The sequence below is a fragment of the Homo sapiens genome, chromosome 1 (genome assembly GCF_000001405.40).
Source record: "Homo sapiens chromosome 1, GRCh38.p14 Primary Assembly".
Lineage (NCBI taxonomy): Eukaryota > Metazoa > Chordata > Mammalia > Primates > Hominidae > Homo > Homo sapiens.
In genome coordinates, this window is record NC_000001.11 from 176,358,365 (window position 1) to 176,845,951 (window position 487,587).

At 39.4% G+C, this 487,587-nt stretch overlaps 1 protein-coding gene and 2 pseudogenes across 7 annotated transcripts, besides 6 other annotated features; 1 reads left to right on the plus strand and 2 right to left on the minus strand.

Moving 5' to 3' along the window:
- Positions 9,342-10,271, minus strand: MORF4L1P7 (mortality factor 4 like 1 pseudogene 7; annotated as a pseudogene).
- Positions 16,733-16,832: a silencer, noted in NCBI's record as "silent region_1571". NCBI's record gives its function as "represses an Ori minimal core promoter by ATAC-STARR-seq in GM12878 lymphoblastoid cells {active_cell/tissue: GM12878}" and the evidence as "EXISTENCE:reporter gene assay evidence [ECO:0000049][PMID:35858748]".
- Positions 104,811-487,237, plus strand: PAPPA2 (pappalysin 2). Of its 7 annotated transcripts, XM_047427180.1 has the most exons (25): positions 104,811-105,054; positions 157,933-158,065; positions 178,900-178,985; positions 197,043-198,877; positions 236,160-237,231; positions 312,606-312,751; positions 331,773-332,066; positions 333,762-333,954; positions 337,374-337,495; positions 340,736-341,225; positions 344,243-344,371; positions 347,995-348,086; positions 351,619-351,812; positions 353,471-353,617; positions 381,262-381,397; positions 381,616-381,832; positions 407,302-407,473; positions 411,243-411,420; positions 412,603-412,816; positions 431,445-431,613; positions 432,983-433,118; positions 435,196-435,305; positions 441,697-441,768; positions 481,809-481,907; positions 484,016-487,237. In XM_047427180.1, the coding sequence occupies exons 4-25, from the start codon at positions 197,959-197,961 to the stop codon at positions 484,088-484,090; spliced, it is 5,376 nt and encodes a 1,791-aa protein (XP_047283136.1). In that variant the 5' UTR covers positions 104,811-105,054; positions 157,933-158,065; positions 178,900-178,985; positions 197,043-197,958; the 3' UTR covers positions 484,091-487,237. The 7 variants fall into 7 exon arrangements, with proteins under 7 accessions (XP_047283136.1, XP_016857513.1, XP_016857512.1 ...); XM_017002024.2 differs by lacking the exon at positions 178,900-178,985; XM_017002023.2 differs by lacking the exon at positions 157,933-158,065.
- Positions 198,484-199,683: an enhancer, noted in NCBI's record as "MED14-independent group 3 enhancer chr1:176525984-176527183 (GRCh37/hg19 assembly coordinates)". NCBI's record gives its function as "activates an origin of replication core promoter dependent on BRD2, BRD4, P300/CBP and CDK7 cofactors, and independent of MED14, by STARR-seq in HCT116 cells {active_cell/tissue: HCT116}" and the evidence as "EXISTENCE:reporter gene assay evidence [ECO:0000049][PMID:35650434]".
- Positions 201,686-201,735: a silencer, noted in NCBI's record as "silent region_1572". NCBI's record gives its function as "represses an Ori minimal core promoter by ATAC-STARR-seq in GM12878 lymphoblastoid cells {active_cell/tissue: GM12878}" and the evidence as "EXISTENCE:reporter gene assay evidence [ECO:0000049][PMID:35858748]".
- On the minus strand, positions 257,710-258,619 carry PTP4A1P7 (PTP4A1 pseudogene 7; annotated as a pseudogene).
- Positions 367,398-367,618: a silencer, noted in NCBI's record as "fragment chr1:176694898-176695118 (GRCh37/hg19 assembly coordinates)". NCBI's record gives its function as "represses an EF-1alpha promoter that drives an FKBP-Casp9 reporter gene in an ReSE screen in K562 erythroleukemia cells {active_cell/tissue: K562}" and the evidence as "EXISTENCE:reporter gene assay evidence [ECO:0000049][PMID:32094911]".
- Positions 375,198-375,699: an enhancer, noted in NCBI's record as "NANOG hESC enhancer chr1:176702698-176703199 (GRCh37/hg19 assembly coordinates)". NCBI's record gives its function as "activates a minimal SCP1, AML or CMV promoter by ChIP-STARR-seq in naive H9 embryonic stem cells {active_cell/tissue: H9 hESC(naive)}" and the evidence as "EXISTENCE:reporter gene assay evidence [ECO:0000049][PMID:30033119]".
- Positions 389,315-389,515: a silencer, noted in NCBI's record as "peak474 fragment used in MPRA reporter construct". NCBI's record gives its function as "represses an SCP1 promoter by STARR-seq MPRAs in K562 erythroleukemia cells {active_cell/tissue: K562}" and the evidence as "EXISTENCE:reporter gene assay evidence [ECO:0000049][PMID:32103011]".

Sequence of the window (487,587 nt, forward strand, 5' to 3'; positions counted from 1 at the left end):
GCAAGTTCTTAGAGACCTACAAAGACACTTAAGCTCCCACACAATAATAATGGGAGACTTTAACACCCCATTGTCAATATTAGACAGATCAATGAGACAGAAGGTTAACAAGGATATCCAGGATTTGAACTCAGCTCTGCACTAAGTGGACCTAATAGACATCTACAGAACTCTCCACCCCAAATCAACAAAATATACATTCTTCTCAGCACCATATCTCACTTATTCTAAAATGGACCACATAATTGGAAGTAAAACACACCTCAGCAAATGTAAAAGAACAGAAATCACAACAAACTCTGTCTCAGACCACAGTGCAATCAAATTAGAACTCAGGATTAAGAAACTCACTCAAAACTGCACAACTACATGGAAACTGAACAACCTGCTCCTGAATGACTACTGGGTAAATAACAAAATGAAGGCAGAAATAAAGATGTTCTTTGAAACCAATGAGAACAAAGACACAATGTACTAGAATCTCTGGTACACACTTAAGGCAGTGTGTAGAGGGAAATTTATAGCACCAAATGTCCACAAGAGAAAGCAAGAAAAATCTAAAATCAACACCCTAACATCAAAATTAAAAGAACTAGAGAAGCAAGAGCAAACAAATGCAAAAGCGAGCAGATGACAAGAAATAACTAAGATCAGAGCAGAAATGAAGGAGATAGAGACACAACCCTTCAAAAAATCAATGAATCCAGGAGCTGGTTTTTTGAAAAGATCAAATAAATAGACCACTAGCAAGACTAATAAAGAAGAAAAGAGAGAAGACTCAAATAGATGCAATAAAAAAATGATAAAGGGTTGTCACCACCAATCCCACAGAAATACAAACTACCATCAGAGAATACTATAAACACCTCTATGCAAATAAACTAGAAAATCTAGAAGTCATGGATAAATTCCTGGACACATACACCCTCCCAAGACTAAACCAGGAAGAAACTGAATCTCTGAATAGACCAATAACAGGCTCTGAAATGGAGGCAATAATTAATAGGCTACCAACCAAAAAAAGTCCAGGACCGGATTGACAGCCAAATTATATCAGAGGTACAAAGAGGAGCTGGTATCATTCCTTCTGAAACTATTTCCAATCAACAGAAAAAGAGGGAATCCTCCCTAACTCATTTTATGAGGCCAGCATCATCCTGCTACCAAAGCCTGGCAGAGACACAACAAAAAAGAGAAATTTAGACCAATATCTCTGATGAATATCGATGCAAAAATCCTCAATAAAATACTGGCAAACCAAATCCAGCAGCAAATCAAAAAGCTTATCCACCACGATCAAACTGGCTTCATCCCTGGGATGCAAGGCTTGTTCAACATACGCAAATCAATAAAAGCAATCCATCACATAAACAGAACCAATGACAAAAACCACATGATTCTCTCAATAGATGCAGAAAAGGCCTTTGACAAAATTCAACAGTCCTTCATGCTGAAAACTCTCAATAAGCTAGGTATTAATGGAATATATCTCAAAATAATAAGAGCTATTTATGACAAACCCACAGCCAATATCATACTGAATGGGCAAAAACTGGAAGCATTCACTGTGAAAACCAGCACAAGACAAGGATGCCCTCTCTCACCACTCCTATTCAACATAGTGTTGGAAGTTCTGGCCAGGGCAATCAGGCAAGAGAAAGAAATAAAGGATATTCAAATAGGAAAAGAGGAAGTCAAATTGTCCCTGTTTACAGAGGACATATATTTAGAAAACCCCATCGTCTGAGCCCCAAATCTCCTTAAGCTGATAAGCAGCTTCAGCAAAATCTCAGGATACAAAATCAATGTGCAATCATCACAATCATTCATATACACCAATAACAGGCAGAGAGCCAAATTATGAGTGAACTCCTATTCACAATTGCTACAAAGAGAACAAAATACCTAGGAATCAAACTTACAAGGGATGTGAAGGACCTCTTCAAGGAGATCTACAAACCACTGCTCAATGAAACAAAAGAGGACACAAACAAATGGAAGAATATTCCATGCTCATGGATAGGAAGAATCAATATTGTGAAAATGGCCATACTGCACAAGGTAATTTACAGATTCAATGCCATCCCCTCAAGCTACCAATAACTTTTTTCACAGAATTGGAAAAAACTACTCTAAAGTTCATATGGAATCAAAAAAGAGACTGCATAGCCAAGACAATCCTAAGCCAAAAGAACAAAGCTGGAGGCATCACGCTACCTGACTTCAAACTCTACTACAAGGCTACAGTAACCAAAACAGCATGGTACTGGTACCAAAACAGAGAGACAGACCAATGGAACAGAACAGAGGTCTCAGAAATAACACCACACATCTACAACCATCTGATCTTTGACAAATCTGACAAAAACAAGAAATGGGGAAAGAATTCCCTGTTTAATAAATGGTGCTGGAAAACTGGCTAGCCATATGTAGAAAGCTGAAACTGGATCCCTTCCTTATACCTTATACAAAAATTAATTCAAGATGGATTGAAGACTTAAATGTAAGACCTAAAACTGTAAAAACCCTAGAAGAAAACCTAGGCAATACCGTTCAGGACATAGTGATGGGGAAAGACTTCATGACTAAAACACCAAAAGCAATGGCAACAAAAGCCAAAATTGACAAATGGGATCTAATTAAACTAAAGAGCTTCTGTACAGCAGAAGAAACTACCATCAGAGTGAACAGGCAACCTACAGAATGGGAGAAAATTTTTGCAATCTACCCATCTGACAAAGGGCTAATATCCAGAATCTACAAAGAACTTAAACAAATTTACAAGAAAAAAACAAACAACCCCATCAACAAGTGGGTGAAGGATATGAACAGACACTTCTCAAAAGAAGACATTTATGCAGCCAACAGACATATGAAAAAGTGCTAATCATCACTGGTCATCAGAGAAATGCAAATGAGATAACATCTCACACCAGTTAGAATGGTGATCATTAAAAAGTCAGGAAACAACAGATGCTGGAGAGGATGTGGAGAAATAGGAACACTTTTACACTGTTGGTGGGAGTGTAAATTAGTTCTACCATTGCGGAAGACAGTGTGGCGATTACTCAAGGATCTAGAATTAGAAATACCATTTGACCCAGCGATCCCATTACTGGATATATACCCAAAGGATTATAAATCATTCTACTATAAAGACACATGCACATGTATGTTTATTGCAGCACTATTCACAATAGCAAAGACTTGGAACCAACCCAAATGTCTATCAATGGTAGACTGGATTAAGAAAATATGGCACATATACACCATGGAATACTATACAGCCATAAAAAAGGATGAATTCATGTCCTTTGCAGGGACATGGATGAAGCTGGAAACCGTCATTCTCAGCAAGCTATCACATGGACAGAAAGCCAAAAACTTCATGTTCTCACTCATAGGTGGGAATTGAACAATGAGAACACATGTACACATGGTGGGGAACATCACACACTGGGGCAGGTTGGGGGGTGGGGAGAGGGGGGAGGGATAGCATTAGGAGAAATACCTAATGTAAATGATGGGTGTAGCAAGCCAACATGGCACATGTATACCTATGTAACAAACCTACACGTTGTGCACATGTACCCTGGAACTTAAAGCATAATAAAAAAAAAAAGAAAGAAAATGTAAAATAGAAAACATCAAGCGACATTGAAGGTATAAGAAAATAAAACATATCTACTAGGAGTTTTAGTAAGAAAGAATAAAGAGAATGGAGGAGGGGTAATATTCAAAGATAGAGCAGCTAATAATTTTTTCAGCATTGATTAAAAAAACAAAAACAAAAACATAAGTCCTAATATTTAAGAAGCACAACCAGGTTCCTGGCAGAATAAATAAGATAAATCCACACATAGAGAGAGCTTAGTGAAACTACAGAACATCAAAGACAGAAAGAATATAGATAATATATTAAATATATTAGATAAGACTAAAAAGAAAGTTAATGTACTAGAAGACAGTGGAATAATATCATCAAAGTGCTAAGAGAAAACAAAATTAACTTAAATTCTATAACCAGCTAAACTCTTTTACTAACAAATTCCCTTGCAAAAACAAAAACACATTTTCAGACAAAATAAAAGTAAAAGAACTTAGCATCAAAAAACCTAACTAAAGGAACTACTGAAGGATATAATTCAGGAAAAGAAAATTGAACTAACAAGGAAGGCGTATGAAGGAATAGTGAGCAAATGAACTGCTGTGTTCCCCCTTACTGCTGCTGGGTGTCCAGGGCCTTCCAGAGTAGGGACTGACTGTGGAGACCAGGTAGGGAGACATATTCCTATTGCTTCACATTTATTTCTGTGCATTCATAACACATTTCTCCATAGGAGTGGTGTTGCAAGTAGCGATTGAGTTCCCACTCTGGCCTTTCAAAGCCTATTGAACTCAAATGTTATCAACTCATAAAACTATCTGGTGAAAGAAATACTTGAGCTCAGAAAGAATTAAGCAAAGATACCAAGAGATTCCTAAATTCGCAAGTCAAAGTCTGGAGTGGTGGCAGTGGAAGTCATGGGAATGAGGACAATGAGTACACGAGCATTGGCTTTCTAAAAGAAATTCTAGATTCTTGCTCTGAAGAAACATGCAGGCTTCTCCTGGATTCCAATTAAGCTTTCCTTTTTTTCTTCACTAGTTACTGATGATAAAAATGGAAGAATAAGAACCTTGGAAAAAATATGATCAAAAGGGGATGTGACTGCCAACCAGCTTTTAGATTTCACAAAAAGGGCCCTTTTAGGCAAATACTTCTTTACCATAAGGGTCCAACTGAATTGCTTAAAGCACATTTAAGTGACGAATCCTTTTTCTGGAAATAAACTCACTGGCAGACTGAAGATCAGATGATTCTGCAGGCAATGCATAACATAGAAACCCTCTGGACAGAAGAAATGCCTGAGTCCAGCAGGAAGTGGGCACAGAAGGTCAGGAGAAGGGAGAGGATAAAATAGATGTTCTTGTTTGGCACCAATGATCTGCTGCAGGCAGTCCCATAAACATTCATAAGCTTGTCCCACAGTAGGGTAGAGTGCAGAGTTAGGACAGGTGGAGTGTAAAGGGAAATCCCAGGGTGGCTGGAAATGGAGAGTTTCTAGGAAAGAGGACAAGTCAAGTAGGAAAAATTAAAGTTACCCTGTACCCATCTTCACACTCAAATAGAGATGAAGTATATGGAGTACTACAGGGGAAAATGGAAGTCTGAGAGCACAAAATTATTTTGTAGGACAGAAGAGAAATTTCTGCTCATAGAACCAGTAGATATTATGTTAGTATACTTCTAGTTATGTTAGTATACTTCTAACAGAAGGTTTTTAAGCCTAAGCACAGTTGCTTGACTGTAGTAAAGTCCATCTTAAACTTTTGATCAGACTAAAGGTAATGTCTAGTATGATATAGTCAAATGAATGAGAAAGCAATAAGTCATTAAAATTACTGCTTTTCTATGAAGGATTTCCATTTAATAAAGCCTCGCTTTTTAAAAAATAAAATGGTTAATATTCTAGAAAGGTGCTGACAACCTTAATTAGCCTTTAATTGGGGAACAGGGATGTCATAATTAAGCAATCTGACAGAATGAGAGCTGAGGCACTGGCTTGAAGGGTTATGTTAATTTGAAAAGTAATTTATGCTACATGATAATCTTACCTCCTGAGCTCCTCTTTTTTTTTTCTATTTTTTTAACTCAGAAAATATGGACAGTGAATTACTATCACTTCTCGTTTTTGCTTTTTTATCCTGTCATTATCACCATACTACATCATCAAGATAGTTTTATTGCTTTCCCCTATGAATTATTTATTATAGCAGGAGTCTTTGTACAAAATTCCAAGGAGATACATCAATTCTGTTTAACAAATATTTGTTGAATGTCTGCTATGTCAAGTGATGTACCAGGGCCTGCAGCTGTAAAGATGGGATAATATAAAAATGAGTGAGGGAGGCAGGCAGGTAAAGCGGTCAGCTCAACATTATGAGCTGGGTGATAAAGGTGACTAAGGAGAACACTTTGTGCAGCCTGGGCTTTATTATTAACAGGGGCCTAGTGCTTAGGACACTAAGCTTCTTATCTTAACAGCCAGTGACTTAGCAACGGGCTGTCTTATTCCAAAGCCTGCTTTTAAACCCAACCACCCTATGCCTTAATTTTCTCATTGCTAAATACGAAAAATATTAGTGTTTCCCTGTAGTGGACATTTGCCTGGCAGCTTTCTTTCCACTGGGAACTCGTATGGCACCTGTTGGTCTGCCAATCCCACTATCTGATGATCTCTGGTGCAAAGGGATGATCACACGACTCAAGCCTGGCCCTTAGAGTGCCTGGTCTGAGTGTTGCGCATATGACTTAGCAGAGGCATTCACAGCCCTCCCGCTAAAGCAAGAGGGAGGGCATGAGCAAGAGAGAGACTCTTTCCCTTTGACCTCTCAGCATGGGCATGTAAGCTTGGAGTTTCAAGCAGCAATTTCCCTAGCTAGGTATGTCAAGAGTGACTCTGAATGCAGCCCACACTCACAGCAAAATAGAGCTGAGAGATGAAAACAGTGACAAATCCTGATAGCATTGTTTAATCTCATGGATTCAGCCTTTCTGAAGCCAGGAATATCTACCCCTGGATGTTCTGGTTCTGCAAGACAACAAATTTCCTTTGTTGCTAGGCTATTTTGAGTCAGTTTTATATTATTACCAAAATTCCTGTTTAATAGTAAATAGCATGAGGTTTCTGTGAGAATAACATGAAATAGTATAGATACAGCATGATTCCTGGAATATTATAGACTCTAAATTCTGAGTGTCATTGTTATCATCATCATCATTATCATTATTAGCACAAGATGGTCTTCTTTCTCCTCTTAGGGCTCTTTCTTCTTAAGTGGTCTATAGAATGGAATGCGGTTTACAATATTTTCTCCCTTCTGTAATGCTTATTAGAAAGAACTCAGAAATTCTTGACATTTTCTATAGTTGGTTTATATTTTGCTAGTCACTCTTCACAGTGCTATTAAGGAACTAGAATGCTTCAAGGCTGCGGGCCTTTGTGTACAGCCAGTCTTCAGATTTTCATGCTTCAGTGGGCAGAGGAAGAGACTTTGCTTAAAAAACATCTGTCCTATGGATTTTCACCATTGGTTGTAAAAGAAGCCTCAGCATCTCTGCTGCAGTTTGCTTAACGTTCCCCATGACCCTGCTGCTTGGTTCCATCTCTACATGCTTGCTCCAGTTTGCCTCAAAATCATTCCTAGCTTTTCTTTGTCCATCTGAGCCCAGCTTCCCTTCAAGATCCAGATCAACTTCCGTGTTCTTCCTGGAGCTTTTCTTGGACATTCTCTCTGAACTGACTCTCCTTACCTGAAACTTGTAATATCCTTCTGTGAGTAGTTACTTTTAAATGGGTGATTGCTTTAGCTCCTCAATAAGACCTTGTTGTCATTGAAAGGAAGGGGTATTTCGGAATTTCTCTGAACCTTGCACATGCTAGATTCTCTATAAATATTGGTTCAAAACGAACCATTCACATTAGGCAATATTCTCAGCGGCAGATGAAGACTTGCCACTGGTTGGTTGTAATGCCACACAGTGAACCTAGCTCCAAAATCCCAGCAGCTGTCTTTACAAGCCACAGCTCCACGACAGAGATTCTAGGTGCCAGTTTTCACTGCCTTTGCAGTTTGAGGTCAAGTCACATAAATTCCTTCTTTCCATTATTTCATGTTTCACCTTGTACTGTGCCTCAGCGTTGTCTAGGAGATTGGTATGGATGCTTAAGGTTTAATGAGTTAAACGTGAAATCTCATTATTTATACCATAATCCTGTCATATTCTAAGGGTCTACAGCAACTTCCAAAAATTGATTTCTCTTGGCCTTTCTCTGTTTGCTATGTAGATCAACTACATGCACCATACAGTGAGGTTGCTATTTTTGTGTGTGATGAGACAATGATTTATGCTGTTTTAGACAAATTGCAATGATAGTTATTTGTGAGATTTTCTCTCCTAATATTATATATCCACTTCATTAAAGCCAAGATTGAAGTGCACAGCTAACTGCTTCATTCTCTGCTTCAATCTTAAACACTTAGCATGTGTTTTAGTGTTCTTTTGGAAGCTTTTCGACCAAGACTTTGGATGATGCAAATAGAGAATTTTCCACCTTAGATTCGAGGCATACTTTGGCAAAAGAAGACATAATGCATTTATAAGTTCTTTGAAAACTATATATCATTGTAAAAATGAGGGCTATTATAATTAGAAGACTCATGATTCTGGCAGCTAAGAGATTGCTTTATATTAGTTCAGAAGCTTATTTTCTTTAGGATTTTGGTAACAGCATTCTCACACGTTAATATGAAAATGGTGTTATTGTATATTCAGGTCTGGCTCTTTTGACTGACCCCCATAGAGGAAGCAAGAGGAAATTGAACACACATACACCCACACCTAACCACACACAGCACCCCCCCACCCTGTATGTATAATTTAATGAAAAATATTCAATATCAGAGCAATTGCTAAAAAGGAAATTTTCCAGAAAACTGTAACTATGTATTAACACATTATACCTAAAAGCATAACGCATATTATTATTTTTCAGTAATCTTAGCAAAGATAAAGTGTATAAGAAACAAAATAAATGACTTACAAAGGAAGGGCCTTTACTTTAAGGACCTTTAAAAACGAGCACAAAAGGATTAATTTTCAATTACATATATTGAATTGAATCTTAGACACTAGAAATGAGAGCATTTTTCACATAGTGTTAACACATACTATAAAATACATGTTGTAAAAGGGGTCAGACCACCAACATTACAAAAGCAGCTTTGACAGCTATATAATAAAACTCTTAGTTCATCATTTTATACATAGATAGCAAGTATGAGATGAGAAAAGGAACTGCATCCTTTTTTATGTGATGGCTTGTCTTTCAGATACCATTTCAGTTAGTAATTATTGGTATTTACTTTCTGTTTAAAAGCAAATAGAAAGCAGGCTTAAACATCACTCCTACTATACACAAGCAATTTTGAAGTACATCATTTGTAAAAAAGAAGGATCAAGAATAAAAATATATTTATAGGCAATGGTGGGCTGGAGATGAGTGGAGTTAACCCACAAGAAGTGATTGTGTGTATCTCCTCCCAACTCCCTGTTCAGTGACATCATGACTATATCTTGAAATTCATCATGGTAGGAGTATTTCACCTCAGATATTGGCAAATGTTGCAAATCAGCTCTCCTTCCCTATCCACAATGAAGAGCTGGTTGTTAAACATTTTTCAGGCCATTACTGAGGTGCACACATAAGTGAGTGTCAGTAGATCATACCTTAATGATGATACTCAGGAGGAACCACACTCATAATTGTTGGCACTATATGAAGTTGAAAAAAAAATCTCTGTCAGATACTTTGAAAATAATGCAGATAGTTTAATATTAAAGCAATGGTCTTCTTATCCAGAGGCGCATTGGCTAATATTGCTTGGATTCATATAAATTGCCTCATTAGATGTGGTGTTCCATCAATCTAGGGCAAGGGTACATCAGGGAGATCTGTAAGGTTTTTGGAATACTGTGGTCTCAAAATTGTAGAGTGGCTGAGTGCTCAACATTATATTGAGTATACTTTATATATGTCATAATTTTACTAACAATATACTCCTTACTGTCTGTATTTCCTTGAGATTTCTTCTAATTTGCATAATCCTCATGAATGACTCTACATTCTTCTCTTGGAAGGAAGATAAAGGAAACCATGTCTGTAACTAAGTTCCTATCATCAATAGGTCATAGTTTTGGTTATTCAGGAACTTTTAACTTCACCTCTGTTCATAAATGATTTTTTGTTTTCAACTGTGGGGTCCATTTGGGCTCTGGTCTTCCGAGGTGGCTAAGAGGTCTCACTAGCTTGGCTGGCAGGTCCATTTTCAGGAGCTTTCTGTTTGTTCTTTTTCATTTGTACTCTCACTTTTGTTTTTCTTTTCTCTAACTTTTTGGAGATCATCTATCCTGGGGAAGCCCTTCTTGTCATTCATTGTGCATATTGTTCTTGTTTGGCTTTGGAAGTTCTCTCTCTTTCTACAGACTGCTGTCCGTGTTTTTGGGAGCCATGCTTTCTGGAACACATTCATCCTTTTTATTTTAACTACTCAAATATATGAAGATTTTTACTTGTTTTTCTCCATGGTGATCTTCCTATGAAGAAAGGCCCATGAAAAAACATTGTTTGCTCACTTTCCTGGAATTTAGACTTCAGGACCTGCTTCAGTGTTATTATCACCGATGTGCCACTTCTTCCTTCGCCTTCCACCCATGATTCCCCAGCTAATATTTACTTCAGGATCCTGCAGGTGCAGCATGCATGCATGAGTTCATTCACACATTCAACAAATATTTAATGGGGACATACCATGCACCAAATATTGTATTTGGTGCTGGAGATACTCTTACATTCTAGAAAGGGTAGACTGAAAATAAGTACTTTTCAGATAATTAAAATATAGTGATGTGTGTGAGGATAGCAAAAAACAGGGCTGGTAGGCAGGCACAAGTAGTGGCCAGAGTCCTGGCCAGAAGAGGCAGCACCTGGCAGGGTCAGGAGATTAGCATAAAAATGGAAGTTTGAAAACATTTTTTTTTTCGCCATCAGAAAAGGAAGAAAAAATATGGAAAGGGGCAAAACTAGAATGCAATGGACCATGTGGTGTTGGGTTGGAGTATTGACAAGAAATTATGAATATATACATAAAATAAGTGTGAGTGTGTGTGTCTGTGTATGTGCACATGCATATATATTCATGTATATACATACATATAAAGGTATATATATGCATATGAATATATATGTATGTTTACATGTGCATGTATTTTCTATTTATGCCCACTGGAAGGAACTGGGAACAGCAATACCCTAATATGATAAAGCTCATATTTTGGTTTCCAAAAACCACTCTCCACTTGAAGAAATGGTGGATTCCAGCAGTGGGGCAGGGAAAGTAGAAGATGTACCTAGACTAGTTCGTTGTGTTAGAAAGAAGAAAATGCTAAAAGAAGATGGACAGTTGGAAAGGACACAGAAAAGAGGCACCTATGGACCAAATCTAGGACAATAGTGCATCAAAATAAATCTTGATAATTACAGATTATAACCTACTGAATAGAACGGGAAGTGATGACTCCACATTGATATACATGAATAAATAAATGGGGAGCAGAGAAAGCTCTTCCTTATGGTAGAAAGATAACTAATAAATGTAGGAGGGATAATGGTATTAGACAATTACCAATGGCAGCCATCAGAGGGATAATTAATTTAGACAAGAGACATCAAGGAATACTAAAACTAGTGGGTAAAAATGGGGTCAGAAATGGGATTTTACATAGTATCAAATTATTCTCCCACAGACTATTTATTAATTTCAAAGATAAATAGTAATTTTACTATAGAGAAATCTGGAAGACACTGTTTTACTCAAATGGTCAAAATTCACACCAACATCTCTTTTGTAGCCTTCCAACATGCCTTTTTCAGTTCACTCTGGCTGGAATGTGAAAAGTTGATGGGAGAGAACAAATGGACTCAAGGAGGCTGGTTAGAAGGCACTAACAGAGATGGTGGTGGCTTAGAAGAAGGCCATATCAGTGGGGTAGAGAGGAGTGATAGGATTGGAAAATTTTGAAGGTGGAATTTAATAGAGTTTGGTGATGGATTGAGAGGTAGGGAAATGACAGAGGATTAAGGATAATTTGTTGAGTTTTGACTTGAGCATCAGGGTGGATTCTGGGTTCATTTACTGAAATGGAAAAGCTCAAGACAAGGGTAAATTTAGAATGGGGGATTGAAATTAGAGTTCTGTTTTGACAATGTTTAATTTAAGATCCATGTGTGTCAGCCCATTTGGGCTGCTATAACAAAATACCTTAGACTGGGTAATTTATAAACAGTATAAATGTATTGATCATAGTTCTGGAGGTTGGAAAGTCCAAGATCAAAGCACCAGCATCTTCAGAGTCTGGTAAGGGCTTGCTCTCTGCTTCAAAAATGGAGCCTTTTTGCTACATCCTCATATGGTAGAAGAGGGCAAGGCAGCTCTCTTCAATCTCTTTTATTTTGCTTTTATTAATACTTTTAATTAACACATAATAATTGTTCATATTTATGGGCTATAGTAGGATACTTTGATACATATATACAGTGCATAAGCTATAATAGTCAAATCAGGGTAATTAGCATATAAATAACCTCTAACATTTATTATTTCTTTGTGTTGGTAACATTCAAAATTTGCATTTCTAGCTATTTAAAAATATACATTAAGTCAGGTGTGGTGTCTCATACCTGTAATCTCAGCACTTTGGGAGGCCGAGGTGAGAGAATCACTTGAGGCCAGGAGTTCAAGACCAGCCTGAGAAAGATAGCCAGACCCCTACCTCTACAGGTGCATGCCTGTAGTTCTGGCTACACAGGAGGTTGAGGCAGGAAGATTGCTTGCCCCCAGGAGTTTGAGGCTGCAGTGAGCTCTGGTTGTACCACTGCACTCCAGCTTGGGCCACAGAGTAAAACCCTGTCACACACACACACACACACACACACACACACACACACACACGGAAAAGAAAAGAAAAAGTAAACAAGAAAATGTATTATAAGTTGTTGTTAATTATAGTCACCCTACAGTGCTATAGAATATGAGCACTTATTTCTCCTATCTAGCTATAATTTTTTATTCATTAACCAACCTCTCACTGTCCCCCATCGGCCTCTCATAACTGCTATTTCACTCTCTGCTTCTATGAGTGAGAACATGTGGTACTTATCTTTCTGTGTCTGGCTTATGTTACTTAACAAAATGTCCTCCAAGCTCATCCATGTTGCTGCAAGGACAGGGTTTCCTTCTTTTTTATGCCTGAATAGTATTACATTGTGTATATATACCACATTTTTCTTACCCATTCCTCCACTGATGGACACTTAGATTGTTTCTATATCTTGGATATTGTGAATAGTGCTGCAATAGCTGGGGCTGCAGATATCTCTTCAACATACTGATTACCTTTTCTTTGGATATACATCCAGTGAGGGGTTATTGGATGATATGGTAGTGCTATTTTTAGTTTTTTGAGGAATCTCCATGCTGTTTTTCATAATGACTGTGCTAATCTACATTCTCACCAATAATGTATCAGAGCTCTCCTTTCTCTGTATCTTTGTCAGCATTTGTTATTTTTTGTTTCTTTGGATAATACCCATTTTATCTGGGGTGAGACTATATCTCACTATGGTTTTGATTTTCACTTTCCTGATGATTAGGGGTGTTAAGCAATTTTTTTCATATACCTGTGGGCCATTCATATGTCTTCTTTTAAGAAATGTCTATTCAGATCCTTTGCTCACTTTTCAGTCAGATTATTGTGTGTGTGTGTGTGTGTGTGTGTGTGTGTCTGTCTGTGTGTTTTGATGTTGAGTTTTTTTAATTCCTTGTATTCCATATATTAGTCCCTTGTTGGATGAATAGTTTGCAAGTATTTTCTTCCCATTCTGCATGTTGTTTCTTCAGTGTGTTGTTTCCTTTGCTGTGTAGCAGTTTTTTAGTTTGATGTAATCCCATTTGGCTATTTTTGCTTTTGTTGCTTATGCTATTGTGGTTTTGTTGATAGAATCTTGTCCAGACCCATGTCCTGATGTGTTTTCCCTATGTTTCCTTCCAGTAGTTTCATAGTTTGGGTCTTTAATTTATTTTGAGTTGATGTTTTGTAGATGATGAGAGATAGGAGTTTAATTTTATTCTTCTACATATGGATATTCAGTTTTCCCAGCACTATTAATTAAAGAGACGGTCCTTTCCTGAGCAAATGTTCTTGGAGCCTTTGCCAAAAATCAGATGGCTATAAATATGCTGATTCATTTCTGAGTTCTATATTCTGTTCTATTGGTCTGTGTATCTGTTTTTATGCCGGTATCATGCTTTTAGTATATTTTCAAGTCAGGTAATGTGATGTGATGTAATGTAATGTGATGTCTCCAGCATTGTTCTTTTTGCTCAGAATTGTGTTAGCTATCTGGAGTCTTTTGTGGTTCCGTATGAATTTTAGAATTGTTCTTTTTCTATTTCTGTGAAGAGTATCATCGGTATTTTGATGGAGTTCATTGAATCTGTAGATTGCTTTTGGTAATATGGTCATTTTTACAATATTAATTCTTCCAATCCATGAACACTGATGTTTTATAGTTTTTCTTGTAGATATCTTTCATCTCGTTGGTTAAATTTATTTGTAGGTATTTTGTTACTTTTTGTAGCTATTGCAAATGGGATTGCTTTAATTTTTTTTTATTTTTATTTTTTAAGATGGAGTCTTACACTGTTGCCCAGGCTGCAGTGCAATGGCACAGCTCACTGCAACTTCTGTCTCCAGGGTTCAAGTGATTCTTCCACCTCAGCCTCCCAAGTAGCTGGGATTACAGGCACCCACCACCACACCTGGCTAATTTTTGTATTTTCAGTAGAGATACAGTTTTGCCATGTTGGTCACATTGGTCTCGAACTCCTGACCTCAAATGACCCACTTGCCTCAGCCTCCCAAAGTGCTGGTATTATAGGCATAAGCCACCCTGCCCAGCCATAAATGAGATTGCTTTTAAATTTCTTTTACAGCTAGTTTATCCTTGGTGTATAGAAATGCTACTGATTTTTATGTGTTGATTTTGTATCTTACAACTTTATTGAATTCATTTATCAATTCTAAGAGTTTTTTTGGTGACATATTTAAGGTTTTCTGTATGTAAGATCATGTCATCTCCAAACAAGGACAATTTGACTTTCTCCTTTCCAATTTGGATGCCCTTTATTTTTTTTTTCCTGCCTAATTCCTTTGGCTAAAACTCAGCCTCTTTAATAAGGACACCAATACCATTCATGAGGACAGAGCTCCCTGATTTAATCATGTCTTAAAATGCTCTATCTCTTAATACTATCACATTGGGTATTCAATTCCAACATATGAATTTTAGGGAGACACCAACATTTAGACCACAGCTATATGTAATAAGAATCTATCAAAGCTATCTAATATATGAATCTAGGGTTTTTGAGAAAAGTATGACACAAAAGTTAGTGGTCATCAACATATATTTGTGGCATTTAAATCTATGATATCAAAAAAAAAAGTCACCTAGGGAGAACACGAACCCAGAGGAAAATGCAGGCTCAAGCCAGAGCCCTGGACACTCCAACATGTAGAATTCCAGCAGAGGAGACAGAGCTGGGAGAAAAGCAAGAGGATATGGTGTCATAAACGCTAAAGACACAAAGTGGAGTACTTAACCAGTGCTGTTGAGACATCAAGTAAGAGCAGAACAAAAAGGTGGCCTTTAAGTTTGATAACATAGAAGTCATTATTTATTCATCAAATTATCTTGAGTGTCTATTTATTGAATGCCAAGTATTATGCTAGGCGATCGGGGAAGAGAGACAAGTAAAAGACAATTAGAATAGAAAATGTGATAAGTGCTATGATAGGGTTCTATGATAAGTGATATGATAGGTTAGGGAAGATATGCCCAACCTAAACTTGGAGGTGGGAAAGAGGGAATGGAGGCCTCCAGGAGATGTTCAAGCTGGTGTTGAGTGTTTAAGAGTGAGTAAGGATTAAACAGAGTGTGGTAAATTTGCTTTAGGCAAAGGAAACTCATGTACAAAGACATGTAGGCATGATAAACAGAAGTATTAGGAGATTGGTTTGGGTGGAATGTAGTGTCTATATAAAACAGCAGAGCAGGATGAGGTAGGAGAGGTACGTAGGGGCCAGATAATAAAAGCCCTGTATCCCTTATCAGGGATTACCTGATAATCGGCAGAAAAGAAGGAAAAGGCACAAAATCAATCACCTTAAGGATCCCAGGATGGAAGATGTGGAGGACTGCCAGGTGGACTCTGGCTATGCTGTTGAAGGTCTGCTTGTTCAGGCTATCTTTTGTTCTTTTAAATTCCTTCTCCAGGTCATGCGAAGTTGTCATTAGGTCCAAAGCTGGGGAGTGGCTTGGTGAACACAGACATGAAGGTTAATAGAGCAGTTGGCAAGGCAGTTTGGAGGAGAAACTGGAGGCAGAAACATCAGGCTGCAGCAGTGACATGGACATAGAATGACAAGGAACTAGGTGAAGGTCAAAGGCAGGCATCCAGAAGAAAACTATCATTATAAAATATTTGTATAGCCAGATGTGGTGATACGTGCCCGTGGTCCCAGCTCCTCGGGAGGCTGAGGAAGAAGGACTGCTTGACCTCAGAAAGTTGAGGCTGCAGTGAGCCATGTTTATGCTGTTGCACTCCAGCCTGGGAGACAGAGTGAGACCTGGTCTCAAACAAAACAAAGCAAAACAGGATTTGTAAGGGTAACATGACAAGGCTAGCAGGATAAGAATATAGTATTAAGAACTTTGTATTTGAATCTGAGATCTGTATCTATTTGATAATCCATAATAGTATGTCTTGTTTTAACGTATATAGTACTTTACTGAATAGTAGGTATTTTCATTTGATCCTAATGTTGGCATTGTATTCCTAAATTTAATAGAAGTGAGGCTAAGAGAGGTGATTAGGCAAACATCACACACTAGTAATAGTGCAAGATTGTAAACCCAAATGTTATAATTTTGAGTTCAGTAGATCATTTTGCTACCTAGAGAAATCCTGGAATAGTTTCTATCTGGAAGGATTACAGTTGGCTCACGTTTGGCTCACTTAAGGAACTGCGTATCTCAGAGATGGTGCTGTTAGGCCACATACAGACACTCACCGCCAGAGGGTGCCCTTACCCCAAGAGAAAGTTGGCAGTTCTTCCTACAGTTGAAGGATTCTGCTAGCTTTTCTTTTTTCAGGTTGTTTCTTTAGAAGTTGCAGAATGGAGAACTGAATTGTAGTAGCCCAAACGCTGCAAATCTCGGAGCAATGACCTGGAGCCTCCCACAGCTTGTGTCAGAGAGGCAAGATTTGTTAGGGAGATGCTTAATTCTCTCTGAAATAATCCCAGATTATGCCTGGTGGAGGAAGAAAAGAGGAACAGTTCAGAAATTAGATAATTCTGGAGATGTTTGGAGATAAAAGGAGTAATTCTTGTGATTCTAACGCAGGAGTGTAGGGTTCTCTCCAGGGATGATTCTTAGTTGATTTGTAGGTACTCTTCGGTAGATATTCTCAAAGGGTCATATTTTAAAATTTTGATTTTGCCTTAATAGGACAAATACTTTTTGCAACGTTATGAAGGCAATAATCTCAGCCTTTATTCTTATTTTTGTGCACAGGTTCATTTCCTATTGCTCTCTTTCTCCTTTCCCTTCTTTTCCCCTTTCTTTTCTTCCCTTTTCTCTTTCCTTCTTGGCTTCCCTCACTCATCAAAGTTATGTTAGCAACGGATAGAAATTAATTTACCTTGTGGTTGAAGTAGCTGATACTGGCTTAAATGTTAAGCCTAGGAGTATATGCATAGTTATAACAGAAATTAAGGTTCTTAAACCATGAAGTTAGAGCTTAACAGTGGATAGAATGGCATCTAGTGTGCTTGGGTGGTGGAGTTTTTTGAGGGGGACCGGTAGTTTCTCCCCGGAGTTTTAATATATTATTTTCTCATGAGCAGTCCTGTATATGACATGTACTTTATGACTATCCCTCGGACTCTCCTGGTCATGTCATTTGTTGTCTGTTCATAGGGAAAGTGTGAAAAGTGCATAATAATCAGGTTTGGAAAATTTGAAAAGAATCTCCCTTGCTCCCTATGCCCTCCTCTCCTCTTCAATAGCCACCCTTTCAGGAGCCCTAGGAGGATGGCAGGAGCAATCCAGGGCCTGAACAATTGAGATGATTCTCTTGGCCTCCACTTACTTTTCCTCCTCTAGGCATGACCTCTGGGTTTGGTTGGAACAAAAGCAGACTCCAAACATCACTTTCTTGGTGCAGGACTCAGTTTGGAAGGTAAGTCTGGACTCAGTCTGGAAGGTGGAGCCGAGGACACCAGATTTATTACACTCATCATTTTCAATGGTTCCTCTCTTGAAATTCTTCCATAGTGTTATGCTTGAGGAGAATTTGGACTAAAATAATGACACTTAAGTTTATACCCTGAGGAAAAAAAGAAGTAAGTAATAAGAGGCTGGAGGCCCAAGGCAATCTCCCAAGTGGACAGTATGTCTAGGTCTTATTCCTGTTTGTTAAGAGTTGAGAGACATAGTTTATCCTGCTTCCTTCATTGGGTCTTACCATCTTTTTCTTGTGACAGATGCTTTCCTTTGTGGCTTGGGACCACAGTGTCAATGTCATGGAATCAACTATTTATCCAATCGGTGGATTTGGGGCAAGTTCTGATTTATGGTTTCATACTGACAATTTGAAATGGAGTGGGTGTAAGTGCACATGCTGAATAGACTTGATATCAGGTTTCATCTTTTGCAGTTAGTCCTGGCCTATATCTCTCCAGTGGTGGTTTCAATAGTGAATCCCAAGGATTATGTGAAGTGTGGGGCCACTGAGTTTGGCACACCTCTCAAATATGTATCTCTAGAATGAGAGGTGGAGTCTGTCATTCCACCTTTGTAGCTTCACCTCTTTAATCCTTTAAGGTTTCTCAGTCTTCATTTATTAAAATGCAGGAATTCCAGTGAAACTCAAAGCTCAGTCCTTAATAGTTAATGCTTTAGTTTTTTTTTTTTTTTTTTGAGATGGAGTTTCACTCTTGTTGCCCAGGCTGGAGTACAAAGGTGCGATCTCAGCTCACCACAACCTCCGCCTCCCGGGTTCAAGCATTTCTCCTGCCTCAGTCTCCCAAGTAGCTGGGATTACAGGCATGCACCACCACGCCCGGCTAATTTTGTGGTTTTAGCAGAGATGGGGTTTCTCCATGTTGGTCAGGCTGGTCTCTAACTACCGAACTCAGGTGATCCACCCACCTCAGCCTCCCAAAGTGCTGGGATTATGTGTGAGCCACCACGCCCGGCCAATGCTTTAGTTTTTAATTAAAGACTTAGCAGGTATTAGAGTCAAGAAAGGTTTTCCCTTATGGGATCTTCAGATATTGTTCACTTTACAGATGAATAAACTGAGGCCAAAGAGAGATAAGAGAATCATCCAAGGTTACACATCTAAAAAAGCGAACCAGGGCTGCAATTCAATTCTTTCAACTTCTACACTTTCCCTTTTTCCCTCTGTTACCCTGTGAATGAGGCTAGGCTAGGGGTGAAGGTGAGAGGGAGAAAAGGATGCCTGAAGGGCAGAAATGAGCATGTGTAACAGAGGTGTTTAGTTCCCCAACATTTATTCAAAAACATTCACAGGACACTACTATTCTAGGCTCTGAGTTGGGCATTGTGGCATTAAAGATAAAAGTATGACTTAGTTGCTATTCTCTCTAGCTCTCCGGTCTAGAGCTGCGCAGGTAAACAAATCAGCAGTTATATTGAGTGTGATGGTAGAAATGAGTGCCATGGGTGTGCATTGGAAGATGGTCTATTGTCAGGATCCTTTTCATTTCAAGTGACAGAACTCTTAGCTTAAACCAATTTGAAGAAAAGAGATAATTTACTGATTCACATAATTAGAAGGTCCAGAAGGTATTTTTGGTTTCAAACACAGATATATTCAGGATCTCAAATACTCCGGACAGTGTCTCTAGGCTCTTTCTTCTTTTGCATTGACATCATTTTCAGACAGTCCCTGAGTGGTGCCAAGGATGGATCAGACATTTGTAGTCTCACTTCTTCTAAGCTTAGCACCCCTAATGGAAAGAGGATTTTTTCTGTCAAGTTACTCTCACTGTACTAACTTGAATCCCATGCCTATCCTAAAGCAACAAGGGGAATTGGAATACTCTCATTGGCCAGTCTGGGTCTGAGTCAAATACTTACCCTGGTGCTGAAAGAATGGGATTAGCCTCACTCAAACAACATGGGTTGATTATGGAGGAGGATGCCTTGTGGTCATGCAAAACCGGCGCACACTGTATCACTAACTGGAGGAGAGGTGGAGAGAAGAAATAGAGGGTTGTTCTGTTTCAAAACCCAACTGGGTGCAGTATGGTTCTACTGATTGTATCATTCTGATGATGATAATATCATTCTGATACTAACCATCTGAAGTTAGTATCAGACTCCCCAAGTTAAAGCATGTTTTCTACAATACTCCCCTTCAGGGTCCTGCTGTACTTTGGGAGGTCTCCAGATAACCTGTGCTTCTGACTGATATAAATTTGGTGGTTTCCATCACTCCCGCTGATTTGATAATTTGCTAGAATAACTTGCAGAATTTTTTAAAGTGTTATGATTACAGTTTTATTATATAGGGCATACATAGTGTGAGGTCTGGGAGGGACTGAAGAGCTTCTACATTCTGTCCTGGTAGAGTCAGGGTCCATTACATTCTTGGCATAACAATTTGTTCAACAACCAAGAAGTTCTGTAAGCCTCCATATCTAGAGTTTTTGTTGGATTTCGTTACATAGATATTATTGATTAAGTCATTGCCCATGTGACTGAGCTAAATCTCCAGTCCTGCTCTCCTCTCTGGAGGTCCAGTGGCTGAAAGTGCCAACCTTCTTCTGGTGATGAGTCCCCATCCTGAAGCTATTTATGGGCCCACCATGAGTTACATCATTAGCATAACAAAGACACTCCTAACAATTAGAAAATCCCAAGAGTTTTTAATAAAAGTTATTTATTTATTTTTAAATTGGAAAATAATAATCGTACATATTCATGGGGTACCTAGTGATGTTTTGATATATATCATGTATAGTGATCAGATTAGGGTGATTAGCATCTCCATCACCTCAAACATTGATCATTTCTTTGTGCTGGGAACATTCAGAGATCAAAGATCAGACAAGCTCTTTATACCACAGGGTTCAAGGAAAGCTTCCTAGGAAAGTTACACTTGAGTTGGGTCTTTACACTTCATATTGGCAAAGACCACATCTGTGTGAAATCACTAATGTGTGAAAAAGAAGGGTAGATTCAAAGGACTACAAGTATAGTGAATAAGGCAAGAGAGTGGGCTATAGAGATGGGACGATGTCCACATCTGTCAGCGCTTTGTAGGTCTGATTTTATCTTGTGCAAGCTGTGAGGAGCCAGTGAAGGATTCAAATTTGAGTCACTAGCATAAATATGGAGGGTGGTGGGAAGTGGAGCAAGATGAAATTATATGACTATAATTAATCAGGTAAGAATTCCAGTTTCCAGAGGCACCTTTTCACTACTTTACCAAGGAGAGACCCTTGCTGCCTATATTAGTGTCCTAGGGTGCTATAACAAATCATCACAAACTAGGTGGCTTAAAACAACAGAAATTTATTCTTTCATAGTTTTGGATGCCAAGAGTCCAACATGAAGTTGCTGTTCAGTTGGGTTCCTTTGGAGGGACGGACAGTGTGTTCCTTGCCTCTCTCCCAGCTTCTGGTGATTGCCAGCAATTCTTGGCATTCCTTCGGTTTCGGAGGCATTGGCCTAATCTCTGTGTTTGTCCTCACATGGTGTTCTTCTGTATCTCTGTGTCCAAATTTTCTCTTCTGATCAGGACAACAGTTATTAGGTTACAACCTACCCTAATTCAGAATGACTTCGTCTTCATTTGATTACAACTTCAGGGACACTATTTTCAAATCAGGTTATATTCACAGGTATTGGAAGTTAGGATTTTAACATATCTATTAGGGGGACACAATTTAGCCTATATCATGTCCCAAGCCTACCAGAACACAGAAAACAAACTGATGAGTCATCTGTGGCTTTGTGGTTAACAGCTATCCCTTTGGCCTCATTCACTTGAAGCCCATAAACTCTGATAGCCCTTCGTGTAAAGTGTCTTTTTCTTTATTGGCTGAGCTGGTAGGGTGAAAAGTATTGTCCTTGCTAATATCTTGGAGGAGAAGAATCTGCTTCTTTATTTTCCCTCCAAAACTATGTTTTAAATTGGCAGGTGGTGGGGGAGGTACTTTGAGTGAGTACATCCCTTCCCTCCAGCAGTCTATAATTCTCATTCTCATAGCAGTCCCATTTCTCTAGAGAAAATAGGTAATGCCTGACCCTAAGCCCAAGGACTGCTCATATCTTTCAGAAAGAGGGATGGTGGTATGAAACAACCATAGAATGACCATACTGACTGTTCCCTTACCTTCTCTCACTTCCTTCTCAACCAACACATGAAATGGTACACTTCAATCTGGTGTCTTCTTTGCTGTGTTTAGGTTGTAGTCCCTTGTAATCAAAATGTTTTACTGATCATGTCTCATTCATTCTAAACATGCAGCTGTGTGTTGGCAGTTCTAAGACTGGTTTCTACACTTTTGATTGAACCAGATACTTCCAGCATGTAAGGTACATCCTGGGAATCACATAGGTACATTTAGGGAGTCAATTTGTTTAATGATTCTCTAATTTCCTCAAAGAGACAAGGTGTACCTAGAAAGAAGTTAAGTTTTTGAGGTCATGGACATTCAGGTGTTTTACTAAGGAGGCCCAATTTCCTGTCTCTCTGGTGCCAATGTTATAAGATCAAGGATGGCTGGCCTTTCTGTACTTCTTTTTAAAGATTTTATGCATTTTTCTTCTTCTATCTACTATGGATTACTGCAAATTAAGGCAAAGGAGTTAATTTTTTAAATTTATTTTTAGAGTTGGAAGTAATGAGGTCTAGGTAGGTGCAGTGAATTTCCCAGATTCACTTCATGGAGTGACTCACTCATCCTGGTTTGTCCCAGACTTTTCTGGATTTCAAACCAAAAGTCCCAGATCTTGAGAACTTCCTCAGTCAGCCTTAAAAAGACCACAAATTCCTCAATGTCAGAGATTGTTTTGCATGGCTTCCATATTCACTATCTTACTCCTTCTTTCCCTCATCACGATATTTAGTGTAAATTTCAGCATGTATCTGCTGTCTAAGAGAATGTTCACCTAAGAAGCCAGAGCTAAAAGCAGCAAAGAAAAATCACGCAATTTCCAGTATTTGACTTTGTCCCATTAGTGTTCCGAATACAGAAAAGACTGAGAAGGTTAGGAGGGAGAAAGTGATGGAAATGGAGGATGCAAACTCAGAATGCTGTTTTTAGTCTAGGAGGAGTCTTCAGTTGAGTTACTGGCTTTTCTCCAAGGGTTAAACAGCTCTGAAGTTCCAGAGGAAGGCCCTGGAAATGTCCCCTTTTTCAGGAGACATCATTATGTAAATTTCTCCCATGAGATCAAAGCAAGTGTCCATCCGGTGATGTCCTGTTCCATCTCCCTTCACCCCTGGTGATCATCCCTCTGATGCAATTTATGGACTGTGATCAACAAAATACTTGTAATAATTTCATAGTTAGAATATATTCACATGCTTGTTGTTATGGCAACCATCAATAATATTAATAAAACCCTGTCTGGTTGAAGCAGATGAATGGGACATGTAAACACAGACAAGAATAGCCATATCAGACATCAACATGGATCAACACAAGCACAACAGTCTGTATGCTGATTTTCGCCTTCCACTGTATTCCCAGCAGTCTCATCTGTTTTACTTATGCCTGAGCCCCCCATTGGCTTCAGTGTAAGGGCTATGTAAGTGGGTACACATCAGGAAGGGGCCCACTTTGACCTCCAAAATGAGAAAAAGAGAAAGAGCTTACCATGAGTCTAGTATTCCATGAAACTAGGGGTACCCTGTATGGGTATTTGTACACTGTTCATCAATTATGGTAATCATAAAACATATTGTCTAAAAAGCTTGCTCTTATTAAGCATTCACTTTGCACATGTTGGTGACAAATAGTGATTTTAGCTGGAGGATCACTGGATACAACAGCCTGGTGATGACTGCATTCACTCAGATTCTTCTTTTACAAAATGGAATAATCAAACCTACCTTATAGGCTGTTGCGATATTCTAATGAGATAATGTAAACAAAGCTCTTAGCAGAGTGATAGCAAATGAGTGCTCAGCAAATGAAATCTCCTGGGAGGCTATCTAGCACAATGTTCATGGACTTTGAAGTTAGTTCAAATTCCAAGTTACTCATTTTACAGCTGTGCATCCTTGGGCAAGTTTTTAAAATCTCTCTCAGCATGAGATGAACTTCCACATCTACTGAATGAAAAGATTAATAGTACCCACAGTATGGGATTGCTGTGAGAATTAAATGACATTATGTACCAAAGATGCTTACTTCAGTGCTTAAGACTTGGCCAGGGCTCAATAAGCAGTAGCAATTGCTGATATTACTGGTAATTACTAGTACTGTTATCACTGTGAGCTGCCCAGGATATGACAGATAAGAGTTTCAGCGAAAACTTTAAGGGAACATTTTTTTTGGTGAGGTGGTGAGGGGATAGAGTGGGGTTATGCAGATAATGATTATAATTTTTCTCTGTTCACCTTTGGTAAGTACAGGTGCCACAAAGCCAAGGAAACTTCAATAGACTCCTAGTTTACTTCAGTGACAGCCTGGAAGCATTACTTTTTGTACATCTGTCTCCAATTTCTAAGTTTCACGTTCAAAACCATCGGTAGTACTGTAACTCATCAGATTATATTGTCTATTTCTTCTAGACTTAAAGCACATCTTATCTACTTCTAGTCTTCTTTTCCTCTCATCTCTTTGTACTGTCAGTGCTCACCTTTGCTATTTCCTTTCTTATCTTTTCACTCACTGAGCCAGCATTCTGGTAATATATACTATCTAGAAGTCAGAAAACTTGACTGCCATGGAGCGGAATGAGAAACTTTTTTTTACCTGAAACCAGCAAGCCACAGTGTCCCTGATACCAGAAAGATCTTTAGTCCTTAATAACCCTTCTTCTTCTAACAACTTTCCTTTGCTCAATCATAAAAAAACTGTTGTTAAGAAGATTGATTGTTCCTAACTTCTTGCTTTGAGCCCTCACCAGCAGGTCCCCAAAGTCGAGATTTCTACTAAAAATATATTCAAGACAATTTAGGCTTTCTTTAAACATGCTCCTCAAAACTCATTTGACCTATATCCACTGCCCAGTTCCAAAGCTGCTCCCGTATTTCTAAGTATTTGTTATGGTACCAAAATCTGTATTAGTTAGATACCTTAAAAAATTACCTTCAAACTTAGAACCTTTTAACAACAAACATTTATCATCTCAAATTTTGTGGGCCAGAAAACTGGGTGTAAGTTATCTAGATGCTTCCACCTCAAGGTCTCTTGCAAGCCTGTCATCAAATTTCTGGCTGTGACTGCAATCTCATCAAAATGCCCAACTGAGGTAAGTTCCATTTCCAAGCTCATTGTCACTCAAATGGTTGTAACAGGATTCAGTTCCTCATGGGCTGTTTGACAGAGAGTCTTGGTTCTTCACTGGCTGTTGTTTGGAGGCTGTTGTTTGATTGTGGGTCTTTTCATAGGCTAGTTCATGAAAAAGCAGCTGCCTTCAATCAGAATGAACCAAAGAGTGCAAGTGTTTGGGATGGAAGCCACATCCTCTTTAACATAATCTCGGAAGTGACATACCATTGTTTTTGCTGTATTCTAGATTAGAAGTGAGTTACAAGGTCCATCTCATACCCAATTCACCAAGGATAGGGGATTACTAGGATGTGGGGATCACTGGGGGTCATTTTGGAGGCTGCCTACTACAGGCAACTGTCTTATGCTATGAGCAGGCAGGGAGAAGAAACAAGATGTACACAGAAAAGCAGAGATAAGGACCAGAATCTGCCTTGGCTCCTGTCACCTTTCAAGTTCATAATTACAGCCCTCAGGAGAACCAACTGCACTGTTTGCTGTAGGCTTCCATGTTATGTTCCTGTAATCTATGCAATAAATTCTCATTTTATCTTCCTTAAGAGAGCTTAAGAGATTTATTTTACATGCCACGAGATGGCCTTGACTGAGACGGGATTGCACTTTGTTAGCACAGGTCTAGGCTCATATTTGATGCTGCAATCTTACTTGCTGAATAAATTATTGATTTTTTCTTTCTTTTGAAACAGGGTCTTGCTTTGTCATCCAGGCTGGAGTGCAGTGGCATGATCTCAGCTCACTGCTGCTGAGTTGTTAAGGCACCCTGGGCCCAAGTGATCCTTTCACCTCATCCCCACAGGTAGCTGGGACTACAGGCATGTGCCACCATGCCTGGCTAATTTTTGTATTTTTTGTAGAAATGGGATTTTGCATGTTGACCAGGCTAGTCTCAGACTCCTGAGTTCAAGCAATCCTCCTGCTTTGTCCTCCCAAAGTGCTGGGATTATGGGCATTAGCCCCCATGCCTAGATAAATTATTGATTTTTTTTCTACCATGTTCCCTGTGGGACTATGGTGTCATCTTAAACATAAACAAACACCAGCAAGAATACCTCCTATTTCAGTATTTGGCATTAACCCTAATTTCCAAGGGAGAGGATTTCTCACAGGCTGAGGGGTTAGGCCAGGGCCTGGTGGTGTGAGTTGTTTATTGTATTTGGTTTTATTCACTTTTACAATATTTGTGTGAGGAGTAGACTCACTACCATAGGCCCTCACATTCCATGGGAGATGCTGACTCAATAACTGGGGAAGGTAATTGGAAGTTGCCCACAATGCATTCCTTGCTCCAAATAGTCTGAGGCAGGGACCTTTATCATTAGTCTCAGCTTGGTCCAGTGTGTTTTGGAGTTTTATTTCTTTAGTTTTTCACCACTGTCCCAATGCAAACTGCCTAGCTCTGTGGTAATGTGGACTAACTGTGCAGTATTCAAAATTCCATGTTTTGGCAAAATGTGGAAATTCCTTTGAGGACAACTGTGGCTCATTGTCAGAGATAATCCTTTCAGGAATTCCATGTCTGGCAAATGTGGCCTTCAATTTGTGGACTCTTGTGGTAAATTGGTATTGTTCAGGCTTTCCAATCCTGAGATTTTTATTGTAGTTATCCTCTCTAATGATATAGTTTCTGTTACTTTTTCTTCCAGATAAACATATTGGTGCCAATGTCTGCTGTGGTCTGGTTGTGGAGGCTTGGGATATCATTGTTTTAAAAAATATATATATTATACACCTTTCAAATGAGATTGAGCATTCACTGATGAGTAAGCCTATTTACTAATGAAACTACTGAACTCAAAGAGTAGGCTGTGGTTGGCATTTTTTATGCTTACTGGGACCACGACAGAGTTTGAACACTGCAAGAGACGGTGGAGATTATCCAGTTCACAACCCTCGGCTCAAAGTCAGCCTTAACTGATCCAGGGCTTGAACACAGGGTTTGTGATTTCTTTCTCTACCACACTATTTTTAACTTGAGGTAGTCTCTTGTTGTCAAATATGCTTTATATAGCCAAGAGAAATGGAACTTAACTTCAACTAACATTTCAAGTGATTATCTCTTATTTCTATTAGTATTCTACTTCCTCAAAACTCCTAAAGATAGTAAACTCACATTTACCTAGAAGTCAGATGTAACTTAATGTTTTCAGGTTTTTCAGACTGGCCAGTCTTTACATTTCTGTAACAATTAAATGACAATAATTAGATCTTCCAAGTTTTGTGACTGTAGGAAGTCCAGTTCTCTAAGTATCACTGAGCATGCTTAGTTTGCAACAGGAATGATAGAATATCACATGCTACTTATTTGCTATATGCCACAATACACACACAACAGTATCAGAATAATAACACCAGCCCTTCTACAAACACTATAATTTGGATACTATTTTTGAAGTTCCTTTGATCTTCCTCTCTGTGTGGTTACATGACTAGGTGGATACACATGTAGCTTTTTAAATTTTATTTTAAGTTTTTTGAAGATGATTTCTTAAATTTAATTTTTTACAACCATGTATGTGGTTCTAAAGTTAAATCTATATAAAGACCTGTTCAGAGAAATACTGAATATCCTAGTCTCCTCCACAATATTCTTTACCTACAGGTAATTAATTTTTAATATTATGATTTATTCTTCCATTTTCTGTTTGTTACATAAATAGTCTTTTACCATGTAGTATTTAAACAAATCTCTTTTTATAGTGTATATAAACTTGGTATTTAGAAAAATTCACATTTCATTATAATTGTCTGTGAATACATGCATTTTAATTTTTCCTCTTAAATTTGAATATGTTTTATTTCTTTATCTTGTCTAATTGTAGTGGCCAGCACTTCCAGTACAGTGTTAAATAGAAGTGGCGAGAATGGAGGCGGGAGCGCAGTGGCTCACAATGGTAACCCTAGCACTTTAGGAGAGTGAAGCAGGTGGGTGGATTGCTTGAGCTCAAGAGTTTGAGACCAGCCTGGGCAACACTGCAAAAATCAATATCTCTATTAAAAAAATAAAAATTAGTGAGGCATGGTGGTGCATGCCTGTAGTCTCAGCTACTGGAGGCTGGGGTTGAGGTGGGGGTAGGGGGTGCTGAGAAGGCAGGAAAATCACTTGAGCCCAGGAGGCTGAGGGTGCAGACCTTGCCAGAACTTCCAATACTATGTTGAATAGGAGTGGTGAGAGAGGCCATCCTTGTCTTGTGCAGGTTTTCAAAGGGAATGCTTCCAGCTTTGCCCATTCAATATAATATTGGCTGTGGGTTTGTCATAAATAGCTCTTATTATTTTGAGATATGTTCCATCAATACCTAGTTTATTGAGAGTTTTTAACACGAAGGGATGTTGAATTTTATCAAAGGCCTTTTCTACATCTATTGAGATAATCATGTGACTTTTGTCTTTGGTTCTGTTTATGTGATGGATTACATTTATTGATTTGCATATGTTGAACCAGCCTTGCATCTCAGGGATGATGCCAACTTGATCATGGTGGATAAGCTTTTTGATGTGCTGCTGGATTCGGTTTGCCAATATTTTATTGAGGATGTTCACATCAATGTTCTTCAGGGATATTGGCCTGAAAGTTTCTTTTTTGTTGTTGTGCCTCTGCCAGCTTTTGGTATCAAGATGATGCTGGCTTCATAAAATGAGTTAGGGAGGAGCCCCTCCTTTTCAATTGTTTAGAATAGATTCAGAAGGAATGGTACCAGCTCCTCTTTGTACCTCTGGCTGTGAATCCGTCTGGTCCTCGCCTTTTCTTGGTTGGTAGGCTATTAATTACTGCCTCAATTTCAGAATTCGTTATTGGTCTATTCAGGGACTCAACTTCCTGGTTTAGTCTTGGGAGAGTGTATGCGTCCTGGAATTTATCCATTTCTTCTAGATTTTCTAGTTTATTTGTGTAGGGGTGTTTATAGTATTCTGTGATGTAGTTTGTATTTCTGCAGTGTCAGTGGTGAGATCTCCTTTATCATTTTTTATTGTGTCTATTTGATTCTTTTTTTTAATTTCTTTTTTTTAACTTGTATTTTAAGTTCAGGGGTACAAGTGCAGGTTTGTTCCATAGGTAAACTTGTGTCATGGGGGTTGTTATATTTCTTAATCTGGGTACTGAATACACAGGTTTGAAAATTAGTAGATGCTATCCATTTAGGTATTGCAGACTCTTCTGAATAAATACTACATTGTAAACAATATCTTCTTTTTTTTGAGTTCATCATTTAAAATTTTTTTTTTAAATTTTATTATTATTATACTTTAAGTTTTAGGGTACATGTGCACAACGTGCGGGTTTGTTACATATGTATACATGTGCCATGTTGGTGTGCTGCACCCATTAACTCGTCATTTAGCATTAGGTATATCTCCTAATGCTACCCCTTCCCCCTCCCCTACCCCACAACAGTCCCCAGTGTGTGATGTTCCCCTTCCTGTGTCCATGTGTTCTCATTGTTCAATTCCCACCTATGAGTGAGAACATGCGGTGTTTGGTTTTTTGTCCTTGCGTTAGTTTGCTGAGAATGATGGTTTCCAGTTTCATCCATGTCCCTACAAAGGACATGAACTCATCATTTTTTATGGCTGCATAGTATTCCATGGTGTATATGTGCCACATTTTCTTAATCCAGTCTATCGTTGTTGGACATTTAGGTTGGTTCCAAGTCTTTGCTACTTGAATAGTGCCACTATAAACATACGTGTGCATGTGTCTTTATAGCAGCATGATTTATAATCCTTTGGGTATATACCCAGTAATGGGATGGCTGGGTCAAATGGTATTTCTAGTTCTAGATCCCTGAGGAATCACCACACTGACTTCCACAATGGTTGAACTAGTTTACAGTCCCAACAACAGTGTAAAAGTGTTCCAATTTCTCCACATCCTCTCCAGCACCTGTTGTTTCCTGACTTTTTAATGATCGCCATTCTAACTGGTGTGTATTTGATTCTTCTTTCTTTTCTTCCTTATTAGTCTAACTAGCAGTATATCTATTTTGTTAATTTTTTCAAAACACCAGCTCCTGGATTCATTGATTTTTTTTTTTGGAGGGCTTTTTTTGTATGTGTGTTCCCATCTCCTTCAATTCTGCTCTGATCTTAGTTATTTCTTGTCTTCTGCTAGCTTTTGTGCTAGTTTGCTCTTGCCTCTTTAGGTCATTTAATTGTGATGTTGGCGTCTTGATTTGAGATCTTTCTAGCTTTCTGATGTGGACATTTAGTGCTATAAATTTCCTTCTTAACACCGCTTTAGCTGTGTCCCAGAGCTTCTGGTACGTTGTCTCTTTGTTCTCATTGGTTTCAAAGAACGTCTTGATTTCTGCTCTAATTTCATTGTTTACCCAGGGGTCATTCAGGAGTAGGTTGTTCAATTTCCATGGAATTGTGTGGTCTTGAGTGAGTTTCTTAATCCTGAGTTCTAATTTGATTGCACCATGATCTGAGAAACTGTTTGTTGTGATTTCATTTCTTTTGCATTTTCTGAGAAGTGTTTTAGTTCCATTTATGTGGTTGATTTTAGAATAAGTGCCATGTGGCACAGAGAAGAGTGTATATTCTGTTGATTTGGGGTGGAGAGTTCTGTAGATGTCTATTAGGTCTGCTTGGTGCAGAGCAGAGTTCAAGTCCTAAATATCCTCATTAATTGTCTGTCTCATTGATCTGTCTAATATTGACATCAGGGTGTTAAAGTCTCCAACTATTATTGTCTGGGAGTCTAAGTCTCTTTGTAGGTATCTAATAGCTTGTTTTATGAATTTGAGTGCTCCTGTATTGGGTGCATATATATTTATGATAGCTCTTCTTGTTGAATTGTTCCCTTTACCATTATATAACAACCTTGTTTGTCTTTTTTGATCTTTGTTGGTTTAAAGTCTGTTTTATCACAGACTAGGATTGAAACCCCTGCTTCTTTTTGCTTTCCATTGCTTGGTAAATTTTCCTCCATCCCTTTATTTTGAGCCTATGTGTGTCTTTGCACATGAGATGGGTCTCCTGAATACAGCACACCAATGGGTCTTGACTCTTTATCCAGTTTGCCAGTCTGTGTCTTTTAATTGGGGCACTTAGCCCATTTACATTTAAGGTTAATATTATTATGTGCGAATTTGATCCTGTCCTCATGATGATATCTGGTTATTTTGCACACTAGTTGGTGCAGTTTCTTCATAGTGTCATTGGTCTTTGCATTTTGATGTGTTTTTGCAGTGGCTGGTACCAACTTTTCCTTTCCATATTTAGTGCTTCCATCAAGAGCTCTTGCAAGGCAGGGCTGGTGGTGATGAAATCATCTGCTTGTCTGTAAAGGATTTTATTTCTCCTTTGCTTATGAGGCTGAGTTTGGCTGGATTTGAAATTCTGGGTTTAACATTCTTTTCTTTAAGAATGTTGAATATTGGCCCCCAATCTCATCTGGCTTGTAGGGTTTCTGTTGAGAGGTCCACTTTTAGTCTTATGGGCTTCCCTTTGTAGGTGACCTGGCCTTTCTCTCTGGCTGCCCTTAACATTTTTCCTTTATTTAGACTTTGGAGGATCTGATAATTACGTGTCTTGGGGTTGGTCTTTCTCATGTAGTATCTTAATGATGTTCTCTGTATTTACCAAATTTACATGTTGGCCTGTCTTGCTAGGTTGGGGAAGTGCACCTGGATAATATCCTGAAGTGTGTTTTCCAGCTTGTTTCCATTCTCCCCTTCTCCTTCAGGTACTCCAGTCAATCGTAGGTTTGCTACTTTTACATAGTCCCATATGGAGCCTTAGTTCATTTATTCATTCCTTTTCATTCTTTTTTCTCTAATCTTGTCTGCATGCCTTATTTCAGCAAGGTGGTCTTCAAGCTCTGATTTTTTTTTTTTTTTTTTTTTTTTTTTTTTTTTTTTTTTTTTTGAGACGGAGTCTCGCTCTGTTGGCTAGGCTGGAGCACAGTGGCATGATCTTGACTCACTGCAACCTTTGCCTCTTGGGTGCAAGTGACTCTACTGCCTCAGCCTCCCAAGTACCTGGCAGTACAGGCATGTGCCACCATGCCCAGCTAATTTTTGTATTTGTAGTAGAGACAGGGTTTTGCCATGTTGCCCAGGTTGGTCTCAAACTCCTGAGCTCAGGCAATCCACCTGCCTCAACCTCCCAAAATGCTAGGATTACAGGTGTGAGCCACTGCACCCAGCCCAAACACTGATATCTTTTCTACCACTTGGTCAATTCAGCTTTTGATATTTATGTATGCCTCACAAAGTTCTTGTGTTGTGTTTTTCAGCTCCATCAGGTCATTTATGTTTCTCTCTACACTGGTTATTCTAGTTAGCAGCTCCTCTAACCTTTTACAAAGGTTCTTAGCTTCTTTGCATTGGATTAGAACATGCTCCTTTAGCTCAGTGGAGTTTCTTATTACCTATCTTCTGAAGCCTACTTCTGTCAGTTCTTCCATCTTATCCTCCGTCCATCAGCACCCTTGCTGGAGAGGCATTGCAATCATTGGAGGAAAAGAGGCACTCTGGCTTTTTGGGTTTTCAGCATTTTTTCATTTGATTCATTCTCATATTCATGAGTTTGTCTAGTTTCAATCTTTGAGGCTGCTGACCCCTGGATGGGGTTTTCATGGGGACTTTTTTGTTTTTGTTGATGTTGTTGTTGTTGCTTTCTGTTTGTTTGTTTTTCTTTCAATGGTCAGGTCCCTCTTCTGTAGGGCTGCTGCAGTTTGCTGGGGGTTCACTTCAGGCCCTATTCATTTGGTTCACTCCCACACTTGGGGATGTCACTCAAAGAGCCTGGAGAACAGCAAAAATGGGTGCCTGCTCTTTCTTCTGGGATCTCTGACTTTGAGGGGCAGTAGGGTTGCTGACACCAGTAATTTCTGACCAGGACTGCTGAGACCAACCTGACACCAGTAGGATTGCTCCTGTATAGGGTGTCTGACAACCTATATAGGGGACAGGATCTGTTTAACAAAGCACTTTGACTGTCCTTAGTGGAGGGGGTGGGCTTCACTGGAGGGAAACCCACTCATCTAGGCTGCCTGGATTTCTTAGAACTGCTAGGAGGAAAAGGCTAAGCTTGCTGGTCTGAAGAGAATGCAGCCACCCCTCCCGCTAAGGGCTCAGGCCCAGGGAGGTCAGGGTTTTGTCCTTGAGCCTCTGGCTGGAGTTTTTGCAGTTCCCGCAGGGAGGCCCCACCCAGTGAGGAAGGATGGGTCAGGGTCAGGCCTGAAAAGGTGCTCTGGCCACAGTCTGCCACAGCTGGTATGTTGGGCTGTGGGGAACACCTCTTTGGACTAAGCCATACAGCCTCCCTGGCTCCAGCAGGGGAAAAGCACAGCTTGGAGCTACAGAGATAGCTGCCACCTTTCCCCCACTCACAGAACTTATCATGTTAGGCAGTTATGAGTCCCAGTGCTGGATGCAGCCCCTTTTCCAAGGAGTTCAAATGGCTTAGACAGCAGGCAGCCACAGCTGTGGTGCTGGTCACCCCTCCCCTTGGGAACTTGGCAGTCTAAAGCAGATTCTAGTTGAGAGGCTGTTGAGAATGTTTGAGGCTCTGGGGTTCGGACCTTAGGCCCTGGTGGTGTGGGTTCACAAGTGGGATCTTCCATACCACACTGCCCTTCCTTCCTCTCTGTGGATCATGCCAGCCACCTAGTCAATTCTGATGAGAGAACCTGGATAGCTTGGTTGCCAGTGCAGAATTCACTCGCTAATTATGATTCTTTTCAATAGGAGCCTCTGATCACTGCTACTTCTGGTAGGCCATCTTGGCCCCACCCCCCTTATTACCTTAAAGGTTTTAAAGTATGGATTCAATTAAAAAAAAGTTGTGTGTCTTTATAATAATGTATTTTTTCTTGAGTGAGTTTGAATTTGTGTCTTTCAAGAAGTTAATTTCATTTAATATTTCAAATTTATTGGTGTATAGTTGCTCATAATTTTTATCTTTTTAATTTCTATAGATTCTGTAGTGATATCACCTCTCATATCTCTGATATTAACAATTTTTCCTTCCTTTTTTTTCTTGTGAGTCTGGCTAGGAGTTACCAATTTTATTTTTTTTTCTGTCTTTTATATATATATATATATATTTTATTATACTTTAAGTTCTAGGGTACATGTGCACAACGTGCAGGTTTGTTACATATGTATACATGTGCCATGTTGGTGTGCTACACCCATTAACTTGTCATTTACATTAGGTATATCTCCTATTGCTATCCCTCCCCCCTCCCCCCACCCCACAACAGGCCCCTAAGAAACTACTTTCCATTTAATTTATTTTCTCCATTGCCTTTCTCCTATATATGTCATTGGTTTTCATTCTAATCTTTATTATTCATTTTCTTTTGCATATGATGTCTTTAGTTTGCTCTCCTTCTTTCAGTTTGACAAATTAAGGTGGAAACTGAGGTCATTTATTTGAAATGTTTATTTTCTAACAAGATCATTTATTATTACATATTTTCCTCTAACCTCCACTTAGCTGCATCTCACAAATTTTGAGATTTTTTTTTTTTATTGTCATGTAGTTTAAAATACTTTCTCTAGCTTCCCTTTTGATTTCTTCTTTGGCACAGTTTCTTTAGAGCAGAAATCCCCAACCTTTTTGATACCAAGGACTGGTTTCATGGAAGACAATTTTTCATGAACTGGGGAATGGTAAGTTTTAGGATGATTCAAGCACATTTACTGTGCACTTTATTTATATTATTATTACATTGTAATATGTAATGAAATAATTATGTAACTCACCATAATGTAGAATCAGTGGGAGCCCTGACCTTGTTTTCCTGCAACTAGACAATCCCATCTGGGGGTAATGAGAGACAGCAATAGATCGTTAGGAATTAGATTCTTGTAAGGTGTGTGCAACTAAGATCCTTCATATTGCACAGTTCACAATAGGGTTCGTGCTCTTATGATAATCTAATGCCACCACAGATCTGACAGGAGGTAGAACTCAGGTGGTAATGCTAGCAATGGGGAGCTGCTGTAAATACAGATGAAGCTTTTCTTGCTTACCTGCTGTTCAACTCTTGCTGTGTGTCCTGGTTCCTAACAGGCCGTGGTACCAGGTTGGGAACTCCTGCTTTAGAGAGGTTTTCTTACATAGTTTATGTGTTTTATTTTTAATTTGGTTCCATTGTGGCTTGAGAACATGCTTTGTATGATTTAAATCCTTTAAAATTTATTGAGCCTACTCTAATAGCTCATAATATGATTTCTATAAATACATGTTCATGTAAACAACAGAATGTATATCTTATTGTTGACTAGACATTCTAAATGTCAATTAGGTCATCTTGGTTTAAATGCAATTTAAGTGTCCTATATACTTTATTGTTTTCCTGTGATATCAACTATTAGGAGGTGGTGTTGAAATCTTCAGCTGTAATTACGGATTTGACTCTTTTTTTCTTGCAGTTCTATTGGTTTCACTACATTAATTTTGAAGTGCTGTTATTAGGCATATAATCTTTTAGTATTGTTTTCTCCCCTGATGAATTGATCTCTTTATCATTATGAAATGAAATACTTCATCCCTGGTAATATTCTTTGCTCTGAAATCAACTTTGTCTGATATTGATGTAATTATCCCAGCTTACTTTTGATTAATATTAGCACATTATGTTCTTTTTTTCTCTCAGCCTTTAACTTTTAACCTATTGGTGTCTTTATATGTGAAATGAATTTCTCATAGGTAGCAAATATTTGGGTTATGTTTTTAAAATCCATTTTGATAATATTTCTCTTTACATTGGGATATTTATACAATTTACAATTATTGTGATAATTGAGGTGGTTGGGTTTAAACTACTATCTTGCTATGTATTTTCTATTTGTCTAATCTGGTTTTTATTCACTTTTCACTATCATTTTTTAGGTTCATTATAATGACATAGTTATTTTTTTATTTTATGGATAAAAACCAACAAAGGTCCATAAAATAAAACAATGACTATGTTTAACAATTGGCTTTCTTTTCCTTTCTTTCCTTTTCCTTCTTTTCTTCTTCCTTCTTTATTTGAGATTGATTTAGTTTATAGTACATATCTTTAAATTGTAATTGTTATTTTCAAGTGATTGTATACCACATTATATAAGAACCTTACAACGGTATATTTCCATTTCTCTCTTCCTAAGTATTTTGCTATTGTTTTCACATATTTTATTTCTACATATGTTATAAACCCCATGATGCATTGCTATTTATTTTTTATTTAAATATTCAGTGATTTTTAAGGAAATTTAAGCAAGGAGAATGGTAGCCTTTTATATTTACCTGCATAGTTACCATATTTACCATAGTGCTCTTAATTCTTTTATGGATCTACATTTCCATTTGATACAATTTCCGTTATACCTGAAGGACCACTTTCGTTAACATTTCTTGAAGTGTGCTCTGCTGGTGATGAGTTTTTTCAACATATTTATTTATTTATTTATTTATTATTATTAAAAAAAAATAAGTCCAATGTTTAGATTTAAGGGGTATTTGTGTAGGTTTGTTTCATGGGTATATTGTATGATGCTGATGTTTGGGGTATGATTGATCCCATCATCTAGGTAGTGAGTATAGTACTTAATAATTAGGTTTTCAACCCTTGCCTCCTTCCCTTCCTCACCTCTCTAGTAATCCTTAGTGTCTATTGTTGCCATCTTTATGTCCATGTATACCCAATGTTTAGCTCCCACTTATAAGTGAAAAATGTGGTATTTCATTTTCTGTTCCTGCATTAATTCACTTAGGATGATGTGACCTGCAACTGCATCCATGTTGCTGCAAACAACATTATTTCCTTTTTTATGACAGTGTAGTATTCCATTGTGTATAGGTACCAAATTTTCTTTTTTTTTTTTTTTTTGCCTTCAAGCATCTGTTTAACAAAGCACATCTTGCACCGCCCTTAATCCATTCAACCCTGAGTGGATACAGCACATGTTTCAGATAGCACAGGGTTGGGGGTAAGGTCACAGATCAACAGGATCCCAAGGCAGAAGAATTTTTCTTAGTACAGAACAAAATGAAAAGTCTCCCACGTCTACCTCTTTCTGCACAGACACGGCAACCATCCGATTTCTCAATCTTTTCCCCACCCTTCCCCGCTTTCTATTCCACAAAACCGCCATTGTCATCATGGCCCGTTCTCAATGAGCTGTTGGGTACACCTCCCAGACGGGGTGGTGGCCGGGCAGAGGGGCTCCTCACTTCCCAGTAGGGGCGGCCGGGCAGAGGCGCCCCTCACCTCCCGGACGGGGCGGCTGGCCGGGCAGGGGGCTGACCCCCCCACCTCCCTCCCGGACGGGGCGGCTGGCCGGGCGGGGGGCTGACCCCCCACCTCCCTCCCGGACGGGGCAGCTGGCCGGGCAGAGGGGCTCCTCACTTCCCAGTAGGGGCGGCCGGGCAGAGGCGCTCCTCACCTCCCAGATGGGGCAGCTAGCCGGGCGGGGGGCTTACCCCCCCACCTCCCTCCCAGACGGGGCAGCTGGCCGGGCAGAGGGGCTCCTCACTTCCCAGTAGGGGCGGCTGGGCAGAGGCGCCCCTCACCTCCCGGACGGGGCGGCTAGCCGGGCGGGGCGCTTACCCCCCCACCTCCCTCCCGGATGGGGCGGCTGGCCGGGCGGGGGGCTGACACCCCCACCTCCCTCCCGGACGGGGCGGCTGGCCGGGCAGAGGGGCTCCTCACTTCCCAGTAGGGGCGGCCGGGCAGAGGCGCCCCTCACCTCCCGGATGGGGCGGCTGGCCGGGTGGGGGGCTGACCCCCCCACCTCCCTCCCGAACGGGGTGGCTGGCTGGGCGGGGGCTGACCCCCCCACCTCCCTCCTGGACGGAGCGGCTGGCCGGGCAGAGGGGCTCCTCACTTCCCAGTAGGGGCGGCTGGGCAGAGGCGCCCCTCACCTCCCGGACGGGGTGGCTGGCCAGGTGGGGGGCTGACCCCCCCCCACCTCCCTCCCGGACGGGGCGGCTGGCTGGGCGGGGGCTGACCCCCCCACCTCCCTCCTGGACGGAGCGGCTGGCCGGGCAGAGGGGCTCCTCACTTCCCAGTAGGGGCGGCCTGTCAGAGGCACCCCTCACCTCCCGGACGGGGCGGCTGGCCGGGCGGGGGGCTGACCCCCCCACCTCCCTCCCAGACGGGGCGGCTGGCCGGGCGAGGGGCTGACCCCCGAACCTCCCTGCCGGACAAGGTGGCTGCCGGGCAGAGACGCTCCTCACTTCCCAGACGGGGTGGCTGCCGGGCGGAGGGGCTCCTCACTTCTCAGACGGGGCGGCTGCCGGGCGGAGGGGCTCCTCACTTCTCAGACAGGACGGCCGGGCAGAGACGCTCCTCACATCCTGGACGGGGCGGCAGGGCAGAGGTGCTCCCCACATCTCAGACGATGGGCGGCCAGGCAGAGACGCTCCTCACTTCCCAGATGGGATGGCGGCCGGGAAGAGGCGCTCCTCACTTCCTAGATGGGATGGCGGCCGGGCAGAGACGCTCCTCACTTTCCAGACTGGGCAGCCAGGCAGAGGGGCTCCTCACATCCCAGATGATGGGCGGCCAGGCGGAGACGGTCCTCACTTCCCAGACGGGGTGGCGGCCGGGCAGAGGCTGCAATCTCGGCACTTTGGGAGGCCAAGGCAGGCTGCTGGGAGGTGGAGGTTGTAGCCAGCTGAGATCACGCCACTGCACTCCAGCCAGGGCACCATTGAGCACGGAGTGAACGAGACTCTGTCTGCAATCCCGGCATCTCAGGATGCCGAGGCTGGCGGATCACTCGCGGTTAGGAGCTGGAGACCAGCCCGGCCAACACAGCGAAACCCCGTCTCCACCAAAAAAATACGAAAACCAGTCAGGCATGGTGGCGCGCGCCTGCAATCGCAGGCAGTCGGCAGGCTGAGACAGGAGAATCAGGCAGCAGTACCGTCCAGCTTCAGCTCGGCATCAGAGGGAGACCGTGGAGAGAGGGAGAGGGAGACCGTGGGGAGAGGGAGAGGGAGAGGGAGAGCCCAAATTTTCTTTATCCAATCCAACAATGTTAGAAAATGTAAGTATCTTATCTTTTCTTTTGAAAAATACTTTAAATATTTGAAAACATTAGAAGTTTTTTGTCAGTTTTTTTTCTAATTTTTGATTTTTAAAATTGTTTTAGGTACGTAGTATGTGTGTATATTTATGGGGTACATGAGGTGTTTTGATATAGGCATGCAATGTTAAATAAGTGCATAATGGGGAATGGGGTAAACATCTCCTCAAGCATTTATCTTTTAAGTTGCAAACTATCCAATTATACTCTTTAAGTTATTGTAAACTGTATAATTTAATTATTGACTATAGTCACCTTATTGTGGTGTGAAACAGTAGGTCTTTTTCATTCTATTTTTTTGTACCCATTAACCATCCCAACCTCCCCACCTCCAACACCCAACAACCTTTCCCAGCCTCTGGTAATCATTCTACTCTCTATGTCATTAATTCAATTGTTTTGCGTTTTAGATCCAGCAAATAAGTGAGAACATGCGATGTTTGTCTTGCGGTGTCTGGCTTATTTCACTTAACATAATGATCTCCAGTTCCATCCATGTTGTTGCAAATGACTGGATCTCATTCTTTTTTATGGCCGAATAGTACTTCATTGTGTATATGTACCATATTTTTTTTTTATCCATTCATCTGTTGATGGACACTTAGGTTGCATCCAAATCTTAACTATTGTAAACAGTGCTGTAACAAATATAGGAGTGCAGATATCTCTTCAGTATACTAATTTTCTTTCTTTTGGGTATATACCCAGCAGTGGGATTGCTGATCATATAGTAGCTCAATTTTTAGTTTTTTGAGGAACATCCAAACTGTCCTCCATAGTGGTTGTACTAATTTACATTCCCACCAACAGTGTACAAGTGTTCCTTTTTCACCACGTAATTATCAGCATTTGTTATTCCCTGTCTTTTGGATAAAAGACTTTTAACTGGATGAGATGATATCTCATTGTAGTTTTGATTTGCATTTCTCTGATGACCAGTGATGTTGAAGACCTTTTCGTATGCCTGTTTGCCATTTGTATGTCATCTTTTGAGAAATGTCTATTCAAATCTTTTGCCCATTTTTTGATCAGATTATTAGACTTTTTCCTATAGAGTTGTTTGAGCTCCTTTTATAGTTGAGTGATTTATCCCTTTTCAGATGGGTAGTTTTAAATATTTTATCCCATTTTGTGGGTTGTTTCTTTACTTTGTTAATTGTATGCTTTACTACACAAAGGCTTTTAAATTTGATGTGATCCCATTTGTCCATTTTTTGCTTTGGTTGCCTGTGCTTAAGGGGTATTGCTCAATAAATCTTTGCCCAAATCAATGTCTTGGAGATTTTCCTCAATTTTTTTTGTAGCAGTTTCATAGTTTGAGGTCTTAGATTTAAGTTTTTAATTCATTTTGATTTTATTTTTGTATGTGGTGATAAATAGGCATCTAGTTTTATTCTTCTGCGTCTGAATGTCTGGTTTTCTCAGCACCACTTATTGAAGAGGCTGTCTTTTCCCCAGTGTATGTACTTGGCAACTTTGTCAAAAATGAGTTCACTGTAGGTGTGTGGATTTGTTTCTAGGTTCTGTGTTCTGATCCATTGGTCTATATGTCTGTTTTTATGCCAGTACCATGCTGTTTTGGTTACTATAGCTCTGTAGTACAATGTGAAGTTAGGTAATGTGATTCCTCCCGTTTTATTCTTTTTTGGTTAGAATAGCTTTGGCTATTCTGGGTCTTTTTTAGTTCCATATAAATTTTAGGATTTTTTTTCTATTTCTGTGAAGAATGTCATTAGTATTTTGATAGAGATTACATTGAATCAATAGATTGCTTTGGGTAGTATAGGCGTTTTAATATTGGTTATTCCAATCCATGTACATGAAATGTTTCCATTTTTTGGTGTCCTCTTCAATTTCTTTCATCAGTGTTTTATAGTTTTCATTATAGAGATCTTTCACTTCTTTGGTTAAGTTAATTTCTAGGTGTTTAATTTTATATGTGGTTATTGTAAATGGGATTACTTTTTATTATTTTTTTCACATTGTTCACTGTTGGGATATAGAAATGGTACTGAATTTTGAATTTTGATTTTGTATCCCGCAACTTTACTGAATCTGTTTATCAGCTCGTTCTAATAGTTTTTTGGTGGAATCTTCAGGTTTTTTCAAATATAAGATTATATCATCTGAAAACAATTTGACATCTTTCTTTCCAACTTGGATGACCTTTATATCTTTCTCTTGTCTGCTCTAGGTAAGACTTCCAGTACTGTGTAGAATAAAAGTGGTGACAGTGGGCATCCTTGCTGTGTTTCAGGTCTTAGAGGAAAGGCTTTCAGTTTTTCCCCATTCAGTATGACACAAGCTGTAAGTCTGTTGTATATGGCTTTTATTATGTTGAGGTATGTTCCTTTTATCTTCAGTTTTTTAGGGTTTTTTAAATCATGAAAAGATATTGAATTTTATCAAATGCTTTTTGAGCATCAATTGAAATATCATATAGTTTCTATCTTTTTTTTTTGATATGATATATCACATTGATTTGAATATGTTGAACCATCCTTGCATCCCAGGGATAAATCCCGCTGGGTCATGATGAATGATCTTCCTAATGTATTGCTGAATTTGGTTTGTTAGTATTTTGTTGAGGATTTTTGCATCAATATTTATCAGAGATATTGGGCTGTAGTTTTCTTTTTGATTTGTCCTGGTTTTGGTATCAGGGTAATCCTGGCCTTGTAGAATGAGTTTGGAAGTATTCCTTCCTCCTTTATTTTTTGGAATAGTTTGAGTAATAATGGTATTAATTATTTAAATGTTTGGTAGAAGTCAGCAATGAAGCTATCAGGTTCTGGGCTTTTCTTTAATGGGTGACTTTTTATTATGGCTTCGATCTTGTTACTTGTTACTGGTCTGTTCAGGTTTTGGATTTTGTCCTGGTTCAATCTTGGTAGGTAGTATATATCTAGGAGTTCATCCATTTCTTCTAGATTTTCCAATTTATTGACATATATTAATATTTGCTTATAGTAGCCACTAATGATTCTTTGAATTTCTGCAGAATCAGTTGTAATGTCCCCCTTTTCATTGCTGATTTTATTTAGTTGGATCTTCTCTCTTTTTTTCTTAGTCTGGCTAAAGGTTTGTCAATTTTAACTTAAAATTTTTTTTTTGTTTCATTGATGTTTTGTATTTTTTTCATTTCAATTTCATGTATTTCTGCTCTGATCTTTATTATTTCTTTTCTTGTACTAATTTTGGGTTTGTTTTGCTCTTGCTTTTCTAGTTCTTTTAGATGCATCATTAAATTGTTCCTTTGAAGTTTTTTTTCTCTTTTTTGATATAGGCACTTATAGCTATAAACTTCCCTCTTAGTACTGCTTTTGCTTTTGGTAAGGTAATTCAGAGGCATGTTTCACAGTTTCCCAGAAATTCCTCAGGTTTTGATATGTTATGTTTCAATTATCATTTGTTTCAAGAACTTTTTCAATTTCTTTCTCAATTTCTTCATTGACCAATTCGTCATTCAGGATCATATTGTTTAATTTCCATGTATTTGTATAGTTATCAAAATTCCTCCTTATTAATTTCTAGTTTTATTCCATTGTAGTCAGAGAGAATGCTTGACATCATTTTAACTTTTTTTGAATGTTTTTAGACGTGTTTTGTGATCTAATATATGGTCTGTCCTTGAGAATGATCCATGTGCTGAGGAAAAGAATGTGTATTCTGCAGTTCTTGGATGAAACAGCCTGTAAATATCTCTTAAGTCCTTTTAGTCTATAGTGCAGATTAAGTCTAATGTCTCTGTTAAATTTTGGTCTGTAAGTTTTGTCCAATGCTGAAAGTGGGGTGTTGAAATCTCCAGCTATTATTGTATTGGGCCTATCTCACTCTTTAGCTCTAACAATATTTCCTTTATATGTCTGAGTGCTCCAGTGTGAGGTGCATATACATTTAAAATTGTTATATCCTCTTGCTGAATTGACCCCTTTTATCATTATATAGTGACCTTCTTTGTCTCTTCTTACGGTTTTTTTCTTGACATCTATTTTGTCTGATACAAGTATAGTGACTCCTACATTTTTGGTTTCCATTGGCATAAAATATCTCTTTCCATGCCTTTTTATTCAGTCTCTGTGTGTCTTTATACATGAAGTGTGTGTCTTGTAGGCAACAGATCAATTGGTCTTGTCTTTTCATCCATTTAGCCAGTCTCTGTCTTTTAATTGGATAGTTTAGCTCACTTACATTCAATGTTATTATTGATGAGTAAGGACTCACTTCTGCTATTTGGCTGTTTTCTGCTCTTCTCTTCCTCATTCTTTCTTTTCTGTCTTTCTCTAGTGAAGTTTTCTCTGGTGATGTAATTTAGCTTTCTGCTTTTTATATTTTGTGTATCCATTATATGTTTTCTGGTTTGAGGTTACCATAAGGTTTGCAAATACTATCTTATAACCCATTATTTTAGCCTGATAACACCTTAATGCTATTTGCATAAACAAACAAACAAGCCAAAAGAAAACTAATAAAAACTCTGTCTTATCTTTGTCTGTTTTTCAACTTTTTATTGTTTCTATTGATATCTTGTTATATCGAGTATGTTTTGAAAAGTTGTGTTACTTATTATTTTTGATTGGTTCATCATCTAGTCTTTCTACTTAGGATAAGAGTAGTTTACACACTACAGTTACAATGTTATAATATTCAGTGTTTTTCTGTGTATTTACTATTATTGCTGAGTTTTGTACCTTCAGGTGATTATTTATTGTACATTAATGTTCTTTTCTTTCCGATGGAAGTACCCCCATTAGCATTTATTGTAGAATAAACCTGGGATAAAATCCTTCAGCTTTTGTTTGTCTGGGAAAGTGACCTTTCAGACAGATAATTAAAAATAGCTGTGTTATCAAAAAGTTTATCCACCACGATCAAGTTGGCTTCATTCCTGAGATGCAAGGTTGGTTCAACAACATGCAAATCAATAAATGTAATTCATCACATAAACAGAATTAAAGAAAAAAATCCACATGATTATCTCAATAGATGCAGAAAAGGCCTTTGATAAAATTCAATATTGCTTCATGTTTAAAACTCTCAATAAACTAGGTATTGAAGGGACATACTTCAAAATAATAAGAGCCATATACAACAAACCCACAGCCAATATCATAGTGAATGGGCAAGAGCTGGAAGCATACTCATTTTTCTTCCTCAAGAAATACTGTGGCCACACAGTATTCCATGGTTTATATGTACCACATTTTTCTTATCCAGTCTATCATTGATGGGCATTTAGGTTCATTCCATGACTTTGCTATTGTAAATAGGGCAACAATAAACATATGCATGCTTGCATCTTTATAATAGAATTATTTATATTTCTTTGGGTATATACCCAGTAATGGGATTACTGGGTCAAATGGCAGTTCTTTTTTAGCTCTTTGAGAAATCTCCACACTGCTTTCCACAGTGATTGAACTAATTGACACTCCCACCAACAGTGTAAAAATGTTCCTTTTTCCCCACATCTGTTGTTTTTTGACTTTTTAGTAATAGCCATTCTGATTGTTGTGAGATGGTATCTCATGTGGTTTTGATTTGCATTTCTCTGGTAACTAGTGATGTTGAGATTTTTTTCATAAGTTTGTTGGCTGCAATGTATGTCTTCTTTTGAGAAGTGTCTGTTTATGTCCTTTGCCCACTTTTTAGTGGGGTTTTTTTTTTTTTCTTGTACATTTGTTCAAGTTCCTTATAGATTCTGGATACTGGTCCTTTGTCAGATGGATAGATGCAAAAATTTTCCCTCATTCTGTAGGTTGTCTCTTTATTTCTTTTGCTGTGCTGATGCTCTTTAGTTTAATTAGATCTCATTTGTCAATTTTGCTTTTGTTGTAATTGCTTTTGGTATCTTTGTCATGAAACCTTTGCCCATGCCTATATCCTGAATTATATTGCCTAGATTTTCTTTTAGGGTTTTTATAGTTTTGAGTTTTACATTTAAGTCTTTAATCCATCTTGAGTTAATTTTTATATATATTGTAAGGAAGGGTTCCAGTTTCGATTTTCTGCATATGGCTAACCAATTTTCCCAGCACCATTTATTAAATAGGGAATCCTTTCCCCATTGCTTGTTTTTGTCAGGTTTGTTGATGATCAGATGGCTATTGGTGTACAGTCTTATTTCTGAGTTCTCTATTCTGTTCCATTGGTCTATGTGTCTGTTCTTGTACCAGTACCATGCTGTTTTTGTTTACAGTAGCCTTGTAGGATAGTTTGAAGTTGGGTAGTGTGATGCCTTCAGCTTTGTTCTTTTGCTTAGGATTGACTTGGCTCTTCGGGCTCTTTTTTGGTTCCCTATGAATTTTAAAATAGTTATTAAAATATTCTGTGAAGGATGTCAATGGTAGTTAAATGGGAATAGCATTGAATATATAAACTGCTTTGGGCATTATGGCCATTTTCATGATATTGATTCTTCCTATCCATGAGTATGGAATGTTTCTCTGTATCCTCTCTGGTTTCTCTGAGCAGCGGTTTGTAGTTCTCCTTGAAGATGTCCTTTACTTCCTTTGTTAGCTATATTCCTAGGTATTTTATTCTTTTTGTAGGAATTGTGAATGGGAGTTCATTCATGATTTTGCTCTCTCCTTGCCTGTTTTTGGTGTATAGGAATGCTAGCGATATTTGCACATTGATTTTATATCCTGAGACTTGGCTGAAGTTGCTTATCAGCTTAAGGTGCTTTTGGGCTGAGACAGTGGGGTTTTCTAGATATAGGATTATGTCATCCTAATAACATAATTTGACTTCCTCTCTTCCTATTTGAATACCTTTTATTTCTTTCTCTTGCCTTATTGCCCTGGCCAGAACTTACAATACTATGTTGAATAGGAGTGGTGAGAGAGGGCATTCTTGTCTTGTGCCAATTTTCAAGGGGAAGGCTTTCAGCTTTTGCCTATTCAGTATGATATTTGCTATGGGCTTGTTGTATGTGGCTGTTATTATTTTGAATTATGTCCCCTCAATACCTAGTTTACTGAGCATTTTAAACATGAAGAGATGTTGAATTTTATTGAAGGCCTTTTCTGCATCTATTGAGATAATCATGTGGTTTTTGTTTTTCTGTTTATGTGTTGTTTTGTCTTTCTGTTTATGTGTTTATGTTATGTTTTGTCTTTCATTTATTGATTTGCATATGTTGAACCAACCTTGCCTCTCAGGAATGAAGCCAACCGGATCATAGTGGATAAGTTTTTTGATAACACAGTTATTTTGAATTCTCTGTCTGAAAGGTCAATATCTCTGTTTCTCCTTGATTGATCCCTGGTGCCTTAGTTCTTCTGGTGAGGTCATGTTTTCCTGGATGGTGTTGATGCCAGTAGACATTCTTCAGTGTCTTGACATTGAAGAATTAGGTATTATTGTAGTTTTCACTGTCTGGGCTTATTTGTAGCCACCCTTCTTGGGAAGGCTTTCCAGATATTTGAAAGGACCGGGGTGTTGTGATCTAAGCCACGTCTGCCTTAGGGGGCACCCCAAGCCCAGTAACACTGTGGTTCTCACAGACTTGTAGAGGCACTTTGATGGTCTTGGACAAAATCCTGGAGAATTCCCTGAATTACCAGGCAGACTCTAGTTCTCTTCCCTTACTTTCTTTTAAACCTACAGAATCTCTCTCTCTCTCTCTCTCTCTCTCTCTCTCTCTCTCTGTTTTGTGCCATCTAAAGTTGGGGATGAAATGACATAAGCACCCTGTGGATACCATTACTATGACTGTGCTAGATCAGACATGAAGCTAGCACAGCACTGGGTCTTGCCCAAGGCCTGCTGTAACCACTCCTTGGCTACTGCCTGTGTTCACTCAAGGCTCTTGGGCTCTACAATCTTCAGGTGGCAAAGCCAGACAGGCCTGTGCTCTTCCTTTCAGGGGGCTGAGGTCCTAGAGGCCCCAGATAGGTCCAGAAATGCCTTCCAGGACTCAGGGACTACAGTCAAAAACCTTAGAAGTCACCCTGCTGTTCTATTGTACTGCAGCTGAGCTGGCACTCAAACAACAAGACACAGTCCTTCCCACCCTTTCCTGCCTCTTCCAAAGGCAGAAGAGCCTCACCCCATAGTCATTACCACCCCAGGCCATGAGGAGTATGTCAGACTACCACCAATGTTCCCTTAAGGCCCAAGGTCTCTTAAGGCAGCTTCTCATGAATGCTGTCTGGACCAAGACTCAACCTTTAAGGCAGTGGACTCTGTCTGGTCTGAGGCAAGTCCAGAAATGCCATTTAAGAGTCAAATTCTTGAACTGGGGACTCCAACAGCCCACTTGGTGCAGCAGGTTCTTTCTGGACCAGGATGTGTTTAGAAATGTCACCTGGGAGCTAGGTGCTGGAACAAGGACCTCTCAACTCTGACCAGTGTTCTCTCGTGCTGTGGCTGAGCTGGTATCCTAGATGCAAGACAAAGTCTTCCCTACTCTTTCTTCATCTCTTCTGAAGTGGAAGGAAGGGGTCTCTTTTGGAGCCTTGAGCTGTGCAGCCTGGGGTGAGGGGAGGGATGATACCAGTACTCCTTTGGCTGCCTCAGCTGATGTCTCAGTATGTTGTATGCACCTTCAGTCCACTGTTTCTGGGCCTAGTTCAGCACTAGGACTCACCTAAGAGTTGCAGTCATTATGGCCTAGAATGCCTTTCAAGTTTACTTGGAGACACAGAGTGCTTGTAGCCCTTGGTGGCAAAGTTTGCAGGCTCTCAATTTGGACCTCTCGGATCGGTGATTCCCCTCCGGCTAGGGTTGATTTAAATGCTCTCTCCACGGGCCGGCATCAGCTGAGTTTGGTCTGGTTTTCCTTTCTGCTTTAACAGAATAGCACTATATTCAATGCCTCATAATTGCTGTGCTCTACCTTCCTTGACACTCAGAAATGCTCCCTGTGCCACGCCACCACTGCTGGGGTGGAGGGTGGGGATGCGGGGTGGTGGGGAGAGTTGGGGGTGGTGATGGGAGGGGTAGACTTGGTGATTCAGGACTGTTTTTCCTGTCTCTTCAGTGCCTTTTTCAGTGATATGAAGTTAAAACCAGGTACTGTGAGTGCTCACATAATTTTTGGTTCTTATGAAGGTGTTTTTTCTTCTATGTAGATAGTTGTTAACTTGGTGTCCTTACTGCAGCCTGATTAGTGAAGCCTTCTGTTCCACCATCTTGCTCTACTCAGTGTTTGAAAGACATTGCTCTGCTATCTTCTGGCTTGCTTTATTTCTGATGGCATTCAGCTCTTTTGTACATAATGTGCTGCCATTTTCCTTGGCTGCTTTTAATATTTTATCTTTATCACTGAATTTAAGCAATTTGATCACTATGTACCTTGGTGTAGTTTTATCAATGTTTCATGTACGTGGGATTCACTGAGGTTCTCTGACCTGTGAGTTTCAGTTTTTATCAAATTTGGACAATTTTTTGGTCACTACTTTTCCAAAACCTTTTTGTTTCTTCTCTGTATGTCATATGTATGTCTAATTACACATGTATTAGATCACTTGAAGTTGGTCTGAAGCTCACAGATATTGTAGTTTTTAATTTTTAAAATATATTTTTCTCTATGTGCTTTATTTTGGATAGTTTCTATTGTTTTCCATTTCACTAATATTTTCTTCTTCAAAGTCTAATCTGCTTTTATATCTATTCAGTTTATAGTGTAATCTTCTTTATCTCACATATTTTGTCTCTCAAAGTTACATTTGGGTGTTTTTAAAATATCTTTCATGTCTCTACTGAATGTGTTCTATGTTTCCTTTAGCTCCTTGAACATAGCAATACAATTATAATTTATGATGTGCTGGAAAATATTTGAAAACTAGCTCTGGGAAAACAAAATAATACAGCTCTTATGTGTTGCATTTGCCAGTTTCTGTGCTTTAAGTAATCTCACAATAGCTGAATTCAAGAAACCAACATGTAATCACTGAATGTACATTTGGGAGAAAATGCATGGTAGTATCACACTATTACATAGTATCTTCACCCTAGAGTACCATAACCTTGAGTAACCACAGAAGCATAAATTATACTAAAATGTAGTAAAACAGTTGGCAAGTTATGAGTTTTAGTATTTATTAGCTTTGTTTTAATATAAATTATTTCACTATACATTTATATAATTTAATTAAAAATAACGACTATGTTTAGCAACTGGCTTGCAAATTTCCCAACAATTGGGAATGATTGAATAATTAGCTCTCATGGACCAGTGTGCTATGACTCCAGCACAGCACTGGATAGTAATTTTTAATGTCTTTGTCTATTAATTCTATCTGTAGTCATTTATGGATCAGTTTTGTTTGATTTTTTTCCTCCATATTGTGGGTCATACTTTCCTCTATCTTCTGATGTCTGGTGGTTGGATGATTGAATGGCAGACATTGTACATTTTACTTTTTTTGTGCTGGGTATTTTTGTACTATTATATTATTGACTATTATTTTATTATATTGATATTACAATATTGCTTGTAATATTATATTATTGACTCTTGCTTCATAACATGATTTAATTTTTTAGAATGTTGAATCCTTTCTGGTCCTAAATTTAAGTGTTTTTGTTTGTTTGTGAGACCAGAACAGCATTTTGTATAGGGTTAGTTTTTGCCAGTACTGTGGCAAAACTCTTTTGAGTACTCTACTAAATGCCCTGTGGATTGTTAAATTCCCTACTGGTGGAAATAGAAACTATTCCCCAAGAGTTTTCTGGTCATTTTAGGTGGCTCTTTTCCTGGTTTGGGTAGTTTTTTTCACATGCATGGGTTGATCAGTATGCAGATGAAGACTCAATGGGACTCTCTGCAAATCTCTTCATCTTTTCCACCCTCTTTCTTCTCTCCTGTCTAATACTCTGTCCTGCAAACTATAGCTGCCTTGACCTTTCTAGATTTTCAGCTCTGTTCAACTCCAGAAGAACCATATGCTCTTCCTGAATTCTCCCAACCTGCACTATGGCCTGGAAACTGTCTTTGGCAGATCACTGGTGCAATTGTAGAGCATCCTGTTTGTTTCCCATTTTTCAGGGATGACTGTCTTTCATTGCCTGATATCTAGTGTCTTGCTAAGCAATGTTTCATATATTTTTTCCTTTGTTTATCAATACTTGTGCATATGTGATAGTAAAACTGGTCTCTGTCATTCCATTTAGACTGACATTGAAGTTTCTAAGCTTTTTATTTTTTAGTTAAAAATTTTTGTTTTGTTCACCTTCTATTTATATGAACACATCCTGTATCTTTTTTATCCATTATTTTGTTCTGGTTTAGTCTTAATTACTGAAATTATATTTTATTTCACATCTAATTCTTTTCTGAGTTCTATGTCATATTTGCTTAGGTATCTGATGATCCCATATGTTGTTCTTTCAATGCTTCCATTTCTTAATATATTTCTAGCACATTTTGAAATGTTAGTTTGCAGTTTTCATCTGTTTTGTAGACATGACTCTTAGGAGCGCTTTTGTTGTCTGACAGGATGTTATTCTCCTCTTTATTCCCTTTAAAAAATTATAACTTTTGATGAGATTGGACCACAATTATTGTTTATGACTCATCTTAAGTGAAATGAGTTTCTCTGTATTTTCAGGATGATGGAATTGGCCAAGATAGCTTTTCAAACATCATGACTCAAAAGCTTCCTTTCCTGTTGTTTGCACAAAGTAATTAATACACAGTTTTCTACTTTCTGAGGTCTTCTTCCCCTATACCACTACCTCTTTTTTTTCCTCCTGTTTCTTTGTTCTGTTGTATTTGAATAGACTCTTAAGGGTTTCTCTTAGCTGCTGGGCTTTATCTTGAATGGATACTTTAGTTTGTTAGTTTTAAGAGCTTATACAGTCTGAACTGATTCAGCTTCTTCATACTTTACTGTGTACTCCTTGCCCTTCCTCTGCAACTGGAAACTCTCTCAGGTCAGCTTCTGTTCTCAAATTAGTCCATAGCCCTTTCTAGTGAGTAAGTATTGGGGATTTTGGAGATCTCATGTGCTCATGTCCATCAGACATCTTATTTTCCTTTCAGACATCCTATTTTGCCTTCTCTTTTTAGATGCTGATGGCATACAGGCTTCATAGTTATCGATTTTACCTCTCTCTCTATCGCTTTTATTTTGTATTTTCTGGTTTCTGTCAATTCTTGTCATTTGGTTTTGTGGTAGGTTCATCCATGGGCACTTGTTTAGCTATGTGTGGTAGGCAGAATAATGAACATCCTCACCAAAGATATCCCCATTCTAATCCCCACAGCCTGTGAATATGTTACATAAGGGGCTTTGCAGACATAATTAAGGTAAGGGTCTCGAATAGGGAGATTATACTGGATTATCTGGGTGGGCTGATTGTAATTGCAAGGATACTTATAAGTGAAAAACGAAGGCAGAAGAGCCAGAGAAGGAAATGTGATGGTGGAGGCAGAGTCGGAGTGATGCATTGTGAAGAAGACTTGCCTAGGCATGGCTGGCTGTGGAGATGGTGCAAGGGGATTTACTGAGTGCAAAGTGAAGAGAGGCTTGAGTCTTTGAAATTTGCTTAATCTACATTATTCTACTACACTGGTATATAAGCTTCCTGTGGCTGCTGCTGCTTCAGCAAAAAATCACAAACTTGTTGGTTTAAAATAACAAATTTATTTTCTCACAGTTCTGGAGGCGGTAAGTCGAAATCCAGATGTTGGCAGGACGATGTTCCTTCCAAAGACTTTGGGAGAAAATCCTTCCATGTCTTTTCCAATTTCTGATGGCTCCAGTTGTTCTTTAACTTGTGGTTGCAAAACTTCAGTTTCTACCATGATATTTATGTTACCTTCTTCTCTCTGTCTGTGTTTTCTTCTCTTCTGTTTCTTATAAGGACACTTTGTCATTGGATTTAGGGCCTACCTGGATAATCTAAAATGATCTCATCTTAAAACCCTTATTTAAGTATATCTGAAAAAATCATTTTTCCCCAAATAAACTTACATTCACAGATTAGATAGGTTAGAATATGGACATAGCCCTTATATCTTCTTTTTATTATTATACTTTAAGTTCTGGGGTACATGTGCAGAATGTGCAGTTTTGTTACATAGGCATACACGTGTCATGATGGTTTGCTGCACCCATCAACCCGTCACCTACATTAGCTATTTCTTCTAATGCTATCACTCCGCTAGCCCCCAATCCAACAGGCCCCAGTGTGTGATGTTCCCCTCCCTGTGTCTATGTGTTCTAATTGTTCAATTCCCACTTATGAATGAGAATTTGTGGTGTTTGGTTTTCTGTTCTTGTGTTAGTTTGCTGAGAATGATGGTTTCCAGCTTCATTCGTGTCCCTGCAAAGGACGTGAACTCATCCTTTTTTATGGCTGCATGGTATTCCATGGTGTATATATGCCACATTTTCTTTATCCAGTCTATCACTGATGGATGTTTGGGTTGGTTCCAAGTCTTTGCTATTATCAATAGTGCCTCAATAAACATATGTGTGCATATGTCTTTATAGGAGAATGATTTATAATCCTTTGGGTATATACCCAGTATTGGGATTGCTGGGTCAAATGGTATTTCTAGTTCTAGATCCTCGAGGAATCACCACACTGTCTTCCACAATGGTTGAACTATTTTACACTCCCACCAACAGTGTAAAAGCATTCCTATTTCTCCATGTCCTTTCCAGCATCTGTTGTTTCCTGACTTTTTAATGATTGCCATTCTAACTGACATGAGATGGTATCTCATTGTGGTTTTGATTTGCCTTTCTCTAATGACCAGGGATGATGAGCTTTTTTTCATATATTTGTTGGCTGCCTAAGTGTCTTCTTTGAGAAGTGTTTGTTCATATCCTTCACTCACTTTTTGATGGGGTTGTTTGTTTTTTCCTTGTAAGTTGTTTAAGTTTTTGGAGAATCTGGATATTAGCCCTTTGTCAGATAGATAGATGGCAAAATTTTTCTCCCATTCTCTAGGTTGCCTGTTCACTCTGATGATAGTTTCTTTTGCTGTGCAGAAACTGTCTAGTTTGGTTAGATCTCATTTGTCAATTTTGGCTTTTGTTGCCATTGTTTTTGGTGTTTTAGACATGAAGTCTTTGCCCATGACTATGTCCTGAATGGTATTGCCTAGGTTTTCTTCTAGGATTTTTATGGTTATAGGTCTTACATTTAAGTCTTTAATCCATCTTGAGTTAGTTTTTGTATAAGGTGAAAGGAAGGGGCCCAGTTTCAGTTTTCTGCATATGGCTAGCCAGTTTTCCCAACACCATTTATTAAATAGGGAACCCTCTCCCCATTGCTTGTTTTTGTCAGGTTTGTCAAAGATCAGATGGTTGTAGATGTGTGGTGTTATTTCTGAGGCCTCTGTTCTGTTCCACTGGTCTATATCTCTGTTTTGGTACCAGTACCATCCTGTTTTGGTACCAGTACCATCCTGTTTTGGTACCAGTACCATCCTGTTTTGGTTACTGTAGCCTTGTAGTATAGTTTGAAGTCAGGTAGTGTGATGCCTCCAGCTTTGTTCTTTTTGCTTAGGCTTGTCTTTGCTATGTGGGTTCTTTTTTGGTTCCATATGAAGTTTAAAGTAGATTTTTCCAATTCTATGAAGAAAGTCAATGGTAGCTTGATGGGGATAGCATTGAATCTATAAATTACTTTGGGCAGTATGGCCATTTTCATGATATTGATTCTTCCTATCCATTAGCATGGAATGTTTTTCCATTTATTTGTGTCCTCTCTTATTTCCTTGAGCGGTGGTTTGTAGTTCTCCTTGAAGAGGTCTTTCACATCCCTTGTAAGTTGAATTCCTAGGTATTTTATTCTCTTTGTAGCAATTGTGAATAGGAATTCACTCATGATTTGACTCTCTGTTTGTCTGTTATTGGTGTATAGGAATGTTTGTGATTTTTGCACATTGACTTTGTATCCTGAGACTTTGCTGAAATTGCTTATCAGCTTAAGGAGATTTTGGGCTGAGATGATGGGGTTTTCTAAATATACACTCATGTCATCTGCAAACAGAGACAATTTGACTTCCTCTTTTCCTATTTGAATACCCTTTATTTCTTTCTCTTGCCTGATTGCCCTGGCCAGAACTTCCAATACTATGTTGAATAGGAGTGGTGAGAGAGGGCATCCTTGTCTTGTGCTGGTTTTCAAAGGGAATGCTTCCAGTTTTTGCCCATTTAGTATGATATTGGCTGTGGGTTTGTCATAAATATCTCTTATTATTTTGAGATACATTCCATTAATACCTAGTTTATTGAGAGTTTTTAGCATGAAAGGCTGTTGAATTTTGTGGAAGGCCTTTTCTGCATCTATTGAGATAATCATGTGGTTTTTTTCATTGGTTGTGTTTATCTGATGGAATTCGTTTATTGATTTGCATATGTCAAACACCAGCCTTGCATCCCAGGTATGAAGCCAAATTGATCGTGGTGGATAAGGTTTTTTTTTTTTTTTTTTTTTTCCGGAGTGCCTCTGTCATGCAGGCTGGAGTGCAATGGTGCGATCTCAGCTCACCGTAACCTCTGCCTCCTGGGTTCAACTAATTCTCCTGCCTCAGCCTCCCTAGTAGCTGGGACTACAGGCAGGTGCCACCACGTCCGGCTAATGTTTTGTATTTTTATTAGAGGCTGGATTTCATCGTGTTAGCTAGCTTTTTAACATGCTGCTGGATTTGGTTTGCCGGTATTTTATTGAGGATTTTCACATCGATGTTCATCAGGGATATTGGCCTGAAATTTTCTTTTTTGTTGTGTCTCTGCCAGGTTTTGGTATCAGGATGATGCTGGCCTCATAAAATGAGTTAGGGGGGAATTCCTTTTTTTTCTATTGTTAGGAGTAGTTTCAGAAGAAATGGTACTAGCTCCTCTTTGTACCTCTGGTAGAATTCAGCTGTGAATCCGTCTGGTCCTGGACATTTTTTGGTTGGTTGGCTATTAATTACTGCCTCAATTTCAGAACTTGTTATTGGTCTATTCAGGGATTCGACTTCTTCCTGGTTTAGACTTAGGAGGGTATATGTGTCCAGGAATTTATCCATTTCTTCTAGATTTTCTAGTTTATTTGTGTAGAGGTGTTTATATATTTTCTGATGGTAGTTTGTATTTCTGTGGGATCAGTAGTGATATCCACTTTATCATTTTTTATTGCATCTATTTGATTCTTCTCTCTTTTATTCTGGCTAGCCGTCTATTTTGTTGATCTTTAAAAAAAAACTAGCTCCTGGATTCATTGATTTTTTAAACGGTTTTTTGTGTCTCTGTCTCCTTTAGTTCTGCTCTAATCTTTGTTATTTCTTGCCTTCTGCTAGCTTTTGAATTTGTTTGCTTTTGTTTCTCTAGTTCTTTTTTGATGTTAGGGTGTCAATTTTAGATGTTTTCTGCTTTCTTTTGTGGGCATTTAGTGCTATAAATTTCCCTCTACATGGTGCTTTAAATGTGTCACAGAGATTCTGGTATGTTGTGTCTTTGTTCTCATTGGTTTCAAAGAACATCTTTATTTCTGCCTTCTTGTTATTTACCCAGTAGTCACTCAGGAGCAGGTTGTTCAGTTTCCATGTAGTTGTGTGGTTTTGAGTGTGTTTCTTTTTTCTTTCTTTCTTTCTTTCTTTTTTTTTTTTTGACGGAGTCTCCCTCTGTCTCCCAGGCTGGAGTTCAGAGGCGCGATCTTGGCTCACTGCAAGCTCCAAGCTGCGCCTCCCGGGTTCACGCTATTCTCCTGCCTCGGCCTCCCGAGTAGCTGGGACTACAGGTGCCCTCCACCATGCCTGGCTAATTTCTTGTATTTTTAGCAGAGATGGGGTTTCACCGTGTTTGCCAGGAGGGTCTGGATCTCCTGACCTCATGATCCATCCGCCTCAGCCTCCCAAAGTGCGAGTGTGTTTCTTAATCCTGAGTTCTAATTTGATTGCACTGTGGTCTGAGAGACTGTTACGATTTTCGTTCTTTTGCATTTGCTGAGGAGTGTTTTACTTCCAGTTATGTGGTCAATTTTAGAATAAGTGTGATGAGTTGCTGAGAATAATGTATATTCTTTTGATTTGGGGTGGAGAGTTCTGTAGATATCCCTTAGGTCCACTTGGTCCAGAGCTGAGTTCAAGTTCTGAATATTCTTGTTAATTTTCTGTCTTGTTGATCTGTCTACTATTGACAGTGGGTTGCTAAAGTGTCCCACTATTGTTGTGTGGGAGTATAAGTCTCTTTGTAGGTCTCTAAGAACTTGCTTTATGAATCTGGGTGCTCCTGTATTGGATGCATATGTATTTAGGATAGTTAGCTCTTCTTGTTGCATTGATCCCTTTACTATTATGTAATGCCCTTTTTTGTCTCTTTTGATCTTTGTTGGTTTAAAGTCTGTTTTATCAGAGACTAGGATTGCAACCCCTGCTTTTTTTTTTGTTTTCCATTTGCTTGGTAACTATTTCTCCATTCCTTTATTTCGAGCCTATGTGTGTCTTTGCACATGAGATGGGTCTCCTGAATATAGCACACCGATGGGGCTTGACTCTATTCCAGTTTTCCAGTCTGTGTCTTTTAATTGGGGCATTTAGCCCATTTACATTTAAGGTTAATATTGTTATGTGTGAATTTAATCCTGCCATTATGATGCTAGCTGGTTATTTTGCCCGTTAGTTGATGTAGTTTCTTCATAGTGTCAATGGTCTTTACAATTTGGTATATTTTTGCAGTGGCTGGTACTGGTTGTTCCTTTCCATGTTTAGTGCTTCCTTCAGGAGCTCTTGTAAGGCAGGCCTGGTGGTGACAAAATCTCTCAGCATTTGCTTGTCTGTAAAAGATTTTATTTCTCCTTCACTTATGAAACTTAGTTTGACTGGATATGAAAATCTGGGTTGAAAATTCTTTCTTTCAGAATGTTGAATATTGGCCCCCACTCTCTTCTGGCTTGTAGGGTTTCTGCAGAGAGATCTGCTGTTAGTCTGATGGGCTTCCCTTTGTGGGTAATCTGGCATTTCTCTCTGGCTGCCCTTAACATTTTTTCCTTCATTTCAATCTTGGTGAATCTGACGATTGTATGTCTTGGGGTTGCTCTTCTCAAGGAGTATCTTTGTGGTGTTCTCTGTATTTCCTGAATTTGAATGTTGGCCTGTCTCCCTAGGTCGGGGAAGTTCTCCTGGATAATATACTCGAATGTTTTCCAACTTGGTTCCATTCTCCCTGTCACTTTCAGGTACAACAATCAAATGTAGATGTGGTCTTTTCATATAGTCCCATATTTATTGGAAGCTTTGTTTGTTTCCTTTCATTCTTTTTTCTCTAATCTGGTCTTCTTGCTCTATTTCATTAAGTTTATCTTCAATCTCTGATACCCTTTCTTCTGCTTGATCGATTTGGCTATTGATACTTGTGTATGCTTCATAAAGTTTTCATGCTGTGTTTTTCAGCTACATCAGGTCATTTATGTTCTTCTCTAAACTGGTTATTCTAGTTAGCAATTTGTCTAACCTTTTTTCAAAGTTCTTAGCTTCCTTGCATTGCTTTAGAATGTGCTCCTTTAGCTCGGAGAAGTTTGTTATTACCCACCTTCTGAAGCCTACTTCTGTCAACTTGTCAAACTCATTCTCTGTCCAGTTTTGTTCCCTTGCTGGCGAAGAGTTGTGATCCTTTGGAGGAGAAGAGGTGTTCTGGTTTTTTGAATTTTCAGCCTTTTTCTGCTGGTTTCTCCCCATCTTCATGGATTTATCTACCTTGGTCTTTGACGTTGGTGACTTTTGGATGGGGTCTCTGAGTGGACATGCTATTCCTTTCTGCTTGTTAGTTTTCCTTCTAACAGTCAGGCTCTTCTGCTGCAGGTCTGCTGGAGTTTGCTGGAGGTCCACTCCAGATCCTGTTTGCCTGGGTATCACCAATGGAGGCTGCAGATTACTGCCTGATCTTTCCTCTGGAAGTTTCTTCCCAGAGGGGCACCTGCCAGGTGCCAGCCAGAGCTTTCCTGTATGAGGTGTCTGTCAACCCCTACTGGGAGGTGTCTCTCAGTCAGGATACACAGGGGTCAGGGTCAGGGACCCACTTGAGGAGGCAGTCTGACCCTTAGCAGAGCTTGAACACTGCTGGAGATCCACTGCTCTCTTCGGAGACATCAGGCAGGGATGTTTAAGTCTGCTGAAGCTGCACCCACAGCTACTTCTTCCCCCAGGTGCTCTGTCCCAGGGAGATGTGGGTTTTATCTATAAGCCCCTAAATGGGGCTGCTGCCTTTTTTTCAGAAATTCCCTACCCAGAAAGGAGGAAACTAGAGAGGGAGTCTGGCCACAGCGGCGTTGGTGAGCTGCAGTGGGCTGCGCCCAGTTCGAACTTCCTGGCAGCCTTGTTTACACTTTGAGGGTAAAACTGCCTACTCAAGCCTCAGCAATGGCAGACACCCCTCCCCCAACCAAGCTTAAGCCTCCTAGGACGACCTCAGACTGCTGTGCTGGCAGCAAGAATTTCAAGCCAGTGGATCTGAGCTTGCTGGGCTTTCTGGTGGTGGGACCCACCGAGTCAGACCACTTGGCTCCCTGGCTTCAGCTCTCTTTCCAGGGGAGTGAACTGTTCTGTCTCGCTGGCGTTCCAGGCACCACTGGGGTATGGAAAAAAACTCCTGAAGCCACCCAGTTTTGTGCTTGAAACCCCGGGCCCTGGTAGCATAGGCACCAGAGGGAATCTCCTGGTCTGTGGGTTGCAAAAACCATGGAAAAAGTGCAGTATCTTGGCTGGAGTGCACTGTTCCTCAGGCACAGTCCCTCACGACTTCCCTTGGGTAGGGGAGATAATTCTCTGACCCCTTGTGCTTCCCGGGTGAGGAGACACCCCACCCTGCTTTGGCTCACCCTCCATGGGCTGCACCCACTGTCCAACCATTCCCAATGAGAAGAAACATGTACCTGAATTGGAAATGCAGAAATCACCCACCTTCTGTGTCGATCTCACTGGAAGCTGCAGACTGGAGCTGTTCCTATTTGGCCATCTTGCCCTTATATATTTTTTAAAGTTATTTATTTATTTGCATTCGTTTTTCAGAGAAGTTTTAAATTCACCGCAAAATTGAGTAGAAGATACAGAGATTTCATATTTCTTCCCTGCTCCTACATATACACAGCCTCCTTCATTGTCTCAGTCTGTTTTGTGCTGCTATGTAAGAATACCATAATATAAGAATACCATATACCACACCATATATAAGAATACCATAGGCAGAGTAATTTATAATGATTTATAATGAGCAGAAATTTATTTTTCACAGGTCTGCAGGCTCAGAAGTCCAAGATCAAGGAGCTGGCATTGGATGAGGGACTTCTTGCTGCATCATCCCATGACAGAAGGACAAAGAAAGGGAGGGAGAGAGACAAAGAGAGAGTGAGAAAGAGAAAGAGGGGGGAAAATTCTCTCTGTCTACCTTTTATAATGAACCTACTCTCGTGATAACTGACCCACTCCTGTGATTGATAATGGCATTAATTCATTCACTTGGCCCTCATGTCCTAATGACCGTTCATTAGGCCCCATCTCCCAACACTGTTGCATTGGGATCAAGTTTTCAACACATAGAATTTGGGAGACACATTCAAACCATAGCACGCATTATTAACAGCCTCCATTAGAGTGGTACATTTGTTACAAATGATGAAACTACATTGACACCTCATTATAACCCAATATTCATAGTTTATACTATGTTCACTCTTGCTATATTTCATGGGATTTGACAAATGTATAATGACATATATCCACCATTAGGTATCAAACATAATATTTTCAGTGCCCTAAAAATCCTGTGTTTTGCCCAGTTATCCCTCTCATTCCCCTGACTCCTGGCAACCACTGACCTTTTACGCCTCTATGGTTTTGCCTTTGCCAGAATTTTACATGGCTGAAAATATATAGTAAGTAGCCTTTTCACAATGGCTTCTTTCACTTAGTAATATGCATTTAACTTTTCTCCATGTCTCTTCATGGTTTGATAGCTTCCATCTTTTTACTGCTAAATAATATTTTCTGCTGAATATGCCACAGTTAATTTATGCACCTAGTGAAGAACATCTTGGTTGTTTCCAAGTTTTGGCAATTATGAATGAAGCTGACATAAACATCTATGTGCAGGTTCTTATGAGGATATATTTTCAACTTTTTTGGGTATATGTCAAGGAGAGTGATTGCTGGATTATATAGGAAGAATATGTTACTTTTGTAAGAAACTCACAAACTGTTTTCCAAAGTGGCTGTACCATTTTGCATTTCCACTAGCAGTAAATGAGAGTTCCTGTTGCTCTATGTCCTCATCAGCATTTTGAGTTATCAGTGTTCTGAATTTTGGTCATTCTAATAGGTGTGTAGTGGTATTAAGTTACATTTCTCTGATAACATATAATGTGGAGCATCTTTTCATATATTTAATTTTCATTTCTATATCTTCTTTGGTGAGGTATTTGTTAATATCTTTGTCCCATTTTAAAATTGTTTGTTGTGGTTGTTTGTTTTCTTATTGTTTAGTTTTTTTTTTAACTTTTATTTTAGGTTGGGGGTGTGTGTGTAGGTTTGTTATATAGGTAAACTCGTGTCACAGGGTTTTGTTGCATAGACTATTTCATCACCCAGATACTAAGCCTAGTGCCCAATAGTTATTGTTTCTGCTTCTCTCCCTCCTCCCACCCTCTACCCTCAAGTAGGCCCCCGTGTCTGTTGTTCCTTTCTTTGTGTTCATGCGTTCTCATCATTTAGCTTCCACTTCTAAGTGAGAACATGTGGTATTTGGTTTTCTGTTGTGTGTTATTTTGCAAAGGATAATAGCCTCCAGCTCCATTTATGTTCCTGAAAAAGATGTGATCTCACTCTCTTTTATGGCTGCATAATAATCCATGGTGTATATGTGCCACATTTTCTTTATTCAGTCTGTCATTGATGGGCATTTAGGTTGATTCCAGGTCTTTGCTACTGTGAATAGAGCTGCAATAAAGATTCCTGTGCATGCATCTTTATGGTAGAATGATTTATATTCTTCTGGGTATATACCCAGTGATGGGATTGCTGGGTTGAATGGTAGTTCTGTTGTTAGCTTTTTGAGGAATCACCATACTGCTTTCCACATGGTTGAAATAGTTTACACTCTCACCAACTGTGTATAGGTGTGATCTTTTGTCAGCAACCTTGGCAGCATCTGTTATTGTTTTGACTTTTTAGTAATAGCCATTCTGACTGTTGTGAGATGGTATCTCATTGTGGTTTTGACTTTTAGTAATAGCCATTCTGACTGTTGTGAGATGGTATCTCATTGTGGTTTTGATTTGCATTTCTCTAATGATCAGTGATGTTGAGTTTTTTTAAATATACTTCTTGGCTACACGTATGTCTTTTTTTGAAAATTGTCTGTTATGTTCTTTGCCCACTTTTTAATGGGGTTGTTTTTCTCTGGTAAATTTGCTTAAGTTCCTTAGAGATGCTGGATATTAGACTTTTTTCAGATGCATGGTTTGCAAAAGTTTTCTCCTATTCTGTAAGTTGTCTGTTTACTCTGTTGACAGTTTCTTTTACTGTGCAGAAGCTCTTTAGTTAATTAGTTTCCATTTGTCAATTTTTACTTTTGTTGCCATTGCTTTTGGTGTCTTTGTCATGAAATCTTTGCCTATTCTTATGTCCAGGATTCCTATTGCCTAAGTGGTCTTCCAGGGTTTTTATAGTTTTTGGTTTTACATTTAAGCCTTTAATCCATATTGAGTTAATTTTTGTATATGGTGTAAAAAAGTATTCCAGTTTCAATCTTCTGCATATGGCTAGCCAGTTATTTCAGCACCATTTATTGAATAGGGAGTCTTTTCTACATTGCTTGTTCTTGTCAGCTTTGTCAAAGATCATATGGTCATAGGTGTGCATCCTTATTTCTGGACTCTCTATTCTGTTCCATTGGTCTATGTGTCTGTTTCTGTACTAGTACCATGTTGTTTTGGTCACTGTAGTGTTATGGTATGGTTTGAAATTGGGTAATGTGATACCTCCAGCTTTGTTCTTTTTGCTTAGGATTGCCTTGGCTATTTGGGTTCTTTTTTGGCTCTCTATGGATTTTAAAATAGTTTTTTTTTTCTAGTTCTGTGAAGAATGTCATTGGTAGTTTAACAGGATTATCGTTGAATCTGTAAATTACTTTAGGCAGTATAGCCATTTTAATGATATTGATTCTTCTTTTCCATGAGCCTGAGATGTTTTTCCAGTTGTTTGTGTCTTCTCTGATTTCTTTGAACAGGGTTTTGTAGTTTTCATTGTAGAGATCTTTCACTTCCCTGGTTAGCTGTATTCCTAGGTATTTTATTCTTTTTGTGGCAGTTGTGAATGGGATTACCTTCCTAATTTGGCTCTGAATGTGGGTGTTGTTGGTGTATATAAATGCTAGTGGGCTTTATACATTGATTTTGTATCCTGAAACTTTGCTAAAGTTGTTTATCAGCTGAAAGAACTTTTGGGCCAAGACTATGAAGTTTTCTAGATTTACAGTCATGTCATCTGCAAACAGGGATAGTTTGACTTCCTCTCTTTCTATTTGAATACCTTTATTTCTTTCCCTTGGCTGATTGCTCTGTTCAGGACTTCTAATGGTATGTTGAATAGGAGTGGTGAGAAAGAGCATCCTTATCTTGTGCTGGTTTACAAGGGGGAATGCTTCCAGTTTTACCTATGCAGTATGATGTTGGCTATGGGTTTGCATAGATGACTCTTATTATTTTTACATATGGCCCACTCGACACCTAGTTTATTGAATTTTTAACATGAAGGAGTGTTGAATTTTTTCAAAAGCCTTTTATGCATCTATTGAGGTAGTTATGTGGGTTTTTGTCTTTAGTTCTGTTTATGTGATGAATCACATTTATTAATTTTGTATGTCAAACCAATCTTGTATCCCAGGGATGAAGTCTACTTGATTCGTGGTGGATTAGCTTTTGATATGCTGATGGATTTGGTTTGCAAGTATTTTATTTTTGAGAATTTAAAAATTTATGTTCATCAGGGATATTGGCTTGAAGTTAACTTTTTTGTTGTGTCTCTGCCAGTTTTTGGTATGAGAATGATGCTGGCCTCGTAGAATGAGTTAAGGAGGAGTCTCTCCTCCTCAATTTTTTGAAATAGTGTCTGCAGGAATGGTACCAGCTCATCATATATCTGGTAGTTTTTGTCTATGAATCTGTCTGGTCCTGGGCTTTTTTTTTTTTTTTTTTTTTTTGCTTGATAGGGTATTTATTACTGATTCAATTTAGGAGCTTGTTATTGGCCTGTTCAGGGAATCAATTTCTTCCTGATTCAGTCTTAGAAGAGTTTATGTGTCTAGGAATTTATCCTTTTTTTTTAGGTTTTCTAGTTTGTGTGCATAGACATACTCATAATATTCTCTGATGGATATTTGTATTTCTATGAGGTCAATGATAACTCCCCTTTGTCATTTCTAATGTGTTTATTTGGATCTTCTCTCTTTACTTCTTTATTAGTCTAGCTAGCAGCCTATTTTATTAATTTTTTTTTCAAAAAACCAACTCCTGGATTTGTTGTTCTTTTGAATGTTTCTTTGTGTCTCAGTCTCCTTCATTTCAGCTCTGATTTTGGTTATGATTTGTTTTCTGCTAGATATGGGGTTGATTTGTTCTTGGTTCTCTAATTCTTTCAGTTGTGCTGTTAAATTAATTTGAGATCTTTCTAACTTTTTGATGTGGGCATTTAATTCTATCATCTTAACACTGCCTTAGCTCTGTCCCAAAGATTCTGGTATATTCTATCTGTGTTCTCATTAGTTTCAAAGAACTTTTGATTTCTGACTTAATTCAATTATTTATCCAAAAGTCATTCAGGGACATGTTGTTTAATTTCTATGTAATTGCATGGTTTTGATAAATTTTCTTAGTCTTCTATTTTTATTGGGCTGTGGTCTGAGAGTGTGTTTGATATGATTTCAGTTCTTTTGCCTTTGCTGAGGATGGTTTTATGTTCAATTACGTGGTGGATTTTAGAGTATGTGCCTTGTGGTGATGAGAAGAATGTATAGACAGTTTTTTTGGGGGGATGGAGAGTTTTGTAGAGGTCTATCAGATCCATTTGGTACAATGCTGAGTTCAGACCTCAATATCTTTGTTAATTTTCTTCCTCAAGGATCTGTCTAATATTGTCAGTGGAGTGTTGAAGTCTCCCACTATTATTGTGTGGGAATCTACATCTCTTTGTAGGTCTCTAAGAACTTGCTTTATAAATCTTGTTGCTCCTGTATTGGGTGCATATATATTTAGAACAGTTAGGTCTTCTTGTTGAATTGAACCCTTTATCATTATGTAATGCCCCGTTTGTCTTTTTTGATCATGGTTGGTTTAAATTCTGTTTTGTTTGAAATTAGGATTGCAACCCCTGTTTTTTTCTGATTTCCATTTCCTTGGTTGATTTTTCTCCATCCCTTTATTTTGAGCCTATGGTTGTCATTATGTTTGAAATGGGTCACCTGAAGACAGCATACCATTGGGTCTTGCTTTTTTTATTTTTTTTTTCCTCCAGCTTGCCACTCTGTGCCTTTTAAGTGTGGCATTTAGCCCATTTACATTCAAGGTTAGTATTGATATATATGAATTTGATCATGTTATTGTGCTGTTAGCTTGTTATTATGCTGGCTTGTTTGTGTGATTGCTTTATAGTGTCACTGGTCTGTGTATTTAAGTGTTTTTTTTCTGTTTTTGTATTAGCTTGTAGTTATCTTTCCCTTCTATATTTAGCACTCCTTTCAAGATCTCCTGTAAGGCAGGTTCGGTGGTAACCAACTCCAACAATATTTGCTTATCTGAAAATGATCTTTTTTCTCTTTCACTTAGAAAGCTTAGTTTTGCTGGATATAAAATTCTTGTTTGAAGATTATTTTTCTGTAAGAATGTTGAATATAGGCCCCCAGTCTCTTCTGGTTTGTAGCGTTTCAGCTGAGAGGTCCACTGTTGTGAGCTTGATGGGGTTCCCTTTGTGGGTGACCTGCCCTTTCTCTTTAGCTGCCTTTAACATTCTTTCTTTCATGTTGACCTTGGAAAGTCTGATGTGTCTCGGGGATAATCTTCTTGTATAGAATCTTGCAGGGGTTCTTTGTATTTCCTGAATTTGACTGTTGGCCTCTCTAACAAGGTTGGGGAAGTTTTCATGAATGATATCCTGAAATGTTTTCCAAGCTACTTTCTCCCCTCCTTTTTAGGGATGCCAGTGATTTGTAGATTTGGCCTTTTTACATGATCCCATATTTTTAGAAGGTTTTGTTCATTTATTTTCATTCTTTTTTCTTTATTTTTATCTGACTATCTTATTTCAGAGAGCTAGTCTTCAGGTTCTGAGATTCTTCCCTTGGCCTGGTCTATTCAGCTGTTAATACTTGTGAATGCATTGTGATATTCTTGTATTGTGTTTTTTAGCTCTGTCAGATCCATTAGGTTCTTTCAAATACGAGCTATTTTGTCCTTCAGCTCCTGTATAGTTTTATTGTGATTCTTAGTTTCCTTGGATTGGGTTTTGCCATTCTCTTGAATCTTGATGATACTCATTTCTATCCATTTCTGAATTCTATTTCTATTATTCCAGCCTGTTCAGCCTGGTTAAGAACTCCTGTTGGAGTACTGGTCCAGTCATTTGGAAGACATATGACGCCCTGGTCATTTGAGTTGCTTGAGTTCTTGCATTGGTTCTTTCTCCTTTCTGCATGTGGCTGTTTCTTTCACTGCAGAGTAGATTAAGTATAACCAATAGAGTTTTTTTTTTTTTTTCTGGATGTTTTCACTGCACCATGGCTTTGTGCAGTGTAGCTGACTTCTTGTCCTTGGTTTCATGGGGGTATGTTAGTGAGGTAGTTTTGGTGTTGAAGCTTTGGGATGTAAGCCAGTAGGTGGTGCTTAGGTGTAGTGGTCAGTCGGTAGGGCTCTTCCTTAATCATGGTTCTTCTATATTTCTTCCAAGTTGCAACCGTGCTCCCTCTCAATGCTGCAAAAGTGTGAGTTCTTCTTCCACTTGAATACTGGATGTAGATTATGGCTTGGCACTCTTGGGTTGCCCAGTGCAGCTCTGGGGCGATCTCAGGGTTTATGTTCCTTCCCCAGGTCGGAGGCAGCAGTGGAAGGGACCTTAGCGGTGGTTGTGGCCAAGGGTCTTTTGCTTGTCTCCTGGGGGTTTCACTCCAGAGAGATGCAGGTCAGCAATTGCTCAGTGTAATCAGCCAAGTATGAAGGGTCTGTGCTATGGGCCCAAGCCAGGAGGTTCCCTGTCTGGTTACAAATAGAGGTTAGGTGGGACCCACGGGAGATGGACTGGACTCCTCTCCTTCAGTCAGCTGAAGCTTATTGATGTGTGGATAAGACACTTAGGGTCTTTGATCCTTTGTTAGTCCAAGTGTAGCAAAAGCAGTTTTATTGTCGAGGCAGTGGCAGGGAGGCTTTCAGTTGCACCTGGGGGTTCCACCTCCAAAACATACAGAGACACTGGTACTGGGAGGGTTCAGCAAGTGGGGTGGGGCAGCTATACTGCTGGCATGAGCTTGGGGTTCCACTTGTTAGGTAGCACGGGGTCAAAGGCTCACAGGGAGGAGAGTTTGGGCTCCTCTTCGTATAGTGACTATAGTGTGCTGTAAGCTTGGGGGTAGGCTTCAGGCTCTTTGTTTCTTCCCCAGACGAAGAGCAGCAGGGCTAGAACTGCTACTGTAGCAGTGGCAGAGGGGCTGTCATCTGCCTTTGGATTCTTCTCTCTGGGGAAACTCTGGGCCACTATCAGTGGGTATTCTCAGTTGTGGGTGGGGTGACTGTTCTGCATTCATGAACCAGGGCCTTGCCTGGTGAAGGGCAAGGGTGGGGGCTCCCTTGCCTGGTGAAGAGCAAGGGAAAAGGGGCTGAACTCCTCTCCATATGGTGGCTGCAGTGTGTTAGAGTGCCAGTGTAATGACTAGGCCCTTTGTTCCTTCCCACTCTGAGGGCTGTTAGGGCTATACCACTGCAACTGTAATGGCAGAGGGTTTGTGGGTTGACTCTGAAATTTCCTCCTCAGAGAAATGCTGGGCTGCCTCTGATTGCAGTGATGAGGTGGGGGCAGGGTGGTTGTGCTGGAGTTCCAGGTTGGGTGGCCCTGCCAATGAGGAGAAATGAGGACTGAGATCTATGTTGAGAACAGTCTGGTCATTTTTCTGAGAGGCGGCTGCTCTGTGCTGGGGGTCTGGACCAACCTCTGGTCCCTGCAGACTCTCTTGAGCTTGGAGACAGGAAGGGCAAGGGCTGCAAGACAGAGAAGATAGCAACCTGCCCCTCCCACTGGGAGCTGTGTCCAGGCAGTTGCAGAACTTCTACTGGCTCCATAGCCCTGCCTGGGAGTGGCTGGAGGCCTAGCTCTGGAGAACCTGCCTGGTGAGGAGATATGGCATTGGGCACTCACATCACAGTCTGACCACTTTTCTTCAGGGCTGCTGTGGTATGCTAGGTGTCCACTCCAGTCCCTGGTCACCTTGGATTTTCCAGTACCTGAGGGTATTAATAGCCCCTCTGTCACTGCCATAACAGTGAAGACTGCAAAACAGCAAAGATTGTGGCCTGCCCTTCCCTCTGGGAGTTCCATCCCAGGGAGGTATGGACCTGTTGCAAGCTGGAAACACCTGTAGGAGGTGGCTGGACACCCCTGTTGGGAAGTCCCACCAAGTGAAGAGGAATGGGATTGGGGACCCACTTAAAAAAGCAGCCTGACCATGTTTTCATACAGCAGCTATGCTGTGCTGGAGGTCCACTCTCAAAAGCCTGAAAGCCAAAATGGGAGCTCTGTTCCAGAGGAAGAAGAGGACTGCCATCTTTGCTATTTGGGATCTCTGGGAGCTCTCCCCCAGGAATTTTTGAAACCTCTGTTAGCCAGAAAATACCAGTGGAGGTAACTGGGGATCCTGGTTGGGAGATTCTGCCCAGTGAAGAGAAACGGGATTTGCCATCCATGTAAATAAGCATTCTGACCACTTCTCATAGTGCTGCTGGGCTGTGCTGGGGGACCACTCCAGTCCTTTGTTGCCACGGACTCCTTAGAGACCTAAGGCAACAGTGGCTGAGGCTGTGAAATAGCAAAGGTGGTGGCCTACCCCTCCCACTGGGGGCTCCTTCACGGGGAGATGTAACACTGTTACTGGGGCTGACTGTAGTTCCAAGTCAGTGGGTCTTATCCTGTGAGGTGCTATGGAAGCAGGGCCTGCAAACAATCACTGCTCAGCCCCTGGATTCAGCCCTTTTCCTAAGGGTATGTACGGGGGCTAATTGGCCCCCCACCTTGCCCCTTGCTTTGCTGGAGTTTCACCTGCTTTTGCTGAGAAGCCTGGGTATACCCAGGAAAGCTTGGGTATTTAAGGCCCCTAGGTGTCTGCGTGTGCCTGAGCAGCTGCTCTGCTGAGACTCCAAGTAGCTCTGTGTCAGACTGAATGGCCTGGTGGAGTGTGTTCACAAGAAGATCTCCTGACCCAAGAATTGCAAAGATCTGGGGTATCTAGCTTCATCTTTTTGCATGTGGAGGTCCAGTTGTTCCAACACTATTTGTTGTAAAGACTGTCTTTTCTCCATTGTATTGCCTTTGCTTCTTTATCAAAGATCAGTCTACTATACTTATATGGGTCTATTTCTAGGTCCTCTATTCTGTTTCATTAGTGTATTTATTCCTTTACCAATGCCACACCATCTTGATGATGGTAGTTTTATAGTATGTCTTGAAGTTGGGTATGTCAGTCATCCAGCTTTGTTCTTTTCCCTCAATGTTGTTTTGGCTATTTTTAGTGTTTTGCCTCTCCATATAAAATTTCGAACAAGAGTTTTGCTATCAGCAAAATAACTGGAATTTTTATTCGAATTGCATTTAATCTACAAATCAAGCTTGGAAAAACTGACATCTTGACAATATTGTCTTTCTATCCATGAACATGAAATATCTCTGCAGTTATTTAATTCTTTGAGTTCTTAATCTGTTTTGTTGCTTTCTTCATACATATCTTAACATATTTAGTTAGATTTATATGTACATATTTATTTTTAAGGTGCCAATATGAACAACATAGTGTTTAAAACGTCAAATTACATTTTGTTGCTGTTATATAGGAAAAGTGATTGATTTTTATATACTAACCTTGTATCCTATAACCTTACTATAATTCCTTATAAGTTCCAGGATTTTTTTTGTTGATTCTTTTAGATTTTCTACATAGATAATTATGTCATCTGCAAGCAGTAACAGTTTTAATTTTTCATCCTCAATCAGTATACCTATTATTTTCTTTTTGTTTCTTATTGCATGACTAGGACTTCCAGTATGATGTTGAAAAGCTGTGGTGAGAAGAGACATTCTTGCTTTGTTCTTGATTTTCATAGGAAAGCTTTGAGTTTCTCACTACTAACTATGGTGTTAACTGTAGGTTTTAGTTTTTGTAGATATTCTTTATCAAGTTGAGAAAGTTTCCCTCTATTCTTAGTTTGCTAACGTATTTTTTTCACTCTTTGAAAAAGACAACTACTTAGGCAATTGTAATAGATTGTATGGTGGCATCTAAAGTAGTTGTCTGGAAGAAGGTAATCCCTTCTGCTGGTCAGTGATGCTTCTACTCTGTAAGGAGGTCAATATTTTGAAGTCCAGTTTCTTCTGGAAATTTCTAAATACACTTTATGAATATTGCTAAAGATAATGAAGTAGGACCGTTATTTGTATAATTTATTTTATGGGTTACTTTCATAATATGTTTTTTGATTAATTACCAAATGTATCACATTTAGAATCAGTGTAAGAAAAATCAGTATGAAATACCTTCTCTTTAAGGCATTTCTCAAGCTAAGCTGTCCTTCATATTGTTCCTTTTGGGTTGGGGGAAAAAAGATCTGAAATCTGGAGGTTTTAGAATAAGCTTTTATAGGCTTCCACTTTCTGTATATCTGGGTACTCAAGAAAAGTAATTTGTGGTCACTTTAAAAGTTTCAAAATGTGGTTTAATACTGAAAGTCTCTAATTTCTGGCATCTGAGATCAGAATAGGAAAATATAACACCTAGAATTTTCCTTAGATGATTGCAATCATGGTGCTTCAGGAGGAAGAAGAAAGTAAAAAAGAAAACAAACAAAATCTTTCCAAGTTTGGTGTCTTTTTTTTTTAAAGTTTCATTACTATCTAATCTTTTGCCATTTTATAGTCTAGCCCAAGATATAAGTTGGAATCCTATATTATCTACTCAACTTTTTTTTTTTTTTTGGTGACAGTTTTATTACTAAAATAACTTGAATGGGGCTGGGTTAACTTTATATAAACTTTATTTCTCCTAGAAACTATGCTTTTATTTTAAAGCACAGTTATAATAGATCATTAATGGAGCTTATGGAAAGTAGAGTAGACTCAGTGTATATACCCTCTTTAGACATGAATGGTAGAGAATTTGGATTGTACCTTCCTGTGTTTTTTATTTTATATTAAGATATCTTTATTGGAAAACAACACATAATTTGATGAACTACTTTCTTGTCCTCATAAATTAAAAAAAATCTCAGAGCAAAGATGAAATGAAACATTGGTTGTTTTCAGAAGAAAGGCCTTAATTGCTTTTTAAATGCCTATTATTCTGTGATCATTAAATTAAATTTCTGGTAGCCACAATTTTTTTTTATTAGTCTGCCTTCTGAACCTCAGAGCCTTTACAGTGTTTAATCTCATGGGTACGTCTACAAGGAGTTGGAAATGACCTCCTTAAACAGCTGCTTGATCTTGTTGTTCTGTTTTGTTTTTTTCTAAATGACTCCTCTGTTTTTCACCCTGGCTTCTACAAAAGTCCAGTCTTTTTTTTTTTAATGTACATTTTAAAGTCACCAAAGGATCTTATATCACAAAGAATTAAAATAAGGATAAAGTGAGATTGAAATAAAACTGAATTTGAAAACAAGAAAAATATTAAAATGTTCCATTATTTAAAGATAGATGAAGCAATATTAACAGTTGAAGATAATCAGACCTACCTAGCTCTTATTTATTTTATTCTTTATTACAGAAAAGGGTATTAAAAGACTGAAAGGTATTAATAAAATAAAGAATTAAAGAGTGAGATAAATGAATGAAAGCAAGAGGGCATCCAACTGCTTTAAATATATTCAAATCTTCAAATCAAGAGGAAGTAAAACATGGGTACTGATAGAATTTGGAAATGTTTGTATATAACTGCTACTAATCATCTTCAAAAAAAATGGCAAAGCAGAGTGTCTTAGTTTGTTCTGTGCTGCTATAACACAATACCTGAGACTGAGTAATTTATAATGAACAGAAATTTATCGGCTTATGGTTCTGGAGGTTAGAAAGTTCAAGATCAAGGTACTGGCATCTGGTGAGGGCCTTTTTGCTGTGTCATAACATGGCAAAACATAGTAGAAGGGGAAGAGAGAGAGAAAAAGGGGAATGAACAACCCTTTTAGTAACAAACCCACTTCTACAATAATAGCACTAATTCATTCAGTCTGCCCTCATGACCTAATCACCTCTAATTAGGCCCCACTTCCCAATACTGTTGCATTGGGGATCAAATTTCCAAAACATGAACTTTGAGCACACATTCAAACCATAGCACAGAGCACTGTCAAAAACTTGAGGAAGGGAAACATCTCAACTTTTATGATAAAAAATATAAATTTCAAAAATTACAGATGAGAGGCTTTGATTTTTTTTCATACAAATGTCCAGGCTGGGTCTAACCATTCCCATGTTAAAGGCATGGTGGGTAAGTGGTGCCCTAACCCCATTACAGCTTCCAGAATTTTGCACCTCAGACCATGATTAGAACCTCTTGATTTCCATTTGCCTATGAGGGGAGATAGAACTACAACATTTTAGAATGAATTATTTTTTAACGAAAGCTTTGGGAATTTAGAAAAGCATGTCATTTTTATTGGTAGTCAGAGGTTCACTAGTAACAAGTCATATCAAACCAACTTTCTTTCTGAGTTTACTAGAGTTAGAAATATTGTATTTCAAATCTGGGCAATGTAGGGAGACCTAGTCCCTACAAAAAACCAAACAAACAAAAAAGCTAGGAGTGGCACACACCTGTGGTCTCAGCTACTTGAGGGGCTGAAGCAAGAGGACTGCTTGAGCCCAGCAGGTAGAGGCTACAGTGAGCCATAATTGAGCCACTGCACTCCAGCCTGGGTGGCAAAATGTATTAGTCCATTCTCATGCTGCTAATAAAGACACACCTGAGACTGGCTAATTTATAAAAGAAAGAGATTTAATTGACTCACAGTTCAGCATGGCCGGGAGGCCTCAGGAAACTTACAATCATGGCAGAAGGGAAGCAAACATGTCCCTCTTCAGAGGGTGGCAGGAAGGAGATGTGCAAAGCAAAAGAGGGAAAAGACCCTTAGAAAACAAAGAGATCTCATGGGAACTCACTATCATGAGAACAGCATGGAGGTAACTGCCCCCATGATTAAATTATCCCCCCCACCCCCCAACTGGGTCCCTCCTGTGACACATAGAGATTATAGTAACTACAGTTCAAGGTGAGATTTGGAAGAGGAAACAGCCAAACCATATCACAGAGCAAGGCCCTGTGTCAAAAATTAAAAAAAAAAGAAAAAAAAGTAACATATTTCACCAACATAACAGAATTGTAGAGCTGGTAGCGATCTTAAAGTTATTTCAAATTCCTCATTTCTCATTTTTAAGTGAAAAAACAAGACCAGAGAGATTAATTACATTGCCTAATATGACAGCAAGTTTGTGGCAGGTAGAGTTGGAATAAAGAGATCTCCTAGTCTGAGATTTTTTTCTAGCTCATCAAGTTTTTCTCATGATGTCTTTGTTGACAAGAGGAAGTATGGGCTGAATGAAGCACAGTTAGGTAGGTTTATAGTTGATGCAACAGCCACACTCCAAAAAATGTTTAAGATGTTTGTGTCAATTTAAAAAGAGATCTACAAAGGTGTACTTCAGTTTTCTGCCCCTGGCTCTGTCACTGTCATGTTTAATATGTTAATTATTGAATTGGAAAGAGGACACAAAATCTCTTACTAAATTTTCAGATAATACAAAGCTGGGAAGAATAGCGAACACATTGGAAGATAGAATGAATGTTCAAAAGGCTTTGGACTGACTGGAATAATGAGCTGAAACTAAGCTGAAATTTAATAGGGGGAGGATAAAAGTACTACAATTAAGTAAAGAAAAATCGACTGCCTTAATTCAAGATGGGGGGTAGTTTGTAGAAGTTTTAGTTGAATGCAAGTGTGATGCACGCCAGCAGGCCAGCAGTGTCATTTGGATGCCGAAAGGAATTGTTGCAATTTCAACCTATCTTAGAGGCATGACTGAGCCCTGATAAAGGGTAGTAATGGTCCCTTGGACAGACGTCTACAAGTGGAGCATGAGCTGGCCTCTAGACACCACATTTTCACAGGGATATTGACAATTACAGTTCTTTAGAGGAGAGTGATGGGATCATGAATGGTCTGTTGTGAAGAAAACCAGAAACAATTATCCTGAAAAGGAAGTGATTTATGGATGATTTGCTAATAATACCTGTCTTTAAAACCATTTTTTTCTTTGTTCAGTTTTTTAATTCATTCAATAAAGTTTTGTTCAGAACTTCCTAGTAAGTGCTAAGAATACAAGGGTAAGTAGGATAAGATATCTGCTCTTAAGAACCTCATAGTCTGATACTGTGTTTCCAAAAGCAGGATCTCTGGGCACCCTGGGTGCCCGCTAAACAGTGTAGAGTCCTAGACTCACCTAAGACCTATAGAATCAGCCCATGAGTGAAGCTTAGGCTATTGCATTTTTAGGAGCACACATATTAGCAGTAAAATTTGGTAGGTGTTGTGGTAGAAGTTTGTCTGATGTGCTTAGGCAGCATATGGGAAGGAGTAGCTAAATCTGTTTGATAGAGTCTGCCATGTATTAAAGGGAACAGAGATACTCCTGGATGTCCTAGAGGGAAGAATTATAGCAGTGAGTGAAAATTAGAGGGGCCAGTTTTCAGCACAGAATAATGAAGATTTTTTTTTTTAATAAAGAGGGGTTTCAAAGGTGGAACAGCCTTCCTAGTGAACAATGTACCTCCTCTTCCTGGAGATGATCAAGAAGGGGCCCAACAAACAAGTATACAGTGGTTTGGGGAAGAATGCTCCTGTCCCTCATCCTATGACCCACCTCCCCATAAAGGGGGTGCTTCTGCCAACACTCCCTTCCCCTTTCTCTTGACTTCTCACTTTCTCCTCCTTATGGGAGAGACTAGTCTGATTTCTTAGAGTCTGGGGCATTTTTGAGGCAATGTTTTCCTAGGGGAAGTTGGTCATATAAAGCACTTCCTTTATCAGGCTGGTGATTCCTGTGTTAGACATGCAGGCTTTTCATCTGGATAGTGTGGGTCTCAGAGACTGCTCTGCAGGAGCCCCTGGCATATCTGAGTGTGTAGGTTTCAAGGTGTATACAGAAGGTGGAAAGTAAGGACCTCAGTTTGCCTCAGGCTGTATTCTGCACTTTAGTTACCAGGACTTCTGCTTTAAGAAACACTGAAAGATTTCCAGTACATTAAGAAGCAGATATTTGAATCTCCATTTGGTTTGAAGTTCCATTATTGGATAGAGTTCTGAGGTAGGGGACAGGTGAGTTACACACCCACAAATCCAAAACATTTTTGTTTTATTTATTTTTTTTCATTTAGTGATGTCAGGAAACTAGCAGTTGGGCTTTCTCAGCACTCAGATGTCTTGTAGGCGGAAGGTTGAACCATTAGCCCTTCAGAGTTTTACTGTTGCCTGGATGCTCTAAGACCCTATTTGTTTATAGATTCTGGCTGATATTACTTGAACAATTGGTCCTTAAGTCTGCTGATCAATAATACCCATCTGTCAAATGGTTAGACCTTAACCTTACTTTCTCTTTTATGGCTTTAGGAATCCTCAAAAAGGTAGATATATCTCACATATAATTCAGGTTGTTGCCTTTATTTATTTAACAAATTGTGGTATATGCTGTGTGGTATGCTGTCCAGATCCTCCCTTGAGGACTGAAACACTCATTGACCCAGTTTTAGAGAGTTGGACAGTGTTGATTTCTAGTGGAGTCTCTCACCAGGAATTATCCTTTGCTGAATGTCACCTCATCCAAGGTGACACTTCCTTCTTGGAGGTAGCCCATGTGGTTAATAGAGGGGCATCCTTTTACCCAACTTGGGACAACTCTGTAGGGGCATCGCAGCTCTAGAGCTCCCCATGGAATGGCTGAGGATTTTGATGTGACTTATCACAGACCAGTTTCTCTCTCTGCTCAATGTTGCTTCCATCTGTTCCCATAGGGATGATCCCAAGAGCCCCTGCCCACAGTAAACTTCCTGGGTAGAAATTGTTGTTTTAGAAGTCTTATTCCTCCTAGGGAACCCAATCTGCAACACAAATGTTTGAATTTTAAAACTTAAAGAAAATCAAGCAAAAGTGCTTAGTGTATGGAATATAGCAGTGTGAAAAGAGCCTACTGTTCTGTAGTCTGTCTGTTTCAGCTACTGTCTTTCCCTGTTCTATGTTACGACTTGGTTAGACTTCACAGAACTGCCTTTCTGCTGATATTCACAGGGTGCTGCTGCACTCCTCTTAACCCCTATATTGTTGGGCATGTCTCCTTATTGCCTGTGGCTATGCTGCTGGTCACCTTGATGTTAGTGGCCTACTTTGCCATGTTGGCTATGTTAGACTCTGGATACCTTGGCAGAGTTGATGACCTATTCTTGGCCCCTATTCCTTTGATGTGACTGTTCTTTCTGCTGCCGTTTGATTGAAGCCTGTCTCCGTGTCTGCCTATCTTTGTTCTCTGAGTTGTTTGCTAGTGAGGGAACCTGTTCCCTTTCTTGTGCCAAGCACCATTAGATGTAGCTGTGTCCCTTGACACAGCTCTTTGGCTCCCTAGTGTAAAGTCTTTTATTTTCATTGTCCAGCCCTCTTTAGAGGTCACTTTCTCATGGAAATGCAGGTGCCTTTGAGTGATTCATTTCTTTCATATATTTGTTTTCATGCAGCTCTTTTCTTGCCTTGGATATGTAGTCATCCCTGGGGCCTGGTTGGGGTAGATGGAGAGTGTTTTAAAGATAGCCTCATATTATACCCAGAATAACTTCTCCCTTTCCTATAATCAGGTCCTGATACTAAGTTTATCCCTTCCAAGACTCCTATCCACTTATGGCAACTTTTTCTTTGGTGGCCTGGTTGTCACTCCTTGGAACATGGCTTCCCTTGAGATCTCCCCAATCTATCAGAAATGTCTGTATTTGTCTAGACGTTAATTATGGACACAACCCAAGTCATTCCCTGGGGGTCTTGGGCCCCATACCAGTAAAGGGATGCAGCTAGATTCTTATCTAAGTGTTCACAAACATTCCACTACAGTTGCCCTTAATAGCCTTGTGCACACAAATGACCTCTGGACAGGAGGGCGCCTAATTCCGCAGGCTAGCATATCTGAATCTCAGCCAGAATGCACTAATATGTATGACTTTGGAACTGTATGAAGTGATAATGTGTAATAAGAAGAAAAGTGAATCTGGAGTCAGATCTGGAGTCAGTCCTGTTAATGTCGCAAATCTATTGGTTTAGATTTTAGGACCTCAGTTTCCTCAACTGTAAATGAGGAAGTTAGAGTAGATTATCTCTAATAGCTCTTTCAGTTCTAACACTTTATGATTCTTTCCAGCCACTTGTGTCATCTTTCCACACTCTTTATTACCATGACTTTAATTGGGTCTGGCATGAACTCCTCTGAGGGACGACATTTCCAAAACAGTTTGCTGCTGGAATGCAGATGATACTTTTCCAGGGTTGAGACATATGCATTTCTTTGTGTGACCTCTGGATCCCAGCACAGAATTTTCCATCCTAGCCTTCCTGGGATTAATCAGATGCTTTAGGAGAGGCTCATCCAGGATTGCGCCTTTGAAACAGATTCTTGGGTAGAAATCAACAGGCTCACCTTTGTGCCTGGATAATATTGAACGCTGGAAAGAAGAAAGTTGGTCTAAGATATTCTTTAATAGATTTACTGCCTAATACTAAGTCCTTGAATTCTGCATGTAACAAAAAACAAAGAGTAATCAGTAGATTGTACACCCACATAACAAGACATTCAGTGGTTAGAATTCCCATAGACTGGTTCTAAGGGATCAACTGGTGTCATCACATACATGAATGTTTTTATACAGGATGTAAAGCCTAAAGACACAATCGTAAGGCTGGAAAAAATTGTGTGAAGACATGTTTTATTTTCTAAGAGTAAGGTAAATGAAATTTAAGCCATCTCAGATAGAAGATGACCAATGTTACCTATTGAAAATCAATAGAGAATTTATAATCCTCAGGAGGAAGCCTTTTCTCTTCTTGTTTATAATAATTCACTGTCTATGAAGCCTTCCTGTTACCACTATCTCTGAGGGGAGGTATTAGACAGAGAACTGGTACGGAGTCCCCTGAAAAGTCAGCCTTCTTCTTCAGTCTCCATCATCCATGTATCTGACAAGTTTCTTTAAAATGCCACTCCAGTCAGTTCCCTGTCTTCCTCACACCTCTTATGCCTTGGTTTAGGCCCTTATCATTTCTAATCTGGATTATTGTGATTGTATCTTAATTTAATAAACTCCAGTTCAACAGTGCAAGTAGAAAAATGAGTCCAATTTAAGATCTGATATTCCCAAATCCTCCCAACACATTACAAAAATTCTTATTCTTTTGCAAGCACAGGAGATAAGACTGACTAGTAATTGCCTAGCAGCCATAGTAGGGGAGTTAGAGAGGGAGAGAACTGGTTGTGGTGGCTCATGCCTTTGTAATGCCAAAACTTTGGGATACTGAAGCAGGAGGATTGCTTGAGGTCAGGAATTTGAGACTAGCCTGGGCAACATAGCAAGACACTGTTTCTAAATCATAGTTTAAAAACTTAACTGGGCATGATGTTGCACACCTGCTGTCCTATCTACTCAGGAGGCTGAGGTGGGATGATTGCTTGAGCCTAAGAATTTGAGACTCTAGTGACCTATGATCATGCCACAGCACCCAAAAAGAGAGAGAGAAAACTCATACAATGTTAGGCCCTGACAGTGCCAAGACTTGAAGAAAGATACCTTGGTACTATTCATCAAGCATAGTATTTCTTCATGAATAGTATACTGTCTATATTCCTGGGAAGTTCTACAGACTTGAAAGGAAGGTGTGAGGTTAACTGGGGTCTGATATGAGACTATGATTATCCTGCTTGCTTCTGTACTAGCCAGGTGCTGCTGCTGCTTTTTCTTATTTCTCAGCATTTTGCCTTGGCCTTGGGGATTGAGCTCAAGTAGTCCTGCCATATCCCTCTACACTAGATGCATCAACTTAGTTTTTCTACTCCTTAGTCTCATACTCCTTTAGCCTATCCTTCACATTGCTGCTGAAGTGATTTTTTCTAAAGTGCAAATCTTATACATTCTTTCACTCAGCGTTCCACGACAGCTCCCCACTGTCCTCAGGGTGCAATCCAACCTTCTCGTTGGAATAGACAAAGCCTTGTGACCCAGCTCTTGCTTGTCTCTTCTGCTTTTTCTTAGTTATATCGTCTTGTCTTTGTCTGTGCTGTCATCTTGGCTTTGTCTACTTATACACCTCATGTGGCTTGGCTCATTCCAGCTTATCCCAAGAGTCCCTTCCTCTGGAAAGCTGTTTCTAGTCTCCTTTCCCTCTCCCAATTATCCTGATATTCATGGGGTTTCATTCCCTTCTCCTGTGAGTTCTCATAGAATCCTAAACTTGTTTTTGTCACAGAATTCATCACACTGTATTATTTGCTTCAGGTCTGTCCCTCCCACCTGGCTGGAATCTTCTCGAGGCCTAGATCTCTGTTTCCTTTTTATATCTCTTGCTCTAGCACTAAAACCGGCCCATAGTATATGATTAATATGTGTGGGGTGGATACATGGCATGGAAGGACTCCCTAACAAGGGTGATCTAAAAATGATTTTTTACTGAGTACAAAGCCTAACTGCTAATGTCCCTCCTGCCCCAGTTTGTAGATATATGAGTTATGATATATTGAGACCTTGAAAGAAAAAATTCTCAGAAAGTGGCTATTTCTACATAACAACACGTTGTTATTGTTTGGGTGTTAAATTTGGTGATTTTGTTCTTTTTCATGTTTCACTGTAGAGTATGAATCCTATTTTTAGGTGGTTCTTCTAATTCAGTCATTTCACTGACAGAGATAATCTAGTTCCATTATCTCTGTTAAAACAACTGGATCACATTTATTACTCCAGTGAGTTCCCATAGAATTCTGAACTTATTTCTGTCACAGCATTCATCACACTGTATTGCAATTATTTGTTTCAAGCCTGTCCTTCCCACTGGGGATTAGGTGTGGATTGAAAAAATTTAGGCAGAGCTAGTCCCAAGAGGAAACCAGATCTAAGGTCCAATGTCAAAACAGGGTCAGGCATCAGAAGCCCATTGAGTAGTCTAACAATGTAATGTACATGCATGTCATATGTCAGAGCAAAGCAGTGGGCTAAACCCGGGAAAGTGGTCAGAAATCAAGAGAGCAGATCCCACAGGTTAGGTGAGGCAAGACTGATGGCCTAAGGACTTGGCAGGCAAAGAGAGAGAAGCAGCTAGGAAGGGGTCAGGCAAGGGAAGACAGGCCACAGCAGAATGGAGGACACATTCATGGAACCTCTTCCATTGGAACCTTGATCCTGAGGCAGAGCCTGGCCCATCAGAAGGTTCCTGATGTCCTTTGTAATAGCACATATTATTGTCACCACTAATTCTGTCTAGACCTACAGCATGGTATTTGTAGTTGGCTAGAGTCAATCTGAAGGTAGAAAATAACAACAAATATTAGCTGTTAGAGTGCTTTGATGTATCTTGTGGTACTTTTACTTGTTGTATAGCCTCTTATAAACCTATATAATATCTCCTATTAAATAATAAATTCCTTGAGAGCAAATACCATGATTTTCTATCTTTAGACTTCCTATTACACTTAATGTAGTGCTTTGGATATATCACATATTCAGTAGTATATAATGAATATGTTAGTTAGTTCTCATGCTGCTAATAAAGACATACTTGAGACTGGGTAATTTATAAAGAAAAAGAGGTTTAATAGACTCACAGCTCCACATAGCTGGGGAGGCCTCACTATCATGGCAGGAGGTGAAAGAGGACCAAAGGCACGTCTTACACGGTGGCAGGCAAGAGAGTGTGCAAGGGAACTGCCCTTTATAAAACCATCAGATCTTGTGAGACTTATTCACTATGATGAGAACAGCATGAAAAAAACCCACCTCCATGATTCAGTTACCTCCCCCTGGGTCCCTCCCACAATATGTGGGGATTATGGGGGCTACAATTCAAGATGAGATTTGGGTGGACACAGCCAAACCATATAAATAAATTAGATTAAAAGTTAGAGGTTATGTTATTAAAGTTTCTTGGAGATAACTGAGTGGCTTTAGTGAGTCCCCAAAAGTCCACTTAAGCCACGTGTGGGCTCAGTCATTGTTAATGCCAATCACAGTTTTTTGTTCTGGATAATTAAATGTTTGAGGTCTGAGTGACACTGGAAAATAATTTATGCTCTGAGGAGATGCATTGGGATCATTGGTGAATCAAAGAAAAAGTAAGTTTTCTTGGGACAAGATCCCTGTTAGAATGTCTTGGGACAAGATCCCTGTTAGAATCCCTGTTAGAATGAGAATATCAGATTGTGTGTTCATTAATTAACCAACAACTGACATTAGTGGAATAAGCTTAAATATGATTCAATGTATCATAACTAAAGAAGAATCAAGTATTGAAAGCCCTGTAAAAATTTAGGAACTCCATGTCATATTGGTTACTGCTTTCTTGATGAAGTATTCCTCTGCCTTCAGAGCTATACATCTGTGCAGCAGGAAGATATTCTAGGGCTAGATAGGATGGCCCACACTTGTAATCCCAGCACTTTGGGAGACTGAGGTGGGAGGATTGCTTAAGCCCAGGAGTTTAAGACCAGCTTTGGCAACATAGTAAGACCCTTGTCTCTAAAAAATATATAAATAAATAAATTAGCTGAACATGATGGTGTGTGCCTATAGTCCCAGCTACTTGAGAGGCTGAGGGAGGAGGATTGCTGGAGCTCAGGAGTTCAAGGCTGTAATGAGCTATGATCATACCACTGTACTCCAGCCTGGGTGACCGAGTGAGATCTTGTCTCTTAAAAAAAAAAAGATAATCAGAAGTGACAAGTTTTTGGAATCTTTGGTAATATGCACTTGTAATCCAATATCAAATTTAATTATGACAAATGAATACTAGAGCCTCACAAAGGATGGCTCATATTTTCTATTTTGTTTTTGTTGTTGTTTTTTTTCTAAACCTGTTTCCACATTAACTGGGGTCAAAATAACTTTCTACTTGCTTGGCCCTCTTAATTGCTTTTAGTTATTTTTTCTCCCTGCTATGCCATGAGAATGACCAAGATCCACAGTTTTCTAGGGTCAATATGGTGGCCTCATATAGAGAGTGAATCTGAGGTTAAGAATTTCACTTTTAAGTCTGGGAACTTGACACAAAAATAGCTTAATTTAATCTATTTGATTCTAGTTATTCAGTTTACTCATAAGAAAATATAATTTTCCCTTGCTGGATTTTGCTGATTACCCTTTGTCCTGACTTGTCTTAGGCAAAATTCCAAGTGGATTTGAAGTCCAAAGTCTTGAGTTGGAGACTCAGCCTCACCATTCATTAGCTACGTTAATGTGGGCAACTGCCAGAGGCTTTATTTTCTTATTTGTAGAATAAGAATAAGAATTTCTATTCTTGGTGGGTTAGATAAAGGACTGCATGCCAAGATGTTTTGAAAGCACCATTATCATACCTACCGTCTTGCTTTGTTTCTTTACAAAACTCTTTGAAGCTTTGTGCCCCTGCTGTCTTAACTTTTTACATGCAATTCGTAATGTAAAATGCAATCAACTATAATCAAAGATAAATAGAAAATAAAAATCATCACCACCATCACCACCATCAACATTCTAGTACAAGGTATACAAAAATAAAAACAATGTCAGCCCAAGAAGAAGACCCTCTGCTGCTCAAAATAGCAAGTAAGCTAGTGGAGCTTATGGTCATGCACAGGGTCAATGTTGCTCATTGATTTGGTGGAGAGCTACCTGCTTTGGTAGAATGTGGGGCATAGTGAAAAGCATTTGTGTCCTAAAGTAGAAATCCACTGATGACCTACAGTAGAAAGTGGATAAAACCATGGGAACTGGTTTTATCCACTTCCCATGGATCAGTTTCACGTTCTCTGTGGGATATCTAACTGTCTCAAGAATCTATGGGATTTGGGGACAATGTCAGAGGTGAGACTTAGTGTTTCAATGACTAGCAAGATTTTTTAAAAATGAGGCTCCAAATTTCTGACCTCTGTTCTTTTTGCACCTTTTGTGTAAGAGGTGAAGGTACATGGGGAAAAGCTGCGGGAAGATATATGATGGACAATGACCTGGCCTGGGGTCAAGAGACCTGAGTTCTAGCTCTGTTTTTGCCACTAACAAATTTGTTTTTTTCTTTTGGTTTTCCATGACTCTGGGGCTCAGTTTGTTTATCTTTAAAATAAAGGGTTTAAGTAAATAGTCACTTAATATCTTTTTCTAGAAAACATTATTGAGCTCTTGCTTCTTGCTTGGCACTGTACCAAGGTCTAATTGTACAAAATAAATAATACTTAGGCCCCATCCTCAAATCGTTTATAGACTAATAGGGCAGATGAGTAGACAGATATATGTAATAAAGGAATGCTAGTGTTAAGCTAGATGTCTGCCTAGGTCTCTTCTAATTTGAATATTGTATTTTACATGTCTCTTTAAAAATATTACACACTCCCTGGAAGGGTTGAATTATTAGCAAGACACATTTGGCTTCCTTCAATTTTGTCAGGGGTCCTGTTGTACAATGACCTTCCTGTTAACCAATGCGAACCATTTTCCCTAATTCTTCACGACCAGTTTTAGGTGTTTCACATAATGTGAGGAACTTTCTAACCTAAAAAGTGATGTTTTAATGTACTTGATCTATATTATTCAAACCACTGTGTGTCACTTCACAGTAAACAAGGTTTGACAATAAAAAGAACAATAACGATTATTGCAAATGCCATTACTAATTATTCATGTTAGTGCCATCCACTGGAGTCATTTTAGAATTCCCCAGGTAGATATAGGCAGTTTCTCTTCTGTAGTATCTCATTTTCTTTCACTTCCATCTTCTTCCTCCCTCCCTCCCTTTCTTCCTTCCTTACAATGTTATTACAAGTTTTTGTTTTCTTGTCTCCTCCACTAGAATATGAGCTCCTCCAGGGCCCAGACCTCTTTCCTGTGTAAGTATCCTGACACTAAGTGCAGTCTCTGGGTACAGAATAGATATTCAGTACTTGTTGGTTGAATGAAATAATGCATTTGATTATCTTAACTATAGCCATTTAGACAATAGGATTTTTTTCAATCATAGTTTCTCAATGATATCCAGCCACATTCTGCCTTTAGCGACTTAGGCTTTATTCTACTGGAGGGCTGGTGGACATTATACATCTGTTTATGTTTAAAGGAAGGAACCCCAGTTGAATGTCATTGTACAGACTCTCAGATCTGGCTTTTTTTTTTTTTTTTAAAGAAGAATGTCTTTTTCTTTTTGGAAAAAACTTATTGTCTATGACTCCAGGATATTATAAAAAAGAAAAAACACCTTCTTGTCTCCAAGACCTGAACCATTCACCCTCAATCTCACCTCCGCCTCCACCTACGTCTCCTTTTGCTTGCATATGTGTGATGCGGCACCATTTTGAGGCAGAATTTTATAAAGAGTTTAGACACTGGATCCCCTCAGATGGCAGAGAGGTGGAGGAAGAACTCACATGTCCCTTTGTTTTCTGTGTTCTTTTCTCATTAAGGCCTGCAAAGAAAGCCTATGTGAAAGAATCCAGAGGCTGAATTTGACACCGTGAGATACTCAAGTGGCAGTGGATGGGGGGAGTGGTTGCATGTGAAAAGTTGAGGAAATAATTTGGATCCAGAACCAGCTCTAGCTCAGCTGCCAACTGATCAAATGTCCCTTTGGTTCCCTAAATTTATCCATGAAATTTGTATCTTGGAAAAATTGCATTTTGTGTTGGCAGGACACAAGTTTTATGTTTATCAGAGTTGAGTTTTTAGTGCTTTTATTCTCTTTCTCCAAGGGCCCCAGGTGTTCTGAATAATCCTACCTTTTCCCCATTCCACAGTAATGAAGAAATGTTGCTTGAGGTATGGAAAGATCAAAAGACATTAGTTTCAGAACTTGTCTATTTTTGTTCCACATCATCCAGGGACAACGCCAGATTCCTCATCCATTTGAGACACAGTAAGCCAGTCCCATCCACATTAATCTAGATTATGTTGACTTCACCCATTTCTGACAACATGTAATACTCTGTGTCTTGTTTAATCACACAGTAGAGAGACAATTCTCCCTGTCATTTACTCACAATATTCCAACTGCAGAAAATGTGATTATGCTTTTAATATTCATATGGTGCTACAGATGTACATGGCAGAGAAATCACACTAGGAGGGAAAAAAGGTTATGCTCTCAGGTGGCTATACGCTGAAGGGATGAACTCTCAAAGGAAGGAGAAAAGTTTGAGGTCAACTCAGAGAAGTAAGCAGGCATGTTTAAAATTCACCTTAGTGTAGGAGGTAGTAGAGATTCATTTAATCATGCAAAAAATATTTGTTAAGTGTCTTGTGCAGGCAATGTTCTAGGTACTGGGGGATAAACTCTATGCCTTAATAAAATTTACAGAAAAATATTGAAGAAGGAACTATGAGTGTGAAGAAGATCGTGAAAAGGGAGACAGAGGGAGCACATGGGGGATAATCAACTACAGAACAGGAAAAGCCAACATCAATTCAGGGGTCAGGATGGCCTCCTTCTAGAAGCAATAGTTAAACTGAGGCCTGAAGTGGGAGGAGGACTTGGTCAAGGTTTGAGGGAAGTAAGTGTGTGTGTGTGTGTGTGTGTGTGTGTGTGTGTGTGTATACATACATGTGTGTGTTGATAGAGAGAAGGGTTCGTTCCTGGGGAGGACTTTTTAGGTAGCAAGTTTAGAGGGTGCAGATGACTTAAGGCAAGAATAAGAATGGTGTGTCTGAGGAAATACAAAGTCTAATGTAGCTAGAGCCCAGGGAGTGAGAACAGCTATAATAGTTAGAATGATGAGCAGTATTCCTTTGAAGATGGAAAGGGATTTCTCACTGACTAGGAAATTGTTCCCAGCTGTAGAAGTGGCAGGAAAGGAATCTTATACCTGAGAGCAAGGTCAAAGGAGTGATGAATAGGGTGGGCAAGACAAGGGAAGTTGATGGAAAGGAAACGGATTCAGATGATTGGAGGATTCCAATGAGTGTTTTTGGTGTTTTAAGGTATCAGGACTGGGTGTGAGATGCCTTGAAGAAGTACTCTTGGAACTATGTGATTGGGGTGGGTAGTTCCTTTATTTATGAAAACTAGACCGTAAGCTTACTAAGGGAAGAACCAGGTCTTTTTGTCCACTAACAACACCCCTAAGCTTAATGAGTACTTGGCCAAAAGTTGGCTTTCAATAAATATTTGTTAAATGTGTAAATTAATAAAAAAGACAAATAAAGCATGAGTTATTATCTCGACAATCATCTTGGTTGTACCTTTGGTCAGGTTAGCTTTTCCCTTCTCCTAGGGTTGCTTAGGGACCCTTGGAGGCACTGTAAGTATCCCTGTGCTGCCCAGCTTGATTCCAGAGCTGATCTCATGGGGGCAGGCTTGGACTTCCCAGGTCTGTTTCCATCCTGACCTGAGTCCTTGGAACACACTCTGAGTGCAGAAGTCCAATCATGGAATAATAAAAAGCTTTGTGGTTTAGGGATTTGGCGAGATAGCGAGAAGGTGGTTTGTCACCATGATCCCTTGTAACCTCTCTTATTTCCAGGGCAACCTTGTAGACCCCGTGAATCATATTAGATTATAAAGATGATCAGTTTTTTGAGGAAACCAGTGGCAGGAACTAACATTTTTTGTAGTAATTGACAGTTTCCAGAGTGTACCCTGCTGACAGTTTCTCTGCTTCATTTCACTTTGGTACTATTACCATCTCTCCTGTACTGACAGGAAACTATTGTTTAAAGGTAATTTGCCCAAGGTCACAAAATAGCAAGTCATGAAGACAGGACACATACCCCGTTCTTCAGGAATTTTTTCACTGGTGTTTCAACAAACATCGCGTTTGGAACTTCAGGCAATTTATTTCTGAATTGCTATTTTCCTTGTTTCCTGCTACCAAAGGTGACAGTGAGCTATCCTAGAACAAATGTTCAAAATTATGGCTTTATATTTTACATATGGGAACATAATATTTAAATTTGAAGGATTGAGTTTATAATGCATAATATTTAGCTGTTACAGGAGGTTTATTAAAGAAGTGTACATGCGTAGGAAGGCCTTTTCATGCTTCTCAAGTTTTCTAAGAAAGTATAATATAGTGGAAAAAACACCAACTAGGAGGCAGAAGTCAAGCACAATCCACTTAACATTGTCTCATCTCCTCCTCCACAAAATAGACCTACCATTGTTGCCCCACCTCCTCCAGGGGTTGTTGTGAGGATCAATAGCTAACGTTTTTTTCTGGAAGTTTTTGTAAATTGCATATTACAATGTCTGATACCATGCCTTATGGCTATCCAAGTGTAAAAAAAATGCATAAAAATCTCAACCTGCCTTAAAGAATATTTGTTGAAAATAAAGAGTTTAATTCAGAAGTATCAATATCATGAGCTCTAATTTTCCCATTGGCTAGCTGACCAGGTTACTTAACTTGTTTGTCTTTTTGGTCGCATACATGAGTAATAATAAATGACCTCCCATACCTTTCAGTCATGATGTGTTGACAAATGAGGAAACAAGTTAGAAAAAGCTTTGAGGAAGATTGTGTTGTAGAATTATGACTAGTCTTTCCAGATTCTTCCTGGTGTGCACAGCATATGTTTCTGCAACATCAAAGTTTTGAGGAGAATTCCCCACCCTCTTTCCATGATGACAGGCAATAAGTGGTCCTTTTTCACCTGGGGATCAGGAGAGTAATTCGAATAGATATTCTGAAAGGTCATAGTCATGAGGAGGGATGGGAATTATGTGGGGACAGGCAGGTGACATTTAAGGAATGGACAATTTGTTCTCCCAACAAACAAGGATGGTAGAATAAAATGCATGAGGTAGAGGAGGCAGAATGAAAATATACTTAATTCAGGTATAAGAATTACATAGGAGAGGAGTTAGGACAAGAGAGGGAATTTAGCCAGGACCTGTGTGGTGAAGGGCCTTGACAGGGATAGTAAGTAGTTTAAATTGGTTTTGGAAGGCATGAGGAGCCAAGGAAGGGGCTGATTCCACTAGTGTAATATAATAATAGTATGATAAGCACAGCAGAATGTCACCATGGTGAAATGGGAGAAGAAACAAATGTTAAATGCAGTATATTCTTATAAAGCTTCAATTTGTTGTCATTGCTTTATAAAGAACTTAGTATTTCTCTTCTTTTCCTTCTCTTTGAATAAACTTCCTTTCAGAACAAGGCTCAGAAGTACACTATTGTGATGAAACTTAGTAAAACTGCCTACATGGAATTACACTGGAAGCCCTGTAGTAAGTGGACTATGACCAACCAAAGCTGGAATGGAGATGTTTGAGAGGGACTCACTTCCTGCGTCATCAAACCCCATGGGCTGAGGAACTTTTGTCTAGGCTGCCACAGAAGCCTTCCCTGTTATGTCCTGTGTGTGACTGCTTGTTCCCATCTTCAGTGCCCTCCCTCTCCTCTTCAGGAAGAAGTTCCAGGCAGGCGGTACCTCACTGAGGCCGTGCATGAAGCCTTGACACCCCTCCCTCCCTTGGTCTTGAGCCTGTTAGAAGAATGCTGAGGTTTTGGGCCTCCACCCGGAGGTACCCAGCAGTAACTTCAAGGAGCTAATGAGTAAAGCACAGTAATGAGAATAAATCCCAATGAGCTTATTAAAATAACTGAACCACAACTTTGGCAAGGGCAGGAACCATTGTCTGGAACTTGTTTGTCCATTTGCAGAGTATTGTAGCATGCCTTTGTATATCCCCTCACCCTTTCAGAACAGAGAGATTAGCAACAAAAGACAGATTTTTCAAAGCTACACACAGCCGTGATTTATATCCCGCTCTAGAGACTGTTGGGATGGCTTCTTTGGATTGAAAAGGGTACCAGCCGATCTCTGTTTTAATGGGCCACCTGGGACTTTAGCTGTAGTGTGTGTGTAAAGCAGAAGAACTCTGATCCAACCTCCATCTTTTTTGGAAAGGCTTCTTTGTAATTGCTTTGGACTTTGTGAAATTCTTCTCTCAACAAAAGTAAAAAATGGTTTCAAGTGCTATAACCATTTTATCCTGGGAGTATGTATAACCAACAACATGAAATCCCCAGGTTGCCTTTTTTCATTGCTGGGGTAAAGATAATGTTTGCAGAGCATCTCCCAGGGTTAAGGTACTTTTGGGAACTTTAGATAATTAATATTCTTGGAGGACTTGCATCCTTAGGAGAAGGGGGCTGCAGTTGCGTAGTCTCTAACTGGTTAGTTCCATACAAGTTCCATGTTAATTACACCAAGGTTAGAGGGTGAAAAATCACAGACAAAAATTACAAGTGAAAATACCACCTTGCAGAAGTGTTTGGTGTTATCTACTGTGGTTGAATACATGCTCATACTATGACCCAACATTCGTACTTCTGAGTGTGTACCCAACAGAATTGCACCAAAAGATGTGTACAAGAATGTTCACAGCAGCATTATTCATAATAGCCAAATCCCAGAAACTACACAAATGACCATTGATAGTAGAAACAATAAACAAATTATGGCATTTTTACACAATGGAATAATATAGAGCAGTTAGAATAAAGGATCTGCAGCTAAATACAATGGCATGGATAAATCTCAACAAATATTGTTGAGCAAAAGAAGCCAAGCACAAAAAATTTCACACTGTAGGATCCCATTTATATAAAGTCCAAAAACAGGCTAAACTAGTCTATGGTGTTAGAAGTCAGGAGAGTTTTTACTCTTGGGAGAGGTGCAGTTCCTAGAAAAGAGCACAAGGGAGGCTCCTGGGGTAGTGATTAGAGAGGTTCAGTTTGTGTGTTCAACTTGTGAAAATTCACTGAGCTGTGCACTTATGTGCACTTTTTGCATATATATTATAATATGATTAAAAGGTAAACAAAATTACAGACTGGTTAGTTTCATTCTGTTATCTGATTACTTGAACTACAACCTTAAAGAGTCACCTAGGGCTGGGTATGGTGGCTCACGCCTGTAATCCCAGTACTTTGGGAGGCTGAAGTAGGAGGATCGCTTGAGCACAGGAGTTTGAGACCAGCCTGAGCAACATAGTGAGAACTTGTCTCTACTAAAAATAAAAAAAGAAAACATCATCCAGGAGTGGTGGTGTGTGCCTGTAATCCCAGCTACTTAAGAGGCTGAGGTGGGAGAGTCCCTTGAGCCCCAGAGATCTAGGCTGCAGTGAGCCATCATGGCATCACTGCACTCCAATCTAGGCAACAGAGCAAGACCCTGTCTCAAAAAAAAAAAAAAATAGTCACTTAGGAAAGGTATCGCTATTAGTTGCTAGAAATAATAAAGTTGGGTGGCTAGCTTACTGCAAACGTATCAGCATCATCCAAAACAAGCAAACAAAAAAGCTAGAACTTAAGATTTTAAAATCCCTATTGATTGGTATCACCACCTCACCCCATCCACCTGGTCTCTACATTTTTTGCCTGTGTGTAATCTGAGGACTCCAGGTGTGCCCCAGTGACTCAACAAGAAGCAACATGTATGACAGGCAAGTGTCTGCTCAATACAGCATCACAGTTGTATTAATGAGATCAGATGAGGGCATCTGTGCCTGTAGCAGGAGGCTTTTCAGCTGAATTTGGTGATCCCCGAAAACAGTCATGGCTTGCTTAACTATAGAAATATATTCTGAGAAACGTGCTGTTAGAGATGTTGTTGTATAAACATCATAGAGTGAATGTACACAAACCTGGATGGTATAGCCTACTACACACTAAGCGATACAGTATAGCCTATTGTTCCTACACTACAAACTTGTACAGCATGTTACTGTGCTGAATACTATAGGCAATTGTAACACAATGGTATTTGTGCATCTAAGCATCTCTAAATGTAGAAAAAGTACAGTAAAAATACAATATAAAAGATAAAAAAAGGTACACCTGTATAGGATACTTACCATGAATGGAGCTTGTAGGACTGGAAGCTGCTCTGGATGAGTCTGTGAGTGATGGGTGAATGTGAAGGCATAGAACATTACTACTGTACGTTACTGTAGACTTTATCAATGCTGTACACTTATGCTACACTAAGTTTATTAACAATATTTTTTCTTTCTTCAATAGTAAATTCACCTTAGCTTAGTGTAACTTTTTTGCTTTATAAACTTTTACATTTCTTTTAACTTTTTAATTCTTTTGTAAAAGCACTTATCTTAAAACATAAACACATTGTAGAGCTGTACAAGAATATTTTCTTTCTATCCTTATTCCATAAGCTTTTTTCTATTTAAACATTTTTTTACATTTTAAACTTTTTGTTAAAAACATAGACTGAAACACACACATTAGCCTAGGCCTGCACAGGGTCAGGATCATCAATATCACTGTCTTCCACCTCCACATCTTGTTCTTACTGGAAGGTCTTCAGGGGCAATAACACACATGGAGCTGTCATCTCCTATGATGACAGTGGCTTCTTCTTTCTCCTGAAAGACCTGTCTGAGCCTTCTTTTTTGCGATTAGAAGGAATACATTCTAAAATAACAATAAAAACTATAGTATAGTAAATACATAAACCAGTAACCTAGCCCTTTATTATCAATATCAGATATTATGTACTGTACATAATGGCATGTGTTATACTTTTATATGACTGGCAGCACAGTAAGTTTGTTTACACCAGCATTGCCACAAACTTGAGGGTAATGTGTTCCAGCTACAAAATCACTAGATTGTAGGGGTTTTTCAGCTCCATTTTAATCTTACGGGGCTGCTGTGCTTTCTGCAGTCCATAGTTGACCAAAGCATCATTATGAGGCATATGACTATATCTTCTCTGCCATCATGCCTGGAGAAAACAGATTTTCATCATCTCTCAAACCCTAAACACTTCCCTGGAATTATTACTCTGCAAATTCATTTGAATTCACCTGAAAGGAGAAATAAGACTAAAAGCTTTTAGAGTTGGGTTTATACACACCTATACTGAGCATAAGCTCTTTCCATATGGCAAACATCTTATTGAACGCTCTAGAGTAGAATAAAGTCTATATCATGCCTACCATTCAGCATCTTGGGATGGAAATTAGATTTGTGTGTACCCAACCTATAAATATTCAAGGCCTGCTGTATCAATCAAGCCCCTGTATTACAATTACTTTTCCATGTAATAAATTGATATTTACTGAGTATCTACAGTGCTAGAGGCACTAAGGAGGTCAGAACACTTGGGCAACCTTTTTCCCTTTCTATCAGTAGATACCTATTTAGCCTTGTATCTTCTTCATCATGTTAGTGAAATTAGAAAAATAAACATATTTTAAATCACAAAATAATAATGAAAGCATGGATACTGAGGCATAAACCAGAGTTTGAATCCTGGCTCAAACACTTAAATGTACATAATCTTGGTCAAGTCCCTTACTTGATTTGGTTAAGATAGGAATATTAGTTGTAACTATCGCATAGGTTTTAAAATTTTTTTATAAGTACTAAATGTAATTAGATGGCAATTCCATCTTGTTCTAAATTGGACTCATAGCTGGATTTAAGGAAGCCAGAGGCCTGTTTCTTACAGTCTTTTTAATGGGCCAGCAATACTCTTCTCAGATCTCAGATTCCTCCTACCAGTTCTTTGTGGCCTGTGTGCTTCTAGTGACTCAGACCCATACCTCCTCCAGGGGATGACCTTTGGCTTACTAGAGCTGCTTAGCTTATATTCCTCTTAGTCAACAGGCGACTTCATGGGACTTGAAAGCCCAGATTCCTAGTCTTGAGGAGGAACAAACTTTGAGGTTGTAACTTATGGTCCTGAGCTCCCTACAGGATTAAGTCAAGGCTGGGACTTTTCCTGATCTTGCTGTTGCCTGACAACTACTGATTCCCTGTCTTGCTTACCTCATTTCCTTACCAATTTCTCTTGGGAGCACTTTCTTAATAAATTACTTGCATATGAACCTTCATTTCAGGGTCTGTTTCAGAGGAGCCTAAGACAATCCTTATTGCCACGTATAAACTAAAATAAAAATTTTCCTTGGAAGTAGTTGTACTCGGGATGAGAACAAATACAGCTGTCAGATGGAGGGGTATATATAGTTGGGAGTGGCTGCTTGTTTTTCTATAAAGCAATTTTCAAATGAGCTCAAGGTTTTACAAGAAAATATTCTGATAGTGCCACAAATTGTTTCATTCAACAGACTATTATTGAGCACCTATCATGGGTCAGACACTATACAAACTAAGCAGTGTCTGGATACGTCACCTACAGAAAGTGGGAAATAATTTTTTTGTTTGTTTTAAGACATTAAGTTTGAGGATTGTTGCGAGATATCAGGGACCCCGAACAGAGGGACTGGCTGGAGCCATGGCAGAGGAACATAAATTGTGAAGATTTCATGGACATTTATCACTTCCCAAATAATACTCTTATAATTTCTTATGCCTGTCTTATTTTAATCTCTTAATCCTGTTATCTTTGTAAGCTGAGGATGTATGTCACCTCAGGACCACTGTGATAATTGTATCTAACCATACAAATTGATTGTAAAACGTGTGTTTGAACAATATGAAATCAGTGCACCTTGAAAAAGAACAGAATAACAGTGATTTTAGGGAACAAGGGAAGACAGCCATAAGGTCTGACTGCCTGTGGGGTCGGGCAGAATACAGCCATATTTTTCTTCTAGCAGAGAGCCTATAAATGGATGTGCAAGTAGGAGAGATGTTGCTAAATTCTTCTCCTAGCAAGGAATATAATATTAAGACCCTAGGAAAAGAATTACATTCCTTGGGGAGGTATATAAATGGCTGCTCTGGGAGTGTCTGTCCTATGCAGTTGAGATAAGGACTGAAATACGCCCTGGTCTCCTGCAGTACCCTCAGGCTTACTAGGGTGGGGAAAAATCCTGCCCTGGTAAATCTGAGGTCAGACCAGTTCCCTACTCTCAAACCCTGTTTTCTGTTGTTTAAGATGTTTATCAAGACAATACGTGCACAGCTGCACATAGACCCTCATCAGTAATTCTAATTTTGCCCTTTGCCTTGTGATCTTTGCTTTTGTCCTTGCCCTGTTTCCTCAGAAGCATGTGATCTTTGTTCTTCTTTTTGCCTGTTGAAGCATGTGATCTTTGTGACCTAATCCCTGTTCATACACTCCCTCCCCTTTTGAAATCCTTAATAAAAACTTGCTGGTTTTGTGGCTCAGGTGGGCATCACAGACCTACTGATATGTGATGTCATCCCCGGTGGCCCAGCTGTAAAATTCCTCTCTTTGTACTCTTTCTTTTTATTTCTCAGACCAGCAGACGCTTAGGGAAAATAGAACCTACACTGAAATATTGGGGGTGGGTTCCCCCAATAGGGGATAATTTGTTACACAGCAATAGATAATTAATGTAAAGAACAAAGAGGCCCACTTGGGTGGAGTGAAGTGACCCAGGGGAAGTGTAGCAGGAGAGGCAGAGAGGGAACAGTGTTGGGGGATCCAGATTTCACCCATAAGGATGCTGATTCAGTAGGTCTGACTCAGTGGAGTTGGGGTCTGGGCATCTATATGCCTTTAAAAACTCTGTAGATAGTACTTCCATGCAATCATGGCTGCATACTGCTGAGAAGAAGAATTCACTCAGGTTGTGGTGGCAACACCAGGGATAAGGTTCACTATGTCACACCCCAGGTGCCTATCTCTAAGGTGAAGAGTGTTGGTGACTAGGGTCCATTCATATCACATTTTACAGAAACAAGTACTCAAAGCTTAATTAATTTTCAATGATGAATTTGTGATAACCTCATTGAATATGAAGAGCCCATGGATTTAATTTTTTATGCTTCAACCACTCCTCCCAGGTGAATAAACAAAGCAAAACCAGGAGAGCTACTCCTTGTATTTCTATTTCTTTCTCCATTCCTGCTGCCATGTTCTTCATAGGAATGTCTACTTTTGATTGAAAGCTCCCGTGAAGTTGACCGTATCAATTTCCTCACCACAGGGCAAGATCATACCTTATTCTTCAATCTCTTCAATATTTTTCCAACTTCTTTTAATCAGAATATATAGTTAACATCACTTATTTCTTCCAAATGCTTCCCAGATCTAGAGTGCATATCCTTCAACTCTATGGCCCAGGGTCTTTGATAAATCCCTTAAAATTAAATAAAACATACTCTGCCGTTTGAAAATCAAGGAATAAATGTTTGTGTGACTATCAATAAAGATTTTTTTAAAAGAGAAGAAAGGGTCATTCTATAGGGTATCATAAGAGTTAACAGATATTAATAATGATGTAATTATAGTAGTAACAGTTATACTAATATTAAATGACATGTATTGAGAACCAATGAGAATTTCTTTTCTTTATAAATTTGACAAGATCTTGCTCAAATATGACACATCCGCAACCCCATCCCTTGCCTGGAATTGTCTCCTTTTTAAACATTCTCACCCTTACATTTGCTAATTCTTATTCATCTTTGCAGTTTCATCAAAAGAATCAACTTCTGGGAAGCCTTCCCTAATTATTATAGACTAGATTAAGTGGTCCACTTTGTGTCTACTAGCACCCTGTACTTCCCTAATACTATGCTTACCACATTTTAGTGTTACTGCTTTTTCAAATTCTCTCTCTTTCCTGCAAGACTATGGGCAACTTGAGAGAAGAGATCATGTCTAATTTACCTAGTTTGGTTCTTCAGAGCCATGCACCTCACCTGACACATAGTAGGTGATTGAAAAATATCTGTTGCAGCAGTGACTTTCTTATAGCCCAGTACCAATGCAGACATTGGACTGTGATCTTTATGTACTTACCTTTCAAAATATAACAACTCTAGAAAGTACGTATTAGTCCCCATTGAGCAAAGAAAGTGTGGCTCTAGATGGTTAAATGGGCCAAGTTCTTATAGCTAATAGGTGGTGGAGTGAGGATGCGAAACAGGTCTGTCAGATCCTAAAACTCTTAACCACTAAACTTCCCTTTATAGAAGGCGTCAGGACATTGGGAAGGGTGGTGGAATTAAGTTTTAGGTTTTACATCCATGTGACAGAGGAATGTTGACTCCATTTCTGAGGTTGATGTCTTACCTGTTAAAATCCCAGTTTAATAGGTTTGATGCATTGGCTGCTGCTTCCTATTCTTTTCACATAGCCCTAACAGCTACTTCTGGCATTCTTTTATTCATTCACTTAATCACATGTAATAGATATCTTTTTTTATGTTTACCGGTTTATTATAAAGGATATCACAAAGGATACAGATGAAGACATGTAATAGATTATCTGTTGAGTGCCCACTATGTAATAACACTTGACTAGGAACTGGGGCCTCAGAGGTAGATAGCCACATAGCCTGCCCTCAATGAACTTATATTCTGGTAGGAGGCATCGTAAATAAATAAGTGTGAGGGATTGCCACAGTTGGAGAGTTAATCTCTGAAGCTTTTTCTTGTTCTACATCTGTTCTCTTTTCTGGTGATAGCATTTTCTCTGTGGAACTACTCCTTCACTATTAGTCTATGTGTGTCAGATGGGGCTGATCCAGGGGTGGGCAGACAAATAACACAGGCCAGGCCATGCTGAGCCTTCCATACTCTGGTCACATCAGTTGTTTCAGGATGCACATGTTTCAGGACAGGGAGGGATGGGGCATGAGAACGCCTCCTGGAGCCCTGTTGAAGCTTTTATGGAAGAAACAGCTTCTTTTTGCTTGGTTGCTAGGAAAGTTAGATGTATCTGGGGACTGACTCCTGGAGAAATTTTGTGTGAGATGGAAGCCAACCCAGAGGAAAGCAGAATCAAGATGTGGAGGAAAAGACAAAGTCCCAATGATGCTGTTTGAGTACTTGCTGCATTATTATTATTATTTACTTAAGTTGCTTTGAGTTGGGTTTCTATTAATTGCACTATAAGGTGAAATGACATAAAGGCTAGGATAAAGACATAGCCCCTGATGAGGAAGGGGAATAAAAGATCATGTGGTCTTTCAGGATCACAAAACTGAAGAAATGACCTAGAGCTTAATCTACAATTTATATGGATTAACAACTGCCCATAAACCACTAAGTCAAATTTGAAAAGAGGAGCAAACAGGGAGAGTCACTCTGACAGATATAGAACCATACTATAAACATACATGCAATAAACACTGTGTAATATATGTAAAAGAATAGGGAAATAAATCCATGTCACCGAAGAAAGAGTTAAAGGCAGACCCGTGTTTATTTGGAAACCTGGCATATAATAGGTGTGGCATCACAAATATATATGTCAATAGATTATTTAATGTCTGGTATTAGGGAAATCAGGCCACTATCTGGATAAAAAACTGTCATATTCTTATAAGACATTAAAAATTAATCTTTCAGAAGGATTAAATGTGAATGGAACTATAAAGCTAATGGGAAATAATATCTTTGTGAGTTTGGAGTGAGGAAGGTCTTCTTAAATAAGAAAACCAAACCACAATTCAAGAGGAAAACAGGGTGATGTATTTGACTACAATCAAATTAGATTATTTCTTTTCAATAAAAGTATGATAGATCAAATTCATTAGACTGATGACAGACTGGGAAAAGATATTTTGCATGAACCATAACAAAAATAAGGAACTGATATCTAGATTAGAAAAAGAATTGTTAAAATTCAACAACACAGTTTGACAAACTCCATAGAAATGGTTGAAGAATAGGAATAGACAATTCAGAGAAGAGAGATCTGAAAGGTTAACGAGTATATGAAAATTTACTCAAACTCATAAATAAGACATAGGCAAATTAAAATAAATATAAAATAATATTTTATATCTACCAGAATGGAAAAATTTAGAAATATTCCTGAGGACCTGGGGATGCTAGAACTCTTAAACACTGCTGGTGAAGTATGCATTAGTGCAACCATTCTGGAGAATAACCTGGCAATATTTAGCAAAAGTGATGTTTATGGGTATACCTTGTGATCCAGGAACTCCAGGCCTGAGTACATACCCAGAGTAATTCACACAGAGAAGGGGGCATATGCAGGGATCTTCACTGTAGCATTGTGGAGGGAGAGAGATGGAGGCATGGAAGCATGGAATGAAAGATAGTAAGAAACAATGAAATCATGAAATCTCTAGCATATCATGTAAGTAAACTCAAAACACAAAATATACCATACTACTATTTATTTTTCAAAAATAAACTGCCCCCTATATATACCTATTATATTTTGATATCAGACACCCATTAATGGGGGTGTCTTTAGGGTTGGGGGGCATAAAGAGAGAGTGAGGGAAATGGACATGGGATCAAGCAAAAAAAGAGAATAATAAGTAAAATAAAGACTGCAGGGACTGATAATGACAGTGTGCTGTGAACTGAAAAGTATAATCAACTCGACTCTGAGTACTTCAGGTTAAATATCAAATTATAATTGAGACTAAAATTTAAAATTATAATATAATTACAATTGAGACTAAAATGCCTTAGGTGAGTAGAGGGTCGGGAATATTTTACATGAGCTGTGGTCTCATCCTACCTGGAAGTGGTACTTAACCCAAACCATCCTTAACCTGGCAGGAAGATATTCTATTCTTCCACCTACTTGTTTGTTGAAATAAGGGAGAAATTAGATCCCACGTATAAATACTTTTCCATGTTTTAAAAAGTAAAGTAACTTAAAATGGATATTTTTACTACTAAAATTAGGAAGCAATTTCTATTTTCTTTTAAATGAACAACTTGTTGGAAATTAGTATGCTTATTGTCTAAAATCTTTGGCCTAGAATCAGTGCTTCTGTTTTTGTGGTAACCCTTAGTTTGGAATTGCCTAAAATATTCAGTGGTATGCAAGTTTTGGCTGTCCTCATTAGTATATGTAAATTGTACTCTGTTTCCTCCAGATTTAAGATAAAAAAGTCACATGTCAGGAAGGAAACTATTGGGTTCTAAACGATATTGAAATGGGAGCGTTCCCTGACTCCCGTCACAGGACGTGCAACAGGGGTGTGGCTTGTTTGTTCGGCTGCTGCCACTGCTCATACCCCGTACGGGATGGGGAGCACGCAGACAAGCAGGTGCAAGAGCCTGCAAGCACTTTTGGGCTCCAGAACCAGGGTGGCATCTAGGGGTGTGTGCCTGTGACTCTCAAAGCCCAGTGGATGTGCTACAGTGCTCTTTTAGCTCTGCTGTTTGCAGACAGCTTAAGTGTCAACCAGCTCAGCACTTTCTTGGTACCAGGGTTCTTGTCTGGCATCCAGAAAAAATCAGGTCATGCGCAGAGTTGAAGGATGGTGATTGCGGGGGGGATTTTACTGGGTGATAGAGGTGGCTCTCAGCAGGATGGATAGGGAGCTGGAAAGGGGATGGAGTGGGAAGATGATCTTCCCCTGGAGTTTGGCCATCCAGTGGCCAATCTCCTCTCTGAGTGTCCCTAGCTGAACTCTTCTCGATGTTCAAACACTCCTTATCTTCTCTCCTTCTCTGCAGCGTCATTCTGCCACTCTTCTGCTCTTCTTTTTGTCTGCTCTTGGAGCCCAGGGTTTGGGGTTTGTATGGATACGGGATAGGGGGGTGTGGTGGGCCAAAAGGTAACATTTGGGTGTGAAAACAGAGATTCCTGTTTCCATTTAGGACCACGGGTTTCCAGACTTGAGGGTGGGCCTTTTGCCAGGGAAGCACCTTCTTCTACCCAATATTTCCCTGTCTCCTGTTCATATCAGTATCTTATACTCTTTTCTATTTTTTTGTACTCTGAACCCAAACCAAGGATATTTTTAGAGGACACATGTGTTTTTTCTTTATATGACACATATCCAAACACACTGTCCCTTTTCAGCCATGGTATAAACCCTACAAACACACAAATAACATGACACTCAAGGATCTGGCAAATTGTATTGAAAGAAGATCCTAAGGAGGTTTTCAGGGAGGAAAGGGCTTTATTTTTCTTGTTCTGTTCTGTATCCCCATGCCTAGTACCTGGAGCATAGTAGGTGCTCAATACGTATTTATGGAATGAGTGAATATACAGATGAACATGTACACACATATCTGTAAGCACACACCTATTTGTCTTTGGTCTGCAATCCATTGTCACAATTCACTTTTTCTTTTTTTTCTCCCTTTTAAGAATTAGTCAGTCAACATACTCTTCACTAATATCTCATGATGTACAGACATCAATATATGATCTATGCGAGTTGACGGAGAGAATGACATGGAATTATAAAACAGTTCTCATGGCTGAGAAGCTTGTGATCTAATAGGGCAAACACATATAAGAATAAAAACCAGGAAACATTTTAGCACTAATAATACTGTTTGGAAACTTATGAGAAAAAGGGAGTGAGTGCGTTGGCAGGAGGTGGGGGAGCTACCCCCCATGTACCATCCCATGGCAGCTAGCCTACACAAAGCCATGGACAAGTCACTGGTGGAGGCCTCACTATTCTGACCAGCTGCTAGTGAGAAATGGGCTCTTCCCAGCCAGAAGAGGCTGTCAGAAAGGCACAGGCACTTAACAGGTTTCAACTGAGCTTCCACAGACACATCCTCTAAGGAGTAGAAAACTCCATTCCAGACCCAAGGAGGCCAAAAGGGTTCCCGTATACATGAACAGGAATACTGTGGCAAAAAAACCAATAATACAATGACGGAAATCCTTAGCTTTGTGTCCAGGGAAAGCTTGGTTTAGCTGTGAGTGAGTGAAACCAGCTCAATAAACGTCAGCAATTTGAAGACATCTGGTCTTTATTTTTGGACTTTGGTACACTGAAGAGGATTATGGTTATACGATGTAGAGGCCATTTAGTTTTGTCAATCTACAGGATTTCTTATAATATGAATCCCTCACACTTAGAATAGAACCTTGCTCTCCAAAGTTGCCTGGAAATTTTTAAATATTAACTCTTCATCTCCCAGAGTGATTTTCTGAAGGAAGTTTTATCCTCAAAGGAAGGAAAGAGATTGTTTTAATAGACAAATTGAGTTATGGAGTAGATATTTATTTTACCCTGGTTGGTGGAACCTCCAAGAACTTCAATATTCTGTGACAGCCAAAAGGAATTCTTCTGTTCTTCTTGCTAAACTCTGATGTTATTTTTTTTCTCTCTCTCTTTTGTCTTCTCTTTTGGCTTCTGTTTGTCTTTAGCCATCCCCTACCTATGCTTAAAAATTATTAATCTGATAGTTATTGGTGATCTGATATTTACTTTCCATCCACCACCCTTTGTATTGAGATGGGAAAGTTCCCTTGACCCCCTTGTGGGACTTGTGACAAAGGTGGCTCATTTACTCAGCCATCAAGCTCAAACCCCTTGCAGGAGGGGGAGCACACAGGTGAGTGAGTTCAGGAGCAAGGGCTAGTGCCAACAGGAATGAACCCTGTACCATCCCATGGCAGCATCTAGGGGTTGTCTGTGACCTCTGGAGCCCCAAAGGGGCATGTGTTATAATCAGTGATCTTTTAGCTTTTGCTGTCCATGGATGGCTAAGTGTTAAACAGCTCAGTGGAGAGTCAGTGTGACAGCCTCTTGCACCTGCATCCAGATCCTTGTCTGGTGCCCAAGAGCAATGAGATCACACAGACTTGAAGGATGGTGAATGCAGAGATTTTATTGCATGGTAGAAGTGGCTCTCAGCAGGATGGGGAGCTGGAAAGGGGATGGAATGGGAAGATAATTTTCCCCTGGAATTCAGCTGTCGCCAGCCAAACTCCTCTCTGATCATCCCCGCCCAAATTCCTCTCCAATGTTCAGCTGCCTCTTTTCCTCTTGATGTTCAGACACCGTTTCTCTTCTCTCCTCTGCCACACTGCTCTGCTCCTCTGCCAGTGGAGCTTGGGGTTTTTATGGGTAGAGGATGGGGGGGGGTGTGGCAGGTTAGGGTGTTTTGGAAAAAGCAACATTTGGGAGGGAAAATAGGAATGCATGTTCTCATTTAGGGCTGTGGGTCCAGGCTTGAGGGTGGAGCCCTCACCAAGAATCCTACCCTTTTCTACCCCGTGTTTCCCTGCCTCCTGTCCATATCAATATCCACTGGCTAATGACCTGGTGCCTCCCCCAACCCTCTTTATGTCTCCCATGTTCCCCCACTTTTTTTTTGTTTGTTTTACCTTTCTAGCCCATCATTTCTGACATTCTCTACTTCCCCTGTTAATACCTGTGTTGAGTTCCATTGCCCAGGGCTCTGCCAGGTGATTGACTGTATTAGACAATTTGTAGCAAACCTGTTGATAGCCTACAAGTGGCTCAGGGGCTTCCCCCTGTCTGATAACATTTGCATTTTCATTGGGGATTTCAATGTCAAAAAGGTCAGTTGGGGATTCCTACACCTTGGCAGGCTTTACTCTTGATTTTTCTCCCCATCTGGCTGCCCATTGAGCCATGTTTAGAGCGGCATCTGCTCTCAGGTCATGGCTGCTGCAAGCTGGTTGGACTTATCGCTGTCTTATTCCAGTGCTTTTTCAGTTAACATGGTGTTTTTCAATCTATTCTAAAAGCAAAGGGCACAGGAAAAGACAGTAGGCAGAGGCAAGGAAACATTGCAAATTGGATAAAGAGCCAGGCCACTGGGCTGAGGTATTCTGTCTGTGGAAAGGCCCATTGGGTACCAATGGTATTGCTGTCCATTAAAGAAAATCCATAGGCTTTTTAAAAATGCATTTTCACCTTAATATAGCAGGAACAGCCACTCTGCCATGCAATTCCTGAGGATTTATGGCTGGCTGGGGTTAATGGTTTGAGGTGTTATTCTTTTCTGTGCCTCATTAATCCCCAGGAAGTGCCTGTGCTGAGATGGTTATTCAGCTCAGTTGGGCTCCAGAGGCACCAGTGTTCCCCACTCCACCTCCAAAGTGGCTGCAGGGGCCAGGCCACAGGAGCTCTCAGCTCTGACACAGGCTCTGTCTGGACCACCGTGTCCCTCAGAGCCTGGGTTAGTGACTCCACAAATGGCATTATGAATCCTAGGTGAGTCCTAGGTAAGTTTTGGCAGCCATTTTTCTTGGTTACTGGCATTGTTGATATGACTCTATGGCTTCCCCCTTTATCCTTTACCACAGAAAATTTGAAAAAGACACAGTTGGCCTCGTCTGAGAAGGAGAAGTGTGAGTGCAATGCTCCTTATCCACAGATGACAGAAGGGACTGATCCACTGATGGGGCAGAACTGATAACAGGACAGAGTCTTTAAGCAGCACAAGGTGCTTTCTGATGATCACAATGTATTGCATTTTGGTTGGGGGAATTCTAACTTTTTGGAGACATTAGTGTTTATAAAATATTCTCCTATACCTTTCTGTCCCACCTTCCTCCCTTCTACAAATATTAATTGAGCACTTACTAAGGTACCAGTATAGATATTGAGGACACAACCATGAACAAGAGGAACAAGGCTCCTGTCTTCAGGTTTTTGACATTTAAGTTTGCTTGAGGTCTGTGTGTGTGAAGGCCAGAAAATAAACATATAAACATTTAATCTTTTAACAAACCCATGGCTCAGGCAGAATAGGTGTACCCATATCTATTTCATAAATAAGAGACCTGAAACTTTGGAGAGGTCAATGATCTTTTCAGGTTAGCCAGTTTGTGCATTCATTAGCTTATCTATCAGACAGATTTACCAACACCAGTCATCTCTCAGCTCATCTCCTAGACTTTTGAGTTATAAAGATGACTAGGGTATGGGTCCTGCCTTCCAAGGCTCACAATACAGTGGTAAAGCAGCCACACAGACAAAAATATTCTAATCTGATAACTGCTATAATGGGACCTTTGCTTGCAAAATAGGGGCTTGAAAGAAGCATCTGCCTGAGGGAGACAATCAAGGTCAGCCACAAGTCTAAGGCTGGGAGAACGTGCTCAATAACACTTGTTGGATTGAATTGAGTCAGCTATTCAAGGCTGGCTTCACTATCTGGTTTAAAAAGTGTCCCCAGGACATCAGAATCATATATTCAAATAAAGCAAAAATAATCTCATTCCAAACCAAAATAGAAATTGTTTGTTCCACTTTTGGTCAGGCTTCCTGCTTTTATGTGATTAATTAAAAACAGGGTAGCCACTAAGCTGCAATATAAATGACAAATTATTTATGTCTTATTTATTAATGTAAAAATGCCCAGAAATTCCTCCTAGAGTCTGTTTCATCCACCCTCATCCTTCCTGTATACCTCCCTACCTCCATTAGTCTGGCTGTAATTGAGAAATACTTACACCTAGCCTCAACCATAGCAATGTAGAAAGAGCCATTAAACTAAACTCAGGAAACCTGGGTTTTTGTCCCGGGCCTGTGATTAGCTAAAATTCTGACCATGGGTAAGTAACTTCAGCTTTTTTTCCCCCTTTATTTTCCTTTCCTTTCCTTTCATTTCCTTTCCCTTCCTTTCCTTTCCTTTCTCTATCTCCCTCTATTTCTTTCTTTCTTTTTTTTTTTGATACAGGGTTTTGCTCTGTCTTCCAGGCTGGAGTGCAGTGGTATGATCAAATCTCTGCAGGCTTGATCTCTGAGGCTCAAGCAATCTTCCCACTTCAGCCCTTCTTAGTAGTTGGGACCACAAGCATGCACCACTACACCTGGTTAATTTTTAAATTTTTTGTAGAGATGGGCCCTCCTTATGTGGCCCAGGTTGGTCTTGAACTCAAGTGATTCTCCTGTCTCAACCTTCCAAAGTGCTGGAATTATAGGCATGAGCCACTGTGCCTGGCCTCACTTAACCTCTTGATGTTTCAGTTTCCTAAATTATAAACTGAGATTGAATACTTGTCCTATCTTACATCACATGTTCTTGTAAGGACCAAGTGGTAATACTGGGTGGTAGCTGGAGAATGGAGCAGTTAGCAGTTTCACATGACTAGCAAAAGGAAATTGTTGAAATAGCTGCATAAACTAGGGGCTGATAAGATCCTGAAAACCAGATGTAGGCTAAGCTGGCTAAGACCAACTGGACCCAAAATGGTGCTGGATTTGACATGGGTTTCACCTATAACCTCATTATATGTTCATTAACTTACTAAATCACACACCCACCAGTGCCGTGATAGTCCGGGAACACCCAAATTGGTGTAAAAATGGGTGGTACCACAGTTCCAGGAAATGTTCACCTTTTCCCAGGAATCTTCATGAATATTCCACCTCTTAGTTAAAGAAACTCATAAAGATGGAAACCCTGAACCCCACTGGGCATGACTCTCTCTCTTGAGTAGGCACACACTCCCTTTTCTCGGGTGTGTACTTTTTGCTTTGTGATACATCTCTGCACTTTCAGTATTTTCCAACTCATCCTTAAATTCCTTCTCACAACAGTGTCAAGAGCCTGGACGCCAGCCAGGATTGAGGTCCTACGGGTGTTTGGGGACCTCCCCAAGCCCACGAGTATCAATGGCAGTATCAATTGTCTGTGACAGTGATTAAGGAGCAAAACACTTGGTATGTATTGGGGGTGTCACTACTATTACCATAGCATGTCTGCTGACTGAACAAGATGCTGGACGTTTGCTAACTTGGCTTGTGCAGGGGGGTGTTAGACTTCTTGTATTCTTTTGGCATCAGAGGGCTGGGACGCAGCCCTGTAAGCGGGGATGAGCATCTCCCTTTAGCATCATTGTTCCCATCCAAGGGTCAGGCTCCCACTTAATGGCTCAGTTTCTCCAGTCTAATAACTTGTAACAAATTGTCTCATTTTTCTTTGATAAGTGACAACCTTTGGCTGCCTGGTCTTCTTTTAGGCTGCAACTGCTTCTGTGAGCTGGCAACTCCAGTTCTCCTGGGCCTCATCCAGGCCTGTGCAGGGAGACCATGGAGGGGATTAGGATGAGGGTTATTCACATCCTCTGCAGACACCTTCTCATGTTCAGTGTCTGCTTGGCTGGCATTAAAGGCAGAGGGAGTGCTGAGGATGAGTGTGTGTGGGGTGCAGGAAGGAAAGGATGGGTAAGGAGAGTTCTATTGCTAAGCTTAGGGTTATGAGAGGAAAAGTAGGTTGAGGCAAAAGCAGTGAGGGAGGATATAATTGAGCCAAATATCTTATTGGAACAGACAGAAGTGATAATATTTATTTCTTCTATAGATGCACTGATCATGTTGTCCAGATCAAAAATAGAAACTGTGGACTATGATCTAACAGATACATTTTTGAGGACAACAGGACAGTGTAGTTTGAATATAAACTCTCTGGGAAAATTCTGGAACAGTGATTTCTTATGCCTATGACCTCATACTCTCCCATAATTTCTTCTTCTTCTTTTAAAAATTTAACCTCTAGGAGTACAGAACACTCCCATAATTTCAAATCTTGCTGAGTCTAGTTTTGCCATTGGGCACAGTTGAGAAGTCTGTTTGTATTTATTCTATCTACTCATTCTTTCTTTCCTTTCAACAAGTATTTATTGAGCACCTACAATGTATGGCCCACTTCATGGGTGTGGGATCTCTGTAGTCACACAGGGCCCTACACTTAGGAGGGCCCTGTGCTTGGTTCAATGCACTGTTAACATCTTGAAATTTGTAATATTTCTCAAACAAGAAGTTCTGAATTTTTATTTTGCACCAGGCCTTGTAAATTATGTTTCTGGTCCAGATGAGGTACGATATTGGGTGTTGAGGATACAAAGATGAAAAGATATAGCTTTTTCCCAAACTCTCTCTAGCTGCCACCAGCTCTTTGCTTAGGAAATACCCCAGGTGCTGGACATGGCTCTCCGCATAGTTATCTGCTAAACACTGCCTTAGCTACCTGGGAGTTTGAAGAGTTTCTTCTTAACTAGTTCACTGTAAAGCATTCCAAATCATATAAATAGTTTTTTAATTATAAAAATAATAGAAGTTACTGTAGAAAGTTAGAACTATGCAGAAAAATTTGAAGAAGAAACTATAAAACAATCCATAATCCCAATATCCATATGCAGTGGTTATCACCGGATAGGTGGCTGGATAGTGGTTATTGCTGGATAGGTGTTTTCACTTTGAATTATTCATATTTATATTTTTAAATAAAAGTAGGATTCTAATACACGTATAATTTTATAATCTTGCATTTTCACTTAAAATTGCATATTTGCTATTTCCCAAGACATAAAATAATTTCCAAAACATGGTGTTCTGTGTTTGTTGCATTCTGACATGTGGATGTGCCATGATATATTTTCTTCCTTCCCATTTTTTGGGGTACATCTAAGTTGTTTTCAACTTTTTGCTGTGGTAAATGCTACTTGGATGAGCATCCCTATATATAAATCTTTGTCTGCTTCTTTGGTTATTTTCTTAGGATACACTTCAAAAAGCAAGATGACTAGTTAAAAGTGTATGGAGAGGCATGACACACATGCAAATCATTTCCAGAAGACTGCAACAACTTATACTCTCACCAGTAGTGAATGGGAGACCCTATTTCACAGGTCTCCCTATACTGGCTATTTTTTATTTTTCAAAGTGGTTGTCCAAGTTGACAGGTGACAACGTTTATTTGATTACTTGTTAGATTAGACGCATTTTTTCCTATATTTATTGGGCACATATATCACCTGTTTTTTCTTCAAAGGCTGCAAAAACTCTGAAATTTAATTCATACTTCAATATTTAATACAAAGTTACCTTTTTTATTGTTTCTTTTCTACTGTAACCTCATGCCTATCCTGACCCAGGCCATTCTTTTTTTTTTTTTTTAACTTTTAAGTTCAGGAGTACATGTGCAGGTTTGTTATATAGGTAAACTTGTGTCATGGGTTTTTTTTTGCATAGGTTATTTCATCACACAGGTATTAAGCCTAGTACCCATTAGTTATTTTTCCTGATCCTCTCCCTCCTGCCACTCTCCACCTTCCGGTAGGCCCCAGTGTGTGTTGTTCCCCTCTATGTGTCATGTGTTCTCATCATTTAGCTTCCTTTTGCGAGAACATGTGGTATCTGGTTTTCTGTTCCTGTATATCATTTTTTTTATAAGTTGTCTTATCAGACTTTTTGTTCATTCTCCTATCAGAGTGCTCCACTTTTTCTTAGTTATCTATAAATTAGTTATCTATTAAATGTCTTAGGTTTTAAAAAATGTATTAGGCAACATGCAGAATTAGGTCTAAGTGACAGATAATACATGCGTGTTTAACATGTTATCTCTGCTGAAGGGTATTACCTTTAATAATTCTTCAAACTTGAAGAATTATTTTCTATATAAAAACTTCATATAGAAGCTTAATGAGGTCCTATATGGGAATGAATTATTGCAAAGAAAATGAAATTCCTGTAATTGGAAAAATTGCTGCAAAGGCCAAATGAACATCGGCCAAGCTACTGTGGAAGGATTCTTGTGCTAGGCAAGAGGTTGGACTGAGTGAGTAATGTCCAATCATTTTTGATTCTCTTTCTATAATTCTAATGATAAAATTTCAAGCACCATCATCTGATTGGCTAGGGTCCTTCCAATTCTAATTTATGAGTAGTTACCTCCAGGTACATTCAGGCCTCCCTGGGTCAAGTAAGTTATCATATTAAATATTAATATTAGTATATTATGTGAGATGAAAAGAGATTAAGTTTCAAATGGTATGATAAAGAGGAACCATACTTACATATTACAGGGAGTCAGAAAAGAAGGAATCTGATGAGTGCTTTAGAAATCAGGGAAGGTCTCATGGAGAGAGTGAGCCTTGAATGAATCAGAGTCTGTGCAGCAGAGAGAGGTATGAAGGCTTTCTAGGTGCAGAGAACAACAATGTGGTTTGCCATGGGCTATGAACCCCACCTAGGGGTGGCCCTGTGTATCTGTCGCAGCACAGACCGAAGGCCAAATCAGTGCAAAAGGGGATTTGTCATCTTGGAAAGCCAAAAATTCCCTGCAACGTGGAGGGAGAAAAAGAGTTTCCAGAGCCAAGGGCAACTTCCCTCTGGACTCCACAGTGAAATTCTGGTGTTAGGCTCACCTGTTTTGCATAGAAATCCTAAATTGTATTTTGTAGCTCTGAGACCATATGGGAGGTCCAACCCTTCTGCGAAACAGTCATGTATCGCTTAATGATGGAAATATGTTCTGAGAAATGCATCGTTAGGTGATTTCATGGTCATGTGAACATCACAGGGTGCAGTTACACAAACCTACACTGTATAGTCTACTATATACCTAGGCTTTATGGCATAGCCTACCGAGCCTACAAACCTGTATAACATGTTACTGTACTGAATACTGTGGCAGTTGCAACACAATGACATTTGTGTATCTAAACACCTCCAAACATAGAAAAAGAATAGTAAAAATATAATATTATAATCTTATGGGACCACTGTTGTTTATGCAGTCCGTTGTTGACAGAAACGTTATGTGGCACATGATTGTAAGTTCAAGCAAGCTGAGGAGCTTTTCTCCTCCTTTTCTTTTCAGTTGTTTTTCTCTGAGTTTTTATTCTCATTGTTAGAAGTGTTGGCATGTTGCATTTGTTGGAAACAGAGAATAGCACTTGCCTTGTGGGAGGTCAGCTTCAGCTTCCCCATCTGAACTTTGAGAAGCTGCTTTCACATTAGGAAGACTCTATGTAACAAGGATGGGTTCTGGGGCAAGGAAGAGAGTCTTGTCACCTCAGCTGTTTGTTGAATCAGGGGCAGTGGATGCCTCATTTATTCAGTTGACAGCGCCAGGTGCTAGTGACTATAAGGTGATGGGTTCAATTCACAGTGGAGCCAGCTAACTTCACTCTGTTTCACAAATGGTCCCAAGTTATGCTTCCTATCTGTCAGTTTATAAGGTCACTAATTTGGGGAGCTAGGTTTGGCACTTCAGTACAAACCACTTTCTCAATTGGGTCTCATAACTGAGATGCTAGACACATAATTGGTACTTCACGAATCCATTTGATGAGTATTTGTGGAGCCACTACAATGTACCAGGAACTGTGTTAGGTGCTGAAAATGCAGATTAAATCAAGACACTCTCTGTACAGTGGATTTGATAAATAGATGAAGAATAGCATTTGTGTGCAGAAACCTAAGAGGGGCTGGCTGGGGAGAGTAAGAGGCAGTAAAGGGTGTGAGATCAAGGGTGACCATTATAAAGTGGACAAAATGCAATAGACAGGGACCATCCAAAAAGGAGCACTATTTCAAAACTCCATTTATCTCAAGGTTTGTGGATTCAAGTAGCTTAGTTTTGCTGAATTCACATTTGGACTATGTGAGTAAGCACCAGAGAGGAAGGTGATGTTTAACACGGGCCTCTGAGATTCTTCCATCCTGGATGTCTCTGGGCTCTGACATTCCTCCCTCAAAATCCTTTTCATGGGAGAGCTTCAGACTGAGTTTTTCCTTTGTACTCAGTTAAGGGCTTTGTTGATGTGGGAAGAGCATTTGGGTGTTTAACCAGCACCAGGAAAAGCAAATCTGCTTATTAGGTCCACCCAAAACTAGGGAGGGGGTATCAGTTTGGAAGGCAGCCACATCAATCAACTGAGCAAATTCACATTGCCAACTCTTTATGGATACCTTTCCAGGTATATGGTCCCATCTCTTCTCTATTCCTCCTAGCTAAGTGCTGGCAAAGTGGTCAGGGAGGTTCACTCACCTAGATCAGCTCTAGCCCTCCTGCATGTGAGGTGGGCATGGAAAGAATCAGGGGGTTCAGAGGCAGGTGTGAGTGCAGCATCTTCTGCACAGGGCCCTCTCTGTGTACCCTCATGCCCCCTCATCTTTCATGTGAAGGCACACATTGATTTTAAAAGCTGCTAGTCATTGGTCACAGGGGTTGACTTGGCCACTTAGGTACCTATCTCCTTTCCCCCTCTTGCTTCCTGGTGTGCCCTTTCTCAAGAAGAGTTTCCCTGACAGAGGAATGTTGATCCATGCTAAGATTTCTCTTTGTTCTTTGGGACATATATCCTTTAAAAAGTTTTGTCTCAATAAATAAGAATACTATGTTTATGGAGCATATACTACCTGTCTGGTACTGTTTTTGGCAATTCAAATGCATCATTTCATTAAACACTCACCAGATGTTAGTAACTTGTAAGAGCTGGTAGGTGGAAGAATCAGGATTCAAGCCTGGAATTTCCAACTTCAAGCTCTGTTGCTAACTGCCATCCTATCCTGCCTCCAAATATTTGCAATGCTTTCATACACTCAGTCGCTTGCATGGTGGCAGCCAACGTGAAAGGAAGAGCATTGGTCTCAATAACTAACATTTTTTGCTGCTTCAATTTCCTTGATAAGCCCAAGTCTTTTGTGTAAGAAAATACTTTTCCTTCTTCAGGTCTTTGTGGCTTTCTCTTAAGCCTAATTGTTGGAAAAATACTTTTCTGCCAGAAAAAACAGTTTCTGATCACTCTGTGGTACCTATTAAATGCACTAGTCCCTTCTTCTCTCCCTCACCTTGCTTTCTCTTCTGTTTCTGGGAGAGGGAGTGGGTGGGGTGCCACTGAACATGAAATCCAGGCACACGCTATAACACACACACCCCTCTAGTACCCCACCAACATGCCTGTGAGTGGAACATGGAAAACGGCCCAGGATTAACAGCACCATGGGAAGAAATGGGGACCGCAGCTTGGGTGATGCCTTGGGAAGTGCTTGTCGTCCTTCAGAATTAAGTGAGCAGTTGCATACTTTTCATCCAGCTGGGGAGAACAGCTCCCACTAGAAAAGGCAAAGCAACCTGACTGTGGTATTTACTGGCAACTGGCCTCAGTGACTGCTTTTGATAACATCCACTGGGCCAAAGTTCTGGATTGTTTTATAGCAAGACTCTGCTCTCACCTCCCAGACACAGGAAGGTCTGAGACATTTCACACCCCTGCTCCCTCCTTAGGGGTCCACAGCAGTTGTCATCTGGGATGCGTCAGACACTTCACCACAGCCCACAGTACACATTCCAGGGCCACAAGCACGTGGTTCCCTGAGCTCTTTGCTCACTCTAACGTGTGAAATGTGTATTGTGGGCTGAAATGTGTACTGCTGGCCATTGGTTCCCATTCCATGTTGATACTCCTTACATGCCTCTGCAGAGGAAGCTGCCAACAACTTGGTAGGGATTTTTATGGGGTCGAGGAAGGGACTTTGCCTTCCAAAATACTGTCCAGAAAACATGATGGAATTTCTGTAACAGGAAACAAAATGTTCAGTTAAGTCTCCAAATGCAAATAATAACAGAAATTCACACTAATATGTCAATAAAAATCACCTGCCTCCATCTCCAAGCAAGAAGGTTCACAGTGGTGAAGGTCCAGGGTTTACTGGTGGGGCTCACTCACACAATCACAGAATTAAGCCAAGAACTCTGGACATTGAGAATAAGCAACTTGGGCTAACTCTCTTTTTCCCCTGGTGGGCATCTATTTTCAGCTATTTCTCTGCTTTTCAGAGGCCACATTGACAAAAAGGTAAGAATTCTCACCTCTGTCTTCACCTCAATGGACAGTTGTGTAAAACAGTCTCCTTCCCTTAGTTCCTGGTGAAGATGACTCCACATCCATCCACATTTTTCACCTAGCCTTTCTAGACCTAAAAGCTGGAAAGGCAGATCAGAAGGACATGTTCTCAATCCAGGGGAGAGGAATGATCAGGCCAGTAGACACCAGCCAGAAATTAGGCTGACTCTAGGCTGCATGGAACACTCCTAGAGAAGGAAAATAGAACTAATTGGAGGAAAGAATGCTTTCCTGAAGAAAGGCCCCATCTCCCTGAGGGCAACAAAAAAGAAAATTCAGAGAAATACTCAACTCCCAGTGAAAACGGACAAGAAGCAACAAAAATGTGAAATAAAAACACTATCATTTTAAAAACAACACAACAATTCCAAGAATACTTTGTGCTTATCAGCTTTGTCCCAGCCTTTTCCAAGTGGCGTCTCTTCTAATCGTGGCTGGGGCTGATTTCTAATCTGGGGACCACTGCTTTGGGTCAGTGGATTTTTTTTTTTAAAGTTTTAGGTTGAAAGAGAGCAAAAGCTGGCCCCATGCTTTAGTTCCAAGTCCCCAGTGGCTTCTCGGGTCAAATAGCACATCCTCAGAATGTGAAGGAGCCATTGATTCTGGGACCCAGGGTTTGTCTTCTCTAGCTTTTACAGATAGTAGGTGATAGCCTGTGATATGCCTCTTTGAGTGGGATTCATGCCTTAAATCAAGAAGAACACAGGAAGGGAAGTGTTTGTTACTTGGTACAACAAGAACCCATATGGGAGAAGTGAAAAAATAGCAAAGCTCTGTGGAGGAAAATTACGGTGGATTCTGAGCTTGACTGTCTTGGGCCTGAGGGATTTGAGGTGCTGCCACCGGAAGGATGAGTAGCTCATGCAGGGTTCAGAGGGACTCCTTTCCCTCTAAGTCAATTAAATTTTCATTCCCAACTCTCATTTGCTTTGCCATTTAAGACTGAATTCAGGTTATACTACCTCTGTGAAGCTTATCCAGAAACCCCAACACACTGTGTGTGTCTGTGTGTTTTTAAAGTTTAAAGCCTTTTTAAAAAAATTATAAAATAAAACACAAATATAGAAAACCAAACAAAACAAGTGTAGAGCTTAATGGATTGTTATAAGGCAAGCACTCGGTTAACCATCAACCAGATAAACAAACAGAACTTGGTCAGCAGAATCAGAAGCCCTCCATGTATTTTGTCCCAGTTGCAATTTCTGCCTCCCTCCCCATGAAAGTAATATACTGACTTCCACAAAAATCACTTTTCTTTCACCACAACTTTAGTTGTGGTTTTACCACCCAAATGACATCCTTAAACACTATAGTTTAGTTTTATCTATTTAAAAATCTTGTGATATATCCTTTCAATCTCTTTAAACCTACAGTTTTCCTTCCAAACTTCTCTTTTCTGTACAATGTATTTGTTACTCGGGGCATTTGACCTGTAGAGTTTCTTGTAGGCCGGATGTTGCTGATTGGACACTCCTGATGAGATTCAGCATTTACTCCAGCCTCTGTATTTCCTGCGAACTGGCAGCTGGATTTGGAGGCTTGGTGAAACTCAGAGTCTATCTCTTTGGCAAGGATATGGGTGGCACATTAGAAAGTATGTAACGTCTGGTTGTCTCTCTTTGTGACTTGGCAGATATTGATTGCTCAATGCCTAGATCCATTAATTTATTGTGGGCTGCAGAATATTATTGCATATTATTTCTTTTCTACTTATTTGTTGGAATATTTTTGTAAAAAGACTCATCTCTTCATCTATTATTTGATTTATCAGTGTTAACAATTCATATAGGAAAGGCCAATAAATGCTTGATTCTTTTATTCAATTGTTTTCAAGGTATTGAATGTTTCCTGTTACCCTCCAAAGATTAATTTTTATCTAATTATTATGAACTCGTGTATCCATGTGTTCCTATATGTATTCAACATATTTGGTGGGTTTCAAGCCATTGTAATCATTATCTTTATATAGCTCAATTTGTCCCATCTTTGGCCAATGAGAGCTTCTTTCATTGACATTTGAATCCTTTTCACATGATCCTAGTAGTCTTTAATAGCTTCTTTGCTATCTCATATGACAAGTCAGTCTAGGCTCATCTTACATATTTTCTGCCCCAAACATGGAATCTGCCATTTCTTCAAGAATCCCTGGTTTCTTTTAATGGGAAATGGTACTTACAAACCGTAATCTAGGCACAAAGTATGTTTATCCCGATTGTGTTGATCATTGTTTCCAGGTCTTTTCAGTGGGCAGAGCTACAAAATATATATTTTTAGATAAAAAATAAATAACCTTATGAGCTCATTTTGAAACTTCCAGTACAACTTTTGTGTGATAGGTTTTTACAAGCATAACAGTTTCAGAACATTAATATTAGTAGTACTACCACCAATATGATTACTAAGGGTTACATTTTTAAATTTTCTGTCTGCATTTGTCTCTACTTTTTGTGATTTTTGTTTCAAAAATTTCAAATAAACTTTATTTTCTAGAGGTATTTTACATTAATAGCAAAATTGAGCACAAGGCACAGAGATTTCCTGTATACTCCCTTTCCCCACTTATGTGCCAATTCTCTTACTGTCAGCATTTCACCCCAGAGCAAAACATTTGTTACAATTGATGAGCCTACAATGACACATCATTATCACCCAAAGTCCATAGTTTATATTAAGGTTCACTTTTGGTGCTTACATTCTATAGATTTTGAAATTCATAATGATATGTATCCACAATTATAATATCCTACAGAATAATTTCACTGCCTTAAAAATTCTCTATGCTCCACCTATTCATCCTTCCCTCCTTCTAACCCCTGTCCTAACCCCTGACAACCACTTATCTTTTTACTGTATAGTTTTGCCTTTTCTAGAATGTCATATAATTGGGATCATACAATATACAGCCTTTTCGGATTGGCTTCTTTCACTTAGTAACAGGCATTTAAGTTTCTTTCATGTCTTTTATGGCTTGGTATCTCATTTCTTTTTTTAGTACTGAATAATATCCTCTTGTCTGGATTTATCATAGTTTATTTCACTTACTGAGAGATATCTTGGTTGCTGCAAAATTTTGGCAATTGTGAATAAAGCTGCTATAAGCATCTGTGTGCCCATTTTTGTGTAGATGTAAGTTTTACAGTCACTTGGGTAAATACCAAAAAAATGTAATTGCTGGATTGTATGGTAAGGGTATGTTTAGTTTTGTTAGAAACTTCCAAAATGTTTTCCAAAGTGGCTGTATCATCTTGTATTCCTACCATCAGTGAGTGAGTGCCTCTATTGCTCCTCATCCTCACCAGCATTTGGCATTATCAGTGTTTTGGATTTTAGTCATTTGAATAGGTATGTAGTGGTATCTCATTGCTGTTTTAATTTGTAATTCCTGAATGATATATGATGTTGAACGTCTTTTCGTATGCTTATTTACCATCTCCTCTATCTTCTTTGGTGAGGTTTCTGTTCCAGTCTTTTGCCCATTTTCTAATCTCATTGTGTTTTACCTACTTCTGAATATGTGTCATACTTAGGATCAGAGTGGTAAGTAAGTGAAACATCCAGTGAGCCTAAGCTGTATCAACCATAGACTTCTGATATTTGATGGAATTTTTGGAACAGGTGGCTAGAATTCTGAAAACAGTAAAGTATGTATTACTTCTGTTTACCTCATATTTGATTTCAATAGAGGGCATTGGCTATAGATAAAAATGTTTTAGTTCATTCTTTTAAATGATTCCCCTAAAAGCTGTGTCTAGTAGTAAGAATAGGTCATGTTATGATGCAGTAACAAGTGTCAATTCCCAGTGACTTATTTTTTACTTACTTTACATGTCCAAGGTAAGTTGGTGTGGGCTTTATTACCTCAGTCACTGGGCTCCTAGGTTGATGAAGGCTGTATTATTTTTTGATTATTACTATCTGGAACACATAGTCTTCTTGATCAGAGAGACACCTCAAGAGTTCCACATTGACCTGGCCTGGAAGTGACACACATCCTTCCCGTCCATAGCTCATTGACCAGCGCTGGTCATATGGCTGCCTAACGGCAAGAGGGCAGGGAAATGTAGGAAATGAGCTGGATGTTTTGGTGATTCCGTGGTCTCTGCCATACTCTATCAGATATTTTGGGCACAATGGTGGTGATGGCAGTGCCCACTTGGAGACTACAGAGTCCAGCAGGAAACGGTGGTATCCAGATAAATTTAAAAGGATGCCCAGCAGGAGACTTCAGGGATTAGAGGGAAATGAGGACATTTAGTTCCTATCCAAGACTCACACACTTACTACAAGTTCCATAATTATTACATAGCTTCATATAAAAGCTAAAATTGTCAACTCTTTAAATTTGTATAGTATAAAAATGTGAGCAAGAGGCTACCAGAAAATATGATTGTTTTCAAACCTGAATTGTGAATGAAGAAGCCATAGGAACTATTTGGTGACTTGTCATGGCTCTAGAAATACCTGTGTCTTCAAGTCCCAGAAATTATTACTGGGAAAAGTCATATGTTGTGTTGATAAGTAGGAAAAACAAGCAACATATAAAATTGTATGTACAGTGTGAATACATCTTTATAAAGCAACTAAAATTAAAACTAAATACAAAAATAGAATAAAATACAATCAAATATAAGTGGTGGTCATTGTTGGTTGGTGGTATTAAGAGAAATTTTGTTTTTTGTGTGTGTGTTTTTTATATTTTTTATATTGATAATCAACAGAGAATGAATTTACACAGCAAGCACAGTACACAAATGCTATGCTGTAAAACTGTTCCTGGGGTACGTGGCTCATCTAAAACAAGTGCAATAGGTTTCCCATGGTGAGAAAGCCACACTGTCATTTGCTCCTGGCTGGCACAGAGTAGGTGGTCAATAAATATTTGTGAAATGAATGGATGATTACATATGTGTGTGTATGAGTATGACTTGGCTTACAAATAAACAAAAGCCTAGCATAGGTGAGGAGTTTTTAATGGAGTGTTACTGAAAAGAAAAAGCCCAGATTCTCTGCTCTTGGCCCAACATAAGTTGTTACTGGCCTCAGTGCATCCTTACAGGAGGAAGGTCTACACTGGGGAGAGAGGGCTACCTCCTTTAGTAAGCACTGAGAACCATATGTGCTTTCACTTTGTCCTCCTGATACCTGGGAATAACTCTGGCTACAGATGTTTTTGTCCTTATGGAGTCCTCCAGGATGGGAACTGGAAAAAAAATGCCAGACATATTTACTTTCTAAAAATCCCACCAGACAGGTTAAATAATTGAAAAATGTCATCCAGTAATATCTTGACTGGGCCAAGAAAATAACCCAACATTTTATATTCCTTTAAATAGAGATTAGCAATTTTAGGGTGTTCTTTTGCTTTGTTTTTTGGAGGATGGGAGAGGGAAGTGGTTTAGGGAGGAGGGAAAGAGCCATGGCCATTGGTCCACTTAATTTAGAAAGTCTGAAAAATTGGAGTGGTGAAATGTTAGAGGGAAGAAGCTGAATTATCTCCATTGAGACACCTAACTAATACCTATGATGAAAATGAGAAACAGAAACCAATAATAATTACTGGGCTTGCAGGCAGTGTGCAATTTTTCAATATTAGTAGGGCACTGACTTTTCTGAGTTACTGTAGTTATTTGGTGCTGTGACTTTAAAAGGTTTTTGTAAATTTTGGAGCAAAGACTATTTTATAAAGCTGGATCATTTTCCATGCCCCTGATATCTTTTCTGGTTACCACACAGCATCCTTTTACAAGAGTTAGAAGAGGGAAAATATTGAAAATCCAGTCTCAAGAAAGCCCCTGTCTCTCTCCTTCCAATACTCCAATGTCTGAGTCCTTAGTGATGTAAAATGTGGTTCAAAAAAATATCAGCAAGCGTCTGGGTTTCTTGTCTGGAATGCGTGTTCCAGGAGAACAGAGACCTTGCATCTAGAGTAATGTCTGGCACACAGAGGAATCCCAGTGTTTATGGTTCACTAAATATACTTTGTTCTCTGCCATACCTGTGGTCCTGAATCCAAAAGCTGAAGCTCATGTCCCCACCATGATAAGGAAAACAGATGGTTACTGATATTTTCAGTCCTATTTCTGTGCAACTTGTTTTATTGTAATGGGACAGTGTCAGGGATGGAGTCTGAGTGGGCCAGGTCAGTAGCAGGAGAGTATAAAGAATCTGTCTGGCACGCCTGCCTAGACTCAAGAACTCTGGCCCACTAATACAATTGCTCTAGATTGCCAAAATGCAAAGCTAGCACTTTGGACCTTCACTTCAAGAAGCCTTTTCATTTCAATTGATCTCTTGGCTCAACTGCCAGTTTTGGAACCATGACTAGGATGATTTTATCAGCATCATTTACAAAGATTTAAACAATGACAGATTCCTGGGTTCTTCTTTAGAGGTTATGATTCTGTATGTATAGGGAGGATGCCCTGAAATTTGTATTTTTAGAAAAGATTCTAATGTGAAATCAGTTTGAAATCAATAGTCTATGTCCTTCTGTTTGCACTTGGATATTTGCCTGGGGAAAGATGGAGTCACGTGCTCTTGGACCTGATGCCATGTTGGTGAGACACCGGGACCTCGAAAATCCTCTAAATGGTTTTACAGGAACTTTTACATGAGCCACGGTCATCCTTAAGCAATCTCTATGTTTCCTGGGCACTTTTCTCATCCCATTTAGCTTTTCAAGGGAAGCCTTTCAATCTCATCTAACTGCTCTCAGGAAGAGAAATCAGTTCTGCATGAAAAAGACAGTTTTTTATTCCTTTATTTCTACCATTAAAATCTACCACCCCACTTCCTCTCAGGATCATAGTCTCATTGCATATCCTTTCTTGTGACCTTGCTGCATGCTCATACTTTCCTTTGAAGGCTCAAGAATTGGGGGATATGAGGCTTAAATTGTAAAACCAGGACTTTCAAACAGTTACTCATGATCAACAATAAAACATGCATTTTTTATTGTGATCCATTATTACACACATGCACACCTAAAATAAGTTTCATGCAACACTACTTACTCTAAATACATGTGATATACTCCGTTCTCTAAACTATACTATTTAGTTTAATTAAAAGTTATGGTTGGGTGCAGTGGCTCACGCCTGTAATCCCAGCACTTTGGGAGGCCGAGGTGGGCAGATCATGAGGTCAGGAGATCGAGATCATCCTGGCCAACATGGTGAAACTCCATCTCTACTAAAAATACAAAAATTAGCTGGGAGTGGTGGTGTGTGCCTGTAGTCCCAGCTACTCAGGAGGCTGAGGCAGGAGAATCACTTGAACCTGGGAGGTGGAAGTTGCAGTGAGCCGAGATTGCGCCACTGCACTCCAGCCTGGGTGACAGAGTGAGACTCCATCTCAAAAAATAAATAAATAAAAAACATTAAAAAATAAATAAAATAAAATAAAATAAAATATGCTGGCCTAGACATACAAAATTACTTTTATGACCCACTAAAGGGGCTCAACCCATTATTTGAAAAACATTGCTATAAGGATCCCAGACTCACCTCTGTCTCAAGTATGGGTGAGGAGAGGATGAACACCAGAGAAGTTAAACTATTTCCAAGTTAACAGCTGGGTTATCTGTTCTTAAAGCCATGGGACAATTATGGAGGTTCAATAAGTAGCTGTTAGACCATCTAGGCAATACCTAATGTAACAGGTCTGGAAACTGCTGGCCTGATCACCTTGCGTAGGAACTATAGCTGAATATTTTGAGTAGCTTCTGCTATTAAAAAGACTGCAGAATAAGAAGCTTGTGCCAGACTATGGGTCAGGAGCCATCAAAGGTGCTTTATTTTCAATAAGAAGACATTGAGGAATCTTTGTTAAGAATCCAGATTGATCTCACAAAACCATTCCAATGGAATATATTCTGATATAAAAAATTCCTTTTAAAAATTACTTGAATGTAATTTGGAGTAAAGGGTAATGGCTAAGATCATAGACTCAGAAGGAGTTGGATAAACCTCAATTTGGTTCCTGGCTCTGCTACTTGTTAGTTGTGTGCCCCTGGGCAAGTTACTTAACCTCTCCTTGTTTCAGTTGCCTCATCAGTTAAATGGGGAGAAAAATAGAATCTACCTACTGATGTCATGAGGACTGAATGAAAGAACATGAAGTATTTGGCAGGGTGCATTGCAGAATAACAATCACAGCCTCATGATAGTTACTGGCATCACATCAGATCCCAGATGTATGTTCAAACAGTGGACTCATTTTTATCTCAGTTGGGTTTGAGAATGTGTCTTAACCATGAGTATTGTGCCACAATGTTCTTGAGACATTGATTAGGCAAAACAGAGAATGGCCAGGGAGACTGGCCAGTCCTCTCCTTTGAACCCAGTTCATTGCTCTTGAGTTCAAAGATAAGGAGTAATCTCGCTCAACCATTGTTGAAGTCTCTCCTGCTGGTCTTGGATGAGGACCAAGTCCTCATTTATATTCATGTATGCAGACCACATTATAAGTACACATATTTATATCACAGTCACCTATTTATGTCACGGGAGTTAAACTTTGATGACCCTTTGGTGGGGCTGGATCAAGTTGGATGGAGATAAGATCTAAGTTATACAGGGCCTTGAGGGCAGACTGGCTCTTTTAGTATCTTTACATTAATCCATCGATGAGGATATTTTCTCCACAAGGACTTGACAAGGATTTTTTCACTCAAAAAACATTTTAGACCCACCAATAATAATAAGTTAACTCATTTAATGATCACAGCAACCTGTCAGGTAGATACTATTATCCCCATTTTGAAGATGAGGAAACTAAGGCACTGAGAGGTGAAATAATTTTCCCAAGGCCACACAACTAGTAAACGAATTAAAGCACGGGGCCAGATTCTGAGAGAGTGTAAGGCAGCAGCGTTAGAACCATCTCTTTTGGATCTAACTGGTTTTTGGCTTGTTGTTCTTCTTGTGGAGGTTTTGGTGGATGGAAGGTGGGAGAAGCATCTCTTAAGGACTCACCAGATCATTAAAAAAAGGCAGTGGTGATTCTTCTTTGGCCTTCACAGCATCACAGCAGTGAAGAAAATTGTATAGCAGACTCTCTGCTCACCAGGCTAGCAGGCAAGCATCCCTAGGAAATTGCACCCCCTGACTTAGAGGACTGCCTTGGGAAGGGAGAGGTTTAGGGAGGAGACAGTGTGATTCCAGGGCAAGAGGCTATGTGTACCCTTGGGCATTCTTGTAGGTATTTGCTGGGTAATTTTAAGGGGACTGGCTTAGAGAAATGTAATGAATAAAGGAGGGTCCTCTCATGGTCTGTTAATTCCTTGCACTTTTCTTCTTGTCAGTCATCTACAATATTCAGTACTTAACAAGTTTGAAGCTTCTATAGAAAAAGTTTGAATACCTTGCTTTCTGCATGGAATTTAGGAAATTCCCTTCTCCAAGCACTGCAGTCAGGAAGCCTCAGCATGCAAGGTAAAATACACTAACTTGATTTGTAACATTGACTGTCCTTGTTGTATTCCCCACATTTATAGCACATCAATCTGAAAGCATAGAAAGTTAGAAAAGAATTATATTCACAAGCTTGGATTTGAAGTTTTAGCCTGTAGAAGAGAAATACACAGGGAAGTGTCCGAGGATAAGAGCCCCTTTCCCCCTCCCTCTGGCCACAGAGTGGCATTTCCAGCTGCCTGACAACCTCTGTAGCCTAGTGTTGAACACTGGTGCTCACCAGCTGCTGCTGGAGAGAAGCCGGCTGGTGGGGGAGGGGTCTGTGTGGAGAGCAGCCTCCTCCCCATGTCCTGCAGTCCACACCTACCTCTCTCGACCTGTAACTGGGCCTCCTCCGTGCCCAGCTTGGCTTGGCAGTATTGCTCTGTGCAACAGTCTCCAAGAAGTCTCTATGCCTCCCCAGCTCCTGGGGCACCCGAAAGGGCAGCGCTGGATAAGTCTCAGTAACACAGAGCAGTCCTGGGGAGAGGGCCGCTCCATGGCTTTTGGGCAGGCTGACCTGGAATGAGCTGGCAGGCCTGATTCCAGTCCTGAGGGACAGGTACCCACATCAGGAAACCACCATCCTAACTGGCCCCATTTTTGGCAGTCCGAACTGAGAGGCTAAGCAGGGAAAGGAGAATGTAGAATTCCACCCCACCTTAAGGGAAGGCAAGTAGGTGGTGGGGCATGGAGGCGGGAAGGCTGGAAGGGCCAGGTGGGGAAGGGGATAGGCAGGGGACATCATGAGCACCGGGAGCTGTCTGCTGGGCAAGGTCTGCCCTTACAGATGCTCATCCTGTACCTCTTTCTACACTCTTGAGGGGCATACACATTTCACAGAGAATGGATGAAGGAAAATATTTTCTTTCTCCAGCAGTAATTTCCTTCCATGACACTAGTTAGGACCACCCCTTCTCCCTCTCCCCACCCCTCCCTCAGGCTCTTGCCATCTTGCCAGCAAGGAAAATCCTACGTTCATACCTGGAATCATAGACCAGACCAGACGAAAACACTAAAGCCAGTCACCCGACTGTGCACATATTCTCCACCTTCCCACAGCAGCCACCTTCAACGCCTCTCCTGGGCGTACCTGTGACTGCATCTGGGAGTACTCCTCTCTCCTAGGCCTGCACCTCCACCCCACAGCGCTTTCCTCTTGTCACCTCGTTCTGCCCTTGGCCTACCTGCACCACCCACTCTATTAATGGAGCAGGATTGTGAAAGAGGGGAGGGTTTCTGAAAATAAGTTTGAACGTAAAGTGACGAAGAGGGAAGAGAAGCTTTCTGAATATTGGATTAAGACTGGCTCCAAGAATATTGATATTCCCATAAGGAAGCCGTTAGTTTGCCCACTACTTTAGATTCCATGAATATTTCATTGGTTGATTTAAGCGCTGAGATTTTAAAGCACACACACACACACACACACACACACACACACACACACACACACACAGACAAAGCACCTTTTTGGCAACAGGGCCATCGTGCTGTCCTCCTATGCCGGGGCCTTCGACATGGCTCTGGAGTGATGCCGTGTGGCAGCTTTGAGACGGAATAGTCTGTCTACCTCACAAAGATCTAAATTTATATCCAACCAGGGACATCTAGTGTGGCCAGGGCAAGGTTTCCAGGAGAAAAACAGTGGTTTAACATGCACTTGTGACTGACTCAGGAAGTAGATTTCCTCAGCTACCCATTGCTGAGGTGACCAGTTGTCAAATTAGCTTATTCTCTGCTGCAGACTTCATCAAAGGGGCAAATCAGTTTTAATCCTAGCATTTGGGGCTAAGATAAAAATCAAGGCTATGACTTATACTCCTCTGATCTTGGACAAGAATAGATGCTTTTATTGTTTTGTTTTCTTTGTTTGTTTTTGAGATAGAGTCTCACCCTGTCACCTAGGCTGGAGTGCAGTGCCGCGATCTCGGCTCACTGCACTCTCCACCTCCCAGGTTTAAGCAATTCTCCTGCCTCAGCCTCCTGAGTAGCTGGGACTACAGGTGTGCACCACTATGCCTGGCTAAACTTTGTATTTTTTTTTTTTAGTAGAGATCTGGTTTCACCATGTTGGCCAGGCTGGTCTCCAACTCCTGACCTCAAGTGATCCACCTGCCTCAGCCTCTCAAAGTGCTGGGATTATAGGTGTGAACCACCACAGCCGGACAAGAATAGATGCATTTAAAAGGTTCTATCTGTACACATTTCCTAATTAATACCAAAACAAAGAGTTTTTCTAATTCCTTTGATCACAATGCCACACCACTCTGAAATTCTCTTTTCTTCACTGTGAAAAAATCTCACTGCATAGAGGTAAAAGAGGACAGCCATTCAACGCAATTCAGAAAAGTCTCCCAATCATACTGAAATCTATTAGTCCAAATCCTTTTCTTCCCTAAGCCGAATAATGGCAGTCTTTAGGTGTTCTGTGTAAATGTCAGTCATAATGAATGCAGCTGCTTTTATTAGAGGAGAGTTTGATATAGTGGCAAGTACTGTTTATTTAGAGTTAGGAGACCTGTCTTATAGATTCAACTTCATCATGGATACTTTGGGCGAGTCACTAAACTCATCAATTGTTTTTACTTCTATAGTCGCTAATTGAACATTGTTACTATTTTGCTCTTAACTTTTTGGTTGTAAGTGAAGATCATTAAATTCCAACGGGCATGAACAGGAAAAATGAGGTTTTTAATGTAACCAAAAAGCCCAGGGACAGCTTCAGGCTCAGCTAAATACAAGGATCACTGAAATACCATAAGAATTTGTTATTTTTTTCCTGGCTCTGTTTTCTCTGTGTTGGCTTTATTTTCAGGCAGACTCTACCTTTTTGGTGGCAAGATGACTGCTAGTATCTCTGGGCTTATAGCCTATCTTCTCAGCTTGATGTTCAGTAGGGAAATAATTCCTCTTTCCCAGATGCTCCAGTAAAAGTCTTTGGTTTGAATCTTATTGGACCAACTTGGGTTATGTGCTCATCATCCCTGAACTGATCACAGTAACCAAGAAGTGTGGCACTCTGACCAGGCTTAGGTCACATGCCCTGCTCTGGGTTCAAACCTACCCAACTACATGTAATGAGGGAGGAGGATGGGGGCATCCTAAGGAAAATCAGAGCTCTAGTACCATGAATTGAGGGCAAGATGCTGCATGGTAAAGGTGACGGATGCCCTTTTCAAGGTTACCAAATGTCCTCCATGTGGCTGAAGAGCATGGTGAATTCTCATTCCTCCTCGTACATGATCATCAGTGCCATTGGACATACTGGATCACTTCTCTAGTCTTGCCATGTTTTCTATACTTGGGATTCCAGGTCCCCTACCTGTCTTTGTCCTTTGCTGACTGCTCCTTTGCTGGTTCTTTTTCCCTCTCTGTGACTGTATCAGTCAGCGCCCAATCAGAAGCGACACTAGTGATCTGAACAGAAACAAATACAATACAAAGAATTGTTTTATGCTAGCCTATTGTTTTGCTAATGTATTGGTTAAGAGAAGAGGTAAAAAAGGACTTTGAGGGATATAGAAGTACTAAATGCAAAAAGCAGCTACTACTAGGGCCTAGGGAAACTGAAAAAAGGAAGGAGCCCTTCTCCTCCCTTAGGTGAAACTCAGACATCTTTTTTTTTTTTTTTTTTTTTTTTTTTTGAGATGAAGTCTGGCTCTGTCTCCCAGGCTGGAGTGCAGTGGTGTGATTTTGGCTCACTGCAATCTCCGCTTCCCGGGTTCAAGCGATTCTCCTGTCTCAGCCTCCTGAGTAGCTGGGAACACATGTGCCTGCCACCACGCCCAGCTAATTTTTGTATTTTTAGTAGAGATGGGGTTTCACTATATTGGCCAGGCTGGTCTCAAACTCCTGACCTTGTGATCCACCCACCTAGGCCTCCCAAAGTGCTGGGATTACAGGCATGAGCCACCACACCCAGCCTCAGACATCTTTTAATGGGGCGTGGTTGCCTCAAGAAAGGGAAGATTGCCAGTGGTGAAGAGATGTCATAGAGGGAATGGGGAGAAGCTGCAACTCGTCCACAATGGCTCCTGAGGGGAGGGCTTTCCACCCTGTGAACCTAGTCTTCAGTAAATAGCAACTCTACCTTTGCAGTTGCTCAGGCCAAAACAGTGAAGTAAACCTTTCTTTAATATTTCATATTTAACCTGAAAGCAAATTGTATTGGTTCTACATACAGAATATACCCAGAATTGGACCACATCCACTACTACCTCCCTGGTCCAACCCATCTTTATCTCTCACCTAGACACTGGCATTGTCTCCTGACTAGATTTCCTGCTTTGGCACTTTTGTCTCAACACTTTAATTTCAATCCGTTCTCCTCCTATGTGCATAGTTTCTGAGGACATGTCAGATGCAGTTTCTATCTTTGCTCTTTTGTAGGTAACATGTTTTTCCCCCTCTGGATTCTTTCAGGACTTTTCTTTGCCTTTGATATTCTGCAGTTTGAAAATAATATATATGTGTATGTGTAGTTTTTTTCTGGCATTTGTCCTTCTTACTATTCTCTGAGCTTCCTGGATCTGTCGTTTAATGTGTGACACTAATTTTGGGGAAATTACCAGTCAGTCTTTCAAATATGTTTTCTGCTCCTTTCTCTTTCACTTCTCTGGATATTTTCATTATGCATATGTTACACTTTTTGTAGTTGTCCTACAGTTCTTTGATAGTCTGTTCAGGTTTTATTTTCAGCCATTTTTCGGTTTGCTTTGCAGTTCAGAAATTTCTATTGATATTTCATCAAGCTCGGGGATTCTTTCCTCAGCCATGTCTAGTCTACTGTTAAGCCCTTCAAAGGCATTCTTCATTTCCCTTAGTGTTTTTGATTTCTAGCATTTCTTCTTGGTCGTTTCTTAAAACTTTCATCTCTCTACATCTCTACATTACCTGTCTGTTCTTGCATGTCATCTGTTTTATCCATTAGAACCTTTAGCTTATTAATCATAATTGTATTAAATTCCCAGTCTGGTAATTCCAACTCTGCCATATCTGAGTGTGGTTTTTATTCCTGATCTGTCTCTTTAGACTGTGCTTTTTGAGTTTTCACTTCTTTCCTGCCCCAGCACCAGTTTCTATGGCGGTTTCTGCTCTGGCAAGTTATGAGTCTCTATATTCACCTATCAGTCTCTCCAATTTAAGGGGCAATGGTTTGCTCTGTGGCTCCACTTCTCTTAGAAGTAAAAAGAGTTGTTGATTTTTCAAGTTGTTCCACTTTTTACTTGTTAGTACAGAGTGACAACTTCCAAGCTTCCCACATGCTGGACTGGGAAACAGAAATCTTCTGGCCTTTTTATTACCACAATCTCAGCATCAGCAAGGCAGCTAAAGTGTCCTTGTAAAAATATAAGATAGATTACATCAGTCTTCTGCTTAAAGCCCTCCAGTGATTTCCATCTCACTCAGAGTAAAAGTCCTTATTAATAATGGCTTTCAAGTCCCTAATGATGTGTCTCCCCATTACGTCTCTGATCTCATCTTTTTTCTTCTGTGTCACTCCATTCTAGCCATGCTGGACTTCTTGCTATTTCTCAAATGCTCCAGCCATATAACTTTTCAGATCTTTGCACCTATGCTTCCCTGTGCCTAGAAGCCACATGATTCACTCTCCCACTCTTTCAATTATTTGCTTGTATATCACCTACTCAGGGAAGCATTTTCTTATAACCATATTTGGACATATATATTTTTAAAGAATTGTTCACCGACTTTATTTTCTTCATAGCACTTACCACTCCTGGCATTATATATATATAGTTTATTATCTATTTCCTACCACCCTACTGAAATACATAGATATAAGCTGCAAGAGAGCAGGATTTTTGTTTATTTTGCCACTGATGCATTCTTAATGCCTGTCATATAGTAGGCGGGGGGAGGAAAAATTTATCCTCTATCTTCTTAAATTCAGTGATTGGGAATTTGAAAATTAAACTGACAAAAGACAGATTAACAAGAGGAAAGGCATACAGCTTTCATTGATGTTAATCTTTTTATATACATGAAATTTCACAGAAAAGAAGTGAAAACTCAAAGAAGCATTTAGACTTGGAGGCTTATGTACAAAGGGCAATAAATTGTGGAGGAGTGACTACACAAAGGAAAGGGGATTTGGGCTTCTAGGGGTGATAAATTGTGGGAAAATGACTAGGAAATATATGGAAGAAACTAATGGAAGTTAAGGGTTATTTTAGTAAGGTTTGTTTATATAAATTCATCTTGGTGTGACTCCCTGTCTCCAGTGATGAATCAGTCTCTTCTTCCTTGTACCGTGAGGTACCCTCCTCAAAGGGAAATTTATGCCCTGCTTTTAGGCAGATAAAGGAAAGATAGAGAACTTTTCTTGCATCTCTTGTTTATCAATTGCCTTTAGTTCAAAATAATCCTTATGCCAAAGTAGCATGTTTTGGAGTGGCATATCTCGATCTCCTTCATGGGTGCTCAAAAATACTTTTAAAAAATCAAAGAATTAATGTCTTCTTTACTAATATGTGTGAGAATCTGTGCCAGAGCCTGGGATATTTTAGAGATGGTATAACACATAGCCCTTGACCTCAAGGAGTATACAATCTAGTAAGGATGCTTAGACAGGTACAGACATCTCTACAGTGCACTGTAGAATATGTACAACAAGAGAAGTTCTTGGCATCAAGTGTTACTGAGATTTGGAAGTTAGAGAAATTGTATCAACTTTATGAAATTAAGAAAGACTTCACAAAGAAAGTGGCATTTGAGTGAAATCTTAATTCTCTAGGTGGGGAGCAAACTGAGGGCTTTCAAATGGAGGAAAATCACAAGCACAGGCCTAGATGCAGGAAAGCTCAGGTACTTTTTGAAACCAGGTGAGCAGTCCACTGTGGGGTATGCCTATAGGCATGGATCCAGCAAAGGACGATGAGAGGGAGAGGCACAATGGGACTAGATTGTGGTTGGTCTTAAATGCGAGCATGAAAAAAAGCACACTTGAAGTTCAGGAGGTCTTGGAGAGCCCGTGAGGACTTCTGAAGAAGGAGGCTTTGTAATTAGATAGCTCGATAGTGTTTACAGGTGTAGGGAAAGGAGCTAATGTGAGAGGGGGAAGTGGGTGGATTTAAAAAAAAAAAGGAAACAATTGAAGTGAAACCAAATCTGGAAAAACTGTGAAGTATGAGATTAAGAACCAGGAAAACATGGCCAAAAGGGCCTCCACAGATCCTCAAAAAAGGAGAGAGCTGAAAAGTCCTCTTCTCTCCCTCAGTCCAGCACCCTCAGATAATTTGACATCAACTATTTAAAAACGTATCTTATAAAATATGGATAAATGTAATTATTAAGAATCAGCAAAATAAGCAATTCTAAAAAGGTGGCCCTCTGTGTCAATAGTGGCTGGGTTGCTGGTCAAGGCCATCTTGACCAAAGTCTACCCTAGAGACATCATTCCATGTGCACTCCTCTGAAACAGGCTCTACCTCCAGCAACATTCAGAAAGCCTGCAGCTTCCAAATCTCCACATCTTCCCCAGAGCCTACCTTCTCACTGTGGAAAACTGACTCCTGGAAGACCTGATGACCTTGCTACTGTTCTTTGCTAGAGTTGGTTTGATTTTGGCAACCTTGGCCAGGTACTCAGAATCCAACTGGGAAGTGAGTTGTTGAATTTCCAAAGTAAAAGTCCTAAAGCATGATTAGAAATCAGAAATAGCCAAGTGGGTGGCCAGGGCTGGGGTCAGTATTGATGGAATAAACATGGCCTGTTCTGCAACAGCTAGACCTGGTGAGATAATTAGGCTGGATTGGTTCACCAAGAATTCATTGTCTTGACTCTAATAAGCATTTATTGAGTGTGACTATTACAAGGGCCTGGTCTAGGACCTTGTAGGGGTAGAGGTTGAGGCCAAAGACAAATAAAATGTGATTCCTGTTCCCCAAAAGGGTTTAGAGTCAAGTAGGGGTCAGATATGTGTAAATAACACAAGAGAAGCAATAAAAGGGACAGGGAAGAAGTGAAAAATAAGATAATTGGGCCAAGGGCTGATAGTATCCAGTCTCTCAATTTTAAACTGAAATACTGAGTTAAGAGGACACTTCTAATTTCAACAGAAACAACGAGGTTGATGTGGAAATCCTACCTGGGATTTTAGGCAGGTAAGTAGAAAAAATGGAATGGGCTGTTTTTAAATTCTGTTTTAAGGGTAAGCAGCCAAATTATCTATGGAGATATTAAACCTTCATGTTATTATTCTATTTTATCTGCATGATATTGTTGTTTCTCTAGCTGTTCTGCGTGGATAGAAAATAGGCCCAGGTAATCCTCAATTCCCAGTGTAGTTAAACTTTTGTAGGCATCTTCCCTTGTTTTTATTTTTTATTTTTTTTAAATAAGAGAATTGTAGAGCTGGTTGGGTCATAAGTCATTACTCTTATGGATGTTATAGCTTTATCCAATAATATATGAATTGAATTGTGGAAAATAATGAGGATTTGAGATTTTACATCTATCTATCATCTATCTATCCCCATATATATTGGTTTATATAACATATAAAATTAACTTAGAAGTATGTATAGATAAAAAATGGTTATAGTATGGGAGCCTCTGGAAGCAGAGTGATGGTGGAGAGGGTGTACAAGAGTGTCTTCGAAATTAGATTTGAGTACAATCTTGGCTTAGTCACTCAGCAGCTGTATGACTTAATACCAGCCCCTAACTCTCTTAGGTTCCACTTCTTCACCCTAATAATTGGGATGATAAGATTATCTACTTTATATAGGGTTCAGATGCGAAACATCCAGCACAATGGAAGGCCCATAGCAAACAGCGAGCACTTTGTAAATACTATCATTTGTTCTACTCCTTTGTGAATGAAACATGGTTGTTCATGGGCTTGAGAGAAGTTCAGTATGGTTAGTGTATATTGGTGAAAGAAGACGCAAAGGTTTGGTTCCTCTCTCCCCCACTTCCTCCTTGTTCTCTTTTTGCCTTCTGCCATCACCTGCCCTCTCCATCAGAATCTTGGGTGCATTGTGTTAGGGTTGGGGAGGCACTGAAGTGGGAGTCTGGTTCTAGATTTAGGTAGAACACTGGTTCTAGTTTTAACTCTGCCACTAATGAACTGTAAAACTCTGGGCAAGTATTTTAACTTCTCTGGATCTGCGTACTCTCATCTGTATAATAAGGTTGGGGTACATGCTGTCTAATGCAGTGATTTTCAAACTGTGGATCACCACCCATACTTTACATAGTGACCAAGTGTGTATGCATGTGATGTGTGCCCATACGCAAACACGAGCTGTCACATTCATGAATGTAACAAAAAGATAAGTTTTATGACACAATAGTTAACACTACTATATATGCTATATCCTGATATTTTCTATCATGCCCTGTTCTGTTCTCTAATACATAATTTAAAAATTGCATGTTGTGGCCTGGTTAATTGATTTCAAGACCAGCCATGAGTTGGAATTGAAGTTCAAACAACTGGTCTTAGCACCTCCCCACTCTAATGTATGGGATTTTAATGCATAGAGGAGCTTCCCAAGGGCTGCAGTCTCCAAGGCCTTGAGTCAAATACCCTTTATGAATACTTTATAGAAAGTAGATTTCACTCAGAAGTAACATGCTTTGGAGATATTACCATATTGATCCTCTTAGTTCTCCAGAGAGGCTGGTGACACGTTATAATTGGTAGGTAAATGCCTGAAATCTGCAGCAGCTGTCCATATGTTGGAGTCCTATGGCAGCTACTGCAGATTTGGGGCAAGCTTTCTGACTATATAATCCTCTGTGTCTGCTCTCCCTGTAGAAGATCAGAATCATGTTAGGATTATTAGCTTTGTAGTCTAGGTATGTGGGTCTCCTTTTAGTGATTTATTTTTAGTGCCAAGAAATAAAAGTTGTGAAAAATTGGACAAGCTCAGGTCCATTGCTGCCTTCTCTGTAATTTGAGCTTTATATTGACCATAGCATCTATGGCACTAAATGAGACTTATTCGTTTATATATTTGTCTGCCCATCATTAATTCCTTAAAAGCAAGGACTGATGCTCATTCAGCTATTTATCTCTGCATCTTATCAAAGGACCTAGCATGTGGTATATATTCAATAAATATTTGTCAGATTGGTTTAGGTGAATTTGTGAAACGACTTCAGACAGGAGCTCCTTCTGGATCTTGTTCTATGCCAGCTAGACCAGACTCCAGGAAAACAAGGCTGTCATTATTAGAACAGATTAGAACAGGTGCTACTTGGGCCATGTTACTTTTAGAGTAAGTCCTTTGGGAGTTTTGGAAAGAAGCAAAGTTTCTTTTAAGTGTCTTTTTTTTTTTTTGCTTTGGTTCTCTTTTTCCATTAATGATAAGCCTTTCTTCCACTGAGGTCCCAGGACCCCTCTGCTCTATCTTCTACCTTTCAAAGGATTTGATAAACTAGTTTATCCTATGATGAATGCATTATCCCTTCCAGGGGAATTTAATAAAAACAAGAAGTGTCAATTCAAATGAGTGATAGACCTTTAGTGTTGGATCTTCAGTTTGCAGGCAGCCTGATAATAGAGGTATTTTGGGGATAGGGCTGGGAGAACAGGAAAGGTATTTCCATTTTGCTGAAGCTCCACAACAAAAACAATTGTCCTCTCTGCTTGCCTGTAAAACTGTCCCAGCTTATATTTGTGATACAAATGTAGAATCATAAAAGCAGGAAACCTATGTCTGTTTGGCATACTTTGGTCCTAGGTTATATGTTGCCGTGCATTTTCTTCCAAATATTTCATGTGTGTTCATCTTCTCCCTTCAGGGATGCAGACTCCATTAGTTGATGCGGATTGCTCAGGGAGCATGTTTGTCTGAAATGACCAGAGTTCAAAGAAGCCAGTGCAGGAATCAGCTGGCTCCCTTATGGCTCAGTTCTCCCTAGTGTGGACTTGCACTGTCATGAGAAAAGTTCAAAGGACCCAGGCCACTTGACTGTTTCTCCTAAGGTCACACCATATCTGTGGTAGGAGCCCACAGTCTAGCTCGATCTCAGGTTCCCAACGCCCCAAATAAGGCTTTGTTTTGGTTTTTGTTACCATGCATCCCAGTCTGAAATATGGACTAACTTACCTACCACAAGATGTCTGGTGACTATGTGGTGATTTTCTTAGCCTGAAACCTGATTTACACATGATCACATGCTGGCTCTGCCTGTAACCTCACCAAGGGCTGGTTCTCTAACTGGCTTTGCTGCCCAAAGGAGAAAGAATGAATCTCTATTTCATAACCTTGTTGAAGACTGTAGCTCTTGAGAAGTCGAGATAACTTTGTTCTTTGATCAGACATTTACTACATGCTGGCTAAGTGCCAGGCACTATGGAAAGGCTGGAGATTCAAATATACATGGGTCAGTCTCTGTCTTCAAGAAGCTAACAGTCTGGTGAGGAAGAACATAGAGCTGTGATATATTCTGATGTATGTCATGCACTATCTGTGTGGATTAGATGCTATAGGAGTCTTGAAGTGGGAAAAATTAGTTTCATTTGGAGAGGAGTTGGGAGCTGTCTTCATAGATGAGGTGTGACATCTAGGCTGGGCTTGAACATAAGCATGGAGTTAGAGGAGGGAGGAAGATATTTGCATGAGAAAAAACACAGAGTTACGAACATGTCCGACATGTCTGGAAAATGTAGAGGCTGAGTGTGGCCACAGCATTGAATGAGCAGATTGGGGGAAAGATAAAAAATTCAGTAAAAAATTGTAGGTAGAACCAGATTGTGAAAGGTGATCATTGTCAAAGGAAGTTATTTGAATTGATAAGATGTATACATGAGAAAAATAAACATTGTTGCTATTTTATATGTATGGTAAAGGTAGACATCAAAAGAGAACAGTATTTATTATTACTATTAGTTCCTTAAAAGCATTAGTAGTTATTTGTTTTGCTCCTATTAGCATCATTCTGTTTTGGGAAATGCAAGTATTTCTAATTTTTACTCAGGGCACTTTAATCCTGGAGTTTCTGTTTGGTTTCATCTGGTATTATTGAAGGAGGAAAATGTGATACAGACATGAAATGATTTAGCAAAGGTCACATGAGGAAGTGGCAGAAATGAAATATGAGCCGAGGACTTCCAATTCTATGCCCTGCACTTGTCAAACACAGCAGAACCCAGGCTCTTTAATTCTGGGAAAGCTTGTGGTTTTATGTCCACAGGATGCTCCTGAACATCAAGCATGGAATCCTGTGTCAAAATGCCAATGGGTCAAATGAATGAGATTGGAAACAGCAAGATGTGAGGATTTGCCAATGACAAACATCCCTACAACTAGAGGGCAGACTCAATGGTGCTCACAGAGCATGGGTGCAGAGAGCCCAGTGCTGTATGTCTCCCTTGCACAGCCATGCACAGATGGCTGAAGAGTTGGCTTAGACACGGTCGTTCTCCTTCTTTTCTCTGCTATGCTGCCTCTTAGCTTAGGCAGGATTTCTGTCTCCTCAGTGGCCTTTAGTTTCTCCACTAAGAGTGAGAAAAATATTTTCTTGGTATTTTCAGAATATATAACAATAGTTGTTTTGATGTTGATGATATTCTGAGACTCCTAGAAATTAAATAATTTGCCTCAAGTCATATAGTTAGTCAGTGGAAGAGCTAAATTTGGATCCCAGTCTGTGTAACATCAAGGTTTGTCAAAACTATTATCCTTTTCTGCAACATAAAGGTGCTTCCAGGTCAGAATTTCCTTTGTTTCTAAGCCCAACTTATCTGGGGCTCTGCCTACACACTACATAGCATCAGTAGCTCCTTGGAGGAGTGTGAGTGTGGTGGGGGTAGTGGTGGGACTGTGGCTACTCTTTCACGTTGGAGAGATGTTCAGATTTGAAAGTAAGCTAGCTCAGATGTTTCTCAATTATAATAATCATAAAGTAATCATAAAGTAATTATAATAATACCTTACATATGGTTTGAGCTTAATGGTTTCCAAAGCATTTTATTTGCATAATCTAATTTATCACTCCTTGGCTTGGTGGATAGAGTGAGTATTATCCTTAAGAGAACTGAAGAACAGGTTGAAGGTTGAATAGAAATTTAGAAGAACTGAATAGATTTGAAATATTTTTAATTACAATCCACAATAGAAAATATATTTTCTGTTGTGATTCAGGATAATACCCTCTAGTGTGATCTATTTTATCCTATTCTATTTATTTCAGTAAAGAATGTTGGTCACAATCCAATAAATTGATTATATAATATGCTAACCAATTATGACTTTCAGTTTGAAAAACACTGGATAAGAAAACCTATTAAAGTTTCTCCTACTGCAATGTGATTATGATTCCATGATATGGTGGAGTGTGGAATCATGAATTGTTCATGCCATATCAAAACAAGTTTGAACTTTGAAGTAGAGTGAGGGCAGTGATCTCTTGCTCTTTCCTACTCTGCACCCCTGAATCTGATTTTCAAGGGCAATCACTTTCAACCCCTGATATTTGCCTCCCTCTTTCTAAGTAATGCTCTTAGACTGTTAGTTTTTAATATGTCAGTTTCAAACATTAGCGAATGAGTTTTTGTACAGCAACCTCCACTCATTAAAGTATTGAATTGACAGATGTCAAGATGGCAGCTCTATTGCTCCTGAAGCTATTGAGGAACATGGCTTATGTGTGCTGGATTTATGAATACCAATCTCCTGAACAAAACAGACCTCACCCCCAGTCACAGGCAATGCTGCTTCCCTTCTCAGGAGCAAAACCAATAGCATGAGAGCAGAGAAGAATACATATTCTTTGCAGGCAGGAAGATACCACAAAGAGAGTGAGAGGAGGAAAGGGCTGGATTGGATGTGTTCTATTCTCCCAAATTTACCATCCACAAAACCCAGTCTTCTTCTGGAGAGAAGAAAGTGAGAAGTGACAAGTGGCTCAGAAGGCTCTGCTAGGTTATGTCATCCACAAGGAAACTCACAGAATGGGAGACACACTTGGGCATGCATCCATCTAAGTTCTAAATAAACAGTTCAGGAGAAAATCCTACTTCTCTGGACTCAAAGCAGGAAATATGACTTTGAATAGCTGGTTAAAGGAAGCAGAAACATCTTAGTTAGAGAATTTTTTTGGATTATTGGCCTGGCTCAATATTGCTGTTTAATTGTGTTTTACCATTCAAAACCTTATTACCAGATGCTCAGGTCTGGGAAACCCAATTGTTAACATCATTGCACAAAATTAAATTAAATTTCCAAAGCCACATAAATATTAAGACAAAGCTATGGGTATGTCTGAACATAAATTAGACTGAAACTTAGACTGAATACTCTAAGAATGCTAGGCTTCTAAATGTCATTACTTAATTCACCGATCATCTAAGGTGGGGAGTGGAGTCTGTTCAGCACCACCAGCTGATTTTGGCATTGTTGTTAAGACCCAGACTAGAAATCAAATCTACAGCAGACAATGAATTAGGGCTATGTGTTAGGCTTTTATCTGAAGCCACAGACCAAATCTTGGAATCATTCTTAAAGGTCTGACTGCAATGGGAGGCCACACACAACACATAGGCACAATAGCATTAGGGCCTTCCAAGTTAAGCATGAGAAATTTAGTCATTTAATTATATGGCCTGTGCAAAAGATGAGATTGCCAACAGAACAGTATTCTGTTGCATTTTCCTGACCCTTGGGGATTACATTTGCAACTTGCACCAGCAAAACTTTTGGCATTTAATTCTATTAAAATCAAAGAGCCAAATTTCTGCCTCCTGTTACATGAGCACAGTTCTTACTGACGTCAATGCAAGCTGTGCATGCATAACTGAGGGCAGATTTTGGCCTGGGCTATAGACATGTGAGAGCTGGCACACCATACTCACATCAGAACTCTGTCCCACCCGGCCTTCTGATAACACGGCCTCCTCATTCGTCACTCTCTCTGCACACACTGGGAGCTGGGCCTTAACCCAAAACACAAATTAGAAGCATCATCTAATACAGAAATCTAAGCCGGATGCAAATTTAATGTAGATGTGGCACAAGCAACCTGAGTGGGGAACCATCTAACTGTAAATTTCAGCAACAGATTATGGGTCAGCTCCCCTTGAAGCAAACTCAGTGTCATTTCTGATTTATGCATTTAATTAGGTAGGTGAAGGAGGCTTGCACCCACTTCCATCTTACTCTTTGATTTTTACACTTGAGAATGCACTGCCTACACTAAAGTCAGGCCCCAAAATGCTAAAAATATTACTGTGCCTGGTACAGGGCCTGGGTCAGAAGATACAGCCTGGTGAATACTTATTGGATGAATGGATTTTTGTAAGGCAAGAGATGATGATAATAATAGTTCACAGTACACATTGCTAACTATATGTCAGGTGCTGCCTCATATATATTACTTAATCCTTATCACACCCTATCAGGTAGGTTTACTCTTTTATAAATCAGGAAACTATAAAGAAGTTAAGAAACTTAACAGCTGCCTGTAACCCCAGCACTTTGGGAGGCCGAGGCAGGCGAATCACCTAAGGTCAGGAGTTCGAGACTAGACTGACCGACACTGAGAAACCCCATCTCTGATAAAAATACAAAATTAGCCGGACATGGTGGCGCATGCCTCTAATCCCAGCTACTCGGGAGGCTGAGGCAGCAGAATCGCTTGAACCCGGGAGGTGGAGGTTGCAGTGAGCGAAGATCATGCCACTGCACTCCAGCCTGGCAACAAGTGAAACTCTGTTTCAAAAAAAAAAAAAAAGAAAAGAAAAAAAGAAAAGAAACTTAACAGCTAGAGGATGGTGACTAGGATGTGCATCCAGGCAGTCTTACTCCAGAGGTCAGGCTATTATTCACTCTGCTGAAGTGCCTCTCAGTTAAAATATAGGTATTGTTTATTACCAATTAGTTATTAGTCAAATAATATTTATTGACAGCTGGGCAATCCCACTGAGAAAGACAGAAATATCTTACCAGTTAGAAAAAAATAAATAAATTTTGGTGTGAATTTTTTTTTTTTTCATTAGAGATGGGTGGTGCGATCATAGCTCACTGCAGCCTCAAACTCCTGGGCTCTAGCGATCCTCCCGCTCCATCTTCCTGAGTAGATGGAAGTATAGGCATGAGCTATTATGCCTGGCTCTGCAGTGAATTTGTAGGACAAATTTTACATGTATCACATTTAAACAAATTTTAAGGTTACACTGACTATTCAACTAATGTTTCTGTAGTCACTGTTTTATTTATAAATTAAATATATTCAGGCTATGACAATGTTAGGAGGATTATTACAACTTTTTTAAATTTTATTATTATTATACTTTAAGTTTTAAGGTACATGTGCACAACGTGCAGGTTTGTTACATATGTATACATGTGCCATGTTGGTGTGCTGCACCCATTAACTCATTATTTAGCATTAGGTATATCTCCAATGCTATACAACTGTTTTTAATATGGGTAGTAGCCATTTTTTTCTTTATGGGAGCATGTCAGAAGCTATAGTTGAGTTTAATAAATATATATGATTTGATATATAAATATTCACTTTTACATAGAGGTTTGAGGGGCACACCTACAACCAGAAGATGAAACCTTTGTCCTTGCCCAAAATTCTACAGGCAAAAATGGGAAGAGAATGGTCCTGGTCTCAGAAGTTACCTGGTCTGTGTGGAGGAGTTTTTGAGCTTTGGTTTGGTTTTTGTATTGCCGAGTGTTCCTTTACGAGGCCTGTGGCTCAGCAACAGGCCTGTTTCTCATTCTGGGCACCTCGTTGTCTTTGGTGTCAGTTGGAAGTTCCTTACTTTGTCCTCCTACACTATGAACCCAGATTTCCTCTTTAGCTTATTGCTCATGAAGTCATCTCAGAGATGTCCCTTGTTGTGGTGGACAAATGATGAGCCACGGGAATCTAGGAAGAGGTCGAATTTGACTGCTTCACATGAAATGGGGAAGTCGAGAAAGGGAGCCTAAGAAGAAAGGAAAGTAGGGAATACTATTTTAGCAATATTGAATTTGAGATGATGGTAACTCATTCAAGTTGTTTGGAGAGTGAGGCATGGGACTTGTCCACGGTCACATTACTCAAGAGTAACATGAGTGAGGACATGAATCCAGGACACTTAACCATCAAAACCTTTATACTAAACATCCCAAAGCATGGCATAGGGCCAGAAACATTCCCTCAACCTTTTTTTTTTAACTAGACAGAAAGAGATTTGGACTTACATCTATTACAATCCTATCCCATTGCCAGGACCTGTGACACATATATGTTCCATGTGGTCTTGCCTGTACTTAGAAATATTGTGTTGCTTTGGCTTTCATTATTACCTCTTTCACCAATGTGTCTAAGTCCCAGTTAGATTATATAAAGTCTTCACGTGTTATCTTCTACTTCTTTAGAATCTCTCACAGAGAACATTTTCTGTTCTCATTTAAAAAATTTCAGAGGCAATCTGTAGACCTTCATTTTGGGCTTCTACGACCACCTAATGCAGAATTTATCTTCACAGTGTTCCTTAGTGATGGTCAGCAGCTTCTCTGTACATGTTTCTGGGGACAGCATATTTACTACCTCACAAGGCATCTACTACATCATTACCAAAGACTTCTAATTATTAAAATATAAATAAATTATAAAGATGAAAAACTCGACTCTTAAGAACTTTGAGTCACTAGCTCTACATTTTGGAGCAGGGATTTCAATCTGGAGCCCCAAGGGGGATCTTTTTCAAAACTGTATTTTGCTTGACCCACAAGGTGTTTTTAAAAATAATGAGCCAACATTGAAGAAATTGAGAGTTTTCACACAAAAAAAAGGTTTTTGTGGCTCTTTTTGGAAAAGTATGGTCTTGAAATACTGCACCCACATTTCCACAGGGCAACAATTAACTGGACCTTAGTGGGGGTTGCCTCCTTGAGATGAAGAACAAGTTCTCCAGGTCTCAACAGTCCTCCACTGCCTAGAGATTTGCATATCCTAGGGCTAATACTTGCCGTTCATTATCATGCATGTACTATCATTTTTTCAACATCTGGTTAGCTCCCTTATGTTACCTTTCTGAATCCTATAGGCAATTATTTACATTTCTGAGCCCTAGAATTGGGCAGCACAGACTAAATATGCATCTTTCCCTACAGAAAAGACTGTTCAAATAATTGAAGTCCACTGTGTCTTTGGTCCTCTTTTTGTAAGGTAATAAGTTTCAGTTCCTTCTAGTGCCATCACTGCTCTGCACATCCCTTTAATTGTCTAGGCCTCTTTTAAAACATAGTACTCAGAATTGAACACAGTGGTGGAGAGTTGGAATCACAGACTCCCATTATTCTTTTCAACTCTAAAGTTACCGTTTTTTCTTTTTTTTCTTTTTCTTTTCAGAGTCCGATAAACCTTAAATGTTGAGTAGATCGGGTGGATATTTTCTGTTTTGTCTGCACAGTGTCCTTTTCCTCGGGGCATAGCACTCTCCTCTTCTCTGGGACCTGCTCCTCTCCAGGTCCCACTCTGGGAATTGCTAACTGCTTGTTAGCAATTCTCTCTCCTTAGCCACAGAGATTCATCCCAGCATAGACACCTATCACAAACCTAAACAATCAGATTTTCTTTTCTGTGATTTTTCTAACCAGAGCTTATAATTTTGGTTTCTAAGATGGTGAGGATAGAAATCTGAAGCTGGCCGGGCACGGTGGCTCACATCTGTAATCCCAGCGCTTTGGGTGGCCAAGGTGGGTGGATTGCTTGAGGTCAGGCATTCAAGACAAGCCTGACCAACATGATGAAACCCAGTCTCTCCTAAAAATACAAAAATTAGCCAGGTGTGGTGGCGGGCGCCTGTAGTCCCAGCTACTCCAGAGGCTGAGGCAGGAGAATCACCTGAACCCAGGATTTGGAAGTTGCAGTGAGCCGAGATCGCACCATTGCACTCCAGCCTGGGCGACAGAGCGAGACTCTTACCTCCAAAAAAAAAAAAAAAGAAGAAGAAATCTGAAGCTACAGGTGGCTGGCTTCCATGCTTTCTGGAAATGCTGGTCAGAAGTGGCACAAGGAAAAATACCAGGTAGCATCGTTGAAACCTCTGGAGCCACTCACACCTAAGGCTGTCCTTTCCACATTTTGGTTATTTCAGCCAGTGTATTACTATTACTTTCCCTTGTTTTTCTCCCTCCTTCTTTTTTCTCTCCCTTCATTCTTATTTCTTTTTACTTTTTTTCTAATATTAATTTACCTTGCTTTTCTCTAACTGGCAACTAAGTGAGAAAATCCTACCTAGCATATTGGGTGACGCAGAGGTGCTATGACTGCAGGAAAAGAACAAATAGTTACCTGGCTGAATGAGAAACTCTTCCCCTAATAGAGTTGATCATGAATTTTCTATGATTTCTAGTCTATTCCAATTAGTTCAGGAACATGTATTTTGGGAAACAATTATTTAATAATGTGACTTCAACTATGTCTTCTTAAATTCTTGTATCCAAAGACTAGTAAATTAACCATAAGTAATGGTTCAATTAAACTGACTAGAATTTTGGGCTATGTGGCAAGTCATGCCATAGTCTCATTGTAGATAATAATTGCCTTAATCTTTGCATATTCAGAATTCTGCCTCAAACTTATTCCAAAGATCTATAAAACTCTGCCAGGTGGTTTATCACACACATTTTGGGCAAGTGGTTTTTAGCTTATCTTTGGGCCTGGAGACATATATTTAAATGATCTTAGTGAAGAAAAGGGCAGGACTGTTTTGTGTGCTCTGATCTCTACTTCTGTGGAGTGTATTTATGATCTCCTGAGTTTGACTTCTAGCCCAGATCTGGCTTCCAGCTGGGGAGGGGAGACCATGGTGAACAGCTCGATCTACCAGCTCTCCTTCATAATGCTTCCCTCTCCTATACACAGAAAAGGATTCTGAGGCCAGAAAAAAACCATTGCAAGGAGAATTTGCCTAAGGGTTGGTCTTAATCACAGTCTATCATACTTTCTGGACAAGTTGGCTAACCCATGGTTTAATTTACTGGGTGGATAACAACCTTTTGGGGTTGTGAGTAGCTTACTGTCCCTCTCTTAGCTTGTGGTAACTGAACAAAGGCTTGCAACATTTTCCTGGGTCTGAGTCGTGATGTGTCCCTCTGTGTGTATGTATGTATTAGGAGGTCATCATGTTCTTTCAATAATAAATGAGAACAGCCTGCTCTTGGTTTGGAATGTTTACACCCTTTTGCAATTTAATTAGAAATAAGGATTTTAAGATAAATGAGTGTGTGGGTTTACATGGATAATTGTACTCAAATCAAAGGAGAGGTGACATTTGTGAAAATTTTCACATTTAGAAATATGTAAGTACATAAAAAGTTGTGAGGTTTTGTTTACCCTGTAAAAATAAGATACCTTTCTAGATATTTTCTTCCTTTTCCCACATCTCTGAAATTGGAACATTTTCCTATTTACTTTTACAGTTCCATGTATTTTATTTCAAAAATAAGAAAAACAATAAGTTTATAGGTCAAACTAAATTAAACACAGTATATTATTTTGTTCCTAAGCAAAAGGAAAAAGTGACTTTAGATATGGAAAGGCACCAGAAGAAAAAACATTTCAATTTCCTAATATATGCTATTTCTAAAAGCTTTTTTCACTGTAATTGAATTTTAAAAGAAAAGTTAAACCTCTAAATATGTGTACATATTTATATATATACATTTATATATAATTTATTTATACATTTATATATAATTTATTTATATATATTTGTATACATATAAAACTAGTTAACTTAGTTCACATCCTATTTATGAACTCTTTACTGTTTGCAATAACACTTGTAATTTAGGCCTATTTATTTCAAATCTTTTTGAACAGTAACATGAATTCAGAAAATTTCTAGCTAAGATTAGAGGTACATTCTGCAGTCGTGCAATAAGTCAAATACAACCAGTTCCTACTGGCATTAACTTTTGATAATGATTCAATACCAATTTCCCCTAACCTATGTATGTGATAACATAAATCTAAACCATGGTTACTGTTGACGTCATGGCTGACATGTCATTGAGAAGTCATCCGGAGGCAGCTTATTTAAAATATTGACTAATATGTGCTTTACTTTGCTAATAGCCTTAGCAAATTGGTTTTCCTTTACAGTATATTAGTACCCAGAAGGTTGCTAGGTTAGCATTAACTGCGTACTGTCAACCTTACTAGTTTCCAAATGTTAACCATAAAATATGTTTTATTTTATAACATATATAGGCATATACAATATATTAATAAGTATATATAATAGAATATATTAATATTTATAATAGAATAATATGATATATATTATACAATTATATGAAAGAAATAGAAAACCACTGGTAAGACTGACTCCAGAAGTTAAAAGCACAGAAGTAGCAGCATGAAAGCAAATTCCCAGACTTAATGGAAAAGCTTTTTCTAACAGCTTTGTTATCTCTTAAAAGTTAGTGGCTTCTGATAAATATCTCCCTATTTTTTAGTTATCACGTTTAACAATTAGTCTCTATTATTTTGAATGGTAATTACAAAGAAACAAGAAATGACAGGTCTTTGCTATAAAATCTGTTATTACTACAAAATTGATCTAGGTGAAGTTGTCCTGTCCCTCTTTGTCCCCATTTCCGTCCCTCAGGCCACTTTTTTGCAAACCCCAAATTTACATCCTCACTTCTGTCCAAACTGATGAAACATTTAAAAAATCTACAGAAACTTAAAATGGGAGCAAACAAGCTAGTAATGTACTACTGCCCCCTTGGCACTTGTAAGACCTTTTCTCTCTTGCTAAAGTAATTTTCCAGTAAGAAATGGGGAAGCCTTTCTCAAGGTTATGTCAGTGCAAATGGTTGTAGAAGAGCCCAGAGACTCCATTTTATTCTTTGTAATAGTCAGAGAAGAGTGATTGCTTCCTTGACTTTGTGGCCTTGACCATTCCTTAAGTGGCTGAGTAAAAAACAACAACATGTCTCAGAGGAGAGCTTTCTAATGGTTTTCCTGTGGTCCATTGCCCCTGGGGTGCTTCCATCACAGCGAGTCACCGTGGTGATGCCACAGTTTGAGCCTTCCTCTGAACCTTTTGCAATAGTGACACTGATATCATTTATAAAATTAATGCACCCTGGTTCAGTGGCATAGTTGCTAAGAAAAGACAATCTCTTATGGAATACATGAGTGAAAAAACAATGAACATAGACTAACACAAAGAATAACTTCTGATGTAAGTTTTTTATTAAGCCTGGAATAGCTCTTAAGAAATAAGCAGGATTGACACTTCTCATTTAATGTAGGAATGACCTACTAAGCAATGAACAAATCTTGCAAGTTTTGTCATTTACTATCCTCCAGACATCTGATTCAAGACTTGATAGCTGTCTGCACCACCCTTTCAGAATCTAACAAACAATTTGTTTGAAAGCATTGGAATGAGGTGGTGATGCCCCAAACAAGGTTTTTGCCCATATATCTTTAAACTTAAATGATATTAGTGAAGTCTATGTTTGTCATTTGGTGTAGTACAAGTAGCTATAACATAGCTGTGAAGATAGGGATTGAGTTACTTGTATTCTCAGCATTTCTGATGTACTTATTCTATCTAAAACTTTCTTCATTGGGAATGGCTAATGCAATTGATATGATCAATTTTTAATCAGCTTTTCTTAGAAAAAGATTTATTTTGTTGGGTTATACCAAATAAGCTTGTATGTATTATTCTTAATAGTATCCTTACCTGTGTCTTGCTCCACCCTTGAACAACTAGATACTGCATCTGGTCAAACTTTCAAGTAAACAACAATCACTAGGTATGTTTCAGATGGTGGGGCAAGATATTAGGACAACAGTGCAATCTCTCCATATGAAAGGCAAGTAAGTGCTATGGAAGGTGTGCATGGCAAGACTAAGTTGTTTTTCTTTCAAACAACTTACTTCACATCTAATTGAAACATGACCTATTATTGGATCTTCCAAGTTACTTGTGTGTCTTGATTATCAAGAGGACTTCCAACATTTAATTTGTGTGAAGAAAAGGGGTACAACATGATTAGGTGCCTGTAGAGTCCATGTCGTAGGTTTTTCTTCCAGTTAATAAAACCGGTTCATGTCCTGAGTATGATGCACCCAGTAATCTGTATAGTTAAACACTGGGGAATAAACATTGTATTACTTGACTATTGCTGCTGAAATAAATTGCTGCAAATTTCGTGGTTTAAAATGACACAAATATATTACCTTGTAATTCTGCAGGTTAGAAGTTTGGGGTAGGTCTCACTTTTACACTGGGTCAAAATAAAGGTGTCAGAGGGCTATGTTCCTTCTGGAGACTCTAGGAGAGAATCAATTTTTTGCCTACTCCACCATCCAGACACTGTTGACATCCCTTGGCTTGTGAACCTCATCCATCATCAAAGCCCATGGTGACTGGCTGAATCTTTCTTATATTTCATCACTCTGACAGTGATGAAGATGAGGCATCTTCTGCCACTCACTTCCACTTTAGAGAACCCTTTGATTACAGTGAACTCACCTGGATAATACAGGATAGCTTCCCTATTTTAAGATCAGCTGATCAGTAATCTTAATCCCATTTACAATCTTAATTCTCATGTAACATAATTTCTTTCCATAATTTGCCATGTAACACAACATATTTACAGATTCCAGTGATTAGGAAGTAGACATCTTTGGGTGGCCATTCTTCTTTCTCCCACATTAACACAGAAAAATTTTAAGAGATGGTTAATTAGAATCATAAAAAAATTTAAAACATAGCCATAGAGGTAGGTGTGAAATTTCCTGATTCTCACTATAAAACTCAGAACTTCTTAGTTAATATGTTCATTATTCCAGTGTGACATTGACCTTGTTCTTGTGCCATAGCTCCAATATTGTGAAGTGAATTCTGGAGAAAGCAGTGTCTGTTCTTTGTAAGGATTAGGCAGAGGATTGGCTCTTGCCATTCTGGAAAGTCAAGTTCCATGCTCAGAAGGCAGATGTTGCAGAATGCCTCCTCAGATTAGGAATAGTTCATCAGTGGCAATTTTTGTGGGAGAAGAACATAGCAGGAAACAAGTAGTACAAATAAGCATTAAGCTCTGTTTTATTTCTTCTACAAGTGTATCATGAAATAAACATCTCTACAGAAGTGGGATGAAAAAACTCAGCATCAATGTCAGGACATAAGGAAGTCACTTGAAAGTTTTATTTCATGTACATTTTTTCATTAGGTTAATCTCTGGAAACTATGAAGAACTTCCTTAAGTTCATCTTGGTTATGGTCATTCTGTGGTATGGTTCCATATCTTTACCCTCTATGACATACTGTGACACTGCTGGGGGAATTGACTGGCCAATATCAAACTCTTCTGTGTACACTAAGCAGCAATTTTTGAAAAGTCATCAGGAAAAAAATAAATAGCCTTGAAAAAATTTAAACAGTACAAAAGAGTGTATAATATGAATATTTCTCTGAATTTAGACTCCTATATTCTGTTTCAGAGAAACATTTTCCTGCATATTATTTCAGAGGCATCAATTTTCTGTGCATTCTTTTAGAATATTTCTATGCTATACATGCAGATATATAAATATATTCTGTTCTTTACACAAATGAAAGTATGTTATATACACTATTATGTTATCTTCCTTTTGTTCACTTAACTATATTTTCATGGTATCCACATATCAGTAGATATAGATCACTTTTTCGTCTTGCTAATGGCTGTGGTAGTCATTTAAGCACAGACTGTGTTCAGGATGGAGTCCACATTCAAATGCTTAGCTGCGTTCCCTGATGCTGTCTAGTTTTTTCTGTAGGAGCTAATCCAAGACAGAAGATCAGTTGCTGTTAATATTCACAAAATACTGTTTTCTTACATTTCCCCTCTCTTTGGAAAGACTTTATATTCTTGGCTTATTAAAGCAATGGATAGCCATGTGACCTGCTTAGACCAATGCAATGTGTCACTTTCAAGGCAAAAGTTGCAAGGGCCATCTCATGGTTTTCCATATCTCTTTTCCTCTACCATAGAACTGTTTATGTCTCAGATGGGTACTACTCCTTCAGATGGATGATGAAATGAAGATAATACGGAACAGAGCTATAATCTACCCATAATGGGTGGGCAGCATAAGTGAGAATAAAACGTAGTTATCTTAAGTAACTGCTATTGGAAGGTTACTTATAACCACAGAATGATCTAGCCCATCCTACCTAATACAGGGAGTTACCTAAGGAACAGTAAAACAGTGTGAAAATCCTTAATAAAACAGTTTTTCCTGTTGTGAAATGGCTTTCTAGTGGCCTTGTCTTTCCTAATTCCTTCCTCCCAAGTTCATTAAATAAAATGACAAAAAACCCGTTAATAAATAACATAACCCAATACTCATTGACATCTGTAGCATTTTCATTCTATTTAATCAATTCTTTCAACCCTTCCAAGGCTATTTTGTCCTCAGATCAAAGTAATCAATGCATTTGTGCTTTAAAAGCAAACAAAAGCACATTTGGGGTCAATGTCTTCTTCTGGTAATCATGGGGTTATTGGGTCCAGATTTCCCCTCCCATTATAAACGACTAAAACAACTGAACAAAGTACATGAGACAACTGTTTTTTGGAGTTTGGAAAACAGGCAGCACAGGACTGTGATTCTTGAAAGTAGAGAAACACGTGAAGTGAGCCATAGATTGACCAACTTTTGCCTGGAGACACTTTCCACTTCTGGTTCAAAGAAGGATTCTCAAGCCAAGTAGGGCAGAATTGCTGAGTTGCAGAGATAGAGACTGGAGTTCACACAATTAGAAAAAATTAGATTGGAGGTTACACAATTAGAAAAAACTATTCTAAAATTCATATGGAACAGCAACAACAACAACAAAAAGCCTGAATAGCCTTTTTACAGGGACAGAGTGAGACTCTGTCTCAAAAAAAACCAAAAAAACAAAAACAAAACACCAAGGTGACTTCAGTTATCAAGATAGAGTATTGGAGAGGAGGGAGTTGCACAGGAAATGAGGTTCAAAAATATCACAGGGATTCTCTTGAGTCTGTTGTTGAATACTTGAACATGCATGCAAAGGAATAAATCTTACAAGACCAGTAAAAAAATGATAAACTGAAGGGTTCCCAGAGCTCACAAAAGGCTGGAAGATACTCAGATTTTAAGCAGTTAGACTGGAGAATTCTTGTTAAGAACTTGGGGCATCTTGGATTAATTTGTGTATATAGTGAAAGATAAGCACCCAATTTCATTCTTCTGTGTGTGGCTAGCCAGTTATCCCAGCACCATTTATTGAATAAGGAGTCCCTTCTCCATTGCTTGTTTTTGTCAGCCTTGTCAAAAATCAGTCAGATGGTTATAAGTGTACAGCTTCATTTCTGAATTTTCTGTTCTGTTCCATTGGTCTGTGTGTCTGTTTTTGTACCAATACCATGCTGTTTTGGTTATTATTGCCTTATAGAATAGTTTGAAGTCAGCTAGTGTGATGCTTCTGGCTCTGTTCTTTTTGCTTAGTATTGCTTTGGCTATTCAGGCTTTTTTTTTTCTTCCATATGAATTTTAGAATAGTTTTTTTCTAATTATGTGAAGAATGACATTGCTAGTTTGACAAAAATAGCACTAAATCCGTAAATTGCTATGGGCAGTATGGCCATTTTAATGATATTGTTTCTTCCAATCCAGGAGCTTGGAATATTTTTCTATTTATTTGTGTCATCTCTGATTTCTTTCAGCAGTGTTTTGTAGTTTTCCTTGTAGAGATCTTTCATTTCCTTTGTTAGCCATATTCCTAGGTATTTTATTTTCTTTGTGGCTATGTAAATGGGATTGTGTGCTTGATTTGACTCTCAGCCTAATCACTATTGGTGTATAGAAATGCTACTAATTTATGTGCATTGATTTTGTATCCTGAAATCTTGCTAAAATCATTCATCAGGGCTAGCAGCCTTTTTGTGTAGTCTTTAGGGTTTTCTAAATAGAGAATCGTATCATCAGTGAAGAAAGATAGTTTGGCTTTGTAAGACCTCAAACTATAAAAATCCTAGAAGAAAAGCTACAAAATGCCCCTCTTGACATTGGTCTTGGCGAGAAATTTTTGGCTAAGTCCCTAAAGGCAATTGCAACCAAAAATTGACAAGTGAGACCTAATTAAACTAAAGAGCTTCTGCACAGCAAAAGAAACTATCAATAGAATAAACAGACAACCTACAGAACGAGAGAAAGTATTTGCAAACTATGCATCCAACAAAGGTTTAATATCCAGAATCTATAGGGAATTTAAACAAATCAACAAGCAAAAATAAATAACCCCATTAAAAAAAGGGCAAAAGACATGAACAGACACTGCTCCAAAGAAGACATACAAGTGGTCAACAAATACATAAAAAATGCTTCATGTCACTAATCATTAGAGAAATACAAATCAAAACAACAATGAGATACCATCTCACAGCAGTCAGAATGACTGTTACTAAAAAGTAAAAAAGTAACAGATGCTAGTAGGGCTGTGGACAAAAGGGAACTCTTCTACACCTTGGTGGGAATGTAAATTAATTCAGCCACTGTGGAAAGCAGTTTGGAGATTTCTTAAAGAACATAAAACAGAACTACCATTTGACCCAACAATCTCATTACTGGGTATATACCTAAAGGAAAATAGATCATTATACCAAAAAGACACCTGCACTTGTATGTTCATCACTGTGTTATTCACAATAGCAAAGACATGGAATCAAGCTTAATGCCCATCAATGATGGAATGGAAGAAAATCTAGTACATATACATCATGGAATACTACACAGCCATAAGAAAGAATGAAATCGTGTCTTTTGCAGCAACATGGATGGAGCTGGAGACCATAATCCTAAACAAATTAATGCAGGAATAGAAAGCTAAATACCATAGGTTCTCACTTATAAGTGGAAGCTAAACATTGAGCCCAATGAACATAAGCAGGGATACAGTAGACATTGTGGACTACTAGAGGAGGGAGGGGAGGGAGGGAGGCATGGGATGAAAAAGTACCTGTTGGGTACTATGCTCACAACCTGAGTGCAATATACCCATGTAACAAACCTGCACATGTACCAACATATCTAAAGTAAAAGTTGAAATTTAAAAAAAATTATATAAAAAGCAGAAAAGCTACCAGAATAAAAAAGTAAAAATCGGAAGAAAAACAAACTAAAAACCCCTAAAAACCTTGGGGCATTTGGTCAAGACCTCAGAGAAGTCATGCCTTCATAGTGGGGCTAAACTATCCTTATAGTAAAGGCTACTCAACAGACTTTATAAAGCTTAAAAACAATCTTCAAAAAGATCAAGCTGATCTTCCAGTAATGTAATTGTTTACCAGAACAAAGTGTAGCACTCTTTAAAGAAAGACTACGAAATCCATCATTCAAAACATAAAATTAACCAAATGTGGCATTCCGTAAAATTACTAATCATGTGAAAACAGGAAAATATGATTCCATATCCAGTAAAATAAATCAGTCGGTAGAAACATACTCAAAATGACAGAGGTGAAAGAATTAGCAAACAACAATTTAAAAACAGCTATTGTAAATATGCATAATTATTTAAAGAAAAATATGAACACTGAGGATAAAAATGACATATAGAGAAAAACATAAATCATAAATTCTAATTCTGAAAAATAAAATATCTTGAATGAAAAATCACTGCATGGAATTAATAGCCAATTAGACAATGTAGAAGAAAAAATGGGGAACTTGAAAACATAAATGAAAACTATCCAAAATGAAGTATATATAGGAAAAAAAGTAAAAAAAAAAATAATGAATAGAGTCTCAATGACAATGATATGGTGTGGCTCTGTGTTCCCACCCAAGTCTCATATCAAATTGTCATCCTCACATGTTGGGGGAGTGACCTCGTGGGAAATGATTGAATCATGGGGGTGGATTTCTCCCTTGCTGTTCTCATGATAGTGAGTGAGTTCTTATGAGATCATTTTGTTTAAAAGTGTAACACTGTCCCCCTTCACCCTCTCCCTCCTGCTGCCATGGAATATGTGCCTTGCTTCCCCATCATCTTCTGCCATGATCATAAGTGTCCTGAGGCTTCCTCAGCCATGTGGAACTGTGAATCAATTAGACCTTTTTTTTAAAAATAAATTACTCAGTCTCAGGTAGTTCTTTATAGCAGTGTGAAAACGGACTAATACAATGGCTTTTGGAAAAATTTCAAGCAGTCTGACATATATATATGTTAGATGAAATATAATATGTATAATTAGAGTTTATTATATCTAATATATAAGTAGAGAATATGTGATGCACTATTTAATCAGAGGTCAGATGAGAAGTGGCTCACTATCATGAGAACAGCAAGGGAGAAATCCACCCCCATGATTCAATCATTTCCCACGAGGTCACTCCCCCAACATGTGAGGATGACAATTTGATATGAGACTTGGGTGGGAACACAGAGCCACACCATATCATCTAACATATATATATGTCAGACTGCTTGAAATTTTTCCAAAAGCCATTGTATTAGTCCGTTTTCACACTGCTATAAAGAACTACCTGAGACTGAGTAATTTATTTTTTAAAAAAAAGGTCTAATTGATTCACAGCTCCACATGGCTGAGGAAGCCTCAGGACACTTATGATCATGGCAGAAGATGATGGCGAAGCAAGGCACATATTCCATGGCAGCAGGAGGGAGAGGGTGAAGGGGGACAGTGTTACACTTTTAAACAAAATGATCTCATAAGAACTCACTCACTATCATGAGAACAGCAAGGGAGAAATCCACCCCCATGATTCAATCATTTCCCACGAGGTCGCTCCCCCAACATGTGAGGATGAAATTAGAGAATATGTAATGTATATTTAATTAGAGTTTCAGAAGAATGGAGGGGGACAGAAAAATATATGCAGGAATATGACTTTGCTGGGCATGGTGAATCACACCTATAATCCCAGCACTTTGGGAGACCGAGGCTGGCAGATTGCTTGAGCCTGGAAATTTGAGAACAGCCTGGGCAATATGGCAAAACCCCGTTTCTACAAAAAACAAAACAAACAAACAAAAAAAAACAACAAAAAAAACACATTAGCTGGGCATGGTGACGTGTGCCTGTAGTCCCAGCTACTTGGGAGGCTGAGGCAGGAAGATCGCCTGAGCCAGGGAGGTTGAGACTGCCATGAGTTGTGATCATGCCACTGCACTCCAGCCTGGGTGACAGAGTGAGAACCTGTCTCAAAAACAACGACAAATAAACCCCAAAAACAAAAAATAAGAAAAAGAAATATGGCTGAAATTTTTCAAATTTGATGAAAACTATAAGCTCACATATTTGAGAAGTACAAGGCATTTCAAGCAGGCTAAACACAAAGACAAATATACTAAGACACATCATAACAAAATTTGTAAAAACTGATAGTATAAAGAAAATTTTAAAAAGCAGATAGGGGTGGGGAACATGTTATGAACAGAGCAACAAAGATAAGAATTATCATCGTTTTCTCACCTGAGCCTATTTAAACCAGAAGACAATGTAACACCATCTTTAAAGTACTGAAACTAAAGCAAACAGAACAGAACAAGAAAATTAAATTAACAAAAACCTTCTGTTAAACTAGAATGCCATATCAAATGAACATTTCTTTTAAAAGTGGAGTTTAAATAATGGCTTTTCAAAGAAAAGTTGAAAGAACTTGTATTTATGAGATCTGAACTACAAGAAATGTTATAAGACATTCTTGAGGAAGAAATTAGAGCTACATACAGACATAAAGAACCCTACAAATTGTAAATATATGAATAAATAAAAAATTTTACTTAAGATTTTTTTCAAAAGATAACTGAAGCAAAAACGGCAGTCGTTTTATAGTTTATAATACATACAGATAAAAATATATAATAGTACAAAGAATGGGAAGGAGAAAATGGAAGAATATCACTGTAAGTAATATAATAGCACTGAAGGTAGACTGAGATAAGCTAAAATGTATATTTTAAAATTTAAAGCAACACATACACACACACACACACACACACACACACACACACACACATACCCCAAAAATGAAAAAACAGAGGGAGAGCTAATAAGCCAGAGATAAAACCCAATTATAAAAACATTTAATTTAATCCAAAGAAGGCAGAAAAAAGGAACAAAAAAAGAATTAATGGGGCAAATTGAAAACAACTATTAAGATAGTTAATTCAAACATAGCCATATCAATAATCATAATAAGTGTATACTTTCTAAACACTTCAATTAAAGGGCCAACATTATTAGAATGGATTAAAAAAAAGAAATAATCATTCCTGTTATAGTTTTGTGTTGTCTATAAAATGTGTACAGTAAATACAAAGTCACAGATAGGTTCAAAATAAAAGGATGGAAAAAATATACCATTCAAACACTAATCAAATGAAAGCTGTAATTCATATATTAATATCAGAAAAAAGGACTTTTCAGAACAAGGTATATTGCCAGGGATTATGATACAGAAAAAGCATTTGTAAAAAATATAGCCCTCATTCATGATTAAAACTCTCAACAAATTAGGAATACAAGTCCAGTTTGGTGTACTTCTGATTTACAGGGAATCTGCAAAAACTTACAGTGAATATCATACTTAATGGGGAACAATTGAATACTTTCCATTTAGGACTGTGAACAAGTCAAGGATGTTTGTTTTTATAACTTCTGTTCGACACTCGTTGTCTTAACTGGTTGTGATAATTTTATGTGTCAGTTTAACTAGGCAAACGGTACCTAGATAACTGGTGAAACAAAATTTCTGTGAAACATCTGTGAAGATGTTTCTAAAAGAGATTAGCATTTGCATCAGTAGACGGGGTAAAGATGACCCTGACCAATGTGAGTAGGCATCATCCAATCTGTTGAGGGCCTGAATAAAACAAAAAGGCAGAGGAAGTGAATTTGCTCTCTCTGCTTTAGCTTGGCATATCCAATTTTTCCGGGCTTCTGACATTGGCACTCCTGGTTCTCAGACCTTCAAACTTGAACTGGGATTTATACCATCAGCCTTCCAGTTCTCTGGTCTTTGAACTCAGACTGAAACTTACACTATTGGGTTCTCTCCTACTTGGTAGGTGATGATTGGACTTTATAAATATCAGTTTTTTTCCTTTAAAAGGTGCTATTAAAACATTAAAATTAAATCCATAGATTAAAATACTCAGAATACCTAGGTCAGACAAAGTACTTGCAACTAGAATATATAAGGAACACTTAAAACTTGATAAAAAGAATAAAAAGGACCTCCCCAAAATGGCAAAATATTTCATATCATTTTTCAGAAGACATAAGTGGCCAATAAGCATGTACAAATATGTTCAATAAAATTATTCATCGGGAAAAGCAATTAAAACCACAATGAGATTCTGCTACATCTTTACTAAGACTAAATTTGCAAAAAAAAAAAAAAAAAAAAAGACCACATTAAGTGTTGGCAAAAATGTGGAGCAACTGGAACTTTCATACACTGTTGGTGGGAATGTGAAATGGTACACCAGTTTGGAAAAAAGTTTGGCAGTTTCATTAAGTGGCAAATTATGATATATCCATGAAATGGAACACCACTTTGCAATAAAAGAAATGAACTACTACTAACATATGCAACAGCTTTAAGGAATTTCAAAAGCATTATGCCAAGTAAAAGAAGCTAGCCAAGTAAAAGAAACTAGATACAAAAGAGTGCATACTGTAGCATTTCATTTATAAGAATTTCAAGAACAGATACATCTAATTTATAACAACATAAAGCAGATCATTGGCCGTCTGAAACAAGGGGTGAAGAGAATGACTACAAAGGAACATGAGAAAGCTTTTTAGGGTGATGAAAATAGTCTACATTTTTATTAATGTATTGATTACACTGATGTGTGCATATATATATGTCAAAACTTATTGAATTATGTACTTCAAATGGGCATTTTAGTTTATGAAAATCATTGTTCAATAAAATTGATTAAAATATTTTTAAAAACATTAATAAAACATTTTGAGCCCTTTACATTTCAGCCTGTGTTTACAAATTAAAAAAAGCAATGTAAGAGGTGCAACAACAGGTCATAACACAATGCTTCTGGGTATCAGACTGAGTGCCATTCTCACCAGGTATTTTGCAGGAAGCTGATGAATTTCTACAACAGTTTCAAAAGTTAGGGATAGCCTGATCCTTCTGCAAACTGTGAAGGATTACATGAAGGACCAGAACTTATACCATCAGCTCTCTTGCTTCCAAGGCCTTCAGACTTGAACTGGAACTGCAAAATCAGCTCTCCTGGGCCTGGACTTAACTTAGCCTCCATAATTGTGTAAGCCATTCTTTATTATACATTTCTGTCTATCATCATCATCATCATCATCATCATCATCATCATCACCATCTATATCTTCTACTGATTCAGTTTCTCTGGAGAACCCTAACTAATACAGATGTTCCTTCACTTGTTTTTCTCACTCATATTCCATAGCTTTTTGGATAAACTTGTTACTTGCTTATATTTTTCTAAATTGTTAATAATTTTTTCTTTATTTTTTCTTTCATTTTTCTTTTTTCAACACAAGCACAAAGCTTTTTCCTATTTCTTTCTTAAATTGTTTCAAAGAGAAGAGTCTACCTCTCCTTCTCTTTTGCCTTCCTCTGATCTTCCCTCCCTGCTTCTCACTTGAGGCATTTATCAAAATGGAAATAGAAATTTCATTTCTGAGAAGAGAAAGCACAGCACGATATGAATAGAAGTTGGAAGATCTGAGTTCCCATCCTAGTTCTTCTGTGAACCAGTTGTGTTATCTTGGTCCAGTTGGCCAATCTCTCATTCCACAAATTTTTCTGATTCTGGTCTCAATTTCCTTATTTGTAAAATGAGAGAGTTGAATTCTATGATCTCTTCTGTTTCTTACAATTATTCCCTGAAAGACTCTAGAAGCCTCATAATTATTCTCTTCTCATTTATATACTACATCCTCTGTTAGATAGCAGTTTGAATCTTGGTGGAAGCTCAAGAGGGGGAAGAAAATGCATTTTAGGTATCTGTCTAGGACTCAGTTAAAGGCAGACAGCTGAAGCGAGCATGCTGTCCGAGGAGTCATGACTGTAACCACTTTCTTCAAAGAGCATCATCCATCCACATGCACCACAAAGGGCTCTCATACATGCCATCTCAACATGAATGAGGGATGGAGGCTTATTACCACAATTTTATGGATGACTATTTCAGAGAGACAACAAGATACTCCCTGTGTTTGTCTGTTTTGCATTGCTGTAAAAGAATATCTGAGACTGGGTAATTTATAAAGAAAAAATGTTTAATTGGCTCACAGTTCTGCAGAAGGTACAAGAAGCATAGTGCCAGCATCTACTTCTGGTGAGGCCTCAGGATGCTTACAATCATGGTGGAAGGTAAATGGGGAGCTGGCACATCATATAGTGAGAGAGGGAGCAAGAGAGAGGAGGCGGTGTCAGACTCCTTTAAACAACAGCTCCTTTAAACAGCTCCCATGGGAACTAACAGAGAGGGAACCCACTAGTTACCATGGGGAGGGCACCAAGCCATTCATAAGGGATCTGCCCCATGACCCAAGCACCTCCCACCAGGCTCCACCTCCAACACTGGGGATCAAATTTCAACGTGGATTTGGAAGGGACACACATCCAAACCACATCACTCCTGGATCCCCCGGACCTTAACCCACGTCTGCCTCTGCAGTCTTTCCCTTCACCACATGGATTTGACTTAAGTCAAAACCTCAGTGGAGCAATCTCTTGGGCTTTCAATCATTTTGACTCAACCCTTGTTTCACTGCAGCCTAGGCTCATCACTGACAATAACATTTTGACAAATTATACGACTTAAAAAACGAGGTGTAGACTTATTTATCCATAGCATTCTTCATGGGATGAATCTGTTTCAAGGAAATTTTGACTTTGAATCAAATTTTAGGCATGCCTAGGACTAAAAGGAGGCTCAGCAGAAATGCGATGACAAAGCCCATGGATTACAGAAAGCCTCTCCGGCTTGTGCATATCTCTGGTAGAGTTTGCCCATTCCAGACTGGCCTTGCTGTTCAGGCATTTTCCTCCATTCCATCAAGATTATTCTTATTCAGTGTTTACATCTCTATCGAGCTCCTAGTGTATATTAAGCATTGAGGAAGAGATCACAGTGAATACGTTGGCCTCTGGAGTCCAAATACCTTGCTGCTAATCTTGCTTTGTTAGTTGTATATTAATGGGCAAGATATTCACAATATTCACTAGACTAGTTTTAACATCAGTAAAACTGGGAGAATTAAAATATATACCTCCTAAGAGTAATGAGAGTGCCAATAAAACACTGAGTGCAATATTTGGCACTTGGAAAGTCTTCAATAACTGTTAGCAAATATCATCATTATCACTGGTGGAGAGGGACTTGCAAATGTTAATAGAGCAGGACACAAAATAAAGAGTCATTATTTCTGACCAGGCTAACGGGAATGGCTTCCCATAAAGAGAGACACTTGAACTGCACTGGAGGATGAGTGGGAGTTTGATAGCCAGGAACTGTAAAAGGGCATTCTGGTTGGATGGGTCAGCAATACAGTCCCCATATGATCTCATCCAGGAGGATTGTGATCACCCAGACTTTTTAAAAATAAAGAGCCTGAAGCTCACAATGGGAGCAACCACAGTGGAAGGACAATTAAGCTGCAGCCTGTTCACGGGCTTCCTGCCAAACCTAAACAGATTTCTCAGACCAGTGACTCATCAACAAGACAAACTACATGTACCTGTTGCATCAATCCGGTGCTTTCTGTTTATTTTTATCTTGTCCCTGTGACCCCTCTTTGCTCCATTGTTAATACCCACTGCACTGGGCGAGGCTGGCTTTGAGATGCAGTAAGCTTCATTTTGGCTTTTTTTTTCACTTGTGCATTTTCCAGCCAAAAGAGAGTGAGTTCCTTACCACTCCATCTTCCTTTCTTCTTTCTAGAGAAATGTTCACTATGCCATGAAGTAGCTGTCACTTATGCACTCCATTCCTTGGTGTGGAAGACATTTCCCTCTTGCTGGGATAAATAAGTGGAATTGATATTTACTGAGTCTTGCACTAGGCACTTGAAGACTCTCATTTAGTCCCCACAACAGTTCTCGGAAGGAGGTATTACTAGCCCATTTTATGGATGAGACTAAAAGTGGTGGAGTAAACTTGGCCAAAGTCAACTAGCCTAAATGTGAGATAGTTTGCTTGGTGACTTTCTCTAGTGGCTCTTGTTCTCATCACAGGACAACATGTTCTCAAGACACCCACAATTGGGAAGAGCAACTGTGTAGGGGAAGTAGAGCCCCCAAACCATTTCCTCCTTCTTTTAATTCAGATCTCCCCCAAGCTCAAGTCCATGGTTGTTGAGTGTCTCACCACAAATGCTGCTAAGATTCCCTTTTCTGTCCTCGGAGTCAAATGAAGAGAGTTTAATTCTTTTTTTTTTTTTTTGTGACAGGCCTTCATATACCTGAAGAAAGTTTAATTTGAATACCTCATTCTCATCATTTACCATCCTCCCCACTCCCCCATCCCCTGCCTTAATATTTCCTTTTTAAGGCAAAACAGTTTCCATTTAGAAGCAAAGAAAGGTAAGTGACTGCTAAGATTTGAATGTTTGTGCCCCTCCAAAATCCATGTTGAAACTTAACTCCCAATGCAATACTATTCAAAGGTGGGGCCTTTAGGAGGTGATTGGGTTATAAGTGCTCTGCCCTTATGAATGATATCAGTGCCCTTATAAAAGAGCTTGAGGGAACGAATTCTGTTCTTCCATCCCTTCTGCCATATGAGGACATAGTGTTTTTTCCTTCTTGGGGACCACATCAACAAGGCACCATCTTGGAAGCAAAGAGCAAGCCCTTACCATACACCAAAACTATAAGAAAGTCCAGAACTACGAGAAATAAGTTTCTGTTGTTTTCAAATTATCCAGTCTGTAGTAATTTGTTGGACCAGTGGGAATGCACTAAGACAGTGGCCATGTGTCTATCTCTGGAAATCTGATTGGTTCTCAAAGATCCTATGTAGGTGAATCACATTCATTTGTGTGGATAGTTTTTCTCAGCTATGGTCACTGCCATTTTCAGCTTTATTTCTCTTAAAAATGTCTGTTATCTGGTTCTCCAAGTTTCTGTTCTGTGATTTCCAGCATGAATGAAACTTAGGAAAACTCTTAAAAATTAGTAAAATTTCAATGTGACCAATTTAACCTACAATTCCTATCTGTTCTATTCCTACCATATTTATAGAGACTCTTCCTTGACCTTCCGCAAAAACCAGGAAAAAATTTCCGTTAGTAAAATGAGCTTTTTCATTAAAAAGCCAGCACTGCAATGGTATTTCCCCCTTTCTTTTCCTGCCTGCCTTGCTTTGACTGGTGGGATTAATTGGGTCTTGATCAATCTGCTAAAAGACAGCAAATCGGGAATGGCAGGTGGAAGGAGGAAAGCATGAATATTAATTAGCTAAGATTCCAAACAGAAGCCTTTTAATTATATTAAAATGCACAGGCCTGCAGGCAGTGAGATAGTTCCTGCTGTAAATCTGTCGACAGGCCATTACCTCAGCAACGTCAATGTCTTTTAATAAATGAATATATACATTTCAAGTGGGGGAGAGAAAAATACTTTGGTGTTTATAAATATTAAAAAGGAAACTATCAATGTGAGGAGATACCCATGACAGCTCTTCTCAGGCAGGAGGTGTTTAGGGAAGGCAGTGAGTCATCCCAGGCTGTGAAACCAAAGCCTGTGGCTAATATGGGGACTGATGCAATTAAAAACAGGTGACTGTGAGGCAGGGCAAGATAGAGGCTCAGCTTTTCTGTAGGTCAGTGAGTCAGGCATTTAAGAAAGTTGCATTGACTTTTCACCTCACTTTGGAATCACTCACCACCGGAAACAAGGCAGTCAGGCGCCTTTCATTGGTACTCCTCACATGAAGACAGCATTTAAAGGTCGAAGGGTGACTGGCCACCTTCGACATGGCAGAAGGAAACCATAAAATGAGAAGAGCTCAGAATTCCAGGGCAATAAAGAAAGGAAATTTTTGAAAGCAGGTTTCAGTAGTTCTAGAGTTGCCTTGAAAATATCCATGGAAGAGGACCTCAGGAAGAACCAGAAAGTTAATGAGAAGGAAAGGCCAGTCATGGATTACTAGACTCAAAGGGCTCGAATAGAACTTAGTGACCAACTGTCTAACCCCCTTCATTTTAGAGAGCTTGAAACAGGCCAAGGTGGGAGGATTGGTAGGGAAATTCTATTTATCTGCTTACCTACATATCTACCTACCTACTTACCTATTCGTCTGTTCATGTACTACTTCTTTCTATAAAGCCTTTGAGGCCTCCCACAGGTCTCTGACTCACAATCTGGAGAACTTTCTAGGACTTCTTGCCACCCTCCTAACTTTAAATAAGAATACATTTGAGGAAATTAGGAATACCTCATGCTGTGTAGACCTTATGTAATCATGAAAGCATCCACGTCCCAAGCCAGAATAGTTCAACCCAAATGCGAAGAGTTGATAAAGTCCATTCTGATAAACTGGAATGTCCAGAAGGACTTCAGTGCCTTTATGGAGTTACCTGTAATTGTGGAAAGCTTGACAGGTAAAAAAAAAAAAAAAAACAAACAAACTTACCAGAAGACACCCTGAAACTTTCAGGCCTTTAAGTTTGACTTGGTGGGTTTGAAAGGAAGCTAAACAGAAAATAATGCCTTTAAGTGCAGTTAAAAATAATACTATGCATTTGAAATCCAATCAAGGGTCCTTATTTTGAAAAGTTGTTTTTGTTTTTTAAGGCTAAACTCAGGAACCATCTGCATTTAGCATATTCCTGAACATGAGCCCACATGTGTGTGGAAGTGTGCATGTAAAGTGTTGGTGAAAACAAATCATATCTTGGTCCCATCAGGCTGTGAGACTGCATTCCCAGAATGGACATACATCTCACAAAAATCTGCCTTAGGCTCAATAGGAATTCAGGAGAGAATGTGGATGACTTTGCAAGAGGTACCTCTTACTGGAAAAGCAACTTAAAGGGCACTTAAAAAAAAACAGTAGAAAAGTACTACTGCTATATCAGAATGAGGTAAATGTTCACATATGTCGTTCTAGAGAGTGGAGACCAGGCAGACTTAAAATGTCTGAGATGTACTTAACTTACAATCATGACTATAAGACATACTAATATAATTTATTTGGTAACATGGAGGAAAATGAGGAAGATGGTAAAAGTCACACAGAGTATGGTAAATATCCTTGCAGTTCAATTCAATATGGCCTCAATACCTTCCATGTGCCAGACATGACATTAGAATCTAATTTTGCAAAATAGAGTAAGACATAATCCTGCTCTTTATCAGCCAACTCTTCTCACAAGTCACATGAACAGGTAACTTCAATACCATGGTCAAGTGCAGTAGTAGTAGTGTGCACAGGGAATAAATGAGCACAGAAGAGCTACACTCGGCCCTCCCTGTAGGGCTGCGGGAGACTCCTGGAGACTACAGAGTCTGAGAATGAGTTGAATAGGTGAGGAGGTGGGGCTGGTGGAAGTGAAGGAGGCAGGGAGGGGAGAGAGCATGACCTTTAGACCTAACAGCAATACCAAAGGTATGCTTTTCCCAGTGTATATCATTTTTCTCATTAGGGAAATGCCTATTTTGCTGTTCTTGCTTCAGATGAAGGTCCAGGGTCATCTAAACTAGAAATTTCTCCGTCCATGCCATGAAGGCAGGAAAAACTAATAAAACATAATATTATATATGCATTGTCCCGAGTTGCTCATTTTTGGAAGACTTGGCTGCTGGTAATCCCCAGGAAGTAGAAACAACATGACTGCCTATCACCTGTCCACATAATTAATCACAACTAATCAATAGAAGCCAAGATATGGTGATTTATCACAAACCCTCCACATTTGCTGGTAGTATTTTTTCCATTTTTTCCTTTTTAATATTCTTAACCAGACAGTGAAGTTGAAAGTTGGTAGTTGGCTGGGAGCTATAGTAAAAAGAAACCCTTGGCATTGTTCCTTTGGTTGTTATCAAGTACTCTTCTACTTGACTGTGTTTCTTCTATAAGGTGAGCAAGGAGCAGAGAAGTTAGCACTGAGAAGCTTGGACTGGGAAAAGCTGTACCTTATCTTTGGCTCAATTTGTTTAATCAGGGACAGTCCTTGGGGCAAAGTCTTAGAAGTTGGCTCAGGTCAGAATTTTGGCTGCACAGAGAGGGGACAAGAAGAAGGTCATCCCTTTGTAGCATTACCAGTTTTGTCTTACTCTAGACAAGGAACAAAGTGGGAATAAGAAAAGTTACATTTCTATTCTTCCTCCTTGTCCAACTCTGCCTCTTGCTTCTCCCCTCTCCACTCCTCACTCCTGCTAGTCTTGGATCCACATACAAGGCTGGTTAGAGACTGTACCATGCTGGAGATTTGTTTCTGGTCAAAAATGTTCACCCTCTTAGCTTCTCAGAACTACCAGAAAATTCTTGAACTACCCCAATTCAGTTGGGTTTGGAAACCTGACTTACTGGAAGTCTTTCTAATGTCATCCAGGTTCTGACAGTTAAGCCACACTTTCAGAGAGCAGAATTATTGAGGTAGAAATAGATTTGGGGAACTTCCAGTGATACATGGCTATCACCAACATTGAAGATCCTGTCATCTCTGTGTCAGTGTTGGATCAGTAGCAGAGACATTTCATAGTTAACACTTATAAAAGATGGAATGTGCAGATCTTTCTGATTAAGGTGAACTCATGTTTTTTGGGTAAGCTAATGACATAAAAGTTTCAAGAAGACATGCAAACTTTGTGATAATTGAGCTGGTTGCAGAGTAAGTGTGAGTGACTGAAAAGCAAGGGAGTTAGGGGAGAAGAAGACTGCTTGGTGGGGAAAGACTGATTTAGTGGACTGGTCTTGCAACCAGCCTCTCCTGGAATTGTTTCTAAGGCTTAAGGACCTGCCAAATGTAATAGGCCAAGTGAGTTGGGCACAGTAGCGTGTGCTTGTAGTCTCAGCTACTCGGGAGACTGAAGCAGGAGGATCACCTGAGCCCAGGGGTTTAAGGCCATCCTGGGTAACATAGCAAGACTCCTTTTCTAAATAAAAAAATAAAATAAAAAAGAGAAATAGACCTAGTGGTTCTCGTAAGACTTTCTCTTTGCAAGAGCTTGAAAGTAGAGGGATGCTCTGAGGATTGATGTAAGAAAGCATAACACTGGAGTGTGTGTGTGTGTGTGTGTGTGTCAGAAAGAGAGACAGAGACAGAGAGAGAGAGAGAGAGAGTAGGGCGGTGTAGTGGATTAAAGATAACTACAACTTTTATTTTCCTTTTATTTTTTCCATTCTTCCCATTAAGAAGCAAAGTTTATTTTCCTTCCTCTTGGACTTCGCCAATATAATGTAGCAGAGGTGATGCTATGTAACTTTTGAGTCCAAGTCTTCAGAAATATACAGCTTCTGCTTTCACCTTTCATGGAATGCTCCTTCTTGGAACTCAGCAACCACCCTGTGAGGAAGCCCAAGAAACCACATGGTGAGACCCATTAGCAGGAAACCAAGTCTCCTAGCAGCACCCCACATTAACTGTCAGCCACAGTGAATGAGGCCATTTTGATCTTCCAGTTATCCCACTGCCCTACCTACACCACATGAAGCAGAAGAAATGCTCAGTCAACCCAAGAATCATGAGAAATAAGAAGTTGTGTTTTAAACCACTCAGTTTTGAGGTAGCTTGTTATATAATAACAGATAATCAAAACCTCTGGAATTCCCATATTTTGGAGGGAATAGTTTAACTGACGTGCAGCTTTGGCAAGGGAATGGCAGGACAGCCACCAGCTTATTACACCTGTGGTAAGAGGCAGGCACCCTCACAAGGCAACAAGGGAAGGGGGGAAAGTGATGACCACCAAGTGGTGGCAGATAGTCCTTATACTAGAATGCATGAGGAATGCCTTCGAGAAACTTCTAGAAAGATTTGGGGGGACTTTGATGAGACTGAAGGTGAGATTTAGAGTGCACAATAATGAGAAGGCATGAACGAGAGAACCCCAGCCTGTGCTGGTTTTCATGTTAGTATTGTAATCCTGATATTATCTAGGGCCTCCCTCTCCTTGATATCTGATAAGTCTTGCACATCCTGTGGAAGACTCCCCAACATTACTATGAATTTCTAGGGGAACTATTTCCCTCTTGTTAGACCTAGATCCAAACTCTGGCTTCCTCCATCTGTGGAAAGTCTCACTGTTTCTTTTATGCTGTTTCTGTTTCACTTAAAATCAACCTGAACACAGCATTTAAACATTCCTTTTATTTTTACAATTTCTACTCATAAAAGCAATCTTTGTGACTAACAGACTAATAAGAAATTTGAGGGTATAAGAAGAACATTCAAACTTGTAGCAATATGGACTTCAAATTGAAATTGAGACTATCCTCATTCTTCAAATGCCTTTGGTTGCCATGCTGGGGGAGATTTTTCCAAGTGACAACTCTGTAAGTACTGCCTGAGCCTCATTCTATGTCATGGTTCCTCTCTCTCCCTTCCATCTTTCAGTAGAAAAAACTCCTTTCATTTTCTCATATAGAACAGCTATCTGCTTATTATGCTCAACGCTTTACCCTTCATCCTAAGCAGCTTGTCTAGGTATGTTAGTCCATAAAGACAGTTGTCCCCCAAGAGACAATTACGATGTCAGTTGTTATAGTAATAAAATCAGTCTTCCACTCTCTGCCCTACTCAAATCACTGCAGTTTCCTGCAAGGGTGCCCAGTGCTGTTCTCTCTCTCTCTGAGTGTTAGGCAAGAGGAAAAGCAAACATAATAAACCTGGGCTTCACCTGACTCATTGCCATGCCTCTTGCTTCTTGCTCTTAGATGGGGGAGATGATGTCCTGGTAGGTGCCCTTTAGGGTGTTGTTTCTTTCTAACTCTTCCACTTTGTGTAGACGAAGAGGGAAGAGTTTCTGCAACTTCCAACACAGAGGATCTGCCACCCCACATCAGCCTTCTCTGCTAGACTGGGGGACATCAGAGGATCCTTGTGGCCTTTGGCAAACGAGGGGCATGGGTGGGCATTTCTCAGGATCAAACACAGCAACTTCTTAGCTTGACATGAAGGATCCACTTTTATTGTGCTGGATTCATCAGGCAAGGTTTCCCCTGATACACCAGATAAATATGACTTCTTGGTATGCCTGTTTACATGTGCGCTTGCTTCTCTGTGGGCAGGGTGGGCTGAATCTCTAGCCTAGCTTTCAGGGGCACCTCAACCAAACCAAATCAAACAGTTTTGTTCTTGGTGAGCTATTGAGTAGGCTGATGAGTTCTAGCATCTTTTTGTGAAGTCTGCACATGTCTGAGGTATAACTGCTGCTATATCTGATACCAGCCTTTTCCCACTTTCCCTACCTCCACTTTCTCCTCCCAATTTCCCAAGAAGTCTGTTCTCTAATCTGGCATGGAAAGAACTATTCCCTTGGATGGTAGCTAAATTTCCCCTAATTCTTCCACTGGTCACATTTAAAATGCCCAGAGACTGTCAGATTATCTCTGGTTTCTGAAAGTAAGACTGTGTCAAGCTTGAGCCTCTCTTCACAGGTTAAGCCTGATTCATCACCAGCTCAACATTATTTGTCTTCTTTGGGAGATGCTGACACTTGGGAAATTTCTGACAGAAATGATCTGTGCTCACAACTTTTGAGTTTAATTTTTTTAAACAATTTTTCTAAGTGACTACCAGAGATAGTGAGTGGTCTCTTTCATTTGGAAATTCATTTATTCATTCATTAAATTTTTATTTTTTTGCCATGACTCTGTAGTAGACATTCGAGGAAGTCAAATATGAATAAGACATGGGGCTCCTTGTTAAAAGAGCTTATGATTCAGTAGAAGAAATAAAACAATTATACCTACCCCATTTAGCAAAGTTGATGCCCCTGTGGAAATGGGAGCTGTAACTGAATCAGAGACATAAGGATTACTTATGGCATAGTCCCTGTAGAATTACATCCCCACTTTTGTACCTTGGCAAATGGCTCTTCTCTTCCCTCCAGATTCTCTGAAGTTGTGAACTGCAGTGTTCCTTCAGCCTCATTCATACAATTGATTGCCACCCTGTTAGGTGACCGTGATGTTTTAGACCCTGTAATATATCAAAGAACTCCCACCAGTCTCTACTTTCCCTCTCTGTCTTCTCATCCATGGCCATTTCCTTGAAGAATTTTCAAGCTGCTCTAAAACTTACCTTTTAACATTCAGCATGGCACTCTTGCATTTCTTTGCAGCACTGTCGTTTTCAGACTTTTTTTTTCAGTCATTATGGCTTAAAACTGTTGTCTATAAACACATGGCATATAGCAGATCTGATGTAATAAGCCATATACGCTGCAGAGTGCACTCAGCTCAGGCTAGCATGGCAGCACCTCCTCTGGCAGGGAGAATTTGCAATATGGTGCCATGACAATGTCCAAGAATGCTGGAATCTGGCTGCTCTGTTGGCTTTCATGGGCCAGCCCTCAGGTCATGGGAAAGAGAGCTATATGAGTAGCACATTTTAATGAATTTTTTTCTTAAATTTTCAAAGAAAACAGCATTATAACAACTCAACACTACAAGGAAGATGATGTTAAAATAAATATGCAAAAATAGGATAGTGACCTCAAATAAAACAATATTATAGAATACTATTATTTTTGGCTCTGATGATTGGGAAAGACTTCCTGAAGGAGGAAGGCTTTGGTATGACACTATCTTCTTTTAATGAATAATGAGACTGTTCAGCATGGGGTAAAGAAGTTTTTTTCTAGGTAAATAAGGTGTGATTAAGAGAGCAGAAGTCTGGTTCTTTCTTATGGAGCTGCATTTGCTCCTCATAAAATGTTACAGCCTTGGTCGGGCGCGGTGGCTTACGCCTGTAATCCCAGCACTTTGGGAGGCCCTGGCGGGCGGATCATGAGGTCAGGAGATCGAGACCATCCTGGCTAACACGATGAAACCCCGTCTCTACTAAAAAAATACAAAAAAAACAAAATAAAATAAAATTAGTCGGGCGTGATGGCGGGCGCCTGTAGTCCCAGCTACTCGGGAGGCTGAGACAGGAGAATAGCGTGAATCTGGGAGGCGGAGCTTGCAGTGAGCCGAGTTCGCGCCACTGCACTCCAGCCTGGCCTACAGAAGGAGACTCCGTCTCAAAAAAAAAAAGTTACAGCCTTAAAATTTTAGGAGCATTATACAGGACACTTTAAGGAAGCAAGCTGTGGCTGTAGGTTTTCTTTCTTGAAATATAGGAACTATCTCTTACTTATATTTATATTCCTAGACCCTAGTACGGTTGCTGGCAAACGGCACAATCATAACTTGCTGATGGATTGGCTGAATGAATAGATGAATCAATCACTCAGTTGAGCAAGACTCTTCTGGTTTCTGACCAGTTCCATATCTTCATTTCAAGCATTTATCTGTGAAGTTTAAAGTGCCTATACTCACAATTGGTGCATTTGCTTGTGTAGTTCATCACTTCAGAAGGTGTGATACATTAGGATATAATGTGATACATTAGGATACATTAGGATATAATTACAAAGAAGTTAAACAGGAATGTCAAAAAGATGTTCAGGATTTCTTTCAGTACCTTAGGATAGTGGCTCCTAATGAGGTTAATGGAAAAATGCCGGTATGACTACCTTAGAATCACCTGGAGAACATTAAAAAAAATCCAGATTTCTGGGCCCCACTTCCACTGTAATTTTGAAAATTTCCTCAGACAATTCTGATATACAGACAGGTTTGAAAAACACTACCTTAATCTTTAAAATACAACTGAAATTTCAAAATTCCTAGTTACTGGAAATTTTCTAGAAATCAATCATGTGGCAGAGGCCCATTGAGGGTACAGCCAGGTCGCTTTTGAGAGGGAAGTCTGGGTCCCTCTGAAAGTTACACTTCTTGCTGCAGGTATTCACCTGGTTCTTCCACTAACAGTGTATTTCTTGCGTGTTCAATCTCTCTGAATGGTTTTAGGTAATCCTCTACTTTGGAATTTTGAACCAGTTCTAGTTTTAGGTGATCTTCCCTGTTCTTCTCCTGAGTAGAGGTGGGCTGCTAGGATCTGTATTTTACGATGAAGCTCCATGCTTATGGAGGTTATAAAAGCTGCCCAGTGACCTGAAGCTCTTGAGGCCATGTTTGCCTCACTATACCCTGTTGCCTCTCCTTGGTGACTGCTGACTGAGGGCTTACAATAACTCTGAAGCTGTTTATGGATTCCTCTACTCCTTGCAACAACCCTGAAAAGAAAATGGTCTCTGGAGTCCTCCATTTTGTGGATAGAGTGTTCCAAGAGTTGACCATCTCCAGGAGATTGCTGCTATGTAAATGCTGGGGCCATTGCCGGCTGTGGAAAAGACTGCTTTGTATCCACTAAACCCATTGCTGTTTCTCATGACCACACAGCTACCCTATGTTTCCCAGCATCCCTTGCAGTTAGGTGTGACCATGTGACAGAGTTGTGGCCAGTGGAATATGGGCAAAACTGGTATGTTCCACTTCCAAGTTTAGCACTTTAAGAAGCTCCAGTGTAATCCTTTGGGCTTGTTCTCTTTTGCCATCTGTAGGCTGAATGCAGCAAAGGAAAAAGCCCTAGAAGATGACAGTACCACATGGAAGGAGAGCTACTGTGGAGGGAGCTGGGTCTCTGAATGATTGTGTGGACCCTCAGTAGATGATCTTGTGGGGAGAAAACCTTTTACTGAGTTAAGACACTGAGGTTTCGGGGTGATTTGCTACAGCAGAGAGCTTCCCCTGACTAATAAAGCTGCCCTCCCCTTGTTCCACACCTCTGCAACTGTAATGACAATTTTTGATCTGAGATCCCTAAGCCAGTGGGCAAAAGGAAGAGGTCTTTCACAGGAGCTACTAGGAGAGTGACATGGCACAGGGCTTGAGGTTGGAAGAAATGAATTCAAGTCTCACTTTCTGCCTAATTGTGTGACATAAACTAAATGCTTGTCCCGCCAGAGATTCTTCCCCTGTGAAATGGGAATAATATGAGATAACATATGTAAAGGTATCTGGCAATGGTGCTCAATACAACTTTTTATTTTTACTTTTTAATTTGTTTTTATTAAACTTCTTTTTGTAGAGATGGGGTCTCATTATGTTGCCCAGGCTGTGCTGTACTTGAACTCCTGGGCTCAAGCAATTCTCCTGCCTTGGCCTCCTGAAGTGCTAGGATTACAGGCATGAGCCACTATGCGTGTCTTGAATAAAACTATTTAAACCTAAAGAGTCTTTAGAAATGCAGCAAAAGTTTAGCAGAGGTGAAAGATATTGTATCGAAGAAGAACAGGTTGTAGCTTCAAATAGCAAGTCCAGAAAGCCAGTGGATGCCACCACAGCCATATTGTGCAGAGTCCTATGTGACAGGCTCTATAGTGAGGGCTTAACCTGCATTATCACATTTGACCCAATGACAACTCTGTGAGGTATGTGTTATCATCTCCACACTGGAGATGAGGAAATTAAGGCTCATCAAGTGTAAGTTTGTAGGTGGATAATTTTTTGAGATGTTTCTTCCTACTTCTGTCTTGCTTCAGGATAAAGATAGATAGAATGTAAGTTCCATGAGGAGAGAGCTATTGTCTGTCTTTTTCTCCCTGTATGCCAAGCATCTATCACAGGGCCTGGCACAGAGTATATGCTCACTGCATATGTTTTGGGCTGAATGATTGGTTAATATCTCAGAAGAATAAAAGAGCTATTTGTTCCTTTGGTTTTGCCCCCACACTCTATTCCTCTCACCTGCAGGTAGAATGGCTAAGCCTATATATTCAGATTTCTAGACCCCTGTGTCCCTAGTGTTATTTGATGACTGTTTTAGAGCCAAAAAGAAGTTTCCATTCAGAAGAAACCCTCCACCAAGACTGGTGCTTTGATTTAAAGGGGCAGAACTGGCACTGAGAGATAGGAGGGTAGAAGCAAGTCCATTGAAGGCTGGCAGCTCTGCCCAGCTCCCTGACAGACCTCTGTGCGGGAACAGAGCTTCTGATGGAGTAGATGTGAGAGCCATTGGTTTGGTGGACATTGAATGCCAGGCATGGCCAACTCATTTCAACTTGTCCTGGACTTTTCTGGTTTTAAAACCCAAAGTCCTGCATCATGGAAACCCCTTTAGTCCTGGGTAAACCATGACAGTTGGCCACTCTACTGCCATATCTGAGGATTTATAGTGAAAGAGCATCATGCCAAGCTTGGCATTCAAATGGACCCTGCATTCAAATGGGCTGCATTCAATTGGACTGCATTTGAATGGTTCTGCATTCAAATGGACCCTGAGGGCTCCGACATTAAGAACTCAAGTGGTCCAAGATAGACTGAAGAGCAGAAGCCCTTCCTCATAGTCTGGTGACTATACTCTCCTGAGATTTTTGAACTTTCCTATGGAGGGCAGCTCATCCCCTGATCCCCTTACACATGATAGAGAATACATTTCTTGCTTTCTTTTGGAGATCCAGAGCTAGATTTAATTTGACTTGAAGAAAGAGGCAATGTGATGTTTCTTATACCTAAGGAGGTGAGCAAATTCATATCAGCTTCAAAAGACTTGCCCAAAGGCCCACAGCTAAATAATAGAACTACCATTTGAATACAGGTGTGTCTGGCCCAAATGTTGGTTTCTTTCCCTTAGGAGGCATAGTGGCCCCAAACACTGAATGAGAAGTAATTTGTCCATTCAAGTGGACTTTTAGATATGCAATCATTCACAATTCTGTCTTTTGTTGTTTCATCTGATTGATTTGATTTACATACGGCACCAATTTCCCTTCCCTCCAGTCCAAATTTCTTAGTCTCACATTCAAGACTTCCCTGGTTTCAGCCCTAACCTATCTTCTCTCAGGTCTACAGTCCATGATTTCTTCCACATACCTTTTCCTTCTCCAAGCAAGGCTACTTCATGCTTCCCCCACCATGTGTGTCTACTTTGCCATGCCTTCTCCCTGGAATGCCCTTTCCTCCAACCTACCTTATCAAGACGCTGCCATCCTTCAAATCCTCGTGAAGCCTTCCTTGATCCTTCCCTTTTATGATTCCCTGCAGTTAAAAGCACCTTGCATCCAGTTATTGCCACAATAGCTTGTCTTGCTTATTGGATTCCAAGTTACTTGTGGGCAGGAAGCAGACCATGCATTTTATTTTGTAGCCTCCAAAATAACCTAGCATAGCAATCTGCACAGAATAGACACTTTATAAATATTTGTTGAAATGCAGTGGAAGAATTAAGGAGAAAAGGAAGTCTTTAGATTTTCCCTAGAGTGTGACTCAGAACTGGGACAAAAGCTAATTTGGTGAAGTGCATTTGAGGAAAATCAGGTGGGAAAAAAAGAGACGATAGAAATAGAGGTGAGAGAGTGCAGCCAGCAGCCCATTTCTGAGTGTCCCTGAAAGTCTCAGAACGAGCCAGAAACTGATCTCTCTGACCTTTATCCAAGTGTTGGAACACATTGCCCTGTGGTTTGAAAGCCCACTCTGAAGCTCTCCTTCCAGCCTTTAGTAAACTAAGGGAGGCAGACAATTAGGGGAATGCTTTGGATCTGATCTCCTGGCTGCCGATTTCACCGAGATCCACACTTTGAAGTACTGGGGATGTCAGTTACATAAGGTTATATGGCATTTTCTTCTATGCTGGGGCAAGGGGAGGAGGAGGGAAGGAGAGCACCTATTAGCTCAAGAGAGCTACTGCACAAGCTGGTGCTCAGCAAGAGCCCAGTGCTGCCTTCCCTTGCCACACACACATCTCTTCCAAATGTGCCCTGACGTTGCATTCTCCATCCCAAACAGGACACCTGGAGAAAAATGATTTTGTGGCTAGCTCTGTTTTCAATACCGTGGAACGTTTGGCAGCATGGTGATCCATCACCAGCTTTTTTTTTTTAAACCTTCAAGATGGCCACTTGCCTTTTTTATCAGCAAGTTTGCATGCGTTTTGCTACTTACTGTCTCTTGAGGCCAAGTTTTTTTCCCCCTGATTTTTTGCCATCTGTGCCATATTTTTAAAGAGTTTTTCTCCTCTAATCCCTTCTTTGATGCCAGGAGAAGCAATACCAATGGACTGGAGATATTCCAAAGCTTAATGTACAGGGACCAGCTAAAAACCTCAACAACATTACTTCACACACATTCTCTCTCTTTCGTTTTTGCAAGTGGGCATGTGATAGGGGCCACAAGAGAAGATAAATAAAGCTCACAATTCAACAGGGCTGGCAGGCTACCTGCTCTTGAAACATAAATCAGGAGGCCCAGGGTCCTGGCTGCTGCCTACAGTCCCAGGGAGACATGATTTTCCCAGTCATTTGGAATGGCCAAACCTACAAGTCACAATTTCAAGGAAGACAGGTTAAAACCTCACATTTTCCTTGGGCTTTGACCTTTGGCTAAAGTCAGGAGCTATGAACTCTGTGAAGCTTAAGACTCATCTACTTTTTAAGAAAACTTAGAAGACTGCTTTAACCCACACAGTTACTCAATGGGACAGGAACAGTGAGGAACACAAGCAAGGGCCAAGCCAATTAGAAATCGATTAATTAATTAAAAAGAAAAAAACAACTCCAGAAGTCAGCATCCCATCCTCTAGAGATCCTGGCTTACTTTGTGCCTAGAGAACACTTGGTAACTATTGTCCATTTTTAGGTCTTGTTAAATCAAAAATAAAGCAATCCATCTTCAGTAAGTTTGTAGAAATATATTCATCTCATGCAAAAAAAAAAAATCTGTAGAACTCTTCTTTTCCCCTTAAATTATGTGGTAGAAAGAAGCTGAGACTAAGAAACAGCAACATCCACCAAATAGCTCTGTGGTCTTGGAAAAATCATTTAAAGTCTCTGGATCTTCACTTTTCAATTGATAAATTACATGAGTTGGAAAAATGACATAATTCTATATTAGGGGCATACATTTCATGGAGTTCCCTTAGAGATGGGGGTTGAATTGGTATGGAAAATAGGGTCTGAACACTGGAACCCAAATTTGATAAGACTAAGGAAATTTATGCATTTTTTCTTTTCTTTTTATCCCTACATTTGTACATTTCTACTTCTTGCTTCCAACTGGGAGAATCAATTCTATGACCACATGAAAGTCTCATTAAGCACAATATCTCAGGCCACTTTGGTAGTTCATAAAAGACAACCAAAGTTTTAGTTCTGTCTACATGAGGCTACCAGGCCAAACTGGAACTGAATGTTCTAATTTGTATTGAATTATTTGCCAAGCAAATATGGAGCTCTTTTGATGTAAACAGGAGTGTTCACACCAACACAGTTTCTAGCAGCAGGCAGGCAAGCCAGATCCAACTTGGATTCTGCCTGTTTCCAGTAGCTCTTCATTAATGTTGATGTAAGTCAGTCCAGCTTGCTCCTGTGGGATGTTCAAGGTTCACCATCATTGGTTTTCAGTGTATTGTATCAAAGTCCAAGGCTGTGGGACACACGACTTCCTGAACAAGGCTGGGATCTGAGAAAAGGCTCTGTCTGGGCGCTAGGGTGTATAGAATGCTTATACCATGACATAAAGATGGCCATAATCCTGGAATTATATTCTGAGAATTAATCAATATTTACTGAGAACCTATCCTAGGTGCTGGGATAGCACTGATGACTTTCTGGATGTAGTATTTGTCTGTTTCAAGTTTTCCCATAGTGTCTAGATTTTCAATCAATTTTATCAAGCAAACCGGCCACTGTTCCACCTTCATGAAGAACAGTAACTGAGATGGTTTCCTTTCTAGCATTTGTGGCAACTCCTTACAAGGACATGCTGAGGTCACTGTTGAACAAGCAACTGATATCTGACTTTGGTTAGGGGGTCTAGATGTCAGTATTTCTCTTTACACAGATCCCCAGGATTCTCTTCCCAACTGAAGTGGGAATGGTAAACAGATCAGTTAAAAAATTTAAAAGACACAAATATAAAATGAAACGAGTACTCTTTAGTATTTTATAGCACTCATACTGAATGTTCACTGGCTCTCTGGCACATGTGGGCACTGACTGACAGTTGGTGTTAATGATAGCACATCCATTTCTTGGGAACTGGGCTTCCTAGAGGCCTCCTGTGTAAGGGCTGCCTGGGGCTCAAGAACTGGCCCTGACATTTTGGCAGTGGTGCTGAAGAAAAGCTGTCTCTCACTCCGAGGTTTTTCAGTCCATAAACCAGCAGCAATTTGGTTGTGGAAGACCCCGGCAGAAATAACAAGAGAAAATTGAAAACACATAAGCACATTTGCCGGGTTTAATAGCCCTGCTCCCTCTCTCTACCTCCGGTACCTTAGGCATAAATTGCTGACCTCTATTTAATTTTCTGAACTGCAAGAATTATGGGCCCAAAGTTCAGTGAATTGGAAGAGGTAAGCTTTTATGCCTCTGAGCCAGCTTCCCCATAAGCATTAAATCTACAAATAAAAGCAACATTTCTATTTATACTTCCTGGGGTTTGTGTATTAGGGAAGCCAAGCACGTCCCTGCAGCTCTGCGAAGGTGACTGCATGGTCAAATCTGCGTCCAGGTAATGTGACGGAGCTTTCCCATCTGGGCCAGAGGAAACAACCAAAGCAGATGGACAAGAGATATTAAAAATAACACACGCAATTTCATTCGGAAAAAGGCACCTGCTTAAACAGTGTTTGTTTGATTCTCCTTCTGGCCGTGGGTAACAAATGTGTGCCAGGGGAAGTCTTACGTGTATACCCTTCCTGGGTACTCACCTTTAATCACAACAAGGGCCAAAAGGCAACCCAGCTTCCTGTCCCCACATGGTGTGGGTCAACGCAGCATCACTCTCTCACTTCAGACGCAGTAAGGGTGTGATTCTGGCTGCTTCCAGGCATGCCTGACACTCACACAGCCACGTCATGTCATGTTTTTTATGTGGCCTGACCTGACTTTGTTCTCGGCTCCCTAGATCCACCTCTGCCTCTGTGTCTGTCTCCATCTCTGATGCTCAGCATCAGTATAATCACTCAATTCCACACACACCTATTGCCCACCCCCTGTGGGCACCCTGCACTAGGCTTCCAGCCCCCCTGCTCACTCTAGATTTGCCCATGGCAATCTTGTGGGTGGTTCACAGTGAGGCACATCAGGATTGTTGAGGTTTCTATTTGATTCCTCTCTGCAGCCCCTCTGCCCTTCCTCAGGGTCATTCTTTGCTTGCTTTGTAACTCAAAACTTTCCCTTATTCCTGTCAAAGCTTTGGTTTTCTACTCCTTTCCTCCTGCCTGTGTCCTGCAAAACAAATTCTGAACATGGTGTAGGTAAGCCTATGAGCCTCCCTCTTCAGGGGTGAACTTTGCACATTGCCAGAGGCTTTCTGGAAATAACACCTCAATCCAAAGGTGTGAGTCAAATGCTAAGAATTTTAGGCACCTTGGCAGAGTGTTGAAGAAATTATTTTGGGAGCAAGTACATGGTTCTGCTTGAAATATTCCCTGTGACTCTGTCCATAGATTCTGCCTTGGCAAAGGACTAGGTCACGGTCACCATCACCATAAGCCATTTTATTGAAGCTGAGCCCATAGTGCTGGACAACTGAAAGGTCTTCAGCTACTGCTGAGATACTAAGATAAGTGTTTTGTTTCTTCAGACCACTCCTTCTGGATCTATTTGTTATTCAACTGTAGTGCTATTTAAATTACTTTTCTTTGACCAACTAGCTGGAGGCGTGAGGATGTTTTGTACCTCCTCCCTGCCACTTCTACAGCCATGGTTATACCTTCATAAACACTCGTCACCTAAAACTTCCTTCTACATGGATTCTGCCTTTGCCTACAGCAGCATTTCTCAATCTTGAATGTACCTATCACTTGAAGAGCTTGTGAAAATGCAAATTCTAATTCAGTGGAATGGCCCTCGATTCAGCAATTTTAACAAGCTGTCAGGTGATGCTGATGGTGCTGCTCTCTGGACCACACTTTGAACAGAAAGGGTGTAGGCCTATGCTGTCCAACAGAGCAGCCACTAGCTGCACGTAGCTATTGAGTTCTTGAAATGCTGCTAGTCTGAACAGAGACTTGCCATAGTGTAAAATACACACCAGATTTTGCAGACTTAGCTCATATAAAAGAATGTAAACTGTCTCATTAATCATTTTTAAATGTTGACTTACATTTTGAAATGATAATATTTTGGATATACGTATTTGATTATACAAAATTTTTATATAATGTTTCTTTTTACTTCTTCTAAAATATGGCTAATAGAAAATTTAAAATTATACAAAGGGCTATTATTGGATAGCACTGATCTGGAGAACCGTACCCACAGGAAGCAGTAGGGAAAAGTAGCTTCTGTCAGAATTATCCCATGTTCTGGTACCTCCTAGCATTTCTCCCCTGTCACCCCAGGATATTGGATTCCCATTAGCTCCCTGCCTGTTTTTCCCAGGTTCTAATGTTAGAGTCTGAGTTGACTGCTAATTTCTCTGTGTTCTCTGGGCCCAGCCTACTCATTTGCTTCTATTCCAGTCCCGACCTCTCTCAGTATCCATGATCCCTAGCTTCCCACAGCCTCAGCAAGACAGTGGTTAAAATCTGCCCAGATTGGAAGAGCAATTCTGGCTGCCTAGAACAGGAAAAGAATGTATTGTAAGGATCGGCTGCCTTTAGATAAGAAAGAGGTAAGAAAATAATGAACACATTTGAAGATATTTGATAACAGATAGAATAGGCTCACAACTAGGAGGGAATCATCTTACTTAGGACTGCTAACTACAAGAAAGCCAATATCAACATGAGCTGTGGCTAGTCTGAATGGAGTATATGAGAGGTGTGTGCTTGAGAGAAGCAATGCGGTTTATCTCTGAGAGTAGCAAGAGTTCCAGATTCAGAGCAGCTTTCTCATGGGTATCCATTTCTAATGGAGACTCCTAAAACTTTGTGAATCATGTGCTTCAACTGGAAGTATATAGAGATGTGGCTTTGAGGGTATCTTGAAAGAAGAATGAAGGAGAAGAAGGAAGGTTAGCAAACAGTTGGAATAGAGATGCTTAGCTCTGGGAATCCTGCTTGAACTACACTCAAATCCTTTGCAAATTGCTGAATGTCTTGCTTACTGGGGTGCGAGAGGATCCAAAATTACTCTTCCCTGTGTTCCTTGTGCTCTGGTTCCCATCAGGAATTAGAGAACCAGAGGGAGACTGTAGAAGGTTGCAATACAAAATAGAGAGTGCCAAGGAATGAATCAGCTTCCTACAGGGTGGAGAAAAATGGGAAGAAGGAAGCAAAAAAGAGGTAAAGGATAAAAGAATAAAATGTGCGAAAAAAGTGTCCTCAGAAGAAAGGGGCATGTTCTCTTCTCCTTTCTTCCTTACTGCTGGCTAGAATGTGGATGTGATAGCTGGAGCTCTAGTAGCCATGTTGCACTATGAGGCAGAAGCATGTGTTGAGGTTGTAGAGCAAAAAGAGAGAGGGAACCCAGATTCCAGATGACTGGGAAGCCCATACCCACCCTATTTTGCTAACCTCTAGATTTCATTTTTGTAAGAGCGGAATTCGACATTTTCTACCACACTTTCTCTACTACTTTTTTGAGTTTGCTCTCCTTTACAGATAACTAACTGTACTGATAACAGAGACATAATACACAAATAGCTTGGGAAAAGGAGTGTGGTATCCTAAAGGCACATGAGAGATGTGGGGGCCAGTATTCTGGTTTCTTCTGAGAACAGGTTTTTACAGGAGACAGAGAGCAGAAGAGCACCAGGCCAGAGGAAGAGGGTGCAGTGTGGGGCCAGAGAAGCAGTATCTATAGCAGCTATGAGAATGGGATCAGACAGACCTAGTTCTAATCTCAGTGATATCACATACTAGCCATGTGGGCTTGGAAAAGTTTGTGTCACTTCTCTAGTCCTCTAGTTTTCTCATGTATATATTGGGGCTAAGAGTAATTCTTGCCTTTCATATTTTTGTGAGGAATATATGAGATATTGCACAAATAGTGCTTATCATAGGGCCTGGCACAGAGTAAGTGCTGCCTGTCACTATGTGAAAGTGAAGGCAGGAAGCCCCAGGACATGTTCCACTTTGTGCCTTCGATTTTGATGGTCTCCTGACAAGTGCTTTTTTAGAACCTCACACTGTAACGTCCCAGGGAAAACATACATGGCTAGCATCTCAGCTGATGGAAGAAGCTCTCTGCTCCTCACTAATTAAGCTAATTAACAATTCATCATAACAGCCTGTGAGGTTCCCCTGTCACGGGTATCTCTACTCACAAAAAAATAATAGCATCATTAGCAACAACCTGTCAGGAAAACAAGGCACAAAGTTCTGAGGAAGCAGTCACTTACTTGCTTTGTCTAATGTTTTCTTTTCTCTCTCTGGAAAGAATAACAAGTTGTGAGAAAGATATTTTGCCCTGGACTGCTAGGTAGGGTCCGGGTGAGCTTTTCTGCACTCCTCTTAAAAGTAATGACTGTAATAATAATGACAGTAACAACATTGATGCTGAACAACATGTTCAGTTATCTGTTGCCACAATCATGCTACATAACAATCTTATACAAAACCTCACTGACACACATGGTATAGATTTATTTAGCTCATGAGTCTGTGGGGTTTAGGTGATCTGACTTGGCTGACCTTGGCTAGACTAGTTCATGCTTCCAAGGTTGGCTGCAGGTTGGCTGAGTGGCTCTGCTGATCTAGGTTAGATTTGGTTACCTGTGTGGGCATTGGCTAGATCTAGAAAGGCCTCAACTGGGATGACCAGGAGCACTCCTTACTGTTCCATGGTTCTCATTCTCCAGCAGGTTAACCTGGGCATCTTCTCAAGACCATGGCAAAGCAGCAAGAGAAAGCATGCCCAATCTTGCATGCACTTTTCAAGCATCTGCTTGGTCACATTTGCTAACATCCCACTGACCAAGCCCAGAGTCCGAGTGGGAGGGCATAGCAAAGTCCAATCCAGGAAAGAGTAAAGAATTGGAACCATGAAGCAATACACCACAAATGGCATTGGATATGTAGGCTCTACACGGGCACTGTGCTAAGCTCTTGTCACATATTATCTCATTTAATCAGTTCATAACCCTATGAGAGAGGTACAATTATCATTCTGATTTTGAGAATGAGGCCTGAGGCTTAGGGCATAGACATAGCATTTGGTAGAGTTCTGTGTGAACCTTAGTTATTTAATTCCAGAGCCCATGCATTCAGCCTTCATAACATACTTTCTCCATTCATGGCCCCATTGAGGTAGACCAGATATTTTCCTAGAGATTTGTTTTCTAAAGGAAACTTTCTTTATAGATTCTCCTAGACCTGGCTAATAATGAAGGGTAAGCATGTTGTTGAAATAATTTTGTACTCTAATTGCTCCTTTGCTCTGAGTATACATGGTATGGATTTAATTCTGTTCCCCAGGGCTGACTCAATGGACACCCACTGGTTGCTCCCCAGCCCTACTCCTCTCAAGGCAGTGGACAAGGCTCACGTGTTAGAAAGTGAAGGTACTGAAATGTCATCATCTATGCTGTACCATCTTGCAACTCTGTATCCAATGCTTTCTAATTAGTCCCTTAAGACTTTAGTTCCTTTCACGCCAATTCATCTGGCATGTATTTTAAATGGGTCCTCTGAAGACAACAGATGCTCAATAAATTCTATACTCTGACATGTTTTAAAATTCCTACACATGTGCCTGGCGCATCAAAGAAGGTGTACAGAATGGAATAGACCTTGCACCTTGTCCATGCACCAAGTCCTCTGTTCTAAAACTTATTTTCCTTCTTTGTTGAGCAGTTAAGGAGCCAAGTCTTTTGACTTTTGGCTGAAAAGAGAAAGTAAACAAGATGTCCGTTTCAAGGCAGTAGGTATGGAGTGTGTGTGTGTGTGTGTGTGTGTGTGTGTGTGTGTATGTACGTGTGTGTGTTAACGCTGTGACCTCTGGGACCCTGGCCCTGATACTCAGACCCATAATGTCATCTTGATCTTTCTGCCTTTTACCCTCTTGGCTACTTGGACTTCTGTTGCTTCTTTCATCTCCACCCACCCCTGCATAATTTAATCTCATGTTTCATGGATTCCTTCTTCTACTGGAGTTATGTGTCCTGAATCCAACCATTCAGCCAGACCTACTATATTTCTCTCTCTTTCTCTCTCTCCCTCTCTCTCTCCTTTGAGACCCTGAAAAGCTTTAAGGAAGACTCTCGCCTCAACTCTGCTTATTCACCTTCTCAATATAGTAATCCAGAGTGTTACAAACCTTGTTTTGACCTCATGATTTCTCACCTTCTCTTCCTACCATTTCATTCCGTTCATACACACTCTCAAGTGTCAGGATTACCTCTTCCAAATCTCCCCTTTCTCCTTTCCCATTCACTTCCCCAACAGTTGGGATGGACCCCAGGACCATCACTCTTCACATGTCTTGAGCATGTGTTAGGTGTCAGGAGTGAACCAAGCACTTCACATTTATTTTATTTAATCTTCACAACCACCAGTGTGGTCAGTGCTGTACTTTCTCCATGTATAGAAGTGGAAATGAAGATGTGGGGAGGTGAAGGCATTCATCCAAGGTCACATTGAGAGTAGATGACAATGCCAGGCTCTAGAACCACATCAGAATCATGCCAAGGTCTGTGCCTTGATCCACTCTTCCAATTCAGATTTCTTCCTGAAGTCAAACCAAGTTAGATTTTCCGCTGAACAAGGTCTCATGATTGCTTTTAGAGAGGAGGGGGAGAAATGGAACGTATAACCTTTCTCCGTTTCTTTTTTGTTTCTCTCAGTTTTCTTCAGTCTCTTTCTTCATTCCTTTCCCCATCTCCACCCATGGTGGCCCAAGTTTCCTCAGCAGAATTCACACTCAGGCAATCTCCTTTAAAAGTTTCTTTGCCTCATCACTAGACAATATCCCACAAATTCAAGCCACCTATAAACCCTACTGCCAGCTCTTCATTCATGGGTCTTTAAAAGGCAGACTCATAAAAGAAGCCAGCTGAGATCCTGGTTCTGACAGTCTTATAGCCTGTTTTTGCTTGGCCTCACAGATTTAAAAAGTTTTGGTTAAAATTATGGCTGTTGACATAACCTTTAAGGATTATCCCTCAGATTCATGATGAGGCTTCAGTCATCTCTGAGCCCTTTTCCTTTCACCCACATGCTAATTCCATGGCTGGTTCTAAGGCTCACATACTGATGAGTGAAACGGAGATTCAAGTTTAATAGGTGCTAAGTAAAGTCTTTTATTTCCCTTCTGGATAATCCCCTCACCAAACCCTTTCATCCAGTTCAAATGCCCGGGTGCTGGTGCAGTTAGGCAGACGAGAATCATTCTGACAGCAGAGCTTAAATGACTCAGGAGTCGCTCCAATTTCCTCATCTGGCTGCCAGGATTTGTATGGAACGTAGGGTATGAGCTGGGGCTGAATAAATTGTATGGGGTCCAGCCAGAGAGGCGGTTGCCAGGGGCAGGTTGAAGGCACATGAAGTGAAGCACAGGCTCATGTCATGGTGGCCTGATCCAGCAGGAGCCACAGATGCCACCCTCAGCAGAGGAAATCCCTTACACATGGCCTCTATTCCTGTTTAGTTCTACAAACATTTACTGTGGCTCCTATTTTGTTGTCCCGGCTCTGTTCTAGGCCCTAGGGACATACAGCTAAATAAGGGAAGGTCTACCCCATTAAGTGGCTCACAGTCTGGGGTGGAGGGAAGACCTCTAGAAAGAGAAAGGAATGTTCAAGGTGCTGGTTATGACTCCAGCTGAGTGTCATGTGATTTTTTTTTTCCTAACAAGCTATAGTATGCTTTGGGCATATGAGTAGGAGATTTGTGCACTAGGAAGTGGGTGCTGCTACCCCAATAAAACACTCTTCCTCCTGGGCCAGCAAAGATCCCTTTGGACACCTGATCTTCTGCCCTTTTCCCACGGGGAATCCACTTTGGTCCTGTTCCATTCTCAGGAGAACTCATGCTGGATGGAAAGTCACAGAACATTTTGCTGTGGCCATGCATTGCTTTCAGGTCTAGCCTTGGCTGAGCCTGATGCTGAAAGGAGAAGTGAGGATCAGTTAGCCATTTGCTATTCAAATAGTATTTGTTTTCATTGTCTCTTGGAAAGCTGTGGGTACTGTTCCAACCTTTGTATCCCCTTTCTGATCTTAGTCTGCTGGGAAGGACTCCACCTTCTTTATTAGCAAGAAGAAGAAAGGGAGGGACCATTTGCTTCTCTCTAGGAATTTCTTTTCCTCAATGGTCAAAATTTCTCATGGTTTCATACTTGTTTTTTCAGATCTCTGGGAATACACAAATAATAAGACACAAGTACCATCCTCAATTGCTGTGCAGGGTCATTGGGTAGAAAGACGTAACTGTAGGTAAACTGCAAGACATTGCAATAAATGGTATTTTGGAGGCTTGAATAAAGAGCTACTGGGGCTACCTACATAAGCTGTTCCCTTTCTAGAAATGCCCTTCACTTGAAAACTCCTTGTCTTTGTTTAAGACCCTGCTCAAAAATCACTCTGTCTTTGAAATGCCCTTGATTACTGCGTGAAGAGTTGATTGCTTTATTCTTAGTGCCTAGCAGTGCTTCATTTGAAATTCTGAGATAGCACTGATAGCAATGTCTTACAATTTATACACTCTGTGTCTTTCTCCCTAATGTATCTGTGAGGCAATCCAGAGCGGTGCTAGTATGTCATTACTGGTGTAGCCCCAGAATCTACAGTGGTGGCTGGTATCTAGAAGGGCTCAACTTATGCTTCCTGGAAGATTAGGTAAAGCCACAATGACTTAACTTTCTTTTCACTCAAGATCTAGTTCAAAGGGCAAGATGAGGCCAAAATGTTGAGTTGAGATGTCTCAGTACCATACACTAAACTCTGAGTCATGTGACCAGATAACCTAACCTTCTCAATTCAGCCAAGTAAAGTGAGAGCTCCAACACCCCCCAGCAGAGTGCATGTGTAGCATTTTATGGAAATCATCTCCCACCAGAGACAACTAGAGCCTCCCCACCATGGCTTCTGAGTTCTTACTGGCTTACCTCAAGAAGTTCTCAAATCCTATGTTGATCCTGGCCTCTGTAACCAACATTTTTCAGTGATAATTTGAGGCACATTATGTGGCATTTGGGGCTAAGAACCAGAGTCAATGATTGGAGTTTCAAGATCTATAATCTTGGACACTGTTCTCTACTTATTTTTTCAGTAATGGGAGCTCAATGGAACTGAGTAAATGGCTGCTTGAGCAAGGATAAGCTTCCTGGATGATATTTAGAAAAGTGATCACTTGATAGAATGTGCTCTATACATCTGTGTATATATAGGGGACACACAGTTCTAACCACTATTGAGGAGCATGTGCTTCAGCTTTATCTCCACAAACCATACAGAGATGCAGTTAGAGGCTTCCACATGATTTCTCCACTTGTGGATCTTGACAGTGCATTAACAGCGAATACATTTGTCATCAGGATTCAGCCAGAATACCAGAATAATCTGCACAGTATTTTGGCCTTAGTTTAGATGTGTGGTTCTCAATGGGGGAAGTACTGTCCCATAGGGACATTTTGGAAAGTAGTAAGGGTAGTTTTGATGTCACAATCATTGGAAATTACCACTGGCATCCTTGCTAAGATCAAAATAATTGGAAATCACCCCTAGCATCCTTGGGCAGGCACCAGGGATCATAGATATTCCTCTAGTGCATAGATAGTGCCACTGAATAAATTTTCCTGCATCCTGCTTGACTCTTGAATGCCATGCCAAACATCCACGTAGATGAAAAATGCATTTATAATGATCCACATCGAGAAGCTCATTCCATTTTTGATATAAACACTTTAACGAGAAGTATTTTTTGTACTCTTTAAATATACATTCCCAAGAAGGCAGCTACCATGTTATTGAAGGAAGCTTGCCTTTTGATTTGTTCACTAATTTCACCAAGAGTTGTTCTCCATTTTGGGAAGTCACACCATTGATGCAATGCTGCCCACAGTATCTGAGTCACTCAGACCACACACCAGAATCAGCCTCGTTTGGAGCTGTTGTAGTCATGCTGACTCTACAAATACATAGTGATACACTTTGTTAGCACTTAATTCAAAATGTCAACATAAAGAAAAATACCTATCACGTTTGTTGAATAGTTTCTTATTTTCCTGAAGTCTGAACATGTTCACAGGAAGTAGGTTCAAGCATTTGATTACTTTGTCTTTTAATCTAGTTGTGTCAGAAGTATTTACACATGAACATTTTTATTATTTCATTGTAAATTATTTCCTCTTATAGATAGAGCATTCACTTTTTTTGAATTTATATAAGGTAGGTCATACTATGTTTGGATTTTCAAAACCAAATATTTGCCATAAAAATGGGATTTCTGAGACTGACAAGATTGAGTGACAGTTTTAGACAAACATAGGAGCAACTGGGACATAGGAAAGGATTAATTATTTGAGTATGGTGAGAAATGATATCAAAATGGACCCTTGGGAGTGACAGAAAGTTTAAAATAAAAAAAAAATGTAGGATTGAAGATTTGAAGCAGCTGACTTCTTTAGTAATGCTAATGTTTATCAAATGCTTCCTCTGTGCTGGATCCATTGCTGAGAAATGTTCTTTGTTACAGGCTGTCAGACAGCCTGTGCTGTCTGATGCCACACAGGCAATAGGGGCAGAGCCCAGACTAGAACAATGTTTGCCAGTCTACCAAGCCTGCCCCCTCAACGATACCCCATTGGCCAGTTTAGTCTGTGGAAGACAAGCTTGAACTTCCCCCTGGCCCCTACTGGACAGGATCTCTGTTGAATGGGTAGGAGGACATCTGACAAGCTTACGGGCTCAGACTGCCTTGGTTTGATTTCCTGCTCCTGCTATGGCTGAGATCTGTGGAAAGGTTGGGCTGGAATGGGATTTAGGAAGGGTAAAATGTCCTGTTCAGTAGGTCTGCTCCTTTTCCTAAAGACATCTAGGGGCATATCTGTTTTGAAATGATATTTACACATGAACCACGTTTCATCAGTAAAACAAATTGTTTAATAACAGACCAGCAACAGGAACTCCTTTCCAATATATTTAAAATCTTGTAGGCTCTACAAAAGTTCTCCAGTATGAGTTCTTTTAATTCCTTCAAAAAGACAGTTTTAACTTTGCATTGCCACAACTTCCTGGACTGTGGCTCCTTTCCTTGCAGTTTCAAAGTGTGGGAGGAATTCCACAACCACCTACAACATCTCTGTTACTCTATTTCAGATAGAGTGAAAATGAATTCTAAACATCAGTGTTGGCTTCTTCACGTTCCCCGTCGTCTTGGGGGTGGCACTATACAGAAGTGCAGTTATGATGAAGAGGCAGCTAGGCTTTGGGGAGTCCATGTGTGGCCACCTATTCTTCCATATGTGTGTCAATGGAAAGTGCTGCTGTCCTGTCCATGCTGTCCCCAGCCCTGGAACCAGCCCACTCTCACCTCCATTGCTTTGTACACAAGCACTAGACTCTGTTTAAGGAAATCCTTCCAGAGCCCCCACCTGGAGTTTACCCTCAATCCCCTTGTTCTCCTTTCTCTGCCTTCTCAATATTGAGCCCCACATTCCAGCTTCATCTCTGCACCTGGCCTCTTCTGTTTGGTCACTTTCTGGAGCCTCAGACTCCCCTTCTAACTTTGTGGTTGATGTCTTCCTGTGGAGGTTTAGCTCAGCTTCTTATTCAATTTTGACTTCTTTGAGGAACTACCCCAAGACTTTCAGAACCTCACTGACTAGGTCAGAACACCCCCACCTTCCTCTCCTTCATCTCCAATGCCACACCTGGGGATGGTGGAAGGACTGAGAGTGTTCTTGTGGCACAAATTGTCTGTCAGGGATTCTATGCCTCTCCCATGGTGTAGAGTTGTAAGGACGCTGTTGCCAGCAAGGGGTTGTATTTTCAGCCCATTAGGTTTGAGGTGAAGACAGTAACTATTTCTTTCCAATGACGTGTGATCTGTGTCACTTCCAAGATGGAGTGGTTAAGAAGTGGGCCATCTCTCTTTCCCTACTTACTAGCTGAAGGCAGTGGACTTCAAGGCTGTAAGGGAGGGTGGAAGCCAGATGGCAGGGGTCTGAGTCACTGAATCACCACTCATCAGCAGCAACTCTTGTACTGGGTCTCAGTGAGCAAGAAATAGACTCTATCATTTAAGTTTCTTAGGTTTGGGATTTAGTGTTAGATCAGAGGGCATTTCCCTAGTGTGTCCCCAGTTTCCTCACCTCTAGATGCTGGACTTTCATGGGGATATCCAGAGCCTAGGGAAGACCTCAATCTTGATGTCAGGCTTGTAGAAACACTGTGTAACTGAGACCTGCTGATTTACCTCACTCCGGTTGTTTGCAGTCTGTAATAGTCTTGGACAAGTGTCTTAAGTAGTTCAAGTGTCAACGCTTGCATACATAAAAATGACAATATTAATAATATCTGGCTCTGATGACAGGATGCATGGCTAGTGCTTAGTACAGAAATGTAGGAGTTGTTCCATAAATGCCAGTTGTTATATTAACACTTGATTTGGAAACACTGATGGCCTATCTTAGAGTCAGCTCTGATCTAGAATTCCAGGTGTTAGCTCAGGTTCTAAATGCTGAGTGGTACTCTGTGTCATTCCTCAAATACTTTCGAGTAGGAAATCCCGACTGTTTTTCTTTATATTCATATGCAATACCTCTGGCCACCAATTGAGTGGCGTTTTCTTTCACACCAAGCAATTCTTCAATTCTCTGTGGATGACAACTGGATGTCCTACAATTCAATTCAATTCCCGCACTATCTACCTGGGCTTAGTGCAGATCCCACAAGTTAAGGGCTCAGTCCCACAAGATTGCTCTCCCCCAACTTTCAGACACCAATTGCAAATGAGAGGTTACCCACAACTTCTCTTCAACCTGGCTACAAATCTGAGGTTCCCATAAACCTCCCTCTTTAGGTTCAATCATTTGCTTAGAAAAGATCACATAATTCAGGAAAGCAGATTATTACTAGATTCCTGGCTTACTGAAAAAGTATACAACTCAGAAACAACCAGATGAAAGAAATGCATATGGCAAGGTATGGGGAAGGGGCACGGAGCTCCCATGTCCTCTCCAGCCAGCCAACTGCCCAGTATCTCCATGTGTTCAACAGCCTGAAAGCTAATTGAACCTCTTCCTTTTGGGTTTTTATCTAGCCGTGATTGATTAAATCATTAGCCGTTGGTGATTAAACTTAATCTCCATCCCTTCTCCCCTCCTTGGAAGTCAAAGAGGTGAGGCTGAAAATTCCAGCCCTCTAACCATATGGCTGGTTTCCCTTATAATCAGTCCCCAGTCTTAGGGCTTTCCAAAAGTCACCTCCTTAACATAAGCTCAGGTGTGATTGAAGGAGCTTGCTACGAATAACAAAAAATGCTCCTTTCACCTTTGTCTCCCCTATCACTTAGGAAATCTTGAGGGTTTTAGGAGCTGTGTGCCAGTACCTGGGACAAAGACCAAATATAGTCGCCTTCTCTCTGTATAACTGTGTTCCTCATCCATGGATTCAACCAACCTCAGAAAAAATAAATAAATAAATAAATAAATAAATAAATAAATAAATAAATAATACACCTGAACTGAAACTGTGCATGATTTTTTTCTTGCCATTATACCATAATCAATATAGTATAACAACTACTTAACAGAGAACCTACATTGATTTAGGTATTGTAAGTAATCTGGAGATGATTTAAAGCATCTGGGAGGATGTGTGTAGGTTATATGCCAATACTACATCATTTTATATAAGGGACTTGAGCATCCTCAAATTTTGGTGTCCTCAGTGGGTTCCTGGAACCCATTCCTTATGGAAACTGAGGGATGACCATGCATACTTCTTATTATAAACCACAATGTCATAGCCTTCTTTTAGCTAGGATGAAAAGGTGGGCAGTGAACTAGAGTTTCTCTTACTCTTTTTCAGTCATAATTATTTTCTTCCTGCTTGCCTTCTGGTGTCAAATTATTGAGTCTCAGTTGGTGCTCAGCCCAATGCCCAGTTCTTAATGCACACATGGGTCTCCCTCATGGAAATGTAATTTCTTTGGATTCTTTTGAGGCACACTTACCAAACTGAGGAAGGTGGCAGTGTGCAAGAGGAAGGCAGAAACAGAGCATTAATATGGCATTTGTTCCTGGAATATCAATTTAACTCAAGGTTAATTAATGTCAAAATAAGTATGGACAGGTTGTACTGTAGAGTAACATGCACACTTTATTTATTTGTTTACTTTAAATGATAAAACATGAGATTTGCTCTCCTTTGTCTAGGGCTGCTTCCTGGACAGCTGGAGAAACACTGCTCTAAAACCTGTAATGCCCCTTGCTGAAGCAGAGTGATTTTTGCTACCCATTTTGATGCCATAATTTAGATATCCATCTCACCTCACTGCACTCTCTTTACCTGGGACATTTTGGTGGTGTTACTTTATTTTCTCTTCTCCTCTGGAGTGGATAGTTGAGTAATTGAAAACAATTTGGGTGGGGAATATGATAGGGCAATCAGTCCTGGATAAGAGAGTAGTTCTAGAATATTTGAGAAAAAATGCTCACATTTTTCTATTAGTCAAAAAAAATAGTCAAAAACTTTACCCAACTCCTAATGAATATTAACAATAGGAATAGTCAATATAATCAGTCTGATAAGGAATAAAATAAAATTGCACATTTATATGTGAATTTACACATGAAACATTTGTCCTGGGAAAATTGGACTCAGTAGCAATAATTATTGCAAAAGAGAATGCACGACAGTTGAAGCTGTAATTGATGTCTCATGTGAACAAAAGCTAAGAATTGGTTTGGATGAAAATTGATTTTAGTGAAATAAACATACAAATAGAAAATAATGAAAATACTTAACCACATCGATAGGAATTGATCAAAGAAGTAACATGACTTAATAAATTTCCCTCTTGAAATATAATTACTTTTGGAAAAATGCTGATTTTGTGATTGCTTTTTATTGCTAAATCAATAAATTTCAAATTTTAGTATTTATTTTTGTAATGTGAGGTAAAATTGTTTCCAAGGACCAAAAATGGTGTCATTGAAATGATTTAATGGGTCAAAATGATGAGATCAAAATGAATCAAAACAGTGGGCCAAAGTATTCTGAACCTTTGGCTTGCATGTGGAAGTTTTCTGGTAAAAGTTAATTAATAACCACAATCCTCATGCGTGTCTCTATGCCACCCACTATACAATGAAGTTGCCATGTAATATTTCATGAATCCTTTGGATAATCTGTGTGATAGATGTTAGCACCTCTCTTTTGCAGATATAGAAACTTTATGTCAGCCTGTTCATATAGCTCATCTGAAAAGACTCAGCTTTTCATGGGTCTGTCTCCTAAGCCTTCAATACATTTTACCCCACTGCCACCCACCTACCAACCATTCTGAGATAGATTGAAACCCTAGGGCATCATTTCATTCATTGCCTCAATTCAGTTAAGTAAGTTGTGGTTAATTACACTACTGTTCCCAATAATTTGCTCCTATCCCTGTAGGAAGATTATATAATCATGTCTATTGCTATGTGACTTTTTGTAGACTATCCTTGTGTGAGGAGTTTCCTGCCCTGCCTCAATGACATCTGCCTTGGTTGTCATGACTTACTTTGGCCAATAGAAAACAGGTAGCAATGACCTGTGCCAAACCCATGCAAAAACTTTAAGAGCAACTGCATGGTTTGTCATTGCTCATTTTCCCTCTACACAGGGTCTCTCAACCTCACTATTAACATTTTGGACCAGATAATTATTTGTTGCTGGTGGAGATGGGGTCTGTCTTACGCATTGGAAGATGTTAAGCAGCATCCCTAGCCTGTACCCACTAGATGACAGCAGTATCCATCTCTCAGTTGTGACTACCAAAAATGCCTGGAGACATTGATAAAATATCCCCTGGGAGGTGATATCATTTCTGGTTAAGAACCACTACTCTACCACAACAATGGTATGTCCCATAGAAGCTATTCCTTTATCCTCCATTCCAGGATTTTTTAAAAAATGTGGGGTGCCGACCCACAGCTACATGTAACATGTACGAAAAATCAACCTTTTCTCTTGTCTTTGTGATTCTGGGGTTGGTTGTTAGCACAACATAACCTAGTGAAAGCTGACTAATACAGACATGTGGAGGAAAGTGCAGGATACATTAGAGATGGTCATATCTTATTAATTTTTTAATTAGATGAAAATGAAATATTTTAATAGATAATTGTTAAGACTATCAGCTCATAGCTGTTATTAGTATAAAAAGTCAGTATCAGTTAAATAGAAAACATAACATGTATTTATCTTGTATGATTCCTCCTAAATGGAGTTAATGAGTTGGGGAAATGACTGGTTTTCCATTTATATTTGGTTGGCTATTTGTCTCTTAGATTTTAATGGGGGCATGTTGGATCTGGGGGAGCAAGGGTAGTGGGAACAAGAGCTCTTGGGGAATCTCTGGAAGATACTCTAGCAGTGGCGGAAGTGGGACTTTCCCTAACTGCTACTGTTGGCTGGGCTACATTTCTTGGAGACATTGGACCCTCACTCAATAGAGACTTTAGGAAAAGTCCCAAGAAAGATCTTTCCATTACTCCAGAGGAATCACTGAGTCGTACTTACCAGGAAAAGTCTGGTTTTGTCATGCTGGGAGTCAAATCATGGCGTGTATTTACACCCTTCATGAAAAGGCAGTGCAGTATGGTGACCATGAGTGAGAGCTCTGGAAACGCGCAGTTCTTTTCCAGGCGAATGAACTTAGTCGCTTGACTCTGTGCTTTGGTGTTTCCATCTAAAAATGGGGATCATAGAGGAGCTATATCACAGGTTTATTGTTGAATTAAATGAGATAATAGATTTACATTGATGCTACACTGGGCATGTGGTATGCGCTCAATAAATGCTAGCTACTACTGTTACTAGTTGTAAATGGGGATGAAAATGGGCTACATTTCTTGGAGGCATTGGGCCCTCACTCAAGACATGAAAAGTCTGGTTTTTTCATGCTGGGAGTCAAATCATTTGAAAATGGGGATGATAGAGGCACCCACCTCACAGGACTGTTGTGAGGATTGAATCAATTAGTATATATGAAGTGGCCAGAACAGTGTGTAAGTAAAAATTTTTATTATTGCTAATACTACTACCATCTCAGGGAAATCACCACATTTTAAAATTCTAATGCAATACCAAATTTAAAAAGCTGCTCTCATGTAAGTGTTTTCATACTAATGCCATGTGTTCTATATTTGAGTTGCAAAATATGTGATAATGCTACAGATGCATAGGACATCTTTTTCCATATAATAGCAAAGCTCTAAAACTCTTCACACAGTACCCCTGTTTCTGCATATCAGTGTTTTTAATAAAGTCACATTCGAATATATGGCTTTCTTTCAGGACCAAAATAAATGTCATAGGTGCCCACTGCTAATGTAAACTTGAGTCTCTGGTATATTTATAGGAAATGAGCACTGGCTGTCTTTTATAAATGAGAAGATAGAATCTTAGAAAAGTGTTGGGCTGAAAAATAAGAGAATCTCAAGTGTGACCTGGAAGGGAACTTAGAGGTCTTCTATTCCAATCTTCTCATTTTACAGATAGCTCAGAGAAGTTCATTAACTTGCCCAACGTCAGGCAGCTGTTGAATGGCAGAACAGGGGCATAATTGTTTATTTGGTAATAGAGTATTTGATTTATTGAGGCCATCTGGGTTGATGGAGCTGGAACTTTAAGCCAGCTTAGTGCTCCATCCAGCCCGGCTCTAAGGGGTCCCCTCAGAGTCTAGGCGAGATGGCCAGTGGAGAGTTCAGGCACAGAGCAGCACCTAACCACCACCAAGCAATGTCACACAATCTTTTGGTCTTTGGGCACCTGAAGGATGTAGATAGAAGAATACTGTATGCAAAATTAAAAGACCCTAGACTTACCCCTGGCTCTATCTGCCCACCCCCACAACATTTACTGAGGCATAATCTACATATAGCAACCTTTTTTAGTACACAGTTCTTTGAGTTTTGACAAATGCATACAGTCATGCATCATCACCACAACCAAGATAGAGAATAGCTGTGTAAGCCCCAAATCTCTTTGTGCTTTTTCTATTCAACTATTTCCCCAACCTTCAGCCCTTAGTAACCACTGATCCATTCTCTGTTCTCAAGGCTTTGCCTTTTTCAGAATGTCATAGAAATGGAATCGCACAGTTTGCAGCCCTTTAAGTCTGGCTTCTTTCACTTAGCATAATGCATTTGAAATTGTTTCTGGCTGTGTTCTTACTGTCTGCAGGTCTGTGGGTAAGTAGTTTAACCTGTTTCAGCCTCAGTGTCCTCATCTGTAAGATGGGCATTAACACTTGCTTTGCATTCACGTTGTTGTGGTTAGAAAGAAAGAATGCATACAAATGTGGATTAAGTAAGAGGAAATGCAAGTGTACAAATGTACTCATTATTTTTGTTATGAAGTTGCCTTTTGAAGAGATTCCAGGTACAAAGGCAATCCTAATTGAAGTATAAACCCTGCAGAGCCTTTGTTTGTCGGATGAGCGGGGAAGAACCCAGCATCACTGTTAAGCTCTCCCCCAGCCAAAGGGCTCCACGAGCTAGTTCCAAGCCTCAAAATCTTACAGAAAACACTTACCCAATAGGGACTGTCACCAGGGAATGTAGATCTCTGGCATATTGCTTTCACCATACTGCTCCCCCGAGGTGTTGGGAAACTTAACCTGTCCATGACATACTTTGATCTATTTGGATGGAATGTAGCTTTTAAAACATGACCATTAACACTGCTAATAATTTATAATGGTAATTGTATTCTGGAAAAAAAATGAATATCTGACATACGGAGCACCAAACAGTTCCACAAGAAGATAGGGCTTGTCTTGGCTCAAAACGCACAGGGAAGAGGGTGAAATCCAGATTTGCATTTCCTTCTGAGTGTTATGTGATTCTGAGTTATAGAACACATATGACCAACATATATGCCCTGGGCATTTTTGCCGGGATGTGGAACCTGGGAGGCCAGTGTTCGATACTGCCTTCCCATCCAATTGACAAATGGCTGGCAAACCAGCCAGACAGGTGAAGACAGTGCGTAGCCAGAGAAGGCAAAAAAGCTGGGCAGAGATTTAGGAGACCTGATGCTATGTCTGGCCCTGCGATTAATTGTGTGACTTAGTGCTTGTTCCCTTACCTGCGAAAAAAGGGGGCCGTAGTAGATTACCCTGAAGGAATCACAAGTTACCCCCGAAAGATAGAGCCCGACTCCCATCTCTGAGCACCAGAGCCAGGGGAGCAGAAAGCAGCAACCCTGAGCCTTGGAGTGAAATCTTTCAGAGAAGCTCCCTGTTTCCAGCACTAGCTGAATAAGATTCCAATAAACATATTGCTGAAATGTTTGTTTCCGGGTGTCATTTTAGACTGCAAGTAGCTAAAACAGATCTGGCTTCTATATATAGATTCCGCATTTGGTTGTGTTCTAGGAGGCTTTTATTACTACGCTCCCTGGCTGGCTCCCAGCTGAGCTTTTCCTTCAAGGGATCAGATTTTGGAACCAGAAAGTCAAAGAGGATCAGTGACCACATTAAGGGGCATCTCTCTTTCTCTCTGTCTTGCTCTCGCTCTCTCTCTCGTTCTCTCTCTGCTAATGCTGTATACTGCAGGTGGATGCCAGCGTGGACTGGCTCCTCTCTTTGTGCAAAGACTCTTAATAATAATGATGACAAAGCTAATGAAAACTGACCAGCCCCACTATGGGAGTAAATATAAGCAAAACACTCCTGACGTCCTGGGCTTAAAGGAAACATCATATAATTTGGGTTGAAATGAAGTGCAGATGATCACAAACAGCCCAATCTTTAGATAAGAGGACCCAGGAACCTCTGTGGATAGAAATAAAGGAAGGGGCTGTGAAGAATGGGTTTCTTTAGGGGGGTGGGTGTCTGAATTTTACTCATGAATTCTCCAGGGGAAGATATGCTGGAAATGAAAGGTGAAAGAAAGAAGGTGGAGGTGGAAGTTGGAGGCAGAGATGCAGGGAGGGAAAGCGGAGGGAAGAGGAGTTCCCTTAAAGAGACAATGTTGAAGCCTTGCAATCGGATTTTGTAAAACGTGTCCAGTCACTAAGAGACAGTCCCCCTACTGTGTGTCCTTTGTTTTCTGTACGTAAAACCTAACCTCGACCCCATGTTATAGTGTCTCCTCCCTTCACCTGCCTCTGAGATTTCTTTATGTTTAATCATCATGGATCTAACTGCCTTCCTGGTCTCCATATTTTTGTGCCTCACCATCTCTTTCTAGTTTTTCTTCCTGTTTCATTCTTCCCTCTTCTCTTCTCTACTTCTCTTTTCCAGTTCTTTCTCCTCCCAGAATCTTCTCTTTTTCCTAGTCCTCCTACCCTCCCCCTTCCATTTTACCCTCTCCTCCTCCATCTCTCCCCTCCCCCTCGCCTTGCTCCCTTCCCCTTTCCCTCTTTCCCCACGCCTCCTTCTTTCTTCTCTTTTCTTCCCCCCTTACCCCTGCCTGTCCTTCTCCCCTTCTTTTCTCTCTCCCCTTTCCCATCTCCTCATCCCCTCTCCTCTCTCTCCTCGCTTTCCTCTTTTCCCTTTCCCTCCCTTTCCCTCTCCGTCCTGGTCCTTGTTTATCTGTAAGCTCCAATTTCTTGCCTTATAGATTTACCTGCAGAACAAGACACCGCTCCTCTTGCAAAAAACTGTTTAAGAAATCCATATCCTCTCCCTTCATTCCTTGGGCATTTCAGAAATGATATTCCTCCCCCAACTACCCCCGTCAAAATAAAATGAATCCAGCCAGCTCCTGCTGTGTGTCCTTAAATCCATTCCCTCTAGCTTCGCTGGTTTGAAAGCCTGTACCCTAGAAGGGGCCTCCTGCATTTGCTGGCAACCCTGCTCAGTCTGATCGCCACAGATAGTGCTTTGGAGTGAAAAAAAGGGGGAAAAACCCTCTCCTTGGAGATTTCAAAACAGATTCGACCAGCTTTCAAGTCTGTGCACTTGCGGAGTGGCAGAGTTTGGGGAAGAGGGGTAGGGGACTTGGGGTGTGGGTGTTTGTCATAAACAAATAGCAACAGAATTTATGTCTATATAAATTTGGGTTTCCCTTGGCATGTCTAGTGTCTTTCTCCCTGGCATCGAGGGTGGGTGCTGTGCAAGCCTGACTTCCCTCACACTTTTGCTCGGGGGTGTGTATGTGTGATGGAATTGAGGAGGGGGTTGCTGTGTTTTTGATCTGATTCACTTGACAGATTATTTGAATCCAGCCCACCTTTCCGCACATGTCAAACAGATGGGATCATTGTTAAAAGCCTTGAGAGAGCCGAGGCTGAGCGGTGGGTAAGGCAGGGAGGGGGAAGAGAGGAGGGGGGCTGAGGGAGGGAGGGGGCACCTTCTAGTAGCTTTGTGTTTTTCACACATTGGAACTGACAGGAGTCCTTCTTCTCCGTGGGGTGGTGTGTTGCGGGTATGGGGCTGTTGAGGGGTGGGATGGAAAGGAGAGGGAGGTGGGGTGTTGGTGGGCAGGGTTATGATGTCACAGCAAAAGTTACAACAGGAGGAAAACACAGAAATGGTTCAACATTTTTTTTTAACTTGGGACTGCCAAGAGCTGAAGGAGAGTGGTGAGCAAAGGAATGAAGGGAGAGAGAGAGAAACTAAACTGGAAGCTTGAGTTTTGTGTAGCTTCTTGAAACCTTATGAATGGATTACTAGAAGCTGAGAGCCAGGAGAGACCTATAGGGGATGCAAGATCCCTACACATTAAAAGGGGGAGAAAAGCAGGCGGAATTCTTCTTCCTGGCTGTGTTATCCCTCCTTCCTGAAATGAATGGTAGGAAACCTTTTTCTGAGGGTTATGGGGTGGCATGCGGGAGGGGGAAGTTTACTTCTTTTCTTACCTGAGTATCTTCCCTTTACTTGAACTAAACCTCCTCTCTTCCTTCCCTCCTTTCTTTTCTGCTTTCTCTCTCTCTCTTTCTCTCTCTCTCTCCCCTCTGCTTTCCTGGTTTTCTCTATATCCCCCTCCCTAGAGCCCTAATCTTTATTCTTGAGCTGCTTCAGAAAGAGAGGGAGAGAGAGAGAGAAAACTGAGTCAAAAGTAAAGGGAAGGAAAAAGGGCAGTCTAGGATTGAGGGGTATCTGCTTAGTAACATCCATGTGCCTGAGTTGATATCTTCTTGGGGGACTTGCATCGAGGCTCCAGTGGATGCTACATAAGGAAACAGGACATGCTGGGGATGAGGTGTTTAAGATACAGCATTTATAATGCAAACAAGTCAGTTCTTAGCTGGGGTAGAGGAGTTTAGAAGATGATGATGAGACTCAAGGCAGAAGAGGCAGTGCGATCTTACTCCAGAGTATGTGGACTGCATGTTTTAGATGTGGGCAACACAAGCAGTGACTTTAAAAGTGTAAGTGATTTTTCTTATTATGTGAATGAAGGACCCAATGTGTTTCTCTACTGTTTTGTACCACCTGTGGTCAGATATCCTTACTTGTGTTAAGAATTCAGAACCATGCCGTGTGTTTGTCCATGTATACATGTGTGTATTTGTGTACACGCACATGCACTTAGGGTGTGGGGGCCCTTTGAGAAAGCCTTTATCTAGGCATCTAGGCAAACACTGCATAGGTTAAAATTATGACATTTTCTTCCCCATCCTTTCCATCCATTTCAAATCAATTGGAAACATGGTTCCTTGGGTCTAGCTGTTCATTTTTGTAAATTACTTATTTTGAACATCTCATTGTTTATTTGCTCACTCAGCATATGGTGACTTTTAGTAACTTCAGATTGAGAAACTTCTGAGATAAAAAGGAGACCTATGTAGTATGAATTCATGGCATTTCCATTTAGTACTTCTCACAGCAGGATACTTGATTTCTCCTTTCTCCCATGTCCGATTTAAAGTGAATTTAAGATATTGTTCTTTTAAATCCCCAATGATTGAACAAAGTAAGAAAAAATACTTTGTTTTGTTTGTGACAAAACAAAAGAAAAATACAAGGGATCCCTAAAAGGTTAGTGTGGGCTTATTAGGCAGTAGGTAGATCTGTTCACAGTAAGTGTGTGTGTGTGTGTGTGTGTGTGTGTGAGAGAGAGAGAGAGAGAGAGAGGGAGAATACACACAGAGAAGAGTACTCCAAAACACTATTGATTTTTTGCTATTGATTGTGTAGGCTGCGGCTGCTGAAAGAGAAAGCCCGAGATGTTTACTGGGGAAACCAAGAGTAGCGTCTGTCCCCTGTGCCTTGGTGAGGTGGGTAGGTTTTCAGGAGGAAGGAGGGGACAGGGAGGAGTAGGTGGAGTGATGCATTGAACTTACTAGCTTTGACATCATCATTGTCTTTAAATGAAAACAAAAACAAAAACAAAAACAAAAAACAAGAAGATATTTACAGGCAGACAGAAAGGGAGCCAAGGGGAGCAGGAGAGACTGGAGAGAACAGGTCCCCTGAAGTGTATGCTCTTCTTTTTGCTCTTTTCCCGATCTTCCCAGGAACCCACAAGACTCCCAGAAGGTGAAGTTAAGAGCTCCCAGACTCATAAGGTTATTAGAACAGCAAACTGGCACCCCAAAGAACTTTACGGAGACTTGCAACCTATCAACAAGTTGGATGAGGGATTAAAAGCCTTCAACAACCAACAACCCCAAGCATCAAACTGAAGGAAACATTCTAACCTTCACAGACAGACTGGAGGCTGGATGGGGACCTGGCTGAAGACATCTGGAGAATGAAAGTTAAGTACCAGCTTGCATTTTTGTGCCCCTAGATTATTTTTGCATTTTAAAATAAGAAGCATCAAATTGCGTGTCTCTGTGTAAAAGTTCTAGCAATTTGTTTTAAGGTGAACTTATTTTGGCTTAGGGACTACAAAAAGAGAAGGTAATTCCTAGGGAAGGAAGAAGAGAAAGAAATGAAAATTAGAGAATAAGATTATTTTGAATGACTTCAGGTAGCGAGGAGTGTGTGTTTGTGAGTGTGTATTTGAGAGACTTGGCTCATGCCTGTGGGTCTTCTCTTCTAGTATCAGTGAGGGGAGGGATTACTGAAGAAGAAGGGGGGAAAAAAAAAGAAAGAAATCTGAGCTTTCTGGGAGGAAATTCAAAGGAACCAAGAGAAATTAACTTCGTTCTGCAAGGACTAAAGTACAGCAAGAGGAGAGAGGTCAAGCGAGAAGCGTGCGGGAAGCACATGCCCTGGGGAGGCATAGAAGCCACACTGGCAGAGCGGCCAGCACAGGTAGCCAGCAGAGGCATTCTTGGGGCTATTTGAAAAAGTTTGGTCTGTGAACAAAACAGTTTCCCTGGTGACTGCAAATCCATTGCTAGCTGCCTCTTTCTCGTCTGCCCATCACTCTGGTGTGGTACCCAGAAGTTGACTTCTGGTTCTGTAGAAAGAGCTAGGGGAGGTATGATGTGCTTAAAGATCCTAAGAATAAGCCTGGCGATTTTGGCTGGGTGGGCACTCTGTTCTGCCAACTCTGAGCTGGGCTGGACACGCAAGAAATCCTTGGTTGAGAGGGAACACCTGAATCAGGTGCTGTTGGAAGGAGAACGTTGTTGGCTGGGGGCCAAGGTTCGAAGACCCAGAGCTTCTCCACAGCATCACCTCTTTGGAGTCTACCCCAGCAGGGCTGGGAACTACCTAAGGCCCTACCCCGTGGGGGAGCAAGAAATCCATCATACAGGACGCAGCAAACCAGACACTGAAGGAAATGCTGTGAGCCTTGTTCCCCCAGACCTGACTGAAAATCCAGCAGGACTGAGGGGTGCAGTTGAAGAGCCGGCTGCCCCATGGGTAGGGGATAGTCCTATTGGGCAATCTGAGCTGCTGGGAGATGATGACGCTTATCTCGGCAATCAAAGATCCAAGGAGTCTCTAGGTGAGGCCGGGATTCAGAAAGGCTCAGCCATGGCTGCCACTACTACCACCGCCATTTTCACAACCCTGAACGAACCCAAACCAGAGACCCAAAGGAGGGGCTGGGCCAAGTCCAGGCAGCGTCGCCAAGTGTGGAAGAGGCGGGCGGAAGATGGGCAGGGAGACTCCGGTATCTCTTCACATTTCCAACCTTGGCCCAAGCATTCCCTTAAACACAGGGTCAAAAAGAGTCCACCGGAGGAAAGCAACCAAAATGGTGGAGAGGGCTCCTACCGAGAAGCAGAGACCTTTAACTCCCAAGTAGGACTGCCCATCTTATACTTCTCTGGGAGGCGGGAGCGGCTGCTGCTGCGTCCAGAAGTGCTGGCTGAGATTCCCCGGGAGGCGTTCACAGTGGAAGCCTGGGTTAAACCGGAGGGAGGACAGAACAACCCAGCCATCATCGCAGGTAACACCCTTCTCCTGGGCTTTCTGAAATCCTGAGGGTATGGCTGGCTTTATTTCTGACGGGTTAGACATAGGGAGCGAGGATGGGAAGGGGACCCAACAGGAAAGCCAGAAAGGGCTAGCCAGGGAGAGGGGGAAGGGCCTTTATTAATCAGCACGGCAGGATTCCAGACACCATCAAAAAGGAGATAATGACTCTAGCCATATCAGCCTCTGTACCTTGTATTGATCTCATGTCCTTGTATACATTGTGCTTGCACTTAGGAGACTTTAGCTCTCTTACCTGTCTTTAAAGGGATAGAGCTCCTTGGTTCTTTGCCAAAAGAGAAGGGGTGTCACACTCCATTTCCGGTAGACCAATATGAGATACCCAGGCAACCTTGAAGACAGATGAGAATCCAAGGACCTGAGCAATGAGTCATGCCTGGGCTGGTCCAGGTGGTGAGGAAACAAGGCTGCTAGGTACACAGCCGTCAGGTCCTGCCTGGTTTCCTTTTCTCTGAGTGCCCTGGATCTTGGCAGAAAGGTGCCCTTTGGTCCAGGTCCTGGAGGTCCCTCCACTTTGTCACAACAATCATGTGTCCAGCTTAGGAACAGTAGGGTCCACTGGAAAAAGTGAGCACTTACAAGCCAAGATCCTGACTTCTAGGCCTGCTGTTGTTGTAAGAAGGACCTAAAAAATGAAACTTTTTATAACTCCATGATTTTGATCAGGAGCACTGGTCTGGGAACATGACCCACATTTGTTTGCACTACACACAGATCTTGCTTTTCATGGAAAGTCACCCAGAAGGGCAAAGAAAAATGAGGTTAAGAGTAACTGTTCCCTGTTGCCTTACTGGGAAAGTTGGAATGAAGCAAGGGGTCATGGATTAGACATGATATTTCATCATTTAGTACCTTATCCTTTTGAATTCCCCATGACAGAACCTAACACAAAGCAAGGTGCACAGTAGAACCATATAATCTGCTTAATTTGAATTATCCACAGTGCTCTTTCATGTTTTCCAGTCCCATTATATTGATGGGGAAACTGAGGCAATAAAAGGCATGCCAGGCAGGCTGGGAATAGAACTCCAGGACACTTGAATCGCTTGAAGATTTTCCGAATTAAGAAAATATTCTCAGGTTACTGGATGCCTGCAAAGTTTCAGACTAGGGAAAGAAGTCGGCAAGGAGGGAGCCTCTTTCAAGGGGGTGTTGCTGGAACATCCCTTCCGGACACTCTGTCTCCCCCTCTTTGGCTGTGATTTCTCCTTCGGAAGCTGGGATTCCCAGACACTGAGCATTCTCAAGTCTTGTGGTTTTGCTGTATTTTATTTTTGGGTGGGAGAGGGAGTGGGGAAAGGGGAGAAATAAGGGTTGGGCTATAAGTTAGGTGGGGGAAGAGAAAGAGTAGAAGGAAATCCTTATTCTGGGGCCAAATGGAAGAAATAATGAGATGATTATCTGATCAGAGTTGGCAGCTCCACAATTTCTCCCAGATGACATCTTCTTGCTGCTTAATCTTGCTTCCTAGTACCCATCTGCCAGGGAAACTGTGTGCTTGCAGTCTAGACTAAGACCCACGACTCTGCTTACCCCTCCTCTTGCAGTAGCAACATAAAGACCGGGGATCAATTCCCTGGCTGAAAAAAAATGAGAGAAAGATCCAATAGGAGTCTATGTGGGTGGCTCTAAGGGGCTGCTGCTTTGGGTTACTAGAGGCCAAACCTGGGGAAACTTGACCCCTGTCCTGTCCCTCCTGTGTCCTGTCTGATGCTCTGCACAGAGGAAAGCAGTGTCATGATTTGATTCCAGTTACAGCATTTCTTGTGGCACCTCCCCCATCCCCACCCCAGGACGTCTTTCTACCTTGCCCACCTGTCCACCGCCTCCAACCCCTGCCAACACTGCCACAGCACACACTCAGATCCTTCTCTAAAGTGCCCGTCTGAACTCTTTTAACCGTAAGCATGTAAAATTGGGCAGAAAATCTTTTGCAGACTGTCTAGCTTCTGAATTTTCCTTCTCTTCAAATCAAAGTGTCCCTTGTGGTGTACCAGTATTTCCCCTCTTAGGTCTACACCAGAAAGGTTGAGGGCAGGGAATGCCCAGGGCTATCTCATCTCCACTTACCACTCTATATTTTTCTTTAGATTTCTGTACATCAGAAAATATTCAGTAAAGATGTAGGGTAAAGGTCTGGGAAAGATGGAGGTTGGGAACATGGTTTCATTCTTTGGGATTCTAGCAACAGGGCTGCTGAGGGCTTGGGCATCCTTGTGTACTCACTGTGCTTAGCTGCTTACACTTCACCTGTGCTCTCCATGCCTGAGAACCATAATGTTGCCAAAGGCATTTACCCTAATCTACTCATGCCTGTGGACAGACCAGTCCATCTTCCTTCTCTTACCATACAGCACTCGCCCCTGAGCTGGTCATTGTCTATTCCTACGATGGCTGGCCTTCACCTATGCAGAATGACAATAGAATCATGTCCCTGGGAGCCACATACAATTCAGCAATTCTGCTGTTCCACTTGGAATGATCCGAGGTGCTGCAAGACTTGGCCCCTACACTTTTTTCAACAGCTCTCAAAGCGTAGCTTCTACCTACTCAACTTAAACCCAGTTTCCCAATCCTTAATCTACCCAATTTAGGGCATTTTTTATTCAACAGAGACTTCAAGCAATGCAGCCATAGCAATTTACAGAGGAACATTCCCCTCCCCAGCCCCAGATGCGGGGGTCTTAGAGGATACTTTCTACACGGAACACTAGGTGGCAGTGTTGCTTCATTCACAGGAGAGTAGGCAGCCACGTAGTGGGGAATGTCTCTGATTTCTTGGAGGACTGTCCTGCCCTGGCTCTGGGCTGTGTGTATTTAATTGTCCTCTCCCAGAATGTTGTTCGTTGGCATCCCTTGGGGTCAGCTTTATGCAAGTGTTTTTTGCGGGGCTTATGTGAAAGGGCAAAAGTGACATTTTTGGGGTTGTGACTAACTTGCACTTTAGCAACTAGTAAAGAAAAGAAAATCAACTAAAGTTTCCCCTCTCCCTCCCCCACTCCAAACTCCCACATTCTTCCAAAATAGAAAGTTGAATTCCAGAATGAATTGCCAGAATACATTTATTTAGAGTTGAGGACAACACGGAGCTCACAGGCTTTGGGTGCTGAACGTCTCTCTGGCCCTCAGAAGGCGAGACGTGGTACCTGGGTCCCTGCAAGGTAGATCTTCTGAAGTGGCCTATTTCCCATAGCGGAGACAGAACAACCAAGGTGTAGGAGAGGACTGTGTACAACTGCTCCACTGTAGAGTCCTCTGTAAGAGTAGCTAGTCAGGGGCCTGGCAGCTCAGGGCCATGTGGCCACCTAGGAGTAGACTGAGGTCAGGAGCCCATTTGGTTGGGCCATTGGAACTGAGAACTGGACGTAAGCCAAATTCTGTCCCATCCACGTGTGTAACTTTTAAGCTCCAGCACCCAACCTTGAAACCATCCTGTTCCTTTCCCGCCTTCTCAACTTCCTTTCCTCTCTTTTAACCCCAACATACACAAAAGAGAAGATTTTAATAGGTTCCTCCTCACCCATAATTGATTTCAAATGTTCCCTGAAGTTGCCCAGCTGAGTAACCACCTGCAGCTCCAAGTTGCAGGAGACTGAGTCACTAAGTCCATGGCAGAATTGGAGCCTGAGCCCAGGTTTCTTCATCCGACAAATATTTATTGAGTGCCTTCCATGCAAAGCACGGCAAGGCCCTGTGGGGAGCACAAAGATGTCTAAGAAACTGTCCCTGACATGAAGACAAGTTTTCCTCCTCTGAGGATCCGAGCATTAGAGTATATGCTTGTGTAGAACTTGGGAGGCAGGCCAACCTGGCAACAGATTCCATCTCTGACGCTTATCAGGGCTGTGGTCTTCAGCGATCCATTGAGCTTTTCTATGCCTTCATTTCCTCAAATGGAAAAAGGAGAAAAATATATGTATACAAAATATCATTCCATTTAAATAAAAATGAAAAAAGCTCCAAAAAATGAAAAATAAGACAAAGTCTTGCAGAGTCGTTATGATGCTTGAACAAGTCATGTATGTAAAGTGCCCACCATAGGGCTTGGCCACTGTGTTTACTCATGGCCTGGCAGGAGCTAACAGTGGGAGGCAATCATTACTGGGAGCAGCACGTTAACCTGCTTGTCTTTGGTTCTAACCCACTAACCTATCATTTTTCCTTAGGTGGAATATTCACTTTAATTTCTTAGGAATTCAGTTTGCTAGATTGTAAAATGAGAATGATGGTAAACAGACTTTTTTTACAACACAGTCTAATGTGTTGTAAATGCAGTAGAATCAGAGGCCCCAAAGGGCTCATTTATTTTATTTAAAAAAATCCATTCTTTTTAGCCTGAGCAGTACTATTTTGAATAAATTGGACAACAGTGCTAAAGTTTTCTGGAGGCCATAAAACCTTTTGAAAATCTGATGAAAGCTATGTCCACTCCCTAGAAAAATGAACATGTTCACATAGTTCACACAACGTTCAGAGCTGTATTAGTCTGTTCTCAAGCTGCTGATAAAGACATACCTGAGACTGGGTAATTTATAAAGGAAAGAGCTTTAATGGACTCACAGTTCCACATGGCTGGGGAGGCCTCACAACAATGGCTGAAGGTGAATGAGGAGGAAAGTCATGTCTCACATGGTGGCAGGCAAGACAGCGTGCGCAGCGGAACTCCCATTTATAAAACCATGAGATCTCCTGAGACTTATTCACTATCACACGAACAGCACAGAAAAACCCACCCCCATGATTCAATTACCTCCCACCAGGTCCCTCCTGCAACATGTGGGAATTATGGGAGCTACGACTCGAGATGAGATTTGGGTGGGGACAGAGTCAAACCATATCAAGACCCTTCACGATTTCTTGATGGCCAGGGTCTGCTGACATTATGTATAAAACCTATTGTTTAAGGCCTATATTGGTAAGTGTTGTTGTTGTTGTTGTTGTTTTTGACATCTAAGAAATGAGATTTCACAGAATGCTGAAACATCCCCTTCTCCCAATAAGGGAGGTTTGTACTCAAGGTGGAGGGTGTCATCCACATAGAATATGGAGCTTCATAGAAGGCAGATTCACGTAGATGTGAAGAGAATGTAAAAGGCAGGCCACGTGTGGGATCTCTCCCTTTATCCAATAGGACTCAATGACAGGTGAAGAGACAAATCTATACTTTTCCCAGAATCTTCCTGAAGATGAGGTTTGCATGGCCCTCTCCTCAGTTGCTTCTTCCTATATCACAGCAAGGTTTGAAGTCAGAGTGTTTGTCCTCCAAGAATCCTGTGGAACTGTGCAGTTCCCTCCACATTAGAACTCTGCTCCCTGGTTAGGATCCACATGTGCAGCAAAGTCATGGCCACCTGCCCTAAGCATGGACGACCCATGGATGTGAGGGCTTGCTGTTGGTTTCTGGGGATGGATTTACCCACAGTGATGAGTACGAGTTGCACGAGTTGACTTGTGTGAACAGGGCATAGCCCCTGATGGTTGTAAATTAGCATCTTTGTGTAGAAGGTTTTATCATGTGGCTATATGGCCCTCAAGAAGAGAGTAACATGGAGGGGCTGTATGATATCTGGTTTAAGAAGTGAAACAGACTGTGACTATGACCCTTTTTCTCGAAGCCTGTGGCCATGCCCCTCATCCCTATGGGAAAGTAATTTTCTCTATGTCTCTGCTTCCAGGGCCCTTCATGTGTGGTTTCCTAGGGTGCATATTGCTTCCTGCCTTATTTGTTATGTGCATGTCTCATTTCTATCCACTGGTAATTCCTCCAGAGGCAAATGCATGTCTGATTAACTTTTGTGATTCCAAAATATCTAGCACAGTATTAGGGACTCTCAGTTATGTTTGTAGAATAGACAAAATAGAAATTTAGACAGCTGACTGTCCATTAAGGATGAATAAAAGGGTGGAGGGAACTTTCTGAAACTGGAGTCTCTTTGTGGGATCCAGGGCAGTGGCTTTCAGATTCTGTTTTTGCTGCCTACTGAGGTGTCTTAGGAGCTTCTGAGGGGAAATCACTGAGTACAGGGCTCCCTTTCCACCTTCAATAGGAGCATCCCCTCCCTTACCTGTTTCATGTGAAGGAGGGGCTTAATTACTTTAAGGAAGTTTAAACCCCAGAACTCTAGAGCAGGGGTTGGCACATTATGGCCTATGGGTCACATCAGGTCTAAAGCTGAAGCTTGTTTTTGTAAATAAAGTTTTATTGGCACACATCCACACCCATGTTGGTTATGTGTTCTCTGTGGTGGCTTCCCTGCTAACTGGTGGAGGTAAGTAGTTGCAAAAGAGGCCTTCTGACCCACAAAGCCCAAAATATTTACTGTCTGGCCCTTTGTAGAAAGTTTGCTAACTCATACTTTAGAGCATTTCTTCTCAAACTTCAGTGTGAATAGAGATCAGCTGAGACTATTCTTAAGATGTCTGCCATGGCAATACACCTGGCAGCAGGTGCAATGTAAGTACGTCTTGCACAGTGCAGGCAGTTTCATGGACCAAGGACCCCAGGCGCTGTGCTCTGAAACACATCACTGCATTTTCACTGAGGCCACAGATCCCTGGGGTGGCATGGTTAAAGGCAGACCAGTTCCTGAGAGACAGTCATTGACTTTGGCTGGAGGACTCAAAAAGGCCTTGCAGGAAATTCCTTAGACTGCACTGTAGTCAACAACACTTCCATCCCACCTTCCTTCCCTCTTTTTTTTCCTTCAGAGTCAGACTTGCAGCAATGACTGATGTCTCTCCCAGCCTTTTCAGGATCTGTTTATATTTCCTCGGAATTGTCCCCCCCAGTAAAATCCTACATATTTAATCCTGTATTGGCATCTACTTCTTGTACTAACACAACTACCTTACGCAAATGCAGATTTGGGTTCAATAGGTCTGGGGCAGCCTGAGATTCTGCATTTCTAACAGGCTTCAGGTGCTGTTGCTGTTGCTAGTATGTGGACCATAATTCAAGTTGCAAGACTCTAGACTCTTGAGTCCAAGCTCTTGAGCCCAGGGCAGAAGACAGCAGACTTTTTCTGTAAAAGGACAGATAGTAGATAGTTTAGGCTTCTTGGGCCATGCAGTCTCTGTTGCAAAAAATTCAACTCTGTTGTTAGAATGTGCAAGCAGTCGTAGATGATATGTAAACACATTTCTATGCCTGTGTTCCAATAAAACTTTATTCACAAAAAGAGGTGGCAGGCTAGATTTTTCTCATGAGCAGTAGTTTGCCAACTGCTTTTTCCACCATCCTTTTGTGCTTTGCTTTCTAGTTTCACGCTATGCAAAATAACTCCAACAGAGAGACTGTGGCACTATCAGTGGTGGGACATACCTTTTGTTCAAGTATAAACAGAACTTCCCAGATATTTCTTGCAGGAAACAAGTCATGCTAGTTTCTTGGTATGAGCATTCCAGGCAGAGTTTATATTTATTTCTTTCCTTTTCTTTTTTTTTTTTTTTTTAGAAAAAAGCATACTGAGATGTAACTTATCTTAAAGTTCACGTGTTTAAAGTGTACAAATAACGTCTTTAGTATTCTTACAGACTTATCTCAACCTATTATCTCAATTATCTCAATCAATTATCTCAATCTAATTTTAGAATATTTTAGTGGCACCCAAAAGAAATGCTGTACCCATTAGCCCTACCCACTTCCCTCCCCTCCTTTCCAAATCCACCATAGCCATAGCCATCAGCAACCTACTCTCTATCTCTATAGATTTGCCTATTCTGTGTTATTTCATAAAAATGGAATGTATCATACAATGTATGATCTTTTGTGGCTGGCTTCTTTCACTTGAGGCTTATCCATGTTGCAACATGTATTGGCACTTCATTCCTTTTTATTGTTAAGTAATATCCCATGCATATACTACATTTTGTGTATCCAGTCTTCAATTACTGGATATTTTGGTTGTTTCCACTTTTTGGCTGTTATGAACATTGTGCACAAGTGGATATTTTTCTATTTCTTTTGATTAGATACCTAGGAGTGGAATTTCTGGGTCATATGGTTGCTATATATTTAACATTTTGAGGCTCTACCAGACTACCAAAGTGGCTGCACAATTTAGTAATCCTCATGAATGCATGGAGGTTTGGTTTTATGCCTCTGACCCTCTAAAATGAAATGGGGGCTGGGCACAGTGGCTCACGCCTGTAAAACTAGCACTTTGGGAGGCTGAGGCAGGCAGATCGCTTGAGACCAGGAGTTCAAGACCAGCCTGGGAAATATGACGAAACCCCATCTCTACAAAACATACAAAAATTAGCCGGGTGTAGTGGCATGCACCTGCGGTCCCAGCTACTCAGGAGGCTGAGGTGGGGGGATCACCTGAGCCTGGTGAGGTCGAGTCTGCAGTGAGCCATGACTGTGCCGCTGCACTCCAGCCTGGGGGACAGAATGAGAACCTGTCTCAATAAAATAAAATGGGCTTCTGCGACATCACTGGTGAGTATGGTTTGGCCACTGTTAGCATCTGAGAATACTTCAGTGGTCTTGGAGAAATCTGCCATTGTTGCACAATGAGGAGAGACATCTGGGCTCTGATGCTGACGCCTCTGAAATAGCAGGGAGTCCTTCCTAGTTGAAGTGGGTTCTCTCACCAAGCTCCCTCTTCTGGCTTCTTGAAGGTATCCTCAGATGGGCCTTTTCTTCCCTGAACCTTCACCTTTGGCCTGAAGTGTATTACTTGCTATTACCTGCAACCTGGCTGAACCCTCAATGATAGGCATACAGGAAACACTCAGGTGCTTAGAAGTCACAATGCATCAGATTCTGATGCAGCAGCACCTTCAGAAAGAAAAAGAGAAGAGAAACCGAGGGGAGAAGGGAAGATGAAGCTCACATAGCTCACATAGCTGTGAACTTTCTCCTAGATTCCAGCTCTATGTCTGGCCCCAGCTGGGTTCTTTGGCAGACCATTCAGGGTTTGGTGTCTGACTCACAGGGTTAGATCTGGGCCTTTGGGGTCATCCAGTCGTTTGGGGTGCAGGTGGGGGAAGGAGAATCACTTCCAGGCAGTGGTGTAGAGGGGTTTTCTGTAAGAATGGCCTGTGATTATCCTATTCACCACACTCCAGCTTCAGTGCCTGGCACCTGTTACTGCCTTTCCTCTCCTCATTCCCCAATTTTCATTTACTGTAAAAGATTCTCTTCCTGGTCCTTTGCATCTCAGGGAGACAATGCAGTGGATGAGGCTTTGACTGACCCAGGTGGCACCATTAGCTGCTCACCTCCCCATCCTCTGGGAGCTGTGTGTTCTTTCTCAGACCACAGGAATGAGATGGAAACCCATGGAGACTCTGGTGTAGTTCTGGGGTGGAGCAAAGATTGTCAGGTTGGAAATATTCAGGAGTGACAGAGGCAGGGCTGGAAAGTAGGAATCACTTTTGGCAGCCCACATACATCCAACTATTCTCTTGTCACCAGCAATAATTTGTCCTTCCTCACCTCCTGCCTCCTCCTTTTTGCACTTCTTTCTTGTTTCTTTGGGCTGACCATGTGATTCACTCAGAATGTGTGTGCCAGGAGGTCTGACTCCTCTTTCCTCTTCCAATCTGTGCCTTGAGGAGGCCAAATAAACACTTTATTTGGTGTTTACTAACAGAAAGGCAACACCTTAGTTTGGCTCCTGAGCCTGTATACCCTGCACATCCATTAGCTTCAGTTCCTGATGTCATAAACAAGGACACAGATTCCATACTTTCGCTCTTGAGTACATGGAATTAACATTATTCTGGGGGCTCATCAGATTTGTTTCAGCTCACATCATACACCCCCTGGCCCTAGAACCTTCCAGAAAGCATATTTCTATGCTAAGTTTGTATCCAAAAAATAACAGCATCGTTTCTTTCCCATGTTTACTACCTGTCTCAAAACAACCTTCCTTTTTGGATTTTTTAAAGAGAACATCCAGTAAAGAAAACTCAGTGGGCAAACAAAAACATCCTAGTTCTCTTTATGAGTCAGAATTGAGTGGTGAAGAAAAGTGGTTCTGCCCAAATATAAAATGTGGAAACTGGAATCCAAAGTCTCAGAACATTTGAAGTATTGCCATGGCAACTGGTTGGGCTATCAAGACGAGCAAGTATGGCTCATTTCTGCATTAGAAATCCAGTTACCTGATCAGAAGGAACGTTGCAGAGCCTATAAGTTAATCAGTTAGTGAGTCATCATTCAAGTGGTGACTCAGCATTTGCTAACTTTCCTACAAATAATTGCTCTACATTCTGGGAAGGTTATAAAAGTAGTTTAGTTTTATTTGTTCATTCAATATTTATTGAGCTTCTATTAAGTGAAATATCAAGCCTTTAACCACATGTTGGGGAATCAAGAACTACTAAGGCAGGAGTTATGCCTGGAAGGTGCTCAGAATTTAGGCCTGTAAACTGTAAACGGATTATTAAATTTGTTTTAATAACAAATTATATGTGTATATGTAAACAGATTATTACAGCCTGGCTACTGAGAGTAACTGGTCCTGCCTGGATAAACCAAAAGGATTTCTTGAGGCTAGGAAAGGAGAGCTGGTAACCAGAGAAACAGAACAAGTACTGGGGAGTAGCAGAATTAGGGCAAAGAGAAAATGATAGTTTTCAAAGTGTCAAATGGCACAGGAGCACCAAATAAGATATCAGGCCTAAAGTAGGTGCATTGGATTTAGCAGTCAGGGAATCATGGATGACTTTAGGGAGAGCAGTTTCACACCTCAGTTGTGGGTGCATCCACATCACATTAAGTAGAGATATGAATGAGAGGTAAAGGAGTGAAGACAAGGATTGCACTCTATGCAGAAACTTGGCTGTGATGGAAGGGGCAGAGGAGATGTCAGAAGTAGATATGGGTTCAGAGAGATTTTATTTTAAATTCAGAAAGATGCAAGACTCAAGGTCTTGTATTAAAGAACTGGTCATCTAAAGTAGGAGACAACATAAACACAGGAAAATGATGGTAGATAAAGTAACAGAAATATAAAGCATGCAAATGCACGCTCAATCACTCTAAAAAAATCTATTGCATAAATTTTCCTTTGACAAGTGGTTCTGTAGCACTTACTCTGTGCCAAGCACTACTGTGGTCTGTTTACAAATATTAACTCACATGCTCCCAAGGACAACTCAAGGAAGAAGATGGAGAAACCAGAGCACAGAGAGAAATAGGATACTGTCCAAGGTCACACAGCTGGTGCAGGCAGAGCCAAGATGTGAACCTGGACATTTGTCCTGAGAGTTCTTTTCCACTGTGCTATGTTGTCACTATCTTTTATCTCAGGAGCAGTGAGGAGTGAAGAGCCCCAACCTTCCTCAACTGAACCCTTTATCCATCTCACATCCATTGCTTGTCCTGTTTTCTGTATCTCAGCAAAGGGCCAAGAACTCTAGGAGTTCCTGTCTCACATCACTGCCCCTCACTCTCCACATGACATGTAATGCCAGTAATCAATCACCAAATCCTGTCTGGTTGGCCTCTTCAGTTTATTTGGCCCTGTTGTGTTCATCCCAATAACCAAACTAAAGCTAAGTTTCGGTCACAATAATTCTGACTGTCTCTAACCCGAGAGATCAATTTATTCTTCAGCTGTTTGATTGCAACCAAGAGGAGCATTTTCAAATACAAAGCAGCGCAAGTCACTTTCCTGCCTACAACCATCAGAAGACTCTGCTGCACCCTCAGGATAAAGTTCAGCTTCCTTAAGGTGTCATATGAGACCCTACTTACCTTTTCAATCTCATCACTGACTCTACAATAGACACACACATACCCATGCATACTCATGTGTACACATGCATGCACATATATACAAGCACACTCACACAAACTTGCACATCCATATGTACACACGTGCACACATGTGCACAGATATACATACACACCCACCCACACACCCACACCTTCATATATGATACAATCATGCTCTCACACCATGCTCACATGCACTCACGCATATACTTCCAGGCCAATTTCTAGCAACACCAAACCATTAGCAGTGCCACAGATACAGCACTCTCCCTGGCCTCTAGCCCCTGATGTCTGTCCTTTGTAATTTTTCTCCTAATATGAAACCACTCCCCGAAACCACATGCACCTGAATTGTTCTTATTTAACCCCCTAGATTTTTAGTGAATATGACATCTCTTTCAGGAACTCTTCCTTGGCCTCTCTAAAGACTGATTTAGGTTTGCTTATGTTTTCCTGATACCTTGTACTGTGCCTTATCAAGACACTAAGAGAAACCTACCGTAATTTCCATTTTACTTCTCATTAATTGAACACAAGCTCATTGAGCTCCTACTGTCTGCCAGGCACTGGACTGGGTGTTTGACGTTAAATAAGCAGACATGGTTCCACTGCCCAGTCATTTCTATTCTAGGCTAGCTCCCACTGGGCTGTAAGCTGTCTGGGGTCAGAGGCTGCATCTGTTCCTTGCTGCCTTCCTAGCACCTAGTGCTTTGTGAGTTAATAACAAATAACTAATTCAATATGTATTTGATAAGAAGATGAAGGATGAACTAATTCTATTTGGAAGTAGGCACATGAAAACCTGGTAATCTTTAAGTTCTATTGATGTTGAAGATGACTAGGAAGTTTAAATTCCCCTCAGTAGTATCTAGAAGGAGGAGTTATCCTTACCTTCTACCTCAACTCCCCCTTCCTCATCCCCACAAATCTAGGTATACCTGACAAATGTAGACTAGGAATTTGTCTCCTAGAAAAACTGGATATAATTTACAACTTGGTTTAACTATGTTTATTTCTAAACTTTCAGAAATTATCTTTTCTATTTATTTGCTTCTTCTAGGTTGTCTTTTTCTCATTCTCATAGAACTTTCGTTTTGTGCACATTATTCCCGTGGGCGGGAGGAAGAGGAGTGTATATGCCTAGAGAAAGGTAAATCTTGCTACCTGAAGACGAAGCCACTGGGGGCCAAGAAACTCTGCTTCCGTTCCAAGTCTCTCCAGCGTTTGCACCTTCTCCGGCCCTTTGAAAATCTGGAGTTTTAAAAACTCTCTTTTGGGGGGGTGAAATTCTTTTAACATCAAATGTGTTTATAGACAGTTCCTAGCTGAGTTTATTTATTAGCCATATGCTCACTCACTAATTCATTTATTCAGCTGATGCTTCTTGAGCACAAAGTAGGTATTCAATTACTATTTTTGAAATTAACTCCAACTTCATGCAGAATAATAGTAAACACTAACCACAGCAGAGCTCTATTTTAGACATTGTTTGTTTCAAGGCACATTAATAACTTGAAATAATTGCACAATAGAATATTCTTATAATCCTTATAATACAACCCATGGCATGGATCCTGAAGATAAAAGGGAACTTGGGCAATGCTCCCTCCTGGGTGTGGCAGCCTTGCTGGGCCTTTGGACCACCTCCTTGTGCCCCCTCCTCTGCCATGGCTGGTCCCTGGCTGAGGTCAGGCAGGTGACAGCCAGGTGCCATGGCAGAGGAGGGGGCACAAGGAGGTGGTCCCAGCCCCTCTGGCTCTCTGCTTACAGCATTTCTGGGAACTTAGCAGCTATGTCCTCTACTGTGGTGTGCTGCCAAAAGCCAAGCACATTTGAGGAAGGCAGCTGTTCGTTTTGCCATTCCCCGCCCTTCTGTGAACATCTCCTCTCCTGACCCTGCCTCCCTACACTGCTGCTGTCCTCTCTTCCACACTGTTCTCCCTTCCTGAAAGTCCAAGCTGCTTAGCAGTGGAAGCCTTCAGATTGTCTGTAGGCTTCTGGGGGCTTCTGTGGATCTCCATCATCTGTGTGCCCCTCCAACACCCAGGGCAGGGCCTGCAGCAGTATGGGCAATGGCATTGAATGGACGCATGGAGGACAATCTGGCTCCTCATACACACAGAACTTGATCTCTCCTGACTCTCCAGAATGAACCATGTTCCTTTCTCTTCTCTCCACATGACCCACCCATTACCTGCTCCTTAAGTTTGTGCAAGCCATCCATCCCCTCACCTTAATTGTCCTACCTCCACCTCCTCATCCATTTAAGTTCTTTCCCTCACTGTATTAGTTAGGAATGCAGAATCTGGAGTCTGAAGGTCTGGATTCAAGCCCTTTACTAGCTGTGGGAACTTGGCAAATTGAAGTCCCTCATCTGTAAAATGGAGGCAATGGTAATTTCTGTCTCAGAATTGTTGTGGTTAAATAAATTAATACAAACTATGTGTTGAGAGCCATGCCTGGAACATAAGGGCTTGGTTAATGCCTGTTGCTATTTCACCCTTCTGTGAAGATGTGATGTCACAGAAGGGACCCAGGACTTGCTCCAAAGATGCTGCCATCCAAACTGGCCAGGTCTGGCTCATGTTCCTCAGTCCCAAGGCCTTCTTTACCCATTCTAGTCCGTGCAAACTCTCCTCCTGAATGCTTGTTGCATGTATATCAATGTGATATAACTTAGCATGAAATTATTTGTAGTGAGATTTTGATTCCACAGATTCCACATAACCACTATTCTCAACTAACTATAATATTTTAGTTATTCTGCTTCTTAGGAGATAGAGTTATGTGATTACAAGATAAATTCAAAAGAAGAATCCAGTAGAAACAAAACCTGCCCATTAACTTATGGGTTCAGCCCAATCCTTTTTACCTTCTCTGGCCACATACTCAGGGTATGGGATAGTGAGAAGTGGTTAGAAGGCTGATGATCTTAAAGCCCTTCGAGATAAACCTCGAGATGAAGATTCCGGGCACGGACCGTCAGAGCATCACAGGCCAGGTGACAACCCAGCCCATCTCTGCTTCACAGATGGGGCAGTGAGACCCAGAGAGGGAAAGTTACTTTCCTGACATTACACAGGGGCAGACTGAGACCCCAATCTAAGTACTTGGCTCCTAATTTGGTGTTATTTCCACTCTTCCAGGATGCCTCTGATTAATTTAAGCCTCTTACTGGAAAGCAGAAGAAAACATTTTAGAAGGAGTTTCAATAAGAAAATGTATGGCTTTAGTCCTTACTTAACCCGTGTCAATTCCTTAGATCACTTAGTTTCCTTGACCTTTCTCTTTCTCACTCAGGGGCCAAGCAGCCAAAGCTATTGCACAGCAGAGGTTGACCCAGAGGTCAGCTTTACACATCCTCTTTGAACACTGGGCTCTGAAGACTCACCTGGGTTCAATTTGAGAACACACAGACTGTTTCCTCTAGTTTCCTCTCAGACTCTCAAACCAGTGAGGGAAAAAAGAGACTCTGAGCCTTTAGGTTCTGATTGGCATAGTATTTGGTTTTGTGTGGTCCCTGGGTTGCCTGACATCACCAACAAGTTGATTCTTAGAAAGCAGTCAGAGTCTCCTTGGGTTATTTGTGACCACATGGTAGAGACAAAAACAAAAAACAAAAAACATTCAGGTATTATTAAGTGAATATGAGTAGGATGTGTACATTGAAGCAATATAAGAAACACTGGACAAATACTAATGCTGTGAAAGTCATACAATGTTTCACTTTAAGAAAACCTGACATGTGAACGTCTAACTTTAGCTGATGGATAAACTGAGAGGTCATGTTCATTGCAATAGGATTTTCTTCATGCTTGCTTTAAATAGTGTCTCCTATAATGTCCCTGGATCACTGAGAATATATTTAACACTATTTAAATACTTTCTAAGGGTAGTATTAATTCTATAAACTGTACCTGGTAACAGGAACCCCAAAGAAAATTTCTGAGAGGGATCTCAAAATTATTTATTTGACTGAGAAGAGAAACATCCGGGAAATTGGTGTGGTGCTGCCAAAGAACCTTGAGAGAGATGGGGTGAGGGTGGAGAAGTGCTGAGGCATCCTGTTGTGGGTGCCACCAGGTCTCTGTGTCTCTTCCAGGACGACAGGTGCTGGTCACTAAGCTATCTTATCAAGGTTAAGGAATGTGGCCCACTTCACACCCCCTAAGGTGTGTGACTTCTTGGCTTTTGCATGAGCTATCCTCTGCATTTGGGGATGTAGATCCTGTTGTGCTACTGGAATTCCAAGCACATGAATTCCTATTTTTGTTTAGGTGGAAGATCATCTTGATAGAAAGAGAAGCCTACAGGTAGCTCTCCACTTCTGTTGAGGAACAGCCTCTGACATCTCACATTCTAGATGCCCATTATGGAAACTGCAGCCGGTTAGCCATTGGACATTGATGTGCCATTTATGGAATTCCATAGTCACAGGACCAGCAGAGAATATAGAATGCTCAGGAAATTTCACACTGGTTGTCCTTGAAGGTTATTAAAAATGATCGAAATGACACTCCAAAAAAATCACGTGTTTAAAATTACTCAGGAAGTTTCTCTTTCTCTCTCTCTGTCTCTCTCTCTGTTTTGGGGGTAATGACAAGACATAGAAAATATATTACTTTTTCAACTAAATAATTTAGTTGCAGGAAAAATAATTTAAAGTCGCTGAAATGTACTGAGATAATGGATGGTATTGGAGCAAAGTAATGACTCTAGAGAAAATTGTCCAAGATGAGTGGGGAGTGACAAGTCTGGTTATGACTCTTGATTCTTCCTGATCCCTAGTAGGTAATATCAAAGCAGATGAAAAGCTGGCATGCTTTCAGAGGGGGGCACTGTGGGCAGAGCTGTGCTAGGTCAAGTCAGTAACTGTTCTCGTTGTGGAGAGTGACTGGTGTATGTATGTGTGTGTGTGTTGGGTGGGAAAGGGTAATAAATGGATTTTTTTTTTTAATTAGGGGAAGTGGAATTTTTAGAGTGTCATGTGACGCATCATTGTTTGAGAGGATACCGTTGACATCTCTGCTAACTATCTCTTGTTGATTCAATCCATTAGTGTATTACTTATTTTTACCATAGGCAAGATGTTGGCCTTGATACAAATGAATGTGGAGAAGTACAAGGCAGGTTTTGCCAGCTGTCAACTTATAATACAGTTGAAGATATAGGCCTATATATGTTAAAATGATAATAATATTAGCCAGGAATAATAATATGGAATATTTATTATGTGCTGAGCATAATAAGTACTGTTTTACATGTGCGAATTAATTTTGTCTTCTCCAGGACCGTATAAATTAATACTATTATTATCTCCATTTACTGGATGGGGAAAATGAGGTATTGAGGATTTCTCTATGTTGCTGGAGACTGTACAGCTATTAAGTTTGGTTTATCTAGTAATTGAGCTAGTTGATCTAGCTGGTGGCTCTAGCCCCACCATTTGATTTTTTACCTAGGATATTGTTTACCATTTTAAAAAAAATTTTCAATTGACTGCTGGGCAGCTCCCTTTGGCTATTTGTGGGTCTAGATCAAGGCTTAGAGAGTTTGGGAAGTTGAGAATGGGGCAGACTTGTCCTGGGAGATTCTCATGAGGCTCCTGAAGCTATTGGCTACTCTCTGGAAGGCACATGATAACTCCAGGTTGACTACCTAGGTAGCTTTTACTGATCCCTGTGGGTTACTTTTTCTGCAAGAAAATACAGGGATGCTTTGCATAATGATGTGTTGGTTAACAAGACACCATGTGTACGATAGTGGCCACATAAGATTATAATACCATATTTTTACTGTACCTTTTCTATGTTTAGGTATGTTTAGATACACAAATACCATTTGTTTTACAGTTGCCTACAGTATCCAGTACAGTCACATGCTTTACAGGTTTGTAGCCTAGAGGCAATAGGCTGTACCATATAGCCTCGGTATGTTCTAGGTTTGTGTAAGTGCACTCTATGATGTTCACACAATGACAAAATTGCCTAATGACACATTCTTCAGAACATATCCTGGTTGTTAAGCAGTATGTGACACCCAGGCAGTAGGTGATGAGTGCCTAAAGCCATGTTTATTCTTGCTGGATGGCCAAGGAAGCTTCCTTAGGAAGGAGACCCCTGCTGCTCCAGATTTATCTGAGGTCAATGGCATGCTGGACCTGGTTCTTTGCAGCTGTGGGCTTCACAGTGACCCAAGCCCTTTGCTTTCTTGACTTTCCACAGTGTGCAAAATTCCTTTAATTAACCCCAAGCCCATGCAGAAATGGAAATGGTCAGTGGGCAAATATTTATCTACGTTTGTCCTCACATTGTCATTATTATTATAATTTTTTAATATAATCATTATAATTTTTAACACATAAATCTGATTAGATCACCATCTGCCATGTCTTACCTCTGAAATCCTTCAGTGGCTCCTGATTTGTCACCCAGAGTGTAAAGTCAAATCTGGTTCACTCTTATTCAATGTCCTTTATGATCTACTCCAATGAACATATCTGGTTTTCATGCCAGTGCCCTGCATGCAGTGCGTGATTCACTCATGAATTTGTATATTCAACAAGTATTTATTAAATATGCAATATGTGCTAGGTTCTGTTCCAGGCACTGGAGATATGGCAGCAAACCAGGCAAAAATGCCCATAATTAATAACAGCTAACATTTTTGAGTTACTGTAGTTAGGCTTTATGTGTATTAATGTATTTAATCTTCAAATGAGGTAGATATATCATTAGTTTTATTCTAGAGATGAGCAGACTCGGATAAGTGGTTTATTGTAGAAGTTTAAAAAATACTTTTCCTGTAAATCTGTACTTAGGAAATTAACACCTATTTATTATTTTATACCATTTGGGTCAGAGCATACATATTGTCCCAGAACTTACTTTGTTTTCTAATAAGTAGGCTGTGAATATTTTCCTGTGTTCCTAAATATTCTTCTCAGGTGTGATTTTTTAATGGTAGGGTAGTATTCCATTGTTCAGATGGACTGTACTCTTTCTCTATTATAAATAATGCTGTCATGAACATCCATATTCATCCTTAGCTCTTGGATTGTTTCCTTAACAATGATTCCTAGAAGTGAAATTACAGGGCTGGAGCATGAGGCTGTTTTTGGCAAATGGTTGCTAAATGGTTTTCTGGAATGGTTTACTAACTCTCTCTCACTCCAGCAGTGCATGAGTGTGCCCTTTTCCCCAGTGTTGCCAAATCTAGAGACTGTTATTGTTCTTACTCTTTGCCAACTTAATGGACAAGAGTTTTAATCTTGACTTCATTTGCGTTTTCTTGAGACTAAAGACTGAAAATTTGTATTTCTTTTTTGAGTTACCCCATCAGTGTCTTTCCACCCTTTACTTTTTTTTCTATTGCTGTCACCCAATGTTACTGTGCAGGTGATATGTAAGTAGAGAGAAGTGTCCCAAATGGTCACTAGGGAAACACGTCAATGGGGTGTGTGTGTGTGTGTGTGTGTGTTTGTGTGTGTCTGTCATAAGTGAGGTGAAGGTAGGAGTGGAGACTAACCTGAGTATGTTGATTGTATTGAGCCACTAGATAAGTCTCTGTCCATTACTCACTGCTAACAAAGGCCCATCCTCAGGAAACAGATTGTGGTCTGCCCTGATTTGGAGTCCTGCTCCTCAGTGTATGGTTTGAGATTCAGCAGCATCAGTTTCTCCTGATAGTCTATTGGAATGCAGAATTTCAGGTGCCGTTTGAGACTTGCTAAATCAGAATCCGCATTTATTCAGATCCCTGGGTTGTTCATATCCACAGTAAAATCTGAGAAGCTCCAGACTCGTCTTTCCGGAGGTCTGTGTGCAATTTCAGCTTGACTTCTGACAGGTGCTGCTGATTTTAGATAGTGTAGAAAATGTTGCTAAATCAGAATCTGCATTTATTCAGTTCCCCGGGTTGTTTGTATCCACAGTAAAATCTGAGAAGCTCCAGACTTGTCTTTCAGGAGGTCTGTGTGCAATTTCAGCTTGACTTCCAGATAGGTGGGGCTGATTTTAGATAGTGTAGAAAATGTTGGTGCTTCTGATTTAGCTCCCTGCACTTCCCCCATTCCTAATGACTAATAATAATAACTGTAAGAGTAGCTAATATTTATTGATACTGTGCCAGGAACCACGCCAACTACCTTCTATGGGCATCATATGCAGGCCACCTCTTCAACTCCTTTAGATTCTTATCCCCCATCTCACCATTCTATGTTTTCCTGTTCTCTCAGGCAATCACAAGAGCAAGCCCCATGCTCTCCCTGCAAATCTGCTTCATTGACTTCCACCCTGCACACGGGTGGCCTAAGGAAAGCCAGGGGAATCTCCTCTCCTGTTTTCTAGTATCCTTGCACATGAAAGCATGACTATAATAAAAATAGACTGTAATGAGAAGGTGAAAAATTTACTGGAAAGGTGCTAGTGAAACAGTCCCCAGGAGGTTTTTCCCTCTCTGTGCTCTTATTTGTAAAAGCTTGGAGTCACAGACAAAAAGCTAAGCCTAATCCTGTCTTAGAGGAAAGTTATCTAGAACAGCTGAAAAACACCTCCCCAAGCTTCTTTTTTCACTTTCTCCCACTCTTCCTGCTCACACAGTCCTGCTGTCTGCCAGGTTTGCTTGATCTTTGATGGATGGCTTCTTTTCCTTCTCCTCCTTGGTTTTTTTATTCCCCTCATGCTCTCTCTGGGGGGTCGGGGTGTTGGATAAGTAGTTCTGCAGAAGGCTGCACGTACATGTGTGGGACGGCTACAGGCATAACATCCTGAGAGGGACCTTGCCTCGTAGCTTGTTGATTTATGGTCATGACCTAACCTGGCCCTGTTTTTGCTCATTTTCCTCCTAAAAACAAACTTGCACCACACAGCATGTTTTTTTAGTTACCAGAGTTGATGACACTGCATGACTCCTCTGTTTTTTTGAATAGAGCTTCACCTTCCTGGAAGCTGATGGGGCTTCTTGGAGAAGCAGGACTCTCACTCCTAACTTTAATCCTCCCAGAGGTACAGAGCAGAACTCTGCCATGGGGGTTTCCTGGAAGTGAGATTCCATGGATGTGTCTGTGCCAAGAGCAGCATTTCTGCCTGGACCTTATCTTCATCTTCTGCCACCTTGGCTTGTTGTTAAATGATCTCCTCTGTGAGACTCTGCCATGGATAAATGTTCCCTCCAGAATGAGCCTTTGTCCAAGAAAAGCTGTCAATAAGATTTATCACATATGCTGTAATCTAACTGTGTAGGATCTAGAAGAAAGCATCTTAGTATGTGATGGCTGTGAAAAAGCTCATCTAACGTTATGGGGAAAATCAACCACATGTAGTTGCAGAGCAAGGGGCGTGCTCGGTCCCCTTGGATCATTCTTCTAGGTCAGATGCACTTGCAAGGTTACTAGGGTTCCCCAAGACTGGAGGGAAATGCTCCTTTTCTGAGTCAAGACTCTCATGACTCCATTTGACTTCAGGAGCAGAGTGGGAACAAGGAAATACAACCCATCCTTTCTTGTTCCTGTGGTAAATTCATAGATGTCTAAGATAGGCTCTTGTCATCAAGGGACTCTCAGATTTCTTCACAAATAGCAGCAGTTCAACAAGGCTCAGCAACCTGCAACAAGATCACTTTTACTAAGGTAGTCAAGGAAGACTTCATAGACAGGATGAAACTTAAGGTAAGTTTTGAAGGGCATATCCATATAAGGGAGGCATTTCAGACAGAGAGAGATACGTATTGATAACATGTATCAGGCCTATATAACCTCTCAGAAAGGGGCACTTTTTGCTTTTCCATTTATGTAAACACTCTGAAATAAGTTGGCACAATGTTCCTGAAATACCTGGCTTTGAGGAAGAAAAGGGTATGAGATGGCGCCTTTCCCCTTTTGTCGCTACCATAAAATAAGAACACCAAGGACAGGTGGATTTCTGACAGTTCTTAGAAGATATTTTTCTCACTTTTTAATTAACTGTTATAATTCCCAGGGTGGATTATACTTTTCCCCCTCATTAGGGTGGTGGGGGCACTGTTGAAGCATAACCCACTCTATCTGGTCTTGTGGTCAGGTGACTCCATTCTGTCAAAACCCACAGACAGAAGGTTCCATAGGGGAGAGGGGAGCTTTCTAGTAAAGAAAGGGTGAGCAATCAGAGCATTTGAGAGGCAGAAGCAGTTCCTAGCTGGGCTATCTCACTTTTCTTTTTGTTACATTCCCGTCAAATACAGATTTCTACTGTGCCAGGTACATACCAAATGGGGAACAGGAAAAAGGAGGAAGTGGGGATTGAAGCCGCTTGTTTGGAAGTGAGTTTTCTGTTGTATGCTCTTCCCATTAGCCCCTCCTTATCTTGGGGTCCTCTAGAAGTGATTACTAAATGTTACATGTCAAAAGCCTACAGGGCCACCCAGAAATTTTACCAAATGTTCGGCAAGGCAGCCTGTCAATTTAGTAATGGCCAACAGGGAGACATAAACAGCTGGGCCAGCCACTCTGTTCTTTCCTCCAAACTATTTCCTGGTGTGGATGTCAGTCTATACATTTTTTTGAGTCAGATCCCAGTCATCTGCAAGTAGTGGTCTGCAAATTTGTTAATGTCACACTCACCAGCCCATGTCACTCTTCTTGCCCCAAAATAACAATTAAGAACTAATTATTTAGTATTTAAAATGTTTTAGTGTAGTAGAAAGAGCATGGAGTTTTTGTCAAATAGACTTGGTTTTGATACCTTACTGGCATTTGCTAACTGTGAGATGGTGGATGACTTGCTCAACTTCTCTGATTCTCAGTTTTTTGGTCTGATACACTCAGCTTATACATTTATGGTAGAGGTTAATAGAGTGGCACGTGTGCAGCATTTAGAGCAGCAGACATTTGCAATTTTTCATTTAGCTTTTAAATCGATATGTAATAATTGTATATATTTATGAAGTATGTAGTGATCAAATCTGAGTAATTAGCATTTCCTTCATCTGAAACATTTATCTTTTTTTGTATTGGGAAAATTCAATATCTTCTCTTCTAGCTATTAAAAAATATATCATATATTATTTTAACCATAGTCATCCTACAGTTCTATAGAGCACTAGAACTTATTCCTCCTACCTAGCTGTAATTCTGTATCCTTTAGCAAATTTATCCCTATCTCCCTCTTCCTGCTACACTTCCAAGCCTCTAAAACCTCTGTCCTACCTTTTACTTCTAAGAGATCAACTTTTTAAGCTTCTGCATATGAATGAGAACATGAAATGTTTAACTTTCTGTTCCTGGCTTATTTCACTTAACATAATGTCCTCCAGTTCTATCTATGTTGCTGCAAATGACAGGATTTCATTCTTTTTTATGGCTGAATAATATTAAATTGTGTTTATATACTGCATCTTCTTTATCTATTCATCCGTTGTTGGGCACTGGGGTTGATTCTATATATTGGCTATTGTGAACAGTGCTGCAAAACATACTGATTTCCTTTGCTTTGCATAAATGCCCAGTAATAGGATTGCTGAATTATAGGATAGTTCTATTTATAGTTTTATGAAGAACCTCCATGCTGTTCTCCACAGTGGCTGTACTAGTTTACATTCCCACTAGCAGTATATAAGAGTTCCTTTTTCTCTTCATCATTGCCAGCATTTTTTTTTTGTCTTTTTAGTAATAACCATCCCAACTGGGGTAAAATGATATCTTATTGTGATTTTGATAGGCATTTCCCTGATAATTAATAATGTTGAGCAGTGTTTCATATATTTGTTGGCTATTGTATGTCTTCTTTTGAGAAATATCTGTTCAGATCATTGCTCATTTTTTCATCTGATTATTTGTACTTTTGCCATTGAAATGTTTGCATTTTTTGCATATTCTGGATATTAAACCACTGTTGGATGAATAGTTGCAACTATTTTCTCCCATTCTTTAGATTGTCTTTTCACTCTTTCAGTTGTTTCTTTTGCTGTGCAAAAGCTTTTAGTTCAATAGTTTTTTCATTTGTTGCCTGTGCTGTTGAAGTCTTATTCATAAAATCTTTTCCCAAACCAACATCCTGAAGTGTTTCCCCTATATTTTCTTCTAGCAGCTTTGTCGTTTTGTGTCTTACATTTAGGTCTTTAACCCATTTTGAAATTTTTTTTAATAGGGTGAGAGGTGGGAGTCTAATTTCCTTGTTCAGCATATGGGTATCCAGTTTTCTGAGCACCATTTATTGAAAAGATTTTCCCTTCCGCAATCAATGTACTTGGTACCTTAGTCAAAAATCAGTTGTTGTGGATACATGGATTAATTTCTGGGTTCTCTATTATGTTCCACTGGTCTATTTGCCTATTTTTATGCCAGTACAATGCTATTTTGGTTACTATAGCTTTGTAGTAAATTTTAAAGTCTGGTGGTGTGATGCCTCCAGCTTTGTTCTTTTTGCTCGGGATTGTGTTGGCTATTTGAGGTCTTTTGCAGTAGCCTGCAAAATTTTAGGATGGTGTTTTCTATTTTTATGAAGAATGTCATTGGTATTTTGATAGGGGTTGCATTGATATGTAGATTGCTTTTGTTAGCATGGTCATTTTCACAATATTCTTTAAATCCATTAATATGAGATGTCTTTTCATTTATTTGTGCCTTCTTTATTTCTTTCATCAGTGTGTTGTAGTTTTCCTTGTAGAGATCTTTTACATCCTTGGTTACACTTATTTCCAGGTATTTTATTGCTTCTGTAGCTATTCTAAATGAAATTCCTTTCTTGATTTCTTTTTTAGATTGATCGCTGTTAGCATATAAAAATGTTACTGATTTTGGTATGTTGATTTTGTATCCTGCACCTTTACTGAATTTATCAGTTATAAGAGTTTTTTTTTAAATTTTTGTTTATTTTTTGGGGGGGTGGAGTCTTTAGATTTTTCTTTTTTTCTTTCTTTCTTTCTTTCTTTTTTTTTTTTTTTTTTTGAGACGGAGTCTCACTCTGTTGCCCAGGCTGGAGTGCAGTGGCACAATCTCGGCTCACTGCAAGCTCCGCCTCCCGGGTTCACGCCATTCTCCTACCTCAGCCTCCCGAGTAGCTGGGACTACAGGTGCCCGCCACCACGCCCGGCTAATTTTTTTTTTGTAATTTTAGTAGAGACGGGGTTTTACCGTGTTAGCCAGGATAGTCTCGATCTCCTGACCTTGTGATCCACCCGCCTCGGCCTCCCAAAGTGTTGGGATTGCAGGCATGAGCCACCGCGCCCGGCCTAGGTTTTTCTTTATGTAAGATCACTTCATTTGCAAATGGACAATTTTACTTGCTTCTTTCCAATTTGGATGCCTTTTGTTTTCTTCTCTTGCCTAATTGCTCTGGCTAGGACTTCCAGTGCTATGTCAAATAAGAGTGGTGAAAGTGGGCATCCTTGTCTTTTTCCAGTTCTTAGAGAAAACGCTTTTTGCTTTTCCCTGTTCAGTACGATATTAGCGGTCACTTATGGCCTTTATTGTGTTAAGGTACTTTCTTTCTACCTGATTTATGAAAGTTTTTATTATTAAAGGATGTTGAATTTTATTAAATGCTTTTTCCATAATATATTCGCTGAAATGAATAAATAATTTTTGCACCATTTTTGCATCTCTGGGATGAATCCCACTTGATCATAGTGTATGTTTTTTTTTATGTGCTGTTAGATTTGGTTTGCTAATATTTTGTCGAGGATTTTAACATCTATATTTATTGGATATTGGTAGGTAATTTTCTTTTTTTGCTGTATCCTTGTCTGGTTTTGGTATTAGGGTTATGCTGGCCTAGTAGAATGAGTTTAGAAGAACTACCCTACCTTAAATTTTTTTGGATTAGTTTGAAAATAATTCATATTAGTTATTTAAAGTTTTGTTTGAATTTTGTAGTAAAGCAGTGAAGACTTTTCTTTGTTGAGATACTTTTTAAATCACCAATTCAGTCTTGTTACCTGTTATTGATCTGTTCAAGTTTTATATCTCTTCTTGGTTAAATCTTGGCAGGTTGCATGGTCCAGGAATTTATCCATTTCTTCTAGGCTTTTTAATTTATTGAAGCATTCATAATAGTTTCTAATGATATTTTGTATTTCTGTGGCATGAATTATAACATCTTCTCATTTCTGATTTTATTTATTTGGGCCTTTTTCTTTTTTAACTCTAGCTAATGGCTTGTCCATTTTGTATATCTTTTCAGAAAACCAAGTTTTTGTTTCATTGAACTTTCTTAGTCTCTCTTTTGTTTATTTTTCCTTTTATTTTCATTTATTTCCTTCTATTAATTTTTGGTTTTGTTTGTACTTGCTTTTCTCATTGTTTGAAGTGCATTGTTACGTTGTTGTTTTTTGAAATAGTTCCAATTTTTGATGTAGGTTTTTATTGCTATAATCTTGTCTCAATACTGCTTTGGCTGTGTTCCATAGGTTTTGGTATGTTGTGTTTCTATTTTCATTTTTTTGAGAAATTTATGTATTATCTTATTATTTCTTCACCCATTAGATATTCAGGAGTATGTTGTTTAATTTCCATGTATTTTTATGGTTTCAAAAATGTTCCTATTATTGTTATTGATTTTTCATTTTATTCCATTGTGGTCAGATAAGATATTTGATGTTATTTATTTTATTTGTTTATTTATTTTTTAGCGACATGGTCTCACTATGTTGCCTAGATTAGTCTTAAACTCCTGGGCTCAAGTGAGCCACCTGTCTTGTCCTACCAAAATGTTGGGATTACAGGATTACAGGCATGAGCCACTGTGTCTGGCTGATGCTGATTTTTAAAATTATTTTGAGGCTAGGCATAATGGCTCACACCTATAATCCTAGCACTTTGGGAGGCTTAGGTGGGAGGACTGCTCAAGCCCAAGAGTTTGAGACCAGCCTGGGCAACATAGTAAGACCCTATCTCCACTAAAAATTAAAAAATTAGGTAGATGTGGTGGCATACACCTATAGTCCCAGCTACTTGAGAGGATGAGGTGGGAGGATTGTTTGCACCCAGGGAGTTGAGGCTGTACTGCCACTGAACTCCAGCCTGAGAGACAGAGCAAAACCCTGTCTCGAAAAAATATTGTATTGACACCTGTTTTGTGTCCTAATGTTTTGCCAATACTGGAGAATGTTACATGTACTGATAAAAAGAATGTGTATTCTGCAGCTGTTGTGTGAAATGTTCTGTAAATTTCTGTTAGATCCATTCAGTCTATAGACCAGTTCAAATTTTATGGGCTTTTTAGTTGATATTACATCTAGTTGATCTGTCCAATACTGAGAATGGGTATTGGGGTCTAGCTCTACCTTTAGATCTGATAATATTTGCTTTATATATCTGGGTGCTCTTGTATTGGGTGCATATATACATACATAATTGGTATATCCTCTTGCCGAATTGATCCTGCTGTTATTATATAATGCATTTTTGTTTTTTTTTTTAGTTTTTGACTTAAAATCTGTTTTATTGTATGTAAGTATAGCTTCTCCTGTTCATTTTTGATTTCCATTTGCATGGAATATTGTTTTTCACTTTCAGTCTATGTGTGTCTTTACAGGTGAATTGAGTTTCTTATAGGCAACATATAGTTGGATCTTTTAAAAATCCCTTTGGTCAATCTATATTTTTTAGTTGGGGAATTTAGTTCATTTTATTGATTGTTTCTCATTGTTTTGTATATTCTTTATTTCTTACTTTCTCTCTTTTTGTTTATTTTTTATGTTTGGCATGGTTTTCTGCAGTGATAAGGTTTGTTTCTTTTTCTTTCTTTTTTATTTTTTTGAGATGGTGTCTTGCTCTGTCACCCAGGTTGGAATGCAGGGGTGCCATCTCGGCGCAGTGCAACCTCCGCCTCCCAGGTTGAAGCAATTCTCTGCCTCAACCTCCTGGGTAGCTGGGATTACAGGTGCCCAGCAGCACGCCTGGCTAATTTTTGTATTTTGTATTTTAGTAGAGATGGGTTTTCACCATCTTGGCCAGGCTGGTCTTAAACTCCTGACCTTGTAATCTACCCACCTTGGCCTCCCAAAGTGCTGGGATTACAGGCGTGAGCCACTGCACCTGGCCTGATTTGTTTCTTTTTTGTGTATTTGCTCTATCTGCAAGTTTTGTACTTTCATATGTTTTCATGAACACATGCAGTTACTATCTTTTTGCTTCCAGAGGTAAGACTCCCTTAAACATTTCTTGTAAGGCTAATCTAGTGGTGATGAATTCCCCAGGTTTCTGGTTATCTGAGAAAAACTTTATTTCTCCTTCATTTCTAAGAATAGCTTTGCTGGGTATAGTATTCTCGGCTGATGGATTTGTTTGTTTTTTTTTTCTTTTAGTACTTCGAATATTTCATTCCATTCTTTCTGGCCTATACATTTTTTGCTGAGACATCTGCAATTAGGCTAATGGGTATTCCCTTATATGTGACTTGGTATTATATTTTTCTCTAGCTATTTTTGTCTTTGACTTTTGGCAAAACTCAAATATGCCTTGGAGAGGACTTGTTTGGATTAAATATATTTGGAGATTTTGAGTTTATTGGATCTGAATGTCCACCCCTTTTCTAAGACATGAGAAGTTTTTCACTATTATTTCATTAAATAGGTTTCCTTCACCTTTTCTCTTTTCTTCTCTTTCTACAGCTCCCATAATGCCAATATTTGTTCACTTACTGATGTTTCATACATTTTTGTAGGCTTTTTATTCATTCTTTAAAATATATTTTTTTTGTCTGCCTGAGTTATTCCAAAAGATCTATCTTCAAGTCCATAAATTCTTTCTTCTACTTGGTCTAATCTGTTGTTTAAGTTCTTGATTGTACTTTCTATTGTTTTATTCATTGAATTATCCAGCGTCAAGATATCTGTTTGGTTCTTTTGTATATTTCTTTATTGAATTTCTCATTCAAATAATGAATTTTTTTATTTTGTTTAACCATCTATCTGTCTCTTAATATCTATCTCTTATATCTCTTATCTATCTCTTATATCTCACTGATTTTCCTTAAGATTATTATTTTGAATTGTTTTCAGTACTTTGTATATTTCCTTGTAATTGAATTTTGTTACTTTAGAATTGTTTTGTTCCTTTGGAGGTGTAATGTTTCCTTGATTTTCTATGTTTGATGTGTTCTTACACTGATTTCTGTGCATCCAGTAGAACAGTCACCTCTTCCAATTTTATGAAATAGATTTATAGAAAAAGGCTTATTTCTTTTTTGTGTGTGTTTGTGTGTTTTGTTTTTTACTTTTACATTTGTTTTAATTTACATCTTTGATAAAAATTATTCAAATATTTTGCCTCAAATACAATTCTATTTTTTTGGCAGCAAATCCAGGTAGGATTATTTTTTATTAGATATTTTTCTTCAAAAAAAAATAGGGATACATGTGCAGAATGTGCAGGTTTGTTACATAGATATTTGTATGCCATGGTGGTTTCCTGCACCTATTGACCCATCCTCTAAGTTCCCCTCCCTCACCCCCATACCCCAACAGGCCCTGGTGTGTGTTGTTCCCCTCTCTGTGTCCATGTGTTCTCAATGGTCAGCTCCCACATATGAGTGAGAACATGCGGTGTTTGGTTTTCTGTTCCTGTGTTAGTTGGCTGAGGATGATGACTTCAAGCTTCATCCATGGCTGTGTGAAGGACATGATCTCTTTCCTTTTTATGGCTGCATAGTATTCCATGGTGTATATGTACCACATTTTCTTTATCCAGTCTATCACTGATGGGCATTTGGGTTGGTTCCATGTCTTTGCTATTGTAAATAGTGCTGCAATAAATATATGTGTGCATGTGTCTTTATAGTAGAATGATTTATATTTCTTTGGGTCTATATCCAGTAATGTGATTGCTGGGTCAAATGGTATTTCTGGTTCTAGATCCTTGAGAAATCACCATACTGTCTTCCACACAGGATGAATTAATTTACATTCCCACCAACAGTGTAAAAGCTTTCCTATTTCTCCACATCCTCGCCAGCATGTATTGTTTCCTGATTTTTTAATAATCACCATTCTAACTGGCAGGAGATGGTGTCTCATTGTGGTTTTGATTTCTCTAATGATCAGTGATGTTGAGCTTTTTTTCATATGTTTGTTGGCCACTTAAATGTCTTCTTTTGAGAAGTGTTTGTTCATACCCTTGGCCCACTTTTTGATGGGTTGTTTGTTTTTTTTTTCTTGTAAATATGCTTAAGCTCCTCATAAATTCTGGATATTAGACCTTTGTCAGATGGATAGACTGCAAAAATTTTCAACCATTTTTTAGGTTGGCTGCTCACTCTGATGATAGTTTCTTTTGCTGTGCAGAAGCTCTTTAGTTTAATTAGATCCCATTTGTTGATTCTGGTTTTTGTTGCAATTGTTTTTGCCATTTTTGTCATGAAGTCTTTGCCCATGCCTATGTTCTGAATGGTAATGCCTAGGTTTTCTTCTAGAGTTTTTATGGTTTGGGGTTTTACATTTAAGTCTTTAATCCATCTTGAGTTAATTTTTGTGTAAGTTGTAAGGAAGGGGTTCAGTTTCAGTTTTCTGACTATGGCTTGCCAGTTTTCCCAGCACCATTTACTGAATAGAAGATCCTTTCCCCATTCCCTGTTTTTGACAGGTTTGTTGATCAGATGGTTGTAGATGTGTGGTGTGATTTCTGAGGTCTCTGTTCTACTCCATTGGTCTTTATGTCTGTTTTGGTAATAGGACCATGCTGTGTTGGTTACTGTAGACTTGTACTATAGTTTGAAGTCAGGTAGCGTGATGCCTCCAGCTTTGTTCTTTTTGCTTAGGATTGTCTTGGCTATACAGGGTCTTCTTTGATTCCATATGAAATTTAAAATAGTTGATGAGAGCAGCAAACCAACATGGCACACGTATACCTATGTAATAAACCTGCACGTTGTGCACATGTACCCTAGAAATTAAAGTATAATAATAAACTTTAAAAAAAGAAATTTAAAATAGTTTTTTTTCTAATTCTGTGAAGAATGTCAACAGTAATTTGATGGGAGTAGCATTGAATCTATACATTACTTTGGGCCGTATGGCCATTTTCACAATATTGATTCTTCCTATCCATGAGGATGGAATGTTTTTCCATTTGTTTGTGTCCTCTCTTATATCCTTGAGCAGTGGTTTGTAGTTCTTCTTGAAGAGATCCTTCATATCACTTGTTGGCTGTATTCCTAAGTATTTTATTCTCTTTGTAGTGATTGTGAATGGGAGTTCATTCATGATTTGGCTCTCCACTTGTCTGTTGTTGGTGTAAAGGAATGCTTGTGATTTTTCACATTGATTTTGTATCCTGAGACTTTGCTGAAGTTGCTTATCAGTTCAAGAAGTTTTTGTGCTGAGATGATGGAGTTTTCTAAATGTAAAATCATGTCATCTGCAAACAAAGACAACTTGACTTCCTGTCTTCCTCTTTGAATACCCTTTATTTCTATCTCTTGCCTGATTGCCCTAGCCAGAACTTCCAATACTATGTCAGATAGGAGAAGTGAGAGAGGGCATCACTGGAAAAAGACTTATTTCTATAGATGGGTCTTAGGGTGTCAGTTGGGTAGGATGTGTTGGCTTTAATTCCACATGGACACAGTAGTCTCTAGTCAGTTTCTTCAGCTGTAATTCGTGCTAGTGATTTTTGTATCTCAGTGGCCTAGGCTGCAAGAGTTTGTGGCAGCAGTGGCACAACTTTGCTGGATGTGTGCTTGCTGGGCTATTTCTTAGGTGGAGGGAGGGATGTGAGTGCACATAATGTCCATGGTAAGTCAGCTAGCTGGGGGTCTGGCTCACTGAGGTTGGGGCTATGAGCCTGTTACTCTAGCCAGGGGTGTGGGCATACAGCTGCTTGGCTGCCCTGGGGGTGTGTCCTTGAGGGGCAAGCCCACTGGGCTGTTTTTCAGGCCTCAAGAACAGGCACACAGTCATTTGGTCAGTCTGAAGATGTGTCTGCCCAAGGTGGTCTGCCAAGCTGTTTTTCAGGACTTTGTTGTGCGTAGGGGCATGTTCACCAGGGATAGAGTCGCACATAGTAGACAAATTATAAAAGATAATTCAAGTCTCTTTATCTCTTTTTGGCATAAGCAGCAGATATCCTGAGCATCAAGAAAAAACTCAAGTAATGGAAAGAAGCAGGATTACTACTTTACAGAGGCCACATTCAAAACTTTTTTTTTTCATGAAACAGCTGTTTGTAACTCTATCTATAGTGTTCACTGCTTTATTAGAATTTTTCAGAGTCTCTTTGGAGGACTATATTCCAGTTTGAGAGAAAACCTTTCTCCTTGAGGATAATTGACTCTATCAATTCCAAGTGCTGGTAATTAATGATAGTAGAGAACTGGATGCAAATGATGTTTGCTAAGACCCACGTGAGCATATTGCTCTGTTAAGATACACATGGTCTCTAAGTACAATTTTTGGAGTTGAGAGCAGGAATACAATTAATGAAATATCCTCCCTCAATTTACCTTGTCTCAAAACTCAGATTAAGTACAAGGTAAGGTGCTTAAACAGTTTTAAATTTAGTAAATATATATGATGGAAGCCATTTGAGAAAATGATTTTTACAGTTTTAAGATGATGTGGTCCAAATGTTTGGCTTCCACACTACCACCATCTTTTGAGTTACAACATTTGATCTGATTTTTCTAATCCATGGGCTATCATAGTTCAGTTTAGTGTTGAATAATTTCATAAATCATATTCATGTACTGGTCCCTCTGTTCTTTCCAAGAATGTGGCTTTGATGAATAAACAACAGTTATAACATGTTTGTTTCTATCTCATGTACATCCAAAATTATAAAATCTCAATGTTGCACAAACTCAAGAGTTTCACCAAGTATATTGTATTGGCTTGGACTTCATTGGTTTTGTCAGTCTTTACTCTGCTAGACTGGGAAGAAAAAGTCTCCTAAATGTGAGATTCTGTAATTTTTCCTTTGAAACAAACTTCATCTTGCTTTTGCTTAATGAGGTCAAGAAAGTAGGGCTGAGGGTCCCTCCTGGGAGCATGTGGGGACCTGTGCAGGCTACTCTATGACTCCAATTTGTAGCTAGAGAATGAAGAAGAGCAGACCTGGGATGGACACATTTTGTTCACAGGTACAGTTGGTCACTGGGTCCTCCAGTAGACATGTTATGGCTGAAAACTCAGAGTATAGGCAATATTTACCCCCTTTTAAATTACACAAAATGATATTATCAGCAAAGCAGCCACATTTAACTTTAGTAGTCAAAGGGAAAAGGAGACACTTGGCAGCTTGCAATTGCTTTCCTTTTTAGTCTTTACAGTAATGGAATCGACTCAAACTGGTTCATCAGAGCCAATTGTACCCATCTCTTCCCAAACCCATGTTCAGTGACATCATACTGGTAACTTAATATTGACCATTGTGGGAGTAATTTATATCACAGAAATTGGCAAATGTTGCAAATCAGGACTTGGATTTTTTTTTTATCTTCAGAGGACCAGTTGTTAAATATTTACTAGCATACCACTGGTTTTATATCTAACTTGTTATTTCCTTTGATAACACATCATGAAACTCCTTCTCCTCATCACAGCTAATGTTTATTAATCACTTTATTTGAGCTGAACACTGTGCTAAGATACTTCACATGTGTTATTTTATTTAATTCTCACAACAACCTCATGAGGTTTAAGTCTCAGCTTGTGGTTGAAGATGCACAGATTTTATTTCTCAGGTAACACTTTCAAATAAGGAAACCAGAGCTCAATAAGGTGATATAACTTTTTTTTGAGATGATACAGCATGTAAGTGGTAGATTGTAGAATGTAATTTCTGGCTGACTCATGCTTTTAACCACATGCACTATGGTCTTTCCCAGCATAGGTTTTGTAGAAAACTGTTCTGGGCTCAAAATAATGATATCTTGGTTCTAGTGCACTCTCTGCACCCAGTCTGACACCTAATCTCTCAGAACCTCAGTGTCTGCATCTATAAAATAAGGCCAATGATAATAACTCCACCTGGCTCAGAGGATGGTTTTACCACTTAAATAATAGTATACAAAAGATTTATTTGGAAAGCTTAAGGACTATATAAATGGGAGATAACATTACAGGCTAAGTAAAAGTAAATATAGTCACACACATGCACACACACACACACACACACACACACACACACACACACAAAATTCCAGTGTAGAAGATTTGGCTGAAGTGAGTAATTTATATAAAGGCAGGTTCTGAGGACTCTTATAATGAATATTACTGGGTAAACTGGCAGGATGTTCGGCTTGGCAATATCTGATCTTATCTCTTGGAATTCTTTGGCTTTGGCACTCTCTAGCCTTCCCAGACAGTCTGACTGGTGATCAAGGTAGCCCTAATCTCATGGGCAGATTTGGATGGTGGATGCCTTCTAGGAATCAAATTGTTAACAAGACAGGTCAGTGTTGGGAAGTTGACATTTAATGACTTTAGGGAGAATTTCTGCTATGTTATGACCATGTTTTAATAAAGAGGTCCTTTTGCTGCTCCCAGAGCTATTTATGCTTTCAATAGTAAGCGTATTCCATTGTTATTAATTTCAGGTTTATTTTCTGCACTATATTGAACTCTCCATGATATCATATAATTATTTGATCACTATAGAATCTCCAGCACCAAGTACTGAGATTAGCAGATAGTATTGCTTTGTAAATATCTACCAAACTTGCACTTGCATGGGTGAGCTAACTTAGTCTGTTTCTGTGCACTTATTCATAACAGGTCCTCGTTTATCCTAACTACTTCTCATTCCGTTAGTTTGCTGAATTAATGAACAAGTATGTATCACTGTTGCATAGGCACCTTGGACAAATCTAAGATGCGTGATCTAGTATAATTTTTAAACAAATGATTTAAAAGAATTTCAGATGATTTTTACATTTTCATGTCTGATTTAACTTACCATTGATATCAATCTTGCTAACTTTCCTTCACTGGATGAAAAATGCTAAGGCTCTCAACTTCTGTCTTCTGCATTTCGTTCTACTAAGCTCAGTGAGGAATTTGATTTCTTTTGTAATATGGTATAAGCTCTCAATATGGCTTCAAAATAGTCTGTATTTGTGAAAGCTTCACATGTGACTCTGATCCACAACTAGAGTTGCTGGCATTGAGTTAGAGAATTCTATTTGCTAAGTATGCCTTTTTAACTGGAAGGAGTGCAGGATAGTGCTTCAGCAACTATGTACTCTATTTTCCTACAGATGAAGTATGAACAATGGTAACAAAGCAAGTAAAATGTAGTTATCTAAGCACCTAGTGAGGTTCTTCATTTGCTGCTTGGACATCTTAATAAATTAGAGAGCAAATAATCATTACTTTGATAATCATTCAAAATAATACTTCTACATACTGGCTACATCTCACAAGTAATATAGATGATCTTAGTGGTCTTGGCTATAAATCTTTTTTGATGTAATTTCTAAAACTTACACTAATCAGAACTAGACTGGTATAATCAGAGTGGTCCATCTTCTATTTAGTATTTCAAGAAGTTAGAAATATCATTTCAGATACATTATTAATAACTTTATACCTTTCTATGAGACAAATAAGAACAATTATATTTTTGATAATAGACTAGAAGTTCTAGGGACAGCAAATTAAAGTGTTTAAATTGCAAGTAGATGTCTGGCAGATAATCATGCTAATTATCTGGTAACTTATATGTCAAGCCTAACAATTTATATCTGAACGCATACATCTACCTGTGTGTATGCATCAAATATAAAGTAACCTCCCCAGTACTTTCTCTTAAAGATCAGCAAATAGCTGATAGATTAGTAACTCCACGGTCCTGATATTCAATATTGCAGCCCATGTGCTCATAGGTCAGACAGATAATTAAAGCTACTTACTGCTTATTAAAATAAGTGGACCAGGAGAAAATATGAATCAGGGAACTTAGTATTAATCTCACTAGATTTGTTTGCTTTTTTGAAAATCCTCTCAATACAAAAGTTTGTAGAGGAGTATTCCTTACACTTCTTTAACAGATAGACCCCAGTGTGAAAACAATAACAACAACTAAAACCCCAAAACCAAAATCAGAACACCCCATTGTACTGTAGCTAGTCATCACTAGTAATTCAAAGTATAGTTGTTAGAATTACTGGGTTAGGGAGGAAATATTTTTGCTAAAAAGTACTTTTATTTTATAAACCATGAGTTATTAATTTGTGCTGAAGACAGAAAAGATATTCTGTCACTTTTGGAAATATAGCCACTTGTAAAGCACTTGCCTGCCGTCAGAATAGGAAGCCTCATGGCTTATAAATCTAGACTGTCTAAGGAGAATTATTGTTGGACTGGATTGTATAGGAGGTCAGGGAACAAATAAAAGTCTTATTTAACAAGCTTGGGGAGAATGACTCTTGATGTTTACCCAGGTATCTGATCCAAAGACTAGTATATTTTTCCATCATTTATTAATCAGTGCAAGCAATATTTATTAAGCATTTCCTATGTGATGTACTGACTTCATGTGACTTATTAGTAAAAGCTATTCCTGAGAGACTATGTACTAGAAGAGGTACTGAGGAGGAGATGGTGGGTAAACTGAAGATGGGTTACTAGGAACATTTAAGGCTTCCAAACTGCCTGAGTCCCATCTGTGATCATGCCACATCTGAAAGTTTGTGTCCATTCCTGCTGCCAACTTATTAATGATCTAGCTGTTTATGGGTGTTCTATCCTTTGTTTATTCCACTAGATTTAATAGCCTGTAAATGCCTGTAAATGCCCTGGGCCTGCCCTGAGCAAGGCAGGTAGTGTATGATAAGACCTTTACTAATCTGGAAACAGTCTGCTTCCGTACTGCGGTGGGTGGTATTGGGTATAGAACAGTCATTCTACTAACCCAGTGGTTAGTTTTTTAGGCTAGGACCATGGGGCAGTGCCATATTGCTTTCTCTGGAGAACAGTTATTCATTGTGAATGGCTATCCTTAGCCATGAGAGGTATTAGAGGGAATAGTGTGCTAGGAATGATGTCTGGGATGTTACCATCTTCTCTAAAAAGACTCCCTAATTAATCAACTCCTTGTTTTCCCCATGAGTGTCATCCTTTTAATGTTCAGTAGAGAAAAATCACCTTCCAGAGGGTAAGAGATGGCTGTCATTTGCAAAAAGTATGACTACTCTCATGGCTTCTGAGGAAATGGAAAAAGCTAGGATCAGTGAGGAAAGGCATGGACTTAAAGCCAGTCATGAGCATGAAGCACATTCGTGATGGAGTGCTAGAGGATTCTTGCCATTTGCATTGAACATCTGCTTTCCAGCTTCCATTTTAGTTATGTAAACATACCAGAATGAGTTAACTTGGGTGGAATCTCAAATCATTCCTTTTGGGGATAGGATATGCCAGAACGGCCTGATATAGGGATATGAGCAGGCATCTCAGGTGAGAAATCTGTGTCGCTTACTTTATTCCCCATTAAAAACCTGCATTCTTGTTATTTACATGGGCTTTCTTCTCCCTTTCTCCATTCCCCTTTGTATCTGGTATCTGTCTCTTCCCTCGATTCTTCCTTCTTTCCCAGGTGTGTTTGATAACTGCTCCCACACTGTCAGTGACAAAGGCTGGGCCCTGGGGATCCGCTCAGGGAAGGACAAGGGAAAGCGGGATGCTCGCTTCTTCTTCTCCCTCTGCACCGACCGCGTGAAGAAAGCCACCATCTTGATTAGCCACAGTCGCTACCAACCAGGCACATGGACCCATGTGGCAGCCACTTACGATGGACGGCACATGGCCCTGTATGTGGATGGCACTCAGGTGGCTAGCAGTCTAGACCAGTCTGGTCCCCTGAACAGCCCCTTCATGGCATCTTGCCGCTCTTTGCTCCTGGGGGGAGACAGCTCTGAGGATGGGCACTATTTCCGTGGACACCTGGGCACACTGGTTTTCTGGTCGACCGCCCTGCCACAAAGCCATTTTCAGCACAGTTCTCAGCATTCAAGTGGGGAGGAGGAAGCGACTGACTTGGTCCTGACAGCGAGCTTTGAGCCTGTGAACACAGAGTGGGTTCCCTTTAGAGATGAGAAGTACCCACGACTTGAGGTTCTCCAGGGCTTTGAGCCAGAGCCTGAGATTCTGTCGCCTTTGCAGCCCCCACTCTGTGGGCAAACAGTCTGTGACAATGTGGAATTGATCTCCCAGTACAATGGATACTGGCCCCTTCGGGGAGAGAAGGTGATACGCTACCAGGTGGTGAACATCTGTGATGATGAGGGCCTAAACCCCATTGTGAGTGAGGAGCAGATTCGTCTGCAGCACGAGGCACTGAATGAGGCCTTCAGCCGCTACAACATCAGCTGGCAGCTGAGCGTCCACCAGGTCCACAATTCCACCCTGCGACACCGGGTTGTGCTTGTGAACTGTGAGCCCAGCAAGATTGGCAATGACCATTGTGACCCCGAGTGTGAGCACCCACTCACAGGCTATGATGGGGGTGACTGCCGCCTGCAGGGCCGCTGCTACTCCTGGAACCGCAGGGATGGGCTCTGTCACGTGGAGTGTAACAACATGCTGAACGACTTTGACGACGGAGACTGCTGCGACCCCCAGGTGGCTGATGTGCGCAAGACCTGCTTTGACCCTGACTCACCCAAGAGGTAAGGGACTGGGATTTGGGGTGTCCTACTTGTAGGATGCATTTCTAACATCATTTTATCTGTTTGGTTTTGGAGGCAAATGTGTTCACACACTCCCTGAATAAGACATTAATCCACCCCATCAGACAGTATTAAGCTTTTGTGAAGTGCTAGGTGTTCTGTTAGGTAATTAGGGGCACAGATGACTGAGAAAAGAGACAGTCCTCACAGAACTCACTGTTTGTGGGGCAGAAAGCTGTGTACACAGTGTGAAGCGCACCCAAAAGCATATGCACCAGGTACTTGGGACACAGGAAAGCTGAACAACTTACTCTACCAGAGGAGGCCAGGAAATCTTCATGGAGAACAAACAAGGCATCCAGGCCTAGACACCAGTCAATACTAATTACACGTGACAATACTTCCTATAGTCTTAGCATCTTGGCAAAGTAATACAGATCTGTGAAAATGTGTTAGGTCTATTTAGTCTAAGCAGTTCAGCAGTTTCGTAAAGTTTCGTGTTACATCTCGCCACTAGTCTCCTTTAGGTGACTGGGATCTTTCACTGTTGCCCCATTAAATTCCATTCTTTGTGCAGCATCCAGAAGGATCTTTTTAAAAAGGTAAGTTGGATCCTGTCATTTCTCGTCTTAAGATTTTTTCCTCCACTGCACTCAGAATAAAATCTGAACCCCCTACCTGATACACAGCCTCTTAATGCAATCTGGCCTCTGTCTACCTCTCCATCACCACCTATATAGCACAGCCTCGCTGACTTGATTCTGTTCCATTGAACAGATCAAGCTTTTTTCTGCCCTCAGGGCTTTTATGTGCTGTTCCATCTTCTTGGAATCCTCCTTTCCTTAATATTCCCATGGTGGGCTCTCTCTTGTCATTCAAATACCTACTTAGATGTTACCACCTGGGAGGCCTTTCCTAATCCCTCAAATTAAATCTATCAATTACTGTTACATCAACTAATTTAAATTTCCTGTTTAACACTTAGTACTTCAGATAATTTGTCTTTCACGTTCATGTGTTTGTCTGTTTTTCCCCTATTTGGAATATCAGCTACATGAGATAGGGGCCCTTGTCTATTCTGTTAACCACTATATTCCCAAGGCCTAGAATAGCAGCTGACATTTAGTTGTTTAAGTTGATGAATAAATGGATCTGGTGTGTCTCTTGTTCTGAGACAGAAGCCTTAAGAAGATTCTCATTTGACGGCTGTTGCAGGGGTTGGACATAATAGAGGAGGGTAAGAAAGTAGGTAGGTAGCTAGTGAACTTGTTAATATGTGTATGTGGACAAGGTATCCCCAGTACACAACTGGTGCCTTTGTTCAAATTATGAAAAGGCTTACCTGACCTAGGGTACAGGGCTGGTGGGAGGTGGCAGAACAGGATCTCAGCTTCCACCCAATGTCTTGATGGCTACTTTTGTATTGGACACCATTTGTACAAGTAGTTCATGGTATCCCTGTGTGTGGGGAGTCCTCTTGATATGAGTTAACACTAATAGAGTGGCCTGTACTTCAAGCATGTGGTATCAAAAATCGAGAATACAATTTGGAATCAAGGGACATGGTTAAATTTTGGAGTCCTTGCTACTTAACTAGGTTTGCAAGTTACGCAAGTCACGTTCGGAAACTCAGAAGTCTTGTCTGTAAACTAGGGATGATTGCAGTAATACCTTGCATTATCAGTATTTTCAGATTATTTTGTGAATCAAATGAAATAAAGTATAGGAAAGTAGCTCTAAAGTTTTCAAAGCACACAAATTGTTGTAAAATAAGATTAGTTCTTATTATTAAGGCTGACAGATAGCAAGCTTTTATTTACATAATAATGCAAAGAGAGCTAATCAAATTATCAGAACTACTTGTATAAGAAAATTCTGTTTGGAACAATGAGAACACATGGACACAGGGAGGGGAACATCACATACCGGGGTCTGTCATGGGCTGGGGGGCTAGGGGAAGGATAGCATTAGGAGAAACACCTAATGTAGATGATGGGTCGATGGGCGCAGCAAACCACCATGGCACGTGTGTACCTATGTAACAAACCTGCACGTTCTGCACATGTATCCCAGAACTTAAAGTATAATTTAAAAAAAAAGAAGAAAAGAAAATTGTGTTTGGATTTGGTTTTTAGATTTTGGTAACCTTAAGCAGAAGCTAAACCTCACTAACAGCAGTGGTTAGCAACACTTAGGATCCCCCAGATAAATGAGAAAGTCTGGTCTCCTAGTTTATAGTAATAACCCACTGCCCTGTCTGAGAGAGCTGTCTTTCAAGGTATCCAGGTATTATTCTCCTCAGAGTTTCCCTTTATTTCTCTGAGTTCCTATCACACTGCCCTTATCTGGGTGTTTATAACTTACTCACCTCACTGCCTGCAGAAGGGGAACTCACTCCTATTTATAGACCCAGTAGTGTTTTGAACCTTTATTCATAAGTGACTCTTTTACCCCCCACATATAAAACCTGCTTTGTGGAATACAAAGGAAATATTTATACTTTTTGATAGTTAAAAATACTAACTCAAAGTAAAAAAGTGCTCATGGTTTAAAATATCAAATTATACCAAAAGACAGAAGGAAGAAAAACAGTGTCCTGCCTAACTCTTCCCCATCCTTCTCCACACTCTGTCCTTGCTCTGCACAGGTTACTATATTTATTTTTTTCACCTGTTTTTTTTTCTGGTAGTTTCCTGTACACCTCCAAATATTATATTTATATTGCTTGGTTCATCAATTTTAAACATTATCCATTGATTTCTGATGATACAGACAAGACTAACTCTCTTACATTATCTCCTTCCTTGCCCTTGCATCCTTCCATATAATTACTATTTTTTGTTGAATCAATTGTATGTATTATAGTATTATGACTGTGAAATGTTAATTGTTGCAGAACAAAGTACTATTCTATTATTATATTTCTTTCCTTGCACAGCTTCTTCCCATTTCCAGCCCCACCCCTTGAGTCTCTATTTTTCCTTCCTTTCTTCTTTTATTCTTTCTTGATATTCTTGATTGTTTTCAAATGCTTTATTTTACCCACTAATTTGTAGAATATATTTATGAAAATGTTCCCCTCCTCTGAGCTGTTCTAACACTAAATAAAACTCTTCTTCTTCACCCTTAAAAAAATGTTTTTTACACTCCTATAGAGCTCTCTCTTCTAGTTAATTCTATTCTTTTCTTCCAGTCTTGGCCAGTTGTCTTTAGGTCTGCTGCACAGTTGTCATCCTGGGACTTCTCTTCAATGCGTTTTTTTGGGGGGGTTAGAGCTACTGTGTCCTGAATTACATGAATATCTCTTAATTTACTACCTTATTTTACTGGAAAACATCCTCAAGCAAATTTCTAAGAAAAGATGTTTCAGGTAATCTTTTTTGAAAATGCACTTCTCAGAATGATTTTATTCTGCCTTCCTACAAAATTGATAGTTTGACTTGGTATAAAATTTTGGATTGAAAAACAGTTTATCTCAAACTTATGAAGAAATTCATTAATTACTTCTAGCTTCTGTTCTGATAATTGTGTGTATTTTTATAGGTGTGTGTGTGTGTATATATATATACACCCATATATGTATGTATGTATGTACATATATATATATACACACACACACACACACAAATATATTTGCATATTCTTTTAGCATCTTATCCTTAGCCTTGTTACACTAGGGATTTGTAAGATTATTTTTTAGGGATTGCCTTTTATTGTTCTTTTGTTGAACACTGTTCAATTTGGACACTTATGCCCCTGGTCTCTGGAAAAATCTCTTAAACTGTTACTTTGATATTTCTTCATTCAGTTTTCTCTGTTCTCTTTGTTACCCCTGATACTCCTGGGGATGAATCTACTGAACTTACTCTTTTTCTCTTTTCTCTCCTACGTTCTCTTTGTTAGTTTGTTCTACTTTTTTTTTTTTTTTTGAGATTTCTTTGAGTCTATCTTTCAATGCTTTTATTTACTTTTATATTTTAGCAATCATACTTTAAAAACCTTCTTATTCTTTGATTATTTTTAATATAATCTTAAAAAATTTTAAGATAAGCATTTTCAAAGATAAAAATGTGATTCATTTGGAATTGTTTTTTTGTGTGTTATATCCGATGCATCTGAAGTCAACTTTTCTTTTTTTATTATATTTTAAATTCATGACTATCATTTATGCTGGTGACTTTCCTTAAATGTCTAATGCTTATTCACAGTAGAAACCACACTTTTAAATCTCTACCTATGACGATCTAAGAAAGAATAATTATCTATGAATTTTCTCTTTTGAAAAAAGAAATTTGAAGGCAGAAACATAGAGGAGGAGAGAGGTTTTCTTTCTTCTCAGCTCTCTTATACTTATTTTGTGTGTAGGTCTTTTCTGCCTTCCCTATCCTATTTTTTGTGTTGAATCTTTATTATTAAAAATATTAATTTTTTATGACTCTTGGCAAAAGCAATATTTTGAAAAATCATTATTTATCAAGCTTCTATGATGTGTCAGGCATGGTAAGGTAAGCAGAGGGACACACGTAAAGACTATGGAAAGGATAAGGGCTAACGATTTGGAGGAGAAGTTCAGTAATTTTATCTGAATTCTCTGGGTTTAAATCCAGGCTGAGGCATTAAAAGCAGAACATGGGATGTGGCTTTTCTTTGTCATGGTTTAGATTGCCTGAAAGGACTTTTGATTCATAGAGATATAGATCTTTGGGTTTCCATGAGGTCCTGTGACTTGGTGGAGTTAGTCTCTGAACTAGATTAGCTTTGTAGAGCCTCCCTATTATTACAATTAAATCACAGAGCTCGGCCGGGCGCGGTGGCTCACGCCTGTAATCCCAGCACTTTGGGAGGCCGAGGCGGGCGGATCACGAGGTCAGGAGATCGAGACCATCCTGGCTAACACGGTGAAACCCCGTCTCTACTAAAAATACAAAAAATTAGCCGGGCGTGGTAGCGGGCGCCTGTAGTCCCAGCTACTCGGGAGGCTGAGGCAGGAGAATGGCGTGAACCCGGGAGGCGGAGCTTGCAGTGAGCCGAGATCGCGCCACTGCACTCCAGCCTGGGCGACAGAGCGAGACTCCGTCTCAAAAAAAAAAAAAAAAAAAAAAATCACAGAGCTCAAGCTCACAATTCCATTATACTGTTACTCTGAAGGGACTCAACTTTGAGAAATGCTTTGCGAGTCATCTATTGAGTGGAGTGCTCCAGGCACAGAGTCTTTCCACTCACAGTGGAAGCACCTTCGACTGTTGAGGGAGAGTAGTAGAAAGTGGGGGACAGACCTACAAATAGATCACTAACATTCGAATGCAAGGGTTGATGTATGAACAACTCTCCTCACTTCCCAAATCCTGTTCAATCTTCCTGCTATGGTTCCAATGTGTCTCCCAAAGTTCTTATTTCCTGCTATGGTTCCAATGTGTCTCCCAAAGTTCATATGTTAGAAATTTAATCCCTGAAGCAACAGTGTTGAGAGGTGAAAATGTTAAGAGATACTTAGGTCATGAGAGCTCTGCCCTCGTGAATGGATTAATGCTGTTATCACAGGAGTGAGTTTCTGATAAAAAGATGAGTTTGCTACCCCTCTGTCATGTCTGCTTTCTTGCACTTCTGTCTTCTGCAATGTGATGATGAAGCAAGAGGACCTTCACTAGATGCAGGCCTCTCGAGCTTGGACTTTACAGCCTCCAGAACTGCAGGAAATTAATCTCTTTTTTTCATAAATTACCCACTCTCATGTATTCTGCTATGGCAGCACAAAACAAACAAAGATGCATTCCTACCACCCCCAGCAAGAAACCAGAAATCTAGCCCAAAGTAGTTCCTCTCCCAAACGCTCTGAGAGGAGAGAGAGCCTGACGCATCCAGCATCAAACATCTGCAACCCAGATGGGCCTATCAAAGGGAGAGTACTTATCAAGCTCTGGACTGGTCAGGAGGAGATATGAATTACAGATACATTACCCAGCCAGTTGAACAGACTTACCAAGATAAAGGAACTTGGAACTAGGCAGGGCTACATAAGCCAGATGTCTGTTTCTACATAGTAGCTGCCCTGAGAGATGATCTGCGAGAGTTAAGGGAAGGAAGGGTGTTGAGTGTCCACTTCAGTAAAATCACAAATGTCATTGACTATTCCCTGTGGTACATACTAGGGAGCTCAGCCCAAAGGAATTTCTGTACCCTCAGGGGAACTTGTCTTCCCTGACCTTTGCAGGCTTCAGCTTCTTTTTGGTTATTAATTGTTTCTGTCACATTTCTCCCTAAAATTATGTCTCAGAGTTACAGTTCTTTGCTGCTGCACCTACTTTCCATCCCATGCTTTCTCTCCTTTTCGCAATAGAGTTGAGCAAGTATTTCATTAAATCTGGAACTCTGCTTGTCTCTCTTTTTTGGTTTCTATATCTCAGATCTCATAATATTGCTATAATGTGGAGAAAAGTCTCCAAATAAAAACAAATGGTTGAACAAGGCATCAATCATCTAGTGTCTGACCATGCTCTGAAGCAGAAAATGGGGATACTGCATATTTGTTTTCTCTATATTTGTTTCTGAAGCCTGTGATGGGCTAATTTCTGAAGCCTGTGATGGGCTAACATCTCTATGTGTTGGCAACTCATTGTCTCTTCTTTGCCTCATTCCCTGAGGTTTCACTGGGGAGTTCGAGGGCGGAGGACTCTTATACATAGCAAGGCTTGCCCATGGCACACTCCCCTCTAAAGAAGTCCTCAAGAGGGTGGCTGGGAATTGTCCTGAGGGATATGGCAGAGAGTGGAGTCTGCAGGTATACAATAGAAAGGGTGTATCTTGGGACAGGAAGGTAGAGGCACATGGCATCAAAGGGAACAGGTGAAGAAGTTGATGCTGCACAGACCTGGATGCTTTGGATTAGCTGTGCTTTGCTCACCCACACTCGGAGGCTGTTGAGCCAAAGGCATGGTCAGGCTGGGCCCTTGCAGTGGCTGGTCTGTTAAACATCAGCCAGGCTTCATTATAGGTTTCTTTTGAAGTTGAGATTCAAAGTTCCCTGAAGCCAAAAAAAACACACGCAGGGAAAATAAGCGTAAGGGGTAGAAGAGGGCAGGAAGAAAAGAAGTGGAGGAGAAATTTTAAAACTAAACAGCAAAAAAAAAACTGCCAGTTCCCTCACTTCAAAATTCACAGGCAGTGTGAACTCTAGAGCAAGTGTCACCTTCTCATGGTCACGTCAACTGGCAATGGGAATAGAAGGAAAGAAATAAGAGGAGGTTCCATAGATAAGCACAATAAGTTTACCTACAAATAGAAATGTCTCCTGTTTATTTTCCTATAAGCCAGTTTCTCCACAGTTCCAATAGGCACCGTATTATGGAGCAAATGAAATCCCCAGTTTCTCTGTTCACCTGGCTTGTGGACTTTCCTCCTCAGGTGAGTGGGGGGCTGGGGAGTGGTGACTGTTTTTCTCCTTTTCATAGTTTATTTCTAGCCAAATAGACAGACTTGTGAGTGAGCCATGTAGTCTGTCTGGGTTAAAAATATTTCCTTTTAGAAATTTTTCCAGAGAGACCCCAGTCTCCAAATACACTCAGTTATTCAAAATACTTCGGCTTTTTCCTAGGAGTTGGGGTGCTATCCCTGGGGCCTTGGCCAAATGCCAATCTGTTTCAGATGATTTCACTTACAGGTTCCTTCCTAGAATTTAAGCCTAAGAGTTTGAAAGACAGCTGCACACTTACACATTTTTCTTTGCCTTGGACTCTGGTTTGTAATTACTTCAGTGACTGGATATAAATGAAATCTTGTTGGTAGGTCTTCCCCTAACCAGGCCCTCTTTCCCTTGATGTCAGAGTTGTAGAGTGGGTAGTGGGCGGGACATGTAGTTAGGGTGGCCGTCAGGGGTTTTTCTGAGGTTCCATCAGAGCACCAGCCTCTGGAGGAAGCTCCTGATCTATTATTAATTTCAACTCCAAGGTTTCTCTCACTTCTTACCCAGAGCGCTGTCCAATGGTTGTGGATCTGATTTCCAGAGACAAACACTTAAATAACTACTACTTATCCTTCAAGTCTCAACTAGGATGCACATTCCTCCTTCTTGGAAGCATTCTGTTGCCCTCAAATACAAATTAGCTACCTCATTTGTATCACTTCTCATCCCCCTATAGCCACCACCCTAATCCAGGTCCCCATCTTCACTCATCTGGATTATTGCAATAGTCTTTTAACTGGTCTCCCACTTTTGCCCTTGCACTGTTGCCCCGAGTCTATTTTTAACATAGCAATCAGAGTAATCCTATTAGGGTATAACTCAGATCAAGTCATTCCTCTCCCCCTAATTCTCCAGCAGCTTACCAGCTTATTCAGAATCAAAGCCAACAGCATGACTCTGATCTATAGGGTCATATAGCATCAGTCACTTCTGTGGCCTCACCTCTTACCATGCTCCTTATTGCACTCCAGCCACACTGGCCTTCTGACTTGCCAGATGTACTCCTACTGCATGATCTTTTCAGTGGCTTTTCACTTTTCTGGAATATTCTTCCTCCAGATTTCTACACAGCTAACTTTCCCACTTTCTTCTGGTCTTTTTTCAAAGTCAGTTTCTAGGTGAGGCCTTCCCTGGAGACCTCACGTAAAATTGTACACATTGTCTTGGCTCTTTATGGTTTCTTCCCCTGCTTTATTTTTCTTTTTAGAATTTATCACAAACATGCTATTTTGTTTATTTTGCTTAATATTCATTTTCTCCACTAGAAAGTAAATTCTACGAGGGAAGGGGTTTTTATACGTTTGGGCGACTCTCATACTATAACACCTACAACAGCAAAAGGAACAGACTAAGTATTCAATAAATAATTGTTAAAAAAAGGAATGTTCTTATTCTAGTACAGTGGTTGGCAAACCATGGACCATGGATCACATCTGGTCTATCACGTGTTTTTGTAAATAAAATTATTTTGGAATACAGTTACACTCACTTGTTTACATATTGTCTATGGCTGCTTTCATGTGGCAGAGTTGTGCAGTTAAAACAAAGACCATGTGGCCCACAAAGCCTAAAATATTTACTATCTGGCCGTTTATGAAAAAAACTGCCAACCCCTGCTTAAATACATATTTATCATACCATACTGTAACTTCCCATTCTTGTCTGTCTCTTGCACAAGACTTTAGTTTCTTTGTTCACAGTTCTTGGAACACATTTGATATTTTAAAAATGAATTAGTGTATACATATAAATATATATCTGTATGTAGATGGAAAACCAATGACATGACAATGTAGGGCAAGGGTTTTAGTAGAGTAAAAATTTACAGGCAGAGGATACTACTATGTATGGAAAAAGAAGGGTATTCAGAGACTACACTATAGTAAACTTTTCTACTGGTCTCATTGCTATGGTAGCGTTGCCCCATTTAGATCTAGTAAGTAAAATAACTGACAATACTCATGGAAGTGTGAACCTGTTAGCTAAGGAGGGAATGGCTTTAAGCCATTTTCTTCATTAACTTGTTATTTGAGTACCTGAGTCCCCAGGAGGCTCTAAAAATCTGAAACATGGGGTAAATTTTGATGAGCATAAAAATAGCTACAATAGCCAGGAAGTATTAATAACATGAATCCCCTTTACCTAGCGAGTCAGTGAATGAGAAAAAGACCAGACTCCAAAAAAGGAATACAAGACCTCTTGGACATGATGTTACAGATTAGGCAAGATCCTTATCAGGCACTTTAGTTAGGATTTTGCAATTGTAGGGAACAGACCTGCTCATGTTAACTGCAGAAACTGGATTTATTGTAAAATTACATATGGGCTGAAAGTGGAGCTAGAGAGTTGCAGAGACTGTGGCATTCAGGAACTCCATCTCTCTCAAAGGGTACATATTTCTCTAAATCTTAGTTCATTCTCACCATTCATGTCTGTTAGCAATCTGCTAGATTACTCATAGTTTCTGCTCCCTTATAGCTTTAGTTTAAAACATTGCTTCAGCTTGCTCTGGCTCCTAATTTATCTCATTGAGTTTTTCCCTTCAGATTTATATCCTATTGACAGTTGCCACAGTTTCTCATAGTACCTTGGTTCAAATTCTGAGGACAGTCAGTGTCAACTGGCCTAACTCATCTTTACATGTTAGTTCGGAAGTCATAGGTTTCTGGCCAACCTTGGGTTTAAGAAACCGTGGCCAAAAGAGCAGGATAGCTGGAGGGCTCCTCAGAGCTCCAGGTCTGCAAATCTCTCTCAGCTGATGTCAACCCTACTCGGAGTAGAATGAGCTGGTTTTTCATCTTTACTACTTGAGGATGAAGCTTCTGACATGTTTAATTCTGGTAATGTCCTTTTCTTTAGACCTTAGACCTTGGTATTCTTGGTGATGTAACTCCCACTGAATTTTAATGCTAATTTTACTCTTGGAATTGCATGATTTAGATTTCAAACTCAAATATGCTAGGCTATCCAAGTGAAGTACCTGGTTCATAGTAAAATTATATATAATATTTTATATATATACACACACACATATATATATAATTATACCAATGAAACAAAGCATTTTGCATGGATTATTTTATTTAATGCTCACCATAGCTCCAAAAAGTAAATATTTTGATTATATGTATTTTATACTTAAATTTAGATAGTCAAATACCTATCATTATGCAATAGCAGACATAAGTTAAACTCTGACTTCAGAGCCTGATTTTCCAACTGCGATTCTATATTGTGTGTTAAGTATAAGTCTTACACACCAGCAAAATGTTTAGCTGATAGTGGATAAAAACTAAGTATTTGTTGATTTTAATTATGTAATGATTATTTCAGAGAATACATTCTTGAAGAATGAGGGCAAGGAAAGGAAAACTACTATGGGCTTAGGGATTAGGAAATACTTTATAGAAGAGATGAGTTTCTTTTTTTAGATGGAGTCTTGCTCTGTCACCCAGGCTGGAGTACAGTGGCGTGATCTCAGCTCACTGCAACCTCCACCTCCCAGGTTCAAGTGATTCTTCTGCCTCAGCCTCCCGAGTGGCTGGGACTACAGATGTGCGGCACCATGCCTGGCTAATTTTTGTATTTTTAGTAGAGATGGGGTTTCACCATATTGACCAGGCTGGTCTTGAAATTCTGACCTTGTGATCTGCCTGCCTTAGCCTCCCAAAGTGCTGGGATTACAGTCATGAGCCACCATGCCTGGCTGAGTTTCTTAAAATATGTACAGTGTAGAGAGCAGAAAGAAGAGTTTGTTAGGAAAGGTCAGTTACATGAACCAAAGTACAGATGTGCAAACATGTTAAGGCCACTCTAAAAAGAACAGCTTGAAAGGAGGAAAATTTCTTAGAGAAAAGTGAGGAAGAAAACTGGAAAAGTTATACTGGACAATAGTCTTAGATGTTGGGCTAAGGGATTTGAACCATAAGCAATTAGGAGCCATAAATGATATATGGATATATACATGTCTGTTTTAACAGATATATATGTTTTATTTTTATTTTTATTATTTTTATATTTATTTTTATTGATACCTAACATTTTATGTATTGATTGGGTGCATGTGATATTTTGTTACATGTATAGAACGTGTAATGATTAAGTCAGGGTTTTCGAGGTATCCATCACTTTGAGTATTTATCATTGCTATGTGTTGAGAACAATTCAAGCTCCTCTCTCCCAGCTGCTTTAAAATATATAATGCATTGTTGTTAACTATAGTCACTCTACTCTGCTGTTGAACAGTAGCGCTTATAGCTTTTATCTAATTGCATGTTTGTACCTGTTAACCTACCTCTCTTCATATCTACTTCCACACTTCCTAAGCCTCTAGTATCTATCATTCTACTCTCTACCTTTGTGAGGTCAACTTTTTTAGCTCCCACATATGAGTGAGAGCATGCAACATTTGACTTTCTGTGTCTGAGTTAGTTCACTTAATATATGTCCTTCAGTTTCATTCATGTTGCTGCAAATGGCAGATTTCATTCCTTTTTGTGGCTGAATATTATTCCATCGTGTATATATACATGTTCTTTATCCAGTCGTTCACTGATAGACACTTAGGTTGACTGGACTTTCTATTAAATGTATATGACTACTTGTACCTCTGTCCTCCATTTGCCCTAATATCTCTTCAGTTTTTCCATATCTCTGCTGTCCTGTGCTGCATTTGAATAGCTGTTTTTTATTTACTGCCCAGCCAACTCTTTCTTTAGGTTTGGCTAACCGGCTTTTATAACTCACCAATAAACTGTTAATTTTTATTAGTGTACTTTTAATCTCCATAAGTTGTATTTAGTTCTTTGTCACATCTGCCTAGCCGTTTTTAATTTATTTTTGTTAATTCGTAATTTGGATATGCTGTTTTTATTTTTAAAAGCATGTTAAAGTGATGGATACATGAACTTACATAAGTAATAAAAACACCCACAAACAAGTATGAGTGAAACTGGGGATATCTGAACAAGATTGATGGATTGGATCAATGTCAGTATCCTGGTTGTGATACTGTATTATAGTTTTTCAAGATATCATCATTGAAGGAAACCAGGTAAAATGTATACAAGATTACTCTGTAATATTTCTTACAATGGGAATCTACAGTTTATTTCAAAAGAAAAAATTTAATTAAAAACATTAGGCATTTAAAAATATTTTACATCAGCTACTCTGATATTTGATATTACTGCTTGCTCTTCCTCACAGTGTTTTGTTTCTTCATGGGTGCTTTATGATTTTTGATTGTGAGTCCATGTTCCTTAAAACTTTATCTGTTCAATTTCTTTCCAGCCTGAGTTAAATCTATGCTGTGTTACTTCTGACAATTGCCTAGGGCACTACCAACATAAAACCACTTTAAAATATATTATTGGCATGAATTTTTTTATACCATACCATCTTATGAATTTGCGGTGCAAATCTGTGATATTTGGCTGGTAGTTACAATTCTCAGGGAAAATTTTCCCCGTGTTTTGGGTCAAGGCCAAGGAATACAGGTTTTCTTGCTGTACCTCTTGATAAAGTGGGCTTTTTAATTTTTAATATTTTTGGTACTCTGTTTTATCGACAGTGCAGTCCGTGGGAATTCTGGCTTTATGTGAGGCTCTCTTATCGAACACCCTACCTTTGTAAGCCCTTTTTTTATTCAAGATTCTCAAAAGACTGTCAAACAAGTTCCTGGGCGTTAGGAATAGGGAGAGCCCTCAGAGAAGTCAGTGGCTTCAGAAAATGTTTATTTTCTAGATTCCTCTTTTAACTTTGTATGTGGAGTCTGAAGATATCCTTTAATCTCTTTCCAACTTTACAATGTATTTAAAATTTATTTTTGTATATTATTCACCGGTTTTAGTTGTTTTCAGTGGAGGGATGATCAGGGATTCTAAATTCTTTGTACTAGAAACAGAAGCCTTAAGCCATTGAATATTGAATATTTGAGTAATTATTCAGAAAACTAATCTGGAGGCAGTATCCAGAATCAGTGTTACAGACTAGGGAGCCTAGAGGCAGGAAGATGTGTTAGTAAGTTCCTATAGTAATCTAGATAGAAAAGGGTAGTAGGTTGTAAATGGTTAGGAAAATTATTTTTGCACAGTGAAAAGAACTAGGAAACTAGAAATGAGAAGAATTAGATTATGGTTTTTGCTCCAGCGTAGTCACATAATTTAATTATTTGCTCATTCATATTCATTCATTCATATTCAACAAATGTTAATTGAGTACCTGTTCTAGGCCAGACACTGTTTTCAGCTTTGTAGTGCAGTGTGGTATACAGCAGTGAAAACAAATTTTTCTTCTCTTATGGAGCTTACAGTCTATGAACTGTAAGACAGGCAATGAATAAACAAATGTGTAGATCAAAGGCCAGACAGTGGTAAGTGCTAGAGAAGGAAATTCAGCAGAATAAGGGAAACAGAGAGTACTTGCCATGGAAGCGAAGTGTATCCATAGAAAGTCTTACTGAAAAGATGATATTTGAGCATATATCTGAAGGAAGCAAGGGAGTGAGCCACGTGGAATCTAGATTTATTCCAGGCAGAGGGAACAGGAAGGAGCTAGCATGCCTGAACTGAATGAGTTAGGCAGAGAGTAGTTGGAGAAGACAGGAGACATAGAGCCCATGAGGCCATTCTCAATGAGCTGTGAAGCTTCCAGGGCTTGGGCAGCAGAGGGCCATCTGTGGTAGAGTGGTACCTGTGGATGATGTGTAAAGAAGTGGCTAACTGCCCTGACTACCTCAGAGGGATATTGTGAAATTCACATGAGATAATGCTTGTTGAAAGTGCCTTGTGACTTAAAGATATTTCATAAGTGGAAGTGTTTGCATTGGATTCAGTGGTGGATTTGATGAGATGATGGGTAATCTCAAGAAGACATTAAGGTGATTGAAGAGGAGATGTGAAAAAGGTATTTATCTCAGCATGGAATTTTACAAGGGCAGGATCATACCTTATATAGTAATAAGGATTCATCATGAGGCAGAAAGCACGAAACATGAATCACCCTTCCCCATAGGGAATCTGTACCCTATCTCCCCTCAGAGGCCTCTTTCCTATTTGAGTATAAAAACATAAAGCTGAGTACAATGAGCATGTCCTCTCTACTGTACTCTGCTTTCAGGAAGATTTATTGTTCAGGAATGGCTATGTCTCCTATTCCATAGCCATTCCTAGGAATGTCTATGTCTCCTATTCCATAGCCATTCCTAGGAATATCTATGTCTCCTAGTTGTGGTCAGTACGAGTAGGTACTCAGAATTGCCTGCTGAATTAATGCTGCAAAGTTGTGTGTGGGGGGGGGGAGTAGGATTTATAGGAATGAACTTAGAGTTTAGGATATAAAAAATGTGTAAACCAAGCTGGTGGAGACCTATGTTTGCAGCATTCAGTGGGAAAATAATCATGGATGTTGGGTGGCTGTAAGCTTCATGTGAAATGAAAGTGTGATGTAGTCATTAAAAATATCTCACAGTCTTGGGCTCTGTTAAAAAGGAGAAAGAGTGCAGATTGCTGAAGGAGATGCTCCCCCTAGACACAGTCCTGGTCAGTTTTTGTCTGGAATCTGCACATTTCTGGGCAGCAGGTTTTATGAGGAACATCAACAACCTGAAGCACATACAAGGTCTGGGGGAGAGTGGTGATGATTAAGATAGTAAAATGGCCTCTTCTCTTTCTAATATAGGTTTTCACTTTCCTCTGCTTTGCTGAGAAGCCAATAGAAAAGAATTTTAAAAAGAGTCACAATGGCCTTTTTTGCATCTCATTCTATTTATTTATTCATTTACTCATTCAGTTTATAATAAACATTTATTGAGTATCTACTACGATTTAGACACAGTAGCAGACACTAGGAGTATGACTCTTGTCCTCAGTTCAGGTGGGAGAGACAGACATGTATGCATATAATTGCAGTACTGAGTAGAATAAAGCCAAGTGCTATCTTTAATTATCTTTAGCCCCCTAAGTCTGAATTTTTATGATAACTAACCAACTTGTCTTTCTACTTCTGGGCTCCCTCCATGTTAACCCCAAATTAACCCTGCACACTGTCATCAAAATAATCATTCTAAGAATCATTTATATGTTGAGTGCTTTCTGACTAGAAGGACTCAATCTGGGAGGGAATGGGATTTGAGGTTGTTTTTGAAAGATGGGTAGTGAGACCAGTAGAGAGAGTATATTATATGGGGGCATAATGTCACAGAGAATTGGCATCTGGCATCTATAAGAAGATATCAGATAATAACCATAATAATAACTGCTGTTTGTTCAATGACCTAACCATTAAAAGTGAAAACAAGGTAGCATTATGGGGCATTCACAGTCCAATATTAAAATGATGATTATTCAGACTAATTTCATGTGGCACATAATATTTTCATTAAATGCTTGTAATTATATGTAAGTATTCTGTTCAATAGTTTGTTCTACCCCTTTTCCATAGATTTTAATATAATGGGAAAAGTCATCATCCCTAATTCTGTCATATTTGTACCTTTCTGTATGATCATTGACCCTTGGTCAGCAAATTGATAAAATCACATTTTTTTCTTTTATTAGTAGCCTAGTCCACCACAAGTTTTGATAAGGATATGTAATGGAGATGTCCTATGCAGTAGTAACCTCTCCTATCTGTAGCATTCTTGGGGAGCTATTAGAGCATCTTTATGAGATTAATTTGAGTGGCTTATATTATTTCAAGGCTTTATTGTGGCCAATATTATAATAAAACTCAAATCTAAGGAATCTTTTTCTAAGGCTTATTCCAATGCCTTTCTTAGCTTTACTTTCTTTCATTTATCCTACTCATTCATCCATTCATTCATTAACTCATCTGAATTTTATTTCCATGCCTAGAGAAATCCTTATATATTTTGACACATATTTCTAAATAAAAGGTTGCTGAAATAAGTATCCATTCATCTGTTTAGGTGCTAGTTACAACATACCTTTTTGCAGGTAGGACTTAAATTGGATTTTATATGTTCATATAATACAAGAATTTAATATAAGAAATATGAATTTAAAAAGGGAAAATGAGGACACATAAGAAAAGACTGGCCAGTTGTGGTGGCTCATGCCTTTAATCCAAGCATTTTGGGAGGCTGATGTAGGCAGATCACATGAGACCAGGCGTTTGAGACCAGCCTGGCCAATATGGTGGAACCCCGTCTCTGCTAAAAATCCAAAACTTAGCTGGGCGTGGTGGTGCATGCCTATAATCCTAGCTACTTGGGTGGCTGAGGCATGAGAATCGCCTGAATCTGGGAGGCAGAGGTTGCAGTGAGCTGAGATTCTACCTCTGCACTCCAGCCTGGGTGACGGAGCGAGACCCTGTCTCAAAAAAAAACCAAAAACCAAAAAACAACAACGACAGCAAAAAAAAGACTAAGGTAGTGGCAAATTCAGTATACAAAGTGATTGCCCATGTATTAGAGTTAGAGTTCTGGAGCAAGGCCACCATTTTAGTTCTGAGCTTCCCAGAATCACTACAAACAGGGAAGTAGGTAAGTTACATTGTTTACTCGATTTACAAGATGAAAACAAACAGCTTCTCAAGAGAACAACTGCCATAGGTAATCATACTGGACAGAAATTTCTCCTGGGGACTACACATAGAGGAAGCTATGTAGTGTAATGAACAATGTTCTGAACAATATCTTTATGCAAAAATCCAGTATCATCTTAAAGAATCAGTTTTGATTCTGCTCCTAAGTGCAAGAAAAAGGCCACTTTATGTCCTCAATGTCGTTTTCTAGAAGGGTTAAAATAATTTTATTCCAGCACAATTTTACAGAAGAGGAATCAAGAGAGTAGCGCTTTTCTGGAGGTCGGGGAGGAAGGGAGTCAGAATCCAAGCACTAGTGGCAGACACAAACTGAAGAAAGGACACATCTTTCTCTGAGACCGGAAGGAAGGAGTGGAGGGTGGATGCAGATTTATGAGTTGTTGGCATGCAGGCAGAGATTAGAAAAAGTTTTTCCTGGTAGCCTTGATCTTCTTGATGAAGAAGGCAGTTGTCTCTTGGGAGGGGGAAGATTGTTGGCAGGGTAGAAACTTGAGGGAAGTGGAGATTGTTCACAGTAGCCTCTTTCCAGTCAATCTTCAAATGCTGAAATGTGAAGAAAACTTATGTGTCTAACTCCATTTCCTTCTTTCACAAGTCATTGTGGAAAAAAAGCAATTCTGAAACCAGCTGCTGTAAACCTCTAAGGAGGTGCCACCAGGTAAATTCTGAAAGACATAATTAGCCCACTCAGATTCAGAGTTACAGAACTTCACTGCTGGACCATGGGGACCGTCTTGTTCAACCATTTCATTTTATTTATGGATGAGGAGGCGTCTCTCAAATTACAGAGCCAGTTGATTATTGGATTAGATAATCCAAAGAGAAGTCAACTGGCTCTTGTTTGTTTCCCCACTGCACTGTATTCAGCTACCCAAGGTATTAGGCAAGAAGCAGAGGACGCTATGTCAAAGTCTATGCCTCAGTTTCTGCATTTCATTCCATGCTTCCACTTCTCTCCATAGCCTCAAAACTATCTTTTGAGGCTCAGAAGGAGAAGTTTGAAATCATAGATTTCTTTCCTAGTAGACTCCCTTACCTTTGTGGCCATAGGTTTATCATCGTATTTTTCATCTAGTTTTACATAAAATAATCATTAATAGAGTAGATGATTCTGGGGAAGGAGAAAAATAAGGAACATGATCAGGTGTGAAGAGGGTATGAAGAAAAATTCAGAATAAGAATAAAGCCGAGCACTGCCTGTCAAATGGGTAATGTGACCTCCAGGAAATTTGAATGGGCTAATTCAGTGTTGTCCACGGTGGGGCCCCCAGAGAGGCTGCAGGCTTGGTGACCAAACAGCATCTCTTTTTGCAGTTGGCATGGAAAGCAGCCTGCAAGTCCCAACTTAAAAAGAACAAAGAACTATATGCCCATGCTTCATTGCAATTGCCACAGGAGAGGTTGGGAAATAAGGAAAAACTCCAATGATGAGTGGGCTGAGAAAGCCATATCCTTTTTCTAGAGCAGGCAGTATTCTGCTTTGAAGAATGAGTAAGCTACTAACCCAACCCAGAAGCGGGGCTGGGAGGGCAAGAGAGATAAAGCAGTTGGATAGTGAAGGGAAAGAGGGGAATGAAAGGAGGCACTTTGTCTTTCTTTTCTTTAATTGGAACTTGTTTCTTAATTTACCAGCCTTTACTAAGTGTCAAATGGAGATCAGATTGACCCATCTATTGCCACATGGAGGGTCTAACTTAGTCATTTTCCTAGAGATATTGAAGCTAACTTAATTGGGCCACGTACTGTCTTGTAGCAGGATCTGGTGTTAAGTCATCCTTGCTTGAAGCCTATTAAATGTTCACAGTTATTACATATGAAAACCTGAAAAGTTGGCCAGGAACTAAGCAAACCATTTGAGATCATGTTTCTTTCTTAATTTCCTCCCTGTCAGTTTTCATGCAAGGGCCTTCTCAGATATCTAGAAACTTCATATTGTGACTAAGCAGGGTTTCAAGTATGAGTTTTAATGATTTAGTCCATTATTTCATTTTATTTCAATAGCTTTTTGGGGACAGGTGGTTTTTGGTTACATGGACGAGTTCTCTTTTTTTTGCATTTCATTATTTATTTAGATGTTTAAACTCTCACACTACATTTTTACAAGCTGGTAAACACTGACAAATTATTTCTCCCACAGTACTATAACCACACATCCCCAGGCAGTATAAATATATGGTTGAACTAACATTAATGCACATCACCATTTTATCAATTACATAGTAAAACAAATTATCAAGTATCCAAATATTAAGTTACACAGCTCGAAAGGCATGTAAAATATTAGATGTCTTATCAGTTCATGAGCAGAAACCCACTTCTTTTTTTGTAAGTGAGATTGGGAAGAGAAGGAAAAAAAAATCACACTTTCAAACAAAAATAAGTCGGTAAACAACTTCTGATAAGTATGGAAAAAATTACAAGAACTTCAGGAAGTTTATGATTATAATAACAAAGCATTTCTACCTTTAAAAATATTTTACTAAATTAAAGAGCATATTCTATATGTTCTGTACAAGACAAAGGCAACATTTTGCTAAAAATAATTAATAGCTCCCTCCCATTTTTTTCTCAGGCCCTCCCTGTTAAGCTGCACCTCAGAGTGCAAATATTAAATTAACTGTAAGACTTTTTTGTCTGAAGACATTAAAGACATGTGCTTTTGTACAATGTGATTTTCACAATGGAGGTTTTGTTTTGTTTTGTTTTTGAGACGGAGTCTTGCTCTGTCGCCCAGACTGGAGTGCAGTGGCGCCATCTCGGCTCGCTGCAAGCTCCGCCTCCCGGGTTCATGCCATTCTCCTGCCTCAGCCTCCCGAGTAGCTGGGACTACAGGTGCCTGCCACCATGCCCGGCTAATTTTTTTTTCTTTTTTCTTTTTTGTATTTTTAGTAGGGACGGGGTTTCACTGTATTAGCCAGGGTAGTCTCGATATCCTGACCTCGTGATCCACCCGCTTCGGCCTCCCAAAGTGTTGGGATTACAGGCGTCAGCCACCACGCCTGGCCTGGAGGTTTTTAATAAAAGCACAAAGTGAGATTTATAGAAACACATGAAATAATCACTGTAAGGCTTGGTTAAAAAAATATCAATGGCTAAGCAAACCTGATGTATACTAGTATGAATGTGGGAGACGTAAACATAAAGTGAGCAGACAAATCACCATGTAAGCCCTACTTTCAATGTTTGAAATGACTGAAGGAATAAACCACATAAGGTCTAGAGTGTTCATAGTTCCTGAGATTTTAGCTCTGTATGGTGCTAAAAACATACAAGTATGGTGCTGGGTGTTTTGGCACCTAATCTTCCTAAATTTCTTATGTATCGATAAGATTCTGGCATGGGAATAGATTTAAACAAGTCCTAACTCAGTACTGCCTGATTTTGGGAAAGGTCAGTTGGTATGAATGACAAGCACATTTTATATACTGACAGCAAGAATCTTTTGCCAAATGTCTAAATAGGTTGACTGTAACCCAAACACAGAGGTTGCCAAATCTGTCTAGCTTGCAGCCTGGTAAAACTGCCTGTCAGTACTCCTATGGAAGCTTCATTAGACTTACTCGCTAAGCCAACATGTTGGCTAATGTGTATAACAAATTAGGTCCTATCTCAAGTTCCACTTCCAATAGCATTAGGCACCCCAGTTTTATTGAATGCAACAGTTGTTTATATGACTATTGGAATCTTTGAAGCGCAGCCGCATTTTAGGATGATACTTCTCCAAATACAAAAGTTGCTTGCTTTTAAAAGCTCCACTCCGCTTTTGTCCTATGAATTGTACTGCATCTTCATGTTTCATTCCACCTTCAACTGATGCTAGGGCAACAAGTACTGGAGCTTTCCCAAGGCCTACAATGCAATTAACAGCAATATAACAACCAGGTTCTTCACAAAACTTAATTTTTACAAAATGTAACCAATCAGCAACAATCTGGTTGGATGGTGGTGCACCATCACCAAAAGGCCAATTGAGAACATGGATACCTTCTTTCTCCACAAGAGTAGTGTCATAAGTTGCTTCACATACTCTTACTATTGTGGTAGCTCCATACTTCTTAAGCTCCTCTATAAATTTATTTAAGGTCACATTGGTTGGATTGTGTGTAATAGGAAATCTCATGTTCTTGTATGTGACTTTCACAGGAGCTGGGTGGTTCATTCGAGGTGTATTAATTTAGTTAAAAAATACTCAATAGGGTTATGAAATAATTAAAAAATTGAATACAGAAATGATTCAAAGAAACTGAAGTCGACTTCAATATACTCCACTTGAAATTCTCAGTGCTTTGAGTGTGAAGTTGTAAGTAATGATAAATGAAATGAACCTCCTAACAAGAAGCAGCAATTCTGCAATCCAGTAATACTGAGGCAACAAACAGACAAGAAGTGCACTCAGGTTTACCCCATCCAGGTCAGAACTCTTATAAAATGCTCTGTGGATTTCAATTCAACACTTTTGTGTCCAGGATAACCACTCTTATAGGGGCTTTTTGGTGGAGTAGTAATCAATTTCTACAGTTCACATGTCTGAATAGAGGTTGTGCTGTGCCTGGCAGTAATCTTCACTGCCCTTCAGAAACTCAATGTGTGACCAAGAACACCACAGAACTGAGGAATGTATTTATTCTCTGAAGATTATGGCCTAATCATACAGCTGGTCCTGAGGCAGCAGTGACATAGGGGGTGGCAGGCGCTACAGGGCAGGAGGTGGCGGTGGTTGTGGCAGAGTGGTGGTGGTGGTGATGCAGCAGACAAGTTCTTTAGTGGTGATTTCTGAGATTTTGGTGCATCCGTCACATGAGCAGTGTACACTGTACCCAATTTGTAGTCTTTTATTTCTCACCCCCTGAGTCCCCAAGGTCCATTATATCATTCTTATGCCTTTGTGTTCTCATAGCTTAGCTATGATACTTAGTTTTTCATTCCTGAGTTACTTCACTTAGAATAATGATCTCTAACTCCACCTAGGTTGCTGTGAATGCCATTATTTCATTCTTTTATATGGCTGAGTGGTATTCCATGGCGCATATATATATATATATATCACATTTTCTTTATCCACTCATTGGCTGATGAACATTTAGGCTGGTTCCATATTTTTGCAATTGCAAATTGTGCTGCTATAAACATGTGTGTGCAAGTGTATTTTTCATATAATGACTTGTCTTTTTTGGGGTAGGTACCCAGTAGTGGGATTGCTGGATTAGGTCCATTTTTGAGTAAACTGTGGTGCATGGAGAAGGTTCCAAGTCCAAGTAAACTCCATGGGAAATTGAAAAGGTGCTCCTTCTTAGGGAATCAGGACATCTTATTGGTTGAAATGACTTGTCTGAAAATCTAAGCTGACTGAAACTGTGCTCAGTAAAGGAAGGTTGAGGCCTGTAACTAGTGGTTTTGGAGCTGTGAGAGTGATGTTTGGAGCAGCTAGATGACATACTAAGTGTGAAAGCTGGAATTTGAGAAATGTAGTTAAGTTGCATCATGAAAGACAATTCCCAGGATGTTTCTGACCCCAGTAAGTACTGATTAGTGTGGTCTCTTAGCCTTAGTTTTTCCACTTTGGAATGTTGCAGATTTTTATATTAAGCTAAACCTTGAACTTGGCCACTATAGATTGAATTTTATGACCTCCATGTGTAGTTCATATTCTGAGTCCCATTTTGTCAAAACAGTTTTCCCAGATGTGCCACCTAAGCCTTCAGGGGTCATCAGATCTATGTCTTATTTTCAGAGATGGGCCACCATTGACCCAATGCTTCTTAGTTACCATACCAAAATACTCAGAGAAAAAGACTTAATTGTATTTCAGTCAACCACTCAAATGAACTGAGAAATAAGAAAAGATGCTAGTCTTGTTTGCTCCATATTAGTTGATATTTTAATTAATGAGCTTTTGCCAGTTTATTTCTCTGTAGTGTTGTGAAAGACAACATGAGAAAAATTGTACTGTGTGCATTCGCTCATTTGTTCATTCATTCAAACAATTTTGTAAACATAGATGATGTCCAAGGCCCTGTGCCTCTGTGAGGTTTACCAGATAAATGAGGTATAGTTTTAACTGTAAAAGAATTTACAGTCTCAAGTAATTCAACAAATTCTCTCTTCGAGTTTAGTATGTGTGAGGCACTAGGATTAAAAGAGTAATGGGATTTGTATTCATTGCATCTCTGTTTTAGAAACCACGAATAGTAAAATACAACTTCCCTCAAAGTGTTTGTAATCCAGACTGGGAAGTGGGCTGTGGGGGCATAAATTATAACTAGAAGTAGCTATTATACTAGATAAATCATTTGTCACATTTGAACCATTAAGTATTATAGGAGTTTTAGAGACAAGAGAGGCCTCTTCCAAATTGGGTCATCAATAGGATAGCCATATAGTTTTTCATCCAGATTGGGACACCACTGAGAGTCGAAGGGGGTATGGCTACTAATAATTGAGAAACAAACTGGTATCACCCAGGTAAACCAGGACATACTTCATACGGGTATGGCTCATGGAGGAAGTTGCATTTAAACTGAAACTTGCAGTAAATTTAAACCAGAATTACAAATCCTTTCTCAAATACAATATCCCATTAGTACCATCTTTCACATGTGTGCCTTGGAGCTGCCTTAGAGTTAAACAGATTGAAGTTAAATTGTTTCAGTAAATCAGTAGCCAATCAATTTTAAAAAGAGATCTGAAAGCAACTTATATCTACACAAGCTCTAAGAAGACTACTATATGGCAAGGTGTTCTGTATGTCAGAGAAAGTGCATAAGTTTTAACTCAGGTGCCAATTTTGACTGAATGACGTTAGATTCCTGAAGCATGGTATTGAGAAGGATTCTGAGACTGTAACCTGATTCAGTGGGAAAGAATGCTGTGTTTGATTAACAATGTCTACTATGGATACAGGAAGTTGAATTGGTGCTGCTCATTTGCTTTCTCTTATAAAAGCATTTATATATAATTCAGCAGGTAATTTTTGAAAATAAGTATACACTGTTCAGCTTACCACTTTCAATTATTAAATCTCTGAACAAGAGTAAAAATAATAAAATTAAATTGAATAACTGTTCTTAGTGCTAGGTGACCTTTTCTATGGGTCTTTCTGTAATCTGCCATTTTTCTTTTTCATATACTTTTGAATGAACTTAAATATATCAAGTAATATGGTCATCAAGTAACACATTCATGATACTACAATACTACTGCAGGAAATTGAGTAAAGGGACCAGTAGTGACTTAAAGTAACTCAGTAAACTCATAATAAAACAATTCATTGATTTTGGTGCCTTATCTTAGGGAAGGGAGTATGGTGTATTGAAGAAACCACTGGATTGGGAGGTAGATGTCTGAGTCCATTTAGGCTGCTATGACAAGCTATCATAATATAGGTGGCTTATAAGCCACAGACATTTATTTGTCATAGTTCTAGAGGCTGGGAAGTCCAAGACCAAGGCACTAGCAAATTCAGTGCCTGGTGAGCATCAGCTTTCTGGCTCACAGATGGCACCTTCTTGCCATGTTCTCACATGGTGGAATGGTGTGAGGGGTCTCTCTTGGGCATCTTTTATTAAAGCACTAATTTCATTCATGATCTAATCACCTTCCAAAGTCCCCACCTCCTAATGACCATCACCTTGGGCATTAGGATTTCAATATATACATTTTTTTTTCGGAGACAGGGGAGAGACACAAACATTTAGACCATAGAGAATTTGGATTTCTTGTCCAGCTTTGCTATTAGTTATATTGATGCTATTTAGGCCACCTACTTCTTAAAGTCACAGTTATTTAATCTGCAAAAAAGGAAAATTGATTTCTGAGTTTCCTTTTTCAAATTAATAGTCTAGACATTTCAAATCACATTTCTTCTATAATTATATACTTTCTTAATCAAGAACTAATAGTAAATAATTTAGGCTTTGCAGACCTTACAATTTCTGTCACAACTACTTCATATTATTGTTGTAGTATGAAAGCAGTCACAAACAATATGTAAATGAATGATTATGATTGTGTTCCAATAAAACATTTACAAAAATAGTTTCTTGCCTTAGAGCTTTAGTTTCCCAACCCCTATGTTAATCTGTCTCACCAGATAATAGTTATCTGTTGCTGAATAATGAAAAATTATAGCTTAAAACCACAAATCTTTATTATCTCACAGTTTCTGAGGGTCAGAAATCTGTGAGTGGCTTAGCTGAGTATAAAAAGTAATTCAAAATTTATGTATGTTGTCTCAAGATAAATATTACTTGATTTCCCCTTTTCCATATTTTCCTCATAAAGGTATAACAATATTTTTATGGACTCTATACTAAAGGTACATTCTGCCTTCAGGTATAGAGATGCCAGAGATACCAGCAAAGAGGTTAAAGTTTCCACAGAGAGGGATCAAGAGAGAGGAAGGTAGGTGGGCAAAAGAATGGCTCCTAAGTGAGAGAAGACAGCAGGAATAGAAAACCCCAGGCCAGAAGGAGTTGTTGAAAGACTAAAAGGAAGCATAACTAATATATTCATAACAGGTAAGAATGTTGCTTCATGAATATGTTAATAACTTAATCTATTCTTCTGAGGTTGAGGACATCTGGTAATCATTGATCTGAAAGCTACTTGAGGTCTTCTGAGATGTTCGCAGACTAAGTCATTGTTTTATTTTTTTAATCCAACAAGCATTTGTTGTGATGAAAGATGACAAGCCCCAAATCAGAAAGTATGTAATGTGCTCATTAGGAAACTCAGATTTTGCCTTGGGCACAGTGATAGACAAACGGGGGATATCCTACCTACCGGCCAAAGCTGTTGTTCTCACCATCATCCCCCTTGGCACCCTGGCTCCCTAACCCAGTTGGAATGACTGACACCTCTAGTAGCTACTATCCAAACTTTCCCATAAGACCTCACTCTTCTAAGTAATTTAGCACACCAGGCCTTATTTAAGAAACAATCTGAAACAAAAAGAGAAAGAACGCAATGGTGGTTGTTTTTGACAAAGCCAATTTCTTAGAAGTAAAGATTGAAATTTCATTCAAAACCAGAAATGACCAGTTGATGGCAACAATTTTTTTTTTTTGGCATAAGCAACTACTGTGAGGAACCTGCTCTGTCAGTGAGGAGTTGATCAGGTTCAATGGCCTGTCTGTTATAGTAACTGCCTCTAGTGAACACACCACCCACAAATGCCAGGAAACATTGCTCTTTCTTTAAAAAGTAATAATAAAGAACACTTCATATGAATTATAGAGTGTCTTTGGCCAGAGTTTTTATTAATATTTATTATTATTTGACAGCACCTTTATGGTGTTCTCATTAATCAATTATACTTAAATTTGAAATATTTCACAGCTTTTTTTTTAACTTAACACCTATTGAGGGTAATAGAATTAGGGTTTAGAACACATGCAGGAGAAAGATCTCATGGTGTTCTCTGCCCAGAATGCTGAGAATTAGACCTGAATTGGGAGTTGTTGCTTGCAGAGATCATGAAATATCAGCTATCTGTAGTTTGTCTCCATTTCATAGTGCTTCTGAGACACTGGGGTTATTTCAGGCAACATTTACACTGAGTTTCCTGAGGAAAGAGAAGTGTACCAGTTTATCTTTGTACTGCCAGAAATGAAAGAAATGATATGAGTCCTGATTTTTGTGTCAAGCACTGAGGTAAATATTTTACATTTATTTCATCATTTAATTTCTATACTGAGAAATTAGTTTTAGCCTCATATGATGGATGCAACAACCTGAATCTCTCACAGTTTGCTAGGATAATATAGCATACAGAACATGGTAGGTACTCAACAAATTTGTGCTAAATAAATTTGTTGAAGGTATAAATATAAAAACTGTGATCTAAGGAGGTCAAGAGTGATCTCTAAAGATCTAATGGGTCTTAGAATGATCAGCTTAGAACACCGACTGTGCCCAGAGGTCACTTACCAGCTGGTTTGCCTCTTGTTTGAGATCAAGGTATCTTGAAGCAAATGCCATTTCTAACTTAATAATGGTAAGCCATAGGAATGCACAGCTCTTTCTGAGGTTAAGGTGTTGACTTTGAGCACAGCTGATGTATAGAGAGTTGGTAAAACATTATGTGCTTAGTATGATATAGTGGGACTTTCAAAATCAACTGTTTTGCCCATTTAAGTCCAAGAGAAATAAAAATGGGATAAAATAGTGTCTTAGTCCATTTGGGCTGCTACAACAAAATACATTAGACTGAGTAATTTATAAACAATAGAAATTTATTGTTTACAGTACTAGAGGCTGAGAAGTTCAAGATCAAAGTGCCAGCGAATTCAGTGTCTGGTGAGGACCTTTTCCTCAAAGACAGTACTTCTGTCTTCATATGGAGAAAGGGGAAAGACATCCTTTGAGCCTCTTTTATAAGGGCACTAATCTCATTCATAAGGGTGGTGCCCTCATGACTTAATCACTTCTCGAAAGCCCTACCTTTTAAAACTATCACATTGGGAATTAGATTTCAACACAGGAAATTTGGAAAGACACATTCAGACCATAGCAAATGGTAAGGGAAGTCACTGACTACCAGCTCAACATATTTTGTTCCGTTTATTATTATTATAATCATTCTACAGCTGCCCCAAGAACTTCCATTTTCATTCCCACTCTCTGGCCTAATGTTTTTCCCTTTCTCATTCTGCTCTGAACGAAGTCTTTTTGGTCAGATAAGTCAATGTATCTTTAATTCAGAGAGGTGAAACATTCCATGTGTGTTTCTGATAATTTGCTGTTGCCACATGGCTCATTGGGAAGTAAAGAGTTTCTGAAAGTCAGGAGGCCATTGAAATGAATAGTGCAAACTTCAGCAATGCCAGGAAGCATTAGAGCCACACTCATTATAGTAGAGGCATAAAAACAGCTAGTCCTCCTTTTATGTGGGACTGTCCCTAGTGAAGACATCCCTCCTGGAACAGCTGCATTTTCCCCTTCCTTCCTTCCTTCCCTCCTTCCTTCCTTCCTTCCTTCCTTCCTTCCTTCCTTCCTTCCTTCCTTTTTTACTTTCTTTCTTTCTTTCTTTCTTTCTTTCTTTCTTTCTTTTTCTTTCTTTCTTTCTCTCTCTCTTTCCTTTCTTTCTTTTCTTCTTTCTTTCTTTCTCTTTCTTTCTTTCTCTCTCTTTCCTTCCTTCCTTTCTTTCTTTCTTTCTTTCTTTCTTTCTTTCTTTCTTTCTTTCTTTCTTCTTTCTTTCTTCTCTCTCTCTCTCTGTCTCTCTCTCTCTCCTCTTTCTTTCTACAAGGTCTTACTTTGTCACCCAGGCTGGAGTGCAGTGGTGTGAACACAGCTCACTACAGCCTCTTCCTCCCAGGATCAAGCGATCCTCCTACTTCAGCCCCCCAAGTAGCTGGGGCTACAGGTGCATGCCACCATGTCCAGCTAAACTTTCTATTTTTTGTAGAGATGCAGTTTTGCCATGCTTTCCAGGCTAAAGCTGCATTTCCTACAGGGAACGGATGAGATAGCTGTCCTGGCACTCAAATGAATAAAATAAAATATACAGAATTCTTGGGAGACTTCCTAAGGGACCAGGTTTTTGTTTGATTCAATGTAAATACATTCAACAATATTTCACTGAAGACCACCTATGCTCCTTCCTTTATGTTATATCCTTAAATACACCCATTAAAATTGCTGCACATCTGGGCAGATGCTCTGCCTGTTTCTAGCACCTACCTGAGGAAATAGTGTGGATGACTGAAGTAGTACTACGGGGGTTCAGATTTCCTTGAAAACTAAGCCTTATAAATCATGAGAGTGACGGAACACTAATTCCCAAATAGCAGAATGCATTACATTGTTTCAGGTCAGCGATAGCATCATTGTTTTAGTGATCAGAATACATTAAATGCATGCCGATTTTGTCACCTTTTTGGTTAGCAAGGTACTTAAGACCTTTCTTCATTTTCCTCTTATCTATCATTCTACTCTCATCTCTCATCATTCTCTAAATTCTCGTTATTTTCCAAACACATCAAGCTTCTTCCCATTTTTATTTTTTTGAAGAAGTCATTCCTTCCTGCTGGAATACTGTTTTTATCCTCTATTTGATACACTTATTAAGATTCATCTTAAGTATTCCTTCCACTTCTATCTCCATCCCAGTCCTACCTCTGTGCTTTCATATCATATTTATTTACATTGTTGTAATGATTTTAGGATGTTTGGGAGCAAAGTCTACTGGGACTATTCAGGAGAAAGGTGAAGAGAAAGAGAACTTGTCAGGGCTGGGACAGAGCAACTTAACCAGGTTGCAGGGCAGATCCCCAGGAGGGCAGGCAGGAGAGTGGATGTATAAGTGGGTGGGCAACAGCAATAAGCAGCCAAGGACACTGTGGCCAAGGGGCACTGAGCCTTCCGGAGATCCTCCACACAGGGATGATATCTGGGGTCTACATTGTGGGCGATTATTCAGATCAAAGGACTGTTGTCTGTAGGCAGTCCAGCTGTCAGAAGGAGTTTAAGGCCAGTGCTAGGTAAGGAAATTGGACAGTAGACTTGGTCAATACCACAGGAGTAAGAAAGCCAGGGCTCACTCTGACCCACTGGACACTGAGTCTGACAGCATCATCAATTCCACCCTGCTGAAAAAGCTCCTGTTCAGATAGTTAACTTAGAAGCTGAAGAGGGAGAGAAGACAGGAGGAGAGTGTCAGAGTCTTCAGCTAGAAGGAGTGAGGAAGGCAGAGAAGGACTGTCATTTTGGCAAATTAGAAAGGTGCTACTTTCCTAGCACTAGAACACACACCCTGCCAGATTAGACCTCATGTCTCATTCGTCTGTGTCTCCCTGGTGCCTAATACTCTGCCCGACATGTAACAGGCTTTCAATAAATGTTAAAGTGAAGAAGCAAATCAGTAAATACACAAATAGTCCTCAGCCTCTATAAAACACACTCTCTGTTGCACTATCTACCATTAGTTGAATAGAAACACTCAACTAATATGTTGGTGATGCAATACATAATTGTCTGATTATAATTCCCCATCTTAATTTCTCATCCCACTGGCATCCCATACTGAAAAGTATAGTACATCAAATTTATTTCAAAAATAGAGTTGGCATAATTTACTTTTTATTATAAAAATGTCATATGTGGAGAAGAGTATATACGACATACTTGGCAATGGCTTACACCAGTAATCCCTGTAGTTTGGGAGGCCAAAATGGGAGGATCACTTGAGGCCAGGAGTTTAACATCAGCCTGGGCAACATGGCAAGATCCCTGTGTCTACAAAAAATTTAAAAAATTATCCAGATGTAGTGGTGTGCACCTGTAGTCGAAGCTACTTGGGAGACTGAGGCAGGAGGATCACTTGAGTCTAGGAGGTGGAGGCTGCAGTCAGCTATGACTGTGCCACTGCTCTCCAGCCTGGGCAACAGAGTGAGACTCTGTCTCTAAAAAGATTTGTAAAAATTAAAAAAAAATTACAAAATACCACATAACTGCATTATTTAAATAATTTACATAATTTAAGTAATTACAAAGTTCACACCACCACCCAGGTTGAGACAAAGAACATTGCCAGTGCCTCAGAAAGGCCTGTGTATACATTTCTGTCTGATTTCACTCCTTCTCTTCCCTCATATCCTAATTTTTCTGATAATAATTTCTTCCTTTTTCTTTACAGTTTTATCATTTATGCATGTGTTCCTAAAATATATATTTAGCTTGCTTGGCTTTGAACATTATTTGAATAGAATCTTCATATATGTATTTATTTGTGTGTCACTTGCTTCTTTGGCTAAACATTATATTCGTAAGATTATGTTAATTTATTTTGAGATTTTTTTAAACATCTCTGTTGCTTAGAGGACTGGAGAGTATGTTTACCTTTTACCCTCAGTATGGAAATTTCTGAGTGAGCTATAGTGTACAGCCATGCTCCTCTCTCAGAAAAGTCAAACTGACAAAACAAACATTGAAGGTGGTTATTTATTTTACAAAAATTTCATCATAGTAGTCATTTAAAATGACTGGGTTAAAAATAAAAACTTAGACAGTGTTTTGGAAATTCTTGTCAATGGAGTTATATTAGAATTGATTTCACATGGAGGTCAAAAGGGAGTGCATTTGAGGGATGGGGAAAAGAAGAGTGTAATTAGCATGAGGATTAGGGAGGACAGCTGGAGACTTGATGTCCAGACAGCACAAGGTGATGAGAAATCTCACTACCTTTTTGGGCCAGGAGCCCAGGGAAGGAAGTACTGTATTTTTGGCAATAAGATTGAGTGTGTGAACAGCTGAAGATATACCTGTTTTTCCTTTTTTTTTTTTTTTTTTTGACAAATTTCCACTATGTTGTCCAGGCTGGTTTCACACTCCTGAGTTCAAGCGATCCTCCCACCTCGGCCTCTTAAAGTACTTGGGTTACAGGCCAAGTCGACATGCCCGGCTTGTTTTGCCTTTTGTATCTGAGGAGCTTCCTTTATTTCTTCCTATTTTCTTAATAATTCAGGCCTGTACATCCAGACCTATGCTACTGGTACTAAAAGAAAGACTGGCTCTGTTCTTGAGGCATCTAGCTACCAAGAAGGTGCATTTTCCTGTTAATTACTCAAGTGATTTTAGCTATACAGACTTGATAACATTCATATGTGTCCACTGGTTTGGCATCAAATCCAAAAAGTTATCAAATAAATAACTATTTCTGAAAAAAGTTGGTTGGATTAAGTCAACAACTTGTTACCCATAAGTTGTTTTTTAAAAAGCTATCTGAAAGAATTCAAATTCTAGATAAGAATCTGACAGCTGGATGGGATAGCAAAGATCTCTAAGTCTAATCCCCTTAGCTCGAGAGAAGTTCAATAAATTACACAAAGAGCAGTGACTAGACCTAGGTCTCTTAGTTCCTGGTCGAAAGCTCTTATCCACTGCCTCCAAGTTTTCATTTAATTTATCTGGTGTCTATAACTGAATTTTATTTTAACGCTATTCTTTTAAAAAGAGTCTTAAAAAAGGTGTTATTTTCATTATTTAAAAAATACATTTTTGCATTGTAATTTATCCTTCCCTATAAGAAAAACTCAAGATACTCTTTGAGGGTGTAGCATGTCAGCTTTAAAATCAGTCTGTCTAGGGAAGAAACCTATAGAAGGTGAGAGGGAAATCTAGTTCACGATAGGAAGGCTGTTTTTGGGTCAGAGCCTGTGAAGGTCACCCACATAACAGTAGGAAAAGCAGAGTGTAAGAGTCCATGGAGAAAGTCAGGTCAGATGTGAAGGTGAGAACTTGCTTAAATGCTCTTCTCAGTTCCACTTCCCTTTGAAATACGCATTAAGGTAATCAGTTGAGGATTACTTCAGGTTGTGAGGAGAAAGGTGCTAAGGGTTTGAGCAGGGAAGAGAAGGTATGAAATGGTCATTAGGCGAGCAGGAGAATGAATGGGCCAGAGAAATGTAGTAGGATCTGGACTGCAGAAGGGCCACTCGAGATTAAAGACCATGCATTCAAATTGAATCCAGACACCATATTTCCATGTTTTTCTCTGGTCACCATAAGCTACATGGGTGCAGACAGTTCACAGAAAGGTTGATTTAGCTAGGTTTGGGATTTTGCCAAGGGAGTACAATGAAATAGAGAAAGCAAGGGCAGGAGGGTTCAGAATGTATGCAAGGGAGTGATCTGATGATGAAAAATTATTATGTCTGTGTCTCAGAAATCCTTGTGTCCTGTAGACCCATTTGCCAAATTCAGAGCTATGTTTAGACTGGGACATAGTAGGCTCTCAATAGATATTTGCTGAATAAATATCTTTCAATTAATGAACTTGTTATTAATCATAGATTTATACTACCTTGTTATGTACTGTAGGGGAGACATAAAGAGACATGCCTTGATTTCCACTCTAAAGGACTTTATAATCCAATTGATAAATAGAAAATGATGTGAAAAATATAATAAAATAGAAAACAAAAGCCTTTTGTGAGTGTTTGTATGTTTTGTAATGCTATTGTTTAATTACTATTGGATATTTTCTTTGAATACTTGCTACCACCTGAGCATATACAGGTACATGTTGATTTCTGGTTGATGAACCCAAGCAAAGTAGAGGTAGATATGATGAACTGTGTGAGATGGTTTTAAAAGTTTCCTTTAAAAACATAATCTTGTATTTGCCTTTTCATTTGCTTTATCATTTGGAATTGAAACTGTCTCTCAGTGCTGAATAAGGATTTGCAGTCTTCTATTTTTAAAGAGCTTGCTTATGGATAAAGTTCGATCTTTCTTTCTGGTTCTGCTCTTCACAAGATATATTGCATTTGACAGTTCTTTCATGTTAAGAGTTGAATGTGGACTCCTAGGCTGAAGTTGTGATTTATGCTACCCATGAAACTTAAGGCCTTCACCGGCAATGGAAAAGCAATCAAGAATTGATGTAAACAGACCAATCTGACCCCCATCTGTTGTGGTTTAGTATTTTCTCAGAGAGAGACATTTACTCCAATAACTCCCTGTGATGTTAACAGGAGGTTATATACAGTATCAGAGCCAGCCTCTTTTTGAGTAGGTGGATATAGGTGGACACACAGTTGGCAGGATTTCAGAGTCCTCAGGAGAAACTTAGTCCATCAGAAGGTGTTTCCCCCATCAATTGTTTAGAATATTGTTTTCATGATTTCAGCCAAATAATCATTTGTGATGTGTTAAAAAAGGTAGCCTTATCATCATTTAATGATTAATGAAAATATTAAATAATGAGATATCCAAGTGAGTGACCACAGTGATGATGGAAAATTTGGTATTTATGTATGAGGTCTGTGGAAGTCCAAACATGCAGGTTGGCAGGTGGGCAACTGGCAACAGATGGGTCTGCCAGAGCCTCAGATACCAAGACATATGGGTCTGCCAGAGCCTCAGATATCAATATTGGGTTTAGAATTTTAGACCCTTAAAGTAGTCTGTGTTTGAATTAAGCTGGGATGTAATTCTGGGTGGGCTGAAGGTACTGAGCAGGTAATAAAGAAAGGAACGTAGGGACAATAACACAGACACAATTTCAATGGTCAGGACTGTGACAAATGGCAGAGGCTGGGTCTTATGATATAGGTTTTCATTCATATATTCACCCTCATTATTCATGTATTCTTTAATAAACAAGTGTATATTGAACATCCGTGTATCAGGCATTGGGGAGGACACTGGAATATAAGGACAAACATAACTATTTTGTTATGTGATAGGTGTGACAACAGAATACATAGGTTATATTTTAGAAGCACTTGGGTGAATCATTCAAACCAGACTAGGAAGAAGGGGAGAGAAGGCTTTCTGAAAAATGTAAGATGTAAGGGTGTAGTGGCGGGCATCTGTAATCCCAGCTACTCTGGAGGCTGGGGCAGGAGAATCGCTTGAACCCAGGAGACAGAGGTTGCAGTGAGCCGAGATCACACCATTGCACTCCAGCCTGGGGGACAAGAGTGAGACTTCATCTCAACAAACAAACAAACAAATCATTGAATGTCAAATATATGCCGACTAACTAACTCTAGGACACAAAGTTAAGTGGGAGGGAGGGTCCTTTCTTCAAAAGCTTACAGCATGATGTGATCATTATATAATCAGATGTCACTAATGAGAGTTGGCTACATCAGATAGGAAAGTGAAGGAAACTTACGTAGGTAGTAAAATTTGAATGATGAGAGAATTAATTAGGTGAAGGTGGAATATATGTTTACATATATTATGTACAACATATAAATTTATTCTAGGCAGATAAGAAGTTTGTACAAAAGCACAGAGATGTGAAATGACAATCCAGGTTTGTAAAGCTAGAGTAAAGGATATATTTGGGAAAAGGCTGATGATGGTGCCAGGGAAAAAGGCAAGGAACAGATAATGAGAACCTATGTGCTGAGCTATGGAGTGTGGCACTGAAGATTGTTTAAACAGATGATGTGACAGGATCAACATTTTGTAGAAGTATGGAGAATGGGTTGGAGGGGGGACATTGTAGAGGTTATTTTAGTAATTCCCAGAAAAAAATGACAAGTCATTAAACTAAAAGAAAGCAGTGGCAGCAAAAGTGGAGAAAAAAAAGATGGATATAGGAAACATTAAGAGCTAACTATACAGGCTCTGATAGAGGGTCTGATAGGGGAGGTGACACATGTATTCATGGCATAGATTACATGGTGAACACCATTTGTCATCATAAAGAATTGATGAGAAGCAGCTCGTTTGGGAGTGGGAAGTGTGTATAAGAGATAAATTCAACTTTATTGAACTGAATTTGAATTGCCCAGGAGTAAGTGGGCAAAACTGTCCAGTAGAAAATTAAATATGCAGTTTGAAACTGAGAGTATAGCATGTCGATCAGGAATATGTCATCAGCAAATTGGTGAGGGTTTATATTATAGATTTGGATGAATTCATTCAGGGAAAGCCTGTAGAATCTGAACACCAGACAGTTAAATGAGGAGACGTTAGAAGAAAAATGCTTCGACGAAACTGGAAAAAAGCAGAGGTGGAAGAAAGCTGGGAGGCTATGTAGTCCCAGGAATTTAGAATAAGAGAATTTCTCAAATGAGTATGGGGTCAATAAACAAAATACAGTTTATCTATACAGTGAAATATTATTTGGTCACACAAAGGAATCCAGTACTGATACATGCTACAACATGGATGAAACTTGAAAACATGCCAAATGAAAGAAACAAATCACAAAAGATCACTATGATTCCACTTATATTACATACCCAGAAGAGAAAAATCTACAGAGACTGAAAAGAGATTAGAGCTTTCTTAAAGCTGGGGAGAATGGAAGGATAAGGAGATAGTAGCTAAGAGAGACAGGGTTTCTCTTTGTGGCAATAAAAAATATTCTAAAATTGACTGTGGAGATGATTGCACACATCTCTCAATGCACTAAAAACATTGAATTGTACACTTTAAATAGGTGAATTGTATGTTATATAAATTCTATATCAATAAAACAAAAAGAGTATGGGTAAAATCAAACTGCAGTAATGAGGTCTAGTAAAATAAAGACAGGAAAATCTTGATTGGATTTGACAATATGGATAAATCATTGGCAAACTTCATCAGAAATTTTAGTGATAAGGAGGAGTGAAATACAGATGACAGCGGGTAAGAGTGAATGGAAAGTGAAAATGTGGAGATGAACTCTTTCAAGAACTTTGGCTGAGAAAGGAATAAGGGAACTGAAAGCTAAGGGTAAAGGCAGTATTTCTTTAAAAATGGGGGAGACCACAGAACATTTTCATATGGAAAGAGCCAGGAGAATATAAAAGTTTTGAGATTCAAGAGTAAGGGAGAGATGGAAAGTGATGGGATCTATTGCACAGGTGGAGGAGAGAAGAGGGGGAGTGTAAGCAAAAGGAGAAAGGATAGAGGATGATGGAGATGTTTGTAGCCTAGAAGTAGCAAGTTAAGGGAAGTGTTGTCATGTAGCTTCTGTTTTCTCATTAAGCTAGGAAGCAAATCTGTTAAGGTTGAGTGGAATTTGGCTTGGTAGATGGTTTAGGAAGACAGTGAAGATTTTCACTCGTGAAGGAAATGGAGAAAGATGCTTGTTAGAGATATGTTGGATTGCTAGGCAGAAATGAACTTCAACTGAGGTTGAAGACCAATAATTAGTAGTGATGTGTGTGTGTGTGTGTGTGTGTGTGTGTGTGTGAGAACAGCTCTTAGGAAACTAGAAACAAGACAAAATGCTGCAACTGATTCAACTTTGAAGTTTTGTGGGCTACTGTATGTAAAGAGAATCAGAAAATCAAATGTCAAGATGAATAACTAACATAGTCAGTGGGGAAGGGATCAAGAAAGTGAAGACTCCGGAGGCTGAGGCAGGAGAATGGCGTGAACCCGGGAGGCGGAGCTTGCAGTGAGTCGAGATCGCGCCACTGCACTCCAGCCTGGGCGACAGAGAGAAACTCCGTCTCAAAAAAAATAAAAAATAAAAAAGAAAGTGAAGACTGACAGTGCTAATAGTAGTCTAGTAGTCTGGGAGACAGTTGCTCAAACCTTATTTTAGCAACAGACCCATTTTGCTTAATAAGTAAGTTTAAGAAATAACTCTCCAAGGGAATAAACAGAGCTTCTTTGGTAAAAACAGGACAAATGACCTGAAGGCATATCTTTTAGTGTATTCTTTCTCTCTTCAGCAGTCCTTGAGTTGCCTCACAGGGTCCTAGGGCTCTTAGAACAAAATTTTAAAACCACTGGTCTATGGAAGACTTAATGAGGTGAAATAATAAAAACAAGATATGGAGATAATAACAACAGCAACAACAATCAACAAGATGAAGCTGGGAGAGGAGGAGAAGGAGAGGAGAAAGGAGAAGATGAAGATGAACAACAGGAAGAAGAGGAGGGGAAGGAGAGGAAGGAGGAGAAGAAACAGTAATTGAGCACTTCCTTTGTACTAGGCCCTGGTCTAAGTACTTTACATCTAATCTTCACAATAACTTGATGATTTAAGAAAACATATCATTTCTATTTTTATAGATGAGGGCATTGAAGCAGAGAGAGGTAAGTCACTTGCTGGAAGGCACTTGCTAGCATGAGGAGCGGCAGTCAGAGTGCATTATGAGAGTAATTTAATGCTGATTATGAGATGCATGCTTTACTGGTAAAGTCTCCTGTGTTGGTCCACAGATGGGAGCTATAGATGGGGCTGAGTGTGGGAATCAAATGAAGCCAGCTCTGGAGAGGCTGAAGGATGAGGAGGTTAAGAAACAAGCAAGACCTCAGAGGATCAACAGGACTCAGTGAATGACATAGGATCAAGGGACAGCAAGGAGTCCAGAATTATTCCAATAACTCAAGTCTTGGAGAAGTGTTGCATCTTGTAAAAATTTGAAAACCTGAAGAGGAATTTGGTTTAAGAGGGTAGGGAACAATTAGTGGTTATGAAATACTTAATGAGTACCAAGAACTATTATACTTAATAGACATCATTGTATTTAATATAAGAAAATACCATTACCCAGATTTGACAGATGAAGAAACTAAGGCTTTCAAAGATTAGATAATTTTTCCAAAGTGATAGTCTCCATCAGAGTGAACAGGCAACCTACAGAATGGGAGAAAATTTTTGCAATCTACTCATCTGACAAAGGGCTAATATCCAGAATCTACAAAGAACTCAAATTTACAAGAAAAAAACAAACAACCCCATCAAAAAGTGGGCAAAGGATATGAACAGACACTTCTCGAAAGAAGACATTTATGCAGCCAACAGACACATGAAAAAATGCTCATCATCACTGGCCATCAGAGAAATGCAAATCAAAACCACAATGAGATATCATCTCACACCAGTTAGAATGGCGATCATTAAAAAGTCAGGAAACAACAGGTGCTGGAGAGGATGTGGAGAAATAGGAACACTTTTACACTATTGGTGGGACTGTAAACTAGTTCAACCATTGTGGAAGACAGTGTGGCGATTCCTCGGGGATCTAGAACTAGAAATACCATTTGACCCAGCCATCCCATTACTGGGTATATACCCAAAGGGATATAAATCATGCTGCTATAAAGACACATGCACACGTATGTTTATTGCAACACTACTCACAATAGCAAAGACTTGGAACCAACCCAAATGCCCAAAAATGATAGACTGGATTAAGAAAATGTGGCACTTATACACCATGGAATACTATGCAGCCATAAAATGATGAGTTCATATCCTTTGTAGGGACATGGGTGAGCTGGAAACCATCATTCTCAGCGAACTATGGCAAGGACAAAAAACCAAACACTGCATGTTCTCACTAATAGGTGGGAATTGAACAATGAGAACACTTGGACACAGGAAGGGGAACATCACACACTGGGGCCTGTTGTGGAGTGGGAGGAGTGGGGAGGGATAGCATTAGGAGATATACCTAATGTAAATGAGGAGTTAATGGGTGCAGCACACCAACATGGCACATGTATACATATGTAATAAACCTGCACGTTGTGCACATGTATCCTAGAACTTTAAGTATAATAAAAATATATATATATAAAATAAAAAAAAACACTTGAACCCAGGTGATTTTACTTTTAAATGCATTGATTTTGGGAGTGACAGTAAGGCGCTATTGAGTACATAGATGAAGACAGATGTCTGTAGTCTGGGAAAAGATAAATTCTAGAGATAGAAGTTTCATTGATTTCCACTTAGGATTAATAGGTGTAGTTAAAATTTCCAAGGAGAGAGATAGATAGATAGATAGATAGATAGATAGATAGATAGATAGATAGATACATAGATACATAGATACATAGATAGATACATAGACACATAGATAGATAGACACATAGATACATGACAGATAGATGATGATGATGATGATAGATGATAGGTAGATAGATAGATAGATAAATAGATAGATAGATAGATAGATAGATAGATAGATAGATAGATAGATAGATGCACAGCAAAGCAAAGGACTGAGGACTAAACCTCAGGGAAATAACTACATGTTAGAAGCCAGGAAGCAAAAGAGGAGCTACCTAAGAAGACATAGCTGACTTAAGAAGCAGAAAACCTGACTGCTATAGGCAGAAGTTTTCAGGTTTTTTTCACCCTGACATCCAGTTAGAAAAGCATTTTGCATGACAACCCAGTATGTATATGGGTGTATATTTATGAATGTAGGCAAATCAAATGTTTTCAGATACAATATTTACTGTTAACAGTGTTTGATGTGGGCTGATATTTTTCTTCTCTTTTTCTTTATAAAAATACACTTTGGATAGCAGCTCATTACAATTATTTCATAACTGAATGATGGGTCACAAGCCAGTATTTGAAAACATTGCCCTATATCTACCCTCAAACATTCAGGGTACCACAGTGATGTGGTGATGCTGTGAGTTCTCAGGTTTGGCCAGCCATCTTAGAATAATAGCAAATATTAATGACTCTCAAATGGCAGCCTTCATAATTTATCTTGAGAAATTGTGGGCAATAGTTCCATCTCTAAGATCCACTCACTTTCTGTTTTTCTGACCCAATATTTGTTTTCTCCTCTCTTAATTTCTTGTTTTCCACTCAACTTTCCTTGTTCCCTTTGGCTTGGAAATTAATTCTTCCTGGATTTGTTCTTCTTTTATTATTTTTTTAACTAAATGAATTAAAATAATTTACAAGCTGACCTTTCCATGTCATTTCCAGTCTTTCCTTGTGGCTGTTTTATGCTTAAGTATACTGTACCACGGTAGGAGAATGAACATTTTTTTGTGTGGTACATAGTTTCATTATATAATAATTTAATTATATGACAAATGAGGTTGCAAAACTGATCCTATTCATGGCACCTCGCACAGTGCTGCCAAATGCCCTGAGTTAACCTGACATTGTCAAGAATGAATCCTGGAAACCCAGAACCCACAGATCCTGGAATGCCAAATGAAGTTTGTCATCAATTCTGAAACCAGGGCATCACAGTAAATAACATGAAACAGCTATTCTTCGATGTTCTTTCCTCCCTCTGTGGCATCTTCATAAAATGGCTTCCCCTTGATGCATTCTGCTGTTGAGAACGTGAAAGGGACACCATCAATAAACACAATAGTATAGTGACAGTCATATAAATTAACAAAGAACTTCTGCTGGAACTTGCTCAATTTGCAGAGATAATTATAAGATGTTAAGAAGTATTGACTGCCCATTTCATTGTTTCCATATTTTAACTGGAGAGACTGAGGCTTGAGAGTCTAAGTGACTTAAACTCAGCTATTAATTTAAATAGCCAAGCCTGGATTCTAGTAGTGTACTTGAATAAGCTCCAAATGTAAATAGCTAGCAAATCTGTCTGAACTCTTTCTCAGAGAGGATGGCTATGTCTGTTAATTCCTATCAATTGTATAGAAAGTCAGAGGAGGAACACTGGACAAATGAATTTGACATGGCTTGCAGATGGAAGTTTTTAGAATTAGTGGGCTGATATAACCTATAAGTTGAACCTAAATATTTGGGATTGCTGACTCAAACTTTTTTTTCCCATCACAAAAATTTTGTAGATTGCTCCCTCACAAATTGTATTGTACAGCAGATTCATCAGATTTTTGAAAAAATTCTGGTGCTTGAACTCTACAAAAATGTATTTTTAAACAAATTTCAGAGGTGATTGTGATCCTTGAAAAACATTGTACATCTCTGGTCTAATAAGTAACACATTTCTGGCACATAAAGACCTAGGTTTATTCATTTATAAAATAAATAATTATTGAGTGTTGTTTTTAAGAACCTATGTTCTTCATTAGAGATAAAAAGCAGTAAGGCATGTATGCAATGAGCTCACAAAGTGGTAGTGGGAATAGATAAAATAGAAATCTGAAACAATGTAAAATATGATTTTGTGTTAAAATAAGATATGGGATGTCATTGTGGATTCCATACAGCCAGAGTGAAGAGGTAGGAATTAGATTGTACTTCTGAAAGAGGTAAAATCTTATCTGGATATTGAGGAATCAATAAGACTTGGTAAGGGGAGGAGTAGGATTGTAGGCAATGGGGGATAGCGTGCATGAAAGTTTGGAGAAAATATCTAGGTGGAATTGGGGTAGATAGCAGTATCATTCAACTGGATCAGGGCACTTGCAGAAGGATAAGGAAATAAAAGGCTGAAGAGCAAGAACATAAAAAATCTTTAACATAAAACTAAGAGTTTTGGAACTAATTATTGAGTAATGAAGAGCCATGGTTGGCTTTGAGCAGAGACTGGCATGACCAGCATTTATTTCTCAAAAGAATTAATTTACAGCTGGGTGCAGGATGGGTTGGAGGAAGGATAACCTGGATATAAACAGATGGGTTAGAAGACTCATGATGTTGCTTCAGGCTTTAGCTTCCCCATTGCTTACTTGAGGTCTCTCATCTATAACAATGCACATAACAACATGTTTCACATGCTCCTTCCCTGTCTTTTGAATCACTGAATTTGTGGGACAGATTCTATAAAGTCTGAGTGCTTTTGATCAAGTGGATACTGAACCAGTGGAAAGTGGGCCTATAATCCTCAAAGAAAATTGAAAGACTTTGACAGCTTTTTCATGACTATTTGAAGGTGAGAAGGCATGGGATCTAATCCAAACTGTCTGGCTTTAATTGCTTTTCTTATTCTATGTTTTGCATGGGTACTATTGGTAGACAACACTGGCTCTTGATTCAATTGTTTGTGGCCTTTCTGTATTACGAACATGTTGATTTTCTCTTCTCTCTGCCTACTCTTTTGCTTCTTTTCTTATTTCATGTTCTAATCTCACCTTTTTGTAAAACTCATTTTTCCTTTTTTTCCCCTGACTGCCAACCTTTTCTTTAGGTTAGCCCAAGAGGGTCACCATGACCCTTTTCCTTTGGGAAAGGAGGGAGTGGGACAACTTGATAATTATTATTTAGAGTGGAAACCTTTTCTTTTTAGTTGAATTATCTTAGTGTCATCCCAAGTGCCTTGCACTGTACTAGAAAATAATAAATTCTCAAAAAACATTTTTGAAAGGAAGTACAACACACAACATCAGGCATATTTATGTCCTTAATAGTGAAGGTTGACTCTACTTAGATTTTTCAGGGCAGTTATGATTTCAGGTATTCTTTCCTGTTGTTTAATATTATAAAACCATCTATCCTGATTTTAAGTTTGAAAATATGCACGCCATACCCATTAAAGATAAGTATGAATCTGTACCCCCAAACACAATGCACATTAGAAAAAGACAATTCTTTGGGTATTTCCTCTTGGAAAAAGCCAAAATGAAAAAATAGAAAAAGAAAAAAAAACTGAGTGGCAAGAAGGAGGAGGTGGTGGGTAGATATTTGGTGGGTTTTGTTGAGCTCCGGTAGAAGGCTCTCTGGAACAGTTTAGCCAGCGTTTTCATTGGCAGCCTCAGCAGAGCCATTAGAACTATTAAACGAATGTATTGTTTTGAGTTTTCTTTGGCCCAGTCTCCCCCATTATTTAGGGAAACCGAATTGCACATTCTCAGGAAAGAGGGAAGACTGAATGCCAGTGACTTGAACCCTCCTTCATGGCGCACTGTAGATGAACAGGCCGGAGTGCTGGGGAGGGCTGAGAATTTCTAGCCCCTCCAAATTCCCATGTGCCAAGTGCTATATTGGCTCTGATCAGGATTCTCGGATTTTTTTTTCTCCTTCTGGTTAACAAGTAATCAGAGCTTTGTGAAAGTTCCTCCAATAAATTATATAGACCTTTTTATATCTGGCAATGAAACCTTTTTAGAATGTCTGCTCGGGAGCAGAGGGCCCTGATCTGGAACATCCAATCTCTCTGGCCTAAAAATAAACCTGGGTTTTAAGAAACTGTGGTGTGTGTGTGTGCATGTGCATGTGCGTGTGTGTGTGTGTGTGTGTGTGTGTGTGTGTATGTGTTTGTAGGGGAGGCAAGTGGAGAATGCTAAAGGTCCAAAATACTTGGTTAATAGATCCTGGAGTTAGAAATGCTGACTTTTTTAAAAAAAATAAAAGATGAGGCTAAACAGAAGACCCATCCATCCTTCTTTTTAGCTTGTCAAGAGTGTCTCTGGGAGAAATGCCAGATGAAAAAAACTAGGATGAACTCACATGGTTCTTTCTCCATTATGTTTCCATTCTCTGTTAGTTATTTTTGGTTGACCCCCCTTTTTGTTCCAAATACTAGAGTTAGGATAAATGGAGACAAAGTAGACCAAATTCTGCCTAGGGAAGCTCTTAGACAGAGAAGCATGGCCCCACCTAGTTGCATTTGAAAGGCCTGTTGCTTTAACCTATGCATACTGGCCCTTCCATTGTGTGGCTGCTTTTGTTACATCATCTAAAAAGATTGCCTGGTATAGGAAGAATATTCTAACTTAAATCTAATTTGGCTTTTTTATTCTTTAAAAAATGAGCTTTTCTTCAGAAATTAATACATTCTGCTTGTAAATTTTCAAACAGTAAAGGAATAGTTCTAAGTTCCGTCTTTCTTCCATTTTCCCTGCCTACTTCTTCCCATCTTTCTACCACTTTTGAAAACAAGCCTTATTCTGAGTCTAGACCAGTTTGTAAAAGTATGTTTTATTGTTTTTTAAATAGACACTGTTTGAAACATAATAAAAGTGGCCAGTGGCCCATTTTCTTTTTTTCTTTTTCTTTCTTTTTTTTTTTTGAGATGGAGTTTCGCTCTTGTTGCCCAGGCTGGAGTGCAATGGCGAGATCTTGGCTCACTGCAACCTCCGGGAGGAATGCTGGGTTAAATAATTGCTTTTCATGTACTTGGTATTTTGCTATGTGCTTTACATACAATATTTTATTTAATCAGTGTAGCAATTACAGAAGATAGATACTATTATTTTTGTTCTCATTTTTTACATTATGTTCATTTTTATATGATCGTGATTATTTTTCTAATCATGAAACTGAGACTTAGAGATATTATAAAAATGCCTGAGCTCATACAAGAAGAAAAGGGCAAGCCTATATTATCTCAGGTTATTCAAATTCAGAGCTACAATTTTTGTCACTACAGTTCCTATGCCATCCCCCAGGAATTTATTTATCTATTTTTATTTTTTTCAAAAGTATAATAATGAATTTTATTTTTTATTTTTATTTTTATTATTTATTTATTTATTTATTATTATTATACTTTAAGTTTTAGGGTACATGTGCACAATGTGCAGGTTAGTCACATATGTATACGTGTGCCATGCTGGTGCGCTGCACCCATTAACTCGTCATCTAGCATTAGGTATATCTCCCAATGCTATCCCTCCCCCCTCCCCCCACCCCACAACAGTCCCCAGAGTGTGATGTTCCCCTTCCTGTGTACATGTGTTCTCATTGTTCAATTCCCACCTATGAGTGAGAATATGTGGTGTTTGGTTTTTCGTTCTTGCGATAGTTTACTGAGAATGATGATTTCCAATTTCATCCATGTCCCTACAAAGGACATGAACTCATTTTTTATGGCTGCATAGTATTCCATGGTGTATATGTGCCACATTTTCTTAATCCAGTCTATCATTGTTGGACATTTGGGTTGGTTCCAAGTCTTTGCTCTTGTGAATAGTGCCGCAATAAATATACGTGTGCATGTGTCTTTATAGCAGCATGATTTATAGTCCTTTGGGCATATACCCAGTAATGGGATGGCTGGGTCAAATGGTATTTCTAGTTCTAGATCCCTGAGGAATCGCCACACTGACTTCCACAATGGTTGAACTAGTTTACAGTCCCACCAACAGTGTAAAAGTGTTCCTATTTCTCCACATCCTCTCCAGCACCTGTTGTTTCCTGACTTTTTAATGATTGCCATTCTAACTGGTGTGAGATGGTATCTCATTGTGGTTTTGATTTGCATTTCTCTGATGGTCAGTGATGGTGAGCATTTTTTCATGTGTTTTTTGGCTGCATAAATGTCTTCTTTTGAGAAGTGTCTGTTCATGTCCTTTGCCCACTTTTTGATGGGGTTGTTTGTTTTTTTCTTGTAAATTTGTTTGAGTTCATTGTAGATTCTGGATATTAGCCCTTTGTCAGATGAGTAGGTTGCAAAAATTTTCTCCCATTTTGTAGGTTGCCTGTTCACTCTGGTGGTAGTTTCTTTTGCTGTGCAGAAGCTCTTTAGTTTAATTAGATCCCATTTGTCAATTTTGGCTTTTGTTGCCATTGCTTTTGGTGTTTTAGACATGAAGTTCTTGCCATGCCTATGTCCTGAATGGTATTGCCTAGGTTTTCTTCTAGGGTTTTTATGGTTTTAGGTCTAATATTTAAGTCTTTAATCCATCTTGAATTGATTTTTGTATAAGGTGTAAGGAAGGGATCCAGTTTCAGCTTTCTACATATGGCTAGCCAGTTTTCCCAGCACCATTTATTAAATAGGGAATCCTTTCCCCATTGCTTGTTTTTCTCAGGTTTGTCAAAGATCAGATAGTTGTAGATATGCGGCGTTATTTCTGAGGGCTCTGTTCTGTTCCATTGATCTATATCTCTGTTTTGGTACCAGTACCATGCTGTTTTTGGTTACTGTAGCCTTGTAGTATAGTTTGAAGTCAGGTAGTGTGATGCCTCCAGCTTAGATTTTGGGTTTACTTAGTATAGGAGGTCTCAGGATTTTTAATAATTTGCATTTCTTATAATAAAGAAATGAGTACACTCTTCTCCTATTTTTTGACCATGAAATCCCTTTTATGAAAACCTTCTTGAGGAACCACTGTTTCTCATAAAACTTAATATAGTCTGAACCAGCCTCATCATCAACTTGGTCTTAATGACTCTGGGTGATGGAGGTATTATTGAGCCAAGTGTTTGCACAAACACTAAGAAAAGTCAAGGAGGTCTAGGTTAGTGTGTACAATTTTGCATCAAAGCCAGTTCAAATAGTCACATTTCTCCTAGAACTGCCATTTGACTCCATAATCCAGTTACTACTTATCCCTATAAGCAATCAGAGATAAAAATTGTGAAGCAGAAAGATTTCATGTTCCCAGAATTTTCTTTTCATTTTAAGTCCCAGTGAAAGATAACATTCTAGTTCTCTAGCTAGTGCCCAAGCCACCCTTCCTTCTATAGGAATGGCTCTGAAAGGTATGGATAAGTATTTTGCCTTAAAGAGTACATAAATGAGGAAGGCATGATTATTAGTTGTCTATGACTTATTTTAATTTAAATAACAATAATTGCAAAGGATAATTTAAATAACAATAATTGCAAAGGATACTTGATTGCATATTTGCTATAATTGCATATAATTTTAAAATTCTTTTTCTGTATTCTAAGTTATTTGATAACATGCATGTAGTACTTTTAGAATTAAACAAGAAGAGGCTAGGTAGAAATAATACAAGCAAAAGGACAAAGACACTGAGCAGCATAGGTGAGTGTGGGTGGAAAACTACCAGTAGTTTGATGTTGTTGGAACATAATGCATCAACCTGACAGTGACAAGAGATGAGATGACTATAAGAAAGACCAGAGTTTGGTCAGTTTTGTGGCTTAAATGGATTGCTTCAGATGCTTTGTGGATGACAGTGAAATTGTAGCAAGAAGATAGAAGACCACTGCTATAGTTTGAGCAAGAGATAATGAGCCCATGATATTTAAGTGAAGAGGATAAAGTTGAACATAACTGATAGCTAAAATAAGTAAGCATCAGTAATTGAGTGTATGTTAGGGGTAAGAATGAATATGGAGGAGAAAGGATCACTGTCAAGTTTCTACTTAGGGTAAAAAAGAACAGAAAATGTAACTCTGCAATCTTCTCCATTGAGATATTTGGAATCATATGTGCAAGCATTAGTCTTCCCTCTAATCTTTATAGAACCGTATAGCTATGACATTCTCTTCTTTTTGAGGATGTAGAAATTCAGTCACAAAATAGTTAAGAGACTGTGTTCACCTATTGGTCTGAAAATGCATTGCCTTTTCTGGGTGTCAGTTTTTTTTCTATATGAGCATAAAAAACATATAAGACCTCACTGAATCCAAAATTAACAATAACAAGGAACAGCTACCACTTATTCTACCCATCTTATAAGTAGGCATATGCTAAGTGCTTTATATAGCATGCCATTTTATCTTCACATCAACCAGGAGAGTTAATTATTACTTTATGCTACAGATGAGAAAATTGAGGTGCAAAGGGGTTAAATAATGTGTCCAGGGTCACATAGCTAGTAAAAAATGGCAGAGCTGGACTGTAAATTCATGTCTGTCTGAATTCAGACCAATGCTCTAAAAACATAACTTAGTGTAGAAAAGAGATTAGTGAATATTTCTGTAAATGGCCAAATAGTAAATACTTTAGCCTTTGCCGGTCTGCAAGCTACCTATGATCTCTCTTGCATTTTCTTCTTCTGTTTTTTTTTTTTTAAATGCTTTAAAAATGTAAAAACCATTCTTTGTTCACAGGCCATATAAAACTAACCATAGGCTGAATTTGGCTTATACCATCATAGTTTGCAGATTCCTGGTCTAGAGTATACCAGGAGTACCAGTATACACAGAGGCCTTTCAGAATCTATCAGTGGTGAAAGGATCATGTAGGGAGTGCTAAAGGGAAAGGAGAAAAATGGAGAAAATGCTTAGCTCTAGATTTCCTGGGGAAAGGGAAATCCAGCTGGAATAGAATATCCATGGTAAACACAGGGAGACCACAAAAGAGTGAGTCATAACCCGGCCATAGTCTGAATATGATCACTCAGCCAACAAACGATCCTCAGATGGCTTCAAAACACTTGTGTTGGGCGGAAGAGGGGGAGATTGATTAGAAGAGATGTGCTCTCCAGAGAGAACACAGGCTCTGTCCTTCTGGAAGAGTAGACATGGTAGAGTGGATGAAGGAGGTATCTTTCTAGGCACCAACTCTTGCAGCAGAGGAGAAGGTGAGGGACAGCCAGATGGTGGGAGTGGAGGGTACCTCTGTGGGTGTGTATGAAATTCTCTTTTCTCAGCCACCTCAACACTTGCAACTTTCAAATGGATAAGGTTGCTCTGGCATCCTTCTGGAAGGAAATTAAAGTTTACAAATGATAATATAAAAGGCAAGCAAAAATTATCCTCTCAAAAGCTCAGTGTCTTCACCAGGAGGCTTGTGTACTGAATATCTGTATGGAGTCTGTGGGCTTACGAAAACTTAGCAGGGGAGAGGGTGAATTAGGTGCCCTCTGTTCTTAGAGATATGATAATAAGTGAGACTCAGGCAGGTTCAAGCAACTTCTGGGGAAGTCGTGAGCACCATCAGAAGGGCCCAAAGAGCTTTGGTGGATTTAGTTCTTTTTATTTTTTATCTCCTTACAACCCAATAGGACTTGTCCTGGAGTTTATGAGTGACAGGATTTTTTAAAAATGTCTATTTTATTATCCAGCCATCCCTTACACTTAATTATTTTATCAAAAGGAGTTACGTATGGATAAAAAGGTTGTTTTCTGCATTGTGATATTCCATTGTACATATGACAATGGAATTTATTTTAATTCCTTTCTGAGTCTCAATGTTGAGAAACATGTAGTCTATCATTAGAGGCAATATGGCAATATGCACCATAGATAGAGAAAGGGCTGGAAAACAGGGACAATCTAGGTTCAAGTTTCGGCTTTCCCCAGGTCACCAGCATAACATGACAAGTGCTGTGCTGCAGTAATACAGAATGTGCTAAGAGGGTACCTAAGCTTGGAGAGAAATCTAGACTCAAAGATTGGGGTGGATTTCAGGAAAACCTTCCTGGATAAGGTGACATCTATACCACCTTTTGAAAGAAGAGTAGTTAGAAGAAAAGGACACAGGAAAATAAAGCATTCTAGGCAGAAGAAATATGCATGCAATTTTATGGAACCAGGAAAGAGCACAACACAGGTGCAGCGCCACAAGTACTTCTGATTTTATTTAATTTCAAAAGTTTTACTTATACAGAATAGTTGTACATATTTTCAGAGTACATGTGATAATTAAATATATTCATATAATTTGTAAAGATCAAAACAGTACATTGGGATATCCATCACCTTACATATTTGTCTTTTTTATCTTAGAAACATTTGAATTATTCTTTTTTAGTTATTTTGAAATATACAATAGGTTACTGTAAACTGTAGTCACTCTACTGATCTTTCAAACACTAGGTCTTGTTTCTTCTTTCAAATTGTACATTTGTACCCATTAATCAACCTCTTTTTATCCTCCCTCCCTTCTATCATTCCTGGCCTCTGGTAACCACAATTCTACCCTCTATCTTTATGAGATCCATGTTTATTAGCTCCCACATATGAATGAGAACATGCAATATTTGTCTTTTTGTGTTTGGCTTATTTCACTTAACATAATGACCTCCAATTCCATCCATGTTGCTGCAAATGACAGGATTTCATTCTTTTTATGGCTGAATAATATTTCATTGTGTATGTATACCACATTTTCTTATCCATTCATCCTTTGATGAGCACTTAGTTTGATTCCATATTTTAGCTATTGTAAATACTGCTGCAGTAAACATGGGAGTGTAAATATCTCTTCATTATATTGATTTCTTTTCTTTTGGATATGTACCCAGTAGTGGAACTGCTGGATCATATGGTAGTTCTAGTTTTATCTTTTTGAAGGACATTCGTATAGTTTTTCATAATGACTGTACTAATTTACATTCACCAACACTATATGAAGGTATCCCTTTCTCCACATCCTCACCAGCATCTGTTGTTGTCTGTCTTTTTGATAAAGCCGTTTTAGCTGGTGTAAGATATTATCTCATGTGGTTTTGGTTTGAATTTCCCTAAGGATTTGTGATGTTGAGCATTTTTTTCACATGCCTGTTGGCCATTTATATAGCTTCTTTTGAGAAAGGTTTATTCCGGTTTTTTGCCCGATTTTAAATCGGATTATTATTGTTATTTTACTATTGAGGTTTTTTAGTTCTTTATATTTTGTTTCTCAATCATTTGTCAGATGAATAGTTTGCAAATATTTTCTTTCATTCTATGGGTTGTCTTTTCACTAGTTGATTGTTTCCTTTGCAGTGCAAAAGTTTTTTAGTTTGATGTAGTCCCATTTGTCTATTTTTGCTTTGGTTGCCTGTGATTTTGAGGTTTACAAAATAATCTTTGCCTAAACTGGGCAAATGTCCTAGAGCATTTCCCCAATGTTTTCTCCTAGTAGTTTCATAGTCTTAGGTCTTAGGTTTAAGTCTTTCATCCATTTAAAAAATTTTTATTTTTAATTTTTGTGGGTACATAGTAGGTGTATATATTTATGAGGTACATGAGATATTTTGATTCAGGCATACAATGCATAATAATCACATCAGGGTTAATGGGGTATCCATCACCTCAAGCATTTATCCTTTCTTTGCATTACAAACATCTAGTTATACTCTTTTAGTTATTTTTAAATGTATAATAAATTATTCTTGACAATAATCACCCAGTTGTGCTATAACATACTAGATCTTATTGATTTTATCTAACTGTATTTTTGTACACATGAACCATCCCCCCACCTGACCCCCACTATCATTCCCTGCCTCTGGTAATCATCATTTTACTCTCTGTTACCGTGAGTTCAATTGTTTTAATTTTTAGCTACCATAAATAAGTGAGAACATATGAAGTTTGTCTTTCTGTGCTTGGCTTATTTCACTTAACATAATGAAATCTGGTTCCATCCATGTTGTTGCAAATGATAGGATCTCATTCTTTTTATGGCTGAATAGTACTCCATTGCATCTACGTATCACATTTTCTTCATCCATCTATCTGTTGATGTACACTTAGGTTGCTTCCAAATCTTGGCTATTGTGAATAGTGCTGTGATAAACATGGGAGTGCAGATATCTCTTTGATATACTGATTTCTTTTCTGTTGAATATATACCTAGCAGTGAGATTGCTGGATCACATGATAGCTCTATTATTAGTTTTTTGAGGGGACTCTAAACTGTTCTTGATAGTGATTGTACTAATTTATATTCTTACCTACTGTATATAACAGTTCCCTGTTCTCCATACCTTTGCCAGCATTTTTTATTGCCTCACTTTTGGATAAAAGCCATTTTAACTAGGGTGAAATAATCTCCTTGTAGTATTGATTTGCATTTCTTTGATGATCAGTGATGTTGAGCACCTTTTCACATACCTGTTTGCCATTTGTATGTCCTCTTTTGATAAATGTCTATTCAGGTGTTTTGTCCATTTTCTAGTTGGATTATTGGATTTTTTTTCCAATTGAGTTGTTTGAGCTCCGTATATATTCTGGTTATTAATCCCTTGTCAGATGGGTAGTTTGCAAATATTTTCTCCCATTCTGTGGGTTATCTCTTCACTTTGTTGATTGTTTCCTTTGGTATGCAGAAGCTTTTTCACTTGATATGATCTCATTTGTCCAGTTTTGTTTTGGTTGCCTGTGCCTGTGGGGTGTGACTCAAGAAATCTTAGCCCAGTCCAATGCCATGAAAAATTTTGTCAATGTTTACTTGTAGCAGTTTCATAGTTTGAGGCCTTACATTTAAGTCTTTAATCCATTTTGATTTTATTTTTTGTATGTGGTAAGAGATAGGGGTCTGGTTCTATTCTTCTGCATATGGTTATCCAGTTTTCCCAGCACTATTTATTGAAGAGACTGTCCTTTCCCTATTGTATGTTTTTGGTACCTTTGTCAAAAATGAGTTGGCTATAAATGCAAGGATTAATATCTGGGTTCTCTACTTTGTTCCAACTGTCAATGGTTAATGTTTTTTGTTTGTTTCTTTGTTTGTTTTTTTCCTTGCCAGTAACATGCCATTTTGGCTGCTATAACTTTGTAGTGTATTTTGAAATCAGGTATTTTGAGGCCTCCAGCTTTGTTCCTTTTGCTCAGAATTGCTTTGGCTATTTGGGGTCTTTTGAGGTTCCATATAAATTTCAGGATTCTTTTTCTATTTCTGTGAGGAATGTCATTGGTATTTTGGTAGAAATTGCATTGAATCTGTCTATTGCTTTGTCTAGTCATTTTAACAACATTAATTCTTCCAATCCATAAGCTTGAAATATATTTCCATTTATTGCACCCTCTTCAATTTCATTCATCAGTGTTTTTTATAGTTTTTTGTATAGACTTTTAACTTCTTTGGTTAAATTGATTCCTAGATATTTTATATTCTTAGTAACTACAGTAAATAGGATTGCTTTCTTTATTTCTTTTTCAGATTATTTGCTGTTGCTGTATATAAATGCTACTAACTTTTATATGTGGATTTTGTATCCTGCAACTTTCTGAATTTGTTTATCAGTTCTAACAGTTTTTTGGTGGAGTCTTTTGGTTCTGCTAAGTATGTGGTCATGTCATGTGTGAGCAAGGCTAATTTGAGTCCTCTCTTTCTAGTTTGGATGCCCTTTATTTTTTCTCTTGCCTAACTGTTCTGGCCAGTACTTTCAGTACTATGTTGAATAACAGTGTTGAGAATGGGTATCCTTTTCTTCTTCTAGATCTTAAAGAAAAGGCTTTCAATTTTCCCCCATTCAGTAAATGTTAGCTGTGAGTTTATCATATATGGCTTTTATTATTTTAAGGTATGTTCCTACTATACCCAGTTTGTTAATGGTTTTTATCATAAACTGTTGTTGAGTTTTATTGAATGCTTTTTCATCTTCTGTTGAAATAATCATATGGCTTTTGTTCTTGGTTATGTTAATGTAATGTATCATGTTTATTGATTTGCATATGTTGAACCATCCTTGCATTCTTGGGATAATCCTACTTGATCCATAGTAAATTGTCTTTTTAATTTGTTGTTGAATTTGGTTTGCTAATATTTTGCTGAGGATTTTTTAATCTATGTTCGTTAGGGATATTGGCCTGTAGTTTTCTTTTTATGTTGTGTTTTTGTCTGGTTTTGATGTTGGGTAAGGCTGGCCTCATAAAATGAGTTTGGAAGTATTCTCTCCTCTTCAATTTTTTTGAAGAGTTATTTGAGTAGAATTTGGTATTAGTTCTTTAAATATTTGGTAATTTTGGACAGTGAAGCCATCAGGTCCTGGGTTTTTCTTTGATGGGAGACTTTTTATTATGGCTTAAATCTCCTTACTTGTTATTGGTTTGTTGAGGGTTTTTATTTCTTCATGGTTCAATCTTTGTAGGTTGTATGTGTCCAGAAATTAACTCACTTCTAGATTTTCCAATTTGTTGGCATATAGTGGATCACAACAGTCTTTAATGATTCTTTGTATTCTGAGGTCTCAGAAATACAGAGGGGTCCTTTTTGCTGAATTCTTTTTTGTTTCTGGTTTGAGTCTTCTCTTTTTCTTAGCTATTCTAGCTAATAGTTTGCATATTTTATCTTTTAAAAAAAACTTTTGTTTTTTTTTTGTTTTTCTTTTAGGTTTAATTTTATTTATTTCTACTTTGATCTTTATGATTTCTTTCTCCTAATTTGAGGTTTGGTTTGTTCTTGCTTTTCTGGTTCCTTGAGGTGCACCATTAGCTTGTTTATTTGAAGTCTTTCTGGTTTTTCATATAGGTATTTATTGCTATAAACTTCTCTTTGTTGTATTATAAATTTTGGTATGTTGTATTTCCATTTTCATTTGTTTTAAGAAATTTTTAAATGTCCATTTAAATTTCTTCATTGATGTAATGGTCACTCAGAAACATGTTGTTTAATTTCCGTGTGTTTGTGTTTTCTGACATTCCTTTTGCTATTAATTTCTAGTTTTATTCCATTATAATCATATAAGATACTTGACATGATTTTGAGTTTTGAAATTTTTTTGATACTTGTTTCATGTCCTAACAGATCATCAATCCTGAATAATTCCATGTCCTGATTAAAAGAGTGTGTATTCTGTAGCTGTTGGGTAAAATGATCTGTAAATGTCAGCTGGGCATATGTACTATAGTGTACAATTTAACTCTGATGTTTCTTTGTTGATTTTCTGTCTGGATAATCTGTCCATTACTCAGAATGGGCTGTTGAAGTCCCTTACTATTATTGTATTGCAGTCTTTCTCTTTACATCTATTAATGTATACTTTATATAATTGGGAGCTCCAGTGTTTGGTGCATAGATATTTATAATCATTATATTATCTCGCTCAATTGTCCCCTTTGTCATTATATGGTAACCTTCTTTGTCTCTTTTTACAGTCTTTGATTTGTAGTATATTTAATCTGAAATAAATGTAGCTACTCCTGCCCATTTTTGGTTTCTAGTTGCATGAATGTCTTTTCTTACCCCTTCAGTTTATGTGTGTCTTTATAAATAAATTGGGTTTCTTGTGGGCAGCATGTAATTGGGTCTTGTTTCTTTGTTCAGCCACTGTATGTCTTTTTTTTTTCCATTTTCAGTCAAGACAATCATTTCTATTTCTTTTTATTTATTTATTTATTTATTTTATTATATACTTTAAGTTCTAGGGTACATGTGCACAATGTGCAGGTTTGTTACATATGTATACATGTGCCATGTTGGTGTGCTGCACCCATTAACTTGTCATTTACATTAGGTATGTCTCCTAATGCTATCCCTCCCACATCCCCCCACCCCATGACAGGCCCCAGTGTGTGATGTTCCCCATCATGTGTCCAACTGTTCTCATTGTTCAATTCCCACCTTTGAGTGAGAACATGCGGTGTTTGGTTTTCTGTATGTCTTTTAATTGTAGAATTGAGTTGTTTATATTCAGTTATTAATAAATGAGGACTTGCTACTGCCATTTCTTGCTTGTTTTCTGGTTGCTTCATATTTTGTTCTTTCTTCTTTTATTACTGTCTTCCTTTTTAGTTATGTGATTTTCTCTGGTAGATTGTTTTAATTTGTTGCTTTGTAATTTTCCTAGATCTATTATAGGCTTTTGTGTTGTGGCCACATGAGGCTTCAAGAAAACATCTTATAGATATAACAAGTTATCTTAAAGAGATGACACCTTAGATCACAAGGAAAATAATACAAAGAAATAAAGTGAAAACTTTTTAAAAGTTGGTACTTTATCCCTTCAACATTTTAACTGTATGTTGTCTCAATTCACAAATTTTATATTGCCTTATAAAACTTATAAACTCTTATTAGATTGTTATAGCTATTATTAGTTTTGATAGATTTGTCTTTTGGGCTTTGTCCTAGTGTTATGAATTGATTGCACACCACAATTACAGTATTAATGTATTCTGCATTTTTCAGTATACTTAATTTTAATAGTGGGTTTTATACCTGTAAATATTTTCTTTTGCATATTAGTGTTTTTTTTTCAGACGGAAGAACTCTTTAGCATTTCTTATATGACAGGTTCAGTAGTGATGAATTCTGTCAGCTTTTATTCATCTAGGAAATAATTTATCTGTCCTTCATATATGAAGGATAGCTTTTGTAGAGACAATATACTTGAATGGCAGTATTTTTCTTTCAGCACTTTGAAAACGATGTCCCACTCCTTCCTGATCTGTATAGTTTCCATAGGGAAGTCTGTTGCCAGACAAATTTGAACTTCTTTTATGTGCTATTTGCTTCTTTTAGAATCCTTTCTTTGTCTTTGACCTTTGAGAATTTGATTATTATATGACTCGGAGTAGACTTATTTGGTTCAATTCTATTTGGTGTTCTTTGACCTTCCTATATCTGGAATTTTATCTCTTTCTCAAGAAAGTTTTCTTAAGAAAAGTTTTCTTTAGAAAGTTTTCTGTCATTATTTTTTTAATAAGCTTTCTATCCCTTGCTCTTGCACAACTTGTTTTTGAACACCAATAGTTCTTAGATTTGGTCTTTTGAGATAATTTTCTATATCTTGTAGGCAATCTTCATTTCTTCATTCTTTTTTCTTTTTTCTCTTCTGGCTGTGTATTTTCAAGTAATCTGTCTTTGAGCTCACTATTTTTTTTCCTCTGCTTGCTTCATTCTGCTGTTGAAAACCTCTAATATAATTTTAGTTCAGCAAATGTATTTCTCAGTTCCAACATTTCTGTTTTTTTAAAAAACTATTATGTCAATCTCTTTGTTAATTTTTTCTGATAAATTTCTGAATTTTTTTCTGTGTTATCTTGGAGATCACTCAGTTTCCTTAATGCTGCTATTTTGAATTTTTGGTTAGAGAGTTCACATAGAAGCATCTCATTAGGGTCAGTCACTGGTTCTTTGTTTTGTTCATTTTTGGGGGCAGGGCGGGGCAGGGGGATCCTGGTTCCCTATTTGCTGTTGTTTCTTGTGGATATACATCTACATCTTTGCATTGAAGAATTAGCTATTTACTTCAATCTTCTCTTTTTGGCTTGTTTTGTTTCATATTGGATATGTTTGCTTAGAGATTCTTTAAAATGTATCTATTAATCTGTTGCTTTTCTTTATTTTCCACTAGGTTGCTGCCTCCTTTTCAACACTAAATGGCACCTTAAGTCCAGATTTACCTTGGTTCTAGTAAACAATCAGAGTGTGCCCTGTACCATATTGGAGAGGTCCTAAAGGGGATATACCAGTAGTGTGGGAAAACTGGCTAGGGATTCATGCCCATGGGACCTGTGGAGCAAGTCTGCTACAGCATGGTCTTGCTAAACAGACACTCTGATTTTGCATCTTCTTTGGCTAAGGTACAAAGCAGAGTTTCCAGGGCTGGGGATGGTAGTTTCACCTCTCTTCATTGTCTCTGGCTGTTCTCAGGGATGTTTCTCCCTTCAGTCACTCCTGATGCTTCCCATGGGTTGAGACATGGACAGTTAGTTCTCCTGCCAGGGAACCCAAGATAGTGGGGAAGCTAATTGTCCACCTTGATCTTAATTTTTCCAGTGTAGAAACCATGAGTTAGGGGAATTTTCTGCATACATGGTGCTGGGCAGGTTGTGGGGAGAAGCATCTCAGATATGGGAGTCCAATTCTCACTTCTCTGCGACCCTGAGAATTGTCTCCATCTCATTTTGGTTCTGGGACATTGCTAGTGATACCCTCAGCAATTTATATTTGTTCTTGGTTTTCTCTCTGGAGAGGAGTGGGAGTGAAGCCAGCTTGCTTCTACACCACCATTTTAAATGAAGATGTCACTTCTTAGTCACTTAGTCTGTTACTTTAAGCAGGAGTTACAACTGGATTTGGGAAAAGGTGAGCATGGAAGTATATGTTTAGAACACCATCCAACCAATCCTCCTATGTCTCCCTAGTAAGCCGTTTTCTATTCCTTGTTCCTCCACAATGTGTATTTCATGCCTTGTAAGTCTTCTCAGATCTCCATACTCATCATCTCATTCAGCACTCTTAGAGGATCATCCCCATTCCACTTCATTCAGAACACAGCAAAAACTAAAGGAACATTCCCTCACTGTAATGACACCAACCCTCAAAACTCTGCATTCTTTCTTCCATTTCATCCTCCCCCTTTATTGCATTAGCGTGTATTCCTCTTTGTCTTTCAGGAGGTTCACAACAAGTGAAGCCTGAGACAGGAATTTGGGTACATCTCCTCAACACTCCTATCCAAGGTAGATCTCCCCTGCTGGGCTTTGCATCTCATTTTCTTTCTTATATGGTCTTTTCTGTTATTCTTCATTTTCATTCTCTTTATTGGGTTCTTCCTTTTCAACAAATTTAGTAATGATTAAGTCTTTTATTATAAAAGCTTTCAGTTTTTCTCTGCATGCTGACTGATCTTTCCCTTTCCTCCTTATAATCTTCCTTTGTGGCTGAGATTCTGGTTTATGCCCAATACCTTTTCTTCCTTATACCCCACTCCGTCTCCTACTCACTGCAATCTGATTCTGTCTCTATTGCTCTTTTGGAATTGCATTTGTCAAAGTTATCAACCTTCTGCTTCTTTCTACTTCTGATGGATAATTTTCTGTTCTTTTCTTACTTGAATTGCCAGGAACATTTAGAATGATCTTCTCCCTTGGCTTTGGAGATGCCAATTCTGCTGGATTTCTTCGTACCTCTTCATTACTGTTTCTCAGACCTCTTTGGCAGTTTTTTTCTTCTGCCTATTTTTTTAAAAATTTACTATTCCTGTTCACTCTGCCGATTATTTCTTTTACTGTGCAGAAGCTTTTTAGTTTAATTAAGTCTCATATTTGTCTATTTTTGTTGTTGTTACCTGTGCTTTTGAGATCATAGTCATTCATAATCATTGCCTAGATCAACATCCAGAAGAGTTTTCCCTAGGTTTTCTTGTAGTATTCTTATAGTTTCAAATCTTACATTGAAGTCGTTAATCCATCCTGAGTTGATTTTTGTATATGATGATAGATAGGGGTCCAATTTCATTCTTCTGCATATGGCAATCCAACTTTCTAAGCAACATTTATTTAAAAGATTATCATGTCCCCGGTGTATGTTCTTGTTGGTTTTGTCAAAGATCAGTTGGCTATAGATATAAGGTTTTATTTTGAGTTTTCTATTCTGTCCCATTGATATATGAGTCTGTATTTATATCAGATATAATACATATATATAATATAAGTATATATATTTATATATTTTGGTTACCATAGCCTTGTAGTATAATTTTAAGTCAGGTAATGTGGTGCCTCCAGCTATTTTTTTTTTCTTAGGACTGCTTTGGCTGTTCAAGCTGTTTTTTCCATATGAATTTTAGGATTTTTTTCTAATTCTTTGAAAAAATGTTGCATTTTGATAGAGATTGCACTGACTCTATAGATTGCTTGGGAAGTATGATTGTTTGAATGACATTACTTCTTCCATTCCATGAGCATGGGATGTTTTTCCATTTGTTTGCATCATCTACAATTTTATACATCAGTATTTCATAGTCTTCTGTGTACAGACCTTTCACTTATGTGGCTAAGTGTATTTCTAGGCTTTTATTTTCATAGCTATTGTCATTGGGATTGCCTTCTTAATTTGTTTTTCAGTTTGATCATTATTGATGTATAGAAACACTACTGATTTGGGTATGATAATTTTGTATCCTAAAGCTTTACTAAATTCATTCATCAAATCTGAGAGTTTATGGTGAAATCTTCAGGGTTTTCTAGACATAAGATCATGTCATTAGTAAGCAGAGATAATTTGACCTCTTCTTTTCTAATTTAGATGCCTGTTTTTTATTTTTCTTGTCTGATTGCTCTGGTTAGGTCTTCCAGTACTATGTTTGAACAGGAATGGTGAAAGTGGGCAACCTTGTCTTGTTCCACTTGTTGAAAGGAATGCTTTCAACTTTTCTGCATTCAGTATAATGTTGGCTGTGGTTTTGTCATATATGACTTTTTTATTTTGAGATGTGTTCCGTCTATGCCTAGTTTGCTCATGGTTTTTATCATGAAGTGATGTTGACTTTTTTCAAATGCTTTTTCTGCATCCATTGTGATATCGAACAGACAACCTGCAGAATGAGAGAAAATATTTGTTAACTATTCATCTGACAGGGAACTAACATCCAGACTCTATAAGAAATTCAAACAACTCAAAAATAAAAGAAACCCCAAATAATCACATTAAAATGGGCAAAGGAAATAAATAGGCATTTTTCAGAAGATATATAAATGGCCAACAAGCGGATTAAAAAATGCTCAATATTTCTTATCATGAGCAAAATGCACATTAAATCCACAATAAGATGCCATCTTACACCAGTCAGAATGGCATCTTCTCACTTATAAGTCAGATAAAAATAATGTGTACACATGGACACAGAGTGTGAAATGATAGACAATGGAGACTTGGAAAAGTGGAAGAGTAGAAAGCGGGTGGATGATAAGAAATTACTTAATGGGTACAGTGTATATTATTTGGGCGATAGGCACATTAAAAGCTCTGACATCACCAGCACACAATATATCCATGTAACAAAATTACACCGGTCCCCATAAATTATACAAATAAAGAAATAAAAAGTAAAAATTTCTGTTCCTTAGAGTTTATCCTCTTTTCTCTTTTGACTCTATATACCTTTTCCTGGGCCAGATTAATGGTTTTGAGAACCTCAGAAAACATCCCTTCCATCACTGTCCCGTGATATATAAATCAAAAGTAAACATTTAATTTTTAAAATAAAGCAAAATTAATATTGTCTGCAGATTTTCAGAATATTTTTTTTTCAGAAATAGATTTCTGAATATATTTTCAATATTGAACTTTCTCTCTCTTTGCTGGTTCCCTGAGCACAGGTCCCAGCAACTTAACATATCATCTTGCATATTGTCAAGTGCTTATTCAATAGTAGCTGACTATATTAATGCTGGAGATGAACTCTAAATGGAAAACAAGGCAGATAATACTTCATTGCTTCCCTCTCCTAGGTTTGCTGATATTGCTCTGCTGTAGAATCCCCTTAAACTACAGAGTCTAGTTATATCTGAAACAGCCAAACTCCAAAGAGCAGTTTATAGGACCTGCTGCCACTGGTAGGCAGCAAAAAACAAAACTACACCCAAAGCCCAACCTCTCTCCTCACTCTGTCTTTGACAACTCTTTGTATGGTGACTAAGGGCAGAGCAGATTCTTGGCAAAAACACTCTATGATGATAAGCTCTCGGGGCCTGGGTAGGAATGGGCAATGTAATTCCACAGGCATTACACCAGGTTTAAAAATAGGAAGCTTTTCCCGGGAAGAGTAGTTATTGTTGGTAACTGGAGCGGACATGATGTGTCTCAGCTAATGGTAAAAACTTGTGAAGTCATCCAGTATTTTAGTCATTCTTTTGTGCTTCTTCTCTCTTCTCTTAAACCTCTTTCCTCAATTGCTTTAGAACATTTTAAAGATTTTCTTCAAATCCTGTTTTCAAGCAAAGCATTCTTTCTGTAATCTCCCTCTCTCTCTCTCTCTTTCACACACACACACACACACCAGAAGTCAGTTATTTTTGACAGCATACATGCACTAAACTGAACTCTAGACTTTCTGTTTTTTTTTGAAATAGAGAAAGTAAACTGGTCTTATAAGAACATTGGTCATTGAAAATTCTTTACACTTTGACTTTAGAGGTGAGGGGGACATACTCATTAATTCAGAGAGGAATTACTGGGCAACTACTAAATCTCAGACCCTGTGCTGAACACTCAAGGCACAATACTGAACAAGCCCAGACAGCATTCCTACTCCCACAGTCTGTGGCTTAATTGGGGAGTCCTCAAGAAGCAGCACTCTGCCAGGCACTCTGGCAGTGAAAGTAAAAGGTGTCACAAAAGTTGTGGACAAAAGCACCAGACCAGGATTTAGGGTATTAGGAAAGCCTTCCCAGAATTGACATCTATACCAAAATCTGTCAGATGAAAAGAAGTTATCCTGGAGATAGGCATGGAAGGGAAGGCAGATGCTATTGGTCCAAAAGCCCAGTGGCCCGGATAAGAGAGAGGGAAACATTCACGAGAGTTAGAAGGAAGTAGAAAGATTGATGCTAGAGAGGTTACTAGCAGCCAGATCCTGAAAGGTCTTGTAAACCATAGTAAGACATTTAGAGTTCCTTAAAGCAGAGAAGGAACATGATTAGATCTGCCATTTTTGAAAGGTTAGTCTTGAGAAAGCGTGGAGTTTGTATTCAAGGAGTGCAAAACACGGAACAGAGAAGCTTACTAGAAGGGTGTGGTTGGATTTAAGAGATATTTATAAATAGAACCAACAGAAATTGACAATTAATTGAATGTGGTGTAGTCAGGAAGAGGAAGAGTCCAAAATAATTTCTCAGTTTTTAAATTGAGTAATTGGACAGCTCAGGCAGTGTGAAACAGAAAGAATAACAAGTTTGGGTGGGAATTTTAGGCCTGTGTGATAATCAAATTAGAGATACTTATTATGCAGTTATCTGTGTGGTTATGTAGATCTGAGTATCATGTAAATTTAGAAAATATTAACATATATATGATAGCTAAAGCTATGGGGGTAAATAAGGCATTGCATGGCTAACATCCTAATAGGGGATTCTACAGCAGGATAATATCAGTGAACCTAGGAGAGGGAAACAATGAGGGATTATCTGCCTTGTTTTCCATTTAGAGTCCATCTCCAGCATTAATATAATCAACTACTATTGAATAAGCACTTGATAATATGTAAGATGATGTGCTAAGTTTCTATCATGCTGAGAAAGGAATGATACTTGCCTTCTGGGATCTTTGTCCAGCTAATGAAATAAGGAATGCTCTCTATTATATATGTAGGTACATATGTATATACATGTGAAATCCACTAATTCAATTAATGCCACAGTGGTGCTGGCCACACCTGGAGGAAGGAAACTGAAAGGAAATCTAAGTTCTTTATTGTGTAATAAAGGGTATCAAGAGTAAACAGAGGAACACTAGTTTTGATGTTGTACAGGTTGGACTAGAGTGGATGTGATATTAGAGGCAGAAAAATAAGAATACATTACAGAATATCAGAAATAAACAATCTGTTCCAGATACTATATATTTTTTATATTATACTATTGTGGTTGATGCAGAATTGAAACTCATATAAATATATTTTTAAATATCTAGAAGTAAGATCTTTATTGTTCGCAAATATTGCCAAAGCAGGCCTAAATATTATTGTTAGGTTGTGTATTTAGATTAGACTTAATGACATAGGGATTCAGATATAGGGGCTTATTTTAGGCTGGGGTGATCAGTGAAGGCCTCATGGAAGAGGTGTTATAGAAAAGAGGCCTTGAATGTCAGTTAGAATTTTGATAATTAAAGATATAGAAGGAGGATAGCATGAGCAAAGCAGGGAGGTAGATAAAAAAGCAAAACCACACTTGGTGTTAATGAGTAAATCCACTAATTCAATCAATGCTATAGTGGTGCTGGCCATACCTGGGCAAAGGAAACTAAAAGAAAATCTAAGTTCTTCATTACATAGGTCATGGGGTATCAAGAGTAAACAGAAGAACACCAGTTTTGATGTTGTACAGGGTGGACTAGAATGGATGTGATATTAGAGGCAGAAAAATAAGAAGAGATTATAGAACATCAGAAATAAAGAATCTGTTCCAGATAGTGGCAGTGGGACAGGAAAAATGCAGATATATTATACATTAGACTTTGGGAAAGGAAATTCTATAGAATTTAGTAAATATTTGGATGCATAGGTGTCTAGCTATAGTTTAAACTAAGCAACTAGCAGAATTTTTATAGCATGAATAAAAAAGAAAACTAAGAATGGAGATATGGGTTGGGTAGGAGGATTATATCAATGAGATATATGACCTGTTGATTGAGGTCATGAGGGCTATATTAGTTTCTTAGGGCCGCTGTAACAAAGCCCCACAAACTGGGGGTCTTAAACCACAGTAATATATTGTCTCACAGTTCTGGAGCTAGAAGTCCAAGATCAGCAGGGTTGGTTCTTTCTGAGGGCTGTGAGGGAGATTCTGTCCCAGGCTCCGCTCCTAGCTTTTAGTAGTCTCAGGCATTCCTTGGCTTGTAGCTGATATTCATTCTGTATCTCCACATAATCTTCCCTCTATGTGAATCTGTCCCTGTGTCCAAATTTCCTTTTAGAAGGACATAGTCATATTAGATTAGGGCCCACTCTAATGACTTCATCTTAACTTGATTATCTGCAAAGACCCTATTTCCAAATAAGATAACCTTCACAGGTATTCAGGGTTAGGACTCCAACATCTTATGGGGGACACATTTAACTCATAACAATAGCTACCCCAGTAGGTGCATTCAAAAAATATAAGAACATTTAAAAAAGGATATACAGATACATAAATCATTTGTATTAAGATAATCATTGAAATAATGAGAATGTGTTTAATCTTCAAGATTGTAACAATTTATAATTTGAAGGATGGTTCAATTTGGTATTCTGCTTAATATAAGAACTTATCTCTTTAATGTGTCTGCCAAATAACCCATCAGCTGCTGCTTAAATATTTCTAGTGTTAGGGATGTCATTTCTTAACAACTATAATTTGATAAGGCTCTCTATATACTGAGGCAATATATGGCTGTGTATAATTTTGCTCATTGGCCCCAATTTTTTCCTCTGGAGTTGCACAGAGTGAGGCTTTTATATGAAATCAAATTTCAAATATTTAAACAATTTTAAGGCTGTCCCCACCCCTGTCATCTAGACTAAATATGCACCATTTCTTCTACTATTCTTCACATGGCATGGTTGCCAGATTTTCCTCCTTTTTAGTCTACCTCTTCTGGGCAAGTCTTCCAAAGTTGTAATGTCCTTAAAGAAGGATAGCACTGATCCAGGACAGATCTATTCATGGCAGTACATAGTGTTTGTGCCTAGGATTGCAGCCTAAGAGTCTATACATTTTCCCCCAGGAGAGCCGTGGAACACTGTTGGCAACTGAAATCTATAGGCATTCTCCTCCCATTGATTGGTGTTAAACCCAGAGTTTCTAATGCTGTATTTTAGTAATTGTTTGTTTGTGTGTGTGTGTGTGTGTGTGTGTGCTTAAGTGTAGATTTTACATCAGAAACTTTTAGATTTTACCTTCTGAGTTTACTCTCATAATTATAACTTTTTTGAGGCAAATTTAAGTCATGTCGTTCGCAAATTTGACAAACTTACATCGTATGAATTCTTGCAAGACATTGATTAAATTACTGAATGAAATAGGGGCAAATACAGAGATCTGGGCTAGGGATATAAAAACTTTTTTGGGGGTAGTCCCAGGATTTAGTGTGAGTTGTTATAAATCTGTAATTATACACATTTTCCACCCTCCTTATAAAGATCTCATGAGAGATCTATCCAATATCCTGTTGAATCAAGGACACACTCTCCAAAACAGTGTCTTCCTCTAGAAAATTCAACAAAATAATCAAAACAATAAAATGTGATTAGTTTTGCATGATTCTTTTTTCCTGGTGAGCCCATGATAGTTCCAGTAATTACTTCTTTCTTGTCTAAGTAGTAAAAATTTGTTTATTTAATAATGCATTGAAAATATTTCTGGGAATTGACATTGAGCTCACTAATTTATAGTTTCCAAATCTCTCCTGTTTCCTGTATCAGGAGTTGAAATATGTTTCAGTCTTTAGCCTCCTTACACCACTCTATTATCTGCAAAGATTGGAATTATTTGTTACATAAACACCAAAACAGGTCTTTTTGGGGTCTTATGAATACCTCTTATGATTCTGGAGACTAATTCATTCAAAAACAGTTCTCACACTATTTCTTCAGTCAGCTAGCACTTGCAATTTCTCTTTGTCGCATTATTCTTTTGCTTAAATATATCTTCCCTGACCTTTCTACCATGAGAATGAAAATCAAATATTGAAAACACAGTTGGAATAATGTCTCTGAATCAGTCAAGACATAGTTGCAAAAAACAGAAACCACTGTAGCTATTTTAACCAAAAGGGGATTAAATACAGGAATTGAGTTGCCTCCAAAATCTTTGTAAGGGCTAGAGTAGTAGAATTGAGGTTGAACATCTAGAACTATCTCTCAGAATAAGATTATGGAACTGGTCTGCAAGTAGAGCTGCTATGCCTGCTACAGAAAGGGAGGTGGGAATTCTGAAGCTTCCGTTAGAACTGCCAGTTTCAGGGACATGCTGCCCAGCAGCTGTCTGGAGATCAAGAAACCACTGATGCCATCCCTAAGTCATGCTGTGCCTACTAGATCCACACCAGCAAAGAGGGTTTGCCCCGTAGCTTGTTTCTGAAGACCCACATTGCTCATGGCTGGATGCGGGAACACTATTGCCCAGACATTGCAGGCAGAGTAAGTGAAGGCAGTGAGAAGGAAGGCGGTCATCTCCCAGTCACCTTTTAACTCTAACATGAAGAACACAACTGATCGTAGACTGTAAATCTCATCCAAATCCCTGGGTGCAAAGGAGCTGGAGAAATGTAAAATTTAGCTTCTCTGTCCTCCAGAACAGTAAGACAGACCAGAAGGAAGGTGGAATAATTATGTGCAGACTAATGCACAACATCTACCACAAACTTCTACAGTGCCTTATTAATGTTTGATTATCTAAGCATATTTTTCACTCCATCCTTTGTTTTTGCATGTAATTTTGTACACACTTCTATTGTGGTGCCTGTCACATTGCATTTTAATTATTTGTTCACATGATTGTCTTGCTCATTGACTGAGCTCCTTGAAAACAAGAGCCGTGTCTTCTGTATCTTTTCATTGCCAGGGTCTAGCACAGTGACTTGCAGATAATAAGGGAAACGAATTTAAGGCTAGAAGAAAGAATGCATGCTTGGGAATTAGAGGAATTCAGGTTTAAACCTTTCCTCCAAAACTTACAATCTATGTGATCCGGGGGAAGACACTTTACCTCTGAAAGCCTTAGTTTCTTATGCTAACTTGAAGTAATTATGCTAACTTCATAAAGTTGTTATGAGATTTACATGAGAAAATATATACAAAGCATCTGGCATACAGTCAGGACTGAATTAATTGTGGTCACTATTATTAGTAGTAAATAAATGGTGCCAGGTAAATAAATTATTGAGCTGATTTCCACTTTAATAATTATTCATCTTGGTAGCAAGGCAGATTTCTAAGAGTTCAGGTTGTTTTTCTTTTCCCTTCTGTATCATTATATTCTATTTTGATCAATGCTCTGAAACAAATACATTTTAAAATTTATCATTCTTTGCACTTTTTCATGTGTATGTTGGTTCAAGCCTTTTTTTTTTTACTCTATTTTTTAACCATTTTATGCTATTCCTCCTTCTAAAATCTATATGTGTTCTCTTAAAATTTTAGCTTCCCAGAGAGTTCTCTTTTAATATCTGGTTCTTTTTGATGCTTTATATCTTCTTTCTGTTTTATTGGGACAATCTAGGATTAAATTGATTTTTAAGTTTTCTATCCTTCCACCTCCAAAAGGCCATTTTCCTCTTGAGAGTCCTAGGCATGAAATTGTTTCCTTTTTGGAAATCTAATTTAGTAAAGCTTGAAATTTTAGTGTTATCAGCCTGGGCTATTGCAAATACTAAAAATATAGAGGTTTATTTCAATAAGGAAATTTATTCACTCAATGTCACCAGCCAGTTATTTCTTATTAGTGAGAATTAAAATCAAACTATTATATCTCTTTGTTGTTTCTTGAAATTTTTGAGTCAAGAAAAGTATTTATTGAAGGTGCTGTTGCTATTAGCAGAAGCAGCCTTCACGCAGGGATCATCTCACTTGAAGTTGGGGCTAATCACTATATCCCTCTTCTGTGTCCATTTTGGAACTTGCCTTTGGGAGGTTCCAAAAGCACTAATGGAAGTTCCACACTACCCTTTGTCTTACCAGGCCAACTGTAGTTTGTGCACAGGAGAGTTTCATTTCTATTTTATTGTTATCAAAAACTTCCCATCATGGATTGACTTTAGGGCTTGAATGTAAGTGTGCTTTCTTCCTTTCTGCATTGTGGCATTGCCTCCATTCTGTTGCTCCTTTTAAGCAAAGTATACCTGCTCCTTAGACATAAGCCATGATTAGCCCCCTGCCAAGTCTGAAAGATCACACTTGCTTTCCTACATTATGACTTTTGAACTTTGTTTCTGGCTAAGTAGAGATTTGAAGCCATAGGTATTGTTATTCATAATAAAATTTATTGAATGTTTATGTGTGACACTATAAAGTGTCACATTTATGAAGATGTTATCCATTTTTTACCTGCCAATAACTGTATGAGGTGGGTTTCATGTAGTTATTTTCATTAGTTACTATAACTTTATATTTATATATTATTTACTATATTTTCATATAGTGACTTTCATTATTCCCATCTTACAGCTGAGGAAGCTGAGATACATTGATGGTAGGTGCCTTGCCAATGCCACATAGCCATTGAGTGGAGGAGGTGAGCCTAGAAACTAAGTTCTTCTGGTCTGAGAGCCTGTGTTCCTGACACACTGGCTCCCTTTTGACCATTTTCTCTCAAGTTCTCCTGGGGACCTCTCCCACTACACTTTTCTTTTGTGTGCTTTATATTTTGTCTTTCTAAGTATCTGTATGTGACGAGTTATCTATTTTTATCCTAATCTTCTAAATAAATTTTGCTATGTGGGTCTCTTGATATGGTGGGTAAAATATTGCCAAAAACTGGAGTGGTGAAATACACTCTTTTCCTCCTCTTGAGTCCATAATTCTGGCCTCAGGGTTTTTTAAAACAAATCTTTTCATTTGATACCATCTTTTAAAGCCAGATGTTCACTCTCTTTATGCTCTTTTATTTTCCAGTGGTATTACTTTGAAGTGAAAAGAGATGTATTAGTTTTTGATTCTTGCTGTAATAAGTTATTGCAAGCATAGTGACTTAAGATAACATGAATGTATTGTACTTCTGTAGGTCAGAAGTTTAACATAAATCTCACTAGGCTAAGATCAGGATGTCAACAAGGCTGCATGCCTTTGTGGAAGTTCTAGAGGACGATCTACTGCTTTGCTTTGTCCAGTTTCTGAAGGCTGCCTGAATTCCTTGGCTTTGGGCCCCTTCCTCCTTCTTCAAAGCCTGCATTGTAGCTGTCTCTGATCCTGTTTCCATCACTGTATCTCTTTCTCTGATGACACATAGGAAAAGTTCTTTGCTTTTAAGTACTTGTATGATTAGATTGGGTCCACTGGGATAATCCAGAATAATCTCCTCGTCTCAAAGCCTGTACTTTTAGTCAAATCTAAACAGTCCTTTTTGCCATGTAAGATGACATATTCCCAGCTTCCAGGGACTAGGACACGGACATCCTTGAGGGCATTATACTGACTACCTTAAAATATTATGACACTAGACTTTAAGTCCTTTCAGTCTCTGATTATTTCTTTTATTTCAACCTCAAGTTCTTACAACACAAATATTTCTAGAGAAAATTCCATTTTGCTTCTAGTAATATTCATTTCCACATGAATTAGCAAACGTGAGTTAATGTTTTGTGTATAATGTCTTGTCAGGTTTTCCATATTTGAATTTCAAGAAACAGATATATTCCTGGTTGATGATGTTCTGGTAATAATTATGTCTGGTCTCTTGTGTGGCCTTCAGAAGGGAAACAATATTCACCACTATGTCTCTTCTTTCTGGGGTCATCAGCAGTTGGTTGATTGTACTGAGGGGGTGGAGTGAAGGAGAGCAAGGAATGAGGGAGGAATTCTGCGTTTTCTACTTGTGTCATAGAAAGAGTATTAGAAGTGACACCAATTCAGAGAGGGACCAGGGAGGAGAAATGGGTGTGGGGAAGATTGTGAGCATTTTCTTAGAGATAAACTGAATATCCGCAGTCCACATAATGCTGTGGGCATGAATGAGCTCATACTACCATTAACAATCAAATTACATTAGCTCAATATGTAACTATAAAATCTTATCCTCATACAATGTACCTTTTGTAGTCTCCAGAAGGGTGTGCCTTTACAATTCATGCCCACCAGTTCTGTGGCTCTCCTGCTATTTACCATTGGACACTGGCAATGGTATTTATCTTGTCTGTGGACACTCAGCATTTCCAGATGATTCTCTGCCCTATTTCTCTGGGGAAAAGCTGGCCTTAGAGAGTTGGCGCCTGATGCAATCCAAGGCTGTAAAACTCTCAAGGGCCAGAATGGTGCTGACGTCCCTTAATTCTTGCCAGAAATGGAGAAAGCGGCCCTTATCCTCATCAGTACTTTGTTTTGTTATTAGGACTTAAAGTAGAACTGCTTGTCTATCCTGGATTTACAAATTTTTTTTATGAAGTTTAGTTTCTTCCTAAAAAGCTCAAAATCCAGTTTGTAAGATTAGGTAGAGGACAAAATGCCAATGTGTTCCTTCTCTTGTCCTTGATTTTTAAATCTTTCCATGGACACAGGCATATACTTTCTCTGTATTTAACCGAAACTCAACCCTTCTTGCAAATCTACTCATAGAAAAACAAGTCAACAGATTCACCAGCTGGAACATTATTTCAGATGCATTGAAATTCACTTTGTCTGAGTTTCTTTTGTACTCAAATAGAACCACCAATTACATTGACATGCTGACTTCAAGGTTTCTGTGCACAAACCAGGTAGAAATATTGAATTGCTAGGAAAAGAATAAGAATCTAATCTTAGAGGAGAGGTAGGAGTAGTTACATTTATGTTGGGGAGTTGTTCGAATAGTGACAGTGCTTTGAAGTTTAAGAATAGAAGGGCTCCCAATGGTGAGCATGGAGAGTGAGAAAAGAATGGACCACAAACAGAACCCTGGGAAATAACTTTTAAAAATTAGAACTGAAAAGAGGAACTCACAATGGAGACTGAGAATCGTTGGTCTCTAAAGCAGGAGGAGAACCAGGAAAGAGCACTGCAATGAAAGCAAAGAAAGTAGAGAGTTTTAGGAAGGAGAAATAACTAATAATATAAAAATGCAACAAGAGGTTCCAATAAGAGAATGATTTTTTAAAAAAATTTCCTGGGCAGAGAAACTTAAGCAGTCAATGACAACTTTAATGAAAGCAATTTTGATAAAGTGGTACAGACGAAAGCCAGATTATAATGGGATTAGGAGGTACATGGAAAAAAAGTGAATGGGAGATGAAAAAATTATTCCTTTAAGAAGTCTGAATTGGAAAGGAAGAAGAAAAATGAGAGGGTGTTAGCTAGGATTTTCTCAGAAAACCTCATCTTGTGGGATCGGGAAAAGGGAATACAAATAGGTAAGGAAGTAAATATATATGTGTGTGTGTGTGTGTGTGTGTGTGTGTGTGTGTGTGTGTGTGTGTGAGAGAGAGAGAGAGAGAGAAAGAGAGAGACCCAGTGACCCAGTGATAGAGTTCATGATGAATGGGCTTGATTATATCATCAAAGAAGGAGGTATGAGCATCTACTAAGAGTCATGAAGATAGGAAATTGAGGTGAGAGGAGCAAAAGAAGAATATTGAAAATTTCAAATTACCCCTGGAGAGGAGATGGCCATAAACAATTAAAAGTACAGACAAGTGGAACTGAAAATCTTAATGAGATTGGAAATGAAAAAGAAACAAATACATCTGAATAAGGGTGACAATGAGAATGGATGAGCAAAGGGAAGTGAGTGAAGATTATTAGAAATAGGGAAGTCAAGAATAAGACTGTGTTGGCCGGGTACCGTGGCTCACGCCTGTAATCCCAGCACTTTGGGAGGCCGAGGCGGGCAGATCATCTGAGGTCAGGAGTTCAAGACGAGCCTGACCAACATGGAGAAACCCTGTCTCTACTAAAAATACAAAATTAGCTGGGCATGGTGGCACATGCCTGTAATCCCAGCTACTCAGGAAGGCTGAGGCAGGAGAATCGCTTGAACCAGGGAGGTGGAGGTTGTGTTGAGCTGAGATCACGCCACTGAACTCCAGCTTGGGCCACAAAAGCAAAACTCGGTCTCAAAAAAAAAAAGAAAAAAAAAGAATAAGACTGTGTTTTCAGTGGATGCTTCACACAAATGTTGAAATTCCTCAGGCGATGATAAGAGGTGGAGTAAGGGGAGAGCCCAGGAATCAGGGGCTGGAGCTCTTTACAGAGTAACCAGAAAACAGAAAAATGAAAGGAAGTGGGGAGTATATGGGAATGAGTAGAGTTCCATGCACCTAAGAGCAAAAGGAATTTTACAGGAGCAGAGAAAACTATGTGTTTGAGGTTGCACCGAACAACCTGGAGAATGCTAGTTGGTGCTTCCGGGGGCCCACAAGTCCCAAGGTGTGGGCCCAGTGAATGGGGAGAGGGATCAGGTCAAAGGTGATATTCCCTTGAAGGAAGAGGCAGTGCAGTCAGGCTCCTCCTCTGGAGTGGGTTTGCTCTGACTGTGGGAAGTGGGGCTGTGGGTCCCAGTCTCAAGGTGCACATCCATCCTTTATGTCTTGTTTTCTACATGCCAATTTTTGATACTGATTCAACTTCCTTCAGACAGCAGACAGCTCAAGATCTTTTTCTTATTTCTGGCTTCCTTCTTGAATAATTCCTATCAATCTACAATAAGGCTATTTAACTGACTAATAAACTACAGCACAAAGAATCACTTTTCCTACACTTTTACTTTGTTTAGTTGGGAACCAAGCAGTAGTTGAAGTTTGCGTGTACATTTAGATACTGGGATGTGGCTGGAGAGCCAGCTGTCGGGGCATGGCAGAAGCCAGAGAGAATGCACTAAGGCTGGGAGGCAATGAAACACGGTAGACTGGAAACCTGGCAATGGCTAATCCCAAACTAGTAGGTGATGGTCATAGAATGGTGAAGCAGATGTGTACTCTCCACGGGGCATGTCAGAACTAACAAGCTTGAGCAATGGGGCAGAACAGCTTGATATGTCAGCTCCAAGGACAGCCTGTTTCTGAGACGATTTTTATAAAAACCAAGATATAACTTCGGTCACTCTGAGTCCTTCAGGGATACATATAGGTGAGTATCCTTATCTAGAGCATAGAGAGCATGAGGAAAGGTAGATCCTGGCAGAAATTAAGCAGGTTAATGCAGTTCATCCCCTTTTAATACAAAGTTCTGGTCAATGCATGCCCCTTTTGCGTTTCACTGCATTTATGTATGGCATTCTAGCTTCCCTTGAATATTAAGCTAATTTGAATGGCAAGTCTATCTCTTAATCATTTCTGAAGCAAGGTGCTAAGCTCTAAATTTGAAAATAATATCCATTTTTTTTCCTCATCCTAAGCCTATGAACCAGATTCTGGTCATATTGGTTGAGAAGCTAAGACAATATCTTCATTAGCTCCGATTAACTTTTGAAATGGTTACCTGTGTTGCAATAGACAGAGCATTCTGCATGTAAAGCAGACACAGTGACCTCTATGTGTTTACTCTCGTTGGTTTAGAGAAAAGTCTGGATAGTGGTCTTTGTTTCCAGCAAAATAAGGGTTTCTTCTATCAATTCAATTAATGACTCTTTCTAGCTTTTTAAAATATATTCTCTCCCTTATACTTGACGACATATATCTGTATCTCTGGGAAGTACAGGAGTCTGAGTAACCATACCCAGTTTGCCACCAGCATGACATAAATACTGTCATCTGGAAGGGTAATTTATGCGTGGAGAGAAGATTGGACAAGGAAGAAAAGGGAGATGAGGAGAACCAGCTAATGAGGTTGGTGTGGAGGAGGAGGCCCCTCGGAGGGTGCTCAAGATAAATTAGTGGAACTGGTGGGTTGAGGGAGGATGGGAGGATGGTGTCCAAGACTGGTAGATGGCAGGCAGAGAAGCCAGTAACACACAGATAGCCCAAGTAAGCCATGTCAGGAGCAGGGAGGTTGGAGAAGTGCCTGAGGAGAAGAGAGAGAAAGCTGTCAAGTTACCAACTCCCAATTTTAATTGGAACCCAAGAATAGCAACAGAGAAAGGATGTGGCTTTTCTTCCTTGGTACCCTGAGCTGAGCCCATGCTCAGTCTCTGATTCTCTCTTCCCCCTTCTTTTCTTTTCTTCTCTTTCTTTTTCTTTTCATTTCCTTCATTCTCTTTTCTCTTCCCTTCTCTCTCTTCTGGCCTATTGAAACATCTCCATGTTGAAGACTCACTTGATATCATCATCACCCCCAAACCATCAATTTATCAATAAAGGAAATTATAGTTATTTATAATAAAGGAGAAAATAAGGAGAATGTGACTAATATCTTGGGAAAACCAGGCAACAACTCAGAAAACATTGTGTCTTCAGGAAAGCAGCAGGAGAACTATCCCCCTGATCACATATGATATCATCTCATGGAGTTTGGGTGATTTCTTGTGGCTGAGAGCTAGTTTTCCAAGATATTATAAGTCAGTAAAAGATAGTATTTTAAAAGCCCTTTTCTCCTAAACATCTTTGTTTCTAAAGCAAGATCTTTTTTTGTCTTTCCTTTTATTCCTGTTTTTGGTTCTGTTCCAAAAAATAAATAAACAATCTTTGGGATCGCCCTTTCTCAGGTGCTTTTTGCCAGCACATCCTACACTTGGATGAAATAGATGGCATCAACAATCAGGAGGCAGAGCAAGCTAGAGGGGAAGGGTCATGCTGTCCTAACATGAGCTTCTAGGGTGGTAGATTTCAATGTCTGCAGCTTGTCTACTAGAATAGCATCAACAAAGCATAATCAGTAAAGGAAATTTCCAACCTATGTTGCCAGGCTGTCTGCCCAGCTGACGCTGTGATAGGAACATTCCTATCTCTGGAATGGCAGACCACGGCCACTGTGGGGAGCATCTAGTAAGTCTAAGGGACCATTGAGCTCTGGTTTGGTTGTTCCTTCTTAAAAAACACTTCAGTGAGAACAGCAAGGCCCTGTTTGCTTATGGTAAAGTTTTAAGTTTCACTGATGCTGAGAAGCTAAAGATCTTTGACTATATATGAGTTTAGAAACAGACCAAATGTTTGTTTCCTTTTTTATAAGCCACAAGTCATGTGTTTTTAATAGACCTTTAATTCTGTGCATCAATGCAAACATAATATTTCCTAGTGCTTTCAAAGTCACCAATAAACATACTAGGTATCATAAAGTAATTGGAGTAGGGTAGAGTTTCCATGGATTAAGGGAGTATAAAGAGAGATGTCTATACAATTGTTATGCCTTGCAGTAGCTTTATTATGTCCTTCCCTGCTTATAACTCATCTCATATTTTCCTCTTTTACTTTATGTTTTCTATCCTCTATTTCCTTTTTTCTTTTAAAAATAATGCTTGAAGTAGGCATATACTGGAAAAGAGATTGAACTGGAATTCAAGGATCATGCAGTGTGATGGAAGGAAAAGAAACTAAGAGTTGGAAGGCCTTCTTCACTATGGCCTGAGAATAATTCTCAAGGCAAAGAATTCATGGTATCATTAGATTTATCTTGAAGAAATAACCTGGGCATAGGGTGGGGAATTGAGTATGATGTCAAATATGGAGTATCCATACAAACATTTTAGTGTTTTAAAAAGTCATTATACTATTTATTGGAATAAGCATCCCAAATGTGTATTAGTGCCTTTTCTTCTGGTCTTCATGACAGGCTGGTCTCTGCCCCATGCCCCTCCAAAAGGTAATGCTGGCTGGGAGTGCCATTAGAATCTGATTAGGTCTGGCTCTGCTATTCTCTAAGTACCAATTCTTTGCTGTGACATTTTTTCATCTTGCATGCTCTCTAGGGCATACATGAGTGTGAAGGAGCTGAAGGAGGCCCTGCAGCTGAACAGTACTCACTTCCTCAACATCTACTTTGCCAGCTCAGTGCGGGAAGACCTTGCAGGTGCTGCCACCTGGCCTTGGGACAAGGACGCTGTCACTCACCTGGGTAAGTGAAATGAAGACCAAACATAGTAGGAAAAAAACAAAGAAGGCTGAAGGAAGCTTGCGAAAGTAAGTTTGGGGAAAAAAGAAAGACAGAGAAAAAGTGAATTTACACAGTGAATTAACTGCTTTGTGCTGAGAATGGCACTTAGTAGAGCCTGTCAAAATGTTTCAATATAGACAAGTAAGAGGTATTAGAACAAACAGTGGCAAATGCTCAGGATGTTCTAGACTGAATCTATAATTTAGATGCAAATAAATTGCTGGCATAGAATAAGATCATTTTAAGTCTTGCAGAGCCCCAAGTGGGGAACTATCAAAATATCCAGAAGGTGGCTGGACTGTGAAACCTGCTTTACATGATCACTGTTCTAGAAGACTGATGGGCTTCTTGTATGGTGTGGACTCCTGAGAAAAATCCCAGGAAATTCAAAAGGTGGGGCTTGCCTGCTCACCGGGGAAAAGAGTGGATACCTTAACACAAAGTGCAACTACTGAACACTTAAGAAAGACAATCCTATTCACAATAGCAAAGACTTGGAATCAACCCAAATGTCCAACAATGATAGACTGGATTAAGAAAGTGTGGCACATATACACCATGGAATACTATGCAGCCATAAAAAATGATGAGTTCATGTCCTTTGTAGGGACATGGATGAAATTGGAAATCATCATTCTCAGTAAACTATCGCAAGAACAAAAAATCAAACACCACATCTTCTCACTCATAGGTGGGAATTGAACAATGAGAACACATGGACACAGGAAGGGGAACATCACACTCTGGGGACTGTTGTGGGGTGGGGGGAGGGGGGAGGGATAGCTTTAGGAGATATACCTAACGCTAAATGACGAGTTAATGGGTGCAGCACACCAGCATGGCACATGTATACATATGTAACTAACCTGCACATTGTGCACATGTACCCTAAAACTTAAAGTATAATAATAATAAAATAAAAAAATAAAAAATAAAAAAAAGAAAGACAATCCTTTTTACAACGTCTTATTATTATAAAGGGAAATCTTACTGACCAAGCAAGAAGAGGGATTACATCCGTTTTATAAACATATGGATAAAGAGTAATTAATGAACATAATTAGTATACATTTCCAAAATGTTCTAGATAGCATTCTATAAAAATTTATTTTAAAATAAGTTACCAAAATTGAGAGTAATATTTTATGTTGGAAAAAGAATAGTTAGACTGACTGGAAAGAATTTTATAAATGATTTTTAAAAGGTACTGCAAAGTTGGTCTTCCTAGTAATCAAATAAGAAGCAGAGAGGAATAAATTAAAGAAATAGAACATAATGCTGTATATGTCAAGCACCTGGTCATAGTGAAGTCTAGAACATATCGAATTGACAATCATAGACAATATGAGCAAGTATTCAAAAGATAACCAGTGTTGTAGATTGGGGAAGGAGGAAGATGAGCAATGTGTTAGCGATAGACCAAAAAAAAAAAGAAAAGATTGCTGTTCAATGCTGTTCAAGTGTGAAACAGTGATGAAAATCCACAGAGTGAATCAGATTGAGATCCAAAAGGGTTATATATACCAGAAAATGGAGGCTATATGCAAATGTATATATACACATATATGCATAACAAATTAAACATGTAAGGATCCAAATTAAATGCTTTGCCAGCGTGCATAGCTGGGTTTCATTGGCTCTATAGTACCTGATTCAGTTTTAAAGCCCTGCAGTCCTTTTATCACTAAACTGTATTTTTAGTTCTCAGTACATGAGAAATCAGAAATTTGTGATGTTAGTGGTGGCCTGAGGCTACCAAGGCAAGAGCATTGCATGTGTTGATAACATATTATCAGGTTCCTCAAGTAAGGACCTGATATTTTCAGGGATCCAGTATAAACCAAAGAAGGCATTCAGATTTATCTACAATTACTACGAGTGAAAAACTAGGGAAAGAGAGGTTTCTGGGTGGGATGAGACATTTTGTTGGGCCTGTCAGAAAACAAATTTGTAAGTCATAGCCTGCACTTCATGGCTATTGGTTTCAGGAACAGTTCCAAAGGATTTTTGATACAGCTGACAGAAAGGGGCTGTAGATTTCAGTCATACATTTCCAAGATGGTCGGGTAAACTGGAGACACCTCTGTGCTTTCCAGATGAAAGCTAGTGTGTTTCATTCTAGCCTTCCTGGTAGCAATGGGTGGACTAGAAAGTCATATTCCTGTTCCTGTAGTCCATTTAATAGTGAGTATGGGTGTTTTGAGTTATGCTAATCAAAAGCAACAGTAGCAGAGGGGATATATAACACTGTAAGAAAATATCTCCAACTTGATGCACACTCCCATCACCAAGAATAACCTTTCTGGTGTATGTCTGTGGAGGTCCTGATAGCAAGGTTTACCCAGCAGTGGCTTCCATGAGGCCCAGGTCTATCAATAGGAACTGAATCTATTTGGTTAAAAGACCTTAAAAATTATCTTCCTGGCCATTATGGAGACAAATCATGACTTCTTGATAAGAATTGTTGGGCTGGGGCATACTATTGAATGTTTTCTAACTTTATTAGAATTGGGCATTAGCAAGACTCATTCAACTATAAAAATGGATAAAATACTTTAAAAATTATTTATTTGAAGACATCAGACTGGCTAAGGCAACAAGGACATGAGGAGTCCAATCCCTGAAAGAAGAAAAATGCATTGAAGTGAGTCCTGTATATAACTTAGTCTTTTTCCTTTCAGGGAAATTGCCACATTCTCAGTGGAAGACATAGAGGCAGAGCAGAGAGCAGCAGCCTAGAGCTTGCTTTGGTCTCAAGACAAAAATTAGAGTTCAGGTTTTCAGGGCAACTAAAACTTGAGAGACCAGGATCCTAGAGAAATGGAAATCACAAAAAGTAAGACTGATTTTCTGCTTGTGATTTTCTTTTAAGATATTTGTTATTTACTAAACTCACATTCTCAGGGACACTGGGCAAGAAAACACATAGAAAATAACTTCTAAGAGATTAAAAAGCTGAACAGTGATTTTAGGAGTCTCATAACAGAAGAGACAAAATTGGGAGTTGAGGCCTTGTCAAGGAGGAGGGGCTCTGAGACACCCTCTGTGCAAGGGTAAACAGAAGTAGTACAGCTTATACAAAGCCTAAAATCCAGCCTGAAACACTCTTTTAAAAACATTTCAATAGTTTTTTGGGGAACAGGTGGTGTTTGGTTACATGGACAAATTTTTTAGTGATGACTTCTGAGATTTTGGTGTACCCATCACCCAAGCAGTGTACACTGTACCAGTGTATAGTCTTTTATCCCTTGCCCTGCTCCCACACTTCCTCCTGAGTCCCCAAAGTTCTATTGTATCATTCTTATGTCTTTACATCCTAATAGTTTAGCTCCCACTTATAAGTGATAATATGTGATGTTTGGTTTCCCATTCCTGAGTTACTTCACTTAGAATAATGTTCTCCAGCTCCATCTAGGTTGCTGCAAATGCCATTATTTTATTCCTTTTTATGGCTGAGTAGTATTCTATGGTATACACATATACTGTATTTTCTTTTTCCACTCATTGATTAATGGACGTTTGGACTGGTTCCATATTGCTGCAATTGTGAATTGTGCTGCTATAAACATGTGTGCAAGTGTTTTTTTTTTTTTTTCTTTTCTCCATATAGTGACTTCTTTTCCTTTGGGTAGATACCCAGTAGTGGGATTGCTGGATCAAAAGGTAAATCTACTTTTAGTTCTTAAGGGATCTCCATACTGTTTTTTCATAGTAGTTGTGCTAGTTTACATTCACACCAGCAGTGTGAAAGTGTTCCCTTTTCACCACAGCCACATCAACATCTATTATTTTTTGATTTTTTAAAAAAATTATGGCCTTTCTTGCAGGAGTAATGTGGTATCTCATTGTGGTTTTGATATGCATTCCATCTATTTTTCTTTGTTTTTGTTGCATTTGCTTTTGGGTTCTTGGTCATGAACTCTTTGCCTAAGCCAATGTCTAGAGTTTTTCCAGTGTTATCTTCTAGAATTTTTATGTTTCCTCCTGAAACACTCTTAATCCTTGTTTGGAGGAAGTTTATCTGCCTCTATTCTAACTGCCTAGCAAAAGAAAGTTAAATATTCTTTGGAGAAAGACATAATCAAAAGCCTCTATGATTGTTCATGCACAGTGTCTAGCAATCAATAAAGAAATATCAACTATTTCAGGAGACAGGGTCAAATGATGATAAACCAAACAAACAAATCATACACAATAAAAATTATCCAGGTATTGGCATTATTGGGCACTGGCTTTAATTATGATTAATATGTAAAAATAGATGAAAATGCATAGTTTCTTCAGAGAACTGGAATCTCTAATAGGGGATCAAATGGAAATTTTAGAACTAAAAATAGATACCAGTAAGAAAAATTAAGAAATGAATAGATGGGTTTATGAACAGAAGAAAGAATTTAAGAACTAGACCATTGTAGAAAATTTACAAACTGAAGCTCTGAAAAATAAAGTGCTGTGAAAATATAGAAGAGATCTTAGGAAACATTTAAGACTCCATGAAAAATTTCTATTGTAAATTAGAGTTCTAGAAGAAGACAAACAAATTGTTGGCAGAAACAATATTCAAAGAGATAATGGCCGAGAATCTTGCAAACTGACAAAAGATATCAAACCACAGATTCTAGATATTTTATAAACTGCAAACAAGGTGAATAGGAAATATTTACAAAACACGAATCTGGCAACTGACTTGTATTTAGAAGATATACGGAACTCTCAAAACTCAACAGTAAAACAAACAAAAATATTTCAGTTAGAAATAGGCAAAGGCGTGAACAGACATTTTACTACAGATGATATACAGATGGAAAATAAATCTATGAAACAATGTTCAATAAAATTAATCATTAGAGAAGTGCAAATGAAACCACAGCAAGGTAACACTACAAACCCATCAGAAGAGCTAAAATAAAAAATAATGACAATACTAAATCCTGGTAAGGATACAGAAAAATGGGATCTCTCATACATTGATGGTGGGAAAGTGAAATGGCACAGCCACTCGAGAATACTTCAGCAATTTTCAATAAAACTAAACATACACTTGCCATATGATCCAGTAATTGGACTCCTGGTCATTAATCCTAGAGAAATTAAAATATATGTCCACTTAAAAAACCTGTACATGAATGAATCTTCATAGCAGCTTTCTATTTTCTATATAGTAGCCCCAAACTGGAAATGGCAAAAGTGTCCTTCAGTGCCGATTGCTTAAACTGTGTACATCGACACAATGAAATACTACTCAACGAAGTATTAATGCATGCACCAACTTGGATGGATCTCAAGGGCATTATGCTAAGTGAAAAAAAAAAAGCCAATCTCAAAACTTACATGGTGTAACATTTCACATTTGCAGTATTCTCAAAATGGTAAAATTCTAGAGATAAAGAACAAACTAGTGATTTCCAGGGTTTAAGAATGAGGAAGCACTACATGGTTGGAGGTTGAGAAAAGTATAGATGTATGTGTGACATAAAGGATAGCAGGTGGGACATGTTAATAGTGATAGAACAGTTCAGTATCTTGACTGTGGTGGTGATTACACAAATGTATATATGTGATAAATTGCATACAACTACACACACACACACACACACACAACTGCATGTAAAAACTGGTGAAATCTGATAGACATCTATGATCTCTATAAATAAGCAAGGTATTTTGCATATAGCAGGTGCTCTGTGAGTGATCATTGAATGAAGGTATAGTTGAGTAAATGTATCAAATTTAAATGGTTTCAAGAAATGCTTAAATTGTCTCATGAATCACTGACTTATAATGGAATTGCAAAAGAAACAAGGGATATTTATATTTTATTCTTAATCCTTTGAGAAATAACTGTACTACCCTACAACATGATTATTAATGTGCTTTTCAGAAGTAAAAAACTAGACTGAACAGCTCACAGATATGATTCAATAGGAAATTGTTTGTGTTCTTATTTATTTCTTCTTGTTCAATCATAACTGATTAAACAAAGGAACTGTATTGACTAAAATCAGGTGTAGAGTAGTACAGATAGCTGGCATAACGTGATAGAGGAAGACATTCAGAATTTTCTAAATAGAGCCTTTTTGAGACTCAAGATGAAATTATCTGTTTGTGTCAGCATGTAAAGGCCCTACATTTTCAGGGTCTGCTGAGTGGACTAGCAGATAAGCACACTAGCCTGGAAGTTTGAAGACTGAATCCAATTTCTGACTATCAATGGCTTAAGTCACTATGTGGAAAGACCAAGGTAATTTGTCATCTTGATTTGCCATCAACACCATTTCTGCCCTTTCGTATGATTTTGTGCTTTCAATGCTGTGTTAACACAAAGAAAAATCTTTTTACAGGTGGATCAATGAGTGGGATCCTCTTGAGCTCTAATATTCAGTAGTTTGAACATTTTTAGCCATGGTAAACAATGCCTGAATTGAAAACATATCTTTAAAAGCAGAACACTTAAGTTAGTCGTAAACCAGCCCTTTTATACCTTGGATACCATACTCATTGTCATTGATACCATACTCATTGTCATTGGATACCTTACTCATTGGATACCATACTCATTGTCATCGATTCATTCAAAGAAAAACTTGGATACCATACTCATTGTCTTGGTACCATACTCATTGTCATTGATTCATTGGATACCATACTCATTGTCATTGATTCATTCAAAGAAAAACTTGACTGTGTTTTGTGGCAATGCCATAGATAGAATAATGAAAACAGTCTGCCCTTAAGGGGTGCACAGCATGATTGGGAGACAGATATGTCATACAGATTTGTAATACTATGTGATGGCAACATACATGAAGTTAGGCAGTAACATGGAAAGGAAAGTGCCTAATTGTGCTGAAAGCATTAACGAAGAGTTTCCAGAGGGGCTGAAGCTTGAGATGGGAATTGAAGGATAAGCAGGAGTTTGCTTGGCAGACACAGGAGAGCATTCCAGAGTGGAAGAACTGGCAGATGGCAGGGTTCAGCACACACTTAGAAGTGGGTGTGCTTTGCATGACCACAGCAGTGCTCTTCAAAATTACTTTTTCTCTCGTACCTGTGAAGAGACTCAAAATACTCAGCAAACCACACATTCTTAGAGTAACACCTAAACATCCAATAATAGGTTTAATAGTAGCAAAGAGAGTAATTGGGGCATATAATTTTATTTTAAACTACTATCATTTAAAAATAAATCTTAAATTTACTTTCGTAAGTGTCTTCTCTGTACCATACCAATTTGAAAATCACCATCATTTATTTAAAAAAAATCATGGTCATTTACTTTTTTTTTTTTAAAGGAGCATGGAAAGTTTTTATTGTTCTTGCCAAATCTTACAGCAATTTAATGTATATGAGAAAACAAAATACCACCTCTTCTATTACTGTTAAACATCAGCCTAAGAAGCCTGTTTTTCTTTTTGTAATGTTTTTCCTTTACTATCTGTTTCTGGAAAAAGTGCTAATATGTTTACATTTCAAATATTTTTTTTTTTTTCCTGCTGGGAGTCAGGCCAGTAAGAGGAAAGCAAAATGGCAGGAGAAGCAAATAGTGATGTAGGCAGAATCAATGACACTGCTAGGAATAAAAACTTTATTTCTCATATGCCTACTAAGTACTATCAGAAGAGATGCAATAATAAAAACACTGTCTAGGTTCTCAAAAGCCTAAAATCCAGTAAAAGGAGGAGAAAAGTATATAAATGTGTGTATGTTAAAAATGTAAAATAAACTAAAAAAATATATACAGAATGTATCTTGAAAGATAAAATTGATTTTGATCGGTAGAGATTTGAAGAAGAGAATTGTGAGCACAAGGAAAGAATAGGTTGTATGAAGCATGAGAAATTATTAGGTAAGAGTTGGAGGTCTAACTGACTAAAACATTGGAATATATACATATATTTATATATATGGAACAGGAAAAAGAAGATAGAAAGATAGGTTGGAAACTCCTGCACTCTCATGGTAAACATAAATTTTGATTTTCTCATACTCCTCTGACTGACTCTTTCAATCTTCTTACTGAGTTGTTCTTCTGACGTTCCCTGAGTTTTATCCTTGACCCAACATTCAAGACGTTCTCTATGGTCACGTAGACTAATCTCCTTTATGTGTGATGCCATCAACCTACATCCTGATAACTCTCAAATGTGTTTCTCTAGTTTGAATGACTAAACCCGTCTCCTAAGATCTACATCCATGTTTCCAACTACTTAACAGGTGTCTCATCTCAAATACCCCCAAATACCCCAAAATTAACATGTTGCAACTTGCTTCTTCTCTAGATTTAGTGATACTATCATTTTTCTGTTATGAAAGTGGGTACCTTATTAAACATACTCTTTGTACAATGAAGGAAATTGATCTAATATAATGTTTATTAAAGCAATTCAATAAGCATAGGAGACCATCTTCTAAGCTTTGCAACCCCCTTCTCTTTTCACAGGGCATGAAACCAGCAGCCACTTGACCCAAGGGCAGCTGGTCTATGTGCTAAGCAGTTGTCTGCAAGGAAGGCTGGTGCAAAACTCTGAGCAAGGGGGAAAAATAATGACCAGGCCAGCGAGATAATATCAGGAAATGAAACTTGAAATGTGGGAAAGGTATTGAGCAAATGACTCAGAAGTCAGAGAGAAGTACATTAGCAGAAGTCATTAGCAAAAGTAGAAAGAGACAAAGAGTGAAAGGAGAGTGGTTGAGTTGCATAAATAGAGATGTACTGGAGTTGAGTAAAGCAATTCCTATGGCCCACTATAGATCTCTAAACCTAGCAAATGCCTGATGTTCAATAGGGACTCCATAGATTTGTGTGGATTTTCTCACTTGGAAAGAGATTATGTGGCCCCTAGAGCTTTCTGACTTTTCAAGCATATGACTCTGAGAAAAGAAGGAAGTATAGAAGGAATGGATACTGGGTAAGACATTAAAAGTAATCGGGTCTAAATTAGTGTAAAAATCAAAAGGATAAACATAACAGAAAAATTTGGAGATAGACTCTTCAATACTTATGCAATACAGATAAAGGCAAAATAAAAGATGCCTCCAAGTGACTGCACTTGAATAGTCTGAGATAAAGCTAAATCTTCAGTAACATTATGGAAGTTTGGAGGAGGAGTTGGTTGGAGATGATGTGGATGAGTTTGGTTTTATAAATAGCGAGTGTTCATTTTTTTTTGTCTCTGTAAATTTGTGTTTCTATTTCACTTCTATAGAATTTTATACTATTGTAACATATACATATATTTTTTCAGTCTAGTTGGTTACCTATTTCTCAGCTAAAAACTTGAATACAACAACTCTTTTGTGATCACGTTTTGTTAAACTAGACTTTTTATTTTGAGATATTATACATTCACATGTAATTGTAAGAAACAATACAAAAACATTCTGTATAACCTTTACCCATTTCCCCTAACGGTAGCATCTTGTAAAACAATAGTACAATCTCACAAACAGGATATCAGCATTGAAACTAACCTAAGTTATAAAGCGTTAAAAATCGCTTCTCAGTTGAGTTATCATTTGCAATGATTACTCTTCTACAATTGATCAAAACAATATTTTTAGATGTTGGTTAATCACTAGTAAAAACAAATACTTGGGAAATGTGTATTTTAAGGAGATAAATGTGGCTCCCCCAACCCCAAAGTAGTTCTTGTGTCTGTGGATGAATAGTAATTATTGCTGTAATGAGAAAAGATTTAACATAAATTATATTGCTTTGTTTCTCATTTATAGCTGTAAGTGCTAAGAAACTTTGTTCGAATAAATAAGGAGATGGGGAAAAGAGGAGTTCTGTTTGATTGACTGAGTGGATGGTGGTGCCAAGGTGGAAAATGTAGGAAAAGGAAAAGCAAATGGGGAGCCAGTTTGTTTTTGGATATGTTGAGCTAGGGGTCTCTAAAATCAACTAAGAAGGGGCTTCCATGGAAGAGGGAGGGGGAATAGGTATCAGGGGGTGTATTGGAAACCAAAAGACAGAGAGTTTTGAGAAAGTCCCCTGGGGTCCACAGCTACTGCAGAGAGATGAAATCAGCACACGGGCATTTTGGCCAAGTTAGAGAGAAGAATCACTGTGGCACAGAAGCTACATATTTCCGAGTGTTCTGGCTTGCCTGCCACATTTCCTAATTGTTCTAGAGAATGTCTGTACCACCACAGAGCAGTGAAAGCACCAAGTCTCTCACTGAGGGCAGCATGCCCTCAGGTGCATGCGACTTGAGGACCCTGTGGGAGGAAACTTGAACCTGGATCATGGGGGTTTAAACATAAGGGATCTTCAGATGAGTCCAGATGAAGTGATTCTTGACTGGGGGAAAAGAAAATATTTGAATGATGGAGTGGGTTATGGCTTCACATGGATAGGAACAAATGGGACCTGGGCTTTTGTTTCCTCATATGTAAAATGGGGATAATAAGCATGAGGAAGAATGTCCGGCATACAGCAAGAGTTCAATAAATATGAGCTTTTGTACCAGTAGTAGAAGCTCCAAATATGGTGTATCTGTGGTTGCCCTTCCTGGTTGTGCCTTCAGCCTCACACCACATCTCCAATATATAAAATTTTTCAGTGCCCTGGAAAGATCTTGGCTCTTTTAAAAGGGAAAGAAATGTGTTTTTAGGAATGCATCTGCTTGCAATGGTAGAACTGCTTGTAAGAAGCAGAGGGAGCTTCCTTATAAATTAGAGAAGGAAAGGGTAAGCAATGGTGGGTGGTCTGGGGAGGTGAGCGGTCTGTGAATGTTCTGGAGCCCAGTGGACTGCGGCAGAGTAGCTCTCACAGGGTTGGTACGGGTAGGACCACTCCCTGGGAGAAGGCAAAGCAGCAGCAGTATAGGTGGCAGAAACTAGCTTGGAGGTGAGATATCCCTTACTTATGCAGAACTTTCACAGGGGGTCTTCCAGGACAGCCTTCAGCTTTCTTTCAACCAAACAGTTAGATATTGAGATTAAAGTTTACGTCAGTTGTGATACATTCATGTGAATGAAGCCTCAGGTGCTAAGAACTATCCACTGATATAGTAAGTGGGAAGTCTTTGGTAACGTCAACCAGATTGTTTCTGTGGAGTCTGGGTGCAGAAACCAGAGTGGGACAGGTAGAGGAACCCACAGAAGGTGAAGAGGGGGATGTGGATCTTTCAAGAAGTTTGGCTGTGAAGGCATAAAGCACTAGTGTGGAGAAGGTGATGCTTAGAGGGTGATGAAGAAAGTTTTGGATTGAAAGAGACTTGAGCATGGTTACAGTCTACAACCTGATGGACTGTACCTTGTCATTGACAAGGTAGTAGCTTTTGTTATTTTTGTTTGTTTTTATTGTTATGGATCTTAATATTTAATTTTTAAAAATTTTAATTATGGGTACATAATAGTTGTACATATTTATGGGGTACATGTAATGTCTTGATGCAGGCATACAATGTGTGGTGATCAGTTATTTCTTTGTGTTAAGAACATTGTATTCTTTTAGTTATTTAAAAATATCCAATAAATTATTAGCTATAAAAAATAAAGATTCACTTCTCTTTCTAGCTCCAGTTATTATTATTATTTTTTAATCGTCTCCATTTCTTTCTCTCCCTTTGCCTACCAGTCCACCTACACCACTTTTTCTTTCCTTGCCCTGACTTGAAGTGCTCCTTCCTTGGACCCCAAGTCACAGTTTTATAACTTTGTCTGCTCATTGTGGACAGCATGTTTTGAGGAGCAGAGTTTCACCAGTCACTGGAAGTAATTACATAGGCACATGCAGACCAGCCCTCAACCTCCCCGTTTTATGGGCATATAATATTCAGCCCTAAAAATTTTACAGAACTGTTTTAGAGTTTTTCAACCAATATCCTTTTCTCAAGTTGCCCAAAGCTATTTATTTATTTATTTATTTATTTATTTATTTATTTATTTATTTATTTGCTGGAAGTGGCTTTGGGAATCATTCTCTTTACCATGAGCCACTTGGGCATTCATGTGTTAAAGCCTGGAAAAGCCAGTAGGAACTTAGAAATATAGAATCACTTTGGAAGCTTGGCTGTTTACTACTAAGATTTCATCTTCTAATTAGCAGATTCTTTCTTTTCTTCCCCCACACCATCCCCTAGACCACACAACAATTCTCTTATTGTTTTGGCTTGTCTTTTGTAATCAAGGCTGAAAGATCTTCTAAGAAGGCATGTGTTCTCCTGCTGCCAGTCCATTAAGGAACAGCTGTACCACACATGGCCCCCAGTTGCTAAATCCTGGGAGCCCATTCATATCGTTTTCCATGTACAAGTTGATGGTATTGGGACGCATTGGGTTCAAGTCTTGGCATACACATTCAGGTATGCAAGAAATGTAACTTACTTTATTCTTCTGTCATTAAACTTTCTTTCTATTTTGAGCCCCCATGCTGATGAGCAGTAGTAATTTACTCTCAGTCAATTATGCCTGTTATGCTTGGGGCTGTACCTAACTGTGGAGATGGCTTATATGTGCCAAGATCACAGGGAAAATGATCCATTTTTGTCCTTGGTCACCAGTTGATGCTGGTTACCTGAGATGACCCTGGTTCTCATCACAGGGACACCCTCAGGGAATTTCTGGCAGGCTCTGTTGCCCTTCCTATTTAGCTCTGGTGGTCAGTGGTTCCTCTCTAGGGCTAAGCCACTTAGGAATCTATTACCATAATGAGGCAAGATCCCTCTGCTCTCAGATCATACAAACCTATTTTGGGTTTTTATCCCTTTCCCAGCTCGAAAGTCAAGGTACAATCAACTTTATTGGACCCACTACCATCTATTCATTCCCATTATTTCCCTTTGGTCTCTTTCCTCTTCTTTCAGCTTGGGAGAATCTTTTCTAAGCTAATGTGGTAGTGGTCGTGTTGGTAGTATGAGAGCAAGGGTCCCTATCTTCAATCCATTCACCATGCGGGCTAAACCATGGATGGAATCGTCTCAGGACCCAGGTGGCAGAGGCTTAGAAAACCCCACAGCCAAAAAAGGATTTCTTGTTTCCTTGCTTTTCATTCTGTTGTATTACTTCCTAATGAGGTTAATACATGTAGAAAAGTCTGGCATTGTGAATTGAGTGGAGTAAGAAGAAGAGAAGCATGGAACCAGTGGGGTAAAATGTTAGTATTTCCAAATTTTTTCCATCCTTTTACACTAGTACTTTAAAGCTTCCCCTGAGTAAGTATTCCTGGTCTTGTTATCAGTCCGTCGACAGCCTTGCAGGATGGGCGTTGGGGAAGTGAGAGAAGGTGGGGGAGCCTGAAAGTGCCTCAGAGTGGAGACTGAAGTGTCCTGGTATAGTTGAAAATATATGTGTGCATTTCTTTTTTCTTCCTGTTTCAATGTGTCAGGCAAGAGCAGGAACACCAAAGAAGGGATTCAACTGTAAGGGATGGAATCTCGTCCCTACCCCCCCACTCCCCATTCTACTATCATATTTTATCTGTCATCTGTGTTTCAGTTTTGTCCTCCAATATAAGGAATGATAAAAATTAATGGTTTTGAGTATAAAAAATGATAATCATATTCCCCATAACTAGAGAGTTGGAAGGGAACGATTATTGGCACTATAGAACAAAGACATCTTGTGTAAATCTGATCTAACAATAATTTGAGGTCTATGAAGAATTATGCCAACAGCCCCAATTCAGTAAGTTTTCCTTTCCTCTTGCAATTAGCAGCCTAATTTCAGACTGCTAGGAATAAGTTTTGAACCCTAATGTGTTGTCTATGAAGAGAATGGGCACTTGTCTGTTTGCAGCCCTGTCCAAGTCTTGCTTGTCTTCTGGATGCCTGCGGTTGTCAGGATCAGAAAAACATGAAGACAAAGCATGAGCGACTTAGAGGAAAATCAGAGCTCCTTGATGAGGTTGTTCTCCTACTGTGCCTGGCAATGCCTGGTTTCACTCTGGGAGGTCTGTCCAATTTATGGTCAGGCCCCACCTTCCTTTTTTTTTTTTGTAATGAATGAAGGTTAGGTGGGAGCCAATGAAGGTTACAGGCAAATGAACGTGTACTGCCAGACTGCACATAGAATAATAATATTGACAAGTGGTCTAATATATATTTTGAGTTTCTTTGTTCTGGGAAATAAGCTAAATGCTTATTTATTTGCCTTACTACTTTAATCTTCATGACAATCCTTTGAGGTAGGAACTCTTGTTATTACCATTAAACAGATCAGTAAACAGCCTTGAGAGCTTCTAAGGAGTGTTTCCCCATATCAGGATCAATACTTTTACAGTGCCAGCCAAAGAAGGAGCCCTGGCCTCTCCAAAGGCTACCTTGTGAGAGAGAAGCTTCTGCCCATTGGTGCAGGTACCCATGTGTAACCATGCGGAGTCTGACCTATGTAACTGGAAGAAAGTGTGTGTGCAGATTCTAGCTTCAGAAGATAATGCTGGTTCATTTGAATATTAATATAAAATGGTAATGACAAGTAGCATTTCTTATTATTGTTTCATTATTCCTACGATGTTGTCCCTGAGAAAGATTGCAGCTTTCTCTGAAAGCAGGGGAATGCACAGTCCCTCCGGCCCCCTCCTCCCCACCAGGGGAAGACTTAAATGCTGATGATGGCAGGAAGGGATTGCCACTCTAACCACTCAGTTTTTATTTATTATTTATTATCACATCTTGTTCCTTTTAATGAAAAGAAATGCTTGCATTCCTCTTATTAAATTTTGGGCAACACATCTTTATGCCTCACTCCAGCTTTGGCATGAGTACATGTGTATTTGTAACTTTTATTAAAACATGAAAGAACTTTTCTAAACTAAATCACCAAATAAATTTAATGTCTTTCCTCACCCCTACATCGATGTGAGTGTGTGTGTGTCTCAGTGAGTAATGAAAACCCACTCCTTAATAATGTGAGTATGTGTGTCTGTGAGTGATTAAAACTCATTTCCCTAATAACATCACAAGTTTGTTTTGGTTGGAATAAAGGGTGAGTGGGAAGAACAGTGTGAGACCCCTCTGTGTGTCTGTGAGAGTGGATGAAGGGTGCAAACTGGTTGTATTAGTCCGTTCTCACGCTGCTTTGAAGAAATACCTGAGGCTGGGTAATTTATTAAGGGAGGGTGTTTAATTGACTAACAGTTCAGTACGGTTTGGGGGTCCTCAGGAAACTTACAATTATGGTGGAAGATACCTCTTCACAGTGGGGCAGGAAAGAAAATGAGTGCCAGTATGGGAAATGCCAGACACTTATAAAACTATGAGATCTCTTGAGACTTAACTCATTGTCACGAGAACAGCATAAGGGAAACTGCCCCCATGATTCAATTACCTCCACCTGGTCCCACTCTTGACATGTGGGGATTATGGGATTATGGGGTTTACAATTCAAAATGAGATTTGGGGTGGGGACACAGCCAAACTATATCACCATTGGAGAGGGAGTGTGGATTAAAGGTTGGCGAATCTGGGTCACTTGGAAATCTGCAGCAGGTCTGAGAGTAGGATGGCTGGCTTCTTACTGCCAGCTTTCCCCTTTCCCTCATGCTGCTGAGAGATGGGAGTCTTGAAACACAAACTGCAAGGCAGAGGCAGTGACAGTCCAGGACAATACAGATTCCTTCACATGTGTTCATGACTATCCCTCAAAGCCTGCCTGCATGTTAGCTCTGAGGGTCTGGGAATACAGATGGGAAGAAATCTTAGTGATAAGCCAATCTACCCCCTCATTTTACAGATGAAGAGATTAGGGGAAAGGTTGAACAGCCAAGGCCATGGAGCAAGTGAGGATCAGCTAATGCTCCACACTCCAAGTTCTTCTAGTTCTAGTCCAGAGGGATAATTTTATAATTTTGTGTTCTAGCAGACATAGAATTACCATAAGAGGTCTAGGACCTTGGGATTTTTGTTCTCAACATGTGTTGGTGTGCACAACACTCATCCTGAAATTAGAGCAATATTTTGTTCTATATTTTCTATATTTCTATATTTTGTGCAATCTCCTAGTTAACACACATGTAGTTACTGAACCCATTGCAGTGCCTTCTCATATAAATGAGTTTTTAGCATAAGTACATCTCTTCGCAATTGAAAATATAGCTTGCAAATGTGTGTTAAAATTATGTTTTTAGTGAAAATGTAAGTGTTGTTTGGTTAAAACTTTATTCTTCTGTGTTGGGAATGTGCACCAAGAGTGTTACACTGGAGAACCCTGGCCAATTGTCCTGGGTATGGAGGGGATTTGCTGGGAGTGTTGAGGGCTTGCATTTTTGTGCTTCTTCTTCTAGTTATAAATAAGCTGGTTTATTGAAAGATGGCTGTTGCAAAATATTTTTAGATTTGGAAACATCTCATTTGGGGTTGAGGTAGAGACTTCTGCTGGTTGATGAGAAGCCCAATATTATGATGACCACCCCCATATTCTCAAGTGTTTTCAGTCCACACTCCTGGTCATCCCTCCTTTCTTGGCATATGTTGATTTTGCCATCCTTTCTTCCAAGAACCATCTTTCTTTTCATCTATATTTTCTTTATCTATAATTGAAGGAGATCACAAAAGGACCTGGGCCTGTCTGGCCATAGGATGTGGGGATATTTGATGTTTGCTCAGAGCTGAAATGTATGAGTAGAAGGTAACTATTGATTGGAACTTTTTTTTTTTCATCTTTGGTAGTGTTTGTTGGATTGTGCTCTGAGACATCTGGTACTCCAGAGATATCAAAAGATATTCTACCCCGGACAGGTTCTGTGTTCAAATAAGTTTGTAAAGCAAAGGGTAAAACTCAATTGATGAAGGACTTTTCGGGGCCTTTAATACAACAACTCACTCTCATATACATTATGGATTTTCAGGAGGGTAGTATGGTGTGCTGCATTTTCCTCAAGCATATTTAACCACAGATGCCACTTGTTTTTTAAAAGTATTACCCAGGTTCAGATTTTATGAACACAATTTGGGAAAAAAACTAATCAATTTAGATACTTAAACTTTATAGGTGAATTGTGTAGCCTTTCCAAATCCTATTTCTGAAGATTAGTTTTATTTAAGCCAAAACTTACTTAGAAGTGGTGGGAAAGAAAGGAAAGAGTAGACAGAAAAGGGATTAAACATATGTACAGAGTAGAAGTGTGGTGGAGGAAAAAGGATGAAAAAGGTGAAGGCACCTGGAAAGAACAGAAAGCTGTTCTCTTAGAATTATATCCACTGATGTGAAGGTTGATACTGCCGTTAGAGGACTGGAGGCATAATTGTACATGAATGTTGGTGATGATTATTGCTGCCATTGGATATGTAAACATGAAGTGTGGGCCTCTTGGAAAGTGGAAATACTGTGTTTCTCCAGGTTTATTCAAATAACAGGCACTCTTGAAACACCTGTTTTCAAGTTAGCTTAACGTTATGTTGACATCATGATGCACAAATGAAATAAATATTCAGAAAATAACCTTATAACAAAAGAGAAATAAAAAAGGATAAGTTTAGAGAATAACAATTTTACCATAAGTAGTAGAAATAATAAACACGGGAGGTGAGGTCTAGTTTCACCTGGGATGTGAAAGGAGACACTGCATCTTAGATGAGTCTGGGCATGGCTTGGGTAATGTCAGTATGTTCGAGTAAACTGGGAGACTGGAACTTGGACTTAGAAACTGTCCTGTGTAGTACAGTAGTCACAAGAAAGTCAACTGAGCTGCCTATTAGATAGGCCAGTGGGTGTAGCGCCAGATACCCTGTGATTGTCTCCTGCCCATAAGGCTGTGTATGTGGTTGTCTAAGGGATGTTGAATGGAGGCAGGAATAGGATATAGTCCTTGGAATATAATCTGGCAAGAGAAAGGCAGAGCTATTCTCCTGGAGGACCTGCTATACTCAGAAGACTATTGATATAGGGAGGGCTCAGGTGCAAGAAGTGAAGCAAGTCCTGGGAACTGGGATCAGACCTGTGAAAGAAGGGCAGGGCCAGCTGGGCAGCACAGCCAGGGGTGACCTTGGACCCCAGAGGGTTGATCCAGGGATGTTGACATTCTCTGTCTTGTCTTTCAGAGATAAGACTGGGCCTGGCCCTGACAATTTTGGGGTGTAAACAAGGAAAGCTAGGTGGTTCAACCATGGGAGAGGAGGAAAGCAGGAATTAGGATTCCAACAAGCTACACAGATAGAAGTTGGGTCACTTAGAGATCCTTAGCCTTCCTTTTGTAAGGTTCCAATGATACCACTAAGTCTCTCATCTAAGCCTGATTGGATGCAATGAACTCTTCTCTGAAACACCTCCCTTTGTGTTCTCATGGAGATTTAGGGGCAGTGAGGGTGGGGCATATTCTCATGGTGATTGTGACATTCTCAATTTTGTGGTAGTTCAGTTGAACCTATCTTTTGTCTGACTAGTTGTTGAGAGTAGGGATTATTAAATCAGAAGCAGTCTACACAGCTGTCATTTCCTTTAATGTGCCAAACACTGAAAAACAAACAAACAAATTTTAGTGTTATCATCCCCACTTTACAGACAACAAAACTGAGTTCCAGGAGGTAAGACGGCTGTTCAAGTCCTCAAAGCTGGGATGTGGAGGGGCAGGAGTTAGATCAGATTTCCTTGACTCCAAATCCCATGGGCTTTTGCCTAGACCAGTGATTCTCAACCTAGGAAGTTTTTAAAAATGTCGTTTTGTGAACCTCATCCTCAAAGGTTTGGATTCAATTCATCTGGGGTAGTATTTGAACCCCTGTATGTCTTCTTTTAACTCTCCCAGGTGATTTTAATATGCATACAGGGCTGAGAATTCTGGCTCTCTATTATGTCAACATTGCTATCCTGGGCCTCTAGTATAACACTCACCCATGTAGAGGATAAAGAAATGTGTATTAATTTGTTTAGAGGGTTTCTGTGGCAAGAAAGAAAAGCAATGACTGTATGTTACCAGAAGTTATAAAGTGACTCCTTAGAGGCTGAAATGGAATATTTGATGTTTATCAGAAAACATAATTAAGGATTGGAGAGCTATTCATTCTGTGCTCTGAAAGGCTTTTCAAAACTTTCATTGCAGGTGGCATTGTCCTCAGCCCAGCATATTATGGGATGCCTGGCCACACCGACACCATGATCCATGAAGTGGGACATGTTCTGGGACTCTACCATGTCTTTAAAGGAGTCAGTGAAAGAGAATCCTGCAATGACCCCTGCAAGGAGACAGTGCCATCCATGGAAACGGGAGACCTCTGTGCCGACACCGCCCCCACTCCCAAGAGTGAGCTGTGCCGGGAACCAGAGCCCACTAGTGACACCTGTGGCTTCACTCGCTTCCCAGGGGCTCCGTTCACCAACTACATGAGCTACACGGGTATCACCACTGTCTTGTTTTGTTTTCTGTTAAGAATACATGGGGGCCTTTGAGAGCTGGGAGGGTGGAGGTGTGGGAGCTGATGGGAGAATGATTAAGTGGTCATTTGTGTCGGAGAGTTGAAGTGTATTTATTATAAGGTATTATTATTTTTTCATGTCTTTGAAGAACTTGAAGAAATACTGACATATTAAGGTACTTTGTTCACTGAATTCTCCTCTACTAGATATTTTAAAATATACTTCTATCCTCGATAGTAAAAAAGGCACAGAGCCAAAAGCCCTCTTGTGATCCCCTTGACTTCTAGAATGTGGTTATTCTTATTTTTGCCCGCATTCTTAGACATTTACTCTGAAGAAGAGTCCAATGGAAATAAAGGAAAAGAGTTTATGGGTCAAGGTGGCCCATTGTACTGTTTTTGAAGTTGGTCAACAAGGTGGCTTGGTTAATTTAGGCTCAGCATGTTTTACTGTATGTTACTAAAAAAAAAAAAAAAAAAAATCAGATTCTCTTTTTCCAGCACTAGTCAAGCACAAATTCTTAGCTGCCTACCACCCTTTCCCCACCAAAAGGTGACATCTAATTTTAAAAAAATGGCATCTTCCTGGCCCTCGGAAAAACTTGTCATCTGGTCTTTCTTGCCTTAATTCAGCTTCTGTATTATTCTTCGCTGTCTCTCACGCCTTCCTTGTTTCTTGTGAAAAGTAATAGTGACTGGTTTCCTATAATGGACTCAAAGTTATCCCTAAAATTAAAGACTTATTTGATGACCTAGTACAATGGTGAAAGAAGATATTTTTTCTATAAGTTTTGGGGGCTTGTTTGGTGACAGGTTCTTCTAGAACTATCCAAAAAAGAATAAACCACCACACCCTGGTCATGACTTTGAAGGGAGGAAAGCGTGATGAGCCGATTCTGTCTGTCATCTTTCAAGATGTGTCTATCTGAGTTTCATTGCGGTGAATAATTCAGGTGCATCAGATGTGTAAGCACCAGCACCTCTCCCCCATCAAGGGGCAGAAACACCAGACGATGCCATGCAGAGGGCAGAGCTCTGGAGGCAGCACCTTTGAAGCGGGAAGAGGAAACATTTAGGAAGCTGAGTGAGGCAGTATTTGACTGGTGTGCTTTCACTAGAAAAGTTCCTGGCACTAAGAAAACTCCCTTTCCAACCCTATGCAAAATGTACCTGCTAAAGAGACCTTGCCAGATTCAAAAGTGAGGCTGAGACCACCATTCCCAGCCCTGCTGTCTCATTGGCATTTGGCTCTCTTTCCCCTTGAGCAGCTCCACTGAATACTCACTAACCTCTGCCAACGTCACTGGGCAATAAAGCAGGTGTCTGAAACTCCACAAACGTTCACAAGTGAAAAGGCCATCTGTTGAAACACTGCCATCTTGTGGTTTGCTGAATAAGCAACCATCAGCTCAGAGCAACCTGAGCTGCCCAACTTTAAGGTCATGACCTTGCTTTAGATATGAAAGTGCTGCATCTCTGGTCTCTGTCTTCTCTTACCCTTTCCAGCTTAGACCCTTTCTGGAACAGATTGCATTTGTTCATTCATTCAACAAGTAAGTGCTCATTGAGCCTAATAAGTTAACTCAGCCATGAACAAGACACAAATTTATCCCTGCCTTGGTGGACTTGATGGGTTAAAATCTCCATCTCTTGTGCCACCTTTTTTGTCTCCACAGATGATAACTGCACTGACAACTTCACTCCTAACCAAGTGGCCCGAATGCATTGCTATTTGGACCTAGTCTATCAGCAGTGGACTGAAAGCAGAAAGCCCACCCCCATCCCCATTCCACCTATGGTCATCGGACAGACCAACAAGTCCCTCACTATCCACTGGCTGCCTCCTATTAGTGGAGTTGTATATGACAGGTGAGAGAGGCACTGGCTGTGGGTGAGCTGGCTTATTTCTCTGTGGCATTTCATATGAATGAGGGGAAGAATATGAATCCAGGGGAACTCCAATTTGGAAGTATAAATGTGTGCACCACTGCTCAGAGCTGCTGCTCCAGCCTGCTCTGTTCTCGTTGCTTTAGCAGAACTCATGGGCTCTCTTGTGAGCCAGTGGCTCATCTTAAGTGCTCACTCCCCCCTCAGGGAGGCCTGGAGAGCCTGACCGATGTGACAGGGATAAATTGGCAGAACGGAGAGGGCATCTGCCATTTGTCTCTGTCAGCTGTTCCTCTGTGGCATGAGGGTGGAGTGGCAGCTTGCCACTTGCAGAGTGGTGTTGGGGGAGGGATTACAGCATGCTTCTCCAGGCACTTCTGGGTGTGGGTGGATGGTAGTGTGCCCACTGCCACAAGCTGTGCATCAGAGGGCTTCCCTGACTTACGTAGGTGCTTCTGACACCTTCTCAGCCTCCTGTGCCTCCCCCTCTTAAGGCCACTATCTTATGGAATTGTCATCCTCTGCTTATTTTCCTACCTGCCCCACTTGACTGGCAACTACTGGGGGAGGCAGGATGATTTTTTGTCTCTTTGTCTCTTGCCCTGCCACAACAGACACCTAATGTGTGTTTGCTGAAGAAAAGCATTACACCTAAAACTAACTTTCATTTGTCCTTTGCATATTGGTTTGAAAGAATAACAGATAAATTTTTGTAGAAAGGAGAGAAAGGTAGGAAAATGAATGACATCTGATAATTGGTGAGGGATGGGAGAATGTGGTTTCACTGAGAAGGACCAGAACCCCTTCTGTGACCTGTGCAGACTGACCTCTTTCAAAACCTACTGCTGTATTCTGAATGACGACAGTCCCTGATCTATTTGTGGCACTATATGTGAAGTGTTGTGCTAGGTATTTTACTTGCACTTGTCTTATTTAGTCTTTGCAGTAAACGCAGTTCCTGCTAAATAAGTGAGAATTCTGAGGCATAGAGAAACATACAATGGCAAACCCAAGACCCCACAACTGATTGGAGGTGAACTCGGGAGTCCAGTGGAAATTCGGGAATAAGGAACATAGAATGGATGCTTTCTTTTAATTTAGAGCATTCTTATTTAGCACATCTCTTCTTTGCACCACACTTTCCCTCTGGGTGTCAGGCCTCAGCTAAAGAGAAGGGTGTCGCTGGAGCAAGTTTCCGTGCCCTTCAGCTTTGCTGAAAGCCTAGGGAGAGAGGCAAGAGAGAGACAGGGATAGGAGGAAGCTGGTGAATCCTCTTTCACAGTGGTATTTCAGCCTCTTGGGATTTTGATACCTGTCCCTGATACCTTGATACATACTTAGTGTGTGACACCACTTAGACCTCACAACCCTACAAAGTAGTTTCATGGTCATCAGCGCCCAAACCCTTTTGGGCTCTGTTTGTGAGTCAGCACACATCTGTGTGATGTGTGTGAGAATCATCTTCCTGCAAGTGTGACCTTGTGCAGCTTTGGTCGAACTGCCTGAACAGCAAGTCCTCTGTGGGTGTGTGCAAACCAGAGTTTTACATCCGTTTATGTAACACATGTAAACAATTTAATCTTTGAATTCTCTCTCTGGTACAAACGTTACGATAAAGCAGACATCAGTACGGGCGTGCTGAGAGTCTGTTGGCAGAAAAACCTGCAGTTTGCTTCCTTTTCTCAGCTAGGTGGACTGCAGTTTTGAGACCTCCCAACATGTGTGTCAGGGGGACTCACGTCACATGGCCAGCAATTTGTGTCATGCTTGGAGTTGTGTTTACTCCACCCCAGCAGGTATTTGGAACCCTTATGTCAGAGAAGAGCCCCAGCTACGCACTTAGCAGCAGCCACGGAAGGGCCAAGTGCATCAGAGGAATGAGCTTTGGAGTTTTGTTCATGTTAGAAGTGAGTGCTGATTGGAGTCAGAGGTTGGATCTTAACTACACCTTTTAGTTTCCAAAGTACTGGACGCTCAATGGTGTTTGGGAACTTGCTCAAAGGAATTAAGGAACTTGTTGTGACCTTAGGCAATTTACTTAACCTCTCTGAGCCTGAGTTTTCTCATTTGTAAACATAAGGTTATTACAGGAATTAGAAATCATTTATGAAAAGCACGACACAGCGGCACAATGCCAGTTATGTGAGGTACTTCAGAAATGGGAGCAGCTGTCATAATCACTACCTTTATTTTATAATACTATTTTTCTGGCATATTACAAGATGTTATTGAGACCCTGACTTGATGCCTCCGTTTTCAGATGCGTCATTCACAAGTGGGCTTCTAAAAAGATTCTAAGCATCAGAGGCAAGCCCCTTGAAGTGACTTACCATTATTATGTAGCTATTATTGTGTCTACCTCTTCCAGTTACCTCAGTTATAGTACTTGTAGAACTTTCATAAACTGTATTAATCACGTCATGGATATCCATAAAACAAGCATTCACAGAGGGACTGCTGGGTCCAATCCTGTTGGAAATATAAATCAGAATAGAGCTTGGTCTGGACTGGCTCACAGGCAAAAGAGAGGAAAGAATGTGAATGGAAATTCTCAACACCGCATAGCAGAGCCCTAAGAGAGGATCCAGCAGGTGCAGTGGGTGCACAGAGAAGGGAGTACTGGTCACTCAGAGGAGAGAGGCTAAGTGCTACTGCAGAGTTTACATTTGAATGGTTCTTGATGGGTAAGTAGGAGTTTGCTAAACAGAGAAGCTTGGAAAGGCTGTTTGGCAGCAGAGAGAACAGCTCAAAGGCATGATGTATTTGTGGAATGGTGATCTGTTCATTGCGCTGGAAATATAAATCTCAGAAAGGAACTGCAGTAGGTGAGGCTGGAGCTAGCTTGTGAAGGGCCTTGAGACGTGATAAATAATTTGGATATATCTCCAAGGGCAATGGTGAGCCAAGAGACATTACATTTCACCTGACTTTTATTTTATGTAAGTGATTTAAAGTAGGGAGCTTAAAACATAAGGACACATATGGCTAATAAGTTTATGTGGGAAATTATTGCCTGTTTTAGTGGGGAAATTCAAGGAGCCTTTGAATGACTTGAGAGTCAATGTAGAAGGGAGTTTTATGTTGAAAGATTCAGATTTTAATTGTTTGTTGTTTACTGTTCCTAGGACAGAAAATGCCCACTTTCATCTCCACAGGCCTCTTTTATGACTTAGTTAATTTTTTCTGCTTCATGATCTTGAAATTTTCATGTCACTGAATTTTGCAAAGATGAGGTCCACACAAGAAAAAACGATTGAGATACAGTTGTTCTTAGTTACTCTCTAGGTCCTTACTAACCATCAACCCCTGCCCTCCCCACACAAAGGTCTTTCTAATTTTCTTATCCCAACTCATCTGATGGACTCTCCTCATCTCCCATCTCCATCCCTTTATCTCCCCAGGGCCTCAGGCAGCTTGTGTGGCGCTTGCACTGAAGATGGGACCTTTCGTCAGTATGTGCACACAGCTTCCTCCCGGCGGGTGTGTGACTCCTCAGGTTATTGGACCCCAGAGGAGGCTGTGGGTAAAGTACCATGACATTTTTTCTTTATACCCTGGTGACCACTGAGGATGGGGGTGGAGGTAAAGAGTGGAGTAGTGACATGGTGACAAAAAGGCAATGTATGTGTATGTGTGTGTGTGTGTGTGTGTGTGTGTGTGTGTGTGTGTGTTTTGCTGGATATCTTTTGGAGCTGCCTGGTGCCGCTGTGTGCAGAATGTTCCATATGTGCCTAACATGGAGGCCCCATGGCTGTGGTAAAGCAGAGACCAGCATATAGGACAGAAGGATGGAGAAGTCAGCTGAACTCAGGGTGTGACTTCAGGGTGAGATAGCTGGGAGGTGTAGTGTTACGTGTGCCTACTGGTCCTTGGAGTAGCCGTGCCATGTGACAGTGTAAGCTGACCTCTTACTCCTCTGCATCAGGAAACACACCGCAGAGAACACTCATGCAATGGCTGAGCAAGTCTGGGTGGGGGTGGGGGGACCGCAGAGAAAACTCATGTACTGGCTGAGCAAGTCTGGGTGGGGGTGGGGAGACCAGGTGTTCCACACTGACTGTTCTCGTCTATGCTATTTTATGAGTCTATTAATCACTGGTACTGGTTGTGCTTTGGATATGATCTGAGCTAGGCTCCAGGAAGGGGAAAATATTTTTTGTTATCTTTTTTTCTGTACCTCCCCTAACTTTTCAAACAGTCACACATTCACTCACATATGTATATTAATGCGCCTAAGACAAATTAAAGCATGAATCTTTTTCCAGTTCAAGTCAGAAAATACTGTTGACAGGATTTTAGCACCTCCTGATGAATGGCTTGACTTCTTCCATCATCATCATCTTTAATGTTTACCTAATTATCATCTTTTTTCTTTGCCTTTAAAATATTTATTAAGACACTAGAAACAATTAAATAAGATGTGTTGGCCAAAGCCCTATTTGAATTAATCTGCAGTCTTGATTGTGACACGAAAAAAAAGGAGAATATTGGTCTGAGAGTCTGCAGTATCTGCAAGATATCATCCTGGGCTCCCAGTCACTCAAGTGACAGGGCTTCAGGGATAAATCTGGAAGGAGACAATTTACTTGATTGATTGTATATGACTTTTTTCAAGTGAGAATTTTCAGGGAAGAATGGAAAGTGAGTATAAAATTTACTGCATTGGACTCTAAACAGAGATTTGCATTTCATAAAGGGCCATTTTGTGTGTGTGTGGCAGTCTGTCCTGTGCTGGTGTTTTAATGCCTGTTTGATTCCCTGACCTGGTATTTTTTTCCTTTTTATTTCTAGGGGGAAAAATCAGTTATCTGAGAGAGGTAAAAGGAATTAGAAGTTCTACGTTCTAATTCTTGTATTGTGTCTTAAGGCAAACCAAATCAACTTTTAGGGCTTCCATTTCATGCTTTAACATGAAGTCATAATAAAAACTTTTTGACTGGCAGTGCTGATGTTAGGTTGATTTCCAAGGACCTTTATGCTGCTAGTATTGGGGGCTTAATAATAATTATCAGACAAAATGAGAAGTTTTTGGGACTGTTAACATTGGACTTCACAAGCATTAATTTATAAATCATTAATGAACTAAGTATATATGATTAATAAGAAATACTAGTCTTTGCTTTGAAAAGGTGAAGAACCAGGTCATATTTAAAATATACACTATAAGAGTAATCTCTAACAGAGCAGGCACAAACACATGTATTTATAAATAGGTCTAATGAACACTGCTTAACCACCAACTATTTTCTAAATGCTATGGGGATTAGAAAACTAAAACAGACATATTCCCTGCTTAAACATCATCTTCATGGTGAGAATTTTCTGGCTTCATAACCTAAAATAGCTCCCAGCCTCACCTCATAATCCTGTATTCCCTTATGTTCCTCCACTTGTCTTCACAGATATCATTACTACTTAATATTATACTTTATATTCTTTTATGTATTTATTGTTACATCTATCACTTTACTGTAACATATAGAAAGGCAAGACTTTGTCTCTCTTGTTCACTCCTCTATCTCTAATACCTAGATTAGTTCTTGGTGTAAAAGAACTACACTACCAATTTTTGTTGAATTAATGAATCAACTCATAATAAATGAATCAACACACAATATAGGCAAAAAACAATAAAAACCATAAGATGTAACACACCACACACACACAGTTGCACACACATATTTTTGAAATTAATAATATGTGTTTCTATTTCCTGCCTGCAGTTTTTCCCTGCAGCTACCTCCCTACTCACACATACCTGCACTGAAAGGGAAATTGCAATGTTTGAACTGGTTTTCTCTGGGCTTTGGGACATAATTTATTTTCCAAATTTTGAAGGGCTAAATACTTCTACTTTGGTAAATGTAGGTATTTAATTTCTCTAGAACATTGTATAGATCTACACTGCCCTAGTAAGGCGGGGCTAAACATTATCACTTATTTTGTAAAAGAGGAAACTGAGGCATAGAAAGATGTGCCACAGCCACTCAGCTAAGGACACAGGAGGGCTGACTCTGCTAGTTCTCGATTCAACACTCTCTCTTCAACTCCCATCACACGACAGAAAAGAAAACCATTTGGGTAGATTACTTCCATGGAGCTGACTTTCATAGATTCGTGATATTTGATTTTTTATCATTACATTTTTATTTGGCTACTGAATCTTCATTTTTTTTCCCACTCCATAATATGTGTTTATATTTCCTGCCTGCAGTTACCTACCTGCTTACACATACCTGAACTGAAAGGGAAATTTCAATGTATGGTTTTAAAGTTCGTCTAACCATCAGTTGAAAGGATTGCCAGGGTGGGATCTTAGGGAATGAAAGAAGTTTTGGGAAAAGCCCTACAAAGATTGCAGTGACAGAGTGAAATCACTGGTCTTCAGAAGCATTAATTTATCATAAGTTATGAATGGACTAATCACATGTAATTCTCTGCTCAAGGATTGTTTAAGGACATGACTTCTCTGCATCAGCCTCATGTTTCCACCTAGGATCTGGGTTGCTCCCTTCCCAATTCCTGGTGGGTTTCCTCTTGCTAAGGGCACCATGTACAGGGATGGGGTAACAAGAGTGTAATGCTTTTTACTTTTACACCTTTGTTCTTACTAGTACTTAAGATCTAACCTGCTAAGATGACCAACTTCTACAGGAATTCTAAAAGTTCTCTCCATAGTTCCTCTTTCTGGCTGCTAAGGGCTACTCATTTTCTGACTTTTAATGGCTGCTACTGATGTATCTTTCTGCTAATCTCCCCCCAGGGCCTCCTGATGTGGATCAGCCCTGCGAGCCAAGCTTACAGGCCTGGAGCCCTGAGGTCCACCTGTACCACATGAACATGACGGTCCCCTGCCCCACAGAAGGCTGTAGCTTGGAGCTGCTCTTCCAACACCCGGTCCAAGCCGACACCCTCACCCTGTGGGTCACTTCCTTCTTCATGGAGTCCTCGCAGGTCCTCTTTGACACAGAGATCTTGCTGGAAAACAAGGAGTCAGTGCACCTGGGCCCCTTAGACACTTTCTGTGACATCCCACTCACCATCAAACTGCACGTGGATGGGAAGGTGTCGGGGGTGAAAGTCTACACCTTTGATGAGAGGATAGAGATTGATGCAGCACTCCTGACTTCTCAGCCCCACAGTCCCTTGTGCTCTGGCTGCAGGCCTGTGAGGTACCAGGTTCTCCGCGATCCCCCATTTGCCAGTGGTTTGCCCGTGGTGGTGACACATTCTCACAGGAAGTTCACGGACGTGTGAGTTTGGTAGCATGACTATGGGGCTTCCTGAGGCTCTGGGGGTGGGTTTTGTTACTTTTCCCCCACTTTTTAATATTCAGCCATGCCCTTAGTCGGAGGAATGTTTAGACTTTCAGAGGGGATTTTACCGTAAAGTGGCATATCTGAGGTAAAGAAAAGCACTTCCCAGAAAGGGGCAAGCAGGTGTCTGATTGCTGATGCCATCATCATGATTATGGACAAAAGGTTAGTGTATGAGATGTTTCAGTTGAACTGAACATAATTGCTACAAATAAGTTGATCAGAATCAGATACTCCTGTCTGGTGACAATTTAATTTCTGATTCTTTGCTTTAGCTGTCTGATCATCTGCCACAGACCCCATAACATTTATAAGGTATAGTCAATTCTTCTATTGCTATGCAAGGAGGCCGAGGGCCTGGCAGACCAGACGATACACTCAGTTCCATGACTCATTCATGATATGAGTTTCATTCTTTCCCCTTCTCTCATTTTCCCCCCTCACACCCCAATAACCAACTCTCTTTTATCTTTCTCTTCCAGCTCTCCTCTTCCTGTTAGTTCTGTCTTTTCTTCCTACATTTAGTGAGTTCTACTATGTTCCTGGCACTGCATGTTCAGTGCTGGGGGCACAGACTAAGATGAGGTCCTTACTTACAAAGAATTCAATATCTGGAGCAGGAGGCTGGTACTCCAAAGGCAAATTCTCTTGACCTCATAACCTTCTTTGGAGACTGCCCTGAGGGCAGAACTAGGGCAAAACAAAGTTTTATCAGAGATACTGTCAGTTAGTTTTTGCTGCATTAGAAATCATCACAAAAGGTAGTGGGTTAAAACAACAAACATTATTTCTCATGATTCTATAGGTAGGTTGGGTGCTCTCATCTAGACTTACTTGGCTAGCACCAGATGGCCCGGGATGACTTCCCACACAGCTGAGACAGCTGGCATGGCTGGGGAGATGAGGGCCTCTTTCCTCATGGTCTCTCAAGGCCTGGCCTGGGCTTTTCATGGTAGTGGAAGGGTTTCCAGCAGCAGAGAGGGCAAGCCCCAAATGCTTACACTTTTCAAATCTTTGCTTTATGTTATTCATGATAATGTTCCACTAGCCAAAGCAAGTCACACAGCAATTTTAGACTCAATGGGTGGCGAAATAAACCCTCCCTTTTGATGAAAGAGGCAGCAAAGTCACATGATAGAGGGGAACATTGGGGACAGGGTAGTCATTTGGCAGTCTACCATAGCTACAGAAAAAGTAGAGAAAAATGTCCACCTTGAGCTTCATTACATTTTTCTTCCCATATTTGCTCTGTCAATTAGAACTAGAAGATAGTGAAATGACCAAAAAGCTAATGCAAATGCAAAGGTAGCTTTAAAAAGAAAAAAGATGTCATTTTGAACTTCTTAAATAAGGCAGTTAAGATGACATTTGTTATCTAATTTGCTACACACACACACATACACACACACACACACACACACACACATGTTTAAGGCCAATAATATCTCATTTTGTAGATGAAAAATCTGAGGCTTAACTTTGATTTGGTTCAATAGCTAGTAAATAGCAAAATCGGAATTAAAATCCAATTTTTCAACTGGATCTCATTTTGGTCCTCTTGCTTCAGTTAACACTCTGCCTTTTACAAACTCAGATCCTGGAGGGCTTGGGCTACCTGCCGCTGAGTTTTTCCTCAAGAAAAGTAAACACATGCTGATGTTTCCATCCAGTCCTTTCCCCAGCCACAGAAAAGTGTGAAGCTTTTATGCATGGCTGGACAAGCAGTCTGACAGAAACCGCCTTGTAAAGGGAAACTGTCAGCATTGATTAGGATATAAAATTGGTTTTACTTTAGAAATATCTGGCATTCTCATGAGAGGTTTGCTTCTCTGGGGGATGTGGGGGTAACTAATTTGGAAATTTAAAAGACTTTAATATCTAGGTTTCTTTTCTATTAAAATACTTAAAAGCCAGCACAGAGGTTTTTAAAGATGTTTTTGAAACCCTGAGACATTTCCTGGTTGCTGGTTGCTGCATCAGCTGAGGGAGTGGAGGCTTTGTGGGTGAGTTGAAAAGTCTGTTAAAGAAGAGAGAACCATGGCAGAATACTGATGGCAGCCACTCACAGTAGTCCCAGCAACCCTTTGAGATCCTGTTTCACTAAGTAACTCCCATCCTAGCTTGACTTTGGTGGTAGTTTTCCAATTAGGGCAGGCACTGGGCAAAATTAAGATGAAGGCAGATTTTGTCTTTGGGACCAGAAGCTCTCCTTCTTGAGCCCTTTTCCTCTTCTCAGTGTCTTGCCTTTCACCCTCACCACACAATCAGTGCACCCAGGATCTAGAGAGAGTCTGACAAGCTCCTTTCATCTCTAGGGTCAACTGATACAACTCCATTCCTGATACCTACACACTTTAATAGATTTGGAGGTGGGGAGTTGTTTAATGCATTTCTAATTGTGGAACTTCTTGCTTCCCCCAAATTGTGACAAAAGTTGTTCCTACCTGCTGTTATGAGACAGTTGATCTTACTCCTAAGGATTCAGTCTTCTCAAGACAGGAATTCTCTTGAGAGAAAACTATGATCGCAGACCCAAGAAGGGGGACTTCCTGAGCCCAAACTCTGAAGCTTTCATCTCCAGTTTCTTTGATTACTTTGATGATACAGAAGACTGGCTTTTAAATAGTTTTGTTTTGTTTTAACATGGTAAAAATGCACTTGAAATACCATCTTCCTAGATTAACTGGGACTGTTAGGTTCAGTGTTAACGCAGCAAGCATTTACTGCGCATTTACTCTGTGCAACGCACAGGGGATACAGAAATAAATATGGTTTCAAACCTTCTGGTGCTCGGGAAGACTGTGCCCTGATCTTTGTTTTAGACAATGCAGCGTATGTTTAACCTTTATGTTTCCCATAATATTTCCCTTCAACTTCTGTGAACCATCAACAAAGGACCCAGGGCATGCCTCACTTTGTGGCTGTAGTGGTCACAAACCCTTTGGTTTCCACAGGGAGGTCACACCTGGACAGATGTATCAGTACCAAGTTCTAGCTGAAGCTGGAGGAGAACTGGGAGAAGCTTCGCCTCCTCTGAACCACATTCATGGAGCTCCTTATTGTGGAGATGGGAAGGTGTCAGAGTGAGTATTTTGTGTGTGTGTGTGTGTGTGTGTGTGTGTGTGAGAGAGAGAGAGAGAGAGAGAGAGAGGGAGGGAGAGAGAGCAGGGACACTGTTCTCTAAACAGAAGTTTCAGGAGTTTGACTTGTTTTGGAAATGTAGGGAGCAAGGCACCATTTGATTCTAGTGTTGAAATTCTAAAATCTGGGACTTGGTTGTGTCAGGTCTTGAGATCTGGCATCTCTACATAGTTATGGAGGAACCCACTTTTACTTATAGCTAACCCCAGAGTATTGAGGTATTGAGGCCGATTATCTGGGGGCCCCTTTTATGGCCTCAGCAAGCAACTGCTGGACAGTGATTCAGGGAAGGAATTTATGCAGAAGAAGGTTACTCATCAAATGATGCTGAAAGAGGATCTCTTTTGAACAAATGGCCTATTCTGCTAACGAGGTGTGTGATCTGAGGAAATTCAGTATAGCTTTCGGATCTTCAGTTTCTCATGCAACCCTTAGTAGAACTGATAACAATATAATTTCCAGCTATTCTGTAGGCATCACCAAGGTAGAAATGGAATCACCCTTTCTGTTTCTTAACATACTATGTTACTTTTCTTGTTGCCCTTTTGTGATATTAGCATAGAGGACTAATTAATTCATTCTGGTTTGCCTGGGACTTCCCCGGTTTTAGCACTAAAAATACCAAGTCCCAGGAAATCCTGGACAGTTGATCACCCTACATCAACCTAACTTTAATGCTCATCTATTTGTTACTTATATAAAGCTGCTGGGATGAGGAGGCTGGAAGCCAGACACTGTGATTTGTCTTAGATTTTGCATCCTAATAAGATGGGTTATTTTTATTTTCCCAGACCAGGTGAAAATATATCGTATATTGAAGCCCTAATGGGAATCAATTCTGTAGGCTTGCTTGGGATTCCATCCCATCATTTAGCAGTCACTCAACATTGTTTATCTCCTCAATCTTCTAAGATCCTGAAACTATAGTAAGTCTATTCCTTGTCATAGAAGTATAAACACTAAAATGTTCCCAGCCCTCGATAATATGTGGAAGCCATTGAGGTCACCTCAACCTTGCTCACGTGCTGTCCCTTGCTACCTAACTCAGCCTGCCACCTTCCCTCCTTCACTTCAAATCAGATTTCTCCCTTGGATGCTTCACATTGCAGAGGACAAGTCCACTTGACACTGTTGTTGTTTTCTCTGTTTTGGTTGCTTCATTTTAAACCTGAAGCCCTCCAGTTAATGTGCTGGGGGGGGTGGGTGACCACTACTACACTGGCAGGACCCTCCTTGAACAAAACACTCTGCCCTCTGTCCTAGTGTCTTCCAAGGCAGCTGTCTGATGGTGGCCACCCTGCAGCCCCAGGGTGCCATTTCTGCCTGGAGGATGTGGGGCTTGAAAGGGGTGGAGGGCTCTTTCCCTACCCTGATTTTGCACATTCTCTCACGAGCCTTAAAGCAGCTTCATCTAAGGCAGCACTGCTTGGCTACTGGGTCTCGCAAGGTTACTTATCAAAATGTTCCTTGAAACTTCTGCCTATGTTTTCTTCTCTGTGTAACTAGCACTTCCATCCAATGGGAAGGTATGCAACTCCAAATCTGGCTTAGCCAAATGCACCACATTACACGTAAAACAAGAAGAATCCATACCAATCATTTGATCACTTGGATAACACTTGTCAATAGGACTACCAAAACAAGCACGATGCAGGGCCCTGAAATTATAAACAGTATTCATATAGAAGTTAATCATTTCAATCTGTGCTGTTCAATATAGGAGCCACCAACCATAGGTGGCTCTTTTTGCCTTTAAAATATACCAAATGCAACTAAAAAACTGAATACTTAATTTTATTTAATTTTAAGTAATTTATATTTAGTTTAAAAACCAAAACTCAGTTTGGTTATTGGAAAATCTTCAAGTATATTTGGAACAACTTGGGCAGGTAAATCTAATGTTCCAACTATAAATTTTATAAAGTCTAAATACAGATCAAATAGTTGAATTCAGATGTGCTGTAAGTGAAAAATACACACTAGATTTCAAAGACTTAGTATACAAAAATAATGTAACATGCCTCATTTTATACTGACTGCAGATTGAAATAATATTTTGAATATTTTGGGTTAGGTAAAATATATTATTAAAACTAATTTTACCAGTTTCTTTTTACTTTTTAAATGACTACTAGAAAAATTAAAAATGTGGCTTTCATTACAGTTCTGTTGGGCCGCATGGCACAAGATGATACATAGCATGCTTATATTGATTGTTTAGATTATCTTCAAAATGAAAATATAAAGTTGCCGACCTCCAAGATTATTCCTGGACCCCTTGTAGCAAAACATAGATGAAGGTTAATCCTCTCTCCATAAATAAGCACATTAAGGCATAAAGTATTTGGAGACTTCTTGGATATAGCACACATTTAATTAGGTCCCCAGTACAGTCTCTTTTCATTGAACCACATTGCATTTATATAGAAAAATGATTTGTAGTTTCCTTAATTTCTTCAATTATGTTGTTTTTATATCACTTTTAGCCTTCTCCACTTCCAGCTTGCCATTTAAAATATGATTACTATATCACTGTATTCATAGCATACATTTAATTCATTTTAAACCATTCTCATTTCTAATTATTTAATCTTTCATTCATCCTAGTGAGGCATACTTTAAACAATAGATTAGAGCTATTTATGATGTTCTGGGTCTGAAAACACTTTAACATTCCAAATCCTTTATCTACTGAGTTAAAATATATGTCCATTTTGAGCATGAAAAAAGTCAAGGAGAAAAAAATGGTAGTCCTCATCCATTTTGCAATAGCCAAATATTGGTTCTTTCATAGGAGCATCAACCCAAACTTATTTTGTTTCCATGAATTACTTTATGTCCGTTTCACTATAAACTAACTCCCCCACCTCAATTCAAATTTTGTTGTCTGTTGCATTAGCATTTGAGGTTGGAAACAAAAACATTTTTCTTCTCTCAGCATTTGTTTCTTCCCTGCAATATATGTTAGCTGTAACCAGGTGGTAGTAGGGAGTAAAGACAGGGACCTGAGCCCTAAGGATTCCCTAGACAGGCTGCTTAAGTCTCTGGGTATATGAACAGGAGATTGAATTCTACAAAATCCTAATTTTTATAACAACTGCACCTTTATGTAACAAAACAATGAAAACATAAAGAAATACCAGATAAAAATGAATAGATGAAACCACACAGACAGGCAGGCTTTCTTCTTACCATCATCAGCTATTTTAAGCCTTTATTCATTATAGGGCTGGCAGGGTTTTTCTAAGCTTAAGACCCTCTCCCAGAAACATCATCAGGACCCTCATGGATCTCCTAGATGTTTCTGAGCCATGAGCTACTTAACTTCAGGAATTCCCACAACCCACTGGACATGCCAACCACCAATCATTGCTTAAATTGTATCTACTTTATATATCCATATGTTTGTTTCTATTTTCTGTAAAAGCATTCTTCTAGCTCCTACTTTTTTCCAACTTGCACTTTTTAATATATACTGAGAAATTGTAAGAATTTTAAATGATGGTAGCTAAACAAGAAAATTTGTGTGTATGTGTTATATATGCATATATATTTTACCCTCTAGGAGACTGGGAGAAGAGTGTGATGATGGAGACCTTGTGAGCGGAGATGGCTGCTCCAAGGTGTGTGAGCTGGAGGAAGGTTTCAACTGTGTAGGTAAGTTCAAGAGTTTCAGTCTAAGATTGTGTCCTACTTTTAGAGGTGTATTATTTTGTGAGTTCTTGATATCCTGTAACATCTAGCTTAGTGATTATAATAATAACCTCTGATGTGTCCCTTGTATGCCAGGCATGAATTGTTTCACAGGTATTATCTCAGTCAATCCTTAGAATAACTGGGGAAGACAAAGTGAGGCACAGAGCTTAAATAACTTGATTTCATTTATGCAGCTAGAAGTGGTAAAGTCAGCATTTGAACTAAGGAAGTACAGCTCTAGAATCTGCGTGGTAAACCATTAGGTTATACTGCTTCCTAGCTTAATGTTACCAGGGATTTATCTTGGACCCTCCAGGGTAACGCCAATATGTCAGGTAAGTAGCACAATCAAATGGACTCTACATACAAATTAGGGTAAGGAAACATTCTAAGCCAAAGTGAATGCAAGACATATTTTGGTGACTGTGTGTAATAGATTCAATCATGAAGAATAAAAGAGGATCCTAACATATTTTAGCCTTGGAGAATCACTGGTAAAAATTTTAACTTTGACTCTAGAGTATAAGGTGCTTTTAACTCTAGACTCTTGCCACTCCAGGGAGGCAGTCTACAACACTTTTCCAATTCTGATTAAAGCTACCATCAACAGGTTTCTTAGATGCAGATTATTTTCCATTGTCATCTGCATAGATTGCAATGATTTGGTAGAGGATAACCACACATTGAAGTTTTTAAAATAGCAGTGCATTTAAAAATATTTTAATGTCATGAAATCTTAAGATAAAGTCGAATGTGATTACAATTATGTATAATTTATTAAGGTGTTAAGTATTATACAGAATATACAAATGTCCCTGCTCTCCAGAGCCAGACCTGAATCATAGAATGTTGGTGGTCCTCTCTCCATAAATTCATCCATCCATCCATTTGAAAAAGGCCCATCGTGTGCTATATGTTCAGTGGTACCATGTATTCTGTGCTTGTTGTGTACCATGAGTCTGACAGAGTCCCTGATCCTTTCATGAGTACAAGTTTAGCAGTGACTTAGAGTACAGCTTCTCTGTCTTACAGAAATGCCTCCTACCAAAGCATGACAGATGAGTTTCTAGCTTTTGCTTACCTAAATCTAGCCATGAAGAATGAACCTTGAAACAGACCATTCTGTTTACAAATGGCCTTATCTGTTGTAAAATTTTTCCCCTTTTTTCCAGTTCGAAAACTGAGGCTCAGAACGTTTTAATGACTCATCCAAGGACATACAATGAAATCTTTGCAGAGCCAGCCCTAGAACTCAGCTTTCCTCATGCTTAATCAAGTGCGTTTTCCCTGCTATGAAACTACAGAGGATATATATTTTTTTCTGTTTTATTTGACTACCATTCAGATATTTGAAATACCTCTCCATTATTCTCCTTTCCAATCCAAACATCCCCTCATGTGATTAGGTTTCCAGACCCTTTCTTATTTACCCCAAACTGTCATGCTTCATGTGGTCAGTGCCCAGAAGGGAATCCAATACTCCAGATGTGGTCTGGCTATGCCGAATACATCGAACCGATTACCTCCCTCTTCTGTACACAAGTATTTGTTAACACAACCTCTGTTAGCATTATTTCTTTTTGGTAGCCACATAGTGGTCGCATATTAAATGCAATATATATTCTCCAAACACTGAACTTTCCTCAGTGTAGCTCAAGTCTTATTTAACCTAAGAGCAGACCTTAATTTGTGTCTATCACATTTGATCTCATAAAATTTGGCTATTTCCTTCAACCCCAGTAAGACTATATTTAAATTGTTTTAACTATACAGGGTAAGGTTAAAATGATATATTCCAACAGTAGACATTTTTTCAGTGAATCATAAGTTCATCATATGCTAAGCACATATTCCATTATTTCTCAAAATATCAGGTTTGAAGGAACCCCATTGTAAAATATATTTTTAAAGTATTCCGATGAATTTGAAAGAAACATAAACAAAAATTTTAAGTCCGTGCTTAAAAAAATAGAGACAAGAAGTAAGAAGAGTAGTTACTGGGTTATAAGAAGAAAAACAAAACAAAACTATACGTACATGTAGAGAGAGAGAGAGAGAGAGAGAGAGAGAATCATCATGGGAAAGTCATTCCAAAAGCACATACATTGGCTTTGGAGAGTGCTTTGAGTAGGTTTGGTGAAATGCATGAGTTGAAAGCCCAAAATAGACTTTCAACCAAGTCCTGTGGACAGTGGCTTATATCTGGCAAGTAGAGATAGATTTACCACAGAAGGGTCTTAGAGGAAATTGTTAAGAGAATAATTAATAACTATATATTGATGGACAGCTGGCAAATTACTGGAATAGCCCTGTGGTATTGCTGTGAAGAATTGAACATGAAGAAAAGGAAATAGTAACAGTAAATTTTAGTAATGCTCTTATTGAATATATACCTAGGTGTTGTTATTTTGAATCTTAATCTTATTTTCATGTCCTATTTTTAAATAGAAAATGGAAATTTGAATTGTGCCATTAATATTAATTGTCTCATATTTTGGTAAAAAATGCAACAGAACTTAAATGGCTTTGTAGGTGTTTCTCAGCTATCTACATTTGAAGGCAGTGTGTCTATGTATCTATAAAGAGTCAGTGCTATTCACTTACTAGGAGTTATCGTATGAGCAAGAATGGAACTTGTCCAGTGCATACTAGCTGGCTTTACAACGCCAGTATATTTTCTTAGATATTCATTTATCACCTGTTTGCTTTTGAAGACAGCCCCTCTGTCTTAGTTTGAGGCAGTGTTCAGTGAGCTGCTGAACCTGCATTCTGGCTCTTGGATTTAAGCCTGACTCAAATTAATGCTCTATTGCTTACCTTTCGAGGGTCCTCTACAAAGTCACATAAAATCACTGAGACTCAGGCTTCCTATCATAAAAGAAACAAAATACACACCTCACAGGGTTGTCCTAAGACTAAAAAAAAATTAATAACATATGTAAGCCTCAAAAGCCTGGAGCCTATATTCTCCAGTGTAATAGCAGTCACGCAGTTGAAGAAACACAATTAAGCAACAAATAGTGATTGAGAACAAACCCCCCGTGATACTTTAATATTTCAAAAACTATGAAAAAGATTCAAATATGTAATACCTGATAGGATTTATTTAGATTCCTTTCTTCTTTTACCTACCTATCTTATATCTCTAGTTTCTCCCAAATATCTTACTCAACTATTACTTAAAATTTCTTTCCACACCCAGTCTACAGCTGCTTTTTTTCTCCCTGTTCTTTCTCCCCTGATCTCAACCATTTCTGTACTTTTATAATGTAGATGGTTTCTACCTTTCTCCCAATGAGAAAAAATCCTTATTCTTTAGGGATGTGTGGGATGTATGTGTATCTGTGTGTTTGAGGTAGGCATTAGACTGGCAGGCAATTGCAGAATTCTCTTCAGTGGGCTGGAGAAGAAGTGTTGTGGACATTCCCATGTTCATTTTTTTCATGACATTTATGAAAACACTTTTTCTGTGTCACACAATATTTCTTGGCAGGAGAGCCAAGCCTTTGCTACATGTATGAGGGAGATGGCATATGTGAACCTTTTGAGAGAAAAACCAGCATTGTAGACTGTGGCATCTACACTCCCAAAGGATACTTGGATCAATGGGCTACCCGGGCTTACTCCTCTCATGAAGACAAGAAGAAGTGTCCTGTTTCCTTGGTAACTGGAGAACCTCATTCCCTAGTAAGTTAAGCCAGATGAATAGAGTCGAGCCTGCGCAAAATTGTAAAGTGACTCCCCCTATGCTTACACTTGGGGTCTATGTTTGGATAATTAAAAGAAGAAGTAAGGAGTTAGAAGCCCTAGGGAACATTACTGGATCTGCCAGCATTGCTATTACAATTACATGATGTTGGACAAGTCACTTAACCTCTCTGGGCCCCAAGGTTCTCACCTGGAAAAATGGGTATAGTAACACCATTTGCACTGTTTCAGTGGTTTACTACAATGATCAAATAAGCTTTAAAATATGTATTAAAGATCAAAGTATAAATTGATTTAAAGAAGTTTTATTATTGAAGAAACCCTTGATATAAGTAAATTCTTGCGTACATATTTTTTTTCTGAATATCCACCTAAATAGATAGAAGATCCTCTGACGGATCTAAAATGCTATACCAATGACATCTATGAGATATAGTTGAAGACTGAAAAGAGGATTAAAGGCTCACAACTCTTGGGACCTATTCTAGATGCTTTTATTGTGAAATAAACTCTTCCATTTATTAGAATAGGCAATACAGCCCTTTCACAGAAGTGAGATTTAGGCCTCTAGGTATTTCAGGCCAGAATGAAATAATAGGATTTTATACTTGAGAAGACATCTTTGAAGAGATTGAGGAGCCAGCTAAGGTTGATGCTCCAGTTCAAGGATTTCATCAAGGACCCAGGGTCTCCTAGATTCCAGCTCTTTCATCCTCGGGTGCAGCCTTCTTCCTCCTGCTCAAAACATGGCTGCAGTTCTCCTAGGCGTGAAGTCAGCATTTCAAGGAAGGAGGGGGCAGGCCAAAGGAAAATAGGTGCATGCCAGCTGAGTCTTTCCCTTTTTATTGGGAAAATAATAGCTTTTCTGGAAGTTCCACCCGCCTCTTACTGGTCAGATCCAGGCCACTTCATCACCTTTAGTTGTAAGGGACCCTAAGGAGATGAACATTTATAACCAGATACACTGTCGCCTTGAACAAAATTGGAGTTTATTAATAAAAAAGTAAGGGGAAATAGATACCGATCGGCAACTAGCCATTTCTGCCACACTCTCTCAGCCTAAATTCTAGCATCTTGCTCTTTCAAGTCCTGGCATCCGATGACAGGAAGCCAGGGAAGTTGGGAGATTCTGAGGTAATGACCGCTCTCTGAAGTGGCTTTTAGTCTAGTCTGTCTGTCTTCCCTAAGTGAAGTGGGAGAAATTTCCTGGAGTTTCATTTCTCTGGCTCCTTTGCTTAGCTGAATCCTCAGTGGTTCCCTAACTCAGTAGCCTCACTTTTGGGGCCAGTGGATGCTGCCTGGTAAGGGCTTCATCATCACCCCAGACAGACTTCCCTGGCTGTTCCTGGGGCAGTTACCTGAAATATGCCAGGACTATTTGTAACCACCCAGTGTGTAAGACCCCTGGGCCGATGATAAACGAGAGTTGTTGTGTTTTCTACCCTTGTAAGTTATATCTTGATGTTAAAGAGAGCACTGAGAAATTCTTCAATGTTGAGAAAAGTTTTCTGCCAATAATGTGATCATTAGGCATTCAGAAAGAGAGAACAACTTTGCTTTGAGCTGGAGAGTTTCATTGTCCTTACTTATATCTTCACACTCCACACTTCAAATTGTTGGTTGAAATTGTATTTCAGATTTGCACATCATACCATCCAGATTTACCCAACCACCGTCCCCTAACTGGCTGGTTTCCCTGTGTTGCCAGTGAAAATGAAACTCAGGATGACAGGAGTGAACAGCCAGAAGGTAGCCTGAAGAAAGAGGATGAGGTTTGGCTCAAAGTAAGTGGCCCAAATGTTTCTTTTGTGCATGTGAAAGGTGTAAGCATATGTGTGTGTGTGTGTGTGTGTGTGTGTGTAAATGGTGCATTTGGATGACTTGTCAGAAAATTTTCTTTTGTTATCTCAAAGTGTTAATATTTTGAGTTTATTTTCACCTCTCTGTATTGTGGACTTCTTTCTGTTAATACATGAGTAATCAGTTTATCAAAGTGTAACATACACACGGAAAAGTGCAAAAATCAGAAATGCATAATAGCTCAATGAATTTTTGCAAAGTGAACATCCTTTCTAATCACAACATAGATCAAGAAATAGGACATTCACATCACTGCCCCCCCTCCAAGGCTCTCTCATGTCCCCTCTTAGTTATTACACCACTGAGGTGGATACTATTTCTGTTTCTATCATCATAGATTAGTTTTGACTGTTTTTGAAATTTATAGGAAAACACTTTACAGTATGTACTCTTTGCAACTGATTCTTTCTTATTTGGCATTATATTTGTGGGATTCATTCATGCTGCTTCACTTAGCAGTAGTGTTCATTTTCATTGTGGTATAAGCATTGCAATGTATGAATACACCACCATATATTTAACCATTCTAATATTGATGAATATTTGGATTACTTCTGGTTTTTCTCTATTATGCTATTACAAGTCATTCTGCTATAAGCATTTCTGTACATTTTTGTGGTGAACGTGTATAAACAGATGGGTATATTTGGAACTGCCAGATCGCAAGTAGGCCAGCTTTGGTAAATAATCCCAAATAATTTTCCACAGTGGTTGTACTAATGTATACTCCCACCAGATGTTTTGAGTGTTTCAAATGTTTCACATTTTCATCAACATTTGGTCTTTTAAGTCTCCATTTTAATGTTTTGTTGTATATGTAAAGGTATTGCCCTGTGGTTTCAGTTTGTATTTGCATGATGACTAATGAGATTGGGAGGCTTTCATATGTGTATCAGCTATTTGTACATATTTTTTAAGGGCATAATCAAGTCTTTTGTTCAATTTTCCATTGAGTTGTCTGTCATTTTCTTCATAATTTGTATTATTTCATCATAATTATATGCATATTAATTCTTTTTCAGTAATATGCTCTTTCATATCTTCCAACACTATGGCTAACTTTTCTTGCTCTTAAACACATCTTTAGACGAATTCAAGTTCTTTTTTTTTTTTTAAGAGGCAGGGTCTCGCTCTGTTTTCCAGGCTGGAATACAGTGGTGCCATCATAGCTTACTATAGCCTTGAACTCCTGGGCTCAAGAGATCCTCCCATCTCAGCCTCCCAAGTAGCTAGGACAAGAGTTGCTTGCCACTACACCCAGCTAATTTTTAAATGTTATATAGAGATGGAGTCTAGAAAAGGCACCAACTCCTGCCAGTATCTAACATCAAACTCAAGTTAACCAAAGCCTCTTCTTTAAACCTGAGCAAAGGGGATAATCAAAGTAAACTGCTTTCATGAGACACAGGGGCAAGCTTGTATTCACTTAATAATTTTGCCTTTACCTAAATTAATATAACTTATTATAGTCCTTGATACCAAATAATTTAAATGTTTAGCTACCAGTGAGCTTCCTTTCCTGTCATTTTCAAAACTAGGCTGGGCTTATGACCTTTTTGTTTAAAGCATTGCTAATTCTTTATGTTTTATTTTGCCTCTCAAATGTAAAACTGTTCAGTCCCCCCAGGCCCAAAGACAATCATGGAAGAGGTGGGCGTGTGAGATTATAAGGACCAGATTTTGAGAGATAAAATTAACTGAGATCCTCCAAATCAAAGACAGGCACATAGATGCCTAAACAAAATGTTTGTGTTTTGTATAACTAATTACTACAAGCCAAGATTATAGCAACTCAACACACATAAGTCAGTTTTATAACCTTATTTTTTGACTTTTAGTTTTGACTCTTATATTGCTTAAAAGAGGTTTAAGAGCTAATAAGTGTCTGCCCACCTTCATTCCTGGCTGGCCTAAAACAATTAATTAGCTATAAGTCTTTTAACTCTAACTCCCTTGACCATAAGGATCCCACCAAAGGACATAATGGACCCGGGGCAGATAGCACACCACCCCAGCATCGGGGTGAGACAAGAGGAAAGCTTGGCTATTAATACTATTTCTGTAGTGCCTTGACAAAAAGGGAAAACGTAAACTGAAAAAAAAATCCATGGCCCCTCTACAGACTGAGTAGATCCCCCACTTGGCCAAAGGGAATCCCCTCCAAATGCTAAAAAATCTAATTCAAGCCTGATGAGAAATAAAGGGTCAGACACACCTCACTATGCTCCAAACCCCTAATGTTTAAGCCAGGATCAGAGGCCATTCCAAATTATAAAAATAAAGTATTGCCCTTTCCGATGCAAAAAAGAATACTTTTTCTCTTCAATTGGGAGACTTAGCCTTACTGGGAGAAAAAAAAAAAAGGATACCTTGAGGATAAATTACAACCAAAATGGAAGGGCCCCTATCAGGTATTATTAAACACCCTCACCATATTAAACTTTTAAAAAATAACTACTTGGGTACACCTCTCCAGAATAAAACCTGTTTTTTAATGAGTCACAGGCACCATAACCTACATCTGCGGAAGAAGCCATGACCTACCTCTGTAAACCTTTGAAAGACCTCTGCTACCTATTTAAAATAACACATGGCCAAAAGTAATAATGTGATACTGTGGATAGCAATAGGTGCATTAATTATTTTCTTCTTGATTATAATAAGTCTTTTCTATTGCTTTGGCCAACTACCTTCTCCTAGAAAACACCTCTTGTATCCTTGTTGGGTGTAGAGACTCTTCTAAGGACCTACTAGACACCATGTTGGCACTATTAATCCTGTTTGCTCTCTCAATTAACCTAATCCAATGTGGGTGGAAGTAAAACTTTATAATAAATATTTCAAAAATTATAGCGTCAGGGAATCATCTTTGTGATTACTAAATTTGTCATCAACATTTCCAGAATAGCAAATTCCACCTTCTGGCCTATCCAGAAAAATCTCATGGCCATCTCCCCAGACCTCCTGACTAATCACTGCAATCTCAAAGTACCCAGACCCCTACTTGTTAGGTGAAACTCTGCCTCACTTAATGGATTCCACCTAAACCCCCTGCCACTATGACCTAGACCTGGAAAGTTGGCTATCTTTACCTCCAGTGCACTAATAATTCTATCTTTAGTACCCACTGTTGTGTTAATGACACAAAAACAAAAGTTTCCCTTCAATGCTCTAATCTAACTCTAGTTGCCAAGTTCCCAAGGTCGCAGCAAGGTAAATGGGATTCCACTTGTGTTCGAAAAATCTGTTTATAGGCCTTCTCCTGAATCAAAACACACAGGGGAAAAGCAACTGCCTAACTGGGGAAGGTGGAAGCACAGCCCCCTTCTAAAGAACAAGGAGAGTTTGACCACCCCCACTGGAGCAGGGGAGAAATATCTCTACAGACCCAATGTGGCTGCAAAGGGTAGACATCACACCTTGTGGGGCCTCTGTGCCCCAACTGGGCTCGTTTCTGTTTGTGGTCATGAGTGGGAAACAGTCATATCTCATAACCATTCCCGACTTCCTGGGGAGCCACGTGTTCTTTCAGGCATAGCTTTCCCTAATTTATCAAAAAGGTGAAATGGGTGAACATACATTGGCCACCCTTACCCCTGTGGGGATCACCGTCTATAACCCCTTAAGACCCAGGAATACCAGAAATAAATGAGCAATGACGTTGATTCTGGCAGGAATTGGGGCAGTAATAAGACTAGCAGACCCCTGGGATGGCTTGGCCTACCATGAGTTAGCCCTAAAATGCTTGACTCAAACCCTACAATCATTAGCCACCAACACAGATTAGGCATTAAAGGGAATTCAAAAATTCCTAGACTCTTGGGCAAATATAATACTTGATAACAAACTAGTGCTGGATTATTTAGTAGCTAAACAAGGCAAGTCTATGCAGTTATTAATAAAATATGCTATACATATATTAATATTAATATATTAATTAATTAATATTAATAACTTCAAACAGGTTGAGGTTAACCTTCAAAAAATCTATGAACAAACTACCCGATAACACAAATACAATGAGGGTACTGGCCCCAACTGTATTTGGTTGACTATCAAAAATGTTCTCCCAAGTCTTACCTGGTTCTTACCTCTCCTAGGACTTTTACTGTAAAAGCTAATAATAGCTTTCTGTTATTACTAATTTTTGTCCTTTGCCAATTTAACCTCTTTCTTTTTTTTTTTTTTTTTCTTTTGTTTGAGACGGAATCTTGCTCTCGCCCTGTCACCTGGGCTGGAGTGCAATGGCGCGATCTTGGCTCACTGCAACCTCTGCCTCTCGGGTTCAAGCGATTCTCCTGCCTCAGCCTCCCAAGTAGCTGGAATTACAGGTGCCCGCCATTATGCCCGGCTAATTTTTGTATTTTTAGTAGAGATGGGGTTTCACCACATTAGTCAGGCTGGTCTCAAACTCCTGACCTCAGGTGATCCTCCTGCCTCAGCCTCCCAAAGTGCTGGGATAACAGGCATGAGCCACTGCGCCCAGCCTTAATCGAACCTCTTAAGAAAGTTTGTGTCTTCTAGATTACAACAATTCCTTCCTTCTTTTTTTTTTTTTTTTTTTTGTTTTTTGAGATGGAGTCTTGCTCTGTCACCCAGGCTGGAGTGCAGTGGCACAATCTTGGCTCACTGGAAACTCCGCTTCCCAGGTTCACGCCATTCTCCTGCCTCAGCCTCCCGAGTAGCTGGGACTACAGGCACCCGCCACCATGCCCGGCTAATTTTTTGTATTTTTAGTAGAGACGGGGTTTCACCGTGTTAGCCAGGATGGTCTCGATCTCCTGACCTCGTGATCCGCCCATCTCGGCCTCCCAAAGTGCTGGGATTACAGGTGTGAGACACTGCGCCCGGCCACAACAATTCCATATAAAAATGTTAGCAGCACAAGGCTTTCAACCCATCCCCTCTTCTGACTCAAAAAATGAAAACACCCTCCCTTTAGGCCCCTTAGGCCAGCTGTCCAAAGATTTTTATTCCCCCAGTGCTAGGCAGAAAGCAAAGTAAAATTAGCAGAAAGCACTCAGAGAAGATAGACCTCCACCCTTCTGCAGCCCCCTGAGGATTAAGGAGGAGTATCTAATATCTGAGAGGGGGTTAAGGTAGAAGATCAGTAGGACTTGTTTTGTAAGCATTGGTTAGGGCCCTGCTAATCAGAGCAGGATCTGGTTGAAACAGCCTACAGTGAAGAAGCCAGCCAAAACCAGCAGATGGCAATAAAAGTGACCTCTAGTTGCCCTAACTGCTCATTAGCATAAAGACACTTCCAGCAGCACCATGGCAGTTTATAAATGCCATGGCAGCATGCTATGGCAATGACCCAAAAGTTACCCTATATAGTTCCGAAAACTCCTTGCCCCTTTTCCAGAAAGTTCTGAATAGCCATCTCTTAATTAGCATATAATTAAAAGTGGGTATAAATATGACTGCCAAAAGCTCCTAGGCTGCTACTCTGAGCTCACTGTCTATGGGGTAGCCTTGCTATGAGAGTAGCGGTACCTCTGCTGCCTCTTCATAAAAGCTGCTGTCTAACACCACTGGCTCACCTTCAAGTTCTTTCCTGGGCAAAGCCAAAACCTCTCCTTGGCTAAGCCCCAGTTTGGGGGCTTGCCTGCCCTGCATCAGTTTTCTGAGAAAGTGGAGTTGAATTTTATCTAATGCTTTTTCTGCATCTATTGAGATGATATTTTTTCTCTCTTTGTTCTGTTACTATATTAACTCACATTAAACATTTTTTTAATGTTAAACTAACATAAGATATTTGGAAAACCAACAGCCAATCACAGAGCTTTGAATTCTATTTGAGAATATGTTGTTGGTTTTTCATCTACATTCATTAGAGTTTGGCCCTAACTTTCTTTATTTTACTGTCTTGTCAGGTTTTATGATCAAAGCTAAATAAATAAGTTTCTTAAATAAGTTTCTTTTTGCTCCAGTTCTCAGCTCTATGGAATATTTTGTGTAAGGTTAGTGTTAATTTTTTGAGAATTCATCAGTGAAACTATCTGAGCCTGGTGTTTTCTTTGAGGAAAAAAATACAATTATGGATTAAAATTTTAAAACAAATGTAGAGAAATTTAGGTTTTCTACCTATCTTAAGTCAATTTTAATAAGTTGGGTTTTTCAAATAATTTGTCCCTTAAAAAAATCTAAAATATCACATTAAGTTTTTCATAATATTCTGCTATTTTCTTTGTCATGTTTCTACAGAATAAGGATATTTTTCACTCATGCTATTGTTAATTTGTGGCTTGTCTCTTTTATTTTTACTGCTCAGTCTTGCTAGAGGGTTATCATTTTCATTAACCTTTTATTAATCTTTTTATATGACCAACTGAAGATATATATGATCTTATTTTTCATTAATTCCTTTATGTTTGCATTAACTTGTTCTTTTTCTAGTAACTTGAGGTGATGCATAGGTAATTGCTTTTTGTCCTCTCTGTTTTTAAATTTTATACATTAAGGCCATAAATTTCCTTTTAAACATGACTTTAGCTACATTTCATAAGTTTTCACATCTTATTTCTGTTACCATTCAATTCAAACCAATTTTCTTGTTTTCATTGTGATTTCTTTTTTTACTCCTGAGTTATTTATAAGTGTGCTGTTTAACTTGAAAACATATGTGGATTTGGGGTAACTTTTTTTTTTAAAAAAAAAAAACATAGCTAGAGTCTTCTGTGGTCAAAAGTATATTCTATATTTCAATTCTTTGAAATTTGTTGAGCCTTGAATTATGGATCAGTCTATGGTCAATATTGGTAAGTATTACATGTACTTTGAAAGGAATGTGTGGTCTGCAATTGTTGGATAAAGCATTCCATATATTTAAAATGTCATGTTTGTCCATTGTGTTGTTGAAATTTCCTATACTATATATACTTTGTATATATTGGTTTTTCCCAATATTGTGTGTACTGTTTCCATCGGGTACTGAGAGACATGTATTATATTCCTCCAAAAAAATCTTGGATTTGTATGTTTCTCTTTTAGTTTTGTCATTTTTGAGACATTTAGAGGCTATCTTATTAAATGTGAAGGCAGTCTTTACTTAGCCTGGTAGTGTGAAACCACAAAATAACTATGCAAGTTGAAACCTGCAACCTTAATAATCAATGGGAAAAATTACAATTGCTTCGTGATATCTAAAAGATTTTTTTTTTTTGCAACATTAAATGCTCTCTTATTTTTAGTTATAAGTATGTAGAAAATGGAAAAAACTAGTGAAACTAATATTTAGTTCACTGGAATTTGAAACAGAAACATGAAGAAATAAAGTGTTTCCTTTTTTGTGAAAAAACAAAAAACAAAACTTACGAAGAATACTTTAAACATTGTTTGCCTTTTCCTCATTATATGACTTACATTACAAAGCAAGCAGTTCTTCTGTGTGTTGATGAATTGTCGTGTTTCCTGTGAAGTTTGAATCCACTTCCAGCATTTTATCCTTTGCACTTTCAATGTTATGAAATATCTCTGAGAGTTCCTTTAACGTAAGTTTTTTTCTTGACATCACTTCTGGGACAGCTTCTTCCTTTTTGTCACAACTTATTTTTTCATTTATATCGATAATTTCACTTTCACTGACTTTCTCTGGCTGTGTTCCCAGAGTCTCTTGAATGGCAGTAGAGTCAACATTCCCAGAGCCAGCTATTTCTTTTATAACTCCATTTATCTTTGATTCAAATTTCACTTCCCAGTATTATCATTTTTCATTTATTTGCTACGTGTTCATCCTTTTTAGCCAATTCCCTCTTTTGATTATCCATTTCTGTAAAGTGTCATTTATCACTAGGAGACAAAATGGTAACGTAAGTATACACTTTTTAGTTTCTGTGTGAATGAAATAACAGATACCCAGTGACCAGTCAGTGACAGACTTTGAACGAAATGATGTGATTGGTCACCCATCATTATTCACATTTGTTATTCACATGGTGATTTTTGGATTGAAGGACCAGTAATGAAGTTGGTACTTTATATAGTTAAAATTAATATATTGTGCAAACTGAAATATGAATCGTGTTCTTGGGAGACTGGTTTTAGTTAGCTAAATTGTTATAACCGATATTCATCCATATGGGAACTGTGTAAACTGGAAACTGTCAGTATATAATTTTAGAATTTTTGTATCTTTTAGGTGAATTATCTCTTTTAAAACTAACTTTAAAAGCCCTCTAGCAATACTTCTTGCTTTACCATAACCTTATTGTAGCCATACCTATACTGAATAACATTTTATATTTGTGTATTGTGTCTTCTTTCATCCTATTACTTTTAACTTTTCTTTGTAATCATATTTAATATGCTTAGTTTGTTATCAACATATTATATATATATGTGCAATATAAAATTCTCTGTTTTCTAGTTGGAGAACTTAGTACAATTACGTTTAATGTAATTAAGAATGTTCAGTTTTAAACTTACCAACTTACCGTTTCTTATTCATTTGTTCTATATGCTCTTTATTTGTCTCTTTCTTGCTTTTTTTTAAATATGTAGTTTGATTATGTGATTTCTCATTCTATTAGTTTGTTAGTGTATTAGGGTTCTCCAGAGAGAAACAATAGGATGTATCTACATATAAATAGATAATAAGAGGGTATTCATCAGGGGAATGGCTCACACAATTAGGGAGGGCAATTGGTTCACACAATTAAGTCTCATGATAGGCCCTCGGCAAGCGGGAGACCTGGGATGCTGGTAGCATGACTCAGTCCAAGTCCAAAAGCCTCAGAACCAAGGAAGCCAATGGCATAATTCTGTCTGAGGCCAAAGGCTCAGGAGCCCCCAAGAAGCTGCTGGTACAAGTCCCAGAGTCCAAAGGCTTAAGAACCCAGAGTTCTGATGCCCAAGGGGAAAGAGAAAGAGTTTCCTGCTCTGGAAGAGGAAGAAAGAAAAGTCTCCCCTTCTTTCACCTGTTTGTTCCATCTGGGCTCCCAGCTGATTAGATGGCACTCATCCACACTGAGGGTGGATCTTCCTCTCTCAGTCTGCTGACTCACATGACAGTCTCCTCCAGAAACACCATACAAACACACCCAGAAATAATGCTTTACCAGCCATCAAGGCATCCCTCAACCCAGTCAAGTTGATATTTAAAATTTACCATCACAGTGAGCTATACTTTTATTTTCTAAGTGGTTAGTCTTGAGGTTGCAATACGCATTCTAACTTGTTGAGAGTCTGGTATAAATTAATACTCTCACAATTTTATAATGAATAAGATACCTTAGAATGCTTTTCCTGCATTTATTGCTCTCTGCATTTTTAAAGTAAAATGAATTTAAATTCCCTAATATTTACCCTCTCCAGTGCTCTTTAATCCTTTCTACATTTCTATGCTTCCACTATTTTTGTTTAGCTTGAGGAAATTCACTTTTATTATTTCTCTTAATGTGGGCCTGCTGGCAATGAGTTCTTTCAGTTTTTGTGTGGCTAAAATATTTTCATTTGGCATTCATTTTCAAATGATATCTTTGGTACAAAATTCTAGGTAGCCAGTTGTTTTCTTTTATCCTTTGGAAGATGTTATCCCGTTATCTTTTCACTTCCATATTTTGGAGAGTTAGCTGTACATCTGATATATATTTCTTTGAAGGCCATGTCTTTTATTCCCTGGTGCTTTTAATATATTCTCTCTGTCTTTTGTCTTCAACAGTCTTTCTATGATGTTCCAAGGCCTACCTGTCTTTGCATATGTCTGGTTTGTCAAGCTTCTCCAATCTGTGGCTTAGTGTCTTAGTTTCAAAAAAATTTTTTTCAGGTATTCCTTCTGCTCATTTACTTTTTTTTTTCTTGGTTGCCAAATATACATACATTACACCTTTTTTTGTGTATCTTTTTAACTTTTCTGTTCTTCTGTTTGTTATTCCCTTCTTTTTCATGCTGTCGTCTGATTATTTTACACTGAGCTATCTTCTGTTTCAATAATCCCAAATTTTGCTCAATATAATCAGCAGTTAAACTATTTATTAAGTCCTTAGTTTTGTTATTGTATTTTTAACTTTAGAATGCCTATTCAATTTTTCCTATATATTCTTTGTGAAATTCTTCATCTTACAGTCTATTTAAAAACATATTAATCACAATCATTTTTAAGTCTGCATCTGATAACACCAATATCTTGATGGAGGGGTCTGTTTAGGTTGACTTTAAAACATCGTATTTATTTGGGCATTTCTACTATTATACTGATAATGTTTTAAGTGAATATCAAACACAATAAATTGTAGAGGCTCTGGCTAATATCTTCCTTTCAAGATTTTTTTTTTTTGGACATTTGGTAAGATTTGGGAAAGATCACTTTAATTCAATAAGTAATTAAGATAGCTTGTGCTTTGTGAGCCTTTATACATTTCCTTTTTTTTTTTTTTTTTTTTAGTTTTTTCTTTCTTCTAAGGCCTGGCTCTTCAGGGGTCTCAACTAAAAGCTTGGATTAGGACCTCCACATTGACAGTCTTTGAAGTACAATTTCTATTTCATCAGCAGTGTGTCTGCTAAAAACTCTTCTTAGTTTTTTGGACTCTCTATTGCCAATTTCTATTTGGCTTTTTATACCGTTATTTTGCATTGCTTAGGATTTGAAGAATACCTCAAAGGCTAAAGTAGCACAGAATATTAGTTTCCCTTCAATGTGTTCTTTTTTATATTATTATTAGACTTTTAAGTCCTGACTACTTGGTTGCTCTCAAATGCTTTTAAACTTTTTTGTATACTTAATTCATGTTTTATGATTGTTCTTGCCAGGACAGTTTGTTGTATTACACGCTACTCTATAATAGCTGAAAATAGAAATCTCCAGCTGGAATTACTTTAATATATGTCAGTTAGCTACATCTTACATTTCAGGTGTGTACCGTGTTTTAGTCTGCCTTCTGATGGTATAACAGAATACCACAGACTGGTTAGTTTATAAAGAAAATAAGTTTGTTTGGCTCATAGTTCTGGAGACTAAGAAGTCTAAGAGCATGGTGCTGGCATCTGCTCAACATCGGGTGAAAGCCTTCTTGCTGCATCAAAACATGGTACCAGGGTAGTAGGGCAAAAGAGAGCATGTGAGACAGAGCTCACTTTTATATAAAAGCCACTCCTATGATAACTGAACTACTCCCATGATAATGGCATTAATCTGTTCATGACAGCAGAGTCCTCATGACCCAATTGCCTTTGAAAGGCTCTGTCTCTTGCACAGTGCAAGCAAAATTCCAAGACATGAACTTTTGTGGACTACATTTAAGCTATAGCATACCCAGTTCATACTAAAACTCATCCAGGAGTAATAGTCTTTGTATTAGAAAAAATTATTAATATAATTGAAAGTTCAGTTAATATATAAGACCTGTTAAGAAAATGTAGTCTTCACAAATCAATACAACACCAAATAATTTAGAAAGTGATTTTTAAAGATAAGGTGGTTAGGTTTTTTTTTTTAAACCTTTCAGAGAAATATAGGATTTCTGACTCTTTATTCTTCCTTTCAGTACACTTTAATCTTGATTTGATACACAAATATGATTAGTATGCAGTAATTCAGAGACAAATTTACTGCAAGTGAGAAACAATGATAGTGGCAAACATTAGTCTTGAAAATATCTTCCCAAAAATCTTTCATTGACTAAAATCTTACTTGCCCAAAAAAAATTCTATCATTTTAGTCTACATTTACTGAAATAATACTCTTAGTTTTTCTTTTCTTCTAATCTTGAGCCAATAGAGCAAAAGTGTAAGAATTTTCTTAAATATAATAAAATGTAGAGTCTTTTTTATTATTTACATAATAAGCACATTTTATAGCCATTTATGGTTTACAAAGTACATTCTCATGCACTATTTGCATTTGATCCCTACTATAGCCTTGTGAGTTTGGCAAGGTAGGTGTTTTCCAATTTTACAGGTGAGTAAAATAAGAATCAAAGACTCAAAGTGCTTTTTCTACATCACTCAAGAATAAAATAATAAATCTGACGCTCACATTTATGCCTCTTGATTCTAATCCCATGTTTATCCATCTATACTATGTTGCCTCCTTCAATTAGCATTCACTAAGCACCTATAATATGCCAAAACCAGAATTAAGCACTGGTGACAGACAGAAACATAGCACGAGCAAGCAAACAAATTAAAACATATGTTGGATTGTGAGGAAAGGCTTCCTTATCTTCTTTTGCTGTGTTTCTTCTAAATTCTTGAAAGACTGTGTATCTATTAATCTAGTTCACAGGATTTATTAAATACTTATTGTCAACTCTTGGTGTCATTGGGGGATTGAGAAAGAAACAGAAGGCATAATTCTTCCCAGAAAGTCCTTTGTATCTAAGTAATATAGACAACAAATGAAGCAATTTGAGAAGCAGATACTCAATAAGTACTTGTTTGGTTTCATAGGGAGCCCGTCAACATATGCAAAATCATATGTTCATGTTTATTTTCGTGGCTCCTCTAAAATGTCTGCAATTTGGAATGGTCTCGTTCAGGCTGGACTGGTTAGCAATCCCAACAGCAACCACCACATGCTCACAGTGTCTTCCACATCAGTTATAAATTACAGACCACTGCCTGGAAACCCTTGCTACATAAAGCCCAAAGCCTATTAACCATAATTTCCTCTCTTCCTTTGTTTGGGTTCGACTCTCCAAACACTGACTGTGAATCTTCAACAGAAAACGCAATACATGTTTAATTGATTGGATTTCAAAGATGAAAATCCCTAACACCAGGCGTCAAAGAAGAAGAAACGCATTGATTGAAATTTATTCTATTACTGATATTTTATTATTAATTCTCATACAAATTCTTACTAGAGATATGATTTTTCTCATTCTAAAAATGATTATCTTAAAATTCAGAGATGTTAAGCACTGGCTAGTAGAGCTACAGATAGGATTAAAATTGAAATCCAGTTTATGGAAAAACTCATGGTCCTTTCTCTCTACACCAGGGTTTTGGAAACATTTTCTATAAAGAAAGCAGATTAAAAAACTACTTTAGGGTTTATGGGCCATTCAGTCTGTGTCACAACTACTTAACTACTACTTCCGTTAGCATGAACATAGCCATAGTCAATATGTAAATGAACAAGCATAACTATATCTCAACGAAATTATATTTATGAACTCGGAAGTTTGAATTTCATATAATTTTCATATTATTCATGTTTAAAGTTTTTTTAACCATTCAAAAATGCAAAAACTCTTCTTAGCTCACAGGCTGTACAAAAACAGGCAGTGGGTCAGATTTGGCTTGTGGACAATAGTGTGCTAATATCTATTCTATATCATGTTTCCAGTAAATATTAAAGATATTTACTAGTGTTTGCTTTATTTCCACACCATGACAACATTCACTTTTAATTCTACTTAGTAAACAATGCCTCATATGAACAATATATTGTGATATGGAGGGATCCAAAGATGAATGAATTACCATCTTCACCCTTAAGGTACATACATAGCAGTGGGCATGTTTACAAAAATATGATAGAAGACACAAAGTTGTAAGTCATGTGCTACAGATACAGTAAAGTGAAAAATAGACTTGAAAGAACCTGGTAACTGATTGGACATAAGGAGATAGAGATAAGCATTATCTCAGGCTGAATTATTTCATTTATCACATCTTCCACACCCGGTTACACACACACGCACGCGCGCGCACACACACACTCACGGGTTTAGTCATTTTAATCATAACAGATTTATTTTAGTGCTGAAATATGTCAGAGTTTTCTTTTCTTTTTTTTGAGACGGAGTCTCGCTCTGTCGCCCAGGCTGGAGTGCAGTGGCACAATCTCGGCTCACTGCAAGCTCCGCCTCCCGGGTTCACACGTTCTCCCGCCTCACTCTCCCTAGTAGCTGGGACTACAGGTGCCCGCCATCACGCCTGGCTAATTGTTTTGTATTTTTAGTAGAGACGGAGTTTCACCGTGTTAGCCAGGATGGTCTCGATTTCCTGACCTCGTGATCCGCCCGCCTCGGCCTCCCAAAGTGCTGGGATTACAGGCGTGAGCCACCGCGCCCGGCCAGAGTTTTCACTTCTCTATAACATTCCTGGTGGGAAACTTATATTTTTTTCCTTCTCTGTAAATGATTTACTCATTATGTCTCCCCAAGAAATACAAACTTACCTTCTACTTCTGTCATTTAGCTCAAGGATTATTTCTATTATAGAACCTAACCCTTTCTAAACTCTTCTCCTGAGCCCCAGGTGGTATAATTGATCACTTCATCCTTGATACACACTTCTCTCAAAGTCCCTGTATACTCCACTGTTCTTGTTTACCTATCTCTTCATCCTGTGAACTGTAAGGATCTCGGGACAGAGGCCATGTGTAGTCAAGATTGTATGTTCAACACTGAGTGCAGAGCCTGCTTATTGTAGTGTTCAAAACTGGTGAATGCATGAATAAATGACGAGATATTAAGTCTTAGCCTTGGCAATGGGGAGCATATTGATAATATCTTTTATGACACAGAATAGAGGTAAATAAGTAGGACTGTACACTGGTCTAGACTGAAAAGAGAATGGCCACTACCATTTCTTCTGAGGCCAGAAATAGTGGCAAACCACCTCTTCTTGAAAAGCCTTTTAAAAGATGGGCTGCAGTTCGAGTGGAAATCACATCAAAGGGAATTTTTCAAGGATGAGGAGAATTTGTGATTATCTTTGTTTGTGGCAGGTTGGATTTGGATTCTCTAGGAAATACATATTCTGAGATGGAATTTGGTATACAGGCCATTTACTAAGGAGTGGTCTAGGGATCACCATCTGTGAGCGAGAATGGAAAGAAGCGTAAGTGGGTAAAAAAGGAAGTTGAGCAGCCTTAATGTTAGACTCAGCTGACTCCTTCTGTGGAGAAATAATATATATGACCACAAAGGACAAGGCGGTTCAAAGTAGAGTAGTACTTCTGTAAGGTCCTAACATTATTCATGAGATAGTAATATTTTTTGGAAGTAGATTGCAATAAGCTAGAGATGCATATTGTAATCTCTAGAATAAAAATACACATATGCACAAATAACTGTAGAGGAAAAGTCAAAGAGAAGATTAATGGAATAATAAAATAAATGGATTCAAAGAAGGCAGGAAAAGAGGAACTAAGAAATGAATAATTGTTGGAAACAACAGAAAATAAATACCAAGATGGTAGACTTAAACCCACCTATATCATTAATTACATTATTTAAATTATCTAAAAACTCCATGCAAAAGGCAGAAATTGTCATATAAAAAGAACCAGTTACAAAACTGTTTATGAAAAACACACTTCAAATAAAAAGACATGTACATCAAACAAAAGGGTGAAAAATTATGTACCATGTATATCCTAAACATAAGAAAGTTGATGTGCCATGTTAATATCTGACAAAATAGATTTCAATACAGTGTGTTACCAGAGATAAAGGAGCATATTTCATAATGATAAATAGGTTAATTTCTAAAATAGACATAATAATCTTGTTATAAATTGAAGCACTTAAGAACAGAGGCTCAAAAGAAATGAATTATAAATTGACAGAACTAATGAGCAAACAGCCAAATTTATAATCATAGTTGGGGATTTTTTTCACCTATCTGTTAGTAATTCATTTAATAAGTAGGCCAAAAAATCAAAACAGATATATAAGATTTGAAGATCATTATCAAATATCATGACCTAACTCACATTTGTAGAAACACTACACTCAAAACAACTGTAGAATGCTCATGGTACTTCACCAAGACAGACCATATACTAGACCATAAAACAAGTCTCAATGAATTTGTAATGTTTGAAGCATACAGACAAATTAGTAGCAAGATATCTAGGTCATTCCCAAATTAAGCAATACATGGCTAAATAATTCACAGGCCAAAGAAGATTGTATGGAGGAAATTAGAAAATATTTTGAGCTGAATTATAATGAAACAAAATTGAAATTTGTGGATGCAATTAAAAAAAGTACTTACAGGGAAATTTATAGCATTTAAAATGCCTATATTTAGGAAAGAATCAAAATAAGATCAACAATCAGAGTTTCTACCTTAAATAAGTAGAAAAAGATCAAATTAAAATCAATTAAAATAAAAAGGAAAATCACAAAGAGCAGAAATTAGTAAAATAGAAAAACTTCAATATCATTACTATTATTTTACTTTCTCTGGAAATAGAAGCCAGTGCAGTTAGACTTTTGATTTTATACTTTATGAGATATAAAAGAAGTTAAACATAAAATATGAAAGAAGGAAGTAAAATTTTAGTTAGCATTGAAAAGAGAACAACCTGAAAATTATTTCACTTAGTATCACAGTTTAATACAAAATTAAGGTGAAAATAAATGTGCTGACTAATTTAAACAATCACCAACAAAAATGAAAGTATCTCAGTAGCAATAAAAATGGTAAAATAACTAGAAATAAAACTAAAAAGAAATTTGAAATATCTCTATGAAGAAATGCTACTGAGAGATACCATGAGGGCTTGAATAAATGAAGAGGCACAAACTGGTCCTGTATAGAAAGACTCAATATCATACGAATGCTGATTCTCCCTAAATTTTAAATTTCCCATAATCCCAATAAAATCCAAACAAGATATTCAAAAGAATTATACAGTTGATTTTAATTTTTTTGTGTGTGGAGATTCTGAAAAAGATGAGTAATGGAGGCCTGGCCTTATCAGATATTAAAATACATCATAAAATTATAGTCATTAACACATCAAGGTGCTATATATAAATAAACAGATTAATGGAACAGGGAAGTTCAGAAGTATGCCCAAACATATATACATAAATGTAGACTTAACCTTAAACATAATACTTTAAAGGCAATGAGACTAGTACATCATTTCCACATATTGTTGCCCAAACCCGATATTACCCAATTATCTCTATTTAATTAAGATGATGGGAAAAATGTGGTATCTTACTTTTGTTATGTTTTTCATTTTTCTAATTATTAATGGGGTATAGCATCCTTTACATAATAATTATCAAGCATTTAGGTTTTTTTCTCTTTAATTATTAGTTTTTGCTAAGATTGCAAAGATACCTTTTCGTTTTTAAATTAGTTTTATACTTTTGCCTGTCAAACTTTAGCCTTTAATATATTCAACATTTGTTTTTGTATACAGAATAAGACAGGGATCTACTTTTAAATACATGTATAATCCAATTTTTCTAATATCGTCTGTTAAAGCATCCACCCTTGTCCTAATGATTGTAGTCTCGAGTTGATTATAACCAAGTTCTAGACATTACGTGATTCTAATTTTTAACTCTCTTTTATATTCCATTGGTCTTTTCATCTGTTTCCTTTACCAGCAATACACTGTTTTTATTACTATAGCTTTAACCATATAAACATAGCTAGCAGGACATGTCCCCTCTCCCACTTCCTTATACGTCTTTTTCAAAACTGAATTAGCTTTGAAACCAATGAGAATGAAGACACAATGTACCAGAATCTCTGGGACACATTTAAAGCAGTGTGTAGAGGGAAATTTATAGCACTAAATGCCCACAAGAGAAAGCAGAAAAGATCTAAAATCGACACCCTAACATCGCAATTAGAAGAACTAGAGAAGCAAGAGCAGACAAATTCAAAATTGAATGAACTATTCATTATTCATGAACACTTACTCGTTATTTGTGTGCCATTGTGCATGGCCAAGAAGTCATTATTAAACACACACACAAAATTCAAGAACTTGCTACCTATACTCCTTGTTGAGAAAAAATATTAAAACCAGCCAATTTTAGATTTGAAATTTTAGAACAAGCCTTAAGTCATTTTTTCTGCCTCTTGAAAAACATACTTGTACATATGGTCTGAACTTAATTAACCCCTTGATTTGTATTAATTGATATGAACTTGTGATTTTTCTCCTTTGATTCATAATTATGTTAAATAGCCTTGGTAGATTTTTCTTTTTAGTTGTCAAATCATTTTTGCCTTCGTGAAGCAAGACTACATACTTATTGTATATTTTAAACGTATTGTTGGATTTTATTGGGTAATCTTTTATTTTTGACTTTTGCATGTAGAATTATTTTATATATTCATTTTTTGAATATTCCAATTATAGAAGCCTCATATAATTGCTTGTACAATTTTCTTTTTTTATTTTCTGGAGCCACTTGTATAAAATAAGGATGATCTGTTTCTTCAAAATTTGGCAGAGCCTACCTGTAAAACCAACTGGTATGGGGCTTAACTGAGAGAATACTTATGACTGTCACTTAAATTTATTTGATTTTTATTAATGTCTTATTTTTTTCTATTTTTTCCAATTTTGAATTTTTTGTTATTTCCAGAAATTTATTAATTTCTTCCATATATGCAAATTTAGTGCTGATATTTGTTCATAATGTGTTTTTATTATATTTCAACTCTATTTTAGCTGTAGTTGTTACATCCTTTCTTGTGTATATTTTTGAACCTTCTTTTTCTCTTTTTCTTGATTACGCATGCATGGGGTTTGTCTGGCTTATCAGTGTCTTCAAAGTACAACTTTTACTTTCATTCATCTCTCGTTTTGTTCTCGTTTTTGTTTTTTGTTTTTTTTTTGTATTTCGTTGATTTCTACTCTTATCTTCATTATTTCCTGGCTTTTTGTTTGTCTGGATTTACACTGATGTTCTTTTTCTAGGTTTTGGTGTTGAAATGTTTGGCTAATTTGTTTTAGGTGTTCCATAATTTTCCCCTCTAAGTACTACTTTAATTGTGCCCCATAAATTGTGACATATAAGGATTTTATTGTCATTCAGTCGTAAGTATTTTGTAATGCTCTTATAATTTCTTTTTAAAACCTTGGATTTTTAATAGCATTTTGTTTGTTTCTAGCACTTATTTTTCAGGGCATAATAACTTTTATTGTGCCAGCTGTGTCTTTATTAGATATTTTTTTCTCCTTTTCTTGGCCCTACATTTTATTAGGAAGTACTTAAATAGTGAGTCTTTATTTATTCAGGAATTAAGGGCCAGTCCAAGGTAAAAATGTGTGCCCAGTATCATTCACTGGCCAAAAAGTGTCTACCACTTTTACCAATTTTATCTCTATTTTTGTTTTTATACATAAACATCCACAAGATCCTTTTCTCTATTGCTCTTTTCCTTTTTAAATTTGTGTTCCTTATACTTCTTTCTTTTCTCTGTTCATTTTTGTTTTCCTTATTGTGAATTTTTTAAGTTGATGTGTTTCATTTTTTATTTTCTTATAACTGACAAAACCACACACACACACACACGTTGTACACTGTAAATATATATAATTTTGAGACGGAGTCTCACTTTGTTGCCCAGGTTGGAGTGCAGTGGTGTAATCTTGGCTCGCTGCAACCCCCATCTCCTGGGTTCAAGCAATTCTCTTTTCTCAGTCTCCCTAGTAGCTGGGATTATAGGTGTGCCCCACCATGCCCAGCTAATTTTTTTTCTTTTCTTTGTATTTTCAGTAGAGACGGGGTTTCACCATGTTGGCCAGACTGGTCTCAAACTCCTGACCTCAAATGATCTGCCAGCCTCAACCTCCTAAAGTGCTGGAATTACAGAAGTGAGCCACCATGCCCGGCATAATGTAATACTTTGAGATATATTTATATGTGTATATATACATATGTGTGTGTGTACATATATGTGTATATATACATATATGTGTACATATATGTGTATATATACACACATATATGTGTACATATACATGCGTACATATATATACGCATACACATTGTGAAATGATTGCCACAATCAAGTTTATTGTACATTCTTACATCTTTTCAACTTTGGGTTGCAGAAAAAAATAGAACAACCATTTCAATTTAAATTTTAGATAAACAATGAATTTTTTTTCTTTAGTATGGGTATCTCCATGCAATATTTGGGCATATTTAAACCTCATTGTTTATCAGATAGTCAAATTCAAGTGCCCATACTGTGTTTTGGTTTGTTTTGGCTAAATCTGGCAAAATAGTTTATAATTTAAAAAATATAATTAGTCAGATGCTAATCACTTATTCAGAGATGACTTCAACCACCCAGGAAACTGTCCAGATTTCATAATTTAGCAAAAAAAGAAAAAGCCCATGTACAGATGGCACCAAGTCCAATCACTACTTTGGATTATTTGACTGTGTTTATAGGAAAGTTGACAAGATCCTTTGTTAGAGCTGTTGACTTTACATTGAATTCTAACAGTATTTGTTATCTGAATTTGCAGTCTGTTTTATAAAAGGAGCAACAAATTAGTAGGGATTTAGAAACTGGGAGAAAATATACACTCAGAAGACCAGTAATGTAAGCCTTGTTTTTACCATTAACCAGTTAAGTGACCTTATAAAAATCATATTACCTCTCTGGGCATTAGTTTTCTATTCAAATTTGTTTCAAATGATGCATTTGGATTGGATGATTTCTTTCGGATCTGCATTTAAGTTTAAGCTTGATGGTGAGTTCATAAAAGAAGATAATAAGCAAATATGGTGAATGAAAGTATTACAATCTTAGACTACTAAGTGCTAAAGGCAAAGATAATTATATCTATTAATAGCTTTAAAGTCTTGTTACTCAAAATGTGGTTGGCATGCAGAAACATTGGCATCACCAGAAATCTAGTTAGAAATGCAGGATCTCAGCTCTAGGAACTCATAATCTGCATTTTCACAAGATCCTCAGGTGATCTGTATGCATATTAAGGTTTGAGGAGCACTGCTTCAGAAGACTGTTACCTTAGCATTTAGTAAGATAATTGATGTTCAAAATGATTTAAAATTGTCTCCAATTCATTAAGTGAAAATTCAGTTAAGTACAGCAGAGATACCCAACCCTCAGGCTATGGAGCAGTACTGGTCCGTAGCCTGTTAGGAACCTGGCCACACAGCAGGAGGTGAGAATTGGGTGAAAGAATATTGCCCCCCTGAGCTCCACCTCTTGTCAGATCGGTGGCATTAGGTGCTCATAGGAGAGCAAACCCTATTGTGAACTGCACATGCAAGGGATCTAGGTTGTGGGCTCCTTATGAGAATCTAATGCCTGATGATCTGAGATGGAACAGTTTCATCCTGAAACCATCCTCCTCCATTCCCTCCACCCCCATCTGTGGAAATACTGTCTTCCATAAAATAGGTTCCTTGAGCTAAAAAGGTTAGGGACTGCTGAATTTCAGGATTCTCTACTTGAGGAGGCAGAAAATTGTCTAAGGTGCATTTAAGTTATTTCTATATCCATGATTGAAATTTCTAAAATGATCTTGTGCTTCAGAAGAAAATCTTCTGTTGTTTGGAAAATGAATCTATGTGGATCCCTGCATTTTGTGGGAATCCTGCAAAAGCACAGATGACTGTGTGTACGTGAATCTCATTTCCATCAAAAACTAACTGAGTGCGCTGACAGAGGAGCTCCAATTCTCAGTGGGTCAATAGTTTATTCTGAGGGTAAAGCACTCATTTCCCTCTTTCCTGTTTCATTGTTACTAATCTTTTTATTGATTTTTACATGAAAGCTTTTTCCAGTCCCAGACATGGCAACTTCACAGACACATGAATAATTGGGATAGCAATGTTTTTTTATCCACGATAGAATCCTACCCAGCCGGGGAATGCTCTCATTCCTTTCTTTGCTTATGCATTCTTGTTCCTGAAAGAATCATCTCCAGCTATGTTCCATAACACCTTTTCTCAATGTCAGGCTTTGTCTTAAATGGGTTTCTCCAGGATTCAGACTGAGAGGAGGATTTGCCAGCAGATAGTTTATTGAGAACCTGACTCAGAGCAAGATCTGTGGAGGAGTGAAAGAACTAGCATTGAACAGACAAAGGAGAACTGAAACAGCCCCCGGCAGGTGTCAGCATCCCACAGAGAGCTGGGATGGCCCTTCAGAGTTGTCCCACTCTGTATACCACTCACCCCAACCAAAAGGTTATTGGACATTGCCTGTCCACTCCACCTCCCACTCCAAGAAAATGGCATGTCCTTGTATAGAGAGGTTTTTTCCCCCCTCTGAGGGCAGTTTCTGGAAAGATTCTTTCCAATGAGCTGAATGCCAGAGTCATGAAAGAGGGGATGCAGCTGACACATCACAGTATCCAATACAAATTTGACTTTGTCTCTTTCTGACACTCCTTCCAAGTTCTATAAGCTCTTCTAACACAGAATCTCTGCAGACTTAGCCTTGGTGTCTAAAATCACAGTTTGAGGACATGCTCTCAGAAAGAATTCAGCCAGTCGTCTGATTCTGATCTAACCCCCTTCCATGGACTTGACAAATCATACATTGTTGAATGTCTACCCCTAGTTCGGGTGGGATTATAGTGGTTCCCCCTTCATTTCAAAAAATTATGAGTTGATCTCACCCTTCTGAAACACACACACACACACACACACACACACACAAACTCATGATGTGTTTGTAGCCTTTCTTATACTATGAAGGAATAACTCAGGAAATCAGCTGGGTTTTAGCCATACAAAGGTGGGCAGGGGCTCAAACATCAGAAGAAAGTAAAAACAGGCTCCAACCACACCTACCCATTTTGACCCACATCCTCAATCATGGAGACAACCATGGCAGCTCAGTGCCTTATATCCCCCCTTCATCCATTAGATTTGGATTTCAGGTAAGATCCCTTGAAACTTTGATTATTAAACTCTTCCTCGACAAAATTTCAGAAGTCCACACAGATAGCAATAGTATTAGGTTGAACCAGAAGAAATTGCCAATATTTGATAATTCTTCACCTATAAAAAAGTAATGTGGTTCAATCAATAGTGCAAGCATTCTTAATCTGATTTCTCTCAACCTCTAATTGGACCACGAATGGCTTTTAAAAGTGTCTGTCAGCCCCCTTAAAATTGTGTAAAGCTTTTATGACTAAGAGATTATGTGACTTTATTTCTGGGGGGAGTAAAAGCACAAACATCAATAAGTTTTCTAATCTATGATTTCCTGCTTACCCCAAACTAAGAACATTGGTTCAGTCAACATAATACAGAGCTTAAATTGGGAAAAACCAAGTTCCTTCCTCTCTAGCATTTACCTAGGGAAAGCCACTTAAGCTTTCAGAATCCTAGTTTCCTCTTATGTAATATATCCTTTATATCTTGAGGCTACTGTTGTTCAAAAATATCAAAAAGGAATAAAATCACAATGAGCGCAGTGGACCCACCAGCAAAGCCTGTAATCAGGCTTGGCAAACTGTGAAGTGCTATACAAAAAGAAGGTGATGCCTGCCTACTTTTCTTCTGGTCTAAGGTCTTCTGTTTCCCTGTGGAATCAGGAAGTGCCATAGATGAGTGAAAATGAAAAGGCACAGAAGAAAACAACAATCCAGTAACCAAAAGCATTTTAAAACCTCAGAGAAGATTCTTTTCAAGTTTGTGGTAGAGTTTCAGGATCTGCTATCCAGTGAGCGCCACAAAGGATGACCTGGAAGTTGAAATGCTTGGCTTGGGAGCATATTGAGTGTGTCTGTGCCCAGCAGGCAGATTGAAGGGGGATTTCTTAAGCCCAAACAGTTCTACATCAGAGACACTTTCTTTCAATCTTACCCTTCACCAGTGGCCAATGGTTAGATTGCGTAGTTAACATGCAGCCTTTGGATGAAAAATCAACTGAGTGTGTGAGACTGGCTTTCCCATCTCTCAGAATCTATCTATCTATCTATCTATCTATCTATCTATCTATCTATCTATCTATCTATCTATCTATCATCTATCTGTCTGTCTATCTCTATCTGTCTACCCATCCTTTGTTCATTTTCTCTTTGTTTCAAAATATTTTGTAATGAATTCACTAAGCTAATTTCACTAGCAATCCCTCTATCATGATACCAATTCTCAGACCTGAGAATCACTTGCTTTTCTAACAGTACTTGTCTCCTACCTGATATCTAGCTAAAGTTTTTCTTCCTTGCAAGAGACATGCTTAAATTAATTTTACATTGTGCATGTAATATATGAAAGTAAACTCTTTGTTAAAACGAATAGTAAAATGTTAGATATAGCTAATAATTCTTTTGACTTTCCAGCACTTTGATTTTTTCTTATGGGGCATCAATGATGCACATCTCAGATCTGAGTAGCTCCTAAGGGGTCTTTTAGGAGAGCTTTGTCATTAAGAGGACAGCTGTTCACAAGCATGCATTTGGAGTGATCAGAAGAGTGTCATACTTGCAGTGGCAAAAGTGACACAGGCATACAGCTTCCTACTGTCAAACTGTCTTCCTGATGTTTCTGCTTGTCTTTCATGTCTAGGAGAATAAATTCATTATTTATCTCTAATAAAGCAAAAATAGTCTGGACTCTATATATATATAAAATGTATTTCTTTTGTACAATTCCTTGTATTCCTGTATAAAATGTATTCTCTCTCTATATATATGTATGTATTCCTCATTTAAATATATTTTTAAGGTTGCTCTTTCCACAGCCAAGTCACAAATGTATATGTAAAAATATATATTTATATATATTTTATGTATGTTAAAATGTATATTTATATATTTTTAAATATATATCTTATAAAATATATAAATATATTTATATTTAAATTAAAGTCACATATATACATATATATTTGTTACTTGGTTGTGGAAAGAGCAACTTAAAAATAAATATATTTAAATAATGAATAATCTGAAAGGATTTCTAAATTGCAGTGCCAATTCTAGAAGTTTCTATGTCCTTATGTACAGCAAAAGTAGATTTTTAATAAATACATTTTAAACTAAATTTCTGAAAAGCCTGCAAGAAAAATTATATATTTATTTTAAAGTATAATGTATTTTTCATAGACTCAATTTATAAAGTAGAGATATATTCTGTACCAAGAGCCTACAATATTGATCATTTCCATGGAAGCAGATCTTGGAATACCAGTTCACATTTCTACAAGTATCAACTGAAAATAGCATATATGAAATTTTTTAGGCTATACATTTCAGAAAATCATAATTCCCTCTATATTAAAATATACAAATATATGTTTAGTTTTAAATTTTTATTTTTTTTACCTTTTTCCTACATTGTAAATACACTAATTTTTTTTTTGGAAATACAAATTATCGAACACTGAATTCTTACTAAATAATAGTGACCATTCTATGTATTTTTACCTGATTTCATTTAATAGCCATAGTCAAGCTGTCGGTAACATCTCTATTTCTTAGTAGCAGAAAAGAGAAACCCTAGGCTCAGAGAAGAGAGATATATTGCTCAGATTTACCAGCAAATAAAGAACAATCCAAGAATCGAACTCAGGGTTTCTGCCTGGCTTACTCTCTCTCTCTAGAACTGTGAATTTAGTGGGTTCCTTTTGCCTCTGCTTGAATTTATTATACATGTACATGCAGATTCAGGCTGGTTTCTATTTTTGAAGATCCAGCAGTTGTATGAGGGTTCACACTTTCTTGTGCTAGTTGCTGTTGTGAACATACGTGGGGTCCGAATGAATGAAACTTGGCTACCTTTCTGTGTCACTGTGAAAGGAAATGCCCAAGACTCAGCATTCCATAACTTGATCAAACACTTGTCTCTGTTTGCTTTGTGTAGCCTAAGACTCCTCTCTGCCTGTGTCTCCTTTGTAAGCTTCATCTGAGGTTTTCCTACTTAAGCCATGGCCTGGAAATCCTGGCATAACTTCTTCCCACAAATCATGGCACAGAGACCTTGCCACCAGGAACAGGCAAAGTGATTTGATATTCAAAGACCCTTGGAGCAAGGAGGCATATTGCTAGGAGATGAAAAATAGGTTGGAGGTTTAGGCAGCGACGTTCAAAAGGTAGACACTCACACCATAAGGCCTACCTTTATTAACTAGCTTAAGGTGGGTATCTATTTTGGGATCCAACAGAAGGTGGGAAGGCTGGGTTTCCTCCTTGTTGAAGCCACCCTACTCTTCATGCCTGAGTCCTAATGGGGTAAAGCCACCAGGTATTTGTTTGGATTCTGTTCCTGGCTCAGAAAATGACACAGAACTTTCTTCCAGTACTCAGGTTTCTTTTGTGGTGTATGAAAAGGAAGAGGTTATGGAAATTCCCAGGGGGCTTTGATGTCATTTGCTGCTGGAGCTGAGGGCATTGAATTGGGCTCTTGGTTACCTTAGGGTGTGTTTCATGTCTAGCCCTCATCCAGACAGGGACAAAGGACTTCATATGGCAAGTGTAATCTTGGGTCTGGTTGTTTCTTAAGTTATGAAGAAACATTTGTTACTTCAAAGAGGAGAAATAAAAAGGGGGGGAAAGACACTGTAAAAAGAGAGAGTGTGACTGGTCTTTCCCTTAAAGAAGGAGAGAAAGAAGGGAGAGCCGTGCTGCTTTGACCACTGAAAATCATAAAATCATCCTAATTAAGCCAGCAGTGCAAATGAACTCTATAAACATACTGCCAAGGCTCAGGAAAAATGAGTCTGTGGACAAGGAAGAATTCTTGTTAAAATGAAAACATGTTTTACTCTCCTGCTCCCCACTTTTAGAGGAAGGCCCTGTCATTAGATGTTGTACCCTGCTTTTACACTGGGAACAATTTTCCTGGAGCTTCATCACCCTTAGAACCTGATAAAAAGCTATAGAAATGCACGTAGAACTTTGTAAGGTTCAGTTCCAGATTCTGATCATACAACACCAATATAACACCAGGGAAAGTTGAGATTTATTCTCAATGGAAATTAAGAGAAATATTCAGCTATGGGAAATAAAACAAAAGTAGAATTACCATATCAAATAAGTCCAGTGTGGAAGATGAACACTGGAGTCTCAGCAGTAGCAAGAATCTGCTCTTCATCTTCCAAACTCTCTAAGATGTTTTTTTTCTTTTCTTTTTTTTTCTATCAAAGGATTTCTAAGGAAAACACTTCCATAGTTCACTCTGAAAGTCTGTTTTAGTGTTAATCACCCTAACCATCTAGGGACATTCCTGAGTGATACATGAATTTTCCTGTGTCCCATTGTTGGCTTATTTTCCTGGCCGGGGACTGGGTATACATGCTTGATGCACCAGGAAGACACATAAGAATAAACAGTTTGGCAGATTCTAATTTCAGAAGCAAGAGACTCTGCCACAGCATATCTCCCATGTCAGAGTTCACATGCTATGTGAGAGGTTCTGATAAAAATTTTGGGGAGAGATAGGAAGATGGGGAAAGATAACTAGACATGGCAGTTCAGAACTTGGAACCATTTAGAGCAAGATGCTAGTTTGATGATTCTTCTCCACTGTTTTCACTTTGGCAATAAGGAGATATTTATTGCACTGGCTCTGCAGTCATTTATTGTCTCTGGCAATGGTTTCTTTAAATGATTGTTTTCAGAAATTTAAAGAAAGACAGGGTCAAGTAAAAAAAAACAGTTCAGGTATCAGTCTCAGAAAAAGATAGGATGTTCAGCATCTGAAAATTATCTTCTTTCCATTTGATCTTGTTGTTTGATACAACCTTGAATACCTTTCTGTGTCTACTCCATATTTTTAGCATTTATAAAAAAAATGGAAGCTCTTACTTTATAAATAGTGAGCTCTCTAAGAAGAATAAAAATTGTATAGCACATGTCTTGATAGCTCAATGGAAATAATGACTTATACATAAATGTGCTTATGCTTAGGTGTGTTTCAATAGACCAGGAGAGGCCAGAGCAATTTTTATTTTTTTGACAACTGATGGCCTAGTTCCCGGAGAGCATCAGCAGCCGACAGTGACTCTCTACCTGACCGATGTCCGTGGAAGCAACCACTCTCTTGGTGAGTCTGACAAATATCCCTTTAGGGTCACTAGAGGACAACCCGGTAGACCCAGAAGTCAGCTTGATGTCTGTCTTTTATGTTGTCTGGGATCTTGCCTACATCATACATCTAGGTTTTGGCATCATACACCTATTAAGAGGATAAAATGAATACAAGATATGGAAACATGGTACTAACAATGGCTGAAAATATGATTCATCTCCGTTTATCTTCAGGAACCTATGGACTGTCATGCCAGCATAATCCACTGATTATCAATGTGACCCATCACCAGAATGTCCTTTTCCACCATACCACCTCAGTGCTGCTGAATTTCTCATCCCCACGGGTCGGCATCTCAGCTGTGGCTCTAAGGACATCCTCCCGCATTGGTCTTTCGGCTCCCAGTAACTGCATCTCAGAGGACGAGGGGCAGAATCATCAGGGACAGAGGTACAAACTTCCCTTTCTTTCTTTTGTTTCCTTTTCTTGTGGCTCTAATGATTGGCTCACATTTACATAGTGTTATGTATAGAGTGTTTGCTCAATCACTAACTGAAAAATGAATTTAGGAACTACTAAAAAGACATAGGAAGCAAGCAAAGAATAATTTGTGGAAGGCATACTTGGGTTTTATATTTTGTTCTTCTTTCCTTAGCTGACCATAATTTTTATGTAAATATTTAATGTCTTTACAAGGTCTTAACATCTTTTTTACATATAAAACCACCAACTTCAAATCAACATTGTTATATAAACTGCCAAAAATTCTCTGCCAAAAACTCAATGTTCCTTAAGCAATGTATATTTTTCCACTTCTTTCCACCTGGACAGTGTATATAGCAAGTTTAACAATTGCTTGCTAGGGTGTGTCATATAATCATTTAGAATTATATGTGGAAATAGGAAATGCATTAGCTACATATGTCTTTCTGTGGATGTCTGTGATTGTCATCCTCTAGACAGATGTGGCTATGAGGTTCACTAGCATCTCAGCAGCAGCTATTGGAGGGATTGTACTCACAGTGTTGGTGTGCCCAAGGTTAGGGGAAGGAGCCTCCCAAACACAATAATCTATTCTGCATTTGGGCTAGAATCACTCTATGCATGGTCTAATCAATTGAGTGGGACTACAGGTGACAGGGTTCATTCCTCAGCAAGGGAGGTGAGATCGCTTACTTGTTACTAGGTGATTATGATCCTAGTGACAAAAGCTGGGGTTCCAAGAAGTGCTCCATCACCAAAAAGAAATTCTGGTGCCACAAAGCTCATTCAAGGCATCCCAGATACTCAGACCTCACAGGGATGGGAGTAGAGAGTACTGGTGTACTATGTTAGTTATCTATTGCTGTATAGCAAATTATACCAAAAGTCAATGGCTGAACACCATAAACATTATCTCACAGTTTCTGAGGGTGAGGAATCTGGATACAGCTTCGCCAGGTATCTCTGGCTTAAGATCTCTTATGAGGTTGTAGTCAGGCTGTTGGCCAAGGCTGTAGTTACTCAAACCTCAAGCAGAGCTGGAGAATTCACTTCCAAGCTCACTCCTGTGGCTACTATCAGGCCTCAGAAGATCCACATCCAAGCTCACTCATAAGTGCTGGCAGTGAGCATGCTCACATAGAAGTGCTCAATTCCTTGCCAAGCAGGCCTCTCCGCAGCTATCTGAGTGTCTTTGTGACATGGCAGCCAGTGATCCAAGACAGAAAGAGAGCCAGAGACGGTGAACACGTGAGAGACTACCCAAGAAGGAAGCCACAGTCTTTTTATAACATAATATTGGAAGTGATAGTCCATTACTTCTGGCATATTCTATTCATTAGAAATGAGTCAGTAAGTTCAGTCCATACCCAAGGGGAGGGGTTGGCATAGGGGCATGAATCTCTGGGGGCCAGTAATAGTAGTTTATGTTAACTGAGCATTAACTACATGCCAGGTATTGTTCTAAGTGTTAGAAAGGGAGAAACAGTAAGGGGTAATGAATGTCATAAGGTTAACTAGTTCATCTGCAACTTTAAAGTCTTCTTTCTTAGTGAACAAATGCCTCCAAATATTAACACAAGAATGTAGACTATTAAAATAACATTTATTAGAATTATGGCCTCTCTCTCATATATTTTCAAATTATATTCTCTACTGGCTCTACCTCTGGCCTTAAGCCATACAGCATTTCTTTCAGGTCCCTGAAACATGTGTTCTTGGTGAGCTTTGCACATAGTTCCTACTCTGGTGACTGCCTTCTAATCTTTCTTCACTTCAACTCATACTCTACCATCAAGATTCACCTTCTGTGAAGTTTTGGCAAACGGATTCCTCCCTGTTCCCATAGGACATACTGCATAATGCAAACTCTGCAAAAGCAGCTGTCACATTGGGTGATAACTATTTATTTACTTGTTGTTCTTTCTCATTAAACTCTGAGCTTCCTGTAGTGGATAATTCTGCTCAGTATCTCTGAATATCTACAGAAGGCCTAGCACATAGTAGGTATGAGAAACTGTTTTGGATGACAGTTGCCGACTTTATCTCTAAATGCTCCATGAACAGAACTGAACAAGAAAAAAAAAAAGTAGAAGTTACAGCCTTTCTAGACATGAGGAACAAGAATTCCCCTTACAATCATAGCTGTGAAGTCTCAACAAAGAAGTTGATTAATTGTAATTACTGCCGCTAGTTCTTCACTTCTTCTCATGTGGCACTGTGGGAAAAACAAGTTTCATATGCATGCATGCAAACCAGGAGAAATAGGATATGATTCTCCAGTTTACACTGTGTATCTGGAATGCATAAGCATTTCCAAACCACATGTGACTGACAGGAGCCATGCAAATTGACTTTTCCTTGTCAGCCAGCAAATCAGTACAATGTAGTAAATTTTGATATACCGGGAGCCTGGTAAATCCCATATACTTTAATTGTGAATATAACTGAAACCTAAATCCCTATGTATTCTCAAAGAGTCAAAGTGTTTTTGCAGCCTGTGTCTGTCACAGTTGTATATGTAGAGGCACCACGATATAAAACCCTCAAATTCTGGGCATAGTGAGAGGGATTCCTGGCTACCTCCTTCTTACCCCTTATGACCTGAATTCCACTGATACTTACATGGGCAGGGGAGAGCTGACAGATGCCTGCCAGTAGAATATGTGTTATCCATTTTGTATTTAAACATTAATGACCAGTGGCCCATCCCTCCTGCAACACTACACTTTAAAACCAACCTGATTGGCCCACAGAATCTCAGATGAAAGCCAGTAAACCTAAGTCAGCCTCTCCAGTGATGTTCATGATCTTTGTCTTGGACAAAGTAATTTCTCCTTGCTTCCCACTTAGCTACTAACAACACAGAATACGAAAACTCTTATCAAAATGAAAAAGCAAGCCTGGCAGCCAGAATCTGTGAGGATTTCCTCCTGATTACAAATGTACTGGGGTTAAATTGAGAAACATAATTGGAAATCAAAGCATGCACGGTTTTTATTTTCTGGAAAAAAAATGCATTTAAAGAATAGAGCCATACTAAAAGAGGAGAGGGAAACAGGTTATTCTTTCTTCATTCCCTGGTTCCTTTAACTTGGTTCTGTCTCAGTCTTGTTTCTCACTCTGTTATGATGACTACCCAGTTTATGACCCTTTGAGCTTATTCTACTGATCATGAACCCTTTAGTCTTGAAAACCAAGTTTAGTTTTCCTGATTTTGGCCACCAGTGCTCAAGAAGAGCTTAATTCATTCTTACCCTCCAGTTGTTTCCAGCTCTGGCCACTTTAGGGATAGGTTCTGCACAACTTGCCACAGTATCAGGATCAGGCAAACCTCCAACCATCCCAGGATTGTGTTGATGGCTTTGGGAAGTGGAAACTATCTATTTTATTAATGTAATGGGATTTGCAGTGTGTCTAAAATATAACCCAGACACCAATATGTTAACATACCTAAGTGAGTGAATTAGTTTACAGACAAACAGGACTCTTTCTACTTTGGGAATTTACAAGGTCAAGATAGAAAAGTTTAACAGCAGGCAAGAATTGCTGATGGGCATGTGGTTTCTCCTATCGAATTTTGTTCTTCCAATCACATGGATAAAATGAAAAAATTGATTGTAACTTCTGTGACTTACCTGATAATATATCCATAAGATCTATGAGTGCTGAATCTTCAAAAGATACAGAACATTATCTCCTTTTCCAGGACATGGATTGATGACCATAATTGAAACTTTTGACTACTCTACTCATCTCTTTACAGCATTTACACTTTTTCTTCAATCTGCATAGATTTCCCAGTCTACCTGGTTGAGAATGTGGTGTCAACCTTTTATGCAATTGTGCTTCTTTCATTTTTCCCTTGTATTCCAAACAGTTTTTGATTTATATAATTTGATATTAGATAGTTAAGTATATAATTTTTTGTGAGCCTTTTATCTTTATTAGGATCATACATCTTGCCAATCCTTTTACCCCTTTAAATGCCTGTGGCTTTGTATTCTACTCTTTCTGGAATTAAAATGTCTATCCCTGCCTTCCTTTTGTTTGTATTTGTTTGATAAATATTTGCCTTTCTTTTATTTTTAACCTTTCTCTGTCTTTGCTGCCAGTGAGCCCCAGGCACATAGCTTCACTGCACTGTTTACAAAGCTTTCAGATTTTGCCATGTCCAACTACTCCAAGATTTTATTCCAAAAGTTTATCCCATGATCCTCAAACCTCTAGGATTCTTTAGGACTCAGTAGCATTTTACCTTTAGGACATATATCTCCCAATATATAACGGCTTTTGCCACTGGTTCCACACCCCACCCTACCTCACTAAGACCTCTATACTTCCTAACCTGAAGTCTGAAATGAGTAAAGAAAAGGTAGTACTGATGGGAATAATGACTGGAGAACAGATCTCTGACCCATGAAAAACAGGGCCCAGTTTTCTCGTCTTTACAGGGGCCAGGAAATGAAGAAAGAATGATCTGTTTTTTTCTTTTAGTTTGGCTTCATTACTATTCTCTCTTTTTCAGGAAACAAAAAGTACATGCTTTGGTTTCCAATGATGTTTCTCAATTTAACTCCAATATTTTTTTCAATCAAGAGAAAATCCTTACAGATTTTGGTTGCCAATCTTGGTTTTTGGTATTGATAATAATTTTCATATATTTCTATATTGTTAGTATTTAAATGGGAAGCCAAGAGAAATGACCTTATAGTATTCTTGTGAGATTGACTGAAAATAATACATGTGAGATTTGTAACACCTTCTAATACCAGGTTGGAGTACCACCTGTGGCAATTTTCACAGTATTCCCCATCTTTATTTTTTGCCAATCAGGTGTGCTAGTTATCAGTCAATTTGTTTGTTGCCTCTTGGTTCCAAATCCACCCTCATCACATGTATTGTAATAGTAGAGCTGGATTTTTATCACTATTTATCCTTTGCCAACGGGTATCATGTTACACATCATCAGTAGAGGGTGCTAGATAGACAATGCAGGAGGAGGGGTTTTCTCTGCTGTTTCTGGTGTAATTTCTTCTCTTCTGTTGCTGTGACATGCTTGGCCAGTGGTGTGCAGCACACCTATAGTCAAATACAGCAGACATTTTTTCAGTTGGCTCTTCATCACAATAAACCAAACATGGCAGCTTGAGAAATAGTGATGCTGCTGGATGCCGTGGATTACTAGCATCCCATATCCCAATGATTGTACTCAAGACCAAAGGCACAATCAAACTTGTCCCCAAATCCCATCCTTGTGAATCTGTCTTGTACTATTAACCCCAGTACCATCCCATCTTAGTTGGGATCCAATAAGGACACAGTAATTAAAATAGAGAAGTTTCATAAAAGTAATTATTAACCAGTAATGGAATTAACTACTAAAGGGCAGGGAGAACTCTAACAAATAAAAGAATGATTGATAAAGGGAGCAACCATTACTTTTATGAGTGATAGAAGAGTATCCAAGAAAGGAACAAATGTGGAAGAGGCTCCCAACCCAAAGCTGAGGTTCAGATCTCACTGGAGGAGGTGCAGCTGTGGAACATTGTGTGGCAGAGAAGTTTGTGGAGGTTCTACAGAATGGAATGGGGCTGGTAGTCAGAAAATGCTCACTGGGGTGCAGGTAAAAGCTCATGAAGAAGCTGCCTCTGGAACACAATTGGGACTTCTGGAAAGCTGTCACTGTGGTGCTGCTGGAACTTTCTGGGAGTCTCCCCACTGGGCACTAATGAAACTTGATGGGAGACATCCACAGGGGTGCCACTGAGACTTGTTGAGAAGCCAGCTAAGATGCTGATAAGACTTGCTGGGACATGTGGAGTGTCCCTGAAACTCACTAGGTGGTGAGCACCACTGGTTGTCCCACACATGGCTGGAGAAGCAAGGACGGGAAAGCACATAGGAATGAAGGCAAGCCTCTTCATCCTGCAATGTCTCTCCAGTGCCATCTACTGAAGAAAAAAGTGACATGCTAGCTGGTAAAGAGAAATGTTTTCATGGTCCAGCTCTAGTATCATAAAGCAGGGCAATGAAGGGTGGATTTGGAACTGAGAGGCAATAAGTTGATAACCAGCAGAGAAAGTCTTGTCAAATAACCAAGAGGAAACCTCTGTTCTCTGTGTCTTTCGTGTTCCACACAGGAGTTCCTTCCTGGCTTCAATACTGTTTTTCTTTTTCTTTTTTTCTTTTTTTTAGAGACAGGAGTGTCGCTCTGTTGCCCAGGCTGGAGTGCAGTGGCTCGATCTTGGCTCACTGAAAGCTCTGCCTCCCGGGTTCACACCATTCTCCTGCCTCAGCCTCCCAAGTAGCAGGGACTACAGGCGAATACTATTTTAAAATATAATTTCTGAATAGATTTGAGCTAATTAGAAATTCATATTTTTTTAATGTTTTGAACTTAAGCAAAGACCAACATAAAGTATAAATACCTTATTAGTTTATTCAGTATAAATACACATTCTGATTGAGATGGAAAACAAGTAATAGATACTCACAAATGTAAAATCATAGTGGGTTCTAAGGTTTGCCTTGAACTATAACTTATCAAAGCCAGGTGTTCTAATATAAAATTGAATAAGATATTAATCTTTTAAAATAAATATCCATATGGAAACTGGGGTTCTTCTCTCGCTTGTTCTCACTCTCATTATATGTGTAGTGTGTGTGTTTGCATGTGTGTATTCATGTGCGTTTGTGTATAGAAAGAGATAGACTGTTGTTCAAAAACCATTTAAGTGACTCAATGGAACAGGCATAATTTTTCAGCTGAGGAAACTGAGACTCAAGGGCACAAATTTACTTTATTTGGGATTAGCAAAAGTAAGACTGGAATCCAAGTAACTTGTTTCTGGGAAGGAAAGCTTCTATTATATAAATGGTGAACTATTTCAGAAATCGATTCATGTCTACTACTCTTCAAGAAATCCTGCCACCCTCTCTCAAATCATATTTTGATTCAGGTAACAAAAGTTTAACTAGCCCTGGAATAATCAAATAACAGCTGTATTTTACATCTACTTATGTGAACGGGCATATTTGTTTTGAGGAAATGATGACTTGTAAATTCAGGCTCCAAGTAATACAGGCAAGCTGGGGAAACCTGATGAAGTAGGTTACCAAGGGGAAAATTGTAAAGATACTTTGGACTTTTGGGAAAGTGTAGGAAATATGCAATTCAGATTAGGGCAATTTTATGGGCACAACCCAGAGGATTTGAAGACAATAGAAAAAGAGAAGTTTTGACCCAGCTCCTATGGGGTCCTAGCCCAGACCAAAAAAATAAAAAAATAAAAATCTTGTTTCTTAGAGAAGAAAAAAAATCTGAGGAAACATATTCTACTCTCTCTGAGATTAAAGTGCATCTAACCCAGGAAAAGAAACATAATTTTGAAAGCCTGGCTTATGTGTGTATTAGTTTTCTAATGTTGTATAATAATATTACTATAAATATAGCATCTTACAACAATGCTTATTTATAATCTTACAGTTTCTGAGGGTCAGGATTCTAGGCAACGCTTAGCTGGGTCATCTGTAAGGCTATAATGAGGTGTCAGTTAGGAATGTGTTCTCGTTTGAAGGCTTGACTGGGGAAGGTCCACTTCCAAGTTCACATGGTTGTTGGTATTTGGTTCCAAAAGACTGTCAGACTGAGGGCTTCAGTTTTTATGCTGGATGTTGCACAGAAACCACCCTTACTTCCTTGCCACATAGTCTGCTCCATTGGGAAGCTCACCTATGGTAGCTTGTTTCTTCAAAGCCAACAAGACAAAGAGTCTCTCAGCAAGTAAATTTTACAATCTTTTGTAACATAATCACAAGTGTTACAGCTTGTCAACTTTGTATTCAATTGATTAGAAGCATGTCACTTGTCCCACCCACACTCAAGTTGTGGAGATTATGCAAGGGTAGGGATTTCAAAAGGCAGGGATTATTTTCACCACAATAGTTTAGCCTGAGATAGGCGAATGTATGCAGTAACCTTGGAGTTATCCAACTACATGTGTCTCATATCCTGAAAGAGCCACATGCTATAATGGTTTCAACTTACTAGACAGCTTAGGGCAGAAGGGATACACAAATAACTTGCTTGCAGGAAAAAAGCATGAAGGAAAAGTAGTGATTCCAAGAGTAAGGTCTTTTCATAGAAATTCCCCAGCTCTTGGTAGGTGGATTATCCAAGCAGTTCTCTACCAGAGAATGTCCTTGCAACTCTCTTTTATCTAGAAAAAGCACATCTATTTTATGAATGATACCTGTCCAGATTTTTTCCCCTTATTCTTTAGTCTGCTTCAGAGCCATCTTCTTCATGGCTCAACTGGTATTTTTATAATATCATCAAAATGAAATTTAATCAGTAATATTAATGTGTTTCCTAGAAAATAAAATTACAGTCATGTACCACATTACATTTGTCTCAATGAAAGACTGTATATATAATAATGATTTCATAAGATTATAATACAGTATTTTTTGCTGTACCTTTTCTATGTTTAGATTTGTTTAAATACACAAACACATCATTGTGTTATAATTGCCTACAGTATTTGGTACAGTAATAACATGCTGTACAGGTTTGTAGCCTACGAGCAGTAGGCTACACCATATAGCCTATGTGTGTACTAGGCTATATCATATAGGTTTGTGTAAGTACACTCTTTGATATTTGCACAATAAAATCACCTAACAACACATTTCTCAGAATGTATCCCAATGTTAAGTGACACATGACTGTATATAAAAACACAAAAATTAAAAAGTTATGGTTACTGTTTCAATTATCTTTGTTCTGATTATTTTTATAAAGATGGATAATTGAGAGTTAGCAGTTTTGATCCAGTATCTATCATACACATACACCAATGTGGTCATATATCTGTATGAATATATGTGTGTGTGTATGTATGTGTGTGTTTGTGAATATGTTTCACTTTATACAAGACAGTCGAAAAAGGTTAATGTGATATGCATTGAATTATAAAACCAATTTGTAAAATAATTTAAATGTTTAAGTGGTTGTGCCATTTAAAAGAGCATTGTTGTTTTATTTTTAAGGTCTTTATTCTTTTAGAGCAGTTGTAGGTTCACAGAAAAATTGAAAGGAAGGTACAGAGATTTCCCATACACCCAATGATCCCACCCATGCCTAGCCACTCCTGCTATCAACATCCCCCACCAGAGTGGTACATTTGTTACAACTGATGAACCTACGTTGACACATCATAATCACATCAAATCTGTAGTTTACATTAGAATTCACTCTCAGTGTTTGTTGTACATTCTATGTGCTTGGGCAAATGTGTAATGATACATCATTACAGTATCACACACAGCATTGTCACTGCCCTAAAAATCCTCTGTGTTCTGCCTATTCACCACCATACCCTACATCCCTGCTGTCCCAAACTTCTCACAACCATTAATATTTTTACCATCTCCATCATTTTGCCTTTTCCATAATGTCATATTCTGGAAATGTCATATAGTTGGAATTACACAGTGTGTAGGGTTTGCAGATTAGCTTCTTTCACATTGTTATATGCATTTAAGTTTCCTTCATGTCTTCTCATGGCTTGATAGCTCATTTCTTTTTATCATTCAATAATATTCCATTATGTGAATGTACAACCGTTTATTTATCCATATACCTATTGAAGGACATCTTGGTTTCTTCCAAGTTTTGGCAATTATGAATAAAGCTGCTATAAATATCCACATGCAGGCTTTTCTATAGACATAAATTTTTAAATGTCTTTGAATAAATACCAAGGAATGTGATTGCTGGATCATATGGTTAAGAGGATATTTAGTTTTATATGAAGATACATTGTTTTTCAAGAAAAACATAAATATTGTTGTAAAGAACAATGGCATCCTCAGATCTTTTTCCTCTTCTCCTTCTTTCCTTTTTTCTTTTCATCATAAATCTTTATTTTTCTATTTACTTAAATAAAACTAAGCCTGTACTCTTGAACATGTAGATTAAGAGTACCAACCCTGTACAGTAAAAAAAAATGCATATAATTTTTGACCTCCCAAAAACTTAACTATTAATAGCCTACTGATGCCTGAAAGTCTTACTGATAACATAAACAATTGTCCAGGCGCGGTGGCTCACACCTGTAATTCCAGCACTTGGGAGGCCAAGGCAGGAGAATCGCCTGAGTTCAGGAGTTTGAGACCAGGCTGGCCAACATGGTGAAACCCTATCTCTACTAAAAATACATAAATTAGCCTGGTGTGCTGGTGGGCACTGGTAATCCCAGCTACTTGGGAGGCTGAGGCAGGAGAATTGCTTGAACCCGGGATGCGGAGGTTGCAGTGAACCGAGATCGCACCACTGCACTCCAGCCTGGGTGACAGAGCAAGACTCTGTCTCAAAAATCAAAACAAAACAAAGTGACAACAACAACAACAACAACAAACAATTAGCACGTATTTGATATATTAAATGTATTATATACTGTATTCTTACAAAAATAATAGTAAGCTAGAGAAAGGAAAATCTTATTGAGAAAATTGAGGAAGAGAAAATACATTTACAATTTATTGAGTGGAAATGGATCATTATAAAACATATAAAATTTGAGTCAAGGAAAAATAATGAGTTCACGCATTGTGTTATTATATGGTCCTATATGCAAAGCAAAAATCCTTGAACTGAGAATTTACCTTTTGCATTAAAAACATTTACCATTGTCCTGAATGGTAATGCCTAGGTTTTCTTCTAGGGTTTTTATGGTTTTAGGTCTAACGTTTAAATCTTTAATCCATCTTGAATTGATTTTTGTATAAGGTGTAAGGAAGGGATCCAGTTTCAGCTTTCTACATATGGCTAGCCAGTTTTCCCAGCACCATTTGTTAAATAGGGAATCCTTTCCCCATTGCTTGTTTTTCTCAGGTTTGTCAAAGATCAGGTAGTTGTAGATATGCGGCATTATTTCTGAGGGCTCTGTTCTGTTCCATTGATCTATATCTCTGTTTTGGTACCAGTACCATGCTGTTTTGGTTACTGTAGCCTTGTAGTATAGTTTGAAGTCAGGACATAGGCGTGGGCAAGGACTTCATGTCCAAAACACCAAAAGCAATGGCAACAAAAGCCAAAATTGACAAATGGGATCTAATTAAACTAAAGAGCTTCTGCACAGCAAAAGAAACTACCATCAGAGTGAACAGGCAACCTACAACATGGGAGAAAATTTTCGCAACCTACTCATCTGACAAAGGGCTAATATCCAGAATCTACAATGAACTCAAACAAATTTACAAGAAAAAAACAAACAACCCCATCAAAAAGTGGGCGAAGGACATGAACAGACACTTCCCAAAAGAAGACATTTATGCAGCCAAAAAACACATGAAGAAATGCTCATCATCACTGGCCATCAGAGAAATGCAAATCAAAACCACTATGAGATATCATCTCACACCAGTTAGAATGGCAATCATTAAAAAGTCAGGAAACAACAGGTGCTGGAGAGGATGTGGAGAAATAGGAACACTTTTACACTGTTGGTGGGACTGTAAACTAGTTCAACCATTGTGGAAGTCAGTGTGGCGATTCCTCAGGGATCTAGAACTAGAAATACCATTTGACCCAGCCATCCCATTACTGGGTATATACCCAAAGGACTATAAATCATGCTGCTCTAAAGACACATGCACACGTATGTTTATTGCGGCACTATTCACAATAGCAAAGACTTGGAACCAACCCAAATGTCCAACAATGATAGACTGGATTAAGAAAATGTGGCACATATACACCATGGAATACTATGCAGCCATAAAAAATGATGAGTTCATGTCCTTTGTAGGGACATGGATGAAATTGGAAACCATCATTCTCAGTAAACTATCGCAAGAACAAAAAATCAAACACCGCATATTCTCACTCATAGGTGGGAATTGAACAATGAGATCACATGGACACAGGAAGGGGAATATCACACTCGGGGGACTGTGGTGGGGTCGGGGGAGGGGGGAGGGATAGCATTGGGAGATATACCTAATGCTAGATGACACGTTAGTGGGTGCAGCGCACCAGCATGGCACATGTATACATATGTAACTAACCTGCACAATGTGCACATGTACCCTAAAACTTAGAGTATAATAAAAAAAAAAAAAAAAAAAAAAACATTTACCATTAGGCTGTTATTATGTACATCATTTGGAGTCCAGCCTCTAGCTGTTGTATATTTATCATAAAACTGAACATATACATATAATTAACATACCTGCCTTGCTTTGCTAACCATGCTTGTGTAAAGAAGAGTACCAAGTAATTTTCAAAAATGAGTAATCAGTGAATAATGTATATTTGGTTTGGCTTGCAATGCCCCAGACTCACAGATAGAGACCTGCAAATTTGTGACATGAATACTAATTTAGTCACCTTCATTGTCTCTGTTAACCTCTGTTCTTCAGTTTACTGTTCCCTGAAGCAGGGCCTGCAAAAATAAATAATCCTGGTAGAAAAATCAACAATTAGTCATCCAAATGACACAAATTTTCCCATTGCAGTTTATGAATTTGGGTAACATGCCATGTTAATCTTATCTTCAGGTTGACTTACTCTGGCTGCCTGGACTCCTCAGATCCCCTCCAATGGGACTGTGTGCTAGTGACACGAAAGATGTCTTTAGCCTTAGAAAGCTATTCTTGAGAAGGTCGATCTGCTGGCAGAGAAAATGTAATCTGAATCATTAAGTCCAGTGCAAATAATTTATGTGTTAACCTCTATTGTTCATGGAGAATTCACTGTAGATACGGAATTATAGGTGGGAAGTAGAGGGATGCAGTAGAAAGAAAAGGAACTTTTCCATAGAACTTCACTTTTATGTCCTAATAGTCCCCAGAGAATTTCTGGAAGGAAGTGGCTGTCTCATTTAGGAGAGGTAGACTCAGGTGTGAAAATGTTTCTTCTTGGTTACACTATAGGTTACAAATTGAGCTGGAGCCAGCTTACAGGACATCTGAGCCCCAGTCAAGGGAGAGGAAGCCGGGGCACAGCTCAGTACTTTGCCATTCCATCCCTGCTGTAATCAGTCTCTGAGTCTGGTCTTGGTAATAGTATTATTTCATCTCTATTATCTGTCATGCTGCTTCATGCTTTATTTTTCCCTGGAACCCTCATCTGCTGCTTTACGGATTCCTATTGTGCTTCAATTATTTGGAGCTCAGATTTGAAATGCCAACTCTTTTCCCTCCTCTTCCACCTGGATTGGGTTCCAAACCTTTCCAGCCTTCTTCTTCCTCTGCTCAGTCCTATGTAGAACGTTTGGATTACTTCCCTTTTGATAGCCTCAAGATGTGAAGGCTCCTCCTTTTTTTTTTTTTTTTTTTTTTTTTTGGCTTAGGGAGTGCATTTTAAAGCATTTATTTTTTGACTCCTCATCTATTATTTTTATCATAAGGTTTCCTTTTAATGTTCCTGAGTGATGGGAAATGTTCTCTCTTGCTGCTGGGAAAGGCACTATAGAAATGAAATATGTATTGCCTTTCTACTCATCTGATTATCTGCCTCCTCAAAGTAGTTTAACAAATTAACATTGAGTCTCTTATTTTCTACACAGTTTCTTTTAAGCAAGGAAAGAATTATAGCTGTTCAACTGCTCCCTTGCTTTCTTGCCCAACTTCCTTTTCCCATAATGATTTGTCCATAAAATAAGAAGGAAGAAGGAAAACCCACTAGAGAGGATTCTGATTCCCCTGGCAGATGATGGATGGCTGGCTGTATGACAAGTCAGCTTTGGGCGGCACAGTGAGCTATTTGAGCCTTTTCAACTGTTTTTTTTTTTTTTTTCTTTCAACTCATGAGGTTATAGAGGAAAAATGAAGAGGCCATGGACATGGTCTTTTGGGTGGGCTTAATGAAGTATGGCTAAGACAATTCCAGAATAGCCTTTATTGAAACATTACTTTGTCTGAGATTGTTCTTAGTGGGATACATTCTGAGAACTAGCTGGGTGGAAGCTTTTGGTCAAAAGCTAGGAACAGGTGAAACCAGCTTAGGAAGACTTAGGGTTGAGGTCCACCCCCAAGGAATAGACTGATTTTAAAACAACTCCTCCCTAGTGACTTATCATAGTTCCTGAAATTCCATCATTAAGAATTATTTTCTTTAAGTCTCAACAATCTCCAGAGTCTCAGCAATCTCCAGAGGCCTCTTTAAAATAGTAAATAACTATATACTAGAAGTAAAAGTGTTTTAAGTCTTTACCAACTATTTATACCAGAAGTATTCTCTTATGGATTTTGATAATTCAAAAATAAGCCCCATGGCCCTGCTGAAATTTATACCAGAAGTATTCTCTTATGGATTTTGATAATTCAAAAATAAGCCCCATGGCCCTGCTGAAATGTAACCTAGTATAGCCATTTAGAAGTTTTAGGGAACAAGAGAAGTAGAAAAAGTAGTATTGAAAAGAGGGATGAATTAAAAATGTCACCTACTTCCCAATTTTGCTCAGAGCTGGCCCTGTCAGTATAGTCTGTATTCATGGCAGCTGGTGGAGAGAGCACAGAAAATAAAAGGAAACCAGTAGTATTTCCAAGGTTCTGTCATTTTGCCAGCCTGCCAAGGAGGCAGATGCTGTAGACAGATTTGACCGTAAGCTCTGGTTGAAATGACTCTCAGGCCGTGTCTGGTTTTGTGTGCAACCATAGCACTGCAGGCAGAGGAAGTCTGGAGATTGAAGTGGCAGCAAACCCAATGCCCAGACCCCTGCTTCTCACTTTTGTCTACATCATTTAGTCTCACAGCATGATTTTAGCACAGTCTCTTCCCTTCCTCAACCCTTGATTTCTCCATAAGCAAATGAGCCATCAGTGTTGCAAGGCTCCAGTAGGCTAGGAAGAGCAAAAGAACTGAAGACAATAATATTCCAAATCTGATATCAACAAAGGACTGACAAACTCTAGGATTAGAAGATGACAGAGTCAACATGAAGCTTCTGTTGGGGAGTCTAGAAATTTACAAGGAAAATAAACCAAGGAGAAGTAGGGAGAGGTAGAGTCCCAAAGGGGCCCCACAGGTGTTTTATGTTCTTACTTCTGCATGTGAATTTGGGAGCCATTCAAGGAGCTGGATTGTAAATCCTTAAGACTTCCATTTAGCCGTAGCTTATGTATAGCCCACAGAGCAGCCAGGCTACCCTGTCTTCATGCCCTGTAGATACTGTTCTAGGAGTGACACAGTCTGAAGCTCATGCCCATTAAACTTCATCACGGGGCTGTATTGTTCTCACCTAACTCTTCATGTTTCACAATTTCCCAAGCTCAGGCTATGAATGTAGTTGGGGAAGTGTCATTCCCTAGTGAATAGCTTAATTTGTGTCCAGGAATAAATAATAGAGAGAGAGTCAGCAGTGCAGTCCCTTGGAGGGTACCAGTGATCATTGCTCTTTAGGAAGTGCCCCACAAGGAGATGGCTACTGCCTTTGCAAATCATGTGTGTTGGGAGGAGAAAAGCATTTAGAGTTGACGCTTGAACAGCACATGGATTAGGGGCACTGACCTCTGTACAGTCAAAAATTTGCCTATAATTTTTGACCTCCCCAAAATTTAACTACTGAAAGCCTGCTGTTGACTGGAAGCATTACCAATAACATAAAGTCCATTAACACATATTTGATATATCAAACATATTACATACTCTATTCTTATAATATTGTAAGCTAGAGAAAAAATGTTATTAGGAAAATTATGAGGAAGACAAAATATATTTACAAATTATTATTATTATTATTGAGACAGAGTTTCGCTCTTGTTGCCCAGGTTGGAGTGCAGCACAATCTCGGCTCACTGCAATGTCCATCTCCCGGGTTCAAGCGATTCTCCTGCCTCAGTCTCCCAAGTAGCTAGGATTACAGGCATGTGCCATCACGCCCAGCTAATTTTGTAGTTTAGTACATGGGGTTTCACCATGTTGGCCAGGCTGGTCTCGAACTCCTGACCTCAAGTGATCCACCCACCTCAGCCTCCCAAAGTGTTGGAATTACAGGCGTGAGCCACTATGCCTGGCCATATTTACAGTTTATTAAGTGGAAGTGTATCATCATAAAGATCTTCATCCTCATTGTCTTCATGTTGAATAGGTTGAGGAGGAGGAAGAATAGGAGGGGCTGGTTCTGCTGTCTCAAGGTTGGGAGAGGTGGAAGAAAATATGTATGTAGGCGGACTGGCAAAGTTCAGACTCATGTTGTTCAAGGATCAGCTAATATATACATATCTTTTTGTCGTTTCAAATAAATGATTCTGCTTCCCAGGGCAAGTGCTAGGAAGCACATTAACTGTATATTAGTCTGCAATTGAATTGCTTTTGTTCTTTCTTTGGTATTCCAGAGATTTTATAATCTATGTTAAAATCATGGGTTCTGAAACTTGGTGAGACAGGGCTTTTGAAAGAGAGCACTTTTGGCTGTGTAATGTAAATCTGTTTCTCTTCAGAAAGACAGGGGCCCTGTAGATAAGACTCTTATTATTATTATTATTATCATACTTTAAGTTCTAGGGTACATGTGCACAATGTGCAGGTTTGTTACATAGGTATACATGTGCCATGTTGGTTTGCCGCACCCATCAACTCATCACTTACATTAGGTATTTCTCCTAACACTATGCCTCCCCCAGCCCCGCCGCCAAAAGGCCCCGGTGTGTGATGTTCCCCTCTCTGTGTCCATGTGTTCTCATTGTTCGACTCCCACTTATGAGTGAGAACATGCAGTGTTTGGTTTTCTGTCCTTGTGGTATTTTGCTGAGAATGATGGTTTCCAGCTTCATCCATGCCCCTGCAAAGGACATGAACTCATCCTTTTTTGTGGCTGCATAGTATTCCATGGTGTATATGTGCCACATTTTCTTATCCAGTCTATTACTGATGGACGTTTGGGTTGGTTCCAAGTCTTTGCTATTGTGAATAGTGCCGCAATAAACATACGTGTGCACGTGTCTTTATAGTAGCATGATTTATAATCCTTTGGGTATATACTCAGTAGTGGGATTGCTGGGTCAAATGGTATTTCTAGTTCTAGATCCTTGAGGAATCATCACACTGTCTTCCACAATGGTTAAACTAATTTCCACTCCTACCAACAGTGTAAAAGCGTTCTTATTTCTCCACATCCTCTCCAGCATCTGTTCTTTCCTGACTTTTTAATGATCACCATTCTAACTGGCGTGAGATGGTATCTCATTGTGGTTTTGATTTGCATTTCTCTGATGACCAGTGATGATGAGCATTTTTTCATATGTCTGTTGGCTGCATAAATGTCTTCTTTTGAGAGGTGTCTCTTCATATCCTTTGCCTACGTTTTGATGGGCTTGTTTTTTTCTTGTAAATTTGTTTAAGTTCTTTGTAGATTCTGGATATTAGACCTTTGTCAGATGGGTAGATTGCAAAAACTTGCTTCCATTCTGTAGGTTGCCTGTTCACTCTGATGGTAGTTTCTTTTGCTGTGCAGAAGCTCTTTAGTTTAATTAGAGCCCATTTGTCAATTTTGGCTTTTGTTGCCATTGCTTTTGGTGTTTTAGTCATGAAGTCCTTGCCCATGCTTATGTCCTGAGTGGTATTGCCTAGGTTTTCTTCTAGGGTTTTTATGGTTTTAGGTCTTACATTTAGGTCTTTAATCCATCTACAGACAACCATGGTAAAACCCATACCCAGAATCAAAAATAAGTGAAGCAATTTGCCCAGCACTAGGACCCCCAAGTCTAGTTCTGAACTTACAAATAGGTCGCATTCTAGGAAGAGATGGACACATCCTGACAGATCTATTTTGAGGACCCAAACTCTGTGCTGAGACTTAAATAAAGGAGCAGAGAAACTTCCACTTTCCCAGGGTAGGAATGGAAGGATAAGTCAGTTTGGCGTGATAATTCAACATTTTTCTATCATGCGAAGGAAGAATCCGAATTACTGCTGAGATTCTTCTGTTTCCCTCAGATGAGAATCTTTAGAGGAGAAGAACTTGAATTAATTTTATTTTCCCAGTTAGTAGGGTTCTCAACACCTCAAAGTACCAGCATTGGTCCTCCCAAGAAGGAAATATATTTAACATTTAACCTGGTTCCTGTCCTACAAAGCAGAGATGAATCCAGAAGTGAGGAGGAAGCAGAATGGGGAGTCAGAATCAAGACTTTTTTTCTCTATTAGTTTGGATAAATAGCAAAGCTATCTAAGGATGAATGCTGTTATTGTTGTTAATGGTTTGCATTTGGTGGTGGGAAAATTAAATGAGGACTCTGTCTCATCCAGTCCACTCTACATTCTGTACATCCTACTCCTATCTGCTGCCAAATTCAGAGCATGCATTCCTTCTTAGCCCATACCCTCTTATTTGCATAAGAATCAATACAATGAAGTGAAACAGTAGAGAAAAATTGGATCCTCTTTTACTACTTAACCTTAAAAGAGCTGTTTCTAGAAAGACCTCTGGGACTGCTATTTAGTCAAGGGTGGCACTTCTTGGATAAATGAATTGCAATATTTTGTTTAACTGAACAACTGAAAAGTTGGGACATTACGCTAAAAAAATATACTGAGCAAGAAAGATTATGAGAAACTCTTTCTTGAGTTCTCTACCACATCCTGCCTGTTCATGGGTTTTCTGCACTCCCACCCCAATACCACCATCACCTCATCTGTGAAACTCAATACCATGTTAAAGCTGGAAGGGCCCTTTGATAGAAGTCAGTTCAACCCCATCATTTTACTAATTTGCAGATGGAAGGCCAAGATGGTTAAGAGACTTGCCCAAGGTCCTAGAGGCCAGCAGGGGCAAGCCAAGACCAGAACCCAAGTCATGTGGCCTTGGTCTACTACTTTCTTCATCACATTGTATTGTTTCTTGAAAAGTGTAGTACAGATGCCAGTTTCTCTTAAGCAAAGCTATACGCTAGATAAAAGTTGTGATCAGACTTTTATGAATGCCTGGGGGAGGGTGGGATACTGACTTTAGAGAAGTTTATGAGCTGATGTCACCCTGATTTTAAGTCTGAGCTAAAGCTCAATTAAGTGCTTCTTTGTTATTATATTACAATCTTAGTATTGTAGGAAGTTCTGAAATATCCCATCATTTCTTTTGGGCTAACTTTTCTCATTTAATACAAGAAATTTGAGTTGAATTATCTTTCAGATCTGTTTCTGTTTTAATGAGCTCTGGTTCCTCTAAAATTGTTGTTAAATGCCCACCGTTCCCCACCTCCATCACCATCAGGAAATGGAGTTTTTAATCTTTCACGCACTCTTACATAGGAAAAAAAATTATTTTAGTACTGATTCTGACCGACTCTGAAGTATTGTTATAGCCTTCTGGAGTTCTTTCAGGGTGGCTCAGAACCTCAGGGAAACCTTGAACCAAAGCTTCAGGGCAGCTGTAGGCAGAATAACAGGACTTTGCCTGTTTGCTAGGAACTACTGAGCTCCCCGAATATGGACCTGTATTGGAAGCTATGCCAATGTCCCTGCGATAGCCTCAAAAAGTGGACAACTAAAAGAGGTGCCTGGTTTGGCATTCTCTGGGGGACAGTTCATGGAAAGTTTATTGATGGGGCTGGCCACTCTATCTGCAAATAATGATGTCTTTTTTCTGGTGTCTACCTTACCCTGTTCCTCACTAACCATTGAAAGATGCAGGAAGACTTTGGGAACCTGCCCCTAAGTCTGAACCTACCCCTAAGTCTGTTTTCAGATGTAAAGGTTGACACCTTTCAGTATAGAATTATCTAAAGTTGTTAGTCAAGATTTAAGAGATCTGCACACACTGAATTTTTTTCAGTTCACGGTGATAGGGGAAATGGTATTTTTATCCATGTTTTGAGATTTCTATTTTTCCTTTGTTCTGTCTGTAAAGAATTGAAGAAAACTTTCCAGGACATCTCTTGCCTTTCCAAATTCTATTTTCATTAAAGTCAAATCAAATTCAATAATAAAACTTTTTCAGAAATAGCCATGAATTTATAATCAGTAACACATGATTTAATTGTTTTTTTCTCTTTAGCTGTATTCAAAGTTTCTTCAGAAAAGGGGATATGTTTTATGCTTTTGATCTACCTTGTGGCTTCTTTTTGATAATTTGAGTTTAATATAGTAAAACATAATGATGAAGCAGTGGGGCCAATGTCTCCTTCTGGAGTCAGTCTTGGCCTATAGAATTTATTGACATATCTTTCAGGTTACATATATCTAGATCTTTATGGGGTGGAGCTTTACTCCTAGTGAGTATCAACACTTTGAAACTTATAAACATCAAATGCTGGAATCCCACTGCAGGCCTATGGAATCAAAATTTTCAGGGGATAAAGCAGGAGTATATGTTTTTTAAAAAGCTTCCTAAGTGAGTCTAATGCACAGCTATGGTAAAGCCTGCCTTATGGAATAAGAGGGCCACTCTTAGAGGCTTCCCAAGTACAGTTATCATTCACATACACAACCAACAAGGGAAAAACACACATCATTATTGCAGGGCATTGCTAGGATTGTGCCCGGGTGCCCACAGGCAGGTTCTGTACAAGAGGACAATAGCCAAGGGTTAACATACATTTTGAACAAAAATTCCTCAATCAAAAGCATGGTTTTTTTGTTTTTGTTTTTTTTGTTTGTTTGTTTTTGAGACAGAGTCTTGCTCTGTCACCCAGGCTGGAGTGCAGTGGAGCAATCTCGGCTCACTGCAAGCTCTACCTCCTGGGTTCATGCCATTCTCCTGTCTCAGCCTCCCGGGTAGCTGGGACTACAGGCGCCTGCCACCATGCCTAGCTAATTTTTTGTATTTTTAGTAGAGATGGGGTTTCACCGTGTTAGCCAGGATGATCTCGATCTCCTGACCTCGTGATCCGCCCGCCTCGGCCTCCCAAAGTGCTGGTATTACAGATATGAGCCACCGCACCCGGCCAAAAACATGTTTTAAAACATTGCAACACAATGACATTGGAAGTGAAGACCAGCAGAAAGAGAGTAGAGGCTTATCAGAGCGGAGAGACAAAGAGCAAATCTAGGGTTATGTGTAGGTGGCCATCTACATAGTATGATTTCTAAGAACTTGTTGACTTAAACCTCCCTTGTGAAAAACTCAATCCTTTGGCTTAAAACACTGACTCTTGTTAAAATGGAAATACCTATGAATCATATCTGACAAGGTACATCATATTCTTACCTGAGAACACGTTGTAATGGGGTGGGGAAAGAGCTGGAAACATAGATGGAAAGAGAGAGGGTATTGCCAAAAGAGGATGCACACTGGGCAGGACATCGTGCAGACAGCAGCAGCTGGACAAATATCATCACTTTGATTTACTGCTATTTAAAAGAGAACTGCTCAAAACTATTGGACTATTAGATATGCTATGTTTTTCCCTTGCCTACCCTGCTGAGGAGCTCCTTGGCTCACTCTGGCCTCTGCTGCTAGCTCCTGAATTGGGAAGAAAGCAACAGGAAAGCAACCTCATCCCGTGGGAGATGGCCCGGTGGTCTAGGCTGGCCCTGAGAGTGAGGGCTCTGAGATCCAGCCTGAGGATTTTCCTCTGACTTGCTGTGTGGCCTCCAGCCAGTCTCCAAACAGCTTTAGTTTTCTTGTATGTCAAACCAAGATAAATACCTAACTTCCCACTTCTCTGGGGCATTGTAAGGCTTCACTTCTGCCACTTTCAGTAAGGTTTGTCCAAAGATCATAAGAAGAAAGCTTTTGAGAACTTTTAAGATGAATTACTTTTACTACTTATGTAGTATTAGGTAGAAAGGAGAATGTACCGGGAGGGTGGGATAATGGAGAACACAACAATCTCACTCAGAGAAGCAGTGTTTGTAGTGGAAGAGAAACACAAAAGGGGTTTTGGGGTTGGGGTGCAAGGGAGAGAAGTCTACAATTGGTACCAGATGCCATCAGAAGCTAACGACCTGACAAACTCTGTCCTCATAAAACAAATTCCTTAAAAAGGAAGCAAATGGAAATATAAGCTAGTGAAAGAATTTGCAGCAGCTGCCCTAAAACCATTTCTCACTTCATAAACAGGTCTGGGTTTGGTCCTTTTTTTTTTTTTTTCGTGTTGGTCTTATTTCATGCCACTTTTCCCTCTCATATTCTCCCCTGTCTCATTCTTCCTCCCTTGCTTCTCCTGCTGGATGGACTTCTCACACTGGCAGTCATAACAATAGTAGTTCCCATTTTGATGGAGGGAGGCTCATTCAGAGCATTTGTTTTGTGTCTTGTCTCAACATGTATTTGTCCTCAATGATGGCATGGATTAATTGGACGAAGTCACTCAAAAACAGCACTTGCTCTTTTCACCCTGACTTCTTTCCAATAAACTAATGTGGACCAGAGTATTAATGACTCTCTGTTTCCCAGTACTTCCTGTTTAGCATGCTGAAGAAGAGATTATGTTTGGGACATCCATGGCATGTGGCATCTAGAGAACTAGGAGTTCTTTAGAATCACTAATGAAGCATCTTGATCACATTTCATAAAGGATGGTCAGATTTTAGCTTCCTTATCAGATAGATTAAATACATATTTGGAGACAAAAATTCATTTCCTACATTGCATATCAGCATTGAATTTGGGGAATTCATGCTGACTCATTAACAACCCCCACCTTATATATTTCTTCCTTCATCAGGTCTCATAATGGATACTTCATCATCTCAGGAAATAACCAGGGCTTAAACTTGTGAAAACATTTTCTTCACACCGATCACCTCCAGTTCTTCCAACTTATACATAATAAACATAGATAAAAGAAATGAGAGTATCACTGACATATGATTTAAATCCCAAGGGCATAAGAGCAGGGTCAGCAACTTTAGCATATTTAGTCTGAATTCACCCTTTTGGGGCTAGTGCTTTTTAAGTCAAGTCTCAATTATTTCAAGGTAGTATGTGCATATTCAATGATATTTATTTTCTACTTTCTTATATTGTTGCCCAGATCTTTGATAAAGTAGTTGACCACTAACACAATTCAGGGACAAACAGAGCACACTACTGATGACAAGATTCATAGTAGTCATATCTTTGGGCTAATAATTAGCACCAAGGGCAACAACATCAAGAGCAAGAAAATATCTTGCTAGTCTTCCATACTAGACTATGTATTCCCTAAGAGCATGGTTCTTATACCACTGGTACTCAGATCGAGGCCTTCCTAACAGTAAGTGCTCAGTAAATGCTTATTAATGAATGGTGGAGCAAGATGGTTGAATCAGTGTTTAATGATATTTTCATATTTCACATCCCCATTTGTCATTATAAAATTTAACAAATTTCTCACTTTGATAGCTATGGACTGACTTTGCTCTCTATAACATGAACAATCGTAACTTAGCAAATTTTTATTGTGTCAACTACAGCAAGTCATGCGTTGAATATAAAGTGGGTAAGAGTCAGTTTTCCTCTTCAGAGTGTCCATAATCTAGTTGGAACATTGAGCATTTAAGAGACACTCAGATACTAATTACCTTGTGAATAAAAGGATAAATAAGTTAATTCACTGATTAAAGAATGAGAAAATGCATACACAACTATAACAGAAGATAAAGCAAAAGAAATTTAGAAGGGAGTTATTTTTTAAATTTCACTGGGAAGTTCAAAGGAAGAGGGCATCTGAAGGGACTTCTTTGAGAAGGAGAGTGTCTTAGCTCAATTTGTGTTGCTATAACTGAATGCCTGATACTGGGTAATTTATAAAGAAAAGAGATTCACTTAGCTCATGGTTCTATAGTCTGGGAAGTGCAAGAAGCATGACGCTGGTGTATGCTCGGCTTTCTTGCTGTGTCATACATGGCAGAAGCAAACACATGCAAAGGTGCAAAACTTGAGAGGCACCCTGACTTTATAACAATCCACTCTCATGGGAACTAACCTATTACAGTGAGAACTAATTCAGTCACTACCACAAGAACAGCACTAAGCCATTCATGAGGGATCCACCCTCATGACCCAAACACCTTCCACTAGGCCCCACCTACCAATACTGCCACATTGGGAATGAAATTTCAACATGAGTTTTTTGGGGACAAACCATATCCAAACCATAGCAGAAGGCCTTTTAGAAATCTCAACAAATTGAGCAAAGGTACACAAATGGGAGAACAAAAAAGTGGGGTGACAAACAGCAAACAGACCAGTGAGGCCTTTTGCAGTGCTTCATGCAGTAGAGGAATAACAACTCTGTGAGGTTGCCATAATTATCCCCGTCTTATAGGGGAAGGAGTTGAAACACTTGGGAATGAATAACTCAATCCAAATCGCACAGATGTTAAATGATGGGTCCAGGATTCAATTCCAGAGAGCCTGAGGCTAATGCCCTAATTATTAACCTCTATGGTTCTGCCATGGCAAGAGGGTGACACTCATTTTGCTCCAGTGTATTCTTTTTTTTTTTTTTTTTTGAGACGGAGTCTCGCTCTGTCGCTCAGGCTGGAGTGCAGTGGCGAGATCTGGGCTCACTGCAAGCTCCGCCTCCCGGGTTCACGCCATTCTCCTGCCTCAGCCTCCCTAGTAGCTGGGACTACAGGTGCCTGCAACCACATCCGGCTAATTGTTTGTATTTTTAGTAGAGATGGGGTTTCACCGTGTTAGCCAGGACAGTCTCTATCTCCTGACCTCGTGATCCGCCCGCCTTGGCCTCCCAAAGCGCTGGGATTATGGGCGTGAGCCACCGCATCCGGCCTGCTCCAGTGTATTCTTGCTGCTGTTATGATCCAGGCTGAGTCTAGATTGGCCCTGGCAATCCAAGCAGCAGTTCTCTGCTGAGAGGATGTCTGTGGAAGCATCTAGCATAAGTTAGGCATGGGACATGGATTCAAGAGGTGTGAATTTCCTCTTCCAGTAATCGGTTCAATTTCTGCTCAGTCTGTGCTAATATTCAGTGGTATGTACTGCTATGGCTTTAGCAGTTGTGAAAATATTTCCATACCAATCGGTTAATTGGTGTTGCCTTTCTGTCACCTTAGAAACCTAGGCCCTTCAGACATGGCCTTCTGTGTCACCTTGTGATCAAACATTTGAAAGATTCATGCCTGACATAATGAGGGGCCTCCAGGATTCACTCCTGAGCTTTGTCCTGGATTTGTTCTAATTGCTTGGGACCCAACAGTACTGGTTGTTAAATATTTTGAGTGTCATCCCATGATCTATTCATTTCTGAGCCACACAGAACTCTCAGAATCTGTTCTCCACCTCATTTCATCACCATTTGATCCTCCTGGAAGAAAGAGCCATAGAAAGTCAACTAACTGTTACTTGTTAGCTGTTAGTTTTTATGTCTATTATGCTGCATGGTGTTGGGTAGTAGAGAAAAAAGGTGATGAGTTAAATATCAGTTTTGGAGAAAATTGTTCTCTCTGGTTTAGGAGCCCTCCCAGATGGAGCTGCAAAGTCATTGCTCCTCCTTACTGGTTCTCAACCAGTCCTAAGATGGTTCTATTTCTCTTATCCCAGCTGTATCCATCGGCCCTGTGGGAAGCAGGACAGCTGTCCGTCATTGCTGCTTGATCATGCTGATGTGGTGAACTGTACCTCTATAGGCCCAGGTCTCATGAAGTGTGCTATCACTTGTCAAAGGGGATTTGCCCTTCAGGCCAGCAGTGGGCAGTACATCAGGCCCATGCAGGTGAGTTGAAAGAACACTATCACCAGGACCAAGTTCCTGGGAAGGGGAGGTATTCACACTCTTCTCTCTGGCTCCACAGGGAAAGAGCAGATGTTTTTAAACCATTTGAAAGCAAAACATGGGGGCTCTAACAAGCAGAGAGAATGATGGCTTAATAGAAATGCAAGGTATATAAAAGCATGTACAGTGCTGATTAAGTGGGTTGGTGGGCAGTAAAGGGCAATGCTTATTCTGTTCTTCTCCCTTGTTTATTTCTGTCAGAAATTATTTTCCCTCCTTTTGCCTTTAAGATGAGAATGCCAAAGTTCAGACTTGTCTGTAATTTTCAGGAAAGACTGGTTGTAATCAGCATGTCTGTGGTTCACAATGTCCACCCCACAACAACCCTCCAACAAAAAGACTGAAGAAATAGAACCCGATTTTCTCCCCAGAAGCATTAAAGCTGTTACTGAGGCAGAGATTCTGTCATGATTCTCACTCTGGCCAAATTTTCCAAATTTCTACAAGCTCCATTTCAAATTTCTACAGCACCATTTTCAGAATTTCAAGATGGTTTGGAGGTAGTAGAATATGTAGATTAACAGGGTGACTCAGGAGACAGATCGGAATTAAATTTTGGCTCCACTGTATATAAGATGTGTAACTTTGGATTAAAAAATAAACAAAAGAAATTAATCTCCTTAAGCTTGTTTTCACATTTTTTAAATGATTAGAACAGAATACTTATCTGATTGAGTTATTATGATGGCTGGAAATAATTTAAATGCTTTTAGCAAAATGATAGGTACATAGCACTCTATTTGTTAAATTGTCAGTATTATGAGCATGATCATGTATTCTCAACTAAGAATTCTGTTTTCCATCTTGCCTTTAGAGAGTCTTCAATTCCCCACAGAGAAATTTTAAACATAAAATCAGCCATTAGAAAACATGACCATATTATAAGATAGAAAAAGGATGCACCAGGGAAGAGATGATGGTGCTCGAGGAAAAAAACAGAAAGATGTGGTCTCATAAGGAAAGAGTGGACATACAACTGTTAGCTAGACATCAGTGATTTACAAGAGTTGATTTTTTTTTTTTGTGCCAATTGATTGCTTAACAGGTTGGGAACCTGTGGGAGAATTCCACTTGCTTAGAGATGTCAGTATTTAAAGGTATACACTTTGGCTTCAGCTGGCTTAGGTTCTGCCTAGAGAGAAACAGCTTTAATATACCTTGAGGCACCAACTTCTTGGTCTGTGAAGCTTTAGCCAGGAAGGCAGAGCCCTTATTACCTGTTCTTTACCCATCTCAACTCAGGCAAAGGAATGTCCACTCCAGAAAAGAAATAAAAAGAATGGAAAAAAATGCAGGGACTGAATCCACTCGTGATAGGTGAAGAAGGGGAGAGAAGAAAAGACAACATGTATAATGCATTAAAATTAGAAGCAAATTCAAAACAAAATGGACAGTACCTAACAGAGACAGGAGAAGCACCAGGCAATAGATGCAGATTTTGAGAGGCATTCTTTTTTTTTGAGACGGAGTCTCGCTCTGTCGCCCAGGCTGGAGTGCAATGGCACGATCTCAGCTCACTGCAACCTCCCAACCTCCACCTCCCGGGTTCAAGCGATTCTCCTGCCTCAGCCTCCTGAGTAGCTGGGACTACAGGTGCATGCCACCACACCCAGCTAATTTTTGTATTTTTAGTAGAGACGGGGTTTCACCATGTCAGCCAGAATGGTCTCCATCTGCTGACCTCGTGATCCGCCCACCTTGCCCTCCCAAAGTGCTGGGATTACAGGTGTGAGCCACTGCCCCCAGCCTTGAGAGGCATTCATGAGGTGATAGTGGCTCATTGTAGTTAGAGCCAGACTTGCAGGCTGTGTTAAGCATGGGTATCATCTGGGCTGGGAGAAGGGTGGGAGCTCACGCTTTGCCAACCACATGGCACAGTCAGCAACAGTGCTCTCCAGCTGACCAAACGTGCTGTCACCTCAGGCTGGTCCCATGAAGAAAATTATAGAATCCTGGTCGTGATCACAAGACAGTGGGGATATTTGCTTTTTGTTGACGCAAGAACCGAAACTAAACAGAAAAATGTGTCTGGCTTTGAATTGGGTCCTTCTGGCAAGCAATGGAGAAACACTGGGAAGCGGGAAGGAGCAGCTAGCCAGGAGTTGGTGTCAGGGGTGACAGGTGCCTTCAGCGGTCATTGTACCTGTGGCTTTGGTGCCACTGTGATTTCCTGGCAGGATGGCTGGCTCAGCCATAGAAACTCCCCTTTCTATCTTTGACCTTTGATAATCCAGTAGCTAGAATGTTGGCTGCACGTTTTTCAAACAAGCCATAAGCTTCTAGGTCTCCAGGTCCTGCCTTGTTACATTCCCCCCACCCTAGACACCTTCTTCTCCCACCTCCCCCTGTACTGCTGGGAAGTCCTGATCATTTTTCAAAGGCCAATCCTGTATTACCTATTCTGTGGAACTTCTCCTACATGCTCTCCTCCCTGGCCGAGGATGGCAGTTCCTCCTCCAGCTCCTGTTATACCATCACACAGGAGCATGCATTATACAATATGGCTTTATTGTTGCATATTTGTGTTTTCTTTCTTCTTGATCCCAGTTTTCTACTTCTGTTTTATGGTTTTCAGTCTTTATATGGCATTCTTTCCAACCATTACAGAAGGGGATAGGATATAACAAACCAAAATGTAGCTCTAACATTTCCTTCTTTACTTTCTTTTCTGCCTTTCTCCCTCCTTTTCTCCTTTCTATTCTTCCTCCTTCACATGTTTTTGAACCGTTGTTTCAACATGTGATTTGCTTGCCTGGTCGATTTTTAGTTCCCGGAGGATATTTTGTTTAGGACAGGACCTGGCCCTCTTAGGTGCTCGATAAATATCTCTTGATTGAATTAGTAGCAGTGTGCTGTAGGGCTGCCCTACTGAAATGACAGGCACTAGGAAATGGCTAGAATCTCTCACATTTAACCACAAGGTTTGGAAGATGCCTTGTATGCATTAACTCTCAGCACCATTCTCAGTGGAGGTAATTATTTTCAGTAGCATTATCAGCTGGCTTATTAATAAGAGTGCCAGCAGGAGACAGATGACATACTCAAAAGTGGGCAATTTGAGAGAATTTAATCAAGAGACCACTCATAAATGTGCAGGCAGGATATAGGAAAATCACAAGGCGATGGTGCAGTATCCCAGGTGAAGGGACTCAGTCATCACCCCTAGGCCTGAAAGGTTTACCTTAGGAGTGCAGAATCACAGGAAGGAGCAGAAACTGTGTAGAGCAGGCTTCCAGAAGATGCAGCCAATCTGCAGCGACCCTTGGGAGAGAGTGGGGAGAATCAGCACCCTGGCCTCCCTCTTCTCCTCTCCCTCTCCAGGCTGCTGACACTGTGTCCTGGATCTGAATGCAAGTACAAGTCAGAGGCATGAAACCCACTGGAGTCAGTTTCCCTGGCCCAGAGCAGAGTAGAGAAGGGTAGAGAACAGGTCTGGAGGAGCAACTGGAAAGCAGACAACAGAGCTGGCCTGGAGGAGTCTTGCCATGTCGTGATTCTCTGACACTAGCAGGCTTCTTTTATCAGCATCATACTGAGTGTTGTAAGAATGTATATTAAAACAGTGAGGCCTGAAGAGGGAGAAAGGCAAAATAATTTGTCCCGTTTTAAATGTTTAGACAGATAATCACCAAGACTCTTCTAAAGCCTGGAAACTACTCTGATACGCCTTTTAATGTGACTTTGACAGAAGCAATTTCTCTGTTTCTAGAAGGAAATTCTGCTCACATGTTCTTCTGGGCACTGGGACCAGAATGTGAGCTGCCTTCCCGTGGACTGCGGTGTTCCCGACCCGTCTTTGGTGAACTATGCAAACTTCTCCTGCTCAGAGGGAACCAAATTTCTGAAACGCTGCTCAATCTCTTGTGTCCCACCAGCCAAGCTGCAAGGTATTGTCTGGTCAACCAGGAACTGTATGCAAGTTCTCTGCCATCCCTCGCTCTTGAGGGTACTTTGGGACTCTTTTCGTTACCCCAACACCTTTCCTATTTGCTCCACTGTGTCACCATCTTCTGATAACTCCAGAAAAGTCCCAAAAGGCAACACCACTCTTTGTCCCCAACTACTTGAAAGGATGCACTGGCTCAGGTTCTAATGAATGAAGGAATCTTAGACTTTCCTCTATTTTTATTTGACAGTGTGTACCCCAGAGGCAAGCCTACTGGAATGGTTGTCCTGATAATATTCATAATCAAGATACACTTTATTGTGCACATTTTAAAATTTAATATTTACAGCCATCCTTTGAGCAATGTGTGAATTTGTCCCTGGCTTTAGTGCTGGTTAGAGATGAAGATGGAGTGGAGCCTGCTCTAGCTGATGGCTTCTCAGACTTTGGTGTGCCTAACAATGACTCAGGAGGCTTGCTATAATTGCAGATTCCTGAACCTTTCTCCAAGAGATTCTTGCTTAGTGAGTCTGGGGTGAGATAATGATGTTATGGTGAATAGTCCATGGACTGCATTCGGAGAAACCATGAATTGTACTAAGGCATATGGTATAGTGTTTAAATACAGAACTCTTCATCCAAACTGCCTCTGTTCAAACCGTGATTCTGCCCCTTACTAGTTCGGGCAAGTTACCGATCCCCAATTTCCTGATCTGCATAATAGGGGATAATAATAGGATCTATTTCATAGGGTTGTTTGAGGTTTGAAATTTACACACGTTAATACATGTAAAATGCTTAGAATAGTGCCTGCCATATAATAAGCACTATAAAAGTGTCATCTACTATTATTTTAATGCTTTCTATGATAACATCACTGCTATATTTTTATTATATGTAGGTAGGAAAAGAAGTAATGATTTAGTTGGTAGCCCTTCTTTCATTTGGGTCAAGAAAGATTTATCTGACCTCTGTTTTATGTAAGAGCATCACACTGGATGCTCTGTAAGTAAAAAGATGTAGGACTAACATTTGATGTGGGATTTTTGAGATGCTACTCAAGAAAGAATAATATGACTTTTGAAAGGCACCAGTAAGTTCAGAGGTTTTTATTTCATCTGCTATGATTATCTTTCTGGGCTCTCTGTTCTGAGCATCTTGTGCTTCTCTTTCCTGGAGTCAGGACTGAGCCCATGGCTGACATGTCTTGAAGATGGTCTCTGGTCTCTCCCTGAAGTCTACTGCAAGTTGGAGTGTGATGCTCCCCCTATTATTCTGAATGCCAACTTGCTCCTGCCTCACTGCCTCCAGGACAACCACGACGTGGGCACCATCTGCAAATATGAATGCAAACCAGGGTACTATGTGGCAGAAAGTGCAGAGGGTAAAGTCAGGAAGTAAGTTGAATGTTCCTGGTCTTTGGAGTTCTACCTACCTCGCTGCTTGTTATGTTTGTTTTTCTGTATAATCTCTCTTTACCTGCAGGGCTATATTCTCCAGTCATGACAGGCAGGCAACCTGCTGTGCTTTCTGTAAATATATTCTCTCCAATAGAAGATCCCACAGTCTCACTTGCATACTTTTTAAAATAATTTCTGCCCTAATGATCGCTTTTCTTGAAAGTAAGAGTTAGCAGCGTCTCAGGTGTTATATGTGTTACCTGAATCCAACTCTGTGCCTGCATATACTCATCAGTCCAGTTTACAATTGCAGGCCTGGCCTGGTCCCCAGTGCAGACACTTATGAGCTGTGGATATTGGGAAGTTTCCTTTCTCTGCCTCAATTTTCTTTCTGTAAAAAGGAGATGATGATTAAAAATATCCGCCAGTTAGGGCTGAGGTAGGAACTAAATGAATTATATCAATCAAACATAAAATTCAGTAAATTTATTTTAAAAATATAAAACTCAACTCATTTTGGCTATTAATATTGTTATTATATCTTTCTCCTTTCTTCTTCCTGAATTTTACGTATGTGCACTCCTAGACCCATGGCAAGAAACACTTTTCCTCCAATGTCGTGGGGGATCCGAAAGAACAAAAGCTTTATAATGTAATTTAAGAGGAAAGGCTTCCAAGAGAGTCATCTTGGGGTTCAAATCCTCATCTCCCCTTTATCAGCTGAGTAACCTCAAGCAAGTTACTTAACTCTTTGGGTCTTGGTCTCCTTCCTTTCTTCTAGGTCTCATTCTTATCCTTTTAAGTTTAGAATAATGCTTGCATCCATGTTGAGTTGAAGGATAATTCAACCTTCAACTCAATATCCAACTCAAGGTTAACTCAATATCCAGCCCAGTGCCTGGCTTGTGCCAATTACTCAATAAATGGTTTCAGAAAAAGAAACTTTTTCTGAGTGAACGAAAAGCTTTCAGGAAAAGAAACTTTTTCTGAGTGAACAAAAAGCTTTCAGGAAAAGAAACTCCTTGCATTTAGGAAATAGTAGCTATTCTTTCTCTACCGTAAATTATGTAGCTACAAGAGAAAACCAAATCTGTTTCTTACCTAGCACTTAGTTGAAAGCCTGTTGATATGTATTCTTCTAAGATTTTGTTTTTGAACTAACAAAATCCTAGCCATGGTATTACCAGTGGTGCCAGGGCATACAACCTTTGCTTGTAAGCTAGGATGGTCTAAAGGGACAGAAAAAAATATCAGGAAACTATCTGACTCACATTTACCCTTTCTCTAGTTGATCTCTCAACCATGTTAACATTTGGCCATTAGAGCAATGGCCTCTCCCAGGGCCTTCCACTCTAGAAAAGGCCCAGGCTCATATGTGGGAGGGGAAGACCAAGCCCATACCCTGCCCTTTCCACCAGAGGGAAGGGCCAGGCTGATTAGAACATAAACAATACTGATGAAAAATTCATAGGAGGCAACACTCCCTGGTTCAGTGGGCTCTAGCAGGTGTAGTAAACAGTTTTTGACAACCAAGAGCACATTTGCATGTGATTTTCATAGCATCTAGAGGCAATTTGCATAGGCATGCACTGATAGACAGTGAGTACCCAGGTAATCTTCAAGTGAAAATGTTACTACAATTACCCTGAAGGCTGCTGTTTTCTTGCTTTTTTTCTCTCTAGTCTTGCCTCTTTTTTTTACACACCAGCAGCCACCTCAGATATCTGCAGAATAGTGCCATGAAGAATAAATGACCAGGGGGCCAGAGAAATGTCTTAGGACCAGGAGGAATTAAAGACAGCAAGATCATCACCAGTTTTCTGGGCCATGTCTCAGCTTTATGTTGGGAAAAAACGAGGCCTCCACCCAGAACTCTGGGTGGAGTTCTGGGTTTGAGGGGCATTTGTGGACACAGCTTTTCTGACTGAGAAAGTGGATGCTTGCATCACAATGTCAGCATCAGTTTGGGCTTAAACGTTGACATTCACAAGCACCATTCTGAGGAAAGATTAAATTATTTACCACGTTATGTAAGCTGATTAAATCTTAGTTTACATCTGTTTACATAGCAGGTGGCGGATTGGTAATCAGAAGTTTGCAAGTCTGGCATAAATCACTGCCACTTGCTGCTCATGTTTACTCAGTGAACTATGTCAGCCTGGTTCCTTGTATGTGGAAAAAGCCCAGCATTGTACAAATGAGGCCCTCAACTTCTTTCTATGATATGCAAGCACAAAGAGAAGAAATTGAGAAAAGCAGAAGGGAAATCAATCCAGAGAGAATGGGCACATGCTAATTTTATGCTACTGTACAGTGTAGTAAAACAAACAAACAAACAAACAAAAATTTGGGAGTTATATTTGAAACTTGCTGGGCATGACCCTGAGCAAAATACTCAACATCCATGTATCTCAGTTTTTGCATCTATAATATGTGAAGTAGTAACTATTTCTATCCAACAATGTTGTTTTGAGGCTGAATGTCAGGTAATGTCGTGAAAGCATTTTACAAACTTTGAAGTTCAATACACATGCTATGTATTTTCAATACATATGCTATATTACTTTTTGTTCATCTTTTTTTTAAAGGAAGGAAACAATTACTAAAATATCAGCCAAATACATTCCCTTCCTGCTTCTTTTCAAGTCCATAGTTTCAAGACAAAAGAATGATAAGTGCTGGATTTGACTTCCTCTGATGTCCCTGTTCCAGCTTTGTCTCATTCTACCCAGGGATGGCACGGATGGCATATTCATCCCCTGCATGCTCTATGCCAGTCTCTGGGTTAGGAATAAAGACAGACACATAAATAAGACCTGGGCTGTCCAATCTTAAAAATGGAGTCAGGATCTTTATTATAGTGTTTTGGCCACACCTTCCTTCTTGAAACTCTTCTTCCTTGATTCTCTTCCATCTTGCTCCCTGATTGATGTTCCTTCTTCCTGTCTGTCCACCCTTGATTTCCTTTTCTAGCTTTTTTTCCTTTGCCTATTTCTTTAAAATTGATGTTTCTCTGAGTTCTCTTTTCCAACTTGTCAGGCATGATGCTCATTCACCCTGTAGCCTCAGTTACCATCTGCGTGCTGATGATTCCTAAATTCATACCTGCCACTATAGTATCTTCCCTTAAGGGCCATAAGGCCCATAAGACCAACTGCCTATGGATATTGCTGCTTGGATATCGTGTCTACATCTCAAACTCTTAACTATGCAAAACAGAGCCTATTATAATTCCTTTCAAATATGCATATCTTTCTGTGTTCCATGAAGCTGGTTGAACCGGGTGCCTGCACATCACCTGAGACTCCTCAGCGCCCTTTACCTTCTCTCAAATCAGTTATCAACTCTGAGTGTCATTATCTTACTGACTCAGATATGCTTGTTTCTCTCCATCCCTGCTGCCAAGTCTCTATAATAGACTATTATCATTTTTCACCTCTGAACTGATCTTTCTGTCTCCAGTCTTTTCTCCTTCAACATATTCACCACTTTGCAGCAAAAATGGCCTTCAAAAAACTCAAATCCAATTATGTTATTTCCCCACATGAAAATGAATGACCAGCCTACCTGCCACTCTATTTAAGGGGAAAAGTTGAATATTAAGATAGTTTCAGTGTCTGCACAATCTAGCAGGGCTTCGCTTACTTCTCCAGCCTCATTGCTCACTATCTTCCCTGGCAGACCCTTCAGCTCTTACACAACCTTCTTAGCATAGGCTCTAATACTACTGGACTTCTTTTATATCTTCGTGGAAGCCGTGGCAGTTAGGGCCTTCAGACATGGAATTCCTTCTTCCCAGAGCTCTCCGTGACAGTGACCTTTTGCTTGACTAACTCCTACTCTCTTATTTTTAGTGCAGGTATGATGTTGTCCAGGAAGCCTACCAGGTCTCCCTAGACTGTAGGACTCCTCTCATAGGCTGCCATTGTACACCAAACTTCTCTGATGATATCACTTATCTCACTGATTACAAATGATCTGGTTACTCATCTATATTCACGAATAGACCATGAATATTTTGCTTAGCATCGTGTGCCCAGTGACTAGCTACTTATTGGCAGGTATTCAATACTTTCTAAATGGGTAAAAGCATTGCATTTATAAGCAAACTTATGATAGAATTTTGATGTTAAAGTTGATGCTAAAAATAGTAAAGGAAAGGAGAGGTTTTTCTTATGCGGTGATAGAGATCCCTGTTTCAAATGCTTTAGAGTGAATGAGAACTTTAAACATATATAAGTAATTTTTTTCTAACAATTATCTCAACAACATAGAAAGAAAGCTCATTCTTCAAAGACAGTTTCAATTTTATTTATTCAACAGACATTTATGCCTGATTAGTACCACTCTATGCAAGTTAATGGTAACAGAAAAACGATTACCTCTCAACAAGCTCACCAGAACAATGCTTCTCATACTTGGCTGCTCATGAGAATCACCCAGGGAGATTTAAAAAATCCTAATGTCCAGATCACACCCCAAACCAATTACATCAGAATCTCTGGGGGTGGGGCCCAGACATCAGTATTTTCCAAAGCTCCCCAAGTCGCTACCATGTACAGCCAAGGTCAAGAAGCACTGGTCTAGTCGAACTTTTGATCCTGTTAGATTAACATCAGTTATGAGATTTTGACTTTCCTGAAAGATCCAGAATAAGATTTTTCTCTTTTTAAAATTTTTGTAGCAACACTTTTGCATGGTAGATTTTAACACGTCTCTGAGACTTTTTTATTTTTGAAGGTAATAGAGAAAATGTAAGCAGAATTGTAACTCCAAGGAGGTTGTAAAGTATATGTAGTTTCAGGAGTTCTTTCCTCCTCACATTGTATAATAGGCACAAACTCTCTTTTAAGACCCTTTCTTTTTTCCTCCCATGCAATTTACTTCCACATACACATCATCATTAATCACTCCTCTGCTGTTTCATTAACCTGATTTCCTGGGAAGCTAAAGTAAGTGTGTTTGACTTGTATTTTGTCAATAAAACCATATTATATTCTCCCTTATCTTTCACTTCCATGGTTGCCTTTTTCTCATTATGTGTTATCTTTGTGTGAAGGTTAGGTTAACGTCATTAGAGCCCATAATTAATTTAACTTCTAAACGATTCAAACCTTCCAACTTTAGTTAGTCAATCTCTGTTTCTATAAGTCACTCGTCAAGATGCCATCTGTGGGGTGCTATAGTGTCAGATCTTCTTGTGGGTAATTGTAAACATCCATCCTTTCTGAGGGTTGCCCACAGCATCAACTTTTCCAAAGTACGTAAATCTGTTTAAGTTCTATAAACACAAATGAAGGTCAAGGCTGAAATTAATAGGCCCCACATTGTGACTATTTATTGTTTAACAAATGTTTGGTTGGTGAATGCCTTTAGTGGAGCCTTGTCTGACCTAAATTGGGGGAGAGCCTGAGATGGGCTGGAGCTGGGCATGTGTGTTTGACCCATTTCCACACACACAGAAAGATTGGTGTGGCAGAGTGTTAAAAAGCTTAAAGGCTGGGCTCTGTTCTGTTGGGTATTGATGAGGATGACTGTGGTGATGATGATTTGTCACTATGTGCTATATATGCTAAGTATTTTGTACACAATACCCCATAATTTCTCATAACAGTAATACATTTTATCCTTAACAAAATAATAGTATAGTAAAATATATTATTATATAATAGTATATAATTTGATATAGTAATTATAATATTTTAGTGTATTATTATTATCCCCTATTATAGATGAGGAAACTGAGATTCAGTGTGTTTAAGTAGCCTGCCCATGATCACTCAGCCAATAAATGGTAAAATTAGGATGAAAACCATTCTGACTCCAAAAACTGTGCTATTGGCTAAAAATGCTTTTAGTTTCAGCAAATCACTTCATTTCTCTCAGCCCTTTCCTGCATTTGTAAAATAAAGGGAAATAATTGAGTGATTTCTAGCTCCAAACGTTTCTATTTTATTTTCTATCTCAACAGAACCAATGAGAAGAGCAACACTTTGGTAAAACATCATTGCGAGAAGTGGTAGATACATAACAATTTATTACCATCAGAAAAAAAGCAGTGATATATTAAAACACAAATGCTGCACAGACATGGACTTAGTAGACAGTATTTAGGGCACTGTTAGAGTAATACTTGGTGAACTTTTGGTCCGCATGAACAGCCAAGGTTTTGTTCTTTCCTTCTTGATGGGTTTTGGTCCATTGTTTTCCATTCACATTCAAGGAGACTGGGTCTAGTTCTCCCTTGAAGACAGAATATTGGGAAAATTTTTTTGGAATTTCTAGAATTAAGTTTTAGAATTAAACACATCCCTAAAACTTCTAAAGAAGGTAATGTAGTCAAATGGCTAAGAAGGGTTTTCTTAGTCCAAGATTTATCTCCTCATTTACTGGTTAATTATACAGGCTCTGGCATTATTGAGATCTAAATTTGAATCTCAACTCCGCTATTTATTAGCTTTTTGACCTTGAGCAAGTTACTGATCTGTAGTGAACATCATTATTCTAATTTACAGGATAGAAATAATAGGTGTACTTACAGGTTTTTGTAAGGAATAAATGAGATAATAGATGGAAAGAACTGAGCAAAATTTTTGGTCATATTAAGCTTCAGTTCATCAACACTGCTGCTGTTTATCATCATCACCATCATCATTATCATTACCATCATCATCATCACCATAATAATTTCTACCAGGTTAATGGCTCTTACAAAATAACTGTTGCTGTTTGAGCTATCCTTCTGGTGCAATAGGGAAATTTCTTCTTTAACAAGGAGTATACTCAGCTACATTTTTGTCACTGGCCACTGTCTCCCATCTGTTGTTGGTTCCTATGCTAAAAACAAAACAAAACAAAACAAATTAAAAAAAAAAAAAAGCACAGAGTCCAGGAAGACTGGAATTGGCATTCGAGGTCAGAGGTACAGGTCTTCAATTACCAGCAGAAAAAGTGCATTTCCCTTGCCTATAAAAGAAAACACACCAAAATAGAAACTTTATTAAATTAAAAAAAAATGTACTATTCTCCCCCAATTAGTACACTCTCTGTCTGCTTTATATCATCCTGCTGACAACTCAAGTACTACAGTGGCTTCAAATAGATCAAGGAAAATAGGGGAAAGAGGGGGAAAAAGAAACAAAATAATCAGCAAGATAGATCTGGTCATAATTTAAAAAATTAGGATGAGCAAATAAAGTCAGGCTGGTCTGGAAGGAGAAGGGCAAGGGCATGTCCTGGAGACATTACCCAGATTTTTAGGCTCTTGATCTTTTTGAACCATAGCTTGAAACTCTGGAAGATTCAAACTGATTTTATCCTATCCTAGGAAGGGAAAGAAAGACTTGGTTAATAAACTGAAAATGTGCAGCTAAGGCAAGCTAAAACTCATTAAGTATCCTGGATTCATAGCTTTTAAAAAATTATAAAAGTAATCTACCTAATTGTTAAGCTCTGTGTCATAGCGGTGTGCCTATACATTAATGAATAGGTGCTAAACCTATACACTTATATACACATGTTCTATCTATGATTGCTCAAGGAAAGAACACACATTAATCTCTATGTACACTCATGTATCTGTGAGAAATAGAAATTTGTTTTCTTTCCAATAAGACCTTGCCTGGCTTTATAATTAGTGTTTATAGTAAATACCTTCAAAATTTATCCTTGAAATCCTCAAATATCTTGCCATTGTAGGATAATGTGTGCTTCAGGCTAATTTATTAAAGCCCCTTTTGGCTTCACAGTGATTGAATCTCTGCCCCAAGACTTAGCCATTCACATACACACCTGGGTGCAGGCCAGATCTTGACTGCGGGCTACAAGGGGCCTGGTGACTGGCATCCATGCTCTCACTTCAAACTCAGCCCTTGTTGAATTCATAAATTTCCCTATTAACTTCAACCTCAAACTAGAGAGCATCATATTGTAAAACTTTCTGTTTTATATTGACTGCTAATATCTATTAATCAGAGTACATTTTTAAAAACTTGAGTAAGAGCTTAATTGTTTTATATAAACCAGTAGGACTTTATTCAACCTGTAACTTCACCCCCTGCTGCTCTTTCTGGTCTTCGTTTGTCCTACTCCTCCTGTGTCTCTGGCTCACCCTTTCTTCAAGCCCATTGAGTGAACATTTTGGTTGTGGTTTTGCTTTTGCTCTCTAGTGATGGGGTCAAGCCAGGCCAAACTGATTCATAAACTGTCTCCTGAGGGATTCTGGGTGGGACAGAAATACGAAGAATTAAGTAGGGTGGAGAAAATGAGCAGAATGTTAACATTCCATACTCATCACACACACACACACACACACACACACACACACACACACACACAGAGAGAGAGAGAGAGAGAGAGGAGTGTGGCTGAGCAGATCTTCTGATCATCAGGGATAGCTAGTAATTTCTGCTGCTTATTGATCATGGTCATGTGCTATTCATTGTACTGCGTGGTTTAAATATACTGCCTCACATAATCTACTCATTACCCTGTGAAGAATGTATGACTATCCCTATTTTCCAGCTAGGAAAGCTGAGAATAATAGAGGTTATGTGATTTTTTTAAAGTTAGAGATTTATTAAGCACCAAGGCTAGAGCTCTAACATCTCCTGATTCCAAAGCACCTGCTTTCAGCCACGCTGCTACACATTCTTCCTGATGGGAATCTCCCAGGTGCAGCCACTAAAGGCCTGCTGAAGCCACCATGACTTCCGATTCTCCCTTTTCAGTCAGGGCAACGTAAATGCTAATCAGCTCTTTTTCTTCCAGCCCACATCAAGGGATGTAATGTCAGGAGTATGGCCAATGCAGGATCCACCTGTGTATATTCCAGGTCCTTAGGTATACCACAACTTTTTAGAAGTTCTGATAACACATTAGCAAACTAGGGTCTTATCATTGCTATGGCTTCCAGATAAGGGACAATGCAAATAACTTTGCTTTCTCAAGGAGCAACAGTGACCTGCAGTGGTTAAGTTAATTCCCAGGTGAGGGTGTGAGTGTGTGTATATACCTGTGAGCACTTTCAATCACGCCTGTCTGTGAGTCAGACTGATCAGGAACAGAAATATAACAATACCTGGAGGAATTCTTGTGCTGAAAACTTTGTGAAGATGCAAAAGTTCTTACAAATGAGATCAGCCTGCCCCCTGAAGTTGAGTGTATACAGTGTGTTGCTCTTTTCTGCCAGAATTTTGTTCCAGTGGACTTCCCTCAGGCTCTTCCCCTGCCCTGACTCTCCCCAACAGTAGGTAGAAAAGAGAGGGAGGGAAGGAGAGGTGGAGGGGATATGCATATTTCCTCCATTTCTCCATTTACAGTTTTGGCTAAGACTTTTGAAAATCTCTGGGTTCTCACCTGCACTGTTCCCTCTGCCTGGCATATCCTCCTCTGCTCCTCTACCTGGTGAACCCACTCAAAGGCTTCCTTTACTGTTATTCTTCATGTCTGCAGGCAGTGTTGGCAGCTCTGTCAGGTCAGTATTCCAACCCTATTATAATATTTCTATTTGTTTTTACAACCGCAAGACCTAATATAATAAATAGGCATATTCTCGGTGCTCAATAAATATTTGTTGAATGAATGTATAAATGGACAAGTAATTGAATGGTTAAAGAAAGAGGTTCCTATTAAATGTTTTCATGTTTCAAGTCCAGTTCACCCCTGAATTTTGGTGTAATTTCCAGTTTCTCAACCATGCACTGATGAGAATTGATATTTGGACTTTGTGAAATAATGCTAATAGCTATTGTATACATTTGTGTTTAAATCACATGAAATGGAGAAACCTCATGTTGTTTTTAGTTTGGGGTGTAACCTGGGCATATTTGGCAGAAAAATCTGTTGGCTGCATGGAGAATGGAAGAAACTCATGAAAATAGATGAAGTAGGAGCTGTTGAACTTGATGTGAGAGAGACGAGGAAAGGAGATGTAGATGATTAAGACATCAGCAATGGAAAATGGAGAAGGGGCCCCAAACTTGGGTTTAGGTGTTCAGACCTAGGGACCAGGCATTATTGTACCTGCCAATCTGGAGACATAAGATTTAGAAGAAAGTCCAAAGATAAAAGTGAGGGGCGGGACATGGAAGTAAAATGGTCTACACACTTTTAGGAGTTAGCAGGTGGCTCATTTTTTCAGAGAGGCTCTATTTTACATGTGAGAAGAGCTTTGTAAGGGGCTTTTTTTTTTTTTTTTTTTTTTTTTTTTTTTTTGTCAGGGAAGAAGGCCAAATCTAATATGTCTTGTTGGATAGTCCTGCTGATGCTATTTCTTATCCTGTAGAAAGGGCTAGAATAGGACATCAGGAGACCTGGTATTAGAGAGTGCACAATAACTATGATGGGCTGTAGACTTACCATGTCTGAAGTCTGCTTGCTCCCTATTTAGGATATTGGCTTGGGAAACCAGGCCTGCAATTTGTTAGAGGAAAACTGGCATGGGGTTTGGAAGTGCTGATGGTTCTGTTTGGGGCTAAGTAGAGAACCGTGTCTTTTAAAATGGTCTAGATCACTGTTTCTCAGTCTTTAATATGCATAGGAATTATTTGGGGGTCCTTTTAAAATGCACATTCTTGTTGAGTCAGTCTGAAGTGGATCCTGAGATTTATTTCTAACAAGCTCCCTGGTGATTCTAATATTGCTGCTCTAGGTACCACACTGTGTGTAGTAAGAGGCTAAAGTGTATTCGGAGTGAAAAGGCTTTCTAACTTCAGTTCAAAAATGGACCATGTATCAGACAAAACAACTAATTAATGCTTTAGTTTTCTAATTCATGCAATGGAAATCATGCAATTGCCTCTTTCCCTTACATCTTCTTTTTAGGGATATTCTAAATGATAAGATTTGGGGATCCTCAGCACAAATGCACTAAGTGAAGAGAGGTAATTTATCCATAGCTCCATTGGTAGAAACCTGAATGCTTCCATTTTATAATATAGGCATTTGGCATGAGACTCATCATAGTGCACATCCCTGCTCTGCCATCAACCAATTAGATAACCCCAGGCAAGTTATTTTATGTTTCTAAATCTTACCTCATCTATAAAATAAACATTTATACATTCATTGAACCAATATTTATTGACAGCTATTATGTACCAGGCATTGTGCTGCATACTGGGAATATCATAGCAAATAATGCTTTGCCCTCACCAAACTCTTTTCCATGGTGGGAGCTGATGATAAGCAAGTAAAACCAATACACAAAATAATTCAGGGTATGCATCCTATGAAAGGAAAAAAGATGCTTTGATTAAAAAAGAAAAAGTTAGAGGGGCAAAATAAGGATGCTTTTGGGTGGTAAGAATTATGCTTAGATAGGAAGAAAGAAAAGGAGCCAGTCAGGAGAAGATAAAAAAAAGAAAAGCATCATGACTCGAGAGAATGGCACCAACTCTTGAGGCTGGGAAGGTCATGGGTTGTGCTTGGGATTCTAAGTCCAGTGTTGGTGAAGTGTATTAAGGAAGGTGAATGTGGCATTGAATAAAGTTGGAGAAAATGGAACCAGAACACACGGGACCTCGTAGGCTAAAGAAAGAAGTTTGGATTTCATTTTTCATCCTAACAGAAGCAATTGAAATATTCTACACAGGGAAATTTATTTTTTTGAAAGTTCCCTCCGACTAATCTTTGCTGACTGGCTGGGAAGGGATCTGAAGGAGAAGTGGGGTGTCCAGTTAAGAGGTGAGAGTTGGTGGCTTGTGTTAATGTTTGTGGTAATGCTGAAGTATAGAGACAATTTTCAGAAACACCTGGGAGGTAAAGCAGGACTTGTTGATGGGTTAGAAGAAAGCAGATGGGGTGACCAAAAAGGTAAGATTGAGAGGAAGAATAGAATCAGTGATGGCTTTTAAGTTCCAAGCTTGAGCAACAGGGCAGATGATAGTATCATTTACGGAGTTGGGGATGGTTGAGGAGGCTAATATCTGGAGTGAGGGAATCAAGAACTTAAACAATAATAGTCCCTATCACACAGAGTGGGTCTGAGGACAAAATAGTATAGATGTATATTTTCCTATACAATAGTTAGCACTTAAGTGCTCTATGTGTTATTGTTTTTCTGTTGTTGTTATTATTCCTGAGGGAGTACCCACTGGAGACATCAGGTCCCCTTGGTCAGCAAAGACATGATAATTCTCTGGGACTCAACAAATCATACTTTTATTTTCACAAATGGAAAATAAATGTTACTCTCGAAAACCCTACAATGGTGATAGAAGGATGGGGTGGACTATGTGTGCCTCAAGCAACATCAATCAAACTTTCAGCCAAGTTTTGATGACAAGATCTTTATTTCTAGCAATGATGTAAGAAGCAGAAAGAGCACAGCTGGGTTTTCAGCATTAGGTGGATACCATAAGTTCTGGAAATTGGGAAACGCACCTTCTAACTTGGAAATTGTGCTGATTTGTCTGGAGAAGTTAGAGGGAAAATAAATACAAACCTTCCCCTAACCCCGACTCCTCGTGATACCATTTACAGTGTAAGGAAGAAATCACAGAGCAAGAACGCTCAACTAACAACCCTAGCCAAAAGACTGGATGCTTAGCAAAGACCAAATGGGACAGTTACAGGGCTGTGAGGTGGATGATCTCGCTCTCTGGTTTCTACACCTTACTAGCATGAGAAGGTAGCATGAATTTTAGTAGTTTACCAACCTGGCTGCACATAAAAACTTCTGGCAGGTTTAAAGATACAGAATCCTGGGCCCCTCTCAGGAGTTTTAATGCAGTAAGCCTAGCAATCTAGATTTTTAAGTGGCTTCTACATAATTCTGATGGGATTGGTCTACACATGTAAGTTGGAAATCATTGATCTCATGATCAGAATGTTATATTATGATTTGAAAACTTTGAATCTATGAATTGCTGTGCGAACATTGGGTAAATCGCTTCATGGTTACTAATGTGATTTCCTGCCTACAAATGAGGTATTTTAGCTGACAGACAGCAAGTAGAATGTTTTACATGGAGGGTACTTGGCATGGGCTATCAAAGATGTTTTGGAATCTCTATCCTGGTAAGGGCCTGTTTGTCTAGTATCCAATGCTGTCATTCTTTCAAATGCAATCTATTCACTTCATGACTTCAAGGAGTCGTTTGGTTCCTGATGCATAGGCCATACACAAAGGATCATTGTGAATAAAACCAGTTTTTTCATTAACGATTTTAAAGGTGTCAAAGGTCACTCCTCAACATCACCAAACTAGAAGCAATGCAGAGGCACTGGGGATCAGTCCATCCATTGCTGTGTCTCAGTCAGTTTGAGCTGCCATAACAGAACACCATAGATGGGTGGCTTAAACAACACACATTTGTTTCTCACAGGTCCAGAGCTTGAGAAGTCCAAGGTGCTGGCAGATCCCTTATCTGGTGAGGGTACCTTCCTAGCTTGCAGATGATTCTCTTTTTTTTTTTTTTTAGACAGAATCTTGCTCTGTCTACCAGGCTGGAGTGCAGTGGTGCGATTTCAGCTCACTACAACCTCCGCCTCCCAGGTTCAAGCGATTCTTCTGCCTCAGCCTCCCAAATAGCTGGGACTACAGGTGCTTGCCACCACACCTGGCTAATTTTTGTATTTTTAGTAGAGATGGGGGTTTCACCATATTGGCCAGGCTGGTCTTGAACTCCTGACCTCATGATCCACCCACCTTGGCCTCCCAAAGTGCTGGGATTACAGGCATGAGCCACCGCGCCCGGCCAGATGATTGTCTGTTTTCTGTGTCCTCACATGGCAGAGCACAGAGAGGGCAAGCTCTTATTTGTTTTCTCATGAGGGCATTGGGAGGACTCCACCCTTGTGACTTAATTACCTTCCAAAGACCCTACTCCCTAAAATACCATCACATTGGGAGTTAGGATTTCACCATATGAGTTTGCGAGGGCCACAAACAGCGCTAGGTAACAAAAACATGAACAGGATTGGTGGCAAGATTTAGGCTTCAGTCTTCTTCAAGGGCCCTATGGGGAAACCAAATTTCTTGGGACTAGGAAGAATCCAGAACACTCTAAATTCCTGGCACAATCCAACCAGCTCATAGCACTGAAGTGCCAAGTTCCATACCATGAATTCTCAAGACTTGCGCCATAAGCTGGGATCCATGAAATGAACATCAGGCAAAATGAGACAGCCCTCACTATTGGGCCCCGAGATACTTAACCTATCAAATGCTTTGCTAGAAGGCTGTGGGTGAGGCTTAGAGACGTTGGTTGTCTGATGTAGAGAGATGCAGAAGTCCTGGGAGGCCCATGGAGAGACGGCAGTGCAAAGCTGTCTTCTGTACAAGGGAGAACAAACCATAAGGAAAAAGAATCTTTGAGGCTGAGAGGGGCAAAGGAACCCCTGCAGAAAGAAAACAGAATTTCCTAGGGAATTGGGACTCTCTGCCAACCCCTCCCAACTCCTGCCTGCAGTGCCTCCTCTCCAGTCTGGGTCCGGTGTAACTGTTCTATTCTCTTGCTGCTTTCTAGCCATCCCCCTCCTTGTGTTGCTGGTGGTTTGTAGCGCAGGGCCTGTCTCGTTGTCTGGGTGCCATGATGGAAGGCTACATTCTTCTTCCCCATCCAAGTTTGATCTGTCTACTCTCACCCCTGAGGTTATTAAACTGGCAAGGAAATATATGAAATCGGCATTCTTGAATGGCTCTTTAACTCTGGGCAAGGAAAGGGAAGACTATTTCCATGGTTGAAGTATTCCAACCAATTCAGAGAAAAATACCACATGAAGTCAAAATATGATCGTCCTGGCCAAGCAAGGGTTTTCCTTTATAATCATGCTGACATGCAAAGTTTTTACAGCCGTGCTTCTCCCCTGCTGTCAGTGGTATTGCCTGCTTTCTCCAGCTGGGGGATATCAGTTCAGCAGAGGTAGGGGAAGGATTTCATCTGTGGGAGGTGGTAGAAAGAAGAGAGTCCCCGGAGGATATAAACTCTGCAGTGTGAAGGAGGAGTAAAATATCCATTCTAGGAGAGGGACAAAAAGGAGCCTCGTTAGAGTAAAAAAGAGCTGCAAACCCTTAATTGAAAATAGATTTGGAGAGGCATTTTTAAATGTCATCTTTCTGGAGGGAAAGAAGAAACTTACTAAGCAATACATTTCATTTGTATAAAGTTTAAAACCAGGCAAAACTCCTCTATGCTGATGAAAGTCAGAAGTGTCTGGTGTTGCAAAGTAGTATGCTGTGAGGGTGGGGGGATTTTAGCTGGGAAGGAATGCAAGGGGGAATTCTTAGGGGCTAGACATGTTCTGTATCTTGATCTGACTGGTGGTTACCCAGCTGCATTCACAGGTAAAACTTCCTCAAGCCGTACGCTAAGATTTGCATATTTTTCTATATGTAATTCATTACTCAATACAAAAATTTAAAGTGAAACTTCTTTTTTGCCCACTTATGGATGTGGCATTGGGACACAGGTCATCTGAGTGCTCAGCCCAGGATGAGGACGCATTAATAAAACTGTGGAGCACGCCAGGAACAGTCAGAGCCTGACGTGGCAGGAGGACCGGGGGCTTCTGCTGTGAGCAAACCTGGGTCTGCATCCTGCCTGCAGGGTTTACCGTGTGTTTTGAATAAGCTTTAATTTTCTCTCAGGCTCAGTTTTCTTCTTAAGTGTGGATAATAACATTTACCTTTAAATGTTGTTTGATCCAAATACCATATGTTCTCACTTATAAGTGGGAGGGGAGCACTGAGTATACATGGACACAAAGAAGGGAACAACAGACAGTGGGGCCCACCTGAGGGTGGAGAGGAAGAGGAGGGTGAGGATGGAAAAACTACCTACAGGATACTATGCTTATTACCTGGGTGATGAAATAATCTGTACACCAAACCACTGTGACATGCAATTCACTCATGTAACAAACTTGCACATGTACCCCTGAACCTGAAAGTTGGAAAGAAAAAAAAAGTGCTGTTTGGAGGATTCAACAAAATAATGTACATAGGTATCTTGCCAAACACTTGAAATATAGATCAAAAATGGCATTTATTTTAATAGCTAGAAGATACATGTCCACACAGACTATGATGCTAAAAAATTCCAGTCATAAAAATCAGATTTTTTTTTTTTTGGACACAGTCTGTATCACCTGGGCTGGAGTGCAGTGGCATGATCATAGCTCACTGCAGCCTCAACTTCCCAGGCTCAAGCCATCCTCCCACCTCAGCCTCCCCAGTAGCTGGGACTACAGGTGCGTGCCACTGTGCCTGGCTAATTTTTGCATTTTTTGTAGATAAGAGGGTTTTGCCATGTTGCCCAGGCTAGTCTCAAACTCCTGACCTCAAGAGACCTGTCTGCCTCAGCTTCTCAAAGTGCTGGGATTACAGGAGTGAGCCACCATGCCCGGCCAAAAATTAGATTTCTATTGCAAAATGTCCTTGGGAATAAAGTTATGAATCTAAATAATTATTTAACAATAAAACACTCCACTTATTTCTAAGTATATATTATTTACATATGTTTAACTATTAAAATATTTTATTATTAAAATTATTTGAAGTTGAATGAATTCTGTGATGTGAGGTCTTCGAGAAATTACTTAACATCCTTTAGTGTGTTTCTGTGAGGTGGGATTAAAGAGATGATTTCATAGGCCGGGCACATTGGCTCACGCCTCTAATCCCAGCACTTTGGGAGGCTGAGGCGGGTGGATCACCTGAGGTTGGGAGTTCAAGACCAGCCTGAGCAACATGGAAAAACCCCGTCTTTACTAAAAATACAAAATTAGCCAGGTGTGGTGGCACGTGCCTGTAATCCCAGCTACTTGGGAGGCTGAGGCAGGAGAATCACTTGAACCCGGGAGGCAGAGGTTGCAGCGAGCCGAGATCGCGCCATTGCACTCCAGCCTAGGCAACAAGAGTGAAATTCCATCTCAGAAAAAAAAAGAAAAAGAAAAAAAAAGATGATTTCATTAGTATTATAATGATTCAACTTGGTGTTATCGAATGTGCCTTGCAATGTACCTGACATGCTGTTAGTTTCAGTTCAATGATTCAATTCAGCAGATACTTACTTAATGCCGAATATAAACCAGATATCACTTTAGTTCTTGGGAATTACAAACAAGACCACCACATAGCCTCTGGCTTCTGGAAGCTTCCAATCTAGTGGGAAAGACAGTCACATGTGCATTTATAAAACAATGTGATAAATGTTTTACTAGTGCTGCAGAAGCTACAGGAGGTATTGCACTATAGTCAGTTAGAAGACAACATGCAAGGGTTGGTGGGCATATTTAACCTTAAAAGGGGTGTAATGAGACTAGAAAATGGTGATTTAAGGCTGCCACATATTTGAAAGAGTCAATGGCCAAAGGGTTATTCATATTTTAGAATTACAAGCTTATCTGTAACCAGGAGTGTTTTTCATTAGAAGTGGATATGTTAAAATGGCAAATGGAAAGCACTTTCAAACTGCAGTGAGTCAAAAGGGGAATGGAATGGAATCCTCAGTAGGGAGGACCCTAATTCCATTGACTCCAATCCACATCAAATGCTGTCACTCTGGTTGGGGACCATGTCTGGGCATGAGAAGGAGGACCAATTCTTCCAGGGCAGTATTGAGTCATGTCTACTTTGAGAAGCTGGTGAAAGTTATGAACTCTTTCCAAGGAAAAATAAACTTGTAAACAAATGGAGCAGTCATCTCAGAAGTTATTTTCCTTCTGAAAGTTAGGTTCAGAATCTCTGTTTTAAAAGAAAACTCATATTGCTGCACTTTCTCCCCTCTCTGAAGAACCAATAAATAGTAGCAACTTCATCAATTATATTGCCATATCAACACTGTTGATCCTCAAATCACTTCTGATCAGTTCTTTGAATGTGTGATAACCTTTTTTGTACCCCATCTTACCTGACATTTCGTTGTACTTAGATGTGAGTCTTTTCCAAGATGAAGATCTCAGAGAAAACCCAATTACAATTTAGATGCTGTACTATTTATCAAACCCTCTTAAGAATAACCTAAATGTCCAACAATGATAGACTGGATTAAGAAAATGTGGCACATATACACACCATGGAATACTATGCAGCCATAAAAAATGATGAGTTCATGTCCTTTGCAGGGGCATGGATGAAGCTGGAAACCATCATTCTCAGCAAACTATCGCAAGGACAAAAAACCAAACACTGCATGTTCTCACCCATAGGTGGGAATTGAACAGTGAGAACACATGGCCACAGGAAGGGGAACATCACACACTGGGGACTGTTGTGGGGTGGGGGGAGTGGGGAGGGATAGCATTAGGAGATATACCTAATGCTAAATGACGAGTTAATGGGTGCAGCACACCAGCATGGTACATGTATACCTATGTAACAAACCTGCACGTTGTGCACATGTACCCTAAAACTTAAAGTATAATAATAATAAAATTTAAAAAAAGAGTAATAGATCAAATATTTCTATACAACATTTACTACTACTTTGAATAATAAATGAACATTACTATTTTTAGTTCCATGATTTAGAAATTAGCCTAGGACAGTGGGACATATGGCTCACAAGAACCATCTGTCCCTGCCTATTTGCTAATTCTTATGCCATATTGCTGAGGATCAAGTCTTTCATGACCTTCTTGAAAGATTCTGATGAGCTATTTTTGTTTTATGTTTTATCAGCAAGCTCCTGAAGATACAATGCCTGGAAGGTGGAATCTGGGAGCAAGGCAGCTGCATTCCTGTGGTGTGTGAGCCACCCCCTCCTGTGTTTGAAGGCATGTATGAATGTACCAATGGCTTCAGCCTGGACAGCCAGTGTGTGCTCAACTGTAACCAGGAACGTGAAAAGGTAAGGAACATTTTTTGAACTTATTTTCATCAGGCTGTGCTCTAATCTTGATGCCCAATCCAAGAAATTTGAGAAATGAAATTTCTAAAGAATTCCAACAGGCAGGGACTTGGGATTCTAATCGGGAGTGTTGGTATTATGCAATAGAAAATTCAGAAAATACCACATTTTTAAAATGTTCTCTCCTGAGTTCAGAACTTCCTCTGAGGTAAGAAGAATCCAATGGGTAGAGTACCAGGTATATTCCAAAAAGAATGCTGGGATCCTGATTTAGCAATGTGATCTCCTCTCATGGATGGCCACTGACATAAGTTGGCTACAAATACTAGTATTATTATTTTTCTAAAACAGAGTCCTGAACAGAAACACAAATTCCTCGGCAAAGCTGGAAGTGCTGTTTGACTCTTCCCCTCCCTAGGATTTTGGCACAAAAGGTCTCAAATGAAAAACACAGTCTTATCTTTGTTGTGTGACTAAAAGCAATTTTATTTTAGAATCTTTCAAGCCTCACACACATACATGAGACAGGAAGTCAAGCAGACTTCCTAGGCAAAGGTCAGCGTCCTTGTCTGCTCCCTTGGCACCTGTTATCTTAGTTTCCAGTACTCCAAGGTAAGCACCATGGAACAGATGTGAAAAGAATATGGCAGAAAATGAGACCCCTGAGAAATCAAGCACATCCGGTTGCACTGATGGGTTAAGGAACCATCAAGTTGACCAGATGAAGGGAGGGCTACCTACATTTCTAAAATCTTACTTTTTGGGGTTTTGAGAGTTAGTGCTACTCTCTATGTTCTAGATAGAGTATAATTCGTGAAGCCAAGAGTTACACAAACCAGCACACATGTGGAGAAAGGGAATAGAATTTTGGTGAGACCAAAAACAACTATGATGTGTCCATTTAAGCAGACAGGCAAAAACACACCTTTAGGAAATATTATGAATTGGTTTCACTGGATGAAACTCGTCTTGAAAAAATCTGACATTTGCCACCAGCAACATTTGTGTGATAGTAGGGGATGAATCAGTGTAAAACAACACCATCTGGGAAACAATTCCAAAAATAGCTCTGAATATATGAGCTTCGGTTGATAGCTGATTGTGTTCCTATATATAAAGGAAAATACATTGTTAATGCATTTCATTAGTGGAAAAAAATTGTCATCATGATTCCTCTGCTTGGAAAAAGCAAAGAATTTTTTTTTTTTTTTTTTTTTTTTTTTTGGCCAGTAACAATATGTTGTTTCAATAGTGTCTTTTGGTCCAGGTTCTAGAACTGGAGAATACTACCACTTAATCAGACCACTTTTTTCAACTCTCAATAAAGTTAACAAAACAATAATTAAGATGTTTACTTTTGATATTCTAGCTTCCCATCCTCTGCACTAAAGAGGGCCTGTGGACCCAGGAGTTTAAGTTGTGTGAGAATCTGCAAGGAGAATGCCCACCACCCCCCTCAGAGCTGAATTCTGTGGAGTACAAATGTGAACAAGGATATGGGATTGGTAAGGATAGGAGTGAATCTTAAAGTCAATTTCTATGTCATTCTTTTATTAAGCACAGCTGAATTTTTTTTAATTTTATTTATTTTTGTCAGACGGAGTCTTGCTCTGTCGCCCAGGCTGGGGTGCAGTGGCACAGTCTCAGCTCACTGCAACCTCCATTTCCCGGGTTCAAGCAATTCTCCTGCCTCAGCCTCCCAAGTAGCTGGGACTACATATGCCTGCCACCACACCTGGCTAATTTTTGTGTTTTTAGTAGAGATGGGGCTTCACCAGGTTGGCCAGGCTGGTCTCAAACTCCTGACCTCAGGTGATCTGCCCACCTCAGCTGGGATTACAGGCATGAGCCACTGCACCCAGCCCGCCCAGCTGAATCTCGAATCAGACACTGTTCTCCCTGAAGAGTGGATTGAAATGCAAGTTGACTCTTAGCTGCTTTAGTAAAATTGAGATTTATGGCAACTTTGAGGGGCCTAGACCAGATGGATTTGTGGTATGGTTTGTAGCTCCAAGATGAAAGGTGGGACTGTGTAGCCACATAGCATGTGTCTGCTGGGCTCCTCCATTCTACTTCATTCTCTGTGGTTGTTACTGGAGTGGAGAATTACTGAAAGAGATGATTTGACATTCCTCTTTCATGCATCATTCTTCAGCCATTCTTTCTCTGCAGAGGAATAGGCTCCAGAGTCGTGGACAACTTCTTATTCAAGCAATTACAATTAAAGGTCTTCGTGGCCAGAGCTGATTTATAGTCATGTTAACTTTGCCTTGGCTGGCCCTAAATATCATAGGAAAGAGTTGTAGCTGATGCGAAACCTTGTAAGATTACTCCTAAATTCTGAACTGCATTAGCAAGGAGTAATTTTATCGGACATTCTAACCAATGCCAATGAGTATAATTTGCATTAATTAGGAAGCTCATTGCCATCTTCAAGGTGCTCTTTGCACAGTGATGTCTTGTGGTCAGGCATAGAGTATCAGGGAATTCAGATGCTCCTCTTGGGTGGTATTTCACAAACAGGTTCTCATCCTCCAAGCCTCCAATTTCTGCGTTAAAATATCATATACTCACATATCTAGAGGCCTTAAGAGGAATGTAGTTCTTTTGATTGTTTTAAAAGTCACTGAACCCACTAACTCGTCGGTGGGTGCAGCGCACCAGCATGGCACATGTATACATATGTAACTAACCTGCACAATGTGCACATGTACCCTAAAACTTAAAGTATAATAAAAAAAAAGTTAAAAATAAATAAATAAATAAGAGTCACTGAAAAACATAGAAACCTAGACAGTAAGGACTAAAAAGAAACTTGGAAATCATCAAATCTATAGATGAGGAAATAGAGAACCTAGAGAGTGTATTTTCTCTTAATATAATTTTAGGAGACATTTGGACTCTGTGTGGAAGGGAATAGAGCAAGATTTTTCTACAAGAGACCAACACATGCCCAAAGTCTCTGCTTCTGATTCTTCACTGCTTCCTCCTTTAATCAAATAGGTTTATTGGCTGCTGATGCAATTATCTTTAGTACAGCAATAGAAAGAATAGTCTCTGGAGTAATTTTATAATTTCTGGGCCATTTCCCGCCACCCACCACCACCACCACCAGCATGTCAAGTTCTTAGGTAGTAGTTGTTGCAATTTTAAGCTTCCAGGAGACCATGTAAACAGGAATATTAGATATATTTAAAAGTTATGAGCCAATCAGGATAGACTTTGTCTAGCTAGAGTCCTGGAGGGGATCTTGGAGGCCAGCTGGGCCAAGAGTTAATCTTTCAATTACTACATCATGTAGAAATTCAGGCATTCCAGAGGAGGGGTTATCCTGGACAGGACAGAGGAGGGGACACCTGCAGCAAGTTGAGTTAGGTTGGGGCAGAGTCTCTTTACCAATTAGTGTGAAGGTATTCCTACAGGAACACAGTAGATGAATATCAGCCCTGCCTACAACGTCATAATATGGTGACCCATGATGAAAGCAGTTGTTCTTTAAAAACTCAAAGCTATTGATTCCTGAAAGAAAAAGAATGAGATCTGGGAAGTTCAAGTCTCTGCTGTAAACTTCTGTTCTTTCAGGTGCAGTGTGTTCCCCATTGTGTGTAATCCCCCCCAGTGACCCCGTGATGCTACCTGAGAATATCACTGCTGACACTCTGGAGCACTGGATGGAACCTGTCAAAGTCCAGGTGAGGAAAGGGACATTGTTATGTGCCAAAGACATGAGTCTGCTGAGCAACACTTGGAGCATTATTTTTTGGAGTAATTTCAGAGGCTTTCAAAGCATCCTCAAAGCAAACAACCACATGGATTATTCCTAGAAAGAAGGATTAAACATTGAAAAGAAAAAAGAGGGAAGCTTGAAAACAAAGATATCCGCCGAGGTGGGCGGATCACAAGGTCAGGAAATTGAGACCATCTGGCAAACACAGTGAAACCCCATCTCTACTAAAAATACAAAAAATTAGCCCAGTGTGGTGGCGGGTGCCTGTAGTCCCAGCTACTTGGGAGGCTGAGGCAGGAGAATGGCGTGAACTCCAGCCTGGGCAACAGAGCGAGACTCCATCTCAAAAAAAAATTCAAGTATATCAAGTATACTTTTAGATGCCTACAGAGTTTATTTGCCTTGCTCTGGGGGTTCTGCTTTGTATTCCTGCCTGACTTATAGAATAATACATTTTTATTAAAGGAAGAATTTCTGAGGTCTTAGGTAGTCTGGCGTTTTGATGAAAAACATATCGAAGTAGCAACTGACATAAAAGGAAGAATGAGGTCCTCCGGGGTTCAAATACAATGTCACTTACTCCTTGGAGCCTCTGTCTGCTCACCTGCAAGGGTGAGGGTAATATCTAGCTTGCATGGTTGTTATTAAATTTAAAATAACACATGTGAAATGTCTTGCACAGTTTCTAGCACATAGTTCTTAATTAAATAGAAATGAGATTTCAGTTCACTTAGTACAAATCTTACCCCTTGGAAATATCCTCCATCCCTGAAAAGATATCACTAGCTATCTCCATGCAAAATAAAGAAAAATGGGGTTCTATAGTTTGTGTGTGTGTATATGTGTGCACGTGTGTGTATATACAATAATGTCTAGGTCATTTGTCTTTTTTTGTCTCTTTTATAAACTGTGCTGAGAAAGGAACTAATGGCTATTCACTGTTCCCTATTGGAACACCTCTGACAACAGAAGCAATTTCTAAGAGCTTTTTATTGTGAGACTGAGAAGAGAGGCAGGATGAAAATATAGTACTTTTAGATGTGTCAAGGGCATGCTGGATGTGAGAGACAAGGGCATGCTGGATGTGAGAGATGTAAGGGTTTGAAGTTTTCAGATGGACTTTCTAGGCCCTTGTCATTGCAATGGTGTCTTCCTCCTTCACCTGTTACGCATGGGGATCTAGACCCTTCTGGTGGGGTAAGGAGTATACTGACAGAAAGGAAGGATGCCAGACCAATCTATGTCTGCCAGCCAAGGTGATTGAGCAGTGGGACCTGGCAGTTGCGACAGGCAGGGGGCAGCCGAATCGTCAATGGTGATGCCCATTGCTCATGTCCTCATGTGCCCAGATCAAAGGCCTCTGCCCAATGCCCCTGCACCTGCAGCAGCACAGACACTCCTGTTGTCCAAGGCACCTGCACCCAGCAAGTGGGAGAAGCTCCCTCAGACTTTCACTAGAGGCACTTTTTTATTTTCTCATCCCTTTTTTTTCTAGATTCTTATTCTTTTTCTTCTTTTCTGCCATGCTAATCCCAATTCCCCAGTAAACTGTACTACTGCTGAGGGTGGAAATGATACCTTCTCCTTCACCCCCGGTATCTCCTCAATGCGGGATTCATTTCATCTTTTACTCAGGAGGAGGTGGCTGCAGGAAATCAAAGGGCCCACAGAAAAGGATGACTGCCACAGAGCCATTTCTCAAAGAAAGCCTTTTTGTTTTCCCAAAAAGCTTATGTTAAGTTGAATTTTTATGATTATCCTTAATCATGATGTCAAGAGAGTGTTTTACTGTATCTCATGACTTTAAAATAGGAAAAATTAATGTTTTGCAAAGTAGTAGTCCTTCAGGAGACTGATTTCATGGAGAATTTTTTTAACATATTGTGGCAATTGTTTGCATGTAAATGAGTTTTTCTAAATAGCATTTGAAAGTGTTTCCTTCTGAAGTACAAAGACATTCATCATGACATCTCATTTCCCCTATTATTTTGCTTCATAAATTCATTTTTCCACAGACTAAACAGCACTATTTTTCTGGAATACCATAATTATGAATTAGTGAGGTCCAAATAAATGAGATTTTCCTGTGGATACATGAAATAGGTTTGCAAAGAGCCTTTAACACTATATGAAATCTCTCCCAAATTCCCAGCTTTTCAACAGAATTCTCCAGTTATATCAAATCTTATAATTTCTAACTTTGTTTTCCCAAATTGTTCCCCAAAACATAAATAGTGCTTTAAATAAAAATGACTGTTTTAAAGAGAAGGGAGAAGGAGGAAGAAAACGAGAAGATAATACACTGGCAAAAGCCACAGTTTCCAACCAAATGACCTCACTCTTCCCTCTGGCTCTTAATGCTCAGCCCCACCCCCAAAGTGTCCTCTTGATGGGTACAACTGTGTGTAACAGCTCCAGTGACACTGGCTGCAGATCATTGGAGACTCAGACATGAGTCATGGAAAGGTCTTCTTTTTCATCATTTTTAAGCATGGAATCATTCCCTCTAGGCATCAAGTGTCCCATCACTGGAGGAGAGTAGACAAGAGCGTCTTGGAGGAAAGGGGAGGAGGAACAGAAAAGCAAGTTGCAGGGTAGTGTGCTATGGTCTAAATAAACATGCAAAGGATGTTTTACTCAGGAGCACATACATGTAGCAATAAGGAAATTATCACAAATGTGGACATTGGCAGAACTCTGTGCCCTGATGTGATTAGCAGCCCATTCTGTCAAATAACTACTCCCATTAAAAAATAATTGAGCAATTTTCTGTTAGCCTTTATTGTTGGCTATTCTTGAGTTTTGTGACCTTTAACAAGACATTTAACCAGGCAACGGCCTTCATGGTGACTTATGACCATCCTAGTAACCTTTACTGTTTCTTTCTTTCTCTTTCTTTTCTTTTCTTTTCTTTTCTTTCTTTCTTTTTCTTTCTTTTCTTTTCTTTCTTTTTCTTTCTTCTTTCTTTCTCTTTTTCTTTTTCTTTTCTTTCTCTCTTTCTTTCTTTTTCTTTCTTTCTTCTTTCTTTCTCTCTTTCTCCCTCTCTCTTTTCCTTCTCTTTCTTTCTTTCTTCCCTTCTTTCTGTCTTTCTTCCTCCCTCTCTCTCCTCTTTCTTTCTCCCTCTTTCTCTTTCTGACCCCCTCTCTCTCTCCCACGTCCTTCCTTCCTCCCTCCTTCCTTTCTTCCTTCCCTCCCACTCCCTTCCTCCCTCTATTTTCTTTTCTTCCTTTCTTTTCCCCTTGCTTTTTAGAAACTTTCAAATTGTCCAATCAGGAGGAAATTTTTAAACTAATTTTCTCTTAAACTTTTTTTATGTTGGAAAGTTCAAAACAAATCTTTGGCATTTAGATACTGGAACTCAATCATGCAAGAAGTTGCTTGCTAATAGCATAATTGCAATAGTTGCAATAACATAGTAATGCATAGATTTGCATTTGTACAATAACAAATTCAGAATAGTTGTTACCAATAGGGAGGAAGGAAGTATAATTATATTGGAGGGACATATATAGGAGACATGAATTGAATCTATAGTGACATATTCTGGAAAATGTTAACAATTTTTGATAAAGTTAGGCAAAGGATATAAAGTTTTCTTATCATTATAGCTTTATATGATTGTAATTTTTCAAAAGTGTTTCAGAAAATAAGAAAATCAGCTGGGCACAGTGGCTCCTGCCTGTAATCCCAACACTCTGGGAGGGCAAGGTAGGAGAATTGCTTGAGGCCAAGAATTTTAGACCAGCCTGGGCAACACAGTGAGACCCTATCTCTATAAAATAAAAATTTTTTAAAATTAGCCTGATATGATACATGCCTGTAGTTTCAGCTAGTCAGGAGGCTGACGCAGGAGAATCACTTGAGCCCGAGAGATTGAGGCTGCAGTGAGCCATGATTGTGCCACTGAACTCCAGCCTGGGTGACTGAGACTGTCTCAAAAAATATATATATAAATAAATAAATAATAAAAGAAAAGAAAATTGTTTCACCTCTCACCAGGAGCCAGCCCTTCCCTGTCCATCTCACTGCTTTGCTTTTCTTCCTGTTTCACAGCCCTCTTGCTCCTCAAATGCTCCCATAGAATTGAGTCTTGAAAAACATTTGAAATTTCCCTCCAATTATAATTGCTAAGTACTTGTTTTATTAATGGCATATACATATATTTATAAATAGGGAACATCTTTATGAGATATATGATTTTCATAGAAGAAGGCTAGAGACACGATATCATAATTAGTGGCTGGCAAATGCTTGTAAAATTTCGTCTTTCCATAAGTCACTGAGGTAAGAAGTAGGAATGCTAGATAGTCCCTATTCTAAAGGATTTTGCAATCTAGGAAAGGATATGACACAGGTACCACCAACTTTTGCAATTTCTGTAGCAGTTAAGGAGAGATGTCAGTATAAATTAATTAGTCTCAAAATTGAATTATGCATCATTAAAAATCTATAAGGTGGGTATTGTCAACTCCACTATTATGAATTTATTCTTCAGATATACTTGTACATGATTTATATATAAGCTTTGTTTGTTATAGCAAATGACTGGAAATAACCAAAATATTCATCAACAGGGATCTGATTAAAGATTTTGAACTCTTTAAGGGCCTTGACTAGGTTTATGGATTTTCAGATCCCCTTGCTCACTGGAAAATCTGACCCATAGTGAGTGAGTGAGGTATTTATATGTTTGGTCTGAATTGAATAACTGACTGATTAGGGTGGGGAACTGGGGGTCCATAGTGAATACCCTCCTATGAGAAGGAATAAAGTTCTCATACATTTACCTTTCAAAGAACAAATTGTATTTTGCCATTGCTACTATCTGGGACCCCAAAGTAGTACAAACCATTGATATTTTAAATAATAAAATTTATGACCACTGCTCAGTAGAGCTCCAGTGGAACCTGCTTTAAAGCATAAACAAGAATTATTTCTAGTTAACAGAATTACTGTTGATATGCAAATGGTTCTGCATAAATGGCTGTAAGTGCAGGAGAATAACTCACTTTTTCAGTAGGCTGAACACCCCTTTTGTGTTTACCTTATATATTTATTTTGATAACCCCTTTTTAATACAATAATGACTTAAGCCAAGTCACTTTCAAATATTGCAATATGAAGTTTTGAATATCAAACTTTATAAGGATTTATACTACTTATTTTCCCTCTAGAGAAGCTGTGAAGGAGGAGTTTTAGCTTTTAGCAGTACGACTCCAGAAAAATATTGCAGATCCCCATTCTCCTACCTGACTATGAGGTATATATTTATAGACCTGCATATTAGCATATGTGAATGTCTCCAATCTAATGATTACACATTGTTAGCTTTCTAGAATTCCTGTAGGTGCTATCTCGTGTAAAGCTCCTGTGTTGCCATGTATTCTTTTTCTTCTGAGTGCATGGAATTTCAGTTGGACTGATTAAAATGTGAATATGCAGGTCTGCAGAAGGGTGGGTTGGTAGCAGGCTATGGAGAGAACCTTCTTTTCTCTTTGAAACCTGCCATGGGACTTTCTTTTATCCTTAGAAAAGCATATTCTTTGAGAATTTTAAACTATAAAAAGAAAAAGAAAAAAGTTTTGTGAAAATGAGTTATTATTATTTAACAAAAAGTAGATGACTATTTGTTTAAATATGCATCTGGAAATGGCCATCAGGAAAGAGGCAGTCAACAGCATCTCAAGATGAACGTAACTGCGCTCCCACCAGCTTGATGTTGGTGTCATTTTGAGTAGCAGTGATTTCACACTAGCCCTGTGTGTCCTGCATATGTGTACTGTCTGGTTTCCTACAGGGCAGGCTGCATGATGATACCAAGAATTACAGAGTGCAATTTCACCTCCAGTCCTGGTGTGGGCACTCACATCTTATAATCTAGCATTTCTGAGGTCCACATTTAGTTGAAGAATCTGTAAAACTGTATTTGTCGATCTTTAAAAGCCCATTGTGTGTGATCAACACAACCATCTTACAATTTCTTGTAACATTATTTAAAATTTCAAAATAAGTGGAACTAATATTATGCCTGAAACCAGATGAAACTCATTATAATATTGAGGATGCTTTTTTAAACCACACTACACCACTCTGAAAATTTCGGTATCTTGGGAAAGAGGATGAAAAGTTTCGAGAAATCTCCTCCACTGAGACTTCCTGCCTGAACCACATCTGTCAGGGTGGGCAGTGTGCACGGGAAAGGCTAGATAGCCCCAATCCACTTTATGGGACACAATTAGAAACTAGCTGCTTGAGAAATGGAGTTGGACTCCTGTGGTGAGCTCAGGATTTGCCCCTTCTCACACACAACAAATGTCTTTAATTTTGTTTTCTGTTTTTCCCGTCTTTCCCCTTAGAGCATTGTGTGCACTGGCCGGCGTCAATGGCACCCAGACCCCGTCTTAGTCCACTGCATCCAGTCATGTGAGGTAAGATAGCCTCCCCTTCCCCAACTCAGACTAGAGAACTCAGGTGGATTTAACTTATGGAGCTTGAATCCTTCTAATTTAGGACCTGGTCCCTCTCCTATTCCTCTGTCCTTTGTTTAACTTCTTAAATTAAGTTGGTTCCACGATCTTAAATTTACAGAAATTAGGAGTTCTGATTTTTGTTTTGTTTTAGCAAAATCTTTGGAGATCCACTTTAAATGACTTAATAAAAGCTAACTTAAAAAGCAAGTCAGAATTATTTATGGTTTTGGGATTCTGTAACTGGGCCTTGTTTGAGCTTAATTCACTCAGGGTTTTGGAGACTGATGGCCCACTGACAGGTTTATTTGGCCAGCACAATGTCTAAAACCAATTTTCTTTTTGGTTGCCAATGTTTAAAAATTAGGATTTTTACATAAAATTCATATGTGCATATATAACATTACACACATATGCACACATCCCAAATAAAAATAAATATTTAAAACTCTGCACAAAGATTTTTCTCTTGAAAAACAAGACTAGCTGGCAACCGTGATGACAATTAGCTGGATCTGAGTAGCAGCTGCACCCCAGGTGGGCAACTCTCTCCAGTTAGCACAGCTTTTACCTTTCCCTATGGCTACTTACCTGGTGGGCACCCCTTGTTTAAAATAACTGCCTGGGTCATGCAGGCATCTATGCTTGCAATCTCTTAGGTAGACCTGTTGTCCACTGTTGATTAACCAAACTAGACCTTTACCACCTCAAGAAATCTTGTCTACTTCTTCACATAGTAGATTCCCCAATCAGTGGGGGGATGTAGGCTGCTGTGATTTCTTTAGTTAGATTAACTGAAGTTAATTTTAAAAGTCAACTTTTAAATTGAAGTTAATTTTAAAAGTCAACTTTTAAATAGGGCAGAATATTTCTAAGAAACGATGACCTAGAAATTCTGTCATAGGGGAAGGAGATGCTTACACACACACACACGCACACACACACACACACACCATTTAAGCCCTCCCAACCTAAGAATAGCCAGTGACAAGTACAAGCATTCTCGTCTCAGTCACAACAGGTTTTGTCATCCATATCTCACACTGGAAGGAAATAAGCCACTTAGCAGCAATCTTGGGTAATTATGGCTCCTGTAGGTGCTGCAGAGAGACCCCTTTAACTGCCCTGATTTCCAGCTTCTTCCCTGATGCACACCCAACCCACATGCATGTCAAGTCCATTCTTCTGTATCTCTGTGTTTCTTGATCTAATTCTGGGAATCCAGGATCCACATGAGACTGGAGAGGGGGAAAGGGTGGGGTTTGAGAGAAAAGGGAAAACTGGCTGGGGAAATCATACCAATAAAACAGCACTCTGCGAGCGCATCAGGAAAAATGCTAGCATGGAGTGTGCTTTGTTATGGTGTGGGCCAACAAAACAGCTCATCTTCTGCCATCATTAGAAAAACAGATGGCAGTGGGGTGGGGACGCGGGAGAGAGAAGGAGTGAATCATCCACTGGGCAGGGGGTAAGAAGGAGGGAAGAGAGGAGGCCAGGGAAGGAGGGAGATAAACAGACAGAAGACTGGGGAGCTGGGAACAGATCAAAGGGATCCTGAGAATTCCCTTCTGCTGCTTCTATGCATGATCTCAAGTGGGAGGGTGGATGACAGGGCTTGGAGCTGGCTTCCGTGTTTCCCAGAGGGTTATAATACAGACCTTTTCCCATTTGTTCTCCCCTCCTCCCTGCACCCCAGCACATCAGCGGGGTCACTTATCCAGAGCTTCCTAGGCTGTCGTCAGTCCCTTTGTTGATGTGACAAGGAACAAAAGCTCCATGTCTCCTCTGCCTGACTGCTGGGCTGATGTCTCCTCTGCCTAACTGCTACCAGGCAACAGCTGTTGGTTCCCCTGCTCCAGTGGTTCTCAGCATCACCTGGGAGCCTACTGGAAATGCACATTCTCAGGCCCCCGAATACCTACTCGATCAGAAACTGGGAGTGGGGCCCAGCAGACTGTTTTAACAAGCTTCCAAATGATTCTGAGGCTTGCTAATACTTGAGAACCACCGCCCCAACCGAGAGTTTGTTGTGCAGCAATAATTGTAGCTAACATTATTTAGCCACTTTGAGGGTGGAAGGAAGATACAACGATACAGGTGAATCAATCCCTGTAGGAAAGGAAGGGGAACTGGACAGGAGAGGAGAAGGAGAAACAACTCTGAAGAAATAAGTAATAAAAAATGCAAAGAGGCGGGTGAAAATGAAAAAGAAAGGACAAGAGAGGCTGAAACTGGCATGCTCTAGGGGCAAATTGGCAGACACTTAATTCTTTACTGGAAAAAGTCAGCAAAATATATTAGGGAGAACAGAAGAGTGTCAGGGACAGATGGAGGGAAAACAGACTGGAGGCAAGATAAAGCCAAGCCGGCCAGGTAGGAGAGAGGAAGCTTTTAAAAGTGCAGCACAGAAATCTGAGCTCAAATAAGGTATTTTGTTACCCAGTATCTAAAAGGGTTTTCTGCTTTTTGCTTCCCAGTACTGAATATCATTCTAAGAGGCCTCCTTTTAATATTTAGCCTTGTAAGGGTGGAGTGCCTCATTCATTATTTCTCCCAATAAGCCCAAGGCAGTAAATCCACCAGCTCAGTATCCTCAGCCCATATTGCCCTTCATGTTACTTCAGCACTTTTGTTTGCATCATATTCTCTTGGCATAAGGATTTGCTTTCAATTATCCACTATTCTGTGCTGCTTATGTTTTCTGAGGTGCCACTAAGACTTTCTTTAAAAACTCTTATCTAAATAATTCCATCTTCTTATGTTAGGTCATAAGCCAGTTGTTGCTGCTTGTGTTCCCATTGTCCCAGCAAGAACACACGTATGCTACATATCTGCAATCCAAAATTGTTGGTACGTTCAATTCTATTTTTCTAGTTGTTGCTTGCATTTGGCCTTTGAGACCTGAATACTCCTTGTATCTTCTGTTTCTTTCGTAAACTGCATATGGGCAAGGAATGGCAACTTAGTTAATGGAAAACTTTTGAAGTCAAACGACCCTAGATTCCAATCCTGGGTCAGCTGAGTAGTGTGAGCCTCTGTATTGGGAACTGGGTCAACAAAGCTATTTTAAGGAGTTGTTAAGAGGGATGCATGTGATAGCATACATAACGCATTGAGTGTCATGCCTGGCCCGTAAGAGATTCTTACTGGTGTCATTTATTTAAGCTATTAGCCACTTCGTGAATGTTTACTGAATGAGTAAAGCAGAATGCAGGGGCATTGCTGCTGGTGTAGCCCCAATGTAATTAGTTGTAAACTGAGGATGTGAAAAAGGAAAGGAAAGGAAAAGAAAAGGGAAATCGGTCATACCAATAAAGACCAACTGAGATCCATAATTCACAAATGACTTGGAGACATCGATTGTGTCCAATCAGTCATCAGGTCAGTCGGTCACCAGATCATTATATGAGTAGCTCTACTCATTCCTACAGTTGCCCACACTGGTTGGGACCTCAACATTTCTCATCTGGACTTTTGCAGTGATTTCCTAATTGCTCTCCCTTCCTCCAGACCTGTGCCCATCAATTTCCTTCATTCTCTCTATTGCTAATACAGGGTTCTTTCTATTGTGTCTCTTCTGCTAAAAATATCTCAGGAACTCCCCATTGTTTTCACATTTAAGCCAGACTCCTTTGCAGGTAGTAAATAAGTCTTTGTCTTTCAGCCTTCTGTCTCTTCAAATCTCTTTGTGCACACTCTACTCCAGGCATAAAAAGCCTTTTCCAACATAGTTTTCTAAAAAATGCTTGGGCTTTGCACTGTCTGTTTGCTTGATCTAGGATTGAATATTTGTCCCACCTGTGGGGTGACACTGGGCAAGTTGTATTAGATTCTTGTGCCTCATTAGCCTCAACATAGTTTTAATAGAGTTTTTATAACAGGGTTTTAATAGTAATGCTTATTTCATAAGGTTACAGTGAAGATAAATGAGATAAATGAGTTATTATAGGCAGTGAGCTCAGTCTAATGTCTTGTACATAATTGTGCATTATAAATCTTATCTATTTCATTATCCATCACAGAAGTATTGTTGTTGCCACATGTTACTTCACTCCCTGTATCTTCATGCATGTTGAAACCCATTCCCGGGACTCATCCTGTGACTTATTTCTCTAAGCCAGTGATTCTCAGCTAGGGACAATTTTGCACCCACCACTTCTCACATTAGGGGAAATGTCTGAAGACATTTTTAGTTGTCACGACTGGGCGAATGGGAGGAGATGCTGAAATATAGTGAGTGGAGGACAGGGATGCTGCTGAATATCATACAGTGCACAGTATAGCCCACAACAAAGAATTATCCTGCCCCAAATGCCAATAATACTGCCCTTGAGACACTGCTGTAGACTAACTCCTCTTGATCTTTCAACACATTTTTTCTACTTGGAGTATTTAATGACTGGCACTCCACCCACCACCCACCCTCAACCACAGATGGGTTATATAATCATACTCTGGTCTCTATTTTACCACTTACCACCTTAGGGAAAGTATTAGTTTCCTGTTTGTCTGCTTTATGATGCTGTAACTACTTACAAGCTGAAGATATTGTCTTTTCCATTATTATATCTTAGCTACTCAACACGATGTTTGAATGTTTGAAATAACTGGGGCTCAGAAAACATTTATTGATTGAAAGTAATTTAATTTGCACATGGATTTTAAAATTATAGATAAGTATGCAAATATTTTATGATAACTGTATAAAAGACCTGTTAAATGCTTGTCCAATAAAGTGTACTTTCTTCCCAGCATAGAGAAAGAAAGGAAGAGAGGAAAAGAAAGAGGAAAAATGGTTTTCCTCATCTCCTGGGGTAATAATTGAAGTGAGTGTTCACTCCATCCATGAACACTGTGATATTATCAGATAATAGATTACCTTCTTCCTTCCCTTCCTTCCTTCCTTCCTTCCTTCCTTCCTTTTATTTTTCCTTTTTTCTTTTTTTCTCTTTCATAAAGCCATATTTATTAATTCTACCAAAGTCCACAATCCTAGATTCTACTTAAGCCAAGAAGATTTTGTTCTCTAGGGAATGTACCTAGGGATAAAGACTTATCTTATAATTATAGTCTCCTTTTACATAGAACTGATTAGTTTTCTTCATACTTATGGGATGATTAAAATCCACCTAATTCTTGGCTCTGCTTTCTCTGTGAGCATGTATTTCTTGCAAGTTCATCCTATTCTTTCCAGCAGTCTCCATTTTGAATTACAGTTTTGATCTCTTCAACTCTTTGTTGATAGAGTTGTGCCCTTTCTTTTTAAAAAGAGAGAGCTGCAGAGAAGGACAGAGGCCGAGTGATGTCAGAGAATTAGGTTCAAATTCTGACTCTACCCTTCGTTAGCTATGCGCAGTACCTGTCAGGCTTTCTCTTAGAACTTCTGTGAGAATCAGGTGAAATAACTGATTTTAACGTGTTTTATGAATTGTCAAATAATATAACGTACTAGCAGTGATACTGCCTAAGGAATGACACATGTAACTTTGTGAGGACAGGGTCATATTGAAACAAGATATTAAGAATCAAGGCCAGGCACAGTGGCTCAATCCTGTAATCCCAACACTTTGAGAGGCTAAAGCAGGAGGATCACTTGAGGTCTGGAGTTTGAGCCCAGCCTGAACAACATAGCAAGACCCTCATCTTTACAAAAAAATGAAAAGTTAGCCAGCTAACTATGGTGGTATTCACCTGTGGTCCCCAGATACTCAGGAGGCTGAGGTGGGAGGATCACTTGAGTCCAGGAGTTTAGGTTACGGTGAACTATGATCATGCCACTGTACTGCAGCCTGGGTGCCAGAGCAAAACCCTGTCTCTCTCAAAAAAAAAAAAAAAAAAAAAAAGGAAGCAATTCAATTACATCTAGTTTATATCTTTATGACTTTTTATTATACACTGCAAGTATCCATGGTTAATTGATATCCTTGGGGCTACCAATGCAACTTATAAGGCCTTTTAAAGTTTGGGAGGAAATTTCCAATAACTCTGTCTGAGCCTGAGCTGCCATTTCCTCTCTAAATTCAATGCATACCTTTGTAGATGCCTATTGTCTCATCTATCACATATTTCAAGGTTATCTAATAGGTCTATTCTTCCAGTAGTCTACCAACTCCTGAGTGGCAGGAAGTGTGTTTTGTTCACTTTTGTATCCTCTTTGAGAGACACCTAATTCTTCAGTGACACCTGCTTCTATTCCCCTAAAGACAGAGATGGAAAGTTGCAGACAGAACTTTGACTTTGAGAGTCTTAAATGGAAAAGACTGAATCAGTTTTCTGTGAAGTTGCATAGTGGAAGTAAAGTAGGGACAATACAGATGGAGAAGTAGAAAATAAAAACCCTGTCATGAGTGGAATCAAAAGGCCTTGTAACCTCAGTGAAAGTGGCATGGTGGCAGAAACAAAGGCTTAACACAGCTCCATCTCTAATTAGCTATTTCCTTGGGCAAGTCAGTTAACTTTTCTGAATTTAAGTTTCCTTATCTTTTAAATTAGACAGATAAAATTCATCTCTTAAAATTGTTGTGAAGATTCAGGTTCAGAAAACTGTGGAGATGTGGTTTGGGGCCTTCAGAGAGGTCACACCTCAGTAAAGCATGGTTGTGCTAATTTTTCAGGAATAACGGCAAACCTGTTCTTGTTTCTGGGAATGTTTTGCCTTCCAAGTAGATTTTGGTTTTCATTACACCCACAGGTCCTTCTCTTATAGGGCCTCTTTTCAGATTTACAGCCTTCTTCTTGGTTAGCCTCAACTTCTTATTCATTGGATGGATTAGGTTTTGGAAATCTGTTAGTACTTCCTTCCTTGACTTTCATTTCAAGACCAATTCTGGTTTTGGATTTACTGCTTCTACCATGGGACTAGCCCACCCGCAAGAGAAAACTCAGTCTAAGATAGGATGGATATGAGAGTCAGGACATGATAAAGGATGCACAAGTACCTACTGTGTGAATATTTGATAAACATAATTGAGTATGTGATAAAGGTTAGTCAAATTGCATTTATCAGTAATGCTGAATCACTTCTGTTACTCAAAGCACAAGGATACTTCTCCCCACTATTAATTCTCATAGAACAGTGACAGGCAATACAAGTGTGTGTATATGTTGAGAGGGCGAGAAGCTGAGCTGGGCTGGAGAGAGAGTTGGTAAAGGACTGTTTAATAAGACCAGTAAGACCTTTTATATCACCTACCTAAGTATTTTGATTTTCTTGAAAGAATGAGGAGCTGTCAGAAAAGCCAAGCAGTATTTGCCATTTTAGAAAAAAAGAAGTTGAACAATAAGAGCTACCTGCCTGCCAAGTTTGATATTTTCTTTCTTTCTTTCTTTTTTTTTTTTTTTTGAGAAAGAGCCTCACTCTGTCACCCAGGCTGGAGTGCAGTGGTGCGGTCTTGGCTCACTCCAACCTCTGCCTCCCAGGTTCAAGCGATTCTGCTGCCTCAGCCTACCAAGCAGCTGGGACTACAGGCATGTGCCACCACACCTGGCTGATTTTTGTATTTTTAGTAGAGACAGGGTTTCATCATCTTGGCCAGGCTGGTCTCAAACTCCTGGCCTCAGGTGAACCACCCATCTCGGCCTCCCAAAGTGCTGGGATTACAGGCGTGAGCCACCATGCAAGGCCAAGTTTGATATTTTCTACTAGAAAAAGTTTTAGAACAAATTTCTCTAAGTACAGACCCTAAATTTATAAGGAACATGCTCTCCTATACTGATGCCGTGTTCTGTGAAAGAATCAATGAGTCCTATAAGATAAAGTAGAAGCCACTTCTTAAATTTAGTAGATATGTTATTCTGACCCAAATGATGTACTCCTGCTTTCAGAAGGCAGCCAAAGGAGTTGACCCCATCTCGGATCATTACTACATGCTCTGTTGATTGGGAAGACCCAGCCAGTGCAATGCCCAGGGCTGTCTCTGGTCACACCTTGTCTTTAAGTAGTTCACATTGGCAATGGATTCAGCTTATAGTGTAAAAAAAAAAATGCTTAAGAATTATATAGGGTGCGGGGTATTTATTTTTTAAATGCAGATTCTTAGGTTCTGCCCCTCCCTCCCAATTCTTTTATGTCAAGTCAGGTGTGAAATACAATGATTTGCTTTTTTAACAAATACCTCAGGTGCTTCTAATGCAAGTGGTCTTCAACTGTGCTTTGAGAAACACTAGGCAGGGATTAATTCATATGCTGGCAAATAGTTACATGGCAGTGCCCAGCTCGCATTTTGGGAGAAAAGGAATCATCTTCCAGTGGTTCTCAAATAAATGAAGAAATCACTTGGAATAGAATAAAGTTCAGAAAGGTCAAGGATAGAAGTCAGAAGATCTGACAAACAGTGGTAAAACTGTAATTATCCTAAGCCAGAAAAAGGTGAATTGTTTTAAAATTATAGTTATTTTTTTTAAATTGTGACTTATCCTGGGTAAACAGCAGCATGGCTCTGGTCTTGAGACAACAAGCCACATGCAAATAGCTATAAGCAAGATTATCAGAAAACCTGAGTATTTCATTGTTTTGTCATTAATCTCACCATGGATCTCATTCTACTTTCCCTTTAGGGTTAGCTTCCACAGGCATTAGAAAATACAGAACCTGTTGAGGGCCAAAAAAGTGATATAAAAAGATTAATAATAATAATACCTTTGGAAAAAATCAAAAGAAGTGAGGTTTCCCAGTCTAAAATGAGAAGAATAAAGGTTAATGTAGTAAACATGTTCATGTATTGAATATTTTACTTAGAGAAAAGTTTGCAGTCACCATCCCCCAGTGAGAACAGAAGAGAATATAATGGGCTTAAAATACTCAATGAACTATTTAAAGTAAATCTATGTGAGAATATCCTAAAAGTGTTAAACTTTATACAAGGTTATAAAGGGAGGTGTTGAAAAGGCATATTAGTCTTTGGAGAGTTTTAAAAGGATATATATTCTCCCTCTCTGATATGGTTACACATTTGCTTCTATCTCAAACACTGCTTATAGTTTGGTACTCTCTTTCCCTGTAAATCTAGGACTCCATGGATTTAAATGTGTTTATATTTGTATTATCTTAAAGCAGTCAATAGAGATATTTTATGTGTCATTATCATCTGACTACTACTTCCAAAGGAATTTATGTAGGAAGGAGTTGGGAGTAGAAAGGTGGGGCCTTGGGACAAATTTAACTTCATTGGAGTGGCTGGATTACTGAAATGGAGGTGGAAAGTTGTATTGTTTTTACACATTTAGTAGTTGATACCAACAATGGTTCCATCACTAATTCAATCCATCTGTTACACTATTCCTTGGATTCTTTCTTCTCTGTTGTCTTGGACCTCTCTCTGCCTCCCTTTTATTATTTATATTCCAGATGGTAGCCCTGTTAGCTGTGTCTGGGACACGTGCTTATTGATCACTCATGGGCACTGCCTGCTATCCTGCTGCAACTCTATGGGATGCAGAGGCCAATATATAACTCAGGTGGTGGAAAATAAGGGCATAAAAATTGAGGGTTTTCGTACCATTTTTCTTGCCCAGAGTTTTAGCCAAGAAGAGGTAGAGAGTAGCTGAAGCCTGACTAACAAGTCGTAATTGAGGGGATGTACTTCATTCTGGGATGTGAAAGGCTGCATACAGGCCTGGAAATGAGAGGATCAGAGGAGGGGATGGGGAAGGTTAGCTTGCCGGAGACATTGCCCGAGGAATAGTGGCAATCACGGGCTTCTGCATCATGTCGGACCCTTTCAGAGGAAGGGGTTTGTCACTTTGTGGAGTTTTGTCTCCTTATTTTTAGGACAAGATGCAGTGTGTGTGTGTGTGTGTGTGTGTGTGTGTGTGTGTGTGTGTGTGTGTGTTACAGTTCTTCCCATTTGACCCTGTGAAGCACCCCTGTAGTGTGGTAAAATCTGTCAGCACATTCAGAAATTCTAGAGCTCTTTGTTCTAAAAAGTGAAATGAAATATGTGGCTAAGACACTCCAGTGCAGACGCCCCACATTCTCTGTGGCAGTGAAAATGGGCTCAGGCCCACCTTTAGGAAAACAGGAAAGGGATTTTCTCCCAAGATTACATACTTCAAGACAGAATTCAGGCAGGCAGTTTTGCATTCATCCATAGAGCTCAGATGCTCAGGACTTCCAAGTGACAGCAGTTGAAACCTGGACCTGTGAAGAACTGGAATGGTTTAGGGGGTCCCAACCTTTCTGGAACCAGCGACTAGTTTCATGGAAGACAATTTTTCCATGGACAGTGTCGGTGGGGGGAGTTTCAGGATAAAACTATTTCACATCAGATCATCAGGCATTATTTAGATTCTCATAAGGAGCGTGCAACCTAGATCCCTCACATGCACAGTCCACCACAGGGTTCGTGCTCCTATGAGAATCTAATGCCACCACAAATTTTACAGGAGGCAGATCCAGGCTATAACACTGGCTCTTCCACCACTCACCTCCTGCTGTGTGGCCCGGTTCTAACAGGCAGCAGACCAGACTGGGGACCTCTGGTCTAGGGCAATAGTGTGGTTCTGGACCAGTGGCAGCAGCCTCACCTGGGCACTTGCTAGAAATGCAGAATCTTAGGCCCCACTCTGGACTTCTGAATCAGAAACTGTGGGGGTGAGGTCCAGCAATCAGTTTTACCAGGCCTTTCAGAGGACTCTGATGTACTTGCAGGTGCAGGATTCGCTGGTCTAGAGTGTGGGGAAAATAGTAGCAGAAGAATGACAGTTTTGAGGGACTTGAAGAATACATCAACACTAAGGTTGCTTCTCTGATCCCGAATCTCTTTCCTTTCTGTTCCCCTCAGCTTCATAATGAAACCTGTTCAACTCTTCCTTCCTCAGTCTTTTCTATCTGTAAGACTTCTATTATTACACTTTAGTAATATATTTTTTATCACTGGATAGTCACGGATTATTCTTAATAAATGTCAAGGCTTGAAAGTATAATCACAGCCCAAAATGGACTTAGAAGTGTGACCAGATGGAATTGCTACTGCTCTTTCAAAAAGCATCTCACTTGAGTATGTCTCTATGAATTCTTATTATAAAGAGAAAAATGAATCTTATTTGTGATATCTGCATAAAAAAACCAATGTTCTATTTCAACTTTATCACTTGTGCATTGTGTGATAGTTGTTTAACTTCTTTTGTTTCCTCTTTATTTATATGTTGTCATATAAATTATAGCCAACAATTAAACTTCTCTTTGCCACACTTCAGCTGTTTACAAATCAGATATAATAATCATTCCTTCCCTGTTTCTCAGAAGGCACATCTTCAGGGCTGATTTTTCTTTTAATTCTTGCCAAGTTTTTTAGGATCTATGAGTGAAAAGGGGTTATAAAAATGCTAATTAGGGTAGGGATAATAATGGCCTACAAGCCAATAATAGGGACAGCTACTAGACTTCTAGCAGGGATGGTGTAGGTCCTTACAAATCTAAATCTAAATATGTGTTAGACATATTAAAATCCAGAGAAAAATTGAAAATTTGCTTAAGTTGGAACTGTCTTCCAGGCTCACTACCTGCCAAATTCTAATCCCCTTGAGATTTGTTTGTGAATTTCACTGCCAGTTTTGTGCAATATCTGCACCAGCCTAAAATCCCGGCATGTCTTTAAGCTTGTCTAGAGTCCCATTTGGTTCAGGGCTCAACTTCAGATTCTCCAGCTGGAATCTCTGAAAATCAGATTCCAAATGTTAATTAGGACTAGGTTTTCATTTTGAAAGCTAAAACCATTGCCCCCACACCCCTACACCCCCTACCTTTCCACCTCCAGCTTTTTAAAAAAGTAAAACATTAAAAGCACAACCAACCGTCCAAATTGTAAAACCTCATCTAGATTAACAACATTCGTGAGAGTTTATGCTTGTCTAAAATTCCTCTGGAGCCGTGCTGTGACTTCCTGGTAGGCTCTCTGACAGGCTGCATTTTTGCTTCTTTTGTCCTCTTGGCCTTCTGGGTGGGCCACTTTCTCACTCTGTTAATTTTCTTTATGACATCTGTTATCCCTTTTTCCTCCCACTCCACCCTTTTTCTGATTTATTCTGGGCTTTTTTGTTCTTTTTTTTTTGGGGGGAGGGTTCTTTTTCTCTTTCACTGTCCTTCCCTTTTTAGCCCAGACTTGCAGATAATTTAAATATTACTCGCCTGCAGAATTGCCATCACAGAAATGCTACCATCTTTTCTTTAACCTGCCAGACCTTCAGCTGCTTCTTAATGATTTTGCTGAAGTTATAAGAATGGGCAGCATGCAAAATTATGTCTATAGATAACTCTAGATTCTCCTCTTTTCACAGGGACTTTGCTCAACTAAGACTTCTAATTGTGCTTCAAAACTGTGTTTTAAATGCATTCTAATCATGGCACAAATACATTATTGAGATTATTCGTGAATCCTATAAGGCATTGCTTATTTTACAATTTACCATCATGGTAATTGTCATAATTTCTTAATTAAATAATCCAATAGACAGGCTCTTTCAGAAAGTTCATAAAATTTGAACCATTTCCAATTCATTCTACTAACATAGATGTTCATTTAAGTGAAATTATTTTATTAAATACTTATTTATTACAAGGACTGAGTGCTAGCAATGCATTTTACTAATTTTCTTACACCTTTTTTTTTTCTTAAACTATTATTTTAAGTTTAAGGGTACATGTGCAGGAAGTGCAGGTTTGTTACATAGGTGAACATGTGCCATAGTGATTTGCTGCACAGATCAACCCATTACCTAAGTATTAAGCACAGTATCCATAAGCTATTCTTCCTAATGCTCTCCCTCCCCCAACCAACCTGCCCCGACATGCCCCAGTGTGTGTGTTGTTCCCCCATTCTGTTCATGTGTTCTCATCATTCAGCTCCCACTTATAAATGAGAACATGCGATATTTGATTTTTCATTCCTGCTTTAGTTTGCTGAGGATAATGGCTTCCAACTCCATCTGTGTCCCTGCAAAGGACATGATCTCATTCCTTTTTATGGCTGCATAGTATTCCTTGGTGCATATGTACCACATTTTCCTTATCTAGTCTACCGTTGATAGGCATTTTGGTTTATTCCATGTGTTTGCTATTGTGAATAGTGCTGCAATGAACATACACTTTCATGTATCTTTCTAATAGAATGACATATTTTTCTGGATATATACCCAGTAATGGGATTATTGGGTCAAATGGTATTTCTGCCTCTAGGTCTTTGAGGAATTGCCACACTGTCTTCTACAATGGCTAAACTAATTTCCACTCTCATCAACAGTGTAAAAGCATTCCTTTTTCTCTTCAACTTCACCAGCATCTATTGTTTCTTTACTTTTTAATAATAGCCATTCTCACTGGCATGAAATGATATCTCATTGTGGTTTTGATTTGCATTTCTCTAATGATCGGTGATGTTGATCTTTCTTTCATATGTTTCTTGGCTGCATGTATGTCTTCTTTTGAGAAGTGTCTCTTCATGTCCTTTGCCCAGTTTTTAATAGCATTGTTTTTCTCTTGTAAATTTGTTTAAGTTCCTTGTAGACTTTGGATACTAGACCTTTGTCAGATGGATAGATTGCAAAAATTTTATGCAATTCTGTAGGTTGTCTGTTGACTCTGATGATAGTATCTTTTGCTGTGCAGAATCTCTTTAGTTTAATTAGATCCCATTTGTCAATTTTGGCTTTTATTGCAATTGCTTTTGGTGTTTTAGTCATTAAATCTTTTCCCATGCCTATGTTGAATGGTATTGCCTAGATTTTCTTCTAGGGTTTTATAGTTTTGAATCTTACATTTAAGTTTTTAATCCATCTTCTGTTAATTTTTGTATATGGTGTAAGGAAGGGGTCCAGTTTCAATTTTCTGCATATGGCTACCCAGTTCTCCCAGCACTATTTTTTAAAAAGGGAATCCATTCCTCACTGCTTGTTTTTGTCAGGTTTGTTGAAGATCAGATGGTTGTAGGTAGCAGTCTTATTTCTGAGTTCTCTATTCTGTTCCATTAGACAATGTGTCTGTTCTTGTACCAGTACCATGCTGTTTTGGTTACTGTAGCCTTGTAGTATAGCGTGAAGTCAGGTAGCATGATGCCTCCAGCTTTGTTCTTTTTGTTTAGGATTATATTGGCCATTTGGGCTCTTTTTTGCTTCCATATGAATTTTAAAATAGTTTTTTTCTAATCCTGTGAAGAATGTCAATGGTAGTTTAATGGAAATAGCATTGAATCTATGAATTACGTTGGACAGTATGACCATTTTCACGATATTGATTCTTCCCATCCATGAGCATGGAATGTTTTTTCATTTGTTTGTGTCCTCTCTGATTTCCTTGAGTGGTGATTTATAGCTCTTCTTGAAGAGTTCCTTCATTTCCTTTGTTAGCTGTATTCCTAGGTATTTTATTTTCTTTGTAGTAATTGTGAATGAAAGTTCATTCATTATTTGGCTCTGTGCTTGTCTGTTTTTAGTGTACAGGAATGCTAATGATTTTTGCACATTGATTTTGTAACCTGAGACTTTGCTGCAGTTGCTTACCAGCTTAAGAACCTTTTTGCTGAGACAACAGGGTTTTCTAGATACAGGATCATGTTATCTGCAAACAAAGATAATTTGACTTCCTCTCTTTCTATTTGAATATGCTTTATTTCTTTCTCTTGCCTGATTGCCCTGGCCAGAACTTTCAATACTGTGTTGAATGGGAGTGGTGAGAGAAGGCATCCTTGTCTTGTGCTGGTTTTCAAGGGGAATGCTTCCAGATTTTGCCCATGCAGTATGATGTTGGCTGTGGGTTTGTCATATATGGCTCTTATTGTTTTGAGGTATGTTCCTTCAATACCTAGTTTATGGAGAGTTTTTAAAATGAAGAGATACTGGATTTTATTGAAGGCCTTTTCTACATCTGTTGAGATAATCATGTGGTTTTTGTCTTCAGTTCTGTTTATTACACCTTATTTTTTAAAGTATATATGTATATGCATACATATGTGTGTATACATATGTATCTGTTCTTTTGACTAACCCAACAGTAAAGTGATGACAGAGGAAAGGGCAACACTCCTAAGTTGATTACAAATATTTGTAAATTGCAGCAAACAGCATGCATAATGAAAATAATGCACACTTCAATTCCTGACTAAGAGGTTTAAATCTCAGCTCCACCCTTATATTTATTTGTAATATTTTAAAAAATTAATTTTAATTCTATAAAAGTGATACATGTACCTAGTTTGAAAAGCTAGTTCACACCTCTAGGTTTATTTGGAAGACTAGCAGTTCCTACCCCTCTGCTCCTAACCTCAGCCTCTCTCAGCAGAGGCCATCACTTCATTTTTGTTGTTGTTTTTGCTTCACCTGTTTCACTTATTTCTTCTGAAAATTACATATATACACATAAACATGCATACATGTATATGTATTGTAAACCAAAAGTTATCTGAGACAGGTCTCAATCAATTTAGAAAGTTCATTTTGCCAAGGTTAAGGATGCACCCATGACACAGCCTCAGGAGGTTGTGAGGACATGTGCCCACGGTAGTTGAGGTACACCTTGCTTGTATACGTGTTAGGGAGACATGAGACGTCAATCAACACGTGCAAGATCTACACTGGTTCTGTAAGGTAAGGCAGGACAACCTGAGGCATGGGCCTCCAGATCATAAGTAGACAAGAGGCAAAAGGTTACATTCTTTTGAGAACTTGATCAGCCTTCCACTGAATCCACAATTTAGTCTGGTTCAGTGAATCTGCATTTTTACATAAACAGTAGGGCAGAGGAAGTATTCAGATATGCGTTTGTCTCAGGTGAGTCTCAGAGGGATGCCTTTGAGTTCTTTCCGTCCTTTTTCCACAAGGAACCTTCTTGTGGACAAATTGTGAGGGAGGAAGGTATGTGGCTTCTTATCTTTGTAGCTATCTTATTTAGGAATAAAATGGAAGGCAGGTTTGTCTGACATAGTTCCCAGCTTGACTTTTCCTTTGGCTTATTGATTGTGGGATCCTGAGATTTATTTTCCTTTCACAGTGTATATATATATATATATATATATATATATATATATATATATATATGTACACATACACACACATATATAAAATTTATGTGTGTGTGTGTGTATATATATATATATGTATGTATGTACACACGTATATATAATGCTTCTACTGCTAATCTTAATTTTTTGATTTAGAACTTTATCTCCTGATTTCCTAATACAATAGATGAGGTTTTAGCTCTCTGACATCATCACGCACACACACACACACACACACACACGCATACACACTCCTGCACTTTTGCCTTTAGAGGTACCAGATGCCTCTAATTCCTGAGCTTTCTGTTGGTTCTAGGTATTCTAGGCATTTAGGTTTCTGCTTTCCTGCATCTGCTGTGTCAGCTACTATTCATCCATCCATTTTCCAGTTTTCTAATGTTGTTGACTTATTTATCAGCTGCCATCATCTCTCCTGTTGTCTTTTTTTTTTATGAGTTCATGCCTTTTTTGTTCCTTTTTTATACTAATATTTTAGTGGAACTTCTGGAAGGGAAAGATATAAAAACAAATTCAAGTGTTCACACTTTGCCAGCTCTAAGCCTGAGAGATAATAAATGCTTGGTGACCAGTGTGCTATTACTACTAACTACTTCCTTCAACAGAGTCTGTGCCTATATGGAAGAAAAAGAGGCACCTGATAGAGAAGATGTCTCTTACTTTGCTGTTTTTTCTCTCTGTTGTCTCTTCTAAATTCTTATTTCACCTAAAGTCAAGCAAAGATCTCTTCAAGGTGGTTAACTCCTGAAAGTATAAATTTTAGATAGAGGAGCACTTATTAAAGGACTGTATATTTATTGTGAATGAATCATGTTAGATCCTAGGAATATAAAGGTAATCAATAGAAAGCACAGACCCCATCTCCTAGGAATCCCCAGTCTGCCTTGGGGAGAGGTATGTTCTAAGCGCTAGGGGATCAGAGAAAAGAAAGTGGTTGTGTTTGGGGAGCAGGCAAGAGGTGAGCATGGGACATAAATTTGGGGAAGATTTCATAACAAAGTAGCACTCACTCCTGGGGCCTTGAAGAATAATAATTCCACTAGTTGGGGACAAAGTGGAAAGCTCCATGGGCAGAGAAAATACTATGAGCACAGGGCACAGGAGTTTGAAAACACAAGATATTTAGAGAACCACTAGAGGATGGAGCATGTGGAAAACTGGAGTCTGCAGAGAGTCTTGGGCCAGATTAGGAAGAGTGTTGAATGCTGCCGTGCTTGGGATGTAAACTTTTTCTGAAGGCATTGAGAAGCCTGACACATTTTATCACCAGGAAATGACAAGATCAGATGTGATACATTGCTGGAAATGTAGTCCATGGAAGAGTGACGGGTGATAAGCAGAATGGTTAGGAGACGGTGTCCGTATTTCAAGAGAGAAATAGTGACAGCCCAGACAAGGCACCAATAGTATAGATAGGAAGAAGTAATCATTGAAAGCTTTTCTTTTAAGATATAAAATTGATTCTAGAATTCCATCCAATGGAGGAAATGAGGTTCTGAATCTAACTCCCTGGTGCTTGGGTAGATGTTGAATGCCATTAACCTCTGTTAAAAAAAAAAAAAGAAAGAAAGAAAAGAAAAGATGCAGGCTTATAGGAGAAGATAATGGGCTTGGCTTTAGACTGAGTTTGTTCAGTAGAATTGGAAATAAAAATCTGGATTTCAGAAACAGAGTCTCAGCTGGGGACTTATATTGAGAAAGGAGGAACGTATGGATGCTAATTGAAGGCAGGTAAATGGATGAGGTCACGCAGGAGTGTGAATGGGGAGAGGAGGTAGGTGGGGAAAGACATAGAGGCAGGAAGTTAGCAGAGGAAGTGAAGCCAGTCAAGGGGACAGAGGAAGAATGACTAGAGAGGCGGAAGGAAGAAAAGGAAGGAGTGGTCTTAGGAAACCCATTTAAGAAGGGAGGCCTAAGGGAAAAAGAAATGGTGAAGAGTGTTAAATGCTGCCAAAAGTTGGCCAGCACAAGAAGTGAGATGGCAGTAACTTGAGTGGAAAACAGTTCATGGAAAGACTTTTGAGATGAAGAGACTGGAACATGTTTATTGGCTTTGAGTAATAATCTGATTGAGAGCATGAAGACTAAAGATAAAGAGAAGATATAAGGGATTACAGATACTGCTGCCTCTCAGTCAAGAGTCAAGTGAGAAGGGAGTAACAATAACTAAAGACAAAGTTTATAGAGTAGCAGATGGAATTCAAGAATTCAAGGTATTTTATATGCAATGGTTTCTTGTTTCTCTGTGTGGACTTTCCCATTCCTGTCAATGGCAACATCTGCCGTCCGGTTGCTCAGGACAAAATCCTTGATGTCATCTTAATTTCTCCATTTTCCTCATGTTCACATTTAGTTCATCAGGTAATTCTATTAGCTCTACCTTTAAAATATATCCACACACCAGCCACATTTTACCATCTGACCCACTGCCCCCCTGGTATGAGCCATCATCACCTGTTACATGGCTTATTGCAAGAGCCTCCTGACTGGTCTCACTACTTCCCCTGCCTCTTCACAGCCTAATCCCAGCATAGCAGCCAGACAGTCCTGTTAAAAATGTAAGTGAAATAATAATGCTCCTCAGCTGAAGCCCTGTGGCAATTCCCCACTTCATCCAGAATAAAAGCCACAATCTTTGCAATGGCTTACCTAGCCCTCCACATGTCCCCTCTCTGAACCTGTGACTGAAAATTGCAACCATCTTCACTCTCTTGTTCTCTGCCCATCTCCCCACCACTCCCAATTCCCTTATACTGGCCCTATTATTTAGTAGAATTATCACTTTCTAATTTGCTGTAGAGTTATTTGTTATGCTTGATGTCTGTTTTCCCCATTGGAATATAAGTTCCACGGGGCATTAAGTTTTGCAGATTGTATTCACTGTTATATCTCAAGTCTTAATACAGTGACGTAGTGACTGGCACATGGCAGATGGTCAATAGTTTTTGAGTGAATGATGGAGGTAAGAAGTTAAGGGCATCCACATGTCAGGGGGAGGGTCAGCAGCAGGGTAGTGATCTTCAGAAGCCACTTGACCATGATAGAGAAAGGAAAATTTTGCTGACTTGAGAAGAGTAAAGTTGGCAAGAGATCCTGAATGTTATGAGTCCTTTAAAAGTCTTTTCTATTGACAGTTTTGTTGTTGTTGTTGTTGTTAAATTAAGCCTATGGTTAGCATCACTCTGTACTGGGACTCTGGGGATGAGGAAGTTTGGTCTCTGAGGGTCTCTTCAGCTATTTGAAGGCTGTTTGTACATTGGAGAAAGAAGAGTTGGTTCCACTTCTTGCCTTTATTCTCTTTGGTTGTGTGACCTCAATCAAAGTCATTTAACATTTAACTCTTATGAAAAAGTATCTCCCTTGCTTGACATATACAGTTCTTTTGGCTCTCAAATGAGATAATGTTTGTGAGGGCATTTGTAGACACTAAAATGCTACACACATATGGGATTATCATCATTGTCATCCCCGTGTGAGAAGTCTTCTGAAGCAAGCCAAGGCTGAGCCGAGGCATAGCCATACTGCAGGTGATACATCCTGTGTGCTGCCCACTTTGAGTCCTGACCAAGGAAGCAGAATGCCTTCCAGGAGTTGCATACATAAAGCTGCAGCGTGATCTGATAAAGAGAAAGAGAGCCTCTGCACTTTCAGTGCAGTCCAGCTTAAAGCCTGGAACTAGTTTTTGCATCTCTTTGAATCTACTTGAGTGCAGGCCCCCAAACTGGGTATCAGACCTTGATTAAGGAGACTAACAACAGCCCAGATCTGGGGCTTCCTAGTAACCCCCCAGCACCAGCTGAGCAACTTGGGGTAACTTTCCTTCAGAAGCTCCTCTTGGGAGGATGCCCACACTCCATAGGGGGTACAAATCCTCTACCTTATTTGGCCTCTATTTCATTGAACAGAGTGACAAGAAAACAGCAAATAAGTCTTTGGATACTTAACCAAACTAAAAACAAAACAAAACAAAAAAAAACAACACGCACCTATTTTGAAAACATGGACTTGCCCCATCCTTGTCTCCAAAGCCCAGTGATCCTAAGTAAGCCTTTTGGTTCCAGTAGGTTCTCCATAGCCTTTTCAGTCGTATACATTGTTTTTCTATTTAAGATCAGTAATGAGAATTTGGCAGGAGAAAGATTCAAATGGGTCAGGAGGCTCTTGTGGCTTTTCTCGGGCTTGTTTTCCACAGTTCATTCTAGCCTGCAACATACTTTGCAAGAATAAATTGGCTGGAGATCTAACCCATGGTGAGAGGCCGCCACTGAGGCAGCATTTCAGAATAGGGAGACTGGAGCCATGATCAGCCTTCCTGAAGCACACAGCCGGGGTGTTTCCTTACACATGCACATGCACATGGCAGTGTACACTGGGGATCCTCATCGAGAACAGATGTTGCTGCCCACTGTGCCAGCCACATGTCATGCATGGCATTTTCTTCTGCTAAACTCCTGGCAACAGCGTTTTTCTTTTCTTCTCCCTTCCCTCTGCCTCCTACCCTCTTTTCCCATCTCCTACACCCACAGCATGTGCAAATTCTCTCCTGATTCATACTTGGCCAGCCTCATATTTTTGTTGTTGTTATTGTTATTGCAAACATTAGAGGCTTCCAAAGCTGGGGAAAAAAAAGTAAAAGAAAAGAAAAGAGAAAAAGAAAGAAACCACAACAACCCCCAAAGGAAATATGTTCTAACCCAGGAATGTACGATACTTCATGCATGGGAAGCATCTTCCCACCTCTCCAAGCTTAGCTACAGAAACAAAGGCTCCAAATTCCAACACATGAAAAAAGAATTAATCCAGCTTTTTTGTATGTGCCTCATACCATTTTTCAGTCTAAAAGTCTGCTGCTCCCCCCAATGGCTAGGATTTGCAGGAATGTCATAGCCTTCTTCTCAACTTACACCATGGTTACAAAATTATGATCACTGCTTCAGGTCCATTTATGTATTTCTTCAGTGAAAATTATATTTTCTGAGTACCTACGATGTGTTGAGATTACAAAAATGAATCAGAAATTCCCATCACAGTGTACACAATAGAGATAAAAAATATCAAATTACTATCCAATGAGTATAAGCCGATAATACAATCATATGAATAAGGGCATATGGGAGCACAGGGAATAAAGCAAATAACTTATCCTAATTCCATGGAGAAAGTTTTATAGAGGGGTAATTATTTGAAGTAGATTTGAAGCATAAATAGGCATGAAAGGCAAAGATGTGAAAGGAAATGGCATGAAGCTGTCATCAAGTCTTTCTGTAATAAAGCTGCATAACAAAATAATCCACAAATATAAATGTCTTAAATAGCAACTTCTCACTCATGCATCTACAAGTTGGCTAAAGTGACTCTCTTAGTTTGTGGTCTGGGTTCAAGTTTACTTTATATGTCTCTCCCTCAGGGACCTAGGCTTTAGAGTTTCACGGTTAGCAGCTACACAGGGCATGTTCTTTTCATGGTAGATAGCTGGGCACAAAAGGGTGAGTTAAGGCATGCTCATGCATTTCCAACTTTTTGTCAAGTGTAGCATGTGTCACATACATTTATGTTCCACTAGTTAAGGCAAACCACATGGCTGCATCCAAAGTTAGTAGGAAGTGAAATTATGCTCTGCTGACAGTGGACTCATGGCAAAGGAAGGGTGAGTAAAAAGAATATAGACAAAGAATAATATCTACTAGTCAGCCTTTGCAGTCGCAAGCATTCGTTAAACACATTCACTCCACCCTATGCCAAGACACTCCAACAGTCTTATCCAGTCCTAGCATCAGGTTTGAAATCTAGAATCTCATGATTGATACCAGATTGCAATGTAGCTTCTCTTAATCTGGAGCCTTATGTACTAAAATCACAAGCTCCCTGCCTCCCACTCACCCCACATGCAAAGTGGAGCAGAAATAAATAACTACAATAAACATTCCCTTTCAAGGAGAAAGAGTGGGAGGTGCATAAAGCCCACCTCTCATTCTTTGAGCAAAAGTTGTAAAACCACTACTGGGAGAGTAGGGAGCACTTCTTGTTTAGAAACTTTCGATTACTCCCTGGGTGTCACCTCCTAGTTGATTGTTCTTCATGACTCTTGGCTCTGATCTCTAAGGAGTCTTCATTTTCCACCATCTCATTTGGTCATATATTAAAAGCAGTGAGGAACATCCACTTTTGGAAGCTGAGTATCTTTCTTAACTTCCTTCCTCCTTGTAGAATATAGGGGGCCCAAAGGTCACTAACAGTAGGTCTCTTACAATCCAGGTTGATAGTGATTTTGGCACCTCAACTCCCACAAATTTGATTGATTTTTGTATATATTTAATTCCAGTAAAATTCATAAGGCAAGAGCTATACTCACAAGTCTTTTCAAGAAATGCCTCTCTTAATAAATATAGGTATTCTGAGCTTATGAGGCTTCTCTTGGACAAAGTTCTTAGGCTGTTTCCTCAGAGTCCTTTTGTAAACTGCAAGGATCTCCTACGTGTTGATTTAATCCAATTGAAGGTCCTAACAAATGATGTAATGGTTCACTCCTTAATTTGTTTCTTTGCCTAACATTGTCTTAACTTCAGTCTTAGAAGGCCTTTCTAATGCAGATTATTATGAAATTTGATCTTTTACTGGCCAGAGATAAGAAACGGTTTTATTTTTCAGTACTACAAGTTTTAGAATTTCTAATAATTTATATTCCCGGTCAATTCTACTGGCAAAGCAATAACCTTTTCTGCACTCATCTCTTCTCGCAGTACCTTATCAAATTAAGGTAATAACCACCAACTAATCCTAGTAATATTCTTCTTCAAAACTTCTTTATTCAAAGCCAATAGGGCATTACTAAATTTTTGGCCTGCAAGTAATAACAATTAACAATATAATTTCTCTTTCAAGTAACTATAGGAAACATTTTATGAAATACTTTGCTACCACATAAATGAAGAACATAATTTTTCCAGCCTCCTGAAACATTTATTTTGCTTCCTGCCCCTCCATTCCAGAGCCAATCTCATACATTTTAGGTTTTTTGTTTGTTTGTTATGGTAACATTTTACTTCTGATACTACTGTCTGTATTAGTCAAGTGTTCCTGCAATAAGGTCACATAACAAACAATCCCCAAATGTCAATGGCATATAACATAAAGTATTATTAGTCTGCTCAGTGAAGCTGATCTTGAGGGAGATAAGGAAGTATGGAATGACTCAAGGTTAAAGAGGTAAATAAAAGGTAGATCATTAGATCTCTGGTATGCCAATCTAAGCAATTTGGGCTTTATTCTGCAGCCAGTGTTGATCCAATGAGGGCTTATAAATAGAAGAATATGAATTAATCAAGGTAGGCTGTGGTCATAAATTAACCCTAAAATTGCAGTGATTTACCATTACTTTTCTCACTTACATTAAGTCTGGTATAACTCTCTAGAGCAGCTATTCATTTCTTCCATCTTATTACTCTGTCCTTTCAAAATGTGATCTCCATGGTTGCCTCCTTGAAGACAGAGGAGGAATACAAAGTGAGGCCGGTAACTCTTGATTCCCTTGGACTAAAAGTAATGCATCATTTCTGTTGGTCCTCCCATTCACCAGATATGGTCACATTCCCTCAGCCCATAATAAGTGAGGCAGAACAATCTGAGGGACCACAGAGATATCTGTGAGCATTAAGAATCTCTGTAAGAGAGAAAAGAAGGTAGGATGTATAGTCTAAGAAGAAATCATGGTGGCAAAATTGAACCATGGAGGTCAGGGTGTTACCATCTCTCACCTGAACTAATGTAACAGCCCCCTCACCAAACTGAGGAAGTGCAAAGAAAGGAGAAAAGAGTCTGAATACAAAATTATGTCTGCAATAGGATAGTATTTGTTTGCTGGGTGTAATGATGAGAGAGGAGTTAAAGATAAAGTAAACAGGATTGGAAAGATGGCAGTGGTGGATGACAGTACCGTGGGCTTGCCTCTTACACTGTCTCAGTTTGCTCTGAAATAAGCTCAGTCAACAGTTTATCAACACACATTGCTTGAACATCTGCTGTGGGGAACAAAAAGACCTGGTTGCTGCCTGCATAGTTGGAGGTGTGTGCTATTTGTATGTGTTTTTGTTGCTGTATCTATTTTGAATGTCTGGTTAACCAGCTTCTAGTTGGCAGGGGCCATGTTGAATTTTTCTGTGTTTATACTGCCACACACACAATCAAATTTAATAGTAAACATCCTACAAGTAGTTAATAAATATTCACATTTGGCTAAGTGATGCTCATTTTATTCTCTTCTTTGGCTGTTCTTGTCATATATTCCTTGGGAAATTTCTTATGCATTAAATATAGAATATTGCAGTTCAGAGCTAGAATTAGTACTTTATTTCTAATTTATTTTTTAATTAGAGAAACCAAGTAGTAAATTGAATATGCATTATCCAGATGTGAAAACCTTTGAACAAACAGAGATGAAATTGACTCCCCAATGTCCTCATGTTTGCCTGCCGGTTTGGAAGTTTAAAATAGTTAAGTTTAATTTGCACCTCTATCGCTCATTCCCCAAGTGACCTTGGGGCACGACCCTTTGTCCCATTTTTCCCCATCAGTGGAATATGGATAATCATATTAATCTGCCTCACCAGGCGATGTGAGGACTAATTAAAAATGAGATTAGATTCAACTGAAGTCTTTCTAATGTGAAAAATATTAAACTTGGTGATGCATGTCTGAAATGCTGTTAGGGTCTGGGAATGGTCTCTGGCTTTAGAACTGCTTGTGACCCTGATGGCACTACAGCTAAGACTGGAGTGCCTGCAGGCTGCCCATCTTGCTCATTGGCCAGATTGCCTCTGACCTGGTTCCATGTCCTGTGGGCCCAGCCTGAGCGCCAACCCTGTGTGGAATTGACTGGTAACTGGTAAGCTAATGATCTGTTCACTTCTTAGTGCTTCCTCGGAGACTTACTTCCTGCCTTTCCTCCTCTTACCTCCTTTTCCTGACAGGATCTCTGGAAGTTCTTTGGATTGATCCATCACTAAAATAGTTAAATTGATAAATTTACCAAATAACTTACGTGTTTTGCTCATACTTACTTCACCCAGGCAGACAATGCCCTGATGCACAGAGCCGGCTTTTCCGATTGTGTTTTATAGGTACCTACCTCTACTAGGTAATTTTAGGGGTGTTATGCATGGTCTCATTTATCCCCCGAGTAGTTGTCTTCCAAATGTGGTTCATAAAGTAGCAAACTTCTTGTAATTAATTTCATATCTTGCCTTATTCTTTTATCTTTTATTTAATTGCAGATACATATTAGTCCTTGACCCTCTAGTATGTCAGCGGCTTTCCAGAGGAATAGGAAAATATGCAGATACTGTGGCAGGGATGGAGACATTGGTTATGGGGGTCGTTAGAAGGTGCAAAGAGTTCAGCATGAAGGTGGGGACGATGAGAAAAGAAAGGAGAGACTAGGAGACTCAAGACAAACTTAGATAGAGCATTGCTGCTATACCTCAGCTATCAATAGAATCTAAGGTAATTAGGTACTGCAGATAACTTTGATTATTGTATATTTTGTTTGCTTTGAAACCATGTTACGTATTATATCCCCATAGTTGAGCAAGGTAAATGGTAAGATCCCTGAGATTAGAGAACACCGTTAAGAAAGAGGAAAAATGTCAAAGTCACTAAGTAGCCACTTTGGCAGGGCTGCGCTCCACCCTCACAGACAGAGAACCATTGATACGAAGAGTATCCAGGCACATTTAGCTCAGGAAACAAACAAACAAAAAAGACAACTGGGGATTGTTCAGTATATTGAATAACATTATTGAGTGTTTTTAGCATTCCACGTCACGCTATGAGGAATTATTACCATTGCTACCATCCTTGTTTTACTGATGAGGAAACTGAGGGGCTGAGAATTTAATTAACTTCCCAAATCTCCTGAGCTAGTAAATATGGGACCAGTTAATGAACCTCGGTAGTGTGATTCTAGAGTCCATGTTCTTAGACTGGTAGGAAGATTAAAAGCAAAGGAACAAATAAATGATGTATAAACTAGAAATGACTTTTAGAAAATACAACTGAGAGATGAAGATGGAGTGCTGACAACCTGTTAGGAACCCTTTCTGGGCTTGCAAGATTTAAACCAGAATAAATGGAAAAGGAGATATGCCAATGAACTCTGCTTAGCAAGGATCAGAGACCAAGAAAATGAGAGCAGAGAACATGTTGTGAAACAGATGCAGTCAATCAGTGATGAGTGGATTAGATACACAGACAAGCATCCTGGAGATAAAGGGAATGTAAACAAGACACTCGCACAGAGAATAGGTTCCATATGGGTGAAAGTGAGACTGGATGGACCAACCAGTTGGGGGAGAAAGGAACAGCTGGTCCAACAAATCAGGATGTGTGGCAGGTTGAGGATCAGAAGCACAATGATCAGCCACACAAACTGAACTGTCCATAGACATGGGAACTAAATATTAGACTGAAGCTAAAAGAAACAAGACTATTGGCAAGAAAACATTCTGGAATAAACATGATACCTCCCTCTTGCCATTTTTCAGGTCAACTGGACCTGGATATTACTGGGGATGATAAAATAGTTATGTCTAAATTGTGGAAAAAGTCTGCAGAAATTGGGCAGAATAGAAAATGTGCGGGGCCCCTCTAGACCTGTGTTTACATATACAGGAAAAAGGAAAATTTGTAGAGCTTCTCACTGTGAGCTGGGACAGGTCTTGCTACTTAATCAAGATCTATGTCCCATGACTCAGACCTTTGATTGTGGTAAGGATACCTTCTAGATAGATTTTCAGTGATCAAATTATTTTAGAAAAGTGCATCATGATTTGAACAGTCAATGTCATAGATAAGCCTTCATCTCCACTGGTCTTCTGCCCATATATGACCTTTCAAGTGGTCCTGATGACTTTCCTTCACAAAACCCCTCCTATCTGCCTTTTTCTATTCCATATTATGGACAGCCAGTTCTGTTCTTCTTCGTTCATATTGCTTGAACTCAACTCCTACTTGGTCCTGGCCCTTCCAGTTGTCTTCTGAACGTTCCCTGTATTATCTCCAGATCTAACCTTCAAAACACAGCTTTTATCATTTCTTCTTCTGGAAAAAAAACACTTTAGCTTTTCCCTATTGTCTTCAGAATACAGATTAAATTCTTCTGGATGGAGATTTTGAGTTAGTTCCAAACTTGCATCATTAATATTTGAAAGAGAAAACCACAGATATATCTTTTCTTTTACCATCTGAAATGTCAGCTTATATTTGGCCTTCCTGCTGGGGTTATTCTCCCCATTTCTCTGCCAAAATCCTATCCATTCTTCAAAGATTAGGTTTAATCCCATGTACCCCATAAAGCCTTTCTAAAATGCTCCAGGCAGGTCCTCTTTCTGCACTGCTATCATTCTTATTAGTGGTACCATTAATTACTCTGGGAACTGACCTTCCATTTACCTATGATTTCTTTCCTATGGTCTTAGGTGCAGTTCAGATTCTGTATTATGCAGCACTCATGCCACAATGACTTCTTTGAGGCAAATACTTTGTCACCCAGGAACCTTCTGTGGTGCCTTGTGCATAGCAGACACACTAAACACGTATTGATCAAATATCCCAGGATTCTAGCAACTAACCCTATGCCTGGCTTATAGTAAAATAGATGTTAATTTACTGTATAGAGTAATTTTGGCAAAATGTAAAGGATTTTTTCTGGATAATTATAAAAGAAAGTTTTCTATTTTTCCTTTAAAAAATACTATATAATACATTTCTCATGGCTATCTGTGACATTGACTTTTCCTTAGGCAGAAGGTGGCTGCCTCATTCTCATAGTTTCAGTGAGAGGTTAGACCAGGTGTACAGTACCAAGCAGTAGAGTGAGGCATATCATTAATACATGATAACAATGCTGGAGGCAGCATGAGCATATCAGGATGGTCAGGGCACAGGCCTGAACACCAGACAATGGCTCTATCGTCAGACACATTCCCTATCATCGTGATCAGACACATTATCATCAGACATATTCCTTAACAGCGCCAGTTTTTATTTTTTTTCACCTGTAAAATGGTCATAATAATGGGCCCAATAACAGAGCTATTGCAAGGGTTCATAAAACCACATGTACAAACCTTGTAGTACACACCACACACCTATATAAAACAAAAATAGCATTTTGCTTCTATATAATGGTTTGTAGTTTGTAAAAACAGTTTTACGTTTAGGTTTGTTCCTTATACCGGAAGGTTTCAGATAATTTGTGTGCATCTATACGTGCGTATAAAATAAAAATATACTTTATGTTACAGATCTATAATATAGATTATATATTATTAATTATTATACACATAGTATAATACATATGAGAAAGGGAGAAGCATATATATGTATCATATATATTTACCACATCTATGCATATGTGTATATAAGTACATACAAATATATACATACGGATATATGTATACAATTGCATATACATACATATGCACATGCATTGCATAGATATGAAAGAGAATAAAAGAGAGAAAACAAGTGCTATGAACACTAACAAAAGGCCGGGCGTGGTGGCTCATGCCCGTAATCCCAGCACTTTAGGAGGCTGAGGTGGGTGAATCACGAGGTCAGGAGTTCGAGACCAGCCTGGCCAACATGGTGAAACCCCGTCTCTACTAAAAATACAAAAAATTAGCTGGGCGTGGTGGTGGGCAGCTGTATTCCCAACTACTTGGGAGGCTGAGGCAGGAGAATCTTTTGAACCCAGGAGATGGAGGTTGCAGTGAGCCGAGATCATGCCACTGCACTCCAGTCTGGGCAACAACGCAAGACTCCATCTCAAAAAAATAAATAAATAAATAAATAAAGGAAAGAAAAAGAACACTAACAAAAACTCAAAGAAACGTAGATTAAAGTTTACCCCAAAGTGAAACACTTTCATCTTTGTAAAGAGCTGGATGTGGTATCAGAATGGGAAAAGGCTTGTCAACTGCTGTGCTTTCTTTAAACAGTTCTCACCTTAGCAGTCTCTGCTTAATCCTCAAAATTCCTCTCAATGTACTTGATTGCTGAGAAAGAGAGGGAAGGATGGAAGGGGGAAGGAGGGAGAGAATGAGAGAGAATGGGGAAAAAAAAAAAGATGCTCAGCAAACAGCAGGAGGGCCAAGAAAAATATTTAATCCAAACAAGGCATACGGTCGTTTCCTCCCACAGTCTGCATTCCCAGTCACCTTCCACAGGCGGGCTCAGGGAGCCAAGAAATGCTGGCCTGCCTGGCATGTGCCTGCATGCGGTGAACAGGCAGGGATGAGCACGCATGCTGGGGCTGTGGTGGAACATTCTGGTCACCAGCTCAGGCCTGCCTCAGCCTCCCATGAACTGAATGCTGGCCGAGGAACCAGGAGACAGAGACGAAGGGAAGTTAAGGATCAAAGTCCAAACAGGACCTAACAGTCTGTCCCGGGCCTTCTTGTGGGGTCACATGCTTTTCCTTTCTTCCCTCAGCTGCATGTAATCTGTCTCTGACTTGTACCTGTCTCCTCATCCTTTCATCTCCCACAGCTATGTAAGCTCCATCCAGACAGAGCATGTACCGCCTCATGTTTCAATTATGTGGGATGTGGCCTTGTGCAGCAGCTGGCCAAGGGCCCAGAGAGGAGGGGCACAGTGAGTGGCCACCTAGAGAGGTGACCAGAGAAAGGCACTGGAAGGTCCCACCTTACTGGGCAGGATGCCTGCAGTGGTCTGAAATTCTGCTCTCAATTTCATTCATCTGTAGTCTTAAGTTTGATGTCTGGAAGAGTCTACTGTGAATGAGCCTATGACTGGAAGGCCACACCAAGCTGTTTTCAGGTGATATTTTGGGGTGAGTAATTGATAGTGAAAACAAATACCTGGGAGGCAAAGGGACAAGATAGGGGAAATAATTGGGCATGGTGGTTTATACCTGTAGTCCCAGCTACTTGGGAGACTGAGGCAGGAGGATTGCTTGAGCCCAAGGGTTTGAGACCAGCCTGGACAACATAGCCAGACCCCATCTCTTAAAAAATAAATTTTTAAAAACAGACAAACAAATAGATGACAGGGGGAATGTTTACCTTATCTTGGAGGAAAGGTAAGAGGAGTGAAATACAAGAACTGTTTTGAATTTTTAGTTTTATAGAGTTAATTCTGGAGAGAATTCACTAGTTTAATCCATCAAATATTCATTAAGCACATATTGTAATGTATTGGATACTGCGCTGATGCACAGGGTTTATTGCTGATGGAGGAAAAGGGAACAGAAAAGAGACAAAAATGGAAGTGTTCCTGCCCCCACAGTCCTTGCAGAGTTGCGGACCTCTTTTGTTCAAGGTTTCTATGTCTGACCTTAATACACAGTTGGTTGGCTCCAATTAGCTGAAAAGGGAAGCAGGATATTCCCTAAACAAATGATTGTTAATCCATTGATTGTTTAAAGAAGAGAGCCAAATGTCATGCAGTAAGACTGTATCTGAAGACCTTGCAGACCATCTACACCACTCCCAACATGAAAGCAAGAAAAAGGAAATTACAAGAACTCATGGGCCTATCAGCCCTGCAATGGGGACAGTGAGGTCTGATGGTATGTCATTATTAATTCTTGTAGGAGCCCACGGCACAGACTTTGCTGTGTCACAAACATTGGTACTATGGAAGCCTGGCAATGAGTCCACCTGATGGACTGCTGCTGTTCCTGGGCAGCATTTTAAGAAGCATTGCTGTGTACTTAGAAGAGGAGGAAGGATGACAGTGTCATGAAAACAGTTTTTGACAGCAAAGGATTGGGAATCACTGGAATAAAATCTTGACAAATGAATTGTACAGGATCAGCTTCACTGGAGAAAAGGGGGTCACATGGAGGACAGCAAACACTGATGGAGGGGTAGACAAAAGTTTTTTCGGTTTTTGTTTGTTTGTTTTAGGACATGGAGTTGGGTTTGGTGCAGAAGGGTCAAGGAGTGATTCAGTGCAGAAGGAATAAAGGTGGTTGGGGAAGTGGAGCACTGGGTGCCTTCACAGCCTTCAAAGTGTATCTTGTGTAGTTTTGGTAACAGGTGAGGGAAGAGATAGGGCAAAAGGTACCCAACACCTTACCATCAGCAAGGCCTCTGAGTCAGAGGAGGGCCAGGACACATTCCCGTCAGGAATGGCTCAGGCTGCAGCTCTCAACAGGAGGGCCAATAAAAACTTCACAGAAGTGCTGTTGTTTTCAGTAGGGCCCTGTGCAGGGATGTTCTGTCCTTAAGGAGCCAGGCTTCAACTTCGAGTTGGTGTTTTTCTTGCACAAATGTGCATGGATATCACCTGAACACTGTCTTTCCCATTTTCACCCTTTGGGACTATAACTCCATCCACCAGCACTGCCCTCCTCCTGGCCTTGAGGTGGGCAAGACCACTCATATAGAACTGTCTCTCCCAGAGGAGAGACTGCATGGGGAAGCAGGTCAGTGTGTGCTTGCAGTGAGGTAGAGAGTTTGTGTGACTTTGAGTCTTTATTTGCAACTATTTGAAAAGGGCCGTGAGGTTAGTTTTGGCTGAAAAGTAAGTCCCAGAGAGTCTCCTCACCTTCCTGTTTTCCTGCAGCACATATCAGAGAAGAAATATCTGTGTGATGGTTTGGGGTTTTTTTCAGAGGCTAAGACACCCAAGTCACCATTATGGTTTTTGAAGAGAGCCCTGGTTTCCAGGAGCCAATTAGACCATTTCTTTTCTGTTTTTATAAGTTTCAAAACTGTTTCCCTTGTCACCTGACTCTGTCTTTCATGACTCAGGTACATGCATTGGTGGTAAAAGTGAATGGGGAAGGAGGCTCTCAGGGATGGAGCATGCCTGGTTTTGACTAAAGTGTTGGTGGCAGAATCTTGAAGTTTTCTGACCAGAGTCTCTAGGGAGACAATTCAGGCACCAACCTGCAATGGTAAAAGCAATGGTAGTTTTCTTGCTGCTTTCATAAAATTATGAATTATTGAATGCTTGCTATAGGTCAGGCATTGTGCTATGTGTTTTACCTCCATTTGCTCATTTATTCCTTGCAGCAATTCTGTGAGGTAGGTGCTATTTTTCTCATTCACTAACAAGAACACTGCTGCTCATTGTTAAGAAATTTTCTCAGATTCTGATTGTTGGTAAGGAGCAGAGCTGGGATCTGAGCATAGGTTTATGTAAAACCATACGCTGTGCTCTTCTTTTTTTTGAGACAGAGTCTCACTCTCACCCAGGAGGAGTGCAGTGGCGCGATCTCGGCTCACTGCAATCTCTTCCCAGGCTCAAGCGATTCTCCTGCCTCAGCCTCCCAAGTAGATGGGATTACAGGCGTGTGCCACTGCACCTGGCTAATTTTTGTATTTTTAGTAGAGACAGGGTTTCTTCATGTTGGCTAGGCTGGTCTCAAACTCCTGGCCTCAGGTGATCCACCCACCTCGGCCTCCCAAAGTGCTGGGATTACAGGCGTGAGTCACTGCACCCGGCCATATTCTGTGCTTTTAATCACCATACTCTATAGCCTTGATAGTTTCTGGGGCAGGAACTATTACGCCCTGGGTACCTTGGAGTAAGTGAAGTCAATACAGATGAAAGATGTCTTTTTTATCTTAACGTTTGCTTGCTTTTCTTTTCTCATCTAATTTTTCTCAACTATTTCTCTCAGAGGAGATTGATTTTTGTCCTATTTGATTATTTCTAAGACTTTGCTTTGGTCTTGGTGTCAAATGTAGATAAGCTGATTATAATCAGCCTTCTCTTTCAGGCTCTGCAGAGGTACACATTTGCCTTTTTAGAGGGTCTGCTGGGTTACACAGGCCGTGGTTTGAGGTCCTACACAGAAGATGTACTACCACACATGGACCAGTGATGCATGAGAGGCCACACAAGTAGACGCGCAGTCGGCATTCCTCTGATCATCCAGCAGGATGTGTATCTTCATTGTCTTTCTTTCAATTACATCTTCTCATCTCTTGTTTGTAGATTCCACCCTTGCCCTTCCAGGAGATACTCTGTACAACTTCAACTGTTAGCCGAAAACACAGAAGATCCTTAACGTCTTACTGTTAGTGACTTAGCCAAGGGCTGGATTTGAATCATGTAGACTTCAGAGCTGGTAGGCAGGAGCAAATCTCTTGGCTCCCAAGTGAGCCAAGCTACCTGCGGAGCATCATAATGTGATTGTGTCATTCTGTATCAGTCCTCATAAACATTGTCTTTTTATTAAAGTTCTAACAGGATTACATAAAAACTCCCTACCTTACAAAGGGCCAAGACCTAGGCCCTTATTCCAGATCACCTGTTAAAACCCAACCACTTGATCACAGATATTTGCAAACATTCCTAGGACAGCCATGGTTTACTGCTTTCTTTCTGCTCTGGTTTACAGTTTCTTTGTTTTTGGCCTTTGGGAAATGTTCTTTTTCTTCTTATGATGCCAGATGTGAAACTGAGAGAATATTGTTAGGTTTTATCTAACATTTTAGATGGTTTATAGAGGGGTAATTCTTACATAGTATATTCTACTGCCTTGTCCTACTTTCTGGCTGAAACGTAAGTATGATACACCTCCAAATGTATGGATGTGTACCATGTTCTTCACTTAGAAGATGATCTACATATATATTATATACATACACATGACCTACATATATATGTGTATATATATGTGTATATGTGTCTGTGTGTGTATATATATATATATATGATTTATTTCAACTCCAGTGTCTACAGTATATGCATTTATAGTAAGAAATAGAGTAGATGCCCATAAAATCTGGACCTGTGTCTAAGTTATGTGATTCTCATAAGGTAACATACCTAGCAAATTTTCTAGCAGTACAGGAATAATGAAAAGGAAGGATCTGGTCATAAAGTATGCTAAGGAAATGTAGTTTGCCTCCCACTTCAAAATAGGACAATCATATTTATTTATTTGTTGACAACCTACATCAGTCACTAAACTAGTAGCTGAGACTACAAAGTTGATTAGATCCCAAGCCTTTGAAAATACATTCCAGAGGTTAAGCTCTATAATAAATATGTGGATCAAATATACCATAACTCAGAGAAGGGACAGCTTTCTGAGTCCAGGAAGCCAGATGAAATTTTCCAGAGAAGATTGTTCCTAAGAAACTATTCCTGCATAAGCCATCTTGATATCTATCTATTTGAATTTTACATATTCCAAGAAGACTTGCAGACCCACAAATGTGTCATCATTGGGACCCTCCATCCCGAGGAATGAAGAGTGGAAGAGTTGAACAACGACATTTCCTTTTTTCCGCACATGACAGCAATGAGCAGCAAAACGTCTGGTTTTAGCATTCTGAGTCTTGGAAATAAGTGTTTCTGGGCTGTAGGCATATGTTGATGTGATTGGAGCATAGTGTTGCTTCCTCCTGGGGATATCAGCCTCCAGGGGAATACACCAAGCCCCAAGTCTCCGAAGGAGCAACAGTGCCAGGCAGCCTATTTGGGATAAACCTTGACCCACAGCTGAGAAAAACAGGAGTGAAGTTGTGGGCTGGGTGTGGTGGCTCACGCCTGTAATCCCAGCACTTTGGGAGGCTGAGACGGGTGGAACACCTGAGGTCAGGAGTTCGAGACCAGCCTGACCAACATGGTGAAACCCCGTCTCTACTAGAAATACAAAAAATTAGCCAGTTGTGGTGGCTCAATGTTGTAATCCCAGCTGCTCGGGAGGTTGAAGCAGGAGAATCGCTTGAACCTAAGAGACGGAGGTTGCAGTGAGCTGAGATCATGCCACTGCACTCCAGCCTGGGCCACAAAAGTGAAAATTCATCTCAAAAACAAAAAAAGTGAAGCTATGGGGGTCCAGAGGAATTGAGATTATGCATGACCATTTCTTTGTCTCTGTGTTAGATTGCTAGGTTTACTTAATACACCCGTACCAAGCCCCTTCTGTAAAGGTGCCAAAAGAACTTAAGTTACCCTTCTTTCTCAGTAAATTAAAAGACTAATGAAATCATCAAATAGTGGTGGTGTGGCATCGTAGAAAGAACAGAAGACCCAATATCTAGAGATTTGGAATCTGTTCCCAGGATTGCTACTAACTATCCTTGAAAACAAGACAGTTCACCTTTTTAAGGCTTCATTTCATCATTTGTAAAATAAGAAGTTTCTACTAAATAATCTTCAAGGTGTCATCTAGCCTTAGCATTTCATATATCTATGGTGTTCAAAAAAATCTCTTCAACATACTGATTTGATTTCCTTTGGATATATACCCAGTGGTGGGATTGCTGGATCACATAATTTACATTCCCAACAACAGTGTGAAAGGGTTCCCTTTCCTCCACATTCTCACAAGCACTTGCCTTTCATCTTTTGTTGTTGTTGTTGTTGTTTTTGAGACGGAGTTTCACTCTTGTCACCCAGACTGGAGTGCAATGGCACAATCCTGACTCACTGCAACCTCTGCCTCCCGGGTTCAAGCGATTCTCCTGCCTCAGCCTCCCAAGTAGCTGGGATTACAGGCAGGCACCACCACGCCCGGCTAGTTTTGTATTTTTAGTAGAGAGGGATTTCTCCATGTTTGTCAGGTTGGTCTCGAATTCCTGACTTCAGGTGATCCACCCGCCTCGGCCTCCCAAAGTGCTGAGATTACAGGTGTGAGCCACTGTGCCTGGCAGTCTTTCATCTTTTTGATAAGCAACTAGTGGTCTCATTATCAGAGGTCCCTGAGGGGCCCTACAGGCCCCCCCAGGTTCTGCCCCCAAGATTCTAAGAGAGACCTTGTGCTAGGGCTCTAGTCTTGATGTTCTTTGCATTGTTTGGATATGAAGCCCAGGATATGTGGGCACAATAAGGTAAATCATGAGATGTGAAGGAGAATGAAGATCAGGCCAGAGGTCACCATTCATTGAAGAGCCAGAGAAAAAGAAAATTAGTGCACAGATTTGTGTAGATTTACAGAGAACTTCTATTTGCTGCAAGAACTTCATCAGGCGCTGCACCATGCCTGATTTGGAAAGGAGCTTCTTTGGGGCCTGATAGAACTGAATTAATATGAAGAAATTGAAGTGGCTCTGATTTGTCATTCACATAACGAGAAGTTTTTTTTATGAAAACGATGTGGAAAACAGAAAATAGTGCTTGGCCTCAAGCAAAAATTTGATTAGCATCTTCTCTTGGTCTGAAACACTCATCAAGATAATAAAATAGGATTCAGTCCCATGCCTTACCTTTAGAGATACAGTCCCTTTTGGCTAAGATTCCAACCTGTAGGTTAGTAATGCAGAAGTTCTAAAGTCCAAACTAACCTTTCTAAAACATCAGCATGGTCTTGAGTTCTGTTGCAAGCTGTAGAAGAACAGTGTTCTTAATCTGGTTCAAGAAAGAGAGATCTTATCAGCCAATCAGTCAATGTTTATGGAACTACTCCCGAGCCTGGGCTCTGTAATAGGCAGCCTGAGACCACTCACCCTTCTATTTCTTCTTCTTCTTAGACACATCTTTCAGATTCCTCAGAACCATCCAGTCCTAAGCTCTTCTCCATGGGGCCTAGATGTTGTGGAGCCAGCTCCTAAAAGCAGATTTCCCTCACCCCCAAAATCTGGATTAGGTATTTAACTCCTGTTCACATCTTGATGCTACACTGAACTATCACATGAGCTAAAAAAAATAAAAATAAAAAATAAATGAAAAAAAAATTGCTTATGATGGGCCTCCCCAAGGGCTGGAACTATGTTTCATTTATCTTTGTGACCCCATAACAATGCCTGGCACATATAGGTGTGGAATAAAGCATATGGAGTGATTGAATGACTGACTATACCCATAGACAGCAGACAGGGCCACACTATCTCTATGGCTAACTCCCCACAGCAACTTCAAAATGGGAAACATCGCCAGATTATATAACAGGCAGAAGAAATTACGTTTACTTTTGAGAAGTTTCCGAAGCGGTATTCGTAGGGCAGACTGACAGTCTTTCCTTTTCGTATTCCACCACTTGCACACAGTCATTATTTGTCCATTTCATCTGCCTGGAACCCAGCTAGAAAAGCCGTGGCAAGAAAAGGCTTCCTATAACAATGAAAATAGGTATCATTAGGCTCATACGTCATAAGAAGAGTAGTCCAAGCGCTCTCTCAGATTTAAGTATTCACTGTAGGTATAACGCTAAGGGCTTGACTTTCTGGCTCAAACATAAATCATCTCTGAGGGGTGTGTGTGTGCGTGTGTGTGTTTTAAAGGAGGCACATTTAGCAAAGGGGAGAGTTTTCCTATACAGTGAAAATAACATACAGCTATGTTAATGACTTTGGGTTCTATATGTTGTTAAAAGGCAAAAAAAAAAAAAAAAAAAAACGGGTGTTTTATAAAGATATTTTTGTTTTACCAAGATGGTTAAAATAAAAATTTAAAAAGTGACCCTTACCAGGATAAGCTTCAGATATTTGAAAAGTGCACTTATGTGAAACGCTTTATTTTCTGATGTTACAGAATAAGCAAGGTATACATATGGGTGGTGACGTTCACCTATGTACACATTGTGCAGAGAAACCAAGCCCAGTACCTTTTCTTGGAAAAGATGCCTGTGGGTTAGAGTGATATCCTAAGACTGACATCTTTCAGTTATTGAAATTAAAATTTTCTAGTCTATATCCAGTCTTCAGATATTTTTAAATTTGGGATCAATTAGTCATTTTTCCTTTCCTATTTTTTCATTGTAACCTTGGACTCAAACTGTCGAGCTTCCCAGGCACAGGTTGCCATAGGAGACTCTGTTTGTTGAGGGTGGAGTGGTTGATTTTGGCAGGTTGAGGGAGGAGCAATTAATTCTAATAGGTATATAGTAAATTAAACACTTGGGTCTTTCCAGCCTTTTTTCTGTATTTCTTCTCTTTTCTATAAACTTCGTTCTCTTTCCAGATGACTCTTTAAGAGCAGAAAAGAAGGAGCTTTTAGAAATAATTCCCAGGCTATAGCAAAGGAAGTCCAGTGGGGCCTGGAGGTCACTTAGATCATTATTGCTCTTTTCAACATATGTTCTCTAATGTTCTTGAGATTAGAAGCGACCCTTGTTGAAGACTTTAGAAAGAAAAATTCCTTGGGATCCTTTACTAACCCATTCAAATATTTAGATTGTTCTTATGAAAAGAAAGATATCTTTAGATATACCTTTAATTTCCATTATGAAGACCAGACTTATACATGTAAGAAAAGTATTTTGGGTGCTCCTTCGATTTTTATAGACAATTACATGGAAAAAAAAGAAGGAACTTACTAGGTTTTGCCAATGAGTCAGTCAGGGTTGGAGCAAAAGTAACAGATGTAGTGCTAGATGAATAAGATACACTCCAAACACTTGAAAGAGAAAAATGAAACTCTGGGGAAACTCCGTAGATGTATCCAGTCATCCTGCAAGAACCCAAGAGCATCTATAGGTGTTAAGGATGCACTAGTTATCTTTGACTTTGATTATTTGGCTGCAGTTCGGGACCTGAGTCTTGATTCTACAGTTATTCCAAGTTCTCTAGAGCCAGAATAACTGGTTCCAGCATTAAAGACAAATGCTCATTACAGAATCTTTGTCTTTTATCCCAGTGAGGCCTGTGCTGAAAGCAGAATTCATTTTCACTTCTTGCTCACAACTGACATTGCTATGCAGCTGTGTGGCAGCTGTTGAGTTCCACCCCACAAGTAGCAGCTTCTCAGCCGTTGGCAAACTGGTATACATCTGGAATGATGTTCAAATGACATCAGGATCCCATAGAATAAATCAAAACATGGAAGTAATAACTTGGATAAACTCGTTCTGATGTAACTCAATTGCTGAGAATTATTTAATGGCCATTTTTGAGTTGAGTGATCTATCTCATCAAAACATGGTAAAATACAAAACTGTCCTTCTATTTGACATTTAAGGAGGGTCGGGGGAAGAGAAAGTGATTTGAACACATAAACTGGAAGGTGGCTTCAGAACTCAAGAGTTCTGTGGCCCAAAGAATTTGACCACAAGATGTTTCCTACGACTTTATGGTTGGGCATCTCTCAGGATGAGGAGCAGCCAGGTTATTGAGTAGGTGGGCTGGCTGATTTACCCTCCAGGATACAGCAGGACAACATTTCCCTCCAGAGGTAGTTTTCTGGAGAAATAATGCATTGGGCTGCTGAGCTATTTTTTAACAACTTGTTGCTGTTCTTATTGTACATTCTCTTTTGGGGTGAAACACTCCATTAACTCTGGTTTGGCCTGGACGCCTTTCCCATTTTAGTTCGTGCTGATTTACTGCAGTAGCAGTGGTGGATGGAAACAGTACAGCTTTCTCTGCTCTAACCCTGTATCTAGTTTCTGTGCATGAGTTGGCTGTACCTGTGGGAATATTTGTGTTACAGCACTGGTGTCCTCAACCCGAGCACCACTGCGGGCTGGACAGACACCATCTGAGTCTTCATAGCACCCAAGGACTACTCAGGTCTCTAAGTGTCAGTCTTCAGTGCACCAGGAGAGGGGTGGAGGTTAATATGTGAGAAGCAGTACAAAACCAAGTTACATGACATCTAATACTAAGCTTTATCTGACACTTGCTATGTGACCTGGGCAATTCTTATCATCTCTATGCATCCTCATTTCCAAAAAAGTGGGACTTTTGAGGCCAATCCTGCCTACTGCACAGGCTTTCTCCCATGCTCAACAGAGTTAAAAATATGTTGAACTGTTTTGTAACCTATATAATATAAAGACCTCTTGTTACAAGAAGGCAAAAAAGTTGATCAAAGAGTTTAAATGACGTATCTCAGACCTTAGAGTAGGCCAGGAGCAGTGCTGCCAGTGAAATGTGACAATTCCTTGGACCTAGTGGTCTTGAGATTTTTTCAACTTCTTGCAAATATTAGGTCAATTTGTGTCCTGCACCTTGGGTGCTTTTCTGTAATATCTCTGGAGCTGTATGGATTACGCTGGGATGGGAGGAGTGGCAGAGTCAAACAAGACATAATAAGGCTATACTGAGATGTTGCCTTCTAACCTCCCTACAGCCCTTCCAAGCAGATGGTTGGTGTGACACTATCAACAACCGAGCCTACTGCCACTATGACGGGGGAGACTGCTGCTCTTCCACACTCTCCTCCAAGAAGGTGAGTGAGAGAACCTGGGGATGGGGGAGGCAGTGGCTTCAGGAATAAAGGCAGGGTCTTCAGCTAGCTCTCATTCATGGTGTGTAATAATGGGTTTGTATTCAACAATTAGGAGGGAATTATAATGAACAAACATTGGAGCTTCTAAAGTGACAGGGTTAAGGGTAGCATAGGTTCTTAGACAACACTAGTTCTTTGTCAGTTCAGTGATTCTTTCAGAAAAGCCATGGTTTTTGCTACAGAAAGACTCATACCTGCTTATCATTGTCCAAGAAACATCTCTGTAGGCAGGGAAAGTAATTGTCCTTACCCCTGGGGGAGGTGGGATTATCAACAAACTGCTATTCAGTTACTAACCATCTCCATAATTACATTAATAATTTTATATAGTGTGTTACAAGCATCTCGCAGGCACATGTTAAATGGCTGCCACCAGCCACCTGAGCACTCTCTGGATTGTCTCGTGAGCAATTATCCTTTCTAATGCCCTTTATCCCTGTTATTCTTGGCTCTGTTAAATTAGCAGATAGGCTCAAGCTAAGCCTTATAAAATAGAATAAGCTGAAACTTTGCAATAATATGGGTAAAAATCTAAGTGCTCCAAAGATACTTGAAGCTAGTTGGGTCAATATGATAAATCTGAAATAAGCAAGAGATGTTATTTCCTTCCTTGTATATGTCTCCACAATAAAACCATACCTACCATGATAACCTACATGCAGGCTTGAATACTACATCTCTCACTCGCTAATGTTTAATCCTTACTCAATATGTGGCAGACACTGTTCTCACCACTTATGTGAATTAACTTATTTAATGCAGAGTGCTCAGGGGCTCATCATATCACTATTTAATTTGGCTGTCTTTTGCTCTAAAAACCAATAAATCCTAAACTAAGAAACAGATCAAGAGCTTGGAACAAAGGTCAGAAATCAGGCCAGCTATCTCTGTGTAGGAAGACAAGATAACTTAGGAAAAAATAAAGCAGTTCTCTCCCCATCTCACACTCTGAAAATCTAGTAATCGTCTGTAATAAATTTCAGTGCCTGTGGCCAGCATACACAGGAATTAGGATCGAAAAGGCACTTCACCCCTCTGTTGACTCCTAAATCACATTTTAGAGTAATGTGCAAATATGCTGGAAAATTTCCCCACACAACCCCACCCATTCTCCTACCCACTTGCCCAATCACCAAGCCCATCTCTTTAGTGTACTTGGACTAGTATTGTGTGTGATATGCCTATTTATTTTTATCTCATTAGATTATTAATGCCCCAAAAGGAAAAATCATTGCCACTTTTATATCACCTCTCCCAAATACCTGATTTTTTCTGATGCTAGTTATGGATGTAGCATTTATCTGTTTGTAGCAGTGCAAGCAGAAGTGAGTAACTTTTTCCGGACTATCTCTGGCATGAGGAAGAGATAGTTACATAGAAGGAAGGCAATACAGCCACAAACAATGGGTGGGTAGATGCATTATTCCACCAAGTCAAAGTATATCCTGGGCTCAAGAAGAGCAAAATCTCATGCTTTATGAGGATGGCAAAGATGTTCCTATTGTTCCAAGAGCACTGAGGAGTTGGAGTCAGAGTGCTAGTCTGTAGCTAGTCTCGGCTTCCCATATAGTAGTCTCATTACCTTGAATTAAGTCACCCCACATCTCTTGCCCTTCCCTGTAAAGAGAAAATGCTAATGCTACCATTCATCTTTCCTACTTTACAGGGAAAGTGACAGTAACAGTAAGAGCAGTATTTTTAGATATGAGTGGTAATATTAGAACTGATAGAATAGTAGTTATAGATGCTTGGCAATATATAAGAACTTTATACTCATTATTTAAATCACACAAACACCCTCTGGGGTAGTTTCTGTTGTCCTCCCTAGTTTATATATGAGGAAAGTGAAGCAAGGAACAATTACCTTGCCTAAGGCTACATGGTGACATGATGTGTGAGTGGGAAAACTGCGTGTTAATTTCCAGTTTGTGATATTGGCACATAATTCTACAGTTCCTCTGGGACCAAGTGAGGAAAGTGAAAGCTCGTTTAAAAGTGTGAAGCTATCACAGAAATGAGCTATTTCTACTTCCCTTTCATTCCCCTAGGTCATTCCATTTGCTGCTGACTGTGACCTGGATGAGTGCACCTGCCGGGACCCCAAGGCAGAAGAAAATCAGTAACTGTGGGAACAAGCCCCTCCCTCCACTGCCTCAGAGGCAGTAAGAAAGAGAGGCCGACCCAGGAGGAAACAAAGGGTGAATGAAGAAGAACAATCATGAAATGGAAGAAGGAGGAAGAGCATGAAGGATCTTATAAGAAATGCAAGAGGATATTGATAGGTGTGAACTAGTTCATCAAGTAGCCCAAGTAGGAGAGAATCATAGGCAAAAGTTTCTTTAAAGTGGCAGTTGATTAACATGGAAGGGGAAATATGATAGATATATAAGGACCCTCCTCCCTCACTTATATTCTATTAAATCCTATCCTCAACTCTTGCCCTGCTCTCCGCTCCACCCCCTGCCAACTACTCAGTCCCACCCAACTTGTAAACCAATACCAAAATACTAGAGGAGAAGTTGGCAGGGATACTGTTAATACCCATTTTGAATGGATTGCCATCTTTCAGAGCTTGTCTGCTCTCAACTGGCTCTTTTTCTTTTTGTGTAGTTTCCCTTAAATAATGAAGTTAGTTATTAATTCTTTATAAGTATTTAAACATAATTATATAAATATATTATATATATTATATTTTTTGCTGTTTACTAAGCTAAAAATTATTCATTGTTCCACACATGCTGCTGTGAAGTTCACATTCAAGATGAATGTTGAGACTTTGAGGACAGAAAGGCAACTTATTTTCCCATCTTTCTATGGATGCGGATTGGCAGGTTGAATGGGAAGTACAGAAGGAGAGAGAGTAATTAGATGGAATTCTGGATGCTAGCATGTAAAGCTAATCATCTTTTTTTTTATGACCTGGGAGCTGGGCCCATTTTATGACCAAGGAGATGGGGAGTTGGAATGGTGGTACTAAGAGGCATAGGAAGTTGAGTGTGAATACCATTGGTGATGGGTCCAGGAGAACTAGACTATGGTTCTTGAATATCTGTCCACAAAGAATATACTAACTTTTGTCAACTTCTCAGAACTCCCAACTGGAGTCGGTGAGACCTAGGATTTTCTGCACTTCCACACATGCCTGTTCCAAGTGTGGCTGTCAGCCAGTCAACAAGTTTGTACTATGGCCCATTCTCTGATCACCAGGATTACAGGAACTCACACACTCCTCATACTTGGCCTGTAGTCCTACTTCTTGTTAGAAGTCTCCAAGTCTGGCCAGTCACATGACCAAGTGTTGATTTTTCTGGAGGAAAAATTTTATGGAAATGATATAGGGGAAAGGTGGGAGGAGATGAAAGAACAGGCAAGAGCTGTCAGGGTTAAATCCAGGCCCGGGCATGAGAATGGAAGTGATCAGGGAGACTCGGTCCTTGTTCCAAGTCTCCAAAGAAGACCAAAGTGGGTCCCTTGAGCAATGAAGAATCTGAGATAAATTCTCTTCAAGTATCATGTACAAAATCTGTGAGCCAGAGATTTTGACTTGAGCAAGCCATGGAAATGCATGGAGCAAGGGTGACACTCTGTGGGGAGACAGAAGAATTTCAACTATTTAATGTCCATTTTGTTGTTTTTACCCTTTCTTATCCAATAGATGGAATGCACATGAAATGACCATATTAAGCCTCTCTCTATTTACATCCCAGGCTCACTGGGATGTGATCTACTGCAGTTACATTTTCTTGTAACGGTTTCTGGATTAGACCCTAGGGAAAGTGAGTAAGGAGCCAGTTTCTGTTTAACATTCTAGTTTTACTCATTTTAGGAAGGCTGTGAGTGAGGCTTGTCTCCTTTAAAGTTTCTTCTCCAATGGAAACCAAGAACAGACAAAATTTAGAGCTCAGCTGTGGTCTCTTCTCATCTTCTGCTCTTTTGCTTTGACCACAGTTTTTCTACTCTTCCCATCAACACTAGAGCAATGGCTGTGCAAATAGGAATAGGAAATACTACCACAATGATAGAAATATTATCCACACTATCACGTAGGGAAGAACAATATCCTGAAAGAGAATAAAACACGAATAAGGTGATGTACCCACATTAATCTGTGGGTTTGTGGAATGAGGGTTGCAAAGTTATTGGGAAAAGGAAAGAGCAGAGTTCACCCATTCAAAAAAAACCTTTTGTCTACTAATCTCTAGTGTAAAGAAAATGTAGTTCAGATACCATTCATTGTCTTGGGTCATGCTTAGTGCCCCCAAGAAGACAAACATATTTATTCTTGGGATTCTGATAGGCTTCAATATGCAAAGGACAATGGAAAAGTTTAGACACTCTATTTTCAAAATTTTATAAACTTGTTTTATTGGGGAAAATGTCCAAATTGCTAGACACATTCTAAGTTCTGCCTTGGAGAATCCTACTTTGTCTGAGATTGAGGCAGAGGAATTGTTATCCTGGGCATTACTCAGCTCAGGAACATGGAGCCTGTGGTTCATGCCAGTGTGTGTCTTCATGCAGTCTCTCCACAAGAGCAACAGTAAGAACATTTCTGTTTTAAATTTCATTTTAAAATATTTTATTATCTGCAATTCACCACTGCTCTGGGAAAGCAAAAGGAAAGTTCCTGTTGTGTGTGAAGAGCCTCTTAGGCTATAAGGCTTCCCAGCCATAGTCAGCTATAGCTATTCAGAGACAGCAGGTTCTTCCAGTCTTTGTTCCTGGGACCTGATGTTTTGAGCAACTCAGGTCACTGATAAAGTGGAAGGACTAAGACACTGTGGTCACAGATCCCAGCAACATCAACTCACACTCAATCCATGTGGTGGTCCACATTCTGCTACTCTTATCCACCCATGTGGTCATTGAGAGCCTTTCTCAGAGACTCTTCTGTGTGTTTGATTGTGCCCAGGTGGCCCAGGGCTAGCTGGCTCTAACAACTAGCATGACAGCCTCCAATCAGAAAGGCAGGTAAGGGGACAGGGTGAGGAGAATGGGCAGATACTGACAGAAATTAAAGTAAAGGGATTGTGAAAGTAAAGAGCTCTTCCTGATTCTCATCTTCTCTTTTTTCTATTACAAGGCATTGAACTTGGCACTTCCTGTATTCTTTGTGATCACTATTGAGTGCATTAGTTAACACCCAAGGGGATGGCTTGATTGGGAATGTAGTGAAAGGAGCTGATCTACTGTATTGTAATGTAAAACAGCTACAGCCAGTTATTTTGTAAGATTATAAGTTGTTCATTAAAAAATCAGCACACAAAATATGAAGTGTCTTTGGTGTTTGACTCTTTGTTTAAATCATTTCATCACTTTCTAATCACTTTCCATTGTCTTGTGCCAGGTCCAGGCAACAGTCATTATTTATTTGATTGATTGGTCATTTCTTTTAGCCACTTAAAAACCATTTGTTAAGTAAATAGGATGTGTAAGGAAGATGAATATGAAAGTTCATAAGAAGACATGGCATATATGAAAGTAGAATGTGAGGTAGGAATGTCAAATATCTCATGAGTTTTTAAATAAAGTGTAAGAATTACTTACAGTTCAGAGGAAGTAGGGTTTATTCCTGGATGCCAAAGGTAGGCAGCATTTGGAAAATGGTTGGGAAGGATGC

Excerpts from the sequence above, each read along its gene's own strand:
- PAPPA2 (XM_047427180.1), top strand. The coding sequence starts at position 197,959 with ATGATGTGCTTAAAGATCCTAAGAATAAGCCTGGCGATTTTGGCTGGG. Across the intron at positions 198,878-236,159 it reads CAACCCAGCCATCATCGCAG|GTGTGTTTGATAACTGCTCC; the intron begins GTAACACCCTTC and ends CTTCTTTCCCAG. Across the intron at positions 341,226-344,242 it reads CACAGGAAGTTCACGGACGT|GGAGGTCACACCTGGACAGA; the intron begins GTGAGTTTGGTA and ends TGGTTTCCACAG.